The sequence below is a fragment of the Semicossyphus pulcher genome, unplaced genomic scaffold (genome assembly GCF_022749685.1).
Source record: "Semicossyphus pulcher isolate SPU_LCO1_2020_fin unplaced genomic scaffold, fSemPul1.0.p SCAF_9, whole genome shotgun sequence".
In the NCBI taxonomy this organism is placed as follows: domain Eukaryota; kingdom Metazoa; phylum Chordata; class Actinopteri; order Labriformes; family Labridae; genus Semicossyphus; species Semicossyphus pulcher.
In genome coordinates this window covers 20,592,814-21,082,849 of record NW_027211770.1, presented here as the reverse complement: position 1 = coordinate 21,082,849, position 490,036 = coordinate 20,592,814, and the positions used below count along the sequence as shown (strand labels likewise).

The window sequence follows — 490,036 nt, the reverse complement described above, 5'->3', positions numbered from 1 at the left end:
CTTGCGCAGTAGCCTCTGCACATGCTGATAGTTATATTTAGTTGATCATGTTAATTATCCATGCTGGTAACTTTAGTACTTGGAAGGAAAAATGGCTCATCTTTCATCAATTCTGTGAATGCTGGCCAGCCTACATAAAGATTATAAGACGCTTCGTTGCTTGGCCTTAACAAGAAGAACCAGAAAACTCAAATGGACCAGCGTTTACTTGTAGCTCAAGTAGTTGACTATTGTAACACATAAATTCCCAGTTATACAGCTCAAACTAAGAGGCAGGCATGGGAGAACACAGCGCAGCAGATAGATGCATCTTTCCGTCTGGTTGTGCGCACTAGTGAGGAGCTTTCCACATCCAGTGGAAAGGAAACACACAACAAGAGGCTGTGACAGCGCTGTAATTGTGATCACCCTGCTGATTGACGGCTGTGACAGAGCAAAGTCGTCACTGTTGCACTTTGCATTTTTCCTGTTGCCAAATATCTTAATGTTGTGATCACTTTCATTTCTGGCGATATCGCGCTGGGAGGGAGATCGCATCTCTACCACAAACACGATCCCTGCACGATCCAATCTGTAGCGCTTAATTAGCTCACTGTCATTCAGTTTTTGGAGAACATTTCTCCTATCTCTCCGTCTTTCCGCCATTTTCTCCTCTGCTTGAGAAACTCTTAAAAATCCTCCTCACTACTCCCAACTGTTTCTCACCTTAAGAGCTCTTTCAAGGGCTGAGATGCTTTTATTACTTTTATTTTTACCAGGATCTAGTCTTAATTTTAAGGGGAAATTCTTAGAAAACGTCACGATTCTAAGAATTTTCTTAGTAGGAGTCACTGGGAGCAACTCTTTGCATTAGGAAGCTTTATGAATACGGGCCCTGAGCTCCCTAACAAAGTAGTTCTAACATGTCACTGTATAAAATCACAAGCTGGCAGGCTACGCTAAATTTCTGTTAAAACCACAAAGCGGCATGTTGATGAGTACGCTTTTAAAGTACGGGAAAATGCAATTTGCTATTTTGGAGAATCTAGGCTAGCTGTTTCCAGTCTTTACGCTAGGCTATGCTAACCTGCAGCTTGGCTTAGCTTTATATTTGCTGTACAAAAGTTGAAATGATCTTCTCATCTAACTCAAGCGATAAAGGGAAAAAGCCTTAGCCTGAAAATGTCTTATCACAGATAAGATTATTTAGACACGTATAAATGCTAAAAGCTGGTTACACATTTTAAGCAGAATTTCTCAGTGCAAAATCACATTTTCTGTGACTCCCCCTCCCAGAACCATTTGATCGGTCGCTCTCAGTAGTTGGACCCTGTCATCTTCGCGAGTGATTGGCAGGAGGAGAGGTAGAGTGCTCAGTGGCGCTGGCTGCTGTGAAATAAAACTGCTTTCATTGTAGCACCGTGAGTCAATCCTCAAAGACAACAATACTTGGTTTCATAAGCTTTTTGGTTCCACTTGGCACACGTTGCAGAATCACTGAATGCTGTACTTTGTCTCCAGCTCCTCGGCCGCCCGTCCCAGATGCATCTCCCTCAGTTTGTCCAACAACTCCTGCAGCAAGGGCATGTGCAGCATTCCACCTCGGACTCCTCCGCCTGAACCAGACCCCATCTCAGCCCACACCCTCAGCATCTGGTAGTGAGCCTCCTTGGAGGATCGATGATCCAGCTCCGCATGGCTGATCTCTGAATCCCTCACGCCGAGAGAACGCATCAGCTGCTTCACCTGATACACTGGAACCAGATCCAGCACGGTGTAGATCAGATCAGGGACTGCAGGGGGGAGCGAGGAGAGGGAAGGGGGGTATTGAGGGGAAGAGATAAGAGTTAGTACAATAGTGTCTGTATGTCTGAGCCAAAACACCCTGGACCATTGGTCAGGTTCATGCACTGCTATGCACAGTTGTGGTTTATTTTAAGTAAGACTGATTGCTCCATAAGTGACAGACATCTCTACGTTGTAAAAATGAAATAAAATAATCTAATAATTAATACTCATATACACTATTGCTGTCAATGGAAAACAGAGCATTCTGAAACATCAGTTTGTCACTCATGGAGCGATCAATTTCAGTAAAAATAAACCACAGACGTCTCTAGGTTTTCTAGATGAAGGAGACAATTCCTCAGACCTTTTTCTTGTTAACTGAATATTTGATACAAGTTAGAATTCTGCATTTACAACATAGACTGTACAAAAAGATGGACGACATGACAGCTCCCTAAAAGTGAAGCCAAAACATTTCGGGCGCCCCCTGCTGACTGGCTGCAGTATAGGTCATAAAGCCCGCCTCCTCCATGTTAACAGGTGGGACATGAGCCAAACTATAAAATCTAAATACACGCCCAATTAATTTTTCTCAAACATGGTTTCTGTCATTAGTTTATTTTTAATTAGTTATTTGAGCAGATGGAGACGCGTTGTCCATCTATATATACAGTCATTGATTTACAAGCATGGGCAGCTGTTTTGAATGCCTAATAATTCGAGTGAAAACCACCTCTGTGTCTCACATCTCTCTGGGTAGCTCAACGTGATCACAATGTGTCCTTGGTGTCGAGTCCTCAGCGATGCAAAGAGAACATTTTAATCTATTCAAGCATTGTTCGGCACATTGGACGGTACACTCACTCTTGATTTCCAGGGGGACACAGTCGGGCAGATTGGACGGCTCCTGATCACTCACGGGACTTTGGGGAACAGCCTCGACGCTGTCATTTGAATGTTTCTCAGAGAACATCAGGCCTTGCTATAAGACAAAGGCATAAACAATGTTAGTGACTGTAGACGTAGATCTGGCAGAGAAAAGTAACCACAGACAGTTTGATCAGCGCACCTCAAGGGAGTCCTGAGAGTCCTCAGAAGTTTCGGAGGACGATTTCAGCAACTTGTTCTTTGTGGACCATTTCGTGACAATGTGGGTGACGACAACTCCCAGCCCCAAGATCACCAAAGCCACAGCTGCAGCTACAACAATTATGTGGATAAGATATTTCTCTCCAAGCTCAGGAGCTTCATGAGGATCCAGAAAGGCACATAGGGAGCAAAACATAAAGACAGATAATTAAGATACACATCTTATAAACAAATACTGAATATCTCAAAAATATACAGTTTCTTCAGGTTTCATGTGTTAAAGCTCCTGTGAGGAGTTTTTCCACTGGTTATGAAACAGACTGAAATTAATTCTGATTACCCTATATGAGCTACAAAACCAAACCAGACCATCAGCAACAAGATTGATTATTTCTATATAGTTATTTTTAATGCCTGAAACTGCTGGTCGGGGGGTAGGTGTCAGACGAAGCGATTAACTGCACGCTGCCTTTGTTTACATTTTCCAGGGCAAACATTTAAAGTGATACATGAGACTGTTAAAGAAAGCAGGATGAGATTTTTGTTAAAAACCACCATTTAAGCATGTACAGGACAAAATCAGCAGAGAGATAAGAGGTACGGCTTTGTCCACAGGGGGCGCCAAAATCAACACTAACTGAAAGTTCCTCACAGAAGCTTTAAGTTCAAGACTTTTTAGTGCTTTTTAATTCTAAAGGACCTGATGATCCTTCCAAATCTATATGGCTGATAGCAGGCAAGAGAAAATACATCGGACTATGTTAAACTTATATTTTAGATTTTTTTTTACACCTTCTAAAACCTTTTTGGAGAAAAAAAACTTTTGATATAAATGTAGTTTAAGATAACAGACAGAAAAACGTATGATGTATGTCCATTGGACAGTGAACGTGTGCATATTAGACCCTTCATGTTGCCACTGTCTCTACAGTGCAGATGTTGTTCTTTACACAGTTGAAACAACAGAACAATACCAGATCTTCTATAATTCATAGTGATAGTTAATCCAACACTTTTTAATACTATGTATAATCATAATTGCGATGGTTACTGCCTTCCAATGACAAATGTAATGTTGTTCTGTAAACCAGTGTAGTAATTCTTAAATATAAAAGCTGTACTGATGATCGTGTCCCCGTAACAAATGCTCACCTTTTGTACTTATTGAAGGAGATGAACAAAGATGTTTGCACTCAGCTGAACAACTGTGGAGAACAGAGAGGACATTTTAGAACAATGAGGAGGAAGTGTCACATCGAAAGAGGAAGTGATCGACTCAGACTGAGACACTTTTAACACTAGCGAATGAGTTCAAACAAGTGCATGTTAACACTTCAGGCACAGTGTCACAGTATCACAGGTACCACCACACAGGAATGTGGTGAGTGGCTACATCACTACGTTGCTTACATAAATAAGAGCCTTTGGACACTTCCCTGTTTCAAATTGTTGTTTTTCTGTATAACCAGTAAAACCTTTGACGCAGTTACGACAATGTTTATGTCTGTTATTTTGAGGATTTCTACCACACCTTAAATCTACAGCAGTATCGCACAGATATCTTAAAGCTTAAATTAATATACCTACTTTAGAGCTACAAGGAGGTATTTTTCCAAACATGTAGTGACTCAGCCTGTGTTGCCAGAAGCCCAGGAGGAAGTATATTTAACAAACGTCCACTTTTTTGATAAATGTTAAAACGTCAGTGGCAAAGTTTGAGTGTCTCGTAACTTCTCTCTTTTGTTGCAACAAAGGAAACATTTTACAAAGTCAGATGTGTTCTGCAAGTTTCGATTCAACAAAACAACTTCCCCTTTAAGAGTTCTAAATAAACCCATCCCAAACAGCAGGATGGGAACAGTGCATGGACAAAAAGCTCTTATAAATCATTATACTCACGTCTTGCAGAGTTCACACTTGTTGCCGACTCTGTAGTAGTTATCTCTACATTCACACACAGTGTTTCTCTCTGGTGTACCTGTGCACAACAACACATATTCTGTTTAAGCACAATGGAGGTAATAGTTCACAAGTAAGCTTTTAAGTAAGCTGGTGTATGATTTATTCCAGTTCATAGACTCACATGTCTGTTTTTCCGTCTCCCCAGGTCGACATTGTGCACATTTGAGACACTCATAAGTTTCAGAGTCGATGTACGATCTGTAATAACTATCCTCACACCGACAGACGGTGTTTCGGTGTCTTTCACACGGCAATACCTCTTTTTCATGCCTCGATTCTACAACAGTTGAAAAGAAAGAAAGCATTACCTGATATAAACACTGACAAATCAAAGAGGCGAAACTGATAAATGAAGAGGTAAAATGTTGCTCTACTTTTGCAGAATTTGCAGCTCATGCAGTTTGGGAAGTAGTTCATCTGGTCGGTGAACTGTGACTCGGGGCAGGGTGTGCAGTTACTCCTCTCATTGGAAGCATGGCACTTTTCTACAAGCTTAAAACCTGGAAGACATAAACAAAACAATTAAGTCTTGTGCAATGGATTTAATAGAAGTAGAGGAGTGTCTGTCTTTGTCTGTGTGCTGTGCAGGAGGACAAACTGTACCTGGGGAGCATTTGTTGCAACAAACTCCGTTTCCAGCAGGATAGTCCCCATGTGGACACTTCTGCTCCTCTGAAGGTTGTAACATTGTCAGAGTGGGGATGAACATGCACTGCAACATAGAAAATACAATAAATATACAAAGAAAACTTTAATGTTTAAAAAACATCTTCTTCTTTTCTCTATGTTTGATCACTGTCATTCATTTTTGTATCTATGTGTCAGGGGGGAGAAATTTACATAGAGGTTTGCTGCATATCCTGTGTTGAATATTGCAACATATTTAAGTTGTGTTTCTCTCACCATTAGGAGCAGTATTGTGCCAACAGGGGCTTTTTTACTCCATCTTCCTCTGTGGACACCTCCCTCCATTATCTTACAGGTTTCACTCACTCCATCTGAGGCCACCTGCAATCTGTTTAAAATGACCAGAAGAAAGATTATAAATAAATTATATTAACTTTGCTATGGACAAATTTTTCTTGGTTAACTTTCAATATGAAATAGTCTGAATTTGAACAGTTTCAGACATGTGGGTGTGTGGGTTGAATCAAGTAACAATGAGATGATATTATATTGGGGAGTGGGCTGAAGTTATAGGGGTGTTTTTTCTGAACAACAACAAAACTGATACAACGGAAGTTTGTGAAAGACAAGGAGGTAAGCAAGGAACTAATTACTTTGTATTAAGTATTTTATTTAATATTTATGCCAAATGTTGTAAATTAACTTACATTTTAACTGAGATAGAAGTCATTTGAGATGAATTCCTTCTTCTGTGATACTTTTTCTCATACCAGCATGTCAGTATGAACTGGGTTATTGAGGTTGTCACTAAAATGATTTTCCTCTGCTATAAATTATTTCAATGGGATTCAAGACACATTATGCAAAACATCTATGATCATTTTGTTTTGTTTTCCTAGAGACAAAATTAACAAATTGGTAAACTGGCAATTTAAATAACGACTCTTGTATATTTCTGAGTAACTTGTTAGGCAGCTTCACCGCCTGTCGCACTGAAAAAAACTGAGATTAGTTTGAGATGTGACATTTTAGTCCCTTAAAACTCAGCCTGACGACGTCTGTGTTCACATATAAGGTTGACGTATTTAATAACCAAATTTACAGTCATATTTTAGCTGTTTTTGTTTCTTGTCTGGTCGGTTTCGGTTTACAGAACGCCCACGACAGTACAAGTCTGATATGAATCTGCTCTTCCCACAGACGGGCATGCAGAGGTATTTTACCACTTACCTGGACGACTACCGACGAATATCTTCTTACTTCTGCTCCATACGTCGACGCAAATATATTTAAATGTGATAACTTATTAAGTTTTTACAGAAAGCGGGTTGACGATGCCGTTATCCCCAGTTTGCTGCGCTCGTGCGGGGGTGGAGTTCAGACGGGAAATAGCTGCCTGTGTCACGTGGGTTAAGGGAATTGCGAGGCAGAGTTTGGCAACAAGACATCTGTGGGCAAAACGCATTGAAACATGTCTAAAGTGACAGCTGAGCGACAATGAATGTGTCAGATTATTATCTCAAAGTGCAGAACAGAGACAAGGTTCATGGCAGTCCACATTTGTTACCTGATTTGTCCTTAATGAAGGCTTATTGCAAACTATTGAAATTAGGAATTAAGGAAAAAAAGACCTAATTTTAAAGTATTTTGCAAGATAACCTCACATAATTTTCAATAACATCACAATTCAAGGGAGGTTTTTGTAGGAATTTGCCTTTAAAGTTTCATGGAGTAAATCTAAACAATGAAAATAGTAATTACTGTAATATGTAATTACAGGCACCATAATTAAAGGAAAGAACAGGCTGAAGTGAGCTAAGTATCCAGCAGGCCAGTAGAGTGTAGTCTTGCATGACTTGGCTGTTACAGTAGGGCCATGGTGATCGAGCTCAGTCAGCAGAGACAAGTGCTTCCTCAGAAAAACCACTTCCTTCCTTATATTGAGCAAAGAAAATGTGTCTTTATCTCTCTGCTCTTTCTCCTCAACAGCCTCCCTAACTGTATCAAGAACTATCAAGAAAAGATATTAGTTAAAGGCTAATAATGATCTTATAAGATGCTTGTTTTGTGTTAATTGGACTATACATGTTTATTAAAGCACCGTAAACATGTTTTTTATCACATCAAGAGACATTTATTAGAAGAAGCTTGTTACCAGTTTACAGTCTTATGAGTTTTACTCTAATTGTTTAGCGTTACAAAGACATTTATTGTGTTTAACCAACTCTCCACTGATATGCTCTTCTTCAGTTGTTTTAAAATATACTTTATTTTGCACTTATGAACAGATAACTGCTTTTTGCAGCTCCCCTATCTAGAATAAGTATACTGTACATGTGAGTTGATATGTGTGTTTTTGTCCTTCCTTGCTAAAATGTCTTTTTTATTTATATATATGTGTAATATTTTATTCTCTTTGAGCACATGTCCAAAATCCATATCCAAATCAAACCCCCGACCTTCCCCCTTTATCTGTCACTATCTATTTTTTTTTTTTTTTACATTAATAATAACTTGTTCTCGCTTTAGATCTGGCATCTGCAAAAAGCAAAGTTAACGGTTAATCGGTGCATAGTTAAGTGCTTGCATTATAAATGCATTATAGTTTGTTTTTTACAAGAGGTATATTGGTTAAACACAATAAATCTGTTTGCAATGGCAAGAAAAGTTTCATATAAGCATTTATAAGTGAGTTATGATCTAATAAACATGTTGTTGCACAAATAAAGTCTTATAAACTCATAATAAGCACATTTAAAGGGCTTTTATTACCTATTAACTAACGCTTAATAAAAGGGCCTTGAACCCATTTAATCCCATGGGTCACAATAGTGACCGTAAGAAACCTTTTCAGTTAAAAGGTCCAAAAAATGTAACTGAATGATGTATCAATGTATTTCCAGAAAATATTGAAAGAATAAAACCTCTTAATAACATATTTGGAGTTTTACATGTTTAGTGTATATTGTCACATGACCGGAGCTGATTACTTCCTGGTTGCACCATTAGAGGAAGATGGCTGCTTCAAAGCTCGGACAAAAAGGGTTATTAAAGTATCTTAATATGAACATAAGGCAAAAATGTTTGGTACACATCATCTTCAAGGTGTCTAGTATTGATAAATGTATTTACAATCACTCAACTTTGTTCAGTGTGGTCACAGCTTGAGTAAACATGTTGGCAACAATGGTGACCGGTGGGATAACACAGTGTATCTAGATATACACATATTTATACATATACAGAGTTCTTGTTCTACCTAACTTTCTACTATGTTCTTCCTCTTAGTTTAACTTCGAATTCTCTGTGTGTCTATATTTCTGTCTGTCTATATGTCTATCTATATCCTATGTCTGTCTATGTACCTGTCTTACCTGTCTGTGTGTGTGTCTGTCTGTCTGTCTATATGTCTGTCTGTTTGTGTATACGCCTGTCTATATGTCTGTATGTGTTTGCCTTTTTGTCTGTCTGTCTGTATATATGTCTGCCTATATGTCTATATGTCTGTCTGTTTGTCTATATGACTGTGTGTGTGTGTGTGTGTGTGTGTGTGTGTGTGTGTGTGTGTGTGTGTGTGTGTGTGTGTATGTATGCATGTTTATGTGTGTGTGTGTGTGTGTGTGTGTGTGTGTGTGTGTGTGTGCATGTATGTATCTATGTATGTATGTATGTGTGTATGCATGTATATGTATGTATGTATCTTGTGTATGCATGTATTTATGTGTGTGTATGCATGTATATGTATGTATGTATGTCTGCATGTATGTATGTATGTATATATGTATGTATGTGTATGCATGTATTTGTATGTATGTATTTTGTGTGTATGCATGTATGTATGTATGTATGTATGCATGTATGTATGTATGTCTGTGAATGCATGTATTTGTATGTATGTATTTTGTGTGTATGCATGTATGTACTGTGTGTATGTATGTATGTATGTATGTATGTATGTTCTGTAAGTATCTGGGACCTGGATGGCATATAAGAATGTTGATGTCACTATTGTGACCGATCATAAAACGCACTTTTTCACCTACTTTTCCATGATTATGAAAAAAAAAAAACTGATTATTTCAAAGGGATCCTAATGACACATGATTCGGATATTTTCATGTCTGGGAAAAATGTGGGATTAAATGGGTCACTATGTAGGCCTTCTCTTTCATGCACTTACAAACAGTCACACTGCTGCTGGGTTTCACACAGACAGGCCAGCTCTGAGTCTGCATGTAGATTTAATGTTTCAAGTCCAATAAAAGAAAATAACTTAATTTAGTGTCTGTTTACTTCGACACAACAATGTTTACATGTTTCTGGTAAAGATTCCTCTGAAGTTATGGTCACGCACAGACTAATCTTTACTGTCAAGCAGCTTAATACTGAAACCTATGATAGGCAGCAGCAGGTTTGCTCTAAGTCAGCTCACAGTGATTCTGATGCTCACTTACACTCATCTGTGTATACGGCAGCCTAACCAGAGCCGCAGGCAGCCCCTTCACAATGCTGCTTCGTCAACCTAAGGCCCTGTTTCATAGCTGACGGGAGCTCACGTGATGTGGTCTGGTTTCTGACAGGGGTGTTACAAAGAGAACATGACAGTAGCAAGTGTTTCTTCAGCTCATTCACCTTTCAGAGAAGTGTCTGGTTTAGAGTAAGATGAAGACACCAGCAGTCTTAGGTCATTGGTGATGCCCTTAAATTCTGAACACTCACATTAAACACAAAGAACTGAACAATAACACAGACATGATACAAACTATAATACAACAAAACAAGAAACACCAGATCATGCACGACTACGTGACTTTGGTCTGTTTAAGTTTCAGTTGCTTCTAGTAAAGGCTCCGGTTTGGGTTAAGTGTGCCACATGTTCACCGAAAGTAAATAAAATAAACTGTTGCTGTACGTATATTATCAAAGGAGACGTGGCTTTTATGGGTTTAGCAATAACTTGAATGTGGACTAATAAAAAAAAATCCATCCACCTACAGAGTTTACACAATATTATAAGGGACTTCCCCGGCTATCATTACTGTTACTGGACATTAAAGCCACAGTGGACCAGACAGATGATTATCTTATACCCAAGTATTTTACTCAGGCAATGCAGATAAGCGTCAAACAACAATCACACACACACACACACACACACACACACACACACACACACACACACAACAACAATTTAAAATGTATACAATACTACAAAAGTCTGATTTTGTTTGCTGTGTGCTTAGGACATTAGTTGGTGTTTGAATAGTCTTAAAGGAGAAGTTTGGTCTTTTTAAACCTGGGACCTTTTCTTTTATATTTTTTTTAAATTTGGGTGTCGAAATGACTCAAAGGAACAAAAACTTTTGGAATTGGTCCAGTAGATGTCCTCCGCCGTAGCCGCGACAACATAATCCCCTGGGGCAACTGCGCCCGATCAAAGTACGTGCAAAAAATAGGGGCCCGGGTTTAAAAATACCAAACATCTCCTTTAAGTATAGAGTGCACGCTTATAAGAGGAGGTTGTCATGATGGTAGAGCAGACAGGGAGGTAGGACGGTATATATCGAGTGAGACTGATTAGTTAATTAGAGACAGGTGTGTGGATGGAGAAAGCCGGGAACGTCCGAGGGCCTCTAGTGGAGAGGTGGAGAATGGCACTGGAGCCTGGGAAGTGGGATTAAGTGGCTGTGTTAACTAGAATTTGTGTTAATTCGTTAGTTTATTCTTAAGTGATTCGGGAAGATGGTGTTTTCAGTATGGATCATGATCAATGGATGTCTCCTGATTGTGGTGGTGGCGGTGTCAGATAGCAAACCCTGGAGATGAGCAGTTTCTGAAATACTCAGACAAACAACCATGCCGCATTCAAAGTCACTTAAATCACCTTTCTTCTCTGCCATTTGATTGGCTGATTACATATTAACAAGCACTTGAACAGGTGTACCTAATAAAGTGGTGGGTGAGTATGAACTATACTCACTTTTTAAAAAGGAATTCTATCTCATTTAAAGGAATCTCTTCTTATCACTCACTCCTGTGTGTCATAAAGAAAAGCAGCTCATCAGCATAGAGTCATTTCTTGAAATCAGGTTTATCTCCTCAGCAGCTTTCTGTAAGAGCAGTACGATGGTTTCAGCTACATCATATTTAAGAGGCATGATATCATCATTTAACTTCAAGGAAGAGTGAGAGATACAGGAGAGAGAGGTCAAACAGTCGACTGTTTTCAGACTGATTTTGGATGAAACGAGAGAGACGGCGCCTGTGGAAACAAAGTGGAGGCTGATGGAGGGCAAGTTTTTTTTTTGTGCACCAGCAGAATCAGGGGGGTCGCTACAAAGAGACGGAGAGAGAGAGAGACAGAGAGAGAGAGAGAGAGGGTGAGAGATTTCATTGTGACTCACCCGACCTTTAATGATTACTCCCCTGACACACTTCTATTCCCCTGTTCAGTCTTGCACTCAGAGGGTCCCAGGTCACATCTTTGTCACCTTCTCAACCACAGTAAGTACAGAATGAAGACTTTTTCAGCAGTTAAACCTTTGATTCAAGTCGCCTGTCATGTTGAATGTTAGCAGACTGAATGTTCCTGTGATGTCTCTCACAATAGGATGTAACTTTGTAGATGTGTCTAAAACCTAAGATGTGTGTGGACTTTACATTGTGTAGCTTCACTGCTGGTGTGTGAATATATCTGAGCAAGGTAATCATTGTGTTCCTCCACTGCTTCTTCCTGCTCATCCTCCTCCTCTACTTCTTTTCTTCTTTATCTTCTTCTACCTCTCCCTCTTCTTCTTCTTCTTCTTCCCCCTCCTCTCCCTCTTCTTCTTCCTTCACCTCCTGTCCCTCTTCTTCTTCTTCTTCCACTTCCTCTCCCTCTTCTTCTTCTTCTTCCACTTCCTCTTCTCCTTCTTCATCTTCTTCTTTCACCTCTTCTTCTTCTTCTTCTTCATCCTCCTCCTCTCCCTCTTCCCAGATGCCAACTCTCCGGTATCTGCCTCTCCCCCTCCTGTGCAGCCTCTCTCTCCTCTCTGCTGTGCTCTCCCTACAGTGCAATTCGAGTCAGTACATCTGGCCGAGAGGCCATGACACGTTGTGCTGTGACATGTGCCCAGCAGGTACGATGCCTCTTTTCCCTCCTTGTTGGCTTTATATGTTTGATGCAAACAGGGTTCGAATTGTGTAAATGTAAACATGTGCGTTCCAGGTAACCGTTTGTTTTGGCGTTCTTCAATCAATTGTGATAAGGAGTGTGTACCCTGCACGACTGGACAGTTCGCTGATACCAGCACCGTGGAGCTGAGCTGCTCTTTTTGTCAGAAATGCAACCAACGTGAGTAGTTTCTCAGCTTTTGAGTTGTGAGGACAGAGTGTTAAAAAGTGTATGTGCGAGACTTGAACTGTGTGAGACTTGAACTGTGTGAAACGGTGACAGTGACAGAGTACTTGTTATCATGAAGCTGCTGCTTACAGAAGTCCTGCATTAAAGGGTGAGTTCTTGTTCATACAGAAGATTTAAACCCTCTTTTACATTTTGCAACTTGCTCTCTGATCATTAATGCATCATAGGAAAATAAAGGTCTTTACATAACTAACATGCAAATATGATTATTAAACTGTGTCACTGTCAGATATGCTGGGTAAAGAGGAATCTTTAAGTGTGCTAAATGAGCTAAACAGAGCCTCTTTGTTGTTCCCTGTTTATTTCATGTGTGTTGTGTGTGAGTTTCTGGGCATGATGTGTGTGTGATTCATGTTTTTGAAGTCCTGACCACCTACTGTGACCGGCATCGGCACAAGCCCCCTAAAGCAGACCGCTTCTGACTTGTTACTCAACTCAGTCTGTAGATGTCGATTTCAGAGAAGTTTGCCTGTACAAACATAAAGTCACACACCCAGGGGGGATTCCCGTTCAATGTGACATGGTGGGACACAGTCAGAGAGAGATTACAAGAAGGGGGGGGGCTCTGTGAAGCAGCTCAGAGGGGTTATCAGGGTGGGATTCTGCCGCACACGCTCATGTTTACATGGTTTCAGCAGCAGCAGTAGGTGAGGGCAGGAGGAGGTGTAGAAAGTAGACCATCGTCATGTCGGTGGAAAAGAAAGAAAAACACAGAGAAGCGGTAAACAGGGGAAAGAGATATAAATGTCATATCATGTGTCATTACTCAGGTCTGTGCCCTGCTACAGGTGAGCACACAGAGCATGTTATGCTTACCTTAAATGTCACCATGGAAAATGAGACACACATGTGAGTCTCAGACCGAGTTTGGGTTTATTTTGTCACAGAGATTAAAAGGGTTAACACATTTCAGAGCGACACTACAGTGCAGCTCTTATCTTATCTACATGCAGGCCTCTTTATCTAACAGCTGTCTGTACTTTAAAATCTCTTTAAAGCATTTAGAGAGATGAAGGAAACTTTTAACACCACACATGCCGGGGTTTTACATCGATAAACGGCCATGGAAACTAAATTAGGTGGAAATGATTCAACCCACACGAAAAATTCGCACACAGCTCTTGCAAAACACTTGTTTAAATAAAGGATGTTTATACTGTGGTCTTCATCGGGGTGTTAGCGCTTTGCAAGGATTAAGATGTGCAAACAGGGGTTCAAAGGCGGAAAAATGCCACTTGATAACTGATATTTTCCTACAGTCTAACTTAATCCGTTCTCAAACCCCCCTCAGTAACATCATCAGTTACATGTGCATGTCTTTCTGTCTTGTTGTGCATGTCCTATGATAATCTGGTGCAGGAATCTGCGAATAAGTGGGACTTTTAACACTTCCTTTTTTTATTGCACTTCATTGGAGTATCATGCAACAGCAGACTAAAGTAGAAAATGGGCTGACAGCCACTTAAACCAACAAAATGTCCACATTTGTTGGAGGACAATTAGCTACATTGTTGCATTTTGCTGTCAGCATTGGGAAACAGAGAGATGTAGCAAAGGCAAGAGTGTACTAAAGATGGAGTAACAATGTGTGTCTGAGCTTAAGCTTAAGACTGTCTGCACAAGCTGTTACATCTGTTAATCGGACCCTGAATGCAACAAAACGAGCGATTAAGGAGCGTCTACGTTAATAGGGCTCTTTTTCTCTTTGTTCAAGTCATAGTGAAGAGTTCACATAAAAGCATCCAGTAAGAATGAAAAAGTGTCATCAAAGTGAAAACTGCTGTCACTGAGAAATATGAGCTGTCTGTCTCTAAAGAGGATGTTTCAAAGTGATAAGACAACCGTCTTTACCTGCCATGCCCAGTCTGTGACTCATTGCTCTCTTCCTGTACTTGCTGGACATCTTTTGTCCTTATGATAAACTACATCTGACTGTTGGTTTCTTGTGTGTGTGTGTGTGTGTGTGTTTGTGTGTGTTTTTGCAGAAAAAATGGAATATAAGTCACAGTGTGCCAGCACCCATGATGCTGTTTGTGGATGTGAAGCCGGCTACAGATGTAAAGACGAACACTGCAGTGAATGTGTGAAGATACAAACCGCCACCACCCCCACCAGCCCCACCACACTTCCTCCATCTACTACAGGTAGGATGCTCCGTCAGACTTCAGGGTGTGTGTGGGATTTATGTTGAGTTATGGCTACAAATATACTCTGATTAAGTTCAGGGAAAGATTACCCCAGCCTTAACCAAAGTGTAAGTACCCACCGAAGTGCATTGAGGACAGATACGTATGTAACCCCAATGCATTTTGCCTGAAACACCAGACACCAACTACCCTGCCCCCGGTTCATCTGTGTTGGTTAGATCGTGATACTTCAATGAAACACAACATGCCCCTGGTACGATTAAAGTGGTACTCCAGCAAACAATAAGGTTAGGGGGGCATTGGAGCAATAAAATTGGTTGATCGAAGCAGCAGCACTAAATCACCTGCTGCTTACTGTATTCCCAATGTTGCAGAAATATCAGATGCAGACATCAAATATCGGAAGGGGAAATACATAGCTGTTAAAAAAGTGCAAAACACTTCAATAGTTAAAATATTCCAGTCCTAACACTGACTGAGGCGATATCTAATATGAGATAAGATTTTTTTCCAACCAATTCAAATGCACATGAATGCATCATTCTGGTAGATAAATAATTAATTTTCATTCAGATGTTTGAAAAACACTAAATATACATATTAAAACATGCATGTAAAAACAGATATGTAATATGGAAAACACTGAGAATAACCTCCAGGATGAAAAGTTCACATGATAGTAACCTTTTAAAGTTGTATGAAAAAGGTTGTATAAGCTATCTGGTTCAGCATCTGTTACACCACAACCGACATCGCTGTTGGTTGTGGAAGGATGTGCGTTTTTTTGGCCCACATTTATCTGTGACGTCAAAATGTTCAACACAATTCTTAGCTGACGTTAAGCTTAAGTAGAAACTCTAGTAGATTTTCTTAATTTAAGGAACCAGATCCATATATTGAAAAAGTAAGATGTTTATATTGTGCGTAAAAACGTCCTAATGCAAAACTGGATGCAGGATTGCTCTTAGCACATTTATCGGCTTGATAATTTTTGCTGCACTAACCATTTGTTTATTTTATTGCACGGCTGTGATAAATACTTGATTCTGATTGGTTAATTACGGCATTCCTAGGTCCGATATTTCTCTATAGCGGACCGTTGCTATGAAGATCACACCGTTGCTAGGGTCTAAAACTGTTGAGGCCCTGCTCACCCTTTCTAGGTTCCATTCCGCTTTAACAACCTGCTCACTCTACACTATCCCTTACTTAACAATGGGTCAAATGAGGGAAAGGAGTAGCCCGATATAAACCCTAAAGAGATTTATCTCTGTAAGTTTAATCATTATGTACGGACCCCGAGAACGCTCTGATAAATCCACTGCATACAGTCTACTCCCTGCAGAAAGAGTTAGCGACTGTCTGGTAGACAAAGCAGAGCATTAAGCAGGTAAAAAGAGAGATGTTTCCCTCAGGAGGTGGAGGAGAACAAAACAGAGCCAAAAGGAGAATGAGAAACATGTAAATGTGCATAGAATTTGAATAAAACACAAGATACTTGCGCCCATCTTTTGTGATTATAAAATCCGACAGTCCGGCCACATTGTTAAAAATAGACTTCAGAGTGAACTCACAGACACATCGGAATCATTTAATATTTCCACTGAACTATTCAAAGTGTCTGCACCAAGCTAATAACTTTATTCTTATCTCTTTCCTGAAGATCCGAAACCTGCCTTCCCCACCACAGTCCGGGCATCCCCTAAACCAAGCACAGGTAAAAAAAGAAAGAAAAAAAAGACAGACTCTGGTTCTGTCTGTGCCGATGAAGACAAGGAGATAATTTGTCTTGCTCTCGTGTGGGTGTTCATTTAAGTCTCTGTTAAATGTTCTTACAGATACAGTGTGGTTGCCAGTCGTCATTTTGGTCCTGTCTGCTGTTGTTATATGTGTTGGAGCTTCTCTGCACTGGGTCAGGACCAAGCTTGGTTAGTAGATTTACTTACTTTAATTTGAATATTTGTATCATTTTATAATGATTACAATTGTATATATTTTCTATTTTATTTAGCATTATATTTCAACATTATTTGTAAAAGAAACTTTGTGTTGTTGTTCTTCAGGGTACTACTTGATTAAAAAACCTGCATCTGTAGTAACGTACTCCGAGGACGAAGAAGTGTCCAAGCCTATCCAGGAAGTGTGTGGAAAATGTGACCAACTTCTCGATGTGTGAGTTAAAGAAAATAACCTGGTTTTGGAAGAGCGAGAATTTTACAGTTGGACATTTTGGCAACACACATCAGATGTAAAGCTCTCCTTGCTGCTTTGGACATTTCTGACAAATAGAGGCAAACGTCTGTCGATCCATGCTGGTGATGGACAGACAACGTTTGGTTCAGGACTGATGGTGTTTCGCGTTGGGGACAGGACTGTTTGACATCAGCGAGGGTGACACTGTGGTTGTGCGCGAGTTAAACTGCAGCATGTTGCTAAATGGCGGTATGTACCATGGTACACGAAAGTTAAAGATATTTCACATCTTTACATTTATATGTGTGGCTGTAAATAGACTTTGTACAAATCGCATGTGAATGTTTTCAACGTACAGATCTTTATTTTGCTTTTTCTATTCAAAATAAAATCTTAATGTGATGAAAAAGGGTGAGCTGAGCTTATTAAAGAGTATTTACATGACAGTTTAAATTATAACTTACAAAGGAAATCACCATCCAGCAGCTCTTCCCAGTCTTTGTAAAGTCTGTGAATCATAGTTTGCCAGATGAGGATAAATCCAAACTCCTCTGTGGATTCACAGATTCACAGTTTCGTCTGGTAAAAGAATGTCTTTGGGTTCAGTCTGGATGCCAGCAGTCATCAAACATCAAAACAATCTTCTGGGATTTTTTCGATGCATCATAACACTTCCTCTTTGGACATGTGGCAGTCCTTCCCCTGCTCCTGGGAGGGGAGGAACATGCTGTCAATCTCTGCGCTCCTCTCCTCCTCAGAGAGGTGAATACTGGGAGAGGATGTGGGATGAGAGATGGGACACTCTCTCTCGTCTTCTTTGCTTTGCTCTCTCTCAACAGTCTTCACACTTTCAATTGTTGGACCCACTTGGCCTGTAAACTGATTGAGCAGGCTGACGATGACTGTCCCTGGGTTGTGGACATGAACAGGCCCTACAGAGACAAAAAAAAAGAGCACTTAAAGGAAAGTGTTTATTGACCTGTTTACAGACTCATAACAGTATCACAGCTGCAACTGTTACAGTTTTGATCCCCTTATGGGTGCCACAAAGTGAGTCATGTATTTCACATGAAGGTCACATTTCACTCATCAGTACCCAGATTGGCTGAGATGGACGACGGCTGCTGCTTTGCACTGAATGAGTCTCTGGTGAACTGATGAGTCGGCTCCTTTGGCTTGTGAGGAGCAGCTCCACCTCCCTAAAGAAGAACATGTTCATGAGTGTGGGGAAAACAAAAGGGATATTATCCCGTATATGTAGATACATGATGCTTACCTCGTTGCAAAGCTTCGACATAGCTGGAAAACAGTAGATAAGAAAATGAGTAACAGAAAGTCAGTTTCTTCACATGTCCGCAAATGATGAATCACAGTGTACACGATTTACAAAGCAAATATGTTTATATTATCTGCATCTGTGTTATATCTGTAAAAGCCAGTGACACATTTCTTGTCACAGTAATTTCTAAAAGGCTTTCAGTAAACTGTTAATTTTGTAGTTTCCCACAAGTGATTATGAAGTCATCATAAATGTCACGTACTGACCCTGTCCTGGATGAAAACACCTCACCTTGTTTGAAACATGATTCATCTTTGTGGCAACAAACAAAGAGCGCGATCACAAGGGCCAAGAATCCAACGACAGCAAGTGGACACAAGATGGCTGCCAGATGACTGTTTGTCTTCTCTTAAAGAAAGAAAGATAAATGGTAAATGGATAATGCTTTTCTAGTCTTCAGACCACTCAAAGTGCTTTACTGTTACATTCACCCTTCAGACTCACATTCACACACTGATGGTAAATGCTACTATGCCAATTTCCAATCAGGATCTATACACATTCTTCAGCACAATTTAGGGTTCAGTGTCTTGCCCAAGGACACTTCAACATGTAGACTGTAGCAGTCAGGGATCGAAATGCCAACCTTCCGATTGAGCCCACCTCTACAACTGAGCCACACGCGCCCCAAAGAAAGAAACAAGAAAAAGTGTCTGCCGCCATGCTAGCAGCTTTGTGAGGCTGTACTAGCTAAATGCTAACACACCCAAAATGACTCTAACAGGCTGCAGGTCATATTTGCAAGGTGTGCCAGTGTAGTTTACAATGTTAGCATGCTAACATTTGCCAATCATCCCTGATTACAAATCATACTGTTATCATATACATTTTTGCAGGTAGGCCAATGTGGTCATACACAGTCTGAGAGAAAATGGCTGCCAGCTAACTGCTCATCTTTTCTTAGAGAAAGAAACAAGAAAAAGTGCCTACAGCCATCATTGAGACTGTACTTAGATACAATAGGTTCTTAAGCTAACTGCTAACATATCCAAAATGACTCTAATAGGCCACTAACATAGTGCAGTGAAGCAGGTTATATTTACCAGGTTTGCCAATGTAGTTTACACTGTTAGCATGCTAACATTAGCTAATTATCACTTATCAGTAATGATCATTTATAGTTTTATAGGTATATGTGGTCATATACAATTGGACACAAGATGACCGCCAGCTAACTGCTCATCTCATCTTAGAGAAAGATGCAAGAAAAAGAGTTTACAGCCATACCAGCAGCTCTGTGAGGCTGTACTTAGACATACAGTATAAGGGCTTTAGGTTAAATGCTAACATATCCATCATACCCACCATGACTGAAATGCTAACATGCTGAGAGAAGCAGGTAATATTTATTTGGTTTGATAATGTAGTTTAAGCCTGTCAACGCAATCCACCCCACATTTATCTAAAAACTAAACATGCTAAACTGCCAGTGGCAAAAGAGGCATTTTCCTGAAATTAGCTTAGTCACTAGAATTCATCCTCTGGGGGCCATGAATGTCATGACTTTCATGACCACCGACCCACTCAGTCGAGTGTTACTGGCAATGTCATGTGCTAGGCTAAACATTGATCTTTGTGTCTCAAAAATAAAACATTTAATGAATAATGAATGAATGAGTATCATAATAGAATTCCCTCTAGATACACTCACACTCTTTTTCATATTCTTTTTCCTGTGGGACTGACAGAGAGCCACACCTGTGTGAGATAAGGGTTGAATATCTTAAGTAACTCTAATATGTGACCCATTAAACGAGGACACCCTGCTTAACTAAATGTTAAAGTCTAGATTTGGGATGTGAAGTTTTAAAGCTCCACTCTGTGGGGTATTCATTGTGTACTGTATCTACTGGTCTATGACTCACTTTGGAAATGGGCAGGGTTTGTCACAAGTGCTGCTATGTCCTGAGGAAGGTGTGTGTTTATCTTAGCCTGAGATAAAGGCCGCTACTTCTGGAGAACAAGAGCATCGAGGACAAACACAGGACAAAACAAAATCTATAAAAGCAGTCAGGAAGGATGTGAGAGTTTTAAGGGAAAATCTCCTCCTCTAGAATTCAAAGCAGGATAAGTGAAAGTAAATTCTACAGTATGACGCAGAAACAATGTGAGTAATATTGTAATATATCTGTATTATTGGGGGTAGTTGATAGCTCATTCTGTAGGGATTAGGCTTGGGAACCAGAGGGTGGCTGGTTCATGGCCTGGCATGGACCAAGTACGGAATTGGCGCATGTAGCTGGAGAGGTGCCAGTTCCATTTGTCCACTGTTGAGGTGCCCTTGAGCAAGGCACCAAATCCCCCAACTGCTCGGGGGGCATGTCCATGTGCAGCCCCCTCACCCTGATATCTCTCCATAAGTGCATGTCCATAGGAACCTGTTTGTGCATGTCTTTGTGTGTGTTGCATGTTTGTAAAAACAGTGTGAAAAGATTGGATTTCCCCTCAGGGATTAATAAAGTATCTCTTCTTCTTCTGTTGTAATATTTCTTGCTGACAGGCCATCTAGTCACTATGTTTCACTCCAAAACACAGACTACATTTCAGAGTAAAGTCATTTTACTTGATATGATAAGCTGACAGCTGTAGTTACTAAGCAGATATGGATTTTTACATTCTTCTCTTTCCCTGGAAATTAGAAACAATGTTGTTGATGGTTTTGGGGTGAGGGCACTGACCTGCACTTGTAGGCGTCCGGTCAAGGTACTTTGTTGCAGTCATCTCGCTCCCCTCATTTCCTGTCCTCTCTGTACTGTCAACTAAAAACAACAGCATACAATGTCATCCCAAAGAAAGCAGCTTAAACGTACCAGCTTTAAAGCTTTTCAAAAGTTTTTTGAAAGGAGTAGACCTTCCTCAAGATAATATAAATATGGTTCTATTTTACCTCGTATTACATATGTCTACATTTAGTTGTGGATGTGCAGGGTTTCATTAATTCTTGTTACTTGTGTTTTATGATGTATGTAGGGACCTTTTATCAAAATTATTTTTGACATTTGTGCTTATTTTTCTGCTACTTCTGAGACTGAACTAGCAGAAAAATAGTAGTGCATGACTCTTAGTAGAGTAAACATTGTCCTCTTACTATTCTAAGTAAGGTAATCTGAGTCAAGGAAGTCAGTAATCTGAATATTTTTATAGTGCTGTTTACTAAGAGGGGCTGCCCCAGAGCTCAGATTAGAGCCCTTAGTACAGTCACAAATGTAAATAACAACTAAATAGTGAAATAATAGTAAGAACAACATTTAGTCTCACAATTTGTCATCTCTTACGGTCAATGAAAACCTCTGAAGTATATTTTGTTTGTCATGATGCCCCCTGCTGGTTGAAGCCTGTCATAATGTGTCAACATTATAAGACTGCACAGCTCAGTATTTACCAAATGATGTTTTTTCCTCAATCCTGACACAGTATCTGCAGTTGGTTGAGAGTGGGACCAGGTCAGAGCACCTGAAACCTTCCTCGCACAAGCACTTTACATCTGATGTGCTGGTGCAGTTCTGGACCACCTTCAGATGAAAATCTAAGACAGTGGAAAGCAGACGTTTTTGATTTTAGGCCTTTTAATCCGCTAGAATGTTGTTTCAAAGTCTGCAAAGTAAAATGAGAATTTCAGTTATTATAGAAACCAAAAGGTGACTTATATCACAGGCCTGACAGGGACGGATAAAACACTTTACAATGTTGAGATGACTCAAAGTTTCTTTACCTGGTCTGCAGTCTCCGTAGCAGCGATGGCAGCTGTCTTCTCGGTTCCACTCAGTTGTGTAGCTTCCAGCAGGACAGGGCTCGCACTCTGTACAAGACTTCTGAAACTCACCTGAAAGAACACGGAGACAAAAATGAGAACAACCGGATGATGAGACCAGCAAACAGTACTGCATGCTTCTGAAGGATGTGGTCATACAGCACAGAGTCAGAGTGCAGTGTCGTTATTCATCGAGGCAGACAGAGAAATACATACGTGCAGAAAAACAGACAGATAGAAAGACAGATACTGTATGTCTCAGTGCTTCATGGTAATTTCCAGATATTAATACCTTCTGCTGATTCATTCATTAAAACATGAGTCAAAGCTCAATGAAGAAGAGAAAAATAGAGAAACGGAAGCAGCTCAGGCAAAATATGTTTTTTATTACCTGCAGGGCACAGTTCACACCTTCTTCCATGGAATTCATAGTACCTGGTCTGCTTTGCCTGGTAACACATACAATAAGACAGGATCCACTAAAGTCCAAAAACTCCTGATAAACTTGTTTAGACATGTACAGACATTGATAAGAAGTCAGACATATTTATATTAATTAAAAAGCAAATAACGACAGATTTTCTTCTGTAAGATTTCACCATCATTAAGCAGATAAATAGAAGGAAGTGGTAACTTTTACCTGCATATAGATGGGTACCAACTGTGCTGAGAACATCAACACAATCACAAGGCATTGCATCCTGTGGAGAAGCATTTACAACATGTTAAAATAAAGCACAGATAAAAGGTGGTCAGCTAAAAATAAAACTGGAACTCAGCAAAAAGCAGCTCATGTTTGTAAAGTTAAAAGCACCAGTAACGCTTCTCCTGTCTTAAATAAGTCGTGACATTATTAATTAAATGTAAATTAGACAAAAGAAAACACTCTTACCTTCAATATGATGCGTATTCTGTTCTCCTTCTGTTATTTTCTTAACTTCCTCAAGGTGTGACCCTCTCTCTTTCTCTCTGTGCTCTCTCTAACTCTACCCGTCATCGGTGTCACTGTTTCCTTACCTGCTTACATCTTCCTGCCTTCCTGTCTCTCCCGCCCACATATTTCTACCAGGCTGCTCTGTTTACATCGTCAGCTCTCACACACAGGCCCATTTGCACTCTGACTCACGTTTCTGCTTCAAAGACTCGTCACTTTCCATGCAAACTGTAAAGTCTGACAAAGAATGAATCCAAAGACAGTTAACTTATGTAAACATGCTGGGAGAGCACATCTTGTAATGTGTAATTAGACTCGAACACATTGTAAAAAGTGCTAACAAGTTTTCTTCAAACACTCACTTACTGATTGTGGTATGTAGCCATTTAGACAGCCAGAGTTGGTCATGGTATTGAAGTCTTTTTATTCCAAAGATGTTGTTCCGGCAGAAAAAATAAGGTTAGTGTATCGGGCTGCAGTAGTTGGTGCTGTCGCCTCACAGCAAGAGTTCCTGGTTTTGAATCGTACCTTGGATGCAGCCTTCCTGTATGGACTTTGCATGTTTCATGTACACCGGCTTCCTCCCACAGTCCAAAGACACGCTCTGTAGGTCACTTGGTCCCTGTAGGCTTGAATGTGAGCGTGACAGGTTGTTTGTCAGCCCTGTGACTGACTGCTGATGAGTCCAGGGTGTACCCGGCTTCTCTCCCCGTGACAGCTGGGTGGATCTCTCTGACCCTGAACAGGACGAGTGGTGTAGATGAAAAGATATGCTCAGTAACTTTTTTTTTTTTTAGCAAAATTACATTTATTTAGCTGAAATGTTCCCCAATAACTAGTTTTCCCCCCTTCAGCAGTCCCACACTCCCACCAACTATGTGGCAAACTCCTGATGATCTGTAAGATGTCACTATGGGGTCATTACGGGTTATCTGCTTTTATGTTTGTATATAAATGTAAAAATTTGGTTGTAAGGACCCTTACATTTTAAGTCCAACAGATGAGGCTGAATTGAAAATAAATACACAAGGGGTGCTGGTTAGGTCAGTGGGTAGAGCAGGCGCCCCATATACACAGACTACAGTTCTTGACGCAGCGGCTGTAGGCTTGACTCCAACCCTCGGCCCTTTGCTGCATGTCATGTGAAAAGGTGAATGTGACATGTAGTGTAATAGCAGCTTTGAGTGATCTGAAGACTAGAAAAGCGCTATATAAGTACAGTCCATTTACCGTTTACTCTCTCCTGTCTTTCTTCAGCCGTCTTATAAATAAAGTCAAAATGGCGGAAAAAAGAAAAATCACACACAAACTTTTTGCTCAGTTGCATCTTTTATTCTTTCAGTCTCTCTTGACACATGACATACTGTAGCTCTGCAGTGAAGCATTTTTAAGCCTAATTTACTCTCTTGGTGTTTAAAGCTGCAAAGTCACACATCTGCGGTACTCGATCGATACTCAGGATTATCATCACATTTTGATGTCGCACAAATTGAATCTAAATATTTTGAGGGGAGGCCGTTTCTTCTTTAAAAAGAAGTGACAAGAAAACACTATCTTTTGTCTTTAACTGCCGTAATTTCCTCTGAAGATTTCATCATTTTTGTGAGTGTTTTTCAGGTGCGTGACTGTGGATATTCTTCTTTGGCAGTCTTTGAACACAAGTTTATTTTCAAAGCTATATTTCCTTTACACAAGCCATCGTACAGTCATTTCGCTAAAGCGTTTGCTTTTCAGTAGTTTGATTTTTTTTTAACTTGAGCTATTTTTAAATTGACTTTTACAGGCAACCACATACACTCATAAAGGAAAAGTATCAATGGAAACTTCATTGTCACTCAATTTAAATATTTACAGCTTCTGAGGTGATTTTGCCCAAACACAGCTCACTCTCAAGTGTTTCTTTAATGAAACGTATCAATTTAGACTTATTAAGTTTCCTTCTTCTTCGTGTTGTACATTTGCCAGAGTAAAAGTCTTTTTAAAAACACTCACTGTACAGACAGAACACTCAAAAACATACACACTGGCACATGCATACATAGAGACTCACTCAGTGTGTGAAAGTAAACCTACACAAAGGGAACTGGTGTGTTTTATCTCTGACATCCTCCTTCTGTAGTCAAACAGTAATGGATTAGCATTCAGCTAATTCCAACACATGCATGAGTTTTATATAAGCTTCAAACCTCTCCTCCTACTCTCTTTACAATTAAACAAGAGTCTTGAAGTGTGAGTCGCAGCAGAAGCAGATAAATAAAGTTCACCTGCTTCAACCACATGGAGGAAACTGCAGCCAGATACTCAGACATCAGAGTCTGATAACAGCAGTGACAGTGGGAGGCGTTCCCCTGACAGTGACGATTAACAACGGTATGCTAATATTTTTACTGCAGTGTGTCTGAGTTAGAGTTAAATGTGCCCAGAAAAGCATAAATAAAGTAAAAATGAGGTATGTGTTCGTGTTAATTCTAGAGCTCCGCCTGCAGTGTGTAAAAGATGAAGAAATATAGTCGTCTATTTCCAGCGAGTCAACTTTTTTTTTACACGTTTTTACAAGTTATAGTGCTGATTTGTTTGTATACATTTTTGCTTAGCTCTTCCTTCCTATGTGCAAACTTTAGGAGGCTCAAAAATAGGTTTAGTTATATACATCAAGCACCTTGGTGAAAAGCTGCTTCTGCAGCTATATTTAGTCTTTTTTCAAACAGAAAGTTTCTCTTGATTTACAATCTGACCATTTTATTTTGGCACTCAAAGGCTACCTTACATTAGATCATGACTATCTTTTTCTTGAACCGTCTGTTTAAGTGATTCTGCTTCACTATGCAGCTCTGCTCAAACAACAACAGGAGCTGACTGAGTCGAAACATTCCTGCTGAAAATGAAAGTAGTTTCTAACAGCTACATGACACCTGGGTGTCAGTGCACTTTATCGTACTTCTGTGTATGAGGGTTGTGACGTTGATGTGGTAAGCCTGACAGTCAACTGAGTCTGATGCTGACTGTCAATGTTGTAACTGCTGTCAGTGAATATATTGTGAACATTTCTGTAGTATATTTGAAGATTAAACAGGGTTTGCACAGCTTTTTAAAGGTTAAATTCAAGCACTTTTAGGCGACCTAAACCACAACTTTTCATCCTCATCACCTACTCTCTATTAGCTGTTGAGCTGCTAATAGACATAGCTCAATGCATTTTCTGTGCATGCACGCACAACGTCACAGGTCAGAGGACGCACACATATTTTGAGAGCAGATGGCCGAAGTTGTGACGGTGGGTTTACACCAGAAAGCACCCCCTTTTCATTTAGGCGCCTGTGTCTGTAAATCTAGCTCCAGGGGAGGCGTGAGAAGCAGAAAGACAACAAAGAAGTATGAAGATGAGAGTGTATCATTTTAAATATGTATAGATTTTGGTTTTTATGAGTGATTGTAGAATAAGGATCAAATGATGTTGAAGCAAACCAAGTCTTGAAAGTTTAACAATTTAAATTAAGCATTTCCTTTACTATCAAGACTTTGTATGAACCATGATTTAAGATTTAAGGGAACATTAAATGAGCCAGAAAATCCAAAGCAAGAGCAACTGTATCCTGTTGGATTTCTACAATAAAATCCTATTTGCAAAACCACAGCAAATAATAAGTGAATTGAACGACAGACCTCCAAAACCAAAACTTTTTTCCCCCTGTTTTCAGTGTTATTTTTTTATTATCAAGGGGGAGGAATAATGTTGGAATTCAGAGAGACAGAGCTGGAGTGCTTAAACCTACAAACAGCTAATGTGTTGGTAATTCCTCTTCATGTTATGATTTATTTATGACTTAAGGTTTGCCAGTGGTTTCATCTGTAAGTATACAGACACAAAGCAAGCTCTGTAAGGCAGTAAAATGCTGAATCATGACATCTTGTTAGGCTTAAAGACTCATCATGATCACTACCAAACTCACCAACAAACTGAGGAATACACTTAATTATCAGGATCGATTCTGAAACAGTTCTGAGGGTTACAGTCGAACTATACTACTCCCTGTTTCTTTTGTGGTTTTAGTGGAAGAATAGATAATTAAAGGTGTTTAAATTTGTTTGACATGAACTATATGAGGTTCTGGTGTTTGCTTGAGTAGCTTCAAATGCCCAGGTTTTAAAGCGGAGTCCTGCTTTAGCCCCACAGCACTGCACTGCCTCACCAAACTTCATCATTTACTAAATTCAAGATCTGCAACTTTCTGAATCTTCACAGAACAGGATGACAAGGTCACCCCACAAAAAGACCTCTCCCCTCTGCAGGGCAGTGACGTCTGCACACAGTAATAGTGACACAAATCCAGCTCTGACTCAAAGTCACAGTTTCAGTGCTTAAAGTGTCCTCGGACCAAAGCTGATTTGCAAGGACAGCAGGAAGAATGAACGATGGGGAATCGGTACATAAAGAGCTTCATATGTAAACACCGTGTTGCCATAGTTACAGATGTGTATTGCAGTTGTGTGGTACGTTAGCTGGATGCAGTGGAGGTCACATGACCACAGCCCCCAACTGATGCAGGGGTGAGGATGTGTCAAGATCTCCCGGCGCTCGAGGGCGGAGGCGGAGGCGGAGATGCTGAAGAGCCGTCACTCTCTCTCTGGCCGCTGTCGTCAGCGGCTGGAGGCGCTGCAGGGCTACTGCGAGAGGCACAAACACATGCAGGAAAATGAACACAAATGCAACACATTCTTCAGGTGCTACTTTTCATTTATTTTTCTTATGTTGTAAAGTAGAATGCAAACACTTTATTTTACATTACACAATAGATACATCTTCATAGGAGACATTATATATATATATCTGTATATACATTTATTTCTTTTACAAATAAGACATTTTTGCATGAATTACTTTATTTAAAATGCCCTCATAACCATTAATAAGCACTATGTTGCGTTGTAGAAGATCTATTAAATGTTTGTATAATACTTTAAGGGTGTCTTACAGTAAAGTGTTGCTGTAGGAAACTAAAGGAGCTTTAATGAAGCCTTATAATAAAAACTTCTAAATGGACAGACACGACATGATGTCCACTAAGAGCTAGTGTGAGTGTGTGTTACCTGTCTCCACTCTGTGTGATGAGTCTCCTGCAGGTCTCCATCTGAACGTCCAGGCCCCTCTTCATCGAGCACATCTCCATGTACTCGTGCAGGTGTCGGTTCATGTCGCTCTTCGCTGTGGCCAGCTCCAGCTGGAGTTACAAAACATGCATTTAGTGTGTGTTTTCCATGAAAATGTGTTTTCTTCTGCACAACTACGAGGTTTTGGCTACATGAAGGGCAAAGTGGATTTACAGACGGATTCACAGACTGGATTTATGAAACTTGTTTTATTATTTCTAAGTAAAGAATCATCTCATATAAAGAGATGTTTGATTTGACAAGTCAGCGATTCTAAAAAACAGAAAATGCAAATGCAAATGAAGCAGAAACCAGATGAAGAAATGCATTATGAATCCTTGATTAAAGCAATGAAGCCAGATGATGCCCCAATACAAGACGGACACATTGAAAACTTATTGCTGAGTCAGGTGAATCATTGTTAGTGAATTTGCAGGCGACAGCACTAAACAAAGACTAGTTGTGGCGCATGGCTGTGCATAAACAGGGAAATAATTTAACATATTTGTAATTGAAAAAATACAGAGGCCGTGTCTGACCTCAATCTGGTCGATCGTCTCTTGGTATTCCTTCTCTCGGGACTTGAACAGACATTCTGTGTCATTAATCACCTTTTCCAGACAATCCTCCTGGAAAGAAGAAAGAAAGAGAGAGAGGAGAGGGATTAAACACATCTCAACGCAGAACACATGTAATCACATGTCATACTTGCATTAAAACTTGTGAGCTAATCAACACACAATCAGACTCTAAGTGAGGTTACGCGACGATGAGGTCACAGCTGGTTTTCTTCTCCAATCAGCTCATATTTCACTGACTCATGCAGCTGCTCCCCTCAGAGGGAAAACAGACTGTTCGAACACCACACAGCCGCTTACTGAAAACAAATACCTACATGGATTTTTTGGAAACAAACACACTCTACAACACAGGTCAGACACTGCATATGTCCCTGTGTGTCCGTGCGTCCGTGTGTGTGTGTGTGTGTGTGTGTGTGTGTGTGTTTGTGTTTGCACGCAGGGCTTTGTTCTGAAACAGCCCTGCCTCAGTCAAGCAGTGAAGGTCAGCTATAAATGTGGATGAATCATCCGCTGAAACAAAACTGTATCGGCGATCATATCAACCTGCTTCTCTTCCACACATGACGTCAGAACTTAAAAGCCGTCCTTGAAATCAGAACAAATGTTATCATATGAAGTCATATGCTGTCATCTGAAGGATGACAAGTGAAAAAAGGTGATCACACACAAATTGTACTATCTGTGTCCTTGTCCTTATTCGAAACCAAGTTTCTGCTGCTGGGGTACTCTCAGTGAAAAGGATGTCAAAAGACGTATCATGATGGTGTTATAAAGTAGCTTGGTTTGATTGAGTTGTTGACTTCAGGCAGACGTCAAGTTCACAGACAAAGTAATGTGCAAAAGTTTTTTCATATTACGTTAAGTGGTTCATTTTAATTCAATAGCAAATGTTGTTAAAGGTATAATCCTGAATTTTTTAATTAAAATAAATGTCTTTACGCCACTATCTATCACCGAATTACTTATCACAATGCTGATTGAGCCTATGGCCCACTGATGAAAGCCTTTGCATTTGCAGTATATCGTATTTTTATGGACTGGGTGTCTGTGGCGACATTCATGTAAAAAATCACAAGTGGCGCCCAGTTAGTGACGCGTTTTCCATCACCCAGCAGTGGTTGGTCTGCCAGAGAGGGTAGGCGGAGCTAAACGGCTGCTTTTCCAGTTTCTGTAAGCATTGCGAGTAAACAGTAATCTACTATGGCTGAACAAAGAAAGAAAAGATCGATGACTACAGATACAACTTCAAAAATAAGTGAAAATCCAAAGAAAAAGAAACAAATTTGACACTCAGATGAAGGCAAACAGTTTACAAACGAAAAGCGAGGAAAATCAAGAGTTAGAACCGTGACAAAGGGAGCCAGCCATACACGTCTGCTTAAACTGGGAAGTGTGCTCCCAAATCTACCGATTATTGCCAGTGGGTGGCGTTCTAGTCCACGAAACTGAAATATTCAAGATTGTATCTTTAACTAAAGTAAACAGTTCGCAAACCTGGTTCCTCACAGTCTGATGTATCATCTGATGTTTCCTCAGAAGACAAGCAACCACATTAAACCCCTCAATACACTGGGAACAGACAGCGCACAACTCAACTCAAGACATATGTCAGTTATGGTAGTAAATCATGTGACCACAGCCTACCTCTCCTGGTGGGTGGGTGGGATCAGGAGGCAGAGCGCATCCTGGAAAGTCCTCCCACAGAAGCAGCGTCTCTTCAGTCTCCTCCCAGGCCAGACTGTCGCAATCATCCTCAAACTCACATTCTCTCCTTCAAATAAAAACATTAAATCACACACATTAAAATATAATCATTGGAAGTGCAGGACTGGAGGACACTAACATTATACTCAGGATATTTCAAAGTCAAACTGCTCACAGTTGGTTCAGCATCCTCTGCATCTCCTCATTGATCTGATTGGCTGATGAGCCACAGTGCTCTTCTTCTTTGGCCACGCCCCCGTCACTCTCAGAGGTGCTGACAGGTTCGTCACACTCACTCCCGTTGAAGGACAGAGGATTTTGTTTCCGGCGGCAGTTTAGGGATGATTGGTTGTTGGGAACCTGCAGAGACATCAGTGAGCGTCAGACCAGCACTGTCAATAAATCAGACTCTCACAGGAAGTACATCTGATAAAACATGGAGGGATAACCAGAGAGGTCGTTATTTGCTGGTACCTGGTACATCTGGATCACATCTTCACAGTTCCTCTGCTGAGCTACGTCACAGAGTCGAGCAGTGATGTCGATCCTGCGGCAGATGTCCATGTCCACCTTCATGGCTTTCTCCTGGATCTTACTGTCCAGCTCCGACAAGTTCTACACAGAGGATTATATGAGCAAGATAACATAGAAGAAATGTTATGTTAGTAAATCCCTCATGTTAAAAACGAATTACTAAGGACTTACAAATAAGCTGTATATCCTTATCGAGCATTGCAGGCATTTCTATTACCTGCTTACTCATGTAGGCGTTAATGTAGGCTAATAATAAATGGTCATGGTACCAGATGCTCTACTGCCCTTTTTCCAGGCATGAAGTTTTCAAAAATGTCCATTTGTGGGGTCTTTTTCAGGAATTAAAGGGCCAGCTCAGAAGACAAGCTCAAGGAGGATTATCACCAGCAGAGATATTTTTACCTCTGGCAACAAACATGGCAACTCAGAGTTGTTTTTAAATGGCTTATTACTGATGTATAAAGCACAGACATCAACAACGCTAAAAATTCAACTGATTGTTAATGTTGTTCAGAAGTCGTATTCATCCTTTTTATTAGAGGATACAATCAAATGATTTACTAAGATCATTTAAAAGCAGCACATCCACCTCGAGGTAGATAGATTTAAGATAACTGCTAATGTGAAGTATAAAAGATGAGTATGTAAATAGTATTTGTCTGCTCGTTGCTCACATTGCTCATGAGGCCTTTGAAGAGAACCAACTCGGCCTTCAGATGCTGAACTCTGAGAGCCAGCTCGTCCTGACAGCCTTCACTCTCCTGCAGGTCCTGCACACATCAAGGAAGACATGGGTGGAACCATCACATCTCTGTCTTTACAGGAACTTACAGGTTACATTAAGCATGCAGAGGTCATAAACAAAATAAAAGCTTATACTGTCACAGCGCACAAAAGATTGTAAATCCTAAAAGCATGATCTCCTCCCGGGAGCTCGAGATGTGTCTGATGGCATCGTAAATTCTATCTTGACTTATTTATAGTACAATGTTGGTCAGTCCTTCTCTGCCTCAGTGTTTTGCTGCTTGTGGTCTCATGCTTATTTGTCGTTGCCCAGCAAACACAGTACAGATTCCTGGAAATGGCTCACGTACGTTCAAACACACATGCACACACTCACCTAGCTAACACCTACTTCCCCCAACACACGCGCGCAAACACAGGAAATCAACAAACTGCTGGCTTTATAAAGAAACGGCTGCAGGAAGCACAAATATGGCAATCAATCTGACAGCAGGAGACAAAGTCAGATACAAAAAAACATATTTCTATTTTCATTTTAAATAGACAAATAGTTTAACTTTTACATGAGAATTGTCTGTGCACTTAATCAGTTAATGGTAAGCAGTCAAAGACTGAACAGAAAACACATTACAAAAGAGGGTAACAGCTGTGTGAGTCAGGATTTAAAGCAGTGTGAGAAGGCTGCACAGAGAATCAATCCGTCCCAGCAAAGTAAGAGCTAACTGCTAGCTGCTGTGTCTGCAGTATTCTCTGTTTGTAAACCAACTTATTCTTCCTAATCAGTTTAATGAAAACTGTCGTCTAAGCTTTTCACACACTAACACAAACACACAAACACACATCTGATCACTCAAAGGCCCACATAATGTTACCTCTTGTAGGTCAGCAATTTTCTGTTGCAGATCCATCCTCATGGTGTATTCTTCTTCCCATCTAAGAAACAAACAGATACAGGAGGAAATCATCTTTTAGTCAGTGTCTGACGGTAAACAGGGAACACAGAGGCCATAAGTTTCATCCACTAATATGCTCATATTCTTTTTAATGGCCATTTATGTCTCTTTAGGACCCACTTAGAAAGGCAGGTAGAGTATAAATTGACCCATGACTTCACTACTTAAGTGCTTATTGCAAAACAATAACTCTATGCAGCTTGAATTCCTCCCGACACCAACACATTAAGTTGACATTCAGGATACATAAAATGCACATACAAACTTAGTTGTAAAAGTGTTTTGTAAGGCATGTTTACAGTGTATATTGTGAGGCGGATATTGACAGTTTAAAACGTAAAAACTTCTGTGGGGCATATGAAAGTGGGACAGTGGGTTTCTAAATGACCTCAAACACGCTGCATTTGTATTTGTTGGCTGGCATCAGCTCCAACATATCTGCAATAAGCTGGTATTGGCTGATTCATGAGTGGAGCTCTACTGCTGGAAATTGATTCTCCAATCACAAATCTACTCGACAATAAAGTCACATAAAGCTTCCCTGTGACGTTTTTGGCCCCTGGGAGTGCTATTGAGCTGTTTTCTGTGACTTAGTCCCTGTTTTTTTTTGGTCCTGTACCCCAGGCTATATGATACACATTCCTGACAATGGGTTTACACTATTCCACTGACAAACAAGTGTTGATTTCCGACTTTGCAAATATATGCGTCTGTTACATCTCAGGGTATAAAGGCAATGCGTTTTGGTTAGCAACACTGAATGTAAACGTAGGAACGTAACAGAGGTTGGACTTCAGGTGCTTGGTTGGACAAATATTTGCATGATTTGAACATTAAAATATAAACACAGTTCAGTTTAGTCATATTAGAAAATGGGGACATTGTGAGTTCCTATTTTGCTCAGTCATTCAGCAGTGATCCCTTATTTGATTATGTGTGCGGCTCAAGCGAATCTGGTGAATCTGGCTCATGAATCCGATCTTTAATAAATTTAAAGCCTGAGCACGGATCCTGTGTGGTGTCTCAGATGACTTCACACAACACACGTGCCCGGGGGAAAACCACTCACTGCAGAGTATGTGGCCTCTTATATAAAACGCTGTTTGAAATGCAGAATGCTGCGGCACATCAAAACCTTTAGGGAATACTTCATCTGAAAGAAACTGAGTCATGAAACAGGAGTTGTTGTTGTCGTAGAGGATGCTTGTTTGATCGGTAAGGTGAGAGCATGCAGGAAGCAGAGAGGAGCCAAACCCCCATCCAACAGTTACAGCTTGCAGTGCATGCTGCATTGCAGATACAGTGTGTGGGGGGGGGGTGCGCAGCGGGGGAGAGGAGAGGCAGGGAAGCATGACAGACTGTGAGGAAGTGTTCGGTGTGTGTGGGGTGTACATGAGAAAGACAACATGAAAGTGTGGTGGGCAGAGAGGGGGGAGTGAGGGGCAAAGACACAGAGAGGGTACAGAGGAGGAAATGAGTGAAAGAGAAATTGTCCTTGAGCAAGAAGCTTAAGTGAGGAGGGTCAAAGAGTAAAAAGGTTAAGAGTTTTAAAAAAGGGGCAAAATGCACCAAAGCTTTTCGTTAATGAATTCATAGTCGAGTTCAGCTTTTCCAGAAGATATTCACAGGGTCAACAAGATGACATTTCATTGTTAAACCAGGATTTGTTCAAGCTTAAAGGGGCTGAGAAACAGCCCAGACCCCTTACTGATTTGATCCCCGAGGGGGACAGTGTAAGTTACACACCTTGATTCACAGGAAGAGAAAAAAAACCTCCTGGACAAGAGGTCAGGAAATCGTCCACTTTCAATTTCTACTCATTATATCACATGTCTGATGTCACAGCTGCCCTTGTCCCCTCACTCACAAAGAAGCCTCTATCCTGAGCTCAGGATCTCCTCCTCTGTGAAGAACGCATGGCTGCTCATTTGGACATAATATGAGGGAACTCGGTGATGAATGTGCTGGAACATGGGGGCTACTGCAGTTCACTCAGGACAGATAATACGTAATCGACAACTGTCATATATACTTCCAAAATTCACAATATAATGCGTGCGATGTGTTTTCTGCAGGAACTAAAGGGGAAAACCCACTCTTAAAAGGGAGTTCATATTGTGCTGTCCACGTGATCTTGAAACTCAAACAGCTGTCTCCCTAAAATTGGAATCAGAGCACGCAGAGTTTGAATGGTGATGTCATCGGGTGACATTGTTGTACACTGGCACACTTGTGACTTTTGTTTTAGATGATAAGTGACCCTAGCACAGCAACTATAAATGTATATTGAATTATTTATCATTTTATCTGTTTATTAATGTCATGCTTTATCAAACATTGTTCTGTCTCTTACAGTTGTTTTCAGAAAATAGTCAATTATTTGTCATGAACAGGAATGACAGCAAAATTGTAACATGTAAGAAGACCGGACTACTGTCTTTTTGATGTTTAAAAGATAACTGAAATTATTAGTTAATTACACAAATAAAGGCACTACTAATTTCGGCTGTATGTAATTATGTAAGGAATAACTAAGGGTGCCTTCTAGGGTTTGTTCCAATATTCATGGTGGCCTATCTAGACGGTCTCAAGGTTTTATCTCAAGATGGCATCATCTTCAAATATTTCATAATATAAAGTCATAAAATTAAATCTCCTGTACACTTAACATGAGCTCTATTACACAGTGGATTCTCCCTAATGTTCCTTTAAACGAAGCCACCCATGGCTGAGTCAAGGTCTTGTGAGCTCCATGTGAGAACATTTGTTCCACAGACTGATCTTCACACGTCCCGTCCAAACTTTGCCCTTCATTCTTCTTTATATTTAGCCTGTGATGTGTTAATTTTGAGTGTATTTCTAGCATCAGCACCTGCCTCTGTGGTCAGCCATGAAGTGGATGCAGGGTCAGGCGGGAGGTGATGGATGGAGTGAATTTGTGCTGACGCAGCTTGTGTTGAAGACGGCTGGTCTGCAGCTGCTTTACAGCTCTGCTCACTCCAGATAGTGCATTACACACACTTAAGAAAAGTACCTGATCAGCGTAAATGCATGTTAGATGTGTAATAAATGTTGTTTACCTGCGTTTATACTCGTCCCGCTCCCTCTTCACTTTGGCCAGGACGTTATACAGGGCTCTTATCTCCGGGGTGATGGTGTCAATCTGGACCCCGACTCCGTCAGGGTGCACCCAGGACACCCCCGGGCTGGTCAGACGCTCCGCACTGGAGCCGAACTTACGGGTGTGGTTGTAAGACCAGATGGTGCCTGGCAGGAACCTTGGAGGGGGGTTGGTGGATCTTTCGTGGCCTGAGCTGGTGTTGGTGAGACTTTTAGAGCCAGAGCCAGGGGAGTCCACACAGGGAGAGGCCTGGCTGATGGTGATGGCAGGGTAGCAAGTGGTGTTTGTTTGGGTTGAACTGGAGTTTTCAATGGCTGTAGGTTGGAGGGTTGTTGTGAGTGGTGTTGTGAAAAGTGTTGTAGGCCTCCTGGCTGAGTTGTTGGTGTTGTGGAAGGGGAGCGAGCCGGGCCTGAGCGGTATGGTGCCAACAAATCCGGTCTGCACACCTGCCTCCTGGGTATGCGCCCCTCCATCACAGCATCCACCTTGACAGCCCTTGTTGGCATCCAGCGCCTGTTGGAGCTGCTTCTCTAAAATCTTATTTCTGCGCTCTAATTCATGCACTTTAGCCAAAAAGCATCTGAATCTCAGATTAAGAGTTTTAAGGACGCTGATGTTTGATCCCAAGTCGTTTCTGAGAGCCATTGCTGCAGGGGGGTGCGGCACAGCACGGTGCTGGTAGTGGCTGCTGTGGTTGTGTTGGAGGTAAGGAAAGGTCTGTGAGGGTGCGGTGAAGTCAGGCCCCGGCTGATCAGGCCCCGGGCTGGGCTGCTCACCGAGTAAAAAAGACGCCGGGTCCGATACACCGAAAACGACGTCGGGCAGGAGGCCTGAAGGAGAGTCTGGGTGTCCGGGGGCTGGGCTCTGCTGCGGATGCTGTTGGAGATGCGTATTGGCCCCCAACAAAGGATTCATGCTATGGTATGGAAAACTAAAGCGCTGCAGATCGGGCATGAACACGGACGGGAATGATCTTTCTACAACAGAATACAATGACTGGATAAATAAGTAGCTGAAAAACGTACCAGAAAGACGCGCGCACAAAACGCCAGTATTTACCTGATTATGTAACCGTGTCTAAATAAGAATCTTATCCTTAAAGCCGAGAGGTCTTAACGTCGGATGATGGATCAGTGCTCCCTATCCCTCCACAAAAAGACATCCAGAAGCGACTCAAAAAAGGGTTGCAAGGATACAAAATGCGGCAACACTGGACCAGTGCCTCGGTATGATGCCTTGCAAAATAAACGGAATTAAAGGGAGAAAAAGGCGCAGAGCGTGAATGAATAACAATGAAATTCAGTGTCACCGCGTCACTGAAGTTCTGGCAACAAGATGTGACCGCAGGCAGAGAAAGTGCTGCGGGATTGGAAGAGCACGGCTACCGTAAATACTCGAATAGAGCAGTGCTGAGCCATTAACTGTTTGTGCTCCGTGAAATACTAAACTCAACTAGGCGCAATTACCTTGTTGTTGTTTATCTTTCTTTTCATAATATACATTTCAGATCTCAGCCAATTTGAATAATAATCCTAATGTAAAATAAAATCCTTTTAAACTAGACTGGAATGAAAGACGGATTACTGACCGGGCAATTCAGACACTTGCCAACTAGTTATCATCTGATCATTGTAAAAATTGGTCAGGAGTTTGCACAACAAAGCACAGTATCAAGTGAGAAGATAATAACCTTTGTTATTGATAATTAACCTGATGAGAAGCTTAATGGCACTCTCAAATATGTACGGTAAGTATCTAGCTACAGAAGCCTGTTAGCTAGCCTAGCTTAACATAAGGTAGCTTGACTGGGGAGCAGCTTTCCTGACTCTGTGCTGAGGTGAGAAAATCCGCCAACAAGCACATCTAAAGTTCACTAATGAGTGCCTCACCAGGTCAGTACACAAGCCGTGTAGTAGTTTAAAGTTTAAACATGTCAACTCGCTGTTTTACTGGGGGAATATGTTCACGAACACTGGAAGCAGTCACTTCCGGAAGTGTCCGCTGGTTACCTGGCAACCTGGTTGGTTACCGCCGTCTCAAGGAAAGCTAGCATAAAGGCTAAAATGGCAAAATATTTCAGTAAAACCCTTTTTACTGTGCATATATGTTCATATTCTGGATATTGTGGGGTTTGTGTGGGTTATGGGTTCCCTATAGCACAATAACCTGGCCACCACAATTAAATAGGAATATGAAGCAAGTGTCAACAAGGAAATATAAAGCCAGGGACAACTTTTAGCATTTCTAAGCTATATAAATGACAGGCAACAAAAAAGGAAGCCAATTATTTTGTCATAAAAAATGTTTTACTGTTGCTCAGAATTCATGACCTGCGCTGGAAGTATGCTCCATAAAGGCCCTGTAACATTACACCCATTGTAAACCTAAGCTGCTTGATTCCACTTATTTTTTTGTTTTAGACAAAGAGTAGTTTGTTTTTATATCTATCTATCTATATATCTATCTATCAGACAGTGAGAGTGCTGGATGTCTTCCGTCCACCTGCCTCACATTGTCTCCCCATTTTTCTTTGAGTGTCCAAGGAGGCAAAGTCCAAAGTATCCGCCCCCGCTGCCCAGGAGTTTGACCTTCCTCCACTACCACTCCCTCGGTTCCTTTGTTTCTTCTGATTTTTCTTTTTTCCTTCTACAAACAGGGACATGCTCCTGTTCCTCCTCCAGCTCTGGTGGTAGGAGATGCTGAGGCTCCCTAAAAGAGAAGAGAGAAAAAAGAGGCATGGCCCTGGAGTAATTTTTGGCAAAAAAACCCTACACTTTAGCATTTTTCTGTCATGGTAAGAGAAGGTTAGGTTTACTCACGCTCGTTAGTTTCACATGAGCTCTCTTTCCTCTTCTGCATTCTCCTCCTCTCTGCCATCTCTTGACCGAACACCATCAAGTAGACATCATTCCTGAACTCCCTGTGCATGATCTGGTAGATTAAAGGGTTGATCATGCAGTGGGACTTGGCAAACATAGCAGGAATTAGGGTGATCACAGGTGGCAGAGAAGAGTACTGTTGGGGGCTCCTGGTCATTTGGTTGTCCTCTTTGTCCAGGATGGACCTCATGTCACTCACAGAGGCTGAACTCGTGTTGTTGACTTCACTCCACTTACTCTCAGAATTGTCAAGGATTTGTTTGTAATACTCTGTAGCGGTCCAGTTGAGAAATGAAGGGATGTCCAGGATCTTGGGAGCATTTGGATCAGCTGTCTCCTCCACCGTGGTCTGTAAAGTGTCTCTGGGAAGAAGTGCGGAGATTATAGACACAGCAGCGTAGGGCATCCAAGCCAGGAGGAAGGTAGTGCATACCACAGCCGCCATCTGAAATAAACCTACAGTTTATTTGTCCTTCAGCAGAAAGTGTATCAAAGAATGATTCCCACTAGAGTTTACCTTTACAAGTCTCAGGTCTTTGCTCGTGTGACTGACAGAGGATGAGGAAATAGATGCCAGGGTGCGATTGGATTTTACAACCTAAAAACAAAGACACAGTTATTGCTGCTACTTGCAATTATGTCACAATCACAAGCACTTTATTCCAGGCCGGGGGACCGAGCCATGTTTAGCAGCTTGAAGTTAATTCATACAAGTTATATTGCACTGTAGTAGGAAAGTAGATCTTTGAAAAGTAAAATTTTGTTCTTATTATCTCTTATTATATATTATCTTATTGTCTATTATCTGATTAGGCAACACCACAGGACACTTTTCCTGTGTTGTTTCGGTGCTTTTAGGGTGCATATTCTTTTGCGTTTTTGTGTTTGTTTGTTTTGTTTTTTTTCATTTGCAATCCATTAAACCAACACTCAAACCTTGAAGCCCCTGAGCATCTGAGGCAATAATGTATTTGTTCTGATAGGCTATATATAAGGTTTATATATGATATCACACAATTGTTTGTGGATGACCAATTTTATTTATTTTCTTTCATACAGTCTTTGTGCCTGAGGAGGTTGTGGTATGCATGATGTCTGCCACAGTGTCTTTTTAAGCTATACCACTAGGGGGTGCCAAAGCTGCAATGTTTTATTTTCTACACTTAGTGGCTTTAAATTAATTACTTACACATTAAAACAAAGTAATTACAGAATAAAAACACAGAACCAGATGCTCCATTTAGTGTCATGAAGCAGCAGTCCTCCTCACCGTCAGCAGGATGGCTAAATAAGAAGAGACGATGGCGAGCATTGGCAGTCCGAAGCAAAATGTCAGCATGAGGAAAATATAGATGCTGTCTTTTAGAGATGACCTCATTCTCCACCTTGAAATGGTGACACAAGCAGATGGGTTGTCACTCACATGTTTGTCTGCAAATGCTTAAAGAATTAACATTACACAAAGCACACAGTCAACACAGATGTCTGCAGACTTTTGGGTACATAAACAAAAAGGCATCAAGCAGTGAATGTAAATGAAATCAGAGATTACCAGTTGATGCTGCAGCTGGTCCCGTATGGTTCTGCTCCATAACTTCCAAAGCCAAAAGCAGGCAGTAAGGCCCAGAACGATGTGTAAACCCACACCAGAGCTATGGACAGAGACACATGGCGTTGCTCGATCCATTGACCTAGAGAGGCAAGAACCCAGAGGGAATTCTTGACATTTCACATTAGCATTTTCTTGGAACATCAGCACGTTTAATTGGTTACCCAAGCATCGAATGGCTCGTAAATCAGTAACTCTTTAGATCAATACCTTTGTAGTAGATAAGGAGAGTCTCATACAGACTACAATAAGTCATTGTGTAACTAAGGCTTGTGTAAAAACCTATGTGACCTAGTTCATTCAGGGAGCGTCAGGTGGACAAAGAGTTCAGTCATGCCTGTGTGGTTTACACTTTTGTGTTGATGAAAGATGGGAGACTTGCCGTATCTTAAGCAGCAGATCTTCAGGCAGCGCTCCACGGAGATGAGACAGGTGGTGAGCAGAGAGCCGATGCCAAACACAAAGCCCTGAATGCCGTAGCATAGGCACCCCGTCTCCCCAAACACCCAGGCATGACACAGGCTGACAGAGGGACACGAGAGCTTTAGTGTCCTGCCCAGCTGGTGGATCATCACCTCTTGTCTCTGGGCCACATTTTGTTTGTATAATACTCACAGCAGGGGGGGAAGAAGTGTTCAGATCACATATGTAAGTAAAAGTAGCAATACTCTGTGACAATGCTTTATCACAAGTAAACAGTTAAAATGGTAGTAATCATTCTGTATAAAATTTTGATAAATATTTGTATCACTTTATTTACTGTTTTAGTTTTATGTAGCTCAAAAAAACAGCCCTGTTTCCAGATTTATCTCAGTGCACTTTCCAGCTAATTTAAGAGTTTTTATGAATAGTTTATGGAGCATAAGAAAAATTGGAATTTACTCAACCCATAAAAACATACTTTTCCTTCAGTCTATCAGGAAAAAAACATATTAAAAATCATCAAATTTGGAGATATTTGGTATTTACTGAACAGGAAGTGTATAAAGAATTATAACCTGAACAGTACCTGAAGCTGTCAATATGAAGTGTTTGTCTCTAAGATGTAGAAGTGAGGAACAGAGGTAAAAAAAAAAAAAAAAAAGTAAAACAGTGATCCTCCTGAATTCTCACCTGTCTGCTCAGCTGTTGATAACAAAGTTTTCTGTACCTGGAAATTATGAAAAAGGGCGCCCCCAAGAGGCTGAAGCCGAAATCGCAGACTGCCAGGTTGATGGTGAGGAGCTCTGGAGGTCTGAGCTTCTTTCTTTTCCTGCTGTAGACCAACAACACCATGCCGTTTCCCAGCACTGAAGTCACACCTGAAGAAACAGTGTTTGTGAGGAAAAGTGAAGAACATATAGCTCTGTTTAGTTGTGCTTTTTCAAAGCCTCTTCACATGTGGTCTTTATCTACCAGTTACACATGATGAAGTGGGCTGGACCCGAGTGCTTCAGACAGGATCAATGCACAGTTATTCAGCTATTTTTCCTCTTAATCACACGCTAATCAGCTGCTGTCCGAGAACACTCACGCTGCTCCACAGGGAGCGAATGAACCCAGAAAGAGCCCAACACACACAAACAAGTTAGAGTGTGTGAGAGCAGATCAAACAGACGAGGAGACGTTAAGATTCAGGAGCCTCCCCGCTGTGCAGACTGTTTCACTGCTGTTCAGACTCAGACAGTCTGAACTCTGCTGCCTTCACTGAGACTCCTGAGTTAAAAAAGAAACATCTTTATCCCCATCGTGACGAAGTAATAACATGTCAGTCATGCAGCGTCCATAATCTTTTAGCTCTCACAACACTGTCATTATTATTAAAACATCTTTTCAGTATGCAACCTTTTTGAAAGGATGTCATTTGAATCACTTGAACAACAATGTCTTCAATAAAATGCCCATTAAAGCAGCTTTCGGATAGTTAAATAACTTATTCTACACTATATCTGAGAAATACTTCATTGTTTATTATATGTTTGCTTGTGAACTCTAAAAACAAAACTGTTTTTGTGGCTGACTTTTGCATCCAAACTGTTTCTTTCAGTTTAAATCTTTTACAGCGTGATATACTTGGTTGTTTTGGAAACTTGGGGTTCAGTGTGTTTGGAAAATTGTTTGGCTTCAATTTGCAGCTTTGACACTCACATAACAAACCTGAGATTTTCCACTTGATAAAAGCGTCCTTTTGCCTACCTGTGAAGGTGAGGAAGGCGGCGACGGCCACGTCTGCGGAGGGGGAAAGCTGGGAGAGGAACTGCGGATGGATGGACGAGGGGACCAACCAGGAGCCCCCCTGTGAGTCATTCTGTCCCATGGGTGCACTGCACTGCCCGACAGCAGCACACAGAGAGGAGAGGCTGAAGGTTCAAACACGGAGACAAAGAAAAAATACTTTGACACATTTTTTAAAGTATCGAAGATGAGGATCGTCATGGCAACTATATCCTAAACCTCTGCAGCTTAAATTTTCACTCAATTTTAATCTCTTCTGTCCTTAATGTGCAGACGAGAATAACAGCAGAGCTTAAGAGAAACAGCACCATGTAATACAGGATAGAGAGTAAGAGACAGTGTACAATGCAGAGCTTTAAGCTTTAGATTATAAGTTCTTTTTTCCATCACTGCTTATTGACCTGCCGTGCATGCAAACTTAAAATACAAATCATGTAACTATATATAACATAAACTTCTTTCTTCTGACAAAGCATTATGACATTACACACATGAGGATTCTTTTAAGCTATCAGTAAGTGTCATCTTTACAGATCTTTCTCTGGTTGCAGCTTCATTTGAAGCTTTATGTGGATAATCTGACCTTTCTTTGAATGTTATAAAGTTTTCATTTAATTGTTAATGTGTCAGGATTGTTACCATCAAAGTGCTGTTTGTCCCCCTATAGTAGTATCAGTCTGAACCAGAAGGTTGTCTGTCCATATGTTAAATATACTTTAAAGTATCTGCAGGCTGCTGCCTGGAGTTAAATGAATGAATGACTGTAATAAATAAGACAGGAAATAAACAAGGACTCTTGTCAATCAATGTGTCCCTGCAGGACATAAAAGCTTTCCCTTTTTACACCAGCAGGCAATCAGCTGAGTCTCATGAGTGACAAACGTGTGTACAGGGTGATAAGCTTGAAGACTAAAGAATGAATGACCCGGTCAGATATCATTAAAATGACAACAGATTTACTGGGATAAACAAAACTCCTCCAAACTTAACACAATCATTCTTCAGGAAAACACACAAAAAGAAGTGGAGTACTTACCTTCCTCTTGTGATCTCTCAGACAGTCTTTACAGCAAAGATCTTCTCTTAGATGTTCATACAGTCGTAATCTCTAAATCCATGTGGCACCTCTGAGCGCCTTTGCTTTTGCCGCTGACAATCTGGCTGAGAAATGATCAACAGAAGCATGCAACCCGAGGAACCATGTGTGAGTGAGAGAGAGAGAGAGAGAGAGTGAGGGGGCTGCTCTCTTACCTCCATCCCTCCTTGCATCTCCTCTCAAGCCTTCCCCTGTCTTTCTTTGTATCCACTGAATCCATTATTATCCCTCACAGCCAACACTGGGGTCCTGCTATCCAACGCTTTTAATGTGAAAAAAGCCACTGTTGAAGTGAACAATGGATAGAGAATACATTTGAATAAATACATATTTTATCCATTACATAATTACACATATAGTTCATAATATCAGCATAAATTAAAAGAGCGGTGGATTCAGGTTTAAAGATTGAAGAAAGTGTAGAAGTGTGAAAATACTTAGATCTAGAAATAAAAATGCAGGTTTCAAAGTGAACTCAGGTTTCTGATCTGTTGTTGTAAAGGCTCTTTTTATATCAGCAGATTCTTGGAAGGTTTTTTGCCATCAATTTTCTGAATCTTAGGAAACCATTTCAATTCACAAAATCCGGCATTGATCCAGCTTTAATTACATGCAATTCCCTTCTCTTCGGTCTCCCTCTCAAGTCCCTCCATAAACTTCAACTGGTCCAGAACTCTGCCGCTCGCATCATCACCAGAACCCCCCCCCCCCCCTCCCCTCCCCTCCCCTCCATTAATCACATCACTCCTGTCCTTTAGCAGCTTCTTTGGCTCCCGGTCAAATGTCGCATCAATTTCAAGATTCTGCTCCTCGCTTTTAAGGCCATCCATCACCTCGCTCCTCTGTGTCTCTCTGAACTCCTGCACATCAACACACCCACCCTCACTCTCAGGTCTTCTTCTTCCATTCACCTCACTGCACCACTCGCCTGCCTGACTACCATGGGGTCTAGAGCCTTCAGCTGCTCTGCCCCCCACCCCCCACCCGACATCCATAACATTGACTCTCTCTGTTTTCAAATCCCATCTCAAAACGCATCTAATTAAACTTGCATATTCAGTTTGATCCCTCACACTAAACCTCTGTACATAATGTTTTTGTGCACCGTCGTTAATTTTGATTTATTTTTGCTTGGTTTAAGTTTTTTTAACTCTGCCTTGTCAGAGTGTTTTGAAAGGCACCAACAAATAAAAATTATTAAATTCTAAAGGAAGTTTAGTTCAATAAAAACCTAATTTAAAAGTAAAACTGAAGGAAGACTTCCTGCATGCTGTCCATTTGATTGAGCACATTCCCTTGTGCATCTGTGAGGTGTACAATCAATAAATCTCTTAAAAGTTTCATACATCAAAACAAATGACTCAGACAAAAGTGACATATCTAAATCTGTCACTTTTGCTTGAGTCATTCCTCATATGGAAGAATCAGTAAGTAAAATTGCAACAACTTGTTAAGACTTAACTGTTGTTGATAGAACAATGTACCTGCAGACAGTATTTGAACAGGACTAAAGACAAAGAGGGAAACCTACAACAACAAAAGTGACCCTTTATAAAAGGAATTGGTTGTGTAAAATCGACTTTAGCAGCCAAACCTGCAGAAATTATCTACCACAGTCTGACCTAATCCATATAAGGCATTTAAGCGCTTTACTCCCACAGGAGGAGAATGATCAGGTTCATGGACTGCAGTTTGCTTATGTCACTGACCCACATAAGAATCCATATACAGACAACAGTGTTGATCCCACTGGAAGACATTTTATCTAGATTTGGTGTGTGCAGTGACAGAAGAGAAAAAGGAGGCCATGTATCTCACAAACAGAGGACTTTATTTCACCACTGACTGCAGTACTGGAGTACTACAGACAGACAAACTCACACCTTCACTCCATCTCACACAAGAACAGAACAGGGAGTTTAACAAATACAAAAAAAGCAATTGGTCACCAATTTAAATCTTTTTCGTTTGCTCTCTGTGGATCTTTCCTCAGGCATCTAATGGGGGTCGAGCAGCTGATGGAAACCAGGCAGAGTCACAGATAACAATGTCTTATTGCACATGTGTCACTCTGGATTCAGGAGGACGTGGGTGATGTGGCATAGTGCAGTGACGGCCAATCGGCTGGTTGGTTTACTCCTTGGAGGACATGTGGGCCATGAGGTCGCACACTCGGTTGCTGTATCCAAACTCATTGTCGTACCTGGTTAAGTAAGAAGAAAAAAGGAGTCAGGAACAGGAAATGGAAAGGAGGATATGAAAGTAACCCATGCTGAAGGCGTACCATGAGACCAGTTTGACAAAGTGGTCGTTCAGGGCGATGCCAGCGCCGGCATCAAAGATGGAGGAGTGGCAGTCGCCGTTGAAGTCTGTGGAGACGACCTGCAAAAAAGGACAGAAAAGTTAAAGTGATTAAGGAACAACAAATGAGTTTTAAGTATACAGACTGAGAAAAACAAACAAACCTGGTCCTCTGTGTATGCCAGGATGCCCTTCATGGGTCCATCAGCTGCAGCTTTAACAACCTTCTTGATGTCATCGTATTTTGCCTGTTAAGAAAACACATTTGGTTTGTATACAAGTTTAATTTATTTATCACGAATACTAAACTTGAGAAATTGTATATACAACCAGTAGTCTTTTTTTTTTTTTTTTAAATTAGTCCACAAATTCAATGAAAAGACAAAAAAAATCCACCATGACTCAGTGCTTTGGACTGGATGACCCCTCTGTAAAAACATTAGAACCCATTGATTCGCGCTAAACAAAAAAAAACTATTGTCAGGAATATAAAAGCAAGACAAAACAGGCGATGCAACACAGACACATGAAAACGCATACATAACAAGCCTGTATTAAAGCCAAACAGTCTTATTTGTATGTGATGAATCTGTGGTTTGTCAGGAATAGGGTTTGTGCTTCATTGTGTGAGGCCGACACATTTCAATTTAATTTATGATGCCATTAAAAATGAAAAAGTTGTCATTTTTTAAATGATCAATTTAACAACAGATGCTTCAAAAGTGTGTTTAAACAGTACTGAACTAAAAAAAGATATATAAATAAGTTGCTGGGCACTGAAAGCAAATTCTCCTCAAATGGAACAAATTCTGCATTGTTGGAGGATATTTTCAGCCAAGGATAACACACATTTGCTATGGTTGTTAGCATTTATGACAGCTGTTATAAGATCCTGAATGATAGTTGTTACTTCAGCGCTTCTCGGTTGATCAGCAACTAAAAAACCACAAATAATAAAAAGCCAGTGGGCAGTATTTCACGTTGTAACATATTTGATAATTACAGTCAAACAACAGCTAATGCCAACATTTAACCACTTCCTAGCTAACGTTATTTGATAGCGTTACACAACAGATAGGAAAGGCTTAGATTTAGAGTTAATAATGTTATCTAGCTTATGGTAATTTTAGCTAGCTATAGTAATGTTAGCTAGCTATGGTAATGTTAGCTAGGAATTGGTTGAATACTAAGTTTAGCTGTTGGTACCCAATGAGTCATCAAATGTTTTAACTTAAAGACGGCCTTTAATTTTCAGTTTCCATTAGCTTTTTAGAAGCTGACCAATCTGTAAGCAGTAAACTTTCTACATTAATATGACCAAGAACATAGCAGTACTACATTATGACAGCATTTAGCTTCCCACCCTTCCCACCATGTAAATCCAATGAATTGCTATGACCAATATCACTGCATTTACATGGGAAGACTTGATGCTAGGATAAATATATTGCAAGTTTGGTCTTTTCATTTAATTTGTGGACAGTAAAAATATACTCACTCAGTAAATTATTTCTTGTTTAAATTGTTATAATAATTCTAGTTTGTCACTCACGGGTTTCTCCAGACGGACTGTCAGGTCAACCACGGACACGTTGGGGGTTGGGACACGGAAGGCCATGCCAGTGAGTTTGCTGTGAAATAAAGTCACACATTTGTCACAAACTAAATTCACTTCAGGTTTGTGCAATAAGATCAAATGTTTTAACACAAGTCATGTGTTTTAGTCACGGACCCGTTGAGCTCAGGGATGACCTTGCCGACAGCCTTGGCAGCACCAGTAGAGGCGGGGATGATGTTCTGGCTGGCACCGCGACCGTCCCTCCACAGCTTTCCGGATGGGCCATCCACCGTCTTCTGGGTGGCAGTGATGGCATGAACTGTGCTCTGACAGACACGCGGGAAGAGAAAGGAGGAGGATTAAATAAAGCTTAACCCTCACTTACTTTGTAATGTCATGTTTTGGGGTGTTTGTTAATCTGGTTTTAGGAGCTGCTTAGCAGATTGTTTTAATCCTCACCATCAGCCCCTCAACGATGCCGAAGTTGTCGTTGATGACCTTGGCCATGGGGGCCAGGCAGTTGGTTGTGCAGGAAGCGTTGCTATGGAGAGGTAAAGTAACAGCATCAGTTCACTGAGGTCTTGAAAAGTTTTCATATGACTAATGAAGGATAACAAGTTTTAGAGGCAAGAGTACAAAGAGTGAAACAATCAATTTGCATCTCTAGATTAAAATTTTAAAAACTTAATTTCAACCCTTTAAAATTCTGATAATGTTGCACATTATATCCACTCACTCAGCATCACAATTTATTGATCATATTAATGGTCTCCAGAAGTTCATTAAGATCCTTCAAAACACTCCTAAAGATGATCAGATGTAACTAAATGTTACAAGTATAAACTGTGTGGGATTTTGTTTCTTAAGTTTAAAGTAATAAATTCCAAAGCACCTGAATCTGAGGTAGTTGGACATCCAAATATCTGCTTTGGAAACCACTTGAATCTACAGAAACCTACAGATCAAAATGCTCGTGTGATACCATCTGATTCTTACCTGACGACTGGGAGGGAGTTGTCGTACTTATCATGGTTGACACCCATGACAAACATGGGAGCGTCAGCGCTGGGTGCAGAGATGATGACTCTCTTGGCACCACCCTTCAAGTGAGCCTGCAAAGTGATTTGAAATTGTATTTAATCCATTTCCTCCTTCGGCAATTCTCGTGATTTTTTACATGAGTGTTTGATACAGGACTGAATACTTACAGAGGCCTTCTCGATGGTGGTGAACACACCAGTGGACTCAACCACGTACTTGGCACCAGCCTCGCCCCATTTGATGTTGGCGGGGTCCCTCCTGAAAAGAAAAGAAACCACATGAAAAAAAAGATTTAATGCTCCACTTTATCCATCCAAGTTTGTGTAATTGTAATGATACTAAAGTGAACTCACTCGTGGAAAACAGTGATTTTCTGTCCATCAATGACCAGCTTGTCACCCTCAATCTTGACCTCACCCTTGAAACGACCGTGGGTGGAGTCATACTTGAACATGTAGACCTATAGAGGAAATGTGGAGAGAGTTTTCACCAAAATATGACAGCTGGTAGTGCAAGTGCGTGTGTAAATATGAAAGATAAATGTGGCAAATAATTGCATGACATAAAATTTTACTTTAAGTTTTGAGCAATTCTCTTCCACCAAGATTTCTGAATAATTTGCCAAGCTCCAAAAAGAACTAGAAAACTTTAACTGTCAACTTATATTTACCTACATCTAAAAGCAAGTGGCCAATGGCAGTTGTTTTCAAAGTCTATTTCTTTATTTCAAGCAATCTTCTTGAACTCACCATGTACTCCAGGTCGATGAAAGGGTCATTGATGGCCACAATCTCCACCTTCTTGGAGGTGAAAGCAGCACGGGTCACCAGACGACCGATGCGGCCGAATCTGAAAAGTGAACAGTGTTGTTTCTTAGTCTGGCCTCTAGATGGCGGTATGATGACATGTTAGACTGATCAAAGTCACTGGAGGATATGATAACGCTCATGCCTTTTCTAGATTCTTAAAGTGGAAATATCCAACCTTAAATGAAGACAAATATGTTAAACTGGAGCTTTGACAATAACGCCAACCTAAGCACGGCCTTCTTTACACTACACTCTACACAGTGCCTTTTTCCTTTGTGTGGGACACAACTCCCAGGAGAGACCTGAAACCGCCACTCGAGAAAGGGCAGAGTTCAGAAGGAGGAGCAGAGGGAGGTGTGTGTCGCTCAGCTTATGGCTGCACAGCTCTCACACTCTCCTCTCTGGGGGCTGAAGTCGAAATTAACCTCTAATGTGGTTATGCTGGGGAAGGCAGTGTACTGTTTGATCAGCGTCTGAGTTACTTTTTAACCCGGGGGTCCAAAATCCTGGCACAGATGCACTCTGTCCTCAGACACTGAGGGGAGGAGGCAGAGGGGCGGGGAGATTAAGAGTGAATAGGTAGACTTTAACATCACTGTGTGTTCAGTAACATTTAAGTTACACAGGTCCTCTTCCACCTGCTACGGACAGCAGAAAAACAATCCCCTGTTGAATGACCCTCATGTTGCAGCCACTGCCCACATTGTTATCTGCTGAGGGGCAAAGTTCAAAGATGAGGAAAAACATGACAGCCTGGTGACGCTTCACAGGTCGTTGTGTATGTGTTCCTGTGCACGTACTTGGTTGCAAAACTGTTTTCTTCCTCAGCTGGTGCACAATGTCACTTTTAATTACCACAGAGACAGAGCAAAAGGCTAAGGATCTTTGGACTCCTTTAATCATTCAAACAAGACTGAGTGAGCTACATGACGGTCTCAGCAATCTGAGATTCCCTCATGCTGGGGGGCTACAGCTTTCAAAACACTCAAATATAACTATTTAAATTTTGTGCAAGCTAAATTAAATAAATTTTTATTAGTCAATGCAGCCATTACTGCGATTCACTGTCTAAAGCCAGCTGATGGGTGTGGCTGTGTGCAAACCCTTAGTATTGAAGTCCAGAGAGTGTGTCGCTAATTAAACTGAATCTGTGCTAATTACGTTTATGTGGTTAATTTTGTCACGTGAGTGGTTGAAAATGAGTTCTTACCCATTGATACCGACTTTGACCATTTTGCCTGAGTTGTTTTAGTCCTCTGGAAGGAGACATGAAAGAAGAAATGAGGAAGAATAATGCTTTGTTAATTACCAATAAACAGACATTTATACTGCTACACATTAACTTTCACTTGGAGACGGAGCTTTTAAAATTACTTATCTTTCAACGAACAAAGAGTACTAATGAACATGGTAAAGTACGCTGCTGATATGCTATCTGACTGCTATAAAGATAAACTTCAATATTGGTCTCCAGTTACAACACCTGCCCTTTCTCTGCAGGTGTTAAGACTTCTGAATCTTAAACATCCTCAAAAGTAGCAAGAATTACCTTTAAAACAAGACTCAAAGGCAGAGTCAATTCTACGAATTTAACGACCACGTTTTCTGTAAAATTAGCTTCAATCAAGCTCGTGCAGATTGTCCCCAGGTGATCTGAATCAAGCGTCTACGTCAGCAGCCTGTTGCTGAGGCCCTGCAGTTTTTTGTTCTCTCTGACATTATCAGTGAAAATATATTATTAAAGGTGTTTACCGTTTGTGAGATGCCTCTGTCTGTCTTGCGACTCCGGGTGTGAGTGGGGAAGAGCAAAGTTTAGCGGTGTGTTTTTATGATTGACCTGAGTTTGAAGCCACGCCCCCCATCATTGGTTCCTGCTCCTCGGCCCGCCCCCTCTGAATGTCAAGGTCGTCATGCTGCAGGGGCATGCAAGCTAGTCTCTGCAACTTCACTTCATGTGAGTGAAAAGGCCTAGAAGCTTCTCTCTCTTAACATCCCATTGTCCACTGCTAGATATGGCCCAATGCTCGAAAATATATACTTTTTTGCATAATGCAGCCTTTCTTGTGTTTCCCTCCCTCATCTTTTAGAGGCCCAGATTTAGACTCTCTGATATTAACGCCCTCAGATTGTGGACCGGAAAAAGATAGGGGTCCCTCACTGACCTTCTCAGTAAATACAGACACACACCGACATAGAGGGAGCAAACGAGGGATCAAATCTCTGTCATCCTCGCTGTGACATTTGATGTCCAAAGACCACGACCCTTCACTTTTACTCTCTCTGTAGCTACCCGTCTTTCTCCCCACATCCTCAGCAGAAGTTCAAAGTTGAGTCTGATCATTACGCATGTGCAGAGGAGGCGTCTTCGATCTGATTGAGTGCATTTACCCACACTGTATTTTTGTTGGGTTATTAAGAAACAATTAGCTCCAGAAAATGAATATTTGAAAAACATTTTATTCTTTTGTCTGAATAAAATGGTCTTGGCAAAGTGTTCAGCAGCTGCACCATTAACAGACTTTAATTCATTGTATACAGAATGGAAAAAAGCCTGGCCACGTCAGTTGACTCTTTTGTCTGAAAAGCACTCCGAACACATGTGGACTACGAGACACCTGGGCAAAAACCATGTTAAAAGCCCCACATCCCTCCTTCATCTGAGAGAGATGAATTATTAATATTTATTAATTTAATATTAATTTTTGTCTTGTGGTTGTTTGGTTTGCAATTTTTTGTAGCTGTTTTTGTGTCTTTATTGTATGTCTTTTAATTGTTGTTTTGTGTCTCTTTACATGTGTTAGTGGTTGTTTTGGGTCTCTTTGTAGTTGATTGCTTCTCCATGTAGTTGCTTTGTGTCTCCTGTGGTTTCTTTCTATTTGTTTTGGGTTTTCTGTGTAGTCTTTTGTGTGTATCTGTAGTTGTCTGGCATGCATTTGTAGTTATTTTGTGTCTCTTCGTGGCTATTTTGGGTGGTTTAATTAACTTGCCAAAAACAAATGTTAAAAGTCACTTTAAGCAGAGGCTCTGGTCTGTGCCCCCTCCCGACCCCTTCAGCCCTAGTTCAGTCATCCATCAAAGACACCACAATGATGGTATAAAATGTTACATCACAACACAGAGGATGTCTAAACCAGAAAGCCATTCAAGTTCAATCCTGTTGGAGACATCCCCCTTGCATGTATACAGGGCTCAGCAGCGGGGGCAATCCAGACAGAGAACTGAAACCTTACCCATGGCATGCCATCTTATCACCACAGCACACCATGGACGTGCAACACCTTACATGTCTGACTGGCCTATAAATGACATTCAGCAGCTCGAGTTGTCATATATATTGTGCAGCAGGCCAGCAGACATGTAGCTCTGCACCACAGCCGGACAGTGCTGCTGTGTTTATGGCTGCAGTCCAGTTGTCCGGGCATATCTGAACTACCCGGAGTGCATACCATGTCCTGGCCTCTGCTTTGCAGCTTAAGGTCAAAGATGGGAAGGAAAGGTCAGGATATAATTAGACAGGTTGGTCAGCCAACACTTGGTCCTGTTATACTCTCAGTACTGTAAATGCAGCCTTATACAGATCACATGCTCTTTCTCTATTACAACAGACAAACGATACCCACAAATATCCGGGTGAATTTATTATTAAAGTTCAGTTGAAGGGTCACAGTAAGATTATTTTTAACCCTTTCACAATACTAGCAGCATTTCTGTGAATAATAAAGAGTTAGTTTCTTATTAGAAAGTGCAGTGACAACACAATGTATGGATTGAAGGTTGGCAACCTTTGCACAAATAAGTGTGCCTGTAAAAAAGGCCTTTAAGTACATTTGTACAACTTGTGTCCAGTGCAAAGTCCAGAGGGCGACTCTGTGTGCGGAGGAACAAATAAACACATGATGGAGTGAGACTGCCACCTAGTGTCGCAACAGAAATTTCCATCCATTTAATGTCAACTTCATTAAAGTGCTGCATGCAGGAAAACATGGGTTGTCTGTCGCTCCTGAAAGTATGATTTTAAGTTTCTCCCATAAATTGAATCAGAGTTGATCTGTTTAAATGTTTGTATTTTAAAAACTACACCGCTGCCAACAGGTTCAAGATCAATGAATTAAAACTCAAAACAGCTTCTTCTCAAGGTCAATTCAGTAGCTCTTGTAGGTCTGGAGCTTTCAGTCATTTCATACTACATTTATAAAACTTGAAAGAGGCTCATATTAAAGTCTTGTTTTGGTCATTCTAACAGACCCATGCAGATTGCCTTCAAAAGAATTTGCGTCTTGCTCTTAAATTAGGAACATTGTTGGTGCAAAATGTACATTTGGATCAAATGCATGTATAGATTTTCTATAAATACCTTGTTGAATTGTATATGAAGGGAAGGGGTGGTATATTATACAAGCTTTTCAGAAAATGATGCCAAAATATGTATGACCATTTCTATGTAGAATCCTTCTGCCCAGGATGAATGAGAGCAGCTACGGATGCAGCAGGGGGGTTTTATGATTGGCCATACAGACTGCAATAAGATGGGGAAGGAGAAATAACTGACTTCAACAGCCATGGGAAGATTCAATAAAGCACCTTGACATAAAATAAAGACCTGTCAGGAGAATTTAAAGCTCTACACTGAGGGACAAATTGGGATGACGCGTGTGGATAGAGGCGGCAAAGTGGGATTTACTTGAGGGATAGATGTGGATGTTTAATCTGACAATTAAACGTTTAAATTGTGAGAGAAAAAACAGAACAGTGCTAATGTCAAATCCATTTATTCATGCAAATCATAAGTAAACATAAGAACAAACAGCAGGAACTACAGGTCTTTTGATTTCCACGTCCTTACACCTGATGTTAAACAATCCTGTGGCCACAATATGTCTAAACATGTTTACATTTACTGAACGCAGACAAAGCTCGAAACACAAGTGCTGCTTTACTTAGAAAAAAAGCCCAACAGTAAAAGATGATCTTTTAATGTAAACATAGCTCACATGTTCTACTATACAATTAAGTTCTTACACATGGAATAAACTACAGCTGCTCTGATACAACAGCCACAATAGTGTGAAGCGTCTGATCTATGGTACCTACGCTGGATGAAACCACATTAGCAATGCTGCGACTTTACACCTCACTACATTTAGTCTACTTGCATGTCAACATCCTTCTCTGCATGTGTGTTTTTCTTCTATCATACTCTAAGAAGGATGTCATCAGTCTCTTTTTTTCTCCCCACTAACAGCCCAGTCCGCTCATGGACCCGATCCGATCCAGCTTGAGCCCAAAGCATCCTCTGTTCCATCCCCTCCGTGACCGGTCCGGCTCTGCCCGCTTCTGATTGGCCAGAGCCCCCTTCAGCAGACGCAGCCAGGGGGTCTCGGCCTGCGTTTGCGCGTCAGCCCATTTAGGGAACTCATCTGCTTTGGCTCCTGAGGAGAGGGTGGACTGCTCCTCCGGTGGGCTGTTCAAGAGGTTCTCCAGGTCGTCCAGGGTCAAAAGGTCATTGTAGCGCTCCAGAAACTGCTCCATGAACTAAAGGAGGGAAAAGAAAGAAATGTAATCGTCAGAGAGAGTACGAGAGGGGGATAATTTAATCAGTGATACATTTCATTACTGTCTCCCCCTTTTCTTTCCTGCTCTCCCTCCCCTTCGTGGAATATTCTCTTAAATCTCTCATGCACTCAGACTCCCCTTCAATCCACTCTTTTCTCCCTTTTTCATCCCTTCCCCATCCTCCCCTCCTCCTTACCTGCACGGCATCAGGAGAAGGGTGCAGAGCGCGAGCCTCTGTGATCTCCAGCGGTGTGAAGACGAGCAGGGCGGCGCAGAGCAGCACAGGAAACAGCATGGTTGCAGAGATGACTGACAGGAAAAACTGGAGCAGGAGGACTTAAAATACACGGAGGACCAAAAATACAGATACAATTCTGTGGAGGAATAAAAATATGTATTCAAAAAAACCCATCAACATACACATGCAGAATAGATTAAAAGGGGGGTTTGGTCTTGACGTAAAAAAATATTCACATCTTTGCAGACAGTTTAACCAATCCTCAAATTGTCTTCAGGATTTTATTACTCAAATTCTAAATATGGAGTTTTTTTAAACCTAGTTTTATACATGAAGGATAAACACTGTTACACAGACGCAATCCAATAGACAACTATGGTCACCTGCTGAATTACGAAATTTGCAGCCCTCTGTCCCTGCTTACATTTTAAAATCTACTTTACAACATTCAAACAATTAAGTCGATAAAATAGAAAAAGGATACATTTACTTTATATTAATAAATACAATTCTTCTCATTTGAGAAGCAAGACTTTGCTCTCTATTTAAAAAGGTCTCTATTTAAAGATTAGAGTCCAAAATATGCTGATATCTGACTGTAAATTTAAGAGCATTTTGTCATTTTCTAAATCACAGAATGATGAAAAAAAGAGCTTTTCAATCAACAATTTGACAAAGTTTTAACTTACTAAACATGTTTAAATCATAAATCTATATTCTCAGCTTTTGACTCAGTATAAAATATGGAAATTAACTTCATGCAGCTCCATTTGTAGCAATAACCTGTCCAAATGTAACTTTTTAAGGAAGACATTTTTGCAAGAACTACAACAAAATTTAAAAGAAATAAGGAAGAATGGTCTAAGAAAAGTTCTTGGTACTCACCTGTTGTTGCTTTTCTCTCTGAGCTCGGGTTGTCTTCTGCTCTCACAGACTCTTCTCCATGTCCTTCGTCCTCGCTCTCTCGGCTACCTCTCACTTGTTGGCACCTGCTGGGGGGAGCATCACTATCTCACTCGGCTGGCTCCTCCTCCTCTTCCTCGCTCTGTGATGGAATTGAAAGGATGATTTTTTCTTTTCTTCCTCTTGCGTCTGTCCTCTTGGCAGAAGCTGAATGTTGGGGCATCAGCTGGGATGCTGCAGAGGTTTTGTAGAGCCAGAGTTGACCCCCTCCTCCGCCTTCCATCTTCCTCCTCCTCATCATCATCTCCTTTTTTCTTTGGAGTGATGTCATAGCCTCGGAGAGAGTGATTGTCATTGCCAAGGTGACTGTGTGTACTGTGCACTCTGTGAGCCAAACTGATGCCACAAAGCAAGGTCAGAGGGCAGCGGCCGGCTCATCAGTGAGACCAACGACTGTCTGAACAGGTTCACGTTTTATGTCACGACTTAATCTGAATTATGCATTTCCCATATGCTTAACGACACTCCTCGTGCATATTAGCCTCCTATCTCCTCATTGTCTCTGTGGTCTTTCCCAGCATGCTCTGACCTCCCCTCTCTGCTGGGTAAGTTACAGTCTGTCAGTGCCATCTGCTCCCTGTGCCCCCCGCCGCCAAATTACAACACTAGCAGGAGCTGCACGATCCGACACAGCGACCTCAAAGTTCAGCAGCCTCTGATTATTTCAAGTAAATAAACCCCTGCAATTACAAATGTGCGTCAAACACACGGGAAGGCATTCAGTGGGTATCTTCTTAAATATATTGAGTGAATGAGCGAGGTTTTCAACAAGCAGAATCAGTTTTTGTGCAGCTCTAAATAGAGTTATAAACAGGGAGAATTTACTCATGTTTGCGCACCGAACACCCACTGAATACATTTTACTCAAATTTGTCCTCAGATAAAAACCTAAGTGCTGCTGCAATCACACCGTTAGCCTGTTGTTGGCAAGTGTCTTTACATAACATATCAATCACACATACAGAAATGCACCCCTCTCATCTTTTCGGAGAGGACAACGTGTGGGAGAGGGAGTAGGCGAAAAGGAGAGAGATTAGCGATGTGGGGAGGGAGGGAGTGAGGGGGGGTTAAACTAGCGTGCATGAGAGGAGTGCGATAAGAGGAAAAGTAGGCATCGGAGAGTAGGAGGAGGAGGAGGATGGGAGAGAGCAGAGGGAGACCTACAAAAGAGATTGATTACAGGCGAACAGAGGCGGCCAACTAGGCAACAGCAAATGTGTCAGACAGAAAAGAAAAAAAAAAAAAAAGTAAATAAACAACAAGCAGAAAGACTCACTGGTGAGGAAGACAGTGAAAGAGACTGTCGTCTGATAAGGCTGAAATATGAAATGACCGAACGTGAAACAAAGTATTGAGAGAAATGAAGCGGAGACGCACGGAGGATAGTAATACTGTCCCAGCAAGCTGTGACAATCCATTAAACACCGCTGTCCAAACACAAAGTACAAGCAGACATTCAAAGCTGCTTGTAATGATCGTATAAATTTGCTTGACATAGCCCAGCTGACACCCAGCCCTTCACACATTTGTACGTGTCAGCCTCGGGAGGGGGTGAGTGACGCAGCTCAAACAAAGACAGACAGCCGTAGAGTTCTTATCAAAACCAGAACCAGGTTTATTAAAGATGTCTTGATTCTATGTCATCACACTACTTTACCAATATCTTTAAAATATACAGAAAGATTAAAAAGTAAAAATATGTAAAATGCAAAAAGTTTCAGATAAAAAGGTTAAAAGGAAACAGAAATAGAGACAAAAATAAAGACAGAATAAAATCAGTTTCTGAGGCGAGCTCGTCGGGAAGTGCGGGCGATGGGTGTCGTCACTTTGGGGGTCTCGTTCTCCGCCATGACAGCATCTGAGGGGGAAAATAAATGGGGATTAGAAATTCAAGCAAGAACAGTCATGCTCTCGTAGTCAGAGCTGCCACAGAAAAATAATTGTTTCAAGGGTCATAATATTTTGAAGAAATGAAGTCGGCTCTTTTCCAGCATGGTCAAGGTGGGAATGTAGCAGCGATATTCTGCCTTATGTTGTATTAAAGGTATAAACATGGCATGGGGTGGCATGACGTAAAAGTCTGAGTAAAACAAGACCCGACAGGTGTGCGCACCTTTGATGAGTTTTTTGCTTTAAAATAACAAAAGCGTCATGATGACATGATACAGCAACATTGTGAGGCTTGAGGTGAGTCTTAATAATCAAAAAAAAAAAAAAAAAAAAAGAGTACTCAAAGAATCGTGGCCTGAAAAACACTTTTGTGTTGTTATTGTCTTTTTTAAAATTCTTTAATAGTTGGATTTTTTCCCCTTCAAGTTGTCATCTATCAAATCCATCCCCAGATCTTGGATTAGTGCTGCTGCAGGAGACAGCTCACTTTAATTAAGAGCAACTGAGGCACAACGGTCCTAAATCTTTCTCAGCCCGGTGCTCCAAACACCCTGAACTTTGTTGTATTGAGCCAAAGAACATAACCAACTTGTGCCACAATAATCAAGTCTATTCAATACTTTGTTTGCCTTGTGTGATAGTTCTGTGAATTTACTTTGCTTTTATAAAGGCAGTCTGAAAAAGTTAACTAAAGTCCAGACTTGGGGCAGAAAATCGGACGGGCGTATTTTTATTATATTTAAGATGTTGCTTCAAAGACAGATTAAAGATAAAACATGTCTTTAAGAGCAAAATAATCTGTAAGAGGCTTGTTGAATTAATAGTGGCTGCACTCACCTTCTTCATCCTCCTCTTCATCACTGCTGAAGGTGATCACCGGTTTCTTGGACTTGCGAGATTTCGGAGGAGTCACAAAACTTTCATCGCCGCGGCCAGAAGCTGAAGGCCGTGCTTGACCTGGAAAAGAACAGAACATGTGTGAGTTTGTTTTTGATTAAAAACATGTTCTGCAGGCACATTTTCTGACAGAGAATCTTCAGATTTCTGACCCCTCTTTGGCCTCTGACGACCTCTGGTGGGCAGAGGTGTGCGTGTGGTGGTCTTCCCAGTGGATCCTCCTTCTTGTGAGTTCTCCTCATCCATCTCTGGACTTTCAACGTTCTCCAGCCCGCGTGTGTGAACTGCAGTCAGCCGCTTTTCGAACTCATCTACCTGGGCCTGAGGAGACAGAGCTGACATCAGAAAACAAAGACTTCAAAATAAAAAAGCATCCAATTGAAATGGAGCCGTATGAGGCACCTTAAACTGAGGCTTTGCCCCACGGCGGAGTTTGGCGGTGATGGAGAGCAGAGGCTGGTAGACTCCAGGCTCAGTTAACTTGTCACTGTAACACTCCCAGCACTCCTGCAGCCTCTTGAAACCACGCTCACACATGGACAGCAGAGACAGAGACATGGCCAAGTCACACCACTGACGCTCGGTCCTGAGGAGAGAAGAAGAATGAGAGTCAGGGGGAAGCCTGATTAGAAACCAGAACAGGCAGAGAAATTCAGAGCCAGAGCAGTTCACACAGGTACAGGTAGATGTGTGTTTAAACTGGATATGTTGCCAAATTCAAAGGTTTACATCATAAGAGAAAATATCTATGCCTCAGCCTCACAATGTGATTTTACCATTTCAAAATACCCTAGAATGCTTTTGTGTATTCTGCCAATTATGTCTCTCCCAATCATGTTTTAAAAATAAAATATTATGCAATGGAATTTCCTGCAGTATATATGATAAAGTATGTATGTTATCTGCATAAAAATATAAGTGTATATGATGGTATAGTGGCATTAAAACGAGGCCACAAAAGACACATTTGGTTAAGAGAGGGGTGGAGTGGTGGAGGCAGCTGCAAACCCCACGCATGCTGCGTTTCCCCCGCAGGCTGACTCCCTCTATATGGTGGAAAATTCTAGATCTTCAACAAAGAAGCTCATCCCTCATGAATATAGCTTTGCCCCGGCATTAGGACAAAATCTCATTTTCCAGGAACCTATTAAACCTAAATTCACTTTAGCATTGTGTAATATAAAATGTCCTTCCTTTGAGTATGGATGAAGCATGAGTCACAGGCAGCCTGAAGCCTGGCCAGGCCAGTTGTTCTGACTACATTCCCCAACTATACAGGAACAGCGTTACCATGACAAATTGAGTGAATAAGATGTCAGTGTGGAGGTGACAGGTGAACTGAACTGTGAACTCTTTAATTGTCGTTCTCTCTTCACACCCACTAATTATCCACAAATCCACCCCTGCATCTCGCACAAATTGAGAACTGCAGGACAGCAATGAGCAGAACAACAACGGGAAAAAAAGAGAAAAGATGGAGGTCAGAGATGTGAAAATAACTCACTTGGCAGTCCTGAAGCGCTGACAGAGTTTCTCCACCAGAGACTCGGTCTGTCTCTCCTTGGTGATGTAGGAGAATAGCTGTCTGAAAACACACACACAAACACAACACAGCCTCTGAACAAAGCTCCCAAAATAGCAAAGCTCTTAAGTTTGTCCAGAAACCTTCCTCAACAAGTCACGATGAGTCCTGCTCAGTATGGTAATGCTCTCTATGGACAGAGGCTGGAACTAGACACACACTGAAATGCCACGAAACTCACTTCATGATGGTGTTGAAGTCCTCCGAGGTCATGCCTCTTTCTGGGTCTGACAGGCGACTGATGATGTCTGGGAGCAGGTTGTAGATTGCGTTATCCTGATGGATCACACCGAGAACAGAGTTAAAACCTCCCAATTATTCCGTCTTTATTAAGGGTTCTGCCTGTGTCTCTGTGTGTGTGTACCTTTGAGGCCAGCTCATTGAAGAAGTTCAGGGCCAAGCTGGTGATGTGAGGCTCGGGGTCAATTAGCAGCACAGCTACCTCGCTGACTTGACCTTTGACCTTGAGGACATCCTTAAGCACCAACTGAGTAAGAACTGTCACAGCTGTCTGCCGCACTGAAGGCACCTCGTCACTGAGCCTGGGTGAGAACAGGAAGTGAAATTACTGGCTGATTATTTTCTTTTTACCTCTTCTGTGCTCGCAGCTCTGTGAAGCTGCACTTTGGAACTGTGGTACTTTGAGCTTAATGATAAAGAGCTAAGAATTGCTAATTAGCAACAACCACAAGCAGAGGCTTGTCATTCAGCTTGCAGGTCTGATGGTGGTGCTGGATGATACCAGTTGTCCTCAATTAGCTTAACTGAGTGATGTGGTTCTACATCAACACAAAATGTTCTGTCAAAGTTTTAACAGCTTTGGTTGATTTCATTTAACAACAGTGCACATTTTAAACTGTGAAGACTGTTGTGGGGTTGCTGCTCATGTTGCCAGCACAGTCAATCAAATGTAATTAAATCACACCCACGCAATCCTGATAAACATATTAGCTGACTTTTTCTATGTCAAACTCCAAATAAATGATCAGAAATGATCTTCTGAGCTTTGATTCCTGCTCATGTAGTCACGAATACTTAAAAGGGAGCAGTTTGTAAGATTTAGGGGGATTAACTGACAAAAATGAAATATAATATCCATGATGATGTTCTCATAAGCTCATAATCACATAAAATTAGAATCTTTAGGGGGGGTTTGTCTCTTCAATGTGGGCCGTCATATTTCAGCAGAAACTAGCAAATGTAACAGGCAAGCGTCATGGCCACTGGAGGTTCTCCTTCACACTTTGGAGGTTTAATGAGCCGTTTTTCAGTTGGTTACAACCTGGAAACTGGAAACGCTTGCAGCCACCAAATCCTACACACTCCTTTAATATTACAGTGATCTGCTAAAGATTTTAAACCAACATGTCATTGGTTTTAAGGCATCGCCAAATTAATTTTAATTCATCCTTAGGCGAACATTATAGTGACAAATGTTATGACAATCAATACGATAGTTGTTCAGACACACACGGAGGCTTTTAGAGACATTTGTTTAGGTCTGTAAAAAAATCAAACGAAAATGTTTTCATACATCTGGAGAACAAGATTTGTCAGCCAGCATCTCTCTGCAGCAGTAATGTTTCTCACACATCAACAAATTGCAGCGTCTGTGAATTGGATTGTGCTCTTGAACATATTTCTGATGCATTGTCCAGCTCTACGCCGTGATGATTCATCCTCTGGGAAAAGGTCAAAGTCTGTTTAAATCATTGGGCCAATTAATCCTAAAAAATTATGATAATATTTCACTGGGTGCTCACAAAGTTTGATCCGCTGGTGGCGCCACAGGGGAGGGCGATCATCACAGTCATACACACAGCACAGTTCAGCCTTCGGAAACCAACCAAAATTCATTTCAATTGTAGTGCAGATGGACATTGCCAGTCCTTTTTGACACCTACGCATTCATCATTTCCCAGTTCGAGTCAATTAAGCGTCTGTAAAGACCAGTTTCAGTACCGTTCGGCTTCGTAACCCAAACAACTGTCACAGCCTCAGCTGAATACAATGGGATTGGACAGGCTGTGGCAGGGCAATCTGATAGCACAAGGAGACCCATTTAGACTTACCCTCACCCAAAACCAGAGAACAAAAGAAACTCATTAACCATTTCTCATTTCTGCCAGAGAGCAAGACTCTTTGGCGGAGGATCAGACACTTGTGCATGGCACTTCCACATGCCAATGCGGGAGCTTACAACAGCAATGAACAGGGTAATTAATTCTTAACACGCTTATCAGGAGGCTCCAGGGCAGCAGCCTTAAGAACAGTGGAGGTGTTGGTGTGTGGGAGACAATTAGGGAACACTATGAAAGGCTTATCAGGTAGAAAACACTAGAAGAGAAATGACGCATTGAAAAAAGAACGGAATGTTTTACACGTTAGAAACACCTCACTGTGAGCTTTATCAAACATAATAATTAAAACCACACTTCATCCAACAGAGCAACTTCTGCTTCTTAGTTGTCTACTGGGAAACGGTGCTACTATGTACAGGAGAAACAGAGGGGAACCATTAAGTGCTTTATAAATGAAAGTGTACCTACAAGCAACAGCCCTTTGACCTTTGACTTCACCCACAATTATCTCCTTCTGCTCATCCATCTGTTCTGTATAATTACAGCACACAAGTCATTGGTACTAGTCACAAGCTGTAACACACTAATAATTAAGCTGCTCATGTCTACAATCACCCTTGCTTAAGGCGATGCAAGGCTCCACCCCAGTTCATTAATGGTGGGTGGGTGGGTTTTCTACTGGCCACGAAGCACTGGCTGGTTTCGAAGGCAACCGTGTAGGTCAGAATACAAGTCAGATACTAGCGACCGCCCACGTACATCATCTGAAAGTTTGCAACCCCTGCCCCATCAACAAGTCGTGAGGGAGAGAATAAACTTTTCCCATCTTGTGGTTCAGTGGAGCATTGTGACAGCTGCAACACCTCAGTGACTGAGAGGAAGAACACACTGCGACTTGGTGCTGCTGGTGGGATGAGGAGAAAGACGGCTCAAGTGTGCAAGAAGAGGGGCGAGGAAATGTCATTCACATTACACCCACTCACTCACATTACAACCTACGTCGTGGCTGAGCCATAGGATGTAGGTTGTTCTTTATAATGTTGGGTAGTAAAAACAAAACAAATCTACGTATATGATGATAATGTGCATTTAAATGGAAGAGAGTTAATTGGCGTGAAGTCTGACTCACAGGATGTAGACTGTGTGTATGAGCCTGCCAATAAGGACGCCTATTTTAGACACAATTCTCTTCCTCTTCTGCTATCTGGGCATCACTGTTTTCAAAACACTCAAAAACCCTTCCAGCTAGCAAGCTATGTGTGAAACCTGCAAGTTTTAGGGAAGATGTGGGACGTGCAATGAGGCTGACTTGGTTGATTCTTAAGGTGAGATTTTGCCATTTTAGGCTCGCCTCACAACTCGAAATTTGTAAGGGCATCTTTGCTGCACTCTGAAAAGAAGAATAAGAAAAATAGAACCTAAAGTGTTTTCTCCCTCAGTTCAGGATTATGAAAGGTGCTGCTAGACCTTTCTCCGGCACCAGTACAGTTCTGAAACTTAGTGCGTCTATGCGGGACTAATAAATATAGCAAAACAAGGATGAGCATGAGAAGCTAATAAATCACTGTTAGTAAAATTGTAACTGAATATGGCATTGCATTACCTGGCATAGAGATTCTGTGTCCAGGGCTCCAAAATGTTTGGAAAACGGACGGTGAGGTCTCCCAGGGCTATAATGGCGTTTGCCCTGACCACAGGAAAAGCTGAGCGCTCCAGCACCGTGAACATGAGGCGGATGTTTTCTTCACATGCTGACGGGCTGAAATCAGGGTTAAAAGAAATCACAGCATATAAAGTTATTGTAATAACTCAGGTCAGTCTGTTTAGGGTTATTTTTAGGAAAGGTCAACATTTTGTCGTTTTTAATTAGGCATTTAAAAAGATTTATTATCATAGAAAACTGTGGAAACCAGCAAATTTATGGCATTTGTCCTTGTAATGGAATGATTGGGATGTTTAACTGGGTATAAAAAGAAACATTTGGATTAAATGTTCGAACGTTGTAACTTTTATGAAGACAGTTTGTGTTGACAGAGAGATTAGATGACATTAGATTTAACTGGGTTGTACCTAAGTGGCAGCTGCATGTAAGCATGATGAAAGAAGACGGTATTAGGCCATGTGTTTACCTTATCATCATGTACTGAGAGAGTGCCAGACAGGCAGCGGTGGTGAGCTGTGGGTGGGAATAGCGTCCTGGGGAGCTGCAGACTCTCACCAGCAGGGGAAGGAATGCACTCAGCAGGTTATCCTCTAAACAGACAGGGAGGGAGAAGGAGGAGGAGGGTGGTGAGAAGATGTTGAGTATGACACAATTATAATATCAACATCTAAGTGACTATGAAGAGTGTGGGTGGGTTTGGCACGAAAAATAAAGACAAGGGGTTTTTATTACCTGCCAATAATTCAGTCTCGCAGATCTTTCTGATGAGTTCAGCCTCGGTATCTTCAGCAGAGGCACCCATCAGCCCCAGCTCCTCCTCCATAGCACTCTCATTGGCTGCTTGCTGTTGGAAAAACACAAAAGGTTTAAAAATCTGCTACTTCTCTCCAACATAATAAGGACATATTTTGTTGAATTCTTAGAAGTAAGGTTGAAACCCTCTCCTATAAAACTGGCTGGACTCTGGAGAGCCTGTGATTTTACATTTTAAATCCCAGTGAGTCTGAATAACATTGACATTGACATTGATAGCAAAATGTTTGTAAACTATAACTATAGAAAATGTTATACCAGACTTTCAGCTGCTAGGTGCAATTTCCCCTCTAGTCCATGCCATTTCCTGTCCATGCAAGTAAATTTGTAATATAAAACACTGGAAATACAGTTTGAAAGTGCGTACAATGCGTTTCCATGTTTTCACAGCGAAAGGAGGGAATAAAAACACACATGGATCCACAAAGTCTTCTCACATCACTCATGTGGCATTTGCAGGTCAATAACTAAAAAAACTTTCTATGTTTAAGTCCAATATACAGATTTATTTGTGAGCCATTCTCCGTCTCTTAGAAGTGACAAAAAAATAATAAACAAAAACGAAAAACTTTTGTTGCTTATTAATGAGACATTTATCTTCTAGCTCCCTGATGGGCTGAACCATTTTGAGCTATCACTCATCCGTCTGTGTCACTTGAATAAATCTCATTAAGCCATCCTGCTGGGAATCTCCCACGCAGGGGGTTGTTTTGACTTTGTTTTTATTGTTAAGTATCTGCAGAAGAACTTTTAAATAGAGTGAACAACAAATTAGGCTTGACAAGTCAGTTATGAGCTTATATATGACTTGAACAAATTATTGAATAACTAATTCATTGCAGAGGAAAGCAACATGATTGACATATTTGCAACAAAAAACCGTAAATGATAGATTGATTATAAAGTTAGTGGATTATTTGATTAGATCATTAAAATAACTTAAGTTTTAGCTCTACATGGCCTTTCTCAGATCTAATTTCATAATGCATATCCATCCCAATTCACCTGTACAGCATATACATTACCTTGGCTTTGCTAGATGGGCCCTTTTCTTTCTCCTCCCTCTCCTCCGTCTCTCCTCTCCTCCTCCGCAGCTCTGCGCTCACGCTGCGCTCAAGGTGCGACACCTGCCAGAAAGCCACGCAGCCACACATAGCCAACAGCTGGGCCAGACACACACAGTTCACTGCAGGAGAGAAAGACACATGGACACGTGTCATGAAGAGTATGTTAAGAAAGCATGGAGCATTGGGAGCGCTTACACTGTGTCATTATAGACAGAGACATAGACGGGGACTCACCTTGATCACCTTGCTCATTGGACTCTTGAGATCCATCCTGCATTTGGCTAGCTTCCTTGTTGACCTCGGCACCTTCTGCAATCTGATCAAGTAAGAGGCGAGCGCTGCGCTGGAGCAGCCGGGAACACAGCTGGTCAGGGGACTCAGCCAGGAAGTAGATGAGACGGACAGCCTGTTCCATGAAGCTCTGCCAGTAAGGGTCTTCCATCACCACACCTGGAGCAATTACCCACAGATTCGAGAAAAGATTAAAGAAGGCTAAGACAAACAAACAGAAATTTCTCAATAAACGGGGACACTCTGCTGCATTTACCGTAAGCGAGAGCCTGTGTGAGGCAGGTGAAGAGCTGGTGGTCCTGGGGCAGTCTGAATGGAGCGCCTTTTGATTGCTGGTGGACATAATGCAGCATACACAAACACTGTGTTGAATACCTCTAACTATCTAGTGGCCTCTTACTGCTGAAAAGATACAAATATAAACCCACCATGCATTTCATTTGAACAGACAGAAATTCTTAATACAGCAACAGAGTGTAAACCTAAAGTCCAACAACAGTCATTAAAACTGACATGGGTGTGATACCTTTCATACAGGCATGATATTACCTGCAGTTGGTGTTCGTTGTAAGCATGAGGTGGTGTTCAAAATCATCATTAGATCTTCACATTAAAAGGTCTTAAGTAGAGTGGCCTTCTGGTAACAAATAAACACTTAGAAGTTTCTTCTTACCCTGACATGGTCAGTGATGCCACAGATGGTGATAACAGTGTCTCTAGCCAGAAGAAAGTCTTCAGTCACTTTTTCGCCCAGAGCAACAGAACAAAGGGTGTCTAGATTACTGAGGACCACCTCCCTCTCTGCCCTGTAAGATTCACACATAAAACAATTGTAAGAAGAGATTTTATATTCCCAAATGGTCATGTGATTATGCAAAGTGAAGTATTAACATTTCTGCCCTACATCATCCCAAACCACTGTGCGCTGGCCTTGCCAGTTCTAGGCTGCTGCCCAGATAATGCGTGTAGGAGGACGGGTTATGAGAAGCACATAAGATTTAATAGGTTATGAATGCTGCCGACTGGATGAAGAGAGGCAGCAGTGTGGGTGGACTGCAGATAGTCTCTCTTTACTCTCTCTCCCGCGCTCACTCTTCCCTACAGCAGCAGCGGTCTTTGAGGTAGATTGAGGGTAAAAAAAAAAAAAATATATATATATATATATACACTCAGTGAAACGCACTGGCAAGGAGCCTAGTTATATGGTCGTGACTTCGATTACAATGAAGAGGAGCCGAGGCAGAGCTTGTTCTCTGACTAATGAGAGGATTCGCTGAATGTCAAGTAGCGAAGGCAGGACCAAACTGTACGAGGAAGTGCCGTCATGCAGCGAGGAATATTGCAGATTTTACATAATGTATAAAAAAAGGGTTTGTTTCGTCTATAGGCAGAAAGAAAACTTAATTGGTAAAGTTTTGACTAGAATCTGGTTCATTTTAATAAAACAGGAAATGGAAAAATCTCCTTCAAATGCAATTTTGGAGTCAGTTCATATCTGGATCTAAGAAGCTCATGTTGGCGCAAGAGGTGTTAAGTAGGACTGCAAATGTTTTGCCATGAACTTATCCAATTCTATAAGTTGTTATTCAACTGAAGATCGCAATTTTGCAATCAAAACATTATTTTACCAAACTCAATTCACAACAAAAATGAACATAAAACAAAGGTTTATGTGTAAATATAACCGTGCTGCTGCAGCTTTAACATGTGAGATTCCACAACTTCCACCTAATTAAACATGTAAATAAAAGATGTATTGTGGTTCTGAAACAGAGACCTTTGAGACCTAACTAATAAACATCTGATCTTCTTTTTCCCTCTGCTGACACCAAATCTTATAGAACAATCATTTCACAGTATCTTGTGTATGTTTCAACTCCTAGTGAGGAAGAGCAAACCAGATAGTAAATTTGAGCTTATCCCTATTCAGATCTGCTGTGTTTCATGAGTGGGAGCATGATGTATAAAAAAGGTTCAGAGTTCAGCACAAAGTATAATGGCATCATAATATTTTGCCACATGCAAATGCAATTTACCATTTTGTGCAACAGGACTGCTCAGTGTTGCAGAAACATCGTGACTCAGTCTAAAACGGCTTCAGCAGAGGGCAACTTAACTCACATCTCTCCTCATCCATAGGATACAAGTAGTAAGTCTAAACAAAACCTGCATGCACTGCCGTTCATGTTGCTCTTCATACAACAGGATGCTCTACAGTATGTATTTATCATCCAGTCTAATTGTGCTAAACATTCTGTATTTGTGTTTGCGTACATCGCCACCTACTCTCTTGCACTGCGTAGTGTCATTAGGAGTACACTACAACCAACTCAACAAAAATGTATGCACCGTGACCACTTATCAGACTTCTCCTTATGTTACTCTGCATGGTCAGAGTAGGTGGAGCTGAGTCACTCGGCTAGAATAACCAGCCAGTCAAAGGCAAAAACTGACTAAACCTTTAATTTAGTAAGCTTTCTTGACCCTATTACTTGTGTAGAAATAAGAAGTTTGTTTCTTAGGAGCATACTGTAAGTGCTCCATGTCTCACCGTGTCGCCATGCCCAGCAGCAACACTGCAGCTCGCCTGTGTATGGAGGAAGTTTCTCGTTTGCCAGTATACCTCTCCCACAAGACCTGCACGACAGTGGACTGCAGATTGCTGGAACTGCCAAAGAACTCCTGAACCTGAGGAAGCCATCCGAGACATGTTTGGTTACAACTCCCTGCATGCTTTATTATAACGTATTCAACACATAAATACAGTAGAGTAAAGAAAACATACTTTATACACTGTTAGGCTGGTACAAACATGTCCTTTAAAATTCTGCAGGGTTGTTTTTCTACTACTGACCATCATACACAGAAATGATCCAAATTACAGTAATAACGGTTACTCACTATTTCCTCAAGACATTGGATGGTACCCAGAGATGCATCCACCATCAGCTCAGACAGGCTGTCCACAAGAGTCTGGGCTTTCATCCTAATGAAAGAAACGTGACAGCTACTTTAAGAGGACAACACAACACATATCCTTTCAAGGTTTTTAAGGTTTCTTGCATCACTAAACATTGTTCTAATGTTAACTTGTAAGTCAGACAGCCAACAAAACTGTAATTCTCTGTAAAATTATAAAAATATAAAATCACATTTAAGTGCAGAAGGGATAATAAGGAGGTAGGACAAACAAATCTGATATTGATTTCTGTCTGACACCGACTTAAAAAAATGGAGAATGTACAGACAAACTTTGGAGAACAATGTTCAAGTCAGGCCTGATGCTTCCCTACATATAAAACAATGATCCCAGTGTCTTTCACACAGTGAAGCATACAGCTTATTAATTACAGGCAGAGTTTGGATCGATAGACAGTACTGGGCCAAAGCAGAAATATCCAGATCTGAGCACATATATTGTTATGCGTGTGTGAACCTGTTTTACAGACCTGATGGTGTCTCCCTGGGGGTTCAGATACAGGCGTCTGTATGCCTGAACCACGGCGTCTTTAATTGCAGCGTCAGTTGACCACACCAGAGGCAACATTTTCCTCACCCCACTGACAGAGTTGGCAACACTGAACTCACAGACTGTCACACAAAACTGCACGGCCTCCTGGACCACTAAAACAGAAGACTTCAGTTGTCAAATGTGAAAATATCTGCATTTTCTGTTTACATTCATAAATTATATTAAATACATCTAAAGGATGTGCACATTGCCTTCTACCTGACGTGGTTTTCCAGTACAGCATGGAGTTAATGACTGAGATTGCTCTCTCCACTTGTAAGGCGAAGGTCTCAGTGTCTTTCAGGTACTGCACCAACATCTCCTGCTTTTTCAGCTCCCCTTCCTCCCCCTCCTTCTCTCCCTCCTTCTCTCCCTCCTTCTCTCCCTCCTTCTGTGGGGTTGGTGGCAAGTTCTGGCTGAGCTCAGACGTGTCCTCGTCAGAGCCTGAGGTAAAAAAAAAAAAAAAATCAGGGACGATATAATGTAAAGTAAGTTCGGATTAAGAAGGATTGCTAGAAGAATTGAACCAATAAAGCATTTTCCATTGCTGCTGTATTACTCAACTCCTCCAGCAGCTGCTGTACAGTGATTAAGTTAAATGTTTCCTCATTGCGGTAAGGCTTTTAGTGAATGTAGGGTAGCCAGAAGTGTTAAAATCACATTAAGAGGATACTTAGGAAGTGCCTTTGTACACTTGTCTCTTTTGCTGTCTGCCACTGTGACAGGGCCAGTATATATTCAGTGTATAAAAGAGAAGAGTTGAATTGACACTTCGGCTAAGGATTACATTTTTGCTTTTTGGAGAAAACCCATCACATGAAAATTAAGACAAAATAAAGCCAACAAATTATTGTTCAACTTGTTTTTGCGTTTGATTGTCCTGTTGCTTTTGTCTTTATTTTTACTTGTCTTATTTGTATATGACTATCATCATTTTCATTCTTCTTATAATATATATATATATATATATATTTAAATTGTAATATGAATTTACTTTTTTTGAAATTCCAATTAAAAGTTTTCCCTTCCTGGACTTTTGAATACCAAATATGTCGTAAAAAAATCGCAAAATCTGAGAAGGCACTTCATACGTCCCGATCCATGTTTAACATAGTAACAAGTTTCACATTTTCATTTATGTAATGATACACACTTTTGGTAGCAATGCACCATGTGTATCTGGCATGACTGTAAAACTGGAGCATAGTGTTGGTGGATGATGTGTCACACTCAGTCATCCAGTGTTATGAAATATGTTAGGAGTGTTTCATGCTTTACAGTGAATCCTTTGCTCACACTCTTGGTAAAGGCAACCATTCTAGACAGGTCAGTTTGAATGAACTGACAGTAAAAGATAATGTGAAATGCATTTACTCCAATCAAGAGGAATTACAAAGAGCTGAATCTTAAGTGTGTCCAATCTTGCTTCCATCAGGACTAATATGAGGGAGCACTTTGGATAAAAATGCATCATGTGAAGTGAACTCCAGCCTTGCCTTTAAAAATCAGAGCCAGCGTGTGCATTAAAGTCTCGGGGGTGATAGTGGACAGCGAAGCAAACATCTCAGACTCAGGGAAGCAGCTGTGGGCTCGTATACAAAGACGCACAGCATTCCTGTAGAGAGGGAAGAAAAAACAAATCTTACATATCAACGTTTCGGCTAATTGACAGTGCAGGTGAAATAAATCCTTCAGGTGGTGACACTTGAGTCAACTTTTACCCAGACCAACACTGCTTATAGCATCACCTGTACTTGTTGACACGGAGGTACTGAGCAATCTGCACTCCGGTTGCTCTGTCGTCTTCTGCCTCCTTGTCTTCCTCCACATCCCCGTTGTCGCTGTCCTCCTCCTCCTGCTGCTCCTTCTCTGCATCACTTGTGGGCTCCAGCTCTGTCCTGACGGTGACGAGCAGCTCAGGCTCCATGGCGGCCCACAGCTCAGATGCTTTAATAACCGCCACTGTGAGGAGAGAGAGGGAAGGGAGGAAAAATACAATAAACTTGGGATGATTCAGATTAGAGCAAGAAAATTACAAAGAAAGAAGGGGTCGACCTGGACTCTGCCCTCAGATTACCAAAGAAGCAACTCATGGCTAACTGAACAGCAAAGAGAGCTGGGTGATCTCCTTGCCTCTTACACATGCACACACACACACACCACATGCACACTGTCAGCTTTATCGTCCCTGTGATTACTCCACTGTAACTTAACGGGGAATAATTTGGGTCGAGCTTAACTACTGTAGGCAGGCCCTTACAGCAGAGCAGGAATCCTCCCCTGCACTGCCAAGATTACCTGCCAGTCAAGGCAAGAAGTACCCAACTCTCATTCAGCTAGCTCGTATTCGCCTTGGTCTCATCATAGGGCAAAACTTTTAAATGCTTTTTGAAAGATGACAGTTCATCCTCACCGGGTGCTTTTCCCTCCAGTTTCTCTTTCATTTCTCTGAGTTTAGCGGTCTCCTTTTCCAGCGGTTTCTTCAGATCTGCGCTGCTCAACTGAAAGGAACAAGAGTATAACCCAGTAAGAAAAGTGAAAGCATTCACTTTTTTGAATCCGGGTTAATTTGACTTTTAGTTACCTTGCAGCTATAGGGATTGTGTGCGATGAAGGCTGCTAAAAGTTGGATGGCACTCTTGACCGCATTAATGGATTTGTCCATCAATCGTCCCACAGCGAGCTCCATCACTTCACTGTACCTACACAGGGGCAGTGCCTAAACACACCAATAGTTATTATTACAAAAGTAGACACAATATCATTAGCTATACATTTTATATTATATATATGATATATTTTAATTTAATGACAACATACTTTGCTGTTTACGATGCGTGTGTAGACCTGTAACACACGTGCCCTGACATGGGAATGAGTGTCATGCAGGTGCTCCTGCAGGGTGTCGAAGAAGCGATCGCGGTCAGCTTTACCGGAGTCATCCAGCCCGTCACCACACAAGACCCGCACGAGGATCTCTCCCAGCACCTCACACACAGCAACACGCATTGCGTGACTCTGGGAAAAAGTGGGAAAATGTTAGTCTGCCTCTTAAGTTTTTATGTGTCGTTTCAGTCCAAACAACAATACTCTTTAATGAGGATTTAAATATTGTGGCATTTAATGACGAATGTTGCAAATGTGCAATAATGGGAGAATAAGATAACATTTCAGTATGATCACATTTCCCAGAGTGCAGATGAGTTTCTGGACTGTGCCCTCAGATTACCAAAGAGCAACTCATTGCTAACTGAACAGCAAAGAGAGCTGGGTGATCTCCTTGCCTCTTACATTCGCACACGCAAAACACACACTCACACACACTGTCAGCCTCCACCCAGCATTACTCCTCTCTGACAGTAGAGGAATAATTTGGGTCAGGCCAAGTCACTGTAGGCAGGCCCTTACAGCAGAGCAGGAATCCTCCCCTGCACTGCCAAGATTACCTGCCAGTCAAGGCAAGGAGAACCCAACTCTCGTTCAGCTGGCTCGTATTCGCCTTGGTCTCATCATAGGGCAAAATCAGACTGAGCAGGAAGAAGAATCAACTTATTCTGGGTGTGGGGACGGGACGTTTCTCAGAGGAATCAGAGTTTTTGCTTTCTCCGTCCAGTTTTATGTGTCAGTAAGTTACTACAGTTTTCAAAATTATTCTTTAAAATTCATACTTGAGCACTGACATGTTTGTTTTGGCTATTGTAGTCCCCTTTTTATACTCACTTTATGATAAATGCAAACTGGCACTTAGACACTAAAACTTTATTGAATGCTGTGAAGTCTCAGCCTTGTCTGAAAACTTTGCAACTAGGGGTTTGTAGTTCTGTGAAGCAGAAAACATTGTAGTATCTCTCTTTTACAGAAAGCCAACAAAAAGCTTAAAGCCCCCCTTCTCTGCTTCTCCTTTGCATCAGAATTTTCTAATATGTCTTGACATTACTGAGCCAAGCTACTCACAATCCAGAATAATGATGATGAATGATGAAATCAATGTAGGTATCTGACCACTCAGTCCTCCCAAAGCCAGAAAAAAAACATAAAAAACACAGGTGGTTTTGAAGGGCAAAGCAAGAATTCATTTTTGGGTATATAATTTTCCTAACTCAAGCAAGGGGTGTATGTTCTCTCAGAGAGACTTATTTCTTTGCATGGTCAGCCCTGTTGCTAAAACACAACACAGGATGAACATGTGGAATTGTGCAGTACCTCTCCTTCCAGGTGTGTGATGAGCACACTAATGTTGGGGATCATTAATTCAGGCACTTGTGAGCCAAGTTCTGAAAGGAAGGAAGCAAACGCTTTGACCCCTGACCCCTCTCTCGCAAGCTCCTCACTTGACTTCTGACCAATCTCCCTGAGGAAAAAAGAAAAACAAGACATGAACTTCTTAATTTGTGGCCAAAGAAACAGAACTCCAAAGAGGAATGCGTGTTGAAAACTGAACTTGCACACAAGTTATGTGTACTGACCTTATTACTTCTCCTATGATGGCCCTGACTCCATATTCTGTGCTCCACACTGACACTGCCTGGGCAAACACCGAAGACAGCTGGTCGAAGTGTTGCAGCAACTGGATTACTTTAACACTTGCACCTGTAAGAGTTAAGAGAGTATAAAATAAAATCAAACTATTAGAAAGAAAAAATACATTCCTTCTTGTTATTCAGATTACATTGTTGATTTGGTCTTCCATCTTTATAAATGAAGTTCTTGAATCTGACAGGACTGACACGCCCCATCAGTAATAAAGCTTGCTCACAGGTTCAGAATGTGAATAAAAGACTAACCCAGGAGGTGATTGTACTTCTTGATAAGGACCCCCAGTAGGTGGATTATACAATCTCTGGTGGGTTTGCTCTTGACATGGCCGATGGTTGGGTTCTCAAGTAGTTTATAGCAGCAGCAAGTCACACAACTAAAAAAAAGGGACAAAACAAAGAATTTAAAGTTTGTGTTGTGGGTAACCCTGTTTGAAAAACAACTTGAGGTCTGGGTCTACATAAAACATTGTGTATCTATTAGGGAATTATGCAGAAATATATGACAGTGTTTTTGGTGGTTATTTGCTAAATTTGATGTATTGATTCGTGTAGGAAGAAGCAGCTGCCTGTGACTGTTAGGAAATTTCAGAGATATTCTGACCTTATTAGGTTTGCTGCGATATTATTAATGGAAAAGAAGGTCATTTATTCATAAACTCAAATTACGGTGACAATGTTGTCAATGCTGGGCAGAGATCCGGTGAAGAGTGGGAAATGACACCAGCTAACTGAATTTAAAGAGCTAAACACTTTTCCCCCAGAGTTTCCCATTCAGCACAGTACCTGATGAACTCTTCCTCCACCAGGGAGAGGCTCCAGAGGGAACGTATATCAAGCTGGAGTAGTTGGACAAGGGCCTGCAGCACCTTCTCTCTCTCAGAGTCCCACTGAAGCAGTCCTTCTCCACCACCTTTGCCTTTTTTACCACCCTGTGGAAGTCAGACAAATCCTGATAAACTGAACCAGTCTGGCTTCAGAGATACTGTACTCATATAATGGACTAAATGTAATTGAATTTAACAAACATGCCCTCAGATTACCAAAAAGTAGTTCATCCCTGTCAAACCAAGCATATAGACTATAGACCCTTGCAAGCTGATACATATACATTCGTTCAACAGACACACAGAGACAGACAAACATTCTTACACTGTTTGACACCTCCTACTTGTCCCGTCCCATTGCTCTTGGGGGGCAAAGGTTGTAGAAGGACAGTCAAGTTGACTGTAGATGGGGCCTTACAGTAGTGCAATAAAACTCCACCACACTACCAAGACTACCCATCTATCAGCAGGCAAGAGACCACAATCTCTTGGTCATACCAGATCATAAAACTTGCCATAATCTCATCAGTGGGCATTTAAAATGGTTAAACCCAGAACAATTCACTTGCATAGGTGCAAACTAAGTATTAGTTAGCTAAATTTCTTTTTAAACATACCTTTCCAGGTGCTGTGATTATACTCTGTCTATAAGATTCACTCTCAAGGGTTTCTGTTAGTTTGCAGAGCAGGTAGACACTCATTTTGACTGCATTGAGCTTCTCTTTGTGCTCTGCAGCTGAGACTGAAGTAGAGGCGAAAAGTGCTGGAAGGGTGGCCGCCAGGCCACTGACCACTGAAAAAGAAAAGGCCAGACAGTAAGCGACTGCCCCAGCTTACCTGGGTTGTTTTTGTAACAATATGATAAAAGGGGAAAAAATAGCCAACCTTGTATCAGTAACTCCAGAGCATCTTCTTTCACACCCAGCTCCACTGAGTTACAGTGCCTTAAAAGTAAAGACAGTAGCTTTGTATTTATATAGTTCTTAATGGCAACAGATACAGCAAGATTTACTATGTATATTTGATCAATACTTACTGTAGCACGCTGTAGCACGTGTCAAAGTGTTCCAATATACACAAAGGACCTTGGCTTCGCAATGCTACCTTAAACTCTGTGTGAAGGAGAGACAAAAAACTTCTTTGAGTCAGAAAAAGATCAACCCAGAAGAAAATCTCTGACAGAGAAAAAGCAAAAGGACATATAAAATCCAATACTTACTACTGAGATGCGATGGCAGCTGTTTTGGAGAAACCACATCCTGAACGACGTACTGGTTGATACCCCCGGTCTTCACCAGGTCACCAACGCACACAGGCACAAAAAAGTCCCACGACATCCCTGCGTCAAGAGAAGAGCCAAACAAAGAAACAATTAGTGTACTTTGAAAAGCAGGGAACTTGACTTTTTTCACGAGGTGAAACGGCTTAACAGATACCGCTGCAAAGTTTGGTTCAACTGTTGCTACATAACGAGGTACGGTCGAACTCTTTGATCATCATATCAAGAAGCTATTATTCCGTTATTTAACCGTAACTGTGCTAAGCTAAGTTCAAATAACGTAACATTAAACTAAAAACTAACTTTAGCTGATATTTTCGAAGTTTTTCTGTTAGCCAGCCTGTTGTTCCGCTTTGTTGTTGTGAAAATGGTTCACTGCTTGTTAAGCTAGCAGGCTAACTAGCTTGGCACGCGCAACTGCGTAGCATAACGTCTGGACTGTAAGGTCATTTAACAGAAAAGTATGCAGCTAAACATGGCCAACAATTCCGTTTTACCTATCTAGAAACCAAAATGCTTACCTGTGGTGCCTGCTGTCCTGTTAGCCGCAATTTTTACCTCCGAAAACAAAAGTGTAGTCTGCTCTATCCAACGTCTGTCAGCGGTTTGAATCCGCAGGTTTTCAAATTTATTTGGACATCGCGCCAAAGCCTTGAAACTCTGACGTCACATTCCTGCGACGTCTTAGCCAGAAGTCACACAAAATACAGTAGATCATACAATTTAGGATTTGGTCTGGACCATGGTCTGGACTTACTGTAACAAATATTTAGTTAACAACAACGTTACTGAAGTAAGTTTTAAAATCATACATTTAATCTATTCGACAAATTCTGGAGATTGCATTGCAAAATGTTAAGTACATAAATTAACATGACCCAGTCATCTGGAAAACGAATAAATGCAATCGTGTTGTACACAAAACCTAGGCAAAATTTGCATAGGTTATTGATGCCTCTCTATTTTGATGTAATTAATTTTGATACAACAACACAAATCAATCTACAACGCTTTTCATAAAGTATTTTCTCGACAGTCATGCTGAATCAAAGGCTGTTCTGTGAGCGCATAAGCAAAGAATTAGCACCCCTGTAAACGCTAAATACAGGGTGACTCGTAATAAGTAATAAGTTATCTTACAAATCAAACATCAGAAGATATTAGTAATAGTTTTTTTAATTAAAACGTAGGCTAATTGTGTCATTTGACATGCTTAAATACACTTAAACCACTACAGAAAAAGTTCAGATTAACATTTAATAAATAAATATGACTACAACAACGCAACAACGTTGACCATACACAGTACAACCATATACTTAGTTTCACATACCCCTGTTAATTATGTTAAAGTTTCGATTCGCCGTCATTACTTACACTGTACATTTTTACTGTAAACAAAAATATAAATTAGGAATACAGACCTTGAATTATTCAGAAGCAGAAGGTGAAATAGAAACTTCCAAGGACGCCTGAACGCCTCATGTGGCTCAGCCAGTCAGAGCCACGTTTCCATCGTCAACAGGAAACGGGGGAAGCGTCCTTGGAGATGTTATCAGATATGCTTGAACTTTCGCATTTTTGTCCCCTCTGTATATACAATGTCTTTGTCTTAAAACTCATTGCCTTCACCATAGAGGCTAACTTTTGATCGGAAAACGGTCAAAAGTTTAAAGGTAAATCACGAATGAGCTGTTCTCCAACTACTTCTCTGGCTGTGCTAACGTTAAGTGGATAGATGGCGCCCAGCTAGCCAATTTGAAGTTAGCTCAGATGCTAACCTAATAAGCTTAGCTCATCCTTTACTGTCCTAAAATTTCCATTTTTCTGTTTATCGAAATGTTAATGTGACTTTACTGATGCACGGTTGCGTACATGCTTGTGAATGTGCTTTATGAAAAGCCCTAGCTTTTGTTTGTACAACAATGAAGCAAGATTGAAGAAGTAAATTCGCTAAAATAATCTTACTGGTTTAGCATGATGGCTAAGTTAAATCTTCCGTTTTATTTGAAAGAACGGCATCATTTTCACAGAATAAGGAAGAGGTGACGCTGACAAAAAAGAAGGGAAACCTTGTTGGGTTGTCTGCCACTTTGTTGGTTGCAGTATATGTTAGCCTGTCATCCTGTTTTGTGTTTTCCCCTTCAGCAGTAACCATGACTGCAGCTGCCCTCATAGGAGACCAGCTGATCCTTGAAGAGGACTATGATGAGAACTATACTCCCTCCGAACAAGGTACACATGGATTAGAATTATGACCTGAGTGTGGTAGCAGTGATTTGATTATCTATACTGTGCCTATATGATCACAGATGGTGCATACTTAACTACTGGGGCTTTCCACCCCCTTCCATTTAAACAAAGATTTTCTTAAAGGTTGGAGAGTCGTAGAAAGAGGCTTGAGTAAACAGAATGACCAACCATTTAGGAGACAGGGACCTTGAGTGGTTCTCTAAGTATCAAAAACTGACAAACAAGATTCCCTAAGGCCAACAGCCTCACGCAGACTGAATAAGAACATTACATTTAACTTAAGATGTAAAGAAGTGTCTATGCTATAACATATTAAAAATGTGTTTACATTTTTCTTTTGCAACCTAACCTGGTTTAAAGGCCATGAATTACATACTTGACATTTATTTATTCTAAACCAAAGGTATTGAAAGTCTTGATAACCACTCTCGTTAGAAAAATATTTTTTCTAATTAAAGGGTTAGAGATCAGAGAGGGATTTTTATATCTAATGGAATGCCCCAACTATAACGTTACAGTCTCATATAACACTTTCTCTTTCTCTCGTCAGAGATCCAAGAGTACGCAAGAGAGATTGGCATTGATCCCGACAGTGAGCCTGAGCTGCTTTGGCTGGCCAGGGAAGGCATCGTTGCCCCTCTGCCTCCAGAGTGGAAGCCTTGGTGAGTGAGGGGAAACTGGCTTGGGGATGATGCCCCGGCATCATGGCAACCCAGAGAATACAGCCTGAAACAGAAATCATTGTTATCTGGAGAATAGTACTTGCTATTGTTGTTGATCAATTTCAAATGGGCTTGAGGCTGAGATGTTTGATGTATGAGTAGTTTTGAACAGTCTTGGTCACGCTTATTCAGGCGCAAAAGAGGCACGTTGTCCTAGCAGCAAGAAATATACAGTTGGTGCAGTGATTATCTTCAGGTGACAACACAATCTCTTGTAACATCTCTCCGTTCACGCAGCCCCTGCCTTTCCAACTTTCTGGGTATCTTTTGGAAGAGTTTAATTTAACCTCTCCCCTCTCCTCCTCCCCAACAGCCAGGATGTGACGGGGGACATCTACTATTTCAACTTCTCTTCGGGCCAGTCAACCTGGGATCACCCCTGCGACGAGCACTACCGTAGCCTGGTGGCCCAGGAGCGTGAGCGCGCCCAACTCACCGCCACCGCAGGAGGCACGGGGGTGAAGAAAGACAAGGACAAGAAGAAGAAGAAAGAAAAGAAGGAGAAGAAAGAGAAAAAGAAGAAGGAGCTGCTTAAGGCTCCTGGTGTAAGTGTTGTTTAATCTTGTATTTGATTAATATAGTTGAAGTAAAACAAATATGGTAGCATACATAGTAAGAGTAAAGCAGTGTAAGCAGGAACAGTCAAGATGAGCTTCAGCAGTGGCCAGTTTAAAACCTTTAACTAAACTAATCATTGAATATAATTGTCACACACAATCTACGATATACTTTTTATCCTCAACTCGTTCAGTAAAATGATGTTTGCGTCTCTTTCCCTTCAGACACTGAGTTCAGCCTTAGGCCCCCTACCGTCCCCGCTGGGCAGCCTGGCTCCTCTGAGAGGTCTGGATGCCCCTGGCCCAGGTCCACTCTCTGGTTCTTCTCCTGCTCTCCGGCGGTCCCTCGGCAGCTCTGGGGGACTAGAGCCCCTTAAGAAATCTCTTGGGGTAGAGCTAGATAAAGGACTGCATGATACATCTCAGGTGTTCCACAAACTCTTTCTGTAAACTGTGTTTAATGTCTTCTCTTTCAGGCTCCTCGGAGCGCTGGAGCATCCAGCGTATTAGGTAGCAGGCATGAGGAGCGGGTGTCTCTCACTCTGCCGGGCTTTGACGATGAGGATGACGATGAGAAGATCTCAGAAGCTGAGGTACACAACTTAAAAACAATAGCAAGATGTTGAATGTAGTTGGTCCAGCTCCTGATTTATCATAAATGTGTACTTTGTCTCTTAACCAGATACTGTTATTTGTTTTTCAGCCGAGTCCTCGGGGTTCAGAGCGATTACTGAAGAACCTTCATCTGGACCTGGATGCCCTTGGAGGAGGCCTACACTATGAGGTAGAAAGGACATCTAACTTTTTTCCAGCACTGTTTCTTTTCCACGTCATATGAAAATACAGCCTTAAAAAGAGTAACAGCTGTATCAAGCCTTATACTGATAGATGTTACAGTGATCGCCATTAGGTGCCTTATATCTTTCTAGCTTTGACTTAAGATAGACTTTGGTTTAGTTCACTCTTTTTTCTGAAAGGGTATAGTGCTTTTGGGTTTGATGCTTTTATTATTTATCGTTCAGTTACAATGGAAAGTTAACTTTGTGTGTGTGTGCGTGCTCTAGGACAGTGAAGCCAGCGGTGGAGCTCCAGCTGAGGAAAGGACCGAGCCAGAGCTGCAGGACTTGGCCTTATCTGGAGAACACAGCCCTGAACCACCATCCCAACAGGTAGACACAAACGCACACACGCTGTCCACTTTTCCAGTGACTCTCAGCTTGGTTTTCATTGCTCTTTCTCGCTCTGCCATTTCTTTGTTAGTATTTAACACCTTTGTGCAATATTCTTCAAATGCCAATCATGTTTTTTCAGTGATTGACACGTCCGTACTTGACGGCAATGTATTCACATAGTTCATGACATGTGCTATGTTTGGCCCCTGGAGTCCTGGTTGGAGCTGCTGTAAATCACATTGGTACTGCATTTATCCCTTTTTGGTGTTCACTGGGAGGCTGCTGAACGTGTTTTAGTTGTCCACTTGACCGGTTCCAAGCGCTTATTCTACTGGCGGTACCTGCACTGTTACCTGCTGGACCATCGCCGCCCTGTACTTGAAGTACCTTCTCCTCCTGGCAGTCCAAAGCTTCTGTGCCAGCGATGTAATCACAAACACTCCCCTGGTACTCCTCCAGTCAGTGAACTAACTCAGCTATCATCAGGGAACTTCAAGCAGAGCAGCCGAAGGGCATCAAAAGGAAGACTAATAATATTTAATCCGTAAACTAAGATCCAGTTTCACCACAAGCAGGGAATTAAGTTATAAAGTTGTGTTTTTGTACAGTAATTAGCCAGGTTGGTCCAAAGAAACACCCAGATGAGTGTCATGAACTTTGACCTGCGATAACTTTGAACAGCGATGTCAGTTTAGTAAGTTTGGAAGATGATGAATGACATGCTGCATAAATACTTAAAGTGGACTTTGCTGTTGTGTCATGTAACTGTAACTCTAAACCATCTGTTGTTCCTTCTCTCTCTCTTGTGTAACCTCGTTGACCTCTCACCTTTGCCTTATGTCCCGGGATGTGTTCATGTAGCTGCTGTGCTGCTGGGATCTGTCCTATGGGCACGGCTGTTACTGCGTCTTCCTCTTTGTCCTGCTGTCTTCTTACTGTCGTTGTTACTGCTTTGCTGTCTGAAAATCGGGAGCAAAACAAAAAATACCTTAATTTCTCTTTGATTTGTCTTTAATGTTTGCCCTTTGGAATATACCAATAGGCTTACATTACCACGACCATTAGGTTCTGTTAAATCAGACTTGATTCATTCATTACAGTTTTTAAAGTAACTTCTAATAAAAGATGGCAAAGCATCTATTTTAGCTCTCAAATGGCATCATTACGTGTCCAAATGATGCAGAGGAACTGATGTGTAAAGATTCAGAATTTTTGAAATTCAGATTAATCGTATTTATCCAACAAACCTGCTCCTGTGTGAGTGCCTGTGTTTCAGTGTTAAAGTGATACTTTGTGTATTTTTCGATGCTTACATTCTTTTTTACGTGTTTGTTTACCTCATGTATTTGTGGGTTAAGTGTTGGTTGTCTAACATGACTAGTTTTGTCCCTGCAAAATGCATGATCCGCCGGTTTTTGCATGCAGTTCTGTAAAGATCATCAGCCCCCAGCCTCTTTCAGCTGGGGTCTTAACCTTTGTCAGCCTCCTCCCTCACCTGCCCTCCTCCATTCTTTTATCTCCCTTTTGTCTCTGCACGCCTTCCTTTGTGCCCCTGTTTGGGATGGATGGACTGTTCTTCCTATTCCCCTCCACCAAGGACTCTTTGAGGGGCCGCAACCTCCGCCTGTCCTCACTGGCGAGCAGCAGAAACCACGTCAGTGAGGAGGAGGAGAAGGCGGGTCCTGTTAGCCCTGTACCTAAATCTGTTGAACAGGAAGTAGAGGAGGAGCTAAATGAGGCGGGGGAGAACGTGCAGGAGGGAGGAGAGTTAGAAGAAGAGGATGCTCAGAGTGAGAAGGGAGAGGATGAAGGAGGAGGGGAAGCCGAAGAGAGGGGTACGGAGGAGAAAGGAGAGGCATTGGACGAGGAAGCAGATGAAAGAAGAAGCAAAGACGAGGGGGATGAGATGGAGGAAGAGCAGGGAGGAACTAAAGAGTCTGTAGGAAGCAAAAAGGCAGAGGAGGAGGTAGAAAGTGACGAGGTAGAGGAGGAATGCCTTGAAGGTGATGTTAAAGAAAAAGATGAAGGGGAGGATGGAGTGTCAGAAAACATAAGAGAAAGCTCAAAGCTGGAGAGCGATGAAAGAGAAAAAGAGAGTGACGAGGAAGCAGGAAGTTGTGTTGAAAGTAAGCACAGAGAGGATGAAGAAGAGGAGGTGCAAGCAGAAGAAGAAAAAAGCACAACAGAGAAACAAAGTGATGAAGTTGAGGAGAAGTGTGTCAAAAGTGATGATGATGAAGGGAGTGAGGAGGAGGACAAAAAGGGCAGCGAAGGAGATGAAATAGAGAGAAGCATAAAGGATGACAAAGAGCAGAATGAGAGGGAGGAAGACGAAGAACAGGTGAAAACTGAAAGAGAGGAGGAGAAGGGAAAAGAGGAGGAGGAGAAGAGTGAGAGTGAAGAGGCTTTGGAGAGATGCTCCCTGAGCCAGAAGACACAGAGAGAGAGTGAGGAGGAGTTGATGGAGAGATCAGAGCAGAGTGCAGGCGCAGAGACGGAGGGAGAGGGGTTAGAGATGGACGAGGACTCAGACATCCAGAAGCCCCAAACTGCATCGAACAGTGAGGAAGAAGTTGTCGAGGTTTTTGGGACTGGGACGGCTCAAGTCCCGCCGATGCTGAGCGACCGTAAAACACTTGACCAAAAGAGAAAAACTCTCGCTGGCATGATGAAGAACGTGACACATAAATGCCCCCTTCCTGCAGAGGTACGGTTTCGGTGTTGCCTCTGTGTGCTCACACCCCACATTCACTACCCGACCCCCAAACCTGGTCCTGCCTGATCTCTGCATGTAGTTCCCAGAATCCACTGCCTTAGGGGCTGCAACCTTCAGGCTGGACTTTTTGACTTGCACAAACCAACAGAGCCCCTGAGGACTGGATTGGAAAAACCTGATCCCTTTTAGCATTGACAGAGCCGGCTCATGTAGGGCCCTTTGAAAACCAAATTCCATTTCATTTTCTTGGTATTAATTTTTGGCTGACCGCCGAGGTCAGCCCTAGACATGGGTCTGTATCTGACTGACTGACTGACTGACTGACTGACTGAGTGATGGTACTTTCAGAGCCATATAGAGAGAGAGTTGCGACATTGTAATGGGGGATCATGGAGCATATTGGACTTACACTGACGCGACTCTCTGTCTATACGGCTCTGGATACTTTGTTCAGGGAGTAGGCAGGGCTGCTCCTCCGCTGCTCGCACGCTGTCCTCACCTACGTCCGCAGCGAACACCAGCTTTCAGACACGTTGTCATCAGCCTCATAAGGACAGTCCTTGTAACACATACTTTTCTCTTCAGTGTTCTTTCCTATAGAAACACCTAAACCTCAAGTTTCTAGTCACACACACACACACACACACACACACACACACACGTCCTAAGTTAAAACTTTTTTATTCTGTTGTTTGAAAATGAACATGAACTTGTTTTCTTTGCGTTATTCAAGGTCAAAAAAACATATTTTTTTGGCGTCTCCTGGTTATCTTAAATTAAAGACCTAAATACGAATATTTTATTTGAAAGTAAACCCAGAGAAAAAATATTTTTGCAGTGGTCTCTTAATGTTTAGTACAGAGTTTTATATGTGTGGTGGAGGAACTGATCCCCGCCCCTCAGTGAAACACCATCACAGAGAGCGGAATAAAAGCTGCGTGCTGACAAATTACACTTTTTGTGCATCTGTTATCAAAAACTGAATAATATGAATGATGAAGGATGAATTTTATACATCCACAATTTGACAAATTCCACAATATTCCTCATTGCACACTTAATTCCATGTGTATTATCATATTTAAGCAATTCTGTTTGTGTTTTCTGCATCATGCAATTCACGGGGCCCTACTCATCTGCTTTAGTTGATTTTGAGGTGTCCGACCTGACTCATCTCCTGCCTTCGCCTTACCCAATCTCAGATGCTGCTTGCTTCCTTTACATAGCGCCTGAATGTCCGATGTTGCACTTAGCCTGCCATCGCACAGGCCGCGGTTGTGTTTGCATGTATGCTCTGCTTTTGCCTCATGCTGTCTGTGTTTCTGCGTCTCTGTGTGTCTCTCGATATTTAGTCTTGCTTGTGCCGTTGTAAGTGGACATGTGCATGTGTGCTCATTCTTTGTGTACTTGTCACTGAGTGTGTTTGTGTGTGTGTGTATGTGTGTTATTGCAGGAGTCTGAGTCCCAGAAGAATGTTGAGGAGGCCTCATCCTCCGTAGACGTCAAGGTACTCTGAACATGCAGTGTCACATCATTCATTCATTCATTGGACTTTTTGTTGTCAACCTGTTTTGTAATGTTTCCTAAAGCTGTCAGAGAAACTGCTTGGCATCGATGACCTCTCGGGCACTTTCAGTCCACTGGAAAAAGACGACAAGGAGGAAGCAGAAGAAGAAGAGGAGAGTAAGGAGGAGGCAAGAGGAAAGAAAGCAGAGGCTGCCAAGAGGTTTGTTGTTTACTAGTGAGATGTCCATTAAAAAAGTGCATGCAATTAATCATTTTTATTTATCTTTTAAAGAGGGGGTATTATGCTGTTTGACATTTTAAGATATATATATATAATGTTACAATGTTGGATGTCCAGACTAAACATGGGTGAAGTTTCAAATCTGTAGGTTAAAGTATGTTGGAGTAATCCCCGGGCTTCTCGGCTCAGTCTGCAGGCTGCTGTGAACGCCAGGTTTCACACAGTTTTTTCTGCACGTTCATACAGCCTCAGCAGGCGTTGGAGAGCTGGCCAATCAGAAGAAAGCGGGCTTGTAGGGGGCGGGGTTTGTTAAAGGGACAGAGCGGACTGAATTGTTTCAGGCAGAGGCTGTATGAGGGCCTGCGCAGAGCACCAGTGTGAGGAAAATGAGGAGTTTTTTTAGCTGTAACTAATGCTAAGCTACTCCACAGGTATCACAGAGTGAAATATGAAGCTTGAAATTAGCATAATACCCCTTCTTTAATAAAAAGGTAGAAACTTAGCAAACAGACTAAACTGAGCGCTGAGGTCCTACCCTGCTGCAGTGTGATGGCACTAATATCAAACAGCTCCCTCTGTGTTCAGATACAGAGCTGAGTGGATCACTGTTTGCTTTCTAGTTTGTAGAAAAAGTGTTGATATTCAGGAAATATACACAAACGATCCATCAATAATGACACTTAACCTTGGTATTTTTAACACCTCTTTCAGGCGTTTGCAGGCTGCTAGCAGAGACAACCCTCCAACTCGGAAAGTTGATCGCCTCGTCCTCCACCAGTTGAGCCCTTCGCCTTCCCTCTCAAGCTCATCCCACTCAGGACACGGTGTCAAGCTCCGTCTAAACACCGAAGGCCTCGGCACAAGTCTAGGGCTACAAAGGCCCGAAACCTCCAGAGGGCGGCTAGTCCGCACTTCAAACACCCAACGAGAAGACGCTGAATCTCCTATACAATTTCATGAGGACTCACTGGAAGAGGAGCCAAGCTGGAGAGTCCGGCAAGACAGGGAGAGAAAAAAGAAGGATGAGGAAAAAGAGGAGGAGGAGGAGAGGGAGAGGATGGAGGAGAGGGAGAGGATGGAGGAGAGGGAGAGGATGGAGGAGAAGGAAAGGATGGAGGAGAAGGAAAGGGACAGGAGGAAGACTGATCGAGAGGCTGGGGAGGAGAGGGAGCACCTGGTGAAGGAGAAGGACAAAAGGATGCGTAACCTTCAGGAGGAGCTGAGGAGAGAAGAGGACGAGGAGGAGAGGAAGCTGAAGGAGGAGAGTGAGGAAAGACTGAGGTAGGCATGCATCCTGTCAAAGTCCATTTTTTGAAGTGTTTTTTGTATTTTATGTTGTTTACTTCCAATTCCTACGACTGATAACCTTTCCAGTTTATTAAAGTAGTTTTTTAGGACCCACACAGACAATATTTTGATTCATAAATGCACATGTTTGTGCATCTCTGCAGGGCTCTCCGGCAGCGTCTCCTGTCTGATAGACGAGAGGAGGAGGCCAGGCTGAATGAAGAGTCCGACAGGAGGCTGGAGGAGCTCAGAGAGTCCGTCCAGGAGGAAAGGGAGCGGCAGCAACGACAACTCAGGTCCGAACACGACACTTGCATTAATGTCATCATGTGAGACAGAAGCAACGAGGTGATACAGTAACATGCTTTGCTCATGAAGCCTAATGTTCCTCTAGGGTTGTGTGGTTTATCAGTGAAGTGTATGAACTCAGACTGGAGTCTCTGTTAACAGCGACAAATGAACATCTATTAAAACTATGATAAACTGCTAATGGGTCACATCTTTCGACCATCTCTAATCAATAAGGAACATGATTTATCTTTATGGCCAATTTAAAATTCGGCAAATTATATCACATCATAAATCTACGCTAAGTATTTCCCCTCTCAGACTCTGCCTTCTGCACAAAATATATCAGTCCAGAATTTCTTTGCACACCCCACCCTAATGCAAAAACTATGTTTCATCTGATGCCGATTTAGCTTCTTATTCATCTCTATAAACGGACATCTGCATACAAGTTAATCTAACAATCCATTCTAGATAAAAATAAATCAGCTTGAGACAAATTCCCTTGACGCTGTGTCACGCAAGCCGTTCAGCGTTTAGATTTCCCGACTTCCTTGAATGCACCAGGAACGATCTATCCGACCTCCGTTCAACAAACGAGCATTTTAAAAGTAGTTTTCTTGTCCTCTTGAGGACAGACCTACCAAAGCTTCATTTGTACTTTTTACTAATGTGCATCATGATGTTGTAATTTCAGCAAAGGTAAGACCTGTTAATTGAAAGTAAATCACAAGAAAAAATCATACTTCTGTAGTAACCCAGAGTGAAGCCTCTATGTAACTTACTATTTACATTGAAACTGAGGCTCAGCAGAAACATATGAACGGGTGCTTCCCCGGGGCTGTAATGAACAAAGAAATGACTCCGTTTATTTTGCTGACATATCTAGAGGGGCGAAATTTGCCTCACTTTTTATCTGAACACTCAGTCGCTCCTCACGTTGCTAACTGGAATGTAAAATGCAGCACATGGAAAGAAGTCCTGGCCGGAAGTCCCTATCTCTAAATGCTAAATGTTCACCGTTGCTCCAAGAGGCTTTATTGTCGTCAGACTATAGCTGATGGGTTCTGAGATTGCTGTTGCCCAGATTACTGAGAATAGGCAGTCTTTCATTGTGGCCCAGAGTACATTAAGTAAACAATGTCAAATGAATAGGAGACAAACGTATCTCAGACCATTTTTGAATGTAGCCTGAGAAGTTAGCCAGAAAACATCTGAGTAATTGATAAAGCCTTGTAAATCAGCTGTAGTAAATCACCTGTAATCCCCACAATAACATTGCTTTGTGCGCCCTGTCCTCAGGGAGGCGAGTGAAGTCACGCTGAAGGAGTTACGCATCACTCTGGAGGAAGAACGAGCGGCGGAGCAAAACAAACTGGAGGCCCAGAAAAGGAGGGACATTGAGCGTCTGAAGGAAGAGTCGGAGGAGGAGCTGCAGGCAGAGAAGAAGAGACTCCAGGCGGAGAGGGAGGAGAAACTGAGCTCTCTGAAACAGGAGGTGACTGAGGATGATGATCGCTGCTTATGTCCAGCTCATAACTGATTTCAGTGTTTTTTTAGTCAGTGTTTAAATGTTGCTAAACCTGAAGTGAAAAACAGGATTCATAAAGCTTCTTACCGACTAGATGTTGGCAGGTTAGCTATATCAACATGGACACACGTTTTTATATGTCCTGTGAGGTACATGGAGCAATGACAATAATGTGTTTACACTATTTCCTCTGTATAAAGGCTAAAATCACAGAGAGTAGGAGGGAGCTCATGAGTCCCAGACCTGAAAGGCATCTTGCAGAGTACCACCGAGAGGTTAGAGGACACACACACACACACACACACACGCACGCATATTATGTACAGAATTACATCTTTTTAAAAATGGGAAAACGGAAATATTAACTGGATTGTAACTTTGCTGTTACATGTCAATTTCTCTGTCTAGCTGGCTGATGTTCTTCAGGAAGTGCGGGATGAAGTGCAGCGTGACCACGAGAGGAAGCTGGAGCAGCTGAAGGAGGACCACAGGAGGGAAATGAAAAACATCAGAGAGAAATACCTGGACGAGGTGAGTCTCCTTTGTCAAGAATTGTCATGGCTTTATCTCGGAAACTAATAACAAATGATTGTGTGTTTGTTTGTGTGCTCCAGGAGACTGCTCAGAGGGAGAGCTTGCTTTCCACTCTGCGGGAGGACAGAGAGCATCTCCAGGCGTCGCACGCTCTCCAGCTGGAGAAAATCCGCTTGCAGCTCGACACACAGATACAAAAGACACAGCTGACACACTCACGCAAGGTGACACCAGACAGACCCGCTAATTTTGTAATTAAGCAGTTTGGAACTTGTGTTGCCATTAAGCTGCCGGTCAAAGGCTAAAACCGACGGCTCAGAGAATTAACGTGTCTTATTTCTTCTGTCAGGAGTCAGACCTGCAGGATCTGGCAGATCAGATGGAGCTAAGAACCAAAGAGCTGAAGGGCCAAGAGGCCATGCTGCAGACAAAGGTCTTCATACTTTATGTACTATTAATCATTGATAGACTGACCCAAACCTCATTCACTGATGTCTGTCTCTTATCAGGCGGCAGAGCTAAAGAGGAGAAGGAAAAAACTCGGGGAGGAAGAGGACGAACTAGACAGTCAGCTAGAGGTGGGACATCCTACTCTTTCTTATGAAAACAGATTATATTCACTCATCAGTCCACCTATCAACCCCGTATTTGCCCACATATTTGTGTGTGTTTCTCCAGGCCTTACCCCGGCTGCTCGAGGAGAGAGAGCAGTTGAAAGAGGAGCTGAAGAGGATGAGAGAGGAAAAACATCAAGCCAGAGAACTCATGCAGAGAGCAAGGGAGGAGAGAAGTGAGGCCATGGAGGTGGAGGAGAGGCTGAGGGAGGAGAGAGACAAAGCCAGGGAGGAGAGAAGGAGGGCCAAGGAGGACAAAGATCGACTGGAGAGCAAAGTTGCGCTGCTACAAGAGAGATGTGACTGTCTCAATCGCAAAATCAGGTATAGTGTCCTACCAAGGATGTTTCAGTCATTGCAGTGTTATAAACAGGGTTGTTTGCATTTTAAAGAGATTGTGGTCGTGTCTTGTCCAATCAGTGAGATGGAAAAAGGCGAACGAGCGAGTGCCTCAACCCGACCAGAAGCTAGACAAGACAGCAAGAAGGCAGAGAAAACCGAGGTGACGGCGCCCTCCAGTGACAGAAAAGACTCATCGCTGCATGTAGAAGACCTGGACGACCCCCCACTGTCCCCTGTGCCTGACAGCCACAGCAGCATGGACGAGTAAGTGAAGATAGCTGTTATAGCTGTTTTGCTAGTGCTTAGTATTTAATACCGAATGTTTGATTTAAGTGCTACAGTAATAAGTAGTGCTTCCCTTAGATGGTATTCCAATACTACTACATTATAATACAATATATAATTATAATAATACTTATAGAGTACCTTTTAAGTTACACTAAGGCAAAACTTGTGTCAACGAACAGGACAAGTAGCCCTTAAAAGATGACTTTTAAGTGAGTTCTTCAATATAGCAACATTGGTAAAATCACAGATGTGTTTGGGGAGTGAGTTCCAGAGGGAGGGGGCAACTATGGAGAAAGCCCTGTCACTCAAGTTACGGTGCTTGGTCCTTGATAATTCAGCATTGGGTAGGTGTCAGAGGAACAGAGGGATTGTCAGTGGAGAAAGTTGGTGACGTAGGCAGGTGAAGTAGGCCGGGGCCTAATAGGGTTCTTCTCATCATGTCAGTTTAATTAGGAGTTTGTGGGAATCCTTGTTTAATTGCAGGAAGCTAGTTAGTCAGGAAAGAAAGAGTTTAAGTGAAAGGTTTTTAAGGGATTTATATTTGGACATCATTGGAGTAGCAGTGTATGTTCAGACCTTATCAGCATGTAGAGAAAAACTAAAGAGGACCAAGCACTGAACCCTGGGGGACACCTTTGGTATCAAGTTGGCTTATAGACCACTTTTGATCTGATCATTCAAAAGACAATCCTTAGCATCCCTAATGCCGAGTAAAATGTGTATTTAACGCTAGCCCCTCATTCCCCCACCTCAATGTGTCCAGATATCGACGCTACGTTTCCTCACATGGTGAATCCATCCAAAAAACTAAACTCTTCCTGGAGAAGGAGAACAGCCGGCTGATGGAGAGACAGGCAGCTCTGCAGGCGGCCCAGACCACCTCCCAGAACTCCAACCAGGAAGTAGGAGTGTCTGAAGAAATGATAAGAAACCTCCAGCAGGTGGGGAGGAGTGTTGCTCACCCTGAGCTGAATTTTAGTTGGTGTGATTGCTTGTGAGATTTTAAATGTTATTGTTTCTGTCAGGAGGCTCGAAATGTGGTGGAGCTGCAGCGGACAGTTCAAAGAGGAAACACTCTCCTGCGGAGGAAAGAGGAGCAACTCCAGCAGCTAGAGAGCTCTTTAGCTGAGGAGGTAAAAAAAACATCCTACACTGCACTCAGTTAAAATGATACCTCACTTTGTGTTCAATATATAGAATATTTAAATCAATAGGTAATACCATACATATAGGCAAACCATATCTATTATTAACTGCACTTTCTTGTCGCTTTCTCTGTTAAGCCGCTGTTTGAGGATCCGTCTCGGCTCGCAGGAGAAAGGAAGGTGACGTTTGATGTGACTGAATCTGACCTCAGCAGCACCGTGGAGCCACCGGATGGAACAGGTGAAACCAATGCACTTCCAAAAAGAAGTATATACTATTGTTTCTGGTACATTGCTCATCTTCCTTGATTTTTATATTCTTCCAGCTCCACTTAGGTTGTGTTTTCTCTTGCTCTCTATTTCTCCCTCACTTTCAGGTCATCACACTGTCCCAGACGAAGTCCAGGAGTTAGCAGAGTCCCTGCAGCAGATCTCAGGCCAGCTTAACACCGTCCTGAGTGCACTGGGTTCACTGGCCCAAAGGGAAAGCACCACAGCCTATACAGCCTTCCCTCCGCCTCTGTTTCAACCTCACTCTGCCCCGGCACCTAACTCCACTTCTGCTCCGGCCATGCCTCAGATGCACACTTTGGGTCCAAGCTCTTACACTCAGCTCTCAGAGCCGCCATGGGCCTGGGCTCAAGGCACCGCCGCATCCTCCCCTCTCTTCAGCACCCCCATCAGCAGTGGGCTGAGGGCTTCTGAGGACCTCATCAACAGCCGATGGAGCCAGATATTCCCCAGTAAGAGTCATTCTTCTTTGGAAAGAGTGAAGCACCAATAATGAGGCATGGGTGTTGTTGTTGATGCTGAACTGTTGTCCTCCTCTCCAGGAGCAGCTATGGACCCGATCTCCTCCAGCACCATGAGGCCAACCTCTGCTTACGCATCATACACTCCTGCTAGGTAACCTGCAATACACCTTTAATTGTTCCATCACTATAGATCACATACATCATAGCCATCTTATATGTGTTTGTTTATGTGTATTTCAAGTGAGCTTGGTCGCGGTCTGCGGTCGGTGCAGAAGTCAGTGGAGGTGGACGGCCAGAGACTGCAGGGGCTGATTGACGGCAACAAGAGGTGGCTGGAGATGCGCAAGAAAGACACCAGCATGTATCCTTCTATCACATGCACACATCTACACACACTAATACACATAAGTACTAGTATTGTGTTAAATCTATAGAAGGAACACAAAATCAATGTTTAGTTTTCAGCCTTATCTTAATATACCTACGTAATGCTACGAATGTACACTAAGCGGGTTTTTACTGTGGATATATTGTCTTATTTTCCTTCGTATTACACGGCTACTTACTAAATAATTCAATATTTTTTTTTACGTGGAATATTTTTATTGATTTAAAATAATAAAACATTTTTCCTGCTTGAAAAACTAGCCCCTAGGAACAGCTTAAAAAGCAGCTGGAGTTAGTGCTCTCGAGTATTTGGTAGTCTGATAAACAGAGAGGCAGATGTTTGAATGTCCTGATTGAACAGTCAAAATCAAGTATTCAGCTCTGCTGTGTAATAAAAAAAATACTAATATATTTTATGTTTATGCCATTACAATGTACAAGTCCATGACTATGGAGCCCTGAAACTGCTCGTACCCGTCGTTGTCTTTAACTCGGCCTTCCAGACCTCTGTTCACTCGCTATCAGCCTCCTTCAACCAAGAGCGGCCTGGTCCAGCTGGGCCTGGACGACAACAACCAGATCAGAGTGTATCATTACTGAGGACATGTCGCACAGCTCAGTCCTGTCACTCAGGACTTTGAACAATCTATAACTGTTAAGTGTTGTGATGTTTACACGCAGGGCTTCACGTGAGAGTCCAGTGCCCTCTTTCATTGAGTGCTTTTTAAACTTAAGTACAAAGGAAAATCAGCCCTACTCTGCTGTGATTGGAGGGTCTGGCAATTCAGGGCACATCCTGTCTCAGAGGGCTGAGGACTTGTATCCTCCAACATAAGTTACAGCTGTGAGCACAGGAGACTTTTTCAAGCACTTGAATACATGTTTACAGATTCTAGTCTGTGCCAGACTTACGTCAAATGATTTCAGATGGGAAAGGGTTGCTTCCTTAAGTTATATTTACTGTACTTCTTCTACTTAAAACCTCCCAGCTGTGAACCCATATGCTGCTAAAGACAGGACGTAACACTAAATAGTGCTTAACAGCTGTTCTTTCTTTCCTTGCTGAACCAAGTCAGTGTTAGAGTCACTGTTTTTGTAAACGTCAATTACTTTGACATATTCCAGATGTTTGCAGAGCAGTAATAGTGAGTCGTTGATGTTGTAAACGTTTAGCATATGTGCAGGCAGAGAGCACTGTCTTTTGTGCATATATATTTGTGTAAATTCTGTATTTTTCTAGAACATATTTTAATAAATATTATTTTATATATATATTCATGTATTTCTGTAGTCTGTATTCCTGTTTGTATGCAGGTGGATGCAGGTAAAGACAAATATCAACATCCTCTTAATGACCTCAAACCCAGCCTGATGTCAAATGCATTACTCTGTAAATTAAGGTGTGTTATTAAGAGTGTTTGAGGGGATTATAGGTGTCACTCACTGCTGGCTGAAGCTTTCAACTCTGCTGACCCTGAGCTGGTAGTTGGCACTACACAGGGTAGACACGTCCACAAAGAAGCACTGGATCTCGGAGAGGGCTCGGGTCAGAGGCTGACACGGCAACCCAAACATACTATCTGATTAAAATTACACACAATGGACATCACAGAGACGAAGAACCACAAAGGCGAGGTTTTTGAGGTAGTAGCTGTATTCAAATGATTGATAACACAAGCACCCCCTCTCCCCTGTACCAATGTTTCAGCTACAGAAATGACAACACTTTTCACAGAATGTCGTACTTTCTATACAGCACTCAATCAAATGTTCAAATGAAATGGTTTAACTCACTTCAATTCATATTTTTGCCCTCTTGTTTTTCTTAAATTATAAAACTAGTGTTCCAAGGCTAAGCACAAAAAAACTAACTATAGAACAAAGCAAATAATTATTCATGGCAAGAGAAAATACTAAAATATTGAAGTTGTATCTGAATGCTGAGTGAAGTGTTGTGTCCACTTGGAACTGTTTAACCGTTCAGGGCAGTTGTAGTGTTATTATTCACTCGTACAAAAAAAAGTAAAAAGTCACAATAAGAGCACCAAAGGGAACTGAAAAACAAAACAAAATATTGTTAACCGTTAAAAAAACAACAACTCAAAATCAATATTTAAATACGTTTGTAACCACTTGGCTCCTTCACACACACACTGCATCAAACCAAGGCAAATGACGTAAACCAAAAGAAAAAGCACCAAATGTTAAGGAAGATGAGAACAAAAATTCGAGTAACTAATGAAGAAATATTCTTCTCCTTCTCCGTCTGATCAGAGTCCACGTTTTGTTTTTTCCAGGACAACCAGGTGTTTTTTATTTTCTCTTTCTGTCTTGAGAGCATCGTGGACAATACCTGCCAATCACAGCAAAAACCTGTTTCAACAACAGCAGCAGCAGCAGCATTTCACACTTTCATTGACAACAGGACATAGTACATTTACTGGCAAAACTTCAGTATCAGGGATTCTTACCATTTGCCTCTTGGTTTGGTTGTCAGGCCCACACATGCAAAATGGAACCACTCAATGGAGCACTGAAGGGAAAACAAAAAGAGTGATGATGAGCCGTTAAGTATTTCTTAGGACAAATAAAACTATTCAAAACACAAGATCAAACACAGAATCAATCTTTTCAAAGAGAGACATTAAATACTTTATGTGACATCCGTCTACTGTGACCCTATCAACAGAGGACGAGGCACGAGACTGCAGGACTCCTCAGCCTTTTCAATATGGTTGGCATATTGGAAATGTGTGCAAGGGAGGGATGTGCACAATATCTGATTATTGATACGTAACATAATTGAAACCTCCTTAAACTACAAGCTGCAAGAAAAAAAAAAATGCACTACAGAGAAACACCTTGCTGAACATTGCCGATATGTTAAAACACTTATACCGTTTCACCTCTTTTCTGTCTTATACCCCTTTCCCAACAAAATTAGCGCTAATAAATGCAGATTGTCTCTTTTCCCATTGCCAGTGAAGTATACTCCTTTCGGTCCCTTTTCTGCTGCGCCATTGTCTGACGTCACAAACATGCCGGAAACCTGTCGCCTTATTTCTTCTTCCCCTCGGATCAGAAGAAGCTCTCTCACCTCGCTGTCTTGCCAATGTTGCTGCATCTTGCACGAAACAAAGAACAAATATGCCGTTGTACGTTGTTCTTCTGTATTTACGTGACAGCGGCCGGAACTTCAATGCGCGTCATAGCATCGCACCGGAAAGGGGTAGGAGATTAGCACATCGACCTGGGTTTTGTGTTGCCATCATTGCCGATCGGAGCCGAGGCGATAATTACCCGGGTCTGAATGCCGATTGTGACCTTTCCCACTAAGCAAAAAAAACAAACAAAAAAACGGGTGCTAGCGGGGTTTTTTGACCAGTGGGAAAGGGTTTTTATTTTGCTTGGTTTGTTCCAATTCTTTTTGTTTCTTGGTTTGAGTTCATAACATCGCCAACATCAATAATAGCTTCTCTATTTTGCTTTTCTGTCTCCGGTTCTGGACAACTGATGTAAAGTGTTGAATCGTGTTGAAAAAATAAAAGAGTTTTGAACAAATCAAGTCCAAACAGCATCTTAATGAGACCCCTGAGTCAGACTGATAAAACTAAACTCACATCAGTGTTGTCACAGCCGATCATCTCGCCGTAAGAGACCTGATGGCACAGACAGTAGGTGGGTTCGTTGGGGTCCACTGGCATGTCCAGCACATCAGATGGGTGCACATTCCCAAAATTGGCAGAGGGACTGTTGAATTCTCCTCTGGTGAAAGAAAAGTGTTGCAAATCAGAATGGGAGTATAATCAATAAACACTTTGCCATCAAAACAAAGTAGATGCAGAACGTACGGCTGAAGGAGTTTGACTTTCTTTTGGGCGCTTTTGGGACTTCCATCTTCATCTGAACTCTTCACTTTAGACCTCGTTTTAGCCGTCTTCTTTTCCTTCTGTCTGGAGTCAACTGAAATAACACAAATGATTTATTAGTCCACAAAGTTTGGTTTTGACTGCTCTGACTTTCCTCTGTGAAAAACAGACACATACCTTTCTTTCCCTTACTGGAGGTGGAATCATAGTCTGTGCTCTCGATCTGCTTTTCCTTCAGGTCCGCCTCAAACCGAGCCAGGTCTGTGTCAAGACGTCTGATGTGTTTGTCGACCTGCAGAAAACAGAACTTCAGCGGACTGATGGTGGTGTACATTCATGTACATAAAGCATAATGCATGTATGAATTATCCAAATGTTCCTACTCATATAACCCATAGACGCTTATAAAACATTGTTTCCTTCTAATATACCAACCATCTCATAGGTCTGCATGGCCAGTTGCACCTTATCATCTCCAAATTCCTTGCATTTACTGTAAGACTGCTGAATCTGCCTCAGTATGGACAGCTTTTGTTCAGAGGAAAGAGTGCGTGCGTTGGCTGTGTACTCCTTAGCCAGAGAGTCTATCTGTCCTTTTAGATCTACAAGAGAAGCAAGAATGAAAATAGTAAACGTTAAATCCATGTCATTAATGTGATAAAACTTAATTGTGTAATTCTCATTTATAGAGAACATAATTATAATGGCAATAATCTTAAATATTAGGGGTCTGTTTTCTTTCTTTACATGCACTAACATTCCTTTTACTTGAACCAACACAAATATACTTAATATATCATTATATATCATTCACATTATACTCAATTGACAAACTAAACTATAGCCAAAAAGGTTGTTCTTTATGTACACTTACATCGGGTACTGGGGACCATGATATTCTAGTATCCTACAACAGATCAGTGGTTAACAAACTTTTGCTATAGTAACCTATTAAAATAGGGTAATCACTACTTGTATTTCAGGCTTTTTCATTTTATTTCTACAAAGCTAATTGTTCTCACCCTCTGTGCGTTGATCCAGATCCCTCATCAAATTGAAGTTTCTCTGCAACTCGAATGGCAAGTTTTCGATACCTGGCGTGATGGGTGGGGAGACAAAAACAGTTTAATCCCACTTTAGTGAAACCAACATGTTACGTTAGAAGGAGCAGCACAGTTAGCTAGCCTCATCATATGCGCTAGAATAGATGATGCTCCTTCTGCCTTTAACGATAGCGCTTGAACTAGTATTCACGCGGCTTGCAGTAAGCATAAAGAAGTAAAAATGTGTTTTAACAGGAACTGAAAGAAGGATATACCGTGGGGCTAGCACAGTATTGTGATATCTATTCAAACATCATGTGTTCAGTACAACGCGAAGCGATATTCCAGCAATTAGACTGAGCCTAATCCCGTTGACCGTTCGGAAACGGTTAAAGCATCATGTTTCGCGCCCGGGTTCGCCACGAGCTACAGTACAAATCAAAAGACAACGTTTTAAAACGAGCGAAGGAGGTTTATATATTGTTCAACGTGTAGAATGCATAAAAAACAGCTTACTGTCCAAATAATGCTCCAAATACATCCCCGCCGCCATCTTAGAAAATGTAAACAACACAGCTTCCGGCCCAAAATCGACCAACTTGATTGGCTGTTCCACATTACAGAGGGACTTCCCAGCACAAATTCCCATCCACACTGTTTAATATCTTTAAAGCTCATGTGAGTAGTTTTCCACTGGTTATGAAACAGACTGAAATTAATTCTGATTACTCTATGTGACCTACAAAAGCAAACCAAACCATCAGTGACAAGATTGATTATTTCTATATTGTTATTTTTATTGCCTGAAACGGATGAGGCTTGTAGGTGTAAGACAAAGCGATTAATTGCATGCTGCCTTTGTTGACATTTCCCAGGGCAAAAATTTGACGTGATTGAGACATGTGACATATGTTAAAGACAGCTGGATAAGATTTTTTGTTAAAAACCACCACTTAAGCTTGAACAGGAAAAAATTGGCAGAGATAAGAGGTACGGCTTTGTCCACAGGGGGCGCCAAAATCAACACAAACTGAAAGTTACTCACAGTAGCTTTAAGCCCCTTTGACATAGTAAAGATTGACGTTTCTTATCAGATTCTGACTAATGACTAAACCACTGTATGTTTTTAAAGATGGGTAGTCTATTGTGATGTTTCCCCCAATGACTATCAAATTAAACCTTCAGTGTAATTTTAAACACTCATATTTTCAATTTAAACTGTCAATTGTAATGTTTAAGAATTAGTTACTTTAATGCAAATGTCTTTTGCAGATATTTGAAACTTTGACAAATCAAAACATAATTGACCATTTAACACGATATGAACAGTCTGAAATGAGAAGAGATTGTCAAGTGAAAGATATTAAATGCTCAGTTTTTTCCATGGCTGATCCAGGTGAACCATGTTTCCAACACTATCCACTGTCCTCTCTCAGTGAAGGCAGAAAGGCCCAAAAAATCATCTTTAAAGAAATTTTTTTTAAAAGAAAAAAAAAGAAAAAAGTATTCCACTGCTGAATAATAAATCAAAGACATGAGATCACTTATCTTAAAACATTTATTATGTTTCACAGATTAATGGAAAATGTCCCACTCTGCAATTAAATCAACAAACAAATATAAGGAATTTTCTGTGATACAAATAGGGCCAAGTGGCAGAATCATTGACCAGTACAATTCATTTGTACACACGCACTACAATATTATGTGACCGACACATACAGTATTGCTGCTCTGAAATGACAGCAGAGCACAACAACTAGAAAACAGCTTAGCTGAACGGAGGTCCATAAGGAAGCTTTTACATAATGTACACTGTCACAGTGTACAGGTCACTCTCCATCTTGTTTTTGCAACAGGGTCTTCAACTTTCTGAACTTATTCTTCCCAATTCTGTTCTTTGCCTTCATGGGTGTGTTTCTCTTTTTGCCAAGCTTCTTCTCAAATCTGCTCCCGTCCTTTTTGTCAGCCTTTGTTGCTTTAGTTTCTTCAGCTGTCTTTGCAGCAGGCTTCTTGGCCTTTGCCCCTTTCACAGTCTGTCCATCCATCTTGGCGATCTTTGCCTTTTTTGGTCCAGCAGGTGAGTCTTTTTTGCCTTTCGACTTGACCTTTTCTGCTTTCTTGGCTGCTGTACCGTTGGCTTGGGTTTTGCCTTTTAAGCCGCCTGGCTTGGTGGGGACAGTCTTCTTTTTCGTGTCACTTTTGGATGGTTTCTCTTCAGGAGGGTCTGCAACAACTGTTGCCTCAGGTGCATCTGTGTTTTCTTCTTCTAAATAAAGAACAGACAGAAGATAATTACATGTTGAACTGGGAAACCAGCATGCTGAAAGTTTGCATTTGCTCTAAAGAGTAAGTGTTACCTTTTCCTGTTGTTGCAGTTGGAATTACGTTGGAGAATTTCTTCAACTTGGCCACAAAAAACCCATCCATGTTGTGGGAATGAGGATAAAATCGTCTGGACAGTCGCAGGGAAGGATGGAATCTCCGTTCTTTGAACCTTAAGGAATGAATAAACAAATTTAGGGTTGAAGAGTACTTGTCTGTTAATAACAAACATTGTTTGTTAGGATCTTATTTACCTGGTGAAGCCTTCTTTGCCGAAATCAAGTCCTGTGGGAACTAATTTGACGTTCCTTTTCTTTAAGGCGTAGTCCACCACCCATTCATTCTCCTCCACCTGAGGAAATACAACTTGATCAATACCCGAGCCGTTCTACTAAATATCTTACACACAAATTTTGACACGCATGTACAGGACACATACCATTATTGAACATGTGCAGTAGACCAAATAGCCTCCTGAAGGGGACTCAGCATTGACGGAGTCGATGGCAGACAGAATCAGTTCTTTCTGCAGGTGAGCGGAGCGATGGATGTCTGTATCGTCCTGTAAGGAAACAAGAGGTGGAAGGAAAAAGGATAAAACACTTTACAATTATAACTATACATTCATATGGGTGTGTGCGTAAACAGTGAGTGTGCTTTACCTTGCTCGTCTTCACAGCTGGATCTTTAGCGATGACTCCTGTGCCTGAGCACGGAGCATCAAGCAGCACTCTGTCAAACCCGCCCATTACCTGCAGGAACATTTCCAACCAGTCAGTACATTATAAGAAACTAAATAGTAAACCACAGATTCAAAGGTTGTCAATAAATGTTACCTTTGGGAACTGTCTTCCATCGTAGTTGCTGACAACAGTGTTAGTGACCCCTAGACGGTGGATGTTTCCCACCACACTCTTTAATCTGTCAGCGTTGGCGTCGTTAGCCACGATCACCCCAGTGTTTCTCATCAGCTGGGCTGAGGGTGAAACATTCAAATATATCAATATATACATTTAATTTGCATTTGGGAAAGGTCTGTATTTGGGTTTTGGAATGTTAGTTGGATAAAAATGTGCCAAAATAAGCCACACAGGGATCTGCTCAATTATAGTGGTAGTTTTCACACAACTTCCAACATTGTACAAACAAGTGAATTGACTAATTTATTGTGGAGATTATCTTGACTTAACAGCTCTTTCAACTACTTTGTCAATAACACAAGGTTTAACTGAAGCACATCTTACCTATATAGGTGGTCTTGCCTCCTGGAGCTGAGCTCATGTCCAACACTAACTCTCCTTCCTGTGGGGAGAGCGCCATGACAGGCAGAAAGCTGGAGGCTCCTTGCAGCATGTACTGACCGGACAGATACTCTGGCGTTGCACCTGGTTTTGAACATGGAAATAATAACAATTAGTGCGTCTACATTCGGCCTCAGATATTCTCTTAAACAGTCAAAGTCGTATGGTTAATATGAATGGACAGAAACTTACCAACTGGTACTGAGGAGTCATAGATGACCAATCCCACTTTAGACCATTTTCCAAGTGGGTCAAGGTTCACTCCTCTGTTGATCAAAGCCTAAAACAGAGATGTCAAGAGTATAACACACGAGTACTCGAAGGCAGCATTTGACCTTGGACAATTCTAAGTCACTTGATGAGTAGGCCCTCTTTTAATTCTGCAGTGTTTTCTGAGTTATTATATATATTTTCCGATTGATTGCACTTATATCATTAAGTTTCAATCATCCTGTTGTATACAAGTTCTTCTCATGTATTGTCGCTGATATTCCAAAAATAAAAACTAGTCTGGGTATACCTTTTATTCTGGTAATTTCCTGACATATACTTTTATTAAAACAGTAATATTTCTACTTTATGTGTGCTTGTAAGTGAGTTGACTTAGAAGATATATTGTCATCAGCCATATAACCCATCTCTCTCATCCCAAGCATTTACCTGTGCAAGGTCCCGCCTCCTTGTCTTCAGTGTGTTGGTCCTAATAGTGACAGGCCTCTGAATTTCATTGGCCTCAAGGAAATCAACCAGCTGTAGGCAAAATTTTAAAAAAAAGATTCACAGTGTTAAAAAAAAAGATGACAAAAAGACATCCTAATTGGGTCTTGACATCAGATTTGTGTTCAAGTTACAGTTGTGCGCATCAATCAGTTCTAAGCATTATGAAACCACAAGAGTTTAAGTGATGAGGATTTTCTTACTGTGGTCTAAAAAGAAAATAAAACACTATTGACCAACCTCTGAGAGAGGGAAGAGGTCTATTAATTTCTCAATGAGGAAGTTGTTGTAGCTGTAGTAGGTACAGAGATCCTTCTTCAGGAGAGAGACGTACTCGGCTCTCTCTTTCCCTTCCTCCCTCTTTGTTGAGAAATTACAAAGGACATCGACGTTGTCTTTTATTCTTTGATAGATCGTCTTCAGATCTAGAGGCAGGATACCTAAAATGCAGAGGAATACAGATTAAACTTCCTGCAAATCAGCTAATTTTGCTGGCATAAAAGAGAAAACTACTGAAAGTAAAAAGTCACTCGCCTTCCTTCTCGCTTTCCTCCGCCCCTGGTAACCTAAATTGATCCATTTCATCAATGTTTGCTTGTACTGTGTCTTCCTCATCCATGTCATCATCTGATTTCTTTTCCTCTTCATCATCATCGTCGTCGTCATCATCTTCCTCCTCCTCATCATCATCTTCATCACTCCCAAGAGGCATGGTCTCCTTCTGCTTTTTCTCTTTCTTGGCTGCACGCTCGATGGGAAGAAGCTAAATGTGGAACACAAAGCAAACACAGTACTCATTAGCATCTATCAACTGCATAGTCTTAAACACACAACAAATTGATGGTGGTTCTTAATAAGTTAAAACTGAAGGATTTCACTTACTTCCTCTCCATCACTGTCTTCCTCTGCTGCTTCCTCTCCACTGCCGTCATCGAGAGTACCATAGTCGTCAACCATTTCATCATCATCATCATCATCATCATCCTCCTCCTCCTCAGCAGCATCATCTTCGTCGTCATCCTCCTCCTCCGCCTCCATTTCTTTGACAGCTAATTTGACACCTTTTTTCCCTTGATCTTTTCCTCCCTTCTTCGTTTGCTGCTGCTCCTCCTCCTCCTCCTCCTCTTCCTCCCAGTGTTCCTCGCTGTCATCCTCACTTTCAGGTTCATCCATTTTACGCTTCCTCTTAGCTGGTTTCAACCATTTACTGTTCTCATCAGTGAATCCTTTGGAGCAAAAGAACGAGAAAATAAATAACATGTTAGATTCGTTGATTTAAAAAACTACTACTACAAATAAATTACAAGCCAAATACGTGCACATGCTTCTATTGCCTATAGATGTTGGGTAGTTATTACATAGGCTTGTGTATGTAGAAAATATCACAATAAAATCTAACACTGATGTGGTTACCTTTCTTGGTCTGTTCCTCAGCAGCATCTTTAGGCTTTTTCAAATTCTGGACTCTTTTTGCAGCTCTGTAAATTGACAACATAAATCAGCATCTTGTAAACATAGTGGGGTTTTTAATGTAATATAATGAGTCAACCTCTTACCTTTTCCTGCCTCTACTTGACAGGCGTTTTGGTGCTGTTTCCTCTGCAAAAAAAAAAAATCATAAGCTATAAATGATGCATGCAGTCTGCAGGAAAAGGAGTTGTAAAACTTAATAGCAGGTCCCCAGAATGGAAAGTCTGTTTTTAAATAGCTGAGTTAAGAGAAAAATATTTACCATCTTTTATAAACTTGACCAACTCTGTCTCTGCTCCTTGCTGCTTCCTGGCTTTTCTGCCAGGCCCTCTTTTCACCTTGTTGGTGGGATCCAACTTTCGACCCATAACTCTGAACTACACGAACACTCTGAAAAGCAGAAGACAAAACACTAATCATTGTTGGGGATGCAATTTTTCTGTACGTGTTGTGCTCTAATCAGACTCATTAACCTGCAAGAAGACACCCGCTTCTGCAGGGTGGTTTAGGTGAACCACAAAATGTTACATACACCTACATACAACATACTAATATGAATAAGTAATTTATAACATGTACATTTGTGATGAGAGATCCATTAGGATTTTTAAATCTATGTGTAATCATTCCATAAACACAAAGATGTTGGTCTTTGGACTACAACACTCTTTTTACTCATTAGGGTAAGCAGAAGTTAGCACCTAACTAAGATCAGATAGTTATCTAAGTAATCAAAGTCTGTCAAACTTGAGTGATTTGTATGGCCAGTTACATGGTCTGTAACATATAGACTTGCAGGGGTATATTGCAGAATGATCAAGAGAAAGGCAATAAAACGTCAACAGTCTGACATTAACTCGGTTGTCCGTACATACATTGTTTGATTGTACCTTATATTTGCTTTAAGGTATTTCATGTGGATATAACATTACGCTGCTTACGGTAAACTGACAAGAGAATTGTCAGAAAATATTGCAACGACACGCTTCACACAGAACCAACTCCGCATGTCGTGTTTTCCAGCCATGGATAAGATCTCGGTTAATAATACTGTCTATCAAACTGAGTCTTTATCTACTGAGTACAGAGAAAACTTTTTCACATACTCACCAATTAATCTGTTTCTTGTATACCGAACTTCTGACTGTCCTGCGTAAGATAAAACGTCCACATGTGAATTTTCATCCACACGTTGAAGAAGAACATCCGGCGCTCCTCAGTGACGTATGACGATGGGGACCAGGCGCACGCACACATGAAGACCGTTAAAAAGACACCGTATTCAAATATAAAATAGCAAATTATTAAAATACATAACATTATTACAGTTGTTAAAATCAAGTTAGTAATATTAAAAGGCGTGAAGAACAAAACACTTATTAAATTGTTAGGCACTCTCCCGTGAGCGTGCACTTTACCGTGACGCACACATTCTGCGACAGTCCAATCGATTCGGAAGGCAACATGGCAGCTCCTGAGGGGAAGAAGCGTGGTCTTGAGCATTTGGACGAATATGAACCAAAACCAGCCAAACACCTCCGCAGCCTGCACGACCGTATGGCAGAGAGGAGACTGGTTGTCATTCTGGAGGGAGCGTCCTTAGAAACAGTGAAGGTAGAGCGACAGGGATGTGTTTGTGTATTGTTGTGATCAAGCGATCAAGCCCCTACTTGCTACAAATGGAAGTGACATCAGTATCCATACATTTAAATTTGGGCAACTTTTACAAAGAGTGAATTCAAAGTTTATTGTATGTGTTGTTTCCCAGGTTGGAAAAACCTTTGAGCTGTTAAACTGTGACCAACACAAAAATATTATTGTCAAAAGTGGAAGGAATCCGGGACATATAAGACCAGATATCACACATCAGGTAAGCAATCATTTCCTATTCTCTACTGCTTAATTCTTTACTATTGTCTCTCATAACCTATAGTCAGAGTTAAAGTTAAGGGCTATTTTGTTTGTATCACAAATATGAATCAATGAGTAACTATAAGGATAGCATTCCGACATCTGGAATTGGGTTAACAAGTATCCTCCTTTACATTTAAGATAAAATATAAAATGTACAGCCTGATTGATGATTTGACATTGTTGCAGATTTTAGTAAAAGATATTGTGCACTTTTGCAGATAAGCAACAGTCTCATCATTGCTAAATTTGTCATCCAGAGAGCACTGAAGTTGAAGGGCTTTTTATAAAATATGCTTCCAGACCCATATTGGTGTATCTGCTTATTGGACTGCATTGCAGTTTATTTCTCTGCATCGTTCTTGAAGTCATGCCTGCAATAAAGGACCATATGAACATTAACTTAAATGTCTTCTTTCTTTTACCAGTCCCTACTCATGTTGATGGACAGTCCACTTAACAGGGCAGGCCTGTTGCAAGTTTACATCCACACAGAGAAAAACGCCTTAATAGAAATCAACCCCCAGACCCGCATCCCAAGAACCTTCAATCGCTTCTGTGGCCTTATGGGTAAACTACCACTGTTGGGTGCTTTCTGTGTTTAAACAATGGGTTAATGTTTGAAAGCCTAATCATTCTCTCTTCTCTTCTTCTTTCTCAGTTCAGCTGCTGCACAAGCTGAGTGTCAGGGCTGCTGATGGTCCTCAGAAGCTTCTGAGGATGATTAAAAACCCAGTGTCTGACCACCTGCCTCCCGGCTGCCCCCGCATTTCCACATCCTTCTCTTCTGGAGAGGCTGTCTGTCCTCGGACTTTGGTGCCAGAGGGACCAGCTGCAGTGGTGATTGGAGCATTTGCACATGGAGCGGTGAGAAATATCTCCAGATGATAGATGATTCACTGCTTTAAGCATCCAATCTGTGTCTTTGTTCCTGATCTTCTTGTCTTTATTAGGTGAATGTGGACTACACAGAGAAGACAGTGTCTATCAGTAACTACCCTCTCTCTGCGGCACTGACCTGTGCCAAGATGTGCTCTGCCTTTGAGGAAGTGTGGGGTGTCCTGTGACAAACAGTCAGTGAACTACTGATGTGGACAAGGCAGAGAGAAACATGGATATTCAGTGCACTAGGAATGGATATGACAGAAACTTTTGGCCAAATGTCCATTTCACAAGTGATGCTGCATGGACTAAAAACATGTATCATGTTACACACTGTATGTGTTTGCTGATGTCGTCTATATTCATACGTTTCTGTACCCAGTTTTCCCTTTTCATTTACAAGTGTGGCTGTTTTATATAATGTTATCAATTGTACCAATTACTGGGTTATGGATTATCAATCAATACAGTTATATTGAAATATATGAACAAATAATGAGTGACTTTGTTTTATATACTCTAGGACAGAAGGTTACTTGCAGAGTTCATACATAATATTATGAAATTGTAAAGTACATGAATTCCCTGAGAAATTGGGAATGTAAAAGGAAAACACAGTCGATGCATCAAAAGAAAATATACAATTTCAGGTTGCTGGTGAGGTTCAAGTTTATTACCACTGTACATGAATTACTCTTAATGCTAATCCTTGTAGTAGTAAGCTCTTCTCCTGGCATTCCGACTTTTCCGTGCTTTTAATCCTAATCGTGTTTTACGGACCCTTCGTCCTGCTGGTTGTCTTGTCCGGGAAGATTTATAAGGATGCCGATTTCGCCTTGGTCGACGTCTTCGAGCCCTTTGCGTCTTCCTTGTTGCCTTTCGAACCTGTGCCGATCGGTTTGTTGCAGATCTGCGTTCCTTCCCTGCTGGCTTTGCTGTTTTTCTTCTTGCTTTGGGGCTCGTCCTTCTTGGTTTGTGTGATTTGGCTGCTGGTCTACGAGTCCTGCCGGTTGGTCTGTGTGATTTGGCTGCTGCTCTGGAAGTCTTGCCTTTTGGTTTGTAGGATTTGCCTTTAGTTTTCGGAGTCATCCTGGCTGGTCTTTGTGACTTTTCCACTTCTTTGGGGGATTTGCTGGCTCTTTTATGCTGCCTCAGATTTCCTTTTGGTTTTGGGGATTTCACAGTGCTTATCCTTACTTGCTTTGCGTCAGTCTGTTTTTAGGGAAAAAAAGGAATGAAAATTATTTTTAGATAAGTGTTGGCAGAACAAACCTGTTGTCTTTAACGTGTGCCTTGAAAAGTAAAGACAAGTGAACACTGCATCACATGGGAAAGAACAATTGATGAAAACTTTCAAGTACATCCCACTTTTGGTAACATGCTAACAAACAGTATAGTTTTTACAGAGGGTTGGAGCAGCACATTTCTACGCTTCTGATTGTCATACAGTATAGTGTTTCCCATCAACAAAGCCCAAATTTGAATACAAACATGTTTCCAAAGTATAAAGGCAAAGGATTGTTTACCTTACTGTTGAGTCTGAATGATGCATTTCTGGTAGTTCGTACGAGTGTCTCGTTGTTAACCAGCCTTTTGGTAACCACGTTAACCTGCTTGTTGTTCTTGGTGACATCGTAGCCTCCGGCAGCCAGTGTCTGCTTGAGCTCTGCCATAGACATGCCACCTCGATGTTTGCATTGGGAAACCAAACTAAGGATGAGCCGGGAGACATGAGGGCAGGCTGGCTTCGCAGCTTTTGCCTTGGGGTCATTTTCAGCCTCAAATTTAACCCGATGCTTAAAAAGGCGAACAGGCATCTCTGAAAGATCAAGAAGACAAGAGAAGTTTGTTTGACTACTTAAAAAATAAACTACATCAATTAGAGGATTAAATACAGAATCTGTATCTTGTTCTATTATATAATAAATAAGAAATGAATCATTGTTTAATAATTAAACTTAATAATAGTAAAGTCAGGGCTATCACAAAGGACAGTTAGCTGAACTGAAGTAGTATCTTTTTTGTCGAAGTGATTATAACCAAATGGCATTGATTTTAGGACACTGGGTTGCATGACATGGAAGCTATTAGAAAAAAAACATTAATTTTTAAATAATAGTATTAATAAAGCAATAAAATCCAATGTAATAAGCTGTGTCCTATTAGTTCAATTTAGTATTCATTTCTCTTATTAGTTCTGAGCCATTAGGTCACATGACCTCAAAGCTATTGGCCCTCATTCTTTATAAAAACATTTATAGAAAATAAATGAATAACACTTCTTAAGTATTTAAAATGAGTGGGCAACATGTACCCAACATGTTTCGACGTATTATAAGAACATCAGTTTTGTGTCCATCTTACAGTTATTTATTGATGGTCCCTAAATCAGGCTCTGCCTTTAAAGTGCTTAAGTAAAAATACTAGTTTACAAAAAAAAAGAAAACACAAGCTAAAACATGCATTTTTAAACTCTTAGCTACTTAGTGTGCAAAAAAGTTTTTTATACTGCTATAAAACTTGCTTTAACTAGCTAGCTAAAGTAAGCTAACCGCTAACTAGCTAAAATGACTATAAAGTTACTCACTCGGCAGGGACACTGTTCCTTTCACTGCGGGCCCCTCTCTCTGGTACTGGATGGCTCTCTTCAATAGTCGGCCCAAACGCTTGGCTCCTGCTTTTCCAAGGCCTTTCCCAGTCGGAGTTTTAGTAGGTCTCAATATTGGTTTTATCACCTTTACATGTGAAGTTTCTCTGCCTTTGGTGTTAATATTAGCATTTCCCCGCGTGCCCCTGGGTGAGGCTTTTTTTGGTCTGACTTTCCTCCGCATTTTTGCTGTTAGTCTATTTCATATTTCAGAAAGAAATCTGAAAACTGCTTAGCTGTATTTTGGAAAGTTTAACAGCCTAATATGGCCTGATTTTCAAACCACAATTGTTGATATTTTGAAAAATAACATTTATTTAGTTGCTGTGTAACAGCTGGTCTAGAAGAAAAACTTAACTGTAGCTTAAACAGCACCATATTAAAACTAATCAGTGAAACCGTGGCGGTGTATACAGAGAAACAGGGAAACACGAGGAGAAAGTAGGTTTTTATATACTTATTTTGTTTACATTAACATTTTATAGCTCTGGAAATTCACATACATCTTAATACAGATTTTAAAAAGTCTGTTTTCTTGGTTTGAAAATATACTTTAAGTACTCTTATTATAATATATATTATATAAACATTGCTTAAACAACAGTTTTCCAAAATCCACAGTGTGCTTAATGTCTACACGTAACAAGTTGACAAAAACACACCCTGCTGGTCTTCAGAGAGCTATATTCAGCATGTTTGTAATGAATGCTGCTGGGTTATACTGGGACACTGTAGGCTTGTAGGACACAGGTCTGATTGGGCACAAATGACTGTAATCAAGAAGGATGGCTCCAGGGGCATGAATTCACGGTATGTGTCTGAGTCACACTTAAGCTAGGAAAGAATACATGAAAGACATGGGATCAGTAGCTGAGAGGAAAAGAGATAAACATTGAAACCTGATAATAGAAGCGCAGTACCTGAGAAAAAGATGTGAGGAACAGACGAGTGTGTGATAGTCCCGAGATGGAAGTGTCACTCGGCTGGTCCTTTAGACTCTGGTGATAAGCCTGAGGAAAGCCATGGACAAAATGTCAATGTGTGGGCTTTATGTATCGCACCCACAAGGATTAAAGCCTGAATATTGCTGCCCACCTGCAATGCTATCTGCAGTGCAGAATACTGCACCCAGACCTCCTGCTGCTGCGCCGCTGAGAGAGAAAACACCCCTCCTCTGTCTGCATTTTCTGCCACAGTGAGATAGTGAGCCCAAACACATTCCGCCACAGCATGCACTGTCTCACTCTGAGAGTAAACTGCACCACAACAGAGAGATGATTATGATTGTGACTTAAAAACAGTATATATTTTGGGTTAGATACATGATTTTTCAAACAGAGAGCAAATGTGAGCTTCTCTTACTGTCAGGTAGGAGCATATGGAGGATATCTTTGGCGAATAGGAAACCTATTACACCATAATTCATCGCCCTGTGTAAAAATACCAAAGGAAAACAAAAAAAGTCATGTTGAATCATAAGTATTATATGAAAACAGTGTTTATAAAATCACTTACTCCATACCTAGGGTAGGTTGGATGAAAAAGAGGAGGGACAAATATTCCCATGGGAAAGAGGAGCTCGTCACCCAGGAGGAATGGTGTCACAGACAGGCTAAAACATAAACACAATATATTGAATACATCCTTAAAGCATTGATATTTCTCATCTTTAGGATTAAAGTCTGACACTTACATATCAGGCGCCTCTTTCTGCTGAGTCAAGAGCTTTGTCTGTCTGTTTTGCCACAAGGACAGTAGCTGGACGTAGTTGGAGAAGAAGCTCTGTGTGCTGAAAGTCACCTAAGATCAGACAGGTTGGAAAGTCAATCTCTGTTTTCAGTAAAGGGAGTTTAGGTGGGTTTAATGTACCTTTGAAAAAAGCAGGTCATGCTCTGCCTCTCTGAACTTCTCTGTTGTAGTCCAAAGTCTTGGTTTTAAAGACTGAACCTGGAGGAAGACAGACCTTTATTGATATCAAAACAAAAACAAAATGTAGTTTCAAATAGACATTAAAATGTCTTCCTTCTCATGTTACCTTTTTCATGACGAGCTGTTGAGAGTTAAGATCTGTCCAACTGAGTTCATGTAATGTTGATTGGAAGGTGGAAAAGATATTTTGAATGATCTCCTCTGCCTGTTAAATACAAACAATCTTAAATACACTTCAGCCACATACATTCAACTGTGCTTAATGATCAGTTCTTACCTCTCTGTGTGCTGTCCTTTCACTGAGCAGGTCTGTAAGAACTAAGTCAAATCCTCTCTCAGTCTCTAACACACAGTGTTTCCAGCGAGGGGCCACCTGGTGAAAAGAAACCACAATATAGATATGAATCAACAAAGCAACTTTTTGAAAATACAGAAGGTTATATCTGAACTGACTCACCCCGTCAGAGTTACCAAGAGACACGGACAAATTGTTCACTGTTCCGGTAAATCTGGAGTCCAGAGCAGGCATCATGGTGTGCAGCAGACTGAGAACCATGTAAGTATGAAGGGGGCTGCTGCTTGGGATCAAATGTGGCAGCAAAAGATATAAAAAAAATAAGAACAGGAAAGTCTTTGGATGTCTGATTGTGGGTTCTTTTTTGTCACAGTACCTGGAGCTGAGCTCATGCCTGTTCAGCCATTTGTCAATGATGCGGGACATTCGCACAATGTAGGGTAAGTTATGCAGAAGGACATGATCATCTTCAGTGAGAGGCAGTGGATGGAAAGCAGCATGCAGACAGCCCAACCAATCAATGGCAGGGGCCAGGTGCTGTTGGCATATTTACACAAACAAATCAATTATTACAGCTGAGTCAGACGGTGTTTGTGTGTATAGAAACACATCCTCCTCCGTGTCCTCCAGTACCTGTAGCTGCTTGATGGTCATGCGCTGATAGAGCTGCCCTTTCAGCAGGCGGTAGTGCAGCGGAGCAGTTGCCACAGCAAACTCAGAGGACAGAGAGATGAACATGCCCACATGGATCATGCTGCTGCTGGCTGGGGCCCCCAACAGAGCCAAATACCTCTGACACGATGCCAAGAAGGGACGTAGCGTCTGGATGAAACAGGAAATGGGAATGACAGAAGAATGCATTAGTGGGATGGATGCATATTGTTGTTTCCATTTAAAGATATTTATTTAATCGATACAGCTCTGGCGACGTCAGAAACCTGAGTTTTAGCTTGAGACTTCTGCGTCTTGCTGTTCCATTCAATCGGGATCAGCAGATCTGGCTGATCAATCTGTTGATAAAGAGGAGACTTAAGTTAAAGCAATACGCCTACTTTGCCTTGGCAGTGCTCCTACTGGCATGTAAGGACAAATTATCCTAATAGATACTGGCCTGTATGTATCTTTTTGTTGTCCCATGGACATTTTCATTTGGGTCTTTGCCCACATAGAGGTTGAAGAATGGGAAGGTGCTGTAATCCCTCATTAGCAAGCTCAGGGTGGAGTTAAAATCAGTCTGATTCCACTGACCTGATACTGCCCAGCCTCCGAGCTGCATGCAAGGAGAGATGAAGACAGAAATAAGAGAACAAGCTACAGATAATTAATGAACAAAACAACTTTAAATGTGTTTTTTTGTGTAGATGGTGTGACAAATTACTTCCCCCTGACCTGTAAAGAGAGGTGATAGAGGAACATTGCATTTGACAACCGGTATCAACCAAAGGCCCCAGTTTAAAGAGCGTATAATGTTCTTACTTTCTGGATGAGTGACAGAAAGGGCTCTGCTCCAGCCGTCTCTATAGATTTAGTGTCCAAACAGGAGCGGTAGAATCCTCTGGCCCTCTGCACTGCTGAGCTATTAGGTCTGTCGTTTGATTCTGACGGACAGATGAAGAAAACACTATTAAAAAATCACCCTGATATCATCTCATCTTATGCAAAAGTATGATTGGATAAGCATAGTCCTGTACATTAGATCACTTCCTGGTTGCAGACTCCTACCCAAAATCTCCCTGAGATACTGCAGCAGAACAGTTTTTCTGTCCAGCATTTTCTCCTCTCCCAGTCCTCTGTCTTCTCTCGCTTTATTACTTCCTCCGCTCTCTGTCCAAACAGTCTTTTTCTTCTGGTTCTGCGGATGTCCGGGGATGCCCTGACCTCTCTGTCTCCCCCCACTGTCTGCTGAAAGTCTGTCAGATCCACATGTGAACAAGAAGTAATCACAGGGCTGCTCGAAGGGATCAGCGGACATGGACAGATGGGCCGAGGCCCTCTGACAGGCCGGGGAGAGACATGGAGTCGCTACAAAAGAAGAGGGAGAGAAGCGTTAGCTGCAACTTTAGAATTTGTTGTGTCGTTTTAGCATCATTATATTTCTCTGGAGGCCTACCAGTGTCTCCCTGGTGAATGTTCCTGTTTTTAAGTTTGTGATGCATGAGGTAAACTAGTCCCAGAATGGCAGCACACAAGGAGAGCCCCAAAAGGAGGAGCAGCAGCCTTCGATGGGTTATCCACACTGTCTTTGCTCGGTGCTGGAGCTCGGGGTTAGGCTCTGACAGCTGGAGCTCAGACTGGAGCTGGGTTTGTTGATCTCGGATGTTGGGAGGATCTTGTGTGGGAAGTGACAGCTGAAAAAGAGGTGGAGTTGGAAGCTGTCTCTCAGGCTCTGGCTGTGACGATGGCTGGACTGATATCTGAAGCTAAAGAGAGATACTTTATTAATCACAAGGGAAATTCAGGACCACTGAAACAACATTACTGGGGCAACAATTGCAAATACATTTTAATGCTTCAATTCTATTTTGTTACAGTAGACATGTAGAAATATACATGACTTGATGTTGACAATCCAGTATGAGCACGGTACAGACTTTACAGAGAACGATGTTAAAGTAATGCCCATCAATAACCACCAATCAAAGTTTACTATATTTATATAATATATAACAGTTCAGCCAATCAGTGAGGTCAACTTCTTTGGGTTGGCCTCCTCCTTGAGGGTCCAGATCCCCAGATTGGGAGCGCCTGATGTAGTTTTGTTTGTGTAGAAACAAAAGGCTATGTCATCATTAATTTATAGGACCACCACACAAACATCGAATCTGATAAGCAACATAAAAAGTGTCATGAACTGAGTAAGTCTTATCCAAGATCTGGGCCACAAAACCTCCAAAACATTCTTAGGTAATCTTGTATCCCAGAACCTCCTGATCTCCCACTATTCCCTAAAACACCCATCACAACATTTGATCAATTAACTAATTTCCTCTACTCTAAATAAATAAATTAATTAAATTCCCACTACTTTAAGCAACAGACTGCTGGCTTGTTAGAGTTTAAACGTTTTCCATCAAACATGACCAAAGCTGCCACATGATATGTCGTATTATCTCTGCTGAGAAATTCTTTACTATTCTATATTTCTACATATAAAGAGCATTTGCTAGCACCTTTTAATTCACAGTATGTTTTCTGTATACTAAAATTTCCCAGAGCTTCCAAAAAATTTTCATAAAAACAATATCTGTTTCTATTCTGGTGCCAAACACCAAACCACATCATTTTACTCCAACTATCTTCTCAGGGCTCTGCTCCGGTTTCCAGCAACTAAAACATTCACATCAGCCCCATTTCCATGTCAACATAGTAAACACAGTCCCATAACAACTTTTTGTTTGTGGAAAAGATCCTACCTCAAGCCCTCCTGGAATTTCACTCATTCTTAGTAAATGGATGTCTTGCTCTGAGTTTCTCCAGTGTGTTGCATCCTCTGTCTATCACTTTTGATGTGCTTTCCCCTCCTGCAGTTAAAAAGCTGTCATCTCAGCTCCCTATCTCTTTTCATCACTCACTTCTCTCCTCATCTGACACTGATAAAAAACAACTCTGCTGGCCACGTCTTACTCTCCTCTCCAGATAATCAAGCCCAGACTCTGGTTGTACTCTGGGGCATGCATTTGGATGCTTTGTGGTTTGTGATCCCAGGAGAAACTCAGCATGAAGACTCCCTCTTGTGTTTTCACTCTCCTTCTTTCTGCAGTGTCAAAAGCTTGGACTGTTAAGGTAAGGCCGGTCTCTTTTATTCTTATACGTTGTGAGGCTGCATTAAATTAGCTCAAGCACTTCCTGGAAAGTAAACACTCTATGATGCGTAGCACACATGTCCGCTGTCGTCATTATCAGTGCAACATGTGGCTGTTGACAACTGATAGAGCTGTTTGGCGTCCTTGAGGTCATGTATGAGTGTAGCACATCGTTGACAGCTTGGGAGGACACACGTTTCACAGATGTCACATTGAGGCCAACCAGAGAGAGAATATGGTCACGAAAACAAATTAAAAACTGTAATTGTGTGCAACTTAACTGCTTGTAAGTCACTACTTGTAAACATTATACTGTTTCATGTACTGTAGGTGTCTAGAGCTAACAAATCGTGCTGCTGATAGTTGAGAAATCACACAAAAACATTTGGTATTTAGCATTTTATTTATTTGTTTATCTTTTTAAGCAGCCAAAGGGGAAAGGCCGGGGCTAAATAATGTTTTTAGACATATACACATTCACACATATCAAACAGGGATTTATAAAAAAGTTATATGAAAAGACAAGGCATCTGCATGTAATACAATGGGACATAGCACAACAAAACGCCACATAAACGCAACTGTGAAGGCATCATCATAAGATCACATAGTGATGACAAAGGCAGGGCTCAAAGGTGGAGAAGTTGGTGCAAACAAAAGACGTAATACTAGAAGAAATGCCACCACCACTTACACAGTTAGCATGCAATGCAGAGTAACTATTGCCATTTTAGTCATTCTGGTGTAATACTGCACCAGGCTCAAAACCAGCACAAGTAACAGCTGTCTTCTTATTGTGGAATGAATTTTTGTGGCTCCATTCAAAAGGAACAATGGAATACAACAGTGGAGAAGGCACATCTCCAGGTTAAACATGAAACCAAATAATCGTAAGCATTATTATGAAATACAGTACAGTAAGATAAGAATAAAATAGTATATAACAGAGTAGAGTACAAAAGATGAGTAACGGAAAGAATAGTGGTATTAATTGTTACAATAGAACAGATGAGGAGCACAAAAACCGGGCTCAAACTAATATATTGACCTACAATAAAAATGTATTGACCTCAATCTTACCAACAGCTTTCTTATATTTGGTCACTATGTTTAACATCAGTTACCTAAAGCTCAGAACTAATGCCTCTACTGATCCTAAAGTAAGGACAGGTTATTTTAGTACTTGTACACATTTAACCTTAATACTTAAAAAAAAACAGGTCCATAAATTATATTATTAAAGCAAGATTCCAAATAAATGCATATCAAAAGCTACTATTATGTCTGAAAAAGGTGTCTACCTAACTAAATTGATTGTATACGGGGGCTTTAGAGTCAAAGTGACACTAAAAGGATTTTTTATTTCACTATGGAAGTGTGCAACGATCACATAATAGGTCCTGTTTTCAGCCATGCAGCTGACATTTATAACTACAATGTTTTTTTTCATTTTCAGATCCCTGGAAGGGCTCTGCAAATCTGTGCTCGTCTATTTGTTCACAATTTGTGCATCCAAAAAGCATGCATCTAAAAATACACTGTTCAATCAGCTTAAACTACTATGGAGAAGAAAATGGCTGTTGTTCTAATCGTGCCCTTATACAGCATGTTTGATCAAATAAGAGAGAGAAACGAGACATAATTCAAGGCATGCCTGTAAATGCTGATATTCACATCACAAAAAAACTAAGAGCAACATTCACCGTTTTTAATCATTGTTGCAGTCAACGTTTAGCCATAGATGACTTACAAAAGCTACCAGAGTAGACTGGCTGATATGAAGCACTTGGCAGGAAAGCATCATTAGCCATGCTTGCAGGCACAATTACTGCCAAGGTGTTAAAGATATGTTCTTCTCACAGCCAACCAGAGTGGTTAAATCTGCAGAATGCTCAAATGGAAAGTCCCTGGTACTCGTCACCCTGTGGTAACTATCTGTGTATAATTGCAATGCTCACAGGAAAAGAGACCGGCCAGTGAATGTTTCAATATGGAAATATATCAGTTTTTGTTGCTACAAACGATATTGAGGAGAGAAAAAGAAAGGCAACTTTATATTCATCAGACTGCTCTTTTGAACAAACTGTTTGTGTGCAAGTTTTGCTGGAGATTTTAGAGTAAACATAGAATTGGCACAAAAAATACGTTCTAGTACACAAAGAAGGCTACATAAGAGGTTGGAGGATAAGAGACTCGGAATAAAAGATGAGTGGGGTTTATTTCAATGCAGTACATTACTTCTGCACTGAAGTGAACAGAGATGGGGGAGTACTACACCGGATCTGCATGCAAACATACCTTTTCACACAGCACATTCACACTCACGCCAGCGCACATAAACTGAATTAAGCCCTGTTGCAAAGGCAAAACGGCAGCTAAATGAATCCTGTGCTTTAAGATTTGGTTCATAGTTAATCATGCTGCATCAATCACTGCGCAGCTTGTTTGGCTCGCTGGGTGTGGCACTTCATACACAGGATTTTACCATCCAGTGGGTAGCAACCGTTTTCATCCGCTTCTATGGAGAGAGGGCGAGCGCAATCCTGCAGAGCAAAGAGTACATGTAATAAGTAGAATTTTAATTTTTAGACTTGAATACACATATTTTTTAAATTTAATTTTGTCTTTAAGTGCCTTACCTCACAACGGTAACACTTAAGGTGGAAATTCTTGTCGAGAGCCACCACTCTGACCGTCTCCTCGCTGCCCTGGTCTGGAATAATGGGTTCATTACAGCTCACACACAGAGGGGAGAAACGCCTGGAACAGACAGGTGGAAAGCTGGATGTTAGTCGATGACCCTCAGTCAAATGTTAAAATATTTACACTCTGCATCAACGGACACCTAGAGTAATTTAGTCCAAGTGGTAGTGATCACTTCTTGTAATAAATCTACTGACATGTAATATTTTCTTTGGTTAATCATTTAGGAGTACACATGCCAGTAGGCTACCTGTGGTAATCCTGAACACAGTAAGGGTTGTTGTTGTCATCAGTTATGAATGGCGCCCCCTCAAGTACACAGGAGCAGGTGCTGCAGCGGAAACAGTGGGCGTGGAAACACTGGCCCACTGCCTTCAGCACGCGGTCTGTGATCTTCTCCCCACATCGGGAACACACCGCCAGGGAACTCTGAGGAGCAGCAGAAGGGACGTTAGATTGAACTCAGATGGAGATAAAAAAACTAGTGAACAACATAGAAGCACAATGTCAGAGGGTGTATTAGCTGTGTCAACATTGTTCAACACATTGTACACACTTAAGGTATGCACTCAACGCCTCGTGCTATTGGTGTTTACTCTTCAGTGTGCAGACAGAAGTGTGCATTTTTGGCTAGCTTTTTATTAAAAACATGAAATTAAACATTTATATCTTTTAAATGTTAGTTGTATTAAAATAAAAAATAAGACATTCATGTGATTTTGAGTGATTTTTTTCAAGTGTTGTTGAAAAAAAGCACACTTGAGCTTTTGGTCTCTTGGTGTGTGTTTCCTCACCACATAGCAGTCCTCACACTGAGGCGCTCCATCCCTGTCATAGAACTGCATGCCCTGCAGGGGGCGATGACAGCTCATGCAACAGAAGCAGTTGGAGTGGAAGAGTTTATCCATGGCCCTCACTGCAGGCTGAGTACGTGAAAGAGCCTCGCCACACTTTCCACAGACCTCTAAATGGTTAGAGAGAGAGGGGAGGTTGAAGGGGGGGAGACAGAGAGAAAAAGGGTTGAAAAGATAAACAAAACAATATCACAAAGAAAATCCATCTTCTGTTGGAGCTGTGCTTGTGTTTACTAGTGTCACCCCTAATTAATAAGGGTAATAGTGTTTTGAACAGTCATGCACACAGATCATAGACCTTTTACAGATTTATTTAGATGTACAGAAACATTTTATACAACACTCAGTGTATAAAACACACTTATCTGCTGTTTGCCAACAAATATGACCTTGTAGACAATTAGGCTAAGGAGGAAAGAACTTGGACCAGCACTGCAGTAAACTGAACCACTGCAGAGATAAATAAAAGCCTACACAACATAAACTGTAGAATAAAAGACTATGAATACATTTTCCATCTGAGCATAAATGATTTGCATTTTGCAAGCAGCCAGAAAACCTCTGAACAATCATAGATATCAATATTAGATCATCGCTCTGTTTGTATATGTGTGTTTGTACCTGTGGGAGTGGAGGTGATGACAGGTGCGTGTGTGTCCATGTCTTTAATGAAGTCCTTGGTCATTCTCTCCAGCTCCTCCACTTCCCTCATATTCAAAGGAACACCTCCACCTGGGATTGGAATTGGTCCAGGGGGTGAGGGCTGCTTGGACACATACAAACACACACCCACAGAGCCATAAGTACATACATATAAATCATTAACGTAGTTCCATACAACATACCTTACAGAGCACAAATGCTGTTAGTGCATGTCCAGAAATACATGATTCTGCTTTGTTGACTATGACTGAACGTAGCTGTACTTCCTGTTTCTTTCTTCTGTACACACAATGCAAAAAGTAACAAAAAAAAAGTGGTAAAACATACCGTTGATTCAGGGGGAGTTTTCATTGGTTGGCTAAAAGAAGAGGGGGGAGATGCCATCATCATGGGCTGAGGTGGAGGAGGCACAGCAGCAGGAGGGTTTTGGTTTATGTTCACCTGACCAGCAAAAGGGGGGCTCTTTATGTGATTAAAGGCAGGCGCAGCCGCCATATTGGTTGGTTGAGTGGGAGGTGGTGCTGCAGGGGGAGCTGTGGGAACTGGAGGGAAAGAGCTGGTGGAATAAGTAGGGGTGGGTTTTGGTGCAACAGCGATTGGGGTGTTGGCCTGGTTCAGGTTCTGGTTCAGTTTTTGTGCCAGAGAGGCTGACGATGTCGTCGGTCTCCCTCCAAAACCAGACTTGGGAGCTACTGCCGGGGCCTTGGCAAACTGCTGAGCTGCAGAGTTTGGTGCAGAGTTGTGATTGGCGTGTCGGTTCGTTCTGGCTTTGAGTTCTTCCGCCCAGGGTGCTGGAGGAGGGCGGTCTCCCATCTCAGGGGGCGGGAGGAAGGAGAGAGCTGGTTTAGGAGCTGTAGGAGGAGGAGCTGAAGGCTTGGGTGCTGGTGCTGCAGAATACTGGCTTGGTAACTGTGGAGAAAACATACACAGTGAAATAATCGTTACAGAGTCTACACACACATTCAGTTTGTTCAGCAACATAAAACATCCATTTACCATAGGATATTATTCAATAGAGGGAAGTTAATATCTAGCCTACAACAAAATGGGCTCTGAGCTGCTGCAAGCCGACACTTTTATTATATCGACTGAGTTGTTTTGATTAAAAGTAAACAAAGTGCTCCAAAGTTTGTGAGCTTATCAGAAGTGCTTCATTTTCCTGACATTTATTTTGCGGATTTGGGCCAACATTATTCTGCCCTGATCCAGAACCTCCCAGTTGGATAAAAACACTCTCCATTTATGGCCCTCTCACTGGGTCTCTGGCAGCACACATTGGCTTAATCACACTCTCATGCTCTCAGCTCTATTCTGTGTGCATCACTCTCTCTCTCTCAAAGTGTCTCCTCTCTCAGACTGAATCACCAGCTACCTCATTTTTTCTCTTTCAGTCGGTTGTGCTGTATGTGCAGTTCACTTATCATTGAGCTTTCAACCTGAACAGATGAAGAGAGACTAATGAAACCAAACTGGCATTTCTCCAAACTATTCCTCCTGACCTACCTACCTTGCTTTTTTTCCCTGTCCTTCCCCCTGTGTGACTCATTCTCTTTTTCCACAGTGAGGCTTCCTGTGAGTCAAAGCCTGCTGTCATTTCCCTTCTCATATGCTCCTCAGCTTGTTTATCTACCTATTTTCAAATGACTTGTATCTTAAAAAGGTGTATTCCCCCTTCCTCCATGCTTTGTACCTTGGGGTTGAAAGGTCCCCTGGTCTCCATCTCAGACAGCAGGTCTGTGAGAGAGTCAAGCTGTTTGTCGAAGCTGGTCTGTTTCTCTATCAGTCTCTGGCAGAAGAAACAGGAGGAGGAAATTGTCACAAAAAGTACGTTTTTGATACATGTACACAATGCGATTATAATGAAGCCAACGAGGGAGAAGGTGAATGATGATGAATATTTACAGACTGTATGTTTAGTTACTTGAAACATATATTAGGGTGTGAAATGAAGAATGAAAGAATTAATGATGTAAACAGACTTAATGAGGTGATTAATGAATTTTATTTCCCCAGTTGGATGATTACTAACTGTTCAATTATTTAATTTTTGCAGAGAAGCATTTATCAAACGGTTATTATCTGTAAACATGGTGCACACTGTTACTTTCATCATTTCTAAGCCATTATTTTTTGATGTACTTTTTAGCAGTGACTAACAATGTCTCATTCCCCACAATGTTTCCTTTCAACCCAGCTGCAATCACTAGTAGGCCTACGGTAAACATCTCGACAGTAAACCTTTAGTTGCATGTCTAAAAACCATTTCAGTTACATAAATGGGCACTAATCCTATTAGAAGCATGAAACTGGGTGATTTAGCCCAGACTAATGCTAATATCATTTGTGGGAAAATCTCAAAAGACAGTATTTCCTGCCAACACTCCATGGACTCACTTTGGTCCAACAACAATGGCCCCCATTGTCATGACTGATTATCAAATTAAGCCGAAATACAGTAACATGCAGCGTAAGGAAACAAAAACATGCAGACAGGCGAAGCAGCTTGAGCCTAATTGGATGAAGAAACCATCATGACTTACCTGTGGGTTCGCAGCAGCACTGGGAATACTTGCACTGGAGGCAGGGACAGGTGGAGGTGGAGGGGGTGGGGGCGGAGGGGGAAAGGAGGAGGTTGGCGGACAGGCAGTCTCCTCAGGGGGAGCTGGGAGGGGCAGGTCATCAGCCACAGGAGGTGGAGCGGGGAAGGTGGGAGGGAGGGCGTCAGAGGCAGAGGGTGCGGTTTGGCATTCAGGGGGAGGGGCTGGCAAATCATCATCCAGCGGTGGAGGAGGAGGGGGCGGGAAGTCTGACAGAAATGAGGAGGGTTGATTGGTTAAAAGCTGTGACAGAATAGTTTCCTGATACTCAGTTTGTAATTTTCATCCTATCCAATTATATACTGAGGGCTTTAACATTACAGGTTTACAGGAAAACAAACAAACAAAAATAAAACTGTGGGGAGAATTTGGACAGTTTGTGATGCATTTGATGACCTCCACTGATGGCTCACTAACATTACATGTCTGCTGAGAATGTGAGTCAAAGCTACAGCCAAGATGTTGCATGGCATATGTGGGTTTCCCCATCTCTATTTTTCTGCATTAAAAGATCAGATGCAAGTTGTTTTTTGTAAACAAAGAAAATGTTTTTTTGGATTCAGTTTCTTTACTGATCTGAACTCTTGAGTTTTAAAAAACAGAATGAATGCATGCACTTACAAAACATTTGGAAATCAGGTTTAAAATACTTACATACATCCTTCATATTATCATGTTCGCATTGTGTTGGCTAGCTTCACAGAAGCTTTGCAGGTGAATTGCTACACCTCTGTTCCATTCAATCTGTTCGTGTTGTTGATCAGAACAGTGTAAAAACTGCTGATGTTGCGGTACGTGCATACTTCATACGTGCCTTAGCTTGTGTGTTCTCAAGTATGCGCATAACACAACAGGGAAACAGCACTTCCAGAAAAAAACTCCACATGGTACCTTTAATTTGACAAGGTTGTCTGACTGAGTCCATTATTTGAATAAGGGATGTTAGAAATTCTTATTAGTGGTAATGTTGCACAGTCCTGAAATTTAAAATCCCCAAAAAGCCGAGGTATGAAATATAAATATCTCATTATATTTAAAATGTAAGAATTATAGTTCATGAACCTTAAGTCTCAGAGACAGCTCATTAGTAGCATTAAAAAGCATCAGGGTGTGGGATTTGGGAGGGCTGCTGACTAAGTGGATAAAATTATAGATAGTCATAAAATGGTTCAACAAATAGCATAAATAATGCAAATACCATCACAGAGCGAAGGGGGCGGCGGAGGCAGATCTCCCACTCGACCAATCACACCTGTGCCTATCGGTGTCGGTGATGGCCCTGAGGGTGGTGTCAGGCTTTTGGGCCGTGGTGGCGCCACTGAGGCAAACTTCTTTGGCTGGTTGTAGAAGGACGGGGTGGTGACTTTGAAGTTCAGAGAGGATGTCACCATGAATGGCTTGCTGCTACTGGAGTCCTCCATTTTGAGAGTTTACCTGAAGATGAACAAAAAAAACCCATTATGGACAACAGTTACACAAGGCACAGGACCATATGAACCTTTATCTGAGTGTCTGTTGTATAACAAAGATGTAAAACACGTTGTAATGATACTCAAACAACTCCAGACTCAGGAGACCCGCTTTCACACCCAACTTATTGAAACAAACATTCATCAGCTGACAAAGTCAAAGGGCTCGCATTCCTTGGCAGTGTTTGCATGTCGAGTCTTTTGCTGGACAATTAGTGGGGATGACACATCAACAAAACATTTGGCTGCTTCACAAATCCAAACTGCACAGTAATTGTAACCAGATTTTCAGCATGGATATTATGTAACCATGCCTTTACACTAAAAAAAAGTGACTAAATTAACTTTAGAGATGTCAAAATGCAAACTAAATATGCTTGATGTTTGATGGTGGTGTTGATGGACAGTTGTCTTGTCAATCACTGAAACAGTGAAACAGAAGAGCTTGATAAAAAAAAGTGAGACAGCTGAGTGATTAAACTTTGTGAGAACATTTTTCTTTTGCTTTGTAAAGTTTCCAACATCAGAATTAGTGGTAGCTTCATAAAGTTGCAGTGTGATTGATTCAATCTGTTCTTATTGTTGAGCATTTCCTGTTACTGCAAAACACTGTTTTCTTCTCTATAAACTCAGAACATTACACTATGCAGATTTCATACCTACTGTATATACACTTAATGACTAGGACACAGCTGTCTAGACCCCTGAAGTCTTTGTAAAACTAATAAAAAACGTTGGGTTTATTGTGGTTCACAGCTTCTCTTAAAATGTAGTTTGGACTATTTCTGGGTTTAGTGAAATAGCAGTAAAAAGAATGTAACCAGCAGGCATTCAACAAATCCTGAGTTACACTTTAAGCACAAAAGCTTTGGCAAATCCACAGTGGAAGGAGAGAAAAGTGTGTAAAATATTTCCTCAGGCCATGTATACAGAGCAGACATAGTGGCACTCCCAGATGCCAGAGACAATTTACAAGATATATAACACATGGCTGTTTACAGGGAAGTAAAACACGATGATAGCAGGTTTTTTTCAGAGGGAGACTTGGGGAATCAGGGACGAGAGCAACTATCAAAATATTTTCATGCGAGCTGCGTCAAAAAGCGGGTGAGCTCAAATATTTACCTCACACACGCTGGTGGTTAAACAAATGTTGATGTTCTCTATCGAGATTCTTGGCAGAGTCCGAACACATCTCCCTGACGGCCACGACCCCTAACATGGCCTTTAGTGAAAAACACGGTTGTACTCGCACATACTACTGATCCCCTTCAGTGACACACAGATACATGCACTTGCACACACGGGCTGTCTTAACGCACACTTTGTTGCTGTTTACTTCAATGATATTCATTCATAGTTTGTTTGCTCTCCTACTCCTACACTACATCAATCATTTCTCAGCATTGGAATAAGGTTGTGTTTATGTTTCTGACACAGCTTTCTTGAGTTGGCTTTAATATGTCTTTCAAAGCAAATGGTGCACGGAAATGAAGGTCTTTTAGGTTACTAATATCTGTAACATATATAGTATGTACTAAAGAAATGAAGAAAGAAAAACACTACAGAAACGTCATCCGCCACATACAAAATATTGGGCTTTCAAATGGACTCCTTGTATTCTCATTTTCTTTGATATAGCCGTTTCAAATTCACATATCTCGAGTGCATAGAATCCTGAGTAGTTGTCGGATAGACCTCTCCAAAAGCCACAGAAATGATGTTTACACTGTGGGTTCAAATGTGGAGACTAACAGTGGTTTGAAGAACATTTTCAGAAAAACCTGAGTCTGACAAAGCCTTGATAATAATAATGTAGCCTGGGCTTAGCTGTAACAGCTTAACTACCAGGGAAGAGTTAAAGGATTTCATCCTTGTTCCACTTTGTAAGGACACACAGGCATCGCTTCATGTTCTGACAGGAAATAAAACCTTCGAGCTCATGAAAGTATCTCGGGTGCTCATAACATAACCAGCTTGTGCAACCTTTTCTCTTCTGCTTTTTGGGCAGCTTCCTTTGAAATAAGATGTGAAAACATTAGTCTAAGACATCCTATTACGAATCACAGATGTTTTAAAAGCGGCTTCAGTGGTTGAACAATCAGTAAAAAAAGAATCTAATTCACTCTCAATGTCAACGAGCTACAAAAAACATTGACCTACAGAAAATCTCCGCTTCACTATCCCACTTAAATAATTCAGAAAAATGCTGCATGCATCAATAAAAGGAAGATGGGGCCGCTCTAATGGAAATGCCAACTGCTCTGGTTGCAAACTTTCTGCAGGCACACAGGAAACTTTTGCAGATCAGTTTGCACCAAAAGAAAATATATTAACCAAAGAAGCAAAGAGCGACAGAACAGGTGACTTGGGATATCGAGCTACTCATTAATCCAGTATCAGGGCCTACTTCACGATGGAGTGGACACTTAATGAAAAACCAGACTGACAGGTTACAGACCGGATACAGCTCTTGACTTTAAACAAGGTTTATAGTCTGAATATTAACAGAGTGCTCCAAACTGAACACTAATGGCTTTAGTCCTCTCCTCTAAGAGGAGGGCATGACAAGGTGGGAACAAACATGATTTAGTATTTTCATTACAGTACTTACGCTACCTTGTTTCTAAGAGACAATATGCAATAGTCTTCTCAATTATTCAACAGTGATGATAAGTTGTGGTCAGGTTCCATCTGTTCCTTGATACGGTCCTGAGGGATTTAATACGATGACATCAGCTCTCCACTCTGCTTCAGAGGTCCTACAGCAAATCTATCTTGAAACCTGATCCTTGAGATGAGAGACCCTCGGCTGAGGAACATATTTGGCACTACAACTCAATGACATCACCTTTTTTTTTTTTGCTTTTTTCTCCTTTGCTCCATTTTAGCCTTTCTTTCTATGCATCTTTGCTACTTTCCTCATTGTTTACTCGCTGAATGAGGATAAAGTACTTATAGCAACTGTTGCAATCTGACATATAGACTTGTGTTTTGTGGAAGACCACAACCATTTTCACTCTTTTCATTTGTGTGCTTTCCCTTACTTCCCCATCATTCATTTCTCACCCACCACATGAACTGAATGACATCACTTGGGGCTGCATTTAATCATTTCTACTTAACAGTTTTGATGGATGATGGCATTGTGTAGCCTTTAGTTAGAGGCCTAGAATAAATCTTTTAGTTTTCTCTGCAGCTTTTGTACAAATTCCACACGACCACACTGCTTTTACAGGCTGGTTTAAAATGCTGATTTGGGTATGAAAGCCTAGTTGATATTCATTCCATCTTATCTGGCACTGATTACAACACGGGACAGAGGGTGAAAGTAAAAAACCTTGAAGGATATAAACACGAACATGACCATGGACTTGAGACACATTTCCTCCTATATGGAGATTTAAACCATGCAACCAAATAAAGGTAAAACTAAGCTCTTCGTCTTCGTTCACTGTCTGTTATATTTGTGATTTGTCTCAGTGTTGAAGTTAAACACCCACTTTCCTCTGAAGGCACAGACTATGTGATGACTCCACCACACTTTTCAATGAAAAACTGTATAACTCAGCAGTGGTTCATTACTTTGTGGTTATAGCGGAACTAAACGTGGTTTATATACTCCACTGCTGCTTTTAAAAGGTCATATGGAAGTGTTGTAGCATGGTGCCTCACTAAACTGAAGTTTCTTGTAATTTTCCATTGTATTCTAAGTATCACTATGGCAACATAAATTCAGTACAAAAAATATTTTTGGTTAAAGTTGGTTCCCCTACCTAGAGGACAATGTCCTAAATCAGTAATAAACTGACTGACGCTTAAACTGCTATATATCTACAGAGAGATAATTCCACATTTACTAGTTAACCTAAAGAGAATCTGAATTCCTGACAGGCCTCCCTCCATGTCTGGTCAGTCACTGTATCAGTAACCAATGTGTTGTTGATGAAACTCTCCATTGTTCTGATTTAATAGCACACCCAGTTTCTGGGAAAGCGTGTCTAGGCCGGGGGTCACTAATGCGGAGACAAACAACCCAATCTTACAGGTCAGTGGACATGCATTGAGCACCAGCTCCCTCTCAGACTACAGTTACATGACAGATTAATCAGCCAACATTTCAAAACTGGTAATAACAGCCAATGGGCTCTCACCCAAACAACCTTATTTGCTAGACGTACAGTAGAATGATGTGGGCCAAACAAGAGTCACAAGACAGAATGACAACATCAAAGAGCTAGACATGAAGTGAATTGGGGCAAATAGAGGCCATAAAATAGCCTGTGTGCCTTGACTCATGGAGGCTACAATTAAGGAGGATTCCTTGTCACCCCAGTCATTAAGGAGTCGTCTATAGATTATCCTCTTTCATAGGTTTACATTTGACTCACCAATTACGCAAGGCGTCAGCAACTGTAATCTCAGACTTTTCAAACAGACGCACCACACTAACCTCAGGCTTACCCGAGCCAGAGCTGTCTTGCTATAAGTTATTCTTAAACACAGTTTCTGTGGCCTTGGGTTGAGGCTCCCCTCCTACCGAGCTGAAGAAAAGGCATATCAGAAGCAAGGCACACTGCTAATAACAGGATTTCCACATTGTCAAAGTTCCTGAAAATCTATTCTAAAATGGCCATAATTTTCATGTATTCTTCCACAATCTCTAATAATTGCACAGAGCCGGGGGAGATCTCTTAACACCATTCAGACATGACATGAGGCAAAACTAGGTAACTGGGTATATAGGTCATTCAATGGTGAAGAGATTTGAATGAGCTATACTTACAGGCCTCATAGTGAAACAGGCCTCATAGTGAAACACGCCACTAGATAACAGATTTGTATTTACCTGGCACCATCAACAAGCAAAACGTACCCCACCTTGGTGCTCCACCCATCTTGGCACCCCATTGATTAGCCAGGGTTAGCCAACTGTTAGCCCGTGCTTTGACAGCTGACACCAAAGGGTGAACATTCACAAAAAACAACACATAAAGACAGACAGCTAGGTTCATTAGATATAACCTTTCATCACCAACTAGAAGTATATAGAGTGGGGGAAATTAAGGTTTCCAGAAAAATCTAGTCGTTACAAATGTTGGTTAGCTCGGGGGCTGAGAGATTAAATGATAAACCGTTAATGTCAACCATTAACCGCTAGCCCCAGTAGAATCACAATAATGTTGCATGCCGTTTGATAATACAGTTCGTCTAAATCAAATTCCCAAGTTGAATCACGTAGCTAGTTAGCTTTCCAGCCTCAGCACACATGAGCTCAGATATTAAACCAACTGACGAATGGCTGAAGGACAACTGCCACTCACCTGCAATTCTGACGACCAACCTCGTGTGATAAACGATGAAATATCCCCTTGCACTGATCAATCACACCAACGGTCGGCAACGTTAGCTATACGCGCACACACCCCTAACAGTGCTACCACTCCAATCGACACACGCTCTGGTTAGTTTCGGTGGTAAAATGGACTAACGCCGCCCTGTTTTGTTCTTACCTCATATGGCAACGATGACGACCTCTCTTAACTGTGCTGTCATCAAGTTCAATATGTTTGCTGGTATCATAAATACCTAAACGCTTGAGTCACAGCAGCATTGCTAGCTAGCTAGCTTGGTCAACTTTTTGGCTGGACTTCCTGTAGAAGCTTCCGCATACTAGCTTATTCCTTATCGTATCCATCAGCTGGTTTAGCAAGCTACGGTACGCTCAGTGAGATTTCTTCATATTAACTAAACGACCACTCAACTAGGGGGACAACAACTGGACACCACCAACCGAGAGGTATTTTTGAACTACAGACTGCAGTTGTTTTAATGTCATTTAAAACACTGCCATATGACATACCCACACAAGCTAGTTGTCGCATCACACAGATGCCATTCCCTGAGGCATTAACAGCAGCCCTCATTGAGTTATCTGTACAATCTGTGCATTAACCAAAGACTTTACCTTATTAGGTAACCTGTACCAAATCTGCCCTCGCCCCAAAGCATACACAAAGACATGCCAACTGTTATCCTGATTCAAACAAGTACAACAACTTACCCTGTGAATACAGCTGCAATGTGGATCTCCCTTTTCTGCCCCTTCGTCCTTTTGTTCTGCTTTTTCTCTTGGTCCAGGCTGAGTAATACTTGACTGTAATGGTAACTTCTCTTTCTCTCTTCCCCTCTCTAGCTATTAGACCCTCCCCCTGTGCTTTTCAGTCTGGAAAAGGAATGACACCATCCTTCCAAACAAGTTCTTTCTCGTTTTACTTTGGCTCAAGACTTGTGTATTACTATGTAAACAGCACCTCTCTCTCTCTCTCTCTCTCTCTCTCTCTCTCTCTCTCTCTCTCTCTCTGTGTGTGTGTGTGTGTGTGTGTGTGTGTGTGTTCATAAACTGTCCAGTAAAACCCCTCCTTCTTCTCCTGCTCTCTTTTCTCTCTGGATTCTTGCAGCATTCTTCAGTCAATGACATCAACCCCGTTGCCTCTCCTTGTAAGGTCAGACTGAGGGAATGAGGGAGCAAGAGGGAGGGAGAGATAATGGGGCCAGAGGCTTGATTAGACACAGACACTAAGAGTGCTCAGGGTTTTAAACACAAGGAGGTATACAGTCTGAAGAAAGTATGTTCAAACAACTCCGAGCTGTGGAATAGGTTAGCTATTTTAGCTTTATGTGCTGTCAGAAAAAAAGGCTTGTTTTATTTCCCTTTTTCACTTGCCTCAACAAGCAGAACTGAGGATCAGATCGTAAAGGCAGTATTTTATCTAGTCTGTTGCCAAGTTCGCTGCCACATCTTTATTTGTTCTTCACTAAGATGGTAAACATGCAAAGGCTTAGACAGCATCTCTGTACACGAACGCTTCATTACAGACAGGGAACTTTTAGTGCTCTCTGTCTCTACTTGCTTTCAGTAGTTCATCCTGACAATAAGGATGTGGTCGCCCTCAAACTGTTGTTAAATGACACCTCCCATCCTGCACATCTGCCCTTTCTATGACTTAATTTCCTTTTATGTCTCACCCACACACAAACACGTCAAACCCCTGTCACCTTATCTTGCCTTGCCCACATCTTTTAGTGTTATGACACTCATTATTTGAACAATGAGAGAAGTCACTCATGACATTTCTATTCTTCATTTTGACGCAAGTGTGTAAAAATGTTATAATATAAAATAATGCAAATCAACTCAAGAATTGAAGATTTTGTTAGGAAAAAAAGTCTCACTTATTTATTACTTGTATCTTTTCCTGTGTTAAAAGCTGAAATAATTAGTCATGTAATTTATTTGTCAATCGAAAGACAAATATTCAACTAAGTTAATGACTATAAACTGTTTTCCAAGTAAAATGTCAATACAAGAAGATTTCAGCTTCTCAGTTTTGAGAATTTGCTTCCGTCTTTGCCTCATGTGATAACAAATTGAATTACTTTTAGTGTTGGACTGACGAAACAAGCAACTTAATGACGTCACAGAGGGTTGTAGTAAAATGTGACATTGATTTTATAATTTTATTTATGAATGGAATAAATAAATCATCATATCAGTCGATAATGAAAATGAGATTAATTGCAACCCTATCTATGTTGGTAAACAGGATGAAAATCTTTGATGATGCTATAGGCTGATTTGACCCTGTATAACATGGTGACATGGATGCCTTTTCAGTGAACATCAAGAGTGAGACTTTTATTATGACTCATTGCACCTCTTTCAGATCCCATCTGATCAGCATATGACATTCAGGTTGAGTCACAGCAGAGCTGCACTCGATTCAGGATGTGAAACCATAGGCAGGGTTCTCCCACATGCAAACCTCTGCAGCAGCTGTTGTGTAACCTGTCCCTGCCTGATTCATGACTGTGAACTACAGGGAGTGGTCAGTGGGGTCTTTGATAGCCTATTGTCCCATAAGGAATGTTTCCAGTCTCTCCCCACTTCCACTGAGACAACAAAAATGTGTCGGATTTCCACTCGGAGACTTCCACAGCAACCCCGGTGCTGTGCTGAAAAATAACGCTCGCTCCATCCTGGCTGCCGGCTCTCATGCAGGTGACATACGACATGAGGTCAAAGAGTGTTTGCCGTTCAAAATTCCAGCCACCCCATGAGCTAGCTTTCTGTCTGACTGGTGAGAGAAGCAAGGAAGCTGGAATGACACATGTGTAATGCTCTTCTGCCCTTTTTCAGACAGCTGCAAACATCGGATGGTGCCATGATGGCTGGGGTTTGGAAAGTTTGCATCAGGCAGGGAGAAGGCAGCTTTGGGGTCCAGTCAGTCTGGAGGTAGAAGAAGAAAAAACAGGAGGCTGTCAGAATCAGAGCCAGACAGGCTGGAATGCAGCCAAACCTTGGAATGAACGGTTCCTCTCCCCCTCCTTCTTTAAGGTGCCATATTTCTCTCTCCCCCCTCTCTCTCTTTTTCATGATGCATTTTTTCACCACTTCTCTCCCTCAATCCCTCCATTTCTCAGTCTACCCTCAATACGCTGCACTTTTATTTCCCTTTTCATCTTCTTTCCACTCCTGCCTTTCTACCTCCCACTGCTCGTATGAGTCAGACCCTGATCATTATACCTCAGCGCTCAGATTTAATATCCCAATCTTGGATCATTTCCGATCCATACAGAGGCATAGTCTCCCACTCTCTCCCTCTCTCTTAGGACACATTCTTTCACTCTGTACAAAGGTGGGAAGCCATTTGAATGCAAGGTAAATGTTTTTAATGGCCAAAGTGAATGCTTTTTAAAGCCATAGAGGGAAATCACAGCAGAGCAGACTGTATAAAGAGAACTATTTGTGTGTCAACTAAGCAGAAATTACAAATTTATTTTCCTCCGCTTGTTCCTTGTTGATATCAAATTCCTAAGACATATTTTTTGTGGTAAATATTTTATTAAAATACACCAAACAAACAAATGTTTCACGCCCGAGTCACAAGGATAAAAAGAAAAGGTGCTACAAATAACTACAAACAGATGTTAAACAAATATAGTTAATCTGGTGTTTTTAAAAATTCTCCCCCTGACACAGGAAAAGTGCGATACACCTTCTGGCAACACATAACATTATTTTTGACAAAGTTCTGTATTAAATATCACAAAAAAATGGCTGATAATAAAGGTTTGTTGTCATGCAGCTTTTGGGATGTGCTTAGATAGTTGTTTGGCATCTCCACATCTTCTCCCTTGTACAAACAGCGTAACCTGCAATGGAGGTGGAAGGTAAACAGCTGTGCCCGCAATCAAAAACCATTAAACCATCAAGCAGAAATTCCAGGCGTACTTTAGACGGGATGGGAACCGGCAACAAGGTCTCCTCACTCGGCACCAAAAGGGAAAAATCCTTCTGCTGCCAAACTGGCTTCCATTCAAAGGTCGGCGTTACTCTGCAGTTCTCCAGTTCCTCCAGCAGGTGTCAGACTGACACACATTACTGTGGTGTGCACAGCCAAACTGAAAAGCCTTGAGGGCAGAAGATTGCCCAAGAATCTCTGTCAGCAAGCAAATAAACATCAGCTACAGATGTGATAAAGGACAGCAGGGCGTGTAAAGTGGAAACCTCTAAAAGAGACTGATAGGCTTTTTGAGGAGGATGGACACAGGAGATGTAAACTGGACGCAGAAGCATCACTGGGGATAAACAGTGCATCACTGGTGGCGGCCTGGACGAGGAGGGCTGGACTGAGACAGAATGTGGGGTAGTTTCAGGAGGGAAGGACACAGAGTTGTAAATAATAGAGGAGAGTTGGGAACTCCCTGTACGCTGGGTCTGCGCTTTGTGTGGGAACCGGAGTGCACAAACACACATGCAGACAAAAAATAGTCTGCTGGAGAATTCAAGCTGAAAATGGTGAACTGCCACAAAGCATCCACTAGTATTACCCACAAACTCTGTATCCCACTGGGTTAAACAAAGTTAATCACATAAACACGGTCATTAAGGGAACACCGTATGAGAAGCTACCTCATTTATATCTTTGGCCGCCCCCTCGCACCTCCTACGCCCCTTCTCTCCTAAAAACAAACACAGAGAATTCCCACTTCCATCTTTTTCCTCTCCATTTCTTCTCCCTCAGTCCACTTCCCCCCTTAACTTCTTCTTTCCCACCTCAATATTTTTCCCTTTCTTCACACGTGAAACCCAATGCTGGCCAGCTGTCAGACAGCCTTCCTTCCTCTTCAATGCACACATTCTTCTTCTCTCTGACTTGGTTGCTCCTGGAGGGCAGATGTGAAACTTGTGATTCCAATTAAGACATATAGTTACACACACCAGCAGCAGTTAGTGGAGCACATAATGAAGATACAGGGAAAGCAGTGGGCGGTCATAAAAGTAAAGACAACAGGAAACGGAAAAAAGGCATCATAAAACCTGTCCGACCTAGTTTGAAGATCTACCTTTAGAATGACTTTGAAAACAAGCGTTTTCATTCATCAGTGCAGAACATCTTTAGAGCGCCTGAACGAGACAGTTTCAAAGCTGATATTCATTATCCTTGAGCTGCAACCTACATAGCAGCCAGGAGCTGATAGACAGATAGTGACAGGTACATGAAAGTCACTGATTACAGGAATGAAGTGAGTGTGGGTCCCCGAGATAATATTAAACGGGGAGTGCTGCATTTAGATTCAGTGAAGCATCATCACCCGAGATAAGAAAACAAGAGAGGCGCTGACGAGAACATGATAGAAGTTGCCTGCATCGTGTGTTAGAAGGTGGTTTCACATCATGGCACATGCTTGGTTAGCATCTGTATAAACGTGACTGTGTAAGGTTTAGAAAGGAAGCGCTGAGAGGCAGTCTTCTTTGTGAATGGCCCATGTATCATGACCAGATTAGTGTCAGGATTCTCTTCCCTCTGCGGTTGACCTTGTCTTGCACTGACGGTCCATATCATAGTTCAACACATTGTCAGAAGTAGGCTGTATTTGTATGCAGCGTGTTTGATCGGACTGCAACTAATGATTGTTTTTATCATTGATTCATTTAAAGTAATAACCTCAAAGATCTTCATTTAAATAAATGTCTGTTCAGTCACTATCTATCACCGAATGAGGTAACACAATAGTGATTGAGCCTGTGGCTCACTGATGAAAGCCTTTACATTTGCAGTATATAGTAGAATAACGGACTGGGTGTTTGTGGTGACATTCACGGAAAAAAATCACTAGTGGCGCCCAGTTAGTGACGCGTTTTCCATCAGCCAGCAGTGGTTGGTCTGCCAGAGAGGGTAGGCGGAGCTAAGCAGATGCATTTCCAGTTTCAGTAAATGATGTGAGTAGACAGTAATCTACTATGGCTGAATAAAACAAAGAAAAGATCAATGACTACAGATACAACTTCAAAAATAAGAGAAAATCCAAAGAAAAAGAAACAAATTTCGACGCTCAGATGAAGGCAAAAAAAGAAAGCGACCGTCAGCGAGGAAAATCAAGAGTTACAACCGTGACAAAGAGAGCCAACCGTAGATGTCTGGTTAAATTGGGAAGTGTCCTCCCGTAATTACTGTATATCGGCACTAGGTGGCGCCCAAGAGAACAAAACTGAAATCTTCGAGATTGTCAATTTCAAGATTTTGCCCACATTTAATAGGTTAATCGTTGGTCTATAGAGCTTCAGAAAACAGTTAAAATCGATGGTTATGATTCACTAGAGCTCCTACCTTTTGTATCGACTGATCAACAAAAAGATTACATTTATTATGATTTAAGAGAAGGAGAAGCAGCAAAGGCTCCCTTTTCAGAAACATCATATTTTTGAGTTCTTATTGCTTGCAAAATGACTGAACCGAAAATCATAATACAGCAGATTATTTATAGTCTTTGCGCACAGTGAGTTTTTGCATCTCAAATATTTGACCATGTCACCTGTGATATAGTAAATAAATGATTATAAAGGAACGACCTACTAATGACCTACAACCACTTTTTTTTTCTTATTATATTTTGTTTGTTTTCTTTGCATTACAATCTGATTCTCATTGACGCACTGTTGTCTTTATTACATCCATGCCCGTAAAGCGTATTGAGTTACAGTATATTGAGTGTATTGAAAGGTACCCTGCCTCTCCCCAGTGACAGCTGGAAAAGGCTCCAGCCCCTCTGCGACCCTGAACAGATAACGTATTGATGGATGGATAATGAAAGTTAAAGCAGGGTAGACACGCCTAGATCACCTGTCGATTAAAGCAAAAAGAATGATTTAAAACGACACAAAGCGAAGAAAGAGTCTGACTGTAGCATGGTAGAGATTTCTAGACAGTGGCTCAGTGGAAGTGATTGGCAGATGGAGAGAATTTAGAGCCAGAGAGGGAGACAGGGGATGAAGACAATATACTCAGTCAGTCTGTAATTACACATGAGGGAAGAACTGTGTTTTTCTCTTCCAACCAGGTTCAAGGTATTTGAGCCAACAGCCCCTCGTGAAGCTGACCCCATGCAGCCGCCTACAGCCTCTGCCCCTGTGGGAGCCCAACAGAGAGAGCTGACATACATCTATATATAAACCCACAGTGCAGGGATTGGCTGGATTATGTATGATTTGTTATGTCTGGCAAGTCAAACATCCCTTTTAAACCCTCCACAGCTAAATCACATTCATGCCTTGACATCTCTTTAATTCTTAAAGTGATTCGATTCTTGTCTTTGTCCTCAGGCCATTCTGGAGTGCTAATTTTTATTTCACACAGCATCGTCTCCACACCTCTCTCGCACATGACTCAACCGTTCTTTGCTTTCCGTCCCATCACGTCCCCCCATCTGCCCATGTCTTTGTCTCCCTGTCCGTCCATCTGTCATGCTCTCTCCGGCTCTTTCTTCTTCGCCCAATGTATGGAAAGTCAACAAAACATGAGTGACCACGCATGCACGTCCTCCCTCCCCCTGAACACACATACCCTCCTCACTGTCCTGACTGCCCCTGCGTCATTTGCTGGGCAAACACTTATGAAAAAACAGCACACATAAATTTGTAATCAGCAAAGAGAGGCGCTAGACGGAGAAAGAGTGAGAGGGGTAAAAAAGACAGGTAGGATAAGGAAAAGCTACGTTAATGTTAAACTGAAGTGAGACTGTAGGAGGGAAGGTAGAAGGTGTTAGAGATAAAATATCTACTCCTCTCATTTTTCTCTCCAGGGAAGGAAAAGAGGGAGATCTGGTGATGTGATTCAGACAACAGAAAGCAGGATATAGGTGCAGAGATGACTGAGGGGCGGATCAATACACAGAGACGACAGAGAAAAGAGGTGGAGACTCGGCACCGGCTTGAGTGTAAAGGAAAACCCTCTTCTGTTTTTTTTTGTTTTTTTCCCCTCCTCAGGATTGTTTAGTATTGGTGTATGTGCGTTCATTTTCTCAGCGATCGGTGTGAGGGAGGATGATTGAGGGCGAGATGAGGATGAGGAGGGGAGAGGCGCGCGAGAAAAAACGCTGCAGTGCATTGTTAGGCGGAGCGCACACGGGAGAGGGAGACAGAGAGAGAGAATCCCCCATTTTAGCTCAACAATATTACAGCAGTGCAGAGATATCTACAACAATGGCAGCCGGCACTCTGCTATTGATCCTGTAGTGGTAACCCAATACACACACAGCCAGTCTAATTGTAGTTTAAACCTCCCATTAGATTAATGCCTGTGCTTGTTTTGATCAGTTGTCCAGTCATGTAATCATTGTTAGTCCCAATAATTCAGATTACTGAGGTATTAGGGATTATTTATGGGTGTTATAAACCTATTATTACAGGTAACATATTGTGATATTGATACCTTTGAAAAAAAAAGCCTGCTGTTTGTTTTAACTAACATCCACACATCTTTATTTAGTCCTAATCTGTTTCCCTCAGGCATACTGACTTACTAACCGGATCTCTTCTAAGACACTGCACTGGAGAGAGGGAGCGCGAGAGAGAGTGAGAGAGGGAGGGAGAGAGAGAGAGAGAGTGTGTGATCGAGTAAGCGCAGGAGGGAGAGAGAAAAGGAGAGAGCGCAGGAGAGCGAGAAAAAGGAGCTAGAGCCGAGAGGAAGAGAGTCGCAGGAGGAAGAGGGAGAATGCACGGCGTCTGGGTAACACTTCCACGCTTGTATCCAGGGCCTTTGTGAAAACACCATGGGATGCATCGGCTCCAGGAGACTGAGTAAGCACCGCTTCTCTTCTCTTCCCCTCTCTCGTTGCGGGCTAGATGGGGGTTTGGTGGGAGGAGGTGGGGGGATGAGGAGGAGGAGGAGGAGGATGGGGGTCTTGCCATGCCAGGAGCGAGTTTTTTTTTTTTTAAAAGGTGACTACGGACACTCTTTATATACATGTGTGTGCGTGTGTGTGTGTGTGAGCTGTTTGCTTCTCTTTCAGTGCAGCGTTCAAGCAGGCGTTAGGTGTATGCTCACAGAGGCTGCACACACAGCATACAGGCAAGATGTCAGAGACAATATGTGTTAAAATGTGCTACTGTGTGTGTGGTTGCATCCCCCACCTCTCTTACTCCCCTCCCTCCCCTCCTCCCAGCCCTTGATTTATGATGCTGTTTGGCAGTATGTATATGTGTGTGAGTAGGAGGCAGAGAGGGATGGAGCGGAAAGAGACAGAGGCGGGAGAGGGAAACGCTGGGATAGGGCTTATTTAGAAGGCGGAATGGCTCGGAGAAAGAGGGGAAAAAGAGAAGCGGGATAATGCCATTGTCAGGGGCGTTTGCACAGTTTGTTATTATTTGCAGGAATAATAGGGATAGAGAGGGATAAAGAGAGGAAGCATTTCAGTGCAGGCAAGGCAGGAGGAGGAGGGGAGATGGAGGGATGGCGATGGAGAGAGGGGGAGAGGGAGGGGCATATACGTGCAGCGAGGGTGTGTGGGATTATTGGGAGTTTTCAGGTGAGGACCCCTCTGAATGACAAACATGACAGTTTAAGCAAATCAACTTCAGAAACGCTGCTAACTGAGGAAAGACTGGGAGCGGTTGTTTGCATATAGTCAGATAGGTTGCCATGCATATTCAGCTCCTGCATCTTATGTAGCATGACTCACACTCTTAAGTCAAAAATAAACACAGCCTTCCTTTGGTGTTAAATATTAATGAACCACTTAGCACATCAGGCTCTTAAACATATTTACGGCAAAGCGTCCGTCTGAACACACAGCGGACGTCACTCTTAGAAGTGCATAACCTCTACAGGGGTCATGGCTGTCAAAAGCAGGCTACAGACAGGATCTCCTGTGTGCTCGTGCATGCTTTTCATCCTCTTTTTAACTAAATTTAAATTCTTGATGAAGAGGGTTTTAAAAATATATTTGCAAGTGCAGAAGGAGCACTACATGACACAGTTAGGAAGGCAGGTGTGACTGTGAACTGAATACAGCAGAGACAGTGTAACAGCAGCTCAGGCCGTCCAGATGAAAGTATTTGACACATCGCAGAGCGGGAGAGAGGAAGGTGGGATTGTCTGTCAACACTCAGGTTAAGATAGCAGACCTTACACATGCCCAGTGACTCCAGCTGCTGGACATACTGTGACTGAAGAAGACAGACGGCTTTGAAAAGGCTCATTTTACACATGTGATCACGGAAGCTCACGGATTCAGTAAGGCTGCTCTAGTTTAAGTTACATTTTCACATCAGGGATAAGTGATGAAGAGCTGTGGTGAAGGAGTATATGCATAAGTACATTGTAACATCTGTAGAACTTCTTAAATGAATCTTTCTCTTCTTTATGTGTGCACTGTAATCCCGTATGCATGTGGGAATAAACCGTACTTAAGAGAGGGCCAGATGTTTTAAAGCAGCTTGTGTGTCTTGAGTCTGCAGGCAGCAGGAGCAGCAGCAGCAGCGGTGTTGCCCGTGTAGAGGCGTGGTTGTGTTTATCCTGGGTGAGAACGGCTTTAGTGTGCGCTATTGATCGGCCTTCTCAACTGCAGTCCAGGCTGCCAAGCAGGGATCAACAGGAGGAGCAGCAGGGCCGGATCTGTCTCTGTATGGGAGTTGCCCTGATGTATCTGTCTGCCCCGCTGGTAACACTATCTCCCCGGGCTCCATCATATCTGGGAGTGTACTCCGTGGTTGGGCTTTGATATCTGTTTGTACACATACACTGAAGTAGTATTTTAGCTATTTCTGGCAAATATTAATGCCTCTGTGTAATAACTCAGGAGGCTGACAAAGTGTTTATTGCAAAGTGTCCTGCAGGAAGGAATTTTACTTTGTCACCAAGGAAACTAACTGCATCATTTCAGCAGTAGCAATATTAATGAATACCTGGAGTATGTCCTGAATGGCAGTGTGCTTTACCCTACCTCTTTCTACAAATTGAAATCACTCGTTAATAGAGGTCTGGAGCTTTTATTTTGAAAGTCCCAGGCTTAAAAAACAACTAGAACAAACGTGATAGATGCTGATTCACGCAGGGTGACAGAAAACTTCGAGCTAAGTATAGCTTAGAGTTTTTATAGTTGTTCATGAGGCAGGTGTTTGAGTTTGTGGCTGTTAATTCAGACCTAGTTGGAAAACGAGGGCTGGCATACATACCAGTGTTGGCGTTAGTTTACTTTTACCTTCAGAGAGCTTTTCCTAGAATTTAAAACAGTTCAAATCAGTGCAAAAGCTAATTATATGTTAATTAAAAGTTATAGTAATGGTAATTTGGGGTTATTTTTCTAAACTGAGACACTAGGAGAGCTCCTGGCCCCAACCCTTCAACATCTGCTTCCGCCCAGCTGCCCCTCACCACCGCTGTAAGTAGGTCAGGTGGAGACAGACAGACAGACAGTGATGTACAGTAGATGAGATGTCTGCATCCATCACCGCACCGGAGATCGGAGGGCCTTGAGAAGCAGTCGTTGGGAGGTGCACACCCTTCTTCACCTCATCAGCGAGGAACGGCAAAGAGATTGACTGCAAAATAACTACAAACTGTATTTCTCGCCAGTGACTCAGCTTGTGTGTGCAGCTCGCAGCTTATGCATGCCTCACTGAGAGCACATTCATACAGCCGTCCAGCACAGTGTTAGTAATTCTGTAACAGCATCGTGATTTCGATCACATCTACAGATGTGAGGGTTGATAATGCTGTTGCGCGTTATTGCGCTAAAAGGCTTCACATCAGAAGCATTTGTCTGGATCTAGTTACCAGGCTGCGCTATACCTGTAAGTGCTGGAGACATTACTCACTGTTTAATTAGGGCTCAGTGTGCAGCGTGGAGATAACTGATATGTTTCAGGCTGCAGTGCTGATATTATAGATATGAAAGTGGGACATTATGGCAACTCTCACCTGTAAGTTAGATTCAGTATGGTGCCACTGCTGACACATCACTCACTGATTCAATAAGCACTAATGGCCCTTCCTATGTGTGTGTGTGTGTGTGTTAGTGTTTGTATACTGCATGCGTGTCTGCAGGCTGATTCTCCTGGTACCGCCTGAAATGTGTCTGTAGCTCAGAGCATCACAAATGTCAAGTGCCGAAAGCTGGCACCAAATGTTTGCTCGAATTCATAATCGTGTTGGCTTGTTAATTTGATCAGATATTTAAGTCATTATGTTTCCAAATTAAGCTTTTGAGAAATCTGACTTGTTTTGTAATTATTTTTACATTATTTCTATGTACACACATTATTTGTATTGAAAAATTAAAGAGGTGTCAGGAGAGTTCAAGGTGCCACAGGCTTTATACAACAGACCTCCGCACAACTTAAGGAAACAAACATACAGAACACAAATATCTGCCTCTCGTACGATCAGGCTCTTGCTGCTACATTTATTTAAACGTAGGCCCGCACGTCCTCCCTTAACCGCCTTTCCCCATCACTCCGGCTTTGCTACCACATCACAGAGAGGGAATCCCATCCCTGCCATTAAATACAGAAATAAACAAACACCCCCGCTGCACCATGCCTTTACGCACGTTCAGATACCACGAGTCGCATTGTGCTGGTTCCCAGTTCGCCTATAAGCCGGCAAACCTGAAAGACAGTGATGGAGGCAGATCGATTGGCTTCTGTCCAGGCCGGGAAAGCCTTGTGCACATGAACACATTCAAGGTGAATGACTCAGTGATATAGTACCTCAGAGACACGGTGAGACCTGATGACCCTTACCTGTGCGAGTGTGTGTGTGTGCTTCATACATCCAAGGACTCCATTGTAGCATGCATGGCAGAGAGCCTTTACCTTCAGTTTTATGTGAGTGTGTGTCATTTCTCCTCTGTGTGTACTCGCATGGTTTGCCTTGTCAGTGGATGCCAGCTCACGAGGCTGGATCGTTATCAGAGGGGAATTGATTTAAATGTACATGCGTGTGCGTACGTGCCCTTGTACATACATATCATTGTCGGTATGTACGTTTTTTATGTGGCAGATCACAAGTACGCGTCCTGTGTGTGGGCACATGATGGCAGGTGTTTCTGTAAACAGTGTGACTCAGCCACAGAGTGTGTTATGAAATTGAAACATAATGCTGTGAAAGAGAGGATTTCATCCTTTCAATTTGATCTCCGTGGGTGTGTGAGAGTGTGTGTGAATTTATGTGCATTTGTGGATGCACTCAGCATCAGTGTGCGGCGAGCGTTGATTGTCTCAGTTTTATCTGCAGCTACTAACCACTTCAACGCTGATAAAGAAAAGGGCCTTGTTGGCATAGACGGCTGCTCCGCTTTGAATATCAAAAGCAAGAAAATAAAGATTTCCTGTGCGCTTAACTGCTTGATTTCCCTAAACCTCTGTAGGTCTTTTCCCTTCATCTAAACAAGATCAGATAATAGTATTTTCAGGTCTTAATGTTCATTATATATTCATCAGGCCATTAGGTGTTTACGGGGGTGATCTGGTTTAAGCTACAGCCGCCTCTTCAGATACTGCGTTCTGTAGTTTCTTAGTTACCACTGTCGGTGCATCTAAAACTGCTGTAGCCTATTTGCCCTGCATCAGTGATGAGACCTGCACAGGATGGCAGCCACATTCATGCCTAAACAGATTAATGAGGCGTGTCAGGACTGCCAATGACAGGGGCATGTAGCTTGGGAATCCCATTTCACCAAGTTAATGGCAATGCTGTGCTTGAGTGTGTGTCTTGAGTGTGTGTCTGAGCCCCTGCATGTGTGTGGAGAACATCCTCAGACACTCTTTTGCTCTGTTTCTCTCCACCAAGCTCTCACGACCATCTGGGCTCTCTGTCCTCAGCTGTGTTTGGTGAACTCTGGAGCTCAGTAACCTGGCATCTGCACATGTAAGACGTCTGACATTCAAGCCGGTACCCCACCGTGGCAACCAGCCTTACTGCAGCTGTCATGGTGAACAAGCAGCGAGCACCCTGCTTCTTATTGCTGCAGGGCAGCGGGAGTACAAATGACAGATGACGCTCAAATGCTTCCCACTTCAGCCGGAGTCGTCAAGCATCTCCAGTCAGAGCTGGAGTTGACAGTGCAGCCGCTGCAGATCTTTGGTTGTTCGTTACGCACGGCCGCGCCGCTCCCTCTCTTTTTTTCTCCTCCATCTCCCCGCCCGCCCTCCCTCCCCCCATCACACCTCCTCGCTCCTTCTCCTCGGCTGAGCTAAGCCTGGCTCCCCTATGACCGCAGGGGGGTATCCAGAGCTGCACCGTCGTGTGGAGTGTGTGTGCGGGGGAGGAGGGAGAGCGCCGAGGGAAGAAAAGCTGGCTCAGAGCTCCGGTCATGTTCTCTGTTGTTGTTGCTGTTTCCTCAAGGAGGGATCCTGCCTGCCTCTTCAGGAGCAGAATTACGCATTCGCTTACTGTGCTGCTGAGAGGCCAAGAAATCACCTACACGGGTGCAGAAATACAGAGCGAGACGTGGCTGAGAAAGCGCTGAGATGCTGGATAATGACTACTGACCCATCTTCTATATAGAGTCTGAGAACCACAAACAACTGAATAATCACAGCATGATATAGACACAATCCCTCATGGCTCACTTCACAAATAGCACATGCTTTGATGCAATCTCATACGAGGCTGACGCCAACAAACACAATATACACATATGCATACAGCAGCTACAGAAGGCACACACTCTGTGCTAAATGTTTCTGGTCCATTGCTGTGAAAAAAGCTGGAGGGCGTCCCAGCGGTAGTTTGTTCTGCTGCAGTCCAGAAAACTCTTGAGCCATATTGTGATTCATGTGGGGAGAGAGTGACTGCTGATCTACTAATTGGCCAAACAAGGCAGAGGGATGCAGAGAAGAGAGGCTTAGAGAGATACAGAGAAAGAGAGGCAGTGACACTGTGTGTCCCTGTGCATCATATAGTGTGTCGCTGTAGGCCTGATTCTGTATGTGGGTGTTTATATATGTTGGTATACTGTTTGTGTTTGCAGGGCAGATTTTTAACCCAGATGGGGAAGAAATCTGGGACACTCTCTCCCGCCCGGGCAGAAAATGAGACATCTCTCATGTCTTTCTGGTATCAGCCAATAAGTAACCATCTCACGCCACAGTGCCAAAAATCAAACACGCCTCACTAATCCCTCTGAGGTCACACAGAGTTCGTTTCTAATAGTGAAAGTAAGGCTTGAATTAATTGTGTCCACCCTCTCTGAAAAGGGCATGTCCTGATGCACAGTAGCTTCTTTAAACGCTGCCTTCTTTTCAGGAACGCTTGTTCACACTCACAGTTTGATGACAGAAAGGTGGATTTGATTCAGAGCAGGGTGGAGTGTCAACAACCGCTGTCGGTGCTCTTAAACACAGTTCAAACACTTAGACTGTACAAATATGTACCCGGCATGTGATTGGAAAAACCTCCTCAAAGGTGTGATTACATTTTTCACCAGTGAAGTGGCAAAAATTATATTTCAGAAAGACTTAGATGTCATAAAATTCCCTCTGAGCATTGCTGACATTTTACGTTCACCGGCAGGAATGGGACAGATAAAAGGTCACACTGACCTTGACCTTTGACCACCACAATCTAATCAGTTCATCCATGATTCCAAGCGGACATTTTTGTTCTTAAATATAAAGATATGATCTCCAGGAGTTATCTCGAAAAATGTGACAGAAATGATGGCCAGAAAAATGTTTATCCAGGACATTGTGAAGTCACAGTGAATTTGACCTTTTACCTTTTTGGGTAGAAAATCTCATCATTTAATCCTATTAGAAATTTGTGTCATGCTTAGTATATGAATGTATTTTTAAGATTGTTTTTTGGGCCTTCTGTGCCTTTATTTAAAGATAGGACAGGGATAGTGTTGGAAACAGGGGAAGAGAGAGTGGGGGATGACACACGGCAAGGGGGCCGAGGGCGGGAGCCGAAACCCAGGGCCGCCGCATCGAGGACCGCAGCCTCTGTACATGAGTCGCCGATTCAACCGCTGAGCTACACCGACGCCCTGGATGAGTTTGTGATTAAGAGACTTTTGACTTTTCACTGACAAAATTGAATCAAATCTTTCTTGTATCCAAGTGGACTTACTGTATGTGCAAACTTTGAAGATATTCCCTCCATGCGTTATCTCTTATTTATTGTATATATAATGCACAGATTGACATTTTTTTAACTTCTATTTTATACCATAATATTTCTCGTGCTTTCTCTGTGTCAGAGCAACTGCAACGCCCGAATTTCCCCCCGGGAATTAATGAAGTATTTCTGATTGTGATTCTGAGATGTTGCCTTCACAGAATGGGACAGCTGGACAACCCAAAAAAACATAATGCCTCTGGCAACAACCAGCCAAGAAGAATGAAAATACTGACAGTGAACAAATGGAAAAATGTGTACCACAAAATGAATATATTCTCAACCCACACAAACTATTTGCGAGAAGTTTTGTGTTAAATATTTGCAGAGTAAATTCCTGGCAGGAATACCCGGTTACTTTTTTAGTGATTCAGAAGACATAAAAGATCTAGATTGTATCAGGCTGTGTAGCACTCCACCACGACTTCTGTGATATTTTTCCTTGACACACAGAAAATTGATGGATTGCCCCCTTTTTTTAAAGATTACTTTTGGGCCAATTTTGCCTTTTTGATAGGACAGCTGAAGAGAGACATGAAATATAGGGAGGAGAGTGGAGGATGATATGCAGCAAAGGACCGAGGACGGGAGTCGAGCCTGCTGCTGCTGCGTTGTGGACTGTAGCCTCTGCATGTGGGACGTCTGCTCTACCCACTGAGCTAAACCAGCGCCCCAGGACTGCCCCTTTTAAAGGCAAATTTACCCTTTTAATGTAGAACCAAACAGCTATTTATACATATTTATACATACAGTAACTTTATGTGGCTTCTGTGGTGTCCAGAGGTATTTAGGGAAACGCTTACTATCGAGGAAATACTCAAAGTAGGTTGAGGAAGCTGGGTCAGACAAAAGGGAAGATAGAACACTCCTCATGTATTAATGATCACAGGCTGAAGATGTTTAATGATACTTGTACAATCTTTACACTACAAGGCCACTTGAATGAGAAGATCTCTGGCTGGAGATCTGTGTTGACTGTACAAATGAGGCAACGCGGTCCTGATATGTAGTTGGCGCATCCTTCGCTGTGAGCAAAATAGGGTCAGTTTTCTGGAATGAAGCGTGTCCCTCGTCTCCTGCCCTCGCAGTGATCTGAGGCGACTGGACTGAATTCAGAGGGAAGGGTAATATCAACAGAGACAGAGTGGAGCTGATGTTTCTGAATCACTGGGTCAGTGGGTCACAGACATCACTGGACATCCGCAGAGCCAACAACTCTCGGTGTTCCTCAGAGGAGTCGCTGATGATTGCCAAATGCAGCTGTGAAAAACGCGATTGGCTCAGCACACGCACACACACACACACGCGCAGACCTACAGAGTGCTGATACAGGAGGGAGCCCCTCTGAGATTTGCACACACGGAGCACGGACCCTCTGATACACAGAGCAGGAACCTAGAGACTGAAGCTGTGTTTAAACTCCATTACCAGCACAGACTCTGTAATTAAACCAATGTTTTAATTAGGATTTGGACAGGCAGGAAAGAGGAGGGATAATAATGTTCATTTATCCAACATGGAGCGGGTATTTCTCAAGACTCCCAACTACAGAACACTGAGTAGAGGGCTCGGTGTGTGATCTGCCACTGTATCTTCATAGTGTGTTATTAACTGAAATACAGGTATCGTCTACATATAGAGGATGTTTACTCAAACATCAAATCAGTAGAGGAGATGTAAGTCCATTTTAAAGACCCCCCAGAGTCTAGATGCTGGTGATGGAGGTGTAAAGCATGCAAATGGTTGGTTGAAACACTGACTTGTTGTCTGTGGACATCCTGGAGGTTATGGTGGAGTTAAAGAGGTGGAGGCTTGCACAATAGTTGATCTCAATAACAGTGTTTTAAGGGCTTATTTCTTGAAGGAATGGGAGCGTAAAGATCAACGGTGATGAGAGGGCCGATCTCTCATATTTACACCAGGTCTTATCATATCTTATTTTATGAATTGATGAGGACTGCAGGGAAAGAAAACATGTTACCTGTGAAAAGTTTCTACTACTTCTACTACATTTTAATTTTCATTTATGTTTGTAGCATGTTTGACCTAAGAGAGGCTTCATTTAACGATACTCAAGTATGTGCAAGATGTAAATGAGTCAAATGTGGGAAGTTTTATGCATACATTGGGAGTGTTGCAGAAACCTTAACCACACATATCATAGAGAATACACAGCTAACAACACTTACCAATAATACAATTTTAGTCTAAGAATAGCATTGATGACAACCAATAAGTTATTGAACTTTGTTGGAAAGACAATTATCTCCCCCCTCTATCAGTGCAATTATATGTAGTTAAGTCTTAAGACTTTTTTCAATTCTTTTTATTATTCCACTGCGTTTTAAAGATGTGTTAACTGTTTTTTTTTCTTTATCTTTTATTTTTTATTGTGAGTCAATAACGCTTGAAACCACGAATGAAGCTTAGTGTAAATTATTGTTTAGGGGATTGACATTTGTTTTGTTTGCATAAAACAGGTGAATGTAAAGACATTGACAACTTGGGAATAGGGAATTAATTGAGATGATTAATTTGAAAGAAAAAGCAACTGTAGAAATTAAACTGTCGAGAAATAAAGGATGAACTTAAAAGAAAAAGGTTCCTTTATTTAACTTCAGCCTTAGCTTTATGAGTGGTGGGAATGAACAAATCTAAAAACAAAAACTAAACATATCTTTTCCTTCTCTCCTCTGTCTCTTTGTCTCTTCCTTTCCCCTGCTCTCAGCGGGGGATGGCGTGCCAGTCCAGAAGGATGGGGAGCAGGTAAGTCTTCAGTGATCCCTCTGGCTCACCCCTCTTGTTGACTTCCTCTGACAGTGGACCGTTGCTGCTCCACCTGAGGAACCAACATGGCTTCTGTTATAAAAGCAGGTCTCACATGCAGCTTTGTGATTAGCTATAGCCGCTCACCCCACAAGCCCTCTGTAACTTAAGGTGCCAGTGCTTATGCTAGTAGATTAATAATAGTTTTAGCTCACATCGTGTCAGTGTCAGCCGCTAAGCTTCCACTACACTTCCCTGCCAAAGATGGGGTGGCGTAGCTGGAAGACAATCGCTGGTTTGGTTGGCTCATTGCTGTTGCTCTGACGTCTGTTGCTTGATTAGATGTCCATCTGACAGAGTCACTGCTCAGTGCTGGTTCAACCCAAAACAGCACAGGCATCACTCCCTCTTTCTCTCCCGTCTTATACAACATTACCACATCCCTCTCTCTTCTCCTCTCCTCTTCCTCCAGCTGCTTTACTGATCCCCTTCTCTCAAACTGATCCCCCTGAGACAGGACACAGGAGAGGGAGCCATTTTGGACTAAAATGTAGAGAACTCTACTTTTCACCAAATGCACTGTGTACTGATTTCATCATTTATTTATGCACCGTGCCCCAGAATGCCCTTCGGTCCTGCAGAGAGGGAAAAAACAGCCACACACACACACCAAACACACACATCAGCAATGTCAGGGCTATTCGAAGGAACATAAGAAAAGCTGCTTCAAAAGGGCCGAGCTCTACCACTCAAGTGTTTTAAATCTCACCACACCCACTCCTGCAGAGAGAGAGAGAGGAAGAAAGGAAAGGGAGCGAGAGAGAGAGGGATTGAGCAGAGAGCCAAAGAGCGAAGAAGTGGGAGTAAAGAATAGAGTTACAAGAATAATAAGCAGATGAAGGAAAGAACGGGAAGAGGCTGATATCGATTAACACAAACCAACTGGATTCATGTAGCTGATGAAGAGACTGGTAGTCACTCTGTTATGATGCCAAGGAATGTATACTGCGTGTAAAATATGATTAATTATAGATTTAACCGCACAACAATGAATAAAGCTACAGCTACAGTGCTAAAATACGTTTTACACTTAAACATGCTATAATCATAATCATATAACCTTTGCCTTTAATACTTTAGGAACATTTTGCTGATAATATTAGTTAAATACTACTTGAACTAATTCTTCTAATTCCTTTTATTTGATATGGCGGTATCTCTATTTTTACTCGCAAGAGAAGGAAGAAGCTAGAAAGCTAAATATGCTAAAAGACAGGGAACAGGATGAAATAGCTAGCCTGTCTCCTTCTAACAAAATCCACTTACTCGCACCTCTAAAGCTCATTATTTCACATATTATATCTTCTTTGTTGGATGTGTTCAAAACTGAAGTGAAGAAATATCACATTATGGTTTTGGCATTAGCATAATGCTAGCTTTCCATAGCTAGCAGGGCTCTGTCTAAGCTAGCAGGATCCATGTGCCAGCACCTCCTAAGCTCACTAACTTACATTTATGTCTTGTTTATTTGATATATACAAAAACAAGTGTAGTGTATTGTTTTTTTTTCCAGGGGTTACATGTCAGACATGGCACAACAGCTTCTTGCTAATTAGCGAGCTTTGGAGGTGATAGAAAGTGAATTTTGATAGCTTTGGTTGAAGCCAGGCTAGCTCTTTCTTTGTGGCAAGCTAAGCTAACCAGCTACTGTACAAATATCCACTCTATCCTCATACTAAAACATCCTAGTAGGTCTGATGGTGACACTTTTCTGACAGGCCGGGGGGAAAAGTACCACTGGAGGATATAATATGCGTCATAAAGTTATGGAAACAGTGGGAATTTTTCCAGTTTTATTTACTTGTTTATCTTTGCTCAGCCTCGGGTGTCTGTGCAGATCGACAGGGAGGTGAAAACATTTCAGCACAGCCTCTAACCCACCAGTGTCCCCGGTCTAGTTAGTGTCAATCCTGCTGATAGAGAGAAATTGTATGGCAGAGGCTGCTGCTTATCTGCTTTGTCCCCTGCATCTGCCTAAACACACACACACACACACACACACACACACACACACACACACATAAAGACACACACTCCTGCTGTTAGCCTCAGTCCCCTGTCTGCCTGTAGCATCAGATACTGTTCGACACAGCCCTGACATCTCTGTCTCTCTCTCACACACACGATTTTGCGCTGGCTTTCAGTGTTTTTGGCAGCACATGTAACGAGAGATGGGACTCATTCATCCGTAGCGTATTCACTCTGCTATACATAACTAAGCAAATATACTGATCCCTGTTTAATCCCCTCCTTTCTCCCTGTCATTCTGGTCCGTGACTCTTGCCTTCCTCGTTCCTGGAAAATCCTGTTTTTCTGTCTCTCATTTTTTCCCCTCTCTCTTCCTCTGCATGTTCGGCGAGTAAACCTCCCTCTGTCCCTCCTCTCTTTGTCTTCTCCCATTTCCCCTCCCATGCATGTCAATGTGCTCTCTGTCCTGTCACTCTCTTACTCTCTCCCCATCCCTCTCTCCTCCTATTTCTCTTCCTCAGCATGGACGTTCAGAATTTTCATGGGAAGGAATCAATGTAAGTGTTGTGACACCATTCCTTCATCTACTACTTCTCCTCCTCTTTCTATTTGTTTCTTTCACCTGTTTTGATTTAAACCACCCTTTAGCTATCAACCTTTTCCCCCCAACGACCCCTCTCCTCCACCACGGCTTTACAGTTGATCTCTTTCGGTTTATCGTAGTGGTGCAAGGTAGTGAGCACAATCAGAATCACAACATAATAGTACACAGAAACTTGGAATCAGGATTTGGGTAATGCAGATTTTATCTTTTGTATTAACCCAACATCTCCATCACTTCTCTTCTCCACTCGCCCCTCTCTAACACACACCGTCCTGATGTCTTTGTGTGCCCTGTCACACTTCCCATACTATCCTTTTCTCCACGCTTTTTTCCCCTCCTCCATTCCTCTCCCTTCTCTCCCTCCAGCTGTCTATGGAAGACACCACATCAATCCTGCCGCGGCTCAAGAGGAACTCAAACGCCTACGGCATCGGGGCTTTGGCTAAGTCTTCTCTGTCAGGTGTGTCAGGTGTGTGTCTGTGCTGTAACTGGTAAACGACCCCATGTTGGCTCCGCCCCTCAGCGGGCGCTTGAGTCAGCATGGTACCCGAAAAGGGTTCCCCTGAATCACTTCCTCTCCACACTGTTATAACACTCGTCAATGGCTCCTTGTGAGTCATTGACGGAATGACTCCAGCCTAAAAAACACAACACGACACACACATAGTGCACAGTCATACAGCTGAGAAAAGGTGAGTGGTGAGTGGTGAGTGGGAAGTGTAGTTTTTTTTAATGTTAAGTGGTTGTGAAGTTGTGGTGTCCTGAACAAGTATAAGTATGGATGTTTTGTGTTACACAGAGTTCAGTGCAGTGTAGTGAAGTGCAGTGGTTTTGGTTTAATCCAGCTGTTTTTTGCAGTGCAGTTTATTTAAGTGCAGTGAATTGTATTCAGTACAGTAGAGTGCAGTGCAGCTGTTGCACTGTGTGCTGTGCTACAGATTTGTCCCATAATTTATCCCATAATTTATTCATTAATCTCATCTCCATGCGCCTTCATCAGAGAGAAGCAAACATCCAGGGACTTACAGTATGTGTCATTATGTGTTGGTCACATTAAATATTATGCAGATATCAGCGGGTGTCAGGTTGGTTGCAGGAATAAAAATGTATGTTATGCAGTGTTTGCATGAATCAAAGTTCTGAGACAGAGAGAGGAGAAAAAGAGCAGTTTTCTGCTTACTCAGCGCAGCACAGCAGAGGTGTGAAAGCTATCATGTCAACAAGCCAACCTCTCATTACTCATGCCACACAGTCACCTCACCCCAATTAACCTGTTCCATCCCATGATGCACCTTCGTCAGACAAGACACATCCATTCGCTCATGTCCTCCCTGCAGCCTGCACAGGCGATGGTTTAGTCTCATTAAACACATGAACGCCACCTCCACAGCCTTCGTCATTTAGCTTTTGTTATAATCCATATTCATGAGGAGCCTCATGAAACTACACGCATTTGAATTGTAGGACTCGACTGATAAATAGTTTTATACTGGTTTGTCTTAAGTAGCAAATAGCTGATATGTGAAGAGTTTTTATCGCTAATAACACTTAGCTAGTCACACATATTTATTTTTAGTGTATCATGTCCATCAAATTCGAGGAGAATAGTACCGACTGTCAAATATTTTCCTCCCAGTTGTCAAACCAGTTTATCAGTCTAGCCCTACTGGATATCAATCATAGGCCATCACAGCATCCATGATTAAACAGCAGTATACATTGGATGATAACATGTCTATCTTATGTCTGTCTCTCCTCTTTCTTTCTGTTTGTCCATCCTCTTTTCATCCGAATTCCTTCCCCAACTCCCCCTCTCATCTCATACTTCTTCTACGTTCCTCACACCTTTTCTCGCCATCCTCGTCCTGCACTCCCTTCTCTCGCATCTCTGTCCCATTTTCCACCACCAGGTGTGACCCGCACCATGAAGGAGAGGGTGACCAAGCCCACCGCCATGGCCCAGGGTCGTGTCGCTCACATGATCGAATGGCAGAACTGGGGAATGAGCACGGTGGGTGCAGGGGGAATCCCCCAGTCCCGCATCACTACCCAGGAGCGGGAAAAGGAGCGGCGGCTGGAGAACGACGCCTACAGCGACCTCAGTGATGGAGAGAAGGAGGCCCGATTCACTGCAGGTTTGGCACACTCACACACACATAGACGAGAGCAGAGCCTATTAAATGCCATCAGTAGAATTATGTGCCCTCGTCTCACTATAATGCATTGATCCCTGTTTGTCCTTTGAACTTTGACCTCAGGTATCCTTCAGCAGTTTGCGATCTCGGAGGCAACACTCCTGGCCTGGTCATCGATGGATGGAGATAGTCCACGGTCAGGCTCTAACCAGGGCAGCGTGGCTCATCTGAGTGAGGTCAACCAGGAGAGCATCACCAGTCGAGGTAAAGGACTACAAGGGACTACAAAATATGGCTGCAGCCTGGCTATAATGATATTTCTTTCTACTTTATGTACTGCTTTGTAGTTGTTATAGAAGAGTGCATCATATTTTATGACCTGACCAGTTGTTTTGTACCTCACCTTCAACACTAATTGTATCAGAGGAAACATGACAATATTTTCCTCTGAAATGTAGTTGAGTAGATGCATAATGTAGCTTAAAATGGAGGTACATAAATAAAGTACAAGAACATTAAAAATGTAGTTAAAGCTCCTGTAAGGAACTTTCGGTTTGTGTTGATTTTGGCGCCCCCTGTGGACAAAGCTGTACCTTTGCTGATTTTGTCCTGTACATGCTTAAGTGGTGGTTTTTAACAAAATCCTCCACCTACTTTCTTTAACAGTCATATGTATCACTTTAAATTTTTAGAATGGAAAATGTAAACAAAGGCAGCGTGCCGTTACCACCTACCCCTCCAGTAGTGACACCTACCCCCCACCAGCAGTTTCAGGCATTAAAAATAACTATACAGAAATAATCAATCTTGTAGTTGATGATCTGGTTTGATTTTATAGGTCATATAGAGTAATCAGAATTAATTTCAGTCAGTTTCATTACCATCGAAAAACTCCTCAAAGGAGCTTTAAAGACCCCCTCCAGGGAAAATCAAGTGTTTAACCTTGTAAACATCTCGATGTGGTGTTTTTCATGCACTACAAGACATATCAGGGACAACATAAGCAGTCATCTCCATGGCTGGGCCTGTCTGCTTTTAAACTGCAGTGTACCAAGGACAGGCTGAACAACACGTTTTCAGGCTTTGTGACGTCACAAACCACTTCAGCGTTGTGCGAGCCAGCTGTAACCGTCATCGTAATTTTAGCAAACTCACTACTGACTACTAACGTTAACATTGCTACTACTAATGACTACATTTCAAGCTAGCTAAGTTTCAACAAGTTGCCAATAAACAAGAGACGTGTTTTGTTTCCGCAACGGAGGGGCGGTTGGAAATGTGCATAGTAGGCGGGGAATATGCAGATTCGTGAATTTTAATGAGGGAGAAAGAGGAGATGCCTTGAGAAGATTTTTACAAGGTAATTAAACACATTTTGCAGAAAGAAAAAGATCAGACATAATATTATTTCAAGCAGAGCATTTTATACGTCTTAAAAAATGACTGGAGCCGGTCTTTAAGTATAATGGTTGAGTGTACGTGCTTAGCTTTTTTCCACCACATACTGTTTATTTTGTCTATATTTAATGAAATAATGTTTCCTACTGTCCTACTTTCCTACTTTAATGAGTACTGTTTTACTTCAGTGGCGATGGTAGATTGGGTCGTCTTTCAATCAAAAGGTTGGCGGCTCGATCCCTGTGTCCTTGGGCAAGACACTGAACCCCAAATTGTTTCTAAAGGCATAGCCATCGATGTGTGACTGAGTGTGAATGGTTAGACTTCTTAGCAGAGCAGTCTCTGCCATCAGTGTATGAATTTGTGTGTGAAGGGTGAATGTGACATGTAGTGTAAAAGCCCTTTGAGTGGCCTGCAGAGTAGAAATAACCTATATAAGTGCAGTTACCATTTACTTTGAATAAACATGATAGAGAATAATGATGGCATATATGGGTAGGCAGCATTATAACAGCTGTGTTGAATGTTTGTGTAGGTGTAGACAAGCAGCTTGCGGTATAGCATGTGTCATGCTGCTTAGTAATGAGAACATACTGTTCCATCTCCTCTCTCAAGGCTGCAGGGTTAGCTCGTTATTAATTTTCTTACATAGACTTATGGGAGGTCCACCATCACACAGCATCTGTACATCAAAACAGGGATTTTGGACCTTTTTACTCGCCAGCAGCATCTTCCCTGTGCAGAGATTTGTTGCTAATGAAGTTAGAGGTGCAGATAATTATAACATTTGCTTTGTTGTTATTAGTTGCACTTCCTTAAGGGTATGACACTTCTTAAACGCTTTTGCATCAAATTATCTCATCATTTTTTAGTCAAATAAACTTTTAGCGCTGCGTGAAAATGTTCGGCTGTGTTTACTCTTGGGCCCAATTTATCCCCTTCGCTTGAGAGAGAGAGGAACGGCACGAACTCAAGGCTGTGTCTGCTCTCTGCAGTCTGACACAAGTGATGAATCAACTGTGTTCAAACTGTATTCACTACATCTAAGAGATTTTCTGTCATAACACTTATCAGCCGACGTGGAGATTTTTTATTTAGCTCCCAGTCAAACCTACTTTTCCTGCTCAGCAGGCGAGATCAAAGCTGAAATTAAAGCAGATTTAGTATGCTGTGGCTTTAACACTTTATTATTGTATGATAACAGCTGGAGCAACATCACCAAAACAAAATTGTATGTGTTGTTTACTCCTTAAACGCAGCAGCGTCACAAGCCTACAATTTTGCCAGTCCAACAATGATGTGTCTGGGATTTATTGCTTGCTATTACATTGTTTTCCTGTCAACAAGCATCCTAAAGATCACTAAAAGCAGCTGCTTCCTTTTTTATGTTTTCCAGATCAGATATTGCACCACTCCTCAGCAGAGGTGTGGCCTCACACGTACGTCTCCCAGGGCCACTACTGCCTCTCCTCTTCCGACGCCTGGGAGCCCATCAACAACGATCCCTCCGCTGTGGCGACTCCCCCTGCTGGCTCCTACGTTATGGGGACTGAGGGGTATGACGGGCAGGCTGCAGCTCACTTCCTGTCGCAGCAACAGCAGCAGCAGCAGTTCACTCTCCAGCAGCAGAGTCAACTACAGCAGCTGCAGCAGATCCAACAGATCCAGCACTACCAGCAACAGCAGCTCCTGCAGTATCAGCAGCAACAGGTGAGAGGAGGAGAGCAGGTGGAGTTTCACTTTTGCAGGTGGGACTGGGGTAATTCCCCTGTGAGAATTGAGAACTAGTATGTTACTCCAGTAATGAGCACCTGAACAGTTTCCAAGAATAGGGAGGTTGCATCATTTTAGAAGAGTTTGTCAAGTCCCTGTCGGCTGAAACATCTGTAACTAATATGTTAATGATAGATCACATGATCCTATGTTTCAGACAAATCTGTAGATTTATTAAATATTTTCACATTGTATTGGATCTTCTTGACCATAGAAACATCCATCCAACATCCCAGCTGTCATTGGGTGAGAGGCGGGGCACAACCTGGACTGATTGCCAGTCAATCACAGAGTCAGACAACCATTCATGCAATTTAGAGTCATCAATTGACTTAACGAGCATGTCTTTGGACTGTGCAAACTCCACACAGAAAGGTCAACCTCGTCCAAAATCGGGGTCCGAACCAGGAACCACAATAGAAACAGCTTGACAAAATAGTCTTGACTCAAGGTTTTATTTTGTTAATTCTCTCTTGTTTTTGTCTCTTTTCTTTCCATCCAAATATGGTGATATTTTGTCCAACAACACACTCGACTTAACCCGTCAGTAGTTTCCTATAATTTCCTAGAAATTAATAATAAGATTCCTGGAAACGACAGGCAATTTGGCAAAAATTATAGCGAGCACTAATGGGTTTATAATTAATGTTAGAATTATAATGGTCACTGCACATGACAGCAAACAATTCAACATTTTAAATGGGGCATTGCTTTCCAAGATCTGATTTCTAAAAGGAAATTCCTCTTTTAAATAAATTCAGCACAGCTTAATAAACCCACTAACTCAGTACTCGTTTATCAGTTCTTTATTTAAACAGGAAGATGGAGCCAAAAAAAAGGAGCCTCAACCTCACTCTCAGACATCCATCAAAGTAAAGAAGCGGCTTCTCTCCTCCTGTGCACAAAGAAAAACAGTATTGATCACTGGCAAAGTCACAAAGTAGTTTATCCGTTGCCTTCCTAATCCTTTCTTCTTGGCTGCCGACACAAGTCTTTGTGTATTTTGTCGAACTTCTTGACGCCGTGTCACCTCTGACATGAACAAGCCCCAGATCTTAGCTGAGCCTCTAACTCTTTTTCCTCACTCCGTTTGCAGTCTCTGGAGCACCGGCTGCACAGTGCCAACCACTCTTTGCAAGCGACGCCCAACAGCACCATCCACAGTCTGGTCCATCCCGTTCACCCACCATTGGTCGATCTGTGGAACACGGGGCAGATGGAGGCCTATCAGGCGGAGGCCGGAGGCTTCATGGGTGTGTCAGCGGTGGTGGAGCCGAGCCTGTGCGTCCCCACCGGAGAGGAGATGGTGGGAACAGAACACTCCCCGCTGCTGGAGCAGCACGAGGAGGAGGAAGTCAAGGTGAGGTGAAGGCAGGGTGAGATTACATAAAATTACATCTTGACTGTTTAATATTTGATCTGTGAGCTGCTGAGCACGCACTGCAAGAGGCTGTACTGGTGGATTCATTCCTTTAACTACAAATGATGTATAATTTATATTCATTATATTTCAATTGATTCCATTTTAGTTTTAATGAGTTTTACCATTAATCTACATACGGGTAAATAGGTTTTAGTTGGTAGGAGCAAACTCTGTTTCCAGCTTCACAAGTGAGAATGCTGCTTCTCTGATGTATATCTTTGTGAACGGGATATCTTATGGCTGCTGGCTGCACAAAACAAGTACTAGTTATCTGAGCTTTAACCACTTGTGATTTAAAAGGCTAAACAAGTAATCAATGATTTTAAGATTTTACATTATGGATTAGTTCAATCCATAACTTCTGCTACTCCTTATGAGATAAGATAAAACTTTACTAATCCCAAAGGACATTACAGTGCCAGATAGCTCCAAAAAATACGGTACAATACAAATAATGCAAAATGCAAACAACTCAACTATAAGTGAAAATCTAAAATGTATGAGTTAATGCAAAAGAGACGCCTAAGAGTGCCTAAAAGAAAAAAACAATATTACAATAGTCATCTATAAAAGTAGGAAGTAACGGTGGCAGATACAATAAATAAAAGACACCAAGACGACGAAAGCGACTCTTAGAAGGCCTGCCGTCTGAGGCACCTCTCAGCTACAAATTCCTTCCGTCTCCGTCCGAGCAGCGCTCGAGCATCGTTTCAATTTTGTTGCGCAGAGTTTGATAAACAGACTGAATGAGTAATAGATACAATTAAGACCTAACCACCATAACATCTTCACTGTTTACTAACCCTGTTTCGGGCGTGTGTGAGACATCAGACGGTGACACGGCAGAAAAGAGACTGAAAACAGTATGTCAACAGAAAGCCTGTGTTGCCAATTTAGGAGGTAATGTTTGAGTGAAGTATAAATCAGTGAGGGAATAATGGAAGATGAAGCCCATGAGATGCATTATGGGAATTGCAGGAACCAGTGCTCTTTACTCATACTAGGGACTAACAATCACGATATCTGTTGGCCTCTGTTGCTTAGAAGAAACGGGTCTTTTAGAAATGGTCCCCAAACTTTTTGAAGTGCAACAATTAAGTTGCATGAAAAAACTACCTTGACTCAATTTTTCATCATAGTCAACTAATCGTCAGCTGTGATGGAAAACTCATTCCAAGCAAGCCTGGGGAGTCTTTCTTAGTTTATCTTCATACTTTGTTGGTTGCTAAAAAGATTCGAAATCAATCTAGCAACCAATTAATCAGCCGATGGAAGTCAGTAGGGAGCAAAGTAAATACTTTAAGACTTGTTCTTAAAGAAGAATACAACTAGCAACTGATCACCACTGTGCTGATGGCTAGTTAGTAATATATTGACGTGTACCTTTACAGCGTCTGTGACCTCAGTTGCCTGAACTCTCTTCCTGTGCTTCCTCGTCTGTCCTGATCAGGAGGAGGATGTGTCACTGTGCATGGAGCCTGAGTCGGCCATGTTGACTCCGCCCACGCAACAAGGAGACGCCTCTGGAGGGAGCAGTCCTGGGCAGCCGCCTGCAGAGCAAATCACAGAGCGGAAGGCCTCTGATGTCAGCACCGGCTTCGTTCAGACGCTAGAGGAGAAGGTCGACGAGGGACCCGCCGCTTCAATGGCATCCAACTGAGCTCCTGCCTGTCAAGGGACTCCTATAACACAAACTGACCGGGGAGTCAGCGAGGAATGAGCGTAATAATAAAGTATATATCTATTAATCTGTTCCCTTTTCAGGTATCAACAACACGACTTTTTGGTTGCGAGATGAATTCTTCAAACTGGTGAGAAACAGATTTAGAAGTGGACTCACAAATGAGACAAGAGCTGATGCAACAAAGGACACCTATTTCTTTGTAAGCCTTACATCCCAAAGGTAACGGAGCAGAAGACGAGTGAGGGAAGGAGGGACTGAAGAGGAGGAGGAAGAGGAGGAGACATTTCCAGTAGAGAAATGAAACCACAAAGAGGGAAATGGAAACATGCATGCTTTTTATGAAGACAAGCAACTCGACCCTGTCATCGTCTTATAATAATAATGAAAATCTACCATAAGAAAACATTATAATAAGAATAATTTTGTAGTAAAGCAAAAAAAGAGTAAGAGAAAAATCTATGTATAAGTGTACTATAAGATATAACAGTTTTCCTGCGGGGGAACAACTCTGTTTACAGCTGTTACTCAACATATTAGTGTTTAATCAAATTAATTTCCCTGTTGCATCAAACACACACTTTAAAAATGCTAACCCAAACAATTCCACATGTAATTGAAGTAGGCTCAGAAAGTGTCAGCATTTCAGTGAAATGCAGATGTACCCTCGAATATGAATTGATGTTGTGGCACCAGGATGCCCGAGGCACAACCCAGGGACAGGCCTGTCCTGCCGACTGCACACACTGAACCTGCACAGATAAGGATTGTACTGTAAGATAGTGTGCTTCCTACTCTGTCTCTGTATGCATGTTTCTTCAGAGTACTATGGAGTACCTGTACTATACAGCACTGTATAGACTTTGCACTGAACCATAGTATCCCAGGTGGGGCCGCGGTGGGCCTGTGGCGGGTTAAAGACAGAGCTGCATAATCTCTTTTGCACTGATGCAATCCTACAGATTAGAGGTCGCCTTCGGACGTTCGATGTTACCCAGTTCCCACTCTGAAAGCTTTCAGCACCACCGACAACCAAAACCGAGCCACTTAACAACACGAAACCCTCAGCTGCTTGTTTTTTTGTTTGTTTTCCACAGACGTCGTCGGGATAAATTGAGGATGATAACCACTATTTGAATGTACGGGAAGACGGACGGCAGAACACGAGCGTTTGTTTTTGATTTCTCCTCTCGGCCCGTGTGGGACAGAACCAAACAAGATACGTGTTTTAAACTTGTGGGAGGGAGCTGCTGAAAACGGATTCACTGCTCGCTCGCCTAGACCACCACTTCAAACATACACACACACACACACACACACACACACACACACACACACACAAATATCTAAATTGTAACCAGCAATAGACAGGCAAAACACTGGCTTCACAACAGACCAGTGCCAGCCCTGTCGCATAGATGTAAATAGTCTGAGTATATAAGAATCGCCTCTCACTTACAGTCACAACTGTTCTAGTGCAGTATGATTTCTTTATTTTTCTACACCTCTCAGTCCCGCTTTATTTTGGGATTGCTCTCGAGCTTTTTGGCCTGATCCTTCTTTTTTTGTCTCATGTGAACCACCACTCAAAGACAAATGAATCGGAGGAATGTTTGAGTTGTAAATAGAGTGATTATTCATCAAGCTGGAGAGAGTTTTATCGTGTGAGTCCATCAGCTGGGATGCAAAGAATGAACAGTTGTAGGTCTGAGTTCACGGGGGGGAATTACAGCCTGCGTGCCGCTCAATCAGCCAATCAGGGAACAGAACAGAAGACCATAGGACTGAACACTGGAGCCGAAGAGATCGGTGTCTTCCTGCTCGTCGTGATTACTGTGAAGCAGCTGCCTGGAGCGTGATAGTGATTCTAATGATGTTTGAAGAAGCATGTTTTCATTTCTTTTTTTCCTTTTCTGTCGCCTGAGAAAGAACGGGCGTTTCTCCAGTGAGGAGGGGAGTCAAACAGACACAGTTGAAAACACGGACCGGACTGTGTGCACGACTCACTGGCGAACGACACACAAACCACCGTCTCCATCTTTTCTCTGTCGGGGAGCACCTTCTCCTCTCACTCTGATGATTGTGTGAGAAACTTTCAAGATAAAAAAAACAACGGTTAATTGACTTGAAAGACTTTTATTTATTGATTGCTTCTTTATGCAATGTTGGGGACAATGTTTATTTTTCTACTGACTTGTTGAAATCCCCTCCAGTATGAGTTAGAATAGGTGTCATGGTTGTAAAGCAGTCTTTGTTTCCGTCCAGTTTTGAGCTCTTTAAAGCGAGAAAAAAAACACCTGCCTGACATATAAAGAGATTAAAGATGGACGTTTGGCAGCTCTTTAATTACAACTTCATTTTGTTTCACTTCTAAAACTCCGGTTTAACAACTCTCGGAAACAAGAGGGCTCAAAACTGCAAACAGACTGTCTTTACACAACGGCACATATTCATTTATTTATTGAACAATTACTCGGTGGGGAGGAATAATGTGACAGCTTGTACAGAGTCTATAATTTCCTGTAGGTATAAAACCCTTCTGGGAGCAGTATCTGTTTCTTTATGAGTCAAACTCTACCTTTGAAAGACTACATTTTAATGTTTGTGAGGCGCATTTGGCTAAAAACGGAGCCGAAACGAGACACTGCTTCAATTTGGGTTCTTTTTTTTTGTTTATTGAAAATTCAATGAATGAATAAACTAATAACGAGAAGCCAAATATATTTCTGTGGATGTTAAGGTTTACTGATCACATCTTTGTTAACCGACCGGTTTGCAATTGAGTTCCTCTTTTTGTATAAGTCTACTGCCATCTTCAAAGAGTTACGGTAAACTGTCTGCAGGCATGACGCTCAAAATCTGCTTCCCGTCCTCTGCCTTTCTCCTTCTCTCTCTCTTTCTATCTCTTTGTATCTGTTCTGTATATTTGTGTCCGTCTGTTTGTCTGTCTGTCAGTGTAGAGTAAGTTGTCTTTTTGGAAGAATCACTGCCTGAAAAAAAACAAAAAAAAAAACACGTTTTCACATCAACCAAAGGGGATTTGAGGCAATCAGACATGTAACATAAGTATAATTTGGAAATGTGTGGCAAAGAAAAATAACCGCTGTAAAAAACGCTGTAAAAAACTGGATGGCTTCTGTAAAAGTCTGTATCAAATTGGGTTTATTTGTTTCAAATGAGGCAGTGTGGCTGGTGATACCAGTGTGCACTCATGACACTCACACCTATGCATGCTAGTTGGACGGTTGTCACAGGATGGTTCTTCCACGTGGTCCCCTCTCCTCCTCTTCTCTCCTCTTCTGTCAACAACTCTCTGTTTCTTCCTGTTTCTCTTCCTTTCCCTTCTTTCTCCTGCACGACAGAACCTCCTTCACCTCCTCCAGCTCCTCTTCCTGTCTCCTCTTCTTTTCCTCTGGTGGAGAAAGAGCAAATAAACAAACCAACAAATGGCATTTCCTGTGCACATGTGTGGATATCTTTCCCAGCGTGTAAATAATTACACTCTCAAACGTTTATCTCAAAGCTTAAACACACGTGATACGTCTTTTTTAACCACGTTCGGTGGCGGCTGCTATCAAAGGCCAACTCGTTGGTGCTTGTCAGACAAACACAGCAATCACTAAGGAACTGGCAGGAGTGTAATCCAGCGTGTCATGCTTTTCCAAGAAACATTCCTCTCCGGTCCTTATCAGGGATTTTATGCCAGGAGAATATTAATGACAGATTCTCAGAGATGGGCCTCCTCTGTGGAGACCAGCTGCTTATTTGTTCAAGCTCACACAGGAATCAGAGACTGAAGCGTACTGTTGACCTTCACAGCACAGAAATATTTATATGCTCACACATTTTCTCTTTAAAGTCTGAAGACTGGAACACTGATGCTGTGATTTTTTCCCCTCTCGCTAGTGTTATTTGTCTGTTGATCCACCGCTGTGGTTCAGACTGAAATAACAGCTGTCGGATGGATTTCCATGAAATTGGGTGCAGACATTCATGTCCCCTCTAGCATGAATTAGAATAACTTTGGTGATGTCATGACTTTTTATTTAGCGCCACCATCAGGTCAAAATAGTTTTGATAAAAATCAGCCCTGCATTGTAACCGTGCTGTGTTGCTTCATGCGCAGCTGACATTTGACATACTTTGTAAAAAGACCTGTGTGATTCCAGATATGTCAGTTTGAAAAAAGACAGGATTTAAAGTAATAATGTCGAAGATTTTCATCTAAATAAATGTCTGTTAAGTCGCTATCTATCGCTGAATGAGGTAACATAATGGGGATTCAGCCTATGGCCCACTGATGAAAGCCTTTGCATTTGCAGGATATAGTATTATTATGGACTGGGTGTCCGTGGAGACATTCGCAGAAAAAAATCACAAGCGGCGCCCAGTTAGTGCCGCGTTTCCTGCTGTGGTTGGTCTACCAGAGAGGGTAGGCGGAGCCAAGCGGCTGCTTTTCAGGTCTATGCAAGCGTTACGAGTAAACAGTAATCTACTATGGCTGAACAAACAAATTAAAGATACAACTTCAAAAATAAGTTAAAATCCAAAGAAAAAGAAACAAATTCGACGCTCCAACCGTGGACGTCACACACTCGACACTGTCTGGATATCTGGGACGTGTGCTCCCGTAATTACCGTTTATCACCACAGGTGCCGCCAAAGAGACCGAAACTGAAATCTTGGAGATTACAACTTTAACAACTTTAGTAAGTTTTCATGGTGCCAACGTCTTTTCATATCTTCTCAAGCTTAACAGTAATGGTCAATGGACTTATATAGCGCTTTTCTAGTCTTTACGACCACTCAAAGCTGCTTTGACACTACATGTCACATTCACCCATTTACACACACATTTACACACACACATACACTGACGGCAGAGGCTGCTACGTAAAGTGCCCACCTGTTAGTAGTAAAGTTTATTTATCTGTAAATTAGTCTTCACATTCACACACCAATGGCTATGTCACCGGGAGCAATTTGGGGTTCAGTGTCTTGCCCAAGGACACTTCAACATGTAGACTGAGGAAGTAAAGATGCAATGTTCATGTTACAAAGCAATCCACTAGAAATGTTCACCCGCATGTATTTGATCGCACATTGTTAACTCTTGGTCAGTCAGGAACACTCTTGTCGTAGATTTAACTATTTATTGCAAAATGGAAATACAGTTATGCTTGGTGCGGTGGCTCTGCTCTTAGGTTGCTCCCTGGGTTAGCCAAGCAGCATGCTACGGCTTTCCTAGGGTATACAGAGTGAGCAAAAGGCTTCAGACTAGAAAGGAGCAGGCTGGGGTGAAGCATTGTCAGCAGCAGCATTGGTGTAGCAGGGATGAGTGAGAAGGAAGTTGCATTTAAATGGGCCGCCTTGTTGTGAGAAGCGGCTGTGATTGGTGTGTTACTGATTAGAAATGATGAATCAATCAGCAGGCTGTCAGCTGATTACAGCTGGAGCATATGACGTCCATGACGTGTATGAACTAGGTGAAGCTTTACTTCTTTTTAAAGATTTCTTTGGCCTTAGCCTTTTTCGTTAGGAAAGTGAAGAGAGACAGGAAGTTTAGGGAGGAGAGAGCAGGGGGATGACATGCACCAAGAGGCCCAGAACCGAGGTCAAATCCAGGGTCGATGCGGCGAGGAGTCTGCCTCTGTACGCGGGGCGCACGCTCCACCAACTGTGCTAAACCGGCTCCCCTGCTTTGCCTTGTTTAAAAACTCCAACTTCAGCGCTGAACCGGCTTCATCCAAATTCATTCACCTGTTTTTATTAACCAGGGCTAAAGTCTGCCTGAGGCAGCTTCTCGCAAAGCTAATGACATCCCCGTCAGCTGAACTGTTTGTCCAGTGCTAATTAGCAAATGTTAGCATGCCATAACGCCAAAGTACACCTGTCAACATAGTAAACATTATAGCTGCTAAACGGCATCATTTAGCATTAAGTTATCGTCATTTGAATAGTTGTAAATAATAATAAAAAAAAGCTAGAGTACAATTTGATTATTTATTATTTTTAAAAATTACAGTCTGGTAATAATGATTTAATATTTACCTTACAGCAAATATGATAAATTAAAGTTATAATTTAAAATTAACTTCAATCAGTAAACTTAAACTGCATGATCTCTTAAGTCATTGATCAATATATTGTTCCAATATCATACCATTCATCGCTGTCAGTTAATCTGTGATCAAAGCTATACAGACATTGATATATGAAGAACAGCTACATTCAACATTTCCAGCGAACATCAGAGATACGTAGGTCTGAACATGATTGTCCGTCTGCAGTTCAAAAGACACAGGAAGGCACCTGAGATTTTGAGAGTGAAAAAGTGAGATTACAGTAGAAAAAATATCCTGTTCTACAAGTTTCAGGAGCTCTGTGTGCGCCCGCTCATCCTGCTCGCTGAGAGCAGAACGTCTGTGGGGCGGCAGGCGAGCCGGACTCCTCCACCCAGACCGCAGCTCTGTCTCTGGGGAGAGGGAGTGAAATCAAAAGTCTTCTCTCTCACACTCGCTCTATATGGGCTCATCCGACTCCTCGCTCTCCCTCTCCTCCTGCAGGGAGGACAGCGTGAGCACAGGGCTGGTGGGTGACACAGGGGAGGCAGGAGGTGAAGGTGAGGTAGGGGAGGAGGTAGAGGGGGATGCCGGCTCTTCTGAAGCAGCATCAGCTCCTCCTGTGGGGGCAGAGGAGCTGCCCTCCTCGCTGCTGCTGCTGGGGGAGGAGGGAGTTGCGTCACACCCGGGAGCTCCGCTGGAAGACCCTCGGAAATCCTCCTTGGACTCCATCCTGGCCAGCTCCTCCTCCCTCCTGCTCCCCTCCCCCCACAGCTCTCTGTCCCGAGTGGGTGAGGACGGGGTGGACGAGGAAGGCTGGTGCTTCTTGGCTTTCCTGCTGGCGTCTCTGAAGCTGGCCAGAGGGGGACGGAGCCTCACCCCGCTGCGAGTGGAGCCCTCTATGGCTTTCTGTAACTGTGAAAAGAGAGACGGAGGTTGAAACACGATGAATAAACGTGTTGAAGTGACATTGTGGGGACGAGCTGTGGGCGGTTAATGGAATAACCGCATGAATCAGAGCATAAAGCATGATGCACCCGGAGACAGAATAACTCAGATCATCACATCTCGCCGTCATGCTGCATCACAGGATCACACCAGGAGAGAGGACAAAAACACGTCGATAAACACAGATACAGAGAAATAAAGAAGTGATTTTACCTCCTTCAGTGCCACGACACCCACCAGCTTTCCAATGCTGGTGACGTAGGCGTGACTGAGACCCAGCAGAGAGAACAGGGTGTGTGTCTGAATGAGAGAGAGGGGGACATGATTCAGTCAGTGTTAAATGTATTGTTGTGTGACAGTACTCTGCTCGCACGGCTGCACTGTTTGTTGTAAACAGTTTGTCTGAGAGAAAGAGAGAGAAGTATCTGGCTCTGCTACATGTTGTGAGTCACAGCATGAAACTCGATGAATCAAAGCTTTATGGAGGAATGGACAGAGGACAAGCTGCAATGAGCTGTACTATATAGATTATTACTTTTCTTCCCATAAGACGTGCAAACAACCAACAGGAGATTTTGTAATGTATGTAAAATTTTACATTTTCAGAAACTGAAACATGACATACACTTGAGCCTACATTCCCCATGATGCAAATCTTTGGTCTTTGATTAGCAGTTTGTAACCCTATCTCCTGATGACATCTTAACAGCTATGTCTCAGACATTGGAAAGCTCCAGCTAGAGAAGACTTCAGCTGTTTTCACAAACTGAGCCTGAAATGTAAATTGGTGGAGTGCCCCTTTAAGAAAGAACAAAAACAGATCAAAGAAGTAAATTTACACAGTATAAGAAAAATAAGTATGAAACTAATCATCGACTTCCTCTTCTGTAGTTTATGAAACATTTTGACATTTTTTTGCTTTTGTGTGATTGATACCATTAAGCTGTTAGCTTAGCTTAGCATAAAGACTGGGAAAAGGGGGAAACAGCTAGCCTGACTCTGTCTGAAGGTAACCAAATCCACCAATCAGCACCTCTGAACTGTGATTAAGTAGTGAGGATAAAATACAATTTAGGAAACCCAGCTGGAAAAACAAATTCATGCATTAAAGCTCATCAGACACCTTAAAGCGGCACAAGGCTCGGTCTGAACTCAGGCTTAAGTTCACGTATATACATGTTAGATGTTTAATCTACGGGTTTTAAATTACATTTAACTACATGACAAAACAGAATATAACGCAACCTTTCTCAGAAAAATGTCAAACTTATCTTCTGCTTAAAAATGCAATTGTGCACGACTAATAAGTGCTTAAAGACCACTATGCACATTTCCCACCGCCCCCTCCGTCACGAAAACAAAACACGTCTCTGCCATCGTTTATCTGCAACTTGTAGTAATTGTAGTAATTAGTAGTATTAACGTTAAAAATTACGATGACTGTTACAGCTGGCTCGCACATCGCCGAAGTGGTTGCCATAGGTTGCACATAATGATATGCATAGCATCACCCGTCCATTAACGGGATTGGCTCCTTAGGTTTGTGACGTCTCAAACCTGCCAATCTGAAAACGTGTTGTTCAGCCTGTCCTTGGTACACTGCAGTTTAAAACCGAGCCATGGAGATGACTGCTTATGTTGTCCCTGACATGTCTTGTAGCACATGAAGAACGACACATGGAGATGTTTACAAGGTTAAACACTGGATTTTCACTGGAGGGGGTCTTTCATCAGCATCTGTGCATGATCTTTGATGACATGTCACACAGGTGTTGCAGCGGTTACCTTGTGCAGAGATGTTCTTTCCACCAGCTGAAAAGGGGAGGGGTCTATACGGATCTGCTCCATATCGACAGGTTTATCGAGCTCTTCCTCTTCCCAGGCTTTTATCTGCAGCAGCCAATCACAGGGAGAGGTATGAAGTCAAAGGATACAGTTTCTAAAAATTGATTATATTGGTTTGATTGGATTATCTCATTGTTATCTGTGTGAAAAAAGAAGGTACAGTACCTCCTCGGGGGACATGGTGTCAGTCAACTGAGGACCTGTGATCTCCTGAGGAAAGAGGGGACAGAAAGACAGAGGGACAGATGTACAGGTCAGTCAGTTTAAAGCTATACAGATGATGATAAGATGACCCTTGTTGGCTTCATGTCATCATTCACTGCAAACATGTCAGCTCCTTTATGTATGCACCGTGTCATGCTGCTCCCATCACATTAGCCAGGTTGGCTCGAGCTGCCATGTTGGACTGAGCTGTCACTGACGTCTCGACAGCAGATCAGTGATGCGCTCTGAGCTTTTGGGGTCAAACTGATGAGTATGCCAGGTTGAACTTACCTGAGTTTCAGTCTGTCCCGACGACGACGTGGAGGAGAAGAGTCTCTGAAGGGCCCCCCTGACAGACGGCAGCTTGCGCTTGTCTGCGGACATGATATGGAAACACATGTAAGAAGAGAGAAAGTGACACTTGACGGGTGGACTTAATGTGCAGTGGAGATGTTACCTGAGTCTGTGTGGTTTGTGGAGAGCTCCTGAGGTTTTGGGGACGGCACAGGCCCGTTACATTCCTCCTGTACTGGAGCAGTCTGCTAATACAACATACAGCTGTGTTACATAAGTTAACAAGCTAAACAACTTCCTGTAAATTACTTTAATGTTGTTTTCCCCACCTTGTCTGCACCCTCCTCTCCGCCCTCCTCGTCTACGAAGGTGAAGGACTCCCAGCTGACTTTGGAGCCATGACCCGGCGAGCTCTGACCTCTTTCAAAGACTCGCCTCTCCGGTGATAGCCACCAGTCAAAGACGGCCTGAAGCTCTGTCCTCTCGATGGAGCCCAGCAGAATCATGGATTCTAAAAAAGTAATAGAGTTAGGTGAGAAAGTTGATACCACTTTAATGTCCATAAGAGAAATATGAAACTACAACCTGCAGGGGGTTATCTTAGCTTAGCATAAAACCTGGAAAAGGGGGAGAAAAGCTAACTTGGTTCTATCAAATACAGTTTTCACAAATTTTCACTATATTTTATTTTTTTTATTTATCTTATTTCTTGATTGGCAGCAGTGAGTCTCTAATGTGTTAACTTGTGAGCTTAAAGGTGCAGGTAGGCTAATTTTAAGCTTTGGACACAGGCAGGCTAGTTGTTTCCCGCTGTTTTAAGTTGCAAAGCTAAGCTAAAACTCTCTTTGCTTTAGCTTTATATCTAGCCAACATGCACAGAATAGGTGTATATATTATAAGGTTAAACTACTCCTCGATGATGTAAGTCACCAAACCTTTAGAGTCGACCAGCGGGATGGTTTTCAGAGATGAGGTGTCTAACAGATGGTTCAGTTCCCGAAAGGTGGAATGAGAAGACAGGAACTTCACTTTGCGCACCATGATGTCCTCCACAAAGATGTTATACTTGCTGAGGGAGCAGAGATACAACAATAAAACACCTATTGCCTCATAGAAAGCTGTATGGAAGTTATAATCCCGCAAAAAAAAGTGTGTTTTAACTTCACCTGATGTGCCCGAGGGCCAGCTCAGGCAGGTAGGGCAGCTTCTTCACCTGGATGATGGAGTCGTACAGAGAAGGCTGCAGACCCTGGGCCACCATGTTTGCCAGGATGACCGCTACCATCATGGGCAGGATGTGGGAGATTTGACCGGTCAGCTCGAAGCAGATTACCGCAGTGGAAACTGTATGTGTGACGGCTCCTGTCATCGCTGCAGCACCTGGTAGACAGAAGAGGGGAGGATGTCGCAAGGGTAAAGTATTACCCCTCCACCTGTTTCTACGAGTCTGTTTTGCTCGTCGTTAGGAGGCAGAAATCAAAGTTTTATCTATTACAAAAATATCCATTTATCATTTCAACCTATTTCTAACAGGCATTATTACATCTACGTCTTCAATAAGTTTTACGGCCTTTGGGAATCAGAGTGAAACTGACCAATGACGGCGTAACCTCCCGGCAGGATGCGGTAAACTATCCCATCAAACAGGATTCCATTTGGGAAAAGAGTGGCCATGATCTCTCCTACGAGGCGACCGAAAGCAGCTCCTTAAGGATAGAGTTAAGACATGCTGGTAAAGACAACTTGAACTGAAGCTCGGCAGGAGATACTGTGTTTGCATTAAGAAAATCCTCTTACCTAAAATGAACACAGGCATAAAGGCTCCAGAGGGGATGGGCATGGTGGTGGAAACTGCTGACATCCAGAACTGCAACACAGAAACAGGATCAAGGTAGCATCGTGAGGTTTTTTTATGCTATTACATGTATTTCAAAGCAACATCTACGACGCGGCATGAGGGAGGTGATACCTTCATGATGCAGAAGAGGATGAGGATGACGAAGACGCTGACGTGAGGATGGAGCCACGCGGACGAGCGACCCAGGCCGGGCGGGAGAGGGGATCCGGAGATTTTGGTCCAGGTGAAATTATCAAACAAGGAGTTGATGCACTCTCTGGGCATCAGCTGGCAGAAGAAAAACACACACAGTAAACACAATGTGTGTGAACATCACTTATACAACAAAAAGATGCAGCCGCTGCAGCAGAACCAGAGATATTTTCTTAAATCCATGTATTCTACTACATTTCCCAACATGCATCCCACCTCTGAGAGTTTGGTCGGAAGTTCAAGGAAGTTATGCTAGTGGCTAATGTAGCCTTGAACTGCTAGCCGCGAGCAGAGATGAGGAGCTTACTCCACAGGCCCAGATTCTTTTTTCATCTTCACATACGTTGCCTTAAATTACATCACTCGAGGCAATTTATCACACTTCACGCAGGTCCCTCAGGAGCTACAAAGTCACACATGCAGGAGTACTACACTTGTAAGCTTACTTTGATGTGTCAAATCTGTGGAGTTTCCTTTTAAGTTTCTTTGAGGCCTTCTTTGAAACCATATGCTGCATACGCGACAAAACCAAACGGTGCAAACCTCACTGACCTCCTTTTTGAGAAGTATCATAAATATTAATGAACAAGCATCAAAAAGGAGTCAGAGAGCGTGAGATTGATTCAGTCTCACCTCTCCGGCCATGAACTGTCCGAATCCAGGAGGGAACGTGAGGGTGGCGATGATCAGCGTCACTGCACCTGGATAGATCAACCGACTGGGCGCACACACAGAAACACACACAGAGTCATTAACAGGAAGTGTAGTGCATACAACATGGCTCTTGTCACGGAAATAACTGTGTACGAGTGTGTAGCGCCTCTGATTGTACGGCTCTCCTGGTAATGCTCGTCTCTAATGGTGGAGTCTAATGTTCCCTGACTGCTCGCTCTCACAGGATAAGTGAATCTCCACATAGAGTGAATAACTGGCTGTAAGGTTGTTAAAGCTTTGCTGCTGTCCTGGCCAGCGTTGTGAGACTGATGAGTTGGGAGAGTGGAGCTGAGACGCATTAAGAGGAATTGGGTTTGAATGCACAAATGGTTTTAGTCTCTGTGAACAGCGTCTGCTACCAGAATCTCTGCGGTTTAAGAGCCCAATGCCACATTAATCCACGGCAGCAGGGAGCGAGCGGTCGTGTTTGTGTGCTGGGGTCTCACTGTCTGGTTAAGAAGCGTGTGAGCGCCGTGGGCCGTCTCATGAAGAGGACCACCTGTCTGTTCAGGTAGACGAAGAAGGCGCCCAGGAAGCCACACGAGATCCTAAAACATGAGGGAAGAACTTGTCAAACTGCTCCGCCTGCATGAGGTTTGAAAACACTGTATAGACATGAGAGTAGAAAGCATCTGATAGCTAACACAGGCACACATGTATGCACAGGTATCCTCACCCTATGATTGCGAATGCAGGCAGCTCCTGCAGGTCGAAGGGGAAATCCATCCGGAAGTTAGTTTTGAAGAGAGCTGTGATCGTGACTGAGAGACGAAGACAAATGAATGAAATTAAAAACCATCCCAGCTGTCATTGGGCAAGAGGCAGGTACACCTTGGACTGATCGCCCGTCAATCACAAGGCTGACACACAGAGACAGGCTCACGCTCACACTCACACCTACGGCCAAATTTAGAGTCACCAATGAACCTAACAAGCATGTCTTTGGACTGTGGGAGGAAGCCGGAGTACCCAGAGGGAACCCTTGCATGCACGGGGAGAACATGCCACACAGACAGGCCCTGGGGTTTGAATCAGGAACCTTCTAGCTTCTAGCCGTGCAGCAGTATGATGCAAAATGATTCGAAGAGTCAAAATCTAAATGATGAAACTATGAGGTGTCAATATATTTAAACATGTTATGTAGGACTTCCGAGCCACTCTGGGAACACTAAATTGACATATTATCAAGATATATATTGTGAATAAAGCAAACAGAGGTTTAGTTATACATCCATCAAACACTGAGAAACACTTTCAACTCATTGGGGTTGTGATTTTATCCGCTTAATGAAGTCTAATATTCACTTTTCTTTTACCTCTGTTTTTGGTCTCTACGCTGTAAACACAGATTTGATTTAAATTAAACTTTTGATTTGACTTATCTTTTTATGTTTTGTAAAAAAAACAAACACTGTCATTAGTAAAGAAAATTAGTTGTTTGAACGATTCAGCTAAAATGTGCACTTTACACATCATGTTATGCAGAGTTAACTTAGCATGCTAAGTTTCTGTAGGAGAGGGGAGGGGCTCATTCGTACTTCCGCCTAGCAACACGTCTTAGCCAATGACTGTGGTCCTAGAGCTGTGTAGGGAGCGGAGTCTGCTCCAGCCGCCAATCATGCCTCGTGTCCCATCATGCTTTGTGCTGGACTTAATTTCTAGTTTGTCTAGTTTTTGTGTTTTGAACATGTTAATGTTTTAAACATGTAATTATTGTTTTGTTGGTATGTGAGCATGCAGAGGATTTTGTTTTATGTTATTTAAAGCTATTTTATTTTAGTCTTCGTGTGCACCATGACTGAGGGGAACATTGCATTTTACACCTGAGAGAGACATTCAGCTCTGTAGCTGCTGAACGTTCCACATTTATCACCAGCTCTTTTTACAATGATACAATTTTGATTTAGCAGACGCTTCTGTCCAAACTGACGTACGTCTGAGAGTTAATACAACACAGGCAACGATCAAGACCGGAGGGAACAATGTGAGTAAGAGCCAACAAACAGCTTCAAGTGTGATCGGACACAGGTGGCGACAGGCAGAGCACAGGGCACACCAACAACATCCTCAATATCATCCTCATCGACATCATCAACAGCATCAATATCATTAAGTGCGGAGGAGTTCATGAAAGAGCTGGGTCTTTAGCTTCTTCTTAAAGGTGGAAAGGGACTCTGAAGAAGAGTCTAGCTAGTGACTTAGGGCACCAGGCGCCTTTCATTGGCCGAACGTAGTGGGCGGGAGGGAGTGTAGACCTGGATGAGCGTTCAGGTAGGCAGGAGCCGTTTTTGTTGCTGTTTTTAAGCAAGCAACTGTCTACTGTTTGGCGCAGCACAGGTAGTGAACAGCAGGTGTTAAAGCTTGATCAATTCTAACAACAGCTGTGATCTTATTTGGAAAATCATTTGCAATGATCTGAAAGATTCCCCTCAGAGTTTGGAAAAGAGAAACTACAAGTTGTCTTGTGATTATAAGTTGTTTGGGAAGTTAGTATTAGATGTCTGGTTGAATTAGAGCAGTGCAGTCATTTAAAAAGCAAGAAATGAATATTTTAATCTTGGTGCTCAAGGATTGTGAATAAACTGAATATATATGTGATGACTGAAACATTTCTGGTTTATCTAAAGAAGCAAATGTTACTTAACTGCCTTATTCAGCTACTTTCTATAAAATGTCAGCTCAGCAGTCTTTTACAACAGTGTGTGTGTGTGTGTGTGTGTGTGTGTGTGTGTGTGTGTGTGTGTGTGTGTGTGTGTGTGTGTGTCTGCTCTGCTTCTCACCAGCATCCTTGTTCCAAACAGAGAGCACCCTGAATATGAAGGCGCTGAATGTGGCGGCAAAATATCCCCGCCAGTAATTCCTCACCGCAAAGTAGGTAGACGTGACCTCAATACTGAACAACACTCCTGGTGGTGGAGAGGGAGAAAGAGGGAGAGAGAGGAAGAGAGGGAGAGAGGGAGGAATGACGGAGGGAGAGGCGGGATTAAAGAGGAGAGGGAAATTAGGATGGATAGTATGAGAGGAGAGCGGTGGAGGAAGAGAGAGAGTGAAATTAGTTAAATGAGTCCAAAACACTTGAAGTTGAGGGTGTAATTATACACAACAAGAGAGCCACAGGGAGCGAATACACTTAATGTAACACAGTCAAACACACACTCCCACACACACACATTTACATAGCTCACTCTGTGGGACATTACATACACTTACATGTATTTCCTGTCAACTTATCCTAACCCTAACACTTACAATTAGACTCTCTGTCCTCATTTACCTGATCTTTAGTCGGAAATGTGTCCCTGAAAGTAGGTTAGGTTGGACTACACATGATCAGCAGGTCAAACAATAAATCAACACAAGAGCCATCAGAAACATGAATCAGCTGAGCAGAAGACAATGACGGAGCTGTGGTTGTTCTTGTTCTAGCAGCTAACCTGTAATGTGACAGCAGAATGCCCAGCGTGTTTTGCATGCAGTATGTGTGTATTAAACATGTGCGTATCCCCTTGTGCTCTTCTGTTGGCACAGGCTCACAGAAAAGAGAGCTGCTGCCAAATTCAGGTGTTTTTCTTGTCTTGTTTTATTTTTCTTTTGTTACATCCTCCCAAAGGTGAGGTTGACCTATTCAAATGTTTCGTCTGACAAACAGCCCAATTGGCGCCGGTTATTTGTTTCCCCACCATGGAAAACAAACACTGAAGCAGTAAATCCTCACATTTGAACACAGGAGCGTTTTCACAGCTTTCAGAGCACCGAGACGAGAAGCCAACACAAAGAGAGAGAGAGAGAGAGAGAGAGAGAGAGGGCTGTGTAACATTTCAAATGTTTAGTAATGCTGCTGAGACAATAGATGATTTTCTGTACGACATCTAAACTTGTTTTCAACACCTTATTTTGATGTTTTTTTTCAATTAAAACTTTTCCTATGTAACAAAATAAGCTAAAAATCTCTATGCATCACTGTATAAAGAGTAAATTCACAGTAACACCAGGTTAAAAAGTAGTGAGTTTAAGCCTGTTTCACCTCTGACTGGTTAGATGTGCTCAGATATCAGCTTTGTTACACCTGTAACCACATCCAGCAGTGATGTCACAGGGTCCTTAAGTACACCTGTGCATCACTGCAGCAAGAAATGCAAGATGGCTAAAGGCAACCTCAGCTTTATTGTTTTTTTAATGTGAATTTAAACAATTGATTACAACGTTCAAGCTAAAATAAAGTTTAAAGAAAACAGTGGAACTTTTTATTGATCATTTTAATTTGTTTGCCCTCACTAAGTATTTTGTTTTTATGTATTAATTCTTTAATTTCTTTAGGTAAAATCATATTGTTATTTTTTTGTATACATTTATTTTGAGCACACGTCTGCATTGTTTGTTTATTGACATACTGTTCAATAAAGTTTGGAAAGAAAAAAACATCTTTGCAGCAAAGCCAGATTTTCAGCAGGTATCAGGTGAAGTTTCTCTGTAACAGAGTGAGATGAATAAATACGCCAATCCCACATCAACAGCTTATTTTGGACATATGCCTGTATATCATAATATAAAGTTCTCAAGTACTAAAAAAGGACAGTACAGTATTGATCCAGTACAAGGGGATATTTGTTGCAGTCGTGTTGGTTGTATGAGGAAAGTGTGCAGGTTGTACAGTACCTCCTAGTGGAGTGCCGAAACAGCATCCCACCCCCACGGCACAGCCAACAGTCAGAATATCTGTGTAACCATAAGGGTTCTACTGACACAGAAACAGAGAGGGAGAGGGAAAAACAAGAGGGCAATAAAGAGGGGTGAGAGAGACAATGAGGGATGAAAAGCGTGAGATGATGAAGGCGGGGGAATGAAAGTGACGAGGAATGACAGTGTAGAGGGAGAGACAGGAGAGCGAGTCGGTGAAAGAGAGAATAAAAGATCAAGGTGGAGAGGACATGATGGGAACCACAGGAGGGAGGAGAGAGAGGGGAGGCAAAATGGAATAAAGTGAATAAATAATGCTCGCTGGAGAGGGTAAAAAGTGATTAAAAAGGGGTGAAATAATCACACTGAGAGGATATGAAGCAGAGGATGCACATGCCAGTGAAAGTGTTCATTCTTAGAGGAGGCAAGTAAGCATCAGGAGACAAAGCGAGTGGTCACAACATCAGATCCCGAAAAATGGCGTACACACAAAATATTACAACGTATTATTAATGAATTTTAAGGTTCAATATAACTTTTTATTTAATTTCCTACTGATAGTTATATGATAAGATGCTAGCACTCTCATGTCTGTACACAAAATATGAAGCTATTGTCGGGGGGTTAATTAGCTTAGCTTAACACAAAGGTAGTTAGCAGAGGGAAACAGCTAGCATGTCTCAAATCTGATAACAGCACATTTAAAGCTTTCTTCTTTAAAAGTTAGACCTAATTAGTTAAAATGACTGTATGTAATTATTGTCTAAACAATATCACATTAACAACAGATTTTTTTTTTTACCTTTGGACAGAGCCAGGCTAATCAGGAGAGAGGCTAAAGTGTCTTAAGCTAATTGCGTACTCGCTCTAGCTAACAGTCAAAGCTAAGGTAATTGCGTACTGGCTCTAGCTAACAGTCAAAGCTAAGCTAATTGTGTGCTGCTCTAGCTTAATATTTAGTGTACAGACATAAGAGTGGTATCGATCTTCTCATCTCACTCTCAGCATTAAAGCTAATAAATGTATTTCCCCAGAACATTTAGCTGTTGAAAATACCTTTAAAGTCTAAACGTGGGCTCGACTACAGTGTCAATAACAGGTTAATCTGCATGTTTAAATATTCAGTTTTATTGCCCAGCACTGGTCTGAGGTCAGGCTTAACATCCATGATTATGTAGCTGCTGTTATTTCAGGAGGACAAAGCTGACTGGAGACCTGTGCCTGAGCGAGTCAGGGGAGCAGGGCAGCACTTGCCTCCTATGGGAGCAGCGAAACAGGTGGCCACTCCCACGGCACACGCACACACCAACAGGTCCTGGTTATGGGTGCCATTCTGGGGTTAAGGGTCGAGGGTGGAGACAGATAGGGAGGGAGGAGGGGGGGACTCAAACAAGCAGGGATGAATGAGAAAGCCGAGGGGAGAGAGCAGGGAAAGAGGGAGACAGGGATATGGGAGGTTACTGTTAATACACATGCCAGACATTACCATCACACTATTAATACAGTGAAACACAAACACAGGCGAGGTGCGAGGGGGCGAGCCAAAACAAAAGGGCCAGCGTGAGCTGGGTGTGAGATGCAGATGGGAGGATAACAGTCACAGGATTCCCACTTTCTCTTCTACATAAATTCAAGGTCCTTTTTTTAATCAATTTTAAGGTCTAAAAATTGGCATGTTTGTTAACACAAACACTTTTAGGCCTCTTTTGTTTTTTAATCCAAATGCTAAAAGCAGCATCATAGACTGTACAGGAAGTTCCAATACGTTGGTGCCATAAACCTGCATTCTTTCTAATGGCCAGAAGAGGACGACCACTCAGGCTGCAGAAATTATTTTGTAAATTAGGTATCCGAAAAGGAGCCGAGCCAATTTCTTTGACAAGTACATTTTGTTTAAAGCTTGTTTCTCGCTAGCCAAAACTAGCATCCCAATGAACATCAAACTTACAGTAATTTACGCATGCTCCTCGCTTACCATGCTAGTCATAGTGTTAACTGTTAAGTTAGCACTTGCTAACCGCTTGCTCATGGTAGCGAAGTCTATTTCTAATATAGGGTTTATGGACAGCATGCTAACAATGACAATGCTAACATGTTGATGTTTAGGTTTAATATTTAGATATAGTTTTCATGACCTTAGTTTGGTTCAGGGTTGGCTGTATGGCTCACTGTCTCGAGCACATGTGAAAAAACTAAAGCTAATGCTAATGCTAAAATCGCCACGTCCAAGTGACTTTGTTTTTTTTAGATGATTTTATGAAAACATAATGGGTTAACATGCTGATGTTATGCAGGTATATTGTTAACCATTATTAGCTTTGTTAGCCTGCAATATTTGCTAATTAGCACTAATCACAAAGAACAGCTGATGCTGATGGAAATGTCAACAATTTTCGAGGTGTTTTTTCAGGGTGTTGGACAAATTAAAATGTTTGACCTGATGATGGTGCTAGAGGAAGTCAGTGGATCACTAAAGTTATTGCAATCAATTCTGAGGGGGATATTAATGTGTGAAAACCTTCGTGGCAATGGATCAAATTTAAAACATTTTAGTCAAGATCACGAATTTCGGCCGAAAATTTGTAGTAGAGGAAAATTCAGAGTATCACTGAAGTCGTTACAATTCCCAACTTTGACATGAATCCATCCAATTTTTAATTATCTAGATTAGTCAGAACCAACATTACCAGCGTTTGAACTTTGTCACTAGCATGGATAAAAATCAATGCATTTCAGCAATTGATTTTTAAGGACATGTGGGAACCCTGTTATCACACCAAAGACAAGTTATCGTGATTAACCCATATTCCTCATCTCCATTAGTACACTGACTGTGGCCAGCGAGGAGATGAGGCTTATGGGTAATGTAGTCTGTTTTGGTCAAGGCCTCGGCTTACCTCATAGACTCCAGAGAAGATGGACATGAATCGACTGAGCACGGCGGCACAGATGCTGGCGATGTGGACGAATGGACCCTGGAGGTGACGGGAGGAAATCACTGACACAGATGAGCGACAAGCAATGTTATCTACACAGACACTGACTATTGTCTGTAAAGCAGGGAGTCTAAACTGGGACATGTTGTATCAGAACAGATAAATCACTGTATAATTGCTGGATGTGACAGTTGCCCTGCTACTGTAATGGGGAAAATGAATGAACTCCTCTTGCTGTGGACTTGGAATAATTTGTATGAGTCCCGTGAGGGAAGGGAGAGAAGGAAAACATGACAGAAGATGATTTATTATCCTCCAAGCTTGGAGAAGGAGCAGATAGAGTGATGGAGGGAGAAAGAAGAGAGGACGGTGGATGAAAGAAACAGATAGAAAAGAGAAAAACAAACAGAAAAGAGATGAAAAAGAGGGGTTTGTTTACTTCTTTGCCCACTGGCATCCCACTGCCCAGACCAGCAGTTAGCCCGATGACTTTAGCTACAAAGGCTTTGAGGGTCAGATACTCCTTCAGCACTACACCTCTGAGGATGGTTTTCAGCTCAGGGATACCCGAACCTGCAAAAAAAGATGGAAAATGAGGCGAGACATCTGGCCAAAAGGATGGCGAGTGCAGGAAATAATATAGACTGTTTAAAATGCTACTTCACTGAACACAGAAAACAGACAAAAGGAGGTAAAAAGAGGGAAAAACAGAGGTTGAGAGAAGATAACGGAGGCTGACAGGTGATGGAGAGCTTACCGATGGCCTGTGGGGAAACAAGGTGACAGAAGAGCGAAGCAAACATGACAAGGATCATGGGATAGGTAACCCAGGCGAGGTACTGGAGAGCCACATTGCCCTTAAGCTCCCCGTGTATCCACTTATAGGCTGAACGAGAGAAAAAAGACGCCAATAGAGACAGAAAAGAGGGCATGGTGCATTACACACAGGAATATAAATGGAAAAATTACAGGAAATAGAAACTTAAATCTTGTGCCATCAGACTGCAGATTTGTCAATTTAATGGGCTGTGGTACCTTGCAGGCTCTTGGCACTGGTGTAGTCCATACTCCAGCTCACCAGAGCCATAGTCAGGCCCAGAAGAACCAGGAATATCCAATCCTCCCCCATCTTGGTCACAATGTACCGCCGCACACGAGCCAAACAATCTGGGACAGTGAGATTAAATTAATGACTCATCTTGAATCCATTTATCACTTGATTTAATTACTGACAGTTAGTTATTGTAGCGATGCCTGAGAGGGAGTCATTCAGTGTGATAATGGGTACAGTGATGATGTTGAAGCGTGTCATAGAGGGAACGTATAATTTACAGGAGTGATTTATGGATCTTTGGCATTTACAGATGAATAGATTCTATGAAAAATGTATGAAAACATCACATACATCCTGAGCTAGTTCACTAAAAATGGAGATATAAAAGTGTTTGAACATTTACTGAGGTAGCATCTCATCCCAGTGTAGAAATAATAAGGTTTGAGTGATGCTATTTCATAAAGTTGCTGACTTAAAAAAACAAAGCATTATAAAATTGAATGCTTAAATACTGTCCTTGAATCCTTTGTAAATGTCAAGCTCAAAAGTGCTGCCAATTAAAGAGACTTAAATTAATAATCTAGAAGATTTTCATGTAAATAAATGTCTGTAAAGTCACTATCTATTGCCGAATGAGGTAAGTGGTGATTGAGCCTATGGCCCACTGGTAAAAGCCTTTGCATTTGCTTTATATAGTATTATTACGGACTGGGTGTCTGTGGCGACATTCACAGAAAAAAATGTGACACGTTTTCTATCAGCCAGCAGAGGTTGGTCTGTCAGAGAGGGTAGGCGGAGCTAAGCGGCTGCTTTTCCGGTCTCTGCAACTGTTGCGATGTGTGATTATGTAGGAAGTGTACAGCAATTATGGTTTATCGCCATAAGGTGCCGCCAAAGAGAACAAAACTGAAATCTTCAAGATTACGTCTTTAACTTCCTAATGTATTAATGTATCTGACCAATAAAGCTTTTTTATTGTTTCTATTCAGGGTCCGAACTACCACTGAAGACACTGAGGTCAGTGGTGGAGGAGGCACTCAGATCTTCTCAATTAAAATTTGATTGAAAATGCTCAATTAAAAGTGAAAGGTATACATTGAAAATACACGAGTTAAAGAAAGTAAGTATTATTATAAAAATTGTGTCAAAAGTTGAAGGTATTCAGTACCTGAAATGTGAGTGCTATATTGTTATATGTTATGTCATTGAAGTATCCCGTCTGTAAGGAACATTTTACTGCGGTAGTTGGTCAAGCTGAGAAGTATTATGTGTGTTTTACATTTTTTTCTGTGGTTGAAGGTTGTCTGTTGAACTTACATCCTAAATCAATAAATAAATATTTTCAAATGTCATTACGTTAAGGCAGACAAAAACAATCAAATAAATTAGAAACATTCAGTATTTTGGTTTGTGCATGGAGGAGAACAGGCCTTAGACGTTTGTGATGGGGAATAATAATGACAGAAAACAGCATTGGACCGTAAAATGTAAAATATAAAAAATCCAAGAAATTAATTTCCATAACTGTTTTTTAAGGTATGACCTCAGTTAGTCTTAAATCCTGACTGCAGCCCTAATCCAGGCGGTGCTAAATCTGACTGCATCATATTCTGCGTGGGAGCCTAATTAAAATATAGCAGTGCATCATGTTTTATGAGCTCATCATGTTGCATGTAAAATCATAATGTGCAAAGTAACCAGTAACTGAAGCCCTCTGATGGAGGCTGCTCTCTGGAGAATGTAACATGATTAAACACTTAGGCTTCTCAAAAAAGAAAAACGTGAACATGGAAAGTGTCAGATTCTTAGAAAACCTTTACATTAAATAACTCCATTTTCCGGCAGGTCACCTTGACATTTGGAGTACGGACGAGGCTTCTGGGTAGAATCGGCGTGGCTGTGATGCGACTCCAAGGTCACGGGGTGATGGTGATGATGCCGCCGGCCGAGGCCTCTGCGAGCGCTGCCTGTGTTTTCCCCCGCCTGTCTCCTCCATTGTCTCTCTGTCAGCAATCGGGCCGCCTCCCGTCGGGCAAAGTTTCCCAGCTGCTCCCTGTACTCACCGTACAGCTGTAAACATTGGGAAACACTGAGAATTACTGTGACACAAACAGTCAGAAAAATCACAACACCCTGTTTGGAGAAGGTAAACAAAAGGCCAGATAGGAGGAGGGGAAGAGAAGGAGACGACAACTGAGACATGGAGGAAGGATAAAACTAGATCCAGTGTGAAGAGTCTTGAGATAACGAGAAAGCGAAGGGGAATGTGCGGCGTGTGTGTAAGGGATACACACCAACCTGAATACCCTGGCAGACAGAAATAGACAAAACGGGCATAGAGATCGGAAAAACCCCTCCCTGAGAGGAGGCAGGGGCTGGAGAGGAGCCAGAGGAAGAGATCCTGGAAGAGAGGACATTCCACATCTTCCCCTTCCCGCTACACACACATATAAACACACACGCTAACACACACTCTCACAGTCAGACAACACGGTCCCCTGTAATCCAGCGTGATCACTTTGCGCTGCACTCGTAAAAACCATAGAAGCTGTAAAATACTGCAGATCCAGGTGCTGCTACGATGTGCAACTGAAACCTACAGATCACATGCATCCCTCCACACGGCAAAGCAAGGAGCTAAATCATGAGGAGCGCCGGCTGCCACACATTTCTGTCTCATGTTCACGCAGGAAAGAGGAGCTGACACATCCAACCATGAGGCCCAGGACCAGAACCAAAGCTCAGCTAACTGCCCGTAATAATACAACAACAACAATCCACGATGTCATATGAGCTGAAAAGGTTTCAGAAAATCACATTATGACACGGAAAAGTTGGTGTTAGCTGTCTCTTGGTAAGATATCATTCAGTGTCAGTGCGCAAAAACTGCTTTATAGTCAGTCCACATACTTTATGTTTACATGAGTCACTACAACAACATGTCAAAGAGACAGATATAGAAGTTTATAATTAATACATAAATACACTAAATGCCCTTAAATTATCTAGCAATCTATTTCAATCCTTACTAAACACTATAAATCATACGCTGCTACTCAGAACAACAACACACTGCTTTGATCTACTACTGCTACTACTACCATTATTTATTCCATCTCGGTCTGCTGCCAGAATAATGAGGCTGTTACAAAGAGCAAGACAAAGATGGGAACGAGTTTAAATCAAAGGATGCAAGCACTTTAGTCTATTAAGGTACTGTTTTGGAATATAACCATCATCATCCCTTGGTTATTCATCACAAGTAAAGTTAAAAAAGTGACACAAACCTGATGCAAAAGTTTTGCTCTTACGCCTGACGGTACATGTAAATTATACTAATAACACAATCAAGGTTTCAATCTCTTGTGTCCGTGCTTTTTAGAATACTGGATGCATTAAGTACACATTAAATTAATTATGTTTTAATGATACTAATGATACACAATTGAAAATAATAAGTTGCAAATTAAAGCTCCTGTGAGGAATTTTTCGTTGGTTATGAAACAGACTCAAATTAATTCTGATGCCTCTAAATGAGCTACAAAAACAAACCAGACCATCAGCAACAAGAGTGATTATTTCTGCATAGTTATTTGGCATTAGTTATAATGCCTGAAACGACTGGCGGGGGGGTCGGTGTCAGATGAAGTTGCCTTTGTTTACATTTTCCAGGGCAAAAAAATTAAAGTTAGTGATACACATGACTGTTAAAGAAAGCAGGATGAGATTTTTTGTTAAAAACCACCACTTAAGCATGAACAGGACAAATCAGCAAATAGATAAGAGGTACGGCTTTGTCCACAAGGGGGCGCCAAAATCAACACAAACTGAAAGTTCCACACAGGAGCTTTAACTAGATGTGTTTTAAGCAAATAAAATCCCATGTGACAAAAATTATAATAAAGACAAAGTACAACTTTTCAACTGCTATGAGTTCAAATTTAAGAAAAAAAAACAGATATTTGACTACAATCTAATCAGATTTAATCCTATAGAAATATTACATTATGTTTAATAAACTTCATACCTCGAACCTTAAACCAAAAGGCACCTGGCACTTGGTTAAGGTTCTTGAAGGCGTTTCACCTCTCATCCAGGCTTCTTCAGTTCTCAACTGAATTACCATGACCTGGATGACTGAGAACCTTCACAGACAAACTTCCATATACACTGTAGTTGTTTGTTCACTACATTGTTTGAAAACTTTATCCCAATCTAAAAACCACAGTCACACCGCATCAAGATGCAAAAAGGGTCATTGAAGCTATTCTTAGTAAAAAAGTCAATTCAAATATACAAGCAGATCCGCTTGTTGAGATGAAAGAAACAGACGCAGAACCCTGGATGGTGTCATTAATTTCTTACAGCTGAGAATAAAAAAAAAACACCCTCTGAGCAGCTTCTGGTCCTGTGGTCTTTACCTGTTCCTCATCAGATGTCTTCAGCATGATTTGTTAGCAGCCCTGCTCCTGTTCTGCCTCCTGTCCCACACTGCAGACAACCTCACCTCCACCACTGCACTACACATTAACACCAAAGCACCGATCCATCAACATCATCAAACAGCGCTGGCACCAGGCGCCATCAAAACCAGGGACAGGAACAAGAGGAACCTGTGCACGCTTCACAGAGAGTCACTGAGAGGGAAGGATTTGTCCTTTAGCTTTTACTTCCAATGTCATCTCCTGCCACTGATAATAGGACAGCAGGGAGATTTTAATCAAATGATAGCGAAAATGACTCATTTATTTATTTCTGCATGATCCCAACCATTAGCATCACATATGTTTTACTATCAGTGTGCCAGAGTGGTGTCTTATGTATGTTCTCCCGGTTCTAAGTGCAATAACATTGTGATTGGAAAGGGACATCTTCATGGTTTGCAAAAGAACCGATGGTCGATGTTTCAAATGCAGTTCTAATAGTAAGAATCCGTTTTACCACTTTGGAGATGTTGATGTCTAAAGTCCAGAAAATTGTCCAAGTTATTGGCTGTGGGTTTGAAGGAGAATAACGTTAGTAAGCAGTAGGTGGGTGATTTCAGCACATTCTCACAGTGATTTTATGACCTTAGAAAAAACATTTCTGAGAACACCTTATAAAAGGTTTCTCTATTGTGTCATATTAAGAGCATATAAAATACGCTCCCTCTGAATGGTTTTAAATCAATTCAACTAATCTCAGATGTTGGAGCTAAAGTTTGCTCCCAAATTGCTTCAGTTTTACAACATAAATGTGATATCAAATAGTACTGATTTATGTGGTAAAGGAATAACATTGTAGAAAGTATTTTCTAGAGTGTCTTTATACAATTGATAATATAAAGCTGCATTTTATCACAAACATTCTTTAGAAGTCAAAGAGCATTCGCTAGCTAGCTTGACTATCTAGTGAAATAGCGGTCATGATAACAATTTAAAACGCTAAATTCAAATCATTTCTAAATAACATTACTCCACTGCTTTACTCATGTATTGTCAGACTCACAATGGACAGGCAAATTCTTCTTCTTTGTTAAAACATAGCGCCCTCTTTCCAACAATACTGCTCAAACGCTAACAGCTAACCAGTAGAGATTCATGTGTTATGCTAGTAGCGGCTAACTTAGACTTTAGCTGCTAGCCTCAAGCAGAGCTGAGAAGCAGACCTCAGAGGTATGTTAAGCTTTCTCACCATGTTTTATGCTTGTTTGTGAGACTTCACTCAGCAGTTACTACCTCTTCTTGGCAAAGAGCCTTTTTTTTCCTAAAATATTTATGGTAGACCTACTTTATTAAAAACTCTTTATATAGCCAGTAAAGTCCCCTTAAGATAAATAAATAAATGCCACGTTAAAATATAATAGACAGAGAGAGTAGTGAAGGAGGCCTACAGATATCTATGACACATTAAAACAATGTGTTTTCCTCAGAGCAGTTTGTAAAAGACCTTTAAGGTACTTAAAGATGGAGGTCTTCTAAGGTCACTGTGTTTTGCAGTTTATTTCATTACCAGGAAAAAGGAGAGAGCAGTTTTACTGCACTCTGATCGCACCCTGGGGACAAACTGATGTGTAGATCCAGTGCCAAAGTGTTTATTCATGATTAAATGTACATATTAGTTTAATGTATCATTTTGTTTTGTCAATTAACCTTACAAGCATGTCTTTGGACTGTGGGAGGAAGCCGGAGACCCCGGAGGGAACCCAAGCATGCACGAGGAGAACATGCAAACTCCGCACAGAAAGGCCCACCTTTCCCAAACCGGGGTTTGAACCAGTGACCTTCTAGCTGTGAGGCCAGAAGCTCATCAGTTATATCAAATTGTAGTATCGAAGTTCAATAACATTTCTGTTTAATACCATTGTACTTAAGAATCTTAAGGGTTTTGAAACTCTTTGCTGGAAAAAACAAAGATTTGAAGAAGTCACCTTGGGCTCTGCGAAGCTTTCTTAGGACTGCTTACAAAGCTGATGCATTGCCAACAAAAAACCTCTGAATTATCAAAGAGGAAATAAACCTGAAAGAGGGAGACAGAAAGAGACAAACGTCTGACAGCGTGAGAGAGACACTGAAAGCAGCGATACAGTCATGTCAGGTGACTTTGCTGTCTCCATCTGTCAACTTGTGTTTACCTTTGTGTCGCTGTGTAACCTTGTACCATAAAGTGACATCACAAATCAGCATTTCCTGAACTTTCACACGCTTTTAGACCTCATTGCGTCCATTATTTGACTTAATAATGACCTTCCCACTCTGAGTCAAGAGCACCAGAGGATACACCATTAGCTTCATGCCTCCTCTCCTCTCTGTTCACTCTAATTTACTCTCAGCAAGTTTCCCTCCACCTCCCCTCGTGGCTCTGATTATTTCCCTGCACTTTACTGTCTCTGCGGACACATGAAAGTAGTCAGGCGTTACTGCACAGCTCTGACACTCGCACAACTCATTATTAGCTTCTTGTGCTGCTGTTAAAACTCTAATGTTGTTCTTACTGGGAGTCTCACAGGATGGAGGAAATGGGAAAATGCAAACCATTCCTCCCTCGGGTTTGTTAGGAACACAAAGCTTGTGTTAAATTATGCCGGTTAGCTGTCAGGGAGCTGTGAATTCATTCATGGAGCTGCCCTTCATGAGCCCGCTTCAACAAGGTGATGCGACTGTAAAACACAGAGAATTCAAGAGGTGAAACACAGCAGAACAACAAAAACAGAACCAAGCCCGCTGAGAGAGAGAGAGGGGAGCTGTAACGAGCACTGCTGTGAGACGCCGGGGTTGAAGGGCAGTGTGACATTGAGAGTTAATTAAAAAAATAAAAGCGCATTCCTGCGGCCCTCACGAGAGAGAGTCAGCACTGCATATTCATAAATATGAGTGTGTGTGTTTGAGAGGGTTCTTAAGCATGCTAAGTTTGTTTTTGTGCGTGTTTATGAGCGTGCTAAATTAATGTTTGTACGTGTGTGGCGAGGCCTTACAACAATACAGGCCTGTCCCATAACACAAGGTTAATGATAAAATCTGACCCGCTCACTGACGGATGGATCAGGAGATTACCCCCCTCATGACACACACACACACACACACAACTCTCCCTCCTCACTCACACACACGCACACACACTTGTGCTTGTCTCCATATGAATACACTAATTAACCAGCACAAAAGCATTTCTATGCCCCCATCCAAACATTGTTCAAGCTGTCATGTTCTAATTAAGGCATGTTGGTGCGGCTAAAAGAGAAATAACAATCTGGAGACTTGCATGTGTTATGTGTGAGCCAGCAGGCCAACTTTGCACCAAGTAATCTAAGAAAACAACCCTTTCTCCTTCATTAAAGTGGTTCATGTGTAATAAATTATGTCACAATGAGGAATATTACCTTTAAAGTCAATAAATAGGTAAGAAACAGTAGAAAAGTAGCATCGCTTAAACCATAAAAGCTTCATTCCTAACAAAATCTGTCCCGATTTACAGAAAGAAACACTTCAAAATAGGAGTTTAATAATCTTACCAGGAATTGATCTATGTTCAGAACTGTTTCAAAAGTGTTGATCCGCTCCCTCATCTTCTCAGCGGTTCCTCCTGCAAGAGTCTGCTCACTCTCTTCTTCTGCGTCTTTAATAAAGTGAACTTCCCTCTCTCTTCATATCTTTGTCTTACATCTGTCCTTTCCTGTCTTTAACCAGGACACAGACTGTACCTGCTAACTGCCTCCATACACTACAGACGCAGTGACTGACAGGTATGGCCAGGGCAGCTCGCGCACACACGCGCACACACACACACACACGCACACACACACACGGTATGGGAAGCTGTAGAGGTTAATACAGACACTTGAGGCCTGACAATAAATTGTCAGCAGCTCTTAATTCAGGCGGGTAGATTCTCTGCGCGCAGGCCGATCCAGCAGATTCCTGCAGCCGGATCATAAGTGAAACCGGGCAGGGCTCGAGCTTAAGGTATGAAAACGATACCTGCTGACTGAGTGGGGACTATAACCATATTAACATTGTGCGGGATAGGCTGGATAATACCGCACTGTACTTTAGGTGCCTTCAGCATAGATCACATGCTTTAATAAAGCCTCACTGGGCTCTTGTACAGTTTCTGTCCACAAACAGGTTTTTGGTAATTTATGGCAAAAATTATTACCGGAGGAACATATTTTATATGTGAACATCTATTTTAATGGTTAAAGGAAATTTAGAATTATTTTGGTTGTAAAGTATGAAAAAAAAAAAGACAAATACACACATGGTTCCAGCTGGTTATATCGTCTCACTGTTGCATCGACTGGGCTCCACTATTCACCTTTATGTAGTCAATCTGTCCCCTCCTGGGAGACCTTAAATGGGTCACTGACTGCTCTGTTGTATCTTGGTGCTTATCAAATGGTTTCTAGGTCTTGTGCTGCTGGTTCTCTTCTCCACCAGGAGGCTGTTTGCATTTATCTACAAAGTAGGTGAAGAGCAGCAGGCCCTTTGGTGGATTGCAGGTGGGTTTTTTTGTAGGTCTTGACTGGACACTGGCAACTACATCTAACATTAGTGTGGAGTGTTTTAATCAGCTTCAAATGTCCTTCAATTACAAACCTATGCAAGCAAGTATCAAAATGTGTGATTTCACCTGAAAACTGCAATAGATGACCTAGTCCTTGACAGTGACAGGGTGATTCCCTTTCTTTTACCTGTCCCATTTCCTGACACGCTCCAATCTCCCATTAGTGACCAGAGCAGGATGGATGGATGGAAGCAGCTTTTAGCTAATATGCGGGAAAAAAAGCTGAACACGTTTTCAGATTGGCAGGTTTGAGACGTCACAAACCTGAGGAGCCAATCCCGTTAATGGACGGGGTGGCGCTATGAATATCATTATATGCAACATATGGCAACCACTTGGACGATGAGAGAGCCAGCTTTAACCGTCATTTTTGCAAACTCACTACTGACTAACGTTAACGTTACTACTACTAATTACTACATTTCAAGCCAGCTAAGTTTCAAAAAGTTGCCGCTAAACGATGGCAGAGACGTGTTTTGTTTTCGGCTGTAATTTTACGGAAGGAGAAACGTAGCACAAAGTAGGCGGGGACTCTACAGATTAGGACATTTTTAATGAGGGAGAACGAGGAGATGCCTATGTCAGACAAAATGTATTATTTCAAGCAGAGGATTTTATATGTCCTATTATAGGTCCGCAGTAAGTAAAGCTATTGCTAACAAGCATTATTGGACGGCTCGGAAACCTGCCACCAAAACTGAATGCAACGTCATCAGTGTTCAGATTGTTTGCTGATTTTTAACCTCCTCTCTATCTATCTGAGTTTAATATATTCTGTGAAAAAGGCCTGCAGCTGCTGTCGCTGTTCTCTTTGTATCGGGGGTGCAGCTCTGAGCATTTCAAAACCTGTTGTCCTTCAGGCCACCAGCACGGTCATACGACATATAGATGGTGGCCCTGAAAGGCTACAAGCTACATCAGCACGGATTTGTAGTCTTTGACTTGGCTTGAACGCTAACTTAATAACCAAACTATCCACGAACAGCAAAATGACATCCAAAGATAGAGCAGAGCAAGGCCAGAGCTGCTCATGTGCAATGCATCCTGGTATATGTAGGAACTGCCTGTGTGGCTTCCTTAGCGGGAGAACGTGGCTGTTTTTATATACCAAGCACTCAGGAATTTAATTCTTCATCAGACTACATTTACCATCAACATACGATGATGGACTTCAACATAAAATGCAGTAACACTCCCTTTAAATTTACATCGTTATATGACTATAACTGACTATAAATCTCTTTTTTAAATACATCATAGTCATAGGAATTATTTAGCTGATTTCTGCAGTTACTGTCCAAATTACAGAAACTTTTATAAGCACAAATAAGCAGATTGTACTTTTTTGCGTTCTGGGACAAAAGATATTCTAAGTGCTTGTTTATGTTCAGCATGTTGTTAGTTTTCCTACGTGTGAATCTCTGAAGTTAAACGCGCATTAGAAATCAGAATTTTCTGCCCTTTGGTGCCGACTTTCTTTTTCTTTCTTTTCCCACCCGTCTCACCTACGACTGAACCCTCGTGTTGCACCTTTCTCCCTCTCTCTCTTCCCCACTGAAACTTTCCCTCTCACCACCCCTTGTCCCCATCCATCCAGCCCCCGGCCCCTGAGGTGAAACCTTACTCGTGGATAAATTTAGCAGCAGTGTGACCCAATGTTCACTGACACACTTCTCCGCACCTCTCCCTCTCTCACGCTGTTTGTCTCTTTCGGCCCATCTCTCCCAGGAGGCCTGTTGTTCAGACAGATGGAGGGCTTTAACCTTTACACAAAACAATGACAAGTTATTGACACTATTTCACAGCGTTAACAAGGCGCTTCATCTTGTAACTGTTGCTGTAACAACTAACAGTTTATTTAATACATTAGAGCCACCTCGGTAGCTGCAAAGACATGTCAGGTGACAGCGATATCATATGAAATTTAATGGCTTAATCGTCTACATCCCAGTCATTCCAGTCTGTGACACATTTGCCAGGTGAACACTATCCCTTTTAGTGGCCTGTAACATTTGAGACTTATGAGATCTATTTCACTGCTGTTGACATTCTCACATTGAAACTCGTCTCCTCACACAACCTCGCTTTAAACCACATCCATCGGATAAAACGTAACACGCGACCAGATGTATGAGAGCAAGCACAAACAGACAGTATGCACACACACACACACACACACAAACACACAGCTCCACACGCTCTGTCAGTTTGACACACGTCCACAGAGGGCACTTCCTCCGTGTTAAGGTCAAAGGTCAACAACAGCAGTGTGACTGGGAAGCAATTAAAACAACTTTACAAACCCGGCAGGCATTTAAATGAGGTCAGAAGACTTCTAGAGATTGAAGTTAAACTGGGCTAAACTTTTAGACATCTTGTTAAGTCGTCTCCTGGAGGTATTTACAGCTCTGTACTTTCTCGACACTTTTCAAGGAGTTCCCTGAAAATTAATATGCAATTACAAAAACGGACTGTCAGCACACAGTTTATTAGATGCTAGCCTGTGAGTGACAGGTTTGCATTACATCATTTAAATTTTATTTTTTTATTGCTTTCTACTTCCTTGTTTTAGTCTTTTAAAATTGTATTTGTTGTTGTCATTTTCTGTTTAATTCTTCAGTCTGCTCCTTTGTGAAGCACTCTGGGTTGCATGCTTCTTTATGAAAGGTGCTACATGTATGAAGCTGAGTCGAGTTAAAACTTAGTTTGTACTAGGGCTGAACAATTAATCGAAATTTTATCGAAATCGCAATATGACCAACTGCAATTTTCCAATCGCAGGAGGCGCAATATTTGTTAAAGGTGAAATGTGTGTTAAAATACCATTTTAATCTGAATATCGTGCCGCTGAGATGTTCTGGCCTACACATCCAACACTGATGTAAGTATCAAATATCTTCGTTTGGTATGGATCCCAACAATAAACACCATAAATATGTTTTTCAATGAAAATGAGAGTAAAGATGTATAAATGATCATTCCTTTAATATCGCAAAACATATCGAAATCGCAATACAAGTCAAAATAATCGCAATTAGATATTTTATGTAAATCGTTCAGCCCTAGTTTGTACTATTTAAAGTGAAAATAGAGACAGTGTTCAAGTGCACTGTTAATTAACTGATTACAGTTCATCACTAATCAGCTCAGTTAATCATTAAACAAGTACAATTTAACTAAAACATTTTAGCACATGAAGATTTTTAATAATTAATGAAATCAAAAGTTTAAAAAATGCACTTAGTGCTGCTTTTTTCTCAAATTAATTTCTTATTTTTGATATGATTATTACCACATAAAATGACTATTTTACTTTTTCAAATGTACAGAATTGTAAAATTAACATTTTTGTTTAATCCTGTTTTGTCCAAAGTCTTTTATTTTGAATCAAACTAATTCCATATTTATTTACTTATTCATACATCCAGGTTTAATTGTGCGATCCTGTCATGTAAATTGACAATAAAGCTGAACATTTAACATTAAAGGACTTGCAAATATACAGCTCTGGAAAAATTAAGAGACCATTGCAAAAATATGTTTTCCTCTGGTTTTATTTATGGGTTTGTGTAAAATGAACTTTTGTTTTATTGTATTCAACATTTCTCCCTACTTCCAAATAAAATATTCTCATGTAGGTCTTTTATCTGCAGAAAATGACGACTGATTAAGATAACAAAAAGATGCAAACAGCAACTGAATACAAATGTTTTAACTTTAGAGTTCAGAAATCAGTATTTGGTGGAACAACCTGGTTTTTAATTACAGCTTTCATGCATCTTGGAAGACTTTCACATTGCTGTTGGGCGACGTTAGGCCACTCTTAGCCCAATAGTTCAAGCAGCCCGGTGTTGCTCGATGGCTTGTGACCATCTATCTTCCTCTTGATCACATTCAGGAGGTTTTTAATGGGGTTCAGATCTGGATTGGGCTGGCCATGACGTGAAGAGAGAGATGCTTTCCGGAGCTGTAATTATTTAAATGCAGTTGGAACCAAAGATGTGTGAAGAACACCAAATGTAAGCCATTTTTATCAAGAAAACTTACAGCGAACTGAACTATAAGCACAGAGTACCAGCACCTAAAACCTGAACATACACTCTGCTGCTGATCAATAAAAACATTATACTAGGACGATCTATTAACGGCTCTTCACATAAACTCCTCAAATCCTCCAAGGCTCTAATTTCCTCTCTCGCACACACAGTCCCAGCTTTCACACCTCAGAGATGTGAGACTTTGCATGGGGACATAAAGCCAGTAAGTAGTGTGATTAATTGAGATTTCTTATTTATATCTGACCCGTGGGCCCTGGAGAGGCTGCACGGGAACTACACATTGGATTTGGCCCGGTGTCTCAGTGGAGCGGAGGAAGAGGAGAAGGAAACATGCTGTCACTGTTCCTCCTCACTTTGTCAGTTGCTCAGGCTGCTCTAACACGTATACAAACACCCCAGCTGCTCTTAACACTGTTGCTCATGTATCTGTCATTCTCTCGTCTTATAATTCACATTTAACTGACCTTTGGACGTGACTGAATGCGTCAAATCAATCGCGGGAAAAAAAACACAATCTGATGCTGAGTCATATGTCGGTAGAGGAGGTGTGATTGGATGGGAACAGTTAAAAAAACATGGCAGACGTGATGCTCCGGAGAGGAAAGGCCATCATGCTGGATGAGCATTTAAACAGATGAAGAAGGATATGGAGACATGACTTCATCTCCACACGTACATCTAACCTGTCTGCTCAGGTTTCCCGTATATAAGTATTTATATCCGCCAACACATGAAAACAGCAATGACTTTACAAGGCTGCAGCTCGAGGAGCGAAAGAGCAGATAGATGGGTCGCAAACAAAACGTGCTCTCAAGCACAGAAACAAGTGAATAACAGTCAAATGTAAAAGATAAAGTCAGAGATTGGTGATAGGAATCTAAATAAATAATAAAATCCTTGATTATTGCAGGGATGACTTTCCATTTATCGCCTTCAGTGTTTGCTAGTGTGGGCGGTGTGAAACCAGCGCAGACTGTGAATGTGTCTGTACAAATAAACTTGACATTAAGTTGCATAAATCATGTTGGAGAAGTGAACAGAGCGGAGGCGGAGACAAAGAGAGAACTACAGGGGGGGAAAAAAATAATGCTGCAGATGAAACAAATGACCCGTTGGTATGTGCGGAAGAAGAGTACTGAAAGGTGAAGGAGTGAGAGAGGAACAGTGAATGATGGTTGGAAAACAAGAGATGGAGAGATGAGGGAGAAGCAGGTGTGAGGTGCAGGAAAAGGCAGAACGGACAGAATGTAGGCAGGCAGGTAGAGGAAGATTTGGGAAAGACCTACCAGGGTCTGTTGGTATCTCAGAGCCTTCCTTTGCGACGCATCTGCAGCCATTGACACGCTGTCACTGATCCAAAAATAACCTCGCTGGACACCCCAGCATTTCCAATGGCGTGGGCAACACCATACACACACGCACAAACACACTCACACTCTTAAATACACTTTACAGCAGATCAAACAAACACACAAACATCCCCTAAAGTTCCTCACTCTCCTATAAAGTCATTCTCAAACACACTCTTTAAATAGAGGAAATCAAAAAACTCAGACGACGTCCTTCCTGATCGTGCTCTTCTGCAGGTGATCCAGAGGCTGCGAGCCATACAGCTCCACCGAGGACCTGACGGACACACGGACAGAAATCAGACAGGCGGACAAAGCAGAGCAAAGCCATCTGATGAGGCAGCGAAGGACGCAGCGCTTTCCTTTATTAGAACTGCAGACACCTAATAACACACACACACACACACACACACACACAACTTGTTGCCCTTAGTAGCACCCTCCCTGCCAGCCGTCCATTAGGTGTGTGTGTGTTTGGATGGGCTGCTCTTGTTTGGACAGGGAGGGGGTCAGTGTTGGGGGGGTAGGAAGGGCACCCCCCATAGGGCTGCCCCTGCAACGTGAGCAGGAAGGTGCACACGACACCCTTATGACAGCTCGCACCTAATCAGCCAATGATGCAAGGCAATCCCCATAACACTCACATGCTATGGCTGAAAAAGCACCCCTAAACGACGACCCCCCCTAAAAAAAAACGCTTGTAGGACCCACCGTAGAGCTCGGTAAAGTGATCTCCATATTGCTTAACCTCTCTGCAGCAGGTTCAGATGTCTAGGGGAGCAAACACAGGAGGGAGGTTTAGTGTATATCTGCTGCACATCATTCACTAAAGGCTGAAAAGCTCACAGGCCTTCAGGATGGACCACCACTGCTCTGCCCCCGACCCACAGAGACAACATCCCACCCAGATAAGTTCATTTAAACGCCTCTAACTCATCCTCCTCTCAAGCTGATGCGACCGGCGGCCATTATGACAACCACAAAGACACACAGACACACGCAGATCCCTCTTAACCCCGCCCCGCTTTGTGGTCCACACGCCAGCGCATAACAGCCTAATCTCACAGCTACACCGGAGGCCAGCGAGAAATGTGTTACTCCGACCGCCGGCGTGTGTGTGTGTGTGTGTGTGTCAAATGAGAATGACTGTGGACAGCTGGCTGGGCCTCTATCTGATACGCTAAGAACATTATCACTGGGCGGCAGGCAGCGAGAGAGAGATACATACGTCCAAGTCACAGCATGGGGAGACCTGAGCGCAGCGGAATAGTGGGGAGCCAGTTATACTATACCTGAGAGCGGAGAGGACGGGCTGTACGCTGGGAACAACACACACAAACACAGCAACAAGGAGGATCGAATAAAGTGGAGCACGCACAGGAGCGGCCGTTTGTGCAGAGGCCTCTCGGTGCAGGATTCAGCTGCAAACATATGCACAAAAACATGCACATGCAGCAAAATACAGTCACATGCACATGCATCTGAAAGAGGATCAAAAGTCTGTGTTGTTTAAAAATCAAGGTTTATTGTAGAGAACATTTGGCAGTCATTGGCGTTGACAGAAATCAAATCTCTCCCGGCCCCCCACACTGCACCTCAGCAGCAGCTTGGCAGCAAATATCAACCTTCAAAACTTCCCACCCTGGAGCAGAGTTACCCTTTAATACTCCGATGTTTGTTTAAACTGTACTTCCTAATGACAGAAAACAAAAGGATAATAGAGTGAGCACCTTGCAGATAAGGGTGAACTCCTCCACGAGCCCCTCACACTCACTTAAAGGCATCTTTGTTTACAGATGGTTAACGATCAATACTGCTTCGACCATGTATTCTGTTTTCCTCACTACAACACTGTTGTAACTAAACACACTTTGTCTGCTCAGGGCTTTTCTGGGAAACATCAATGCTCGCACAGCCTTGATAAATTGATTACTCAGTGTGTGAGGGGGGGGTTGCCAAAGTGATACAATACACTGTGAGAGCTCCATGGTCATAAATTCATCTAATAGATCATCCTCACATGGCACCTGCTGCTGTAGAAAACTGCATATTGTAAATGGAAGACATAAACAAATACATGTTTCTTCCTTACTGTATCAAACACAGTAAAAAAAAACCTGCAAGGAGACGGACTAAATATGCACCTCCCACGTAGAGAGAGACTCTATTAGGAGGCAGAGTTAGTGTAAAGGTCAGAGTTCATACCTAAGTTGTATGACCCCACAAGTAGCACCGCATTCCCCAGGCAGCCCACCACCCTGACAGGGACAGATCTACAGTAAGACAGCTGAGGAGAGTTTTACAGAGTTCTCTTACTCAACAGTCAAAAGCTGAATGTTTGATTAAACATCCACGAGGGAAAGCATACAAATAAAATGACTGAAACAATTCAAGATCTGGTTTTTGAAGCTGCCCTGTAACTGCTTTTCCTCCTTGTGAGGAAAACGATGCAAGAAAAATAATCTGCTGCAAAGGCTTTACAGTTTCATCAGCACTGTAGCTGATGACTGAAATAAAAGCTGTCTGCAATCATGACAGCAAAGATTTTAAACTGCAGGAGCGTGAGCGATATTAATGATGAGAGATGATGAAATGCATTTGTCTCTGCTGTGCTGCCCCCTGCCTGTCACTGTGATACAAACAACAGGCATTATATACAAATAAAGAGAATGGGCTTCAAATTCTTATAAAAACAATTCATACAAAATAAAGCCATAAAAATAGATCTGTGTACAAAATACATTTCTAAAAAGAGACCTCAAAGTAGCTGTGCAGTAAGAAAACAAAAATACAATTCTGTTGACTTAAAAGGATTACCGTCTAAACCCTCTAACTGGCATCGACACGCACACAGATACACGGGTAAGATGTGTGCTAATACGCTGCCCATTCCCCGAGTACACATAGATTAACATAAGCTTGCTGCTTTTTCCTTTCCACGATGTTAATGCAGGTTCATGTGTTCGAGGTTTGTGTGAATGTTCGGCTGTAACAGGGGAATGTGTGAGTGTGTGGCAGTGATTGGGGTGGAATGAGCAGTCATGTGCCCTTATGTTGAGGTTTTAACGCGTGGAATGGTCTGTGTGTGGTAGTCTGTATATGTGCATATCTGCATATCAATACTGGGGCTGGTACTTGGGGAAAAGGTAGAGGTCTTTGCACAACGAGCTGGTGAACTCCGACATCTCTTTGCAGCGGTGGTGGGCGGTGCCAGGAGCGTAACCCTCCCGCGCTTTGATGCGCCCGTTGACCTTGAGAGACAGAAAACAGACATGAATAAAAAGTTATTATTACTTATTTAAAATGCATGATACGTGATGGGGATTCAGTATGTAAAATAATAGGACACTTGTGTTCACCTGCACCAGGATGTCTGCAATGTGTGTGTCTCTGGCATGTAAGCGAAGTGCTGTGTTGATTTCCTGAATGAACCAGGATCCTCTTTTGGTGTTCCGCATGGCTGCTGTGCCTTGAGGAGAAACAGATTAAACAATAAAGGCTTAATACATCAAGATGACATTCAGGTGACGGCGGAGCTCAAAGGAAACCTTTACAACAATTTGAACCTCTAGAAAAAAGTACACCACAAATTTCACATTGCACTTAACACTGTCAGACCCATGATCGCCAGAACCAGAGAAACAAGACTTTTATATTACATACATTATTCTTCCTTGTGAAACACTGCTGCCTTCATTACCCATACTGCAACTCCAGAGAGACGGTAGTGTTCCCTCGAGCAGGATCTGTTTACAGATCTGCATTTGATTGGTCGGTTGGTTGCAGTTAGGTCTTGAGCTGGCTGCATGCATCATGCCATGTTGAAAACATGGGCCCAATAACAACAGTAGTAGTTTACACACACATTTCTTTTTGCTGCTTACTCTATATATAACTTCCTATCTTTTTAGTATTGACTTAATCTCTATTTCTATTCTATTTTTATCTCTATTCTATAGTGTTCTGGCTTCTGTTTGTAGTACTCTTGTAGTCCGAGTAATGTTGACCAATCACGTATCAGCAGGCTGCGGCCTATGCAGGAAAAAACAGTCTGTGTGCTCAGCGGTCATCTGACAATGACTTAGCTTCTTATTAATCTATAAACAGACATCTGCAGCAAGGTCAGCTAACAATCTGTTCTAGATCTAAAGTTCAACTTCAGATCATTTTCCTGATGCTGTGTACCAAAAGCCGTTCAGTGTTTAGCTTTCCCAACTTCCTCAAATGCATCACAAATGATCGATCCGTCCTCCGTTCAAGAAACAAGCATTTTAAAAATCGTTTTCTTCTCCTCTGAGGAGACAGATCTGACAGAGCTTCATTTTTACTTGTTAGTAATCTGCATCATTATGTTGAAAGTTTGGCAAAGGTAAGACCCGTTAATTAAAGTCAATCCCAAGAAAAACTTTATTTTTCGGGTTCATACCGCAGCAGTTAGCCAGAGTGAAGCCCCTGTGTCTCACTATTTACAGTAGAACTGAGACTCACCAGAAACAGATGAACGGACTCTCCTGCGGGGGATTTAATGAACCAAGAAATGACGGCATTTATTGTCAAATCTAGAGAGGCGAAATTCACTTCAGTTTTGATCTGAACACGCGGCCTTTCTCAAGTTGCCAACTGGACTGTAAACAATGCAGGGCACGGAAAAGGAAGTCTTGACTGGAAGTCGTTTATCGCTAACCGTTGGCTACACGCCCGACATCTTCACTGTTGTCACCAGAGGCTATATCGTTGTTAGACTACAGCCGATGTGTTCTGAGATTGGTATTGAATGGATCACTACATCTCTACTGCTGCATTCATTACCTGACACATGGCTGTGTTTATCTTTTACTCTGCAGTTAAATAACACATTTCATTCATAAGTCCACCCCAGAATAGCAAAAGGGACAAACTTACAAATTCTCTGACCTTTGAGGGATGCGTAGCCGCAGATCATGTCAGAGCGCTGGGGCAGTTTGATCCTGGGTCTTCCCATGTCCCCTCTTTGAATGGAGTTCGCGTCCATCTGTCCTTCCCTCCCAGCATCCCGCTGTTCACAGCTTGGTGAGCAGGTCCTCGTCGGGCCATCTATCTGCTCCACTCCACAGTCCATCTCATCTGGAAGACAGCACAGCTTCAGATTAACCTCAAACATCCAGCAGTCTTTGAATATCTGGAACTCTTAAGGGGGTCTTGGATGCACCCATGGCAAAAACTTACTCACTGTTTTTGACAAGTAAAGGATTAAAAATGATCTGAATTCTTAAAATAATATCTGAAAGGAAAGCTGCATATGGCTCAGTTTAAGTTTAAGTACCTCAGCAATTTCTCCAAATTAGCTTCATTAATATTCTTCATTTTGGAAACAACTGCATAATAATTGACGGGGTTTTCATATGCCTAAATACTGGAACAAAATCATCATTGCTATATGCAGAGGCAGTTGCCAAACAAATCTAATGGCCTTTCAGGAGAACGCCTGTGGTGGTCTCTGTGGTGGGGCGAGGGTGTGTGTGAGAGTAATTAGGATGCTCCTGAGGGGTCTGAGGGTTTGTTGGGTCTGCATCAGCCGTGTGGTCGGTCCATGACATCGATTACAGATATTAATTACATGTTTATGGAATATTATTGCACTACATTTCTATTATGTTTAGTCTCCATCAAAACAATGAAATTTGACACATGATGACACCGTTCACAGCATCTGGTATCTGTGGCTGATGGATAGCTGTGAAACTGTCACCGTGGTTACCTGTCCCTGTGGCCAGGAAGGTGACAGCAGACAACATCTGGACATGTGGAGGTAAAGTCTGCCATCTGTGTCTCTCTTACTCTGAGTAAAAGGTTTAATTATGTTGCAGGGATCCAACCTAGTTAAAATGATGAATGCACATTTGAACCCTGTCCCACTGTCTCCTCACAATCGCACATGTAATGAACTCCTCCACAGGAAGGCAACCTCATCAAAGGCATCGATCATCTCACCTGCCTTCTTTACACGTGACACAGCACTAGCTGTCCTCTGTGATCCACATTTAAAATCTAGTCCTTTATCTATGGTTGAGCTCAAGTGAATCCAAACAACCAGTAAAGAAAACGAATACCCTTTTCCCACCGCAATTAGCGCATTGATGCAGGTTTTTCAGACCCGGGAAGACCTGCTTATAAATGCTGATTGTCTCTGTTCCCATTGCCAGTGGAGTATACTCCTGTCTGTCTCTTTTCTGCTGCGTCACTGTCTGACATTACAAACGCATCGGAGACAGGGTCAGTAAACAGTGAAGATGTTACGGTGGTTAGGTCTTTATTGTATCTATTACTCACTCAGTCTATTTATCAAACTCGGCGCTGACAAATTTGGAACGATGCTCGAGCGCTGCTTGGACGGAGACAGGCGGAATTTTTAGCTGAGATGACAAGGAGTCGCAAAAGATACCGACGGAGCATAGCATCCGGCATGTTCCCATCAATTCCAATCAGAGCCGAGGAGATAATTACATGGGTCTACTGTAGAATCATTTGACCCCGGGTCTGAAAGCCGATTGTAGCCTTTCCCACTAAGCAAAAAAGCCATGTGTTAGTGGGTTTTTGGACCAGTGGGAAAGCAGCTTAATTTTGACCACCTGTTTTTACGATTGTGTGACTACAGAAGCTTGTTTTTAATAATTGATGAATGGATTTCTAATCAACATTTTAAATATTTTGAATACCTTTAGATTTGCATGGCTGTTATGAGAAGCCTATACAGCTCTCGGCTTCTGCTGTCTTGCATTGCCTCTCCAACTCGGCTGTTAGACATGCTAAAATACATTTTTCTTGCTGCTGGCTTTAGAGCCACTTTACAGTAGACGGGTTTGTTTGCTCGAGGTCGGATGCTGCAAACCTTCCCAGACAACTTAGCCTTCTTAGGGGACAAACTGCTCCTGAGATCTGAAAATCGATCTCATTTTTAAACATCATCCAAAACTATACATTTCCAATAAATTGATCAAATCATTTTTTTGCCCAACTACAAGTGGTATTTATAAATAGATTCTCCTCATTACTTTGCATGACAAGAAAATGAAACAGCGGGGATTAACGAATAAGATGGACAGCCTTACCTCCTCTGCAGGCCTGGATGAAAAACATCTTTGGCTTGTTCTGTAGCAGGGGGCAGTGTACGTTGTCAAAGGCCTCAAACACCCAGTCCAGCTGAAAATAACAAAGTGACACACGTTACATGTTGAATAACTTTAAACTGAAGTGGACATTATGAACAACAACACAGAAAACTATCAAACCAACACACCTGTAGGAGCTCTCCGTCTGTGCCGTATATAGCTCCTTCCACTCCGTGGGAGAGCAGACACACCACACAGCTGTTGACGGTCTGGTGGTCCTGACGTCGGCCAAAATTCTCAATGCACGTCCTCATGCCCTACAGAGAGGACAAGGGAAATGGACAAATGTGGTTAACACAGATTGTTGCTTTTTTTAAATAGTGAACAGGTTGGTAAGGCAGTCGTGTGAAAACAGATCACTCTGCGTAAAGTCAAGGTCTTCTCACTCCAACGGTTAATACCCACGCTTTGTCTCTGAGCAACAGCCAACATGTTTACTTGTTCCAAGTTTCTTAGAATAAGCGTTAAGAATAAAAGTGTGTTTGCTTTGTAAAAACATTTACACACGAAACAGAACTGAGAATAGGAGCTAAAACAATTTGTCAAAGACATTTAACACTAGAATGCAGTTTCAACTGCCTGAGTGAGTTTCTCAAATGATTCAAGGTCGTTCCTCTCCCTCTTACAACTTCCTTTCCCTGGCCTTGTCAGCTAAATAAGACGGATGGTTTGTGTTTCAAATAACATCCTGAAAATACTTTTTGTGTCTGCCTCTTTGTGTGTTACCTGAGCAGTGAGGTCCCTGTGGACTGTAACCATGTAGTCCAGCTCTGTGAAAACCTTCCTGAGGACCTCGTCATCCACCTCACCTCCCTTTCTCGGGTCAAGGTCAGGCGCAGCACGAGGGTCAAAGGTCACGTTACTGATCACCAAAGCAAAACCACGAGGGGATGAGTTCATTCTGTAGGACTGGAGAAAAACATACCAAAACATCCTTGTGAGTAAAGTATTTGCAGAAGTGTGTTTCTGTAATAGTTTGTATACATTATTTTATTATAACACTTAAAAATGACTACAACTTACAATCACTATATATATCTCTGCATTTAGTGCTCACACAGACTTCTAGAGAAGGTTTCACACTGAAGTGTTTCTCAAAGGAGGCCAAAGGTAAAACATAACTCCTTGCAAACCTGTCTAGCTGACCGTATGGAGAGAACTATTTTACCTGCTGGCAATGAGAGAGGTAAAAGTCATGCGTGCACGGCAGCACAGGAGTGGTGATGGGACTATCTGCATCCAGACTGAACTCCATGGACTCTGTCGCACACACAAACACATAACCCGAGCGTTAAACTGTACTATTTACACAAGTCAAATCGCTGACACAAACATTTAAAATCATTGTGTGCTCCCGCCAGCAGCGGTGTGACAGTAAACTTTGCACTACAATGCTGTGAATGAGTCACTCCTGGGGCGTGGCGCCTGTAGGTACAGACAGCAGCGAATGTTAGAGAAGTTGCACTCCTACATTTCTCTCAGTGGTAAGATTATCTAATAAACACTTAACACAGACTGAACTCTCTGAAGCTGCTGCTGGATGCTTAATGTTATTGTGCAACAAGCACCACCCCTTGTCTCCACAGAAACAGAAAAATATTGACAACAACATTGTACACACACACACACCTGTTTTAACCTGAAAGCAGGCTGCACTGTAATATCACTTCACTCACCCTGTGTCCGTGCTCTCTTGGCAGCAATTCCTTCTTGCGTGGAAAGAGGAAGAGAAGAATCCACAAACCTCTGGAATTCAAGCATCATGTGCAAATTAGTAATTATAAACACCAGCTGGTTAACACAAACAAAATACGATAGATAATAGAGGATTATGTGCTTTGATGTGGTAGAAGCAGCTGTTTGTGGGAATAAGACAATCATGACTTCACCATTATGAAACCTCCTGCCTGCTGCCTGACTACCTCAGCAAGACATCTGGTTGTCTAACATAATCAGGACGTGGTTTGTGATTCTCACATCTGTCCGCTTATCTCTTCCTCTTTTCTTTGTCTTCTCTCTCTCCCTGTCTTCTTCCCTGACTGGGGCCGACTCTCTGAGTGATGCCTCTGAGCGCAGGTGGATATCTGGGGCCTGCACTGGGCATGAGGAGGTGCTGCTCACCTCACTCCATTCTTCGATGTCTGCTGATGATGTCTGCAGAAGGCCATATAACTGAAGCATACCGTCATCAAACTCTAAACTTGTGGATTCAGCTGACAATTTAAATCCTCCTTTAAATACATATTGAGTGATACAAAGTTCTATGGACATTAGCTTTCGTACTGTCTTGTGAAAATATCACCTGAGTATTTCTGGTTGAAGGACTATGAGCAGAGTGCTCACCTCTCTCTTCTTTTCTGTTGTCTGCTCGACTAGTCGACCTGCCTCTCCTTCTGGCTCTTCCTCAGGCTGAGTAGTCTGTGAGCAGAAAACAGTCTAAAAGCTGCACTACGTCTATTAAAAATCTGCTATGTATACTGTAGCTTTGTGTTGTCATGACTGTATAAGTGCTCACTCACCTCTACACGTGTATCTTTGCCATCTTTTTCAGGTGATTGTGTGAGCAGGTCACACAAGTGCTGCTGGTCAGTGTCTTGCAGAGCTGAGCAGAAGCTTCTGAAAGCTTGGGGTCCTCGCTTTGGTAAGAGTATAAGTAAACGCCAGCTTCGTTTCTGAGATGTTTGCTCTGCCTAGAAAAGAGATCAGATTAAAAAATCAATAAAGATCACTTAGAAAAATTTAAACAAAAAATACTATTCAACTCACTCAAAATGATATTATGTTGTCAAATCATTGGGCAATTGCATAACAATCATATGCAATACTTATTTTGTTGACAGTCAGCTGATTGATTGTTGACAGTCAAACATGCTAATAACATGAGAGTGAAACATAAACATCTGTGCTCACATACCATGATGGCCTCTGCCATGCTGTCGGTCAGGATCTCGTCTGCCTGTAAAGACTGAATGAGCAGCTCATCCACAACCAGCTGTTTGCACAGGATGGCTGAGCGTCTCCGAAGAGCCCGTTTGTCCTGCTCCAGCATGCCACACTCCAACATTTTGCTTCAACAGACTGGCGATAGGACAGGTAACAAAGACACATGAGCCTTAATAACAAACGGATGTTAAAATAGACGAAGTGTCAGACAATGCCATCAACTGCAGCGTCTTACTACGAGGAAAATACGCGTTTTAGTTACAGAAGCAGTATCGCGTTAAAATTTAAATATAGTTTTAACACTACTATATATACATCTGTTAGCGTGGCGTCATAAAATACTTCTTTATGAAGGTTATGATGAAAATATACACTTTTAAAGCCCTCACAAATAAAACCACGATGCTAGCTTAACAATGCAGGTGTACACACAGGAGGAGCATACTAATGCATTTACGAAGACAACGTACTTAAATGTCAGAATTTCTGGCTTAATATTTACATAACAATAAAAGACACTGGAGTTAAACTATATTTACAGTTAAGCGTTGATGGCCACTTGCCGATGCTAACAAGCTAGCTAGCTCACTTCGGTTTGCCCTTTTTCTTGCATGTGGGGGAACGGAATGAAATTCCTTCAAAACTTACTTTTATGAGTTCTTCTATTCCTGCAACAGAAAACAAAACGTCCAGGAAAAAAACTACAGAAAAATGTCGACGCTTTTCAAACTATTATAATGCAAATTTAATAACATCCCGTCCCTGACTTTACAAACCAACTTCCGCGGGGTATGCAGCAATGGGAGGGGGCGGGGCTACACATGTCGTTGTTTTGGATTCTGGCCAATGAAATCACAGTAAGTATAGAGTGACGTTTCATGTCTCCAGTAAGCTGGTTTCTTACGGACTGGGGCCGCCTACCGTAAAATTTCTGTATGATGGCATTTTGAATTTGAATCTGTTTTCTGTAAATAAGTAGCCAATTGATAAGGAGCAGTCTGGGGATATGCATAAACAATTCACTAAGAGACAACTGTTCAGCTCGTATAAGATAGACTGTTAATGGCTGGAAGTAAAGGAAAATGTAAGTGAATGGATATTAAAAGGAATGGCTTTTCAGTCATATTCATAGGCATGATCTCAAAAAAACATACAAATAACATTAATGTAATCATGACATGTAATCAACAGTGGTGTAAACGCTATGAACTATGAGTATAAAAGGGTAAATTACACAACATGTAGATGGAGGGTTTTTATTAATCATAGTGTACGACAAAGCATTAGCTGGAACTTGTGAGTAATACAGCTTCCTAATTCTGAGATGTATGAATAACCTGAAATAAATATAATTATTAATAATTTATTGTTAAATGATAAAGCTGAGATTGGCTCCTAAAAGTCCTACAAAAATTTAAAATGCTCATATATGAGGAAGTTGAGAAACATGAATAGAAATTTGCTTTGTAACATTTCTTCCCCCTAATCCTTTTTATCATCTCACTATCACAACTCTTTAGCTGTATCTGCTAATAATTAAGAGAAGTCTTTACAGGGATCCAAACTATCTAACTTTACATAAAGTAATAAACATACTGCTCCAACTCAATCTGCACATACATGCATATAACACATGATCTAATAGTGTAAGAAACCAAAATAACATGATCAGTTGACTATATTCTGTGAGCAAGTACTTTTAATTAAAGTGTTATTGGATTTGTATATTGTTGCATTGGTACGTAAAACTTCTTCCTGCTCTGGTCAAATCATAAGTTTGCAGATAAAAGTGAAAATCAAGTCCAGAACACTTTGTCCAGTCCAGTTCAGTCAAGTCCAGTCACTTTGAATACAGAAGCAAGACCATTAAATTCAAGTCAGACAAACAGTTTATAGAAATGTAATTCACCATTTAACAGTGCATACTTCCTCTCTTTCAATCTCTCTCTTCCTTACTTCCCTTTCTCTCGCTCTCTCGCTCTCTCTCTCTCCCTCTCCTCAGGCCTACTTCACCCTCCCCTGCTGTCTCTCTCCTCACCCTCACTGTGTGTGCTGTCAATAATTGATGATCTCACTGACTCAAAGGGTAACAGGTCCGGGGGAAAATGTCTCACCCGTTTCCTTATTTATTTACAAGTCTATCTTTAAGTTCAGTCAGTCAGAGAAACCACTAGGAGTGTTTATCCGAGGATCGATAGCGTGCAGTGCCCTCACTGTGTCCTTCTTTTCTTTATTTTCTACAGTTTGTTGCAGCTGCTGCACCTGTGAGCATGAGCGGGTTAAAGCTGCCTGTGTGTGTGTGACAGCAGGACAGAGGGAGGAAAGGGAAGCTTAAATGAGTGAGAGGCAGGGGGCAGAGAGGAGGAGGAGTGACAGAATGATAGAGTGAATTAATTCAACCTTAGCCAGTCCTGATTGACTCGGTCGCAAACTGGCATGTACAAACATTCACAGTGACACCAAAGCCATGGAGGGAGAAAAGAGGAATGACACGTCCTTTTCCAGGAAGAGAAGTTTCACTTTTGGGGCATATGGAGGGTGAGTAAAGACACTGTTTGCTTTATATTGGACCTGACATTTAGCACTAATCAATTAAGTAGCTGAATATATGACATATCTTTAGATTTAACCCTTTGTATGTAAGATGATCTGTCTTCTTAGAGTAGTTCTCACTTCCTTGTTTACAGCGTGGACAGATTCACTTGTGCAGACGAGACCAGGTGAGGTTTGTTTTCTGTTTTACTGCAGCCAACATTCTTTCACAAGCTTTGAGGAGTGTTGTGTTGTCTTCTTGTGTTAATGAACCTGTTGCTGCAGACCTGAATCTGCAGAGGACACCATCCTGGACATCCTGGACTCTCCTGCCACTGAGAACAAGCCTTTCGTCTCCGCCAGCAGCAACCAGAGGGTGGTATCATTATAATGTTCAGCGTGCACCTTCCTTCTCTTAATTTAATTCAATATGAGTTTCAATATCCTGCCTCTGTGAGAAGTCAAGTCGCAACTGAAGTGTGTGTCATCTTCCTCTTCTTCTTCTCCTTCCCTTTCTGTGCGTCTGCCTTTCTGTCTGACCCCTGCTGCCTGCTGCTCGTATCAGGACACAGAGCTGTTTGAAATCATTGAAAAGCTGCAGGTGAGTTACGCTAGCATTGATCTTGTGTTGTGTGTGTGTGTCCAGGAAGTTTCTTATCATCAATACTCCCCTTGTCCATCAGGGCAGCAGGATCGATGAGCAGCGCTGTGAGTTCCCTCTCCCTCTGAAGGTTAGTCTTCATTACATATGAAAAAAAAAAGGAGTAGTTGACTCGATAAGCAGGTTTGATTCTGTGTTTGTGTGTGTGCTGATACTGATCTTTCACGGAACGCTGTGACATTTGTTTCCCCAAAATCAAAGCACTACACAAACAGGCCCTCTTCATAATCATCAGGTGCTACTTTCTGTCTGTTTTAGTCTCAGATTTTAACGATAGGTGGAGACCTGCCGCTCATCCTGCCCTCAGAGTCGGGGGGCTACTGGATCGACCCCCCTCTGGAGAGGTTGGTCGACATGAGTCCCACCTCGTCCCACTCCGGCCCGGATCCAGAGAGCTACGACATCATGGAGAGAGACGGGGAGGCCAAAATATACCACGAGTTCTTCCGCTCACGAGTAAGCAGACTGTCTAAACTATAAAGGACTATATTCTCTCTCCTGGACTGATAATTATGTTTTATCATGCTCTATCTCTTTAGTACCACCACTCGTTCACAGCAGTGGATCCAGCTCTGGGGCCTCTGGTTCTGTCTGTGTGTTTGGAGGAGGAGGAGAACAAGCTGCGAGTCATACTGAGGTTAAGATCAGCTATTTTAACCGACTATGAGACATTGTTGAATGTTTGACCTTCACTGTGCCAAATCATGTTTGTGCAGAGTATGACACAAGACAGAGGTTATCACATCTATTAGGTTGTGTGCCTACATCAAGTCTTAGCTTAATTACGGACATACAACTAGTTTGGAAGCCAATTACGGTCCAGTATGCGACTTGATTTAGAAAACTGGACTCCTCCAGTGCACTTAGGATGCTTACTTAGCAGAGAGTTTTTGTTAACCGGTATTCATAGATATTATACCAAAGAGGAAGAAGGATTGGATCTAAGTATTTGAACTTTTTAGTCAGAAAAACATCAGTCATGTCTGAGAAAAATCTTCACGTTTGTGTTTATGTTGTAATTGTTGATTTGAAGCAATACTGCATAATGTACGTATAAAGGGACTGTTTGCTGTCTCACAGGATGAAGGAGTGCTCTCTACATGGAGTCTTCTCTGTCTCTCTTTTCCCAAACATCCCATCTGCTGTTGAATTAGCGAAGGTAACAAACTATTCTGGAAAATAATAATAATTCTAAAAAGTAGTCGCAAGTTAATGTTCACATTAGCCCCTTGAAAGTGTTTATATTTGATACACTGTGTGGATATGTTGGATTATTTTACTGATGCATCAACATGTGAAGCCTTTTAGTGTTTTAGCTGGTCCAGGCAAATACTGAAATATACACTGTGGGGTTATAGGATTTAAACTATTCATCATATCTTCTTACTTGTCAAAGTACCTGAGAATTGAACTTCAGTATAGCACTTTTGACCTCTGCTAGACTGCTGTGTAAGACGTGTATAAAGTCCCTCATTGTCTCTCTAGATGCTCTGCGACAGAGTGACCGTCTCAAAGTTTGAAGTGGTCGGCTATCTCAAGGTAATTATCCAATGTGACCAGTAACTTAAACAATAGATATCAGATAAATGCTATTAATGCTCCTCCCTCAGGCTCCAGATCTCATAACTGCATTCGATGAACACAGAGTGTCTCCTAACTTCAAGTTTGGCATTTTGTACCAAAAGGACGAGCAGGTAAGAAATGTCCTGCATTCGAAACAAGGCACCATATCATAACTGCTGCCTCCGAGATAACATCCATCTGTCTGTAGCTCACAGAGGAGGAAATATTGAGTAACAACGAGGAGAGTGAAGAGTTTAAGGAGTTCCTCTCTGTGCTGGGAGAGACGATTCAGCTGCAAGGCTTTACCGGGTAATGTGCACTATAATGATGTCTAGCTGCACAAACGAGACATGCTATGTGTAATATCACATGATATCTTCTCCTCTGCTCCTTTTTCTCAGGTTTAGAGGAGGACTGGATGTGTGTCACGGTCAGACAGGAAGTGAAGCCGTCTACACTTCCTTTCACGGGAGGGAAATCATGTTCCATGTCGCAACCAAGCTGCCGTTCACAGACGGCGACCCGCAGCAGGTCAGTCAGTGTGCGGCCTATTTCTATGATTAGTTTGTTACACAATTCTAACACAGATTTCTTTCCTCTTCTCCTCGTCATCCTGCACAGTTACAAAGAAAAAGACACATTGGTAATGACATTGTAGCTTTGGTCTACCAGGAAGGTCAAACCCCCTTTCTGTCTAATGTCATCAAGTCTCACTTCCTGCACTGTTTCCTGGTGGTCCGGAGGATTCAGAGGGAAGTGGAGACAGGTGAAACTGCGTACCAGGTGACCCATTCCTCTTCTCATAAATTCAATCAAGATGTTTTAACAACCGCAACTTTTCTGTCATGCATTTTTTTTTGTTATTTTTTAGTAGGAACATCAGAAACATTCACCTCTGTGTTCATTGCAGCCAGGTAAGTTTATCTTTTAAGCTGTAACATTTTTCTCCTCCTCAGGTGTCTGTCACAGCCAGAGAGGACGTTCCTCCCTTTGGTCCGGTGCTTCCTGATCCTCCTGTCTTCACAGAGGTAAGAAATAGAACAAATGTAACTCTTTTCTTTTTTCGTAAATGAACGAACAAACTTTAACAACCGAGCCATGTCCGTGACTGAGCATAAAGGTAAGGTAAAGGTAAAGGTTGTTTTTTTTTATCTCTGCCCATCTGAAAATGCCTTTCGTTTTTGATGCTCCACACAGGAAACTTAGTTTTACCTGTCCTGCCTCTGAGCATTTTAATCCAAAGCTTGCTCACCTGAATAGCTAGAATATAAATCAATGACTGAGATGCTTCACAGGTCTTTCTTTCTTCCTGTCTTTTAGCAATCCCTGCTGAGAGAGTTCCTTCTGACCAAACTCATCAATGCAGAGATTTCCTGCTACAAAGCTCAACGCTTCAGCCGACTAGAGGTAAAGAAAAAGAGGTTAAAAAATGTGCATAACAGTTTTTTTTTGTTTATGACTCTCCAAACTTGTTGCCTGATTTCTCTCTGCCATGTTTGCTCTTCTTCCTGACGAAGCTCCGCACTCGTTCGTCGCTCCTGGAGAGCTTGCAGGCTGAACTCTCGACTCGTTCCCAGTGCATGATGGGAGATCCATCACTGTCTGCTCTCCCTTCATCTGAGGGTGTACGGGGGACGTCTGAGGGGAGCGGAGGATTCATTGAAAATTTTAAGGTGAATGTTGGCCTCCCTCATGCCTTTCAGCTTACATAATCTCCCTCATGCTTTGTTTTATTACTTAAATTTCATTATTCACTCTGAACATTTTGTCTTTAGAGAGCCATCAGAGTGCGGAGCCACTCTTTTGAGACTCTCGGGGTACCCAAGAAGATTGCTAGCAGTGCATCACAGAGGCTTAAGGTAAAGATTCACAAGAGAGTTTTTGAGTAAAAAAAATACTTTAAAAAGTTTTGAGCTAATAGTATTTTGTAACTTCTTTCACAGACAGAGAAGGATGGAGAGAGGTAAGACTTCTGTATTCAGGTCAATATTTTTATGACTTAAGATTGCATTACAGATACATGGTTTCTCTTTTTTCAGTGACAAATCTCCAGGACCTCTGCCTGCTCCCTCTGACAGTTTGGGAGCAGCTGAACTCAAAGATCAAGCCAGTCCTCAAGAGGAGACATAAAAAGAGATTATTTTGTAGATTTTAGAATATAATATATGTATAGACATCACTAGCTTATATGGTAACTTCTGTATTATGCTAGTGGAACCCTAATATGTACATAGAGTGTAAAAGTAAAGAGTATTTCTAAGAATATAATTATTTTACTGTCATAGCAGTGATATTCTACATACATGAAAATCTTTACATCGTATTTCAGTGAAATGTCAATCATATAAAACTGCCAGGAAAGGCTCAAATGTATTGAGAGTTTACACATGTGTGTTTATATTGTCAATAAAACTATAACTTCATTGAAGAGACAGAGGTGAGGAATAGCAGTAGAATAAATTCATAATTAGCACAAAGCGCAGAAAAGGAAGAAAACAAATTGCTTTAAATATGGAATTACTGATACAAGTAACACGTGATTTTTAGAAAAATGAGTTGAACAGTTTAAGAAACCAAAATATACTGAATATATAAAAAAGCAGATGAGAGGCTAAAGAAAAAGGATGGGCCCGTTCAATTTACAATACAGCTCCACTGTGCCATTATTGGCAATGTTGCCCTGGTTAGTCATGCTGCCATGAATGGAGAAATCTGAGCAGTGTCCTGCCAGAAGACATTCATATAAGGTATGTTCAAGTAAAAAGGTAGCTATAAATAGCTAAATTTACTATATGATGTATTTTGATTTATCTGCTGCATTTTATTTTTTTTGTGCAAGGGTTTTATCTGAAAAGTAACAAGTAATTATAGTTGTAAAATAAACGTTGTGAAATATTCTGAAAAAATTAATGAATAAATAAATAATATTTTTAGTTGTTTTTTCTTGCATTAACTATAAAGGTGTGGCCAGATATGTGCAGTTAAAAGTTATAATTATAGATCAAAATTAAAAAAGATCATTTCATAAAAAGAAACAAATTTATAAGATACATTTACTGATAATGTGCCGCTTCCTACTCCAGTCGAATAGGTGGCGGTAATGCGCCTGTACGCTGTCAACAATTTATGAATTCAATAAGAAGAGAAGAAGAAGAAGGATGAAGAAGACGCCGTAGAAGAAGAAAATTAAAGGAATCGATTTATGATTTGCACCGAGTTGCCGTTGCTCCAGAGGAGGGCAGTAATGCTCTTACGTGTTTGGTGAAGACAAAAGTCAGACATTGTTACTGAACCTATCCATGTTGTTTGTAGTTCGAGCTAACTGTGGCTAACTTAAAGCTACGTCTATTTTACGAATAATAACCGCCCATTCTAGCTAGTTTATAGCTTAGCTGCTATCAACTTTTAAAAGTGATTACTATTTTTATGTTGTTGAAGCACTGATTTTATTAATTATTACACCAAGAAGCCCTGCGTCAGATCAACCGAACTTTGACACACTGGGCTGTGCACTGCTTGCAGTTGAAGGAGACGCCTCCTGGATTATTCACTAAACAACAAGTTAAATTTAATTGTCATTGTTCATTTCTGCGACCTGACGTTGAAACCGCTGACCGTACACACCCGAAGATGACATCCAAGAAAGTGATTGAGCTGTTCTACGATGTTGTTTCTCCGTACTCCTGGCTTGGCTTTGAGGTCTGTGTTGTTTTATTTCGGAAGAAAGCCACCGACTTGAATGAAGATGAAGATTTACATGGCTGGTTTTGTGTTTGTAGGTCATGTGCAGATACAGAAACGTGTGGAATATAGAGCTCAAACTACGCCCTGCTTTCCTGGGTGGCATCATGCAAGGAGCAGGTAAACAAATATTCGTGGCAAGTACTTTTAAGTACGAAACGTAAGTACAATTGTCTAGTTACAAGTGCTTTGCTTGAGTATTTCCAGTTTTTGCTTCTTTGTACTTCTAACGTTACTCCACCAAAATCAGTCAAATGTTGTACTTTTTACTTAACTACATTTACTCTGCAAATTCAGATTCATAATACAAAATGTTATTAACAAAATACACAAGATTTTCACAATACAACATCTCTATTACCAATTTATGGCTACAGTATAACACAATTCCTACTATTATTTCATCGGTTACAAGTACCCTTAAATTCTTTTGAATACCGTTTTATATGATATTTATCTTTCATGACAGGCAACAAGCCCCCTGGTCTGGTTCCAAACAAATTCATGTACATGGGCAAGGATCTGAGACGCTTGGCAGAGTATTTTAATGTTCCCTTGCAATCTCCAGCCAACCCCTTTGAGGCCATGTTTGAAAAAGGTACATACCGGATATGGTTATTCAGAGCTTGTTGACAACAGAAGTCTGGGAGTAAGTAATTCCGTGACACATTTTTTCCCCTGTCTTCCATTCTCTCTGTTCTGTTTGTTTCTCCTAGGCTCCTTGTCTGCCATGCGATTTGTGGCTGCAGTACAAGAGAGGGAGAAGGGTGGAGATCAGCATGTGGAGCGCGTGTCCAGGGAGCTGTGGAGAAGGATCTGGAGTGAGGACAAAGACATCACTGAACCTGCATCACTGTCTGAGGTACCAGCTTATCCAAGTGGTTGTATCTAAAAATATTAGGAAGTACTTTATTTTTTTTAATAAATCAGTTATTTATTTGCAGGCAGCAAAGAAAGCAGGATTGTCAGAGAGCGAGATTGAAGAAGCGCTGAAGCTGTACACCTCAAAGGGCATCAAAGACAAGCTGAAAAGCTCATCGCAGGCTGCACTTGAATATGGGGTCAGTTGTCCCTTGGTTCTTCTTGTACATTCAGACAACACATGGCAGTATATTGAACAAAATCTCTCCTCTTGCCTCCAGTCTTTTGGCTTCCCAATGATCGTGTGTCATGTCAATGACCAGCCCGAGATGTTTTTTGGATCGGACAGATTTGAGCTCATGGCCCACTGCATCGGTGAGAAACCTATTGTACTGTTCATCATTCACAAACACAGACACATAATGTAAAATGGGACTACAGATGTGAATTAGCTTAAAGCTATAATCTGGTACGGTGCATCAAATAGTGACATTTATGTTTTAAACTGTACATGGTCCCTTTTAAATAAAATACAATAAATAAATAAATAAAAGTATAGAAAGAATAAGATGACGCTTGGCGTCACTGCTGTACCATTCCTTACCATTCATAATAGTACTAGATAAGTGCTGAAAATGTAAATACTTTATATTGATAATGACACAATGGAGACGGTTTAAGTTAGAGAAAACTGACGTTTCAATTCTGTGGTTTGGAGTCCAGATTCTCATTAACAATTCAAGTTGAAACTTCAGATTCTCACTCCAGCCTCATTTTGTTCTCTGTTTCAGGAGAGAAGTGGCTGGGACCTCAGCCTGACAAGTCCGCTGCCAAACTGTGAGAGAGAGACAGACAGAGAGAGAGAGAGAGAGAGAGCTGCCTTCACTCGATGCTGGTGTGCTCACAGATTTTTCACTTTGCATTACATTTGAAAGGCGCTTAGATTTTCATTTATTCTACCAAGATTATACTTTCTGTGCTTTGCCTTCTGAAACCAAGCAGCATCTTTTTAATGAAACTTAAAAATAAATATCTTTGTAAATATTGTAACATACCAATTATGTGCCTAAAAATTAAAAGCAACATTGGCAACTTACAGATAAATCATCTGGTCGTCTTTTCTATTGAAGTACAGTTTACTTTTTACTACAGTATGTACTGCAGCTGCCCTTACAGTGTATGTATTGGACTGCCTGTTTGTACAATTAAGCCCGTAGCAAGACATATTTGCATGAAAGAATCTCCAGAACACAAACACAGCAGAGATGTCAAGTTCAGTGAGTGGAATTTACTGAGGGGACAGCAAGCGGACAACAGCTCCCACGTGTCACTTAACGTGGCCATTGCACCACTTATTCATAATAAAACAGATGTGTTATATGAAATTCACCCTCCAAGTACATTTGTCATAAATGGGAAATTAGCCATGGACACCAAAATGTTTTCGTCATTTGGTCAGAGGTGTTTCTGTTCAGGTTCCTCCCAGAGTCCAAATAAATGCAAGTTAGGTGGATTGAAAACTAAATTGCCCATGACTATTGATGCGAGTTTGTGTGTGGCTGTCTTTGTTTGTTTTTCGACAGGCTAATGATCTTTTCTAGGGTGTAACCGTCTCTCACAGTGTGAGCAGGAGTATGTTTCGCTTCACTATGTAACTACAGGATGTGGCAATAGATGGGGTTTTTTGCATTAAAAAAAACTACCACAGATCAGATTATACAAAAATCTAATCAACAATACAAAGCAATGGTCTCTTGTAGTTCAAATGTACACTCACCAGCCACTTCATTAGGTACACCTGAACAATCGAAAGTAAACCAATACATTAGCTAAGCCGTAAGATTTACTTTCATGTTGCCTGTAATGTACAGGCGTTCTTCTAAGCTGTCATAGACGTGTTAAATGATATTTCAGCGTCAAGGTCATAATTGGTGGTAGGGCTGTACTGAGCTGCTTTATATTTAGAGGTGTTTCTAATACTCTGGCCCCCTCATGTATGTAAATAGGGAGGACAAAAATTAGAGACACAGTTAAATATAATTTAGTTCAGTACAACACCACCTTTAATTATAGACTCAGTAATAAACATCATTGAATTTACACACCGACTCTCAACAAAAAAGTCAACAAAAACTAAACTTCATAAAAGCAGAATCCAGGGCAGTGCTGTTGTACTGAGCTGCATTAGATTGTACAGGTGTGCCTCAGGAAGTGGCTGGTGAGCGTGGTTTTAAAAGAGGCTGAGATATATACAGAGGTTCTCTGCTTACATGCTGGCTTCTTTTCTCTTCCACATGGTTTTTCTTGACACACAAGACATTGTAAAAAAAAAAGTTTTTGTGTGTGTGCATTTATTTAAAAATGCACACAACTACATACTACAAAATAAATGACTTTTAGTCCACTCAATTATTAATGTGAACAATTAGCTTTTACTGAATCAGAACAGAATGGGCGAAACGACAGAAAAAAATGTGCATGTGTTATGTACAATTCATTTGTAATAGTATCTTTAAATACATATTACATGTGATCAACTTTAACAAAATGTAGTGCTCATGCTAGATGTTGGAGCAGCAAAAAGCACACATGTAGTTCTCTGTTTAGAGGAGCATTAGAAACCCCTGAGTAGAGGAGCGGTTACAAACCAGTGACCTTTGTTGCAGGTCATTCATAATTACTTCAGCTAATAACCGGATATGGACATTGTTTGACTAATAAAGCAACAAAAGTTAATGTAGTCAATAAATGTGTTTGTAATGCTGTTATAAACAATTCATAAGGCTTTGATCAACTTTCATAAGAACACTACACTGCAAGTTTCTTGCAAGAGCTTATAAATGTTTTATAATCAAACAATAAATGTTAAATTATAAACGCTTAGATAGCCCAATGTTCAAAAGCTGCATTCTTATCTATTAATAAAATGTTATTACAAGGACCTGAGTATAAAGCTTCTACGTAGCTGTAACTAGCTCCACCTCTACCAGCTAAAACATAAGTTACTTACTATTTCTATTAACAATATAATACTATCACATGCTAATTAAATTGGCCATTTTTCTGCAGAATGAGAACCTCAACTTTTGATAATTAAAGTACATTTTGTCACTTGATATAAAACTGTAGGGACTTTTACCTGTAATTGAGTCTTTTACATTGTTGATTTGGTTTTTTTCTTAAGGATGTCAGTTTATTCTTCCATCACTGCATTATTCTAATCAACGCTAAACTATTTATATATATTTCAAGATATTCAATTATTTTCCCGTTTAATGCCTGTTATTTGAAAGAAATTCAGTTTATTTTTGAACACTAAAACCTCCAGAGACCGCAGAGCTTGTCCTACAAGTTTCAGAGCGATGAAGGCTAAACATGCGTAACAAAAGGCTGAAGACTAAAAATGACAAGGAGCTGCTGGACCAGTTTCCCTAAACAAAGAGGAGAGAGGCAGGGCCACAGGCAGTAGCCTACACTCATCGACTTAAGAGAAAAGGCAGAATGTGGTGGAGCAAACTCTGAGAGAGAGAGGCAGGGCAAGACCGTGGATTACCATACACCTGATATCAGTGTGATGCACCACTCTTTAAAGTGAGAATCAGGAAGGAGGAAGAGGCTAAAAGAGGAGAAGAGGAGATAAGGTGTAGGTGAGGTGGGTGGAGTTAAGAAAACACACAAGGTGGAACGTGGACAAACAGAGCAGCGAGAGATCCCCGGAGCCCGACCAATCGCCTGAGAAAAACAACACAATGAAGATCTGAAGAGCACAGCTGAACCCGGACTCCACATTCAGCAGGGAGGATGTATGAGAGGTGTCTGACTGTCTGACGGAGGGAAACATGAGCCTCAAATAACAGGATTTTCTTTGTGATTTAAGACACAACTGAAGGAGCTGAGGTAAAGATGTGAAACACTACGTCATTTTTTTTTACATGTCATTTAAAAGTCAGGTAATATATTGTTGTAGTAGCCCTGAGGTCTGCTGAACTGATGTTTATTAATCTAGTAAATATTCTAACTATGTATGTCCCTCTTGCTTCAGTGTGTCTGTAATGACAATGATATTGTTCTACCTTGACGTTACAAGCTGGAGCTGTTTTGCCACTTTTGTCTGCCCTTTGGGCGTGTGATACAACACCAGCATTGATGTGTGGAAAAAAAAAATGCAGATGAACAGGTTCAGAGATCTTGAATGTGACATGGTGGTTTGACAGTTTCCCAGTGTGGCTGTGGTGTCTTTGCTAATCCTACAAACTGCACTTAAAGAAGCTTTCAATTGACATTTCAAAATAAACGTACCTCAATTAGAGATGATACATTTACTTCTGTTTCTACCCTTGTGATCTTACACAGAGCTACTTCTTAACATTTACCATTGTGTTCTGTGCTGTGTGTCCTTAAGGAAAGGAGGAATGTTTTGTGTTACAGAAGATGATTTCCTTGAGGTGACAGAGCTTTAGTGATAGAAACAGTTTGGCACACCTCAGAGACAACATGTTAAGCTCTGTTCTCAGTTACACCTTCGCTCAGATGCCTTCTCATACTGGATACCTTGTAAAGAGTCATGTTACTATTTGTTGATCTGGCCAAAGACACAATATAGGTTTCAGGACAACCACTGCCACGTAATCTGTTGTTTTTACTTCTAATTGTTTATGCACAATGAAGACTTACGTAACACCTGTATGCTTGTGGAGCCCTAAAAGGTGTTGAGGAGTCTGTTATTCTTGACAACTTTTCTTTATTCTGTTTTTACTTGACAGGATGTCTTCGGTATCAGACGCAGACCTCCGCTGCAAACATGGAGACACAATCTGTGGTGAGTTTGAACAGCAGAGGATTTTAGACACTCACCTGATCCGGCCTTTGGAGGCTCTGGTAACGATCACTTGAGTTGACAGACGAGCAGACGACATACCAGCAGACTGTGCACACAAACATGCCTGCCCCTGTGTGATTGTAAAGATTGTGTGTGACTGTTTGCAGAGATCCGTGTGTACGAGCAGGAGGTGATCATTGTGCCCATCCTGCTTCTCTCCGGCTTCCTGGTCACCCTCGTCTTTATTCTACTGCTGCGATTCTGTCCGGAGAGAGTCGACCGCATCCGTCCGCAGGCCTCAAAGCAGGGCACCAGGAGGGTGCTGCACGGCATCGATGGTAAGACACACAAGTTGCTCAACACTGTCAGCAAAGAATCAGGAAGCCCATTTAATATGTGTATTTCTTGTGTTTTCAGCTTTTTCCAGATGTAGTAAATAATTTGTTGGAGATCAGCTTTAGAGCTTCCATCACCAATAAAAGACATTTATTTCTGTTTACCTTCTGTCATGTAAATGCTCTTATCTCTAATGAAACTTATTACCTCTCTCTCTCCACAGCTCCACCTGGTATCAATGTCCTGGAACATGAAAGCATCGCTCTGGACATTCCCAGTTCCTACTCCACCTTCACCCCCCCAGACTCTTACCCCACCAAAACCCTCTCCATGCCTGTGGTCGCACCCGCTCTCCCGCCCAGCCCCCCTCAGCAAAACTACCAGCACACTTTCACTCCAGTCCCCCAGCCCCGAGAGCTGCCCCGTCAGAGGCTGCCCGAGTCCTTCAACCTGGTCACCCCTCTGCCTGCTGCCTTCTCCCTGCGCTCCGACTCCTCTGTGTCTCTCTACAGGGCCCGCATGGAGAACAGGAATGTGGTGCTGCGAGTACTAAATGGTGAGATGGTTAAATTTAATTGAGGTTTGTGGCTGTGGAAAAGAGTCTCTTTTACAGGCCACTCTCATCTCTCTCCTTCTTACCGTTTACAGACTCTGCTGATGCCACAGAAAGACACAACTTCCTCGGCTTTGCATCCTTCTTGGCCCAGCTGGGACCACATCCCTTCTTGCCAGAGCTTCTCGGTGTGGTTTCACTGCGAGCTCCTCTGGTTACAGTAGTAGAAGAGCTGGAGAACAGAGACCTGCTCAGCTACCTGTGGAGATGCAGACAGGTATGTTTTAGAGAGAACTACTGTGATGTGTGTTAAGTCACTTAAACCATCAAACTATGCATTTAAAGCAGAAAGAAGTATTTTTAAAGAGAAAAACAGTGATTGTGTCATCCTCAAAATGGTGACGTAACTTGTCTCTGTTGTTTTTCTTTCAGGAAAATGTGAACCCACCCTGTGAGATGACAGAGAGAAGGATATTTACCATGGCCAAACAGGTGGCCTCAGCTTTGGTTAGTATGCTAATAAATATCTGTTTGACTTTCAAATCACAGACATAAACAACCCCTGTCCTGACCTCAACTCATGTTTACAGGGTTTCCCTTCAGTACTCCCTTCTCATACTTAATATATCTACTAGTCAAGAAAATTGGCTATTGATTGTTTCATTACTTTAATTTTGTGGAAACAAAAAAGTCTACTTACGTTTTTAATCATGTAAAGTAACTTTGAGTACCATGAAAAGCGCTATATAAATAAAATGTATTATTATTATTATTATCAAGTGCTAGCAACTCTACGCAGCGGCACTTTACGCTAAATGCTAGCGTTAGAATGCTAACATTCTTATTTTGGTACTGCTAACATGCTAAACATCAAGGCTAGCATGCTAATGTTTGCTAATTAGCGGCACTAAGCTCAAAGTACAGTATTAGAACATTTAACAGGGTGATTGTGCTAAATAAAAAATGGAAGGATCACCGGGAACCTCAACGTTTAAAGCAAATTACCTGGTAATTCATCCTTATAGAGAGTTGTTGAGACATGACACTCAACTCTTAATCAGGAGTTCACCGAGTCATTAGAATTCATCCTGTGGAGAACGTGAATCTATATCATCTATTAATGCAGTGGACCCACCAACAGGCCATTAGTGCCATTATAATTCATTTTAAATGATTTCTTTAAAATTCTGCTGACCAAAAATCTATGTGACTTCATATATACATTTTTTAATCATCTCTCTATGCTTTGAATCACTGGATACGAAATACTGTCTTAATTCAATACTCTAAACATTACATACATCTTTACTGGCAGTACAGAGAAATGATCTAAAAAAGGCCTATGTGTTTAATCCTGGGATGCACCTCGTCTTCTTGCCCCATCAGGAGTTCCTCCACAGCAAAGATCTTCTCCACGGAAACATCCGTGCCCGCAGCGTGCTGGTCACGAAGGAGCACACGGCCAAGCTTTGGGGGCTGCATGGGGTCTACACGAGGAAGAGCCAGGGAGCCACTCAGAAAGAAGATCCCAGCATGAAGAAATGGCAGGCACCAGAGCTGCTAGCCAGGAGGGCTGCCGGTCAGAGCAGCGACATGTGAGTGTTCAATCCTTGGAATAGTTCGCATCCTCTGACACAGATGTGACTGCAGCATGACAAATTGTTGTTTTTATTATGTGGGTTTATTATTAAGAGGATTTTCTGGATGCAAGACTAACCATAATGTTCCTCTGTGTGTCCCCCTCTAGCTGGTCATTTGGTATCTTACTTTATGAAATGGCAACGTTAGGTGAGTTCAATTTTAACATGTTTTCTGCATCAATATTATGATGCACCTTAATCTTTAAGCTATTCAATTTAAAGGAACCCCCACCCCATCCATACATACCTACATTTTCTATTTTCTCTGCAGGTGAAGCTCCATTTGCAGAAATCTCAGTTAATGAACTTCTTCAGTTTCATCAACGAGGAAAAAGTCTGAAAAAACCCTCCAACTGTTCCAACACGCTGTAAGTAACACAACTGAACCTGAAGCAGCTGTTTCCCATCTTTTACAAAAACAATGTTAATCTCATACTATTCTCTCTCTCCCTCAGACACTCCATGATTAAGAGCTGCTGCCAGTGGAAAGATGTAGATCGACCGTCTCTGGCCGAGGTGAGCCGCAAACTCGTCTCAGGAGAGAAAAGTGCGTCTGACAAAGTCCTGAAGGCGTCTGGGGTGGTAAACATTGAGCAGTACCTGCAGGAGGCCGGATACGGGGAAACCAACAGCTACACTGTTTTCTGATGCCTGCATGAACCAGGAAATATAAAAATAAATTGCACTATTCTCAAACACCCCAACAGTGCACTTTAACAAACAGTATCTTTCAGGTGCAATAAGTGCTTCAGGCACTGACAATGTTCATTTATTTTATGTATTCTACTGCTTCACTTCTATCCAAGTCAAACCTCGGTCATGTGATTCTTTGTCTCCTTGGACAACACTAAAATATTCAGGGGTCAGTTTGGGAAATAAAACCAGTGATTTATTGATAAGACACTTTAAGAAATGTAAACTTGATCCATGCACAGTTGCTGCATTCTGGACTTGTAGCTGATACTGTCAATATGATGGTTTACAAATCTTGTTTACAACCTTAAGCCAATATATGTTAACAGATGTAATATATATTTTATCTCTTTTTTTTGTATGATTCATTATTAGGCGTTTTATGGAAATGAAGGGCACATATGTGAATTTATGCTGTTGTTACTGTCTTCTCTACAAGCTCAATTCATGTGAACATCTCAGAGAGAGATTGTTTACAAAAATGTAAATAAAAATATCTTGAATCCTACAATGTTTCTCATTTTCATGTGGATGCACACACACACACACACACACATACACATATCCTGTCATGGCTTTCAAAGTCAAGTATAAAAGTTAAATATTCAAATCCAGATACACTTCAATATTCAGACTCAAAAACTGATCTAATCACGTTTGCAATCCTGTATATGTGCAGTTGAAAAACAAATTCTTCTCGGCGTCCTGCTTTCACACACCTGTCTCATTCTAATAATGAGGACGCACTGTATTTACCTCATCTGAGCTCGACTGACGCTTGTAGTTCTTTGACAAAAACAAAAAAGGCTCCCACAGATCCTTTAACAGGTATTGTTTATTGGTAGTACTGCATACGTACACAGAGCACTTCCACTCAGCCCTTGAGAGAGCAAACCATGAGGAATACCTATTTTCAGGTAGTTAAGTTGATTAAAGCTACTAAAACTAGATCTTATCCATGAAAAAATAACTTTTGATTGTAGTACAAAATGGAAAAGATACAAAACTAAACTTTTAACAAGTGGTAAAATGAACTAAACTGAACACCAGGCTTGTTGAGTGTCCTTTCCTTGATGTGATTGGAGCCTGGATTCAACATCTATGGTAACATAACGTGTAACTACTAAAAGAGATTTAAAAGGAAGTTGACCCACTCAGAGAACATAATACTAAAGTTAAAGCACCGTTTGAAATCCAGCAAGAAGGCAACGTTTCTCCCCCCCCCTCCCAACAGGTGAACTGTCCTAGATAGAAGACCTAGCACCGAGTACTGCAGACTGGCAGATTTGCACAGTTTCACAAGAGTTTACATATAAAAAGTCTCTGTCTACTCACAGAAAGAGGAAAATAAACTGACAAACACTACTGAAATACATACAAGTACACATACAACATGTTTTTGCACATTCAATGTCCAAAGTAAACTGTAGAACCTCATGTCCCCATTCAGCTGAGTCTTATGAAAAGGTCATGAGTGAGGTGATCCTGTCATCCCGCATCACTCACGCAGCGTGTTGATGGAGGCACAGATCTTCAGAGCGGGACCCAGCTTGATGTTCATGGTGGAGATGAGGTGATCCTCTCGCAGGAGCAGCAGAGCCTGCCCGTCGATTTCCTGCGACAGGAACTGTGCAGCCAGCTCTTCACAGCCTGGACACACCCCACGCAAGAAAGATGGAATTAACACAAAAGGAGAACAGACGGCTGAGGGCTTAAAGAAATGTTATCTGATCGCTGAACACCGACCTTGAAGTGAAGAGATAAACCTGCAGACTTCCTCCACGCTCCACTGAGCAGGAGTTGCTGAGAGAAAGTTAGCGCCCTCTAGTGGGAGGCTTCCGGGAGCTGAGGTGTCAGAGGGAGGAGCGCTGTGCCCGGCTCTCAAGCAGGAGTGTGAGGAGCTCGGGGACAGGGAAGGAGACTCGTCCTCTTCCTCTCCATCGCTGGATACGTCATCTGAGCGGCTAGACTCAGAGTGACACTACGACACAAAAGAGTGGAGGTTTAAAAAATAATAAATGGCAAAATATAAAGCATAAGGAAGTTATTACAATTATTATCTTATTAAAATATGGAATATCCCCAGCTTTGTCTTACCTTAACAGGTAGATGCCTGCCTGATAATTTATTGGAGGCGATATTAGAGCTGCTCCTGCGAGACGGGCCCCTCCGCCTCGCTGCACTCTCAGTGGGGGCTGGAGGTGGTGCCAGGCCTCCACCACTTCTCCCTCTGCTTGTCTTAAAGTGTTGGCTGCAGCTGACATTATACCTGTGAATCCAGGAGAACAATCAGTACACAAACAGACATCATTAGGTTTTAATGTAATCACAGCAGAGTATTTTTTTGGGGGGGTACAGGATGAGGAACATCCCGAAAAACAGAGACAAAATAAAAACAGGGGAAATGCAAAGCTAAAGTAGATCATACCTCTTAGCACACGTGTTCGAACAGAACCTCTTTGATCCTCTGAACTGGCTGGCTGGGGCGAGACTATCGCAGTATTCACATTTTAACACTGAAGAGGAAAAAAAATGCATCAAACAATGTTAAATATTTAGATAATGTTGAGAATACTCATTAAAAAATATATGTTATTCCAGCACTTACATGGAGCTCCGTTCTCTGAGCGGCCAACCAGGGCAAAATCTCTGTCTTTGAGTAGTCCAGCAACCTGTCGCATCAAATACAAGCCTTAAAGTAAGAAACTTTTCACACATCTGATAAATGTCAATCTCGGGTCACATTGGCTATAGTCTGACGACGATATTCCCTCTGGGGACAACAGTGAACGTGTCGGGCGTGTAGCCAGCGGTTAGCGATTAAACTACTTTTAAAATGTTTGTTGAACGAAGGTCGGATCGATCATTTCTGATGCATTCGAGGAAGTCGGGACATCTGAACGCTGGACGGCTTGCGTGACACAGCGTCAAAAGGACATTTCTCAAGTTAAATTTTTTATCTAGAACGGATTGTTAACTGTTAGCCTGCAGGTGTCTGTTTATAGAGATTAATAAGAAGCTAAATCATCGTCAGATAGCTGCTGACGGGAGCCAGGAGGTCATTACGCTGCATTACGTTCTCCTTGCTTTTGCTCTCCACACGGACGTTTTTTTCCTGCATATGCCGCAGCTACAAGCGTACTACAAACTAAAACCAGAACACTTGCCATCCCTTAAATCCATGTCCCTGCCTACAGATTCTACATTTCTATGTAGAATCTGAGATTAGATAAACGTGAACTCTACGTTATCATGCATACTTACAGGGAAGGGCTCAGCTCCCTCCTGGATGACAAAGCCCTCTATGAGGTGGGTGAGGACTTGAGGTTTGACAACCGCCTGGGGAACCGGCGCTCTGTCTTTGTCCCCATGCCCGACTCTTAACAAGGGCAGAGGCAGGGACAGGGTGGGAGGAGAGGAGAAGGAGACTGCTACAGAAGGAGCTAGTGAGGATCAAAAAAGAAACAGAGAGAGACCTTTGAACTAGATTTCTGTACGTGTAATTACAATTCTGAAGTATTTCTTCTTTTAATTTATGCTTTATTGGAAGATGTCAATCTGACGTACCTGAGTCCTTTGTAGGGGCAGGAGATAAGGGAGGAGCAGAGTCTTTCATGGGAGCAGAGTCTGATTCTGTTGCCATGTCAGTTGAAGCGTCACAGTCAGATTTTCTTTTCAGGGAGCCAATGGCAGGCTTTATCTAATGGGATGTGGGGGAAAATGCTGATTTATTTTTACAATTCCTACAATACAGAAATAAACAAGTCTCAGTGTCAAAGACGTCTCAGTATCACTAAGTCCTTTAAATGGATCTTACCATAGCACTGTTTGAAGCGGCGTTTACATTCCCACCAGCACTCTCCTGGGCTGCCCCGCTTCGTGCATGCGCCAGAGCCACGACCTGCGCGTTTCCTGCTAAGCCTTGCCTGGCTCCCACAAGCTGCACAGGGATGTGAGGAGCGCCGTGCCCTCCAGCTGCAACCTGGCTGTTGCTGGGTGGAGCTGGGAGAATTGGAGGAGGGTGTCGAGGAGGCAGCTGCACAGGTAAGCGGTGTCCCTGAGCCGTCTTGGGCTGGATGGGTACAGGGCCTTTGTCTGCTGTAGTGTTGGCCTGTTGTAGCGGCTGGACCACCAGAGTCTGTGTGTTTATGTTGGCTTTTGCCGTCACAGAGCCGATGGAGTAGCCCTGGGTGGAGGTAGGGACATTTGAAGTGGGCACCAGGATTACGGGAGCAGCAGAGGAGGACAGGAGGAGCTGGGAGAGAGGGAGTGCTTGAGAGTTAGAGGAGGGGGCTACAGATGCAGCAGGAGTAACAGTCAGGGCAGTCTGGTTTCCTGCCTTTACAGTCATAGTGTTTGCAGAGGACTGCTGAGTGAAGTTGGCTTTGGCCATCTGTTGTTGCTGTTGTGGTTGAACTTGCTGCTGCTGAGCCTGGGCAAAAGCCTGCTGCTGCTGACCAAGAGGAAAGCTGGCGACATCTTTCCTCTCTGGATGCTCAGACTTGACAGCAACAGCTCTGGGAGTGGAGGTGCAATGTAGTGCCAGATTCTGTACCTTAAAGATTAAAGGAGGAGAAGGCTGTTGTTGAAAAAAGTTGTAGTTGGTGGAATCAAATAGTCCTCCCATTTTGTTTTTAAATTAGTACTGCATAATATTAAGTAACTCAAAACTTTACATTGCAGGTAGATAATTGTATTCAAACCTGGTCATTGTCAGACTGGGCACTGGCAGCGTTAGGAGCAACTTCATGCTGCTGTTGCTGCTGCTGGGGCTGTGTCTGGGCAACTGTTGCTACAGCTGTTGCTGTACCACCGGGCATGAAGATGAGCTGAGAACCAAGGGGAGCCCTGAGAGCGCGGTTTACCTATGAGACAAACAAGACAGATGATCAAGCAAATATTTCAGTGGATGTGTAAATGGAAAGTATATTGTACAGTAAGAATAAAGAAGGAATGAATATTGTGACACAGAAAAGAGCATTATACATCCATTTAGTTGATTATAACTCAAAAATGGAAAAAGTAGGGTTAGGGTTAATTATAATTTTTTTTAACTCACCCTAAGATACATCTGCCCCTGTCCTGCAGAGTTTCCACCCAGCAACACTGACTGGTTAAGAGCTGCTGTTGTTGCAGCAGAGGTGGCCGGGCCGTGGGGACGGGGATTGGTCATGGTTCCTCCTGCAGATGTAGTGCTAAGGTTGACCTGGGACAAAGAGGACGTTTTTATCAAATCTACCATACTATTTCAACAACTAGCTTTGTAAGTAATAATTTAAATAATGACTGACATAAAACTTACAGTGGTAGTTGCCTGGGAAATGCTGTTACTTGGGGTATTGGATTGACGACTAGCTGCAAGGGTGGCCTGAGAGGAATAAAAGGGATGGTGGGTTACATTACCATACTTTTGTACTGATTGCATTTTCCCTTCTTATTTTTTGTTACCTGTTGCACAGCGGCCAAGTTGTGGAGTTGAGCACTGCTGATCTGCTGCTGCAGCATGAGCTGCTGGAAGTACTGAGCTGCATTTGGCTGTCTTTGAAGTGCTTGAAGAGCCTACACAAACAAAAAAACATACACAGACACATGTTAAAAGTCTAATTCAAGTCTTTAAAATAATATATTACCAATTCAGGATTTTAAGTTAACGGTCTTCTCATCACAAATATGCTGTTATATATGCACACCTGTACAGCCTGCCTTTCATACAGAGACATGTGGGCTATCTGGGGTGCCCGAGAGTTCCCACTTGTCTGAGGATTTCCATTGGTAGTGCCTGTGTTTTGGTCTTCACCTGCATCCATGTTTTCTGTGGAAGCAACACATAAAAAGTAGCTGTGACCAAATGTACACAACAAATTCTATTACTTGCAGAAGTTAATGGGAAACTTGTCAGCATATAGACTAACTGAACATGCTATTTAGCACACTTTACTTGGGCCGCTTGGTAAAAATGAAATATTAAAAAAAACTAAACAAATGTCTATTTGAAAACTGAAATGATCAGTAAATACATAAAGCACTTTACAACCAAACTCCTTGAAGTCAGTATGTTTCAGACACTGTTAGCATAATTAGTAAGGCAAGTACCTCCTAAAACGTCCAGTACTCAGACTGTTTATAACAGAGGTAAAGATGGTTGTTCATGCAGAGGGGCCATCAATCATAGCTTGCAACACCCCTTGACGTACACTATCTAACGTTAGTTCTAACTACATGAGAGCTTGGCCTACATTATCACTGAGCCACTTACAATCGTTGCAAGAAGGAGTGGTATTTTAACGAGAAGCCCGATTGTCAACATGATCGATGAATGCGAGTAAGAACAACATGGAGGAAAGCTCAAAACAAGTAAGAAAGAAGCGAGCCAGCTGCGGCTAACTACAATGGACTCTACATGTTAGCTAATCTATATCTAACGAAATGAATCGGACATACCATGATAAGAAAAAAAATCTAATTTTTATCGAGCTAGAAAGAAAAGCAGAAAGGCCGTTAGTTTAGTGCTGATGCTAATGTTAAAGGTTGCTAGTAGAAAGCTGCAGCGTTAGTGTATCACAGACAGGCTAACTAACTAGCGGTGCTAGCAACAAGCTGACTATCATGCTTCAAAAAGTGATCAAGTCGTGTTTTCGACGTGCTTATGTGTTTACCTTTCCTTGGTGTTTCTGTCCTTTCCGCAGTTAAATGCAATCAAGTTTATATTCTATATTGTTTTTTTTCTAGATGCAGACAACGATAACCCCCTTTCAGGTTTTGCCTCCAACAAAGCCCCGCCCCTTAATACGTCTCTTCTTCTTCGCGTGCATCTTAGAGTGTAGAAATCCAACGTTCTACGGGGCCTTACAGCCACCTACTGTATCGACATGCGTACATCTAATTAAATACCAATAGGAAATACACATATAACTTGTGTCATTGCATTTTTGTTATATCCTTGTCCAATGACACTAATATAAAATAAAAATTGGAGGAGAAAAAAAGGAAATGTGTTGTCCCAATGAATCTCAACTTAAAGTACTAATACCAGTTCCAAGCAAGTATAGCCAAAACCCTGCTGTGTGGAAAAGCAACCTTAGTCCTTTGTTTGCAAGTTATATCAGGCATTAAGAGGTGGTCATTTTGCATAAGGTTCATGGTTCGTCTTATGCTAATGACCTGTTACTATACATCTTGGATCCAGCTGTTTCTCTACCTACAGGGCTGTCACAGCTATTCAATTCTTTTTTGGTTAAATTTACACAAGAGGGAGCTCTTCCCAATAACAGAGCAATTAAATCTGACATTCAAGCCTCCCATACCAAAGAAAATAGTACTTCTTTTAAAAATAAAATATGCTTGACAGGTTAGCCCTCAATTGTCTTTGATTCTTCTTACTTGAATCCAATAGACCTCCAAAGGTGAGTGCACTTGGGTGTGTAATGAGTCCACCAAATACATAATCATCTTTTATATTTTATTTTTGATGATCAGAAAATTAACAAAAAGGTTTGTAGCTTGAAATTTTCCTCAAACCAAACAAGTTATCATCTCAGTCAAGGTTATTCAATTCACTACAACCACCAAGTAACCTTTTCCAACAAATTTTGATAAAGAAATCAAGAAAGTGAACCGTGATAAACACAAAAAGCGAGTGGTAGAAACAATGAAAGCAAAACAAACTTAAGTGCTCACACTGACAATAATATTTTAACTTGATTCATAACTTAAACTTTAAACATAACTTTGCTATCAAGGTAAAACAAACAAAACAAAACTGCTTTAATCCTTAGCTTGAACAATTTGAATTTCTAAAAATATTACAAACCTTGTTATTGATATCCTGTTACATTTTATAGCCATAATATAGAGGGTGTGTAGAAAATGAAGTGCTTTCTTCTCTGAGAAGCAATGCCTCAGGTGTGAAGCAGCCTGAATATTTGGTCAAAGTAAAGTACATCTCCTCTTCATCCTTTAATGTTGGTATGTGTCGAGAAGTGCATGTGGTTTGGGTCGTTTTTAACATGTAAGACAGAACAGAGTTTACCAACTTTTCACTTATAAATAGGGTTGCAATTAAGAACATTGGTCAATTATTCTATGAAAATACAAGTACATATACAACATACATACCATATATTTTGATATCATAAATAATGAATTGCAGAATTTATATATGAATCTCTTCAAATTGCTAAAGTACAGTAGTATTTATGAGCAGAAACTAAAGAAGAAACTGCCTTTTGAGTTTTAGTTGGATGCTTTGCTTCAGACAAATTTGTAAGTTTTACACAGAGATGTAATATTGTTGACCTTTCTAATAAAGAGGGATGATGTCAAGTTTAACTTTCAACCTCAGGTTTGGTCAGCAAGCTGGTAATACAACCCATTTAAAGCCGTTATCAGCATTGATGTAAAGCTTTCCCTATAATATGGGAGAAAGAAAAACACCCAACTACAAGTTAAATTGAGTCAAGCTACGGTTATTCCAGTGATTTCTACTTGTGTTGCGAGGCTGTAAGCACAGTCTCTTTACTTAGTATTAAACATTTACATTCTCAAAAGTTGTCACTTTCAAAAGAAACACAAACTTATTAAAGCCAAATTACACAAAGGTTGTTTTGTAACCTGCAGCTTTCAGTGCACACAACCAGGAATAACACATTTCTGCATCTTGCGCATCTTCACAACTTCAAACAATCATTAGCTAAGCAGAATAAGGTAGAGCAATATTTCACTACGTTTAAATTATGAAAAAATCCAACTTCTTAACGTCCTTCTTTTCTGCTAGATTTACATGGAAGAAGAGATCTTTACTGTCACGTTGTAATCTTGTGTTAATCACTCATTTGTTTGATGTCAAACAGCAGAATGAATTGCATGGGGGTGGGGTGGGAGGAGGAGACAGGCCTGTCAGCCCCAGGAATAACATGCCCTCTTAAGTGACAAGCAGATCACGCAGTAGTAGCCCGAGGCACAAGTCTGGAAAACACACAAAGTATCAACAGGTCCTAAACCTTAAACCAGCACAGGAAAAAACTAGACTTGTGTCTAACTTCATCCTAACCTGTGAAAGAGTAAGTTGCGTCACACAGTGAAAGTTTCTGTCCCACGTCTGACATTTTGAGGTCACATTGGTAGTAAGTGGTCATCTCTCTCCTCCTGCTCTTCTTCTAAAGGTTCGGTGGCCACGCCCCTGTAAGCGGGGGCTTCCTCCCGATTTCGTGACCGGCACACAAAGTCACACCCATCCTGTAGGAGGGGGGAAAGTTTGATATGAATTTCCAACAAACCTATCATCACACAAACCTGTTTTTTTAATGAAATAATTTAGTAACTGCTCAAGGCTTACCGCCGTCAGATTGCCAACCTCCACCCAGAAAGCATAATTTGGGAATTGCTCCATCCCTTTGGCTCCAACAATCAGGCGCTGGTAGAGGAAACCTCCAATGAGGTAAACAGCCACAACACAGATCCCACTGAAATACAATACAATACAACTACAATATAACATACTTCAACAATAACGATTCTTATGTTGTTACAGACAGTCTTACGCACATGATGAGTATTATGGAGCCAGCGCTGAGCTGAGACTGAATAGGTGGGCACACTGCACTGGAGTCCAGCTCAAAAAGGTAGAAACAGTCCTGGTTCCTCTCCCTGTCCTCCAGCACCGACCCCAGCTGGGCCTGGGAGAGAGATGGAGCAGTGAACAGTAAATACAAGGCAACACACACACACACACACACAAAAAACTGTGTGAAACTACATGTCAAAGAGGAAAAGCATGCTCAGACCAAACAGAAACTTTTGGGGCGACAGAAAATTCCTAAATGGTTTCACAACATGGGAACAAGACAAGGCAGCATTAACTGCATGTGGGAAGATAATTAGCTGCAAGGTTGGACATCCATTTTCACTCAACATTTCAGTCAGCAAGGCCTCGATCTGAAATCCTACCAGGAATTTGATACCTGGCGTTCTCCCTAAAATCCAGAGCAGGACTCAGCTTATGTAACCGTGATGCACAGTTCTTGTTGGCAATAAAGGGGAAGCTGACCATACAGAAATCTGAGATGTGCAGAGTGGTAACCGTGTAATGTTTTGTGTTTTTTGGGCAGCTGTGGCTCAGTGGTAGAGCCGGTCATCTCTGAATTGGAAGGTTGGGGGTTCAGTCCCTGACTGCTGCAGTCACATGTTGAAGTGTCCTTGGGCAAGACACTGAACCGCAAATTGCTCCCGAAGGCATAGGTATCGGGTCTGATTGGAGATTGGCACTTAGGCCTGTGTGTGAATGGGTTAATGTATACTGTGACCCACATTAAAGTCAGTTCTACTTGATCCTGTGAGTGCCGGAGCTTTCTTTTTAATGGGTGAATGTGACATGTAGTGTAAAAGTGCTTTGAGTGGTCGGAAGACTAGAAAAGTGCTACATAAGTACGGTCCACTCATCATGTGTTGCAGCCAGCCAGCCAGCCAGGTGTTACACACTGTATAACAAGCGACTCAAAAGGTTATTATCCACTTCTGCTTTCCACTGTGTTGTGATGAAATGTATGAGAAATTAAATGTATTCCAGCTCTTAAAACAGACCATAACGGATTCAACAATTTACAGACAATCAGAGCATTTGCTTTGATTTACTTCAAGTGACAGTTGGGTACTGCTAGCTGTCCGCTAGGTGTCACCTCAGCTAATTTGAGTCACTTAACTTGACTTCTTGAGTAATTAACCTCTCGTCCAAATATTGTCACAAGTCCACTTCTTACAAACAGTCAATGATGCTGACCCAGAGAGCTGACCCTGATTCTTACTGCACCCAAACACACTCTGATATTATCCAAACACTCACTGCATTGGTCAATCATAGTCAGTCATAGTATTATAAACTGCTGTGCGGTGCGGTTTGTGGCTGCACCTGAAGCAACCCCCCCTACACATCCCCACAGTGTCTTTTTTGGTCTGAGCACTTGATAAGTTAGGTGTCATCTGTGTTTCTTTTACCACGTCCATGTCCCTGTTGCAAGAGATCATGACAAAAGCTCTCCTCTTTTCCTTGGAGCAGTGGCCATCATATGCTTCACCGTCTCTGTAGATTAATATCACCCAGTCACCTGCAACGGTAGTAAAGTGTATAAACAGACAACGCAAATACAACTGTTCTTAAGCACCCTATTCAACATTGAGCCTCATGTTCAGAGTACAAGAATCCATAGATAACAATTGTCAAGCTTTTTATGCTGATATTTTCTCAATCCTGCAATTCTCCAACCAAAGCGTCCGATTCAAACAGATGATTTAATTACGCCCATGCTGCAAACATTCCACTTACTTCCTCCATAGGCCTGTGTTGCGTTATACATGCCAATCACTTTTGTTTCCTTTTTCGTGTTGTCCACCTGAACAACCCCAGCTCCTGGAACACCCCAAGCATCCCCACACAACTGGAACACATATGTGTAACTCTCAGCTTCATTCTTGGTTTCAATTGTAAAGCTGTGAACATGAAGAAAATCATGTGAGACAGAAGCAGAATAAAAACACATTGTTGGACAACAAATGACAATAAGGAAGAATGCTTCAGTCATGGTTGGTTTACATATTCAAGAAAGGCAATTCATGTGGCACTGTCTATGGAAGCACAAAACTGAATCACTTCTTACTTCCTGTGTGCAAGTGGCGCAAGCCGATTGAGGACCTTCCGTTCTGACTCAGAATCGGAGTACAGTTTACAGTTTTTGATGCCGTCGGTGGTGGGCACCCCACTCTCACACAGGACCAGCTGAACAGCCAGGGTCCACACTAGGAAGGCCCCACCGATGTGTCTGTTCACCACCTGGTAGAGAAGTTGCATGAATAAAATTACTGACACCCTGTCTGTGAAAAAAATAGTTTTATTATTCATCATCACTTATTTTAATTACAAATATATGGACTTATTCTGCATTTAAAAGTAGAAAGGGACTATTTTCGGACACTTTATAGGAGAAACTAATACGCAGATTATATTTCTATAATAGACAAAGCTGCAAATTAATGATCAGCCCTGCTTTAGGATAAGGCTGGATCTTTAGAAGATTTCTGCAAAGTAACAAAGATTTAAGTGAGTAATTCTATAACCAAAAACACACAAACCTGTCTGATTATTTCCACTATGAACTCTTTCTTTATATTCACATATATACCAAGAGAGAGGATTTCATCTCAATGACCTTCTATTGTTTAAGTACGCTTCTAGTCCTAGATGAAGTTGGGGGGCTTAGAAGCGCCTGTATCCTGTTCACTGCAAACAACTTTAGCTTGCTCATGAAATTGCTTCCTGAATATAACATGCAGCAAGGACCTATGTCAATCTCTTATATAAAATTAGCTGTAGGATAAAATGTCAAAGGACAGAAATAAAAACCGTGTAAGACAAATCCTAAAAATGGAAAATGAAGTTGCGAAACCACAATTTTGAAATGGGCTGCAGCGTGTGCATGCAAAATGTCCATCCCCGCATGAGGCAATAAGTTTTCCTGAGTAAACAGTTTACAATGGGCCTCAGAAGAGCCAAACAGAGTTTAACTTTCTGGTACAATGTGCACTTACCTTCATGACGTCTTGCAGAGTAAATGAGTGGGAAAGCTTCTTTCTAAGTTGAACACACAAACTGACAGATGCTTCCTCGCGCTAACGTCGCTTCCTTATTGACTTATTAAGCAATAAAGCTGCAATTTTGTTGTGCAAATAAAATAAAGTATATCTGCACGGAGTCTGGAGTGCTAAACAAATGTTGTTAGCCGTCCGCCTTTCTGTTCTTCATAATTAACCCACTTTTCCCAGAAAATGTGTCAAATGAGAGCATCCAGGAGGCTAACAGGCTACAGGCAATAGCTGATTGCGGAAGTGAAACCAAACACACACGCGCGCATGTGACTGTGCGAATGAAGCGCAACCAATGAGCGGCCGCTGAATCCGCTCACACCCGCATCAGCTGACACGGGACAGTTTAGTTGGAAAGATGAACTGTGTGCACATGTCATTCTACAGTTTTCTATGTGTCTCTTGAACGTGTCTGCATTTGTTAACGTTGCACGACCCGCATTTATGTCTCATCATTTACATCTGGATCCAGACTTTTTCCCTTTTGAAGTAAGTAAAGCATTTAAAAAATGCAAAATACTCAACAATTGTTTTTCTGAGTTAAAAATAATGTGCCAAAACAAATAATGTCACAAAACCCGAAATGGTTTATGTATGGTCTCAGCTATGCTTAACGAAAGTGTCACCATGTTCACCACTTTAATTTAGGGTGTTAGCATGCTAACATTTGCTAATTAGCAAAAAAACAAAAAAAAACAAAGTACAGCAAAGGCTGAAGGGAATGCTGCTATAAATGCAGTTATTAGACCCAAATGTAATGAAAATTCCAGCAGTTAAGATATATTTCACTCAAAACTGTAAACCTCCTGAAAGGTCAAGGGTTCACCAAAGTCATCAGGGTTAATTGGCAGGGGATGATTATCTAAATATCTGCTAATCCTACAAGAAGATATATATCAGATATTTCTCATGATAACTGAACATTTTGACCTACCGATGGTGCTGCAGGCCAAGTCAGGACTAAAAGTCAGTAGGATTCATCTTCTGGGGAACTTGAAGGACATTACCACCCCTAGAGCCTTCCTGCTGGTAGACAATAGCTAAACATATGATGAGGCATGATGTGTGTAGAATATTTTTTACTCTAGTATTAACTAAATAAAAGCCAGGAGGGCACATTTATATTAGCCTTACAAAGCAAAGAAATGTCCAGTATACTGTTTCAATTGCATCAGCGTTTTCCAAGCAAGTTGGCAACTACACAGAGCTTGTTTTCTGTACTGTCTTCTGTAACTCATTCTTCAAACTTATCAAGAATTTGAACACAGACAACCTGTAAAGACTTTAACCAGATTGATTTGCCTGAAACAATGACTTGCTCTTTTCATCACTGCTGTTTGCATACTGCTAAAAGAACTGTGACAAGATTAAAGGTAATCAACATTCCTCATTTGCCTGTGTGTTCAGGCACAGTTTGCTGTTATTCATCTTAGGTAACCCAGGTATAATATCTGCTAGTGTATGCTTTACATGGTGTTCCTATTTACAGTCACAGTTTGTCTAAGAAAGTCCTTTTTTTTTTTACCCTCACCTATCTTTTATATGTTCTCTACCTTCACAGAGATGAAAGCAGACAGAAAGAAAACAGTTAGAAACTCCAGTTCAATTGGTTTTAGTTACTTTATCTGTATTTAGATGGCGCATATTAAGTCCTTGAAAACATATTAGAATACATTGCAAAATAATGTGGTGAAGGGAGAGTGAAGGGAAAGTAAAGTGAATCTAAATTGCAGTGAAACAGAACGGGGGATTAAGTGAGCCGGAAAGTGCCAGAGCTTATTGCCTTTATTTAGTAATGGTACTCCAAACCCATCATGTCAGGACGCCTCAGTACTCAATCAACATGGGAAAGCAGTCATTGTTAAACAAATCACTCCCTGATCACCCCCCTGAAGCCCCTCCTTTTGGGTTCCTGCTCTGTGATTGCTTCATCTTGTTTTTTTAAGTCTCCAGAATGTTTCAGAGAGTTTGTGTCTCCCTTACTTTCCCCTCTTTACTACCTCTCAGGGGAATGTAGGGAAGTTTTTATAGGCTTCACTGAACTCTCCAACAAGCGTGTGCTCTCAATCTTCACTCTCCGCCTCCCCTCCCCCCACTCTCTCTTGTGTTCACAGCTCTTACCTTACCTGGCTGTGTGTGTTGTGCAGGCACACCCGGCTGCACCTTGACAACCAATCGCTGCCCAAGGAGAGAGAGACTAAGGAGGTGTTCTTCCTGTGTTCCATGAGAGAAGAATGGGGCAGGAGAAAGGAGAGAGTTGTGTCCTTTTTTTTTTTTTTTGTTTTGCCAGGGGGGGTCCACACAGGCGTTCATGTCGGCAGCAGAGGGGAGGGAAAAGGACTTAAGTAGTGGACTCAACATACTTTAAGTTGATTTATCTCACTTCAGTTCCCTGTTCACCAGCAGCGGCTGAGAGGAGAAGACAGAGAGAAAGGAGGAGGGGAAAGATAAGTGTCAATCTGTTCAGACTTGTTTGGGAATTTGAGGAAGGAGGGGAGGTCAGAAAGACAGAGAGGGAGGCAGCAAGAGGGAAAAGCGAGGCGAGCTCAGGCGTAAACATTAAGTTTCGTCACAAGAGTTAAAGTATTGAGAGAAAAGAGAAAGACGTTTATTTGTTTAAAAAAGGAGGATTAGCTGTGTCATCTTGACAATGTGAATGCGGCGAATTGACTCTTGTGTGTTGTGCAATCCAATGCTTTTGAGCTGAGCTGGACCGGGGGAAGACATCAGATCTCCCCAGGAAATTACACGCAGGTGAGTTACTTTATTAAACCTTTCATGGATTTAAGATGAACACACATGCTGCTTAGATTGCGTCTGCTTCGAACACAGATTTAGACCCAGCTTAGTTGTGGTTTACGTGCTACATGCCGTGCCTATGTGTCACAGGCCTTCGCTTTCTGAAAGAGGTCTTTTGGTATGTGGTGCTTTGCAGGTCGGTGCTGCATTCTTAGAGAACTGTAGGAGGGTGTCACCTTTTCTATGGCCTACATCGTACTTTTCTGCAGATAAGTTACTATACAACCAGATTGGTTTGAAATATCATGCAGCTCTTAGCTCCAAAGTACAAGAGCAACAATTGAGTCTATCTGACAAAGTTAAGTAACAGGATAACAGACTGCAAATGCAGCTTTAATGTTGTAGCTATAAAGATTTTCCAAAGTTAGCATGAGCATGTAGTTTTCAAGAGTTCAAATCCAACTCTCTGGCACGAACATAATGTGTAAAAGTTTACAGAATCTTCTCATTCTGCTAATTTGACCCCTGAAAATGACCTGATTCTTTCTGTCTGATTTCTAAACCGATGATATGTGGTGTTCTTGTCTTTTAGGTTCTCCAAAGTATGACAGTATGGGGACCAAAAGGCCCAGCTGCACCCTCTTTGACACGCTATCTAACATAAACACATCTGACCACAAGCTTCAGCCAGGTGGAAAAATCTCCCGGGATCCAAGCCCCAGGCCGGCGATGACCGCCCAGTCGGAGCGAGAGAGAGGCCGAGAGGAAGATTGGAGGAGGGAGAGAGAACCTGAGAAAATGAGGGACAAAGCGAGGTACAAAGATGCCGACCCTCGGGACAGATACTATCAAAGAGACCGAGCTCCTGCGCCCGGGCCGAGAGAGGGGGAAAGAGAGTGGAGGGAGAGAGAAAGGAGGCAGGAGGCCCACAGGAGGCCTCTGTCGAGTGTAGAGAAGGTGGCGGAGAGAGAGGTGGAGAGGGGGATGAAGAAATGCGACACATTTCCAAGATTAAGAAAAAGCAGCCCAGAACACGGTAGAAGAATGACATCCACAAATGAGACGAATGAAGAGAGAGGGGAAAGGAGGCAGAGAGAGAGGCCGAAAAGAATGGACGCAGACGATTGGGAGAAAGAGGGAGAGAGGACATGGCAGAGAGGGAGGTACAGAGAGAGGGAGAGAGATGAGATCCGAGGCAGGGGGAAGGAGGAGGGACGGAGACCGGTAGAAGAGGAGAAATCGTGGCAGAGGGAAAGATTTCAGGAGTCTGATGTCGGTTTTCAAGACAGGAGAAGAGAAGCAGGTGATCCGCGGGACAGAAGACAGTGGGATACGGGGAGAAAGAAAGAAAAGCCGAGACCTGATATGGGAAGGAGGGAGGCAAGGATGCCGTCTCCTGAAAGGAGAAGAGAAAGGGACATGTACCCAGATAGGAAGGAGAGGGACAAGGCACAAAGAGAGGGAAAGAGGGATACAAGGAGTGAAGGAGATAGTGATGAAAGAGAGCTGAGGAGGGAAAGAGTGAGGGACGGAGAGAGGGAGGAGTTGACATATCAACAAAGCAGGAGCGAGGGGGACAACACAGGCAGAGCGGAGAGGGAGCGATACGGGGGAGAGGACAGGCATAGAAACAGAGAGGGAGAGAGCAAAGGGGATCAAACCAGGAGGAGGAAAGGGGAGAAAGAGAGGGAGAGAGAGAGATGGAAGGATGATAGACACAGAGAGTATGAACAGAGGAGAGAATGGGACAAAAAGGAAAGAGAGGCCGTTCCTAGGAGGGACGATACGGCAGGCAAGAGAAGTAGAGCCCCGAAGGAGACGGCTCCTAGGGTGCCTCCACGAGCCCAGAGCAGCGGCGAGTTGAGCAGCGACATGGACAGCGATGTCAGACACAGAAGAGGCCGAGACAGTTATGAAGAAAGAGAATCAGGAAGAGAGAGTGAAAGAGATGTAGGCGAAGAGAGAAACAAGGAGAGCGCGGCTGAAAGGAGTCAAAAGAGAAGTGACAGAGGAGAGACGGCAGAGCAGAGGAGGATGTGGTTAGAGCCGCAGAGAGGCAAGAATAGTAAGGAAGAATTCGTCGACAGAGAGAGACACTTGAGGGAGAAAGAGAGGAGGATGGAGTCACAGGCGGAGTGGGAAAGAGAGGGGCGGAGAGTAAAAGAGGAACCAGATGAGCGGTACAGTGGAAGACATGAAGAGAGGACTGAGTATAGTACAGACAGAGGGAGGGAGTCAGAGGGTGTGAGCGTAGATGGAGAGGAGTTGGGTGAAGTCTGGAGAGAGACCGATAAGGGAGAGAGGGAACATCTGTCCGACAGCGATGGAGGGATAGAGGGACGCAGGCGGAGGGATGTAGAGGGAGAGAATAAGACAGATAACACAGAGGAGAGTGACACAGAGGAAGAGGGTGGGAGCGATAACTGGGCACGCTCCGGGAGCGAAGAAGGAGGAAGTGAGACAGGGTGGAAGCGAGAGAGAGACAGAATGCTGTCAGGAGAAGACGGGTTTGTGACCATGTCCAGCGGCGGGGACGAGGAGGATGAAAGAGAGGACGAGTTTGAGGACTGTCAGGAGTTCTGGGAAGTTGAAGGTTCTCACGATGGACGCTCACCTGTTGCTTTTAGAGGAGCTAGGGAGGAGGAAATGGATGATGAGGAGGGGGAGGGGGAGGGGAGGGAAAAGAACCCAAAGTACGTCTTCTGTGTTATTGGGCAAACTTTGCCCCGGTCAAAAAACCACGACGTGTCAGCGTCACAAGGTGATCAGAAAAAGGGAGTGGAAGGAGACAACCCAGATGTAGGAAGTAGTGATGATGTCACGCAGCAGCCTCAGAATGACCTCCATCTGACACGGAGAACAAATGATGACTACCCGGTCACCGGTAAGCAGGACGCAGAAACACCTGAAGTGAACATCAGATACAGAGCGTCGTCAGAGCTTCAAAACACAGAGACAGCAGAGGGAACAAAGAGCAAAGCGGAGCATCCTTATGCCGAGATCGGGACGATTAAACGAGACTCTCAGACTGAAAAACTCCTCGTAGAGTGGAGGGAGAAAAATAAAGAAGGGTTGGAAAGAGGGAGCGAGAATATATCCCCTCTCCCGAGCAATCCCTACGCTGATGTGTTCTCTCAAGTGAATTTCGAGCAAATTCAACCCTTCTTAGACGAGATCACCGCCGGAGCGATGAGTCCGGAAGAGGTGGAGGCCATCCGGATCCGAATGAGCGGGGCGTGGAGCATGTCCGAAGAGCCAAAGCGACATTCCCAAGCCCCGCACCTTAAATGGGCCAAAAATGTGGTGCGGGAGATCCTGGGACGCTCGGAGGAGCAGACTCTGGAGGAGCCTAACGCAGAAGTACAAGAAGAGGAGGCTGATGGAGGGATGGCTGCTGCAAGATCGGACCAGGAGCACTCAGAGCCGGAGCTGGAGGAGGAGGAGGAGCCGGAGGAAGAGGAGGGATTGAGAGGTATGGGGCAGAACCTAGCTGACATGCATGCTGACCAGTTTGTGTCTATGCATGGTGACACACCCACATACACTCACGCTGACACACTGTTAGACTCAGAGAGGAAGGAGGACCACAGTATGGACAAACAGACTGAGGCCTGTGAAGTTCAGCTAGAAACGGCAGACGTAGAGGTGACAGTTAGCGAGGAGGTCAGGGATGAAAATAAATTATCCGAAATGGAGAACGAAGCGAGGAGGAAGAGGGAAGTGGAGATGTATTTATCTGTAAGTAACACGCTGTATAAGCCTAACAGCTGCCCCATTCTTAACTATGACTCAGAGTCCCACCACCTTGATCGCCCTCAAGAGGGTGAGGGCCAAGAAGTGGAAGAGGGAATGGGGGAAAGTGAGGAAGAGATTGGTACAGCAGGCGAGGAGGGACAAATAGGTGAGGTAGAGGTGGTAGATGAGGGGAACGGAGAGACGCTGACCAGCAGCTGCAGTTTCCGGGATTTGGGTCCCAAGGCTCGAATACGGAGAAGGGGAATCCGTAAAACCACTCAAAGAAGAAACGGAGAGCTTGTAGAGGTGGAAGAAGAAGAGGAGGAAGGTGGTGGAAGGGATCGCAGAACCAGAATATTCTCGACAACAGGTAAAGAGAGGAGACGGTGGCGAGGTTATCTGCTTCAATCAGTCTTCAGAAAACTACAAAATTATCTTTTTTTTTACTTTAAATGTTTCTCATCAATCATTATTCATTATCTAATGTGGTTGATTTATTCCAGCTTGATTGCCCACGGAGGAAGAAACCTTTAAATTAGCGTTTCTTCCCTCTTATCACACACAATCTTCCTGTCACACTGATTTGCCGTCTGATAGTTTCTTGCATCATTTTGTGATTACATCAAACGCATAACCCTGAATCTCAGCTAGACATCTGCTAGTAAACCCGTTTAGCGGACACACGGCTTTTAGTCTACACTGGAACTTGCGTCACGCTGTCGTGGGCACAGGTAGTGGGTGGAGAAAAGTGGAGGTGGGGAAATGAGGGGACGTGAGCTAAAAGGCTTGGCTTGATGCTGCTTTGACACACAACAAGAGAAGCATGCGTTTGAGAAACACTAATCTTTTCTGTAATCCTTATTGTAGCTGGGTTTCTGGGTCAACTAATACTTATTTTATTTATTAACTTTTAATTTATATAGTTTAAGTTTGATCAATTCTTCATTTATTCAAACTCTCGCTGCACTTCACTGATAGGAATGCTTTTGTATAATGTTTCGACGGATGGATACTTTTTTATTTCAGATGATGAGGACGATAAGAGTAAGAGCTGGGGAGAAGTGGAGCTGAGGTGAGTGAAACACACAGAGAGATACAATAGCACCTGTTAAATCAAAGTGTATGACATGTTTACAGTTTTAATTACAAAGTGTCCCTGATGTTAAATATTGTCATGGTTTAGCACTTGTTGGGACGATGCTACAGTTCTGTTGTGTCAGAAAGGTCACTGAAATTATTAATAATTTAAAGCTGTCGTTTTTCCAGCAGTTTCAGACACTTTGATTAACTTCTTTTAGCAGTTTTAACTGTTTTAAATAAGCTGTTGTTGTGGCTCTTTTTGTGGACTGTAGGAATGTTTTGGACACAATCGACAGGCGGAAAAGGAACTCAAGGTTTTTCAGTGAGTATCTTTTTAATCCTTTAATTTCTGCTTCTTATGTCATGCAGCTGTACAAATGCACAAATCAAAGACACTGACTACATTAATGCTTTTATAGAAATGCTATTGGATATGACAATTAGAATAAAATTCTTGTATATATGATTTGTTTTGGGGCATTTTGTGCCTTTTTTAAATAGACAGGAAAGAGAGGACCCTGCATGGGACCCTGGTTAGACTCTAACCTGGAGCTTTTGGTTTATTATTATTTTATCAATGACGTTGTTGTGTCAGTGTAAATCTTAAGATTGATCATTACAAACGGATATGTAGGCGACCCAGTGACGCACCTTCCGATCTTATCTGCCCTGATTGTGGCCAGGAAAAACATGACGTGGTTGAGCATTTCCCTTTTGTCTATGTGATTCATCTGTGTGTTAATACAGCCTCGCTAGCTGTTTATCTCTCACTCTGCGTGCGTGTGTGTTGTCCCAGTTTAAATGCAATACACAAATGAAAGCAAATCTGTGTTGAGTTTACAGTTGGCACACACCACTTATAATGAAACTTTAAACAGGTTTTATGGCGTTGGCTTCCGTTAGCGATGATTCACGCTGATATTGCGAGAAATGGGGCAGGAGTTTGTGTGTGTGTGTGTGCTGTGTGTCCGTGCAGGCCACAGACAGGTTTGTGCAAGCATTCATATCGTCTAACTTGAGGGAAAAACAGCTGCTGCTGCGACTTTGCATTCCGACAAGTATGTGTAAAAGGAATGTCGAGTGCAAACAGCTTCTCTTGGCTAACACTGCTCCTGTCTCTATCTGCCTTCTTTCCTTTGCTTCCTGTATTTGTAACAAAATGTGTCTGTTGCTCCCGTCTTCCTCCCAGATGCTGCCCAGCTCTACCAGCAGTACAGCGAGGCCGCTCAGAACTTTGAGATCCTGCGTCAGGCTCGCTCCTCTGATGCCCTCTCCATATGCGAGGACATTTCAAGGTCTCCTCTTCCCTCACCTCCTCCCGCCCGCAGACCCCTTCCTCCCCTACCCACTGCCCCCCACCCTCACTCCTTGTCCCACACAGCCTCCATCACCAGTGTCAGAAGCTTGCCTCTACCCGAGCCCCCCAGGTCCGCGCGCAGGCCTTCCTCCCCTCGTCTGTCCATCTCTCTCACACAGTCGGCCACACTGTGGCGGGAGCTGCCGGGGGTCAGAAACAGTGTTGAGCTGGAGGAGCTCACGGAGGATGAGAGGCGACTGCAGGAGGTAACACATCATCTTAATGCCCTTCTGAAAGTCTACGATTTTATGGCAGATAAGATCTTTGCCCTGTTTTTCCACAGAATTTTATTGAGGCAGGAAATGTGTGCCAGTAACTTTTCTGTAAACAAACTCTTCTACGCTAGATGAGTAAGCTTTCATGGTCATTTCAGATGAAACGGTGACCCTGCATTTATTTTTGGAAAGTCCAGCTTTGTGACACTGGGAACAATCCTCTGGGCAGTGTCACCACACTTATCTTTCGCTTTTCATTTTTTATCCAGATTCTCTGAGGGATTTTATATGGAATAGATTGGAATTAATAGTTCTCATTGATTAGTTTTAATTGTTCACTCATGTACAGTAAATATACAACAGTATCAGGATGAGTGGGAAGGTTTGTGCTTCAAACATTCTTGCCGTAATAAAAACCAGGAGGGACCTCGGGGCAAGTAAACGCATGACGGCTGTTTTACTTTTCCTTTAGCCTTTCTTTTCTAGTGACTTTGAAGTGCATGAAATTACAGGAAAATATAATCAGTTTTTAGTGAATCACATCCTCATGCTTATTTACCAGCAAGTCACCATGATGTTTAGGCCTCATTTCGCATCCGCTGATTTCTGCTTCTTTTCCATTTTTTTGGTGATTTTCTGGAAATGGTGTGACTTCCACGAATCAACTGTTATTACATCACAAGCTACACAAAACACATGACCTATAAGGAGTTGCCACATCCCAGAATAACCGTCTATCGGTCCAACTTTTTACTAGCAGAACAGTGTCTCTTAAAGTAAGATGTTGTTGCGTCATCATGTTGTGTTTTCTTGGTACTTAAGGTGTAAACTTTAAGACAGACATGTTTCTGAGCTGGAACTCCTCCACTCATTGTGAAATCTTCCCCCTCTATTAGTCACGTCCTCGTCAACATGTCCCAGCCTCAACTGAGCCGACAAACCTTTGTTTATTAACTGTAATTAACTGCGTCTTTCATTACTTATTATTCTTTCTTACGTGTCGCTCTGCTTTGTTTTTTTCCTCCCAGGTGAGGTTCGAGGTGGTGACATCGGAGGCCTCTTACTGTCGCAGTTTGGACATTGTTGTTGAACACTTTGTTAAGTGCAAACAGCTGGGGGCGCTGTTGACCACTCAGGATAGGAACTGGCTGTTTTCAAGGCTGGCTGACGTACGTGCCATCAGTCACAGGTCAGAAATGTTACATATCATTTAAAGCAAACCGTTTATACTGAGCTATGTCTACATATACATTTGGATAAATTCATGTGGCGTTTACAGACTGATTTTCAAGCCGAATTCTGTTACAAATCTGTGGGAGAAACAAGCCTTAAAGAGTTATTTTTGTTTAGTTTTCTGTCAAAGCTGGAGGAGCGAGTGGAAACAAACATCATGCAGTTCACCGTGTGTGACATCATCGCTCGCCACTGTCAGCGCTTCAAAATGGTTTATGTGCCCTACCTCACCAACCAGTCCTACCAAGACGCCACCTACCAGAGACTCATGTGAGATATCTAGTCAAGCAACATCAGCATGAGACATTTGTGCAGTGAATCAGATTTCCAGTTCATTGAAACGTTGATGTATTTCTCTGTCTTTACCATCAAGTTCTCTATTCTTTCAGGAATGAGAATCAGGGGTTTAAGCGGATTGTGGAGAAACTAGAGAGGAGTCCTGTGTGTCAGAGGCTTCCTCTTCGCTCCTTCCTTGTCCTTCCCTTTCAAAGGATCACAAGAATCAAACTACTGGTCCAGGTGTGTGTTTGTGTGTGTGTGTTTATGTTTATGTGTGTGTGGCCTCTTTAAACAGTTCACAATTGAACATGTTTAGTCCTATACCTTTTATCTCACTTTAACACACTCACTTTGTTTCCTTCCCAGAACATTGTGAAGAGAACGACTCCTGGTACTGCAGAGGCGATGCAGGCCATCAAATCTTTGAAACTTCTGGAGAAGGTACAGCAGCCTCTCTTTTACACTGGACAATAACCGAGGTTAGCATTAAACATCCAGGAACTCAAACCTCTCTCCTTCATCTGTCCTCCAGCTGATTCAGGAGAGTAACGACAGCATCACTCAGATGAAGAGCATCGAGTCTCTGGTTTCTCTCAGTGCTAAGGTGGACTTTGAATGCAGGGTGAGTAATCAGTGGGATTATATGATCAATTTCATGTTATTGTTGTCTTTTACAAAATCTTAAAAATAGCAGAAATGATTTGTTTAAAGCCAGCTGGAATTATAACATAACATAAGATACTGACAGTTTTATTTTAGTAGAACATCCATTTAATTATTTTCCATATTTTTTTCCATATCTCATTTGATTTTGCACATTTGTTTTTTTTTTATATCATGATGTTGGTTTAAAGGATAATTTCCAGCTCTAATGTGTAACTGTGTTTGTGTAGCGATGTTTGTGGAATCATCAAGAAAATGATTAAATGAGCTCGACTCAAAGTCCACTTACTAGCTGCATCCAAATCTTCATTAAGGATAGAGAATTTAAAAAATGAAATACAAATGTTTTAAATACTAACAGTTTTGCTTTTGTTTTGTATTTTGTGTGTGTGATTTTCAGACCCTTCCCCTGATCAGTCAGTCCCGGAGGCTGGTGCGAGAGGGGCTGGTCACTGAGCTCATGGATTTCTCTCTAAAGGACACAGAGAGGAATGTTTACTTGCATCTGTTCACTGACTACTTACTACTATCACTACAAAAAGAGTGAGTCAACAAACATGTTTTTGCCTTTATTAGAATAATCCATCTCTCTCATTACCTTTTGCTACATCCTGTTTTCCTTCACATCCTCAGTCTCTAATCATCCCTTTATCTTATATCAGTCCATCCTTCCTTCCGCCTCCTCATTTCTCTTTTGTGCTGCTTCCAGAGGGGGAAGATTCTCAGTGATCGATCACTGTCCTGTATCAGAGCTGCGTGCAGAGAACTGTCGTGTTAAACTCCACTCCCTCCAGAAGAACCTGATCCGGCTGCACATGTCAAACAAAGCCCTGCTGCTACGGACTGACACACAGTAAGAGAGCGAGGCGAGGGCAGGGTCTTCCTGTGAAGAGTATCGCATAACAAAGTAAAAACAAAAGTTGCAGAAGATTCACAAATGTTTCCTTTTTTTCCCTTCAGGAGTGATAAGCTACGTTGGATATCAGCTCTTTCCCGACCACATCCTGAAGTTGATTTTTCTGCAGCACAAGGTGAACTACTTTAAGCATTTTGCATCCTTAACAACGAGTGCATTCTAACATTAACTTTAAAGATGGTTCTGTGGATTTTTCCACAACAAAACGGCAAAAGTGGAATGGTATCGTAACATATATGCACCTAAAATAGTGCATACATTTTACACTTACACCCAGACACAAAAAATAGTGAACAGTATGCACTGTATATTGCACCAATTAGAAACAGGGAGTGATCTAATGTCGCATTCTCATCATATCTCAGATCGTACAGTAGCTGTTAGCAGCCTAGTGGGGAATAAAACTTTCATGTGAGCCTCGTAGGCAATGCACTGAGTTCCCTCAGACATTTTTACAGTTGTATGATTTAAGTAATATTCATAGCAGGTACACAGTCACTGTCATGACTTGTCATAGCAGGAAAAATCAGTTACATTAATAATAGCTGAATAAGAATTAGATGAATCACTTGCATGGACCTGCAATTAACTTTGGAGAGCTAATATTGACTGTATTAGTCACACCTGTGCTGCTTCTCTGGAAATCTTTAAAGTGTCTTTAAAAAAAATCTGTAAGTGAGCTCTATTCTAATAAACGGATACAATAAAGGTCACAAAAATAGACTTCAACATGACAGACTCAAACGAGCAGATTAATATCTGTTAACTTAACTACAAAGTTTATTTTGTGTAAGAAATGCAGTTTGAGCCAAACATGTGTAAAGTGGAATTTCATAGAAGCCATGTTCACACAAATCGTAGCGCTGGTGGTAGAAAAGTATTCCTTTGGGTTAAGAACGTCATAACTGTGTTCAACTGTATCAGGGACTTAAACTTATCCCTGCTAACAGTGTAATAGGCTGCCGTTTTATTAGTCTAATTTGGTTTTCGGTCTTTTTTCCATTAAAGTAAGCTATTCAAGAGCTTTTAAAGGCTCTGCACACCCACACAGGTGTTTCCAGTCACACCGGTTGATTAGGCTTTAAGTCAGGTGCATGATGGGTGGAGCTGTAGATTGAAGTTTCGTAATGTAAGCCAACTCTATGTAAAGATAATAAAGGTTGCCTCACCTTTACAAAAGAAAATAGGCCTGCAAAAAAACACATTTGATTGAAAGAGGTCTTTTAGGCAACATTTCAGGGTAACTACACTGGCTGAGCATTTCTTCAGTTGTTATTTTGACCTATTCATCTCTATAGTCAATATGTTCCTACAGGTCTGACCTTTCTCTTCTTCATCCGTACAGATTTTCCACAGATGCAGTGCATCCGAGCTATTGTTGCCCAGCAGCCTGACGAGTTGTCTTTGGAAAAAGCTGATATCATTCTAGTCCACCAACAAAGCAGTGACCGTAAGACCATCACACTACTATTTTCATACTTCCCTTGCTAAACAATCCGAATCTGATAATATCGGAGAATAAGCATTCAGTGACACTGTGTTCAATTATCTCTTCTTTCCAGATTGGGTAGAGGGGACCAGACTGTCTGATCGGCATCGTGGATGGGTGCCTGAGTCCCATTTGGAAACCATAAGCAACTCTCGAGTTCGACAACGCAACCTGTCAGATGCTCTCAAACTGACAACAGCTACAGCTGCTGTGTGACCAGGATGCTCAGAGTGGGACTAAACAGAGCAACGTCCTGAATGTAACACAAAGAAAAAGACTTTCAGTTGCCTGCTTCAAACTGCTGGAAATAGGGATGATGGACATTCATTATTACGAATGGGGATTTCTGTTGTTGAATTGCTCACAGGTGTGCAGCAACCGAAATGCTGCAACAATGCATCTCAATGTAGCATTTGGTCTCACTTTTTTCACTCGATGGAACAAAAAAATGCCCTAGAGCAATGCTGAACTGCTGCCTGAAAGACATTAAGAACATTGTGACTCTATTAACTGTGTGTAAAATAATACAACATTAAACTTGTGTTTAAAAAAAGAAAAATACTTTTAAAAGGGAAATCATCCTCTTCCAAGAAATGCTATTTTTGGAAAATGTATTATTTGTGTATATTGAACAGAAATTAAAAGATGAGTGAATGGTGCATGGAATGAGGAGTTGATCCCTGCTTGCAGGAGAGCTGGCCACAATGTTGCAAAATGTACCAGAGAAATTCTGGGATGTACAGATCTTACAGGATGAGGACATTTCAATAAATTCAGATTGGTGACAATAAAATCACTTTCAAAAATATGCAGGTCATATCGAGAGTCAGCTGTGGCTTATTTCCTTCATCATAGAAGCTGTGTTGCATAAATGTGACAAATTGTACATTACAGTTGCACGTTGAGTTTCACTATAAGTCGCATGTGATTAATTGCACGAGTCAAAAGGAGCTGTTTACCGAACAAAACAGTGCAAATAATAAAAAAGGCGCACACGCTGTGCACGTAGCCTGTATAAGGCGTGACCCTTATGACCGCCTGGCCCAGTTTTTAAGAGCTGCTATTGGTTAATTTTCCCGTCCCTTACAGAAAATGGGGCGACAACAAGTCTAGATGGACACCATTCCTCATCCAATAAACGCACTGTAGCCCTGTCCTCGGTTCCCTCTGAATAGACACACACCGCTGTCAATCTAATATCTCGTCTCTGATTGGTCACAGATTTGGTGGGCGGGCGTTGCAGTTTTTGTTGTTGTTTTCGTTCAGCAGTATAACAGTCGACATCTTTGACATAGATCGCATACCCTTACCTTATAACTGTATTTTGAGCTAATATTTATCACCAGGACTTTCTTATCGAGTGCGTTGACGGCACAAGGGACCAGTGGAGTATATTTGTCTTCGTCCTGTCTTCAGTGAAAATTGTTTTTGTCTTGTTCAAAGGTATGTATGTATACTGTAACGTTTTCCTGAGCCGTTAGCTGCAGTTGTTAGCATTAGCTGCTTTTGTTAGCTGGCTTGACAAACAGCTGATTACGAGTACACGTTGCATAACCTACTATTCCATGTTATAATAGCGATATAGAGACGTTGACAGTTAGTTTTGTCTGGCCGTTCATGTAGCTGGTTCGGTTGTTTTCTGTGAACAAGTATCATAAGGAATGCGTTAGCTGATCTCTGTTGTGAAATGTGACGTGGCCTCAGTCCAAGATGACCCAAACCACCGTGAACCTAGATACTGGTGTCTCATGACCACAAATATGTATACGAACACATCAAAAACGAGAACTATGGTGAGGTTGGCCGTCAGAGGTGGCAGACCATGAAGGGATATTGTGTGGATGAAATCTTATATCGCTAATTTCACTTTCTACCAACTGATAATGATGTCTATTCATGCATTACCAGAGGTTGTAAACAATGGCTTTGATATTGAAGGTTCTTGGTGAAAAAATGTGTGTGGAACTGTGGTTATACTGTTCATAAATCCTTTTCCAAGACTGTATGCCCCTGGGATAAAATCTTTAATCATACATATTATATCATAATATCAAAATGGTAATATACAGTATTTAATGCACATGTTTCCCAAAAAGTCAATCACATTCACTCATTAATAACACAACCAGAACATAGTGTCTTTTATGGAGCTAAACCAGTGAATTAAAGTAGTGCTACAATAATAATGAAAGTGCAGCTCTGAAACTAGTGAAAACAGCCATCACATCCTCGCAGAGCTGACGGTGATGCCTTCAGGTGTCTTCTTTTGGTAGACTGATAATCTAGATCTCAAAGACATTAAATAACAATGACATATGACAAAAGAAATGCAGCAAATAATCACCTTTGACGAGCTGAAATCAGAGAGTATTTTCAGAAATCAATGTATTTCATTACACTGATGGATATATTATCTGAAAATAATAAAATCTAGTCAGAAAGTAGTCTCATCATTGATTTGCGTCCCTGCCTACGTTCCTGACCGCTGAATACAACCACATATACAGAGACGGTTTAGCAATAATGCAAAATCACTTACATTTGACACATGTATATTTACATACCATCCATAGATAATATGGTCTCAACAGAGCACTTGATTAAAAGATGCCTCCATCTCGACTTGCCATAAACAATGATGTGCTCTTTAGGCGGTCAATATCGCTTGTTGACTGAATGCACTGGTTGGTGAAGTCAGCCAGTGCTCTTTCTCCTTTGTCTCCTTGGTAAATAATGCCATTGTGACGGACTTCATGTTTTCTGGTGTTGTTTTCAGATGGGCAGTCAGTACCAGCGCTCAGTACCACTAGAGGTGAGGAGAGTGGAGGGAGAGAGAGTTCGGGCCAAGCATCCGGACAAGATACCGGTCAGTATGACATCTGGGTCAAATTTACCTTTAGTGACCTTCAGCTAATGATACTTTGACAGGAAGTCATGTTTGTGATCATGGTCCTCTAGATCTTTATTTAAAAACAGAACTCTAAAGATCTTATCATTTAACATCTGACGTCACAGTGAATTTACTTGTTATTGTTTCGATTTTGGCACATGGACGTATTCTCTCTATCTCTCACACTCTCACTCTCTCTCTCTCTCTCTCTCTCTCTCTCTCTCGCTCACACTAACTCACTCTCTCTCTCTCTCTCTATGTCTGCAAGTGATAACTGATTTCTCTTGGGTCTTTTTAACCAGATCATTGTGGAGAGGGCCTCGAGGTCACGAGCTCCTGAACTGGACAAGAAGAAATACCTCGTGCCCTCAGATTTAACAGGTGAAATACACACAAACACACATGCTAAAAATTCTAAACACCTCCTTTTACTTATCAAATAACTCCGAGATATAACAGCAACTCCAGCAGACCAAATTATTTGGTTTCCCAGGTTTCAAGAACGTAAAAAAAATGTCATCCTCTGTTTTCTATACAGTGATGCCCCACAATTGCATGTTTTCTTCCTCTTTACATATAATGAAACCATGACTGAAGCGTGACACATGCTGACCATCTTGCTGTCTTTCACTGCTTCCTTTTTTTAGTGGGCCAGTTGTGCTTCCTGATCCGTCAGCGCGTGTCTTTGAGACCGGAGGAGGCGCTCTTCTTCTTCGTCAACAACTCCCTCCCCCCCTCCAGCTCCCCGCTCTCTGCTGTATACGAGGTAACTGCAGCCTTCCACAACCGCATACTCCCCAACACGTACACACACCACACCCGACTACAAACATATTTACCAACACATGCAGATTACTGTCGTCCAGCTGAATAAATGCAAAGTTTCAGCTTGCGCAGACTTTTTCCAACCTTCCTCTTAACACTGAAATGTCTCACAACCTGACCAATGTGCTTAGACAGCAATGTTTCTTCACTTTTTTTAGATTCCAGAAGTAGATTTACTGTAAACCGTTAAAAAAAAACCGGAAAAAAAAAACCCATTTATTCTGAAAGTGATATTTATTAAAAACCAGAAAGTTGTAGTAACTGAAGAAAGAGAACTTTGTGTGTTTGAGTTTTTGAATGCCACGATTATCTTAATCTAGGACAATTAAAGAGTCGTTGTTAGACTTTTCTCCTGTTGCTATAATGTCCACGTGAACGTCTTTTACTTATTAAGTCATAATGTGGTTATGTAGGTGTGTAAGTCCATGTGCGCACATTTAAGTACACGTGCCGTACTGGATTATGCATTAATCTATTCTTGGTTGTCTTCCAGGAACACCACGAAGAGGACCTGTTTCTCTACATAACGTACAGTAATGAGAGCGTATACGGCGCTTGAGGGACGACAAAAGACTGGAGAAAGAGAGAGTGTGAGAGAATGAGAGGAGAAAAAGTGAGACTGTATGAAGAATAAAGAATTCAGGCTGTTTGTAATGCTTCACGCCACTATTATACTTTATATTACTTTGATAAGTAACTCAGAACAGTACAGGACAGGTGGAAGAAAGGCTTGGCACAAGGCAGAAGGGTGCTGGCAGGTTAATCTTTGACAGTATTTCAGGGTGGGTGTAACGCATTTTAAGATTATTATAGCACACGATAAGTGATACCTTACTTGGTGAATAAAGAAAAAGGAAACGTGAAAAAAAGCAAAAATGCATCGTAAAAGGAAGATATCCAAATTATGTTGAGGGGGCTCTCATTATCTTTCTCCGTCATCTGTATTTAATGCAAATAGTATTTTGTTTTTGTAAATTAATATCATAAACTTTTGTGGAAAATAAAGATGAAAACGCATAATACAATTCTGATTGATGATTTCATGTTATGTAGATAATATGGATGCTTGCATGTCTCCATTTGCCACACCTGCTGGTTTGAGATGTCGAAAACAAACATTTATATCAAAACATTTCACTCATTTCAACTCAACTTTTTTATCAGTAAGTAATAATGTGGTTATGTAAGTGTGTACGTCCATGCGCACATATTTAAGACACCACGAACACCACGGAGAGGACCTGTTTCTCTACATAACATACAGTAATGAGAGCGTATACGGTGCTTGAGGGACGACAAAAGACAGTGACAGTCACCTGCTGGTTTGAGATGTCGAAAACGAACATTTATATCAAAACTATTCACTCATTTCAACTCAACTTTTTTATAGTTCAAAATTTCTTATGGGTTATTTTTTTATATATATTTGGACCTTTTTCAGAGTAAAAAGTTGTACCTCCTTAAAAATAAAATGTAAAGTATTTTACAGTTAAATTATCGATCATCATAAAGTATAATACTTTTGAAGTATGTGGAGCTGATATTTATAAACACAAGCACCGTCCCCTCGTCTTCTACACTGTGTTCATGTGGTTTAGCGGAAGGACAGACAGAGAAGAAATCTTAATGGGGAAGTGCTCAGACCACTTTAATGAGTCATATATTTTGTGGACACTTTTAGGTGTGTGAATATTTGTCAGGGGTTTTTGTTCCAAAAAAATACTGATATCTTGACACGAAAATTTTGCAACCAGCGTCTGGTCTGTTTTAGTATCTGCACAACTTGCGGTTACATAACGTCATTGTTAGTTGATTGGTCACATCTGAAAGACTTCCGTGGCAAATAGAAAGTTAGAGACACACAAGAAGAGAGCCATGGAGATGCAAGATATCAGCCCAGAGGGAGAAAAGAAGGGCGAAGATGAAGAAGCAAGTAAACAGAAGTTGGAGACCAAACCTGAAGGTACAGGAAGTTTAATTTAACTAGATTATGTTTGATTACAAGGGTAAAAACATGCATATAGTGTAGAACTGAAAATTAGGCAAGCACCATATTGGGGTATTATAAAAATGTAATTTTCTTTATAACAAACAATTTCAAATATTTGATCAAACACTTGATTGTGAGATTTAATGTGATGTTGTATTTTAGTTTAAATTGCATTGAATAGTTTCAAGCAAATTCCCGATGTTTGTATCTCCGTTAAAACGTGCATGTCTGTATTTTTGTTTAGCTTTAGAGGAAGGAATACCTTATCACTACGCTGAACTACAGAATCCATCTGAGAACATCTATGCAGAGGCTATTTCTGATCATGCTCCGGTTAAAATAAGAGGTAAACTTTAGTATGATGCAAGTTTTTTGTATAGCTGAAAGGTTCACAGGCAGCATGTCTCAGCACCCCTCCTAACACTGCCAAGAATTCATTATGCAAGTGTTGTCTAGAAAATAAAACAGATCGAGAACGCAGAAGTAAGATGTACAAGTTTGAATCATACTTTCAGTACTTTGAGGGAAATTGCAACACGTTGGTCAGTGTTGTGTCACAGAAAAGCTTTAGAGACTGACCTAAGGAGCAACTGCAGAGCTATGTTATCATTAAATACTGTTTTCTTTTCTTGTAACAATCAAAGCACTTATGTAAGTTACATTACACAACAATATATCAACAGATTTTTATTTCCCAACTTCAGTCATCTTATCTTAAATCATTCAGAAACACTCACAATTTTATAAAATCCCCACCTCCCCTTTTTTTAACATTGCAGCTCATCAGAAGTCACCGGGGGTGCTCCCCACCTGGGCCTGAAGTGTAATAGCTATTTAACCAGAGATCTTTTAATCAGGTCCTGCTCCTTTCTCTGTGCAGCCTCGTGTCACTTATAAAACACTCAGAAACAATCTTTATTCAAGAATGTATTCACCACTCAGAGAAATGAAGAGAAGAGAGATTTTCTATTTATCAGTTAATTTTCTTTAAAGCCCCTGGAAACCCAAATCCACAAAATCCTTCTCACTATGCAATTTAAAGTCTTATGTACATAGTTGTAAGCATGTTAAAAGTTTTGACTTTTAATCCAAACTGGAGTTATTGCCATTCTTACTTTGTTAACTTACCTGACGCTGGGGTTAAATTGGGCGTGATCAGTGAAGATAATTATGTCGTCATATATTTTCTCGAACCAATCGTGAAATAATCAACAGCAGTTGCCCCGCCCTCACAGGTGCAATAAAACTTCTTGGCTCGCGATTAATCCCTCTCTCTGAGTCTGCGCTAACTCGTGTCCACATATCTTGAACATCTCTGCACAGACCTGTTGCAGTTACCTACCTAACGATCGCCTTTCCCCCCCCCCATCATGACTGTGTGTGCTGTCCTCGGGTGCACATCCACCATCTGAGATGACAAGGTGTCATTCTTTTATTTTCTAAATGCGGCGGACTTGGAGAAGCAGCAGTGTTTCCGCCATATACATTTAATGAATTGTTGCAGTCGCTGCTTCAGAAGTTGTGATTGAACGACTCTTTGAAGATTTCCGCTGCAAATCAACGATCGTCCATCCTCTCCTCATTGGCAACCACATAAACAACAGCGGAACCAATTTACTTCTAACGGCAAAAGAGGGTCCGCTCCGCATCGCTGACATCGGCATACATACGCAGTTCTAATACGCAGTGTAAACAATCTACGTGCCCATATCAGCTGGACCCCGGCAGGTGTCAATCAACACGGGAGCTGCCACGCCTACACAGTCCTGAGAAATTGTCTGCACAGCCAAACGAGCTGTTTTTCAAGAAGATTTTCTAGAGGTTCTGAGCGTTTATTTTCACTCAGATTTTTGTGGATGCTTTATGACACACTCACAACTTGCTATTTCAAGCTGAGTTTCCAGGGGCTCTTACACTAAAGTATGTAGGTACTTTCTGGTGAAGGTAAAGCCTCGCCCTTTTTCCTTTTACGATATTGGTAGCGATTACAGAGTGATTTCCCCAGCCTTCCAGCCTTAGAGACAGAAGGAGAAGAGATAAAAGACTAGTGCTAGAGCTGTCTCTCAGATGAAGGTATCCTTCATTTTTCCTATCTATCAGGAGTCGGTGATATACGGGTTGACAGATTCAGACTTCAGACTTCCAACACAACAGTTATTTTTTTAAGTTTTGCTACATGTTTTTACATTGCTCTGGTTTAAATTATAGTAAAAAATCATCGTCAAATCAGAGCTAAAATGTGGACACGACTAAGGATTGTTTTGATAATTGAAGCGTATATGATGTTTGTTTAATTAATAGACTAATAGTTTGGTCCATATAAAGACTAGTGATCAATATCCCACGGCCCAAACTGACATTTCAAAATCACTTTTTTTGTCTGCACAACAGTCAATAACCTAAAGACATTTAGTTTACTATCATGAGAGATAATTTACAAATGTTAACATTTGAGAAGCTCTAACAACATCCATTAGACAGCTTTTCTGTGGTTCATTTTAGCTGCTAAAATTAAAATGCATTATTGTTAATACTCAGACTTATAACTTAAGTAGCAAGATAGCAAATCAAAAATATTTCTTTTGATTTTCTGACATTTGGTTTATACTTTTTACCAGCAGGGGAGTTCAAATAAATCACTATACTTTGCTTAGCTGAAGGTTATTCTTTGATCACATGCCAACATTTTTGCAACGTTCAAGTTCAAAACAAAGTTTAAACTACAAATGTACAGAGGACTTTACAAAGACGTCATTTTGATGTGCCACAGTAGGAAAAAAGACAGCTGTAATGAATTAAATTAATTTGGGCTGGATTCAATTTAGCTGCTTTAGCTACTTCCTAGCATGTCACACTGTTGTGACCTATTGCAACTCTTGAATGAAGCAGAGCTATTCTTAACATCATTAGTAACACCTGTGCTAACGTGACAAGTCAATTATATTCTAAAAGAGAGATACACAATTACAGCTACTTTAGTTTTAAATAAATAATACACCATTCACCTCAAATGTATACATTCTCTTACAATAGTAGTAGCAGTAGTAGTAGTAGTAATAGTTAGATAGACAAGCTGCAATAATCCGTTTAAATACAGTGGCTTTTCTTTCACATTCCCTGACACATCCATGCTTCTTCAAATCAGTTTTATAACTTTATTTAGATTCAAAGATACAAAAAAAGAAAGAATACAGAGTAAGGGCATAATAGTACAGAAGGGTTTTACTGTCTCGACTGACACGCCTCATATTCCTGATACCAGATACCAAAAATCAGTGTAAGACATACAGGCTGTGATAAATAAAGTTTCAAAAGTGTATCAGTGATGACTGTACATGCTGTCTCTGACCTGTGTTTGACATGAACACTCGTATGAAATGACCTCGACAAAGAAGTCCTATCTGTTGTTTTCAAGTGCAGCGACTGCCTTTGCCCCTCACTCTCACTTGATTTTAAACAGGAAGTTGAAGACAAATACGGGAAAAGTTTTGGGATATTGAAGGACAAGCCGAGCTCTGTGCTCTATGAATAATTTGGGAATCAGTGATGTCACGTTGCCAGGCAACGAGACAGGCAGGGGGGGCGTCTTAAAAGAACAGGCAGACTTGAGAAGGAAGGTCAGGCAGAGACAGCATAAACAAGCGGCAGCACAAATCCCAGGACACTTTTCTCCATGTACATCAAATTCTGTCGCAGTTATGGCGAGGATAAAAAAGATGAAGCAGGGGAAAAATTTTCACCTGCGTCTGAGTTGTCCGTTGAACTGGATGGGGAGAAAGGTAGGCCAGTAGTTTTTTTGCTTGTGGTTTGTGTTGTGTGCAATAAAAGATCTCTCTCACGGATGTTTTCCCTCTTTTAGGCAAACAGGCTGATGGAAAAACACGAATGTACCGTGCAGCGTGTGTATTCCTCACAATCCTCAGCCTGATTCTGCTTCTGGTCGTCATCATACTCTGTGTGAAACGTGAGTATCTGCAGCTATGGATATGTCAGGATATGCAAAAACAAACCCCTGCTGGCTGGATTACTAAAACATACGAAGAAAAGATTTACTGGCAGTGCTGGATTATAAAAGAATGGATAATATGTCAGGATCACATTGCTTTTATTCTAGTTTTGCTCATGGCAACAAGAACAATAGACTGATATAAACTGTATCTGATCTCACTGCTGCAGCCCGCAGGCGTCATTCTTTTCCCTCACAGCTCCTCCCACTTTTCCTCTGCTTTCTAGCCCAAAATGGATCCACAGTCTGCCCAGAGAGAGAGGAAATCGCAGCACCGTCAGTGAAACAGGTTGTTTCTCCGTGCAACTACAAACGCTGCCAGGCTTTCTTCCCCAACATTCAGCTCCAATGTGAGTGTGGCGCCAGGTGGAACACTGCAGAACAACTTGTTCAAGCCAAAGAAACATGTAGATCAAAGAAAAAATGGCTCTATCTCAATCACGATCTTTTTAGTGTCAGTTCTGCTTTCACTGTTGCACAAATTGTTGCCGAGACGGGCCACAGAGGAAGTTGTATCATGTGCTTGTTTGGAGAGAACTTTATATTTAGACTAGAGGAATTTAATCAGCTTTATTGCTTCCTCTTGATTTAAGATTGCTATGTGATGACGCACCCGCAAAAGTACTCTCTTGTATACACAAAATTTAGACAAAAATGTAAATAAAACAAAAGGAAAAACCGAAGAATAACAAAAAAGCTAATTAAAGATACAGAAATGAAGGAACTCTTTTGATCTTTTATTATTATCTACTATGAAATTAAGTCCCCATTTGCAGAACGACCTTTAGTTTTCTTGTTTTCTTTGAATTTTCTGTGCCAATCCCTCTCTCCTTCCAGATCTGGGCTGCAGACAGTGCGCTGATGGGTGGCTGACTTTTGGCCGATCGTGTTTCTACCTGTCCACCTTCAGGCTGAGCTGGGATGAGAGCCAGAGGAACTGCAGCGCTAGAGGAGGAAACCTGGCTGTTATCAACAACCCGGGGATTCAGGTAGATCTGAGATCACCTTGTCTCTTCACCCTGAAGTAAAAACATGTGCAGAATAGTTTTTAAAATACAAATGTTCTCTTTCCTTTCCAGAGTTTTCTGAGCAGGGAGGGGAGAATGACATACTGGATTGGGCTGAGACAGAACGGACCCAAATGGACCTGGGTCAACAACACTGCACTGGGAGAGAGGTGATACTTTCATATATGATTAACAGGGAGATCCTGTGACTCCAGTGACTGATTCATAAATAAATAATCATCTCACAGGACTTTTTGTCTGTGAAAATAATGTTTAGATCTGTATACATCAGATTCTAAAAGAGTGAGATAGACATAAACATGTGCAGATTTTACATTTTGTCTAAAAGTGCTCCAAGCTGGAGACAACTGAGCAAGAAAAGAGGATTCTTTAAACTTTTGTACTTTCTCTCTATATATTTAACTCTCTTTATATAAAAATATACACTCTATAAGGTCCCTCTCTACAATTAAATGCCATCTAATACATCCACTCTGCCATAAATTACGTAGTAATGTTCATTTTTGTGTGACAGAGTCAAAGTTTAAGGTGATAATGTTCTACTGGAAAACATTATATTTATGTGTTAGAATTTATAACATATAAATTTACTTTTTGCAGTATATTAGGAACACTTCTGACCATGAGGAAATATGATCAAAATACCAAATTTAACAAATAGCAGAACATCATCGGCTGTCGTTGATTTGCACTACACTGTACAGTTGTACAAAATAAAGTGGTCCACTGAGTCTGTATATTGTATATTGAAGAAAATGGCAAAGAAAACACACAGAGTAGTATCCTCTCCTCTGTGATTACAATATAAAAACATAGACTGTATAAAAGAGGTGGGAAGAGCCTGAGAGGCATAACAATATAGCCTGTGTTGAAGTGCCTTAAAAATGCATTCTTTTTTATGGACAGCAGGGGGCGACAACACTGCAAAAACTGTTGCAAATACAAATCCACTTGTTTGGAATTCTATGCGGAGATGAACCTGCCACTTAATTGATTTATTACCTCAGTAAACATTTTCCTAATAAGTTTATAGACACCGCAACTAGTTTCAAGTCTAAGCTAGCACTAGCTTTAGCCGATAGCGTCTGCTAAGCCCTCACTCCTCCCCAGCTCCACCCTCCCGTCCAAATATGGTCACTGCTGCCTCCAGGAAAACATGACATGAATTTAAGGCTTTGAAACAGTAGTTCACAAACTAACGGCGGATGTGACAGTGGTTACGGCTACTTCTTTCATACCGTCTATATGTAATAATCAGTTTTTCTTTCCTTTTGTTCGCCACAGTTATTGGGCGGATGCTTCGTCAGATGGGGATTGTGCGCTCCTCAGCACTGGCTCCAACCAACCTGAGGAAAGCTGGATCAGAGCTTCCTGCCGAGCCACTTCATACTTCATCTGTCAGCTGTGGTCCTAAATCTATAAGCCTTTATTCTAACAGAATAATGAGAAATCTGAATTCTGTCAACATGCATCAACTCCTAAATAACAGTTAAATTGTATTCTCTTTCCACTTCACACTTCAATCAGTTGCATTCAGCAGGGAAACCTATAAGTTTTATATGAAGAAGCTTGCATGGCTGTTTAGTCAGCTTTTTGCACATTACTTGTAGCATTGTGTGGCCTTATCAGTAAGCACTGGTCAGGGCACCTCTGTCCTATACACTGTATTTTTCCATAAACTGCTGCGGTACAAATTCGGGCCAGTAGGTTTGTTTCAAATATTTTATTGTCATACAAAAATGTTAATGCAACTTTATATCAAGTTAAGTTTCACTTTGTTTTGATTTAGCATACTTTACTGCTACATTTTTTATATGGCTATAAAAATAACATGCTCTTTTCTATAGCTTAATACTGCAGGAATAATTGCACCATTGACTCTACAGATGAATTAAACGAGTTGAGTCTTTGTCTTTCAAGTTTTTTTTTTGACACTCATCAACATGACTCTAAGGCCTCAAGAAATTCACTTCAAACTTCAGGCAGAGTCTCTTCTTAGACGTATTTAATGTTCTGGTCGTCCTCCGGCTCCTCCATCTCCATCTCCAAACCCAGAGCACTTTGGCGGATCATCTGCCACCCCGTCAGAGACCTCCTCTTGTTATAACCTCCTCTGTTTTTAGGTCTGAGCTTTGGGGTTCCAGACATGGAGCCCTTTGATGTGTCCGTCTTTTCGTCCTTTTCGTCCTCCTTGGAGAAAGCTTTGACATAACGTCGCATCTTCTGCAACATTGGGTCGTTTCTGTCTTCAACCCTGCAAAGACGACAGGGTGATAAAACAATTACATTATGTTTATTACAATTCCCTAAAGTTGGATGACTCAAATGAGACAATTTAAAGAATGAAGGCACAGAAGCCAAGATATCCTGATTTGGTCTTTACAATTTGTAAAACTCCACAGACCTACATTTCCCACAATGCAGCACAAAAGCATCTTTTGTTGGACGTTCCATGATTTGTTAATACTGACACATTTTAAACTCTAAACCCCCAGTTTGTAATGCAGACCTTCTCTCAGACAACCTCTGAGTGACACTTTATGTGTTGAATATAAATATTGAGGGCCCCTTTAATGTGTACTATATAGTGCGATGTCTGTGATAGTGAGAGTTGTGCTTCTTCCTCGCAGCACATCATGACTGTGGCTGAACTGCATTCAAAGACTACTTAGGCTGTGGTCAGTGGACATCCTCTCTCTGTGATTACTCTGAGCACAAATGGTAGTTAGTGGGTTTAGCCTGTACTGCTGATGTCACAGTCACGTAATGTGTCCACATACAACCCTGCTGTTATTTAGGAATTAAAGGGTTAATTTTGGTTTCTTCTTTAAAGCTTTCTGTCGGTTATGAAACAGGCTGAAATGAATTCCGATTACTCTATAGGACTTACAAAAACCAAACAGACAGGACTGATAATTCCTATATAGTTATTTTAAATGCCTGAAACCGCTGGTGGGGGGTAGGTGTCACAGGAAGTGCTTGACTGCACACTGCCTTTGTTTCCACATTTTCCACTGCACCATAAGCATGTACAGGACAAAATCAGCAAAGAGATAAGAAGTACAGCACAAACTGAAAGTTCCTCACAGGAGCTTTAAAGGCCCTGAACCTTTTTTTTTATTAATTGATTGATGAGTATCTACTTCAACAAACTTTTTCTACCAAGGTTCAAACTGTTCTATTTTTCTCACACAATAGCTTTTGACTGATTTTAAGTATTCAGGAATTTGAATTCCCGTCCACCAATCCGGATTTAACAACATGTGAATTTAGCTGGTTGTCTGCTTAAAATGTAATCAGATGACACTCACTCACTAGTTGATTTTTAAGTGTCATGCTTTCAATGAAAAAGAATTAACGTTTGATTAAATATTAAATCAGAAAAGATGAACTTTCATTTTGCGACGATTGAAGACAAAGAGGTAGGCCTATGTGTGACCTCTTTGTTGATCCTGTCCTGTACCTGTGTGTGTAGAATATTGGTGAAAGCCGTGATGGGTATCAAAACTAACTATATAGTTATCTTGTTGCTAAAGGTAAGGTTTGCCTTTGTAGGTTATATAGAGACATCATTATCATATTGAGACTGTTTCATAACCAATGACAAACTCCTCAATCTAGATTTAAATATTTACTGGAATGGAAAGTGGAGATAAACCAATCCAACTTTTTCAATCCAAGACTGATACTGTGTCCTTGGCTTACTTGGAGTACTGATTTGATACCAGTGTTTAATTCATAAGCTGCTTGACTCACTGTGTTGAATAGACTAGGATAAGTCCTTTATGGGCAACACCTTGCTAACTTAAACATTTCTGTCCTAGTCTGTTGTTAAACAAAATATAAAAACTTCTCAGATTTTGGAAGTTGCTAGTTGGAAGTGTGAAACAGCTGGAACGATCCTGATTATTATCAACTATTTTTGTCAGACCATTTACGCCTGTTGGTATTAGATTGGTGCATCCCTAACTGAAAGGCACTTTTTCACCTGAAACCATACTCTCCAGAGCTTTACGTTCTGTTCCTCTTATTGCAGTAATGTCTTACCTGAGATACCAACACTCCCTCAGACCGTAGTTGAGCCCACACACCCCGAGCCGAGGCCACAAGCAGCGGGGCAGCCTCCTCTCCAGCATTAAAGTTGTGGCCACCACCTGTATACCATCATTACAGCTGTAAACATGACACAGTAACACAAAGGGACAACATGACGAGGTGTTTCTGTTCATTTCTGTTTACCTGAGTCCTCCAGAGCTCGTCTCTCTCCTGGGCCACCCTCCAGTGTGTGTCACTCATCATGGCTATGAGAAGATTTAGCAGAAGGATGTAGGAGACCACAGAGAAGGCGCAGTGCAGCACATGGACGATCGGGGGGGTGAATATGGTGTGGTCCACGGGCAGATCTATGAGGCCCACGCTGAGCTCAAACTGGGAGAAGAGGGTGACGGGGAAGGAACGATACGAAGGTATGGACTCAGGCTCCTGCGTCATGTAGACCATCCACAGCGCTGAGAGGGAAAGATTTAAACAAATATGAGGGAGAAGAAAACTGTATCTTCTTTCAAGAATTTATTCTCTTACAGGCTTTGTCAGGTGTTAAAAATGTGTTTGTACATGTCGCCCAGAATATACTCACAGGTGGAAAAACCAATGAGCACAATGAAACTCAGCCACATGAACTTTGTCAGGTCTCCAAATATAATCTAGGGGGAAATGAGACACACAGTGGGTCAGGCTGCGAAAACAAATAAGGGAACATCAAAACCCAAAACAACAAGTGAATACATCTGCTTCCAAAACACTTGGTACAGGTGTGGAACAAAGTCCTATTTCTGCATGACTCAGCCATTTTCCTTTCACGTGTGACTCAAGTTGAGACGCTTAAGGCTGTTGTATTTCACTCCTGTTATCCAGATTGTCTTAAAAATGTAGGTTTATGACAAACATTATCATTTTACCGCTTCTCGATTAATATATTTGTATATATATTATTTAATATTTGAGAACTAATTTAAGGTACTTCTCGACTGAAGGAACTTTCCCCAGGAACTAGGAACCTTTTGAGGAACCAGGGTCTAAATCTAGTTCTGGGGTAATTGATTTACCCCCTGGTAAGTCCCTGCCCCCCCCGGGGGTCCAGGAACTTTTAGGGCGGGGCCTGAAGTGCTGATCATTTCTGATTGGTCGAGTGCTTGCAGCGTTTAATTTCACCTGCCATATTTAAAAGACTGCAGCTGCAAGCTCACTGTTGTCATCGTTATCAATCAACTGTAAACAATGCAATAAAGCACGATCAAAAACAGCACAAGCTGAATCTCCTCCATGCTAACAGGCTAACTGTAGTGTCGCACAAATGATGATAACGGCCCGTTCGTTGTGTTTTATGGCGTCATCTTTGTTGTATGGCCTTCATCTTCTTCTTACCGCCAGCTACTGGACTGACGGTGTACTGCAGTTACTTTTATCGCTTCTCCATACGCCATGGGCCTGATTTGCTTCCCGGGACAACAATGGGCCACATTTTTTAGTTACCTTTCGTCAACAGCTAATGCTAGCATTCAATCAAATCCAAGTAAATTCCTTGCTAATGTTATGCTAACGCTAATACTAACTAGTAAGAGGCTGAATGCTAGCATTAGCTGTTGTCTAACTTAAGCAAAAGGTTCCTAAAATTTTGTTTTGTTTTGTATGAATGATAACTATCTTTTAGACAACCTAAAATTGTATTACTAACAACCTGGACTACAGTAGTACAACATTATAACAGCATTATGAGATTCCCTCCCTGAATATGACGCCCAAAAAAATGGCCGCCGTCGATAGCACGTAGAAGTGCCTCCGAACAGAGTCCTACCTTCTGTATCATGATGACGTACGGGCCGAGCATTTCAAAACCTCTAGCAAAAAACATCACGTTGCACCAGCCGAGAACCAAGCACACCGCCATCACCACGGCCTCTCCCTGCACCCCGCACGCTCTGAACACACACAGCAGCACCACCAGGCAGGCGTAGCTGATCCTGAACAAAACAGCAGCAGAAATGTTAGAATATATTTGAATACAATGTGCTTTATTGTACTTCTTAGAAGTGCTTCTACTCACAGGATGAAGTGGAAGGGGCCTCCCAGTGCTGTCTGGCCAAAATAGCGCTTTGCCCCCACTCTCAGTATGTCAGGGATCTGCTTGAAACGGTCATTTATAGGAGGATGAGGCAGTGAAAAATATTACATAATACTAACAATGTGTAATAAGCATGTTTTATAATTCACCTCCAGCAGCAGGATAACTAAAGCTCCCAGGACGCTGATGATCTCACCCACCAGCCGCAGGTTGTCCTCATATGTTAGATAACTCTCCTGAGCACAAAGAGAGGACATATGGGTTTATTCATATTATTATTATTATTTATTATATGATGAAAATCATGTGGGATGTGCCGTATGCAGGTACAGACATTTACACATGCATACATACAACTTTTGTAGGATTTTTATTATTATAATATAATATATATAATTAGGGATTGGTGATTTAAATACAAGCACAAACAGGTCCTCGAAATCCCCCAAATCGTGTATTAAAATTTTAGTAAAGTCTAAAAGAAATATGATTAAAACTGAAAAAAATTATGTGTTTTGCTTAAGATTTTGAATGCAGGACTTTTACTTGTTGAGGTGTACTTTTTCAACGTTTTATTGCTATTTTGACTTAAGTAAAAGTTCTGTGTTCCTCTTTCAACACTGCTATATCTGCTGAGAGAGATCACTGTAGAGCTGTGAGAGAAAAGTTTCTGGTTAAAAAGGTCAAAGAATCATTAAATTATACTAAAGCACTATTGTACTTAAGTAAATAAATATAAATGACATTATTCCACCTTTTTTATAGTCCTGCATACACATCACAACACGTTAGGTTTAACATCTATTTAACATTATTTCTGGATTTATAACTCTTACACACATTGAGTGTCTTCTGGACTCGAATGGTCTTGTCCATGCTTGACTTTGTGTAGTTCTCTGGAGCGTCCTTTAGAGGGCGATATGCACAACACAGTGTGAAGGTCCCGATGTACAGGAGGTACAGTAACATCAGCAGCCTGACACAAAGAAAGAGAGAGAAATAACACTGATGAACAGACCGGACGCGTCTACAGTTTAGGTGTTTAACTTCACTCACTGACATGTTTTTACCTGAAGTAATGTTTCCCGTACAGGTTCCACTTCAGACTGACCAGCTGCCTCACAGGGGTCACCTCCAGGATCCCTCTCGCCTGGAGACAAAACAAAACTTGTTTATATTTCTTTCTTTTTCTCTCTCTGTGATTTCACCAGAAAACTGTACATCCTGCGCTGTACCTCTCTCTGGTGACTCCCCACAATGAGCTCCAGCACCGACATGTCGTCAGCCCATGAGTCGATCTCCGTCAGGTCGTACAGGTTAGAGGTCAAAGGTCCCAGACTCCACTGCACCACACGCCTTTTATTAACCAGGTGCTGAAACGCCTGAGAGACACACAGGGAATCATGGCGGTGAGGAGAGGATTAGTCGAACAATCTGCTCCACCTTTCATGTTGGGATTTCACCCTGTGAGACACCCCCCCAGGGCTGCACTCACCACAATGTTTCCCTCCTTGGCAGCCAGTTTGAAAGGTGTAAGGCCTCTGAAGTTCGGCACCATGTCGAGGGGCACTGACTGGTCCAGCTCTGCATCGCGTGCCATAATAAGGTCAATGGCCTGGCACGCAATCGTCTTGTTGGGCTGCAGAACCAAAATGTGAAGCACCGTGTTACCTAGACAGAAAGAAAGAACATGTAGAAAGAAAAAGACAGTAAGGAAAGAAAACAGGAAGCCATTAATGAATGAAATATCGGGCTGATACATAGATGTAAAAATATACGAGGACGTATTTCCTACCCCGGTAATCCTGGACTCTAGTGCTGGCTCCTGCCTCGATTATCATGGCGATAATATCCTCGTTTCCAGCACACGCAGCAAAAGACAGGATGTGCTCACCTGTTGATCAAATGTTTAATATGATAACGATTATTTATCTAATGCTCTGGTCAAAAGCAAATGACCCTTTTCTTGCTTATTGATCAGGATCAATCATGGCTACAGAAACCCCATACATTTTCCTGTCAGAATACTGGCTTACCGTAGTATACGAGTCCTCCTATCCTCTTCCTGAAGTACAGGCCGGTGACTCGAGGTGTGGCCACGTCACCCCCGCGACTAATCAGATGATGAACCAGGTTGATGTTCTGATTCACCACAGCGATGTGGAGAGGAGTCACACCTGAGATCAGAGCAGGGAGAGCCAAGTACGTCAGTCCACACTCAATGAACTCAGACTAATTTCACCACTTTCACCTCCTGTGTTTTGTAGGTGAGGCTTACATAACACATACATAACTGTGTGAGAAGTAGAAGGATTCAAATCACTCACTTTTACTCACAGTAAAACGCTACAAATGTACAATACAAAATACTCCTAAAATAAGCCTCGCATTTAAATAATATACTCAAGTGTCGGTGACAAAATGCACTTAAAGTAAGCAACACTTTAATGTCCTATTGAGTCAAGGTGGAGCTCATTGTACTTCATGTGTATAGTAATAATAACGTAGACTAACTATGCTTTATATTACAGAAGATACCAACATGTTTTTCTTGTAACAACATTATCACAAAGGAGAGACTTAAGCTGTAATAAAAGTATTAGAGTAAATAGTAAGATTTTTAGGTTGGGATGTGGTGGAGTGCAGAAATAGAAAGTCTAAATTGCACTTAAGTACACTAAGATAAATGTGGTGAGACACTGTCCACTCCTGGAAGTAACCAATACTTTTGTGTCCAATACTTTTGTGTCCGAGGAAGCGTCCATAAAGAGTCAATATCAGTATCAGATGCTTTTCTTGGTGATCCACTTTTAAAACTTTCAGTCATATGCAGTAAGAAAGCTGAGGAACATGGTTTGACCAGAGCAAAAGTTGTGTAATATCTACGTTTTGGAGGTTTAGAGTTGGTTTAAGCAATTTTTACTGTCATCTGCTGGTAAAGATGCTGTTATTTTTACTGTCAGTTACAATAAAAACCTCACAGTAGTTGAACAACTGACTTGTAATCTGTTCAAATATATTTGACAACTCCAGAATCGTTAGTGTATAAAATCCGTCATAAATCTTAAATTAAATGTTATTTTTAAAACAGCCTTTGTTATTCTGAGAAACACAATGGACCATAATTAAAGCCAATAATATATATTGGGAGACAGATGTAAGAAATGTAATCAGTCTTATCTGTGTGCTGACCTTGGAAGAGCTCGGAGGTCATGGGCTCGTTGATGAGTTCGGGAGCTCCGTCCATCAGAGCCTCGGCCGCGTCCAGGTTATCGTTCATCACTGCGACATGAAGCGCTGTCTCACCAAGAGCTCCTGAGAGACAGGATTACAAAGTCGCACATTAAAATTGATACCACATGAGCCCAAAAAAGTCAGACATTAAAATTCAGATTTACCTCTCTCAAAGATATTAGTGGACGCACAACTGAGAAGTTTCTTGATGCAGCCAACACTGTTCTTTTTCGCCGCGTAGAAGAGAGGAATGTCATTTATGCTGAGGGAAGGAGAACAGCAAACACTTATATTACCTCTCTACATCTTCACATAAAATGTATCTGATTTATTGTAGCAAGTAGAAAATAGTGTCTTATATGAGTGTCTTACTATTTGGTGTAGAGCAGAAACGTCTCATCCAACATCTCGTTCCATCCTTTCTTGTTCTGAAGGCGAAACCTCAGCTGGTTCCACCAGTGGTTGAGCTCGCTGGGAGCAGATCGGGCCAGAGACGGAGACATTGACACCTGATGTTCCACTGGAAGGAGCACAGGAGGTGAGGTGAGTCTACGCTGGAGGAAAGACACAACGACTTAAAGAGTAGAGGCAGGAGCTGATTCATCAGTGAGGCAATGAAATGTTTTGGGGTTGAGTTTTCAAAATAAAATACCTTAAAACAGATGAATGAAACAGGAAACAGTGTTTCAATCTTACCCTTAAGCAGCAAAAATCCCGCTCCTTAACTTCGGCTCATATCCAGTCATAACAAACTGTCAAAACTGGAAACAGTGCCTTTGAAATGTCCCTGTGGAGAAGTGAAATGCCAGTGGTGTCACCAATATATATGAGCCAGCCATGAGGGAGGAGACCTGTGGAGGGGTTGAGAATAAATGGGTGGAGAGGACAGGTAGGACAGAGAGTGACGTGCTAATGAGCAGGTAGACTCTCACCGCAGGTCAGGGATCTCACAGAGAAAGTTACGCTTTAAGATTCAACTCACCTTTTGGATCAGGAACTCCTTTATCACGCTGATCGGAAATAATCGGATTAATTTTGTCACCTTAAAAGTGAAGTGGTCCGGTCCCTGGTCCCAGTATATCTCTACCATCACCAGGCTTGTCTGCATTCCTCTCACCACCAAAACCTGCACGGCCACTATGAAAATTCTGCAACATCATGACAGTCGACACATTGCGGTCATTGTTTCTAGTGAACCGTGAAGGAAACCTGTTTGGAAATTGCAAGATTGTAAATCTGAATCCTGGTTTGTACACCTGATATTAAGGCATGATTGTCCAAGCTGCATTATTACTGCTGCTCTATTTTTAGAGGTCAAACAGGGATATTTTGAGGAGTAAAAATGGACATGATGTGGGACTTTCCAACATGTTGCTTCTTGTTCACAGAGCTAGCTTCATTCACAATGATTTAACATGTTGAGCACCTTTGATGTGTCAACAGGCATGATCACAAACACGGTAATTGGCCCATGACAAAGACCATAATGATAATTTCAGAGGTTGGCAACACCGTGTCACTTTCCTCTGAAGGCGGAAAACAAAGATAATGGCACATTTCACTATGTTTTGTGACATTCTGAGTCTCTCCTCCAGGATTATTAATTTTAAACTGACTGCACCTGAATTAAAAACTTTTATCTCCACACATGAATTTTGTAAACTGCTGAATCAGTCAGTTTGTATAACATCTCTGGTTATGTAGCGCATCTGTGTTTTGCTGCAACAATTATAGGTCGTGACTAACACGCCGGTCAGCCGCAGGATAAACACGGTTTAGGGAGGCCGTACAGGAGGCCCTGGTAATGGATGCAGATGTGGCCGTCATTCAGTTCTGTGGAGATAATAGCTGTTTACCAGACGCTGAGCACCATCTTTAAGTAGGGTCATAAGGACCAGTGGCTTCCACTCTGTTAATGTCTTTATAGAGAAACAATAACAGCATAAAAACACGATTCTGTGGTCTTGCGTGTCTTCTGTTTCTGCATAGCACTTCTGTCACAACACTGTTAACGGCAAACAATTATTACAGACAGCTCTGGTGCTTCTGTGACAGGGAACAGGTGCTCTTATTCAGAGTGACTTTACACAATAGAGCTCAATGATCATCATTAAGACAAAAGCATCACATACGAGTACAGTGTGAGGTTCAACATGGCGTTGTTGAATGAACAGGAGAAGTTGCGCAATTATAGTGTTCTGTTTCATACGTCCTTTGGACAGGCCGTCTTTAGGATGGGATGGCTTATAAAACTTGATTATTGAATCTTCATCAATAGTTGATTACAAAGAAAATTGAAATACAAAATAATGTAAAGAGGAAATCTCCAGGAGTTTAGTACCGATGTTTAAGTCATCTGACAGGTTGAAGTTACATATATATGCTTAAAAGATTGTTTGCTCATTATATTACTTTTTAAAATGATTGCATTTGCTTGACAACATAAAATCTGCTTGGTGTGATATTAGACAAAGATACGTTTTTACAATACTTGAGTAGATGTACTTTGTTACTTTCAACCAAGGACTATACTGTATATGTCCTGTGTTGTGTTAAGGACACATTGACAATACAGTGCAGTCCAGACACTGAAGTCTGATACTGAACACACCACAGTGCCAGCTGTGTCAGACTGGCAGAGTTATATGGGGGTTGGTGTAAGCGGTCTTGTTATCAGTCCAGATCTGCTGTGATATCAGAAGCAGCGGGACATGTGGGAAACAGTGTCTGTTCTCTCTCTGCTGCTGATCCCAGCAGATCCCAAACTCAGATTCTACTCAAACCTGCTGATCTGTGGAAGCTGAACACATTTGGGTCACTCTTTAATACTGTGAAGGTGATATAAGTTCATCAAGGTGAATATATGGTTATTTATTTTATAGCTGCTATAAACCTAAAACTGTAACACATGACCTTTTCTCAAAGTAGCTACACTTCTGAGTTAATAAGTTTAACATTGGAGTTGGCTTTTTGGCTTCATGGATGGTAATATCAGTCTTCATGTTCACCAGTTTGGACTCTAATTAGATGCATGGCATTAATTTGACATTCATGATCCCCAGATAATGAAGCCCAATGGTTTTGGTGATCCTCTGACTTTTTTCTGTAGCACATAGGCTACTTTACCTCCAGGACGTTGACTTTTTTTAGTTTTGGTTTAAATGTTCTGATAGCTATTGAAGTGATTTCAATGTTTTTGGCACAGGCATTCACATTCTCCTGAGGATGAATCCTTAAGACATGAGGTATCACATGACCTTTTATTACATTTTTTGATTTTTAACTTAATTCTAACAAAAAAGCTTTCGATACAGTTCCCCACAAAAGACTAATGTCAAAATTAAAATCTTATTGCATAGCCGACGAGTTATAGATTGGGTACAGGATGTTTTACGTAACCGGAAACAGCAGGTGGTGGTAAATGGTGCAACTTCAGGCTGGAAACCGGTGACCTCTGGAGTCCCCCAGGGATCCGTGCTTGGTTCTGTACCCTTTGTTGTCTATATAAATTACTTGCCAAGTGTGATGCAATCAGATGCATATCTTTTAGCAGACGACACAAAAATATTTAGAATAATTAAGGACAAAGACACAGTCCATCTTCAAGAGGATCTCTGTAGCGTGAGTAATTGGTGTGAGCAGTGGCTACTGAATTAAATCCAGAAAAATGTAAACATTTACACATCGGGAAATCAAATGATACCATTGTGAATTATAAAGTGGGAGATCTGGTGGTCCAGCAAGTGGAAGAGGAAATGATATTGGTGTAGTGGTTGACAAGTTCACTTGAATTTCAAACGAAACATTTTGGAAAAAAATAAAAGCAAACTATGCTGGCAATCATCAGGAGAACTTTCATAACTTATATAACTATTGGTGAGATCTCATCTTCAATTTGCAAGTTCTGTCTGGTGTCCTTATAAATTAAAAGATATTGAAAAAGTCGAGAAAGTTCAGAGAAGAGCTAGGAAACTAATTCCAGGTCTGAAAGAGATGTCATGTGAGGAGAGGTTAAGAAAATTACAATTATCAACTCTAGCATACAGGGGAGACAGAGGAGACATGATTGAGGTGTATACAATTGTCCACAGCATGATGGTACAGCCGAGCCTTTCATCCATTTTTCGAATAACAGGTATGATTTAAGAGGGAATTTTAAGAGGGAATAAGTAAAATGATTCCCCCTCAAGTGTTCCTCTGAAAAGAGAAAAAACGTTTTCACACTCCGTGCCGTAAGATCACGGAACGAGCTTCCAGAAGAACTAGTGCAGGCTCCTAAAGTTAACTCTTTTAAAAATAGATTGGATGAATTCTGGGTCAGCGAAGGATATTCTGTATAGCTTTAATGCTGAAATGTGAGTGTTTGTGATATTGTTGTGATTTTAAAAATGTATGTTGTTTTTAGTAGAGAGTCTGGTGTGGAGGATTTGTATCCTGTACCAGAAAAATCTTCAATAAATTTCAATAAAAAAATATTTATATTTCAATGAGCCAGGGTTATTATGTCCAGTGCTAATGAGCTAATGTTAGCATGCTAATTGTGAACATGGTAAACGTCATACCTTTTAAATATCAGCATGTTAGCATTGTGGGCTGCACGGTGCTACAGTGGTTAGCGCTGTCGCATAGAAGGCTACAAGTTCGAATCCCGGTTCGGATGAAGTGGGCCTTTCTGTGTGGAGTTTGCATGCGTGGGTTCTCTCCGGGTACTCCGGCTTCCTCTCACAGTCTGTAGACATGCTCGTTATGTTCATTGGTCACTCTAAATTGCCCGTAGGTTTGAGTGTGAGCGTCAAAGGTTGTCTGTCTCTATATGTCAGCCCTGTGATTGACAGGTTACACCCTGGTAACCCCGCCTCTCGACCAAAGACAGCTGGGATATTACCTTTTTTTAAAGGTTGAGGGGAAGGTATACAACTTTTGATCAGGGTAGACAGCAATTGTAAAATTGAAGGCAAACTCAACTTTTTAAATAAAATCATATCATTTATTTTACAAATTTTCACAATTATGAAGAAGTGGTGAACAGTCATACAAGTAAACACAGCTAATAACGTGTGTAGCCTGACACACTTGTCTCAAACACACGCACGCACACATACACAGAGTCATGTACAGCATAAACCTGATGTAGCCTACATATGAACACATCCTCGTTTACAGCACACACACACGCGCGCACACACACAACCACATTACAGACACACAGGAACATACTTACAAAGCATTTCTCCTCCTTCCTTCAAGTGTTCATCAGATCTGATTTTGTCCATCTTTCCCGTCTCACACATTCACAAAGATTCAATGACTCAGTGTCTTTACTCTCGCAGTCAAACAAAAAGAGGTGAGTGTGAAATGTACATATAAATGTGGGTGCTTTTTGCTTCTGTATTCATCACAGATGGACTTTTGTGTTTGCAGCTGAGGTGAACTTTGTAGTTTTGCAGCACATGAGCTCTGTTGTCGCTTAGAGTGAGAGTGAGCTGTACAAACAGGGCTGGGTACATCTTTGAAAGAGGGAAGAACATGGCTTACACCTTATAGTTTGCTTTCCCAATGTAATGGCAGCGACTCGTGTCTTACCTCATTCGTGATTCATAGCATTCTGCTGGGACATTGAACAAACTAGAAATGTTTCTGTAATACCTTTAATAAGGTGAACCATGAGCTGCTAGGTAGCATTTGGTGTTTTAGGTAGAGAGGAAGTGATAAAACTTTACAAACAAGTCAAAAAAATATTATAAAAAGGCTTTGATTGTCTTCACGCAATTCTTTGTGTGGAGAGATCTCCATGAGAATAAAAAAACAACATTTTTAAAGATTTTTTGTACTCAATGAGGCTGGGGAAATTGCAAAGTGTCATGGAGGAACAGGAGAGGAAGAGGAGGTGAGAGGTAGGATTGAAGGTGGGTGAGGAGAGAAGAAGGCAGACAAGATTAAAGTGAAATTTTAGTGAAAAACAGTCCTCCTTCTCCTCAGCAACTCCCCTGACCTCACACCAGGACTGCAGCTCCCATAGTGCATCTCTCCTCTGGTATTTGTCTGTGACTGGCAGGAAGTGCGGTCCTCTTTTTTCCACTTCATCTGGTTGTTGAGTGTCGGGTTTATCAGAATGCATTCGATACTTTTCCTCGAACAAAAGCTGGTTTCTTTTGGCTTTAAATGTGCTCCTTAAAACTGAATGTTACAGAAACCAGACACAACAAGCAGAGGAGTGTGAAAGCCATAGAAGTCCATGGCACAGGGTGTTACGTGGGCGGATTTCACACCTCCACCTGCCCCTGCGTCAGATAGGCTCTGAGCTGCTGGGCTGCACTGACGATCTTTCTCTGGTGTCCCAGCAGGTTCACCCCGAGGTTCTGGACGTCACTGAAGCAGAGAGCAGATTAACGCGGTTTAGTTTCAACACTTCAGCTTGCTGTGCGCCCTGATTTATATTCTGAAGGACGGCACTCGTGGGTTTTTCATGTGTTCTATAAATACATGAGGTGGATCAGGCATTATATCTATGCTCATACTGTAGCTGCTGGGATTTTTTGTCTTAAACTTCACCTTATCTTTATTATTATTCTTTAGTAAAATCAAACTTACTTTTTTAAGTACAAGTACTAAGGAAAAGAAAGACAATGTATTACAATAGCTCCTAACCCACACAGCATTTAAACAGAGGCAGCCAGCTAAAGCTTAACACCATCCCCGAGAAGAGACAGTCGTTATATATGACCACATGAATTCAGTATCTTTTGTCGCCTGCTAAGAACTAAACCACCTACATGTCGACTGATCAGTCGTATCCAAAGCTGAGGCCCAAACAATGTGGTTAAAGAATTCAGAAACAGAGTGAGCAGCCCCGTCTTCCAGAAATCATGTTAATATACAACTTATTTACAGCAAATGTGATTTGAGGGAAACATAATTCTGTTAATTCTGTGTTGTTAATTAACCTTAATCTGGAAAGTCACAAAAAGGCAGATAATTAAAAACATTCAACTTATTTCATCTGTTCTCTGCCCAAAAAGGCAATCATGTGAAACACTGTCCACTTGTAGTGACTACAACATGGTTCAGTTTTATTTAATAGAGATAAAGTCAGCAGTGACTTATTTAACTGTTAACCAAAATCATGTTCGTTCCCTGAACATAACCAAAGTTCTTCTGTCCGTAAACCCGAGTGTAGACGTAACTGCAGGACTCTTGTGTGAAAGGCCTGCACGTTGTGCGCCCCACCATCCACCCAAACTGCCTCCTTACAAATCAAGACTGATAAATGTACTCTAAAAAATGTTGTCTCTGAACATAACACAAGCAGTGATAACATAAATAGGAAAGTAGTTCAGTAAAATACAAATGCAATTTCTGGGAGAAAGCTGTGGAGTGAGTGGATCTTAAGTTGAGAATTTTGCCGTCAGTATTTACAAGATCATCGCTCTATGTGTACTTCACATTAAATATAATAATGATTATAACTTCATGTATAATGATCATAGACAACATTTGTCATGATGAGAAACTTCTTTCTTGCTCGTCGCTTACAGGAAATTCTGAAATTCAAGATTTTAACACTGCAAAAACTGCATTTTTAAACATTTGAAATGCTTCAGAAAATTTGGGATGTTCATGGGATGATGGGATTTACAGTTACAGTAACAGATAAAAACACACAAAGTCAAGTTAAACAGTAAAAAGCATCTCTACTCACTCCATGGTGAGGCTGCTGACTCTGTCTAACGTGTCCAGGTTCGCCTGATCAAACTCATCTTGATATCTCTCCATCCTCAGCGCCTTCAGCCAATCACTGACTGTCGCCACCGCCGATAAGTCTGTGGGGGTGGGGCTGAGCAGCGGCTGTGAGCAGCTTCTGTAGAGATAAATGTCAAGAAATGAGAGCATGAGACTCCATAAATACAGCAGCTTGTTTGTCACCTGCTGCCTCTGACATGTTCTGTACGAGCCAGAAGCTGCTGTCTCACCGAGTCGGCTCCGCCTTCAGGGAGGCAGGGTGCCGGATGAGCCGATCCAAGGAGGACAGGACTGAGTCGAAGGCTGGCCGGTCCCCTCGTTCGGCCTGCCAGCACTGAAGCATCAGAGAGTGGAGGGCTGCGGGGCAGTTATGAGGGGCAGGGAGGCGATACTGGTCTGCTACTGCCTTCATCACCTGAGAGAAAGAGAGAAAAGAGAGACGTTACCCACTCAGGAGTGGGAGAGATGTGTGATATTTACCCGACATTAAAGTCACAGACCACTGAGGGGCTGTTAGAGTGACTCATATGCAAATGAAGGTTGTCATCATTTAAATGAGTCTGCTAAATAAAGACGAAGGGGGCAAAACGAGTAGATTCACAGGGTTCACAGTTGCATAAGTATACAACCCCGTTTAACTTTTCCATATGCTGTTATTCAAAAGCTGGCCGTAAAGAGGAGGTGAGAGAAAATGATGGCAGGGAAATATGAAGGACGAGACATGTAACAAAAATGTCTCTTGCTGGATGCAAACAGAGCTCGTTGCGGTTTGTGGTTGGTGCCTTAACCCCCTTTAATGGCATTACTATTACTCCATAGTAGTTAAACGTGAGTGCATTCCCATCACTAATTCATTATGCCTTCCTGCGCTCAGGCAACATTCTCCCATACACTCACTTCTTGATTGCTCATGTCCCAGTATGGACGCTCTCCATATGACATCACTTCCCACATAAGTATCCCAAAGCTCCAGACATCACTAGCCGAGCTGAACTTGCGATGCTGAAAGGCTTCTGGTGCCGTCCACCGCACAGGGATCTTGCTGCCCTGATGGACGAAGGCAGGCAGAGAATCAGTGAGTTATTCAGTGAGCGTTCAAGAACCACACAAGCTCAGGTTTCATGTACGTACCAGTGAGGCGGTGTAAGTGGGGATGTTGTGGTCCAGGCCCCTCATGAGACGAGACAGGCCGAAGTCGGACACTTTACACACCAGGTTGGAGTTAACCAGCACGTTCCTGGCTGCCAGGTCCCGGTGGACGAAGTTTCTCTCAGAGAGGTAACGCATCCCTGCGCCGATTCCTCTGAGCATCCCCACAAGCTGCAGGACGCTGAACTGGCCCTCGTTCTCCTGAAAGATGGCAGAATGTGAGAGAAGAGGAGAGGAGAGGAGAGGAGAGGAGAGGAGAGGAGAGGTTTAGACTGAAATAGAAAAGTGTGGAGTCTCTGACATCCTGCCAAACATGGAAATCATCTCACCCTGAGGAAAGCATCCAGCGGCCCGTTCTCCATAAACTCTGTGATGATCCTCTCCGGGGGGGTTCGAGTGATCACACCCTCCAGCTTCAGCACGTTTGGATGGTCAAACTGTCCCAGCACCCCTGCTTCACTCAGGAACATCCCCCTCTCTCTGTCGGACGCCCCCCAGCGTAGAGTCTTCACCGCTACCAGCACCTCCCTGCGCCCCAGCGGGCGGTAGCGGCCCCGAGAAACCTCCCCGAACTGAGCTGGAGAGGAGACGAGGAAGAGCAGATTACACTGTGTTCAGAGTTATCTCATAACTACAGAAAGATTTAAACGAAGGAGGGCATCAGTCCTACCTGCACCAATCACCTCCTCAATCTTTAGATGAGTGGGATCTATCTCACGGGCAAACTCTTTGACAGCCTCACTGGGGTCCTCGTAAGTGGAAGGGTCCACATAATACTTAACTCCTCCTGAAAACAAAGGGATTTTTTAGAACTCATTTTTACTTTACACCTTTATTTTTGACATTTAAACACATTCATTGTTTTCAGTCAAGGTCAGGATGTTTTAAATGCACAGCAGAAAGACTCTTCTCTTTGAAAGATACTCATGCTCACCTCTGTTGCTGATGTACCTCTGGAGTCTGTCGCTGTACGGACTCTCCCTCCGCTTGCTGCCATTAAAAGCAAACAAAATACGCAAACGTACACATTATAAGAAAAACAAAGAAATACCTCATGTGTCTGATCATGTGGATAGATCAACAACTCACAATACCTGCGAAATACCACCACGACCACAATGGCTGCCACCACCAGGAGAAATGCTGCTCCACCCATCACCGAGCCGACCAGCAGGGGAAGTCGATTCTGGATCTGCTGCGAGTGTTCCTCTGAGGGAGAGACAGTGAGGAAACCATCAGCTGCTGAAGCTGATCACACACACAAATGGATGATCATACACCTGTATAAGGTCTTTAGATGCTGCAGTAATCTGGGTTCTACTCCAGATAGCATATCCAAGTTTCTGAAACTAGGATATGATGCTTACATGCATAACACATGACCTGAAACTTGAATCATAACCAGGATAAGAATACACATATAAATGCACTTACTAAGAGTGTATCCTTAAAGGTATAATAAGTAGGATTTTCCTAGAAAAATAAAATATAGACTTATGGGCTTCTGTACATGTGTGTTGGTGAGTGTGTGTGCAGACCCTTGTGAGACCCTTCCCTCTGCATCTATTCTGTTGTTTCGCTTTGCAAGGGACGTTTTCGGGAGGGGCGCTGTTGTGGTTCCCTGAGCCAATCACAGCGTATAGGTGAGTGTGGGAGTGGTTCAAATTAGCAACTGGGCCCCATTCAGACCGGCGAACATGGCGAAAGAGCGATGCAGAGTTGTCCTTCTTTCTGTTGGACAGGTAGGAGCCTCAAACCGGCAGTTAGCATGCTAGCGCAATGGTAACCGCGATGCTGTCGGTGTCGTGGGTGTGTTCTCGCACGAGAGAGTGAGAGTGAGCTTCTGGCGACGAAGAGCCCAGGAGGAGGGGCCCAGTTTGAATGTGTTGTTGACAAAATGCAAAGAAAAATCCTTCTTATTATACCTTTAAAACTGCAGATTGAATTAAACTGTAATTAATTCAGTAGGTCGAATTATACTTGAGTATTTCCTGTCTCTCATCCATGTTCCTGAAATCATCATTTTCAGCTGAGAGATAATTAATAACTTAGACTAGTAGCTATCAAGCTGTAATAAATAAGTCATCTCACTCTAATAAATGGTCTTTTTTTTTTAACATTATCAAGGTTCGGTTGCATTTTAAATGTACTTATATACTTAGACTGATTTTAATGGATTGACAGGAAATGAGTGTTGTACCCAGAGGCAGCGTGGTGAAGTAGATGGTGTTGCTGTAGGGGCCGAAGCCTCGCTCGTTCCGAGCTCTGATCTGGAAGGCGTAGATGGAGCCGGGGATCAGAGAGCTGACGGTCACCGTGTTGGTCTCACTATAAACACTCACTGCACTGTCAACATCCGAACCCTGAGGGACAAACAGAAACAGGAAGGACATGAAGACGTGACTCGTGTTATGTAAGTTTGTTGTTCAACATGTTTTGAGTGTGTGTGAGCTGACCTTGTCGTAGTATCTGAGCTGGTACTCCAGGATGTCTCCGTTGGGTCTGTCCGGCTGAGGCCAAGAGAGGGTGATGGAGTCCGGGGCTCGGCTCAGCTGGTGCATCATGGGAACCGTACTGGGAACTGTGGGAGAGAAGAGAGAGGACTGATCTATGAGCTGTTTGCATTGAGTATTGATTTTTTAATGTCCCTGTAAAAGCCAATCATCCTGCCACAACAAATCAGTAAAATTATGATGAAGTGGTTCTGACCACTAGGGGGCACTGTTACAGAGCTGGAGGAGGATATTTATCAGAGCATGAAAGTGGAGTTTTATGGAGCACCACGCTGGATCTCATTACAGTCACTGTGCAGGCTGGCCCGTCCAGTTAAAGGGAACTTTCCGGCATTCCTTCCATTCAATCAATAAACTTTGGAAGCAGACACAAGAAGGTTTTAGATAATTAAGCTTCATGGGGAGTTCTTATCAATCTTGATCAGTTGAATACTGTATAACGATGTACTTTGTCTGCACAATGCGCCCATTCTCCTTCCTCTCCTCCTCTCTCCCCACTCGTCTACTCTCATCTTCCTTTCTGTCTGTCTTTTTGTCTGCCCATCTCTCATTTGTCCCTTTCTTCCTCCTCTGTGACCATGATGGGATCTGACAGGATATTGTAACCTCGAGCAACCTCCTGTCCAGAGAGCAGGAGCCGAAAAGATGGAGCAGAGAGAGAGACAGAGAAAAGGAGAGAGAGAGAGAGGGGGGTGAGAAACCCCAGACACACACACCTACACACACACACACAGCATCTATACAAACATCATCCTCAGAGCATCTCCTCTCTTTCATCTCCTCTTTTTCATCCTCTCTGTCCCGTGCTCACCTGACTGGCTCGTAGTGAAATTGATGCTTGTGTATCGAGCTGGAAAAGGGCTCAAAGCTGACACCTCATTCATGGCTTGCACCTGTCGATAACAAGAACACACAGATGTGACATTTGAAGCTTTTTTTCCATTTACTTTTATGACACGCTGCCATGTTGTGGATAAAACAAAACCTGACACATGCAGCTGTGTCGGCCAGTCGACAAACAGCAGTAAATGGGGAATATCTGCGCATTATGAATAAGAAATAAGCTATGATTTAGTTGCGCTACCAAGAGCTAAATAATGAATGTTACTGTGTATTGCTGATGTGGAGCTTATGGAGTAATACAGCGAAGTGGACCTCTCTCTTCTGCTGCTGGAGGATATGTTGCAGCGTTATCAGAAATTTCTTCATAAGCATGATGATCAAAAGCAACACATGCAGTTTTAAATAGTTAAAACAGTACAGCCAAACTCATGGGCTCTTACAGAGTGATTACAGGGTGCTTTGTGCCGTTACAGACAGTTCTCCGCAGTACCTGTATGAGATAAGTGACTCTGGTCAGCAGGTTGTTGAGGGTGACCTTTGTTTGTTTCAGGTTGGTCTGGGAGGGGCTGAAGGTGACGCCCTCCCCGCACCAGGAGCACGTCGCCGGGTTGGTGAAGGTGGCAGACGGGCAGATACGACACACCACCCCGTACCACACTTCGCTGCGGCCTCCCATGTCCACAGGAGGGCGCCACCTCAAGGAAACCCCGCCGTCGCCGCTCTCATACTCCCAGGACGGAGAGATTGGAGCAGATGGAGGAGCTGTGGAGGAAACAGAGAGATATGGGTGGGGTGACATTCATAATGAAAGCTGGAGACACTTAGATGGAAGCATCTGCTAAAAAGTTTAAGATATGAAAGAAGCTGCACGCTGGCAAAGACATTTAACCACCTACAGTAACGCAAGAACAAAGTTTGGCAGTGAAACAATTAAAGCTGAGCGAGCAGAGAAACTAAATACTTGGCAGTTTTTTCTTCTGGTGGAATCAAATTTTCATTACATTGTGTTAAAAAAAGAGAAATTTTAGTCGCTGACTGATTTTTGTTCCCACAGTCAGAGGACATGACAGAGGACCAATGAGGCCCCGTTGAGCACCCCCCAGAGAGCCGGGCATAAACAAACAATCAGACAAAGCTCACTTGTGCAGGCAGAGGAGTTGGCATCATTTGCTGCCCGGTAAAAGCCGCTGCGACATTCACACACTTTTGATCCCTCCTGGCTGGTTCTGCTGTTGGAGGGACACACCGAGCAGGGAACAGAGCCCGAAACTGACTTGAAGTAGCCCACCGGACACGCTGCAGAGACACAGGAAGAGACACGAGGAGGGTTGAGCTTCATTCTCAGTTTATGATCAAATACATAAAATGATTCGTGTTCACTCTGAGTGAATTACAGTATAGAGTTTCAAGGCTCTCTAGGCTTCTCTATGCTGGCTTCACTTATTATTGTATCACATCTTCATTTGGAGAAAAGGAATCAGTCTGAAATAGGTCCTAAAACCCACACTGAAAATTTTGGCTGACAATAAAGCTTTGTTTTTTAAATGCAGAAACAAAAGGATACGAAAATTGATAAGATGAAACTAAAAAGTCTTTTTTTTTTTCTACGCAAACGGTTTATGATTTAGTGATGTAAAGTTTGAGGATCTGTAAAGTTTGAGGATCTGTAGTTCCATGACATCTTCCTGAAAAGCTTGTCAACAAGTGAGTTAGTGGAATTTGAGGAATTAATTTTGCATCATTGTCACTATAGAAATTGTAGGAGAGTCACTGATAAGGGGATGTGTAAATAAATGAAGCGTAAAAAGCAAAGACAAAGACACAATGAAAAGAATATCGTTAAAAAGTTCAATGATTATATAGATAAAATATTTTCTGCTTTTAAAGATACAAACTTGAAGATTTTTGTGCTCTTGAGCGCCTCCCACTGGCGAAAATCAATAATTATGAGAGCACTCTTCCCAAATTTAACCAGACGTCTACAGCTGGCCCTTTGTCACGGTTTTAACTCTTTATTTTCCTCACTTTTGTTTATAGACTGTTTGCCTTCATCTGAGCGTCGAAATGTGTTTTTTTCTTTGGATTTTCCCTTATTGTTGAAGTTGTATCTGTAGTCATCGATCTTTTCCTTGTTTGTTCAGCCATAGTAGATTACTGTTTACTCGAAATCCTGACAGAAACCGGAGGTGCAGCCGCTTAGCTCAGTCTACACCGTCTGACAGACCAAAATGGAAAATGTGTCACTAACTTAGCGCCGCTTGTGATTTTTTATGCAAATGTCGCCACAGGCACCCAGTCTGTAATAATATGATATACTGCAAATGCAAAGGGTCTCATCAGTTGGCCATAGGCTCAGTCACCATTGTGTTAACTCATTTGGTGATAGTGACTTAAAAGACATTTATTAAAATGAAAAAGTTTGAGATTGTTACTTTAAATTTAAAGTACTCTTCTACACTAAATATGCAAATAATCCTTCAGAATCTCAGCAGACTGAACATCAGAGGATCACAATGAACTCCTGTGAACCGGCAGGTTTTTTGTGTAATACACAGCTTGCTTACTAATTTATCCTGTTTTACTGTTTTGGCCTGCTCTGCCCGAGGCAAAGTCAAACACAAGAACCTATTTTTGGTCAAGCATCAATTTCATAGCGGTCTGTTGTTTGTTGTTGGCTTTGTCCAGCACGGTCATTTCCCTGTGTTTACAGAGGAAGTGGCTCCGTTAGCAGACAGCAGAGAAAACACCAGTCACACACACAGAAGTTCAAAATGGCCACACACAACCTATAACAGTGATTCAAAGGAAAGTTTGGAAATAAGACACAGAGTTACATGAGAAAATCCCCACTAGCTACAGAGAGAAGCCTGCTAGCTAAGCTTAGCACAAACACTGAAAACTGGGGGAAAAATAACCTAGCAACTTATGTGTCATTTTTATACTTCAGTGTTTGTACCAATGACCGTATATATAGATAAATAGATATATAATAAATATATAGATAAAACAAACCAGTCATATGCTTTACAAGCAGTCTATGTTTACAAGACATGCTAGCTGTATGTTAAGAAGCTAAACTAACTGGCTGCTAGCTGTAGCTTAATTTGTATTACTACTACAAACACGAAAGTGGAGTCTATTCCTTTTATCACTCGTCTTAATCAGTTTCACAACTAACATGAAAGTTAATTTTCTACGTGAGGTACAGTAAAAACAACAAAACAATGTTAGCAAAAGTAAGCTAAGGCTAGCTAAGGCTAGCTAAGGCATGGGATATGCCTATAGCTAACTAAAGTAAGTGTTCCTTTTAGTTTAGATTTCCACCTTTTGTTGCTGTCCTGTTTGAACTATGACTCTCCAAATTGTCATCTTTTCATGAGCTAAAAAAAAGTGCTTATTCACTTTCTGGCTGAGAGTTGAAGCCGGGCTGTTTCCCCCTGTTTCTAATCGTTGTGCTAAGTTAAGCCAACCAGCTGCTGGCTTTAGCCTTACATTGAGAGAGTGGTATCAATCCTCTCATCTAATTCTCCAGCACAAAGTGAATAAGTGCTTCTTCCAAAATGTCAAACTAATCCTAGAAAAATGTAGTCCCTAAGTTTATCTTTTCCCCACATTTAAATGTCACTGGACAGCTAAATTATATGTAATCACTTCGTAATAAAACAGGAAATGGAGCAGAAACCATACAGAGATCATATTAATAATAAATGCATGATTGTCCTAAAATCAAGTGAAGTTCAAAGTATGAAAATGTTTCTCTCACACTCACAGAGACATTAAAAATACCATGTGAAGCTGCAGGCTGTTATCCTGAACTGATGCGTTTAACGGTGGAAAATCTGTCAAATGTGCCAATAGTTAATGTCAGCAGCAGGACAGCTGAGCACCGAGGTCGAGGTAACGCACACTTCACGTCATGCTGCTGGCTGCCAGAGCCTCCAGTGCTCATCCTGAGCCAGACTATAAGATCAGGGAGTGTCCTGCCTCTGGATGAGTCTGCTGCCATTTTCACACTGTTTGTGTTCAGGCCAGAGAGTCGTGTCAGCTAAAGGTTGCATCGTTAAAAAGGAGTCACTTTGTCTGTAGAGAGTGTGTGTTTTCTCGTACAGTGAGGCCTTCTTGTACCTGTGAGTGTGTAAATGGCACACTTCATAATACCTTTTAAACACACTCACAGAGTAGGAGGATGTGTGTGCGTTTAATGGTCAGTGGGAGTGAACCCTTCACCTTATTTATACAGCCTTGTCAAGAACATGTGCCCAGTCTCATACTTGACATGCTGTATATACTGTCTGTGTGTGTGTGTGGCTGCATGTGTGTATACTCGATGGTATTGCGGCAGCGGGGGAGCAGGAGATAAAAAGTATAAGAAGTGCAAAAATAACCAGATAAAAGGCTTTCTGTGTTCTCACTTGTCCCTGAGAGCCGACTTTGCTTTCAAACAGGTGTGAAGAGGAAAAAAAAGGGAGGAGAGAGGAGAGACGTAAAAGGATGTTGAGAGATCGCAGAGGGAGAATAAACTAGGATAAGTGAACACGGAGGTGGAGGGCCCAGGAGACGCGAGATGAACAGTGGGATTATGTATATGAGCGCTGGATGATGGCTGAAAAAAAATATGCTGCTTCCTCCATCTTTTATGCACATTACCAGACGTGTTCTCCTACGGCTCTGACACGAAACATGACTTTGCTACAAAGCCTCTCATAGCCATTACGAGCTCCAGCAACAACCCCCCCTACCCCTCCCTCCATCCTTCAAATCCTCATCCAGCATCCAGCCAATGAGAGTGCACGCCCTCTGCCCTCTCACTTTATCTGCCCCCATCATCCCCACCTCATCCGCCTGCCGGCTGCATCAGTCCGCCCATCTTTCACTCTGTCTGCCGGCTGTAAAGCGGACAGTTCATGGTCGTTATACAGAGACACACACGTCTTTACATGAGTACAGTCAGGGTGAGATGAGAGAGGAGTCAAAGTGAGGGCTGATGATAAGCAGACATGATATTATGATGCACCACAGTAGCGATGGCAGCGATTAGTAATGCTTTTTTAACTATTAACTATCATTGGAAAAGAAAATGTACAGAAAACTTGCAAAAATGTCCAAAAATCTCATGTAAATTAAAAATCTAATAAAATTTTGACTTAAATTTTAAACAGTAAATGATACATGTTAGTATTAATTATTCAAAGAATCCTCAGCTGCAGCTCTACTCACACATTTTGAGAGCAACTGGAGTCAAATGGCTCGAATGTGCCTCTAAAATGTATCATAAAGGTCATAAAGATATTTCATGGAAATGTAGCGAGAAAACAAAAATAAGGGATAAACTGTATATAATAAGAATATATCAATGTTAATACTGTGTTTATGTTCATGTTAATGTCATTGTTAACTGTGTTGATGTAGTTTTTGATGCTTTAGCAACACTGTTTTTATGCGAATCATGTCCTTTTAATTGTAGTGAATTGAATAAAAAATAGGTGAATAGATACAGACATGAAGAAAAGGATTAGCTTGGCAAATGGTACATAAAAAGAAAATCAAATCATGTATAGAAAAAAAGAATAATTGAATACTGAAATCTATTTCTAAAGAGATAAACAGAAATAGAGAGAGAGGCAGCGTTGAGTAATTTGAGGTTAACATAATACGTTGGTATGTAGATGGCTGACCCAATTTCTCTCCTCTTCTCTTCCTCTCCTTGTTTCATGCACTCATTCCCTCTTTTGGCTCCCAGCGTAATCCCTCTCTTCTCTCTCTCTCTTTCTCTCTCCCTCTCTCTCAGACACACACACACACACACACACGGATACAGATTTACACACATGAGCTCAGTCACAGATGCGACCACACAACAGGAGCGATGAGTACACATGGTTCCAACTGTAAATGTCTTCCTCTTCTGTATCCTCTCTTTCTCTCATTCTGTCCTTCAGACAAATGTGCGTTCATTTCATCCATTTCCATACATGTACATAAGCAGATGGACGTATGTGAAAACACGTAATCCTCGGGAACAAGCAGCTTTTCACAGCTGGTACTGTAAAAACAAAGGTTGTATTTAACCAGAAAACGACTCCCTGTCCTGCGCATAATATTAAACAGCACAGCGTGTTTTATGCAAATACTTCAAATGTTCACAAAAATCTTTACATACGAGTAGTGGACCACTCCACTAACAATAAGAGATGACCTAACACTAAAAATAAAAGATGTATTTGGAGCTATAATTTGTTAAAGCTCCTGTGAGGAACTTTTGGTCTGTGTTGATTTTGGCGCCCCCTGTGGACAAAGCCGTACCTCTTCTTTCTTAGCTGATTTTGTCCTCTACATGCTTAAGAAATCTCATCCTGCTTTCTTTAACAGTCATATGTATCACTCAATTTTTGCTCAGGAAAATGTAAACAAAGGCAGCGTGCAGGTAATCGCTTCGTCTGAACATAACCTTTATGACCTTTCATAACCAGTGGAAAAACTCCTCCTTACTTGTACCTTTAAATGTGTGTAAGATTACAATTTTCACTTTGCAGACTACACATCTGTTGCATGCTGCTCCTGTCCGGCTCGGTTTGATGAGCAGTCTGCACATTTTTAATTATAATAAAAACAATATACTGACAATAAATGAGATATTGAGAGTGAGATCACTATCAGTTGTATTTCTGTGAATTTAGGGATGGAAAGAATGTGAGGAGGAGTTTTCATTCAGCAATTTGTCAGTGTCTTTAAAGCTATATTAACTGGCCACTTGGGAAATAAGTTAAGACCTCAACGCTGACATATCATCACCTTTCAAGTTTATCTGAAAAACTTGTTAGTAAACATATGGTGCTTATCTGCTCATCCAGCAGTTCATTTATTTGGAATTTCTTTTTTTTTTTTCTGGCCACCTGATGAATATGTTTTTTTAGTGTTTTTGGCTGACCACCAGGGTCAACCCTACACGTGGGTCTGTATCATGGTCTGTATGTGACTGACTGAGTGACTGACTGAGTGACAGTACTTTCAGAGCTGTAGAGAGAGAGAGAGTTGCGACATCGCAATGGAGGATCATGGAGCATATTGCATATTGGACCTCCACTGACGCGACTCTCTGTCTATACGGCTCTAGATACTTTGTTCAGGGAGTAGGCGGGGCTGCTCCCCCACTGTCCTCACCTACGTCCGCAGCGCACACCTGCTTTCAAACACGTTGTCATCAGCCTCATAAGGACAGTCCTTTTAACACACTGCCCACAAAAGCGCACATTGACCTGATGCGGTCAGCCACACACTAGGTTTTGACCTCGTCTTGTTTTTCAATCATTCTGGTCTCCTGAGGGAAAAATTGTCTCTTTAGCTGCTAAATGCAATAACACTGTTCACAGGATAGTCGCTAACTGTGTCTGTCTGCTGCTGGAAATTACCCTGTGAGAGTGGTGTGAGCTGAAATTTCTATAAATCTCTGCAAAGCTTAAAAGGGCTGCAGCATCAGGGGTAATTCTGTTACCCGGTTACACTGTTAGGTTGTAATTTCACACATTGTTATTATAAAAAAATGATCAATTTTAGCTGCATTAAATTTGTACAGAAGCCAAAAATGCTTCTACTTGAGATTATGAGTTGATTATTTTGCAACCTTGATAAAGAGATCTTTGATATCTCAAGATAACGAGATAATCTGCCTGTTAATACAAGAAATATGGCCGTTTCCTTTAATTACTTGTACATTTAAAAAAATGCCATGACAGAATGGACATATTGACAACTTGAGCAATTTAAAATGAAAATGTCAGGACGACCGGTTATTGATAAACACATCAGACCGCTCAGTTATGAATCGTCCCTGACAGTCATGACTACGAACTTGAAGGCCGATATTAGCTTTCATAAATAAAGCAGACACTGATTTTTGGGTCGCCCATAATTATCCTATGATCTGGGGAAAAAGTAATTTTCATGTGATTTTAATTTTCTTAATAAAACATGACAAATGAAGCTATTATCTTGAGAGAAGAAGCTTAACGAAACAATCAACTTGCGATGATCTTGCATTAAAAAATAAGAACAAGCACAGCCATTTTTTGGCTTCCCTAAGTATCACTGTGTGAGATTAAAAAAAAGACTCACCTAAATGATATTCATGCAGTGTAAAGCACTCTATGACACAGAATCATATTTGTTGTGTATCATATTTGGAGTAGAAGTAGCTCATGGAAATCGTGGCTGGTAGCTAGAGAGGAGCCAGTTCATTTCCTGGGCACTGTCAAGGCCCTTGAGCAAGGCACTGAGTCCTCAACTGCTCATCCGTGACTCTGACATCTCTCCATTAATGCATGTCCATATATTTGTGCAGCATGTCTCTAATAACAGAGTGAATTTCCCCTCAGGGTTTAATAAAGTGTATCTTTCCTTATACAGGGAAGTTAAATGAACAGGAAATGAGTTTTAAGCACACTGCTGGCTCTGATGATCCCACACGTTCAATCAATGCGATGACACAGACAGCTGATGTGATGTCGCCGGGTGTCATCAGGTTCATTAATCCTCGGTCTACGGGCTGCCGCTGGCTCCTCCCCAACAACAACATCAAGTCAATACTGCATCTCATCGATCACTTCACTCAACTGTGTTTTGCTCAGGGCTTGACCTTTATTAATAGACTGGAAAAGCAACTGAATGTCAACACTGCCGATACGTTTCCACTTGACATATCAAAGTGGGAACAATTATGACGGAAAAAGCACAGTGGGGAAAGTTTACTCGGGAAAAAAAAGTCTGCTTTGGGAGAGATCTTCAGGCTGTTTGGTGAAAAGTGTTTCGCTTTAGGAGCCGAGTACTGTCACCCATCACACTCAGAATAATATCACACCTTTAGTTTTCCTCCCCTGGCCAAATGTTCCCGTTTCCCTCCGTAACACGCCTCGGGATTCTTCGTGGTTGTGTCTGTGCTGGGAGTGAGCGCTGGGTGACAAATCAGGACGATCTGACAAGCTGAATATTTCACAGTCAGACACATGCCATACAAAATACTAACATGGCTTCAAATGAACTTAAAGCCCCATTTGAGCATCCAGCACTAATCCCTTGTCCCAAATCCTCGACAGTGGCTGTGGCTTAGTGTTGGGGAGGAATCAAACAGAGCAGGGAGCTTGTGTCCAGCCAGCCCGGAGAGGCCAAAACTAAAAGAGCGTTTCATGTTTGGCTGAACAGGTGTAATTGTGTCTCATGCTCGGTCATGTTTCCGCCCGCGCCCTCTGCCTCTCCGTCTCCCTCGTGGGAGGCAAATGTCAAAGAAAAGAAAAGACCCCCTCTGCTGTTTGACAGGGAAATAAAACAGCAGCAGACAGCTGCTGTTTGTCGTTCGCTCCTGTCCTTATCATTTTTCAAAAGAGAGAAGACGAGTCCCTCACTGAGCTTTGAATGTCAGTGATCGCGCAGACGCCGGATGTTCTTTGGGACTCGCTTTTAATAAGCAGCTTTGTAAATAATTGAAGCACGGTCTTTTATTTCTGTCTGCCAAAATGCTGCCTGTGTTTTTCTAAGTGTTTGATGTTTCACTCGGCTAATTAATTTATCATCAGTCCAAATGGTGCCGTGTTGTTGTGGTGAGTCGGAGTTATTAGAATAATTACACACAACACTTGTGGTTGATTAACAGGCAACTGTGAAGACTTCACACTTGTTTCTCTCATGTTGTTGTCATTTAGAAGTGATACATTTTCACTGTAGAACTGATATGATCCTCTGTGGATAAAAATTGTTGTTAAAAACACATTTATAGGCCCTGAAAATCTTCTTTCTCAATCAGCAATTTACTACATGATTTCTAGTTGAACACAATTTTCTGCCAAAGTTATAAAGTTTGGGTTATTTCCATAGCCTGTACAAAAAGATGGACGACATGACAGCTCCCTATAAGTGAAGCCAAAACCTCTCTATCGCCCCCTGCTGACTGGCTGCAGTATAGGTCATAAAGCCCGCCTCCTCCATGTTAACAGATGGGACATGAGTCAAACTATAAAATCAAAATACACGCCAAATACTTTTTTTCAAACAAGGTTTCTGTCATTATAGTTAGTTCTTATCATGCTGATTTACGTCAAAGTGTTCATTTTTCTGACAAGTTTAATTTTAATTAGTTATTTGATGCTGTAAAACGGATGATTGACAGCTCTGTTGACAAATACGGCTCCTGCAGCCGATCTGTTCTGGATTAGCAGAGTGGAGGAGGAACGGTGAGAGGAGACGTAACTAAAACAATCACTACAGTCATTGAAGTTTATATATCTGCTTCAGACCAACACAAAGAAGCTGTTCTGATGTTAAACCATGGACTGTATAAAAAGATGGACGACATGACAGCTCCCTAAAAGTGAAGCCAAAACATTTCAGGCGCCCCCTGCTGACTGGCTGCAGAATAGGTCATAAAGCCCGCCTCCTCCATGTTAACAGATGGGACATGAGTCAAACTATAAAATCAAAATACACGCCAAATAAATGTTTCTCAAACATGGTTTCTGTCATTATAGCTAGTTATTATCATGCTGATTGACGTCCAAGTGTTCATTTTACTGACAAGTTTCATCTTAATTAGTTATTTGATGCTGTAAAAATGATGATTGACAGCTCTGTTGACAAATTCGGCTCCTACAGCCAATCTGTTCTGGGTGAGCAGAGTGGAGGACGATCCGTGAGTGGAAACGTAACTAAAACAATCACTACAGTCATTGAAGTTTCCATACCTGTGAACGTTAACCTCAGACCAACACAGAGAAGCTGTTCTGCTGTTAAACACGCCCGTGTGCGGGATCCTTGCTGTTTTTTTCAGTAAGTTAAATGTGTGTTTGGGTTAGCGGAAGTGGCTACGGCCGCTTCACTCGCCGATCTCTAATGCGCAGACTCTGGCTCCAAATGAAGTCACCATCGCAAGATGGCAGCGCCTATCACAGGGGCTATTTTGGCATCAATCACGTACAATGGGAGCAGATGGAGACACGTTGTGCATCTATATATACAGTCATTGTGTTAAACATGCTGCCATGCGACATCCTTGCTTTCTTTTTCAGTAAGTGAAGTGTGTGTTTTGGTTAGTGGAAGTGGCCACGGCGGCTCCACCCGCCGATCTCTACTGCGCAACTTTGGCTCCAAATGACGTCACCATGGCAAGATGGCAGCGCCCGTCAGGGGGGCTGTTTTGGATTCAGTTTTGTACAATGAGGGGATGGAGAGCTATATATACTGTTATTAGTTATTTCACACAGAGCTTTTTATTGCTCTTTACTGGTTTAGGTTGGCAGGGCTCTGTTTAAAGAACAGAAGGATTTTGCAACATCTTTATCAAAATCAGATGACAGTTGTGGAATAGGATGCTCGTGTTGCCAGGAGACGTAAAATCAAACCTTATAAAAACAGTTGTGATTTTGGCTGTTTCCCTCATGTTCCAGATAAGCTTCAGTGATAGCAAACATAATATGGTTAGTGGTTCAATCCCTGTCTCCTGTCTACTAAACACGTCAAAGTTAGGTAACAAATTCAAGGCTAATCTATTCAACAGTTGCCCGGAACTTGACGTTATAGTGCGGCTGGAGGAAAATTACTGGGAAACACTACGTCAGATTCAAAGAAACCATTAATGCCTCCATAAAATGGCAGCCACATTGCTGCCACTGCTAAAAGTAGGTATTTATGTACAAATGCATCAAATGTTAATGACAAATTAAATGTTGGTAAAAGCGGCTTGCAAAGACAAAAACAGCATGCTTCATTCCTGCACATTACTTCCTCTCTTAAGTCTTAAATCCCTGCCAAAATGATCCACTTTCACAACTAAAGAAATTCATTATGGATGTCTTATGGACTCCTCCAATCTTAAAATAGAAAGCTATTAAAGCTGAGTGTAGTTAAAGGCAATAATTTAACACTGAAACTCATTTTCACATGAGACTGAGAGGAGGAGGAGGAGGGAGTCCCTTATTTGTCCTGAAAAATGATGTCTCGCTTGAGGGGGGAAAAGCTGCGCTGGGTTTGGTTTTGTCTCATGGATATAAAACAGCATTCATTTACACTGCAGTGATTTACTTAAACGGCAGGAAGTTGATGGAATGATGACAAACGTAGAAGATGCAGAACATTGCAAGACATCCTTAAAGGGGGCTGAGTAAGGTGCTTCCTGAAATGTCGGTTAACCTCTCGATTTAAAGTTTAAAAAGTGCGTTCAGCAGGAAAAAAGTGACCAGTTTGCACGATGGTTTCTTAATTACGGATTCACAAGCTCAGCTCAGCGCAGCCTATCATTTCCTCTCTCTGTGCTATTATTAAACGTCCTTGCTTTAATTCAAACAAGAACAAAATGTTCGACTTCTGATCGTTAAGAAAAGTTCCATGCTCCACTTTCTGGTGAGAACGAGGATCGGCTACTGTTAATAATCCTCGACGACTGCGCTGCCAGTTAACCATCTGCCTCTTTTCTCTGCATTCCCAGGGAGCCGGCGAGGACAACAATGTAATGATGCCAGGCCACATCATTAGTCAGTGAAGTGATCAACAAAACATCATCATATGAGAGCTGGAGACAAAAAGCCCGAGCAGCGTGGGCAGCTCTGCTTTTCGTAGACGGTCGGTGGAAGCCTGTGAGCACTTTTCAAGGGGTGATTTGTCAGTAAATATCAATCAAACGCGGACAAACACAAGTGGCGGGCCGAGTGCAGATGTAAAGCAAAAGAGCATGAACACATTTCACAGCTGACTTGGCAGGACTGGAGGATTAATTGTGTTGGAGTTAGTTGGACTTCGAGGGCCCCCGTGCGAGGGAGCGGAGCAATTATGGCCACTGAAGATCTTAGTAGACTCCATTTTTTGTTGTTGCTGTAATCCTGCATTTAAGACACCTCAGCGTCACAGAAAGACTCACACTCACACACAAGGAAAAACACACTTCCATCCCCTCTTTCCTTCCCACCCTCACATTTTTTATGCCTGCTCAGTTCTTTAAGTCATTAACTTGCATCCTCGTATCTTTCACTCTCCCTCCACCTCTCCCTGTTTTCCCTGCACTCCGCCTCTCTCCCCCTGCGGTTCCTGTCACTTGTTCACAGACGAGTGGCCATTACATCGCCATGACCTAAATGTGTCACATCCCTCCCACTATGACTCTCTCTCCCTCTCTTTTCCTCGCTCCCTCCTCCTCCTTCTCTCTCTCTCTCTCTGTATATCTCCTCCTGTCCGTCTGGGCATCTATCAAAATTTTTCCTCTTTTTTTTTTCTCCCCCACATTTACACCCACTTTCAGAGGGGAAACGCTTTTGACCGGTTTTATGCAAATGCTGACCCTGCTGCGTCTCCTCTCCTCTCCTCTCCTCTCCTCTCCTCCTCTTCTCCTCTCCTTTCCTCAGTTATCCTAGCAGTACACTATACACAAAGTATCTCTGTATTGCTGTATGCATGTCTCTTAAACTCTATTGAAGCAGACAATACGTTCAAATTTTAGACACACGATACTGCTCTCGGCTTGTTATCTCCTCCCGACCTGACCCTCCTGCCCTCGTTTCCCTCCTGCTCTCTTCATCAAACACGGTGGTGTATCAGAGCGACAGCAGCTCCTCTCAGTATTGATCCAGACGCTTCAAATCTCAGGAAATACTACGAAGTGAACTGATACTGAAGTCTAGACTGGCTCGAAAAAGTTGACTGATTATCTTCTTGTCTAATCATTGAAGTTGAAATTAGTTTTCTGAGCGGAGTAACAACTTTGTGCACTAAATGGTTCAAAGTCAGCTAACAGGAAAGGGTTAATAATGAACTAACTAATGTTCAAACATGGGAAAAAAGTTTGATCTGTAATCACTTGTTCATATTTAAAATTGAGTGTACATGTCTCTTTGTTACTGTTGTTCTTTTTGCTTATAATTAAGATGTGTACAGAACAGGTAATAAAGACACAAAGGGATAAATGTACAACCTGTGTTGCCCTTCAGACATACAGTATGTTTTTTAGACTTTTATTTTGATAGACCTTTATTTGGCCGTTTGTTTGTCATACTTCCTGTTTGCCATTTATGAGGAAGCCAGCTAAGTTAGCTCACATGGCTTTTGTCTTGACGGCCATCCTGATTGTTAACGCCACAGAGGCAACGTCGTATGTGGTCAGCAAAATGGATAGATAGTATTTTTTGTGCAACAGTTTCCACTCTGTTAACAGCGAGTAAAGCTCACTACAACTCAAGTCTTCTTTTTGCAAGCAGGAGTTCAGCTAGTTGGTTAGCCGCAGCTCACACGCTCTCTCTTAGCAATTGTTCAAATGTAGTCAAACCTGAGTTTTGGGTTTTTATCTTTTGTCAAATAGGCATCATGAGCATCTCAGCTTGAGCTTGGACACTATAACCTTTAAATAGAAAGCCTGCATTACAGACCGAAGTGTTTAGACATGAGGCCTCACACTGAAGGACGGCTCTAATGAAAAACACATTATCTAGTTTCATTATCAAAAGTGTAGGAGCCATCCTTTATTTAATATGTCTCTCAAACGTCACCCTAATTTATGGAAGTGCATTACTAAATTGCTGGAGCGCTTCGCTACTGTACGTGGAAAATTAAATGGACACGATGCAGAGATAATCCACCTCCACATGAATCAGCCGACCAGATGTTTTCAGACTCACCGAGGCAGGCGGAGCCATTGAGGTTCTGCTCGTAGCCTTCGTCGCAGACACATCCCCCGACAGGAACCATCCACTCCCCTTCAGCATTGCAGTGCATGCGAGGGGGCGGGCCTCCCTGCGCTTTACTGTTGGGGACACACGTCCCGCTCACGGGGACTAAGGCGGTCGGCTCGGCTCCTGAAGGGGTGGGCGGGTAGGACGCCAAGTAGAGACTGGTGGCTGGACAGCGGCGGTAGAAGATGGAGGCACCCATGAGGGAAACACAAGCTCCACTGTCGACGATTGCCAAGACGAATCTGAAACAACAGTTAAATGTTATTGTGGAGAAAATTCTGAGTAATGATGTAGTTGAATCACAACCATTAAAGTCTGATTACCCATTGCGTGTGAGAGGGGCGAAGCTGCGTGTCTTGATGTTGATCCGGCTGTATCTGTTGGGTTGATATTGGTGAGGTGAACTTGGCTCCACCTTGGAGAAGCTCTTATCAGCTGCGATGGTGTCGATCTTCACCCAGCCTTCCCTGGTCTCCTTCTCGCCGGTGGACGGCTGCAGAGAGGACAGAAAGCGTTGGATGGAAAGACAATAAGTGAACAAGATAAAACCAAATCACACGGAGACAATAAGCTAACAAGAGGGAAATTAAAAATCAAATTAGAAAGACAAGGGAAGAGATAAAAGAAGAGCTCAGAGGTTTGCTATATTTTTCCCAGGCACATGTATATAACATGAAGTGTTTCCGTGAGAGGAGAACACGTTGACTGTGATGTATGCAGGGCCCAGTGGGGGTTCGTGCTCAAGTCCCTGCAAAGACGGTGAGCGCTGCAGTGCTTCCTGCTCTCCTGTGATTCTCCTCTGATTCCTCATCAGGGCTTGATTTGCATTTTTAACAACATCTCACATCCCCAAGGAGAAGTGCATTCATCTATACAAACACTGCATCCCTCCCTCCCTCTGTGGCTGCACATGTATTTCAGGCGATTCAGCATCAGTTGCTAAAAATGTCCCAGAAAAACAAAAATTTAAACTGCATGCATTAATAAACAAAACATCTGTGGACAGTCAGTGTAAGGGACTTCAAACATGTTAACTGCTTCACTGACGGCACGTGAGGTTCAGAGAATTTGCTGCAATAAGTTTCACATTTCCACTGTTGTTTATTTTCCTGTCACACACTTGTAATTAAAGGAGCCGAAATTACATTTCTGGAGACCACAGCGGCACATTTTTGCATTTTGCGAAACCCAACATTTATGTGCTTCACCCCATTGGGCTGAACAAAGTCGTCAATCTTAACAGCTTCTCTTAAAAAGCACGACAGTAATCAAGTTGATTATATAATCACTTCTTGTCCTGAGATGATGACAGGTTTTTCTGTTTTGGTGTAACATGAGTGAAACATGAGTGAAAATGCATTTCACTGTGCTGAATAAATCTGTCTGAAGGTTACCCGCCTGAAGCAGTGATTAAAAAGCAGAATAATGACGGTGACATTAATCCTTCTTAAATTCAGTTTTGATCACATGCACATTAATCAAATTGTCTTATTTGCTTAACATTTTGAACTTAAAATTCATCTGTTTGTTGACTGATTCTGTGTCTAACAGGATGCAGAGCTTAAAATTTCATAAATGTCTCAGTTAATGAAGACTTCAGATATTCTAAATCCAACTGTAGCATCTCAAGCTTTAAAATAACGTCTAAAATTACAGTTAGGAAAGTTAAACATTCACAAAATAAGATAAACCTTGTAAATGTATTCAGTTATTCGGTGACATATGTCTTCCAGAGTTTGTACACTTCATCCAGTTTAGAGAAATCTAACGTGAAGCTAACTTGAAGCTAACTTGTTATGCTAGCTTAAGCAGCGTAATTTAGCTAACCTGTCTGATGTTACTTAATGTGTTCAAATTTAAAGCACATTATTTGTTTATTTTGGTTAAATGTATTTTACTATTATTATAGAGTCATGTGTCAGCTCTATTTCATTGCCTATTACCTCTGTCACACTTTAGTCTTAAGGGGTCACATATTAGCAAGCTAACGTTATGTTTGTCTGTAAGCTAGTTCAGTTAGCGGTGCAACTATTAGCAACATCTCAGTCACTTACTCAGCTCAAATATTTCCTAAAACCCACATATATTTTAGTATTAATTTGTGGTGCTAAAGATTTTAATTTAATGTTACATAAGTAATGATACAGTAGAATAAACACTGTTACTGTACAACTGGTCGTGTAACGGCTGATGGGATACTGGACCACCAAGACTAAATACCCCATATTTTCATTACATACGTTTGTAATTTAGATGCTTAGTTATTATTAAGCTGTGGGGAAGGGGCTGTTAAACGTCTACAATCTGGATTCAAACTAGAAATTGTGTGTTGCAAAAAGAAGGAGAAGGTAATCAGTATTGTCAGAGGGCAGATATAAAGCCAACACAGTCTTAAGCACAAATGTAATTTATACCGCGTGGTCATGACCCAGTTTCTCCCTGGGAATTTGGTTCATCCCATGGCAAATTATTCCTCTCCAGTGAAGATCTGCTGTACACAAAAACATGGCTATTGCATAAAAATGAATGCAACACATCTGGTGTTGTTCTGCCTCACCTCAGCTACCCAGGTCCTCTCCAGCTCTCTCTGGGAGTCGGCCTGCTTGTAGTACAGGGTGAGAGTCTCTCGGCAGGTGGGTGACGGCGACCGCAGGCTGGCGCAGTCACGCACCGAGAAACGCAAAGTGACAAACACCCGCGGGGCGGAGTGGCGGTACAGGAAGGGCGTGGCCAGCCAGTTGTCCTGCTGACGGGGATTTTGGTTGACATTGCAGACCTCGAAGGTTCGTATGAGCTTCCCTCGGTCGTCCAGGACGCTGACCTCATCCCACTGAGAGACACAGAAACAACATCATTACTTTGTGTCAACTCTACTGAACATGACCTTAAACAGGGAGCTCTGTAAACAGGCTGTATAAACTGTAAAACCTCCACTGTTTATATAGTGTGTCCACAGTTATACATCTTTGAAGATCCTCCATGTAAATATGGAGTATAATGTCTGAGAGGCTGACATGTGGGTGCCGTCCATGCCAACATAGATAGGTTTAACAGAGTACTTGTTTGGTTCTGATAAAGCACACACACACACACACGCACACACACTAGTAATGCATCCACGAGTGAAAGCTGTTCTTCACTGACCCCAAAGATATGGGTCATCTGTCCTTGTTATCCACAACAAACTTTCCGATGATTAATTATGCAGTCAATAATGACAACAGAAGTTAATTAAACCACTTGAGCCCTGCGTTTAGAGCTCAGCACATTTCAAGTGTTGCAAACCTGAAATGATTGAGAAAGAGTTCCTCTCTGCCAAAGAAAACAGTTTCTTAACTCTGCTGGAATTCAGCCTATTAGATCATTTCAGTTGTGTCCCAGCCAAATACAATGGAGGTCTATGGCTGAGGCGTGGCATGCATAGGTATTTGGAAGAAATTGTTGTGCTAAAAGAAAGGGCTGTGTGACAGTAATGTGAAACAGAGAAAGTATTCAAAATATAGAATACACTTTAACTTATATTTGTTTGTATTTTGGCCTTTTATGCCTTAATTGATAAAAAGGAAAGTGGAGCAGGGGAGCACAGAGTGGGGATGACACACAGCAAAGGGCCGAGGGTGGAAGTTGAACCTGGGGCCGCCGCATCGAGGACTGTAGCCTCTGTATATGGGACGCATGATTTAACCGAGATAAACCTCATATTTATTTTTTAGGTGGGAGGTTTTAAGGTGGTGTAAATATATTGTGGTGCAAATCCTGCCAACAAAGGGACTGACTGTATATAGATACATATATATTTATCTTTTAATACAGTCTATGGTCGGTACCCCTGACTATTGATTAGTACCTTATACAATACTGACTATTGATTAGTACCATGTACAGCCTGGATAAGTGAAAAACTGTTTCCAGCTGGTGATGGAGGAAAAGTCACCAAACTGATGAGGATTCACTCTGAGGGGACGATGAACATTTGTATAAACTTTCACAGCAATCCATCCATCATTTAGTTGTTGAAATACTTCAGCCTGAGCCAAAACTGCTGTTCGACCCACTAACAGATACACAACATATTGTCCCCAGAGCTGAAAAAATTCAACATCAGCATCTCTGTTTTCAGAGGATGTGTCCTGGTTTCTCTGGATAAAACACAAAACGAGATGTAGATGGTTTTTAAAGGGACTATTTCTTCAGTACAAGGTACATATACTGTTTTATGACACATGTTGATAGTCGCATTGTTGTAGCTGTCGGCATACAATGTGCTTCCTGGGAGAGTCCCGTGCACGAGGCTTGTTCAGAGACACACAGTAAAGTTACCTTCATATTTACATAACGAGCTGTCCTGCTCCTCATTTCTATTTTATGGATCTGCCCAAAGCAAAAAGGAAACTTCTGAAGACATTCTGAACTTGAATTCCACTGTAATGGGATGGACATAAACATATCAGAGACAAATCCAGTATTTCTCGCCGTGCATGGCAGGACATAAGAAGTTAACAGGTAGGTTCAGATGCTTAAAGAGACAGAAACTAAAAGATAATGTTGTCATGTTTCCATTTAAAATGTCACAATAGAGTAAAACAATAACAATTATGCAGCTTTATTGTGGCATGTTTTTCTCTTGCGCCGGTTTTGGCATTTCCAAGTGTCGGATTGTGTCTGACTCGAAGCAGCTGCTGTGTTATAAATGAGCGCATTTATTCATAATTCAGGAAACGTGGACACTTCTCGATGCAGAGACAGGATTTGGAAGTGAGTTGTACCTTCATGTCGGAAAAAGTCGAGCTGCAGAGCGACACGGCTCTGAATGAGAGTGTCACTTGAGTCAAAATGTAAATGTATCGCAGGGTTTAGTTTCACCAATTATACAGTACGGTGCCTCTGAGGATGAAAGGGCTCTGCTTTAAGCCTGTGTAGCCCCGAGACACGGCGGCCTTTTCTGTTGTAACACAGAGGAATTATGTATTAGGCCTCATCATCATTATTCCCCCTGCAACAAAGGCAGGAGGACAAAAGGTCCTGACACAATATCAGGGTGTGTATAGCATGTGTGTGTATGTTGGTGTCTCGCTGCATGTGATTCTGATAAAGAAATCTGCAGCATCACACGTGAAGAGAGCGCATTCATATTTGGTCAAATTGGAATAATGATAAGATCAGTGAGCGGATAAAGAGCGCCCGAGCTGCTGTCAGTCTAATGGAGTGAAAGGACAGTTTTTCTTTCTCTCCCAGGCCCTGCTTCACTCTGTCAGACGTGAGAACGAGGGGAGGAGATGGAGGAGACAACAGGGAGCACATGGTGGGATGCGGGGATGCTGATGGGGGAGGAAAAGTGGGTAAGCAGAGGGTGTGTGTGTGTGTGTGCTTTTGTGTGTAACAGGGTGAGTTGGCAGGGTGATGGGGACTTTTGTAGCCGCTGGTTTCAGTTTGTGGCGTTGCGTGCAGTTTGCTTCCCTATATTTGTGAAAAAACACAGCTTTTATTTGTTTTCTGACCCCAAACCCAAACCACCTCCGCCTCTTCCCTCCTCTAACGCTGCTTTCCCTGGTTCTCCCTCCCGTATGAAGGCGGAAAGAAGAAAAAACAGGGCAGATTGGGGGGAGGAGGGGTGCATGAAGCGTAGGAAAGAAAGAAAGAAGAAGAAAAAAAAAGTAGGGACGACTCATCTTCGTGATTTAATTTGAACCGAAATGCCAGAGAGCCAGAGAGCAATCTCTCCAGTGACAGAGGGCAGGGAGGGGAAGGGCCTTCGACACAACCGCGAAACACACACACAAACACGGAGGAGCTGAGAAAGGCACGCACAGACACCCCAAAGACATATGCATGTGCACACACACACACACAAAGCAAACACACAATGGAAGAATAGCGCGAGGGAACAAGGGGAGGGAAGAGAAGCGGAGACTACAGTAAGAAGTCTGCCGGTCTGACACCGAAGGGAAATATAAGGGGGCAGAGAGGAGATTGAGTTGGGGGGATAAAAAGAGAATATGAAGCAGTGGCTGAGGGTCTGTGAAGGGCAAAGGGAGGAAAGATTAAAAGAGGGAGAGAGAGAGAGGCAGAGACAAAGAAGAAGAGGGGCTGCTTGTCAGAACATTAAAGAGGACGGAGAGACGATGAGAGAGCATGAAGAAGCAGGAAGAGAGCGCAGAAAAGAATATCCAGAGAGCCTGCAGCGAGAGAAAAAGATGGGATGTGAAGAGAAAAGTGAGGAAAGAGTTAAAAAAAGATCACGCACACACACACACGCACACACACGCACACACACGCACACAGCCTCCCTCTTTTTCTCCCCCTCTCTTGGTCTGTCTTTCTACTTCTCTCAGCTTGTTGCCCCGGGTCAAATAACCATATCTCCATCTCAGAAGCACTTCTCATCCAGGGACCATAATAAAAAAGAAAAAAAACATGCAAATGCTTGACTGACTCTAACACACACACACACACACACACACACACACTGACTCCAACACACACACACACACACAGTGACACAAATGGACGGCCTCTTATTAAGCAGCCATCATGGTTCACAAATTTCCTAACACACACGAGGCCTCCGATGAATCAAACATCATGTGCAGTTATGTGCCGACACAGGAGGCCCGACCGGGGTGATAATGACAGAATATAAAGCTGTAAGCTGAGATAAAAGGCTCCATAAGAGTGTGTGTGTGTGTGTGTGCCATATGTTGCTTAAAGACTATTGTATTTCCATTCTGTACTTTTTAAGCTAGCAATATGCGAATAATGCTAGCTTAAAAGCTTTGAATATTATACCAGCCCAGTATTCAACTTTCCTGCTAATCCAAGAGAGGTAAAATAGTTTGTTTACCACAACAATGTAACAATCTCATGGGGCGCCGGTTTAGCTCAGCGGTTAAATCGTGCGTCATATGTATGGAGGCTACAGTCCTCGATGCAGCGCCTCGACTCCGACCCTTGGCCCTTTGCTGCGTGTCGTCCCCACTCTCTCTTCCCCCTGTTTCCAACACTATCCACTGTCCACTCTCTAAATAAAGGCATAAAAGGCCCAAAATATTATGTTTAAAAGAAAAATAATATGTTACAATTTCATTTAGCAGACGCTTTTGTCCAAAGCGACATTCATCTGAGAGTAAATACAACACAAGCTAGCATCAAGACAGGAGGGAACAACGTGAGTCAGAGCCAACAAACAGTTTCAAGTGCGATCGGACACAGGTGCCGACAGGCAGCGCACAGACTGTCTAGAAGCATCATCATCATCACCAACGTCCTTAATATCATCATCATCAATATCATTAAGACCAGAGGTGTTCATGAAAGAGCTGTGTCTTTAGCTGTTTCTCAAAGGTGAAAGGGATTCTGCAGACTGAATGGAGTTTGGTAACTCATTCCACCACCGGAGGACTACAGAGGAGAAGAGTCTAGTTAGAGACTTAGCGGCCCTGTTGTGATGGGAGCACCAGGCGCCTTTTATTGGCAGAGCATTGTGGGCAGAGGGAGTGTAGATCTGGATGAGGGAGCTCAGGTAGGAAGGTGTTATGTAAGAAATCAACAGGGTTTTGAATTTGATGCAAGCAGCGACTGGAGGCCAGTCGAGGGATATGAACAGTGGAGTGACGTGTGCTGTTTTGAGGTGCGCTGCTGCGTTCTGGATCATCTGCAGAGGTTTGACTCAGCATGCAGGACGGCCTGCCAGTAAGGAGCTGCAGTATAAACGGGATGCATGCTCTGACAGGTAGGATCTGATATTCCTGATGTTGTACAGGGCAAATCGACACGGCCGAGGAATCGAATAAAAATAATAAAGTTGCATAAAAAGGAAATAATCGATTAAAGTACTTTGAACTTGCAGCCAAGTACAGTACATGAGTAAATGTAACATTCCCCCACGCAAAACTAGCATGAATGTAGCATTAAGCTAGCTGTGACTTGTTGTCATTTGATGCTCTATATTTATATCCCACATGTTTTGCTCGTGTACTCCATGTATGGACAGAGCCTTAGAATAATATTGCTCTGTTCTAGTCGAGTAATTGGTTGGAACTTCCTCCATAGTAACGTGTGCGAGCGCTGACCCACAGTTTCTCACATAGTTTGACTGATTACCTCAGAGATGATGACAATGAAGACGATGTGTGTGTGTGTGTGTAATTATGAGCCATATTAGAACTGAGCCACAATCACTCACAGATGAATGAATTTAACTGACCCGGGAGTTGACCCTAGCACAGTCACGCAAGCACACACATACATGCGCTCACACACACGTATTTACACAGCTCAAGGCGAAGCGACATCCTTCAATAAAAAGCAGCTCAAGAACGGGAGGTCTCCGGTTCAATCACTGTAATCTCCTCGCAGATGAAGACACACAGCGGAGGCCGATGGCAAAAAAGCATTTTGAGCCCTCAAGGTTGTTTGAAAGGCGAGGTGAGACCTTGCTCCTCCTCACCTGACAAAAGCTCCACCAATCAAACTCAGATTCCAGATAACCTGCAAGAAAATAACCCTGATCTTAACCAACTTTAACAATACTTATAACTTTCTGCATGCTGTATTTGTCCACAGCAAATGTAAATATAGGATTTTGTGGAAGTCCGCTGTATATTTCAGTCATTACAATCAATGCAAAAGCTGGACAAATGGATACTACAGGGCTCCTGATGCGTGATTTTGATGTGTGAGCGTGAAAACAAGGTGAGAAATATCCCACATTAATTATCCTGCCTTTATTCTAAACACACCCTGAGAGCAGGCCACAATCGAGCAGTTTCCAGGCACAGTAAATGTGTTTGCGTGTTTTGACAACCTGCCTCAGACGTGGAGGTATTATGTTCATGTTTGTGTTTCATTATCAATCATTATACTTAATTATGATTGGCTGAGAAATGATTATTCTTCCTCTTTAGTTCTTCTGAATATACAGTGTGTGTCATTAAAGCGTCATGTAATTACAGGACCTTTATCCATGACTAACCTAACAGTCAGACGTAGTCATTACCATCGTCTTACTAAGTCTCTACCAGTACTTCCCCTTAACCCTGTAACTTTGGTAGATGGGTTCAAAACATAACATTACTACTGTATCTAACATAATATTAAGGCTAATCAATTTAAATTTATATAGTCAAATAATAACAATAAAGTCAGCAGCTGGGATGATTCTGTGTATATTTAAATACACTGACAACATAGAATTTAACACAGTAGAAACCCAAATGTACCTTTTAGAATAACTGTAACTTGTCATGCTGTGGTGTATTGTGAAACTGGCATACTGCTGCATTGGCAACTTTTTGATTATTGATTAATTGTTTTGTCCAAAATGTCCCACATTTGATAGTTCCAGTTTCTTAGAAGTGAAACTTTTTCGTCCTTTTCTTTTCTTTCATAGATTTAACTATTCATTGCAAAATGGAAACACAGTTATGCTCGGCGCGGATGGCTCCGCTCTTTAGTTGCTCCTTGGGTTAGCCGAGCAGCATGCTACGGCTCTCCAGGGAGCGCAATGCGAACCCCCTGGGTATACAGAGTGGGCAAAATGCAATGTTACAATTTCATTTAGCAGACGCTTTTGTCCAAAGCAACGTACAACTGAGAGACAATACGCAGCAGCAGCAGCAGCAGCAGTGTGTGTAGCAGGGATGAGTGAGAGGGAAGTTGCCTTGTCGTAAGAAGCGGCCGTGATTGGTGCGTTACTGATTAGAAACAATGACTCAGTCGTCAGGCTGCCAGCTGAGTACAGCTGGGGGATATGACATCCATGTCCTGAATGAACTCACGTGAAGCTTCACGTCTATTTGACTGAACGTCTGTCAGTTTGGGACGGGAACTTAAGGGTCAATACTTGGGCAGGAAACAGTGATGAGCGAATCAAGAAAATAATGAGTCCAGGGTGTACCCCGCCTCTCACCCAATGACAGCTGGGATGTGTCCTGAACAGGATAAGCTGTATAGATAATGGATGGATAGTGTTTGTTGCAGCCCCCCATCTCAGAGGGTTGGGGGTTCGATCCCTGACAGCTACAGTCCACATGATGGAAGGATGCTGTGGCAAGACACTGAACGCCAAACTGCTCCTGAAGGCTATCAGGTATGAATGTGTGGGAATGGTCAGCTGACGGGGATCGGCACCTTGCATAGCAGCCTCTGCCACCAGTGTGCAAATGTGTGTGTGAAAGGGTGACATGTTTTTTATCATTAGTTACCCAATAAGAACAGTTTCAGTAAAGAAATGTGAGTGTTCTTGTGTTTAATCCCTCATTAGAGTTTCACCACAAAGCCCAACAAACAATGCGATTATAAGCCTTCAGTTAAAACCATATGCAACATGTGTGCAACACATTTGATTGGCCTCCCAGACAGGTCGCTTTAAGGCTCCAGCAGCTGGAGAGCACATTGAGTGTAGAGACTCACCCCTGTGTCTGGATAGGTGGTCCAGCCCAGCTCTGAGGTAGATTCCGTCGTGTCCAGCAGCATCACTGCGAGGAGAGGACGCAGAGAGAGAGAGACGAGGTGAGAGAAAACAGACAAACAACATGTGCTGCTTTCAGTTAAACGTGATTGATTTCTGCTCCGGAGTTTAAACCTGAAAGATGAAGAGGAGTGACTGTGAAACACAATTTCTAATCATTAGATACTCTCTCTTGAATTGATTCCATCAAGAGCGGAGAGAATGCTGAAGTGAAGTAGGAGCTTTTACAATCAAAAAAGCTGGTTAGTTAGACGCCGGTCTGCCGTCGGTGGAGCAGGTCCAGGTTTTGTCCACATTTCTCTTTGATTTTCTCCCCTATGCAATAAAACGAGAGAGAGCTCCAGCTGTGCGCATCTGTCAAACCCAATTACCCACTCTGAGTCATGATGTGTTTCGGCACAACGTTGTGGTTTTCAAAAAAAAGAAAAAAAGAGACTGATTGACCTGATGGGGCACTGTGATTAAAGGTCAAATCTCCCAACTTTAAAAGGCCAAAACAGTCAGTGTCACATGGTGTCCAAACTCAGCGAGCTGATGCCGTTTGGCACAAAGAGAAGCTTCTTCACGACATGTTGGCTTCACTGCCGCTCCAGCTTTTAACAGACATTTTGCATCATTTCCAACGATGCACGAGAACAGCGCGTGACTTTTATGATGAAGTGTTGTTTCACATAATTTGCTTTTAGGTTTAAGTGCTTTAAAAAGCTACCTGGCAAAGAAATCACACACACACACACACACACAGTCAGCGACTTTAATGCTGAGTGCTGCGTGCTGACACATGGCAGCTTCCCACACAAAACTGAAGCCCTTGAATTTTCCATTAGCATTCCAAAACGGTGCCGTTCCTTCGGTCTGGCACAGTTTGTGTTCGGTTCTGTTGAGGAGACGCAGATTGAACGCAGGCCAAAGTTTGCCGTGCAAACAGAGGTGACACAAACATCCGACTCCAGGTTGAGGACGCTCGCACAGATGGAGCTGTGGCAAGAAAAAACGCACGCTGCCTGATTCCATCAAACACTACACTAAACACCTACAGGGCTTTAGGCTCTCATGCAGACATCTGCCTTTGTTTACAGAAATAAATAACTCCTCTCATCGCCGTCATACAATTTTTATACTTCTGTTTCCATCTCGTGTCACACAATCGTTCAGCGGAGTAAAGGAGGCTCTTTTCTCTCTCTGGCAGCCACAGAAATATATTATCCACACAATCATCACACACACAGGAGGACGGGATTTGAAAAGGTTCCCTGTCTCACCAGCGACCTGGCTCATCTTTTATTTCTCAGGTGTACAAGCCTGTGCACACACAGCGAATCCCCCCGCCTGTCTGTAATCAAACAAATAAGAAGAAACTGATATCATTCATGGCTTGTGACACGATTTCACCCCCAGCTGCCTGTTCCCTGACGGCGCTGTAAACAGGTTTTTTTAAAGGATTATACTCACAGATGGAGACCCTGCAAATCTGTCCTCCAATCCTCCGTTTCCCTCTTTTTTCACCCCCCTCACCCCTCCTCCTCCCCTCCGGTCTGTCTATCCGTTTTCACCCACAAGCTTGTCTTTCTGTCAATCTTACCAAATTCACACATTTTTCCATGGACGTCCTCCAGGATTTGGAGTGATATGAATTGTATCAAGAAAAGGAATATAAACTGACTGTGACAGCAGAGGATTATACGCAGCCACAGACATCAGAATAAATAGTTTTTAGTGCGCCGTATGTCTGGACGGGCTGGCGGCTGGAATCTCAGAGCCGATCAGGATAAAAATCAGCCGCAGTCAGAGGACTAAATCCACAGAGCCAGGACGTCTAAAGCCCTTCAGAAGAGTGACGATCTCCATTAGTGACACACCTTTGCTGCTTTGTTTGATGATGAAACAGAAGACAAACTCAGACGACAGTTTGTTAGGTTCAAAGCAGAGCAGGCTAACACAGCTGGCAATAAACGGCTCACCTTTATGAACATTTTGGAGGATGTAGTTTGAGGTAAAGCATATCGTATTTTTATATAAAGACGTGGACAAATTAATAGAAACATTAGTTAGTGCGTCTGCATAAAAATGTAGGCGAGGGACCGGCCGGATGTTGGTACAGAAAGTGTTCTGGTTTACGTTTGTAGTACGTTTGTAGTCCAATTAGTTTTGACCAATCAAGTATCAGCAGGCTTCCATGTATGCAGGAAAACAGTCCGGGCGGAGAGCAAAAGGGGAGGAACGTAATCCGCCATAATGCCATCCCAAGAGAGAGAGAGAGAGAGAGAGAGAGAGAGAGAGAGAGAGAGAGAGAGAGAGAGAGAGAGAGAGATTGCACCAGAAGAAAAACCTTAACTTAACGTCCTGAGACTTATAACTACGTTTTTTTCTGAGTTAAATGACGCGGGGATCCTAGTAGGGAGCAAGTGGCTTGATCTACCAAACAACTGCCCTGGAAAATGTCAAAATAAAATCATTCTGTACAAATTAGGGGAGTCCATTATCCACCCATTATCTATACTGCTTATCCTGTTCAGGGTAGCAAGGGGGGTTGGGGGGTGGAGCCAATCCCAGCTGTCATTGGGCGAGAGGCGGGGTACACCCTGGACTGATCGGCAGTCAATCACAGAGCTGACACAGCTGACCTTTCACGCTCACACCTATGGGAAATTAAGAATCACCAACCAATTAACCGAACATAGCATGTCTTTGGACATGCCGGAGAACATGCAGCTCCACACAGTTCTCTACGTCTGGGCTGGGATTTGAAACCAGGAACCTTTTATTAGCGCTATCCGATCATTTTCACAGTCCAGTGCAGTTCTGCACTGCAGCAGTGGACAGTATGGACCTGTTAACATGTACGGCGAAATGAAAAACAAGTTCAGCTACCGACACGCACGGCTCCAGCCGGCTCATTAGACGTCAACTCCAACTCGATCCTCCCTTCTGAAGTTGCTTGTCGAACTGTAAGCAATGCAGCACACTGAAAAGGAAGTCTTGGCTGGAAGTCCTTTATTTCTAACAGCTTCTAAAAGTGTGCCATCCCTCTGGGAGGTTGTAAAGTTGTCCGATAATAGCCGATGGGTTCTGACATCGGTAAGTGTGTGATGTCATTGAAAACAACCAATTGATTGCTTTCCAAGCTCTGTGTCTGCTGCAAACAATCATACGTCACTTTTTAACACAATAATTGATCCTTACAAGAACATTTCACTCATGAAACGCACACAAAGTATTCTGACCTCATTACGCACCCTCCTATTTATATCAGACAAGAACACACATCCACAAAGCTGCCAATGTGTCATTCCAAATTCAATTAACCCTCTGCTTCAGGGCACAGTCATGCATAAATAAAACATAAATAATATATAGCCGACTATTTAGACATGAATATTTAAGCCTCTACTATTTAACTTCTTGTCGTGCGGCCTCGGCGGAGCACAGGTCCTCACGTCGCCTCCGCTCTTTCCCTGACAAACCTGTACACGAGGATTACATCCAGGGCCTGTTCAAAGAGCTTCATGCATGTCTCATTGCGTGACATTAGCATGTTGAATAATTCACCACGACATCCTCAGAGAAGCGTTGAGTGCGGAGTGACACACACCTCTGAAGGATTAGGACTGGGTCTTGTGTAAGTGCGCGACAAAGTTGAACAAAAGACGGAGGGACGTTTGCTGGCAGGTCCACTTGGCAGTTAAAAGCCCCTTTATTTAACTCGCAGGCGACTCAGCGTCTCTGTTATTGGTCCATCTACGGGCTGGAGACACTCAAAGTTTGTCCCCGACAGTTTGGAGAAGTGCTGAGTCTGCAATCTGGACCTGAGTGCTGCGTTAATGCACGCCGTCTCTCACGTCCTCCTGCTCCTCTCTGCTCTTTTACTCTACCTTTGCCTGCATCCTGTCCCTTGTCCCTCTCTGCATGTGTGTATTATTCATCTAAAAAGTGACACTAGAATAGGCATCTCTGTACGTTGAATAAGGAGATACTCCGCTCCATTATTGATGCCCGATCTGCTGTTTGTTTGGGCAGAGCTTTGATACTAAAAGGGGGAGACAATAGGATGAAAAGGGCAGCATTATGAAACAGGAATGAGAAGAGGAGGAGAGGTTTGTGTTTGTGCATATGAATGTGCAGCTTTTTTTTTCCCGCAGCGTGGGTGTAGACGCTCTTTCCTGTTGTGTGGAGGTGACCTGCATTAGTTCCCGGCTGTCCCCTCTGCCACTCGAGTGTTTCACTTCAGCTGAGCGACCCTCTCTCCGCTCTCTCCATCCATTCCTCTTTGCCTGACACTTTGCCTCTCTGTGTGGCCATGCATGCGCCGACACTCTCCAGCGCTAAGTGTAGTGCCGTTGTTCATGTCACGCCTCCTTGACGCCAGATGTAGGCTACTTTACCAGCCGATGGAGCCCCCGCTGACATTCAGCAAAGGATTTCTGTGTTAATATTAACGTAGGCTGGAGAGGTGTGAGCGTGTGAGCCTGTAATATGCTCCAACACCAAAGTAAATGCACCTGCAAAGAGTACAAAGAGTCACTGAGCTAACAGGTAACACACACATTTCCACAAAAAAATTCCCACAGTGTCTGCAAGCGTTCTCAGCAGTGGTCGGGTTATGTTTTGGTCTTTTGTCCACTCTTCTCCACCCATTCTTTATACGCTCCAGATTCTCCCGCCCACAGACAGTCAGTCAAGGACAGGCCTACACCAAACCATCATTACAAACGACCACAGCGAGAGAGTGATACGCCAAGACAGAGAGGGAGCAGGAGGAGGGCGGAGGAGTGGGGGAAGAAGGGGGATTAACGCGATTCCAGAAATAAGCATGCACATGTCAAAGGGGGTTATCAAAAAATTCTCTGGCGGTTGAGTTGAATGAAAGTGCAGCTGCAACAAACAGAACTTAAGCCAGGTTAGACGACAGGCAGCAACAGGCACAGGTAGGAAGACGAAGCTGCACGGAAACTGACTCTTCTTTGGCATTCGAAATAATAAGTCTGGTGGGTTATTGTCTGGTGGAATGTTTTGGGTAACTACATATTAAAGGAAGAGTTTGACATTTTCGGAAAAAACACTTTCATGCCAAAAGTTGGGCCCAATTTTCGCTAAAAAAAAACTAGCTGGTATGACGTGTTGTCTGACCTCCTTGTCCAAATAAACAACACCCGAAGGCAAAGGGAAAGTCAAAACATCATGAAGAGGAGGGAGACACAATACAGGATAAAGGAGCAGTGGATAAGGATTACTGGCATTGTGACAGACCCACTCTAGAGCAAGGGTTTAGTTTGGCCATTCTGGGCTACCATAGAAACCATAGACTGTTAAAAAAGATGGACGACATGACAGCTCCCTAAAAGTGAAGCCAATCCATGTTAAGTGATGGGATATGAGTCAAATTATAAAATCAAAATACACGCCAAATAAATGTTTCTCAAACATGGTTTCTGTCATTATAGTTAGTTCTTATCATGCTGATTTACGTTTATTTTTAATTAGTTATTTTTTTTGCTGTAAAAAGGCTGATTGACAGCTCTGTTGACCAATGCGGCTCCTGCAGCTGATCTGTTCCGGCTTAGCAGAGTAGAGGAGGAACTGGCGAGAGGAGACGTAACTAAAACAATCACTACAGTCATTAAAGTTTGCATATCTGTGAACGTTAACCTCAGACCAACACAAAGAAGCTGTTCTGCTGTTAAACACACTGACGTGTGGGATCTTTGCTGGGTTTTTTTCGGTAATGTAAGTGTGTGTTTTGGTTAGCGGAAGTGGCTACAGCGCCTCCATCCACCAATCTCTACTGCACAGCTGTGGCTCCAAATGCAACACCAGCGCAAGATGGCAGCGCCTATCAAGGGGGCTATTTCGGCTCCAATTATGTACAATGCTCACTTTGTAGATATAAAGATCGAATTCAAAGGCGAGAAAACAATTTGTATTTTACAGTGATTATACACTAATGAAAACATACCTTTAAATATTATATTCCCTTCCTGCCCAAAGATCCCTCTAAATCTCACACGCTGGCCCTTTAAATATGGTAATCACACATATAACACACTTTTTGAGACAGTGCATCCTGGAAGGCCTCCATGCTGTTGCACTAAGTTGAAGACAGAAAGGTGAGAGAAGTGGTTGTGTAACTAATAAAAAAAGGCAGCTTGAGAGAAGTTCAAACCAAGCTTACTTTCACACCTTTGCATGGCTGGCTAATCACGCTGTGAAGTTGGTGTGAAATCTGTTTGTTTGTTTCGGAGGGTTAGCATCATGAAGCTGAAAGTTGGAAAGGTGTGGGGGGATGATTCAATGGAGGACACTGGTATCTTTAGATCAGGAACACTGTTAAAGCATGTTGGTTAAATAGGAAGCTACCACCTGCCGCCAGTTAGCTTAGCATAAAGATGGGGGCATAAAACAGGTAGCCTGGCTCTTTGCAAAAGCAACAAAATTGGCACCTTTAAAACTCACAAATAAGCAGCCTACATGTTGTTTATTTAAATCTGTATACAAATAGAAATGTTAAAAACCACCACTTGAGATTGTATGGTGGGTTATATACTGTTAGTCTTGATAAAGCAACAGAAATACAACATGTCAATTAGTGGGTTTAAAAGTGCTGGTTGGAGGATATTGCTAGCTGTTTCCTCGCATTTCCAGCCTTTATGCTAAGCTAAGCTAAGACCCCTGGGTTGGGGCTTCAAATTTAGCATACAGCCGTGGGATTAGTGTCAATCTTAACATCCAACTCTCGAAGAATGCAAATAAGAGGACTTCTAAAGTGTCAAACCATTCATTAAGCCTGTTCAGGTGTTGCTACACTTCACACTCTTCTTCTTTCAAAACAGTTTAGACACACTTTGTATGTTTTAAGCCTGAGAGGGATCGGATTTGTCACAAAGGAAGCAGTCATGGCAGTATTTAATGAGACCAACGCTATAAAACCTTGTGGAAAAATACTCCTCAATGGAGCTGCAGCAAAGAGAAGTTGGTCCCTCCACCTACTTAATTGTTCACTGGAGGAAAGAAATGTGTGCAGAGTGGAAATCAAAATACCAAAGTTGCTTCTAAGAAGCTTTAAGTTCTCCATTAAAAGGAATCCAGACCTACCGTCGAAAACAGACCCTGCTACAAACACACTGTCATCACCACCTCCGCCCTGAACGGCCACTAAGGCAGAAGGAATGTAAATCTGAGAGGAGATCGGTTTTCTCTCCTTGTGTCATTTCTGAACCTCGAAGCCTTCAACAATCAAACTCTCGCCCTGTTCAGCCGCTGCCAACACACAAACTGCCAAGTGCGGCTTTAATATGAAATTTAACCCTGCAAACTGCATTCCACTGCGTCACAGCAGTCCATACCACGCGTTCATCTTTCACTTACAGTTCGGCTCTGACTTATTGCCTGTCTGCACAGGCACATTATCCGCGACGCTATCTGCCACGACTCTGAATGAGTCAAAGCAGAGAGTCTTGGCTCGCAGCCGCCGCGGGGCTTCAGCCTCTCATATCACAAATGGCAGATATGTGATTCATTTGAGGAAAAGTGGCCTAATGTCATTACTGTGCTCTCAACAGCTAGAGAAAATTATCTTGCTTTTGAACATTACATGTGAAAACGCTGCTAAAAATAACTCCTGGTCACAGTTAAGTGTTGTCGTGTCAATGATGGGGATGCTGCTTCCTCCTCTCCCCGCAGGAACATTATTCCTCTCGCTCTGCAGCTCTGTGCACATGCAGGCAGCTTTTCAGGGCTGAGTGGCATCCATCCTGCTGTGACAAGCACGCCGTTTGTTTGCTTATCACACTTTCTCTAATTTATCTCGTCCTGAAAAGGGGGATTATTACACCCAGGATAAGGACAGTAATCAGCCTAATTAATGCCCGGTTAAAGCTGAAACCAGAGACGACAGGAAAGACGGCCCCCGTGACCTTAAAGTGAGAATGTGGCCCCAAGTTTATACAGACTGGTGTCAGGTAACCAGGGGCCAGAAGAGTATTCTGACCCTTTTATTGCTTTTAATTTCTAGAACTACAATGTGTAGGGCTCACTGCATTGTTTCGCAGAAATCTCCAAGTACAGAAAAGTTGCAGAAAAAGTAGTTCCATCAGAGTGAAAGAACCTCATGGGAGGATAAAACTCTCTCTTTGACTGATGTTTTATTGTGTTTAGATGTTTTAGATCCTTAGTTAAAGCTACAATCATATTTTGCTTATAAACTAGAAGCTGCAGTTAAGAAAAGTTTTTCATCATATATTAGCTGTGTCTCAATTCAGGGGCTGCATCCTTTGAAGGACACGAGCTACGGAGGATGAGTCATTCATATAGCCTGCGTAGACCACTGAAATGAGACGGTCTGGTCTACGGAGGATTTCCTGTTTGCGTCACCAGCTGTTCCCGCCCTTTGCGTTGCCAAACGGAGCTCCTGTCACCTAGCACCAGGTAGCTAGTGGGCTAACTAGCTAGCATAACTGAAGTCGCGTAAATTAACCTAACCTAAAGATGATTTGTTTAAAGGCCTCTTTCGTGTTTTTGTAACATTTCGCTAGCTATTTGATTGAGTTGAAACTAAAAGTGTATTTCTTAGCCGCTTAAAGTCTGCCATCTCGTGAATTGGCGCCGAATGAATCTTTGGGCCGCGAAAGATACACCCGATGGATCCTTCGTGGCCTGGGAAAAGGAGGACGCATTTGTCAGCCGCATCTGCTGGAGCCTTGGAAATGGGACAGTCTTCGCTGCGCCGCTGTGACTTTCAAATACACCCTTAGAAGGATTGCAGCCCCTGAGTTGGGACACAGCTGTTGTGTCCACAAGAGAGTGTAAAATGTCCAGCTTAATATAGGTGGAAGCAAATATACAATTTTTTCATTAGTATGAGACATCAGTAATTAGTGATGTAAATAGAAACTGATTACAGTAAATCTTGGCCAACACCAGGAGCCACCGGTTTAAGCTGTGAAAAAACATTGCATTTCTAAGATCATTATGTCTTTTTCTTAAAATCCTAAATATAATAATAATAATAATTATAGCTGTCAGACAAGTGTGGTGGAGTAAAAACGTACAATATTATAGTCAGGGGAAATAAGTGCATACTTTTTACAGCTGCAGGGTTGGATAGAGAAAAAAAGTTAATCACATTTGAATCCGTCTTGTTCCTAGTTAACGCTTTAGTTCACAGTTTGTGTGGCCTTTTTGCTTTCGGTCGAAATCAGGCTGCACTTCCTTCTCAGGGTCTGACATTAGTCTCACTAATGATACAAGGTTAATTTCTGGATCTGCATCGCTCAGCGAGCATCAGTGCAGCTCCACTCAAGCATGATGGGAAGCGCTGGAGGGGCATCAGGTGTGCCTCCTGCACAGGCCTCCACTTCAGCAGCGTGTGTTCATCCAAAGTGAACACGCAATCCTCGACAGAGATCGAACTGTCGGAGACCGACGTGTGGCGTCACATCAACAACCGCACATCAACAATGCATGTGGGCGAACTTGTCAACACTGACACAGGCAGCATGTGAGAGTGATGAATCAAACGCCCTGTCACTCACACGCTCTGTAGTTTGTCTGCATGCAAAGAGGCAGGGAACTAGTTTTTTTACTCCAGACAGCAGGAAGGAGAGGCTTCTATAGTTTGTGGTGTAAAAACAGACGATAATAAGGCTGCATACAAAGATACACTTCAAAAGCAGACTACAAAGAATAGAAAAAGCAGACAGTAAACGAATCAGTCCAGACAAACAAGTAATCTACTGTGATCAAAGCCGGGGCAGACAACAAATCCCTCCTCCGTGACATAACTAGATGTTTCAGTTCATGTGGATTTGTATGGACGACCATGCTATTGGGTTAATACTGTATTACAGGAGCTCTATTTCAATTACACAAACAGAGTCAGTGGGCCAGTAACACCGTGCAGCCTCCCTCTCTCCCTCTCCGTCGTTCTGTCTCATCTCAGTCCAGGCCATCTGTTATACGAATGCAGCTCTAATAAAGTGGCATGAGTCCGCCATATACGTTACCTCTGTTATAGACTATAACTGACACACACAAACCTCGCCAGTAAAGCCAATGGGAGATGAGCGTGAACAGGTGCAGCTGGACCCCTTTGGAAGTAATTGCGTGCTGACTGCTGAAACCCTCTAAAGTGTTGGGGACAGGATGTGGGAGCAGGAGCTAAGTATAGGCGGACGCTAAAGCACGCATGCACCTATAAGAATACACATGCATATGACACACACACACACACACATGAAAAGGCAGCTTGAGTCATCAAATTATCGCCAGGTTTCTCAAGTCAGCCCACTCGGATGTAACAGAACATTTCATACTGACTCGCTCACTTGTTCCGATACAGATACCTGGACTTGATTAAGCCGATACCGAGCACCCCTCTGATACTAGTGCGATAAAAGCATATACATAATATTGGTGGAAACAACAATTTGCAACACTCTCTGCTAGCAACACACAGTTTATCGGCGCATTAAAATGTAGCTTAAACCAATGGATTTCTGGGAGGCTAATTGGTTATATAGGCAGTAACAAAGGCCGACTGTATCAGTATCGGTATCAATATCGGTATCGGAACAACTAATAATATTTCCAGTCATATATAGAAAGTTAAGAGCAGAGCAGACACATTCATTAAAGAGACTATGACAAGAGCCCTGGAGACGAGGGGGGGGGGGGGGGGGTCCCTGGCTGTCACATCCGTGAGATCATGAGTGACACGGCGGCCGGGGGGGTTGCCAAATAAATAGGCAAAGAGAAAAAGGGTTATGCAACTTATTATTCATTTGTCTCCGGCCTTATTTCCATATTCTTTTGTTTGCGGGAGATTGTGAGGCCGCGGCACGCACCTGGCACTTCCATGCCAACAAAGTCCTGTCTGATGTGCGGCACACAAGCATCAACACACACGCTCATGCACTCAGACACAATGTAAATGAAAGAAAACAAACATACAGGGGGGTTTTAAGCTGGGGGAAAGGTGGTGGTTAATCAGCGGGTCCAAAGCTGGAGTTGGAGCCCACAGAAATGTGACAAATCAGAGTTTCTTGAGGTGTTTCTGCGGCCTCAAGAGCCACAGTTTCACACGTTTTTCAAAGTACCAAGAATTCCCAGAGAGCCACATTCTTAGAGCGCTAGTACAGAAGCATACCAAGAGTCCATCCTTCACTTGTGGACTCATTATGAGCACATGATGGGATGGTAGCGCTGTGCAAAACTCTCCATCCCCGCTCATACCCCACAAACACGCACATGCAGTCACAGGGTGCAGTGTGAATAGAAAAAGTTTAGTTCTTACCTTCCTCAGCTGAATTAGGCTGGAAAAACAGACAGAGAGACAGAAAGACACTCCACATCTCCACTACAGAATGACACTGACAGAGAGAGAGGGAGGGAGAGAGCATGAAAGAGGGAGATAGAGTGAGTGTGTGTGAAAGAGCGAGAGAGAGAGGGAGAGGGGGGTGAGAGAGGGGGTGGAGTCTGTTTGCTCCCTTTATCCGCGAGAGAGAGAGAGAGAGAGAGAGAGGGAGAGGGAGAGAGAGAGGATGGATGAATGGATGAGGGAAGAAGAAAAATATTTACAGAGCAGCACATACAACAAGTACACTGCCAGCCAAGGAAGTAAACAAAACACTGTTGTCACAGCGACGAGGGAGAGGAAGAAATCAGAAAGGGTGAGAGGAGGAGAGTGGGAGAGGGATTTGTTTTTTATATTTTAGAGAAACAAAGACACAGAGAGAGAGAAGCAAGATAAAGTCAACAAGACAAAGTGACTGAAGGAGAATGAGGTGGAAAAATTAATAAACAAGTTTGTCTTGTCTCCGAAACAACTGTCTAGACATGCCGGTTCCAGCTCCCCTCCAATTCCTCGCACATGTTTCTTCAAGGCCGCTTGGCAGACAAACTGTGGCATCCCTCACATGTCTGAACACTGTGCTAACTTGCATTTTTCAAGCTGTGGCATGTAAGAGTGCCCAACTTCCTTTTCCTGAGCTTGGTGTCTCTTGGTTCTACCTTTTATGGAAAATGGATATAATTTAGACACATTTTTTGGATGCTCTCCATCCTTCATGTGGCTGTGTCCTCCCTCTTCTTCTAACACCCCCCTCACCTCCTCTTCCGCCTTCCTCTCCTCGCCCCTCTGTCTCTCAGACACACTCCTCGCCTCACACGATTGCTCATCCAGACAGCATCTAGACACGCAGTCATACACACACATTAACACACAAAAACACACGGAGCTCAACAGCCCTCTGGCCCATGCACGCCACTCGCTGGTGAGACCGCAGTACTGCAGCTTGTTGATGGACTTCATGCCCCAGTTCACCGCAATGAGGAAGACTTCAGCAGACTCTTACAGGGAGATGTTGCCTATTGGCTTGACACAGTTATTAGATGGCCCCATTCCCAGCCAGCCGGGGGCCCTTTTACCCAGGGCTCTTTGCTCCGAGGGGCTGAGGGACAGGAGGTGAAGTGCACAGGGAAATGAATCTTGGTCCTCCAGTTATTAAGAGGGAAATTACAAATTATTAATTCATTTTCAGTGCTTTTAGTGTGAACTTTTCCCCTGTGCTAGCATGGATAAAATACCCTATGTGAAGAGAGCTGAAACTTTAGTTAAATAAATAATGTTTCAATTAATGGCAAAACTTTTTGTAATCAATTAATTAAGAAAAAACAAAATAAAAGACTTCAACCTCAAAACACAACATAAACACATTTTTCAGTGGGACTTACACTTGCCGATGTCTGCCGCTTTTTAAAGCCCATAAATCCTTTCATGAATCAAAGTCGCTCCTTTTAAGGACTTTCCTGAAGAACATACTGTATTTAACTTTTCTTCAGCATCAAAGTAATGCAAGTCATAGTTGTCTGTACATTCACGAGTCCAATGCAAAGAGGAGCTGTTAAGAGCTAATTCGGCATATTTTTAATGGCGCCATTTTTGTGCCAAAATATAATTTAGATAAATGTAAATAAATAAACCAAACAGAACCAACATTGTAACGTAGCCTGCAGCTAACTAGCTTACTCCATGCATGGCTCATCATACTTCCTGCTTACATCTCCCAAAGGATTCTGGGACAATTTGGAAAACGATGATAATCTCCAAAATAAAGTTAAGATGAAAAAATTGTTACACAGTTGTTAAAATCTGTGTTACGAACCCCTATGCTGTGCACTACATTATAAACTTACCCAAATCAAAAATGGTTTAATAAAAAATATAGTAGTAACAATGACAACACATTAATTAATATATATATAAATGTGTTTATAGAATTTCAAACCAACAAGAGGCATCAGATTTAATTTCCCTCAAGTGCCATAATTAAGCAGCCACAGCCACATGGAGAAAAATAACCCTGGTTTTATACTCATGGCTTTATTTCAGTGTCTAAGAGTGTTGGTTAGCCTTACAGCGTATAACCCATAGACTGTATAAATAAGGTATAACTGCTCAGCTAACTGAGGTTTTGCTGCGGTGCAGAACAGGGAATGGAGCTGCCACAGTGGAGAAGTGGGAAGCAGACAAAATCTCTCACACTTTCACTTCAGCACAGACTGCAGTTACATTAAACATTCATGACAAAAAAACTTGCTTTTGACTCATGGCATTACAGACAGAAAAACAGACAAGTCACACAATCCCTTAAAAGGTGGCACATTTTATTTCCTTTTTAGTTTCTCAAAGCAAGTGTCACTCATATTATTACAGCAGGAGAACAGAGGACATTATAGTAGAAAAACAGTCAAGGTCATGTCTATTCTGACTCCTGCACACACTTAACCGCCAGTCTCTTCTCACTTCTGTCTACAGTAAGGCAGCACAGTGACATTCAACATAGTAACAGTATGTCCAGAGTGCAAGAAAAATCAGTGGATGTGACATAGATGAAACAGGATAATGAGGAACAAATAACAACCAAACCCGAACACATACAGTATATTTACAAGAGAGCAACACACAACATAAGCAATCATGTGAAAGTAGTCAGACTGCAAAAGTGCAAATGAGAACTGTGCTAAGCTAGAACACTGAAAAGTGCGAACATCCAGAGGAAGATGCGGCTGTACAAAACACTGACTTACACTTAAAAGCATGTAAACTGTAACTGTCATATTGATCATGATGCGGCAAGTGGAGATTCTACAGTATATACACATGATTTCAGATCATTAGAAACATATATATATATGAAAAGACTTTTTTGTGTGTTAGCCATCAAACCAAATGCAAATCATTTAGTGTTATTATTCAACATCACCACACCACATGGCTAATATCTGGTTTCGACTGCTATATGTGCTGTTATGTAAATATCAGTAGTCTTAAATGTGTGTCAATACATCCCTCAAACATCTTTCTAACACTGGCAAGCACTTTTGATTTGATGTAACACTATTTTGTAGATTGTAAGATATTTTATTTCATGAAAGTTACTGCTTTGTTCTGATGTCAAAACAGTTTCAAGTACAGGGATGGATAAATGCATTTTCTATGCATTAACGGTCAGAAGCAGAGAGTACAATGTAACACAAGTAGCCACCTGAGGTTTCTTATCAAACTGCTGTAATGCATACAATAAAAGTCATGTTTATGACAATCCGGCTGTAACCTGCAATAAAACCATAAAACAAAAGAGGTTAGGTTGTGTTTAAGCCTAAACCAAGACTTTGTTAAGGCTGGGCAGTGCTGGACTACATGTAAATCTCATAGTAACAATGTCTTGATGCAGACAGTACCAATGTAAAAAACTGTCCTTGTTGTTACTTATTTATCAGCACAAACGCTGCTGACTTTAAAAAACAGACAAACACAAACATCCTCTTCTCTCTGGGGACGCTGCGCGATAGGATGAGAATAAATATTTCTTTTCAGTTACGTGCTTAAATATATGTATTTTGAATCTCGCTGACTTCCTCCATGTTTGTTCTGTAAGGCAACATGGCTCCCTCCCCCCTCGCAGCAAGGCACATCAGGCAGGCAGACAGGACAACAAGTCAGTCTTTTTTTTTTTTTTGGGTCAGATAACCAAGGCTCCAAAACCGGCTTTTCAGGCTTGACCTCAATACATAAACCCCCCAAATCCTGCAACCTTTAAACACTGGGGGTAGCTGAGGACCTGGGACTTAACACTGAACATATGTTGATCCTCTTATACGCCAATATGCGTGGAGCTGGCCTGGGAATGTCAACAAATATTAAGTAGTAGTAATTCAGTTAAGTTTGACCTGTGTTTTAAGCAGGATTACTGGGAATCTGACAATTTTTTAGACTTTTTGTAACAGGGCTCTCTTAAAAAAACACAATTTAATTTAAAAAGGCACACTAAAACATATATTAAAAAACTACAAAAAAACGTGTGTTAATACACTGAGTTGGCTTTTGTCTAAGCACACCCTGTTGCTCTTTTATCATTTGTGAGTTATAAAATATAACTCCTTTAATATCTTTATGTCTGAACCCTGTTGTCTGTGTTGTTCACTAAGTCTTTCTTCTTCTCTCAGGGCTTCTCAGGAGGAAGATCCACCATAGGAACCTTTTCTGTAGGCGACATGGGAACAGGATCTTTGTTCTCCGGCAGACCCACGACCATGGCCTCAGGATCAGGGGACGTGGAGGGTTTCCCGGCACTGGAAGCGAATCCCTGAGCGATGTCGTCAAAGGTCCTTCCTTTGGTCTCAGGCACTCGCAGGAAGGTGAAGATAAAGAACATGATGAGGAGGACCATGAAGATGATGAAGACGTAGGGACCGCACAGTTCCTGAGAGAAGAGGGGAAAGATGTTTATAGCTGCGTGATAACTTTAAACTGTTTGTACATGTGAAGTTGTTGTGAAAATGTCTTCTTACCTCAAGTTTTGGGAAGCCCAGACCAACCAGGAAGTTAGCAGTCCAGTTGGAGAAACCAGAGATGGCCATGGCAGCAGGTCGGGGCCCCTGGGAGAAGAGCTCCGCCACGATGAACCAGGGGATGGGACCTGGACCCATTTCAAAACTGGCAACGAAGCCGAACACAGCCACTATGGCCAAGTAGCTTATGGACTGGTTGGTCTTCTGCTCAGAGAGAAAAACAAAAAGATTGAGGATGTAGGCAGAAATTAGGACACTTTTATTTTGTTAAGCAAAACCTCACAGGAGGGGAGTATCAATGCAACCGTTACTCACCGCCAAAGACAGCGAGATCGTCATAAGGAGGGCACAGACAGCCATTCCAGCTAAGCCAATCAGGTGCAACGTCCTTCGCCCAGCCCGTTCAACCAGAAAGAGCTGGAGTCCAAACAAGATAATCAATATTCCAATAATGATAAAACCTGCCTTGTATTGAGACACCAAACGAGTAGTCAGACACTTACAGAGACGACAGTAAACACAGTGTTGACAACTCCGGCTCCTATGGTGGCGTAGATGGGTTGGGTGACACCAGCTGTGTTAAATATGCCTGTAGAGTAGTAAAAGACCTGACAGGGGAGAAAGAGGAGGTGTTACTTCTAGTGTGAATAAAATGAGTGTAGTGTTGAAAATGACATATATTCATATATATTTCATAATTCTTTTTGCTTGCTTGTAGACAAAAAACAAGCTTAAAACCTAGCACTGACTACCATTACCTTTTAGAGCTGATAAGGCTAACGTGTTAGCATAAATTAGCTTATTTACACATCCAGCAGACACAGAGAGCATTAGCATTTATTTGGGGTTCTGTTTATGTCTACCAAGCTAAAGTTAGTACAATATTTGCTCCCTATTTTGCTCTGTTTTGGTCAACACCAACTCCTGACAGAAATATCTAGCTCTTTTGCAGCTTGCTCCGTTACGCTCATTAGCTAGTAGCTAACTTTGTCTGTTGTTTGGTGATAGGTAGGTAGGGTACAGTTTAGCATCTTAGCTAAATAAAAGATGCTGTAAACGTTTAAATTATTCTAACTACAGAGGTGAGATGATTTTAATTTGTGTTGTCGGCCAGAAAACCAAACCAGTGAGCTGAAAGGAGCTAAAATGCTCTGTAACATAAATATTTGATTAGTGCAGCTTTAACTTTTCTGGTCACACAGCAGAGACTTAGTTGTTGCTTTATGTACGAGCTGCTGTGCTGGGTAGGGGTGCAGCTCATGAATGATAATTTGTCTGTCAGGGTTCAGTCGATGTTGCAGCCTTTAGCCGCAGGCTGCAGCAGCTTAACTGTGATTGTCAGGTCAGACGCAGCAACGGCTAACACATTTAGTCAGCTGGGTTACATGACCTCATTAACAAAATACCTATTAAATACCACTGTGTTGTGTCTTTCCATTGACCCTCAGAGGCTAAACTTATTCCGCTCAATCTAACACCGCCTGCAGCCATGACGCATCTCTTGTCGTGTGCTTGTCAGAAACATTTGTATCATTGCAGTGAATGCTCCTTTAAAGATTCACGAGATGACAAGTTTGAAGATTGCCCTCTCACTTTTCAAAGGCTGACACTTGATAATTACATCCATAACACTCTACTCCATTATGTATCATGATGCGAACTCACAGCGTTGATGCCAGACAGCTGCTGGGAGAGCTGGAGGATGATGGCGATAATGATCGGTTGACGGTAATTTCGGGAGCGGAAGAGTTCAAGGATGGTCACTTTCTTTTCCAAGGCCATCTTCATCTTTTCCTCCTTCATCTCCTGAATGTCATCGGTGACATCTTCACAGCCGCGCAGACGCACCAGAGCTACAGAGAGAAGGAAGGATGGATTAATAGAGAGGAGGAAATAAGAAAATGATGCAAAAATGATTTTAATCCAGAAATCGTTTTCAATTTACTCTCATTAAAACCTGATGTTACCATCTTGTTGACATAATGTAAACTCTCTTCAAACTGACCTTTTCTTGCCTCCTCCTCCTGGTTGAGCACGATGAGCAGGTAGCGCGGGCTCTCAGGGCAGAAGGGCAGCATGATGGTCTGCACCACGGCTGGCAGGATGGTCAGAGCCAGCAGCAGAGGCCACAGAGTGTCTGAGCCCAGCAGAGCCTCCAGACCGAAGATCTAAAACACACAGGCAGAAAACTTCAGACATCGCTCAAATTCTTCAACAAAAGCCTTTACTTTAAATCAATTTTATTCTGAAGAAATCCACATCCGTCTGCTCAACTGAATACAAAAAGCATCAACAACATAATGATAGTAATAAAATCACCATCGTACCTGAGCAATCAGGATGCCAACAACCACGCCCAGCTGATGCAGCGTGCCGAAGGCTCCTCTGACAGCAGTGGGAGTGATCTCGCCCACGTACATGGGGGTCAGACCGGTGCACAGACCGCAGAACACACCGATGATCAACCGTCCAACGATGACGATCTCGTAAGATCGACTCACAGCCGACAGTCCCATCAGACCCCCGCCGACGACAGCCAGGATGTTGACTAGCAGCATGGACTTACGCCTAGTGAGGAGGAAAGAGAGCTATGAAAGTCATGTCCGTCTGGTGTGATATGGTAAAGAAAAGCGGCTTACCATCGAAGTTCTCACCTGCCAAATTTGTTGACCATTGCTCCGACAGAGAAGGACCCGATCATCCCTCCCACACTGAAGATGGCAACAGCAAAACTCCACACCATGGTGTTTGTTCCCTGGCTGAAGGGCTCCCCGTACCGCTCTATCGACACATTCCGGAAAAACCCGCGCAGTTTCTGTACAACCACGGAAAAAAGGGCGGCCGGATTAAAAATGGCAACTTATAAGAAAGTGTCAATGTAAGGGATAGCAGATGTGACAGAGCTTGTGCTTGATGTGTTTTGGGGAATTCTTGACACAGCCACATGGGGGCAGGATAGCTTTTAGCAGTGCGACGTCACACAGCTGTGCTCACAAATGGAACAAGAAAACCTTCTTATTGAGCATTATAACACTCATGAAGGGCGACTTGCAGAACCACAGACACAGAACAACATATGAGGTGTTAAAATGATTCATTACACACTCAATGTCAGGAAATTACAAATCATGTTGTTTTGCAACTCTAAATAATCCTGGAATTATGCCCCCTCCCTTCAATGTTTCCCCACTGACATTAAGCATTAAACATTAATTACAAGCATTCAGCTTTGTGGTAAGCATGTTGCAAACACACACACACACCTCCTCAGGTGCATTGATGACCCCGGTGTTGTAGCCAAACTGAAGGGAGCCGATGACCGCAGTAGAAACACAGTAGAGAAGGTAAGCGGTCACCTTCTTCTTCGGCTGCGTGGAGACAAAAACACAGAGATGTACGGTGAATCAAACAATCAGCGTATGGAGTTTATGTACAATCATCCCCCTCAGTGTGCGTGTGTGTGTGTGTGTGTGTGTGTGTTGGATGTGGCCTGTTCCTGGCTCTACAAAGCTCCTGTTGTTTATACTGACACTTGTTACAACACACAATGAGCCTTTCTACATCTGCCCTCCCTCCCTGTTTTCAGCTCTTTGCATTAGCGACCCGCAGCATTGCTGTGAGAGAGCGAGGCGTTACAACACCGCACTGGCTGCGTGAACTGCTGCAGCTCTGAGGTATTTCTCTGCTAAGTAGCTAAAGACACCCTGAGAGAATAAGACTGAATCCTATTGTGAGTGTTTTTCCCTGCTGGTTTTCAGAATTAAAGTTGGCTTAGCTCATAATAACAAGCTAATACGCTGGACATTAATCTCCAACACAGCAGGGCCTGCAGGGGAGAGAAAGATGTGATATGTAAAAGTATCCGAGCCTGGCTGAGCTGAGCGGAGTAAACGGTTTAAATAAGGTTATAGAACTCAGTCTATCATGTGCAGGCATCCTGCCAAAAATGGAAATCCCCAATCAAGGTTTCACTTCAATGATCCAACTAACCGAGTGACTGCATTTCTTTTAAATGTACTGTAATACATCAACTTTCGAAGAACTTGCATGCAAAGGTGATTATTTGCATGCAGAGTCCAGTGGTTAATGACTAAAGCCTAAAAAGGGCCCATTAATGGAGGGTAATCCATTTTAATCATGCTGTTTAATCCTGGTATTTTTTAAGTCTACCCTTGTTTGAACCTGTTAAACATCAGTGAAACATTCATGAAGCTAATTATTCTGTTGTTCTGTACATTTTGTAATCACACTCAAGTCAAAAACAGCCACGTGTATGAAGACAAGCACAATGAGCTCTGTCCTCATTTTTAACTTTACATGATACGACTATCTGCTCAGATAAAATAAGACACTGCTCGAACATCATGAAACATTGAAGGACCCTTATTTTGAAATCCAAGAGCTCAAAGATTGCCCCTCCAGAATAAAACTATCTGTTCGTTCCTCCTCCAAAGAGAACTTCAGGTTCCTTGTTCCCTTTAAAGAGCGTGTTTGAAGTACATGATATCTCTGCTGGCTTCTATCAGGATCCCTTTAAGTTACATGAGTCAGAATGAAGTAACACAGGAGGCAGTGATGAAATAACAGAATACTTCACTACGCAGAGATAGTGATTGATAATCAGCTGTAATCAGGCTACAGTTTGTTTCTCAGTAGGACATCACGGCCTTGTCTCATAATGAGGACCAAAACCAGCTGAACGCTCTGATGTCACGTGGACGTTATGTGACAGACGCAGTGACGCAGGAAGTGCTGCAAACATGATAAAGTGATACTGAAGAGGAAATACAAAAAGCTGGTAGTAAAACAAGTGCATGATAAAAAGAAGAGAAGAAATGACATGAAAAAAAAAGAGGAAGCGAGCCAACACTTCAGAATGCATTTACATGAACATGATATTTTAAAAAGAAATTCATTGAAGTTGTAACCTGTCAGATACCCCGGGGTGAAGGAGACACAATAGCAGATTAGATGAAGAAAAACTGCATGCGGTTGTGTGGTAATGTTGTGTATTTGCATGTGAAATCAACTATTGCATCTGCAGCGACCTGCTGATGTTGAGCAAGACTGTGACAAAGCTATAGCATTGTTTAATCCACCTCTTGCTTTAACATCGTCTCTTATTAGGGAGTGGACGCCTGAGTAAGAAGCATCATGTGGATGCACAGACACGTAGTCACTCTAATGCATTTGTTTGTTTAATACTTGCGTGTGTTGGAGTTAAATCAGCAGCCGAGAGATTAATGTGTTTCAATACCTGCAGCTGCATGTTTCAACAACATGCTGTTATTATTCTGTGTTTGCAAAGAAACAAACTGTATGACACTCTGCTAAAAAAGGATAGCATCAATATGTAACCGCAAGTAATGACTGATTACATTACACAGATACTGGCAACTCACATGTACTAAACTGAGTTTAAAGAGCTCAGACAGTTCGGACGTGTAAACACAAACAAATCCATGACAATTAGTAAAAATCTGATTGCTCATGAAGATCATGTGACATGATTAAAAGTTCTGGACAGGCAGCAAAATGGACCTAATGGTGAGATTGTTTTAGATCTGCTGTTTCCAAGACCAAGTATGAACTTTAAACCTCAGTTTTTATGCTCTTAATTTGGTGATTTTAATAAATAATCATATGGAGGAATCAAAAAAAAGATTCCTTTCCTTCTACATTACACCATATTCCATATTCATGTCATCGAGCAATCTTTGCCCCCTTCTATCGCCAATTAAATACTTTTAATTCCTATATCAGCTTTCTATTTCCCTTAATGTTCTTTCTGTGTTGCACTGACTCTTTCTTGTGTCTTTTATGATAAACTTTTGCAGCACTCCTTTTCAGCTCTTCAATGCGGAAACTCTGAAAGGAAACACATTTAACTTAAGAAAGAAACACTTTGGTTTTGCACAAGTCTTTTTGGAGAGCATGCCAATGTTCATTTTCTGGGTAGTGGTTACATCGACACTGATTGTGCGAAAATCTTTGGAAACGCCCATGAACATGAAGTAACAGCTTGCAATGTGTTTCCAAAGAGAAACCACAGGCAGGTTGCACATAACAGTAGGCACATTTTCAGTCTCTATATGTGTCAGAGACATAATGTATTCAAATTCACTATTTCACTAACTACACTAACCTGTGTTATCACTACGAACAAGCCTTATTACTTTGTGCTACATATGTGTTCTCACTTTCTCCCTTCATCGTGCTACTATTTCCTCATCTCCTCTTTCAACCCTCCTCACAAATAAAAACCGAGAAGCCAAAACATGCTCAAGTTCAAACTTGCCACCCGAGAGCCCTGTCTCCCACTCTTTCTCTCTTAGTCACGTCCTGGAGTGCTCGGCTCCCACCGCCTGCTCCTGCCCTCGCCAGATTGGAAAAATACAGAATTGCCAGCCTGTGACTCGTAAATAACAAGCTCTCATTCATTAGGAGGTGTTTGGCACAAGACTAGAGCTCAGGATGGAGCAAACAATGGCAAAAGAGTGACACTCTTCCTCAGGAAACACTGGGAATTATTCAACCAAAATAAAGCCCTATCATGGGTTTAGAGACTGCAATTAGTTATAAGATAGGAAAAATAATACAGATTAAAACCAGAAGGCCAAGCAGCGAGAAAAAACTTTATAACATTTATATTTACCTTTTCATCCTCCATCCGTTCCATCTTTGCTGCTTGATAGAAGATATTCAGAAGAACACTGCAGGAACTGACGCCTCTCAGGCTGAGCTGTCTCTTATATCCTTATGAAGACACACCTCTGTGGAAAAGGTCCGCTGGAAAACCTGAAACAAACACAGGAGAAGAGGAAATATGACAACCTTGTAGGAGACCCTCTTTCTTTTCTAAAACAAATACAAGTTTTAGCATCACAGACCTTCTGGACTTAGATGCTGAGGAGCTCTGTGCAGCAGCTGAAGCTCTTTACTGCTCTAACTGAATTCAACAGGAGTCAGTGCCCAAATGACAGCAAACCCCTCCCTCTGCTTCCTTATTCACCCTCCTCTCCTGCTCGCTCTAATTATGAATTCAAAAGAGAAGAGTGATGTAACTCCCTCTTTTCAAGTTGCATTACTGTCGCTGTGCTTATTTTTATCAATACAAAGAAGAAAATAGCAGCTGAATGAGCTGAAGGGGCGTTAATAACCCACAGTGAGACATGGAGCCGCAGGTGATGAAAGTGAACAACTGGATTTGAATATAAATGTTATATTACGCGCATGTCTCTTCTTTAAGTCTAACAATGTGACAAAAAAAATACAGTTAACATTAAATAAGCTTGTGAATGACTTCGTTAGGCAGTGACAAACAGTAGAAGTCAGAGGCTAATTAAGATAAAAGTTTGTTTACCGTTATGTGTGCCAGCCCTTGTGTATCCAGCAAACCAGTCTTCACCTGACTGACTGATAAATGGTCCTCCCTTCTATGTGTGTGTAGTTATAGTTAGTGGCACAACTTCACCGGCACGTTTCACAGTCTTCACGTCTCTCTTACTCATGTTCTGGAAGCTCCCCTGTGCGTAAAAAGACGCATGCAAAACTTCCCATCCGGCCGAGTCACTTCAGGATTACTCGCCTGGTGTCGTAATGTCTATGGCAGCGGCGCAGCAGCATTTCCGCTCAGCTGAAGGAAGGAGGGACGTGCCAACGCGCGTGTACAGTACCGAGCAGCGCTGAAGAACAAACGGTGCCGGTGAAAGGGGTCTCTGTGCTGCTGCTGGCCCGGCGGACGGCCACCGGGGGCGCGAGAACAAAAGGGAATGTGCACGCACTTCAGATACAAAGCCTGGTCATGCAGAAATCATGAGACCGGCTCAGTGGGTGGCAAACAAACGGGGAGCCCTCCTAATTCTTCATCAACTATGTCTAATCTTCACAGCCCACATAAATCCCGGCCTGGAATTTGACCGGGTTTCCAGAAAACGGGAGGCCCAGGGACATTTTTAAATCCACTTGCTGAGCAGCTTGGGTTGTTGTTGCAATTTTTGACTTTTTTTATTAGATTTTGATTGACAGGTGTCATTGAAGTCACATGACCTATTTTGACCTTAGATTTAGGTGACAATTTAGCATTGTCGTGAGATCCTAAAATACCCAGCCCAAAGCAAACAACATAAAATATGTCAGCATCATTTAGGAAGGATTTAATTGGATTTAAAGTTTTTTTTATTGTTAAATTCATTAAATTACTTTTTTTATATCAATTGAATTCGGCAATTTTCCCCAACCTGAAGATCTAAAGTAGTTAACGGCCTCTACATAATGGCAGGAGGAAACAAAGAAAAATAAACATCCTCTAGTGGGGAAAGCTAAATCCATATTTGTATTGGTTGTCTTAAGAGTAAACAGTTGAAATATAAAGAGCACAAACACTGGGATTATCCTCCTGCTTACTAAAACCTGCAAAGGACATGACCTCTGTGTCCTGAGCGGAAGGTAAAATAGATCCTCCTAGAACTGCAGGAATAAATGATGGAGTTATTCTAAGTTTTGGTCTTTGATGATTAAAGTCAAAACCTAACCTGGTCAGCTCTGTCAGTCACGGCTGATGGTCGAGTCCAGCACTTTGAGCTGATTTTCTGGTGTGATCATATACACTGCAGCCTGTAGATAACAGTCACAAATGGACATGGACATTTATCTGAATGAGTGGACACAGGTGGCTTTTGATTTTAAAACAAGATAACTGCTTATTCATTCTCTTATCCTTCTCTTATCTTATTCATATGATCATTAGACTAACGTGAGTTTTAAAACAGCATCTGACCTCATGAAAGGTTGGTTATTTTTGTGTCACCCCTATGAACTTTTAGTAACTCATCTCTACTTATTGCATCAGAATGTAGCCATTCATCCTATAAGACAGGAAGAGTCGCTCTGATGCAACATATCCGTTGTAACACTTACTCTACATCAAAAACTTCTCTTCAAAGTGGGCGTCTGCTTCCCCTTCTGCATGTAATAATCGTCAGCGGATGACAGTTTCATTCAGACATGACATGAAAAACGAAATACTTAAGAAAATCGTAAAAGAGGAACTAACAGAGAAAGAGGACGTGCCGATGTTCAGGTTCAGTGCTTACAACATCATTCTTCAGAAACTACGGTACACGTCTCTGCTCCAGCATCCCATCTGGATCCTGTCAGCAATTGCCAAGGAAACCATCCCACAACATCCCCTCCGGTGACCTGGACTGGGCGGCCAAATCAAATTATGAGACATCTGCAACACAGATACAACGAGAGAAAGAAAAAGAGAGACGGAATGAAAGATGGGGGAGGAGAGTTGATGTAGTCACTCTTTATCCACCTCTGTCACGTACACACATGACAAACCACATCCTGCTTGAGTCAAAACCACGTGTGTATATGTGTGTGTATGTGTGTACAGTGGACTGTTTAACTGTAAAACACAAATGAATAATACATGTAGAAATGACTCCATATATATGTTAATTCAGCTGACGTTTGCTGCTGGCTGGGAGCATCCTGTAGGATAAAGTCAACATTTGGAGCCTGTTCCCTTTTTATGTTTGCTTATTGTGACCATAGTAGTGCTCACCGCATAAAGCTTTTACTTTGAAAAGAAACTGTTTTACTTTGGCCAATTTATAACATGATTTGGTTTACAACTGTTTGAATAGGCAACAACAAAAAGTATTCATAAAGACAAGCAATGAACCCCAAATTAAATTCAGTGTTTTACGCTGAAATGTCCTGTTAAAAGTAAAAGTTACAACATATTGTGACTGTTTCTGCACTTCACCGGACCTGTTTCCATGGGGATGTGTTGTATTAAAATGAGCACGATTTTCAATTCAGTCAATTCAGGTTTTAAAAGCATCAAATACAAATAATCCAAATGCCGACTTTAGTGTAGGTTTTAAGTTATATTTGGTCAAATTTGACTCTTGTGTGGGTTTGACCATTATAATCATGTGTTTCAGGCTCAACAAGGCAATGAGGTCATTCATATCAAAGATCTGCTGGAGGATGAAGAGCATTTAGAGAGGGCAGGAGTGTTGTGAGGACAGCTTCAGCAGGCTTAACCCATTGAAACTTGGTGAAACAATGCCACCTTGTGTTTATAGTTTGTCATTGACTCATGTTGACACCCTGACCCTGATCAAAAAAAATAAAACACTCCCTCCATGACGAACACATTTTTCCGGCAGTCACAATCTCATAAATATTGTTTCATGCGATATTTAACTTTACATTCCATATTTCCTCTTTAGGAGATTTCAACACCACAGCTTTGATGGTGTATAAGTAACAAGCAAAGCCTGAAGAGGATTTTATTTGCTCTATAAATCAACAGACGACGGGAACACACCTTTTTGTTACATGTCAGGACAAATTAAAGCATAGCTGCAGTCGTTGGCAGTGGAGGATGTGGTGGAGTGGATGATATTCAAAGTAAGATAGCTGTGCTCCGAGGACAGACTTGTGATACAAACTAACACAATGCAACTTCAAACGACTTTAACTGTTACATGTTTGACCCTCATGGTAAAAGTCGTATGCCACTGCATTTTGAAATAAATGCTGACCTAAAACAAGCATTAAAAGTTAACCTTTATGTGTGTCTGATACTGTGTATGTATCCTGTATGAATCACATGAATCTAGAGAGGTTTATGACACAGAAATAAAACAAAGTCTTGGTGAACTTTTAGCAATTCAAGACCAATTCAAATTTATTTAAGAAGTCATTGATACTCTGGATTTTTTAGGACAGATGTATAATCAAAGGTGATTTGTGTGCTGTAGGTTTTATCCACAGTATGACTTTTAAGTATTTATAGTTTAAATTCCTTAAGATGAATCTCATGTTTATGTAATTCAATCCAGTAAAAGCAGAGTGTCAAATGAATTATGTTGATAACTTCATTATTCAAATCAGTTCAGTTAAACTGCTCAAATTTGTCAAATGGTGCAGTATAACTCTGTAAACACACCTAGGTTTGAATCAATGAGAATATTTCTGATGCTGGTCCACAAAGAACTACTCACTTATTGATTACTTACTGAGATAGTGCAACAGTGCCACTTTGTGGTAAAATGTGATCATTACACCAAAAAGACCTTTTTTAAATGAACACTGCCACCCGCTGGAAAAACTGTGTTTTCACAGTAGACAGACCTGAGGGAAGTTTCAGAGGACCAAATAACACTGTCTACATCTCTGCTGTAATTATAATAATCAAGATAGCTGAGGGCCATGTAATGTACGGTAATCCAGAGACGGCAAGTTTCTGCAAGAGCGACTGGAATCAAAATGAAGTACAGACGAGTTTAACTTCAAGATAATCCTGATTACTTGAAGAGTAGCAAGGCATATAAAAGAAAATGTATTATACTGTTAAACATTTGGACATTTCAGGACTTTCTCCGGCGGAATGATTTCTCCCACAATCCCTTGCCCTGCCTTCATTGTAGATATGAATAGTTGTCACAGAGTAGAAGGCGTTATTAACCTATTAACTTCAGATGCAGACAAACTGAAATTGCATTATCAGTTTAAAACAAAAAAAAAAGGTTGCCATGTCTGGTAGTAAAAATGCATTCCCCTGTATAACTAAGTGAAGAAACTGTACAACGAACACCCTTATAATTAAACCACACTGTATTTATTGATTTAACAACGCCAAAAGTAGTTTACAATTGAGACTGGAAACAAACTTCAGACCTTCACATGAAGGTTAAAAGTTGTGCGTGGTTAAAATTTAAGTTAATACCAGTAACATCAATGATGATGATGTGAAGTGTTTGAAGATGTCCTTAGGCACACAACAGAGGTAAAGGTGCACGTAACAGAATGTGCTGCAGTGGACTGTCCCGATTACTGACGGAGGGAAATTTCAGACCTTTCCTGGAAAACTCCCAGCCTCTATCTGCTCGTCCCATTTGGAAACCTGTTGGAGATATTTCAGAGAACATTAGCCTTGTCTATGAGCAAACTTATGTTTGTATCATTCATTCATGACCTTAAAAATATGGATTAAAACAGCAGTTAAACACGGCTGTCCCAGATGACTTCATGTTGATGTAGATAGCAAAAATCTCAGCTCACAAACACGGATTGATTACTATGTTTCATGTGGTTTAAATACAAGATATGCCACAGCAGTCCTACTATTTCATCATAAATATAAATATATGATGGAATAGGATGTAAAAAGGCAAAAAAGAGAGGTGAACTAGTCGTTTCTCACACCTGCTTAATGTCTTAACGCATTTCAAATTATAAGGGACTACTTGAGATAATCCATCAACAGCCAATAGCAGAAAATAAAGCAACTAAATAAACACCAGAGAAGAAAGAACACGAAACAGGAAAACAAAGAGCCTGTCTGAGCTAAATCATCTAACTTCTGCTGTATAGCACTTACAATATTAAGTTGTGTTCCTTGAAAAAAAGTATGGTCCTTTCCCAAATAAGACACCTAAACAGACTGAGGCAACTTTCAGAACTGTTGCCCTTAAACTCACCCAGCTCATGGGACAGAGGCTCTTGTAAACCCTCTGGTACCAATCACAGGGAGCCACATCCTGGTCTTTGGCTGACAGGGCCTTGTTGCACCTGTGGAAGTCTGGAGCAAAAATAACAAAAGGGTTCAAGGTTACTCGTGTGACTGAATGTTTAAAGTTAAAACACAACAAAAGGAAGCCATAGAGATCTGAGGACAGTCAGTATCAGCAATGATAACGTCCAGTCTTGGCAGCAAAAGTGTACAACCAGTCCTTATCTTGTTTTCTACTTTGTACATTTTATCAGCAGCATGTTCCAGCTTCTATGTAAGGCAGAAAGTAATCATCACTAGGTCAAATATTTAATTTGTAAGCTTGCTAGATGTATTAACCATATTACTCATTCCAGCTGTGTGTGTATAGTGTGACATTTACACAAGCGTTTGTAAAATATGACCTTTACATGTCATTGGTGTTATTAAGTCCTACACAATTTTTTTTTGTTACATGAAACTATTCATAATAATAGGACATTGACTGTTTTTTATGTCAGCTATCTTATGGTCCACCATGTAAACGTGTTTGCTGTATTTACATTTAAGGCTGTAAGTGTATACAACGTTTCTTAACCTGACAACCACAAACTTGCTGATTAAGAGTAAATTTGATTGGTATATCTACTATTAGAGCGCTGTGTTTAACTGAGTGAAACCTATCTCATGCTGTTTCTCAAACTAACATTTTGAATGTTGCAGAAACATAAGAATATAAGTATAAAGTCAACGGTATGTCCATAATGATGAATTCAGGCCTCTCAGTTTTCACCTGTAGTACCATTAAATGAATAATAAATAAAAAATGTGTATATATGAAGTTGCAAGAACAAGTAATGATGTATAGATCCACGTCCTCACCCAGATAGTTCTGAAAACAGTTGCGGGTCTGGTTGGTGTTGGGGAATCGGGCGTCAAAGGGAGCAGTCCTGTAGCCCTTGATTTTCTCTTCAATATTCTCTGCCATCTTTCTGACCTTCGATTAAACGTCTAAATGATACTGAAACAAGACAAAGGGTGGATTAATTTACAGCTAATACACGTTGACAACTTACGATAACACAGCTGGTGTCACCTCAAGTGTACTCCATGCTAGCTAGCTAAGCTAAAAATAGCATTATGATCAAAGTTAAATTAAGGTGAGCTTTGTTTACGCGTTTATCGCTACACAATACCGATTGTTTGTCGGGGCTTAGCATAAATCCACACAAGCTCGCTGTCTTACTCTGATAAGTCTCTTAAAACCGTGATACCACCACATACACAATAAAAGGTAGCATAAATTGCATAGCTTAGCAATGTTTCCAGTCACGAAGCTATTGCTAGGCGCTAGCTCGCTGCTAACATGTTAACATATCTTGAAGTGATTGTTAGAGGACACGATCGATAACGTTTGTTGTTCAAAGAAGTTTGGTGGATGAAAACACAAGAAAACACAAAAAAGGTAAAACTTAACGTTTGAAATAAGAAGACATTTAGGAGTAACGGGCAGCTAACCTTGGGACGTTTCTCGGTGTGTCCTCAGTCCTCTCAGGAAAGATGTCCTTCCTAGTCGCGGCGCAAAGGATTCTGGGATCTCTGTTATCATGAAGGCATCCTACGTCTAAATAGAGTTATCCAGTTCTAAAATTAATTTTATTGATATAAATTGAGCAACAACTAAGAACTTTTTAAAGCCTGTCTTTCTATTCTAATTATGTCAGATTATAATAATTGTTTTTGCCGAGGCGGAACATATATATCTTATTAAATGAGATTTGAATGAGCATCCTTTCCCTGTAAGTTTTAATATATGGCTTGGCTTTGGTGTTTCAAGTCAATAAAATATAAAATCCTAAAATGTCAAAACTCATGAATAAATCAAAGGTTTGGGGATATACTGAAGTGGCATCTAAAGTTATCTGATTTTCAACTGAGTTCAATGTTATGACTGGGACAAGTTGAAAATGAAAATACAACTAATGTGATGTAACAGTTAAATTCTTTTTTTTTTTTTTTTTAATTCAATCACTTTTTTTTTTTTAAGTCTTAACTCAGTATAACTCATTCCAAAATTACAGTCAGATCTGTTGTATAAATAATCTTCAAATAGCTTGTGTTTCATTTAGTATACTTGTTTTCACTGTTAAAATCCAAGATATCTGTTCTCTTCACCCTCAGTGAATACAAACCCTTTGTAACACTGGAGGAGCCTTTGAAATAGTACAAGGATTGTTGACCTTTTATGATATATTCAGTCTTGCAATGCAGATTTTTGAGGATTAAACCCCTGAACCAGGACACAATGACAGCCTCCTTTCTCTTTTCAAAACCATCTTCCTGTCGCAGAAGAGGTCAAAGATCACAGGTGTCACTGTTGCTCCCTCTAGCTTCCTGTCTCACTGCGTGTGTTTCCTTCATCCTCTTTCCAGCAAAACTTCAAACTGGCCTCTGTCTGTGGGCTTTGTGATGAATTCCATTAATATCTGTTCTTCTCATAAAATCACATAGCGGGGCTTCGCTTAAATAGCTTGAGAATACGTAGTGTTTCTTTGACACCCTCTTTGATCTGATTAAACTCTAAAGAAAAAAAAGAGTGGAAACATATTTCTGTTAAATCGAGACACAAAAAAGACAGATTGCTTTGTCATCTACACTATAGATATAATATTCACAGCATGTTTTACAGTCTCATATATGTGTGTAAATTCACCCCTCTCTCACTTTCTACCAATCTCTGCCTCTCTCTCTCACTCAGTCAGGATATAGGTGTTGTCCACTGCAAAGGAAGGAAATTCTGTCACTTAGAACAATGGGCCTGTTTCTCTATCTATAGACGCAGAGAGGCCGAGAGCCAGAGCGAGAGCGGGAGCAGATCTCGTCTAGTTAGGGTAAAAAAGTTATTTTAGTTAAGAGAAGACAGAACTAAAGGATGTTTAGTAGAATTAAAGATGTGTAAGTAGATGTGTGACAAGTTTAGGCCTTTTAAAAAAATGGAATTTCATCGTGGGGAAAAAGAAACGTACAAGGTTATAAGGTTACTTTGAGCTGCGTATTTGCATTTTGGTGGCGAAGAATCATTATAACACACTACAGAAGGATCAGAAGTAACTGCGGGTAAGTGTTTTCAAATTCTAATTCCTAAAAATATTTGTTATCATATTTAAGTTTTATGATTTCTAACATATTTCCACTAAAACGTAAAGGACAAGATGCTCATTAAAAACGCCGTCTTAGTTGTCTAGACTAACGTGTGGAAAAACTCATCGAGATATTACAAGATTGGTAAAAGGCATGTGTGATCCTTAATTTTGAGTAACACTGAGAAATAGACAGGCAGTGACCTTTGGAGTGGGTATTTCCCCGCCAGTGCGACAGCTGGACCTGAGTCCTACAAAAGATGCTTCCTGTTTGAGAATGGGAAATTCACGCTTTGATTATAAGGGGCTGAAGGGGGTGTTTTTTTGGTTTGTATCTCCCTGTTTGTTTTCAACATGTTGACAACCTGCTGTAGATATCCTGTTGATACTTTTTTGACGGTGACATCATGCTATTGTTATATTGTTTTAATCCTGGCATTGCTGACACACATGCCTTGCTTCAGTGTGGAGGTAGATTTAGGAGATTAAGGGAAAGATGGCAATAACAGTATACTGACATACTTGCATAGATCTCAGATTATTGAATCGAAAAGCTGCATTTGTTCTGAATATCTGCACCTTCTTCTTTCGCTCGGTCAGATGGAGGAGTCTGGCAGTCCCCGCTTCAGAAAGCTTCATTTCCCAGTGGGTCTGTGGATCAACTCGCCCAGGAAACACTTTGCAAAGCTTGGGAGTCGCTGGCCCAGCGCTATCTCAGTCAAGTCAGTCTGAAATTGTCTTAAACTCACTTTGTTATCTCCTGTTTTTCTTCTGTCCTGTATACTTGTCCTCAGTTTATGCAACTGTCAGTTTTTGTTTCGAGCAGGATTCAGGGCCTGATTCGTTTAAGAGGCAGTTTATGTTCTGATTGCATCTTATCTTCCTTCCACTGTTATTAGAATCCTTTCAACCCCGTAACCTCTCCCTGTTTTATTTTTGTCTTGTTGTTTGTCCGTGTGTAGTCAGTCATAATTCACAGCTGACTGGTCCCTTCCTTTCTCCTTCCTCTCTCCTCCATCTGTCTTCCCCTCCTCTGTTGTTCCCAGGTCGACCACCAGCTCTGACGCAGCCTCCCTCCACGAGGCCCCCTCTGCTCCTTCCTCTTCCCTTTCTACCTCCACCCCCTCGCTGGCTTCCCCTGCCCCGTCCCCATCCCCTTCCCCGGCCTTCCTCAGGCCGCGGCCTGCAGGGCCCCAGTCCCGCACTAAGCGCCTTTCCCATCTCTTCCTGCGAGGGCGCTCCAACAGCGATCGGGACCGGGCGGTGGGGGAGAGGGAGAGAGAGGTTTGGGCTCATTCGGCTGCTCCCTCCTCCCATCACTACCTCCCCCCTGCCTCTTCCTCTGCCCCCGGCCTGATCAAGATCTATGGGGATGCCCTCTCAAGTGGGGCCAACTATCGCTCCCTGCTGGCCAACATTCACTCTACAGCCAGGCAGCTCATCTCCCAGGTCATCACTCGGTACACTGAGAGGGAAAGAGAGGAGACAGATGACGCAGGTATGAGATTTTCTCTCATGTGTACCTCTGCTGTGACCTATTACAGGGATTGTTTCCTCAGACGTTGTTAACCGAATTAAGAATGACCTAATATAAACAAAAACGGCAGTTTTATGGAAAAATAATTATCCCCACCCCATCCCCCCTTCCTCCATTACCTTCTAGTTCTCCAGAAACACAGCCCTGAAGACTTCCTGTTGTGTGATGTCATTGGAAAGCCCATCCCGCAGCCAGATGGAGCTATCAAATGGGAGACAGAGTGCCGGAGAAGTGTTGCCCCATGGGAATGTCCCCTGTTGTTAGTGGACATGTGGCGACCTAAGGACGGATTCGAGCGTCGCTTTGAGATCCAAAGAAAGGAAGACTATGAGAGAGAAGAGATGGAGAGGGAGAAGGAGCGAGAGAGGGAGGGAGAGAACTATCAAGGTACGTTTACTCTTAGGTATGTCATCATTTTACACGCGATACAGGGTAAAACTGACCGACAACATGACCGTATGGGCAACAGGTGTGCGCTGGCGGCGGAGCAGGATATCATCAGGGGGCGGTCCAGAGGAGAGTGAGCGCGGCCATCGTGGGAGGAACACAGAGCTCAGGAGGAGCATCAGTGACATGAACCTGAGTCTGCGGCGACGCCAAGGCAACAACGTCACCAAAGACCCTCGTGGCTCTGGCAACCGGCCTAACAACATCACAGGGGTGCAGGACAGGAAGAACATCATGAGCATGATCAACCCGCAGCCAGGAGAGGTAAAGACGAGGATGAGGTGAGGGAAAACGGAATAATTGTGCGTTTTGTGCTCTCACCGTCACGTCTTGTCCCACTTTTTCAGATTAGAGCTTCAAAAGCTGAAGCAAAGGTCGGATGGACGAATCAGCCGGCGGAGGACGAGCGAGATTACTCCAGCTGTGACCTGGAAGTGATGTCACAAAGTTTAATTCTTCCACCCACGGACCGACCGTACTTCTTGTTGCTGCAGGGCTACGATCAGAGCAAGGCAAGACATGCTGGCAGATGATATCACAACAAAAAACACACGTACATCACATAAAAACTTTTATAAACACAGGCACAAACAGACACACACGTGGATATTTACACAGCATAGAAGGTGCATACACATATGCGAACTAACAGGCACGTTGTGGAGGATTTGTGCTGGGTGTGTGCACATGACATCATACCTGCATGTCTGTAATCGCAACATACCATCAGGGTTTCCATCCCTCCACAAGCCTCTCCCATTCAGCATCCAGCACAAAACAGCCCCAGAGCAGCACAATGCTGCAACAATTTACCCAACGATAGCACCAAACCCCTCTGTGTACATCACTTCATCTCACACAATGACCTCACACAGGTCTCCTTTGTCGCAAACTGTGACACACTTCATTCCTTATCAGCCGCCCTGTGTTCAACTTAACATCTCGAAGATGGAAAATAGATACAAACCACTCGTAAGATAACAGACCTCCATGACTTTCTTCTGCCCTCCTCTGTGTGTTTTGCTCAGGATTTTGTTTTGTACATCATGGCGGGACATACGCATGTGTTTGGAAGAAAGCCCACGATGAGGGAGAGAGAGAAGGACAGAGAGAGGGAGAGGAAGGGGAAGAGGCCTTTGAAGGTGGACACGTTTCTCTCTGCGCCTGACCTCTTGGCCAGACACTTACTGGTCAGAAGAGACTCAGCTGTTCCCGACACGCCCATCGGACAAGGTACTAAAGCAGTCACTAACTCATATCATACTTAGAACCATGGTGCACCTGCTGTGTTACCTTGATTTTATTGTATTTTCTTGTAGCTCTGATGCGGCCCTTCAGAGGAGGTGAAGTCACACACAACGGAGTGGCTCTGTACAGGGAGACAGTCCTAAAGCCCGGGGATGTGATTGGTTTAGGGAACCACTTCCTTTTTCTGTACCGTGACCCCCGTGTGACTCCAGCTCCACCCCTGGCATTGACCCTGCCATGGCAGGCCGACGTCTCCACCACATGCTGCCCTTCAGGGTTGGTGGACAGGCAGGAAGCACTGAGGCAGTACTTGGGATCCACGGAGGCGGTTCTGAAGTTCCATCCCCGACACACAGATTCCCTGTTACAGGTGAGACAGGAAGACAAAGACGCCATAAGCACTTATCCATAATCATAGAAAGATTGCCTTACATTGTGTTTATCTTTCACTTTTCTCTTAGGAGATCATCTCCAAAAACTCCTCGCCTGACTCTGGGGGCGGACCTTTAGCTCCTGCGTATCTCCTGTCAATCATGATTGATCATGCCTCAAAACACCTGGACCCTGCTCTCACACCTCAGATATTACTCAAGTCAGCCAATCTCATTAAAGAAATTGTCTGGGTAAGTATTAAAAATAGTTTGACATTAAATTAAAGATTATGAATTGGGTGCCCTGTTGGCCTAGGAGTTCTTGCCCCAACTATAAACTGCAACTACAGCACCTATTATAGAGCTATGCTGCATCATGTACTGTCATCTTCTGACTGTTAGTCTGTAATCAAGACATAAAATGAACCAATTAATGACCTTCGACTGAAATTCTAACTTGCTCACAATAATAATGCTAATATGTAGATGTAATACTTGCCATGTTCACCAGCCTAGTTTCATGTGTTAGCATGCTAACTTTCAGTAATTAATAGAAATGTCAGTTAGCTTTGGTTCTTGGTCACTAACTACTAACTACCACAACCAGCATGGGCAATACAATAATGCTAACAAACCTAGTTTAATGTGTGTTAGCATGCTAGCATTTTATCACACTAAACACAAATTACAGTTGAGGCTGATTGAAATGCCAATAGTTTTGTAGGTATTGGTCTTAAACCAAAGTATTGGACAGGTACGGTACATATTTTGGTGACAGTGCTAGATGAAAGAAAACAGGTTCACCAAAGTTATTTCAATTTAATCAATCAAGAAAAAAATGTCGGAACAATCCAGATATCCATCTGTAAGTTGTCAAGACATTTAACATAAGACCACAAATGCTAAACTGCGGGTTTGGCTGGTGGAAAAATCAGGATCATGTCAAAGGTACAGCCTCTGAGAACAATGCATGTCCACCCATCCAGTGGTTGAAATAATGAAGTCTGGACAAATGTAGGGGACCAACTGACATCACCATCCCTAGAGACACGTCATTAGCCAGGCTTAAAAACAACAGCTCAACATATAAAATGTGTTCTTATGTCATGTTATGTACAGCAATGACATTCGTCAGAGGTGTAGTTGAAGTAGGTTAAACTGTGGAGCAAGGAAACAACTGAATCATTAACTTTTTATAGGGACAGTATTGCATGACAAAGGGCCATGACCCCATCCAAAGTTTGGCAGAAACACATGAGACTGCCACAGTCAGTGAAACAGAAAAACCATCAGACAGACATATGCCCTTCATTGTGGCCTGCTACGTAGTGGACAGGAGCGAGGATGAGCTGATGTCACCGCCCTCCTGCTGGAAAATGTGCTGTAATTGTCCTGGCTGCAGGGCGAGACTCTGCTCCCCCTCATCCACCCCCACACTAAGCCGACATGTCTCTCCTCTCTTCTGTCTCCAACTCTCTTTACAGGATAACATTAAGGAATTTGGGGATAAGCATCCCACGCAAAAGTAAGAACATTTTTTGTTCTACGTCATGTTTCCTCTGTTTAGAGATCGCCTGCTGTGTGATTCATGATACATTTGTGCCGCTGCTGTTATGTCTTTGGTAAATTTTTGTAGTATGATGGAAGCATTGTAACAGCGATGTTGGAAAAAGGATCAAATATCGTTGAGTAACAATCACTCCGGTCTATTTTTACTCACAGTATGGTCTATTTCCCCCGTTAAGCACAAACACAACAGTGACAGGAGAATGTTCACAAAACTTTTACAGCTCAAATAACTTTGGCATTACATAAATGTCTCCAGCTCCACAGAGCAGGAAGGCGAAATAAGCACGCCAAATGTCCAGAAACTGTCATCTGACCTTCGACCGCTGATATTCTGGATGTCCAATGCTACAGAGCTTCTAAACTTCTTCCAGGTCAAAGTTGAGGTCATGGAAAAGGAGTGGGAGTTTGAAGGTGAGGGTGATTTCTAGATTCAATTACAGTGATTGAATGAAATACCACAGAACTTTGGAAAATTTGGACGTAGAGATTAAAGCAGACACATTTTTTAATCCATCCATATGGTTGTTTCTTTGAAGCCCCGGGTGACCCACTGTTAACAGCTGACATGGACACCTGTTCAGAAGCTCTGGCACAGCTGGATGATGTCATCATGCACACCTTCCAACAGTGTGTGTATCACCTCACCAAGGTACAGTACAAAAACAAGACAAAAGCTGTGTCGCAAACACTACAGACACTATGTGCTACATACTAAATGCCATAGTTTAGCATTAACTGTACAATTTTAGCATTTTATATAAGTGGCGCCACATGCCAATCAAACTGCATCTTTGGAAAGCCACCGCGAATTAAAATTCACATAAAGAGAGAACAATTACTTTCTAAAAGCTTAATACATTTGTTTTTTGTTTTCCAAGAGGTTTCTGAAGCTGTCTCACAACCACCAACTACTTATTCTAATTTTTTCCAGCTGTAAGCAGCTCCTGAATTTCCTTTGAGCTTTGCATCCTTGGAGACAAGTGTGCATCAACAGCACATTTAGAAATCGGCTGCATTTAGTATGCCGTCTGAATCCAATGTACTTCTTTCTGTCACAGTGTGAAGAAATTACAAACTAAGAAGGAGCTTAGAATTAGTACAGCCACAATACAGACTTACATGCTCATAATGACAGTGTTATTTCAGTGTACAGCTGACGCTCATTGAAAGTAAGTAGTTTTGTGGGTATTTCAGATATTTGATGATAGTGCTAGAAAAAGTCATGGAGCACTAACTAAGAGATGGACATGAATGTGCGTACCAAATGTCCACAAATGTTAACTAAAGTAGTTGACTGATTGACTGTCATTGACATCTCTCCTCTACTCTATACTCATGATCCATCAAATAAACTAACTCTCTGTCCGCTTAGACCCTGTACTCACTCCTTCCAGCTCTCCTGGACACCAACCCCTTCTCCATCGAGGAGAAGGAGAAGGAAGGAGCTCGGGCCGCAGAGGGAGAAGAGAAAACAGGAGATGAAGGAGAGGTTGATGACGTCTCTGCCTTACCACCCAAAGTTGCCGGGCTGATAGAAGTTTACCGCTGTTCCCTGATGCTCTCCCGGGAGGCGTGTTTGTCCCCGCCGCTCACCTCCCAAACCTTTGGCTACCTCTTCTTCTTCACCAACACCTCCCTGCTTAATACTCTGCTGGAGAGAGGTGAGAGGGAACACGCTAACATAAACCTGTGTTGGTTTTACTGAACAGGAATGCATTTTATATAGCAATGTATATTATATGTTTAATGTATATTATGCGTAAGCTAACGTGAGGAACTAGCAATATCTAGTTTCTCACATTAGCTAACTGTTAGCTAGCTAAGAGCAGCAAACCCCTGAATGTATTGAACCAAACAGCGGTGTTGTATTGCTTGTTTTAACAGCTTTGTATTTGTAAAAGCAACATTTTAAAATGTCTTCTTTTAAAATGAATGAAAATGAAATCAACTTAAAGTTGCTCTTTTTGTTCTCTCGCATGTCCACTTCCTGTTTTTTTTAGATGGGCTGTTTTCGTGGGCCAGAGCAGTCCAGATCCGCACAAACTTGGACCTGGTTCTGGACTGGCTACAGGGGGCGGGATTAGGCGACATAGCCTCTGAGTTCATGAAGAAACTGTCAATCACTGTCAACTTCCTGTGTATTCCCAAGACTCGACTGATCCAGGTAACACAGCTACATGTGCAGTGTGCCTTCTCAGACCTAGCCTGGTAATATTAATAATTCTATCTTCTTAACCTCTTGTCTTTAAGTCCTCCTGGACCAGTCTACAGGAGGACCATGTCTTGCTAAGCTCTGCCCAGTTGCACCACATGCTCACCCATTACAAGCTGGGTCCAACCAGAGCACCACCAGCATCCTGGGCCCCTCCGCCAGGCACGGAGCTGTGTGGAGGTAATACATTAATCAATAAACATGGGTGAGAATTCAGCTCTGAAATTGAGACGGTAAAAGAGCAAAAATATCTAAACGAAATGTCTCTTTTCTTTGTTGGATCTTTCAGACATCTTTGAGAGCTTCCTGGACCATCCTCCTCTAATCCTGCCAAATGAGACTCCACGCCTTGACCTCTCCCAGCCAATCCCCAGCCCTGAGCTCCAAAAGGAAGTGACACGCCTCCGCACCTTCTTATGGGGACTCGACCAGGATGAGCTCCCAGCCAATCAGAGGACTCGGCTTTGAGGAAGCCCATATTTGTCCCTCTTGCGAGATAACACCAGAAACAAAATGCAGACTACAAATATGCAAACAGGACATGTTTTTGGCATTTTGTTGCCTGGTTGTTGTTCTTTAATGACATTTCCATATAAATTCATTTATTCATTTAGATATTTTCAATTAAGAGATATGTATTGGCCTTGGTATGTCTTTTAAAGCAGGGAGTAGGGCCCCAGGTCTGTTGGGCAACAGTGTTATGCTATACATGCCTGTTTTAGTTGGCTTTCATTATGTTTTTAAACTACTTGTTTTTAATAAAACCCTAAATTCTAGCCTGAAAGACCTACAGTGTCTGTTTGATCTTTGACAAGCTTGTTTCCCACAGCAGGGCCCCTTGGGTTTGGCACTCACCTCGACTTCATCACCAAAGGAATATTCCACAAGGTGGCGATGCAGGACTCATTCCCCTCTGACGTTAAATGATGAGTGTGCAGGTAGAATTGCTTGACTAAGGAGGCGATCATACAACTTACTGCAGAATCTGCTCCAAAGGACACATTCTCATTTCCTGTATTAACGGTGGCGTTTTACAAAGGGCCGTGACTCAGGCAGGCAAATGAGACTGTGACCACCACACACAAAGGTCACCTTCACTAAGGTAAGCCGTCATAAAGGGGAGAATTTAATTTCACTTTGGTTGATGTGACGCACTCAAGTGGTCTGAGTGTAGGGTTTCCCACTTAACCTATGTGGTTCGATCCCCTATAAAAAAACAATCCAGCTCATTAAGCATAAATTTGCAAGTGGCTGTCATGAACAGACAGCAGACAGGTGATATCATCAACAGGAGTGAGTAACTTGAACTTGCACTGACACAAATTTGTAATATCCAGTCAGTTCCACCGTCTAGTGAGCCAGACGTCTTCAGAAAACAGTTCACCACTTTCTTTGTTTTGAGAGTGAAGCTCTATGACGTCTCTACAAACTCAACTTATCATGCTCCTCCCTTGGCGACGGGCCAAATGGCTTCCTTTGTTACGGTCAGCTTCTTGGAAGAACTCCTTTACGGTAAAAATCCCAGAAAACATCAGTCCCGTGAGAGACCCTCTGCTTACATCATCACTTCTCCCTCCGGTTCTGTCTCCCCAATTTCTTACAGTGCTGACATCAAAAAAACATGCCATTGACAAAGACCACTTATAGATTATGAATCATGAGGAGAGGCTCCCTGTGGTCACATTTATCAATTAGGTGATTGTAATCACTCTCATTTGAAATTCATTGTGGTGTATGAGTGAGAGTGAGACTGTGTTTGTGTGCTAATTTCAACTTTCCAGTAATGCCAAACAGATGTAGTCTGTAGGTTTATAATTAAACACAGATGGGGTTCAGACTGGTATAGGTCCATGCTGATTGTATGATATCACAGTAGTCTGTGATACAATACGGTGACCAATGTCTGAGTACTATTAAGTAACGTGTAAGGTTTAGTAAGCGCGTGACACACACACTGTTTTCTCTGATCTCAATCAATGGCACAGACAAAGTGTCATACACACTTTCACCCAGGATTGCGCAGTCATACACAATCGTCTTTCTCTGTCTCACACACTCACACATGTACGCACTAAGTAGACTCCTTTGCCCAGGTGCAGAGTCCCACACCTGTTGTAGCAGCTCTCTGTAATTAGCCGAACACAATTATCATTGGTGGATGGAGAGGGTGTGCGTGAAGACAATGGGGCAGTTATTCTCTCCCTATCATCTCCTGCTCTCCCCCTGTTGTCGAGTAATGAAAGATTCCTCCCTTCTTCAAAGAGACGGAGTTTCCTACAAAACAGCTGAGTCAGAGGAGAGAGGAGAGAGGGATGAAAAGAAAAGGAGAACAGTAGGGAGGCGAGCGCAGTAATGCAATGCTGCTGGTGTGAGGCCCAGTGGACCACAGTGATTGTGTTCACTGTTGTTACACACAGGAGTCATTTTCAGGAACCAGAGAAGGCCCATGGCTCTCACACTTAACGCTAACAGCTACAACCTGGCATGGCCTCAGATTCTGTTTGTTATCTGGGAACACTTTACCTGGGCCCTGCGTCATCCTAAAGCCCAGCAGTAAAAGGAGGGTTTTCAAGTCATACGTCAGGGGAAAGGGCAGGACACAATGACTGTAAGGCTACTGGAGGTTGCGTTTTATCAGGAAACCGGAGAGGAAACTGTGAGGGTTTAAGTATAAAGTAGTCATCATTACTAAATATTGCTGGATCTGGTTTCTTATGACAGTGGAGACCTCAATTTGTTTTCTTTATCCTGGTCTCACATGGCAAAGGGAGCAATTTCAGGTCTCAGACTGAAAATATTTAAAGACCTGGCTGCACACAGTCACCGGAGAGTCAGCTCCAGTCTGAAACAAAGTGAGAGTGGAATATTGTGCATGGCTTCGGGCTTTGGAAGGAAACAAGGGATCAGGGGAATCTCTGTTAGGTCACAGACAGACAAAAAGACAGACCGGGGGAGTAGGAATCCACGTGAGGTTTTAGACAAGTCACGAGAAGGTCAGAGGTGCCGGGAGGGAAATCAGTCAGAAGCAGACAGACGACAGACTGTGGCTGAGGACGTGAGGTGGATGAAACGGACAGCGGGGCCTCAGTGAGATGACTAAAAGGCCAAGAGAAAAGCCTTGGTGCTCCTCAAGGGGCAGATCTGTTTTCTCCTGGTTACGTCATCCGAACGTGAAATGCACACATAAACACAGACTTTTTTTGGTGCACACATGCATGCACCTACACACGAATGCACACGAGCACACGCAGGGGTATAAAAGAACCCCTGTGAGGTCAATCCACCGGGCTGAGGCTGTCCACTGTTAGAGGGACCAGCCGGCTGAGCCTCGCAGTCTCACTGGCAGCTACAACCATCACCACCAACCGCTGTACCCTGCCTTGCCCTGCCCTGCCCCGGCCCTTTTCTCCACTGGCGGCTGTCTGTCCTGGCCTGCTGATGCCGGTTCTCTGGGGCAGCAGCGCATTTATGTGTGTGCTTTTCAATTTGGGACGGGGTCAGTGCCACCAATTTGGAACTGGTGGTCTTTTCCTCTTTTCCAAAATGCCCTCATCTACCTTTTCCCTCCTTTCCTCTCCTTTCCTCCTGTTTTCCTGCCTCTCTCTCTCATTCTCGCTCAGTATGTTTCTCTCGGGCCGGGGGGCCTGTGGGCCTGTGGGTAGGGGCCTTATTCCATCAGCCTGGGGCTTCTGTCAGAGGCTTGTTCCATTTTGCGTCATGGTGTTGACTGAGCGGACCCCACACTTAACTCCCATAGAGCTATGGGGTTGGGCGGCAGGGCGGCCGGCGCGGGCTAACGCGGCCCCGTGTTCAGCGTGGTAATCTGATGGCCATGTTTATTTTATGCAGCTCTCCTTTGATGGGGCAGAAAAAGTCTTTGGGCTTTTTGTTTCAGCACTTTCACTGCCAGGTCAGAGGTGCTCGCCGTGGTTACGCTCAGGAAGAATAATATTTGCCCTTATATTCGCTCCAAACAGGCTTTTTTCCATATTAGTGTCAGGGATACTCTGTGGCTTTCTGCCTTCCACTGATTCGGCACATTGGAGGTGATGGGTGGAGGGGGAGCGCACCTCAAAAGCATCGCTCCCTGGAGGATAACAGGGGTGTTCCACAGGTCGTCCCCAGGCCCTGCTCCTATACCCCTGAGTGAACCCCCGTCACACTCAGCTGCAGGCCTGAGAGACAGCCCTGCAGCCATATATATAAGTCCCAGTAGTGAAGGAAAACACACACATAAACACATGAAAACACTCTCCCTCCTGCTTGGCTGCCCCGGACTCCACCTCAGCTGTCAGTCGTCCAAACCTCCCAGGGGTTCTTTTTAATGGAGTTACCAAAAAAACAGTTACCTCTCCTTGTCTGCCTGCGCCTTTCACTGCCTCACCTCAAAACTCACACACCCACCTATCTGCCTTGTGTCAGCTGTTTCAGAAGCAAAGGAACCACAGAAAGTCGCTATACGAGGTTCGACCTAAACAAAAAAGAGAGGCAGAACTGTCCACGTTCACGGGATCAAATTCTGACCCCCGTTCGTTCGGTTCAACCACACCATAAAGTCCAAATAAATTCAAATGTACTACCCCTCATCGCAATGTTCTGCGCTTCCTGTTGAGCTTTAACAATGTTGATCTGACCCTGGACAGCAAGAGATTGGCGGCTTACAGGACTTGCAATGTCAGGCAAGAATGCCTTTTGCTTTGAAGATTAATTAGGATGTAGCTTCTGAGAGGAGAAGCCCAGACTGTGGCGGGAATATTGTTTTATTTGCTTCCATTCTGTTGTTTTAGTTGGCCAGTGCGTATGCCGTTAACGTGATATTACAGGAACGAATGATTGTCATACAAGATAAGACACCCTGGGGAATTTTTTTATGGATAATGTTTCATTTCCTTCTGGGTTGGTCATTATTTATGATCTGAATAGAGAAATGACTGCTCAGATAGGAACAGTATGCACACAAGCACACACCAGCATGTATAAACAGAAACTAGATCACTATGAACCACCCTTTACACCTTTTATCTTTCCATTGGAGATGAATAGAAAACCATGAACAGGAAGGACTGTTTACACTTCCTGACCTCCGTATATCCGATTATCCACCTTTCTGTTCTAACACATTAGGCATGTTTCTGGCCTCCCCTGTGACTGTGAGGTATGTGCTTACTCACAGACGAAGGAGTCTAACCGCTGATGTAATCCAGGGGAAACAAGGAAACGAGAAGGGGGGGAAACTACCCTGGTGGTAGGTAATCCGATCCCTTCTGGTGCAATTTGGGAGCTCAAAACAATTAGCGACTGGCTGCCCCCAAATCAGCACCAGCAGCCAGACAGCATGAATGTACACTTGGCTTGTGAGTAGACGCTGATGTAAAGTTCGATTTAGTAGGTCACTTCGGAGGCGAAGCTAATCTGGATCAGGGTTTGGCACTGTTACGTTCACTGTTTAAACTGAGCTTGAACGCCTCTGCAGGTGGCACAGCGTGGGAGACAGTAGAAAAGCCGGGTCAGTGAGTCATAAAGAACGGCTGTCAGTCAAACCCAAGGATTCAACGGCATGTGAGGTGTGTGCTTGACCTCGTCTATCGGTTCACTGGCACCCGCTGATTAAAGGGGCTCGTCTTTCCTCTGGCAAGCCTCTATCGCTGTGCCTTTTTCCTGTCCCTGTGTTGTCCCTCGTTCTCGCCCAACACCCTTACAATGAATGACAGTCTGTTTTACGTCTTCGCCGTTGTTATCTCCGTTCAGTCATTCTCTTCCATGGCATCACTTTGTTTGTTCTAATCCGAGCTATTGCTGGTCATTTACTATATTCACATGGCGGCCAATTTCCTCTGAAATCCACTCTGGGTGGGAAGCTCGGATGCTGTTATAATCTCATAGTGCTGTATCTTTTGGCTGTAAGTTGTATGAACTTCCAATCTCGTTATCATTTCACCATTTCCTGGTTGATGGAAATTGCGTTGTAGAAATCCAAAGAGACATCAGGGCATATTTCAAGGGAAAACACTACATCTGATAACCCATTCGCTAACGTCAGACAACAGCTAATGTTAGCACTCATGTAGCTAATACTACCGTTAGCTAGGAAGTAGCTGCTAACATTAGCTTTGGAAAGTGTTCATTTCTAGTTAACGGTAATATGAGCAAGGATGTGGTTGAATGGGAATGTTAGCTGTTGTCTGATGGTTACTATCAAATGGGCTTTTAAATATATTTAGTGTCTTTTTATTCATTTCCCATCCAGCAACTTTCTAGCTAACAGAAATATAAGCTAGGAAGTGTTGAAATTATGTGGATTTGACTGATTTTGTACATTTGTATGACTTACAACCTGGAACTCAGCTAACACTAACAGCAGTTGAGTGCACTTCCCACACTGAGTGTGATGTCAGAGGAAAATGGCCGCTCTGTGAATAGGGTCAATCGGCTCGTTTCTCCATGACCATCTCACCTATCTCTCTCCAATGATCCCATCCCATCCCTTTGTCAATTCCCTTGTCGTTTGTCACTATCCCATTCTCGTCATCCCTCTCATCATCGAAGGATAGCCTCTGTCACTAGACCTATGACTGTCCAGGCTTCCTGTTCCATCCCCTCCCCGTCCCAGTCTTTGTCGTCACAGCTTTCATTTCTCCCCGGTGATTGTCCATGCGTCTGTTGTTTCTGGGCTTTCAGTCCGGTCTGCTGCGGGGAATTTCCTTCTTATCGTTCACTGGGCCATTCCTTGCATTCCTGGCATTCTTCCTGGCACTGCCGGGGGTCCAGCCAGATGCGAGGGCGTCTGTAATACAAGGCAGACGCTCGGGCCAACTGACACCATTCATGCAGCCAGTGGCGGTGACCTTCTGATGAGAATGCACGGTGTGATTGATGAAGAGAGAGAGGATGAGGAGCCGGGGAGACAAGGGAGGGGGAGACATAAAAAGACAGTGGCGGCGGGGGCGTAATGGTAATGTGTGTGAACTCGATGCCAAAAATAGAATATTCTGGATGGCTTTCATTTCTCAGACCTTGACTCACCGACTGTTATTGATAAAAGAAGACATGTTAGCTATTTAAATATCTCCCGACAGAGCAGTTTGTGGCTAATTGGGAACAGCAGGGGGTCAAAGTGCACATAAACATTGGGAACAAGAATAGAGAGATTAGAATAACTCTCATGTCATTCCTCTTAGTCAGAGCCCTCCAAGGAAAAAGGTGGGTTTCTAACTGCACACCAAACAAAGCCTTTGTAAGTTTCCACAATGAACAAAGGTCAAGAAAATAAGACGTCTGGATTGCGACAGGTCGTGCAGATGTATGAGTGAAAGATGGCTGTCAGAGTCAGACTTGTCAGCCGGAGATAATGATAATGGTGGTTAAGAAGAATGCACGCAAACACATTACTTCCATATCTTTCGTTCACTCCTGCAGAGATAAGATAGCATGTCGAAGAAGTATGAGGGATAGATAGTTCACAGTTTATATAAACAGTTACAGTAAATGTTTTTCAGTGAGAGAATGCATAAAGAACAAACTGTGATACGACAACTGCATAAATGTTGATCTCAAAAAGGAAGACAGAGTATCTTCTGTGCCATGTTTTCCCCACTTTAAGCAAAAGTCACTTCAAACCAAAGTTGACATTTCAGTGAACTTGGAGTCCGCCTCCCCTCCCTGTGCGGTCGAAGCTCAGCCTACTGAATGTGGGGAGAAGCCCTTTTGATTTCCAAACATTTTTAAACGCTCTCTGCCTCCAATCTGTTGTCCCCGAGCTCGCCGGTCCCTGTCCGTATATACTATTTCAAAACATAAACAGTGACAGCATGCGGATATGAAATTTCCTTTCCTGTGTTTGCTCTTAGTTATGATGAAATTTACACACTCCGCACGGCTGACGCACAGGAAGTGGTCAGTTAAACGTCGGCAGAATCAATACAGCTGCCCATGTGCTCTGTTATAAGTTGCGTTATCTGCTATCATTGTTGTGGGAGGTTGATTTACGACTGTCAGCGTGTAACAAGCGTTAATTTAATGAAAGGTCCGTGATTGAGAGGCCTGATGTGCGTCAGCGTTGGCAGAAACAGCCGGGCCATGTCAGGTTAAAGGGGGCAGTGGGTTATAAATTGTTTTAAACGCTTCAGTGAACTGTCTAAAGCTTGAGCGAACAGACGTAAGCATATGTGTGTTTGAGCGAGTTTGTTTGTGTGTCTGTTTGAGTGTGCGTCCATCTATCCCGCCCCCCTTGGGACTGAGGTCACATCACGTTGACAAAGTCACGCCGTAGGGCAAACTGTGACGTCACACAAGTCCTCTTCCTTTTGTCTTCCCGCTCCCCTCGCTCTTTTTCCCGTCGTCTCACCAAGCCCCGCTGATCTCTTACACACACACACGCGCACACAAACACGCACAAAGCCCTCCCCGTTTCCCCCTGAATTTGTCAGCAGCTCTCAGCTTCCGTAGAATAACACGACAACAGGCTCAGTGTTTAGCTGACGCAGACGCACGGCGCGCCGGCAAGTAGTGGTCAGCTCTGATACAGTATACATCACTCACAGACAAACACACACAGACACACAGATGTAGTAACTCACCACAGAAACAGTGCAAGACGGAGAATGCACAAGTAGTGTCTCCAAGATAACTATTCTACACGCTTAGGAATGCACCAAAAATAGGAACCTGACTTTCACCCCCCTTTCTTTCTTCTCTTTTATTTTCACATCTGTGGTGCAGAGATATCACAGCCAGATGATAAAACCATTCACCGTGTACATGCACATGCTTCATTACATATTGCTTTGAGTGTTCAGAGCTTGTACTGTGTACATTTCATTGATCCTGTGCACCAGACAGCCTCCGGAGAAAACGGAGAGACCAGGAGGACAGAGGGATGTGAAGTGGAAGCGAGTGAGTGCGTGAAAGAGAAATTAAGAGGGAGCTGAGAGGAAGCACTTCGAAAAAGGGGAAGAGATGAGGACAGAGAGAGAGGGATGCAGACAGGACACGCAATGACAAGGGGGGAAAGAATGTTTAGGGCGACTGAGAATGGCGGTGAGAGGAGTAAGGGGGGGAGAACCGGAGGAGAGAGCGGGAGCTCTGAGACAGGCCTGGGCTCTCCAGCGTATTAACACCAGTCTGAGATGGAGGGAGCAAGCAGGGGAGATGGAAAGAGTGTTTGCACAGTAAAAAGTTCCTTTTGCGTGGGTTGCTTGCTTCCCGGTGCACCCCCCCTCCTCCTCCTCCTCCTCCTTCCTCTTCTCCTTCTCACACTCTGTCTGTGACCTATTGCTTCAACTAGTTCATTCAGAGATTTCCTCACTGGCAGACGTAAAAAAAAAAAGTGCCTCAGCGCAGTGAGAGTGAGAGGAAACGTGAGCAGGTGAGCAACACGGAGTCAGAGAGGGAGAGGGTTTCGGCTGACTCGCATGCACACGCGTACACACATGCACACACACACGTACGCTGTGTTTTGTCACATACCATGCCGTTTGGTTTCCAAACGAAATGAGCCTCGTTAAACGTGTGTTTAATAGAGAGCTGATTTAAACATTTCGCTCCCACAGTTTCTGCAGGAAGAGACGTTTGCCTCATGCTCTCCCTTTCATCCCTGCATCCTGCCCTTTGCTGCTCTGTGAGCTAAGCCAGTGGAGGAAACCTGCAGTAATGATGCTGGTTAATGTCTCCCTTTAATGGTCTAATAAAAAGGCAAAGCAACAGATGCGCAACAGCCATATCTGCCCCCAGTGGGCAGCTCACATGAAAAAGGAAGAGAGCAATTGGCACGCATAATTTGCAAATCACGTCCATGGGGAGTTTTCTCAAGTAAAGAGTCTCCGGTGGAGCGGAGGCGGAGGGGGGCTTGGGAGGAGGGTCTCTTGTCATATATCCATTTAAAAGAAGACAACAGAGCTTTAACACTGATCACTGACAGTGAGAAAGAGAGTCAGAGACGTCACTTTATTGCCCAATGACTGCAGCCCCCTTCTGTGTGTCACTATTTCTCCCTCACACCCCCCTGAACTATTAACACACTCACTTGCTCTCTGACGTACTTTGAAGTAAGGGGGCAAGCTGGGGGGGGAAGGGGAGGGGGTGGGGGGGCAATGATGGCGGTTGGTAACAAGTTGGGGTAAGGTTACCATGACGATTCCCCAGATAGGATACCCCGCCAGAATCACGCACTTGGCAGCGAGCTGGAGAGAATGAGAGGGGGACAGAATGACGGAGGAGAGAGGAAGAAGACAGGAGGTCGTGGGGAAACATGAAAGTGTTATAGGAGAGTAAATATTAACAGTAATGGGTCCGACTTCTGGTTTTCCCTTTGAACGCAATCTTCGCGTTTGTTTACTCAGGCCCTGCTGGAATTCCCTAAAGGAAATGAGGGTGAAACATAAAAATGATGAATTTATTACTACTCCTTCTCTCATAATCCCTTTTACCATCCGGGCAGCGTTGCGTCACTGCCAACATTTGCACTGTTTGCACACGACCCTCTGAGGTAAGCAGGACACGAGATTTACCTGAACATGGTTATTAACACCCGGCAGCAAACACTTATGGGAAACCCCTTATCACCAGAAAGGGCTGATTTGGTGTTTGTTCTCATAATCTGACAACCGTAATTACACTTAAATAAACAGTGAAAAAAAGTCCCTGAGGTAAAAAAAAATCTACTCTTGCTTAAGCTCTTCCTCGTCAGATAAATAAACTGTGAAGATGATTACACTAGAATTCATCCTGGAATTGGTTAAATCAAAGTTTATAAGTGCCTTTGGCAAATGCCGAATGACTTGCGCAACCGTGTGGATTATGAGCCCGGCAAAAGGTGAGCAAGGACTGTGAGGCATTCAAATGTTTTGAAGCCTGCGTAATAATGTGTGAATACATGCCATGGCGCACAGGAAAGCCAGTGTAAAGCATGAAGGAATTGAGTGAAGCTTGTGTGAGTAAAGTTTGTCTGGCAGCGGGGCCTGGCAGGCCCTGTCACAGGTTCCCCTTCCTCTCTGATGTCTTTGAGGTCGCAGTCTGAGTGTCTCACTCTGTTTCTCCTCCTATGGTGGTTTACACAGATTGGTGATGTAATGGGTAGCATATGAAGGCCACACACAAACACACACGCAGACGCACACACAAACACTGATGCTCATGCACGATATACAGACACCGCACTTATACCACCACATACCCATAATTACACATATACTGTACGTACACCCATTTACACAAACCCTGGATTCCCCCTTTTCCAACAAGCAAGCGCCGCAGTGTGTTCGCTCTCACACACTCAAAAACAAAAGTCTAAACAAAGATACATAACCCTTTTCGCATCTATGCACGTTCACACACACACTCCCACAGACACACACACTTAAAGGGCACCCACCCGGTGTCATAGTGTGTGAGTGATCAGCGCTGGCGGATGGCCTAACAGAAGACTGTGTGCTTCAGAACCACCCAGGAGACCCCCATCATGAGAGGCGGCCCGGAGAGGGAATGAGGGAGAGTGACTAACTTCACTTTTTCTTTTCTTCTCTCCCCAGCTGTGTCTTCAAACGGCCCTTTGATGTGGGAAATTAAAAAGAGCGAGTGTGTCAATATCTCCCTACGTCCAACCGCACTCATCTATTTCCTTTCCTTCTTCTCCTGCGCTCCTCCTTCCCCTGCTTTTCTTCTCTACTGTTGACCCGGGAAAACAGAGTATGACCCCTTTTAACCACAACAAGCCCGCCACCCACTCGCTGCCACCGGGCCCTCATCATTTGGAGGGTGTTTGTTTGTCTGTGTAGGCCCACCGCCGGACTGGCAACTCTGTGTGTATATGTGTATGAGTGTGCGAGTGTGCGCATACAAGGCCCACCACTAATTATTTTGAAACCACACCATGAGTGTATGTCTGTGAATGAGGGTCTCCTAATCTCACACCCAGACTCAAAAAACGCTTTCTTCCTTCTCCCTGGTCTCTCGCACTCCCTCGCCCTTTGTGTGTGATGTATGTAGATAACTCTCCATCCAAATGTAGCAAAAGAGAAAGTAAATGTATCGCCTGTTTTGTTGAGCGGATGTTGAGCAGTATGTGGAGATGATCCTCTGGTCAGGGGCTATAATATTATTGCAGAGGAAGAAGGCGAAACAGGATGACATAATTAGCCAGAAAAGGAATCGCTTCACACATATCTGATGTTTTTCTAAGCCGCCATTCTTCATCATTCATTCTTCATCTCTTTAGTGTACTGGAAACTTAAGGTAACACGTACGTATACCTATATCTGCCGTCCATACACACAGTTTTACTAAGCCAAACTATTTCTGTGCTTCTTGCATTTTCCCAAAGGTGTTTTTATGCATAAATTGAAAATGTGCACATAAACAGGTGGCTGGAAATGAACCTAATGACCCCCTTTTGATGTACAGTATGTTTACAGTATGATGCATCAACTGTCCCTGTGTGATCACTGGAAACTCATTCTTGCCCTTGCAGTTGTAGGCCACGCTTTACTGCACCTGACAGAGTGTTTCCAGACTGCCCCGAGTGTGCGTTTGTGCGTGTGTGTGAAGGAGAGAGTGTGAGAAATCATGTTAATGTGTGTACAGTAGACTGTTATGTTTCTGCATGTGTCTCTGAGTGATTTTTCGGCGGTTTACTAGAGCTGAATGTTTTTCTATGACACTATCGTGTGTGTGTGTGTGTGTGGGCATCCATGTGCATGTTGTGCGTGTCTGCTGCGTTGACCCCTTCAATCACCCCCTACACCTAAAGCGTGTGTCTGTGTTAATGTCCTGTGGTGTGTATATATGTGTGTGTGTGTGTGTGTGTCCGCTCACTGTTTCTATGCAACACTTTCAGAGGCCCCTTCTGGTCTGGACAACACCTCTCTCCTGCTCCTATCCGTCCCTCACTCCTCACTCTTTCCTTCACCCTGGAGAGGGAGAGAAGGAGTGAAAAAAAGAGAGGAGGTGGGTGGGGGGGTGCAGTGGAAATAACAGGCTGCTGTCTCAGGAGGGGCGCTGAAAAAAAAGAGCAAGGGGTGAGAAAAGGAGGGAGAGAAATATGGGAGAGAAAAGGTGTTTGCTGTGCGTATTAGCTATAATACAGGGAATGTGGCATGTGTAGTCTAAAAGCACCCGGCCATAAATAAAAAACACACTTTCTGTGACACTGAACACCAGCCAGGGCAGGTCAAACGAGCCTCTAAAAGATACATGGTTACATGAGATATGCTGATACACGTGAAAACAATGGGCTTTTTAAAACGTCTGCAGTGATAGAGAGAGACAGAGAGAGAGAGAGAGGGGGGAAGAGATTTGGAGATGGAGAGATAAAAAAAGAGGTAGATGGGACTGATTGGCGCAGGTATAGCGGGATGCGACGGAGGAAGTGCTGGAGATAGCAGACAGGACGGGAGAAAGTGATAGAGGAAAGAAAAAAAAACAACGGAACATTTTTTTAAAGTTTCGCAAAGGGAGACAGGCAGCAGGGAGGGGAGGAGGAAAGAGGGAGAGAGAGAGAGAGAGAGAGAGAGAGGGGAGAGGGAGAGAGAGCGTGTGTCTGTGTGTGTGTGTGTTTTTATGAATGAAGTGAGTCACTGCCGATGTGTCATAGGCCCGACGTCTTTATAAAGGAAGTTTTAAACAAGCCTAAACACTTCACTGCGCGCAAAAATTGGACTTACCACACTCGCATCCCTCTCTCTGCATTTCTGTTGCCTCTCTCTCTCCAAACTGTCTAAGTGTCTCTCTGCCTTCAGCACTCCATAAAGACTACAAGGGCTCATCTCAAACTTTGCTAAAGACAGAAAGTTTGACTTCTTTTTTTTCTCACTCTTTCTCTGTCTGTGAATCCTTAAAGGCATCACTGTGCCCCTCTCTCATTCATCCTCTCCTGTCCTGACAACTTTCCTCCTCTCTCTGACTGACGAGTGCGAAGAAGAAACCGGAGCACGTGACAATTTCCGGAGTTCAATTTATTTATTAATTTTCTATTTATTTATTTATCTACGTGTGTTGGCTGGTATCTCTTGGACCCGAACCAATATGAAACGTAAGTGCTTGTATATTAATACTTTATCATTGCTTTTATATTAATTATGATTTTTTCTTTTACAGCTTTATTTTATTTTATTTCTAAACGCTACTTTTGTATTGTTTGTGGCTGTTAAAATCTATCATATCGTCCGTATACCGGCTTAATTAAATTACTTATTTAAAGTTTAAACTCTTAAAAATGTATCTTGACGTTGTTCTCTGCAGCGGTAAAAGTTAACACAAGGACAGCGAGTTCAGATGCTGCTTCTGCAGTGTTATTTTGGCTCTGATTCTTGTGGTTCACCTGTAATTATCAAGCATTCATCATTTCAACACCGCTGTGGTTCCCTTTTAATACTTAGTCTACCTTGTATTTGAACTTGAAAGGAGAAGAATGAATGAGCTTACTGTTAAGAGAGCTGACTTGGCTGCCTCTATATAATTTATACCACCAACTCACCTACCTATCCAGTTGCAGGTGTGACAATCAGCAGCATTCATTGCGTTGCTTATGGTGAAGGAGTGATGGTGATATTCAGTGTCAAAGCCCGGCGTTTTAATGATTTAATTATTTGCATGCAGCCTGTGAAAACACGACTCTGACACTGGAATCCTCAGCCAAGTCTGGAGCTATTGTTTATGTTGTGGTGCAATATCTTCCTTTAGAGCTGACAGCCGTGGCCTGAGGTCATTATCATTATGGCGAGATGACAGCGCCTTTCCACTAATTGCTTCCGTTTTTGTTCTTCCCCCTGCAGTGCTGCTCGACTCCTCCTCATCGCTCCTCTTCTCGCTGCTATTGGCTCAGCTGCCCGTGTTCACGTCGGCCTCTCCTGTGCCCCAGCGTCGGCCAAGTGACATGGATAAACTGTCCAATCAGACCAAAAATCTCATGAAGCTCACGCAGGAACTGCTGGTAAGTGGAGATGTCGTCATTGTTATTACCAATCGCAGCCATCGATTGGAGGAGATGCTGATGAGGCCTGTGCTAATTGAATCATTAGGGTGAGGAAGAAACAGGATGCTGGTCATTGATTGACCTTTCCTTAATTGGATGTTAATGTTGCCTTTCATTTAGGCAACATCACACTTTAAGCAACACTGACTCGCCTCCAGCACTGTTATGGAAACTTCTTGGCCCAGCTAGGCTACGTTTGCTCAAGCTCCAGTTTGACATAAGCAGCTTTCATTGATGACAGACTGGCTGGAGTCCATCTGCATGCTTAGATCAGGGCAACGAAAGCCTTCAGGGGAGATTTGACTGAGTGATCTCACTTTTAATCCACACTAGACTTGGAAGGGAAGGGAGGTCTGACTCAGCAACCTCCTGGTCTGCCTGGTCACCTGACAGGTGGTAGAGGTAGCAATGGCCTTTTATCCTGTGTAGTGAACATCAAGTATCAGGTTTAATGATTCATGGAGATTAAAGACACATTAAATGAGATGGCGAGCAAAAGATATATGATTGAGAGAGAAAGCATAAAGCTCTAAGGACTGGCTTAATATCTAACAAGACAAATTTAGTACATATCAACAGCGAAGCATATATTTCACATTCCTGTTTACATAAAAACATGTTTATGTTCTGCGGCTAGACACGTGAGGGTGCCCTTTTCTGCACATAAAAACTGGGATTGACTTGTCCTGACAACTCTGTCCTAATATCTTATTTTGTTAACAGGCATGTATGAAAATCAGATTGAGAACTTAGCCAGTAGAGAACTTCAGCTCCAGCTGGTGATTGCGTATCGTCTCTGTACTTTAACAGGTGAAAAGAAAGCGGGATCTTATCACCGCATCTTTGGTTACACATGACTGATCCTGATTCTATTTTTGCATTATGCAAATCTCTAAACCCTTTTGTTCGGGAGATTAAATCAAAAATAGACGCGTACTCTCTCTAGTCTTAGCCAGAGGATAGTGTTCAACAAGTGTGTGTGTGTAAGGGAGTGAGAGTGTGTGTGTGTTTGTCGCTTTAAAACAATGTTACATGCCTTTATGTAGTAGTAGTCTTACCTTGGACCCAGTTGTGGACATATAGGATTATCAAAGACAGTTGGGGACAGTATTAGACAGTTTTTTATAACATGGAAAATGTATTTAAATTTGTTCCTTTTTGTGTGGAATTCCACTAAAGAGAGGTCAAAGTTAGGAAAGATAAATAGAATGGGAATCCACGGAAAGTCCCTGCAAAAAAGTAATGAAACTGATGCTTTAAAGAGAGAGAAAAGTGTGTGTGTTTACACACATAGGTCTATATAAGTTTTCCGATGGCACTGTGTATGTGTGAGTGAGTGTGTGTTTATGTGCATATAGTGTGTGTGCAAATGTGCATGCATCTCTGTGTATGCATTTTTGTGGCCGTGTGTGCATTGAGGGTTCTGTAAATAGTCATGGTTGTGTAGGTGTGGTGTTTAGTGTTTTACCTTTGGTCGCCACAGCAAAGTGACTTGATAAAAATCAAAAAGATTTATCACATTCCAGTATTTGCATTCAGGAAGAAAAAAGGCTGGATGCTGAGTTCTGTCGGGTGAGGTCATGATCTATGATGGAGAGAGCAAGAAAAGAAAGATTAAGAGGGAGAATTAAAGGCTGAGAAAGATGGAGCAAAAAACCACAAGAGATGAAGAGATCACAGGGCCGACTAGATGACAAGCCAGCGGTGTATGTGTGTGCATGCATGCACATGTGCACGTGCTGTTGTATGTGCTTGTGCACCTGGTTTGAGAGGGAGAGAGAGAGGAGAGGGTATGAGAGCAAAAGGACAGGAGGGGACAAAAGCGAGGGAGACAAAACATCGGACCACAAACATAAGTGAGCTCTTATGATGGCTGATGGAGAGACGTAGGGAGACAAAGCGGTACATTCATCGCTGAAAACAACAACACAAACAACCTGGAGATAAAAAGTGGAGCACTGAAACACTGAATAACAGGTTAAGGAAGCATTAGGCACACACAACCTGTTTACACAAAACATTTGTAAGCACTTATCGTTCTAATGTTGTTATGTTCCTGTGCTGATTGGAAGTGACGCATGCCACATCAGTCATGTCCGTTTATTCCCATTCATTACTGAATCAGGCGGACCTCTATAACGCTAAATTGTTCTACTGATGAGCACAGCTGCATTTGTAAGGTAAAGCTCCACAAACCTGCACTCAGGTTGTTTGTCCCCCTCTGGTGGCCGTGATGAGCACTACATCTGTCTGGACGTAGTTTACAACACACAGCTCTAGCTGGGCAGCAGCACTGCGTCATTCTGTCTTTTTATAGCTGTGACCCTGGAGTTTCCCTACAGCCGTGTGTTGTCTGTCGCACTGTGAGCTTTCTTAGTCACTGCGTATGTTGTTATCCTCGCTCCCTGTAGAAAACATCCTGTGGGTTCAGGTCATTTGCTCTTATTGTTGACATTTGGGGTGGCTGAATGTGGGTGAACTCACACTGACCTGATCGACCACACTCCCCTCAGTGAGAGCTACTGTCTCTAAGCACAGAAAACAGGCATCCAATCGAGGTGCTGCACTAATACTTTCCTCATGTTGCCGTGACTTGTCTCAGGATGAGTAAAATTGCGCTGATGCAAATTACTGACAGGTTGCCCTGTGTCTTGTTTTCTCTTTCAGAGGGAGCATGCGTTTGACTCAGACGTGGAGCCTCACAGGTTCAGGTCTCTGCCAGAAATGAGCAACAGATCAGCCAATGATCTCAACAATCTTGAGGTAATGCTCTGATAATGTATTAGTACGTAACTGTGCGTGCGTGCGTGTGAAGGTCTGTCTGTCTGGCCTGTCTCTATCCGTACAGCTACATCTTGCCACACCCGTGCTAAGTCTCTAAAGTATGTCTGTGTATTTTCCAGCTGAAGCCCACACTCACTCAGCTGCATTCTGACCTGAAGCTGTACGAGCACCACTTCGAGTGGCTCAACAAGGTTTCAAAGAAGCACCACCACCCTGCTGTGCCCAAGCTGGTGGAGATGATCAGAGAAATGAAATCTCTCATTAACATGCTGCACCGTCAGGTAAAGAGCTACAGTTCTAAGTTTGATCCTCAATTATCTTCTGTGTTTAATTTCAATGGTTGGAATTGTTTTTCTAATCGCCTTTCTTTGCACCTCCAGATGCTGAGAGTTGAAGCACCAAGGCTGACCCCAGCGACCCCCTCCCTCCCGCCTCACCTCCCCTATCAGTTTGATGTCTTGCAGTCCAGCCATGAGCTTCTGCAACACTTCAAGCTCTTCTGTGATTGGGCCTACAGAGCATTCATCACCCTCAAGCCCAAAGTCTCTACAGGACAATGATGATCACGGCTCATGCGTTCTTGTCCTTACAACTGTTTGGCAGCAGAACCAGTGAGGATACTCAGAGTCCTGCCAAAGGGGAATCAGGACCATGTCAGTGTGCACTGTAGTCAATAGCATACCTTAATCGGCTCAAATGTCAACCAACGACATGTTTGTTGATGAATGAGTCCTTCCATCAGAGCCAATAAGGATGCACTACACTGCGGCCAGTTTAAACCATCAAGATTCCCGTTAAAGCAAACTGCCAGTTTAACTTTGATGATCACGTCATGATTCCCCAAAATCTCTCCTAAAGGCCTTGTTCATGACCATGTTATTTATGTATTTATTTATTTATTGATGTTAGTAATTTATTTAATTTTATTTATTTGAAGTTGTATTGTTTCACTCTTATCTTTATTTCTGTATTTACGTGAATTTATTTGCCCACATCTCTGTAATCTTTCTTTTTGTCTTGTTTATCACTGACCCTCAAGTAAAACACAGTAGCACTTCCTGAACCTGTAGCTCTGATTATTATTATTTGTGTACTTAATCTACTTTTTGTGTATTTCTTTAGCGAGTAATTCTTCCAGTAGATGTAGCATACATTTGAGACAGCCAAGGTTTTCACTATCTCATACTTATAGTGCCCTTAAGTGACTATTTTAGAAGATGTTAATGTTAACTTCTAACTGTTTTTAAAGTGCCACGTCTTAACATACCGATTGATGCCTATAAAATTAATTGCATTCATTTTGAAAATGTCAAACTGGTAGCCAAAGAGAAGTGATTTCTTTCTTTTGTACCACAGGCTGACTTTCTATTTTTGTTGCCTGTTTTTCGCATTCTGCATGAGGAGGCATTTATCGTTGTGGTAAAGTTGTATGAATGTGCCCTGTTGTTGAGCACTGATGGACCTGATTAGATTCTTTGCACAAACTTGTTGGGATTAGCCTCTTGGATGAGTGAGATGGCTGATTTTGAACCTGTGCTTTTGGGTAGAAAAGTTTGTTGTATTTGTAGTTAAACACCCAAAGCCTTAAAATACTATGTATTGTGACACTATGTTCTGTACAGGTGTACATAAGTGTACAAGAATGTAAATTGTTGTATACAGTGCTTTTGTGTATTATGTTGTTTTCTACAATATAATATAGATTACTTTAATAATAATTTTATCACTATTAATTTTTGTTCATTCCTATTCTAGTATTTGTTACAGTATTGACTATTTATTTAAGTAACTTGGTGGAACTATTTATTTTGTGTTGGTGGAGCAAGTCTCCTATCTTTTTGTACTTTTTATACAGTTTTTATTCTTATTTACATTTATTATACCATCATGTTTAAATTATTTTTGTTACATCAAGATGCCTCTTCCACACACTGATTGGCCTCAATGTGAAATATGTGCCTTGGTGAAATAAATACTAAAGAATGTGCACAATGGTTTTATGTGTCTCTTTGAAAACTATGGTCAGCCTAACCAGCAATGTAAACTGGGAAAGACACTACGTTACCCAGAAGGCTGTGCGCCAAAATCAGACTACAACAGATAAATATCCATCGAGAAAAAAGCTTTAAAAACATTTTTTTCAAATCTTGGCTTCTAGACACAAATCTGATCAGTGAATTCCGTTACAACTGGATATTAAACATATTTTTACGTGCGGTTTGTAAACGTCAATCTGTCTGTTGAAGCTCCCGGCCAATAGAAGACGCTCATCTATTGTTGCCAACAGCCAATCGCTGACGCTGTTCTTAGAAGGCGGCATCGGGTGGAGAACTGCTGTTAGTTTGTGCTGTGTTTATTGTTAAGGTTGTGTGGATTAGCACTGCGGTACCCAGATCCTTTCTATAATATCAACAAAATGGCTTTAAGATGAGTTAAAGATACGCGGTGAGTACTGCTTCCGCCTGTAGTCAAGCACATCCTTATCTAGCAGTTTGACGACGCTATTCTTCTTTGACGAGGACAGATTAGCTTTATATGAAGGCCAATAGCTGCTTTTGTTGATACAGTAAAAAAACTGATATGGTGTGTGTCTTTCCTTACGGCTTGCACAGCTGACCGGTTACAGTATGCACTTATAGAGTACTTTAATTTGTAACTTAGCTGGAGCCTCTGTGTGTGTATTGCTAGTACGCACCGCACTGCGGGGACGGACAGAAGCGGACTGACGGCCAGAGGAAAGACAGCAAGGAAGGGGGGGCGAGCTTCATAGACAGGAGGGAGGGGGGAGGGAGGGGGTGGAATTTAAAGGGGACATCCTTACTAGGAGTTACCAAGTTATAATAATGTATTAATTTCGGTTTCACTTTTTGTCAGACCTATCCTGAGTTGTCGACTTGTGATGAAAGCTGGCGTTTCCAGTGACCTACATGGAAGGACATTTTCAAATATGAACCAAGGAAAGTTAAAGGAAAAAACATGATACTGCACCAAAACTGATCCACGCCTGCTGCTAAGGAATACCCTCATCTGTGCTCTTGTGATGGCTAACTCAGTGGCCTTAGTGGTTCAAGCAGAACTCTTACCGCATCAGTCAACCACCTCCCTTTCTCCTTTTCCATCCCTGCTCGGTTCTGGAGAGGATGTTGAGGACGATAGAGACAGAGGGGAGCTGGTGGAGGGAGACAAGGGAGTAGTAGAGGGTGGAGAGGAGGTGGTTCTGGACATGGTGACATCCTCCGTGTCAGGCCCAGCCCAGCAGGCCGAGCAGTCAGACCACCCCTTTCAGTGTATGGACTGTGGGAAGAGCTTCAGGTGGTCGTCCAGGCTGACGCACCACCAGCGGAGCCACAACAATGAGAGGCCATACCGCTGCAACCTCTGTCCCAAGGCCTTCAAGGGGTCCTCTGCGCTGCTCTACCACCAACGGTACCCATGATGAAATTCTTGTTATTGTAGCTAGACCCTGATCTATAAATTGGTCTATCCATATTATCCATAAGTATTGCAATATAAAAGCATATATAATTAATTGTCTCGTTACTTCTGCAGGTCTCACTCAGGAGAAAAGCCTTACAAATGTCAGGACTGTGGCAAAGCCTTTAAACGCTCCTCTCTGCTCCAGGTGAGATGTCAAACAAGGATTTTGTCTGGCTTACAAATCAGAAACATACTTCACATCTCTTTCTATGTCTATCTTCAGGTCCATCAGAGTGTCCACACTGGAGTGCGGACCTTCTTATGCCCCTATTGCCCGCTGACCTTTAAGTGGAGTTCTCACTACCAGTATCACCTGCGCCAGCACACTGGAGAGTGTCCATACCCCTGTGACACTTGCCCCAAGGCCTTCAAGAACTCAAGCAGTCTGCGGCGACACAAGAATGTCCACCTCGGTCTGAAGCCTTACACCTGCTCAGTGTGCAACAAGTCCTTCACTCAGTCCACCAACCTGAGGCAGCACATGAGGATACATACAGGTGAGAGGCCATATATCTGCAGCGAGTGTGGACGAAGCTTCACACATTCATCCAACCTGGCCCTGCACAAGAACTCACACTCCAACCTGAATGCAGCAGGGAAGGAGGGAAAGAGGGGGGAGGACGCAAGGAAGGGAAATGAGGTAGTGGAGGTGGTGGTAGGGACAGAGGAAGTAACATCGTCTATGTTGACAGACATGGTGGGATTTGTGAGTCAGGAAGGAACTGATGGAGTCGGGGTGGGGATGGAAGAAGTGTTCCTGTCAACCACCTCATCAGGTCAGAATCAGAGTCTTCTGCCCCAGCTGACCCTCACCTCCTCTGGGGAGAACATGTGTGCATCAAGGGCCATCGGAACTGAGGTTCACCTGAGTACAGACACCGGGGCCAGTGTGCTGCTGTACAGCTGTGGCAGCTGCAACCACACCTTTGGCACACGAACAGAGCTAGAGGAGCACCAGGCCATCCACATGGCTCCAGGGGAACACGGGGCCAGTGCAGAGGCAGGGTCTGGAGCAGGGATGGAGGTCGGGGAGGGGCTGGTGGGAGCTGGTCACCTGCTGGCAGATTTTGAGGAGGTGGTGGAGACGACCACAGTGGCTGAAAATGGACACACGACGGAGGTGCTCCTTGGTCTGACAGAGGGGACAGATGGCAACAATGCAGTAAGTGATTTGATGAAACAGACTTTAATTACCACCAACATCTCAAATAGATCAGGTTCACTGAGGCTAGAGACACATATGACCAATCAGAGAGCAGATTTTCCCGCATTGCTAGCTAGCTACATTCATGGAAAAGACAGATAGAACAAAGATACATGTTGATTTGAAGATCAACATATTTATTAGATTAGATGTGACAAAGTAAAATGCACATTGGAAAGTACATACTGTTTGTGTTATGGTAAGGAATTACCTACTTGACTTACTCTTAAGGGCCAAGACAGGAACTCATCTGTCTGTTATATAATTTTAATTGATCTAAAAAAACCTACCTAACCTTTTAAAGTGTTTGAGTATGATCCGAAAAGATGTTTTGTTTTGCATAACTTCCTTCTGTTTTTCCTCAGAATGTGGGCACCACCCAGGCCCAGTTTGACCTGCTGCAGAGCTTCACCGAGGTGACTCAGAGCTCAGAGACCGTTCAGCCAGAGGCCAGAACCACATGGGCAGGGCTGTCATGTGGCTACTGCAATAAGACCTTCAAGACCAGTGGAGGCCTCAACAGACATGTTTCTCTGGTGAGAATGACAGCTCATTAACTGCTCTTTCTTGTTATACAATAATATTAACTTTAATCTATCTTAAATTGATCTTGTGTTCCCTTCTTTTTTCTCCAGATGCACTCTCTGTCATCACAGTCACGTTCCCAGTTCAGCTGCTCGGCCTGCGACCGCTCCTTCCCCCTCCTCTCCTCCCTCCTCACCCACCAACACTCCCACACCCCTGAGCAACGACTCCTGGCCGAGGCCGAGGCTGAGATTGTGTGCCCTCCTTCCCTTTCCCTGTCTCTCCCCCTCCCCTCCTCTCCCAGCCAGGCTGACAAGCAGCAGGAGGGCCAGAGGGAAATCCATGTCGACATAATCGCCGTCAGCGAGGAGCAAGAGGAACAACCGGCAAAACCGACCAAAGCCCCCAAAAAGACGGGAGCCAGCAAGAGCACTGCTGCTGGAGGTAGACAAGTTCATAGCAGAACAGACACAACACCGCCTTTGACATGGAGGCTATGGAGACTTGATTATGCAACAGGAATTATGAGCCAAGAAATGTGCTCATATGTTGTAATATGATATGGTTTCCCCCTGTGCGGCTGATCTAGTGCAAAGCTAGCCATACTGTATCCAACACAAATTGTTCTTTAATACATTTATAGCAACTAGGGAACTAAAGATGATGAAATAAGTTGTTGTTAGGAGATTGTTCTTTACCGTAAATATTATTACAATTGTTGCTACTGACATTCATTCTGTTTTAACATTACTGTATTATGTGTTTCTTTCTTTTTTACATCCTTAAACACAGAGAGGCCATACCGCTGTTCAGAATGCGGAAAAGCCTTCAAAGGTTCATCAGGGTTAAAGTACCACATGAGGGATCACACTGGGGAAAGGCCCTACCGCTGCACTGAGTGTGGAAAGAGCTTCAAGAGGTCGTCACTGCTTTCAATCCATCAGAGGGTAAGACTCACTCTTCTGTTGCAAGAGGTTAACACACAAGTTAATTTTCCAGATGAGAAATCTCTCATTTGGGATCCAAATTTTATGACTTATGTCACCGTAGATTTTACGATTTCTCTAGTTCACAGAGACTCCAGCTGTGTAGTTTGGTTCACACCCTGCAGATGAATGCAATCTACAACAGATGAATCCAGAAAGCAATAAAAACTTTATTCAACGCAGTAACGCACTTTGTAGTTACAACTCTCTTGTGACTAAGTGGCTGTTGTCACACAAACTTAAACACTTACAGTTGTAACTTTTGATTACATCGTTTAAACATTTTCCTGTTGCCACTCCTGGGCTACATTAAGACCTTATTGGAAATAACAATTAAATTGGACCAATGGAATTCACTGTTTTTCTTACTCTAATGACCACGTACAAAACTGTATTTACATATCTAATAACAACCACAAACTGCCCTGCAGATAATTATTGGTTTTGGGGCTAAAAATACAGTTGTGTAAAGTGTACATTAACATTCTTTCCACTTTCACCCTGCCCAGGTTCACACAGGCGTCAGGGCATTCCAGTGCCCTCACTGCCCTCTCACTTTCAAATGGAGCTCTCACTACCAATACCACTTGCGGCAGCACACGGGCGAGAGGCCTTATGTGTGTAAGGAGTGTGGCAAGTCATTTAAAAACACCAGCTGCCTGCGCAGACACAGTCAGATGCACTCTGGACTGCGGCCTCACACCTGCTCCATCTGCTCCAAGTCATTCTCGCAGACGTCAAACCTCAAACAGGTCAGTACAGTGTGTTCAGATTCATCCATGAAATCATGTTTCTAAGCTGTTTTCATTCAGATGATCTGTCTTATCTCATAAACGTTTTCTTAAACATTTTCTTCCCTCTTGTTCTTTTTCTCTGTGAGCAGCATGAACGCACCCATTCTGGTGAGAGACCCTTTCAGTGCACACACTGCAATAAAAGCTTTACACACTCCTCCAACCTCCAGCTCCACCTTCGCACACACTCCTCAAGCAAGGACTTCAAATGCCCGTACTGCTCCAAGGAGTTTGTCATGCACTCCTACTTACAGAGGCACATCCGCACCCATGGCAGCAGCGTCCCCCTGCCCTGCCCTGGGGGTGGGAGTAAAGATGGAGTGGCTGTGAAAGCCAGTGTTGGAGGAGTAACAACCACCACGACCCTGCTCAACCCCATCACTCTGGAATCCTCAGGAAACCACGGCAGCCTGATTGTGTCCCAGCCAGCACTTAATATCCCCCCTAACACCTCCCAGAACTACTTTATGATTCAGACAGTCAGCGGCCTGCAGCTCATTCCTCTGTCATCCCCTACCCCAGCCCCTCCACCTCCTCCTCCACCACCACCACCTCCGTCGCAGCCACAAAATTTCTTCCTTCTGCAGTGCCCCTCCAACAATGGCGGCCAGTCCAGCTTGATTCTCGTCCCTACGGCGAACAACCCTCCACCAGCACCAGAGCCTCAGACTCTCCCTATGCTTCAGACCATCCAAACACTCCAGCCCGTCCTAAACCAGACTCAGACTCATATGCCCCAATATCAGACCATATCGCAACAACAACAGCCGACCAGGATTATTATCACCAACAACAATAACAATGCAAACACTCCTGTTGCCACGCAAATACACACCCTCTCAGCTAACTCCCTACTGAAGCCCATATTAGGGAAAAGCACCCGGACAGCAAGGGGCAGACGGGGACGCAAACCCAAAGCTTCTCTTCAGACATCTGCATCAGCTCCGATCAGTCAGGCTGCAGGTGGAGCTCTGTCAGGAACAAACTGTAATGTGACCAGTGACACACAGACTATAAGTGCTGCTAACACTATCACACAGTCACCTCCATTAACTGTAGCCACAGTGTCCAACTCTGCTCTATCAACGACTTGCACTACTGTCCCAATTCCTTTATCTTCCGCCACTGAAGCCCCAACAGTGGTCACCTCAGGACCCCCATCAACTGTTACCTTCGTAACAACAGCCACCACAGCATCAGTTTCTGCTCCTGTCCTCGCTACAACAGAAACAAAACCTCATAACACTGTGGGGCAAATAAGGACAGAGGAGACCATGGCAGGGAAACAGTTTGTGTTATGTTTTGACAGTGAAGGGCAGGCAAAGGAGGGGATGAATATGGAGGAGGGTGGGGAATCATATGTGTTGCAGTTTCAAGGGGACGCATCGGGAGAGGGAGTGGATGGAGGAATGGGTGGGGAGGGAAAATCTCTTGTGTTGCAGTTCAAGACAAATGGGCAAGGTGAGGGAGAAAAGGGGGGAGATAAGGGAGGGATGATGTCACTTCTGCATGAATGGGGTGGAGAAAAGCAAGGACAGACGCAGACAGGGGACGGCAGCCAGGGTGAGTCGTACGTGCTTCATTTCCACACTGAGGCACAGGACAGCGGCTCATCCGGTGCCAACTTTAGCCAAGGGCAAGAAACCAGTCTGCAACTTTCCTGCACACCCAACCAAAGTTTGGTGCCACTCGATGGGCAGGAGGTGGTGTTTGAACTTGGGGGTGAGTCCAAGATGGAGCAGGAAACTGAGGAGGGTATGCAGATGATAGCCCTGATAGAACGTGAAGGGGGGATGATGGGAGAAGAAGGCGCAGGTTGCAATTCTGCAAGTGGTAGGGTTACTGAGGGTGGGGGAGCCATGGATGGTATATTTCAGCTGGGAAGTGGAGAGGAAATTGTCATAATTGAGGTCAGCACCAGTAGCTTAAGAGAGGGAAGAATGGAGAGAGGGGGGGAAGGGGAGCTTTCACAAAGTAGTGAGGTGAAATACGAGAGTGTAACAGCAGAAGCCAAGGAAAACTCTTTAAACTCTACAGACAATGCAGAGGTACAGACCTCAACTGAAGATGCAAGAAGAAACGGACCTATACCTAACTCTAAAGAAATGACGTTCTCTAACTAAAACCAGTGTGCATGTTAGAGAAAAATAAAGTGGGTGTGTGTGAGAGAAGACCTCGCTATCTGTGGACTCAGTGTGTTAGCACTTTAGTATTTTGAGTTCTCCGGGTACTCAGGGAGAACATGCAGGTAGATGTGTTGTAATCCCATGGTGCCACATACTAGAAATGTTATACATTCAATTAGGCTGTACATGGACCTTGGAATATTCCTAAATGAATTAGTTAAAATGATACTGTCATTGGCAGTTTGTTTATTAAGTAAATACGTTTTTCTTTTTTGTGAATATGAATGTTGTATATGGCCCACTTTCTTCACAATGTTAATAGTAAATAGTAACTAATTATTAATAAATATCCTTATACATTTCTTCATCTGATTTGTTTGTTTTTCATTAAAAAAAAAAACTAAACTTACATGGGTTATTGCGTTTATAGCGCTGTTACGTTGCGTTTGCCAGTCACATACCCTTTGCGCAGTGCGGATTGCACGTACGCATATAGCGTGGATGGGGGCAAAGAGAACGGAGAACGGGACGTAGAACGGAGCACGTTGAAATACAGAATTCCTCCTTCACGCAACGAATTTGTTGCCATTCAATCAAACGTAGTGAGCCTGCACGGACTTCACATCAAACTGAGAGGTACATACACTTGCATTTGTTTTATTTCACGTTAGCTGATTGGTGTCAGCGGAATTTAGCTGAAGGTAAGCGGAAATGGGGGGTTAGAGCGGGACCAGGGGGTCTATCTATATGTGTCAGACCGCAGTAGTTTGTAATACCATATAAGGATTTGAACAAGGTCTCGCTTTCGACTGTATCTTTGATAACCATCGTTGAACGTTAGAAAAAAAAGCTACAATGACATGCATTTCAAAAGTACAGAATGACGGTGACACATGCGCGTTACAGTGCGTCTCTAATCCCCATCTGTCTTTGTTGTTTTCAGTCAGCGTGGGAGTGATGTTACATTTTAACTACTGGCTCACTGTTGGCGAAGTCTGCTGCATTGCATAACATAAACGCTGGAAATACACTGACCCATTTAAAAACAACGTTTCGGTCTAGAACAGTTTCAGTTATCTGCATGACATGGAGTCAAGCATCTAAACGATTCATTGCATCGTCACGTGTCAACCTTATGCACATGTACTTTAAATGTGTGTTTCTGTAGGCTCCCTGTGCACCCTGTGGATGAGAGCATAAAGCCTAGAAATGGTGAGGCTGGAGCTGGATCAGGTGGTGATGAGGAGGATGAAGGAGGACGACATAGAGATGGTGAAAGCCCTCATCAAGGTTTGTACAGTCAAATTTAATAGAGGTTGTTTTTCATTGTGTTTCATTGTGTTTGGAATCAACATTTGTCTCAGTTTGGATTGTGCTGATATGTTTTTTTCATCTTTTCTTGCACTGATGTCTCTTCAGGAGGGCTGTGAGGGCACAGAAAACCGTCTCATCCTCCACATCCTCACTCGTCCACTCTGCCTCTTCATCCTGGCTGTTTTCTCCTCAATCCTGCGCTGCCTTGTCCATTCCTTCATCCTGGCACTTGCTATTCCTGTCTTCCTGCTAATTGTCTTCCTCAAGATCACCATGCCGAGGTCTACTGGGGTTCTGGGCAGCAGCCTTCCCTACTGGGACTATGTGGGTAGCAGCTACAGAGGGACACAGGATGAGACTCTGCAGAATCCCTACTGTAGGATTAGTGGAAAAACCCCAGTGACTAAAAAGGTTAGTGTACTGGTTTGCTGGAAGTTCTGGTTGGTTTTCACTTAATTCTAGGTTCACAAAATGTTGCAGCCAAGTAATTATATTATCTTTTACTCAGCCAAGGCGCAGAATCGGACTCAAAGACAAAGACAAAGACAAAGACAAAGAGACATCAACAGAGAAGGTCACCCCAGATAGGGAGCAGGCAGCAGGGCAGGTCTGGGTGGCCGACTGCGAGGGTGAGATTGTCGGGTGCATCTTCAGGGAAAGCGAGAATCGAGCGAATATCAGAAGGATCTGCAGGTTGGTGACAGGCTGCTGGTACCGCAGGGAGGGTCTGGGCCGGCTGCTTGTCCAGAGTCTGGAGCACAGAGAGAGGGACACCGGCGCACACCGAGTGTACGCACACGTTCCCTACCCGTCCAAGGTGGCGGAGGCCTTTTTCAGGAAGCTGGGCTATGTTCAGGTTGGGGAGGGGACTGATGAAGAAGAAGATGAGGAGGGGAAGCTGGAGTCTCCAGAGAGAGGCTTTATGGGGCACGCCCTCACTAAGGTGTTTTACAAAGACCTGTGACTGGGCGATGATGGACTCATGGAGAGAAAAAATGGCTCAGGAATGTCTAAAAGAAATGAAGACAATACAGAAAGGCAAACTTTGAATCTGCTGAAGGTGTCATTGCTGCATCATGTTCGGATATTTGTTTGAAATAATAATTTATTGAATATTTGTTATTTATGCCATTATTTATATCCTTTTTGTGTTAATGTTGAGTTTGTTTGGTATATGTTTTACTTTTTCATTATTAAAAGTATCATCTGCATTTTTTACTTATTTAAAAATAAAAAAATAGATCATGGGGCTTCACAGTCATGCTTTTCTGCCATCATTTGTTACAAAATAAAATATTTAGGTTAAAAGTGTGTTTTGTAAATATGCGTTTGTGTGGTTCTTTTATAAAACAATTATTACAGTATATGGTGTGTGTGTGTGTTTATGAAAGCTTACAGATGAGTAGGAGGATATACAGCTACTGTATAGGAAGTATGTGTGGTTTATGTGAATCTGCAGAATTTCTCCGCTTTTATCTTTCTGCACTCTTCGGCTGCCGTTGCTCTCTTTCATGTACAGTATGTGAGTCTGCAAAAACTCTGCTACCTCCCTTTGCCTTTTGCTCTTTTGTTCTTTTGTTCTTTGTTATATTTAACTATGGGAACTCCCAATTCTGCATTCTTAAATGTTGCAAATGATAATATGCATGGTTGACTAAACACGTCAGAACTGACACTTTAAATAATAATGATCAATTTACTTTATAGTTATGTTATCCTTCATGCTTTTTATCATTTTAAAAATAAGGAACAAATCACAGTAACAACCTCTCAAATGTCAGGATTTATTAAGTTATTCGATTAAACTCAACGACTTTTACTTTTTCACTACTTTTCACAAACTGAGCAACATCGGGTATCACTTGGTTTTTCTAACATCTTTTAAATAAACCGCTTGATTACAAAGATAGATAAAAAAGTAACTGGGTTGCAGCCCTAAAATATTGTTGATCAAAGCTCACATTTATATCTACTTGGATATTTTTGTGTCAAAAGTAATCTGCATTTAAAATGTTGCACATTATTTATGCATTGGTTTTCTGAGTCACAAATGTGTGTGTGGTTTGCAGGTGAATGGCAGTTTATGTGACTAAGTGTGGATATGCACACAGCCTCAGTCTGAGGCTTACCTTTATATGGTTAGCAGCCCTCACGCTCACATTGCGCATCTACCTCCTGCTAACCTCAGACGGTGTCAGTATAGCAAGCCACAGACAAACACCACAGGATGTTTGTACAATGTTAATGTGTGTGGGAAAGAGGCATATCTTACCTGATCTGAAGACAAACAAAGGCCCACACTTTACTGCAAACTCTTAATCATACGAGCTGTAGTGGAAAATCACTGTCCTTTAATTAACTATGATGAAAAAGCTGAGACACCCAGTAACATAACAGTGTTGTAACATGCACGAGTAAATGTGTGGTCAGGCCATTTTCACCTTGTGAAAGCTGTGTTTTTACTGCTGACACTTCTTGGTCATCAGGTTATTTTCTTCATGACTGTCAAAGAGCAGACACCTGTTAGCTGGGCCCCTACCCGCCCGATCTGTAGCTATTATTGTTGTCAGGAAACAGATGTGAGTTCACACACTGGAAAGAAAGTCTGTTTGTGACTGTGGTCATGTGTGTCTGCACGGTATGGCTATGTGTGAGTGTTTGTGTGCGCGTGTGCGTGTGCAGGGTGTGGGCGGGTGGGTTTCGGAAAGTATGACTTGGCATTTCCTACACCCGGTTTCTGCCCCTGACTACGGGTTAAATGCACCGACATTTCTGGCCATACTGTACTACTCCACAACACACACACACACAGGGCACGAGAGGAGTGGTAGTGCACGTGAGCGTTCATGTGTGATTGTGAGATGACCTTGGTCAACTGTGGTCAAACCCAGAGAAGCTGGGTGGGAAGTGGTTACATATAGTTTGGCGTTTGATCAACCTCTTGAAGTCCAGAAAAGACACATGCACAAGATCAAATGTGCAGAGACATTAGGCTTTGTGCACCGTCAGAGTAATGCAATATGATGTGAGGTTGCTCAGAGCATGCTCACACACACACACATGAATCATTTTAAATTTGGGGGCACCACACAATCATAGGATATATTAGATAAATTTGTTCCAGATGATGTATAACATGTAGACTTTGTTAATGACATGCTCATACAGATGTCTAGCACTCACATGCGCACATACACACACAGATGAGCTCCAAAAACAGCCACCCTGGGAACGGTGAATTCCCCAAACCACAGAGTGCATGAGAGGGTGAGGGGAGTCATGGGAAAGCAGGATGCCTGCATGCGTTGCCACTGAGAGAGTAGGCTGGGCCCGAGCTAAAACAGACAGAGCAAAGAAAAGACGAAAGCAGAATAATACACATCCTGATTTGGCGAGGATAAATGACAGCATCTGATGGTTCAAAGGCTTATGAGTGAGATTTATCCACACACTGTGGTCGGTCAGCTGACTGGCCGTTCGAGCAGACACGTAGGGTGAGGGAGGTCGATTACAGTTCTGCTCCCAGACTGACACAGTTTGGGAAAACCCAGATCAGAGAACGAGGTAGGTGTCAGGGCCTTCGAGGTCTGGGAACGCCTATGGCTCCACCAAATCTGGGGGCCCTCGAGGAGGTGTTTGGTTTAGCTAGGTGGAAAGGCTGAGTAGCAGGAGGAGTCAGTGGGGATCCCATTGTGGATCAAGGTGAAAACATATCTGGAAGTTTTTGTGTTATGATCTGGGAAAAACAAAGTGAAGGTCGCCTGTGACTGGACCGGTCGTAAGTGTTTGGAAAGTTCCAGCCAGTTGGCTCAGTTTATTGACGTCTGTGAAAACCTCCAGAGGTTACGAATAACGTCAAACACTCGTCCTCTCATGTGTGGTTGCTATGATTATTTAGTGAAATCTTTGTTGTGTAACCTGCCTTCGCAATAAAAAAGATTTTATTGCATGGCACCAAAGTAATGGTTTCACTTCAACCATTTTGTGAACAAATGTTAGTTTAAAAAAAACAAAAAAAAAAACATAATACCTTTAACAAGAACTTGGCAAATGAGTAATTCATTTAAAGCTTTATTTGTTTTGAAACAAGACAATGTTAGCCATCCGTCTCTTTTGTACTGTATAACGCCCCCTGAATTGACTTTGAAAAATCTCTCTGTCCAACCAGAGGCTGTCTTTGTTGTATACAGGATGTTTATGTTTAGAGGTATAGCTTCCTCCTTTTAACCCCCTCATCACACACACACACACACACACACACACACACACACACACACACACACACACACACACACTTTCGCTCTTTCTCATTTACATTCATTTAATACCCACGCGTGCTGAGTAACAAAGCAGAGGTGCGTCTTTCGAAATGATTACAAAGCTAGACAGGTGAGCAAAATCGATACATTCAATTTTAATGCTGTAAATGTTTTACTATTTGACACGTTTTTATGCAGACTTTACATATATACTTTAAAGAGAAAAAAAACAGGAAGTTTTATGAATTGTGATACTTCACTACAAAATTAACATATTCTTAATCAGAATTCTGTTTCAGTAACTATGCCCTCCTTTGTGCACTATCAATTGTGGTTTAAGTATTAATAAGCGATGAGCTACTGTCCTAGTTTCGCTAAATGTATTGAAACTGAGAGCGAGAAAAGAAGTGAATGTTAGTTGTCTTCTGACTGTCCGTCACTCACATTTTTTAACCACAGATTTTACATGAGTTTAATGCACGACCTTACTGTTTGCCTGCATTGAGTTCTATTAAGATTCTCTACCACAAGCTATTGGTTTACAAAACAGCAACAATTTTGAAGCATTATTACCAATAAAATGTCAACTCAAATTTTTAAGCACCATTTTGGAAATGAAAGCAGTGTTCCAAAGAATATTGTAAATATCTGTATTGTTACAATTTTAGGTAGTGTCTCTGTGTTGCCTGTACCAGATTTCAAAAAAGAAATAAAATGCCATTCTTCTCCGCAGTGTGCTTTTGCCACGAAAGAAGTTCATCTTCCATTACAAGAACGTGCGCTGGGCAAAAGGCCGGCATGAAACATACCTCTGCTTTGTAATCAAGAGGCGGGTGGGGCCAGACACCTTGACCTTTGACTTTGGACACCTCCGCAATCGCAGTGGCTGCCATGTAGAGGTGAGTGATGTAGGGCGAGATGGGGGAACTTGTGCAGGGTCTGTTCAGAGGAGAAGCAGAAAAAAACAATTGATGTATTCATCTTATTTTCTCTATTCTCCCAATCCTCCATAGCTGCTGTTTCTGCGCTACCTGGGAGCCTTGTGCCCTGGTTTGTGGGGGTATGGAGGTACTGGAGAGAAGAGGCTTAGTTACTCCATCACCTGGTTCTGCTCCTGGTCTCCCTGTTCAAACTGCGCCTATAGACTGTCCCAGTTCCTCAGACAGACCCCCAACCTTCGCCTCAGGATCTTTGTCTCTCGCCTTTACTTCTGTGACATGGAGGATAGTCTGGAAAGAGAAGGCCTGAGGATGCTGAAAAAGGCAGGCGTGCAGATCACAGTCATGAGTTACAAAGGTAGAGACATAAATGTGGTAGACTTGATGTTGTACAGATATATAGAAACTAGTCTGTATCAGTATCATTCTCTGGGTGTCAACAGTAAAGATTATTTTTCCTCTCTCTTCAGACTACTTCTATTGCTGGCAGACATTTGTGGCTCGCAGGCAGAGCGGTTTTAAGGCCTGGGACGAGCTGCACCAAAACTCTGTTCGCCTGGCCAGAAAACTCAATCGCATCCTGCAGGTAGATTTACTATGTTGCATGTTTTCTTCAACTAAAGGGATATGGTCAAATGACAATATTTTTAAATATATGTTTTCTTTTTTCTTTTTCAGCCCTGTGAAACAGAAGATTTGAGAGATGCCTTCAAGCTTCTAGGACTGTGAAACATACCTGTGACATCCTTTGTTGTTACCATTCAGTTAGTCATTAAGTTTGAAAAGATAAAGAGAAGAGACATGTTGGTGTTGGTCCATCACTACAACTGCTAAACTGCTGAGAAATACTGAGAAAAAAACTAACAAAATAGCTTTGGCAAGGCTTATACCGTAACGCAGCTGCTGCTTGTTGTTTCTGTAGTACTTTGGTCATGTGAAATAAAGTAATTTAGCCTACAAAGAGCTGCTGTCTTGTGTTTTTTATGTTTACTTGTGTTATGCACTTACAGAGATGCTAGCTTGTGAGTAGTTAGCCTTGCTAACGTTACCTTTTCAAAAATTGTGCCAGAACTTCAGCTATTAACTTGTAATTTATTCTGCTAACTGCTGGTAGAAGTCATTGTAGTCTACAAATTAGTTGGGGGAGAGACATAGCCTACACATAGAAAAACGTGGTCTAAATTGAAGCAGCTAAAGTACAGATATCCTATATTCCAGGTACTAATTAGATCAAACGTTAAACCTTTTTGTTAACGTTGCTTAACCTACCTGACTGGTAAGTGCGAATGTAGTCTCAGAGCCCAAACCACACAAATGCTATTACTTTAGCAAACGTATGTGGGGGGTTTCTTCTTGAAACAGGCTCATATGTATTCGTCATGTTAATGTAACAGACCTGTATGACTATGTATGCCCCTTCTACACGGACTTCTGAAGCCGTAGAATTGAAATAGGGTTGCCGGGTGTGCGTAAATACACCGTCTATTACGGTCACGTAGCCGTTAAAGCCACACGGACACACCGCTCACCGTCATCACCACCACCACCGGCGTGCACCGACTAAGTAAAAGTCAAGATGGCGACCGAGGGTCAGTCCGAGTACGAGTCGGTCCTCTGTGTCAAACCTGAAGTCAACGTTTACCGAATCCCTCCGAGAGCATCCAACCGGGCTATCAGGTGAGGAGGGGGGCCAAGGCCTGACGGCGAGTTTCCTGACCCAGCATCCGCGAGCTGCAGCCGTTGGGAACCGTTGCCTCGGCGACCTAAACCCATCGAGCTCATCCACTTATCACGCAGCCTCAAGCTGCGGCGGTCGTAGTTTTTTCAGCTGGTTGTCTTTGCTGTGAATTTGCAAGGTCAAAATAGAAAATACGTAGCTTACGGTTGCTGTGTGTACCTGCACTGTGTTAGCCCACTAAACGGATTGGATTGGCTAGATGGTGTGTGTGTTTATTTATGCCCTAGTCTAGTGGCACGTCAAAAGAAATCATGCTTGCGCTGCTTAAAATTAATATTTCTTAAGGACACGTAGCTCAACTAGCTTCTCTGTTTTGCTCCAGAGATTCTCATTTGCTTTTTTCGACCTTTAATTTGTTGGTAGTAAAGTAGAAAAGCATCTCTAGAGCTGTAAACAAGTCTTGCACAAGGACACTTCAGCGGGGTCGATGCTGTTTGATCACAAGGGACTTAAAACATGGCTCAACTGCACGACAGTTTTTTCTTGCAAACCCCTTTTCTATACTTTCAAGTGGCTATGCAGGAGTAGTGTTGCGTTGTTGAAAAAGGTTGACATTAAATTGTTTACCCCATCTTTCATTGGCTGGTGCTCCAGTTTGATCTGCTCCAGCTGCATCTGAGTGGATCTCACCCCAACCAAACAGTAGCATAGGCCCGACTCCCCTGAGACACATGATTGGTTAACCAGTGACCATATGCATAGTGAGTAAGAGTGATGATGTAATATTTTAGCCTTAGGTCTCAGTGAAATGCCCAACTGAAGCCTTGGTCACGTTTCTTTCGCATAGGAATAAAGAGCTACTGTGTGTGTGAGTGTTTGACCAATCATAACAATAACAAACAGAAACTGACACATGCACACAAACGCATATCTCCTATTTTTCTTGTCTCCCTCTAAACATCAGTCTCAACAAGCCGCTGTCACCCCTTCACCTACATCACACTGTCTTCCTGACTGCCTGTGTGTTTGTGTCCCAGGGCCGCCGATTGGAAGTTGGATGCTCCTGACTGGACCGGACGCATGCGTGTGACGGCCCGGGGCAAAGTGGCCTACGTGAAATTGGAAGACAAAATCTCTGGTGAGGGAGTGACAAAGCAGACAGACTGGTGGCATTGTTTACTGCTGTTGTAAATCATTTCACTGTGTAGTCTCCTGCTCGCCACCCCTCTCTCTGTTACTCATCTATTCCAAGGTGACCCAGCCCACGTCCAAGCAAGCCGTTTATTTTGAAGCAAACAAACTGATATTTTCTTTTTGTCTCTTGGTGTATTTCCAGCGATTGAATTGATTGTTGTCCTCAGACTATACTTTTATATTGACCTGTTTTTGCTATAATCTGAATACTAGAAGTGGAATAAACCTGGCATATTTAGCAAGACATTTTGTTTTTTGACAGTTTTACCAAATGGATAATTTTGCCAAATATTTTTCTTTTGTTCCGTCCTTCAGGGGAGCTATTTGCCCAAGCACCAGTGGACGAGTACCCTGGCATCGCAGTTGAAACAGTTAGTGATTCAAGCCGTTACTTTGTGCTCCGCATCCAGGATGACAATGGTGGGTAAACAGTTTTGTTGTTACACCAAAGTCAAATTTGTCAAAGTGATCAGAAATTGCAGCAGGATAAGAGAAGAGAAACACAATTATTTTCAAGCTCAATCTTGGAAACCGTTTTTTGTCACACAGGCCGCAGCGCGTTCATTGGCATTGGCTTTGGAGACAGAGGCGATGCCTTTGACTTCAATGTTGCACTTCAGGATCATTTCAAGTATGCAGCTGCTTCACAGAGTGTCATAAAACATAACCGACTTATTCATTCTAGTTTATACAGCTGTCTTTAACCCTTTGCATCCTTGTCTCCCTTCCTCATCTCCTCTAGGTGGGTGAAACAGGAACATGAATTTAGCAAGCAGGCGCAGGCTCCAGACAACACTCCTAAACTGGACCTGGGCTTCAAAGAAGGACAGACCATTACGCTAAATATTGGGGTAACTGTATATTTACATAAATGTTTATGAGGATAGATAATTAGTGGAATAGCAAAATAACTTCTAGTTGGAGTCATCTGAAAGCAATATAACAGGCATTTTCAAACTGGAGGAACTTGACAATAGACGTAAGATCAGAATTTCCAGTGATTGGGTCAACGCACAAGCCAAAGCAGCAATGCCCTTTTTAAAACCTGTGTAAGAGCTCATTATGGTAGCTTTAAAAAATGGACCAAAATGCAGCAAAGTGGACTCACAGTGAAGTCTAAATTCGCACGTCTTCTTTCCAACTCTGTTATTATCATGAAACCCATGACACACAACAATCACACAGCTCTTACCACGGCACCCTCTACCTTGTTGTTGTATGTGGTGTTGCTATACCAACTGAGGCAAGATTCGTCACTGTAGTTTTCCTTTTGGTGGTGCAAATTTAAGTGTAAAAAAGCCTTTGAAGGTATGTAGTTCACAGAGGAAATCCCCAGTGGGCAGCTCCTCTCAGGGAGTCCCCAGAACCCTTTGATCCGGATACTAAGAGAAAGTAGAAATGTTTCTTCTTTATCATTTAAGTTGGTCGAACAGGGCTCTAACAGTCAAAGCATTGACAAGCAATATGTAAAGTTAACATTTGTTTCTTCTAATTCTACCTTTTCAGCAATCAAAAAAGAAGGACAGGGCTCGTCCACAGAGTTCAGGTGGCTTCGGGCTTCTTCCACCTCCTCCTGGGGGCAAGTTAGCCCCACCCCCTTCATCCAGATCTACCAATCATAACACACAACCACCTGCAGGAGGAAGTGACACTGGTAGGTAATTGAAACCTGCACTATGAAACCCCGGTTATCGTTAAATCACAAAATTACATGAAGACAAAGTTGATAATAAGAAATCACAATAATGTATAAAAGCTCAGAAACAGAAAAAAGGTAGAAACATAATTGTTGTCATTTCCCATCCAAATTGTTGTTCCATGTCCATGGGTAAGAATGGCCTTGTACTCATCCCTTTTGTAGTAGCGAGAGAGCACCTGAGCTCCTTTCTCTGGTAGTCAAAACAAAGGTAAACATCAACCCTAACAACCTGCGGATTGTTCTAGACATGTGAAGCTGTTTCATTTACTGTTGGAAGCAGAAATGCAACCTGGCTGCTGCACCTCAGACCTTAACATCAAGCTGAGAAAAGTTGTCATGTTGATGAAAGCTTGTATTTCTTTGGCCACAGTTGGGTCTGTTGTAAAGCTGTTTCCAGTCCAGCACTTTGACAGAGACTCCAGTTGTAAAATACTGGGATTTTATAGTTTTATTTAAAAAGTATATTGTGTTGAAGTTGTGGCAGAAGTTTTCAGAGGTGGATATTTCAAAGCATATGACACTGAAAGCTTCTGCCTTGCTCAGGCTCACTGGGGTAAGTGGAACTGTACTGACTGTACTATATGTTTGTGTGTCCTTTGGGTGACTCTTTGGCCAAAATAAATGTCTTTTAGAGACATTTACAAAACATTTCTAGACAACCTGCCGACACTTACTGTATTCATAGACTGATTAGAAAAAACAAAAAAACCATCAAATTTGTTTTGTTCTATTTTTTTTAACCAACAGGTTGTTTACTAGACCTGGACTCCAGTAACTCCAACTCAGCGGCTCCATCCAACGCCACCACAGCCGGCTCTGACCTGTGGGGAGACTTTGACTCTGTATCCCCAAAGTGAGGAGAGATGAATTCGATTATTCTCCCTCTTGTTTCTCTGTAAATTTATGCAGCACTTTTGCATCTTTGATTTCCCCGTTATGGGGTCCTGTATCTCTCCCTGCCAAGCAGGGTAACGTCCTGAACTAGTTTTATTTTAGCTCAGTTCCTCGTGGCTTTTGTTGCTAGCCAGAGATACACCCAGACCTCGAAGTCTTAATTAACACAACCTAGAACATCACCAGATTTCTTTCCTCATTCTTTCTCTCCTTCTCCATTCCTCTCTAGCTCTCTGGTTTCCTTCTTTCTGTTTGAATTCTGCCTTTGCCCACTCTCTCTCTCTCCTCCTAATGTTTTATTTGCTCATGTCTATAGTAGAGTACGCATAACTGAAACATCAAGGGAGACAGAATCAGAAACATCCGAAGAAGTCTAATGAAATATAATAATAAATGAATTTTATGTACAGAGAATATTTATTTAAATGTATATATTAGTCAGTAGTAGGTAGTTATTGTCATTGGTGTTGTCACCTGTATGTACTGTAGCTTCTCTCTCTCCAAGTCCTCGCCACTGGGACTGACAATATGCACTGACTGGCAGTCGAGTCTGTCTACATAGTTAGTGATGTATAGTCTGCATTTAACGCAGGGATTATTTAAATCTTAGGCTAATGTGAAGTTTACCACTCAATGCTTTTACTTGAAGAAACCTGTGAAGCTGTGGCTGGTTTGCAGTGTTGATGTGTGTAGCGCTCTCTACTGGGCTCTTTTGGCTCTACAGCATCATGTTTTGAGAGAGAGATGTCAAAATTGAGCTGCAGCTGTTGGAACACATGTTTCTCTGGGAAAGGGTCCTGGGCATGTGCACATTGTTGTAACAGTAAATCAGTATAAATAGACAGGGAAGAAGAAAGTTAGATGTTAGAGCGGGTTAGCAGAAGAAATAGAAGCATCAAGTGCTTTTATCTTTGCCTCAAAGGGAAACCGAGATGATTTAGTCCATGTTATGTCATCTCTACTCAGCACAGCTGTTAAAGCTGTGACGGGTGAGTCATTTAGGTCACGACCTCCCCCCCTGCTCAATGAATAGGTCTGTGTTTCTGCACCGTCCCGTCAGTTTAGAAGCCGAGAAGGAGGTGCCGTTATCCCGAGATCCTGAGTTAATTATTTTTTTCATGTTGAGACAAGACAGAAGATAAATTAAACAATTATCATGATAAACAAAGGTTTGATGTTTGGGGATAAACAAATACTTGACGTATGATCTCAAGATAGTGGCATTCAAAAAATCACAGCTGTTCTTTGCTTTCGTGGGGGAGAGCTTCAGTTTCGATCCGGTAGTAGACCTCAACAGCAGCATGTTGTTCTGTACAAACTAGTTTTAACTGTGAACTTTAATTCCATGTTAAGGTGTAATGTTATTAATGGTATTCCAATACAGACAAATTCAATGTGAGACCAAGCTAGTCTGTTTGATGCAGTGTTTTGTTGTGATATTATTTTCTGATGAGACATGGATTATGGTGTATTGATATCACATGCAAGTGTGTTGTGACAGACGACAGTGTGTGGATGATGATGGACATTGACTGGAACATAAAAAGCGCTAAAACGATTTTGTAGATTGTTCAACTATTCGATCATAAAAAGTAAATTGTTTTGATAATGGACCGATCATTTCTGTAATATTTCAAGCAACTGTTGGTTTGATAATAGAAACAATTTGACACTTTGAAATCTGGGAAATTATGATGAGCAATCTACAAATGTTGGGATTTTTATGCACTACAACAGTTAATTGATTAATCAATTAATTTTAAAAACAAGCATTAATCAACAATAGTAATTCACTGTTGGATGCAGCCATAGAACACAGAAATTGTATGAGTGTAAAGCCCGAACAATGTTCGTCAGTGTTTGTTTACGGTTGAAATTATATGTACCCCTTCCAAATGTTACTTGTTATTCAAACTGTATATGTGTATGGAAATGAATATGCAAAGAAAAACATAAAGATATCACTCAATGACCATACCTTTTGTTTTTTCTTCTAAATAAACACAGTAAAAAAAACCAAGTGAAAAAACAAAACTTGTAGGTATATATATATTTATTTGGTTACAATAGTGCACATAATACTGGATATTCAAGGAGTACCTTACAAACCAGGACAGAGTGGGTCTTTCTTTGTACAATGAAATGACTCAGTGCTGCTATAGGCCCATTACTACAGTACCTTAAATGGGTCGTAAATCATGAAAGACATGATCTGTGTCCAACAACACACAGATGAAATGAGCAAACCTTCAGAATTCACACACTAAAACTTTAGCATAGATATGACTCAGCACACGTGTATGTGAAAGAGAAAGACGAGACCCCCTGGTGTTGAGTGGTGGATTTATGGTGTTATGGGCTGCTTTTTATGACGACGTTCCTGGTGTGTGTATTTCTAAGGGGCTCCATCCTCACTGGTGGTAACAACACCAACCTGTGCGCTGTTTAGGCCTTGTTTGCCCAGGTTTTGGGGTTGCTACGGCGATTGAGACAGCGTTTCCTATAAGTTGACCTCTCAACACGTCGGGGCCATCCGGACAACTCTCTGCACAGTTCGGCTGTAATGTGCAAAATGTTTATGTAAAGGCACTTTTACATGTAAAACAATCATATTTGTTTTACTTGTTGTATGTCTCACCTTTCAGATACTCATCCTGTGGGCACACTGTCCTCATGCAGATCTCATTGTTGATCACGTAGACACGAGGAAGGCTGAATCACAAACAGGATGACACAGGAGCATCACAAGTATTGTAAAACAGCTGTAGTGATACACGTGACCTGGTGTGAAAGGGTGCATTTAACTAAAAATATAAGACTAATAATACCAACATTTAAATAACATTTACACAATTAAGCAATATCACACAAGAGGAAGAGATGTTATACTGAATATCCGCACGGCTGTAATTTGGTCATAGACAAAAGGAAGCAGGCGGAGTATTATCACAGCCGTGCTGATATTCAGTATAACAGCACGACCTCGAGTGTGATACTGCTTTTATACAACAGTTTTACAATTGGCACGTATTTGTGAACAGTAATAAGCAACAATGGTATTATTATTTTTTTATTTAATCATTCTTTTAACTCCACCAACACAACTAATTCACCACCTTTACTAGAACTGTACTGTTTCCAAGCAACACATAAGCACAAGCACATTTTGCTATTCATATTTTAATTCCAATGTTATTTGAGGAAATATAATGTTCTTTGAGGTTCAAAGTTTGCCACAATCTAGACAGCAGCAGTTTGCTGTAATGTTAATTATGTAATGTTAATGTTAATGGAGTTCAGAACACTTGAAGCAGAGGAATATATGAAGATTAATGTCTGAGTGCTGTTATACTCTATATCAGCACTCATGGAAGGCCTCCCGTCCAATCAAATGGCTTGGTCGAAACTAGTTGTATACGTACATTTACACAATTACAATGTAAAAGGTATCTGTACTCCAATATTATTTCCATTTTTCTGTCAGTAGTGTTACTCCACTACATTTATCTGAGGTCAGCATTTGTGATTAGTTTTAAGATCAAGATTTGACATGGAAAAAATATTAAAAAGAAGATGAGATAATTAGTAAACTCTGCTTCCAAACCGATGCACCAGCAACAATAATATCCTCTGTAAAATCAAAACGCCGAGTTTAGCCGAACATGCTAATATGCTTTGACTTTAAGTTAACTATAACTAGTTTTCTGAACAATGATTGCAGATCACCTGTAGATACAAAGAGCACCAATACATCTCTTGATGGGCCGGTGAACCGAGTACATCCTGGTGCAAGGATACATCTCCTCCCTGCAGTCTGCAGAAACAGAGGATACACATATTGAAAGCATAAATCACACTGACGAGATGAAGCACATAAAACAGCCAGAAGTTCAAAGGTTATCTCCAAACTGCTGTCACTCACTTGCTGGCAAGGAGCCTGGTGCCTGGGTGCTCTCTGGAAACAAGGAAAGAAAACGGGATCAGATTGGGAAACCATCTCAGCAGTGACCCATAGCACTGACTCACAGACTGACAGATGTCATGCAACATATCTGATCTCAAAGTGTGACTTATGAGGAGGTGAGCATTACCAGCCTGCTGGGCTTGGGCTACAGCTGTGAGTGCTGTGGAACAGAAACCACATGAGGGGAGTGTTTCTCAGCATAAAAACAAACACACAGCGACTCAACCGTAATTAAACAAGATGATTTGTGTGTTCTGTTTGGCAGCATTACCCTGGAAACTGCAGAGGAGCAGGACCACTGGAAGGCTGCCCATTCCTTCAACTTGTAAGAGGTAAAAGCTTTACGAGCTGGAGGAAACCAAAGAGGAAAAGAGTCAGGGTGATTTCACAGAGTGGAACTGTTCAATATCCTCACTCGAGATTTTTGTGCTGTTTATGTTTCCTTTAATCATGTTTCATAAAAATGCTCTCGACGTTTCGGCCCGCTGTAATGTTTTCCCTAAAGTTTTGCTCCAGCTATAAACACACAGACCCGTGCTATGTTTTGGATAAGTTGTCATCTTTATAGGAGAGGGCCTGATGTCATTTTGTCCTGGAATATTCTGCTCTATGGTATAGTCTTGTAAACTTTAGTGTGCTTGTAAACACCTCGATAAAGCAGCAGTAGAGCGACTATAAGAAAATGTTTACTTTTTACCTTTATTATATGTTTTCCTTCCTTCCCTCACTCTTTTTTTTTTATACCCTTTCTCCTCTCCTTCTCTCCCGCCCTGCATCATTCCTCTTGTGATGTGTCAGTGTAACTTTGGAGTCCAAGACGTGAGTTCTCTCTCAAGAATGTGTTTTTTGTGCCCTATTTGAGCACCCCTCCGCCCCTCCTCTATTACAGTCGCACATTCTTTTCCAACTTTCTGTTCATAGAACATATTCCTACTTTCCAACTGTACAATCGTCACCAGCTCCTGTTAGTTTTGCCTCAAGTGGAGCGTTTTCTGCTCCGATAAGCCAAGTCAGTCACACATTTGCAATTACAGAATTGAATTGTCCTGGTTTAGCTCTGTGCATGCCTCTCTTAATCTGTTTAAGAGAGTGACATGTTTTTTTACTGCTTAAACTCTGTTTGCAATAACATATCGAGAAATTATACACTATAAATTCTGAAGTAAAAACGTCAGTCAAGCCTTTACTCTTTACATTTCATATCTTCATCTTATCAGTAGGAAATGTCCTTCTAATAATAACTTTGGATCTGAGATCTTCTGCATGTGCGGATGCTCCCCTGTGTATTTCCTACAGCATGTGTTATATCAGGCTAAAAAAAGAAGCAGAATAAAGTCGTACTCACAACTTTTGCTGTCGTCCACAACTGCTTTAGTTTTATGAATCTTTTGTCCTCTCTTCTTTCTCCTCCTTCCCTCTCCTTCTCCCTCCCCCTCCTCCTCCCCCTGTCCTTCTTACCATCATAGATTTCTTGCTTTTCACTCTCTTCTTTTTTTTTGCTGCCCAAATCTGGTGGGAAAAAAAAAACAGAATAGCATGCAGCTGCAATCTGATGTCTTTAAGGTGAAGAGTTGTTCCCTTTTGTGCACGCACATCTTGAGCAGATAATATATTGGACACATGCACAGTGACAGTGTGTTTCAGTGTCTCACTGTCTCATCAACACACAAAGAAAAACGTACAGAGTGTCATCGTGCACACAGAAGGGAAGCTCTTGTTTGGTAAAAGAAAAGAGATGACAGAGGACTTTAATTATACTTTTCTGAAACTAATAGAGTGCTGTAGAGTAAAGACTAACTGAAATGATTTATGACAATAAGATCAGCAAGTTATGCTACTCCAGGAGTCTGCTTCAAATTTTTGTACCATAATCACAGACAATAAAATAATTAGAGGGCAACTTAAAGTCTCATGTCAGCAATGGAATCAAACCAAGATGGGCCTCCAGTTGGACGTTAGCACTTCCTAAAACAACCAGCAGGTGGAGCAGTGCACAAGGAATATGTTTTTGGCATCTGCATACAATCCTACGCAGGGGTCACTCCAAAAAAAAATCAGTCATTGAAATGATTGAACTGTTTTCTCTTGCTCAGGTGATCGCTGTAGTAAACATATTTTCCTTCACTAGTCACCTGTTGCACATCGTGAACATGCATGATTTGCATTCACCATGGCAACCACTGCTTGTTTGAATATTTGCTATAGTCAGTAGAAGATTTACAAATGTGAATTATTTCTATATAGTTTAAGTAGTTAATTATGCAGATAATCTATACTTACTGTAACTCTGATGTGAGGATATTACATTGTAGACTGGATTTCTTCTGTTATGGACTGTTGGTCGAACAAAAAAATGGCATCTGAGAAGGTCGCCTTAGGCTCGGAAAAATTTAAGATGGCTTTTTTAACTTTTTTTATACAGTCAGTTATACAGTTATGATTCATCAAAACGTATTGAATGATGAGGAAAACAATCATAAGTCGTATCTTTTATTTAATTTATGGCCACAGTAATACATCTAGCTCAATTTTTTTTTTTTAAGAATGAAAATCTTCAACACCAGAACATGTCTGACTCTGAAAATTGACTGTTTGTGATTGTACCCCTTCTTCATTTTATCCCGCAAGTGGTTTTGAAATATTGCACATTTAACAGGTTTCATTACGATGTTTGTGAAATGAGCAAAACTGGGTCAAACTTTACACGATGCCATCCTACTACGATCGCATGTCCTCAGCTGACCTCATTAGAAAAAACAGCATCAGCGTGTCCTCAAAAAGTTTTGTGATCCATGATAAGTCCAAAGTGCTTATGCACTGTCATCAGCTTAGTCGGCTCTTCTTTGAATTTCTAGCCTCAACAGACTCGAAATAGGTACGGTACAAGTAGTGCTAAATATAGTCTCTGCAACGTATTAAATCTCATGTAATTAAATAACACAAACCTCTAGGCACAACAATTTTTTTAACCATTATTTATTGATAGACATAATAAGATATATGTTATCTGTAACCCACATAAACTGTCCTTCACATATCAAGTGCATTTCTTTGGCAAGAAGCAAGTGATGATCAAGTCCGCATTTCCTGAGTCTTTGTCTCGGAGGCCCTTTGTTGAAAAGATGCTTTTCATTGGGACCGTTCAAGCTGCCCTGGGAGGGAAACTTGACTCTGCATTGGCCTCTGTGGACTTGACTAATATAAATGTTGCTATGCATACCCCTAAAGTCACACACAACAAAACTCTCGCTGGCTCTCACTCCATGGTAGGCCTAGTCAGCTCAAGAGGGAGACACTCATCATCCCCTTGACATATCGGGGCTACACGGACTCCAGGGTGAGTGCCGGTGGGGGTGTCCCTAACAAGGTCAACTGGGCGAGCCCGATGACAGCTTGACTTATGGAGGCACTGTAAGCAAAAGAGAGGAGGACAGAGCCAGGAGGGACAATCAATCCTTTGAGTACATCAACGTGCCATGCTGCACTGGCGTGAGGGGAAAGTTGAGCTTAGAGGGGCAAAGACTAAAAAAGAGAGCAAAGGAGTAAACGTAGGAAAGGAGTCAGGTGGTCGGAGAGCGAGAAAGCAACGCAGAATGGTTTAGGCAAACATGCCAGATAGTAAACACATGATAATGCCTCGACTTGTTTATTAGTTGGATGCCATTGCCTTGGCATGCCCGCTCTGCAATACATACTCTCTCACTGACCTCCTTTTCACCTCAACACACTCCTCCCTTACTCCTCTTCTCTCTTACTGTCAGAATTTTAGCCAGCTTATACATTTTTAATGTACTGAGTTTCCTTAACCTGTAAAAACACACATACACAAACTTTTTATACTTGTGACGACCGTCATTGACATGATGCTTCTACTTGCCCTAACCCTAACCCCCCATTATCCCAACTAAATGTGTAAATCCAATCTAATCCAAACCCCCCTCCAAAATGACCTCATAATATTGTTTTAAATGTCTAATCCTAAACAGTTCATATAGAAGAGCAAAATTCCTTAAAATGTCCTTACAACACAGAAATGTCCTCACTACCATGGCTTAAAGCTGTGGTCCTCACAAAGATAGAAAGGCAAGCACAAACACACACATACACACAATTTTGTCCAAAATGATTTTGTGAGGACCCTCGTTGACAAAACGCATCCCCATACCCTCGATTCTACGTCAATACGTCCGCTTTAGACCAACACAAGAGGCTGTTCTGTTGTTAAATACACCGGCGTGTGGGATCTTAAGATGTGTGTCTTTTGGTTAGCAGAAGCAGCTACAGCAGCTCCACCCGTGATCTCAACTGCGCAGATCTGGCTGCAAATGACGTCAACATCGCAAGATGGCAGCGCCCGTCAGGGGGGCTGTTTTGGCTTCAATTTGTGTACAATGACAGTAGATGGAGACGTGCTTATGCTTCCCTGGGCCCCTGGGCCCTTACCCTCCTATAAACACAGCCAAGTGTGTACTCTCATGCTGTCCTTGAACCTTACCTAAATTCCACCCTGAACCTCAAAATATTGTCTTAAATGTCTAAACCTGAACAGTCCATTTAGTAGTGGCCTTGCATTTCAGAAATGTCCTTTCATTGCAGAAATCTCCTCACTACTATGGTATCACCTTTGGTCCTCAAAAAGATGGCAATGCAAGCACAAACACACTCATTGACATAACGCATCCCCTTACCCTCGATTCTAATAGTAATTATCATAATAGCCAAACCCAAACCCAATAAAACTATTTTTAAAGGATGGTTAATCTGGAGGAGTTTAATGTTATGTTTCCCGTGCCTGGGCAATATACCAGGGGCTACAATTCTAGATGTAGACGGCCTCTCTTTTAACATAAACCTAACCTAAGTCTAGATTACATCTCAAAACCAGATCTTATGTACAGCCTTTTGAAATGATGCAGACATCACCATGTTCCCACAATGCACAAATGTCCCCACTAAGGTGGTTTAATTGAACCCTCACATTACCACATTCAAGTTAGCAGTTAATGCACAGTCATGGCAACACGACTACAAACCAGACTCAGTGTTGCTCATCGGTTTCTTCTCTTGTTTGATAATTTGTGTCTCTTTTACTGAATAAATGTCATCACTCCTTTAAAGCTAATACGCATGGCTTCATCTGTTTCTATATATTGGAGCTGTCATTTTAACAGCACTGAATAGCTTATTAGGTTTTCTTAAGTTAACTCAGTACAAACAAAGTATGAACCCTTTATGTTTAGGATTTTATTTTTCTATGAGGAACTTTCACTTTGAGTGGATTTCAGTGGCCTCAGTGGACAAAGCAGTGTGTCTCTTCTCTTTGTTGATCCTGTCCTATAAATGTGTGTGTAGTATTCAGTAAAGAAAAATCTCCTGTGAAACTTTGCTGTGGAAAATGTAAACACAGACTCTCTTGGCCTACATGCTATAAATCGCTTCGCTGGAATCTGACCCACTAGCAGCAGTGACAGGCATTAAATATAACGATAGAAATACTTTCCTCTTCGAGCTGACATTTTTGGTTTGCTTTAGTAGGTCACATAAAGAGTCGGCATTAAATCGGGAACCCCAAACGTTGAATACCCAAACGTTAGCGTGTTTGTTTCGACATGACCTGATTATGAACCTTCACAAGCAGCCGGGTGACGGAGAAAGTTGTGGGTGTAGGGGAAATAAGGCCATGATGACCCGTGCTTCAGTGTGGGGATACGTTTCAGGCATTCTGCCATATGCACTCTTTATTTGCTCCACACTGACCATTAATCTGGCTCTTATATCGGCATCTGTTTTTGCAGGGATCAGCCGCACGAAGTGGAATATTTTTTCAGATATTTCTGTCTAAGTATCATTTACAGCTAATATCCCACCTGGTTGTTTCCGTATCCTTTATCCATGCTGCCTGTGTTAAAGGATGAACATTTGGATTTAGGGAATGTGGAAATCTCCTCTAAAGATAGAGACAAGGTAACTTAAGAAAAGCTTTATTAGTTATATTTTAAGAGACGTTTTATAGGTAGGGAATATGACTCCATGTGGACCTTCTCATTTGCTTTAAACTCAGTGATTAATTAAATATTTGCCAATATTGGCAGCTTGAAATCTGGATCTTGCTGAAGAGATTTTCTGGGGGTTTCTGAAAAGGGTGTATTGCTTTCATGTTCACAAGACTTGAACGTATTGACATGATTTAATATAAAATGAGCTTATCCACCTGGCATTGCACCTGGACTGTGTTAAGCACCAGCAGTCCATTTGTGTAGCTGTCCTCGTTTTCATCAGCCCTGTTATCTGTCCTCATGGACAGATTTGCACCTCTGTTAGCATCTTTGTATTGGCACTCTATTGTCTCTATAGTCCCCACCATGTGTTTCCATTTATCAGGCTGAGGCCCTCCATTAACCCCCTGCTGAAGTGTTACATGAGCCTTTGTGTCTCTGTTTCCAGGAAAACAGTGCCTCCCAATAAGCCGTTACCAAAGGATATACCTTACTTACTACACAAATGTACTTAAGAGGATGGTCTTCATGTAACAAGCAACCTGAGAGGGTCCGAGGAGGGAATGAATGAAAGGGAGACAGGCACCAAAGCTTGCACGAAGTCGATTTGACCATAAAAGATGAAAGGGAAAGAGACGACCCAAGTGGCACGAGAGAAGAAAGGGAGAAGTAATCAGCAACGAGGCAAGATGGGTCACAGTGTTCCTACAGATTGTGCTGTTTAAGGCCCGCGGGCGCCAAGGCAGCCTGACTTTTGCATTTGGAGGGCAATGGATTGCAGATAGTCAGAGGGAGGTGATGATGTGCGTGGTTTGGAAATAGATGGGTCTGGGGTCTATTTATAAATCCATCTGGAGTGGCCCTTAGCAGGGGTTAGCACAGGCCCTACTGACAGACACACACAACCGCGCTGCACATTAGCAGCTCGCTACCAACGGGGATCCACTCCAAAATGAAACTGAGATACCGTGCACGCTGCAATGCAAAAACTAACACGGGGGATTAAACCTCATTGATGCATTTTTGAATCCTTTTACTTCTTGACGTGGAAGTAAATCTAAATCTATTGTTAAGCTGTATTTAATTATATCTCACATGCTGTTAGGGGCACTGCAACCAGCCTGCAGGTGATTTTTCAACCAGTTATTTCCCCCTCTGACAGATGTAGGACAACTGAGGCCTCAACAGTACGGAGGTCAACGTGCCGTGTGTTCACATTTCACGTGAGGTTTGTTTAACTGTCAACATGTCAATCCATCCTGTGTTCCAGTACAGTATAACACGTTTAAAATAAATTTCCTTTAAGCCTATTGGCAGAAGGAGCGAATATCCTGTGTATCCTGCTGCAGGTAGTGTGCCCAATGTCTGCATCACACGAACTTGGAAGAAGATCACGCTGGTATCGCTATCAGGTTGTATTGTTCAGTCCAATTTTAGATGTGCGTCTTGTGTTCTGCAGCACCTGTTGCTTCAACACGTCAAAGATGTCACTTCTTTCCATAAGCGTTCTCGATAATTACTTAGAGAGAACTGATACTTATACGATTTTAGGAGGTAGTAATGTTTTATGGTCTGGTTTATACCTCTAATAAACTTCTGCAAGATATACAGTCAGTATAAAGTTGTTGTCTTTTCACACAGTATCACATGTTTGATAATACCTGAACCTTTTTTCTTCCTTATTAATTAAAGGATTGTTTAAATGATAAAGTTATAAGAGAACGTACTGTGCACCAACTAAATGGTAGCCTTTTAAGCTAATGTGTTTTAACAACAAATTAATGAGTATTCGTCTTTATGAGGAACTTTATTTTGAGTCGATTAAAGAGACCCCTGTGGACAAATCTCTCTCTGTCCTCTTAATGTAACTTTGTTGTGTAAAATGTAAACACAGGCTCTCTCTACATAGTCTGCATGCTGTAAATCGCTTCGATGGAATCTGAGCAGCGATGGAAGCAGCGATGACAGGCATTTAGAATAACGTTATAGATATAGTCATCTCCCAGCTGAAGGTTTTGTGTGCGTTTGTAGGTCATATAGAGGTAAAGGTAAAAGACTGAAACGTTTGCATGTTTGTTCTTTGTTTGATCCCGAAATTGGTGAAACTCAGATAAACCAACTTCGTCCCAAAGACCTGTGTGTTTGCTTCCTTTTTACCATTGAGTATGCAACGGTTGCCTTTAACAGATTAAAATGCCTCCTGATCACTTTCTGTCCTGCATCACAAACAGGTATTTTAGTCGAGAAAGGTCAGAAATGGCCAAGGTCAGGTTGGGTGGGGACTTGAAGTGACAGATGGAGATGCACAAAGACAGATTTTTAACTTTGTATTATTTTAAATGATAATCTCAAAGTTCTCAGTTTCGTTCTCTTTGGCGGCACCTTATGGCGACAAATTGCAATTGCGGGAGCAAACGTCCCAGATAACCAGACGTCCACGGTAGGCTCCCTTTGTCACGGTTGTAACTCTTGCTTTCCTTTTTAGACTTTTTTTTGGGTTTGCCTTCACCTGAGCGTGGATTTTTTTCTTCTTCTTTGGATTAACCTATTTTTGAAGTTGTATCTGTAGTCATCGATCTTTTCTTTGTTTGTTCAGCCATAGTAGATTACTGTTTACTCGCAACACTTGCAGAGACCGTAAAAGCAGCCGCTTAGCTCCGCCTACCCTCTCTGACAGACCAACCACTGATGTCACTAACTGGGCGCCGCTTGTGATTTTTTCCACGAAAGTCGCCAAAGACACCCCGTCCTTTGTACTGCAACAGAGGCTTTTAACAGTGGGCCATAGGCTCAATCACCATTGTGTTACCTCATTCAGCGATAGATAGTGACTTATTTAAATGAAAATCTTCGAGATTCTATATTTAAATAAAATCACCTCGGTCTGACTCTGTATGTGAAAGTCAAGAACTTTGAAGTAAAAACAAGGACTTTATTTTATTTAGAGAACAATTTCATACAGATTCTTAAACACACAATAGTACAGCCTGTAGTTTCAAATATCAAAGTTTTCTTGATTTATTTAAAGATTACTTTCATTAACACACACATACATACACAAATAGCACACGCACTCTAGAATATGTACAACAAAGGAAGTCACAGGTTACTATAGTAACATTATTTATAAAAATATGAAATATACAGCACCTTACAGTGTATACATATGTACTGAATTCAAATCTGAAAACAATACTTTAAAGACAAAGCTTATCTCTCCCCTCTTCCTTCCCTCACCAGCTCCTCTGCCACCCCTCCCCCCTCTCTTATTTTCCTGGCCTCCTTGTCTGCCTCCTCTGCCTTCTTCCTCTCCTCCCTCTCTGTCTCCAACAGCCACGGCCCTCCAAGGTAGCTCAGGATCTCCTCTGGGCTTCCCCTGAGCTTTGGTTCGGGATTGAGCAGCTCCTTGAAAAGAGTCATCACTAGCGAGCTGAGGCCCTCAAACTGTGAAGGAACAGGGTTGCTCCTTTGCTTTCCCTTCAGGATTGTGTATCTGTCTATCTCCTCACCAGTCCTGATCTTCTCCTTCTCGGCCTCACGGTCAAACCACTCCTTGTATCTACGGAAGCCACGGTCATCATGGGTGCTCTCCTCCCAGGGGAAGCAGCCGGTTAGGAGGCAGTAGACGAGCACACCAAGGGCCCAGCTGTCAATACTGGTCTCTACTGTGACCCAAATGTCCTCCATCTCCTCCTCGGTCCCCTCGCAGACCCTCCTCTCCATCTCCTTCTCGGCCGCCTTGGCCGGTTCCACCTCAGGAGTGCAGAAAGGCGACTCGTACCAGACAGCACGAACCGTGGAGCCGACGGCCCGGGCGAGGCCGAAATCCCCCAGTTTGACCCAGCGGCAGGAGCTGTCGCACAGGAAGATGTTCTCAGGTTTGATGTCACGGTGGACGAAGCCCAGGGAGTGGAGGTGTGTAACGGCACCGCTCAGCTGGGACATCACTCTCTGGACACACTCTTCATCCACCCCAAGCTGAAACAGAAAGATAATCTGGGTCACTCCTCCATATCTGAAAACATACTATTTATAACTTATCGCCATAATTCATGTTAGACGACAGATGGAAAGTAGGCAGGTTAGAACGCCACACGGTTGGCGCAAAGGCAAGCAAAATCTCTACGCAGTTCGGTGACGCTGTTGGACGCCCTGCTTTACTTCATGTACTCCCACTTATCCTTATCACCACTCTATTATGTTACTGGCAGTGACACAGAAACTGAAGAGGGCGAGCTGGAATCCTTTATCAAGCACGTCTTGAGTTTTTGCTGACCGAAATCAAAGCTCAACAGGACACGGTCAGCAGGTAAACTTTCCATGCAATCGCTTGCAGAAAGCCACACAGCAGAAAGCACGTTAGTTTTAAACTTCGGTTTTGGTGCGGGAGTCAATCCACAATCAATCTTATAACCTACTTATTTGTTTTGGTGCCTGAATTATGTTCACATGCAACAGTTTTCCAGTGCAGGAAGGCAAAAGCACTTCAGTCAAGGTTATGGGATGATTCTGGTCTTGATTAAGTGTACTTTGTCTTGTTTAAATTGTTGACAATCATTTTTCCATAACTACAACCAAGGGCCTAAACACAACAACAAATGGAGTTCATTATGCGTGTGTTGCTTGGAGAGGATTTTTTATTTTGCAAACAGTGTTGCAAACAATATTTGCAACTTGCAAGAAGGAAAAATGTGGTCATTATGTTGGTTATAAATCATTATGTTGTTAGATATAAATGTAATTTTCAGGTGATAAAAGTTTTTGTTATGCTGAAACAAGAGGAAACAACATCAGTGCTTCAAGTATGTTAAAGGCTTTGCTGGACATACCATGCAGGGCATTAACATGCCACAACTCAGCTGAGACTGACCTCGGACACTATCACACTGTAGAGGTCGCCGTATAGGCCTGCCTGCTGGGCAAAGACATAGTAGGTGGGAGTGGAAAAGAAGATCCCGAGGGCCCGCGTCAGAGAAGGATGGGTGCAGTAGGAAAGAGAGAGGTTGTATTCACGCAGGAAAGAGGTGAGCGAGGTAGACTGACGAGGGAAGAACTTCAGCGCCATGGGGGTTCCTGAAGGGAGCGAAGCAGGAAAACATGTGCTGAGTGCTACAGTCTCTGATCAGATGTTGTCAAAAAAGCTGTCATCATCGATGGAATCTGAGTGTTGCTCATCATCGACACTGTGAACATATATAACTTCCCCTTTGGGACGACTCTGTTATGGAGCGACACCCCAGTTGCCGCAACCCTATCTTGGAGAATGTACTAAAGCACTCCATTACAGCAACAGAGGCTCAAAAGGTTAAGTGAACACTATGAAAAGACAGATCTTTCCTCACGTTGAGGCATGTTTCCCCGCCCAGCAAGTGTAGTTTCTCAATTAGAGAGAAACCTGAGCCTGAGATATATGTGCTGAAGTGGATCTTTACCTCGTCAGATGAGGCTGTGGGAGTTTAAACGCTAAATCAAAACTCTTAATTATGAAAGAAATTTGATGGAAATTTCCTACACTCTTAAAGACTGACTAGATGTAAGAGGTGTGACAGGCTCATGAGGCCTTGACCTTTAACCTTGCTTCTCGCACTTACCTCTCTTTCTGTGCACTGCTAGCATGACCTTTCCATAGGATCCCTCTCCCAGGAGCTTCACCACCTGGAAGTGCTCGGACACCTTCAGGTTGGGCATGGACTGCGCCGACAGGAAACATCGCTCGTCGAGTTCCTGAGCCGCTACAGCCTGGACACGCACAAACACACAAATCCATACTCAGTGTCATTGCACAATGCCTATGATCATCGGCTCAGTGGCGTCAACTGAAAAGAGATCCACGGCTCGCAGCATGTGTTGATGTTAGTGATAGATATCTTCGCAGAATGAAGTTCGAATCTGAGGCCAGACATGCTGACGTGTCACCCGAACCTGCTGCTTTAGAAAACATCTCGCAACTTTAAATCTCATATATCTCATTAATTGTAACAGAGATATGTTACTGATACTATTCTCTAGAGGGACAAGCGTAGCTATGTACATGCTATCCTGTCCTGTGTGTGTCAGAATGAGTGAGACATGTGTGCTCTTTCTGCAGATCTGGCATGATCTCAGATGTCCTATAGACGGGATAAACCTCAGACTTCAACGTGATGTCTTATCGGGACGATCAGAACATTTGGCACCGTCATTCACTGTTTTATTGTCACATCCATTAAGTCTTCTTTGAAGTGGATCCCCACCACCCCTTGCAAATTAGTGAGGCCGTGAACTGTTACCACACGCAGCTTTACCCCAAAGATAAAGAGCTCGTCGGGGGGATAACATATTTTTACTTTTGACCTTCCACAGGTTGCGTAACTGAGCTTAGCAGGCAATCAAATTAGTTTTAATTCAATTATATCTGCTACCTATTATCAACCAATTATTATAGTTTGTGTCAGGATAATTAGTCTGATTATGACTTATAGAATTTTAAACCTCTGATGGTGATTTGAAGTCACATGACACCTGAGTTATGCCACAACAGCAACCTTGAAAAATGAATGGATCTCCCAACTGACAGACTAATGGATCTGATGTGCAGCCAAAAATAAGACTGCAGGTTTCAGCCAGTTTTAGAGTGCTGCTTGGCACAGATGTTACCCACCCAGCTGTATTTTATTTATGTATTTTTTTTTTTTGCCTTTATTAGACAGGACAGCCGAGGAGAGACAGGAACTGTGGGGAGTAGAGAGTGGGGGATGACGTGCACTAAATGATCGGCAGACGGAGTCGAGCCTGCGATCAGTGCATGGAGGACTGTAGCCTCTGTGCGTGGGGCACCTGCTCTACCAACTGAGCCAAAGTAGCACTCCAGCTAGCTGTATGTTAAACAGAGTGTGTCGATGGATGCTGAGATTGGTGCACCAGTTTGTATCTTGAGAATGTCACCTTTAAGATACTGAGAGAACGCTGCATTTGAGACTTTTTCCAAATACAAAGAAGTTAAAATTGGAAACATCAAGTTGAATCTGGTAATATTGAAAGATAAACTGTCCATGTATGTTTGTCTACATGTTCAAAAGCTTCATCCAAAGGCAACTAGACTTGATTGAAGTTCTTCAAGACATCCAAAAGGCTTCTGCAGATCTGATCTCAGTTGGCTTTTGAGTGAAGCTTTTGAACCACCATGACCTGCGTGATTCTGGACCTTCACAGTCATTTGTCTACATGTTTCCACAGTTTTGAACTCAAAGCACAGTGTTGATCCTGAATCCAAATCTCAGTTGGGTTTCTTTCACACAGTTGTTAACACATGTTCGGGTTATCACATTATTACATTCCCTGGCTGCTCCTCATTCCGGTCGCGCCACGAGGAAACTAATACAATTTATTACTTTTCAAGAGCAATGCTTCTAGCTAAGTTGTATCTTAGTCACAGTTTGATTTACTGTCTAGTGTTGCAGATGCATTCAAAACATCCTGTTATTTCCCTATAAGCGGAGGCGATTATTTATTCAACCCTCTGTATAAATAGCACTTACAGCGACAAGTGGTCTGAGATTCTAATGAGGGCTCTGCATGAGCTAATATTATTAACAAATTTGAAGTGCAGTGCGAGCGCTCAACATTACAAGCTGAAAATCCTCTCAATTACTGTGTCTGCTGAACATTTGCAGCATTGGAGAAATTTCACAATAAAAGCCTGCAATGCATTTGTGCCATGCCTGCATGTCGTCTCATCATAGAGTTGAAGAAGGTATATGACTAATAAAAGACTGAACCATGTGCACACACAGGAAATGATTAAATGTATGCATGTTGTTGCTGCAAATGTTTTTGTTTGCCACAGTTTCTGCAGCACAACAGGTTAAAGTAGACTCATGTAAGTGTGCATGTGCCTTCACGTGTATAAAGTGCAATACTTACTGTCATTGTGTGTTCAGTTGGTTGATCTCTGTTCACTGTGTCTCGGCTCTTTTCAGCAACTAAACACTTAAACTCCTGGCAAGCTGCTGCAGCTATGCTACTGTGCTGGAGCTCGACTGTGCGTCCTCGCTCAGACTGATGATTTCACTGAAGCTGATATTTTTTGCCTTTACTCCATGCAGTAGCAGAGCAGCTGTTTTATAGAGGCTCATAGATGTTTACTGGAGACCTGGATATTGACTGTGTGCTTCTCCCCAGGAGACACACACTGAACTTCTCTCTCTCTTTTCCTACTCTTGTGCCAACTCTCTCTCTCTCTCTCTCTCTCCCTCTCTCTCCCTCCCGCCTGCTATGCTGGCAAATACGCGTGAACCAGCTACAAGGCATGTCAAACCTCTCTCTCTCATGTGCCCCCCCTCTCACCCTCCCAAACCCCTCCCTCTCACTATACACAGCAGTGTTAATATCCCACCGTTTCCAGCCTGTCAGTCAGCCTGACCACATTAACCCGTCGCTCCCCCTGCCTCCTCTCTCCTAACCCCCAGAGTAGCCTATAGGATTCCTGATTTAATCAACAGGTATGCAGGAATGATCGGTATAGGCCAACAAGCTGTACCCATGATCCCTCACTCTTACTGGGATTACAGGGTACAGTTAAGCACGCCTCGTGTGGACCCTTTGTTGTCCAGGATCATTGTCTCTTTCTTCCTGTGCTGCCGTTTAACTCTGCAGGAGACATAACAATACACTTTTAAATATATCAAATCCCTTTCACTCCTCCATGACGTCCTCTGCCCGACAAGAAGAACACCTTCGGGGTTATTTTTCTCATCATCCTCAGACAAACTTTCCCCCTTCATCCTCCACTCTCTGATCATAAAACCCGTCTCCCTTCATCTCCTCCCAAGTGCATATTATGTCCTCACATCACAGGCTGACGTACTTAACAGCTGAAGCCTCACCTTGTTAAATTCCTTCATTCTGTACTTTGCTGTCTGCATGCCAGCTCTGTTTCCCACTTAGCACCAGCTGCAGGTCAGGCCTCTCCTCCTCCTCCTGCTCCCACGATGGTCTCGACACCCTCCTCCTCTTTCTGTCTACTCCGATAGATTCCCCCCCGGTACTACATACTACAGGCCTATTATTGCCACTTGCTTGATGGCTGTCGGTTATGTAACGCAAACACTGGCTGCTATCACAACGGCTGCTCGGGTTACAACCGCGGCTGTGATCATGCGGTCGGCCGTGGACCAATACCTGCTTCCATGTTTGTGCTTGCACCGCAGGGTCCCTTGGCCCCTGCTGTAACAACTCCACCAGCAAAACACAACTTTCAACGCTTTCACAGGGTCGACTGCCAAGAGAGTGTCACTTTCATTCACAAATACAGGGCTTAAAACACACACATGCATAGTGAACATACTACGCACGGTCTCGTATACGGCATAGGGGCCTATCACATATTCAGACACTCACACTGCAGGACATCTTTGCTGACAGACACATGCGAGTTACATAATGAACACCTTTGCTATATGGTTACCCTTACTTACGACTACTAAAAAAGGACATGCTGACAGGAGGGATGAGATGGTCTCTGTTTCGGGCTCTTAAATATAAGAAATACAGTTTAGATTGGTGTTAAACAAATATGAAATATAAGCTAAGAAGAGTTTTTCTCTGCTTTTTTGCTCGTCTTAAACAGAAACATGACATAAATTGTCACAATATTTATTTCCAGAATGATCTGCTTGTTTTTTTTACCAAATATAGTAGTGCTATAGTTGCAGAGGTCACATGATGTTTGAATGGATCAGACTTGTTTTGTCCAGCACATCCCACACATTGGTCGACTGGATTAAGATCTGCTTCCCACACATCAGCTTCGAGGACAAAATGTTCACTAACATATCCAACCCACAAAGTTTCCCACTTATCCTCTTGACCTGTCAGTGGTCATAATGTTATGGCTGATCTGTGTAGGTTATCTGTCTCATTCAAAAAGAAGCCAACATGACATTTACGTGAGTTATATTCCCAAATAAAGCCTGTTTTTGTATCAACAATGTTAAATCACCTAATAAATCCAATTTCTCATCATTTGTATCTTTATGTCTTGTTTTATTACACTGTGGCCATATATTGCACTGTGTGCACATATGTGTACATTGATATATTACTTATACTGGATGCACATTTTGTTCTTATTGCTTATATTTTATTCCTACTTCTCTCTATATTGTGTTGTAGACTGTTTACTTCTTCTTCTCTTTATATTTCCTGTCATTCTTCATGATTATAGTCTGTATATTATTTCCCCCGGGGATAAAAAAAGTGTTTCTGTTTCTGTTTCTGATTCTATTTTTAAGTTTAAACTTGAGTAACTTCATCATATGCTCAACAAACTCAGGGTCACTTTAACAGTGTTGTACATATTTTGCATCATATGTATTGTTTTTTATATTCTTATTCTTATTGCCTGTTTTTTATCTTGTCCTTTTTAAGCCTTTTACTTATTTTTATCAGTTCTGTTGTAATTGTTTTGCACTAAAACACCAAAACAAATTCCTTGTATGTGTAAACCTATTTGGCAATGAACCCCGATTCAGATTCTCAGACCAATTTTTTTTAAAGAAAATCTATCTAATCAACCACATACAGTATTTTTGAATAAAAGTCACATTGAGATGCAAGGAACATCATGTGCAGATTAGTGATGAGTAAAGTTGACAAGATTTCAGCGTTTTGTTTTTAAAGGTTGTACTTGATTGACCGTTAGTTGATTTAGAGAGCAGGTTTCTTTTTATCTTGTGGCTTATGAATGTCTTAATCACAAACTGGTTATCTAAGTGATAAAAGAAATACTTTCAATGATTTACCAAAACATTTAGCAGTTTAAATTATCGGCTCTTTGTAAATACTGTAAATACTACAAACCATCTACCTATAACAACCTGATTCATAACAATATTTATCTCAGCAGCTTTGCACTCTTCATTGCACATTTTCTACAAGCGTTGCTGTTGTGTTTTATATATCTGTATATAAACATATTAATATTTTGTAATATATATTTGTATTCATAGGTCTGTATGTAGTAGTTTTAGTTTTAGTGTTTAAGTGTCTGTTACCTCTGTCCTTGTTTTAAGTGTTGTATGTTAATTTGTGTATCTGTACCTTGAGGGTAATGTAAAGCCAGAGTCAAATTCCCACATACCCACATACGTGGCCAATAAAACTGATTCTAATTCTGATATTTAACACGACAAAATGTCTTGATGTTGTTGCCCTTTTAACTCAAACACAAGTGCAACTTTTACAATTTCTAAGTGTTTATTCTGGTACTTTCTTGTTTTCATGTCCATGAATCATGTGGTCTCACACTTCCCATAACAGCGCAGGGGCACTGAGCATAAAGGAAATGCTGTATAAAGTTTCCCTGTGACATAACAGGGGAACAACACCTGTCAAAATAGCTTTTATGCTTGTTATAATCGCCTGCATTTCTTTGTTTATCTTCATGAGATTAGTGTTTCCAAAGCAGTGCAACAGTGCATTACACTTATATAGTTTGCTTGACTCATACTGCACTGATTCTTCCACTCCCCTCCTCCCTGTGGAGAAGGAGAAGATAAAAGGATAAAGAGATGTTGGATAAAAGGGGAGCTTGTACCACACATGCATGCCAGCTGTTACTGTGTTGTTCTGATCTACAGGGGCTTACCGTGTATTATTTATGGTTCCACTGAGGGAGGCTGTGCTGGTTTCACTTGATGGCTGCAGGTAGTTCAAGGTTGCCTCTCTGTGGACATTGTGTGCTATTGCAGACCACAAAAAACAATGAGGGTAATCAACAGCGGCCTGCTTTATATTGAAAGTCTCTGTGAGAAACTATGGTTTGTTTTTAACAGTTCATGATATGAAACAATATGTTCCCTGCCGCTAAATCGACCAAATGGCAAACATGGAGAGAAAAAATTACCCTGTGTGTGCAAGGATTTTAAAAAACTGTACGGGTGATCCCTCCTTTTATAGTTATTATATATAATAGTTAAAATAATAAAGAACAGATTAAATGTTTACAGCTGTCAGATTGTGATAAAGGTTATTATGTCTCATTATAACTTTCATTTTCTTGAATATTACAGAAGTAAATAAACAGCAGGCTAAATGTTCCCAAAGTACCAGAAGTAAAAGTATCCATTCTGCAAAGTACAGTGACATACTACTGTACCCAACATTGTTACATTGTCACTATTGATGGAATAAATAAGTAGTTGATTCAAATATACAATATATACCTTGAAACGACACAGTAGGAACACAATGGAAACACTCAAGTTGAGTACAATTACCTCTGAAGTGTGCAAAAATGAAGTTACTTCCCATGACTCCTGCTGTTCACAGGGATGTATAGGTTAATGTTGTCAATTTTACCTCACAGCGGCCTGTAGAAAAAGTGAAATACAAATCGTTTAAACTACTAACTATTTAAAGAACACACAAGAAAGAGGATGTGATTTCTTCCCCCTACAGAGACAGTGGGTGGTATTTGCATAAATAGAGGAATAAGGCCAAACAAACAAGCAAAAGTTACGTCCCCATCCCTCCTTTGGAGGGTTCCAAAACGTCGTTTTATAGATCTTTTATTTGTGACATAATTTTGGCTGTTAAAAAGTCAATCAATTATTCATGAGCCTGCTACTACCATCCCAGGAACACAAAGCTACAGGGGGTGCGGTCTTTCCTGTAGTCGAGAACGGAAGCGGAAATTCGGCCATCTCCTCGTACACTCAAGCTACAACAGGGTCAGTACACACTTGATTTGTACTTATATTGTGGTTTGTTGTCAGTATTTTTTGACATTTTGGCTCTTAAAATAAGCGTGTACTTTAAACATTGTCCTAAAGCAGGGCGTGTCCTTGCTAAAGATTGTACAGTCTATCAGTCATGTTGCCAGCTGCGAACTAACTAGCAGAAGCTAGCAAGCTAACAACTACCTTGCTAGCTAGCTGGCTAATCTTTCTTAGCAGCAGCAACAGAGCAGCAAGTGATTTCTTCTTTTAGTCAAACTGGCAGGTAACTTTAAATTATGTTTATAGTCTGCTGTGAGTCAGTGTTGTGAGAACATTACCTCTTGGTTGACGTTAAGTAAGTTTGTCTGCCCATTCGTTGCTAGCTACACCCTTCTGTACCCCTGTTTATACTTTACCCAGACTTTACCCAAACCCTGATGTCAAAGTGCGAGCCAACTAGCTAACGTGAGACTGGGAGAGTTTGCTTGCTACCAGATGACAGCTAACGGTAGTTGGCTAATTAGCTTTATTAATTGCTGCTCATGAACTTCTTGTTTGTGACACAGATATTCCCGTTTTACAATGAACTTGTTTACCAGTGTTGTATAATGTTAAGGTATACATTAACTATGTGTCTAGACACTCTTCAATGTGTCTAACACCCAGCGTAAGTTAACAGTTGTTAGTTAGCTAGCCTAACGTCAGATGACTGTTTGGTTGTTAGCATGTCATTAGCTAGCTAACTTGGTAGGTGTGACAGGCAGAGCTGCGGCTGTCTGGGTGGTTGTTAACGTTATCTGTGTGTAGCAGGGTTATTATTGTTAACGAAAACTAAGACTAAAACTACCAGTGAAAAAATAATTTCGTTAACTGAAATAAAAATAAATACTACAATTTTCAAAAAAACTAAAACAAAATATAAACTACAATGAACAATGCAACACGAACTTCAACTAAATATAATTGCAGGTAAAATCAGCTTAGTTTTCATTTCCCCGTCGATTCACACTGTGGTTGCTATACCACTTTAGGGCTGGACGATATGGTCACAGTCCTATATCACAATATAGGATTTTTTCATATCTCAATAACAATATATATATTGCCTAATGAAAATCATATTTGATGCATTCTTTCATCCTACCCTTTTCAGCTTCTTTATATCAAGGCTGTCCTCTTAATACCTGAAAAACTCAAACTAACTAAAACTAGCCAATTCCTCAAAATAAAACTACTTATGAACTCGTAAAACTAACTAAAACTAAACTGTAATCAAAAACCAAGATGAAAAGCAAAATACAAATAAAAACAAATGAAAATTTAAAAACTATAATAACTCTGGTGTGTAGGCTAACAGGGTGTGGGGCTGTCAACCTGCATGCAAGTGAGAGGAGGAATAAGTTAGCTTTAAAGCCACCTCCTCTTGTAACTGTGTTTGCTTATCTTCAATCATCTGCGTAACAGGTCATTAACAATCAGTTGTTAGCGTGACCTAGCTAGCTGTGTAGTGATTAAAGTAAGGCTTCTGTCTGTCATAGTAGAAGATAAAGTGATTGTGTGTTTTCACAGAAAAGAATTCACAAGAAGTTCATAAAACTGCTGATTTTTTTTTTTTATCTCAAAGTGACAGAGGTTGTGGAGATATTTGCCATACCAGTAGGCCTGAGATACTAAAAGCTTGCTTGGTCTCTTATCAATGATATGTTCATGATTAGTTCTCTGAACTTTGTCACAGAGATTCAGGAGTGTCTGAACTCACTTTTGCAATGGTTGCCTAATGTTACGTTATGCAACACGGTCTCATATTTGTTTGACCTACTAATTTAAAAACGTTTGCATGGTACATGTGTTTATGTGCCACTAAAGACTTTAAAAGTATTCTAAGCAGTGTTGTCTTCAGCCTAGCATTTTTATAAGTTGTTTGCAAAACTAGATTCAAAACTTGAAACAAGAGTCATGTCCACATGGATGGCCTATACATATGTATATATGTAATTCCTGTTAATAAGTTAACTTGTGTGTTATGGTTGTTTAGAAACATTCACAGGCACAGAGCAAGTTGGTGTTTATTTAAGATGCTAAGAAACAGGTCTTAAAAACTAACATTTTAAATACCCTTAGATTTTCATGCATATCAGAGTACATAGAAGTCATTCATATATGCAAGCAGGACTACAGGTGGCTGGGGGAAAACTTTGGCCTGGAGGTGCCCATGTTTTTCTGGCTACACTAAAAAAAAATCAGGCAGTTGGTGGGATTATTTTATCATTTTCCTTAGCAAAAAGATTGTGCCTCCTTTTGTTCCTACAGAAATGATAGTTGGGGGAGTGTCCAAACATTCTGCATATCTTTGCATCCAAAGAGAAGAACATGTCCCACTCCAGCAATGACCTAATTAGGGTTCAGTGTCAATAAGGAACAGGAGAATAATTGTCTCGTGGCTGGTTGTTGTTGTTGTTGTTTTTTTTACAGGAATATTTTAAAGCAACGTGGACAGTTATATTAGTTTTTAGTTTATTTCTTGCTGCTTTTGCTTTGTGAAAATCTATTTGGTGAAAATAATGCAGATTGTGGCGGTGAAAGGATGCATCTGGTCAGCAACATTTTAGCCTGCTGTGCAAGCAATCAAATACAAACAATGCTCAGTAGGTACTGAGGGATCCAATATTGTGCCACAAAATCATTCTCCGCATGCCATTACACCAACAGCAGCAGCAGCAGGCAGGGCCAGTCCATGATGTTTATGTCAAATTCAGCTAACAGTTAGGCTTAATGTATCGCTCTGGACATTGTTGTGTATTTTCCAGTTTTTGCTGATAACTTGCTCACTGTACACTCAACCTGTTGGTGATAGCTGACCAACCTCAAACTTTGCCAGTTACTTCAAGCTCAAGAAGTGTTTGTTCAGTAATACATTTCTTCAGTGTTTTATTGAGCTCAAACTTTTGGCCATTTTGTTAGCTGAAATATCTGACTATACTATTAAGATCTCTCTGTCGCTCTTTATAATCCACCCGATGGTTAAAGTGTTTTTAGTAATCCATTTAACGTAAACTCTAAATCTAATCTGCAGCGTGGTTATACAAGTTCCAGATGGTAGTTTGTAAGGCTGCAACATATTATCTCTGTTGTCGATTAGTCCGTCAAGTAACTTCTCGATTTTTAGATTAGGTGTCTGCTCTATAAAATGTCAGAAAATATCGATCAGTTCTTCCTAAGATGATGCCCTCAAATATTTTGCTTTGTCCACAAACCAAAGATATTCAATTTGCTGCGTTTGGGTAAGTAAAGAAACCAGAAATATCCACATTTAAGGAGCTGTAATCAGACATTTTTCTGGTAAAAAAAATTACTCTTACAGATCAATCTATTATCAAAATATTAGGAAATTAATTCAGTAGTCGAAGCTCAATCAAGTCATGCAGTCACACAGGTTATTAAGTTTAAATTTCTCTTTAGAAATACAATGTTTGAACTCTTGCGTGATTTTACTGTGGTAGAAAGATAAAGGGTTGCCTAAATGATTTTAAAATGTGAAAGTAATCATTGACTGGCTCATGAATGAGTCACACAAATGCTTAACTTGAAAACATAAACCGTGTGTCTTATGTCTAAAATGTTTGCCTCCTTCAAGCTCATCTAATTTTTGAAATCCGCTGCTCCAAATTAGATTTGTCAAATGAGGACATTTTCTGAAGCACACAAACAAAAGAGTTGTTATTTGTCTCCCCTCCGTGCTCTTATTGGTTCAGGATTAGTCTGCTCCTACTGCTAATTCTTAGGACAATAAAAAGGGCTTTATTTTCTATTCTTCGGGAATTAAAAGCCTTTATTTTCTGAGTCAAAAAGCCCCGCATTTGATAAGTAAGATTAAGTATATAAATAATTAATCGTATCTCTGACTATCAGCCATGTGTGGATCAGCAAGAAATCATGTGATGTCTGTTGCTGAATATCTGCTTTGTCCTTATTTTATATGGGCTACTTTAGAATCAGCACGAGCGTAAAGTTTTAACTTGTTGTTGCCTGTTTGTGACTTTAATCCTCCCAGTGATCATGACTCCTATTCCTTAATGTTTATCTCGCTCCATAGTTTTCATCTCTCTCCGCCTGTGGTTTTGGACCCAATGTTGCCACGGGAAGAAACAGACAAACTGAGACGTAGCACTCCGTGAATGAAACGAAGACACACAGAGAGGAGAGACCCTTATTCTGCACCATTCTTGTGTAACAGGTGTGCACGAGCAGTCACATGATTTGAGTTGATTTCTGGTAGCTACGCCATCTTTCACACTCTGATTGTTCTTCTCAAGGTCTCCTGCTCGCTCATTCAGACTGTTGTACACGTCTCCAGTCTTTTTTAACTCTTTATCTTCCTGCTTTTTTCTATAGTATTAAGTCATTTTAATTGTCCTTGTTTGAAATAATTTCCCCTGTCACTGTTTGTTTGTACAAACTATAATAATCAACCTGTCTTCTCCATCTGCTCTTCAGATTGCAACCGAACTCGACGGCCAGACCGTTGCCATGTCGACCTCATCGCTACGGCGACAAGTAAAGAACATCGTCCACAACTATTCAGAGGCTGAAATCAAGGTCGTGTGTCCCGCTGCTCATCAGGCCTTTCTTCTTCTCTACACCCACAGCCTCCATATGTCCATGACTCCAGTGTAGCCCATGTGTCCCTGCTGCACAGATGACGTTATGTAGATGCTAATAATTTAATATTTCCATGAAGTAACATCCTCACTCTTTCCCCTCATTGCTCATTATGACTTAATTGTGTTATACCTTCATTATTCTGCCCCTCTCCGGCTTCTGACGTTATTGAGTTTGTGTTGCTTAGAACACTGTGAACCGTTACATTGTCACAAAGCATTGGCCCTCAGTTTGGATGTAGAATAATCAAAGATCGTCTCTCGCTCTGTCGTTATCCAGGTAAGGGAGGCGACATCCAATGACCCGTGGGGCCCCAGCAGCTCTCTGATGTCAGAGATCGCTGATCTGACCTACAATGTAGTGGCCTTCTCGGAAATCATGAGCATGGTGTGGAAGCGCCTCAATGATCACGGCAAGAACTGGAGACATGTGTACAAGGTTTGTGTGTGTGTGTCGAAGTTGGGAATAATTGTTGGATAAACACAGTGTTGTGTTTGAAGAGTTAAGTAATTATATCCTCACAACAGGATGTATTCAAAATCACTCCCTATTTACAGTATAGTGCCAAAACAATGAGTATAAAAGTTATGTACTACTCTGTAGTGCCTTGTGGATTGAAAGTATAGTGTTAATGCAGAGATCAGCGTGTCGACCTGGGTTCTGTGTTCCCATCATTGCTGATCGGAGCCAAGGCGATAATTACCCGGGTCTACTGCAGAGTCAGTTGACCCGCCACTGAATGCCGATTGTAGCTTTTCCCACGAAGCAAAAAAAGCCGGGTGTTAGTGGGGTTTTTGACCAGTGGGAAAGGGGCTTAAATGAGTGGGAGAGATTTGAGACGCAGCCCTCATGTGTTTTTTAGATGTATGAACTTAAGATTTTTCTTAATTGTCTTTGTTAGGATATTTTGGAATTTGCTTTTCCAATATTTTACATTGTGAGTTTTTATGCCCACAAACCTGTGATCCCAAGTACTTAATTTTGTGTTTGTGTGTGAATAAGTGTCACTTCTATTTGGAGGACTAATTGTAGCTTGCAAAATGTTTTCAAACTTGCTGTTTCTCCTTACCTCACTATCCACACCTTTCTGTAGTTGTTTCATTGGTTGTGTCACTTATTTTCACCAGGCGATGACTCTTATGGAGTACCTGATCAAGACGGGTTCAGAACGCGTTGCCCAACAGTGCCGAGAGAACATATACGCAGTCCAGACCCTCAAGGATTTTCAGTACATAGACAGAGACGGCAAAGACCAGGTACACAACCGCACCCATGTCCACAAAGCTGTATAGAAAGTTCAAGTGATAATTGAGTAAGGTCCACCTTTGAGGAATGCAGGTGTCCTCTGTCAAACATGCTGCTCACAGTTTACTCAAGGACATTTTTAAATGACATTCTGACCTCTTGTGCAAACCTCCGAGCCAGCCATAAAAGTTTTTATGCTTTGTTGATAAACGAATAACTGTTGTTTGTTAAAAAGCAAAGTAACATTATTTGCAGCATGTAATTGTGTTCTTATATTTGTATCTTCCCAGGGGGTGAATGTCCGAGAGAAAGCCAAACAGCTGGTGACACTGCTGAAAGATGAAGAGAGACTAAGAGAGGAGAGAATCCACGCCCTCAAAACCAAAGAGAAGATGGCACAGACCTCCAGTGGTGAGATAACTTCTTAAAACACTGTTTAAATACAGTCAACTCTTTAAGGGAAGGAAGGGTCTCACAAGAGCAACTGGGCGGAAGGGGGGGGCTTTAGCTTTCAGAGGTTGATCATTTTTTATATGTCTCTGCTCCAGCCTCCTCAGCTCCATCAGCACCAAGCCTGGGGGGCAGCCTGTCAGTGGGCTCCCACTCTGGAGGGGCAGACCCCGAGCAGGCCTGGCCACAGAGCTCTGGAGAGGAAGATCTGCAGCTCCAGCTGGCCTTGGCCATGAGTAAAGAAGAGGCAGAGCAGGTAACACAAAGCAGCCTATTCAAGGCAAGAGCAGCCATGTTTCCGCTCTTTAAGCTCACGATTAAAGCAGAACTGTAACTAACTGTAGCAGCAGCTGTGTGTGTACGCAAATGTGTATTTCTGGTGTTATTCACTCCAAACACCTAGCTTTGCTCTCACCATGTGACACCTGACCTCCCCCAGACTAACGCCGACCCTCTGGAGGACGCAGAGCTCCACTATGCAATGACTCTGAGCAAAGACATGCAACAAAAGGTCAGGGGCAGAGAGTGTGCCCGGCTCACTGGCCATCCAGTCCTCAACTATCTGTCTTTCTGTCAATTGGAATTTCTCCAACACACATCAAGTAATCGATCAATCAAGAAAGTAATTTAAGCTCAAATTTGTCAGGTGTAATTTCCTTCAGGAAACAAATTTGCATCATCGCAGTGATACTGTTGATATAATTAAGTTAGCTGCACTGTGTTGCACTTTTTTATCGTGCTTACACTCATAAAAAGTTTGCAAAGTAGGTGCTTCTCAAATCCATGTCAGGATGAGTTAAAACTGCATAAAAGTTAGCACCAAAAGAATTGATTAACTCTTGTTGGATTTGCATGGCATCAGCAGATATGTATCAATTTACTAAATTAAAGACTGAGTGCTTTACAAGCATTGATTTTTCTTTCCTGTTTCTTTGCATGCTGTAGTCTTACATTGGAATAGTCTCTTTTCTTAACCTACTGGTGGTGTAACTTCCTTTAACTGTGTTCACTGAGTGCAAACCTGTTTGATTGTTGCCTGCGACTGGTCAGATTCCTTTACCTGCTGTACCACTGTGGTACAGTAGTAGTCTTAAGTCTGTGATCAAATGCAGAGTGTTTGAATGATGAGGCAGTTTACCTAGTGACATCAAGAATATGATAGAGCAGAGACAGCTTGTTTCCTCGTGGAGTAGTCAGTGTTCTGCTGTTTAATAGCCAGCCCTCCTTAAGATAAGGTAGGTTATAATTAAGTAAGGATGTCCCAAAATAATCAGCAAGTTCTGTATTAGGATTAATCAAGGTGTTTTTTAACTTGGGGGGTATTATATGTAAAGCCCAGTCCATTTCCGATCCTTCTTTATTGTAACTTTTTTCTCCTGGTAGGCTAAATGAGGCCACCAGGAGCAGCACTTGCAGATTAAAACCAGCAGTTTCATTGGAATAATCACAGAGACAGCATGTGTCAACAAGCAAAGTAACCAAAGCTGCTTCTGCAGCTGTCTCTGCCTCTAAAGAGCTTCTGTGGTTCAAACTGCAATTAAACCTCAGTTTTTTGATTACAGAGGGATTCACATCCTAGCCGCTTGTATTTTAGGTGTCCAAGTGACGGCAGCTTTGGACGATCTTTTTCTGTGTGAAAGTGCTCTTAAGTATTTGTCTGCATCTTTTTTCCAAAGTATTGTGGGAATTGGGTTGTACAACGCAGGGAAAGGGTGAAGTGATCAGTTGACTGTAGGTGATGGTTAAAGTTCAGTTTGTCCGTTTCCACTCCCTTCGCCATTTAATGTGTAAACTGATCCTTAATCCGTACCTGTGGTGTGCTTTCCGAGGTTGTGTGTCTCAGGTTGCTCACATCTGTGTGTGTGATTGGCAGGAGGAGAGACTGCGCAGGGGTGATGACCTGAGGCTGCAGATGGCCATCGAGGAGAGCAAGAGGGAGAAGACCAAGCCAGAGGAGGTGTGTGCTCACTCAATACCAAGCACATGTGCAGCTGAGGATTGTGTTGGTGGTTGTTTAGGTGTATCCCGTTAAATCAGACTTGGATTTAAAAGTAAATCAAAAAAGAAGGTTTAACAAGAACTAGTCATAAGTCAGGACAATATACATGTGTAGGTGAATAAATCAGTACAAGTAAAACAGATGAATGTTCTCTCTGTATAACCTGCTTTACTTGGGATATTTTGTGTTTAGAGCCTTTTATGATTTGATTTAAATTCATCCTTTATTGGTTAAAGTTTTTTTAATTCAAATATGTTGATCATACTCAGAAATGCAAGATATGAAAGCAGCCATTGTTAATTTGTGCAGTCAGATTCATAGAGTAGCTGATGATAATTCAGGCCGGATCCTGTGTGTGAAATATCAGCAGTAACAGATCAGTGCCTCTGCAATGATCGCAGACGTCCCCACATCTGAAACTGAGTGTATGTGATTGTAAACACCTGTGGACATAGTGCAAAGTCACAGCTAGGCTTAAAAGTGTGTTTATAAAGGATTAATAATCATTATTATTAGATTATTTTTTTGTTTAAATGTTAAGCGTTTAGACCAGAAAGTGTGTGACTGGTGTGTACAGGCACTGATTGCTATCTCTGTCTGGTCTGCACTTCTTTGTCTTGTACTTCTCAGTTTTGTGAATTTCCTCTTATCACAGCCTCATAATCTAACCTCAACATGTGTGGGCGAGTACGTCTTTACATTTCCTCCTGAACACAGCTTTAGGAACATTAAACCATGACATATTTCATTTGTACAGGGCGCCCTGATGGAGCTGGGTGCCGTCGACCCCTGGGGGGGCTCTGCTGCTGCTGCCGCCGCCCCTGTAGGCTCTGCGGGCCCCTCGCCTCCGCCCACAGTCCCTCCCCCTGCTGCCTCAGGTCCATGGGGGACTGCTGCCCCAGACCCATGGGGGGTAGCGTCACCCACATCTCCTACAAGCTCGGACCCCTGGGGCGGGGGAGCCCCACCAACTATAGCTCCTCCTCCAGACCCCTGGGGGGAGACGTCCAACAGAGTTAACAACGTCGACCCGTGGGCAAGCTCAGGTAAGCAGCCACTCCTGTGGTCAGGTTGGTGGAATGCGCTCATGGCTGAGTATCGAAAGAGAAGCGCGCCCCGCTCTGTGGATGAAAGAGGATATGAAGACCTCTCAACCTTTACGTCCTCTTCACTCCACTGTCCAGCTGCATATCACCATGCTGTCATGTCTTCTCATCCAATCACATGCTTTCAGTTTGTAATAAGGAAAGCGAGCATGTTAAATCCATCCTCCCTCTGTGTGACTTTTATCCTCTTGTTTCTACTCAGGACTGACTGTGGCTGTGTCTCAACCAGAGCTGTCTCCTCTCTTGCCCTTCTGTGTTTCTTATTTGTGTGAGGTAGCCTCTTTTTATCTCTCCTTTACCTCCACTGTAATTAATTTCAGATAAAGAATAGGTAAAAAGTAGCATGGTGGTACTCACCTTTCACATGTCACATGTGAGACTGCAGAGGTCAAGGAGAGAAACATCAGTGTTGGAACCCAGCCCAGCATCCTGCTTCCTCCTTATTGTGGATTGTACCTGTAAGGTGTTGTGTTAACCCTCCCCTCCCCTGCGTCTCCTCCCCTCCCCTGTAGCTGTGACCCCCCCCAGTGCTGACCCCTGGGGCCCCCCGGTGCCACCCAGCACTTCCTCCTCGGGGGGGCCTGTAGACCCCTGGGCAGGGGACGGGACTCTCCCTGCCTCTGACCCTATCACCTCCGACATCTGGAGTGCCACCGCCAAACACACTAACGGCACAGGTACATTCACACTTAAAGCTACATGGACTCACGATCACTGAGGTGCTGGTGCCACAGACACACACAGATGTTCAATTTCATGCACTACAGTCGTCTTGTCTTACATTTCATCCTCCTGTAGTTGTAGTTTGTGTGATAATGCAGTTCTGTTTTGTTTTTTTATAATAATGAATGAGTCAGATTTAACATTTCTACACCTCCACTCTCAGGAGACCCAGAGCGACGAGGGTCCCCAGCCCTCGGCTGTGACAGTACAGGCTCACCGGTGCCCTTTGACCTGTCCTCTCTCGGTTCTTCGCTTCCTGTTCGTAAGACCCCCGAGTCCTTCCTCGGCCCCAACGCATCGTTGGTGGATCTAGATTCCCTGGTGTCGTCTAAACCTAAACCCAAACAGCCGCCGCCTCCTTCCATCTCTTCCTCCTCAGCGCACAACCCCTTCTTACAGAACACAGGTGAGGCACACATATCATGTTATACTGTGTAACCGCTCGCTCTTACACAGTCCTACCATGTTCCTGGGTCAAGCAGGTCCACACAAACTAAACCATTTAAGATGCCAAATCTTTATCTGCATTCAGTGAAGTCCAGCACGCAGAGAACAACCATCAGAGTTTAGGTGTCAGTCAGTTCTTTATTTCGCTCTCGCACAAACGCAGACAGAAACCAATTTAAGGCTCTGCGATGACCGGGTGTTGAACTACGCTGTGTCCTGGAGTTGCACTAAACTAAAGCCTTTCTGGGACAATGTAAATCCGATAATGAAAAGACAGTAAGGGATAGGTCAATGCAAATAACTTTGCTGTGCAGCAGTGGAACATTTTTAAGGCTTTACAAGCTTTGACAAGAGATTAGCACAAAGCTTATCCTCCAGGGAAAGCTGGGCCTTGATATCATTGGTGTGATGTATTAAAAGAAATTTTGATCTATTTTTTGGAGTTAAAGCAAATATTATGGAACAGTTTGTTTGTGGGCTGCACAAATAAACAAACCATGATTATCAGTGTATTAGCTCATGATTCTAAAGATGACTGGTTCTGTCTTTTTAGAAATATCTGTCGCTAACTTTAAATGTCTTGTTTAGTCTGACTTACATCAGCTTATATTCACATAGGCGACAGAAAACAGGCAAAGATTCAGACGTTGGGAGCTGAAGCTAATGAATGTCGTTTGTCCACCCTCAGGCTCATCTCCTGCTCCAGGCATGGCCGTGACTCCAGGCAGCACCATTTCCAGTAGGGGGGTTTCTCCAACACCTGCCTCCTCCAACCCTTTCGGCGTGGCTCCACCCATGACCTCCATCTCACCTCAGCCCTCATCACTGGGTCTGAGTGGCCTGCGCTCCAGTCCTGTGCCTCCTAATCCCATGCTGAGCATGGTGCAACCAGGACTGGGCATGGGGCCCATGAGTGTGGGTATGGGGGCTCCGGGAATGATGGGCATGATGCAGGCCAGCCCCATGGGCCTCCCCTACAGCAGCCTCTCACCCATGGCCCCCCCAGGCTCGTCTCTGCTGGGGCCCGGAGGTGCAGCGCCTCCTCAGCTGATTTTGGGTGGGCCTGCTGGAACAGGAGGAGTGATGGGGGCAGGAGGATCAGTGGGAGGCGGAGGAACGACGGGAGCGAGCACCAACCCTTTTCTTCTTTGAGGAAGTGTCACCACTACTTTGCTCACCTGTTTCGACCTCCTCTGTCGTACCTGCTGCCCCCTTCATTCATCCTCCCCTCAACACAATTTGTGTCCAAAAAGAAAAATGTGTACATCTCTATATTTAAAGAAAAAAAACAAAAAATCAAAAATTATGTTTATCTTTTCCTTCGAAAGCATTATTTCATTTCAGAATAATTTTCCACATTTAGTTCCTTTCATTTCAGTTTGGGTTGTTTGTGGGTGGGAAATAGAGATCTATTTATTTTGTTTTAATCCTCTTCTGTTCTGTATCGTTCTTCATGTTGTGTTACTTCTTCAGTCCTGTCTTGAGATGAAGGTAAGTCTGTGAGAGCGGGAGGCTTTTTCAGTACTGTCACTCTACTCTGTTCTAACATTACTGCACTGAGAGACGGAAGGAGGGAGAGGGGACGTAGCCACTAACAAACTGAACAGAGAAACTGTCGATCCCGCCTCTTCCTCTTTTCTCCCTCTAGAATGAAGACAAACACTGAATCTCTGAAATGAAACCAGTGCATGAAGGATGATTTTTAATGAACTCCAGACTGAGATACGGACTGAAACACCTGCATTAACATTTCAGGCACAATGTGGTCAAATCGTTTCAACTATTTCACTTTTTAATTTAATTTAATGTTAAATGTAATTTATTTTTTTCCAAGTTTTGGGAACAAATAAATGAGAAAAAAAAAATCACACGATGATGCCATTTAAATCAAATGCTTATTTTTTTTCTTCCTGATTATTGTCGAAACTAAAGAGAGCTCAGACCCCTGAGGTCTGATGGGAGAAATTATGGGATGTTTGTTGAATGTGTGTGCGTGTGTGTGCGAATGAAAATGCTCATTTGTGAGTGTGCAAGTATGCAATAGTGCAAATGCCTGTTTCTGTGTAAATGTATCAAAAATGTATCTGTCTCCATTTTTCCTGTGTCCGCTCTTTTTTCAGTGACTCAGAAAGAAAGAAATGGCATCCAATATTTTTGTTTTTAAAAATGGTCACTTGTATTAATTAACTATGTAAATGTTGGGATTTCAAATGAGGTATTATAAGGGTCACACGTTTCTCTGCCAATCTTTGATTTTGATCAATCAGAAGCATCAGTTGTCTTTGCCCAATCACACATTTCATACAGGACCCCTGGTGTACAGGCGTCCCTGAAAACCACTGTCCCTGTGTTTCATCCCTCTTTGCCTTCAGGGAGGGAGACGCACCGATGCTTCTTTAAACAAACAAAAAAAAGACAATTATAATGAACGAAAGAAAAAGAAAACAGGGACTTGACGACTTGCTCCATGCTGTTCTTTTAATTTAGTTTGATGAATTTATTGTTATTTTATATCAACAAGAAAAATATCTCTTTTATCGGGTCAGGTTGAATTTTGTGTGGTGATGACTGTGAACATTCACATTTGAAAAGCAAAATGGAAAAAAATCAAAAGGAATTTATGAAATAAAACAAAAACACAGGATGTGTGTTCGGCTTGTTTCATGCTTGCTCTTTGGTTAATGTCTTTACCCCATATATGCTTTTTTTTTTAAAACTGCTTTAGCGTCAATAATACGGCAAGAATAAATGTACACTTTATTTTCTTTGGTGAACATGTTTATAACTCTACAATCAAACATAAAACAACACCCTGCCTATTACCTGCATAAGACACACTAAACAAAAGTTATTACAGCATATGAATTTGATCTAAGGTGAAAAAACTTTCAGCATTCAGTTATATTCGACGAGTTTGATCCCCCCCAGAGAAGCTTCAAGAGGCTCCACAGCTCGGCAGCCTCTGCACAGAGTTCATGCAGACGGCTGTGAAGAGTCACGTTTCTCTGAAATGTTCTGTTTAATGGTTCCTCCACGCAGTCAGTGAGGGTCAAGCGAGCAGAGAATCCCAGTCAAAGTCATCCTGGATCTCCTCGCTGTTGCTGTGTAGACTCTTTAACGGAGGACGCTGTCGTGGAGTCATAGACTGAGGATGCATCCCACCTGTAATGGCAACAAAGGAGGAAATTTGGTACTGAAAAGTCTGCAACTTCTGACACCTAGCTCTAGCGCAATTTGTTGATGCATTTTGTGTTGTCAGATCTTACCTGTCGTATTTGCAGGTTGTGTGAGCTGTGGTCTTTGCAGTCCCGGTCCCTGCAGAGGCCTCCTGGGCGGCTGTGCTCCCTGCGCAGGGGGCAGGATGGGGCAGTAGGGGAGGGGAGAGGGGTGAGTGAGGCTGGCGAGGGTAGGAGGCGGATTGGAGGTGAACGGTGGGACCTGTAGGGAGTGAGGAGCACCGAGAGCTAGAGGGGAGTGGCTCCCAGAGGTGATCATGCCTTTCTGAGTGAAGAAGCGGTTCAGGGAGTCGCAGAGGGAGGTGAAGAGCGTCGGGTCCAGGGCCCAGTCGCAGAGCTCCGCCTGACGCATGCTCTCCAGCAGGTCTGCAAACACAGAGAGAACAGGTTATCAAGAGATTCCCAATTTCTATTATTTTGCAAAGCTTTCAATAATCATCATATTTATTGCTCATTTATCTGACAGTAATGATATATTCTGGTGAGTGAATCTTGTTAATCAACAAATCAAAACACATTTCAGGTGTTTTCTTCTTCTCATTAATCTACATAAAGCTCATCAGATGAAACCCAAACTACCCCATCAGTCGGTAAAAAAACAGGTTGTGTCGACTCCAGTAACAGCACATACCTGGGTGACCCGATAGGTCGATGTTGGCCCAGTCCAGGTTGCTGGCGATGCGGCAGCTCTCCTTCAGAGAATCTGGGTTACTGAACCAGTCGGGTGGCACCGCTGAAGAGGAGAGGAAGGAAACTTTAGAAAGCACTGATCTCTGCTGTGTCATGCTGCTGGTTTTGTTTTACTTCAAACATGTCTGGAGTTGATCGGGTAATTTAAGGCTCACTGTGTTGTGGGACGCGGTCCGTCTCGGGAGGGTGAGCAGGCTGCGGAGGTGGTGCAGCTGGGGCAGGTGGAGCAGGTGCAGGGTGAGGAGACAGGGGTAGGAGCGTCGGAGTGTGAAGAGGGGTAGTGTCATTGTTCATAACAGTTAGAGGGGTGATATCCGCTGGAAAGTAAGAAAAAATAAGTCATTTAATGAGCTGTTTGTGTGTGTAGTGTGTGTACGTTAAAGACACAAATCACACTCACACTGAGAGCCGCCCCGGTCCCGCATGGTCTTGAAGATGGACTTGAAAGACGCGTACAGGTCTGGTAAATTCAACTCATCGAAGGTGAAGCGCTGCAGAGGATCGGTGGAGGAGTTCAGGGAGATGACAGGAGGGACAGTGATGGATGGAGGGGCGACAGATGCAGAGGAGTGGGTGGTGCAAACAGACACAGGAGCTGAGTTGTGGGTGCAGGAGTAAGTGGGGACACAAACGGGCCCTGAGTTAGCAGGATAGGAGAGGGTGCCGTCAGTGAAGGAAGGAGCAGCTGGAGAAGCAGACAGAGGTGTAGCAGAGACGGCAGGGAGGGAGAAAGTGGAGACAGGCGGATGAGGAGATGGGAAAGAGTTGATGGAGGACATGGGGGCGGCAGGTGCAGATGGATGAGGGACGGGGAGGCTGGACACGGGGCTTGGCATGTACGGAGACGGTTGCTGTGAAGACAAAGACATCATATTAGCTGCTGTTTAATGAAGAAAAAACAGAGAGCATGTGTGATGAAGAAGGGAGGAAGTACCTTGCATGGGGGAGGAGAGAGGGAGGCAGGTTGGGGGGATGGTTGCTGGATGTTTCGCAGAGGCTCTGTGTTAAGAAGCTGGTGGTCTGTGAGGGAGGCTGGCTGTGGATGATGAGGAGAGGGTCCTCTGTGTGCTGGTGTCCCCGGGAACTGAGGAACCTGTAATGGCACAGTGTTACTATTTGTTATTGCAAAACCAAACAATCAATTAATTAATGGAGTAAATAATCAGCTGATTATTCCATAATGAAAGACCATATATCCTGCTTTCACAGTCATGCATGAGCAATACAAATCTAATGATATAATATATAAAAGTATAACAGTGACAGCTGCCATTTTCCTGCATTGAATACTTTGATGCTTTTAGAACATTATCCTGTGACATTTTCCATGTTGGACTTTTGCTAATGTCGTATTTGTGCAGTGTGGTATCAGTGGTTATACTGACGGGAAAGATCTGGCACTGGTTTTAAAGCACGAGGTTAAACTAAATCAACTGTACATTCAGTGTTATCGTTGGTCAGAGTGTTACATGGACCTTATGTCAACAGCAACTGAAAACAAACAGGCTGTGTTCAATGATTTGCACTTTTCATGACTTTTCAAGGCCAGGAAATGCAATTTTGAAAATTCCCATGGGAACCCTGTGAAACTTCAGGGTTGGTTCACCCACAATACAGTAGTGATCCTACATGACTGGGTTTTAATTTCTGCCTCCAACACATTACAAAACAAGTATACAGTGACTAAACCAGCCGGAAATTATGTCAACAGTTTCCAAGGGAACAATTCCATAAAGAAGAGCCCCTTTAAAATAGTTGACACTAACATCTGTGGATTATCCAGAGAAACCAGAACGCTGTTTCTAGATTTTGGTGTTGAATCTTTTAAAACTTTTAAATCTTTGAGGACAAAACATGAAGTGTCTTTCTTCAAACCAAAACCAGCGTCTGCATGGCTCAATACAGCAAGAGTTCACGTAGGGAATATGTGTTAAAGAAGTGGCTATATCAGGAGTAATTATTGTAAACCAGATGTTTATCAATTCCAATCCTAACATTGGGGATAAAATGCATCCCCATCTTGTGCTTGACTCTTGTGGTCATCTGATGTTTTGCAAAGTCAGTGAGTTTGACATTCAACAAGTGAGTGATATTAAAGAGCGTACATTCTGCTGCTCCTCGTCCTCCTCTGGATAAGGTCGTTTAGGTGCCCTCACTTGGTTCACCTCTGCAGGTCCATCCATCGTCCAATAGGAACCCTGGAAATACAGTTTCTAGATTAAGCCTCTTTTATGCAATCGTGTCTACTCAAATTCTAACAACAGCACATTTATGATTTCAGCATCATAATTTAAAAAGTGATTAACCTTGCCGGGGTCGTTCTGCGGCCGAGGAACTTTCCTGAAGCATTTATTGAGGGACAGATTGTGCCGGATGGAGTTCTGTGGAAGACATAAAGTCACATAAAGACGGCCGGGGATGCAAATATTATTCAAATGAAGCATTCTAGTACACTGGTAACATGTTCTACGTTTAAGCTTACCTTCCATCCTCGGCCAGCTCGGCTGTAGTACGGGAAGGTGTCACTGATCCAGGTGTAGATGTCATTCAAGCTCAACTTCCTCTCAGGTGCAGCTGCTATTGCCATGGCGATGAGAGTGGCGTAGCTGTGAGGGGGTTTCCCTTTGGAGTTAGAAGGGGAGGGGTCCGGTACGGAGGGTATAAAGTCTCCCCTCTCCCTCCCTCTATCTTTCTTCTTGTCCCTCTCCCCTCCTCCTCCTACTCCTCCTCTCTCCTTCCCCGAGCGCAGGCTGCTGCTTCCCAGCTTAGACAGCCAGTCGATACTGGTGAGGCTGGAGTTCAGCTCAGAGGACATTGTCTCCCTGTTTTTCTGTCCAGGATCTGAGGGATCAAAAGAGGAAGTGTGGGATCAAACTATCCTTTCGCTTCTTGTTTACTTTGAGCAATCACAAACACTGAGCCATACGATAGTTGATCCCCCTCTGCCTGTAATGTAACACTGTCAACAGTTCCTGGACATACAACCAGCGTCAGTTACAACCAGTAAGATCACAAACAGACACGTTGTGCTGCTCTGGAAACCTTACATCCACAAACAGAGAAAGTGCATGAATCTGACAGCATACAAGTGTGCATATTCTACCTACACTTTGTTTTCTGAGGAGAACAGTGGCTTGCTTACCTCTCTACACTCGAGGCCCAAGGCCTTAGAAAGTGTTAATATTTGATGTGGTCATCAGCTGTGCACAACTGCAGACAAACTGGAGTCCATCCTTCCCTTCAGATCTCCCTCTTCCGCATGTTGATCCCCTCAAGGCCTCCAGTCATACGTTTGGTTTGTGAAAGTTTGTGTAACTTTGGAGAAATATACACAGAAAACTTATCGGAGAGCTTCCTTTTTCTCTCCCTCCCTCTCTCTCTTCTTCCCCTCCCTTTCTGACACAAGAATTACGTCACCCACTCCTCCCCCTGAGTGACATCACTCTCTGCACCCGCCTCTGTGAACTGGTTCCACCTCTTCAGCATGTCACAGCTGGAAGAAGAAGCTCCAGCGGCCTCATGAGGTCACAGCTGCAGTAAAGAGTAAAGTTTCACCTTTGGGAAACATGAATACAAAAGCAGAGCAGCACACATTTAAAGTAGCAGCTTGACTTTATTGTAGCGCTTTATCAGTAGGAAGCAGTGAAATTCTGTACAGAATCGGTGGAACAGAATGACAGGAGAGGATCTGCCTACATCGCGCTGAAGAAGGCGAGGAGGCCGGTGTCAGGGGACGGGTGGATCATGAGCTTCTGGATCTGTCAATAAAGTTGAAAACATATATGTAAGTAAAAAAGTAGGTAAAGCTTTGAAACAAATTTCAAGCTAGTTTCCAAGTGCTTCACACACATACATGAGAAATATAAATAACATAAACATAGATACATTTAAAGACAATTTAAAACACAGATAAATGAGACATAGATGAAACCAAAACAAACAATGGATGGAGACATGCAACAAAAAAGGCTCATGGTTTTCAGAAGATGTTTAAAACAACTTAAAGATTCTGAAAATATGATACATTGGGAAGATGATTCAGGATGGGCTAAAACAGGAAAGGTGCAATTGATTGTTGTTGAAGTGCAGGATGGAAAATCGGAGTGGATGAGAAGTGAAATAGGGAATGAGGGCATCAGAAATGTAACATGGGGCAAGATCATGCAGCGGCTTGTATTTAACCGACAGGCTCTCAGACTGAATTTTAGAGCAACACATCGGAGACTTGCAATAGGGACTGTTGGCTAGTTAGAGTAAAAAACCTGGCAACTGCATTTTGCACCAACTGTGTACAATTTAGAGCAGCTTGACCGAGAAGCAAAATGTTTCTTTTGCCAGGGTTTATCCGATCCAAATATATTTATAAAGCACATTTAAAAACAACGGTTGACCAAAGTGCTGTACAGTCAAACTGAAAAGACACAGTAAAACAACATAAAAACACTAAAAACAACAGGACAAAAAAATGGTAAAAGCCTTTAGACCAGTAGGAAAGGAAAAGGAATAAAAAGGCAACTCTCATGCAGAGTCAAAAGCCAAGGAATTAAAGGTTTGATTTATAAACAGGCAGTGTGGGGGACAGCCGAACATGTGGAGGCAGAGTGTTCAGGAGCTCTGGAGCTGCAAATGCAGAGGCTGGGTCACTCCTGAGCTTCAGCTTTGACCTTGGGACAGCCAGAAGCAAGTATAGGTGGTTTGTCACTTATATTTTCTATGCTGGCAGCTTACTCAGCGTAAGCCATCTCAGGACAGGCCAAATTTGTCTTCCTTTGTAGTATTCTGCATGACTTCTATTTACAACACATCTTTACACACAAAATTAACTCAGGAGTGTATTAGAGAGCAGCTGCAGTAAGCACCTCCTTGAAGTTTGGGTGTTTAGCATCTTGAACCAGCTGCAGCAGGACGGCCTCTGTGGTGGTGAGGTACGCTCCGCTCTGCTTCAGTCGGGACAGTGCAAACAGACGGTCTGTCTGGCTGTGGAGGGAGACACAAAAGTAGTAACACACACATACACAGTTTCCGGACAGGTGGACTAGCCTATAATCAATGTAGGTAATAACAGTTCTTAGCAGAGATACCTTCTCGCTGAAACGGCGTCAGCAACGATATGAACCTCCATTCCCCTTTCAAGCAGGTCAAATGCTGTGCACTGTGGAAATGAGAGAAGAAGAGAGAGTCAGTGGACGCTCTGTGGCACACATAATAACATATTTACATGACCTAATGATGGGAAACATAGGTTAATAATCATCGTCCATATGTTGATATTTTAGGTAATTTGTAACTGCAATAACCAGTATGCAGCATTAATATAATTGTGAGTGAAAGAACTTCAAGTGGTCTTTTTTGATGCTGAGACAGATATTATGTCATTTCAACAGCTAAACTGCAGAAGAATTATGTGGTCTTACTGCAATACAGGCGTGCGCCTCTATTCCACACAGAATAGCCTGTTTGGGGTTCCCCAGGGCCTCAAGCTCCTTCTTGACCTCTTCTATCATCATGGTGAATGACGTTTTAGAGTGAGCTTTCAGGTCTGCTGCTCCCAGCTCTGGTACTGTGGGACCCAAGCCTTTAGGGTACTGTTCTGTCAAGATGGGGGGGATTTCCAGGACACGACTGGCCTGTGATATGGAGAAGATAGCAGGCAGATTGATCAGATCATTTTTAATTGATTTATATGACTTGTGTGTGTGTGTGTGTGTGTGATAGTGAGTTTTCCTAACCTGGAGCAATCTGGCTGCATTGCTGACAATGTTGTTGAACTGGAAGATGTTGGGTCTGAACTTCTCTTGCATGTCACACAGGAAGAGCACTGCATCCTTGGAGGAGAGCCTGCCGAGGTTTGCCACTGCAACAGCAAGGTGACCATAAAGTCGTGTTCAGATACATTTCTATTGATATTAATGGTACAGAGTTGAGGGTGAGGAACACTCAACGTTAAAATAGCACAGAGACTTTTTACAAAAACACTTGTAGGACTCTAACTTTGATTTTTTTTTTCACCTTAGGGCGACTTGTGTTAATTGAGGAAATATTTCCTCCATGATGTTGCATGGTCTTGATAACGATGGGACACAACAGTTGTTGTCGCAGCGTAAAACAAATTCATTTGAGCAAACTTAATCATGACAGAGTTAACTTACTGTCTGTGCCTGAATGGTCCGGTTGTGAGAAGGAGGACTGGGTGACAGGTGCAACAAAACTGTAGAAAGTTCAAATGTCCGGTTAAAGAATTACTTACTATGTGACGCCTCCTGTGTGATGAAAGAGAAATGTCACCTTTCACCCATTTTATAAGCAATAATGCAGTCAATATTCAACAAGATATACTACAAATATCTGCATTCGTTATGAAACTAATAAGTTATTGACATATATAGTAATAACTAACCTAGCATGTAGCAAGGAAGGCACAAGTTCAGCAGCCTTTTTTGCTGTAAATATAAACCACAACGCTCCAGAAGCGCATTGACCAATAGAATTGCGTGTTTTGGAGATTGATGTTTCTATCAACCAATAGAATGCGTCGTTTACAGCGAATCGCCATGCTAGCTCAGGTGGGTGGGAACATAAACTAAGCCAAAGTGGTCACCTGAAGATGTCTGACAATGCAGAGTCCCCGACAGAAACGCAAAAAGAGGAGTCACAGCCACCCTCAGACGACTCTGCGATAAGTGAAGAAAAGAAGAAAAGTAAGACGGTGAAACATATCGAAGATTTTAATCGATTCGCGAATATTACCTATCTTTTTAGAAGGAGTGTTGCTAGTTAGGTAGTAAATAGTTCCGGGTGTGTGACGTATGAAACACTTGACAGATATTTTGGCCAATAGGAAGTCTGTTTTTTTTCTGTTTAGCCAATAAGTATTCAGCTTTAATATAGGGTAGTGCTGGGCTGGAGAGTAGCTAAAGCTAATGCTAATATTATGAAAGCAGCCTACCTTAGTGCTTATATTCAATGCGTATGTTCTTATTGGGGTTGTTTATTCATATATCTTATCAAATACATTTGAGGCTAATACTAGTGGCAACTACACTTCTTGCGCATAACATTTATTTATCAAGGCCAAGCTAATAAGCTGCGGTTAGCTCAAAACTGTCAAACTGTCATTTCAGTTAGTTGTACATATCTTGATTTAAGTTTTAAAATACATTTGCTGAGGAATTTTTCCCTTTTACGGCATTAACAGCCTCTTAGAAACGTTAAGATTTAGATCGGTACTATATATAACAAAATTATTATACAGCTGTCTGTCCGGTTTTCAACGTTGTATCTATTTTATTCATTTTTCACATACATTAATAATACAAATAAAAATGAATAACAGGGAATACACGACACCAGCACTTAAACTAGACTTCTAGTACATGAGAAGAATCTTAACTACAATTAAATTGGCCCTGTATGTGCAGTCATTTTATATGTTAGGAAACAATTATAATGTTTTGTGTACAATGTTCAAAAACGGAGCTATGGCTTGATCGTGAGATCTTAGCAGCATAGAATCGGAAATTCTAATTATGTAATGATTCAGTTAATACCTGAGGATTCAGTTTATCTTTTGTTTTAATTCAGGAACTAAAATTTGTAACAAACCCGTTAAAGAAGTCTCACACAGGTCCTGCAAGAGTTTAAAGTAATTTAGTTAGATTGTTAGTTATTAAACCCTCATCAAAATGTTCAACAACAGTGAATCTCAATGCTTTTTGCAAAATTGCAAATTGCAACAAATACAGAATGTAATTCACAAAGAGAAATGTAGGCTTTAATAACAAATTGTTCAAGGCTTCAGGGATACCTAAAAGTATAACTGTATAGCACTGGCTTCTTATAAAGGCATGTAATCCTGCAGTATTCCCTGTAATTCTGTATTTAAATCACGTCATCGTGTTGTGGGTTTTTCCACAGTGGAATAGCAGTGATGCATCAGTTTAATGTAACACTTCTCCAGAAATTCCCCTGAACAGTTCATGTTTAGATTTGTCTGGACCAGTCTGGGAGGTTGCAGCAGCAGAACTTTCACTTGTATTCTCTGTCTGTTTATAGTTGATGTGTTGCTGAAGGCAGTGGGAGACACTCCTATAATGAAAACAAAGAAGTGGGCAGTGGACAGGGGTAGGACGGTACAGTCCCTGGCTCAGTTCATCTCTCGTTTCCTCAAACTTGATGCCAATGAACAACTGGTAAGGATGAAGTTTGTCCACAAGCTTGCCTTGTACAAAGGCTTAGAAAAGATGCTTCATGTCATTAATGTTGGACATATAACTGAAACTCTCTCTCTTTTTCTTTTTCAGTTTATATATGTTAACCAGTCTTTTGCCCCCTCGCCGGACCAAGATGTAGGGGTCCTCTTTGATGTGAGTACAATCAAACTCCTCTTTAAATGTCCCGTGCTTACAGCTCTTTGTCCTTGACATGAACAGATAGAGTTAAATTCAACAATGATGATTTCAAAGTGAAATCACATTTGTTGTCTTTGTTTTTTAGTCCACTTAAAACACAAGAATAAAAATCCACCCACTAGCTATTGCTTTAAACTACTTCATCAACAACCTGATGTTTGATACAAGTTTCATTCAGTTAAAGACCAAGAGATGCTCACGTTGCCAGAATTACAACATGAATTTAAGTGGGGTTTTGTTTTATTTATTAAGTAATTGAAGCAAATGCGCCGAGGCATATTAGTAATTAGAAACCTTTTTAAGAATATTAAATTGTGTTCACCGTTACATTAAAATTGTTTGACAATGTTCTTTGTCGTAATCTTTAAAACACTTTTTAAGAAGAACGGAAAAAAATGTAACTTCTCCCCTCTTAATAAAGACAAATTACTGTATATGCCTGCTCTAACAGTTAAAGCAAAGGCCCAGTCTTTAAATGTCTTCATAGTTGTTTTTATTCCAACAAACAAATAAGGAGACAGAACAAGAAGAATGAATAAATGGAAGAAAAAAAAAAGACATAACAGGATGTTATATCATAATTGGGCTTACAGAAATGACATCCACTTCCTGTATAACATAGGGAGAGAGGAGTGAGTTAAGAGGGACCACAGAAGAAGACATAAAGGAGGAGGGGTTGTGAAATGGAACATAAATACATTCTTGAGTTCGGAGGTCCTACCAGTCAAACATTGACTGTAACTGGATATATTTTGTGTAATTATAACAACAAAAGAACAAGAGTTAATGTACAAATGAAACCAATGGTGCTCAGTATGTAGCAGTGAATGTGTCATGTGGAGCTTTGACCAGCAGAGGGGGCAATACGAGGAAAGCTCTGTGATAAACTTGCAATTAATAAGTATTAATGTCTTAATAAGAAACAGCAAAGACCTCAAAGTCCACAATTCCCATTTGATAATTTCAGTCCTCTCACTGCCGTTTATCAAATTAATTTGACACTGATCTTTGAGTTATTTTCTCTCTTTCTCTCTCTGTCTCTTTTTCAGTGTTTCGGCAGCGATGGAAAACTGGTTCTACATTACTGTAAATCTCAAGCCTGGGGTTAAACGACTCTCTTCTTCTGCTCCGTCTTTTCTTAAAATGATCTCCAAACATGCACATAATGTTTGTTTTTGCCATTTTTCTGTTTTTGTGTACATACCCTTTGTAAATAAATTATTGTGACTATGCAGAGGCCTTCGCAGTGTTATTTTAAGGCGTCACATTTGGCACCCAAACATAAACAATTAACTTAGTGGGCACAGGATTTGGCTTTAAGCAGTGCGGGTGCAAAGCCAAATCCTGAGGAGGCGGGGGGATTTGTATTTAGTTCACAGTTTTCTCCACCCTCTCAGTGTAATAATTAAACACCTAGTAAAAGTGAAATTTATCAGGTGAGGACCTTAGGCTGATGGTAAATGAGAGGTTCTGGTTTTGGGAGGTTGAGAAGGAACCGCCTCTAAAAAGAGACAGACAGGAAGAGAGGAAGCTCTGCAGTAACAGATGGACTTAGAGGGATTACACGATTCAGGATGGGTTTGTGACATAAATTCCCAAGAAAGACAGAAAACAGAGTAGAGAGTGGTGTGGAGACAGACAACCAGACGCTCCATCAGCCCTGTGTCTCTGCTATCGGCCGGGGGGATAAATGGGGGAGCGCGGCTGTGGAGGTAAGGGTCACTGATGCTCATCGTGGAGGACGTACACCGGTGACAGACACGGAGGGAAAATATGAAGAGAGGTGTGACACGGAGAATCAACATGGAGCAACTAAAATCCAGTTTTTAAGGAGCTTGTTGATTAAGTGATCGTGAAGAAGGCAGAGATAACCGAGGATTGAAGGTTCAGAGGACTGCAGGAGGAGGAAAGTGTTGTTTTACTGTCGCTGTGACCTCGTCTCTGACCTGCAGTACTTCAGGGAACGAGGAAATCGTCTTGGGTAGGTACATGTTATGTTTTTTTTTTTTAATTGGGTTTTGGACAGATGTTCAGAGTTATGTAGTGATTTTCACTTTATTGTATTTTCTCTATATTCTAACATATAAAGACTAAATGAAGGATCAAGATAATAATCTTTACTTACAGCCTTAAAAACACGCATAATTCAGTTTCTCTCTTTTAGCTCTCATATAGTAATAGCAGCTTTAAGATACAGTAGTTTTGCTGCAGTCTGCAGGTTAAATGAGGCATGTTGAGTTTTTAATAAGCTTCTTAATATTTATTTTGAAAAATAGCCAAACCTTTCAGCACATCTGAAAATAAATAACCTTCACTTTATCACACAATAATGCGAACAATGAGCAGATTAACAAACACTTTCCGGGTACGAGATGTGTGTAATTGTAGCATAATCTGAGCATTAGCCTGCTTTAAAATGCTCAGGCTGCAGCCTTTTAAACCTGTGTGAGACACTGTGATGTGTGTTCAGTATGTTACCACTGACAGAGAAACAGACTGAGGAGTAAGATGTTTTGATACTGGAGGAAAACATGGTGAAAATCTTAGGGGATGTAAAGATTTCAGGACTTTCAAAAAATACAGGGACACATGTTGTTCTTAACATTTCAGAAATCACATAAGGCATTTATTTAAGGCCCTTATTTTTTGATTTGGTCAATTTGATTGTAAAAAAAAACAGTTCTGACATCTATACTAAAATATCTATGTGCAAAAGATTTTCAAATTTATACTGATTGTAAACTTCTGTTAAAATGTTTGCCTTCAGCCATCCGAGCAGCAAAGCTTTCACTCAGTCGTTGATTAGGTTTTATTCACTCCCGTTTTCCAAAGTTGTTTCCTAAAGTTCTCAGCATTATTCAGACACCAGAGACCACCAGGGATCTGTTCTCATGCAGATTAGGGATTGTGCCAGATTCACTTGGTTTAACTACAGCTCTGTTGTGTTTCAGGGTCTGTGGTCTCACATTGAAGGAAGAGAGAGACTCAGACAGCAGACATGGTCAGAATGCTTTTCACACTAAAACACACCTAACACAAACAGATCAGAGCAGATTATCAGGGATTACGTGCAACAAAATTCATTTAGATGTGTGGTTTAGCCATAATTTCATGGAAGAAATAATCTCTTGTTTCTGCCCCCCTCTCCGTGTTTTCTCCAGCAGAGGGTCCTGCAGAGGAGTTCATGATGAGCGGCAGGGTCAGGCCTGAGTGTGTTAATCAGGAAGCAGGGAGATATTAGCGTGGCTAACAGGATAGCATGCAGGACTGATTTTTCCATAACACCCCATTGTAAACACAACTGGTGGGCTCATGTGATCTCAGGCAGTTTGATGACTCTTCTTGACTTATAAACACAAGTTATATGTCACCTTATGGACTCTGAGTTTTTATCCTTTTTGAGTCCCATTCAACTTTTTACTTTCACTTTCTTGCCAGAGGATGAATTGAGTTTAAAGATGTCCTTTATTTCCTCTTTTGATACACAACTATTAATGATAAATTCCACTATTTTTAAAGGACCTTAAACTTTTTAGAGGAAGTTCATTCACCTCAGGGATCAATAGCAGAATATCACACTAAAGCTGTCTGGCCAGCAAACTGTTCTGTCTTTGCATCCCACCGTCCTCTCCCAGTGTAAACCATCGTCCCCCTGAATCCCCTCTTCTTGTTCATTTTTTTGGATTCCATCTGTCCTTTCTTTCCCACGTGTATCAACTTCAGAGCATCTTATCCCGCTCCCTCCTTCCCGTCCTCTCTCGCCCTCTTTATCTTCCTCTCTTTCAATCATGCTGCATTACAGTATCGCTTAGTCAGCTGTGTTTTGTCATCTTCATCCCGCTCTGTTACATCACATTTATCTTTGTTTTCCATTTAAACCTGGCAGCTCATCGCCCCTTAAAACCTCCCCAAAGCATCTGTTCTGCCCTCTCGGCTCCATCTGTGCCCGCACTCGTACCTTCTGTCCTGTTTGTCCTGTTCCCACGTGTAGTTTGCCCCCCTCTTTGCCTTACCTTCTCCCCCCCTCGGTCTCTCTGTCTCTGGCCTCCCCCTGCCTCCCTCGTCTCCTGCGTGGCCATGCTGGAGGGTATGTCCCGCCGCTCTCGCTCCCTGCTCTCCCTGACCTTGACCACTCTGGCTCTGGCCCTCTCCATCCTGGCTCTCTGCACCTCTTATTGGTGTGAGGGCACGCACAAGGTGGTGAAGCCCCTCTGCCTGTCGCCTGTCAAAATGAAGAACTGTGGTCAGAACAACAGCGAGCCTTACACCACAGGTACCGAGACGTTTCACTGTATTCTCAACCGCATGTGCACCTTTATTGTACTTCCTGTTGTTTTCTGTAAGTAAACTGTAGCTCTTTTTCTCTTGCTGGCCCTTTAACACAAATGTGCGAGCATGAATATATTTGAATATACACTTTTTGAGATGCATGCCACCTTTTATACAAACAGCTCCCTACATGTTATGACAATGATTTGTGCCAACAGATCATTTGTCCAACATGCTTGCAGCATTTTAAGAAGTATTCATATCCCCTGTTTAAATAAAAGTAGTAATACCACAGTATAATACTCGATCACAACTTGAAGTCATGCATTCAAATTGTATAAATATGTTATTATTTCACTCTGACATGGAGCGAAGAAGAAGTCCAGTAATAGGGAGTACGACATGAACAATTACATCATCATTTTTCTTGTGTACAGTTAATCACAGTGGTCAATGGAACTTAGTCAGAATAATAAGCTCTAAAGTGGCTTTAAGTTTCCCTTCTGTCTGCAAAGTTGATGAAGTCACAGTGAACACATAAACAGACAGTAACAACAAAAGGTTGCCTGGCGACTAATACTGAAATCTGTGGCAACATGTTCACGGGTGACAGTACGTTGTAAACAGCGTGAGGTCATGGATTCATACCAGCTGACATCAACTGTCAAGTGATGTTTTATGACATCAGGCAACAAACAGACATAATTTTTATGTAGAAACATAAGACTGGGTCCCACCCATCGTAGCCACATATTACCCCGTCTCAGTCATTTTAGGTTCTTATTTGTGCTGCTAAAGAATCTGCACAATCACTATAATTTGAATCAGACTCTATAAAACAGAGCAGATCAGTTACTTACTGACCAGTTATTATGAATGAATGAAACTGTAGTAAATAGACTTTTAGTAAAGAATGAGACAAATCATTCAATGTGAATTAAGTGAATTCAGTTATTTTTAAACCTGGGCCTTTTTTTACACTTAGAGGTCCAAATGCCTCATAGGGACAGTTGCTGGAATTGTTCCAGTCGTTGGTTAAGCCTGCAGCAATGAGCAGGCAGTTATGGCTGCCAAGTACAGGCTCAGGTTGTTATCCTTAGTGTTTGTCAACATTACATCAAGGATTCCTACAGAGATCGTTTTCTTTTAACCCCAAACAGTCGATATGTCACTCTCTTCAAAGCAACCAGACTCCATTGAGAAAAGAGGAATTAAACCTAGCGGAATACAGGAGTTGCTGATCTACCGCTGCCTTTTAGGTTAGTTTGTGTTCTCGTGACTTTTCTGTTTTAATGTTTTTTGGATCCGACAAAGTATTTGAGTCAGATACAATACCACAAATAAGCTAACCAATCAAGGCAAGATAAGCAGCTCCCATTTTCTACAATTCAAAATGTCTGTTTTTGTCAATGGAGTTTGGTGGCCTTGAAGATAGCAACGTAACAGGTGTTTCTGGTTTAAAAAAGGATGCAACTCTTTAACAAGAAGGTCTTCTTCTGTAGGGATCCTTTCTGGGAGGTGGTCTGGCATGTACAATACCAATTTGAAGTTCTCCTTTCTGGCGCATTTGTCCCAAAGGATTGGGGCCTGTGTCCACTAACTGGGTGTTTTTGCGCTTGTAGAGCCCACAACCTCAGTTTCAGAGCGTTTACCACCAGCGCTAATTGTTGCTAGGACACCAAAGTTGTATTGCGGCACCTCCGCTTCCCTTGGTAGTGACCGTTAAGTCTGTTTTAAATTGCTCTGTGTGCTTAATATTTCCTTTTTTTACGGAATAAACTGCCAGTGCAAAAAGCACTGTTAGTGGACACAGGCCCTTACATTGCAGCCAATACAGCCCATCTCACGGCTGCACGCTGAAGCAATCTTCTGGAGTAATTCCAAAACTTTTTGTTCCAATTAGTAATTTAGACCCCAAAAGATGTCAAAATATTGCCCTTGTGTACAAATATTTAAATTCCTTTTTAACTTACCCCAAGGCCTTGACACAAACTGAGTTGAATCCCAGCCCTGGTCAGGTGTCTGGGATAAAGTGGATACTCTTTGTGTATATATAGTTTGTTATGTCACGTTGACGCCTACCAAAATATTGGCCTTGACTCTTGAACCTGATTACACAAGCGTTAAAGTTCCTGATCTTTGCCCTGTGTCCCTGCATAAACCCAATACCTCGAACTAATCTGACTGCATAATATGTCAGGCCTCTCCACCTGTTAGAAACTGATTGTCCTTGGTTTGGGTGTTTTATAATCTCTTTTTGCCCATACCTTAGTCCCTCACTGTACTTTATTTTGGTTTAGTATTAATCTGTGGGTATGAGAGTGGCTACCAGACGTTAATTCAGCCACGAGGAGAGGTTTACACTGCCTGCTGCCTGGTTTTAATTTCTCAACAGATATGCTTAATCCACACTGAGATTAACAGCTCCTCCTGCATAAAGGAATCATTTTACACGTGCTCGTAGAGAAAGATCCACCTTTACTGTAGTAAATTTAACTCTCCCTTATGCTTCAAATCTGATTTACAAACACAAGGTGGTGGCTAATCAAGCTGCAAGTTTGTGTAACCATAAGACACGAGGGCATGTTACTTTTGAGACAGTGGTGCGGTTAACAGACATGCATGATTTGCACCAGATGTTGTGCACTTACTGTATGTTTGAACGTCCGCACAGGAAGTCCTGTGTTTGGTTAGCGTGCAAATCAGTGCTCCTGTTTGGGTTACTAGAAAATACTAGAAAATTAGTTAGAGGGTGTTTTAATAAAGAGCTGTAAAGAGACAGCCCACCCACTGACCGACTCTGTTATCCATATCAGGATTATGCAGCTGCAACAACGCGCCTGACATGCTCTTCTCATTGTCACGCAGAGAGCCCCACTCAGAACCCCTTCAACCGCACCCTGTCTCCTGCCAGGAGGGACGAGCTGGCCAAGATCAGGCAGAGGCAGCTGGCCAACGCGGTTCACTACATCTGGGAGACGGGGGAGGACAAGTTTGCTTTCAGATACTTCCACACTGGTTTCTGGGAGAGCTGTGAGAAACACAATGATGGTGAGCCCACAAGGCACACTCACATCTGGTAGCAGTATTAGTTAGGCTTATTTTGTATTTTCATGCATTTTAAGGTTCTTGTCAGCGTCAGCTCTTAACAAATGCTTTACTTATGAACTCAAGGAACATTTTCGCTATTCAATTTTGTTCATATCTGTTCATTTTGTCTGCAGGGGAGAAGTGTCGGAGCTTTATAGATCTAACGCCTGGAGAAACACAAGGTCAGTTGTGTTGTCCGAAACCATGAAATGCTTTGTGTTTGCATGTGTTTCTAATATTCCTTTCAAATGTTGCAGGCGTGCTCTGGCTGTCAGTTATTTCGGAGTTTACATACATCGGTCTGCTCGGGATGGGCTTCCTTCTGATGTGGCTGGAAGTCTTGTGTTCCCATAAAGAGATGCACTCTCTGAAAATCAATGCCTATGCAGCGATCTGCACTGTGTTGTCAGGTGAGACTTAGCCTTTCCTGTAATTTTAAGTTCATATCGTAACCAGCGGCTCCTAACAACAACTTTTCTGTTTTGTTAGTTGATCTTTGTTTTCTAGACTTAGTCTAGCTCGATTTGTTTCATCCTCCATGTAGGTCTTCTTGGGATGGTGGCGCACATGATGTACACCACAGTGTTTCAGATGACAGTCATCGTGGGCCCCAAAGACTGGAGGCCTCAGTCCTGGGATTACGGCTGGTCATTTGCGTAGGTGGCACTTCTTTAGTCACAGCACACGCACCAGTATTATTTAAGCACACATGATGATATATGATGACAAGTCATCTTCTCTCTCTTCTAAATCTCTCTTCCTAGTCTCGCCTGGGTGTCCTTCAGCTGCTGTATGGGTGCCGCTGTGGTCACACTCAACTCCTACACAAAGACCATCATCGAGCTCCGCCGCAGACAGAGGCTTCGTTTGGAGGAAGCGAGAGCCGCCACTCACGCTCCCGCTTACGATGAGGTCGTCCCTGGAGGTGGGCTCTACTCAGTCAGCGGCCTACTGCAGTGTCCAGAAGGCATGATCGACGTAGCGTGGGCCCCGAATGGCGGCGTGGTCGGAGTGGGAAACGGGGACGTACCGACGCTGGTTTTGGTGGGAGGCTGCGGGCCAGAGGGGTGTGAAGACTGTGAGAGGGAGATGGATGAGATGGAGGGGGCCATGGACCGGGTGGATTCACCCTGTTAGAGGATTATTTATAGACACAAACTAGACAAACTGAAAAAGGAAGGATTGCTGGAGAAGCCGTTGAAATCCAAACATATCAAAATCTGAGGACTACATTGTTTGTAGAGGTCACACTGACATGCAAGACAGCGTGTTTTCTGGGTATTTCTCAGTGCCTCTTGGTTTTAAAGAATATTCTATATATGTAAATAACTTTTAACGTTTATATAATGGTATTGTTTCTGTATTTATATATTATGCGGGATGGATGTTTCTTCGCCTATTCCTTTAGATTATATTTTAATATATCTCAGCGGGACGTTCAACACGCTCCTTTATGAAAATCTCCTCTGTCGTCTGTCACAATTTGGACAGTGACATCATTTTAAATCAGCGCATGTACCGCCTGATCTACGACAAACAGCGTCTCTCTGCAGATGCAAAGACAAACCGGTAAGAGAGACACATAGAGAAAGAAAGATTACAGAGATTTTGAAAAGTCTGCTCTCTGATGTTGAACAGAAGATTATGTGTAAACCAGTAATCCCGAGTTGGATGGGAAGGAGGAGGAATAAGGGTGAGGAGAGAGGGTAGGCATGTGAAGGGACGGGGAAGGAGAGGGCGGAGTACGGGGTGGGGGGAGCGAGGAGCACACACACATTTAAAGAAGCTGCAGCATAAAACACACTTTCAGGGAAATCATTGTTTTTAAATGGATATTATGTTTGGGAATTACTTTGTTCCATGTGAAAAGGGGAATAAATGTACCTACGTTTACCTTAACTGTCCTTAGGTTATACATTTGGGATAATCCTGGATTTACTGTCAGGGATAAATGCAATGAAACATTGAGACGAACAGCATCAATTTTGACAGCTTTATATTATTAAGCACGTTTCTAGGTCATACACGAGTTTATTGTTATTTTTGGGAATGAGAAATAAATGGATTTTGACACACAGATGTATGAGAAATCCTTTAATTCATCGAATAAAGTACAACACTCGAGAGCTACGACTTTTATTAAGACATTTCCAATTCTGTAAAAAAAAGCTTTAAGCGCTAAAACAACTGGTGTTATCTAAATGATATACCATTCACTTCTTCAGAGCCAGATTTCACTTTAACTACTTTAAAGGAGATTATTAATAAGACAATATGTATCATACGCACTCCTGATGTATATATATATTATATATATTGTATATTCTTCAAGTTATTCACCATTAATCCTCTTGTTTTTAGCTGGACACGTTTTAAAACACTCCTCTATAAGTTGTCTCTCTTCCTCTATGTGATATAAATTCAATAACAAACATAAGTTACACAATTATAGAACATGAATGAAACTTACTGAAATGTTAGTTGCCACCAAGACACTGCAGACACGAGTATTTACACAGAGTGGATTAAAGAGGAAGGAAAGGGGGGAAAAAAGAGTCTAAAGAGAGAGCGAGAGAGAGAGAAGGAGGAGAGGGGGATGAAACAGGATTGACTTTATTGTTTGAGAGGTTCGTAGTGGATAAGACGCATCGCATTCTCGTTTTCAATCACTCCTTTGATGAACTCTCCTTCGGCCAGTCGCTCTGTGAGAAGAGTAGAAAGTACAGCATGTTACAGTGGGAGAAAAACAGTAAATAAGCCATACAGAAGATGAGGTTTAATAATGACTCTTATCTCGGAAATCCCCTCTTATCTCCCGTGTGGGTGTGCTGTGTGAGAGTAGCATGCAATGCAGAGGAGTCAGTTCAGGTTTCATGGCTGCTACATACATAATAATGCTTGCATGACACAAAGGGATGCTGTAACTGTGGACGTGGCTCCAGGTGGATTTAATGCGTGTATTGTTATTAAGCCAAAACAGCTGACTGTCAAATGTAATCTTTGCTGCAGGACGTAAGAACAGCTGCTGAGGAAAGGTAGCAGGAGCTTATGCTGACTTCATCTCCCTCTAACATAAGTACATAGTGCTAAGAACGCATTGACCTGTCATGCACCCCGAGGGCGCAACATATACACACGTGTGGCATGTGTGTCATTTCGCTCACCGTTGTCTTTCTTGTCGAAGAAAGACCACAGCTTGTTGGCTCGCTTCTCGGGTGTGTTCTCATCCTCTGGTAGCTTGCTCTGCTCCTCCTTGGGGATCAGCTTAAATATGGCCTGAGAGGGGGGTTGGGTATAAGATCGGTGATTATGCGGCACCATTTCTCTTACACAGATAATGTATGGGACATCAAAGCAGCATGCAAAACAAGCATGAACAAGTAGCATGTAGCAACAGAATAAACTCACAGCTTATGTGAATAAGACACTAATTCACTTTCCTGTATGTTTGTGTTGTTTATGGAGATTCATCAACTGTATTCTCTGTGCAATTTCGCTGAGTTCAAACAAATCTACAAACAGAAGTAGCCTACAATTAAATCTAACGCACAACTGTAGCCTGCACTCCCCACGTGACAGCAGATCTGACTGCTACACAAGCAGCCATTGAGTGCTCAGTCATCACATTTACCATGCAGGCTATCTAAGAGAAAAAATCCACACGTCAGATGTGTCAAAATGATTATTGAAGCAGCCCGCAGCAGCACATTCGGGCCCGTGTGCCATTTTTCAGTTGGAGTTAATCTTCAATGGGCCACTTGGAATCAAGCAGATTGTAAATGACTGTGCACTTTGTGTTCAGGTCTTTAAGTGTGTGTCCCACTTAGAGAGGAAGCACTCATCTCCCACATTTAAGACACCTAGATTAACATGGATTAGTGCCAAGACTCAGGCCACGGGCCAAACACCAAGATGGCTTCTCTCTCCTCTCCCTGCCTGCGCTGCTCCTCCATCTTGGCCTCACTCTGATTGTGTGGTTTGTATAATTCACACTGTGAGTTTGGAAATGAAGAGTAATTACTGCTGATTATAAAAAATGAAAACAGAGCTGCATACAGATGTGAATACACTGAAAGACACATCATCCCTTAAATAATCCTGCACATCAGTGCAATCTGCATCTCTCCACAGAGTCTAATTTGCTGTGGGTTGTTGAACTTGAATGCAACTACTTTGTGCAGTTGTTGGTAAACATGATGCATATGAACAAAGACCAGTTGGCCGGGATTTAAATCCCATTACAAGCCAGCTGTATGCTGAGCTGATCTGTTTAAACCTCTTACAATACAATATCATCTATCATGAAACAGAAAATCAGAAACTCTAAACCTGCATCAGCCTGAGGTTTGATTATATGAACACAATATATCACAACTCTAAAACATAAAATGTGTAATTATCTTGTAATAAGCACAAATAAACTCCATTCCAATTTGTGCTACTTGGATAAAAGAAACATAGATGAGACTCAGGGATGATGATCAGTGCCTGTATTGACAGAGAATATAAGAGCAGTCTTGCTTAAGAGTAGGGCTGCCTGTATTGTCTAAGAGCTAAACCTGTTATCACAGAGATTATCAGGAGGTCAAGGCTCATATAGACGGCTAAGTGGGCTGCCAATTAGTACAGAGACCTACATACAATAAGAGCAGCTCATTTTACATGGGCTGTAAAGACAGTGGGCAAAGTACCAGGACAACCTGATAACATGATGCCGTCCAAAAACAATAATTCTCCCAAACTGCTGCCTCAAAAACAGCCTTGGAGTTGCATCAACACCTCAAATCAAAGACAATTAAAATTAAGAACTAGTATCTGTCAAAGCATTATGGGGCTGGCTTGGTAATCCTGTTGTAAAAGACAGCCTCTCTGCCTTTAGCGCTCCATCTCAACTTAGTTTGATTCTATTCTCCATAAGAGAAAATCAACACTGAATCTCTAACTCACGCTGAAGCAGCAGAATGTTTAGAATAGGAAATATGATCACATTGTAGAAACACTGGATAGAACTCATCATCACTACTGTCATACACGTCACTGCATGTGTCCTCCTCACCTGGCAGATCTCCGTCACCTCTGTCTTGTTGATGTATCCGTTCTTGTCGACGTCGAACAGCGAGAAAGCCCACTCCAGTTTTCGGGTCGTCTTCCCAGTGGAGGTCATGTGCAATGCAATGATGTACTCCTTGAAGTCCAGCGTGCCGTCATCGTTGGTGTCAAAGGAGCGAAACACATGCCGCGCGTAGCTCTTGGCATCGCTCTCCGGAAAGAAACGTGTGTAAATCTGCTCAAACTCTTCGGGTGATATGCGTCCCGTCGGGCACTGCTTCTGAAAGTTCTCGTACCACTGGCTGATCTCATTTTCAGTGAATTTGGTGCTGAGCTTCAGGTCCTCAAGGATCTCCTTTGATAGTGCGCTACTGGTGGTATTTCCCATTGTAGTTGCTTTAAGTGTCTTAGCAATGTGTCAGTTCTGATAAACTCACCGGCAAATAGTTGCCACCTGAGTTTTTATCTTCTCTCGTGCCACCTGAACTTCTCTGGTTTGTTCTCCGGCTTGACCTTTCCTGTTGGTGCTTGAGAGGAACCTGCAAGTGATTGAAGAAAGAAAAATTACACATATGGCATAGTTAAATTTATTGATATTACTAAGTTAATATCAATTTCAGGATGACGAAAATGCGTGAAAGCTTACCTGAGTGTTGTGAGGGCAGGCGATGACTGGGGAATTGAGTCTCCACAGTAAGACAGTGACGGATAAGGAGGGCTGGGGAAAACACACTCCTACCAAGGATGACCGGGATAATTCTGTTAATGCGGGATTTAAGGTGGCTGAGCTTTAGACTAAAATGAACCCCCAGATACTAATTTCCTCTATTGGGTATGGCAGGCTAGAAAGATGTATAGAATATGACCGTGCTGAGTTCATTCCTTTGTTTATTTTTAGGAATACACCATGTGGTCGGGTTAGAGTTAAGGGTGTGGTATCAAAAAATTGACTTAATAACTGAAAATTATTAATTAACCAAGTTTAAAAGCACTTTATCATTCTATTGTAGTTATAAACACTTCATGAAGTAAGAATTATTTTAGTGCTACAGAATCTTAAAAACGTAAACGTTGCTTTTTCACACCATCACACAGATTAGTAGACAGTACATTCCAGTAAATATGGCTCCAGGTGGGTTTTTCAAAGCTAGCTTTAACTTGTCCACCAGTGTGTCTGCTATTTCAGTGGTGGCCTTTCAATGGGTTTAGCTGACCACTGACATCTAATTCCAGACTACCATCTGTCCAGGCAGTTTAGCTCCCTACTCCCACCCACCTCCAATCCCACCTATGCCCCTTGCATCTTCCTGTCTGTGTCCTTCTTGTCCCATGACCTCTGTCCTATCCTACATGAGCTATATGTTTCCCTCCTTTCTCTGACTTTTGAGTCTTTAGTTTAACTTATAAAAGTTTAAATGTGTTGCAACTCTTTAATTACACAGAAATGTTATGTTTTTGTCTTTCTGCAGCCCAATTCCTCTTCTTTTATGCTCCCTGGCTTGAAAAAGTGTTCTCTCATGAACTAAAGTCTTTGTGTTTTACAGTACGACTCATACAAACACGCACAGCCATGACTTCGCCTTCATTTTCACAGGTTTGAATCGTTTTTACCCAGTTCCTTCTGACTCCGTCCTCCTCTTTTGGGTCTTTCTCTGCATTGTCACCCACCATCACCCCCCGGTAATCAGTGCATTAAATTGCCTTCATGACACTTTGGCTGACACATTTAAGTCATGAGGGATGTCTTTGTGTCTGCTTGACTTAAAGTATTATCTTGATTGTCTTAACTGATGTTTCAGACCGAGCATGGAGTTGGAGGCCGATAGTATGCGTTACAAATGTGCACAATGCATGTACAGCGAAACAGGATGGATGGACCCAAACAGGTTGATAGCTCTATCTACAAATATTCTTTCATTACCGTCTGTGATTCTGCAGCAGGATTTTCTTTGTTCCATAAATATGCACAGTGAGTCCATCTATTGGATTACCAATGCCCCGCCCCGTCCCACCCAATCCAACACTTAGCCAATTAGCATCATCTTCATCCTGTGAAAGTAATGGCCAATAGACTTAGCCCCTCCTCCACAAAAGAATCCCTGACATCTGACCTATACCCTCAACTAATTGCAAGAGCTAGGGCAAGCAAGGATTTGTCGTCCCTTTGGAAATGTTTTTCAACTCGTGGAGAAGGCGAGGAGTCATATCATGTTGATGTCGGATCAAAGTCTATAGCATTAGAGCACAGCTAAGACACTCTAAAAAAGCAGGATGAAATAAATGAATCATGACTTCTTTAGTGCAGCTGCCACTTTGCTTTGCAACATTAAAAGTGATAAATATAGATGTCTTTTGCAGGCAGTGATGTGTTCTACACATAAAAAGCAGTGCAGTGCAGGTGAGAGTGTGTCAAAAGTGGAATCAAGGCGTCGAAAATATCTGCAATTAGGTCACTGGCCAATGACTGGCATCATTCCAGTTGGCAAGACAGCATGATAGCCTGTTAAGTGGCAAATAAAGCTCCACACGTGTTAAAGCATCGACCTGCGAGCCAGCTCAACATCAGCCCTGACATATATACTGCAAATCTGCCCAACTCAGTGTAAACAAAGGAGGTCAGGCCAACTCGGTCATGTAATGGAAACTGAGAAAGCACAGAGTTTGTTTTGCAATGATAGTTTTTGTTGTGTAATTAATGGATGTGCCCAAAATGAACTACCTGATAGCAACTTGAATTTTTCAACATTTCCTTTTCCAACAGTGCGGAACTCCTAATAATCATTCACAATCACATCCCAGGCAGTAACGATGAGGCTGGCAGTAAGAGCGCTGACGAAATATTCTGCACCCCACTAGCAGTGTCCCGAGAAATGGGAATGCCAAACAGGAAAGTGCTTTAAAGAAGAAAAATCCACTCTGAGCCAAAACAATGCCTTGGTCGGGAGTCAACACAAATCTTACGAGTGAAAGAGAGAGGAAAAGAGGAAGGGAGTTGCTCCTAGATAAATATCTGGTAATGGGTTATAATGATGCATAATGACAGACGAGAGCTTCCTACTGAAAACGGGGAAAGAGAGGAACAAACAAACGATGACAACAATCTTGACAATTGTGTCCACCATTTTGTGAGGCCTCGGGTTGTGACGTGTATGATAAAGGTACCGGCACTTGAGGCCACGGCTCCCATTTCGACACTTATTGTGCAAGGAGAGAAAGTCAGCAGCAGTTTTTGGCTTCCCTAAAATTACTCACATAGCTGGAAAAATAACCACATCTATGATCTTAGAGGATCCTTACTAGACACCATTTTCACTGACAACTGAGCCTCTGATTTGTCACTGAGGTAAGCAATGGTCTCATTCTTGTCATAGTGTCATAGCATAGTCTCATATTTTTTGTATATTCTAAGCTAATCAATATTAACATAGTGGTTTCAGATGTGTATCTTTTGTAAATGAGTGGTCTGGATGTTACAGCTTGTTGTAGATTGCTTAACTTGAGTTTTAAAATTAAAGTTACGCAATATTTGTTGACAGACGCCAATGAAAAAAATGAAACCATATGTATCAAAAATGGAATTAAATTGTGTTTTGTTTCATAATTTCATGAAGTAGATATCCTGGGAGCTTTTTGGTCTGTTTTCCATTTAAACAACATGTTAAATTATCATTATTATTCCATGTTTCCTTAACCCACCCTGCCTCAGTAGACCAGTTATTACATAATTATGTTTTGCAGCCAAAGATAAGACACGTTCCCAAAAGTTCTTCATATTTCTGGCTGTATTTTGGGAAAACATGTTATAATGTGGGAAAAGACATCTTTAATTAAATGGTGTTGGAGCAAAATAAAAGAAGGAATTCTTAGTTTTGAATATTTGTGTCATTATAAACATCATACAGCTTAAATGAAGATATTTTTTCCACCTTAAAGCCATATAAAATAAAATAAAAAATGGTTCTTCAGGGCTTTTTAATCAGGATGATGTCTCATCTTGTAGGAGCGACAAAGAAGACAAAGAACTACATATACAATCCCGTTGAGTCATCTGACAAAGGAATCAAAAACCAACAATGGCGACCAAGATTGAGACCCTTGATCCATCAGCTCTGCCAGATGTCTCCACTACTGTCACCTACAACCCTAAATCTGACACAGTGACCTTACCTGGAGGCGTCGTCTCATTGGCTGGCATCACTGTGGTGACCGGGGGTGTCGAGCTGTCCTGTGGATCCTGCATGTTGGCCTTTGGTTTTTGGGGGACTCTCATCGGCTTCAGCTGTGTGGCCGTGGGGCTGTGGGACCAACTGAACAAGTCTAAAGGGGGAACCTCTCACTTGCTGGCACTGGGATTTGTGATTCTGGCCCTCAGTTTCGTGATGGTGGGCAGTGTAGTGGCATTTTACCTCCTAACAAAGAAGAAGAGAGAGATGACACGTGATGAGAGAGAGGATGGAAAAGAGATTCTGACAGAGAGTGGGAGGGTGATTAAAAAAGTCACAGTATAAAACACGAATTGATGAAAAATGTCCAAAGGGGTGCTCCTGTAAAACAAAGCCATACTGAGCAGAAAAAACAGACCCTTTTGCTATAATGTTTTACAAAACAAGTTCACGACATGTCAGCACAATATCAGGTTACACGTCCTGCTCTTTTCTTTTTTTTCCCCCTGTCTCATGATGTGGAAATGCAATTCCTGTTTTCCAGGGAATCATAAAATATTGCCTTTATTTCATGTTACTTTCTAATTCTTCTAACTTTATAACAATCTTCTTATCAATTGTTAACAGTTAATTGTTGCTTTGATGATCAATATTTTGTATATATAAAAATGTATAAAACATAAAAGAAAATATTACATATATACATTTGTTTTGTATGGTTTCTTGCATTGGTTTAGATTAAACTACTAAATGCCCACTAACAGGCCAGTATAAGAATTTTCAAAAGGTTTTCATTCTGCTGCTTCGATACTTGATTTCTAATACTTAGAAAACATCCAGCTGAAAGTATTTCTGTAATAAAACAAAATTATGAGTACATGACATTTGTTTTTTTAATCTAGGACTTTTAAGTGTCACTTTAAGTAGTCTGTCTTACCTACAGAGTCATTAGCCATCAGACTCTCATACATTGACATTCATGATGCCTGTATTTTCCTGTCAAAATGCCCTATTGTCCTTTATGCCAGTAAGAAAAAAAGTTGGCTATCACCAGTCAAACAGTCTCAACAAAAAGTATCTGTAGAAACAACAAAACAGTAGTTAATTCAGTGAACAAAAAACTAACGAATAATAATGAAAAGAGTAAAACACAAAGCTAACTGTTAGCCCAATAGTAATAACCTAGCATTAGCCTAATATAGCTTATAGCTCACCTGGTTAGTACCCTACTAAAGATATCAAAGAAAACCAATTAAGTATCTCAAACTACAAACATAAAGACGGCATTAAACAACATTAGGAACTCAACAGATAATGGACGAGAAATAAGGCATTCAGGGGTTGTCTGCATTTGTTAGGTTAAAGATTTATGGTGGATATAAATAGCAGTTAAGATTGCGCTGTTGCTAGTAGCAACAGACTGTACAACTGACACCAACTGCTACTAGCAAAACAACCTGTGCATATAATGTAGTATTTCTCCAAATTAATTAATTTTAATTATGATATATATGTATATATTAAAAATTGACATTTTAATGTAGTCTGTCGCAAAATATACCCCATAGAGGTGCAGGTACATGAACCAACATCAACAGAACTCTAAAAGGAGAAGAAAGTTGAAATTTGTTTGTGATGTGGTGTATTCTTACCTCCATCTGCTGGAATTAAAATGAACTTTACTTCACCCCAATGGCATTCCGTCCGCTAATACACAGTAAATGCTGTTTCTTAAGGTTCTTTACTGTGTGAAATTTAACACCAAATTTCCCTTTGCTTTTTCCTTTCCAATATTACATGTAATAAATACAGTGGTTACCTTATCATGCTTTTTTTGAATCACATTGGGCTCAATCATATATTTTATCCTTTTTTTTTTACTTCTGTGTGACCACTTGTCCCTGTAATTCCCATCTTCACATTGACACCTAAATGACCTTTTTTTTTTTTTACAAGCACCGTTAATAATTAAAAACTGTGAACTCTCTGATACTATTCATGTAACATAGGAAAACAGGCTAGCTACTCCTCAGGTATGTGGGGTATTTCGACAGGTATCAGACTTGGACGTCTGTTACTCAAGTCACCTGACAACCTCCTGGGTCACGTGTCACCGTTCAAGTTTCAGGAAACTTTTTTTCTCCGTCTGAAAACAAAACTGCCCACGTCCCGCCTCTTCTTCCCACCTATTGGTTGCAGGCTACAGTTGCAGCGCTCTGATTGGCCACACTGACAACATGTTTCCGTACGTCAGAATCAAAAAACACCCCCTTCTTAAAACTCGTTTATGTGTAATTGAACCTTTCCCTGAAGACAAACGCCTGGAATTTTACTATTTTTGGGAAATGAACTGAACATTACGAGGGAGTTAACCGTTAAGGTGAGTTTGCAAGAACAGTAAAAGGAACAACGCGACGACTTGGCTTGTTTTTTGGTGACGTTAAGACTTTATAAACTTGCTGCCAAGATATCACAAGGTGTCCACTGTCAGTCAAGTTACTTATTTATACAGTATATCAATTCAAGTCTGTCAGAGCTTTTCACTCTTCGCTAACCAAGAAGGCTCATTAGCGTAATAATCGTCGCATGCAACCTGTTGCGGTTTTTCAGCTGTCATGTTAGTGTGTGTACATTTAACCGTTTAAACTTGTGTGTGCTATTTGTGGTGCTGTACACACGCACACAAACAAACACACAGGCGCTCGATTGGCTTGCCTCTGTGATCACAATAAATTATCCTTCATAAAGAAACATACATAATTAGCAGAAAGATCATTGTGTGTCTTTCATGTAGGTTAAATGTCAGAGGGTCCTTAAAGCACATTAGCATGACTGTAAGCAAAACCTTTGAAGCTACACCCTTTCTTTATACGCCTTGCAAAATATGTTCTCATAATCAAATTACAACCAGGGATTAAATGAGTTATCAATTCACCCGGTGCTTTTTTGGCACTGAATCATTTTGTCTACATGATGTCAGAAAAAAGTTTGATATTGCCATCAAAGTCCATTCCTAGAGTGTAAGGTGACATCATTTATAGTTTATAGGATACGTTGATCCACAGAAATAATATTGCTTCTCAGTCACTAATTGATCAGTCGTTTTTTCTCAAGAATAAAAGCCCAGGCATTAATTGGTGTCAGCCTCTCAAATGTGAGGATTTAGTTTTCCTTTGCCTTTTTTGAAAGTGTACAGAACATATTTTAGTTAGGGACTAATAAGCAACTTGAATATGTCACATCCAGCTTTCTGGATTTGCAATAAACATTTTTGACGAAAAAATCCAGAAAATAATTGCTATTAAAATCAACAGAATGCAAATATCAGTTCAAAACCAAAAGACATTCAGTTCACTATTGCATTGAATGAATAAATAAAAATGATCCCGATTGAGCAGCTGCAACTACGAAATGTATTCTATCAAAAGTACTTGAGAACTAATCTTTTGTGAAGAGACTGATTCAACCAATTGTTTCAGCTCCTCTGGTTATGTTGTTTAAGCTGTGGTTAGGTTAAGGGTGTGAATGTACTCAACCCTCTGACCAACATACTACAAACTTGTTTCTGCCTTTGAATATTACAACTTAAAGCCATCATGCCTCTAAGGTTAGACTTAGTGTAATCTCAATTGCACGATTTAGTTGTGACTCTGACTTAAAACCCACCAGTGGAATTTGAATTTCATCCTCACTGAGTAGTTGCTTTGTTTTTGGTTTGCTGTTAAACAAACCAAGTTAGTCACAGATTATAATAGCAGAAACCACATGACTGTGTCCGACCAATTATAAGCTTACAGTAAGTAGTTAGAAAAAACAAGAAAAATGCATGTCTAAGCTTGAGTGTTTCACAGTTGACTCTCGCTGCGATTAAACTTAGCTCCAAAGTAGAATCTCATTATGATTTCTTTTTCTTTCCCAGGATGGACACTAAAACTCCCCCTGACATCAGATAAACTTCACTGTACAGTAGAGGATGCTGCCCTCCTGAAGAGCATGTGAAAGTTGTGAAGGATGGGTGGTGCTGGTGTTAGCAGGAACGTTCAAAAGCTAGACAAACTAGTTCTAATAGTTGTGGAGGGAGTGTAATCAGGAGTGCAGCTTTTTGCCACAGAATCGGCTGCTAGAATTGTGATACCATTGACTTTGGTGCTGAGTTAGGCAATCCTTTTTGACAGTTACACAGCAGATGAAAATATTAGATGATGGAGTGCAGTGAGCGAGTGTTGTGTGGGACCGGGGAGGTGGAGCTGGACCCCAACATTGTGAGTGAAGAAGCCGGAAAACTGTATTCTGAACTACAGGTAAAGCAGCTCCTCTAATAATTGTTCCATCATTGTTTTTAGACATTAAGTGTTTGTGGAGATGTGGTCACACCTTCTGTACCTGGTTATTCACTGTGCTGCTTTGCCCCATCTCAGACAGTTATCGAGACCCATGGCGAAGGTGTGGTGGAGTCGTTGGTGCCCATATTTGTGTGGGTCCTGGAGGGGCTGGCCAGCTGCAAAGCCCAGCTGAGGGACAAGGAGGAGGAGGCGGAGAAGGAGAAAGCTGAGCGAGAAGAGCTGCTGGAGAGATACAAAGCAGAGAGAGCACTCAGGAAAGAAAGTCAAGAGGTGGGGGCTTTTAAAAGTGATGCTAAACAATAAATAATGTTATGTGTTTTTTAAAGCTGTGAAAAAAGACGTTTGTGTGTGTTAAAGCAGTTTGTTTTCTTCAGAGGTATCTGGAGCTAGATGACCAAATTGAACAGGAGAGGAGAGCCATGAGAGGGAGGGAAACGGAGAGGGCACGGCGAGAGAGAGAGCTCGAGAAGAAAGCAAGAGAGCAAGCTGATCAGTGTGAGTATTCACTGTGGCAAATGGCCTATTACTGTATTTCAAACTTGCCTGTTGTAACCTAATTGTTATACCTTTGAATTAAAAAGCTACATGTTGTGTTTCCTCTCAGTGGTGGCCTTGGAGGAGCACAAGACAAATCTGGGTAGAGAACTGAGCACGCTGAAGATTTCCCACAACAAGGTCAGATAGTGGTTTCTAGTCTAAACACTTTGCAAATGTTTTACCAAACATGTAATACGATAGTTAGTGTTTTTTGTTCATTATTCTACTTACCTCACATATGTTTTGTCCCTTAGCTGGCTCATACATATCGGGAATTTCTGGAAAAGAGAAGGGATTCTGAAAGAGATTCTCCTCTAAGGTTATTCAATACTCTTTTATTTAAAACGTATTTGTTCTACTGTAGATTTTGTCTCGCTCTCACACAGGAAGCATATAGGTTTTCTGTGATAGCAGCTTTACTGTGAGCCATACAGGAGATACTGTGGGCCTTAGCCAACTAATATGCTACCTTACATCCATAACAATTGCACAACACAAGCAGGAGTGTAGCAATGTCGCTGTTTACATTTGATAAGGATTTTCACCTTGAAGCCTTCGTCTGAAAATATTGTATTCTATGTTCAGTTTCAAAATATAATAGTAGTTGTTGGTAGTGGTTGATCATAATCCAGGTTATAATCAATAGAGCTAAGAATGGTACAAGAAAGTGTTGCAAAATGTAGGAAAGATTCCCAAATTGATGCCGTTTGTTCCAATGTGACTCTGCGTGTTTGGTGTAGGAATCACTTGCGTCCTAAGAATGCTGAATTTTCAACCAACCGAGTCTTTGAACCAAGTGTTAATGAAAAGGTAAACATATTGTCAAATATATTAACACATACCCTTTTAATACAAAACTTTTGCGGAGAAGTTCATGTTGTTTCCCAAACTTTTTTTTGCAGATGATTCAAAGACCACATTCAAATTCTGGACCCCCCAGTTTGGAGGGTGTAGTAGCAAAGGACGACAAGTCGATTGATATTGCAGGAAAGCCCAGCGCAGATCACTTTATCAATGACATCATAAGCTCTACTCCTGAGCTGAGGCAGTTTCACTGCTGTATGGATTCAAGGTAATATAATCTGAAACCAATAACTCAGCTCTGTCAGATGAGGATCTCATTAAAAGTGGTGTAATTATTAACTAAACCTCTGTTCCCTTTAGTGGACATGTTCACACGGAACACACCAAAGATTCACTTTCTTTTTCTTTCTCATGTGCGTCATTATCAGCACGCCAGTCGCCAGACCTAACACCAAAGAGCCACAGGGAGATGAGTTGGAGAAAAGCTTGGTGGTTGAGATGGAGGAGGAGGGAGAGAAGGAGCCCAAAGTAGAAGACGAACATGGAGGAGAGAGGCAGGAAAAGGACGAGGAGCAGGAGGAAGAGGAAGAGGAGGAGGAAGATGACAGTATGGAGTGGGAGCTGCGCAACACTGACTCTGTGTTCTCTGAGCTGTCGGAGCTGAGTCGAGATTATGTGGAGAGCGTAGACCAGGGGGCCAGTGTCAGAGGTAAACACATCAAGAAAAGATTGACCCTTTTTACAAACGTGGCTGATTTACTTTCACTTCATCTTAACCAGACGTTAAATCTAAAGATACAAAACTTCCCATGAATTAGCCAGGTATATTTTTTAGCCCCAGTCAGGAAGTTGTATCACCTGCCAGCAAAAACAAATGTCAATATAGTAACCATGCATGTGTTGTGTTAAACAGTATACAGCATTGCAAAACAAAGTAAGTGATCACAGACATCAGAGAGGACAGAAGGTTTCTATTAATAATCTGGCATTGGTGAAACTACTGGGAAACTATTTATACCCGGCTAACATGAAGTGCAAGTACATTAGTGAAAACGATCTCATGTACTTTACATTAAGTTTTACTTCCCTTTTTTACCATTTAGCACCATTCCATGTAGTCATTTCTAGGATGTGAATGTAGACTGAATAGTGAAACTAGTTAAACCTTTATCTGTCTGAGTTTTTCAGAGCGTTCTTTGTGTGTTGAACATTGTTTCATTTTTTGTCTTTGAAGGCAGTGCGGACCAGTTTGAGGAGATTCTTTCTCAGTATGAGGAACTGAAAGTCACCCAGTGAGTCCTATATTTAATTTCTCTGACCTTGCTCAGACTACTGTGTGATTGTTTGATTGTACAGGGGGTTTCCAAAGACATTTGGTTCTGCTTTAGTACAAGAAAATCAATAAGAAGGGAATTTAATGCTCGCTTGTTTTTGGAACTGTGTACTCTCTTTAACACTCATTGGTGATTTCTGCAAAAATCCTAAGTTATTCGTCTTTTGCTGTACTTTTTACAGTGAGTTAGTGGAAGCTGCACGTAAGGTTTTGATATCTCGAGTCGTGGAGCTGACTGATGACCGTTCAGCTCTTCAACTGGAAGTGTCCGCACTTCAGGAGACAGTCTCACGCCTGGAGGGGCGGGTGAAGGAGAAGGAGGAGGAAACTAAGAGGTGTAGATTGTTCTAGAAGATTTGTTAATTCATTGAGCATTTGTTTTTGTTACTATAATCTCATATATGCACTGCTGTTACAATAAGTTCGTGCTTTTTATCCACTGTTTTTTTATAGACTTCGGAAAGAACTGGAAGCGTGGCAATCTGAGGATCCAGATGTAAGGAGTAATATTCAAACTCTCTACTCTATCAGGAAGATGTAGTGCAGCAGTAGCGCTGCATTGGTTTTGTTCATTGTTAATTCTGATTTATGGAACTGAGTTATGCGCCCCATTTAAGAGCTTAAATCTTCCCAACAGGTCTCTTTACCCACATCCATGCGGCACTTTTCTCGCTCTGAAATGGCTCGTGTGGTGATGGAGAAGAACCAGTACAAGCAGCGTCTGTTTGAGCTGCAGGAGGCAGTAAGACGCAGTCAGACACTCAGGTGCTCAATCAACACGTTGTTTTGTTTAAAGATTAAAGATGGAGTCTGTTTCTGTGGAGAGATGAGTTTTTGGCTAAAACAGGAACAACGTGGTTTTGTCTCCAACCTTTTTTTTTTCCTTTTTTTAATAGAGCCACAAAAGAGGAGAGGTTAACAGAGGACAAGAGGTCAAGTGTTTGGAGAAAGTAAGTAGTGCACATAATACTAATGACATAGCCTGGTCCCTGTGCTGCTGTATAACAGAGGAATAAGCAGTAAAGCTGTCTGGTGATACTGAAACATTGTCATTATGGATAATCTCAAACGTTTAAGAAACAATATGTTGTATAACAAATATGTGATCAAATTCTAATACCAAGATGTGTTTGCCATGTGACATTCATCTTCTGTTGATAGAGCAAGGTGTGGTCGGTACACACATAAAGACATATCAATATTAAAACCATGTGAATGTTTCTCTGCAGCACTTTGTTTCTAAAACAGTCACTCAGATAAAAGGATCCTTTTGGTACAAAGCAGTTGAATGTGCAGGTACAGGAGCTTGTGACATCTACATGAAGGACCTGCAACTTCATCTTAAGATGGCTATAAGGCAAACTGAGCATTTTGAGTGTTTGAGTAGGTAGACTAAGTCAGCTTTGAAGTATACGACAGGTATACTGACAGGTTCAGTGTGAAACCAAAAAACAGCAAAGAGCTAACACAGAATAATTGAGACAAACAGCATGCTAAATGATTGCCCTGTTGCCTCACAGTTAGAAGGTTCCTAGTTCGAAACCCAGTTCTGTGTGGAGTCCAAAGAAATACTTGTTAGGTTAATTGGTGACTTGATATTGCCCGTAGGTGTGAGTGTGAGCGTGAAAGGTTGTCTGTCTCTGTGTGTCAGCCCTGTGATTGACTAGTGCTCAGTTCAGGGTGTAACCCCGCCTCTCACCCAATGACAGCTGGGATAGACTCCAGCCCCCCGCGACCAGAACAGGATAAGTAGTATAGATAATAGATGGATGTAATGTTTTAGCGTGTGTGAAATATTCACAATTGTTTTTTTTTATTAAAGATTCAACCGCTTGCTGGGCCTCACCAAGGGACCCTTAATCCCACCTCCTTCTTCTGTGTTCCCCCGGCCCATTTCTCCATCGCTCACTCGCTCTCCTCTGGTGTCGCCACAACTCCCGGCTGTCACTCAAACTCATGCGGAGTAAGCTCCTATTTCTGTTCCTTGTCACTCTTGAATCAGCTCTTCTATTCACGTTGCAGCAAAATGTAATCATCACTTAAGATTCAATCAAGCTGATTAACACTGGAAGCACTCTCTGTAGATCTGCCTCTCCTGCTGCTCTCTCCCCTCGTGTCAGGAAAAGAGAACTCTACAGAGAAATCCGCTCACACATTTGGGGATCGCTGGGAAAACGGCAGCTACACGGCTGGAGCACACCACTGGCAAACACACAGGTAGAAGAAACACATCAATGTCTGAGAGAATGTCCATAGCTTTAAATAGCCTTACCAAAGAGTTTAACATAACATGACATGTACTGTTCAACAATCCTAACAATACCCTGGTGATGATCTGTCATTACTGTAGGAAGCCCATGAACCTGTCCCCGACCCTAAAGATGTGCCGGTTCTAATGCGGCTCAGGCTGTTGGAACAAAGAGACTCCACAGCGAAGGTAATGCTCCTGTCCCCTGCAGCTGGGTTTCACCTCTGACAGTGAACTCTTTTTTTGAGACACGCACTAACAAAGGCATCCAGTCATGCTACAGCTATCTCAGGGAGAATGCTAGGATACAATAAATCCTGAGATTTAACAACACTCAAGCTGTGTCCTTCGAAGGGCCATATTTCAAGGCCAATTGCGTCACAGCGGCGCGCCGAAGTCTGTCCTATTTCGAAGGCTCCTTTAGATGTGGCTGACAAATGCGTCCTCCTTATTTCTGGGACAACTCAATCAACTAGCTAGCGATACAAATGTTAAAGATAACGAAAGTGGCCTTGAAACAAATTATCTTTAGGTTAAGTTAGTTATGATAGCTAGTGACCTGTTGCTAGGCGACACGAGCCGCGTTTGGTGACGCGAGGTGAAGGGCGGGAAGAGCTGGTAACGCAAACAGGAAATCCTCCGTAGACCAGACCGTCTCTTTAGAGTTCGGCCTCAGCGTCTACACAGGCTGCGAATGACCCATCCTCTGTAGACCGCCTCCTTTGAAGGATGCAGCCCCTGAATAGAGACACAGCTTCAGTCTTTTAACCTGATAAAGGGTCATGCTTTTATGCTTTTATGTCCAGGTCATGCTTCTATGTCCAGCTCGCTACATCGGTATCTTCTTTGAAATCACTTTTTAAGGCCTTGTAATTTTTTAAGTTGTATCCATGGTGTTTAATTTATTGTATTAATCAACCATTGTTTTAAGTTGTTCCTCTTATTATTATTTCTTATGTTATTTCCTATATCTTACTGTTTTATCCCTAGATTATCGCGCATTTTATTGCTCTTATGATGGTTTTACTACTTGCTATACAAATAAACTTTCTTATTAATAGCTAGAACTTTTCAATTCTTGATTCATGAGCACAAAGTCCTAGCAACGTATTCTTGTCTTTCAGCTGAACTGTGCAGTCGCCGTCACACCTGAGATCTCGGGAGAGGCCACAGTAAGTCTGTCATTATCCTGGTTAGCAGCTCTCGTCATGCTCTAAACACCATGTACAATTCCATTCAACCATAACTAACGGACGACCTAGGGACAAGTTCTGTCATGCCTCTCATCTTTCCACACTCCATATCCGTCCTTCTCTGCCAGTGTTCTGTGTGGGTAGTTTCTGGCCCCGCCTCCTGCAGTGATATTACAGTGATTGATCCAGCACGCTCCAACACAGTTCTGGATCAGTTCAGCCTCCCTCCCACCGCTCCTGTCCTCTGCATCTGTGCTGTGCCTCCCATAGGTCAGTGCCAGTACAAAGGGCTGCAGCAGCTGCCTACAAACAACTCCTCTACTGTATTCTGTCCTCTCAAACCATAATCATAATGCACTAGAAACACTTTGAGATCAACACTGCTTACTTTGCCTTCCTTTTTGACACAGTCTCTCTGCTCTTGTTATTGTTGTCAGGTGACACTGCAGGAACTGTGTGGATTGGAACTCAGGAAGGAAGGTAGCCTCTGCTGAATCAGCAGCTCACTTCAATGAATAACACTCTGTTTGAGTAAAAGACTTGGCGAAGCACTCTGACTCTCTCCGGCTCTCTCGCTCACTCACTAACCCTTGTCTGTCTTTCTTACAGTATACTGGTGCACTCAGCCTCTGCTGGCAGGAGGCGCTGCCTGCAGTCGGTTTCCCTCTCTGAGAGTGTTCATTCGCTCACGTGAGTTCTGTTGGCTTTGTTTTTAAAGCATGTTTGTGTAAGAGGTTCCTGTCTTAATATGTCATTGAATTATTTTAATGTATTCATCGAGAAATCTTTGAAAACAAGCCACTTTTTGTCCACTCAATCTGACAGGTATTCCCAGGGTCAAGCCATAGCTGGTTTGGCGGATGGGACTTTAGCATTTTTCTCGCACACTTCAGGTAAAGGCTTTCTGTTTCCACTTTCTACTAAATGTTTCTCCATTTTGCACGTTACTTAATGTTTAGTGATGCCCTTAATAAATGCTGTGATTGACAGGTGGCTGGAACCTACAGTCCCACTCGACGATGACTGTCGGATCAAACCCTCTGCAGCCAATCCGCTGCTGCCTCACAAAAGGTAGCCGCCTGTGGGTGGGATACTGGAACAAAGTCCACGTGGTGGACATTGACAGCAAGAAGGCTGAGGTAAGAAACAAATAATGTACCTTCTATAGATTTTCTTCAGCCCTTGTACACTGCCAGTTGAAGGCGGGATTATTAGGTCATTTTCTTAATGTTTAGAATTTTATATTTGTGTTTCTGGATTAATTATGTGTGTTTGTTTGTTTGTTTTTATCTCGTGTAAAGCACATTGAGTTTACATTAGTATGAAATGTGCTATACAAATACAATTGAATTGAATTGAATTACGCCTCTGTTACGTTCCGTCTTCTATGTAATCGCACGGAGGCAGAATGGTGGGAGGAAGTTGTTCCACCTCTGAGCCGCATCTGAGGTAGTAACAGAGGTGTAACAGATGTAAAAACACACACTCGGGTGACTTTACGCTGGTGTTGCTTGGTCCAATGTAAAATTGCAAAGGCTACATGATGGCAGAGCTTCGTTACCGCGCTGAGGTAGAACTGCAGTGTAAAAAGGGCTTGTGTCTCATTTTCACACTGTCTTTGAACTCACCATCATTACTCTTTATCTGACCTTACAGCAAACATTCTCAGTGTCAGAGCGCAGTGAGCAGCAGGTTCGATTCCTGTCTGCGGGTGGAAGTGGTGTTTGGGCGTCCTGCCGACTCGACCCAATCCTCAGACTGTTTGACTGGACCACAGGACGCCCTCTGCAAGAAGTCGATTTAACCGCTTTGGTCACTAAAACATTAGGTGCTAAAACATCTTATTTGTCTTCTGTTACAAATGTATTTATAATGTTACAACAGTACATTCAAAGTTAAACATGTAAAATGTCTTTTATCTTTTGAATCTCTGCTTTAACCGTTTGTTTCAGCATAGTGTGGTAACTTCCTATCATTTTAACACCAAAGTTTAAGATCAGTGCTGCTCACACAAATACTTTTTGTGTCTCTGCTTCAAATTGTCTTACAGATTAAAGAAATACCAGACTAATGTGAATATTTCTTATCATGTTGAATAGATATTTTAGCAGCCTTTGTGGTGTTACAGTATGAACCAGAGCCTTTGTGGCCTTGACTTATTGTCCACTTGCTTAAGATTAAACAAAGAGCTAGTGGACTTAAGCATCAGTCAATAGCTTATATCAGATGGATTCATTATTGACCGTGTTCATGCCCTTTGTGAATTCAAAAGTTGATTAAAGTTTTGTTTTTTTGTCAGGGAACTTAAAGGTTAAATTCTTTCCTGCTGCTCAGCTCACACGTTTCTGTCTCCCTCTGTAGGTCCAGCCTTCCTGACGCTCTCACCTCTCCAGATCTCGTCTCTCGCAGTCATCTCTGGCCGTCTGTGGGTGGGCACAGGAGGTGGTGCCATTTTCTCCATCCCGTTATCTATAAGTGAGTTTAATTTAGACTGAGTGCTAAGCTGGTTGTATTGTATCTTGCCAGAAATGTGCTCTTTTTTTGTATTGACTATTTAAATGACTGTCAACAGCATCAGAGGACGTTTCCATACCATATTGCGCCATTGCTTCAGCCCAGCTGTGTTACCATGGACATAGACAAGCTGTCAGGTTCATCTTTGCTGCCCCTGGTATGAATCTGCCTTTAAACTAACATGCTAAACATTTTTTTAAATACCTTGTTAATCCATATAGTTCATTTAGAGTGTACATGCATGCTGTATTTGACTTGTAGTGACCATTTAATCATCTTGACCTTACAGGTTGCTTGATCACCTCTCCTGGCAGCAGCACGGTCACTACCTCTCAGCTTATCCTCAGTGGAGGAGACGGCTACATCAACTTCCGAATGGGTGAGTCGAAGGGAGATACAAATATAGAGTAAAATAGTGTCTGACGTATTTAATCGGTGCTGCATTTGTTTTGGTGATTAGCTAACCGAGCTGTCCACTTTTTCAGGAGACGATGCAAGCGAGGGATCAGCTGAGTTGTCCCAATCTACACCTCAGCGGACTGAACGCGGTCACATGATCATCTGGCAGAATCCCTCGCCCTCTGTGCCCAGCCCGGCGCTCTGACGGCACTCATCTCATACTCCTGCACTTTTGGAACAAGATAAAAATGGAGCATGCAAATACTGTACACCAGCAGAGATAAAGACTACGTTGGAAATGAAGCTCTAATGGAACTGAGTGAGCCATTGTCTCAGTACGGCAGCAATAAAAGTGTCCTCTAAAGAATATACGTGATGCAAACTGTTTCATCCTTGTTTACCTCAATCATATTGCATATCTATCTTTTGACTGGATGATACTAGTTGATGATGATGCCTTACTGTGTGCCTTCATCTGATATATCCTTTCTGGTGAATTGGTCAGTAATTCAGCTGCCTGTTAACAGCTCATATCCTTTGCACTGACAATAATAAACGTAATAATAGAGCATATCTTCATTCCTCCGAGGGGGCATCAGGTCTTTCAGTGATACATGTTCTGATCAGAATCTGTAACTTAATGATGTGGCTGCTCTCAAAGCAGCTGTGTACATGTTGCTCACTGTGAACTGGAAACAGGTATGGATCTTCTTGCGTAAAGACAATCAGTCACTTATTATCTCCTGATGCTGCATTGATATTGGGGATAACGTCTTTTGATTGTAATGTGTGTGTTTTTTGCAATTCATGTTCAAACTACCCTCCACATTACAGGTGGTGTAATGAAAACACTGCGCATTTAAAATGTCTGTCTGTGTAAAGATATGTGATATCCCATCTTTGAAATTTGTTTGCTTGTCCTGAGAAATTATTTATTTTCTCCATCAGATCTTTGTGTTTTTGGATGTCTTAATTTGTTTTGTGTTTCAAGTTGATTTCGGTATCTTTTGTAAAATAAGGAAGAGAAAGTCTTTCAATGCAGTATTTATGTGCAATTTGCACACGTTGAAACATTGTCATTAAATGTCTTCAGTGGTTAATGTAGTCACTTCCTTTGTGAGTTGTTTTAAATGTTCATCAACAAGTGAAGGAACAACGCTGCTAGAATCAACCCAGATTCATATTTTTAATATTCATTCTACTAGAATCTATTGTAGTGCCTTTTACATTGCAATCCTGAGTAGTCCACATGCAACTTCTTACGCAGAGAAGATACACATTCCTCCATTTTTTTCTTATAAAAACATAAAGAATGACACTGACATTTGCATGTGAACAAGTGTTTGCTGAGTCCACAACTGAAGTGTTTGTGATACTTCTTTGCCTCAGACAGGAAAGGAAAGCCCCAGGCCTGCATGCAACAACAGTCTAGTTAACTCTGTCATTGGCATCTTCGGGCTCCTCTCCTATGTTGGGCTGCTGTGAGTCCTGGGGAGCCGTATCCTGCGGCTCAGGGAGCGGGCAAGGCGGTCCACAGCTCCACCCACAGCTCCCCCTAACTCCTTTTTAGAGGTCAGGCCTTCGATATTGCCGCTGTACCACATGACCCAGCCTGCCAGCGACATTAGCACCAGCAGGGCTCCTGTGTACACCAGCAGATCCCCAAAGTCTCTGCCTTTAATCTCTAGTGGAGCGAAGACCCCCAGCAGCAGGGATATCACACCCAGCAGGTCCATCAGCACTGCAAACACCAGGGCCAGCTTACAGTGGGACAAGCCCTCATATTTGGGTGCCATGGCTGCACTGAAAAAATAAGAGAAGATATGGAAATTTTAGATCTTCTTATGAAATATCATAACTCTACAGTAAAAAATACAAATATTATAAACTAATCCATAACATGTTTTAAATAATCAACTCTAAATGCAAGTTACTTTTTTCCACTATACCCAAAACAAAAGTTATTTTAAAATAAACTAACTTGGAAGAGTTAAAGCTCTAGTTGCTTTTCACAAAAGAAGCCTTCTCTTGTCCTACGTTCTTTACACTTAGCCTACATGTACAGTCAAAACAGGTGCCACACCTGTCCCGTACGGTTAAAGAATTCTCTTTTTTAAACACTCCATATTATTTGTTATAACTACATTTCGATTTCAAAAAACCCAAGCGCTTACCTTTACGTTGGCAGTTTATTCAGTTTTCAAAATTAAAACGTGCATATAATGGAAATCGTGCGTTTTAAGTCCCTCGTGATCGAGTGAATGAAGCCACCAGTGCACACTGAAACCTGACACCTCTTCATCACCTGCTCGACCTGTCCTGCAGTTTTTCTGTCACTAACAATCAAAAAGCTAAAATTGCAAAATGTTGGTGCACATTTTGTCACAGAATTATTTCGAGACTAATAAATAGCTATTTGTCTGGAACACCACTAAAATGCCAATAGATATGTAACTTGAGCGCACACAAAACAGTTTTTTACATAAATATTATTTGTACTATTTTTGAATAACTGGGCGCTATAAATACATAGCATCATATAAAACCAACGTATCAAAACCTTTTTAATGTTATTTTTTATAACCGCTTACTGGATGATAAAGGGACGTTAATTTCATTACATCCGGAAATGACGTAAGACAGTACTGAAAAAATAAAACAGAGGTAATTGTTATTGTTAGCTTGTTAGCTAGCAGACGAACTCTTCTATGGAGATATGACTGAGTAATAACGTCTTATTACATGTGTACGATTAAGTTATTACAAACGTAAAGTGGTATGTACCCATTTCAGCACAATATATTTGTAGCAAGAGATTCTAGAAGTATCAGAGTGACGGGATTAAACACAGAAGTGTTAATAAATGATGGAATTTTAATTTTATATTCGTAGCTAAATTCTTGCTAACGTTTAGCCAGGCTAACGCAGTACAGAGCTAACGTCAACGTAATCTGTCCTCAACATTGTGGACACTGTACCAGGCCGCTACAAATTTAGATTTTAGTCACACATGCAGTTCAGCCGTTTCATTTTTTACGGGCTTGAACAGAGAAGTAGCAATAAAATAGAATCAGCTTTAGTTATCTGGCTGTCTCGGGTCCATAAAAAACGACCGATCACATCATGAAATTATGCTGGTGAACTGTACCTCCTGTAAATACATGTAAACGTAGGCATTATTTTTATATAAGGAAGTGTGTTTGTGGAATGTAATAGTGTGAAAAGCCCCAGACATTTCCTTAGCACAGACCAGTGAGATATCTTTATAACGTTTAACTAATCTAACAATCCTCATGTTGTCTCGTGTGAGATGGAGGACGGAAACAGGACTGATGCTGCTTCCACATCCAAGAGCCACGCAGGCTCACTCCACCTACAAAGTAAGGTTTTAAAAGCTAAAAAGAAATATACTTTTTCCACCTTTGGGTCGTGCATTACAATAAAACTATGCATATTTTCTCCTGTTCAGCTCCAAAAAATGAGGACACCTATGAAATTGCCATCCCTTATGAAGAGAGCAACTTTGAGCAGCAAGGATTTTTCAACCAGAGTGATCAAAATTTTGATGGTGATTATGAGAAGTAGTGCTCTAAAATTCACTTTTATCAGAACAATTATTTGCATCTTATACAAGTTTTTTGATATTCTGACTATCGTGTCTGTCCCCAGAGTCTCCCCAAACTGCAGCCCCAGCTCCAGTCAACAACTCATACATGGTGATCACCAACCTGCGGACCCAGCTACAGATCTCTCTGGAGAAAAACTCATGGCTGCAGAAAAGAATTGAAGACTTGGAAGAGGAGAGGGACTTCTTGCGTTGCCAGCTGGACCGCTTCATCTTTTCCACCAAGAGCCAGGGACAGGAGCAGAGTCAGAGCCAGTACAGTAACGGTGAGGACAGGGGACAGGTGTGACAATGTCTGAGAACAATTGGAGTATAGGTTGATTATAAAAAGAACTTTTAAAAGTCTCTCAGGATGGAAAAGTAATTATTGCCTCTGTGTTTGTTTCTCTGTAGGTTATGAACCTAGAAGATTCAACTGGAGGGCAAGAAGAGAGGAAGATCGCCCAGCTGGTAAAAACAAAGATTTATACATTTAACGGCTAATTTAAAAAACAGTCTTGGTGAGACAAAGTTGTCCTTACGTGTAGCATGTTTGAGGATTACTGCATTACATACATTAATATGACTTTCTTCTCTTCATAGAGCCACAGAAGACAGACTCACAGCATTTCCCCTCACGTCAGTTTATCCAACGAAGGCCTGGTCCTCCAACCATGATGCCCTCCAAAAACCACGTCACCAATCAGATAACCAATCAGCTTGCTTCTATTAATGCTTTGTTCAACTCCACACAATCCCAGGCCCTCTTGCAAAGCCATAGCCACAGCACTCCCAGTACTACAGCTGGTGGCAGCGGCAGCAACAGCGCGACAAGGTCATCCATAAATGAAATGAGCGGACATAGCAACGTAGGTCAAGGTAATTAATCACCTTAATTGATCTAATACGTTTGTGGTAAAAGAAATGGGAAAGAAATGTTGCTTGAGGCTTTTATCTTGTGAGTTTAGCTGATTTTTTTATGTTCTCGTCAGATTCACTTTCACTCTTGGGAGAAACCGATGACTACTTGGAGCAGGATGGTTTCCTCGAGGAGGAGGAATTGATATCAGGGGAAGATGTAATGTCAGATGCCATAAACAACAACAGACACCAGTTAAAGAGGAGGCGGATGTTCCGAGTCCCAAGAGAGCGGCAAAGAGGTAAGGGGAAGAAAAAGATCCTTTAACGAACCAACATTTTACTATTATTACTTGGCCACAAACTGCCATTTGACTGTTTTTCCATACTCTGTTGTACATGTTTTTTCATCAGTTAAAGATGCTGCTGGAGTGCTGTTTCGCTATAAGAAGATCCTGCTTACTTACCAGCGTCTGAAAAATATGTCGAAAGCCTTCCAAATCCACGGTGTGGACCGCAACACAGTCGCTTCCACCACACCTATAGCTGAGCTGCTACTAGTGGCCCCAGAGAAGGTGGCAGAGGTGGGTGAGTTTGACCCATCAAAGGAGAAGCTTCTGGACTATGCACGGCGCTGCTACACTGCCCTGGATGAGGAGACACTGAGCAGGGTGCAGGCCCTGAAAAAGAATAACCTGCTCCTGCCCATATCCTACAGGTTCAGACACTAAGGGGAGAAACAGGGCTGATTGGGAGGTGTCTCTGGGGAACAGTGAGGAGAGACGAGGCAGCTGGGTTCTGCTGCAGCGGGCCAGCTTGTCTGCAAGGAACGGATTAGTCCTAAGGCGCTAGGGTTTGTTCTACTTTCTCAGCATCCTGGATCTAGCCATGTAAACTGCGGCTGACGTTTGCTTTTCAGTCAAATAAACATTTCACATCTCATTTCTATTATCATTATGTTGTACAGGATTGTCAGTGTTTTCTGCAGATCCTCACCATCTGTTCAGTAATATTAAGGATGCAGCCAAGGCCTGCTGCAGCCGAAAAGGGAAAACATGGTTCTTATTGAGCAAAATTGCATGTCTGTTTGAATCACAATGCGTTTTTGCTATTAGGATTATATGTTTAGGATTATAAACTGAGTGTTACTAATTTAGCTCATTTATGTTTTAACCCTGACACACAGACCTTTTATTTCCTAATCATGTGGATCAGTGGGAGGCCAGTATTTTGTTGAATTTGTTGCTTGGATCATTTCAGTTTTAAAAGTCTACATGTTTTATAAACCAAGTAAACTTAAGTCACTTTATTTTTGTGCAATTTTGACACAATCCTAAAAATATGTTAGTTTTCAATCACAATGTCTGTGAGTGTTTCAATTATGCTGCACTTCACATATTTTTATAATTAATTTTAAGAGCTAATCAGTTATTTTTTTATATTGCTATGTGTCTCTTTATTGTATTGTTATTTTGGTATTGTCATAATATCCTAAACCATGTTCACTTGCCTTAATATAATTTTTGTGATTTCCTCAAAAGACATGCAATAGTTTTGGGTCCCTTTCATTCCGTGAACACTCACTGAATTACACTGATTTCTGTCTACCTCTCCTGGTTTAAAGGAGGAGAGAACTTTGTAAGAGATGGAAATCGATATAATCATTATCTCACTATTGAAAAGACGAGTTCAACATTATGTAGTGCAAATGCATTTCTGACAGTAACAAAAGTCTGACACTTGATTTTAGTCAAAAATGAAAGTAGGAAACAAATGAAATATGTTGGTGATAATGTATGTGTTTGACTTATAATAATAATAATGTGGTCGCTCTTGGGGCCAGTTTTTGCAAAAATACTGCAACATTACTCTGTTGTTCCACTAGAAGTTGTACCAACACCTTTTGTAAATGAACTGCACTAAAATACAGTAAATGTCATTTCTTATACTTCCGGTATTGAGGTTCTTGTAATGCTTTGGTGTTAATAATAGCATTTTTTTAAATGCAGAACAGAGCATCAACTATACTAGCTACTTTAAAGATAGTCTAACGTTTGATTCTGTGGGAAAATTGGATTTAACAGTGTGAGCTACAACAACAGCAAAAGCAGCTAGCTGGTGTACAAGAAGGATCTATCGCCTTCCAATTATGCACGACAAACTCGTGTGAAAAGAGCTCACTTTTGACAAAAGGTTTGGTCTAAATTTGGAATTTTGAAAGTAGTAGACAAGCTAAATGGTAAATTAATTTTGTCTTTTTGGATGGCCTAAGCAAGCAGTTAAAGGGGAAGTACATTTGCTTAGCACACTAGTCTCATATGTGTCACGTTTGTGTTTATTGAGTGACATTTGAATCTAACTGAAACAATGGCTGTCATTCATCAAGAAAATACTAAGACTCAAATGTCATAAAGTCATTTGATTTCCTAAACAATGTAGAATCATTAATCCGTTAAAAGGGGATTTCAAGTCAAGTGTTTGAGATTTGTGAAGTATTTCTTAGCTTGTCTTTGAAGAATTGTGCATACATAAAATTATGTGCAAAAGGGAATTTTGTCGTCTTTTAGCATCAGAGTTCTTACTTGGAGCATTTACTTTGTAACCTAGCAGTCAGAGTTCGTCCTTGGAAGAACATCGAGGTTCTGAATATTTTGTATTAACTTGGTAAACCCAGTGGGTGTAACCATGTTTAACTTAAAATAAATCCTTTGATTAGCAATAAATTACCGCTACATTTATGCCCTTTTCTGTAAACACAAACTATTTGCTGTAGACTAGAGATTTAATGGTTTGAATCCTGCCTGTCTTTCTTGCAAAGCCATTAACTATTAACCTGCAAAATATTGCTTTGTAATACTGTAAATAACACATCTGTGGTAGACGATGATGACACCTAATTAAGTTAGCATAATAACGAGTGGGAATACGTGTAAATTTCACTTTTCTTCTGTGTTATCCTGAAGCACAGCTGCTTCGAAGCGTCCTTTTCACTCCCCGGAAACCTGTTATTTATCAACTTCCGGTGTCACGGGGTACCTGGAGACGGAGCAAAAAAGCGGGCATACCGAAATCGTAACTGGTTTCGCTTGTCTTTAAGCGTTGGAAAGCGTATACATTTGACGTATAGAGCGAAAGAATTGTGCATCGTGGACCAGTGACTTCCTGGGATTTACCTTTGGCTTTGAAAGGAGTCTCATTCATTCGTCTTTCGTACTAGCTAGTCAGCTAACTAGCTAACGAGCTCCCACAGCAGTGTCTGGAGCAGCAGGCCCATTCTTCTTCTGGACTTTGCTACAAGCTATTTAGCATTAGCAAGCTAACGCATGCGAACACGTTTTCTTTCTCAATGATTTTGTCTGTTACGTTGTAAATACATACCACACGGCTAATGTCGGGGCTGTTTAACATTTATTGGCAGTTCTATTGTTAAGTAGGCTACAAGGTGAAGCAAACTTCCGTAATTTAAACCTGTGAGAGACTTGCTTTTTAGAAGTGTTGTCCACTTTGTTGCTAGCTTAAGCTAGCCGTTACCAACTGAACAACGCAGTCGCTGAAAACGTAGTAGCCTTCAACTCACAGAGATGTCGGACTTTGACGAATTCGAAAGACAGCTATCGGAAAACAAACAAGGTAAATGTATCAGTTGCACCACAATAACTATAGCGTTATTAGTACTTTGATTGGATATGTCGCCATCTTTTTAGCCAGCCCTGGATATGTCTATTTACTGGAACACTGTGGGCTACATTATTAGCCCCCCGCCTTGAGCCTTTGGAGATGCGTTGCATGCTAATGCTGCTCGACAGACAAGTCTGTCGTACTAATCACGACTAATGTCAGATAATATAAGATACATATGTACGAATCTTGACATCTGGCTTAACAATTTAACGTTTATCGTTACTTCTATTGTTTCTCTAAGGCAGGGGAGGTCTATATCATGGTGGTGCTCCTGACTGTACCAGCTGACTGACTGGGGCAGCTAGCATGCATGCTTTGCAGCTGTTGTGTCCAGTTAACATTTCCTGTGCGATTTACACCCACCTGTTCATAAAAGGAATCATAACCACTACCTTTATCCTTCATTAGCTCTGTGAAAGTAATGATATTTTATCACTACCTTTAGATAGGTTAGTAAACAATGTTAGCCTATGAACAGGCCAGATTGTACGTCTTATTTGTCTGGTCTCCTATTTCAAATTCAACTGATACAATGTATTGATTTAATAGTATTAAATAGCCAATTTTAGTATTACTATGTGAACAAAGGGATGTTAGACAGATTCACACTAGTGATGTTGCTGTTATTTCCATGGCCAGTTATTCTACTTGTGATCTAAGCTGTAATTGTTTTTCCCATGACAACTAGTATCAGTGAGTTGCTCTGCGTTCATTGTTCCAGGGGCGTTCTGTGCATTTCATTTATATACTGTACTGTAGCTAACAAGCACTCTATTTCTGCAGCTGAAAGGGACAAAGAGAACCGCCACCACCGCCGGTCCTCTTCCCGCAGCCGCAGCAGAGAGAGGAAAAGGAGGAGCAGAGACCGGGATAGACGCAGCAGGGACCGCCGTGGGGACAGTAAGGAGCGCAGACACAGACGCAGGTTAGTACCTTTGTTCAACTACACTTGGGCCGACAAACTGTTAAAACAAATGTCACATCATCATATATCCCTCCTTACTGGCGTCTGCAGTTTACACTAACAGTGTTTCAGTCAAGTATATGCCACGGCTATGAATTATTTTGACCACAAATATTAAAAGAAGCAATTTTTTGGGTCCCAAGAGCTCAGGATATTCCTCAGAGTAAATGTGGGTAACGGATGCACACAAGCATGCACACACTTTTTAAGAGTTTGGCATCCCTCTGAGTGTGCACACGTATGTGTGTGTTTTTGCCACATCAGCATGTCTTTACACCTTTGACTTGGTCTTGGTTTTGAACAGTTGCCTGCTGTATTGTAGAAGGACCATCACATTCACACAGGAAATTACACTAATCCATTATAACTGATTAAAAACCAAACTTTAACTCTACCCTTCTAAGCGTGCTCCTGTCATCCATTTTGAGGGTTGATCTCATCCTGCAACATTGGAGGATGCCATTCTGAGCAACAGTGCCAATTCACATATGTGTCTGCAGGAGGCTGTTCAGTGTAGTTGTAGATCACAATGACACATTCAACTGAAGTTCGATAGGATGGTTCAGTGACCTCAGTGAATTACATAAGTATAAATGGACTGCATTTAAGCATAATATCCATATGAATAGCAATAATGTTTCTTCAACAATCAGCCTTCATATCGTCTATTTTGGATGATGTTATTTTTATCTGTCCCTCAGCCCTCTTTCATACGTGCTAATGACATTGTAGTAATTTTACCTCAAGCTTACGGGCCAAGCCTTTGAATACACAAAGCATCAACTGCTGTAAGCTCTTTAACGGTCTGGATAATTTAACTCAGGTCATTGAAACTACCTTATGAATTATCAAGCAGACATGAGCATTTCTTCCTGCAGTTCTATTAATATCACTGTTATTCTTTATTTCCTTGTGTCCCGTAATCTCAGGTGTCTTTGACACACGCAGCCATGCGGGATGTTTGTGCCTGTCTCATGACGATGAGCCTCAGCTGCAGTGTTTGATCAAATCTCTTTAGGCTTGTGGCTGAGGGGAAAATTTCATACAGGTGCAAGCTCTTCCCTGAACACTTCCAACACTGTTCATAACAACCTAACGGGATGACTAGCTTGTCGGTTCTCAGGGAGGGATATGCTCGCTTTTATACACATTTTTTTTGCATAAGGTCATCAGGTCATCAGTAGTCTAATCTTTGGACTAGGTTTGTATGAGGCAGATTTGAACACCTCCTTAACGATTTTGTGTATACATTACTTCTATACTTTTGTTGGCTGTGAATATGACCTCTGGCCGGGCTCTTGCTCCTTGTCTATCTGTGCTATTTGAAACATGTTACTGGTGTTCACTTATTGTGAGCACGTGGTCAGAGGATGTAAAATTTGACGGCTCTGTGGCTGCTGTGTTGTAGTTTTTTCAAGATTTCCTCTCTGCTTTTATTGCATCATTAGTTAGTAGTTCACGAATGGTTTTGCATGTCAGCTGTGAGACTCACTGAATGCAGTGGTTTGTCACCTCTATGAAGGTATTTCGTGCTTTTAGAAACACGCTATGAAAAAGCTCCGGATGGCTTTTTGTACTCGGCGAGGGTCATGGAATATCAGGCTTTAATTTTGTGGAAATGTTGGTGAATGTCATGGTTGATTTGAGAGAAATGTGAAACCCTTCCAATGTCATTTCAGCTCACCATCCAGCTTCCCCCAGGACAATGCTGGAAGGTAATACAGCAAACTAACACAAAGCCAGTTTGTGCATTATTGCAACAACTGCAATTTAATGACCTCCCCCTGATTCTATGTACTCATTGTGTAAAATACCTGCCTGGACTGGGGTTTCTCTCCCTTTGATTCCCTTTACCATGTTTACAAACCAATCATCGGATCTGTAGTTTACTGCTGAGCTAATCAGAGACATCTTTTACATGTTGATTGTTCTACGTCTGTTTTACCTGTCTTGTTCTCCTCCAATAGCCGTTCTCCGCACCGCGAGAAGAAGAAGAAGGTGAAGAAGTACTGGGATGTCCCTCCACCTGGTTTTGAACACATCACTCCCATGCAGTACAAAGCCATGCAAGGTAACGACCCCAGTTTTCATTATTTGATTCATTTTTAAAAGGCTTTATAGTTTCAGAGTAATTTTTTTTTTGTTACATACAGCAGTTATAAAATACTATTTGAATAAGCTGTTAAATATTTCCTTTCTTTGCTCTCCAGCTGCAGGCCAGATCCCAGCCACAGCCCTCCTGCCGACCATGACTCCAGATGGCCTGGCTGTTACCCCCACCCCTGTACCTGTAGTGGGCAGCCAGATGACCCGGCAGGCCCGCCGGCTCTATGTGGGCAACATCCCATTTGGTATCACAGAGGTGAGGAACAGGACGGCATCTGGCTTTTGAGTCTGGAAAACATAGTAAATAATTTCAGCTGTAGTTAAACTAACTTTTCCTGCCTCTCTTCTGTGCAGGAGTCCATGATGGATTTCTTCAATGCCCAGATGCGTTTGGGTGGTCTAACTCAGGCCCCTGGAAACCCTGTTCTTGCAGTACAGATCAACCAGGATAAGAACTTTGCCTTCCTTGAGGTGAGATAACCCCCGCATGAACTTGTCTGTTGTTCTCCCTGGGCGGATCCATGTTGCCATGTTTAAACAGCAGTTTTGAGTTGAACGCCCTGTAACTGTGTCTGTGTGTAGTTTCGTTCAGTGGATGAAACGACTCAGGCCATGGCCTTTGATGGCATCATCTTTCAAGGCCAGAGTCTGAAGATCCGTCGTCCCCATGATTACCAACCTCTGCCGGGCATGAGCGAGAACCCCAGTGTCTATGTGCCTGGTACACAGACAATTAATGGTTTTTAACTCTTATGTACTTGTGGCATAATTCATAAGTCATCAATAATAAATTTTACAACAGCTAGCTCTTCATGCTTCTCAGTTTATGTTGGTGCTGTCAACTTTGTGCATCCTGTAGGTGTGGTGTCCACAGTGGTTCCTGACTCGGCTCACAAGCTCTTCATCGGCGGCTTGCCCAACTACCTGAATGATGACCAGGTCAGTGTTTCTGCATGGGACAGCTCTGCCTCCAATCTGAGCTAAAGCCAATGTAGAGCAGAAAACGCGTATATTCCATCCTAAACAGTGTAACCGACCTCGACTATAGCTTTCGTTTTAAAGTAGTCCACCTTATTACGCAAATATAGTTGTACAAACGTGCAAATAACAGTAAACACATTGAAGGATAAATCATGAAAGAATAAAGGACCTCGTTTTAGGCCGGCAGTGATGTAGTTTGCTGATCATTAGCGATGCTAATCCTGGAGCTATGTTGTTCACGTGATGGGAATGTCAGTGGAGATGTTTAGAAAGCACTCTACTTTAAGGTGAACTCTCTTGTCTCAGGTGAAAGAGCTGCTGACGTCATTTGGCCCCCTGAAGGCCTTCAACCTGGTGAAGGACAGTGCTACAGGCTTATCCAAAGGATATGCCTTCTGTGAATATGTTGACGTCAACCTTAATGACCAGGTAACTAATGCAGCAATAAAAAGGAGTTACACTGTCAGTTTAAACTCCAAAGATTGTGTTGGTTCTTTAAAGTATAATTATAACCCTTTATATTGTTACAGGCGATCGCTGGGCTGAACGGCATGCAGCTGGGAGACAAGAAGCTGCTGGTGCAGAGAGCCAGTGTGGGATCCAAGAACGCCACTCTGGTGAGTGTCCAACGGCTGGACGGGTGACAGCAGGGCGGTGGGAGGCGGGATGCTCTTTTGGAGTTGCTAAAATGGTTGAGGACGCATTAGTGATTAAATCTACTGTAGCAATTTATCTGCTGCTCTCTCAGGTCAACGAGTGCACTTGTAAAACTCCTTAATTAGTAAATTTGTGTTTGCAAAGTAGTCTTTCTGCTGTATATGATGATCAGCTATTGACCACTGAGAAGTTACAGTCTGATCATCAAAGTTGCACAAAGGTGGATATAAAATAGGGTAAAAGAAGTTTTGTATGGTTGATTTGCCTAAAAAGAAACAAAACATGAGCTGTAATTTATGTGAACCAATTCTTAATGGGGTTTTTTTTAGTGCTAGCCACAGGGGAGGCTCTGTGTGCTTCATCATACCAAATGATATCTTCTCTTTCTCCAGTTTTAGCCAATAGATCTAGTTTGATATTTTGCAGCCGGTCATTATCTAAACAACTCATTAACCTTGTCCTAATTTTTGTGTCTGTCCCTCCAGACAAGTATAAACCAGACCCCCGTGACGCTGCAGGTGCCAGGTCTGAACAGCTCAGTGACACAGATGGGTGGCCTGCCCACCGAGGTGCTGTGTCTGATGAACATGGTGGCCCCGGAGGAGCTGCTGGATGATGAAGAATATGAGGAGATTGTTGAGGACGTCAGGGACGAGTGCAGCAAGTACGGCCAGGTGAAGAGCATCGAGATCCCACGACCTGTGGACGGCCTGGAGGTGCCCGGAACCGGCAAGGTAGGAACTGTTACGATGAATTCAGTCGTGTTAGATTCACAACAGGTTTTTTTTTCATCATTGTAATGTTGTTTTTTTCACTCTTCTGTTATAGATCTTTGTGGAGTTCATGTCAGTCTTTGACTCCCAGAAGGCCATGCAGGGGCTGACAGGAAGGAAGTTTGCCAACAGGGTGGTGGTGACCAAATACTGCGATCCAGACGCTTATCACCGCCGAGACTTCTGGTAGAGGAGGCATGAAGAGAAGGGGGTGGGGGGGTCGGGCGGGGAGGGTTGGGAGGGAATGTGTTCTAGCAATTTCCAAATCAGCCCCCTCATTGATTTGGTAAATCTGGAAGTATAATTAATTTGACAACATCAAATTTACTATTTCAAGATCTACATGAAATGTCCAGCGGCTAAATTGGGATTGGAAAAGAGGAAGAATTAGGGGGTTTATATCCGGACCATTACAGAGGGGGCTAGTTTGGGTGGCAGGGGTGTAGCTCGGCGGGAGGGGGAGTCAAAGATTTTTGAGCAATGTGTGTAATAACAGGTCCAGGGGTGGGTTCAACATTTTTTATACTTTGTGAGAACGGGATGTCATTTTGGGGGGCGGGGGGTGGCACATTAAATGTTTGTATTTAAATGGAGGTAGCCTGTTTTAAGTACATCAGGAAGGAGGTGCAGGAGGGAACCAACTGGACTGCTGCGATTGAGAAAGAGGGACGGAGAGAACAGGAGTGTTTATTTGTGACAGGGGGTGTGTGGGGGAGATGGAGAGGAAGATGAGGGCCTTTTTTGTTTGACCATCCAGTGTAGATACACAGTAGCTGTAACATAACCTTCAGTTTGCCGTCGTCATTAGAAAGGGGAAAGGAGACTCATTTCTTCACGTTCCTTCATTTCCATCAGTCTGCCCCTTCCCCCTCAGGACGATTGTTAAAGAATCTGTTGTCTAATTGGACTGAATGTTAACTGTAATCGTTTCCCATACTGTGTGTAGCTTCACTGATTTGAGCTGTAATATGACCTCGTATTAAGGCCGCAGAATAACATGCAGGAAAGAACATTTTCAAAAATGCTTGTTAGACTTTCTTTTATTCTCTGTACTGTTTTTTTTTTTTCTCACGTCCATCTTTTGTGCACAGCTTTTAACAGGTGAGATTTTCTGTCAGCAGTTCAGTCCTGGTTTTAGTCAAGCGCTTACAAACACACATGCAGGGAGGTTAACAGATTGGTATCAAACAGGAGGTTTATCTCTTCCTTACCAAAAAGCCTTAATGCTTTTACATGTCAAATCGCTAACGACAGAAATTCGGCTTGCCCCTCCCATCATGAGTGATATCAGTATGTTCATAGGTGTCACTATTCTTGCATCACCACTTTTCATTTGTCCATGTTTCCCTGCAGATTTAGGATGTAAGATGTGTTGGACACGGTTGTTTTTCTGTGCAACGTCTCACCTCTTTGACAAGACCAAATAAACACATGACTAATACCCACGGCTCATGTTGTGCTGCAGAGTGAAACCAAAACAGAACACAAATTCTCCACTCCCGGCCCGATTTGTTAAAAACAGAAAGTAAAGGCGTCTTGTCCACACTAATGACTTATAACTAAACCTCGTTCTGCAGCTCGTTACACAGATTAATGGATAAATTAAAGCCTGCAGACGAATAGTTCCTATCATCACTTATTAAAGTAAAAGTATTTGACTTTCCTGATTTTATTAGTCAGCATGTTAGAAACTGTCCGTATGTACTTACTTCTCATCTCCCTCATCGTCTGCCCCTGATTCTCTGAGGACCACATGTTCACGCTGTACGGGCTGCTTTCATTTGATACCTTTGGTTGCTTGAGTTGGCACTGAAGACAGATTGTGTCGGTGATAACACTTATGAGATGTTACTCTTTACTTTCTGAAAACCTGCTTTCTCAGTGTCACTGTGTCATTTACTTTTTTTTTTTCTCTCTCTCTCTCTCTTGAAAAAAATGTGATTTCTTAAATGATTTAAAACCCTAAAAAAACACATCTAGTTTATAAAAAGCAAAAACAGTCTTTCATTTGTCCGATTTGTTTTCAAATGTTGATTAAAAACCGAATTTACATGAAGTCTTTCTATTTTTATGCCTCCTCAGTCGTGCACGCCCACCTCTCTGCAGCACAGTGGGGTTTTTTTTTTCCTCCAGCCAGTGATGTCATCCACAGTTAATTATGGAGACGGAGTAGACTGGAGCCACGTCCAGTCACTTTCATTCAGTTGATGGCATAATTTATCCTGAGCTGTAGTTAATTGTAATGTCCAAACGATGGAGCTATTTCACAGTCCCAGAAATCTGATTTTTATGTAATATGACTTTTATATAGTACTCGCATATGTGAAAGCAACAGATACAATTCAAATCTCCTTAGGGTCCAAGTGGTGTAAGAAAAAGGACTTTGAGGTTATCCGTGGTTGTGTTTGATTAACGTAGAAAGGTGACTTAAAGCAATCACAATCCATACATGAAAGAACTCTTATGGTGGCCATTGTCCAAAATGTGTCCTTTATTTTTACTATGTAGTACGACAGATAAGATACACATTAGATTATACTAGCAGCTTTAATACTAAAAATTAATATAAGAGCATATATATATGTACATGGGGGCTGCACTTTCTTATTTTGTAAATGTGTACATCCATACACACACACACACACACACACACATATACATATATATGTATACACACATGTACATAACCAATACTATATAAGAAATTAAAAGGGACTAGAAGCATAAATGTTAAGAAAATATTAAGTAATATCTATATTTATAGTTATAGTACAGTATGATATACAAGATATAATACAGTAGAATAGGATATATTATAATATAAATAGATAACATCAAACAAAACAGCCTAATAGATAACAGTAAATATAGACACATTCAAGTTTTCAATTCACAACATGTTTTTTGCATCACAACCTACCTTGCTTTTCACCTCTAAACATCAATCAGACCATTTCAGGGCTTATTTACATCTAATTTACAGATGCACATCTTCTGAACAGTCGACAGTCGTCACTATGACTAATTCTGTGTGGTACATTTATCCGTCTCTTCCTTGATTTGGGAGCAGCATCTTCGCTTACTTTGTCAAAATACACACAGAATCAGATCAATTGTATTTATCTGGCCGTTCCCTTTATATTCCAGTCAGTCCACATGAGCACACAGTCTTGGTCAGCAGCCATAAATGCTACAAACTGTGTGTCCACCTGGGATTTATCCAACAGGGAGCGCCTGTAAAACAGTAACAGAAAAGCAACAAATCTCTGACATGAAATGATGTCCTGTGTCAGCTCTCTGCTGCCCGTCTCCATCTGCATCGCTGCACCCCGCTGCACAAACCCCCCGCAGCAGGGCCACACTGATGCAGCACTCTCCACCCTGTCGTTCCCCGAGGGCGCAGATAAAACAGCAGCTCTGCCGGGCTGCTGAGGCCGAGTCCAGCAGAGGAAACATGTAAAACTGACCCTGCCTCTCCTACAGGCTGCCTAACATGAGACCTATTAAATGTTATTACAGCAGCCCTGCGAAGGCCTCATGCTGCAGTGTAGATTGTAAATACATTATCTCCCTCTAGTGGTGGATGTAAAGCTCCTCTTATGGTCATTGTCATTCTGGGCAGTGCCTCCCCATTGATCCTCATTCAGAGAGATAGACACTGCAGCAGTGGCAGGATGGATGCAGCACTCTGTGCACCTATAGCAGTTTGTCGTCAGTGTGTTTGAGGTAAAAGAGTGTAAACTGCTTTTGGAAAAAGAGCTTTGAAGAAGCAGAATCTGAAGGTGATATGACCATTACATGTATTAATATGTTAAAGGGGATAGTAGCCATGACACAGACAAACTGCCCATGCAAGAAGGTTAACCTTTAACCTTTATTTAACCTAGTTTGTCCCATTGAGATGAGAGATCTCTTTCACCGCAGCAACACATAGTTTCAACAATAAGCAAGCAAACACACGTGTGAAGGTAAATATGTTGCAAAGTGTGAGAACTCGTAGAAGCGTTCAGTAGTGTAGCATAGCATCATCAAATCAAATGTAGCATCATTTATTTATTAACCTTTTTATTTATTTATAACAGAGATTAGTTTTTAATTGTGCAACAGAGCACTTAATTTTAAATCTGGATATACTCATTTTAAACGTTGTTTTGCTAAACTCTGATTAGAACTAATCTTTTAGATTAAATTAATCCTTGTTGGTGCAACCCAACCTAAAAGAAGTATACAGGACAAATGACCGGTCACCTTTGCAGCTATGAGTAACTACCAACTACAACACAGTGTTTAGCAGCTAAATGACCGACAAACCTGTACTGAAACAAGAGCAGTTGTAAATGCTGAGTGTTTGTTGCAGAGGAGGGCTGAAGATTTGAGATGAGGCTAGCGTATGAAGCTTTTTCGTCCTGGGCAATACGGGAAAATCACTTTATATGGCTCTCAAGCTAAATGCTGTATATTCACACAGTGGGCGCCTTTGCCAAATGTGCATTTAGAGGGAATAACTGACTACTTACCTAAAACAATGTTTGTTTTTTTCTGTGACTCCAAATTTATTTCATGCAGTCGCTGCAGAAAACCTGAAAACATTGTTTCAACATGCTCAACTTGCAGACCCATATAGCCTAAACACTATTAATTTAGATGCAAGCTAATTCACCCAATCTATTCAGCAGAGCTTCTAAAGGTGCTAACTCTAATGACTTTATCCGTCCTTTTTCTCAGTCTTTAAAACATTTAGCAAATCCTGTGTGTCTGAAAATAAGTCTCTCAACACTTTAATACCTCCCAAGTCTGTGTGCAGCTCTCTGCCCCAACACTGTTCCTTTCTGCTGAAGAGGTTAATCTTTTAAATGACGAAATGTTTTCCTAAAACAGCCGGGCAATGGAGTTTATAACAAACATTACGTAGGCAGAAGTAAACTGCAAAATTGTTAGGGACTATTTTTAGCTGCGGATTTGACGCGCTTTGGACAAAAGTCAGAAGAATGTGCTTGTGGGATCAACTAATAATAAACTGCAGTGAACAAGTTGTGCCTCACTGATGTGTTTTAATACCTGACACAGATAATTGAACAATTCATTTCCAGATTTTTGCTTTAACGTGAAAATACTCAGTTAACAGGAAGACAATTTCCAAGTAAGATGCAGCTGCAGCTGTAAGTGTGGTCAGTGTGCATGCATGGCTGCCTCCATGAGCGTACACATGTGCACTTCAGTGAGCTCAAGCATAAATCTGCACTGCTGACGGGGCCACTTGAGTGATGAGGAGACAAGATTGTTCACATCAGCATACTGTAGATTATTGATGACCTCGTACGGTGTGCGGACACTTTCTATCAAGCTCGTATGATGGAGGAGCGGAGACAGGCTGCGTAATTAAAGAATAGACACATTAAAATAGATAGCTGTGCTTCATTTTAATCAATTTATCAGGGCTGTCATGTGCCCAATATGTTTCTTTATCCATGAGTAGGTCCATCTGCAGACTGCACTGTGGCTTTTCAACAATATATCTTAAATGTAACAGGGCCTGACTGTTTTTGACATTGTAGGTAATTTCCTGTCACAGCCTACAGCCTGGTTCGTCCTTTTCTCTGATTCTCTCCTCATGTGTCCCCGACTCACTCTCACTTTACCCCTCCTCCCACTGGTGCCCCCTGTTTCCCTCTCCCCTTCCCTCTCACCATGCCCTCCCTGAGCTCTCTCTCTCTCTCTCTCTCTCTGCCACGTATGTAACCTAAACTGTGCAGGAGCCGAGGAGCAGAGGGCCGGGCCACGAGGAAAGCTTTCCACAAGACCCGGCTGAGTCTCTGAAATCTCTCCGGACCCTGTGCAGTGAGGAATGAAATGGGGGCTGCACTTTCTTATTTTTTCAGCCCGTGCATCTGCCTCCAACATTAATGTTCATTCACCTTTTCATCCCTCTTTTAGTCGCCCGTCTTTTTCCATATGTGTCCCCTCTCTGCTGCCCCGTGTCTCTGTGTCAGATCTCACTTTCCTCACAGTATCTTATGTTCCTGCAGCGCTATCCTGGTCCCTCACTTATAAACACAGGCTCCTCCTTCCTCCTCACTTAATGTCATTAACAGGTGGCTGTCTAAAATAGACACACACACACACACACAAGCACACACACTCAAACAGCAACAGACATGTTTTTAATCATGCTGTCAGGGCTGTGGTCATGTGTTCGGACCACCCTGCAGCACTCATTGATCCAAGATTCAAACGTGTGTGAGTACGAACAGGGTGAGATTGTGCAGCTGAAGTCTGGGGTGAAAACACATAAAATCATAAACAGTGTGAACCAACCAGGCTGCAGCCCCCTCCCTTGTTACACTCACTTTCCATAACCCTTATGTACCTCCCTCCCTCCCCTCCCCCCCCCCCACCCCTCTCTCTAACTCTCCCATCAGCGCTCTCCCCCTCTATTAAGTTTCAAGAGCCTCTAACTCCTGAACTGAACAACACACCAAACAGGTCAGATTTATTCCTCTTTTCACTAAAGTGCATTAGCTGCTTGTTGCTTTCTTATATGCCAACATGTCACTCACAGTGTGCGTGGTTCTCTGCTGTGAAAAGAGCTCCTCGTTTTCACAACATAAAAAGCTCCCGTGTGTCAAAGCTTGTGGTCTGCTCAGCTGCTACAGAACGTGCACAGACGCTTTGGTTGCATTATGAACCTTGAATCCACAATGAAGGCTTTAGACTGATTAGTATAATAATGTAGAACAAAATGAGCATATGTCCTGGCATGTTTTGATCCTGCGATCACACTGTGGTTTATATGAATGTAATGTGATCTAGGTTTGTAATTATACGACCAATAACACGTCTATCAGCAGCCGCAGCCTTGATATGCTTTATCACAGGTAATAAGGGAGGAGTATTCTAATGCATGGCTGCTGTTACAAAAGTTGGCATCATTAGAGACTCTTATTTTTTTACAAGAAGATTTTAAGTGAAGATTAGGCAATACATTTTTATTCATTTTTGAGTCTTACAGCTGTTCTGGAGCTACCGTATCACATGATCTTCCTCAGCAAATAAGGTTCATTGTTCAGATACAGTTTTTCAAGCTCACCTGGTGTCATTACAGGTTAGTGATGTGTAATAATGCTTATTTCTCTGAACGTTATTTACAACTATTTTGCTAATAACTTCTGGATTATTGTGAGGTTTCATTTAGTCAATCATGCTGCTCGCTGCAACAATCCGTAATCTAAATTATCTGGAGAAAGAAGGGGCGCAGGTTTAGCTCAGCACAGAGCAGGCGCCCCATGTACAGAGGCAAAGTCCTCAACACAGCGGCCGCAGTTCAACCACTGCACGGCCCCTTGGTGCATGTCAACCCCGCTCTCTCCTCCCCACATTTCACGCTTCACTGTCCTTTCGAATGAAGCTAAGAGGCAAAAAAAAAAATTATCTGAAAAAAATCTTGTTCATTCAAATGATTGTATCGCCTACATGCCTCCCTCTTACCTGTGCAAACTCTGCTCATGCACTAGGCTGAAGTCTTCCACAAGCCAAAGCTAGCAAGCTAGTTGCACAAGAATTCTCCTGGATTTGTCCTGCACTGTTAGCCGTGTGTTAGAGGGGAGTGGCTTTAAAATGTCTATTTACCTTTAAAATCAAGCTTATACTCTTGCTGACATTTTCCAAAGTTGCCAACCGTACCTGTGAGTCATCAAGTGTCATGCCTCCTCAGAAAATCAGTCCAAGAATCCAGACAACAAAAACTCGTCACATTACAGGATCTGGAACCAATATATTGATTATCAAAATAATTGAAGGTTATTCTTGGGACTATCTAACCATCAACTCAAATAGTGTCTTTTTTGTGTATGTAAGTGCTTTACCATGGGCACAGTTTATATCACTCAGAATTTACATACTCCGAAACTCTATATGAAAATTTAAATCCTGCGTTCTCCTTGTCTTTATATTCTATAAAATATTGTACACAAAGCTCCTGCTGTTGGTGGCTTCATGTGGTGCGTTGCCTATATATAAAACCTCTGATGCGGTCAGCGCAAAGCTCCGAATTAAGTGATCCACCAACTGCTGCAGCTCTCTTCCTAACGGTCCGGGCCTGCAGCCTCCACTGCGTGACCTGTTGGACCGTACGGCAGAGTTAATTACTGCAACCCCCCCCCCACACACACACACACCCTCCTGTCTGTCTGTGAGAGGGTCCAGACATGAATTATCACCTCTCCTGCACTCTGAACGCGGCACCGAAAGGCCCCTCGCACACACAAAACGCATGCTCGCTTAAAAACACAGCCATGGCTGCAGATTCAGAATGTTTGCTGGTGCACGTAATGCATTATGGGAGGTATTTGTGGCATCGCATCATCCCCTCGGATCAAAGTGGATCTGTGTTAAAGCCAGAGATAGTGTACCTGCTCCAGAAGAGCTCTCTTGTCGACTCCCCTGGGAGAACAGAGAGTGGGTGGTCCGGTCTGGCGCTGGTGGTGTTAGCTCTCACCTTGACCCCCTACCCACCGACTCCACCGGCTCATCCACCCCGACTGTTCAAGGGAAGCAAAATCTGACTTTCAGGGAAGGACCATATGGCTAATCTATTGTTGGCTGAGAGATCGTCATATGGCTTCTAGGGCCGGGATAACTGTAGATGCTGATAAAGCTGTTAGAAGTTAAACATTACGCTGGTGATGAAAGGATGTGCTGGCTGCTTTTTCATCTTTGTATTTCACGTCTCTTTCACAGGACTGGAGGGAAAACAGACGCCGGCTCTCCTGGTCCTCGCCTCCATGTCCTCCTATTTTATAATTCCCTTTATTTATCTGCCTCCTACTTCATTTTAGCTCTTTTCATAACTCTTTTTGTCTAATTCCATTGTTCTGCCCACTTTTTGGGACTCTTTTTCTCAAATTGCCCATCCATCACAGCACATCTGACAGCTGTGTCTCCTGTTTTTTTACTGTGCACCCTCTCCACTTCTCCCCAAATCCCCTCCATCTTTTCATCTATCATTTGCCCCTCTAATCTATAACCAAAGTGCACCCTCTCTTCCTCCACGGGCCTGGCCGGTTGAGAGCATGTGGTCCAACTTCTTTGTCCAGCAGGATGAGGACGGCCGCATTGGGGTGGCCGGGGCGGGACAAGCCGGCGGTTTGGGTGGGATGAAAGGAGGACGAGGACAGAGGAGAGTCCACAAGATGAGCGACAGCCAGGAGGGGAAGATCAAGCTGGCCTTCTTTGTGGCCATCATCGGCGTGACCCTGACGGTGCTGGGCATGGGGACAGAGTTTTGGGTGGAGATGGCCCAACCGAAGAACTTCAGCGGCAACCAGACCTGCCAGATGGCCCATTACGGCCTGTGGAAGGGCTGCATCCGCACCCTGTGGGTGGCCGACATAGACCCAGAGAGGACGAGCTGCGGCCCTGTGGAACTACCTGGAGGTGAGACATCTCTGTTGTGTGTCTGTCTGTCTGGGAGGTGAGCATGTGAGCTTTCTGGAGGTCACGTGTCTGCCTCTGTGTAAAAGGAATTTCCCCGTCATGCATGCTCCCTTCAGGCTGCAGAACAAGCTGTAGAATTAAATGAGTTAATAAAAAAGATGTTTTTAAGAGGTTGCAAGTTGTTGACACCACTAAGGCAAACGCTTGTACACCACAATTTCTCTTTGCCGTCACCACTGATGTGAAAACAGAGGGAGCAGGCAGAACTAACATGATGAATCCCCTCTGGGAATATGCAAACATCTGTAGGTCTTTTATCCAAGCTCACGAGGGACTGTGGAAAGCTATACTAACACTATTTGCAAAATAAAATTAATTCCACTTATCTCCAGATATTTGAACGCCACATTTATAATTTCTGATCCACATTTAAAAGTCAATTTTTCCTGCATTTATGTACATCCTGTGTAATCTTGGAAAGGGATAAAGAGAGGAGAGCTGTGTGTGTGAGGCTGCCTGCATACATATGTATCTAGGTCATCCTACAGATAATGTGCAAATTGAATCATTAAAGAAATACGATGCTGTGAAGCGGAGCACGTGCAGGACCACAGTAAAGCTGCTCTCACTTTTCATGCTATTGTATCAGAACACAGCAGCATGCAGGTCCTGCACATGTAGCATCGTACTATATAATCTTTGTCAAATGAAGCCTTAATGTCCAGGTTTTTCCTTGAGTTGGTAACTAATCATGTCCTCTTGTAAACACAGTACAGACAGGCGGTAAGGCCACAGGTGTAGTGTGTTGATGAACTTCGATGTTTAGAGTAGGGAGGCATAATGATATCGACATGTTGTCGGTATCTCTGAAGATAATGGCTTGAAAATGACATGCAGGAAACGGCAGATATTTCATTTTTTGCTGATAAAACAACATTTTAATTCTGCCTAAAAGCTCGATGATTCCCTAAAAAAGCTTGACGTAATGCTACGACAATAACTCGGCACAAATGTGTGCGCGCACTGCCTGTGCAAAGTTGTCAACAATATACAAATAAAGACTAAAAAGTCACAGAAACTCGAGCCCATGAATAGAAGTTAAACAACTTTCACAAATCTTAACTAGCGAACAGTTAGCTCGTCATTTTACCGGACTTAACAACATCAAACACTCGTGGCCAAAGCCAACGCTAACAGGGTGTAACATAAACATCTGTGCAACACTAACTCACATATTCATGGACGCACACACGTTAAAAAGAGTCCGTTGCCGGTCACTGGTGTCTCTGTAGTTGGCGGAGTAAACAAGTCCGGGCGTGTCTCCCTCACTGTGTTTCGGGGGGATGCTGCATTCAGGTGCGCTCAGAAACGTGAGTGATCAGACACGTGACCTTTTGTACCTTCCATCAAGCGTAAAGAAGGGTGCAAGATGTCTGCTTTATGGCAGTTTTTGGCCACTACAATATGAGTAAGCATGATATCAGTTCCACTACAGGGGAGACTTCATGTTCTCTGCAATTAGGTGGGAAAAAAACGTGTCTATTATATCGGCAAAAAGGGTTGGAAATTATCAGCATATCGGATATTGGCAAAAATCCAATACTGTCCATCCTTAGTTTAGAGTTGTGACAGCTCCTTTCTAAAAGTGTTGTATTCATCTTGACCATGGTTAGAGTCTTCAGAGAGCATCAATTATCTGCACAATGACCTATTTCTGTCTGAGAAGTGAGTTGGAGAGGTGTTGGAAGTAGGAAAATAGAGATAGGCAAGAGGGAGTTCCTCCAGGAATCTCAGGGAATCACTTGAGACACAGTAAAACCTCCTCCAGCAGATACATACATACAAAGATTCAAATACATTGTTTTTCTATCCGAGCGTCCAGGACTCATTCATCTTCCTGTCACAGCAGATATAAATCTGTGCCTCAGAGATGGTTCTGTTGGTGTGTGAGTGTGCTTCTGACAATCTTCCCCACTCGTCCTCACACTGCTGGCCCACGCCGCCTGTCGCAGATGGCCGTGGGCTCGTCATGTTTGGAGCAAAACAACTGTTTTCGCCATCTCTGCGTCTCTGTTTTCACATCCCTGTTTACTCGCCTCTGGCTCCCGTCCCGAGCAACAAACGCTGCCCGTGCCTGTCATCTCAAGACCAGCTATCCATCTTCTCTGCCTGCTGGAGAGGAACATGACGGCTCAATATTTATAACCTCAGCGGGGGCAGCTGACTGTGATGGTGTTAAAAACAATCAGGAGGCTGATAAATGACGTGTCGGCTCCAATAAGGCAAAATGTTTGCAAATACACAAATCTGTGTGAGAGATAAACGTGAGATTGTGTCGTGAGTGTGCGAGCATGTGGTCATCTTGGAGCACAGAATATTCAGTGGGTGAAAGTCATCACTATGCGCCTGTGAAGCCAAGTGGAATCTGACTACTTCACAGTTTTTGTCTAAATATAGAGAGGGGGGGGGGACAGACAGGGACCGAGGGAGAGAGTGTGTCTAATGCAGTATTAACCAAGCCCTCTGTGCTTCCTCCCCCTTTTGACATCTCCTGCTCCCCTCACCTCCTTCTCCATCTGTGTCTCTCTTCCCCTTCACTCTCCACCCCTCCATCTGCCCCCGACTTACTCTCCTTTTCTCCATCCATCCATATTTCCTGCATCCTCCTTCATCATCCACTCTTCCTCTTCTTCGTCTCCGTTTCCATCCTCCATCTGCCCCTTCTCCCCTCTGCCATCCACCCTTACTGTTTTACTGTCTCTCACCCTCTCCGGCAGCACCATATGTGCTGTGTTGGGCAGTGTGTGTGTGTGTGTGTGTGTGTGTGTGTCTTTGGGTATTCCAGCTAATGCTCAACACTTGGATATAAATAGGAATGATGCCTGGAAGGACAGGGTGCATAGATGCATAGGAGGCACATAGCAGAAGACCGGCAGCTATCCATAGGAGTGTGTGTTTCTGTGTGTGTGTGTGTGTGTGTGTGTGTGTGTGTGTGTGTGTGTCTTATCTCTTCTTTTTCTTTACCCACAGAATCCAACTGCACCTACTTCAAATTCTTCACCTCTGGGGAGAATGCAGTCATATTCAAGAAGACGACAAACAAAAGTGAGATATTACACCTCCCCCTGCTACACACACACACACACACACACACACAAACAGTCACACTGCAGCTACTATCAATATAGATGTTCAGTGTTTCGCTTAGAGGACCGTGCTGCTGCGGCTGGTTTTTGCATGTTTCAGCCCATTAACTTCTGCTGCCACCCTTTCTCTACAGTAAATCATAAGTTATCAGAGTGATGAATGTGTTTACTTCGCTGTCCAGGCAGCCGCAGGTTTCAAAGCAGTCTAAAGTTCAGCTGGATGAGACTTTAACTCACATCACAGTTAGCATAAAGGCAACGCTGTCTTTGGTTAAAGTTTTGAACTGTGAATAATAAGATAACTATCTTGATGCATTCAAGGAAGGTCAGACATTTTATCTGTAAGAGAGCTGTGGGGATGATTTGCTACCAGAAGACATTCACTTAGTATAGTAAAGGTATGTGCTCTTTAGCTATGCTAGCAGTGTAGCAGTGTGGCTAGCATGAGATTAGCTATGTGTCTTAGGATTAGGGAAAAACCACTGGCCCAATTTTCACTAAACTTGGGAGAAGGCACAAACCAAGGAGGAAGCCATTCAATTTCTGACTATGAGAGCCCTTCTAGTTAGCTAACGTTATCATGCTAACATGCTAAACTAAGGGCCTGTGTCTGATAATGCTGTTTTTGGCTGGCAGTGCCTATTTTATATGCAAAGTCAAGTTCAGTGTTTTCAGCGCTCAGCGTCCTCGGCGCAAAAAGCCTCACAGCTCACAGCGCTCTCAGTTGAAATTAGTTCAGCTTTTGGAACACCGCCGCGCTCGTCAATGTCACTTTTCCTTCACTGATCAATCAAAGTCAAGAAGTGGCAGGACTTTAGATATCAACTTTGTCAACAACAATGTTGGAGGAGAAGCTAATCTTTTTGTTTTTTTGAGGGTAATATTTCCAGGTCTAGCGCTGCTGCTAATGCCAGGACACGATTCCTTTCCATGTTTTCTTTATATTTCCTTAAATATAACAATTATTAAGCATACCGAGCAATTTAAAACAGACTTAACGGTCACCGCCAAGGGAAGCGAAAGTGCTGCCAGACAACTTTTGTAACCTAGCAACAGTTAGCGCAGATGAGAAGCGCTCTGAAACGAGGTCATGGGCGCTGCCAGCGCAAAAAAACGCTGTAAGCGGACATGATGTACATGCTAAGCACTATAACTGCTATACTTCTATTAGTTTTCTCATGTTGAGCATGTTAGCGTGTGTGTGTTTACAGACTCACCAAGCTGCTAGCAAGACTCTTGTCCTCCAGGTTTGTTTGTCTGAAAGAGTTTGATGTTTGTCAGGTAGCTCATAGATGATGATATTCCACCTGACACAGAAAAGAAAGGTATGCCTGGTTCATTAAAAAATCTGATGGACCCACAATCAAACACCAACGGCTGCAGCGTGAGGGAAGCTGCATAAAAGAGTGCTGGACTAAAATAAGACAGCTGATAGTCTTTTTATGTCGACTGGGTTGTTATTTATCTCACCTCCCTTTTTGGCGCCTTTTCCCTCTCAATAATGAAACCCATTGTGAAAGCCTCTTTCAGTTGTATTCTAATTAATAAAATAATGATGATTATTTCTGTGTGATGGAGAGTCAAAAACACAAAGCTGGCACTGAGTGTTGTGAATGTTGGACGGCTTTTTGGGTTGCACCTGTTCAGATTTACAGAGCCAATAAAACCTGTTTCAAACTGAGCCAGTGTGTGGAGTGACACAGTTATACTGTGTTTGAATTGTCACTCAGTAACAGAGTATAATCAGCTATAAACCAGCAGAATCAAACTGTGTGAGGATGTACAGTGTTTGATTTTACAATGCAACCACTCAAACAAAAACTCTTCTGTACATGTCTCACCATTTAAAGAATCATTTTCACTCTTTTATCCCTTTTGTTTCTTTTTCTGCTTTCTTTCACAGATCTGAATCTAGCAGCAGCCATCTTGGCCCTTTTGAGTCTGACCATGATGGTGATGGGCTCCATCTGCATCGCCATGTCGCTCAGCAAAGGAGTGCCCTTCTTTCTCAAACCGGCCTCCTTCTGCTTCATCCTGTCAGGTGGGAATTCACTATGCTGTGTTAGAAAAACATGACATAACAGGGTGGATTACTTGCTCCTCCGACCATTGACTTTCCTCTCCCACTGTGCAGGTGTACTGGTCCTGTTCTCCGTGCTGGTTTTCCACCAGTCCGTGCTGGCCCTGCTGTCCAGCGATCACTCCGTACCTCTCCACCACGAGCTGTCCTGGTCCGTGGCCTGCGTGGGCTCAGCAGGAGGAATACTAATCCTCGGAGGTTGCCTCTTCATCCTCCTCTCTCTTCCTTTCAGCCCCTGGCAGAAATGCTTGCCAGACAAGAACAGCGCCACCTAGCATTTGAGAGCTAAAACACACATTTAGTATTCTTAATGTCTCGTTTGAGAGGAAGTGGAGCAGCCCGTATCCTGAGGGCTGTGACTTCACTTGCTCTTGGCATTCAAGTTGTCAGAGAAGTCAAACTACGTCTTAAGAGAAGTCAGGAACACATTAGTAAGGCCTCCCGGATTAGGCTGTGCAAAAAAAATGTTTTTTATATTTAAAAAAAAAAATAGATTAAAGGAGGAACAGGGACACATTTTTAGTTCTGTGTTGTGTTTACTTAAAAATGTGTCATAAATTGGCTTTCGGCCTGCTGTACAGTCACACACAAATCTAGTCCATCTGCTATCACTAGGAGATACATTTTAAAATCGCCAGATACTTTTGTATTTTAAACGTTTTCATGGTTTGTAGCTGGTTTTGTATGGAAGACCATTTTTGCCAAGAAACTATAGGAAAAAAAATAAAAAGTTGGCAACACGTCCAAATTAAATGACAAAATCTTGTGTTTGTCCATGCCCTATTGAACAACAGTTGGACGAGTTTTCTGATCATCATGTCAGAGTTACAATAATTACAATAAATAAATTAACACATGGTTAATGTTCGGGAATGATGAGGTCATGCTTAAAGAAAATCTGTCTGTTTGAAACAGGGAGTGAAAAGCCATCTCCTATGTCTACCATGTCTGCTCTTCACTCAGGGAGCTCTTTAAATACATCAACTGACCTCAGGTTATTATAGGACTTTATTAGATGGACATAAATATGTTGTTTTGGCACACTTACTAAAATGACTGATGCTGTCGTTCTTCAGTGAGGCGAAGAAATTAAATCAAAATAATGAGATTTAAAGTCAAGAAATCATTTTGGATGCCATGATTTTTTTTCTTTTTCATGGAAACATTTTCATTTCTTTTTCTTTTTGGCAGAAATGGACTTCCATAGTTAAAGCTGCAAAAACCAACCAGAATATATCACCTCATCATATTTTCTGATAAAGCAAATAATCAGTATGTTGGACGTCCAGATCGCATCACTTACCATATCTGTAACATGTGGCCTTATGAATGAAATCAATGAGAAACTTTATTATGTAGCTGATAAAGAAGAAGCTTTAGTTTTCATTATTTATTACTTACTGTGTTTGTGTGTGTGTGTGTGTGTGTGTTTTACAACCATTGTGTGACTTCAGTGCACAAGATGAATGTATGTTGAATGAATTCAAGTGTGAGGAAAAAAAAAACATTTTGTATATCAGAGAATCGTGTGGACTCACTTTGCGAGCTCAACTTTGTACATAAACTGAGTGAATGAGTTTATATTTGATGAAAGCTCTCTGTTTGTTTGTAGCATTGTCTCCACTCACTTTACTTGCAATCTGTCTGCAGTAAATAGACTTTGTCTTTGTCATCGGAAAGACTATTTTACAAATGAAAGTCTCATTTCCACCCGTATGAATGTTCAGTATGTGTCGCCTGTTTTGCTTTTCATTAAAGGGATTTGACATAAGATAACTGTCTCCCTCTTGTTTGCTGACATGACACCCAGCCTGCTCTCTTGACATTCACCCATTTTCATCCCTTCACAGTGTGACTCCTAACCCCTCTGCCAAACACCCACCCCCACCCCTGAACCCGCCTCTCTAAAATTAGAGCCGAGCTCATCGTAATGCGTTTCACTGCAGAGAACCTTATCCTTGAATTTCAACTATGTACCCCAGCAGCCCATCCTCATACCTCTGTGCACTCTCCTCTCCTTCTCCACCCCTGACCTCACTGCGTCACTGTCCCCGCTGTCTCCAGGGGGGCCTGAAGTCACCGCCCCACCCTGCACACACACACACACACACACACACACACACACACACACACACACACACACAGAACCTGCCAACTGCCCGATCAGATCACAGACGGCCCAATATCTACTCTAACACCCAGTGAGTGGCAGCCAGACAGTCACTTACACTCACATGACCACCTGTATGCACGCACGCACACACACACACACACACACACACACACGCTTGTATCTCCCAGTGGGCAGAAACTGAATCCACATGACACACTATCCTGCTTGTATATATAGCTGTTAATACTTCTACTGAGACTGTGAGGCGAGTTGTGTACGACACTTACAGCATGTTTGTGAGAGGAAATCAAAGAATCCTTCATATAAGCCGCAAGACGGGAAAAAGCTCAACTTTTATTATAAAAGTATTTCCAAAATATGACCCTTCCTAAATTGTATTTCTAAAAACTCCAAACTCTAATGGCTTGTGTAGTCGTCGCTCATCGCTAAAACACCGTCTGTAGACTGACGGAGGTATGATAATAGCGGGGTAAGGAGCTTCCGAGTGCTAATCCTCAGGGTCCAGGAGCACTGTGAGGAATCTCAGGCTCCTTGTCAGGGATGTGACACTGTTTCCCTCTGCCATAACACATCACAAGTATCATCTCTTTCCTCTGAAGGGACTCCTCCAGCTCGATCCTCACTGGAAGTATTCCCACTTCGCTCCCTCATCACACTAATGGCACAAAACCTCCCCAGTGGGCCTGAAGGGACCAGAGAGCAAGAGAGAGAGAGACCAGTGTTTTATAATTGTAATGCAAAAACATGCAGGAGGTCCCAGATGGTCCCATCAGATCAGAACAAAAAAAAAAAAGGTAGGACGTTGGTGACAGGATTAAGTTTCAGTTGGTTTCCTCACCATCCTATTCGCAGAGATACCTCCCATCTGGCTCTGCACATATATTTGCAAACATTAAGAGCCTCAGGTCTGACAGCGAAGGTCGGAGTCTCTTTAGGATCACAGCACGCCAAAGATGAGCTGAGGGACCTTGAGCTTGAGGAACTTTT

General features: G+C 42.2%; 49 protein-coding genes and 3 non-coding genes across 72 annotated transcripts; 24 read left to right on the top strand and 28 right to left on the bottom strand.

Annotated features, from left to right (window-relative positions):
- Window positions 1–375: 375 nt before the first annotated feature.
- Window positions 376–6,820, bottom strand: tnfrsf1a (tumor necrosis factor receptor superfamily, member 1a). Its single transcript, XM_069657019.1, has 10 exons — window positions 6,676–6,820; window positions 5,722–5,833; window positions 5,422–5,530; window positions 5,193–5,318; window positions 4,940–5,095; window positions 4,756–4,834; window positions 4,009–4,061; window positions 2,837–3,012; window positions 2,632–2,749; window positions 376–1,772 (listed from the first exon to the last, which is right to left on the bottom strand). The coding sequence occupies exons 2-10, from the start codon at window positions 5,788–5,790 to the stop codon at window positions 1,474–1,476; spliced, it is 1,185 nt and encodes a 394-aa protein (XP_069513120.1). The 5' UTR covers window positions 5,791–5,833; window positions 6,676–6,820; the 3' UTR covers window positions 376–1,473.
- A 4,820-nt stretch (window positions 6,821–11,640) lies between these two features.
- On the top strand, window positions 11,641–17,578 carry LOC138584137 (tumor necrosis factor receptor superfamily member 5-like). Its single transcript, XM_069656299.1, has 7 exons — window positions 11,641–11,949; window positions 12,422–12,563; window positions 12,653–12,778; window positions 14,833–14,991; window positions 16,658–16,711; window positions 16,833–16,922; window positions 17,058–17,578. Exons 1-7 carry the CDS (start codon window positions 11,860–11,862, stop codon window positions 17,168–17,170), a joined length of 774 nt encoding a protein of 257 aa, XP_069512400.1. The 5' UTR covers window positions 11,641–11,859; the 3' UTR covers window positions 17,171–17,578.
- A 6-nt stretch (window positions 17,579–17,584) lies between these two features.
- On the bottom strand, window positions 17,585–23,475 carry LOC138584135 (tumor necrosis factor receptor superfamily member 5). Of its 2 annotated transcripts, XM_069656297.1 has the most exons (10): window positions 23,170–23,475; window positions 22,918–22,978; window positions 22,669–22,726; window positions 22,239–22,349; window positions 21,909–22,052; window positions 21,205–21,285; window positions 18,758–18,874; window positions 18,464–18,486; window positions 18,284–18,386; window positions 17,585–18,119 (listed from the first exon to the last, which is right to left on the bottom strand). In XM_069656297.1, the coding sequence occupies exons 2-10, from the start codon at window positions 22,975–22,977 to the stop codon at window positions 17,851–17,853; spliced, it is 966 nt and encodes a 321-aa protein (XP_069512398.1). In that variant the 5' UTR covers window position 22,978; window positions 23,170–23,475; the 3' UTR covers window positions 17,585–17,850. The 2 variants fall into 2 exon arrangements, with proteins under 2 accessions (XP_069512398.1, XP_069512399.1); XM_069656298.1 differs by lacking the exon at window positions 21,205–21,285.
- Window positions 23,476–24,532: 1,057 nt separating this feature from the next.
- Window positions 24,533–37,293, bottom strand: iffo1b (intermediate filament family orphan 1b). The gene is made up of 9 exons (XM_069656619.1): window positions 35,956–37,293; window positions 32,795–32,855; window positions 31,853–31,948; window positions 31,119–31,259; window positions 30,820–31,004; window positions 30,585–30,711; window positions 28,899–28,988; window positions 28,300–28,430; window positions 24,533–27,876 (listed from the first exon to the last, which is right to left on the bottom strand). Exons 1-9 carry the CDS (start codon window positions 36,948–36,950, stop codon window positions 27,771–27,773), a joined length of 1,932 nt encoding a protein of 643 aa, XP_069512720.1. The 5' UTR covers window positions 36,951–37,293; the 3' UTR covers window positions 24,533–27,770.
- A 1,170-nt stretch (window positions 37,294–38,463) lies between these two features.
- Window positions 38,464–42,780, bottom strand: opn9 (opsin 9). Its single transcript, XM_069656364.1, has 8 exons — window positions 42,660–42,780; window positions 41,635–41,785; window positions 40,867–41,006; window positions 40,428–40,566; window positions 40,146–40,260; window positions 39,393–39,473; window positions 38,816–39,320; window positions 38,464–38,705 (listed from the first exon to the last, which is right to left on the bottom strand). The coding sequence occupies exons 1-8, from the start codon at window positions 42,778–42,780 to the stop codon at window positions 38,464–38,466; spliced, it is 1,494 nt and encodes a 497-aa protein (XP_069512465.1).
- Window positions 42,781–45,604: 2,824 nt separating this feature from the next.
- On the bottom strand, window positions 45,605–51,338 carry gapdh (glyceraldehyde-3-phosphate dehydrogenase). Its single transcript, XM_069656547.1, has 12 exons — window positions 51,256–51,338; window positions 50,714–50,759; window positions 49,444–49,543; window positions 49,048–49,154; window positions 48,862–48,952; window positions 48,650–48,765; window positions 48,113–48,194; window positions 47,828–47,979; window positions 47,648–47,726; window positions 46,260–46,343; window positions 46,079–46,176; window positions 45,605–45,997 (listed from the first exon to the last, which is right to left on the bottom strand). The coding sequence occupies exons 2-12, from the start codon at window positions 50,734–50,736 to the stop codon at window positions 45,928–45,930; spliced, it is 1,002 nt and encodes a 333-aa protein (XP_069512648.1). The 5' UTR covers window positions 50,737–50,759; window positions 51,256–51,338; the 3' UTR covers window positions 45,605–45,927.
- A 2,918-nt stretch (window positions 51,339–54,256) lies between these two features.
- On the bottom strand, window positions 54,257–56,393 carry nppcl (natriuretic peptide C-like). Its single transcript, XM_069656548.1, has 3 exons — window positions 56,180–56,393; window positions 55,253–55,430; window positions 54,257–55,035 (listed from the first exon to the last, which is right to left on the bottom strand). The coding sequence occupies exons 2-3, from the start codon at window positions 55,349–55,351 to the stop codon at window positions 54,739–54,741; spliced, it is 396 nt and encodes a 131-aa protein (XP_069512649.1). The 5' UTR covers window positions 55,352–55,430; window positions 56,180–56,393; the 3' UTR covers window positions 54,257–54,738.
- A 1,498-nt stretch (window positions 56,394–57,891) lies between these two features.
- On the bottom strand, window positions 57,892–77,278 carry ncapd2 (non-SMC condensin I complex, subunit D2). Its single transcript, XM_069656160.1, has 32 exons — window positions 77,215–77,278; window positions 76,634–76,753; window positions 76,451–76,526; window positions 76,300–76,358; window positions 76,032–76,207; window positions 75,374–75,519; window positions 74,837–74,964; window positions 74,519–74,642; window positions 74,256–74,403; window positions 72,873–73,070; window positions 72,637–72,771; window positions 72,466–72,553; window positions 71,801–72,014; window positions 71,549–71,667; window positions 70,272–70,496; window positions 69,991–70,165; window positions 69,443–69,527; window positions 69,093–69,229; window positions 67,215–67,347; window positions 66,798–66,873; window positions 66,485–66,700; window positions 66,209–66,369; window positions 65,103–65,214; window positions 64,837–64,960; window positions 64,311–64,466; window positions 60,991–61,168; window positions 60,808–60,902; window positions 60,549–60,629; window positions 59,447–59,630; window positions 59,197–59,365; window positions 58,985–59,104; window positions 57,892–58,115 (listed from the first exon to the last, which is right to left on the bottom strand). Exons 2-32 carry the CDS (start codon window positions 76,749–76,751, stop codon window positions 58,033–58,035), a joined length of 4,239 nt encoding a protein of 1,412 aa, XP_069512261.1. The 5' UTR covers window positions 76,752–76,753; window positions 77,215–77,278; the 3' UTR covers window positions 57,892–58,032.
- Window positions 72,116–72,422, bottom strand: LOC138584819 (small nucleolar RNA U85). The gene has a single exon (XR_011305467.1). It is a non-coding gene; the product is annotated as a small nucleolar RNA U85 (small nucleolar RNA).
- LOC138584824 (small nucleolar RNA U85) lies at window positions 73,268–73,570 on the bottom strand. The gene has a single exon (XR_011305472.1). It is a non-coding gene; the product is annotated as a small nucleolar RNA U85 (small nucleolar RNA).
- LOC138584820 (small nucleolar RNA U85) lies at window positions 75,617–75,948 on the bottom strand. Its single transcript, XR_011305468.1, has one exon. It is a non-coding gene; the product is annotated as a small nucleolar RNA U85 (small nucleolar RNA).
- A 959-nt stretch (window positions 77,279–78,237) lies between the features above and the next one.
- LOC138584440 (centrosomal protein of 164 kDa-like) lies at window positions 78,238–94,305 on the top strand. Of its 3 annotated transcripts, none has more exons than XM_069656679.1 (28): window positions 78,238–78,369; window positions 78,845–78,928; window positions 79,497–79,608; window positions 79,982–80,213; window positions 80,451–80,615; window positions 80,702–80,818; window positions 80,929–81,009; window positions 81,290–81,394; window positions 82,995–84,104; window positions 85,567–85,620; window positions 85,703–85,839; window positions 86,572–87,141; window positions 87,312–87,443; window positions 88,738–88,933; window positions 89,167–89,241; window positions 89,375–89,497; window positions 89,581–89,724; window positions 89,850–89,933; window positions 90,010–90,078; window positions 90,179–90,438; window positions 90,535–90,720; window positions 91,508–91,685; window positions 91,770–91,877; window positions 92,028–92,130; window positions 92,267–92,632; window positions 92,723–92,795; window positions 92,886–93,005; window positions 93,535–94,305. In XM_069656679.1, exons 2-28 carry the CDS (start codon window positions 78,850–78,852, stop codon window positions 93,629–93,631), a joined length of 5,076 nt encoding a protein of 1,691 aa, XP_069512780.1. In that variant the 5' UTR covers window positions 78,238–78,369; window positions 78,845–78,849; the 3' UTR covers window positions 93,632–94,305. The 3 variants fall into 3 exon arrangements, with proteins under 3 accessions (XP_069512780.1, XP_069512781.1, XP_069512779.1); XM_069656680.1 differs by having other exon boundaries at window positions 78,842–78,928; window positions 91,773–91,877; XM_069656678.1 differs by having other exon boundaries at window positions 78,842–78,928.
- Window positions 94,306–94,667: 362 nt separating this feature from the next.
- ing4 (inhibitor of growth family, member 4) lies at window positions 94,668–98,526 on the bottom strand. Its single transcript, XM_069656095.1, has 8 exons — window positions 98,460–98,526; window positions 97,923–97,994; window positions 97,336–97,502; window positions 97,078–97,192; window positions 96,883–96,994; window positions 96,652–96,796; window positions 95,503–95,564; window positions 94,668–95,384 (listed from the first exon to the last, which is right to left on the bottom strand). Exons 1-8 carry the CDS (start codon window positions 98,494–98,496, stop codon window positions 95,345–95,347), a joined length of 750 nt encoding a protein of 249 aa, XP_069512196.1. The 5' UTR covers window positions 98,497–98,526; the 3' UTR covers window positions 94,668–95,344.
- Window positions 98,527–99,518: 992 nt separating this feature from the next.
- nop2 (NOP2 nucleolar protein homolog (yeast)) lies at window positions 99,519–104,958 on the bottom strand. The gene is made up of 16 exons (XM_069655950.1): window positions 104,867–104,958; window positions 104,019–104,146; window positions 103,843–103,885; window positions 103,700–103,764; window positions 103,169–103,512; window positions 102,821–103,049; window positions 102,527–102,726; window positions 102,230–102,319; window positions 101,762–101,849; window positions 101,513–101,653; window positions 101,105–101,244; window positions 100,931–101,020; window positions 100,708–100,830; window positions 100,523–100,620; window positions 100,304–100,440; window positions 99,519–100,212 (listed from the first exon to the last, which is right to left on the bottom strand). Exons 2-16 carry the CDS (start codon window positions 104,122–104,124, stop codon window positions 99,776–99,778), a joined length of 2,331 nt encoding a protein of 776 aa, XP_069512051.1. The 5' UTR covers window positions 104,125–104,146; window positions 104,867–104,958; the 3' UTR covers window positions 99,519–99,775.
- A 256-nt stretch (window positions 104,959–105,214) lies between these two features.
- On the top strand, window positions 105,215–108,241 carry emg1 (EMG1 N1-specific pseudouridine methyltransferase). The gene is made up of 5 exons (XM_069656529.1): window positions 105,215–105,370; window positions 105,525–105,626; window positions 106,096–106,237; window positions 106,329–106,534; window positions 106,621–108,241. The coding sequence occupies exons 1-5, from the start codon at window positions 105,221–105,223 to the stop codon at window positions 106,732–106,734; spliced, it is 714 nt and encodes a 237-aa protein (XP_069512630.1). The 5' UTR covers window positions 105,215–105,220; the 3' UTR covers window positions 106,735–108,241.
- Window positions 108,242–109,638: 1,397 nt separating this feature from the next.
- On the bottom strand, window positions 109,639–114,962 carry kel (Kell metallo-endopeptidase (Kell blood group)). 2 transcript variants are annotated; one of them, XM_069656573.1, is made up of 18 exons: window positions 114,834–114,962; window positions 113,531–113,840; window positions 113,143–113,442; window positions 112,897–113,018; window positions 112,532–112,690; window positions 112,359–112,430; window positions 112,054–112,242; window positions 111,797–111,957; window positions 111,583–111,700; window positions 111,403–111,498; window positions 111,232–111,330; window positions 111,066–111,143; window positions 110,890–110,996; window positions 110,719–110,808; window positions 110,559–110,626; window positions 110,292–110,452; window positions 110,117–110,206; window positions 109,639–110,030 (listed from the first exon to the last, which is right to left on the bottom strand). In XM_069656573.1, exons 1-18 carry the CDS (start codon window positions 114,858–114,860, stop codon window positions 109,884–109,886), a joined length of 2,394 nt encoding a protein of 797 aa, XP_069512674.1. In that variant the 5' UTR covers window positions 114,861–114,962; the 3' UTR covers window positions 109,639–109,883. The 2 variants fall into 2 exon arrangements, with proteins under 2 accessions (XP_069512674.1, XP_069512673.1); XM_069656572.1 differs by having other exon boundaries at window positions 111,403–111,957.
- A 645-nt stretch (window positions 114,963–115,607) lies between these two features.
- Window positions 115,608–129,896, bottom strand: zyx (zyxin). Of its 3 annotated transcripts, none has more exons than XM_069656635.1 (10): window positions 129,574–129,896; window positions 123,239–123,474; window positions 121,984–122,249; window positions 121,134–121,229; window positions 119,771–120,352; window positions 119,402–119,546; window positions 118,721–118,890; window positions 118,177–118,355; window positions 117,863–117,983; window positions 115,608–117,766 (listed from the first exon to the last, which is right to left on the bottom strand). In XM_069656635.1, the coding sequence occupies exons 2-10, from the start codon at window positions 123,459–123,461 to the stop codon at window positions 117,653–117,655; spliced, it is 1,896 nt and encodes a 631-aa protein (XP_069512736.1). In that variant the 5' UTR covers window positions 123,462–123,474; window positions 129,574–129,896; the 3' UTR covers window positions 115,608–117,652. The 3 variants fall into 3 exon arrangements, with proteins under 3 accessions (XP_069512736.1, XP_069512738.1, XP_069512737.1); XM_069656637.1 differs by having other exon boundaries at window positions 119,402–119,543; XM_069656636.1 differs by lacking the exon at window positions 129,574–129,896 and adding an exon at window positions 129,023–129,146.
- A 7,478-nt stretch (window positions 129,897–137,374) lies between these two features.
- Window positions 137,375–162,236, top strand: fam131bb (family with sequence similarity 131 member Bb). Of its 5 annotated transcripts, XM_069655954.1 has the most exons (9): window positions 137,375–137,652; window positions 147,705–147,742; window positions 150,292–150,327; window positions 150,741–150,843; window positions 152,285–152,509; window positions 152,633–152,773; window positions 155,304–155,617; window positions 156,777–157,040; window positions 158,554–162,236. In XM_069655954.1, exons 1-9 carry the CDS (start codon window positions 137,625–137,627, stop codon window positions 158,761–158,763), a joined length of 1,359 nt encoding a protein of 452 aa, XP_069512055.1. In that variant the 5' UTR covers window positions 137,375–137,624; the 3' UTR covers window positions 158,764–162,236. The 5 variants fall into 5 exon arrangements, with proteins under 5 accessions (XP_069512055.1, XP_069512058.1, XP_069512056.1 ...); XM_069655957.1 differs by lacking the exon at window positions 150,292–150,327 and having other exon boundaries at window positions 137,376–137,652; XM_069655955.1 differs by lacking the exons at window positions 137,375–137,652; window positions 147,705–147,742 and having other exon boundaries at window positions 149,303–150,327; window positions 150,741–150,834.
- Window positions 162,237–164,816: 2,580 nt separating this feature from the next.
- Window positions 164,817–181,985, bottom strand: clcn1b (chloride channel, voltage-sensitive 1b). The gene is made up of 23 exons (XM_069655931.1): window positions 181,863–181,985; window positions 181,419–181,638; window positions 179,550–179,681; window positions 179,272–179,400; window positions 178,954–179,087; window positions 178,476–178,553; window positions 175,558–175,636; window positions 173,682–173,807; window positions 171,578–171,662; window positions 171,348–171,449; window positions 170,821–170,905; window positions 170,107–170,262; window positions 169,935–170,004; window positions 169,733–169,843; window positions 169,304–169,517; window positions 169,073–169,206; window positions 168,467–168,648; window positions 168,301–168,382; window positions 168,135–168,217; window positions 167,805–167,849; window positions 167,580–167,684; window positions 166,008–166,094; window positions 164,817–165,761 (listed from the first exon to the last, which is right to left on the bottom strand). The coding sequence occupies exons 1-23, from the start codon at window positions 181,983–181,985 to the stop codon at window positions 165,306–165,308; spliced, it is 3,018 nt and encodes a 1,005-aa protein (XP_069512032.1). The 3' UTR covers window positions 164,817–165,305.
- A 13,537-nt stretch (window positions 181,986–195,522) lies between these two features.
- On the bottom strand, window positions 195,523–204,885 carry casp2 (caspase 2, apoptosis-related cysteine peptidase). 5 transcript variants are annotated; one of them, XM_069656177.1, is made up of 12 exons: window positions 204,757–204,885; window positions 204,080–204,277; window positions 203,685–203,855; window positions 203,509–203,583; window positions 202,842–202,911; window positions 202,334–202,425; window positions 201,892–202,074; window positions 201,294–201,422; window positions 201,106–201,196; window positions 198,920–199,120; window positions 197,377–197,486; window positions 195,523–197,268 (listed from the first exon to the last, which is right to left on the bottom strand). In XM_069656177.1, exons 2-12 carry the CDS (start codon window positions 204,227–204,229, stop codon window positions 197,134–197,136), a joined length of 1,407 nt encoding a protein of 468 aa, XP_069512278.1. In that variant the 5' UTR covers window positions 204,230–204,277; window positions 204,757–204,885; the 3' UTR covers window positions 195,523–197,133. The 5 variants fall into 5 exon arrangements, with proteins under 5 accessions (XP_069512278.1, XP_069512277.1, XP_069512279.1 ...); XM_069656176.1 differs by having other exon boundaries at window positions 204,080–204,243; XM_069656178.1 differs by having other exon boundaries at window positions 198,932–199,120; window positions 204,080–204,243.
- Window positions 204,886–206,465: 1,580 nt separating this feature from the next.
- rap1gapl (RAP1 GTPase activating protein-like) lies at window positions 206,466–211,724 on the top strand. The gene is made up of 19 exons (XM_069656753.1): window positions 206,466–206,646; window positions 206,796–206,828; window positions 206,926–207,016; window positions 207,206–207,241; window positions 207,324–207,371; window positions 207,560–207,757; window positions 207,841–207,938; window positions 208,382–208,460; window positions 208,787–208,840; window positions 208,912–208,995; window positions 209,073–209,173; window positions 209,266–209,395; window positions 209,486–209,647; window positions 209,821–209,892; window positions 210,185–210,271; window positions 210,382–210,537; window positions 210,640–210,723; window positions 210,808–210,827; window positions 210,904–211,724. The coding sequence occupies exons 1-19, from the start codon at window positions 206,576–206,578 to the stop codon at window positions 210,992–210,994; spliced, it is 1,695 nt and encodes a 564-aa protein (XP_069512854.1). The 5' UTR covers window positions 206,466–206,575; the 3' UTR covers window positions 210,995–211,724.
- Window positions 211,725–212,051: 327 nt separating this feature from the next.
- gstk1 (glutathione S-transferase kappa 1) lies at window positions 212,052–214,752 on the top strand. The gene is made up of 7 exons (XM_069655999.1): window positions 212,052–212,563; window positions 212,644–212,725; window positions 213,075–213,203; window positions 213,322–213,467; window positions 213,550–213,666; window positions 213,748–213,841; window positions 214,258–214,752. Exons 1-7 carry the CDS (start codon window positions 212,495–212,497, stop codon window positions 214,305–214,307), a joined length of 687 nt encoding a protein of 228 aa, XP_069512100.1. The 5' UTR covers window positions 212,052–212,494; the 3' UTR covers window positions 214,308–214,752.
- A 2,231-nt stretch (window positions 214,753–216,983) lies between these two features.
- Window positions 216,984–222,009, top strand: styk1b (serine/threonine/tyrosine kinase 1b). Its single transcript, XM_069656194.1, has 10 exons — window positions 216,984–217,363; window positions 218,230–218,285; window positions 218,453–218,623; window positions 218,845–219,177; window positions 219,270–219,451; window positions 219,607–219,681; window positions 220,561–220,769; window positions 220,922–220,962; window positions 221,086–221,182; window positions 221,270–222,009. The coding sequence occupies exons 2-10, from the start codon at window positions 218,231–218,233 to the stop codon at window positions 221,460–221,462; spliced, it is 1,356 nt and encodes a 451-aa protein (XP_069512295.1). The 5' UTR covers window positions 216,984–217,363; window position 218,230; the 3' UTR covers window positions 221,463–222,009.
- A 339-nt stretch (window positions 222,010–222,348) lies between these two features.
- Window positions 222,349–228,275, bottom strand: phc1 (polyhomeotic homolog 1). The gene is made up of 14 exons (XM_069656157.1): window positions 228,164–228,275; window positions 227,198–227,319; window positions 226,956–227,066; window positions 226,810–226,875; window positions 226,567–226,713; window positions 226,211–226,372; window positions 225,325–226,062; window positions 225,075–225,207; window positions 224,772–224,950; window positions 224,116–224,179; window positions 223,936–224,023; window positions 223,605–223,776; window positions 223,254–223,488; window positions 222,349–223,157 (listed from the first exon to the last, which is right to left on the bottom strand). The coding sequence occupies exons 2-14, from the start codon at window positions 227,312–227,314 to the stop codon at window positions 223,006–223,008; spliced, it is 2,364 nt and encodes a 787-aa protein (XP_069512258.1). The 5' UTR covers window positions 227,315–227,319; window positions 228,164–228,275; the 3' UTR covers window positions 222,349–223,005.
- Window positions 228,276–228,965: 690 nt separating this feature from the next.
- Window positions 228,966–234,363, bottom strand: m6pr (mannose-6-phosphate receptor (cation dependent)). The gene is made up of 7 exons (XM_069656127.1): window positions 234,084–234,363; window positions 233,156–233,328; window positions 232,825–232,988; window positions 232,497–232,606; window positions 231,051–231,181; window positions 230,842–230,968; window positions 228,966–230,741 (listed from the first exon to the last, which is right to left on the bottom strand). The coding sequence occupies exons 1-7, from the start codon at window positions 234,087–234,089 to the stop codon at window positions 230,619–230,621; spliced, it is 834 nt and encodes a 277-aa protein (XP_069512228.1). The 5' UTR covers window positions 234,090–234,363; the 3' UTR covers window positions 228,966–230,618.
- Window positions 234,364–236,317: 1,954 nt separating this feature from the next.
- Window positions 236,318–248,660, top strand: arhgef5 (Rho guanine nucleotide exchange factor (GEF) 5). The gene is made up of 15 exons (XM_069656363.1): window positions 236,318–236,891; window positions 237,469–240,981; window positions 241,638–241,683; window positions 241,964–242,013; window positions 242,881–243,254; window positions 244,292–244,452; window positions 244,614–244,766; window positions 244,886–245,015; window positions 245,142–245,216; window positions 245,308–245,397; window positions 245,839–245,981; window positions 246,148–246,291; window positions 246,399–246,469; window positions 247,700–247,804; window positions 247,917–248,660. Exons 2-15 carry the CDS (start codon window positions 237,489–237,491, stop codon window positions 248,057–248,059), a joined length of 5,178 nt encoding a protein of 1,725 aa, XP_069512464.1. The 5' UTR covers window positions 236,318–236,891; window positions 237,469–237,488; the 3' UTR covers window positions 248,060–248,660.
- Window positions 248,661–249,114: 454 nt separating this feature from the next.
- LOC138583638 (gamma-aminobutyric acid receptor-associated protein-like 1) lies at window positions 249,115–252,583 on the top strand. The gene is made up of 5 exons (XM_069655567.1): window positions 249,115–249,286; window positions 250,620–250,709; window positions 251,036–251,114; window positions 251,381–251,499; window positions 252,052–252,583. The coding sequence occupies exons 2-5, from the start codon at window positions 250,620–250,622 to the stop codon at window positions 252,115–252,117; spliced, it is 354 nt and encodes a 117-aa protein (XP_069511668.1). The 5' UTR covers window positions 249,115–249,286; the 3' UTR covers window positions 252,118–252,583.
- Window positions 252,584–253,415: 832 nt separating this feature from the next.
- LOC138583637 (early activation antigen CD69) lies at window positions 253,416–260,491 on the top strand. Of its 2 annotated transcripts, XM_069655564.1 has the most exons (7): window positions 253,416–253,521; window positions 253,793–253,894; window positions 257,408–257,512; window positions 257,782–257,904; window positions 258,392–258,543; window positions 258,634–258,731; window positions 259,867–260,491. In XM_069655564.1, the coding sequence occupies exons 1-7, from the start codon at window positions 253,434–253,436 to the stop codon at window positions 259,994–259,996; spliced, it is 798 nt and encodes a 265-aa protein (XP_069511665.1). In that variant the 5' UTR covers window positions 253,416–253,433; the 3' UTR covers window positions 259,997–260,491. The 2 variants fall into 2 exon arrangements, with proteins under 2 accessions (XP_069511665.1, XP_069511666.1); XM_069655565.1 differs by lacking the exons at window positions 253,416–253,521; window positions 253,793–253,894 and adding an exon at window positions 257,136–257,327.
- trpv6 (transient receptor potential cation channel, subfamily V, member 6) lies at window positions 260,297–268,724 on the bottom strand. 2 transcript variants are annotated; one of them, XM_069655563.1, is made up of 17 exons: window positions 268,634–268,724; window positions 268,310–268,486; window positions 268,102–268,199; window positions 267,896–268,018; window positions 266,740–266,880; window positions 266,499–266,597; window positions 266,199–266,374; window positions 265,939–266,085; window positions 265,774–265,853; window positions 265,544–265,679; window positions 264,853–264,939; window positions 264,686–264,762; window positions 264,437–264,602; window positions 263,219–263,285; window positions 262,822–263,090; window positions 262,630–262,736; window positions 260,297–260,836 (listed from the first exon to the last, which is right to left on the bottom strand). In XM_069655563.1, the coding sequence occupies exons 2-17, from the start codon at window positions 268,438–268,440 to the stop codon at window positions 260,578–260,580; spliced, it is 2,163 nt and encodes a 720-aa protein (XP_069511664.1). In that variant the 5' UTR covers window positions 268,441–268,486; window positions 268,634–268,724; the 3' UTR covers window positions 260,297–260,577. The 2 variants fall into 2 exon arrangements, with proteins under 2 accessions (XP_069511664.1, XP_069511663.1); XM_069655562.1 differs by having other exon boundaries at window positions 268,310–268,457; window positions 268,634–268,722.
- Window positions 268,725–272,933: 4,209 nt separating this feature from the next.
- ephb6 (eph receptor B6) lies at window positions 272,934–316,683 on the bottom strand. Its single transcript, XM_069655446.1, has 19 exons — window positions 316,634–316,683; window positions 305,289–305,353; window positions 297,436–297,708; window positions 295,202–295,371; window positions 294,825–295,120; window positions 281,323–281,478; window positions 280,673–280,944; window positions 280,151–280,232; window positions 279,283–279,407; window positions 279,027–279,189; window positions 277,921–278,035; window positions 277,761–277,816; window positions 277,497–277,613; window positions 277,156–277,403; window positions 276,809–277,027; window positions 276,575–276,724; window positions 275,908–276,092; window positions 275,637–275,795; window positions 272,934–274,306 (listed from the first exon to the last, which is right to left on the bottom strand). Exons 2-19 carry the CDS (start codon window positions 305,349–305,351, stop codon window positions 274,201–274,203), a joined length of 2,955 nt encoding a protein of 984 aa, XP_069511547.1. The 5' UTR covers window positions 305,352–305,353; window positions 316,634–316,683; the 3' UTR covers window positions 272,934–274,200.
- A 2,305-nt stretch (window positions 316,684–318,988) lies between these two features.
- Window positions 318,989–328,159, bottom strand: slc2a3b (solute carrier family 2 member 3b). The gene is made up of 11 exons (XM_069655598.1): window positions 328,083–328,159; window positions 327,848–327,990; window positions 324,456–324,560; window positions 323,847–324,007; window positions 323,520–323,760; window positions 323,198–323,360; window positions 322,858–323,045; window positions 321,696–321,800; window positions 321,508–321,609; window positions 321,193–321,396; window positions 318,989–321,104 (listed from the first exon to the last, which is right to left on the bottom strand). Exons 2-11 carry the CDS (start codon window positions 327,869–327,871, stop codon window positions 320,844–320,846), a joined length of 1,554 nt encoding a protein of 517 aa, XP_069511699.1. The 5' UTR covers window positions 327,872–327,990; window positions 328,083–328,159; the 3' UTR covers window positions 318,989–320,843.
- Window positions 328,160–332,814: 4,655 nt separating this feature from the next.
- On the bottom strand, window positions 332,815–335,311 carry cox6b2 (cytochrome c oxidase subunit 6B2). Its single transcript, XM_069656076.1, has 4 exons — window positions 335,228–335,311; window positions 334,592–334,730; window positions 333,699–333,799; window positions 332,815–333,121 (listed from the first exon to the last, which is right to left on the bottom strand). The coding sequence occupies exons 2-4, from the start codon at window positions 334,695–334,697 to the stop codon at window positions 333,068–333,070; spliced, it is 261 nt and encodes an 86-aa protein (XP_069512177.1). The 5' UTR covers window positions 334,698–334,730; window positions 335,228–335,311; the 3' UTR covers window positions 332,815–333,067.
- Window positions 335,312–336,564: 1,253 nt separating this feature from the next.
- rasip1 (Ras interacting protein 1) lies at window positions 336,565–345,005 on the top strand. The gene is made up of 16 exons (XM_069656075.1): window positions 336,565–336,826; window positions 337,450–337,571; window positions 337,896–338,347; window positions 338,513–338,773; window positions 338,856–339,097; window positions 339,181–339,345; window positions 339,862–340,066; window positions 340,153–340,451; window positions 340,543–340,704; window positions 341,937–341,977; window positions 342,278–342,432; window positions 342,558–342,670; window positions 343,394–343,682; window positions 344,022–344,185; window positions 344,272–344,413; window positions 344,523–345,005. Exons 2-16 carry the CDS (start codon window positions 337,450–337,452, stop codon window positions 344,699–344,701), a joined length of 2,991 nt encoding a protein of 996 aa, XP_069512176.1. The 5' UTR covers window positions 336,565–336,826; the 3' UTR covers window positions 344,702–345,005.
- Window positions 345,006–358,249: 13,244 nt separating this feature from the next.
- Window positions 358,250–362,553, top strand: il11a (interleukin 11a). Its single transcript, XM_069656956.1, has 5 exons — window positions 358,250–358,256; window positions 358,999–359,156; window positions 361,866–361,961; window positions 362,102–362,263; window positions 362,363–362,553. The coding sequence occupies exons 1-5, from the start codon at window positions 358,250–358,252 to the stop codon at window positions 362,540–362,542; spliced, it is 603 nt and encodes a 200-aa protein (XP_069513057.1). The 3' UTR covers window positions 362,543–362,553.
- Window positions 362,554–364,314: 1,761 nt separating this feature from the next.
- znf628 (zinc finger protein 628) lies at window positions 364,315–372,294 on the top strand. Its single transcript, XM_069656361.1, has 10 exons — window positions 364,315–364,427; window positions 364,857–365,408; window positions 365,532–365,604; window positions 365,683–366,621; window positions 367,029–367,199; window positions 367,299–367,632; window positions 367,981–368,135; window positions 368,684–368,926; window positions 369,058–370,801; window positions 372,263–372,294. The coding sequence occupies exons 2-10, from the start codon at window positions 365,023–365,025 to the stop codon at window positions 372,292–372,294; spliced, it is 4,077 nt and encodes a 1,358-aa protein (XP_069512462.1). The 5' UTR covers window positions 364,315–364,427; window positions 364,857–365,022.
- On the top strand, window positions 371,635–373,736 carry nat14 (N-acetyltransferase 14 (GCN5-related, putative)). Of its 2 annotated transcripts, none has more exons than XM_069656684.1 (4): window positions 371,635–371,730; window positions 372,263–372,384; window positions 372,514–372,819; window positions 372,917–373,736. In XM_069656684.1, exons 2-4 carry the CDS (start codon window positions 372,304–372,306, stop codon window positions 373,370–373,372), a joined length of 843 nt encoding a protein of 280 aa, XP_069512785.1. In that variant the 5' UTR covers window positions 371,635–371,730; window positions 372,263–372,303; the 3' UTR covers window positions 373,373–373,736. The 2 variants fall into 2 exon arrangements, with proteins under 2 accessions (XP_069512785.1, XP_069512786.1); XM_069656685.1 differs by having other exon boundaries at window positions 371,696–371,795.
- Window positions 373,737–376,769: 3,033 nt separating this feature from the next.
- On the top strand, window positions 376,770–378,536 carry aicda (activation-induced cytidine deaminase). The gene is made up of 5 exons (XM_069656738.1): window positions 376,770–376,797; window positions 377,401–377,566; window positions 377,681–377,963; window positions 378,076–378,191; window positions 378,284–378,536. Exons 1-5 carry the CDS (start codon window positions 376,778–376,780, stop codon window positions 378,332–378,334), a joined length of 636 nt encoding a protein of 211 aa, XP_069512839.1. The 5' UTR covers window positions 376,770–376,777; the 3' UTR covers window positions 378,335–378,536.
- A 582-nt stretch (window positions 378,537–379,118) lies between these two features.
- Window positions 379,119–385,047, top strand: LOC138583928 (adaptin ear-binding coat-associated protein 1-like). The gene is made up of 7 exons (XM_069655995.1): window positions 379,119–379,282; window positions 380,321–380,421; window positions 380,793–380,897; window positions 381,027–381,108; window positions 381,220–381,328; window positions 381,984–382,131; window positions 382,924–385,047. The coding sequence occupies exons 1-7, from the start codon at window positions 379,182–379,184 to the stop codon at window positions 383,031–383,033; spliced, it is 756 nt and encodes a 251-aa protein (XP_069512096.1). The 5' UTR covers window positions 379,119–379,181; the 3' UTR covers window positions 383,034–385,047.
- A 58-nt stretch (window positions 385,048–385,105) lies between these two features.
- Window positions 385,106–388,460, bottom strand: mfap5 (microfibril associated protein 5). The gene is made up of 7 exons (XM_069656729.1): window positions 388,380–388,460; window positions 387,306–387,382; window positions 387,162–387,194; window positions 386,993–387,025; window positions 386,797–386,884; window positions 385,709–385,782; window positions 385,106–385,628 (listed from the first exon to the last, which is right to left on the bottom strand). The coding sequence occupies exons 2-7, from the start codon at window positions 387,346–387,348 to the stop codon at window positions 385,516–385,518; spliced, it is 384 nt and encodes a 127-aa protein (XP_069512830.1). The 5' UTR covers window positions 387,349–387,382; window positions 388,380–388,460; the 3' UTR covers window positions 385,106–385,515.
- A 7,559-nt stretch (window positions 388,461–396,019) lies between these two features.
- sbk3 (SH3 domain binding kinase family, member 3) lies at window positions 396,020–401,146 on the bottom strand. The gene is made up of 4 exons (XM_069656946.1): window positions 400,933–401,146; window positions 398,622–398,769; window positions 397,901–398,103; window positions 396,020–397,008 (listed from the first exon to the last, which is right to left on the bottom strand). The coding sequence occupies exons 1-4, from the start codon at window positions 400,936–400,938 to the stop codon at window positions 396,241–396,243; spliced, it is 1,125 nt and encodes a 374-aa protein (XP_069513047.1). The 5' UTR covers window positions 400,939–401,146; the 3' UTR covers window positions 396,020–396,240.
- Window positions 401,147–405,692: 4,546 nt separating this feature from the next.
- On the top strand, window positions 405,693–418,353 carry epn1a (epsin 1a). Of its 2 annotated transcripts, XM_069655857.1 has the most exons (13): window positions 405,693–405,740; window positions 409,822–409,962; window positions 410,223–410,324; window positions 410,667–410,825; window positions 411,515–411,643; window positions 411,923–412,043; window positions 412,181–412,338; window positions 412,522–412,593; window positions 413,956–414,039; window positions 414,839–415,127; window positions 415,700–415,864; window positions 416,074–416,316; window positions 417,046–418,353. In XM_069655857.1, the coding sequence occupies exons 3-13, from the start codon at window positions 410,256–410,258 to the stop codon at window positions 417,507–417,509; spliced, it is 1,953 nt and encodes a 650-aa protein (XP_069511958.1). In that variant the 5' UTR covers window positions 405,693–405,740; window positions 409,822–409,962; window positions 410,223–410,255; the 3' UTR covers window positions 417,510–418,353. The 2 variants fall into 2 exon arrangements, with proteins under 2 accessions (XP_069511958.1, XP_069511959.1); XM_069655858.1 differs by lacking the exon at window positions 412,522–412,593.
- Window positions 418,354–418,820: 467 nt separating this feature from the next.
- On the bottom strand, window positions 418,821–423,702 carry foxj2 (forkhead box J2). The gene is made up of 10 exons (XM_069655859.1): window positions 423,426–423,702; window positions 422,766–423,124; window positions 422,590–422,664; window positions 422,389–422,481; window positions 421,218–421,376; window positions 420,684–421,134; window positions 420,439–420,600; window positions 420,225–420,326; window positions 419,624–419,959; window positions 418,821–419,519 (listed from the first exon to the last, which is right to left on the bottom strand). The coding sequence occupies exons 2-10, from the start codon at window positions 423,096–423,098 to the stop codon at window positions 419,407–419,409; spliced, it is 1,824 nt and encodes a 607-aa protein (XP_069511960.1). The 5' UTR covers window positions 423,099–423,124; window positions 423,426–423,702; the 3' UTR covers window positions 418,821–419,406.
- Window positions 423,703–423,890: 188 nt separating this feature from the next.
- isoc2 (isochorismatase domain containing 2) lies at window positions 423,891–426,669 on the bottom strand. Its single transcript, XM_069656787.1, has 6 exons — window positions 426,433–426,669; window positions 426,013–426,137; window positions 425,698–425,910; window positions 425,365–425,435; window positions 425,143–425,260; window positions 423,891–424,041 (listed from the first exon to the last, which is right to left on the bottom strand). Coding segments are annotated over exons 1-6 (594 nt in total). The 5' UTR covers window positions 426,434–426,669; the 3' UTR covers window positions 423,891–423,975.
- A 206-nt stretch (window positions 426,670–426,875) lies between these two features.
- atg12 (ATG12 autophagy related 12 homolog (S. cerevisiae)) lies at window positions 426,876–429,923 on the top strand. Its single transcript, XM_069656953.1, has 4 exons — window positions 426,876–426,981; window positions 428,336–428,472; window positions 428,584–428,646; window positions 429,741–429,923. The coding sequence occupies exons 1-4, from the start codon at window positions 426,888–426,890 to the stop codon at window positions 429,798–429,800; spliced, it is 354 nt and encodes a 117-aa protein (XP_069513054.1). The 5' UTR covers window positions 426,876–426,887; the 3' UTR covers window positions 429,801–429,923.
- Window positions 429,924–432,768: 2,845 nt separating this feature from the next.
- On the top strand, window positions 432,769–437,323 carry LOC138583885 (germ cell-specific gene 1-like protein). The gene is made up of 6 exons (XM_069655935.1): window positions 432,769–432,964; window positions 435,829–436,011; window positions 436,185–436,232; window positions 436,308–436,460; window positions 436,595–436,706; window positions 436,815–437,323. Exons 1-6 carry the CDS (start codon window positions 432,769–432,771, stop codon window positions 437,185–437,187), a joined length of 1,065 nt encoding a protein of 354 aa, XP_069512036.1. The 3' UTR covers window positions 437,188–437,323.
- Window positions 437,324–438,562: 1,239 nt separating this feature from the next.
- rcvrn2 (recoverin 2) lies at window positions 438,563–441,487 on the bottom strand. The gene is made up of 3 exons (XM_069655936.1): window positions 441,107–441,487; window positions 439,215–439,326; window positions 438,563–438,752 (listed from the first exon to the last, which is right to left on the bottom strand). Exons 1-3 carry the CDS (start codon window positions 441,485–441,487, stop codon window positions 438,664–438,666), a joined length of 582 nt encoding a protein of 193 aa, XP_069512037.1. The 3' UTR covers window positions 438,563–438,663.
- Window positions 441,488–444,297: 2,810 nt separating this feature from the next.
- On the top strand, window positions 444,298–446,126 carry LOC138584543 (uncharacterized). The gene is made up of 2 exons (XM_069656808.1): window positions 444,298–444,442; window positions 445,100–446,126. Exon 2 carries the CDS (start codon window positions 445,173–445,175, stop codon window positions 445,605–445,607), a length of 435 nt encoding a protein of 144 aa, XP_069512909.1. The 5' UTR covers window positions 444,298–444,442; window positions 445,100–445,172; the 3' UTR covers window positions 445,608–446,126.
- Window positions 446,127–447,548: 1,422 nt separating this feature from the next.
- On the top strand, window positions 447,549–459,723 carry LOC138584811 (C-Jun-amino-terminal kinase-interacting protein 4). 2 transcript variants are annotated; one of them, XM_069657123.1, is made up of 28 exons: window positions 447,549–447,642; window positions 449,182–449,563; window positions 449,681–449,875; window positions 449,980–450,100; window positions 450,210–450,280; window positions 450,397–450,461; window positions 450,883–450,952; window positions 451,045–451,214; window positions 451,375–451,655; window positions 452,181–452,238; window positions 452,462–452,614; window positions 452,733–452,775; window positions 452,917–453,044; window positions 453,176–453,229; window positions 454,102–454,242; window positions 454,400–454,496; window positions 454,630–454,716; window positions 455,652–455,699; window positions 455,849–455,990; window positions 456,158–456,200; window positions 456,330–456,410; window positions 456,546–456,613; window positions 456,711–456,859; window positions 457,377–457,548; window positions 458,082–458,195; window positions 458,293–458,391; window positions 458,524–458,613; window positions 458,720–459,723. In XM_069657123.1, the coding sequence occupies exons 2-28, from the start codon at window positions 449,462–449,464 to the stop codon at window positions 458,836–458,838; spliced, it is 2,961 nt and encodes a 986-aa protein (XP_069513224.1). In that variant the 5' UTR covers window positions 447,549–447,642; window positions 449,182–449,461; the 3' UTR covers window positions 458,839–459,723. The 2 variants fall into 2 exon arrangements, with proteins under 2 accessions (XP_069513224.1, XP_069513223.1); XM_069657122.1 differs by having other exon boundaries at window positions 454,364–454,496.
- An 88-nt stretch (window positions 459,724–459,811) lies between these two features.
- On the bottom strand, window positions 459,812–460,901 carry LOC138584036 (transmembrane protein 238-like). The gene is made up of 2 exons (XM_069656153.1): window positions 460,808–460,901; window positions 459,812–460,436 (listed from the first exon to the last, which is right to left on the bottom strand). Exon 2 carries the CDS (start codon window positions 460,427–460,429, stop codon window positions 460,100–460,102), a length of 330 nt encoding a protein of 109 aa, XP_069512254.1. The 5' UTR covers window positions 460,430–460,436; window positions 460,808–460,901; the 3' UTR covers window positions 459,812–460,099.
- Window positions 460,902–461,324: 423 nt separating this feature from the next.
- Window positions 461,325–465,722, top strand: ccdc106a (coiled-coil domain containing 106a). Its single transcript, XM_069656152.1, has 8 exons — window positions 461,325–461,409; window positions 461,944–462,013; window positions 462,103–462,201; window positions 462,303–462,524; window positions 462,652–462,708; window positions 462,841–463,116; window positions 463,230–463,397; window positions 463,510–465,722. The coding sequence occupies exons 2-8, from the start codon at window positions 461,944–461,946 to the stop codon at window positions 463,824–463,826; spliced, it is 1,209 nt and encodes a 402-aa protein (XP_069512253.1). The 5' UTR covers window positions 461,325–461,409; the 3' UTR covers window positions 463,827–465,722.
- Window positions 465,723–466,127: 405 nt separating this feature from the next.
- Window positions 466,128–472,463, top strand: u2af2a (U2 small nuclear RNA auxiliary factor 2a). 2 transcript variants are annotated; one of them, XM_069656031.1, is made up of 12 exons: window positions 466,128–466,725; window positions 467,560–467,701; window positions 469,420–469,455; window positions 469,708–469,811; window positions 469,951–470,102; window positions 470,201–470,317; window positions 470,429–470,567; window positions 470,706–470,785; window positions 471,134–471,256; window positions 471,358–471,444; window positions 471,970–472,218; window positions 472,313–472,463. In XM_069656031.1, the coding sequence occupies exons 1-12, from the start codon at window positions 466,677–466,679 to the stop codon at window positions 472,445–472,447; spliced, it is 1,413 nt and encodes a 470-aa protein (XP_069512132.1). In that variant the 5' UTR covers window positions 466,128–466,676; the 3' UTR covers window positions 472,448–472,463. The 2 variants fall into 2 exon arrangements, with proteins under 2 accessions (XP_069512132.1, XP_069512131.1); XM_069656030.1 differs by having other exon boundaries at window positions 470,429–470,585.
- A 6,259-nt stretch (window positions 472,464–478,722) lies between these two features.
- Window positions 478,723–488,327, top strand: cacng6b (calcium channel, voltage-dependent, gamma subunit 6b). Its single transcript, XM_069656721.1, has 5 exons — window positions 478,723–478,740; window positions 480,994–481,689; window positions 484,720–484,794; window positions 486,739–486,876; window positions 486,970–488,327. The coding sequence occupies exons 2-5, from the start codon at window positions 481,326–481,328 to the stop codon at window positions 487,188–487,190; spliced, it is 798 nt and encodes a 265-aa protein (XP_069512822.1). The 5' UTR covers window positions 478,723–478,740; window positions 480,994–481,325; the 3' UTR covers window positions 487,191–488,327.
- The last annotated feature ends 1,709 nt before the right edge of the window (window positions 488,328–490,036 follow it).

Coding starts and splice junctions, on each gene's coding strand:
- tnfrsf1a (XM_069657019.1), bottom strand. CDS start 5,790: ATGGAGGGAGGTGTCCACAGAGGAAGATGGAGTAAAAAAGCCCCTGTT. Junction 4,835..4,939: donor GGAGACGGAAAAACAGACAT/GTGAGTCTATGA, acceptor TGTTGTGCACAG/GTACACCAGAGAGAAACACT. Junction 2,750..2,836: donor ACTCTCAGGACTCCCTTGAG/GTGCGCTGATCA, acceptor TTTGTCTTATAG/CAAGGCCTGATGTTCTCTGA.
- LOC138584137 (XM_069656299.1), top strand. CDS start 11,860: ATGATTACTCCCCTGACACACTTCTATTCCCCTGTTCAGTCTTGCACT. Junction 12,779..14,832: donor TTGTCAGAAATGCAACCAAC/GTGAGTAGTTTC, acceptor GTGTTTTTGCAG/AAAAAATGGAATATAAGTCA. Junction 16,712..16,832: donor ATCCCCTAAACCAAGCACAG/GTAAAAAAAGAA, acceptor ATGTTCTTACAG/ATACAGTGTGGTTGCCAGTC.
- LOC138584135 (XM_069656297.1), bottom strand. CDS start 22,977: ATGCAATGCCTTGTGATTGTGTTGATGTTCTCAGCACAGTTGGTACCC. Junction 22,350..22,668: donor GTGTGAACTGTGCCCTGCAG/GTAATAAAAAAC, acceptor GTGTTCTTTCAG/GTGAGTTTCAGAAGTCTTGT. Junction 18,487..18,757: donor TGAATCATGTTTCAAACAAG/GTGAGGTGTTTT, acceptor ACTGTTTTCCAG/CTATGTCGAAGCTTTGCAAC.
- iffo1b (XM_069656619.1), bottom strand. CDS start 36,950: ATGCCCGATCTGCAGCGCTTTAGTTTTCCATACCATAGCATGAATCCT. Junction 28,989..30,584: donor CCACCCACCCACCAGGAGAG/GTAGGCTGTGGT, acceptor TCTTCTTTCCAG/GAGGATTGTCTGGAAAAGGT. Junction 28,431..28,898: donor AGACGATCGACCAGATTGAG/GTCAGACACGGC, acceptor TTGTAACTCCAG/CTGGAGCTGGCCACAGCGAA.
- opn9 (XM_069656364.1), bottom strand. CDS start 42,780: ATGGGACAGAATGACTCACAGGGGGGCTCCTGGTTGGTCCCCTCGTCC. Junction 41,007..41,634: donor CCCTTTTTCATAATTTCCAG/GTACAGAAAACT, acceptor TCCCTCTGTCAG/CCTGTGTCATGCCTGGGTGT. Junction 39,474..40,145: donor ATTTAGCCATCCTGCTGACG/GTGAGGAGGACT, acceptor CTTTGTTTTTAG/GTTGTAAAATCCAATCGCAC.
- gapdh (XM_069656547.1), bottom strand. CDS start 50,736: ATGGTCAAAGTCGGTATCAATGG. Junction 48,953..49,047: donor AAAATCACTGTTTTCCACGA/GTGAGTTCACTT, acceptor TTTTCTTTTCAG/GAGGGACCCCGCCAACATCA. Junction 48,766..48,861: donor CCACCATCGAGAAGGCCTCT/GTAAGTATTCAG, acceptor ATCACTTTGCAG/GCTCACTTGAAGGGTGGTGC.
- nppcl (XM_069656548.1), bottom strand. CDS start 55,351: ATGCTGTTTCCTGTGCTGCTCTGCGCCGCCCTGCTCGTCTTCACACCG. Junction 55,036..55,252: donor CTTCTCCTGATGCCGTGCAG/GTAAGGAGGAGG, acceptor TCCCTCCTTTAG/TTCATGGAGCAGTTTCTGGA.
- ncapd2 (XM_069656160.1), bottom strand. CDS start 76,751: ATGTCGTGGGACTTTTTTGTGCCTGTGTGCGTTGGTGACCTGGTGAAG. Junction 76,359..76,450: donor ACGTGCTACAGCGTGCTACA/GTAAGTATTGAT, acceptor TTTACTTTTAAG/GCACTGTAACTCAGTGGAGC. Junction 58,116..58,984: donor TGAAGAGGAGGATGAAGAAG/GTGAGTGCAGCC, acceptor TTTCCCCCTCAG/ATGCTGTCATGGCGGAGAAC.
- LOC138584440 (XM_069656679.1), top strand. CDS start 78,850: ATGACTGCAGCTGCCCTCATAGGAGACCAGCTGATCCTTGAAGAGGAC. Junction 78,929..79,496: donor CTATACTCCCTCCGAACAAG/GTACACATGGAT, acceptor TTCTCTCGTCAG/AGATCCAAGAGTACGCAAGA. Junction 80,214..80,450: donor AGCTGCTTAAGGCTCCTGGT/GTAAGTGTTGTT, acceptor CTTTCCCTTCAG/ACACTGAGTTCAGCCTTAGG.
- ing4 (XM_069656095.1), bottom strand. CDS start 98,496: ATGGCGGCGGGGATGTATTTGGAGCATTATTTGGACA. Junction 97,995..98,459: donor TTTGGAGCATTATTTGGACA/GTAAGCTGTTTT, acceptor CCATCACGCCAG/GTATCGAAAACTTGCCATTC. Junction 97,193..97,335: donor CCATGCAGACCTATGAGATG/GTTGGTATATTA, acceptor TGTTTTCTGCAG/GTCGACAAACACATCAGACG.
- nop2 (XM_069655950.1), bottom strand. CDS start 104,124: ATGGGTCGAAAGTTGGATCCCACCAACAAGGTGAAAAGAGGGCCTGGC. Junction 100,831..100,930: donor CAGCTGTGAAGACGAGCAAG/GTAAAGCACACT, acceptor GTTTCCTTACAG/GACGATACAGACATCCATCG. Junction 100,213..100,303: donor AACTGCAACAACAGGAAAAG/GTAACACTTACT, acceptor TTCTTTATTTAG/AAGAAGAAAACACAGATGCA.
- emg1 (XM_069656529.1), top strand. CDS start 105,221: ATGGCAGCTCCTGAGGGGAAGAAGCGTGGTCTTGAGCATTTGGACGAA. Junction 106,238..106,328: donor TCGCTTCTGTGGCCTTATGG/GTAAACTACCAC, acceptor CTTCTTTCTCAG/TTCAGCTGCTGCACAAGCTG. Junction 106,535..106,620: donor GAGCATTTGCACATGGAGCG/GTGAGAAATATC, acceptor TGTCTTTATTAG/GTGAATGTGGACTACACAGA.
- kel (XM_069656572.1), bottom strand. CDS start 114,860: ATGAGTGAAATTCCAGGAGGGCTTGAG. Junction 111,331..111,402: donor AAAGGACAGCACACAGAGAG/GTAAGAACTGAT, acceptor TGTATTTAACAG/GCAGAGGAGATCATTCAAAA. Junction 110,453..110,558: donor CCATATGCTCCTACCTGACA/GTAAGAGAAGCT, acceptor GTTGTGGTGCAG/TTTACTCTCAGAGTGAGACA.
- zyx (XM_069656635.1), bottom strand. CDS start 123,461: ATGGAGGACTCCAGTAGCAGCAAGCCATTCATGGTGACATCCTCTCTG. Junction 121,230..121,983: donor GTGCTGCTGCGAACCCACAG/GTAAGTCATGAT, acceptor TTCTTCTGCCAG/AGACTGATAGAGAAACAGAC. Junction 117,767..117,862: donor TTAAGTGTTACCGTTGTGAG/GTAAGGCACTTA, acceptor TTTGCTCTGCAG/GATTGCGCTCGCCCTCTCTC.
- fam131bb (XM_069655953.1), top strand. CDS start 150,217: ATGTCAATGTGCTCTCTGTCCTGTCACTCTCTTACTCTCTCCCCATCC. Junction 150,328..150,740: donor TTTCATGGGAAGGAATCAAT/GTAAGTGTTGTG, acceptor CTCTCCCTCCAG/CTGTCTATGGAAGACACCAC. Junction 157,041..158,553: donor ACGAGGAGGAGGAAGTCAAG/GTGAGGTGAAGG, acceptor TGTCCTGATCAG/GAGGAGGATGTGTCACTGTG.
- clcn1b (XM_069655931.1), bottom strand. CDS start 181,985: ATGTCCTCTCTTCCAGGATCTCTTCCTCTGGCTCCTCTCCAGCCCCTG. Junction 170,906..171,347: donor ACACGCTTCTTAACCAGACA/GTGAGACCCCAG, acceptor GTGTGCGCCCAG/TCGGTTGATCTATCCAGGTG. Junction 167,685..167,804: donor ACACCATGTCCCCCGAGGAG/GTACTGTACCTT, acceptor TGGCTGCTGCAG/ATAAAAGCCTGGGAAGAGGA.
- casp2 (XM_069656177.1), bottom strand. CDS start 204,229: ATGTTGGAGTGTGGCATGCTGGAGCAGGACAAACGGGCTCTTCGGAGA. Junction 203,584..203,684: donor GCAAAGATACACGTGTAGAG/GTGAGTGAGCAC, acceptor TTCTGCTCACAG/ACTACTCAGCCTGAGGAAGA. Junction 197,487..198,919: donor CCTCAAAGGTCAGAGAATTT/GTAAGTTTGTCC, acceptor TTTCTCCTCAAG/GCACAGCAGCCATGCGGAAC.
- rap1gapl (XM_069656753.1), top strand. CDS start 206,576: ATGGAGGGAGAAAAGAGGAATGACACGTCCTTTTCCAGGAAGAGAAGT. Junction 207,242..207,323: donor AAATCATTGAAAAGCTGCAG/GTGAGTTACGCT, acceptor CTTGTCCATCAG/GGCAGCAGGATCGATGAGCA. Junction 207,939..208,381: donor AAGCTGCGAGTCATACTGAG/GTTAAGATCAGC, acceptor GCTGTCTCACAG/GATGAAGGAGTGCTCTCTAC.
- gstk1 (XM_069655999.1), top strand. CDS start 212,495: ATGACATCCAAGAAAGTGATTGAGCTGTTCTACGATGTTGTTTCTCCG. Junction 212,564..212,643: donor ACTCCTGGCTTGGCTTTGAG/GTCTGTGTTGTT, acceptor TTGTGTTTGTAG/GTCATGTGCAGATACAGAAA. Junction 212,726..213,074: donor TGGCATCATGCAAGGAGCAG/GTAAACAAATAT, acceptor CTTTCATGACAG/GCAACAAGCCCCCTGGTCTG.
- styk1b (XM_069656194.1), top strand. CDS start 218,231: ATGTCTTCGGTATCAGACGCAGACCTCCGCTGCAAACATGGAGACACA. Junction 218,624..218,844: donor GGTGCTGCACGGCATCGATG/GTAAGACACACA, acceptor CTCTCTCCACAG/CTCCACCTGGTATCAATGTC. Junction 219,452..219,606: donor ACCTGTGGAGATGCAGACAG/GTATGTTTTAGA, acceptor TTTTTCTTTCAG/GAAAATGTGAACCCACCCTG.
- phc1 (XM_069656157.1), bottom strand. CDS start 227,314: ATGGATGCAGGTGAAGACCAAAACACAGGCACTACCAATGGAAATCCT. Junction 226,876..226,955: donor ACTTGGCCGCTGTGCAACAG/GTAACAAAAAAT, acceptor TATTCCTCTCAG/GCCACCCTTGCAGCTAGTCG. Junction 223,158..223,253: donor GTTTATCTCTTCACTTCAAG/GTCGGTGTTCAG, acceptor GGGTGTGTCCAG/GCTGTGAAGAGCTGGCTGCA.
- m6pr (XM_069656127.1), bottom strand. Junction 230,969..231,050: donor GGCTCCATAATACTCATCAT/GTGCGTAAGACT, acceptor ATTGTATTTCAG/TGGGATCTGTGTTGTGGCTG. Junction 230,742..230,841: donor AGGTTGGCAATCTGACGGCG/GTAAGCCTTGAG, acceptor CCCCTCCTACAG/GATGGGTGTGACTTTGTGTG.
- arhgef5 (XM_069656363.1), top strand. CDS start 237,489: ATGGGGACCAAAAGGCCCAGCTGCACCCTCTTTGACACGCTATCTAAC. Junction 244,453..244,613: donor GTACGTGCCATCAGTCACAG/GTCAGAAATGTT, acceptor ATTTTTGTTTAG/TTTTCTGTCAAAGCTGGAGG. Junction 247,805..247,916: donor CCACCAACAAAGCAGTGACC/GTAAGACCATCA, acceptor TCTTCTTTCCAG/ATTGGGTAGAGGGGACCAGA.
- LOC138583638 (XM_069655567.1), top strand. CDS start 250,620: ATGGGCAGTCAGTACCAGCGCTCAGTACCACTAGAGGTGAGGAGAGTG. Junction 251,115..251,380: donor CGTGCCCTCAGATTTAACAG/GTGAAATACACA, acceptor TCCTTTTTTTAG/TGGGCCAGTTGTGCTTCCTG. Junction 251,500..252,051: donor CGCTCTCTGCTGTATACGAG/GTAACTGCAGCC, acceptor GTTGTCTTCCAG/GAACACCACGAAGAGGACCT.
- LOC138583637 (XM_069655564.1), top strand. CDS start 253,434: ATGGAGATGCAAGATATCAGCCCAGAGGGAGAAAAGAAGGGCGAAGAT. Junction 253,522..253,792: donor GTTGGAGACCAAACCTGAAG/GTACAGGAAGTT, acceptor ATTTTTGTTTAG/CTTTAGAGGAAGGAATACCT. Junction 258,732..259,866: donor AACACTGCACTGGGAGAGAG/GTGATACTTTCA, acceptor TGTTCGCCACAG/TTATTGGGCGGATGCTTCGT.
- trpv6 (XM_069655563.1), bottom strand. CDS start 268,440: ATGTCTCCGTCTCTGGCCCGATCTGCTCCCAGCGAGCTCAACCACTGG. Junction 266,598..266,739: donor AGGAGGACTCGTATACTACG/GTAAGCCAGTAT, acceptor TTTGATCAACAG/GTGAGCACATCCTGTCTTTT. Junction 264,763..264,852: donor TAGTTATCCTGCTGCTGGAG/GTGAATTATAAA, acceptor CGTTTCAAGCAG/ATCCCTGACATACTGAGAGT.
- ephb6 (XM_069655446.1), bottom strand. CDS start 305,351: ATGCTGCTGGACACGACGGAATCTACCTCAGAGCTGGGCTGGACCACC. Junction 279,408..280,150: donor TTTCACTACGAGCCAGTCAG/GTGAGCACGGGA, acceptor TCTCTCCCACAG/TTCCCAGTACGGTTCCCATG. Junction 278,036..279,026: donor CTTCACCACGCTGCCTCTGG/GTACAACACTCA, acceptor TCTCTCCCTCAG/AGGAACACTCGCAGCAGATC.
- slc2a3b (XM_069655598.1), bottom strand. CDS start 327,871: ATGGAACGGATGGAGGATGAAAAG. Junction 324,008..324,455: donor TCATCAATGCACCTGAGGAG/GTGTGTGTGTGT, acceptor GTGGTTGTACAG/AAACTGCGCGGGTTTTTCCG. Junction 323,361..323,519: donor TTGGCATCCTGATTGCTCAG/GTACGATGGTGA, acceptor TGTGTGTTTTAG/ATCTTCGGTCTGGAGGCTCT.
- cox6b2 (XM_069656076.1), bottom strand. CDS start 334,697: ATGGCAGAGAATATTGAAGAGAAAATCAAGGGCTACAGGACTGCTCCC. Junction 333,800..334,591: donor CTGTTTTCAGAACTATCTGG/GTGAGGACGTGG, acceptor TTTTTGCTCCAG/ACTTCCACAGGTGCAACAAG. Junction 333,122..333,698: donor GCCTCTGTCCCATGAGCTGG/GTGAGTTTAAGG, acceptor TATCTCCAACAG/GTTTCCAAATGGGACGAGCA.
- rasip1 (XM_069656075.1), top strand. CDS start 337,450: ATGGAGGAGTCTGGCAGTCCCCGCTTCAGAAAGCTTCATTTCCCAGTG. Junction 338,348..338,512: donor AGAGGAGACAGATGACGCAG/GTATGAGATTTT, acceptor ATTACCTTCTAG/TTCTCCAGAAACACAGCCCT. Junction 344,414..344,522: donor AGGCACGGAGCTGTGTGGAG/GTAATACATTAA, acceptor TGGATCTTTCAG/ACATCTTTGAGAGCTTCCTG.
- il11a (XM_069656956.1), top strand. Junction 359,157..361,865: donor AGCTCACGCAGGAACTGCTG/GTAAGTGGAGAT, acceptor TTTCTCTTTCAG/AGGGAGCATGCGTTTGACTC. Junction 361,962..362,101: donor ATGATCTCAACAATCTTGAG/GTAATGCTCTGA, acceptor TGTATTTTCCAG/CTGAAGCCCACACTCACTCA.
- znf628 (XM_069656361.1), top strand. CDS start 365,023: ATGGCTAACTCAGTGGCCTTAGTGGTTCAAGCAGAACTCTTACCGCAT. Junction 365,409..365,531: donor GCGCTGCTCTACCACCAACG/GTACCCATGATG, acceptor TTACTTCTGCAG/GTCTCACTCAGGAGAAAAGC. Junction 367,200..367,298: donor TCAACAGACATGTTTCTCTG/GTGAGAATGACA, acceptor TTTTTTCTCCAG/ATGCACTCTCTGTCATCACA.
- nat14 (XM_069656684.1), top strand. CDS start 372,304: ATGGTGAGGCTGGAGCTGGATCAGGTGGTGATGAGGAGGATGAAGGAG. Junction 372,385..372,513: donor TGGTGAAAGCCCTCATCAAG/GTTTGTACAGTC, acceptor ATGTCTCTTCAG/GAGGGCTGTGAGGGCACAGA. Junction 372,820..372,916: donor AAACCCCAGTGACTAAAAAG/GTTAGTGTACTG, acceptor TCTTTTACTCAG/CCAAGGCGCAGAATCGGACT.
- aicda (XM_069656738.1), top strand. CDS start 376,778: ATGATTACAAAGCTAGACAG. Junction 376,798..377,400: donor ATGATTACAAAGCTAGACAG/GTGAGCAAAATC, acceptor TCTTCTCCGCAG/TGTGCTTTTGCCACGAAAGA. Junction 377,567..377,680: donor GCAGTGGCTGCCATGTAGAG/GTGAGTGATGTA, acceptor AATCCTCCATAG/CTGCTGTTTCTGCGCTACCT.
- LOC138583928 (XM_069655995.1), top strand. CDS start 379,182: ATGGCGACCGAGGGTCAGTCCGAGTACGAGTCGGTCCTCTGTGTCAAA. Junction 380,898..381,026: donor CCGCATCCAGGATGACAATG/GTGGGTAAACAG, acceptor TTTGTCACACAG/GCCGCAGCGCGTTCATTGGC. Junction 381,329..381,983: donor CCATTACGCTAAATATTGGG/GTAACTGTATAT, acceptor CTACCTTTTCAG/CAATCAAAAAAGAAGGACAG.
- mfap5 (XM_069656729.1), bottom strand. CDS start 387,348: ATGGGCAGCCTTCCAGTGGTCCTGCTCCTCTGCAGTTTCCAGG. Junction 387,195..387,305: donor GCTCCTCTGCAGTTTCCAGG/GTAATGCTGCCA, acceptor TCTGTTCCACAG/CACTCACAGCTGTAGCCCAA. Junction 385,783..386,796: donor GGTGCTCTTTGTATCTACAG/GTGATCTGCAAT, acceptor TTTGTGATTCAG/CCTTCCTCGTGTCTACGTGA.
- sbk3 (XM_069656946.1), bottom strand. Junction 398,104..398,621: donor AGCAGTGCACAGAAAGAGAG/GTAAGTGCGAGA, acceptor CGCTCCCTTCAG/GAACCCCCATGGCGCTGAAG. Junction 397,009..397,900: donor ACAGTGTGATAGTGTCCGAG/GTCAGTCTCAGC, acceptor TTTCTGTTTCAG/CTTGGGGTGGATGAAGAGTG.
- epn1a (XM_069655857.1), top strand. CDS start 410,256: ATGTCGACCTCATCGCTACGGCGACAAGTAAAGAACATCGTCCACAAC. Junction 410,826..411,514: donor ACTGGAGACATGTGTACAAG/GTTTGTGTGTGT, acceptor TATTTTCACCAG/GCGATGACTCTTATGGAGTA. Junction 416,317..417,045: donor CCCCTTCTTACAGAACACAG/GTGAGGCACACA, acceptor GTCCACCCTCAG/GCTCATCTCCTGCTCCAGGC.
- foxj2 (XM_069655859.1), bottom strand. CDS start 423,098: ATGTCCTCTGAGCTGAACTCCAGCCTCACCAGTATCGACTGGCTGTCT. Junction 421,135..421,217: donor TCTCTCCTCCCCCATGCAAG/GTACTTCCTCCC, acceptor TTGTCTTCACAG/CAACCGTCTCCGTACATGCC. Junction 419,520..419,623: donor ACAACCTGCAAATACGACAG/GTAAGATCTGAC, acceptor TTGCCATTACAG/GTGGGATGCATCCTCAGTCT.
- isoc2 (XM_069656787.1), bottom strand. Junction 425,261..425,364: donor GACGCCGTTTCAGCGAGAAG/GTATCTCTGCTA, acceptor CTCCCTCCACAG/CCAGACAGACCGTCTGTTTG. Junction 424,042..425,142: donor AACACCCAAACTTCAAGGAG/GTGCTTACTGCA, acceptor CTTTATTGACAG/ATCCAGAAGCTCATGATCCA.
- atg12 (XM_069656953.1), top strand. CDS start 426,888: ATGTCTGACAATGCAGAGTCCCCGACAGAAACGCAAAAAGAGGAGTCA. Junction 426,982..428,335: donor AAGTGAAGAAAAGAAGAAAA/GTAAGACGGTGA, acceptor GTCTGTTTATAG/TTGATGTGTTGCTGAAGGCA. Junction 428,647..429,740: donor ATGTAGGGGTCCTCTTTGAT/GTGAGTACAATC, acceptor TCTCTTTTTCAG/TGTTTCGGCAGCGATGGAAA.
- LOC138583885 (XM_069655935.1), top strand. CDS start 432,769: ATGCTGGAGGGTATGTCCCGCCGCTCTCGCTCCCTGCTCTCCCTGACC. Junction 436,012..436,184: donor CTGTGAGAAACACAATGATG/GTGAGCCCACAA, acceptor TTTTGTCTGCAG/GGGAGAAGTGTCGGAGCTTT. Junction 436,707..436,814: donor GATTACGGCTGGTCATTTGC/GTAGGTGGCACT, acceptor CTCTCTTCCTAG/TCTCGCCTGGGTGTCCTTCA.
- rcvrn2 (XM_069655936.1), bottom strand. CDS start 441,487: ATGGGAAATACCACCAGTAGCGCACTATCAAAGGAGATCCTTGAGGAC. Junction 439,327..441,106: donor AGGTGACGGAGATCTGCCAG/GTGAGGAGGACA, acceptor CCCCCCTCTCAG/GCCATATTTAAGCTGATCCC. Junction 438,753..439,214: donor CTTCGACAAGAAAGACAACG/GTGAGCGAAATG, acceptor CTCTTCTCACAG/AGCGACTGGCCGAAGGAGAG.
- LOC138584543 (XM_069656808.1), top strand. CDS start 445,173: ATGGCGACCAAGATTGAGACCCTTGATCCATCAGCTCTGCCAGATGTC.
- LOC138584811 (XM_069657122.1), top strand. CDS start 449,462: ATGATGGAGTGCAGTGAGCGAGTGTTGTGTGGGACCGGGGAGGTGGAG. Junction 450,462..450,882: donor GAAAGAGATTCTCCTCTAAG/GTTATTCAATAC, acceptor TGTTTGGTGTAG/GAATCACTTGCGTCCTAAGA. Junction 453,045..453,175: donor AGACGCAGTCAGACACTCAG/GTGCTCAATCAA, acceptor TTTTTTTAATAG/AGCCACAAAAGAGGAGAGGT.
- LOC138584036 (XM_069656153.1), bottom strand. CDS start 460,429: ATGGCACCCAAATATGAGGGCTTGTCCCACTGTAAGCTGGCCCTGGTG.
- ccdc106a (XM_069656152.1), top strand. CDS start 461,944: ATGGAGGACGGAAACAGGACTGATGCTGCTTCCACATCCAAGAGCCAC. Junction 462,525..462,651: donor TCAGAGCCAGTACAGTAACG/GTGAGGACAGGG, acceptor GTTTCTCTGTAG/GTTATGAACCTAGAAGATTC. Junction 463,398..463,509: donor CCCAAGAGAGCGGCAAAGAG/GTAAGGGGAAGA, acceptor TTTTTTCATCAG/TTAAAGATGCTGCTGGAGTG.
- u2af2a (XM_069656030.1), top strand. CDS start 466,677: ATGTCGGACTTTGACGAATTCGAAAGACAGCTATCGGAAAACAAACAA. Junction 467,702..469,419: donor GAGCGCAGACACAGACGCAG/GTTAGTACCTTT, acceptor ATGTCATTTCAG/CTCACCATCCAGCTTCCCCC. Junction 469,812..469,950: donor GCAGTACAAAGCCATGCAAG/GTAACGACCCCA, acceptor TTTGCTCTCCAG/CTGCAGGCCAGATCCCAGCC.
- cacng6b (XM_069656721.1), top strand. CDS start 481,326: ATGTGGTCCAACTTCTTTGTCCAGCAGGATGAGGACGGCCGCATTGGG. Junction 481,690..484,719: donor CCCTGTGGAACTACCTGGAG/GTGAGACATCTC, acceptor CTTTACCCACAG/AATCCAACTGCACCTACTTC. Junction 486,877..486,969: donor CTTCTGCTTCATCCTGTCAG/GTGGGAATTCAC, acceptor CCCACTGTGCAG/GTGTACTGGTCCTGTTCTCC.